At 39.1% G+C, this 527,473-nt stretch overlaps 6 protein-coding genes and 1 long non-coding RNA gene across 10 annotated transcripts; 1 reads left to right on the top strand and 6 right to left on the bottom strand.

The window, feature by feature from the left end:
• Positions 1 to 142,558: 142,558 nt before the first annotated feature.
• TPH2 (tryptophan hydroxylase 2) lies at positions 142,559 to 239,319 on the bottom strand. Its single transcript, XM_060777450.2, has 11 exons — positions 239,005 to 239,319; positions 228,320 to 228,472; positions 226,598 to 226,781; positions 226,390 to 226,490; positions 220,075 to 220,142; positions 206,515 to 206,711; positions 197,503 to 197,638; positions 189,600 to 189,726; positions 146,008 to 146,103; positions 143,095 to 143,228; positions 142,559 to 142,982 (listed from the first exon to the last, which is right to left on the bottom strand). Exons 1-11 carry the CDS (start codon positions 239,107 to 239,109, stop codon positions 142,808 to 142,810), a joined length of 1,476 nt encoding a protein of 491 aa, XP_060633433.1. The 5' UTR covers positions 239,110 to 239,319; the 3' UTR covers positions 142,559 to 142,807.
• A 4,276-nt stretch (positions 239,320 to 243,595) lies between these two features.
• TBC1D15 (TBC1 domain family member 15) lies at positions 243,596 to 272,682 on the bottom strand. Its single transcript, XM_060777451.2, has 17 exons — positions 272,538 to 272,682; positions 267,687 to 267,785; positions 267,404 to 267,478; positions 265,989 to 266,127; positions 262,385 to 262,595; positions 259,626 to 259,719; positions 258,007 to 258,204; positions 257,767 to 257,895; positions 256,538 to 256,641; positions 256,111 to 256,205; positions 253,731 to 253,847; positions 251,600 to 251,700; positions 251,245 to 251,344; positions 250,107 to 250,204; positions 247,751 to 247,867; positions 246,968 to 247,054; positions 243,596 to 245,036 (listed from the first exon to the last, which is right to left on the bottom strand). The coding sequence occupies exons 1-17, from the start codon at positions 272,559 to 272,561 to the stop codon at positions 244,833 to 244,835; spliced, it is 1,992 nt and encodes a 663-aa protein (XP_060633434.1). The 5' UTR covers positions 272,562 to 272,682; the 3' UTR covers positions 243,596 to 244,832.
• A 7,550-nt stretch (positions 272,683 to 280,232) lies between these two features.
• RAB21 (RAB21, member RAS oncogene family) lies at positions 280,233 to 293,294 on the bottom strand. The gene is made up of 7 exons (XM_060777452.2): positions 292,832 to 293,294; positions 285,595 to 285,654; positions 285,344 to 285,451; positions 284,920 to 284,983; positions 283,984 to 284,038; positions 282,618 to 282,706; positions 280,233 to 281,266 (listed from the first exon to the last, which is right to left on the bottom strand). The coding sequence occupies exons 1-7, from the start codon at positions 293,015 to 293,017 to the stop codon at positions 281,127 to 281,129; spliced, it is 702 nt and encodes a 233-aa protein (XP_060633435.1). The 5' UTR covers positions 293,018 to 293,294; the 3' UTR covers positions 280,233 to 281,126.
• A 16,829-nt stretch (positions 293,295 to 310,123) lies between these two features.
• Positions 310,124 to 327,167, bottom strand: TMEM19 (transmembrane protein 19). The gene is made up of 7 exons (XM_060777454.2): positions 327,030 to 327,167; positions 321,961 to 322,114; positions 320,621 to 320,734; positions 318,193 to 318,330; positions 316,389 to 316,640; positions 313,962 to 314,171; positions 310,124 to 312,355 (listed from the first exon to the last, which is right to left on the bottom strand). The coding sequence occupies exons 2-7, from the start codon at positions 322,091 to 322,093 to the stop codon at positions 312,192 to 312,194; spliced, it is 1,011 nt and encodes a 336-aa protein (XP_060633437.1). The 5' UTR covers positions 322,094 to 322,114; positions 327,030 to 327,167; the 3' UTR covers positions 310,124 to 312,191.
• Positions 327,168 to 343,920: 16,753 nt separating this feature from the next.
• LOC132776157 (uncharacterized) lies at positions 343,921 to 355,019 on the bottom strand. The gene is made up of 3 exons (XR_009631591.2): positions 354,777 to 355,019; positions 349,046 to 349,086; positions 343,921 to 344,077 (listed from the first exon to the last, which is right to left on the bottom strand). It is a non-coding gene; the product is annotated as an uncharacterized lncRNA (long non-coding RNA).
• An 8,410-nt stretch (positions 355,020 to 363,429) lies between these two features.
• On the top strand, positions 363,430 to 403,650 carry ZFC3H1 (zinc finger C3H1-type containing). Of its 3 annotated transcripts, none has more exons than XM_060777456.2 (35): positions 363,430 to 364,229; positions 369,404 to 369,820; positions 370,989 to 371,050; positions 371,335 to 371,533; positions 371,672 to 371,898; positions 373,423 to 373,546; positions 374,281 to 374,378; positions 375,519 to 375,722; positions 376,400 to 376,564; positions 377,039 to 377,176; positions 379,594 to 379,712; positions 380,009 to 380,155; positions 381,181 to 381,355; positions 381,502 to 381,633; positions 382,926 to 383,474; positions 383,578 to 383,687; positions 384,314 to 384,445; positions 385,175 to 385,296; positions 386,446 to 386,547; positions 386,645 to 386,764; positions 387,402 to 387,585; positions 388,191 to 388,377; positions 389,082 to 389,273; positions 390,535 to 390,772; positions 394,536 to 394,641; positions 394,956 to 395,154; positions 396,717 to 396,811; positions 397,600 to 397,710; positions 398,189 to 398,293; positions 398,376 to 398,541; positions 399,310 to 399,410; positions 400,367 to 400,468; positions 401,075 to 401,114; positions 402,484 to 402,546; positions 402,672 to 403,650. In XM_060777456.2, exons 1-35 carry the CDS (start codon positions 363,605 to 363,607, stop codon positions 402,807 to 402,809), a joined length of 5,994 nt encoding a protein of 1,997 aa, XP_060633439.2. In that variant the 5' UTR covers positions 363,430 to 363,604; the 3' UTR covers positions 402,810 to 403,650. The 3 variants fall into 3 exon arrangements, with proteins under 3 accessions (XP_060633439.2, XP_060633440.2, XP_060633438.2); XM_060777457.2 differs by having other exon boundaries at positions 382,923 to 383,474; positions 402,675 to 403,650; XM_060777455.2 differs by having other exon boundaries at positions 382,923 to 383,474.
• An 11,179-nt stretch (positions 403,651 to 414,829) lies between these two features.
• Positions 414,830 to 506,427, bottom strand: LGR5 (leucine rich repeat containing G protein-coupled receptor 5). Of its 2 annotated transcripts, XM_060777459.2 has the most exons (18): positions 505,913 to 506,427; positions 472,567 to 472,638; positions 463,153 to 463,224; positions 460,184 to 460,255; positions 447,543 to 447,758; positions 443,931 to 444,002; positions 443,209 to 443,277; positions 438,708 to 438,779; positions 436,992 to 437,063; positions 436,817 to 436,885; positions 436,204 to 436,275; positions 431,649 to 431,714; positions 430,490 to 430,561; positions 428,781 to 428,852; positions 420,697 to 420,822; positions 418,986 to 419,131; positions 418,556 to 418,639; positions 414,830 to 418,085 (listed from the first exon to the last, which is right to left on the bottom strand). In XM_060777459.2, the coding sequence occupies exons 1-18, from the start codon at positions 506,167 to 506,169 to the stop codon at positions 416,998 to 417,000; spliced, it is 2,769 nt and encodes a 922-aa protein (XP_060633442.2). In that variant the 5' UTR covers positions 506,170 to 506,427; the 3' UTR covers positions 414,830 to 416,997. The 2 variants fall into 2 exon arrangements, with proteins under 2 accessions (XP_060633442.2, XP_060633441.2); XM_060777458.2 differs by lacking the exon at positions 428,781 to 428,852 and having other exon boundaries at positions 505,913 to 506,426.
• Positions 506,428 to 527,473: the final 21,046 nt, after the last annotated feature.

The raw sequence follows: 527,473 nt of genomic DNA, 5'->3' as shown, positions 1-527,473 counted from the left end.
TCTCCCTCTTCCTCTCGCCCTCTCTCTCCTTCCCTCTTCGTCTTCCTGTCTCTGCCTCTCTTTCCCTCTCCTCCCTCTTTTTCTCCCCCCCCCCCTTTCTTCCTCTCTCTTCCCCTCTCTCCCTCTCTCGTCCCCTATCTCTCCCTCTCTCTCTTCCTGTCTCTCCCTCTTCCCCCCTCTCTTCCCCTCTCCCTCCCTCCCTCTTCCCCTCGACTTCTCACTCCCCCTCTTCCTGCCTCTCCCGCTTCCTCACCCTCTTCCTCTTTCTCTCATCCTCTCTCTCTTCCTCACTCTTCCTCTCCCTCTTCCCCCTCTCCCTGCATCTCTTTTCCTTACCCTCTCTCTTCCCCTCTTTCTCTCTCTTCTCCTCTCTCTCCCTCTTCTCCTCTCTCTCCCTCCTCCTCTTTCCCTCTCGTTCTCTCTTCCTCTCTATCTCCCTCCCTCTTCCCCCTCTCTCTTTTCCTCTCTTTATCTCCTCTGCTTTGGGGGCTCGTCGTCTGTTGCCCCAGAGGGAAGCAAGGCTGGGACGGGGAGGCGGCGGCTCGGCGCTGGAGGGGCCTATGGGCTGGGAACGGCTCCTCGAGAGCCAAGAGCGCTCGTCGTCCCGAAAGCTAAGCGTATCAGTCAGTCCTCAGATGGAAAGCCGACTCGAGCGACGAGGGAGGGGGGAGATCCCCAAGAGACAAGGATATCCGAGCGCCCGGCGGAAGCCTCCTTTCGGGGATCTGCGCGGAGGGAGCCGCTCTCTCGCCTTCCCCACTCAAGACTCCGCCACGCGAAGAGGAGACGCGTCTTCTCTGCAAAAGCTTCTGGCGCCTGCGGAGCCGATTAGGACAGCGCTTTCGGGCAGGTGATTCGGGAAGAGTCCGGTTAAAGGCGCCGCCTCGCCGCGGGATCCGAGCCAAGGGAAGCCGACCTCCACAGAAGCCGTGTCTATTTGTACCCGGGAGGGGCGGGGGAATGGCAGGAAGAAGAAGCCGCGGGGCTCCCCTTCTGCCTGCCCTGAGGAGCCCCGAGCCCTGTGTTGTGCTGAAGAGATCCCTTCCAAGCAAGGGACGCTTGGCAATGCTCTCCCGCTCCTTCACCCTGTGGCCTTTCTTTTCTACACAGCGATTAACCCGTCCAGGCCCCCTCCCGGTAACTTCCAGGTTGGGCTGAAATGGATAGATGCATGTTGTTGACTCACAAACAAGTCACAGACTGCCAGATCCACACTTTGTGCTGAATATAGGAAGACAGGCTGTAATTGATGAAAGAGATTTTCCCAAGGGGTAGATGGATTAGGAAGAGAGCCAACTTAGTGTAGTACACTATCACCTCAGCAAGCAAGAGTCCAAAAACCTCTTCTGTGTCCCCCTGGGCACATAGAAGACTAGGCGACTTGGCACTGAAAAGGCTGAGCTCTGGCACCATGCGATACAGAGCCAACCTTAAGAAATGAGGCCATAAAGTGGAGCCCACCACATGCGAGCAAACCATAGACCCTGTTACAATGCAGTCTGAACCCTGCCACATGCACAACAGAGGACTTCCTTATAGCAACACCAGAGATACTCCAAGTGGTCAAAGGACATTTAATATAATGCCAAGTTTTAAACTTCGTGTTCTTTTTATAATACATTACAAGTCTACCTGTGGTCCGCTCCTGATACGATGAATACATTCCAAGGCCACGAGGGCCATTTGTAAGACTCTATAAATGATCCTTGGCCACGTAGAGGTGGTGGGCATGGGCATGATGTAGCGGGTGGCTCTATGTTGCCCTGGCATCGAAAGCCTTGCAGCCCACTTAAAATGCCAGGGTCGGTGAGATGTAGCCCATGGACATTGCATTTCACACTTTCGGTGTAATAGTTTGAGTGTTGGACTAGGATTCTGCCATGTGCAGAAAGAAACGGCTGCGTGAGAATGATCAAACATTCACCTCTTGGGGACTGCAGTATGACCAAGTGGCACAATGGGTTAAACCCTTGTGTCGACAGGACTGCTGACTGAAAGATAGGCGGTACAAATCCAGGAAGCAGGGTGAGCTCCCACCTGTCAGCTCCAGCTTCTCATGCAGGGACATAAGAGAAGCCCCCCACAGGATGATAACACATCTGGGCATCATCCTTGCAGGTAGCCAATTCTCTCACACCAGAAGCGAGTTCAGCAATTTCTCAAAAAATAAAAAATCCAAAGAGAATGCACTCCAAGATTCCCACAGATATATGAAGTTGTGGATAATAGCAAACCCTATACAGGCAGTACCCAAGTTATAAACGTCTGACTTACAAATGACTCCTGGTTAAGAATGGGGTGAAACAAATGAGAAAAATCTACCCCTCGGAAGGGAAATTCACTCCTGAAAGAGTTATCATGAAGGAAGGGGGTCTCCGCTGAAGCTTTCTCACCAATCCTTGTTTCCACAACAACCCAGATTTTTTTAAATCCAATGATCAATCAATCAATTTTATTAATGCTCTGACCAATGCATCTACACTGACAAAAACAATATCCAGTTATCACAGGGATAGAAAGTGGTGTGAAATCTTCTGAATAGGGGTACAGATAGTTTTAATCCTTCCCTATGCTATCCAAAGCTTAAAAACATATAGCTTTGGCTGGAGTCACACTTAAAGATGTACTTGTTCAGATTTACATACTGATAACCTGGTGGCTCAATGGGTTAAACCTGTGTGCTGGCAGGACTGCAGACCGACAGGTTGGAGGTTCAATTCCAAGGAGAGCGCGGATGAGCTCCCTCTGTTAGCTCCAACTCTTCATGCGGGGACATGGGAGAAGCTTCCCACAAGGATGGTAAAACATCAAACATCCAGGCATCCCCTAGGCAATGCCCTTGCAGACAGCCAATTCTCTCACACAAGAAGCGTCTTGCAGTTTTTCAAGTCGTTCCTGACATGAAAAACAACTTAAGAACAAACCTATAGAAGCGATCTTGTTTGTAAGTTGGAGACTGAGACCCCTTCCACACCACTAAATAAAATCCCACATTACCTGCTTTGAACTGGAATATATGGCAGTGTGGATTCAGATAACCCAGTTCAAAGCAGACATTTATTCTGAGTTATATCACTGCATGGAAGGGCCCTGCCTGTATTTGAAATAGATGCCTTCCTTACTAGGTTGCCTCTCTTTCAGGCTCCAGGAGGTGAGGGTTCTCCAGTGAGCTATGGAAGCTATGGAAGTTAGAGGGGAACAATGACAGCCCTCCTTAGAATAAATCTTGCCAAGAAAACACTGTGATAGACTTGCCATATATCTGAGTCAATTTGAAGGCCCAAGCAACAAATGACAAAGTCATATTAGTCCATTAAAGCAAAAACATCCTCCTACACTTTCAAGACTAGCAGATTTATGACTGCATGAGCTTTCATGGACACTCAGCCCACTTCTGCAAATAATGCTCACTTGCCAATCTGAGAGCTGCTGCCAAACTCCAGTGGCTCTGAAATGGCTAAGAGTACTCCTTACTGCCAATTAAAAACACTTGTTTAAGAATATAGTAGCGCCAGAATAGCTAAACTATCATGCACTCATGACAGACGTGCTTTTTTTCAGTCAGAATGTATTAATGTGAATTGAGCAGTTCATCTTGAACACAAAAAACAATGTTGTATGTCACGCTAAAGCCTCTCATTTTAGAAAAATGAAAATGGTATGCCAAGATAAAACTGGAAGTAAGCAGTCTTATCACTAATAAAATAATTATATGATTTGCCTTGAAGTTTAAGGGCCCTTCCACTCAGCCACAAGAATATCAAGGCAGAAAATCCACAATATCATAGTGGGTCCAACCATCACCCAAGTCAAGAAAGAAGCACAATGAAAGCCCTGGTAGACTGCAAAAAGGATCTGTGAACCCCACCTCCTCCAAGGTGAAATGAACCACCTAAACTGGGATCTGCAGGTCAATAGATACTCCACAGACATCAGAAGAACTGCAAGACCAAGAAAAACCTTTTGTATCATTACCCCAATACCCCCATGCATATGGGATATATTGAGTATGGTGATCAGATCATGATATGAATAAACATAACTGTTTAAGTAATGCACCTGTAAGTCCTTTTCGCGAACCACCATGAGAATTTCGGGGGGGGGGGGCTCAAGCCCCCCAAGGCCCCCCCCCCCCAGCTACATGCCTGCCTCTACATTCCACAGATATATAAACCTCACTTACCTAGTTTCCAACATACCTCACAACCTCTGAGGCTGCCTGCCATAGATGTGGGTGAAATGTTAGGAGATAATGCTTCTGGAACATGGCCATGCAGCCCGGAAAACTCACAGCAACCCAAAGACAAACGGGTTAACAAAACAACAAAATTTAAAGTCAGTACTTTAGATTTTAACTTTAGACTTTAACTTTAGGCCATAAACTCCTACTTCGCTGCCTCATCATGGCAAGAAGTGATCTCGAGTTTTGATAACTGTGTCAATGCCAGTTTTGTCTGGTTCTATCAAACTGCTAAGACTGCAAAGCACAACCCCAGAGAGGGATTGTTTCTGTCATCCAAATGCCAGCCCGTCAAGACATGGAGAGCTGTGTCAGGTGATCAATTGACTTTAGCAACTCTACATAGGTAGTACCAATCTACATTATTGAAAGCATAATACATATGAGTGAAACCACTCATGTTTAAGTTAAGCACATGACTGCAAGAAGCCAGTATTGGACTAATAGAGCAGATTTCCAATCCTTATTCAGCCACTGAAACCAATTGGGTGATCTTAGGTACATCTCATTCTCTCAGCCTTAGAGAAAGGCAATGGCAAATCCTACCCGAATGAACACCAAGAAAACATCTATTTAGGGTGGCTATAAATAATAGCTTGAGAGCACATAATAGCAACAACTACAGACAGTTCTATGGGAAAAACCAGATGCACCCTTTGATGTCCTATGTTAAGACGTAACTAAATTGATAGAGAACCACTGTTGTAGTGGTTTGAGCACTGGACTGGCAGTCTGGAGATCAGAATTCCCTACTCGGGCATAAAAACCCATTGGGTGACCTTGGGCAACTAATACTCTCAGCTTTAGAAGAAGGCAAAGACAAACCCTCTTTGAATAAATCATGCTAAGAGAACCTCATGATAGAGTCACCATAAGTCAGAAACATACACGATAACAAGCACCACCAAATGGCATTCCATTCCATAGCTCCTTAATGGAAACACTGTGCTTTGAAGGTTGGTTACAAGTAATGGCTGTATGTTTTTAAAGGTCTTGTGTCTTTTTTCTGTTTGGGTTTCTATACATTGAAATGTAATGCAACTACCCATTTTTGGTGAAACATGTAAGCAAATTGCCGCAACCAATTCCTTGCAAATAATAGAATAATGATCAAAGATGTTTGGACTGGAAAGGATTTGTGATTTCCAAACCAATCAACTTTCTATAGCTCTCCTATTAAGCAAACACAGGAGGAAGTACACTTACATAGCAAATGCAACTGCTCTCCTGGGTAAAGCAATCCTGGTTTTACTTGCAAGGATGAAAACATTACAGTCACCAAGAAACTGCCTTTAGCATGTGCATTCACAAAAGCATTCAAGCACATGTTTAAATCTCACTTCGGTCAACAAAGATGTATGTAGGCGCTGAACAGATACACAATTCCAAGGCAACTGACAGAAAGCGAAAAGGAAGCAAGAAAAATAAATAAAGGCAGGGGAAAGGGTAGGAAGTAGAGATGCAAACAGCCAAAGTCATTAGAAAAAAATCTGTCATTGTTTCCTATGACATGCCCTTCTAAGGACAACAGTTTTCCAGTACAGAGGCCCAGACTAAATCAATAGTAAAGGTCTAATCTGCTAAATGCAGTGTTAGATTTTTGTGTGCACAGATTTCTCCATCAAATAAAAATGTGGGCCTCGTGGTCAAAATTCCATAATTGTATAGGTTTGTGTTTTAACAAAAGCTTCATTCTTGCCTCATTCAGACTTCAATATTATTTATGTATGATGAGCCCTGCTGGGATTTAGTTCCAGTGCCCATGGATGCTCAAGTTCAGTTATTTACAATGGCATAAAAAAGTGTTTTCAAGCCATGTATGGTGGATCCATGGATACAGAATACATGGATACTCCCAACAATCCTCTTCTTTTATCTCAAAGTGGACAAGAGCAAAGCGGACAGCCATCTCCCAAAGTGGACAAGAAGAACATGAGGCATGACACTCAAGGCGTGAAGCATGGAGGCTGCCCCCTGGCAGCCCTAAAGCCCAGTACGCTCACACTAGTGCTCCTTCTGACACTCGCTCTTAACTCAAAACACTGCTTGTATGTCAAAGCAAAACCTGGGCTAAGTGATGGCTTTTAACTCAAAACACCCTTAAGTTGGTACGATCTTAAGATGAGGTTTTACTGCAATTATATCGAACTTTAGAAACCATGGCTTCCTAGAAAATGTAGGACTTAGTGGGGAGTTCTGATTTTCCTTTTCATGGAGAAGCTTGATTTTGGAGGATGTTAGAATTTGGGGAAGTGGTCCCAAGTATAAGAAATCAGTAAAAGGTGAAAGTTTTTTTAGGGAGGAGGACACTTTTGAGAAATCAACAATGGCTGAGCTGTATCAGTAAAAGTCACAAGAAATTATGTGTTGGGTTACACAATAGAACATAAGGTGAGGCAAAGGCTAGAAGTGCTTTAAAGGTAAGGACTTGAAGGTTAAACAATGTCTGGGAATGAAAAGAGCCAGGGTCTAGATGTAGAAGAAAATGACATGAACAGAATGCTGAGAAGTGAATAATTGTGAATGGATGGAGCTGAGACAGTGAAAAGCCAGAGAAAAGATCTGTTTCTCAGATTAAGTATTTCAAGTGTTTGAAAATAAGTTTTGAGAAAAATGTGGGAACAGACGCAAAGCAAGAGAGTCACAATATCTAGTGGAAGTATTGACCCCACCACTCCCTTTGGATTTTCCACAATTTTGTTTTGCTATAAAACAGAAATGAATTTAGTTGGCATTGCAAACACTTGATGTCCACTGGATAATACACAATCCTGTTGAGGTGCAAAATATTTTTGCTGTAGTTCACATAAAGTAAACAAAACAAAGTAATACATGATGATCACATAAGTGACATCTCCCAATCAGAAAACCTCCTGTATCCAGAACTCCACCTATATTTAATTTCTGTATCTTATGATCTTAGATTAAAGCTACCCATATCTTGAAGGCCCCAGAATTTACTGGAAAGCATATCAGAACAAGCACAAGCAGTATGGTCAAGAAACTCCCAAAACAACCCAGGCCACAAAATTAAGGTTGGACTATTGAAATAAAACACCCACTCTGTCAACAGGCAATTTTAAAGCATGTACACATGCACATGGTGATAAGTAGAGAAGCAACCAAGCTAATAACAACCTTTAAAAGCCTGGAGAGAAACCCTCCTTGAGACAACTATCACTTGGATGCTCCACTAAACTCAGTTTTATGGAAGAGTGGCAAGAAAAAAGTTATTAAACAAACCCAGATCAAAACACATTAGGAACTTGCCAAAAAAAAAAAAACAACCCATATAGGAACCGCAGCAAACGTGTGAGTTTAATGTGCACAAGCCTTGTCCATGCACAAAATTATTAAACAATATTAAATTACCTTCAGGCTACATGTAGAAGCTATATGTGAAAGATAAATTAATTTTGTGTTTAAACTACAGCCCCATCTCCAAGAATACCTCATTATGTATATGTTAATATTCAAAAATCCAAAACACTTCTGATACCAAGCTTTTTGGGTAAAGGGCAGTCAAGTTGTACTGTAATGAAATTCAATGGTACTGTATTGACTCAATCTTTTTGTGCAATATTTATTGATTTCTTGCTGTGCTTAAAATCCCATTTAGATGAGATTGTTCATGTTTTCATTTTCACATAATATCTCAGTAAGTGTTCAGATCTTAAACTGTCACATCCTGGTGTTGCTCACATTAAAACAATTTATGGGATCTATAGTAATTTTATGACCTAGGTACATGTTTGAAGCATTCCTATCCAGCATGCCAAAACTAACAAAAAGGTGAGAACCTAGTCCAAGACAGAGATGTTTTGAATGACAAATGGGTGTTATTGATCTCACCTAACAGTTTCTCCTTTGTGGAGAAAACCTGTTTGTCCCCAAGGATCTGAAGGAAAATAAAATCAAGCAGGGTTCATGTCATGTTACACAGTCAGTACAAGAGTAAGCACCATTATTATTTATTTATTTGCTGTATTTGTATACCGCCCTCCTCAACCCCAAAGGGGACTCAGGGTGATTCACAGTGTTGGCAACAATCATTGGCATTATAGTTTTACAAGGTATTTTCTGCCAAATTGTGCTGGTGTCTCACCAAACCACAACTCCATAAAGTTAAAGTGATGTAAAATTGCATTAATTCTATAGTGTAGAATTAATGCAGTTTTGAGGTGGTCAGCCTCACCTTTGTTTAGCATCACAACAAAGTCTTCCAACACAATCTATTGAGCTTTATTTGGCTGTCTCATTGATGTTCTATCATTTTCTGTAGCAACAGTAATGACTCTCCAGTAATTTAGATCAGCTTAACAAAAATACGTGCTTTCAGCTACGCCAACTCAGGGGGTGGAAGGAGTGTGTGAAGCTGTAATTACATGTTTATGAAGAAGCATCTCCTCCTAACATATCAAATAGCATTTCATAGCTAGTTTAGCTGAGTTTAGAATTTCACCCTGTATATACAAGTACATATGAAGACTGCCGATTTATTTATCTATATATAAAATTGTCCTGCAAAGTCCTTAAATATTTTCTTTTGGGTGTATATATATTGGCATCATGCATGTAATGACTTTTTTTATGAGATGAAGGACAAGATGTCACTTGTGTGGAAAAAATGCATTGTCACATACCTAAACCAATTTGTTTTAAAACTGGATGTCTAGAAGATACGTTTTGAAATACACTTATGCACACTTCAGATAATGTAATTCCTGTTTCATATTGTAGCCAATATTACAGTAAGGAAGCAAGATAAATTGGTTACATCAGCTTAATTCTGTTTGTTGAGTTTCTAGTAGCATGACTTAGTATCCACCTTGCCATTTTGTATTGTTAGCAGGAATACTCTATAAATAAGGGATCTGAGCCATCTATCATACGTGATGAACAATTTATTCATAAATCTGAACTGACATAAACAGAGAGTATACATCTCATTTTTAAAAAGAAAAAACTCTTTGCATCTTTTTGATTTGTTTTTCATATTGTTAATATATCAAAGATTTTCTTGGGTGACTGTAAGTTTCAGACCAGTTGACAGTCTTTTTTCAAACCAATCTTCAAGATGGCGTTATTTCTTCTTGATTCCAAACATGACAACAAGTCACTCAGAGATTATAGCCAATCCCCAACAATTATCCCTGTCCTATACCCAATTAGCAGTCTCAACTACAGTAGATTCACAGCATGATTACTGACATGGCATCCACAATTGGTTCATTTCATCTATTCTAGTTGAAGCATGTAGCATGTTCATTGCCAAAATCTCAATCAGTGGCTGATACCAAATGAGAACCTCCCTCCTGGGCACACAGAAGGCTGGGCAGCTTGTAAGATGCTGAACAGACTGTGCTCTGGCACCATGAGATGCAAAACCAATCTCAAGAAATGGGGCTACAAAGTGGAGTCCACAACATGTGAGTCCAGAGAAGAGCAAACCACAGAACACCTACTAGACTGCAATCTCCACCATATGCACAATTGAGTCCCTTCTCACAGCGACCCCAGAGGCACTCCAAGTGGCTAGCTTCTGGTCAAATGAAATTTAATATAATGCCAAGTTTTTAACTTAGTTTGCATTTTTATGCATTATAACTGTATTCTCAATTCACTTCTGACACAATAAGTAATTAAATTGCTATCAAGATCTAGGTATAAAAATCTTACCATTACTGGTTTTGCTTCCCAAGCTGCAGGTGGTGGTGGTAAAAATAAAACGTAAATAATAATAATAATAATAATAATAATAATAATAGTTATTCACCTCTTCTCACAGATAAAATACATATACAAAACATAAGATACACACACACATTTATACCTGGGCAAAAGCTTAAAACACATTACAGTCACTTGTACTAATAAAATGTAAGTTTAGATTCATAGGTTAACATTTATCTTTAATCGTATTTTAATTCTGAAAGTTCATTTAGCTGTCTGATCTCTTTCAGCAGGTAGACACAGGAATTTACATCTCACATTGTGTTGGTGGTCACCCATCAGCATAAACAAACCTTCTATTTCCATGCCTTCCTTACTCATCTGTGTCTCCTGAAAACTACTCGGAGAGTGGTTTCCTCCAGACCATATCTTGGAGGGGGTATGGGATGTGAGTGACTTCATCGTAGGGATATCACCCACTCCTGATTATGATGACAGAAGTAATTCCTTCAGCAGACGTACCCTTTTGGATCTTAGCCAATATTGTGATGAAATAACGTGATAGCTCTTTTCATCTGTGGTTCGTCACTTGAGTGAAGAGTGGCAGAGTCTATTTAGCTTTCTATGTTCTGCAAAGAGAATTTCGTGTGAAAAGATAACATATGGCATTGAAGGATTAATCTACAGAAGGGTGAAGAGTATGAAACTGATGCAGAGGACTGACATGTTAGATGAATAATAACAATCTCTTTACAGTTTCCGTCCTCAAATATATAGTGGTTTCACTGATTTCACAGTCGTAATAGGTTGGAATAAAGTTTGACATGGAAATCAAGCAGCCTAACCCATTTGTGCCAACCATAGTGGAGTAATGTCTTCCTAACACCCTAAATGCACCAGATCCTGTCTGGTTTTGGATGCTAAGCAGAGTCAGCCATGATTATTACTTCGATGGGAGACCATCAATGAATATCAAGTGCTATAGGCTATATTGCAGAGGAAGCCACAGGCAAAAGCATTTCTTTCTTAGTTAAGAAAACCCTATAAATTCCACAGAATCACCATAAATTGGCAGACAGCATGAAAATACCCACACATTTTTCTTCTAGGACATATTAAGCCACAAGGGTCCTGTTTATTATTAAATACATCTATACCATCTTGATTTTGAAACACATACATTAGAAAGGATATAGTATTTCATTTCACAACAACAACACCGTGTCCTACTTCTCAGATTTTTTTTCTTTCCAAGTCAATATAGGGGAAAGAGGTAATCTTCAGCATAGCAGCTCTTCAGATATGCATCCATGTTCCAGCAAACTGGGTCAAGCCATGTCATAAGTATGCCTAAGGCTGTCTCCAGGTTTTTGGAGCATATTGTGCCAGCTTGCTGCCCTGAGCTGGCTCACAGTATCAGTTTGTGATGTAACATGGGACTCAGTGATAGTTGCTGCCCATCTGATCACTGCTTTCCTTATTTAGTGTCACACAATTTTAGGGCATTGCTATGTAAGCCAGATTGTTTAGGATAGCTTAAATGTATCTGTTTCTGAGGATGTGGGTGAGGGTTGCTATCACTTTTGGGAAAAAAATCAATTTCCCAACATTACAATCTGTGCAAAGCCAAGCATATTTGAATCACAGTTATTTCAGTAGAGGAGGCAAGCATGTCCTTAAATCTCACACAAGAATTAGTGACTGCTCTCCAGTCTTGCATCTAAACGTAACTCAATAGGGCTGACCCACAGAATCAGGCTAGAGGTACTTAAAATTGTCCAGATGACTTTCACTAAAATGTGATTTCCCCCTGTTGGTGCAACAGTGGTGACCTTGGCTTGCTGGACTCCACAGGAGTAGCTAGCATTAGCTTTACCTGGCACCAGATGCCAGGGCATTGGGGAGAGAGGGTGGTCTTGGATGGGCTACTGAAGGCAGCTCTGCTTCCTTCCTCCTCCTTTTCAGATATCGTTTACCCACCCCCTTGCCTCCTTTCACAGTGTAAGCCTTCTGGTCACTTCAGTAGGATTCCTCCCCACCCCCAAATCAAGGGTTTTTTCACCTACCCTATACTGTCACAGAGGATGTGGCAATTGGCATAGGATGGTGTCATAAACAGAGCTTCCTGGAAGGTATTAGGGAAAGATAGGAGTTGGTGAGTGCTTTCTGGCACATTTTTGTGAAGAATGGGAATTTCAAATTGCCCCTGTATATCATGTGATCTTGGGGTTGGGTAAAAATTTCATGACCTTCCGACTGGGACCTTGCCCTCACTAGGAGCCTCAGGGCTTAGAGGTTTACACCCTCTGGTCAACTTTCCAGTTTGTAGCTGGCCAGGGAACAATCCTGAGTTTCAGGGATTCCTCTCAGGAGCTACAGTGTTCCATCCAGGAGAGGCTGGGGGCCCTGGTCTGGGGAGACTGACTGCTCCAGGTGCTCCCACACAATGTTGCTCCCCATTCTTAGGTAACAATTAAGACAATTGCCCTTAATTCATCCCATATTTTGTGTCTGGTATTGACTTTGAAGGGGATGGGGGTAGCAACGGTCAATAGGGAGCTCTGTTGTGGGCTGATCCATGAGATCACAAAGTGTCAGAAGTGACTGAACAAATAAGCAACAAATCATTATTCCTGTGGTAGGACAGCAAATGGTTTGCTTCTTTCCCACCATTTGAATGCTTGCATTCCTAAATTAAAGTCTCGTTATTAATTTAAGAGACTTCTAAATAACTAATATCTTGATAAATGTTACAATATTGCCCTTGGTTACATCTCGCTGCTGATTTCTATGCATTACTGAAGAAATGAGTTAACCACATTTCCTCCTTTCCGTTTAAAATGTATGGATTTTACTATGTTGGCACTGTAATATGAGCTGAGGCTCATTATTTCTATTCATTATTTTATAAAACGTTGTGAAAGTGCTATCATTCTTCTCACTACCACAACCACTCACTAGCCAAATACTCGTACATTGAGGTTTATCACACATTTTAAATTAAAAAAAAAATTCTGTCTTTTGCGCCTGAATCTTTGTTTAACTCTTGGTTTAGTAAGTTTTTAGTTCTAGTCTTTTAGATCTACAAGGCATCTTAGGTCGCAGGTTTGGAAAAAAGCTGGGATATAAATACAGATTAATAATGACAACAACATGAAGAATAACAATAATGGCACCACCAAAATGACTACAGCAAGTGGTTTCTTGATTTTGTTTGTTTTTTACTTTGTATATTCATTTTGTAGTATGAAACAATTATGAGCTTCAGTTTGGTCATAAAAAGACTATGATTCTGAAATAGCAGATTTGTAATAGTTTACAATTCAAACCATATTCATTTACTTTCGAAAGTAAACAGCTAAAGAAATAAAATTCAATTGTCTTGCAATGTATTTATCTCAAAAGAATGCCACAAAAGTAATGTAACTTACAATAAAATAATGTTACCTCAAATTAAAATAATATTGATCCTACATATAGCCTTCTGCATTTGCTTTTTACTTTTGATTAGGAAAATTGTCACTTTTCTCTTTAGTGCCACCTTGTGGGTCAGCCAGCAAAAATAAGTATGAAGGTCTTTCTCACTGTGGTAAATATTGTCCTTAAGCCTGAAACATGAGTCTTCATTATAGGAGAAATATTCTATTTGATAGGAAATCCCAATGGAAAAGTGTTTGGAGATATATCTCCTTGATAGTTATGTAAAAGACAGAATAATACCTGTTTTATTAAAAATAATGTGATTTAAGCATAAATTAGAACCTATTTAAAGAACAATTATGAATTGCACATTTGACAGTATGTGTTATAGATCTGTCCTTGTGTAAATAATAAAGATGCTGTCCAATTTCATTGCTAAGTTCTTTGGCTTCTGCAGGAACAAGACACATTTGGGGACTAATAATAGGGTACACTGGATATCTATTTATTCTATTTCTATCACACCTCCACAAGTGGAGCCCCCAGTGGCGCAGTGGGTTAAACCCCTGTGCCGGCAGGACTGAAGACCGACAGGTCACAGGTTCGAATCCGGGGAGAGGCAGATGAGCTCCCTCTATCAACTCCAGCTCCTCATGCAGGGACATGAGAGAAGCCTCCCACAAGGATGATAAAAACATCAAATCATCCAGGCGTCCCCTGGGCAATGCCCTTGCAGACAGCCAATTCTCTCACACCAGAAGCAACTTGCAGTTTCTCAAGTCGTTCCTGACACAAAAAAAAAAAAAAACCAAACACCTCCACAATATCTTATTTCACCATCACATTGTGGCAGGTTCTGATAAGTTGTGCCAATAAGCTGCTAAGGCTTTAAGTATTATCCCAGAGGTATGCATTGTTTCTGTGATCTGAGGGTCAGCTTAGCAAAGTAATGAGTAGCTCATTAACAAACATTACTCAGCAGGTTGCAGCTGATAAAGCTGATAAATAGCATGAAAGCATAGAATAATTCCAATCTGCATCAGTGAAGGGACTTGTTGTGTGCCTTCAAGTCTTTTCTTACTTATGACAGTCCTAAGGCGAATCTTTAATTGAGTTTTCTCAACAAGATTTGTTCATGAGAAGATTGTCTTTGCTTTTCTCTGTGGTTAGGAGAATGTGAGTTGCCCAAGGACACCTAGTGGGTTTCTGTGGCCAAGCAGGGATTCAAGTCCTGGGCCTCGGAGTTGCAGACCAGCACTCAAACCACTACACTACACTGACTTTCTGAAGGAATTGCCCACATCAATTAAAACACAGGCATTCAAGGTATATCCTACTTCTATTTTATAGTATAGTTTAAGGTAGTGCAGATGTCATTCCTATGTGTTTCACATTCAAATACTAGCCCAACTCAGCTCTGATTGTTGCATCAGACTATGTCCCAGACCTAGAAAATGGGGCACCATCTGACATTGTGATCCTGGAACCCAATTTCCACTCAACAATATCATGACATGGTCCCACCAGATCACATACAGAAGCTACCAGTGGCACATCTGCATAGACAAATGTTTCACAACCTTACCAACAACCACTGCATTAATCTGAGAACTAATCAAATTTCTGCCAACTATAGAACAGTGAAATCAATATGTGTATTGGTTCCCTGGTTTAGCATTTGTTGTGAATTTGAGACTATAATAATAACAGGTATTGAAATAAACTCTTGTTACATACTTATGCCTGGTTGGAAACAAAATATCTTTGCTGAGATTACCAGAGACTAGATCTTGAATAGCTTCCATAATGCAAAATATTATTGTTCTTCCTTCGCTAGAGCAGAAAAAAAGATGTATATATAACAACTACATTTCACCTTTCTGGTGATTAAGAATACTTGCAAGGCTCCTAATCCTTAATGACAAAGAATATCTAAGCACAAAACACCCATTGAATAAAGGATCACTTTAAGAACTTCGGATTTTTAATCATTTGTTAAGAGCATGTAGTATGAGATCTTATACTGTGCTTGCATAGTATAAATGTATACCCATGTAGTTACATGGTAGTACATAGAAAGCACTGCCAAATAATTTAGTATCTATGGAAGAATGCACAATTGCATGATCAGATCCCTGCCGTTTAGTCCCAAACAGAGTAAAACTATTGAATCAATGCATAAATAAATCCACTTGATTCAGGGGTTTCTACTCTAGTTGGGATTAACAATAAGATTTTGGCTCATGTGAAATTGTTACATGGTTTATGCAGCCATTAATTGAATATGCTCTTACATTGCACAACAGACAAAAAAGCACAATTGGCAATGCAGAGGTGATAAAGGCATATGGTACTAACAGGTTTCCTCCCTATGTTTAGAACCATGTATTCCCCACAAAGAATGCTTTCCACAAATCTTTTTGAAGAATTGTGACAAAAATGTTTTGTAGCAGGAAAATACTTAAAATAGTGCAAAAACATTTTTTTGCAAAAGAAAAGTGCACAAAACACTTGTAAAGCTGCCCATAAGGTAAATGTACTTTTGAAAGTATCCTTTCTTGTCTACAAGTCTGAAATAATGCAATGATTACACACCTACACTAACTTTCAAGATACCAGGTTGGTGAGAACTGTATTTCTGTGTTTCACATGAGATACAGTAGACTCTCATTTAACCAGAACCCAAGCAACTGGAACTCTCACACAACCACCAAAAAATAAAAGAAACAATACTTTAAATTCCAGAAGCTTTTTTTTATCATACAGCAAAGCAATAAATGATGCAACTAAGTTAATTTTGTCTTTATTTAATTTGCTTTTCATTACTGTATTTCAATAGTAATATCAAGTCAATACAGAGTTCATAGAAGGTATAGTATTCAGTATAATATCAGGGCTATTTTTTAATAGTAACCCGCAAGTAACCAGAAACTACATTTATTTAGCATCTACCTATACCCACAGGTGCTAGTTAACTGTAAGCCTTTTGCATATATATTTCTGGGCTTAGCTAGATAACTTGGCAAACATATACTTAAAAGATCACAGTTCTACCCTTTCCTAAGACACATTATCATGAAAGTTTCCGAACAAGAAGTAAAATACTGTAGACTGTTAATATTTGGGCTGGCATTAAGCATTGGAAACTTGAAACTGAATATACTTTATGATTCTCAAAACACCCGAGTGAAAGTAAAAAGAAGCATTATTGTGTTTAGTCCCTCCCATTGAGAGCAGTTCACAGTTATTAAGATGCCTCAATTTTAAAATTACCTTTTATTGCTTTCGCTGCCAGTTCTACTTGGATTTCCATTGCCAGGGGTTTCTCTAAAAATAACCAAGACACAGCACTTATTAACCACTAAAAATGAGTTTAAAAATAGAAGTAATCCTGTACCCTGTGTGTGCCCTTAAATACTAGACATATATTTAAAGGAAATAATAATTAGCTTTGCATGTATAAAGCATAGGTGTCTTTTTGTATAACTCTTGCACCAAACTTTTTGTTTGCTTGTTTTAATCGGATTTGTGACAGAGGCTCTGATTTTATTTTAAGTAAGGTAAAAGTAAAGGTTTTCCCCTGACATTAAGTCTAGTCATTTCTGACTCTGGGCATTGGTACTCTTCTCCATTTCTAAGCTGAAGAGCCAGTCTTGTCTGTAGACACCTCCAAGATCATGTGGCTGGCATGACTGCATGGAGCACTGCTACCTTCCTACCAAAGCGGTACCTATTGATCTATTTAAATTTGCATGTTTTCGAACTGCTAGGTTGCCAGAAGCTGGGGAAACAGCAGGAGCTCACCCAACTTCCTGGATTCGAACTGCCGACCTTTCGGTCAGCAAGTTCAGCAGCTCAGCGGTTTAACCCGCTGTGCCACCAGGGGCTCAGTTTAAATACAAGTTATATTTATATAATATAATCGGGTTGCATTTCTATTTAGATTAGATAAGAACATGGAGCAATGGAGGTTCCATTCAAACACTGGGGAAAACTCCCCAATGGTAAGAGATGTTTTACAGTGGAATGTGATGCCTTGGAATCTGATGACCCTCTTTCTTTGCAGGTTTTTAAACAAAGTTGGATGGCCATCTGTCAGGAGTGCTTTGATTATATATTACTTCATGACAAGGAGTTGGAGTGGATGACCCAAGGTATTTTCTAACTCTATGTTTCTACGAAGTATATACATGCAATATTTATGGGCATATATCACATAGGATTTCCTGCAGATGAATTCTGATATATACCAAAAAGACTATACATAATGCAATATTTGATAACCATGCTAGTTTGTAACTCTACATTTTTCTTGAACCAGAATGTAGTGTACCACAAAGCTGGTCTGACATGTACTGGCTTCACATAAATTATTTGACCAGGATCGCACCCATTCTACATAATTTCTTTCATCAAGCAAGATTTCCTATCAACCAGATGGGCAGACTTCTAGTAGCAACGAAGGTGGATTATGATAAAAAGAGACAGGTGTGTGCAATCTCCTAAAGTTTGAGTCTAAATTGGATAACTCTTAAACATTTCCCTAGACTGCTGTATATTAATTACAAATCTCTGTGGGAGGGCAGACTTCAAGGAAATACTCCAGATTGGCTGGGAATACTACCTGCATAGGTAATTAAGCTTCTCAGCCCATGGAGAATATGCTTCGGAGACGCTGAATGTCAGAGGTTCAGCATGTGTCCCCCACCTACCTTCAAGTCTCCGAATGTTGCCTTTTAAAATGGTGTTTCTGCAATGAGGTATCTTTTGACTGGAATTATGGAGCTGGCCATGGTGCTGAAATTCCTTGGTATTATCTTTAGAGATCAAAATATACTCTGATTTAGAAAAATACTTTTATAATTGATTAAAAATGCAATACTTTGTCATGATTTACTCCAAGGGGTGGGAAACCTTTTTGAGATCACAGTCCATACTCTCTCAAGGAAATTCAATACAGGACTCATGGCCTAAAATAGTCACCCCTTCTCTGTCTCTGTCGCTGTCTCTCTCTCTTCTCTCTCTCTCTCTCTCTCTCTCTGTCTCCAAACTTTTTCTTCATGTTATACATGAGTATTTTACAAAATCTTTTTTCCAGTGTAAAAATGGTTAACACAATTCAATTTTTGAAGCAAACGAGTTAGTAATTCCAGAATGATGGTTATCCAGACGGTAATATTCTCCAAACAAGCTATGTTTCTCCGAGATTCCTCAGAAAAACTCAGTGATTCTTCTTTTACTCAACCAATTATGTATTGTTCAAGAGACCTCTGTCCCTCATGTCACATTTTCAAGTCACAATGAAAGTAGTCCTCCCACATTCCTCCTCCTCACCTTCTTCTCTTAGCACAGCGATTCACACTTTCATACAAAGTACACTCTCTCTCTTAGACTCACTAATCCAGCACATTCTGTCTATAGATTTAAAAGTAAAGAAGCTACCATGTTTTATTTCTCCCCTATTATTTGTAAATGCTGAATGTTTTTATGTATCTTCTTTTCCCTTTAACAATGTTTTAATGTGCCTCTTTCAGTTACATATACTAGATTTTTGTCTTTAGTAACTCCATACATTAGTCATTGACTAATAATAATGCACTAATAATAATACACTTTATTTATATTCTGCTCTTTCTCCCCGAGGAGACTCAGAGCAGATTACAACATATACAGATAGGCAAATATTCAGTGCCTTTAATACAGTGAAATAATAATAACACAAAAATACACAGAACAAAGGTAATGGCTTCGCCTTTCATCTCTGGCTTCTAGGGGTGGTGCTCAATTCTGGCCATGGGGAGATGCTCTTTCTCCATTTCCATTTCCAAGCTGAGGAGCCTGTTGTCCGTAGACACCTCCTGGTTGCATTGCCGGCATTACTGCATGGGCGCATTTATTACCTTCACACCAAAGCAGAACCTATTGATCTACTCACATTTGCATGTGTTTGAACTGCTAGGTTGCCAGGGGCTAGGGCTAACAGCAGGAGCTCACCCCAACCCATGGCTTCAAACTGCCAACCTTTAGGTCAGCAGATCCAACAGTTCAACAGTTTAAACTGTTGTGCCACCCATTGCATGAGCCCCAGTATTCTGGAAAAATCTGTGTTTCATTAATATGATTTTATTAGATATGTGTGTGGTGAGCTAGGTTAAGGTAACTATTTGCCTGAATACATGCAAGTGAAAATATGTAATAGTGAACATTTTTCTAAAATTGAGACACCACTATTCAAACTGATGTGACTGCTCTAGTTCTGATGTACTCCTTTACATCCATTTCTGATTAAAGGTTTATATTCTATATAGAAACACTGGATAAGGGAACAATCCAATGAATTATTTTAATTCTTTTGGAAAACATCAGAGATGAATCTTCACTAGATATGATATGCGGAATCTATGTTCCTTCAGATGTTGTTGGACTCTGATTCCCACTACTTCAGCCGACACAGCCTGAGATATGGGACTTGTAGCCCAACATCATTTATAGTAGCTGAATAACTCAGTTCTAATTAGAGATGGTAAAATCCATCAACTTCATTATCTCATACTTCAGACCATGGGGATTGTCATTAATAGAATGCCTGATTAGCTCATTTCTCCCAGTATGGAAAAAGCAGCCAGTTGTCTTCAGAGAGAGAGGGGAGGATGAGTAACAAAATTGCCCCATGCATTAGATAGAGAAGCAAAATGTCAAGTTTTCCTCTCCAAAACATGAAGAAATGTGATAATTTTGGTAAATTATTCAAAAAATGAACTAAAATTACATTTTCAGACAACCCCAGTTCTAATTAAGAAAATTCAGATATGTTAAAGGGAGGACATTGCAGAGCCTTTTATTGGAACTGCAACTAAATTACTTTTGCATCATTCAAAATGCATTAGTAATTAATTAGTTATGCTAATAAGTGCAGAAAAAGACATAAAAGCATCTAAAAAGGGATGGGATAGGATGGGATGAGAGAAGAGCCATGTTATTCCAGATCTAAACCTCCATTAGTCCCAGGGCAAAGCTATGAAAAGTTAGGCCAGGCTAAGGAAAATCCTCAATAATTTCCAATATTTTCAGTCCATGTGGAGTCTGAATTCAGGTGAGCCTAATTTTGACTCAGTTGGCCCTTAACCATTTTAATTAGTACCACACTCTAAGTCACATGTTTTTTAATATATAAAGAAAGAACATCTGAGGTAACTTACTGTGAGATATTATTTTTCCAAATTATTTCTTTTGCCAATCCATAAATATTGCAATTTATGAAACCAATTCTATTGGCTTAAAAGTGTAAATGCTGGTGACACAAAACTATCTGCATTCATTTTAACAGATCCTTAGCTTTCATCAGTAAGTGTGATAACTGTTTTTATAAAGTTGCACAAGATTCTGTCCACCCCAAAAACCAACATTATTTACAGGTATTTGTTGCAATTTAGAGAGGTTTTTAATCAGGTATGTGACATCATTTTGCTTTGCATCATATGTTCACCTACTTTCTTGAAATTGTTGGATTGATTTTTACCATCTGTTCTCTATTTGCCTCCTATATATTTTGGAAGCACTTATTTTTCTTTTTTAATAGTGTTTGAGCAAGCTATATTATGATAATCTTGGACCATTTATAGAGATAATAAAAGTTGCATTGCACTTCAGTGTTCATAAAAACATATGCTGCAAATGTAGTTGACATAAACATGGTAAAAAAGAATTTAAAAAAACATAAAGCAGTTGGAACCTTTTCTCACCTAAGTACAAGTAGCAATGTTTGTACTAGGAGTTGGCATCAACAGTTGCAAGAAAACCGATCAGCATTTGAATTAGTTTTGATTGCAAACTTACTGTGCTCAGGTGAGGTGTGTAATTAATAAATAAATGCATAGAGTGTGTTTATTCCTCTAATTATTGGATCTGATGCATGTTATGCTTTTCATTGCTTTGAAAGAATCATAGAGTTGGAAGAAACCCCAAGGGCCATCCAGTCCAACCCCCTGCCATGCAGGAATGCATAATCAAAGCACTCCTGACAGGTGACCATTCAGCCTTTGTTTAAAAACCTCAAGAAAGGAGAACCCACAACATTCCAAGGCAACATATCCCACTGTTTAACAGCTTTTGTCATTAGCAAGTTTTCCACAATATTTAGATGGAATCTCTTTTGCTTTTACTTTTAATTTAATGCTCCATGTCCTAGTCCCTAGACTAGCCAGGCAAGCTAGCTACATATTCAATGTGACATCCTTTCAGATATTTAAATATGGCTATGACATCATGTCTTAACCTTTTCTACTTCAGGCTAAATACATACCCAGCTCCCTAAGTCACTCCTAATAGAACTTGACTTCTAGTCCTTTTAACATTGTGATCACCTTCCTCTGGACATACTCCAGCTTGTCAATAACATGGCTTTCCATTGGGTCTGTGAATATTTGGAGCAAATAATAATAGAAAAGAGAGTACTTTCTAAGATGATTAAATGATAGAAGAGAGTGTTTCAATATTTGCCCCAAACCATAGTAATTGCGCACATGCTTCAGTTTGCTGAAAACAATTTGAAATAACATGAGCTCTGTCTCAGCTTCTAAGGACCTCATCACATGGATTAGCAGCCAGCACCTTGCCTTTGGGTCAAAGTTCATATACCTGTTACCAACTTATGGTACTATAAATTATCACCTTCTCCTGAGAAAAAATTATAATATCAAAAAGGACTACCACTTCACCCACTTCATAGGAAATCTGCTACAAAACCGGAGCTTTTTTGTTGAGTTCTAGGGCCAGAGAAGGAGATGGTGAAAACAAAAGAACAGCCTGCCTCAGGGGAGCGTGCTTGCTCCATCCATGTTTAACAATTACACAAATGATCAACCCTGCCAGAAGGCAGAGAGAGTTTCATCTATTCTGACAATCATGCTATCACCACCCAAGCAGGGGGCTTTGATATGTTTGAACAGAAACTCTCTGAAGCTTTAGCTGCTCTTGCTACCTATTACAGGGAAAACTAGTTGATTTCTAATCCAACTAAAATGCAGACCTGTGCTTTTCACCTTAAGAACACACAAGCATCTTGAGCTCTTAGGATTACCCAGATAGGAATCCCACTGGAGCATTGTAGCACACCCAAAATACATGGGAGTTACCCTGGACTGTGCTCTGACTTATAAGAAGCACTGCTTGACAATCAAGCAAAAAGTGGGTGCTAGAAATAATATCATACAAAAGCCAACTGGCACAACCTGGGCATCACAACCAGAGACAGTGAAGACATTTGCTTTTGTGCTTTGCTACTCTGCTGCTGAATACACATGCCCAGTGTGGAACACATCTCATAACATTAAAACAGTGGATGTGGCTCTTAAAGAGAGCCCAGAAGACATGCTGCATTATCACAGAATGTCTACACCCCATACCAATGGAGAAATTATACTGTTTAGTCAGTATTGCACCACCTGAAATCCACTGGGAAGAAACAGTCAATAATGACAGGACCAAGGCAATGACATCTCCAGCCCATCCCTTGCTCAGATATCAGCCAGCACACCAACACCTGAAATCAAGTAATATCTTTCTAAGATCTACAAAGATACTCGGAGGAATATCTCAGCAAGCGAGAGTCCAAAAGTGGCAGGCTGAAACCAGGAATCTCAATCCATAGTTGATACTGAATGAGAGACTCTCTCCTGGGCACACAGAAGACTGGGTGACTTAGAAGGCGCTGAACAGACTGCGCTCTGGCACCACAAGTTGCAGAGCCAACCTTAAGAAATGGGGCTATGCAAGTCTGGAGAAGAGCAAACCACAGATCACTTATTATAATGCAGTCTGAGCCCTGCCATATGCACAATGGAGGACCTTCTTATATCAAAACCAGAGGCACTTCAAGTGGCTACTGGTCAAAGGACATTTAGTATATTGTCGAAGGCTTTCATGGCCGAAATCATTGGATTGTTGTAGGTTTTTTGGGCTGTATGGCCATGTTCTAGAAGCATTCACCTGCATCTATGGCAGGCATCCCCAGAGTTTGTGAGGTCTGTTGGAAATTAGGAAAATTGGGTTTATATATCTGTGGAAAGTCCAGGGTGGGAGAAAGAACTCTTGTCTGTTGGAGCCCAGAAAACTTACAACAACCCAAACATTTAGTATAATGACAAGTTTTTAAACTTTGTTTGTGTTCTTAAATACATTACAACTGTACCCTCAATTTGTTTCTGACACGATAAATAAATCACATGGATGACGTCCTGTGGGGCGATTTGCCACCCTCTGTGGCAAATTGGTGGGGCAGTGGAGCAATCGTATTGCCTGCAGAGGTGCTTGCCCATCCCATTTGGGGAAGTGTCACTGCACGGCTTCCCCTGGTGCTGGCCCCATGGTTCCCAATGGAACACGGAAAGCCTCCTATGTTCTAAGGGAAGTGTCCTACCCTGCTGTCAGGATGTTTCCTCCACAGAACCCCACCAGAAGTTGTTGTACATCATGTGATGGTGTCTGTTGGGCTCCGAGGATGAAGAGTCCTGGCAGCATACTAAGACTCTACATTCACCTTGTGAGATGTGGTGGCAAGATCAACTGGAACTCATTGACTGGACTGTATCCACACACCTATCAAAACTATCTAATGTGGTGTACAAACAAGCCCATTTCCAATTTGACACATATATTTCTGGTAGGCATTACAATTAGTCAACAGCTGTCCCATGTGGTGGGATACTGATGTGTCATGACAACGTCTCACTCCAATGATCCTGGAGTGACTCCACCTGTCTGAACTGGTCATTAAATCTTCAGACAGGAAGTAGTATAAGATACCTCCTTGTGCCATTTGAGCTCTGGCATATTTCTCAATTCTGGCATATTTCCTTTCTTCTCCCTTTCCCTGCCTCCTACCTTGTCCGTATGTTGTGACTACTTCTTCAATACTGACATGTCTGATGGATATAGATTATTTGTCTTTCAGGCAGATAATCAAAACCTTTTAAAAGAAATGGTATGTTTTACAGTAATAATAAAGTGCAAGCATTAATGTAAATATTTTAAACATTTTTTAAAACACTCTTGCTAACCTATATGCATAATTCCTTACACTTCTGAGGAATATTTTGGATATGTACCCGACCCCAAGGTTTGGCCACAGCAACTGTAAGTTGCACAAAAATGGCTGCTATCAAAGACACGAGGCAACCATGTTTCTGTATCTGACATTGTTTTCTCAGCTGGGTTAGTCCTCAAAGCATTCTCACTGAGACAGAAACATGGCATAGTATCATTTCTAAAACATAGAATAAGAAAACAGTTTTTCTTTTGGAAAAGTTGGACATATATCATAAACTACAACATACATGACACATGTAACATGTAATTTGGAAATGATCTCTCACATTACCATTTTGCTACACAAAAGTGAGGGGATCTTTGTTTCAGGACATCTTCATCACACATATGAATTATCTTCATAATCAATGTGGATTGCCTGAAGCAACCCACATAAATCAATAAGAGACAATGAGATATAGATAATAATATTTAATCTTATGTTAGTTATATATGGCATGAATTTAAAGTTTGCTTATATTGAGTGAGATCAATGACTTGCCTGTCTTATGATCTGCCACAAGATCCATGACTTGCTGGATCCTGGCAAAAGAGCAGAATCCAGCAAAACTAAGGAACTTTCCATACAGTCATATAGCCCACAATGTCAAGGCAGAAAATCCCACAACAGTTCAAAGCAGAAAATGTGGGGTTTTATTTAGCTGTGTTGAAGGGGCCCAAGAGAATGCAATTCCCAGGTCCCACAGTAATCTATTATAGGATTCCAAAACCCATTCTGGTGGACTGAGAAACATACCAGAAAGATGTATTGTCGAAGGCTTTCATGGCCGGAATCACTAAGTTCCTGTGGGTCTTTTCGGGCTGCATGGCCATGTTCCAGAGGCACTTCTCCTGCATCTATGGCAAGCATCCTCAGAGGTGAGGTCTGTTGGAACTGGGGAAAAGGGTTTATATATCTGTGGAATGACCAGGGTGAGACAAAGAACTTTTGTCAGTTGGGCTAGGTGTGAATGTTTCAACTGACCACCTTGATTAGCATACAATGGGCTGACTGTGCCTGAAGCAAACTCTTCTTGAAAGGTAATTAGATGTCCCTGCCTGTTTCCTCTCTGCTGTTTTTGCTGTTGCAAATTTTAGAATTTTTTAATACTGGTAGCCAGATCTTGTTCATTTTCATGGTTTCCTCCTTTCTGTTGAAATTGTCCACATGTTTGTGTATTTCAGTGGCTTCTCTGTGTAGTCTGACATGGTGGTTGTGAGAGTGGTCCAGCATTTTTGTGTTCTCAAATAAAATGCTGTGTCCAGGTTGGTTCATCAGGTGCTCTGCTATGGCTGATTTCTCTGGCTGAAGTAGTCTGCAGTGCCTTTCATGTTCCTTGTTTCTTGTTTGGGCGCTGCCAGAAAGAGTTTCTGAAGAGCATGAAAAAAGGGTTTGTCAGACCAGCTGCACTCTGTCTAAACAAAATTGGTTTTAGGCCATTGTTTCATCAGTAGTTACAGCAAAAAAAGGCCACGCCTTTGATTTGAGCATCTATTCTATCCAGGAAACTCTTGTTGGTCAAGACTATCCATAATAGTCTGTTCATTAACCTTTACAAACACCAATATTTTAGAAAATATACTGAAACGAAACATATACGTATTGAAAGATCTAGGAAACCCTGGTTAATTGTAATTAATCTGTGTTTCAATTACAAAAAAATGTGCAAGTCAGAAAAACTTGAAAGGAAGTAAAGCAAATGTACATGTTTCACAACATAGAAAATAATGTTATGTGATAATATACTAATCATCCAAATTTAATGAGAGGTTATTTTATCAAGACTATTATATTTTATTAAGAATAAAAATGTAACTACAAGTGGCAAATAAGCTACATAGATGTGCATTCCTACAAAATTACCATATTGCAACCTTAACAAATTTACTTAGAATGGAAATGGACCGAATGATAATTGCTTTTAGGATTCAATCACACACACTTGATCTTATCCGAGAAGGATTCAGTCTGAATTGATGTATATTTCTGATTCTAAAAAGAAAATCAAACAGATTGCTTGCAGAAGAAACTGCTCCTTTATACATAGCTTGTCTTCACTGAACCTCATCTTGATTTAGAATCTAGAAACCCCCTTGTCAGTCTTCAGTCTTCATTAGAGTGGACCTATTCAATCAATGAGAATTCAGTTCAATAATTGATTGAATAGGAATACATTACTCAGGTTGAGAGTAACCAATGGGATATCCCCCTCTATTATTAAATATTTCTTGTTGCAAAAATTTAGCAACTTCTTTCTTAAATTTCCATAACTCTATATGTCATCTAGAAAATGTTGTCTTTATCTTTTTCTATTATTTCTAAATGAATTGTGACATTCCATTACTTTTGCATCTGTCAAAGACAACCTATTTCTTAACTTTTTAATTAGACAGTGTACAAGACATTGAATCAGCCTGCAATTTGCTTGTGGTGAAATACCCAAATCAGCACTTGTCGGGTATGTTATATGAAATGAATTTTCTATAAATGTCACTCTGAACCAACAAGATGAGGACCATACAAATTGTCATTTGCATAGATCAGATTTGAAAAGTTCCCATCCTTATTTTATTGACATGCATGCAACGATTTGGCCATACATCCTCCATCCAGTTATTCCTTAAACCAAATGCACATGCATGTAAGCATAAAATCTAATGGCGAAGATTTTCTTGCCACCAAGATAAAATTCTCTTGCTGATCATTTGTTTTAACAAAGGGATAATGAATGGACTCCCATAAACTGACAGTACCAATAACAAATCTACAAGACATCTGAATGAGATTACTTGATATTATTTACGTTAAATCCAAAAGATAACATTTATCCTAACAGGCACAGCTCTCATCAATTGAAGTTCAATTAGTAAATGTCACCATAGAATTTCAGCCAGCCATTGATTATTCTTTGGAGAATGCTGTTCTCAGCTGTTAAAATCTCAATTGTTATTGAAGGCTCCAAACAACTCACATGTTTGTGCTCAGTAGCAAAAACAAACCACTACAAAGGAAACTTCTAAGGGAAGAGATAAAACAAAATTTGTGGCTAAATACATTTAGGATTCTATTTAAGCAAGAGTGAGAAATATGTTTTTCTTGAAAACACAGTACTTTGAAAGTGAAATAAAATATTTAATTTGGATTTAAAATTAGCTTTTGTATGTGCCTTTTCACAAAGAAGTGGAATCAAAAGGAAATCCAGATTTAATACAAACATAGATGTTTACATTTACAGTTCCTAAAAGCTTAATCTTGCCTGCTTATTAAATACACTAAAGCAAGAGCTATTTTTCATATAAAAATGAACATAGGAAATATACATTATTCTTGAATATACAAATTATAAGTAACACAGAAAATCCTAATGAAATTCTCATTGAGCTATTTTTATTTCAACATGTGTTAAAAAGACTCCATCAAAACTGCCTTTAGCTGCCTTAAATCCCTATATCAGGAAAATGGTGGGATAGAAATAAATTATAATTAGTAGTAGTAGCAGTAGTAGTGGTGGTAGTGGTGGTGGTGATAAGACACCACAGTTTGGATGGTTCCTTTAATGTTTGGACTAAAATCTAGAATGGATTATCCTTACTTACTTACTTACTTACTTACTTAGGCGATCCCTCGTTGGACGAGTAGGATAGTCTTCCATGATCAGTATTCTTGTGGATCTGTAGGTGGCTGTGGAGCCCTATTCTTGACCTGCATCTTCTCCCACAGTGAGGGCATTGGTTTCCAGGTGGAAGGTGGTCTCGGTCGGGGTTGGCTTGACGCGCCTTCCTCCTGGCACGTTTCTCTCTTTCACCCTCCATTCATGCCTCTTCAAATTCTGCAACACTGCTGGTCACAGCTGACCTCCAGCTAGAGCGCTCAAGGGCCAGGGCTTCCCAGTTCTCAGTGTCTATGCCAGAGATTTTAAGGTTGGCTTTGAGCCCATCTTTAAATCTTTTTTCCTGTCCACCAACATTCCTTTTTCCGTTATTGAGTTCGGAGTAGAGCAACTGCTTTGGGAGACAGTGGTCGGGCATCTGGAAAACGTGGCTGGAGGACCATCACTTCAGTGCTGGTGGTCTTTGCTTCTTCCAGCACTCTGATGTTTGTCCGCTTCTCTTCCCAAGAGATTTGCAGGATTTTCCGGAGGTAGCGCTGATGGAATCGTTCCAGGAGTTGCATATGATGTCTGTAGACTGTCCACATTTTTCAGGCATATAGCAGTGTTGGGAGGACAATAGCTTTATAGACAAGCACCTTGGTATCCCTATGGATGTCCCAGTCCTCAAACATTCTCTGCTTCATTCAGAAAAATGCTGCACTCGCAGAGCTCAGGCGGTGTTGTATTTTGGTGTCGATGTTGACTTTGGTGGAGAGATGGCTGCCAAGGTAGCGGAAATGGTCAACATTTTCTAATGTTACAGCATTAAGCTGTATCTCTGGCATTGGAGAGGGGTTGGCTGGTGACTGCTGGAACAGCACTTTGGTTTTCTCAATGTTCAATGACAGGCCGAGCTTCTTGTATGCTTCTGCGAAGGTGTTTAGAGTGGTTTGTAGATCTTCTGAATAAGCACAGACGACATTGTCATCAGCATACTGGAGTTCTATAACAGATGTTGTTTTAACCTTGGTTTAGGCTTTCAGTCTGCTGAGGTTAAATAGCTTGCCATCTGTCCAATAGAAGATTTCCACTCCAGTGGGAACCTTCCCATCAACAAGGTGAAGTATCATAGCGATGAAGATGGAGAATAAAGTTGGGGCAATAACACATCCCTGTTTGACGCCTGATTCCACCTTAAATGGGTCACTTTGGGAGCCATTGCTGTCCAAGACTGTTGCCATCATGTCATCATGGAGGAGCCGCAGGATGTTCACAAATTTGTTAGGCCACTCGATTTTTTGGAGGATGGTCCAGAGGGCTCTGCGATTCACTATGTCGAATGCCTTTGCAAGGTCAATGAATGCCATGTACAGAGGTTGATTTTGTTCCCTGCATTTTTCTTGGAGCTGTCGTGCAGTGAAGATCACGTCCACTGTTCCTCTGGAGGGCTGGAAGCCCTTCTGGGATTCTGGGAGGGTATCTTCTGAGAGGGTTAGAAGGCGGTTTGCAAGGATTCCTGCAAGGATTTTCCCAGCTGAGACTAGAAGGGAGATACCTCAATAGTTTCCGCAGTCTGTTCTTTCCCCTTTTTTGAAGAGGGTGATGATGGTGGCATCCTTGAAATCTGCTGGGATTTTCTCGGTCACTCACACTTTTTCTATGAGCTGGTGGAGTTGGTGTGTCAGCTCAGGTCCTCCCTCTTTAAAGATTTCAGCAGGGATCCCATCAGGTCTGCTGGCTTTGTTATTTATTTATTTTTTTGTTGTTTGATGGCATTGCTGACCTCTTCCAAACTAGGCAGTGCTGCAACCTCATCCCTGGTTTGTTGTTGTGGGATTTATGAGAGAACCTCTTCAGCCACATTAGAGCTGTGGTTCAGGAGGCTTTGGTAGTGTTCTTTCCAATGTAGTGCAATTGAGTTTTGGTCCTTCAGGAGTTTGTTTCCATCTGATGAGCGTAGAGACTGTATGCCATTGTTTCTTGGTCCATCGATGACCTTTGTGGCTTTGAAAAATCCCTGAGCATCATGGGTATCTGCCAGGTGTTGGATTTCTTCAGACTTCTTTGTCCACCAGTTGTTCTTGAGTTCTCATGTCCTTCTTTGGACCTCAGCTTTTGCACTGGCGTAGATCTTTTTCTTAGCAGCACAGTTGATGTCTCTCTGCCATGTTTGGAAGGCTTTCCTTTTCTTGTCAATTAGCTGTTGGATCTCATTGTCATTTTCGTCAAACCAATCTTGATGTTTCTTGGTTTGATATCCAATCGTTTCTTTGCAGGCCGTGATGATGGAGGTCTTCAGTTTGTTCCAATGTTCCTCAACATTTTCAGGGTGTTCTGTGGGTAGATGGTCCTTGAGTGCTGCTTGGAGAAGGGCTCATCTGGAGGGCTCCTGAAGGGCTTGGGTGTTCATTTTGCACCTTGTCTTTCTTCCTTGGAGTCTGCACTTGGGAGCGATCTTGATAGCCATAGTAGATTGGATTAGCCTGTGGTCTGTCCAGCAGTCATCAGCACCTGTCATGGCTCTTGTGAGGTTCACATCACGGCGGTCTCTGGCACATGTGATTACGTAGTCTAAGAGGTGCCAATGCTTTGACTGGGGTGCTTCCATGATGTCTTGAGCTTGTTTTTCTGGTGGAAGAGCATGTTGGTGATGACAAGGTTGTGTTCCGCACATTTGGTGAGAAGCAGGATGCCATTCAAGTTGCTGTTTCCAACCTCGTCTTTTCCTATGGTCCCTGACCATAGGTCAAAGTCTCGCCTGACTCTTGCATTAAAGTCCCCCAAGAGGATGATTTTATCCTCCTTAGGTATCTCCGATAGGACAGTGTCCAGCTGACAGTAAAAATTTTCCTTGATGTCTTCATCAGCATCTAGTGTTGGTGCATAGGCACTTATGATGGTTGCCTGTTGGTTTTTGGCAAGATTAATTCGGAAGGTTGAGAGTCATTCATTGATGCCAGTGGGTGCTTCGGTCAGGTATTTCACCAGATCATTTCTGATAGCATTCACTGACATGGAAACCAGCAATTGCCACTGGATTAAACAGAATTAACTCAGAATGCAACTGTTGAATTAATGCAGTTTGACAGTATTTTAACTGCTGTATCTCAATGCTATGGAATCACGAGGATTGTAGTTTTACAAGGCTTTATTCTTCTCTGCCAAAGAGTGCTGGTGCCTCCCCAAACTGCAAATACCAGGACTCCATAGCATTGAGTCATAGCAGTTAAAGTGGTGTCAAACAGCATCCATCCTATAGTATGAAGCCAGCCTTGGTTTGGGTCCATACTGTAGGAAGTTGCCTTCTTCTGTAATGGCAGATCATCTTCTCTCCAGCTCAGTATTCTCTGTACTGATAGGAAGAAGCCCTACCAATTTCCTACAGGAGACTTTTCCATCCCTGCTCATAGATGTTAGAAACTAAACTCAAGGTCTTCTGCATGCAAAGCATGTCCTCTGCCATTGAGCTATGGCCCTTCACCATTATGTGGGCTAATTCCTCAAGCGAATTCCAATATTATCAAGAGTTCAGATGCCCAGTCTCCTCACTTTTCTTTTCAAGTGCAGCAGCGTAGGAAGACAGAGACAATTCTCATTTGTTTTGCTCTCTCCTTAATTGAAAATCTTTGGCTTTATTTTTCTTCCAAATGAGCCTTTTATGATTTGGGGACATGATAAGCTGTGCTTTCAACCTCTAAGAGTCCAAGGAACTAGTTTGTTTTTCTCTTGATAATATTTATTACAAAAGCAATGCATATCACAGAATAATAGCTTGTGTGTTTTGTTTCTTTGCAATGTTAAAGAATGATATACATTTCCAATTTATCTAAAGTGAATGTCAGAAAATGACAGCAATATTTGTTTTCCACCCCATGCAAAGTGAATGATAATGCCTTCCTGGATGATTTATTTCTCATTCCTCTATCGACTCTGATCTTGCTGTGCTAGTATAGTTTTAAAATATAGGCAGAGAGAAACCAGCTGTTTAAATTTCAGAGAATACTAACTTAATTTTGATTTGTCTGAAAGGGAAGCCCAATGGCACAATACTTGACAGCAGACAGTATCTCTTAAAAGTTCTTAAAGAACCATCAGTTCTTAAAGTGTGCCCTTGGGGCTCTGTGAAACATACTAAGGGGCTCCATGCTTTTCCTCCTCTTTCCTGCTCCGCTTCCTGCATCCCTCAGCCCAAAGGCCTTATTTCCTCACATCCCTTGAAGCCAAAAGCCCTTTTCCCTCACCTTTCTCACCACTCAAACCCTTTCCTCCTTTCCTTGCTTGCTTCCAAAACCCTATTTCAGTTCCACCATTAGTGGGTGCTTTGATTCTGCTTTTCCTACATGGCAAAAGGGGGTTGGACTGAAAGGCAGTGGGGTCTTCCACTGAAATACTGTTAAATTTATGTTGGTCAAAAAGTGTGCCCATGCCTGATATATATACACTATCTATAATATAATTTATAATAAAAATGTAAACATTTCTTGGGGCTCTGCGAGAAGCTTTTGCATCAAAAAGGGCTCAGTGGCTTAAAAAAAACAAAACCCTGATGTAAACACATACATGCAGGAAGTAATAGAAAATCTAATGAGAATATATTTGGAGAAAGAGAGAATGACAAAATGAGAGACTTGGACCATGTCTACACTGGGCAAGTTGTTATTGGGTACTCACTGGAAGTCCCTATGCATCATGTGGAAAGCCAGCCCTATAAGTTGAGATAAGTCTAGAGGGTCTTTTGGATTTTTTTTCCATGTAGACAAACCCAAAGACAGAGGAACACATGATAATCACATTTCTGCATATGGTTGGGGAAGATGTCCCCCTCCCTAAATGCTGGTCAACAGCAACTAACATCATTTACCTCAATTGGCTATACCAGCTTCACCTAATGGGGGTTGCAGACAACTGACACCTGAATGGTCATATTTTGCATTCCAGCCATCTCAAAAAATGGCAGGATCCCCATCAGAAAAAAGTGACTCTGCTTTTTGATGCTTCATCATTCCTCCAGGGCAAAGCAGCTTTCATTTAACCTGACATTGCCTTTAGACTAACAATATATTGTTTCCATCAGCTCTTGTTTATTAAGGATCAGCATTTCTTTCCACATTGAAGTAGGTGTGATAATGGGGAGCAACACAAGGTGATGCAGATGCCAACACTCATTTATTGTGTGTTCCATTGTTATTGCTCTGTTTGGAAAGATATCGCCAAGCCATCTAGCCTAACACATTATTTTTCTGCCTGGTAGCACATCTCCTAGGCTTCAAGTAAAGGGTCTGCTATCCAAGAATTTTTAATATGAAATTCCCAGGTTGAAAATGTGGATTTTCTGGATACAAAGCTCAGACCATGAAAATGTTACTTTTCTGACCTACAGATTCCAGATTCTCCAATTAGTATGGACACCAGCCTGGGGTAGTCTGGAAGCTGTAATCCAAAGTGTAAAACTACAACTCCCATGGCATCATAGCGTGGAGTCATAGTAGTTAAAGTGATGTCAAATTGGGTTATATCAACAGTGTAAATGCAGCCTTCAAGTTGAAATCAATTCCTAACCCCACTGACAGATTCAACCAGCTGCCACTGCCCATAACTTGAAGAAGTGTAACAAGCAGAACAATTGGGGCCCCTCCACAAAAAGAGACATTCTAGGAACTGAATAAGAATTATGAACTTTGCTGACTTCATTCAAAAACTAGGACATCCAAGTTGATGAAAGAAAGAAAGAAAGAAAGAAAAAACATATAGCTTTGGTTCCAGATTACCTCTGTGTCATTCACTCACAAAGCAAATATTGTGCAGTTTAAAATAATTCACAAAATCCTGTTATATTTACAGAACTGAAGCAAGAATTATAAAGCACACTTATATCACTAGATTCATACCATTGGATTTTTACTTGGGAGTCTGCTGTTTGGTAGAGGCCCAGTGGGAAATTAACTAGAAAGAACATCTAAGTATATTGGAAGAGCTTCAGGAAGAAGAATGAATGCATCTCCCAATGTCTTTCTATTGTGATAGAAAAAACAGCTTATTTCCACACACACAAAAACAATTTTCGGGTCATTGACATCCTTCTCCCTCTGCAACGATGCAATTACCATACCACTTAATATAACAAATGTTGCTAGCATTATATTAACTACTAAGTCAAAAACATAAGTAAAAATAGGTTAACTTCCGCAATCATTAATATACATGTGTCTGGGAGATGGGGTTGAGTCAGACACTGCGTAAGTGTAGTCTTGGGTTTCTGAGGAAGTAACGTCTCTAAATTTCTCAAAGGCTTTGGTTTTGAAAGTGGAAACGAAAACAAATGATAAATCTCATAAAACTAAACAGATTTTGCTGAGGTCATTGTGTGGGTGGGCAGAGAGAAAAACAATGATAGTGATGGCATTGTTTAGCAGAAGTATTCTGGTACGATTTCCATTGGGCATCCAAGTGCGACTTTTGGAAATCTTCATCTGCTCTGGGAGTGCTGAGATTTCCTTATCTGAAGAAGGTTGTGATATCTGCTTAGCAATCTTGCAGATATCCAAGCTAGGCAAGAAGACAATTAAAATGGTGAGATACCTCAAAATGTACTCAGGAGTTCCATCTTGGCTAAAATGGAGTAGCTCAAAAATATGTTTGCTCTCCAGAAATTAATGTTTTCCTTGGATTTTATTTATTTATTTATTTGTAATCCACCTTTTTTCCTAATTTGGGATTCAAGGCAGTTTACAATAGGATTCAGCAGGCCAATATCAGCATTTGCCAAATTTACTTTTTTATTTTACTACAACTCCTTTTGATACCTAAACTCTTCAGCATGGCCTGAAGAGTTTAGGTATCACATTTGAAGAACCTTTGCTACATCTCTTGCTCTTTTCCTGGTAAACAAATTAATTGCAATTCATCTGGTGTATCTCCGGGTACTGGGTTTAATGGAGACATTATAGAAATCTCTCTCTGTAATTATTTACAAGGAATTAGAATTACCTCCTCCACACTATGCATGTATACTATGTACCTCCAGCAAAGTTGTGGCCAGCTTTAATCCCTGTTATCAACCCTCTTCCTCCACCTTCCCGTTCTCTAAACTTCCTCCTTCACTACACTAACAAATGGTTTTGCACGAAGGCTGCTATACAGTATTAAGAAATCAATTTACAGATTGTCTGCGGTGTTATAATAATATCTCTATGTGTAGTCTATATACTTAGCTACATTCTTTATGAGCACCACAATGGAATAAACCAAAATTTATGCTAGCTGTAATTAGTGCTTCTGAATAAATATTTTACAGTAGGATTATATTGGTCATCAGTAGTATTTTATATTTCCCAAGAAAAGTGGGTGTGGTACATTGGCAGAAAATGAACTGTATGAATAAGCTCACATTATAATAGAAATACGAAAGTCTTGAAATCTAGAAAGTTGATTGAATTCAACCCATTGATTTCTACTGACAGTTTTGATTGTAGAATTAGCACTTCTGTCCAACATTGTCAAGTTCGTGCCCAAACTGGGCCTAATTTTCAGCACATTTACTTTAGGCACCAGGGAGCCATTCAGTAACTCCTTGCAGCCGTATCTACAATCTTGCTAAACTGAAGTACTTTGATTTATGCAAATGTAATCCTATTGACTTCAGTGGAAGTGATGATTACTAATCCTAAAATTCATAAGCATATAGCTGCTTGGAATGGTAACCATGCCAGCACAATCTACAACTCCTGCACACAAAGATGCCCGATGTTAATTGGCATGAGGTGAAATACAGCAAATTAGTACGATCCACCATGAAGCCATTTCACATTCAAAGCCAGTATTAGAAAGTCTCGTCGTCGCAGGAAAACTTGTATTATGCACACAAATATATTTGACCATAAGATTGTGCTTATGTATGAAGATATAAAACCTGCCTCTATGCAGATTTATGCACTTAATATGAAAGAATATATTTCCAAAGGCAATATCATATGCCCCTACTGAACATAGCAGCTGGAATTGCCTTTGAATATCTTCTTTTAGAAACTTTGGTCCTCCTGTCGCTCCCTCCCTCCAACCAACAAAAATCTGTCTTATTCTTCCTCCCTTTGCCAGCTGCTCTCTGAAAACAAATATGAAAGTGGGTGTTATAAATCAGGAGAAAAAATTCATAACTTGCTTGAGGTGGAGCAGCTGTTGATTTAGCGATCACATACTTGGTAGACTGTTGCTGTGAGGAAAAAGTTGTGCCTATAAAAAAAGAAACCCACAAGGTTCAATCACCGATTTGATAGCAATAACTATGTCTCCTAATAAATGATACTGGTGCTTAACATTTATGGTGACACGTCATATGTTAAAGGGATGGTATAAGCATTAGACACTTAATCTTGCATGCATTCATGTAACAGAAATATGGCAAAATATTTGTTTTCAAATGTGAGGCATAAATAAATGTGAGTTGTAAATTTTTATTGGTGTGCAAGTTCCCTATTACCTTGGTATTATAGATGACAGGCTAACTGAATTTCTATCCAGTCCTAAGCATTGTATTCATTTTATTCATAAGTATGAGTATGAGCACAGTCTAATAGGTTTGATCGACCCTCAAGATTGACAGCTGAGACCCTGCATCACATACATAACTATGTGAATGTAAAGGACCCAACTCCTAACATTTTAAAGAGTTGCTCTGAGAAAAGTGTTGATCAAGTGGGGATTATATCATTCTAACTCAATTGTGCTACTGACCTATGTTGCTCAGAATTGATCACTGAAGTTTATGGTGGGTTGGGGGGGGGGGGAGGCTTTTATGATCATTGGACTAGTGACACAATAATGAATACAAAGCATTGCTGGGTATAGAACAGTTACAAATCTGTAGCTCCATAACTGCAATGGAGGATGCAACCTTCATCTGTGATGTTATGTGATTTAAAGTTCTCATCTTGAAGATGTCTTGAAAAGTTAAGCGAGTCAAATGACAAATGAATTCGTCCTTATCTGAAGAAGTAGACTTAGAGCAGCTCCATACTGACTCACTATACCAGGGACGATCTGGTGTAGTGTGTCCTGGACTGGCCCCATTATGGGTCAGAGAGGCATTCTACTGATTGCTGTGAAAGTGGGAGGGAGTCCTGACCACCTAGCAGCATTGAACATGGTTCAATGCCACTGGATAGCCACCCCCACCTGTTACAGCTGTCTCTGGCTACAGACTCTCCTACTTCTTTCCTGTCACCTGCAGGGATGTTAGGCAGAGCAATGAGGTGTCACGGGAGGGGATAAACTGCCCCCTCCTCTCACCCCTCCCTTCCTTGATCATTCTGGCCAATGTCATTGCAAATGACAGATAGGACTCATGTTGCAGCCATAGATTATGAATACTTCAACTTCTGGGTCAAGTTTCAGAGTATCTCCCAACTTTGTTTAATGAGGAGCAAGGCTGCATTACAGTGGTCTTTTTCCACAGTACTCTGGATCAAGTCTGTGCAGGGTTTGGCCACTATGGAGCTGATGTTGACCTGTTCCGACCGAAGTAGTCAGTGCAGATGTGCCATTAGTCTACAAAAGCTCATGCTACCAACCTAATTTCCTCAAGTGACATTGATTCTGTAACCCAATTCAATCAAACTAAGTATGTACTGAGATTTTCTGATGTGGTCCATAGGCTGATACAAAGAAGTTCAATCACATCACCACTGTCAAAAAAATGTGACAAGTTGTCAGGAAGAGGCAGCATTAACTGGCTTATTTCGGTGTTCCAAGACAGGGTGCTCACCTATAGTTGTGTGAGCTACACGTTCCTCACACACTTATCAGAAATCTATGTGCAGTTACCTCAAAAACCAATGAGCTACAATTGGCCCCTTTCCTAACCTTCAAACATGGGTTGACTCTTCTAATCCAAGCTTACTGTTGGATTCTTTTGGATAAGAACAAGCTGAGTTTGGGGAAAATTATTCAAATTTATTTTTAAATATTAAGTTTTGTTAGAGTTTAAGTTAATTATTGATCATTAAATGGCAGTGGTACTATTTTTCCCCTTGATATAGTCACCATAATTCTGTTATCACACCCTAGAAACTGTATCACACATGCTCTTGTTTAGCTTGTAGTTTTCTAACACAACCTAAGTATTTCATGGATTGAGAGATAACTGTTTGAGTCTTTTAAAACCATTCACTTCACTTGCAAAATGGGTTATGCACCAGGTACAAGGCTGATGTACAAGTGCTTCATCCAACCCACCATGTTAAAGACACATCAGGGGTTGGGGGAACTTTAGATTCTGTGAACCCAGAGTTTCTCTTGCTACACACATAGCACTCCTTTTGTTTTTGCTAGTATTAGACCTTCAACATTTGAATACCAAGGGCCTTGTAGGTTTATCTATGTAGCTAGGGAAAGAGGCATCCAAGATCAGACATTTCCATCTAATAGCATACCACCTTCTCCTCTCTTGGAAGAGGAGATCCAATCTATTTCTGAGTTGCCTGCGGGCTGATATGGGCAGGATATAAGTACTGTAAATAAATAAATAAATTTCATGGCTTCTGAGATGAGTTTTCCAGGAAGCATAAGAATGCAACCTAATTTGCCTTTATATTATACTTTTTTGCAAATACACTGGTGGGAGCCAACATAGTAGTGTGGATTGAGCATTGGACTATGAATAGGGAGAGAACCAAAAATCCTATTGGGTGATCTTGGGTATGTCACACTTTCTCAAATACAGAGGAAGGCAATGGCAACTCCTCTCTGAACAAATCTTGCAAAGAAAACCATAGGTCAGAAATGACTTGAAGGCAAACACACAATAAAACAGGAGCAATTAGTAAAACAACTGATAAAAAGACAGCACAAAAACATGTCAGAGCTGGGGAATTTAGAGTGTTCTCCCACAATGTCCCACAAAGTTCTGAGGGACATGCTGATCTACATGAAAGAGGCCTTATGCTGTGACAGTGCCTTTAGATAATTTCCATTGTTGTACCAGTATCTTTCAATCTTCAAGTGTCCTTTATTCTCACTCCCTCTCTTATTCATATTCTACATGTACATATACATGTACTCATACACATATCCACGCGGGCTTGTGTCAGCAGTTAGTAGTTTTACATGTTAGTGGAATGGCCAATTTCACTGTAAACTTTTTAAAGGGTCAACTAAAATGCTAAACCTATTTCAAAGACAGGGTTCATTACCTTGGATAGCTATTTAAAAGGTCAGTCCAAAATCCAGTGCAGATCTCCCAATCCACTGACCAGGGAACATCCAACAACCACCACTGCTATTAAAACAATTTTTCCAGCACATGAATGGTCATTCAGAAGCAATATCTTTTAGAGTTTAGACAGATTCATACTTTATGGCTGAAGCCATGGGAGAGACCCATGCTCAGATCTCAAAAGAGAAATGATTATATTTACATGAAAAAAATCACACATGAGAGCTACATCTTTCCTGCTTTTGATAGCTAATATGGGGCATAGCCTCTTCTTCTTCCATGTGTTCAGCCAGCCAAAAATTAACAGATTAGTACTGAATTCACTTGGCACATATGCAGGCCTCTTCTGGACATTGTGGGAGAACACTCTAAATTCCCCAGCTCTGACATGTTTTTGTGCTGTCTTTTTATCAGTTGTTTTACTAATTGCTCCTGTTTTATTGTGTGTTTCATGATTTTATTGTGTTTATTGACTTTAATTGACCCTGGATTTTTTTTCTGTTGAAAACTAACATATTAATCTATAATATACTGATTAATGGAGCATAACTCTGTGCAAACATGTATAAGATCATACTGTTAAGTGGACATATAATTCATGTCTATTTTGTTTGCAGTGTTGGAATGTATCGACTTTAGAATCTTTTCCCATCTGTGATTATATGGATGATTAACCTGTTTATTGGTTTACTGTATTGCTACAGATGTAATTATTATAAACAATGTGTATGGATTTATTAACAAAGATTAGCACTCTTTATCTTTTGATAGTCTATCCACAATTGGCTGCCAAGATTTTGTGAAGTATGGCTCACAATCTTGCCATATCACCCAAAGGGAGAAGAGGAGAAGGATGAATCTCTCCAGGACCATTTATTTTGGTTGAAGAGGAAGCGGAGAGCCAGGAAAGAGAACGGAGCTGGAAGCATGTGGGAGCAACTAGAGAAAGAAGGGGAATGGAGCAGAGATGATAGATAGTGTAGGAGGAGGTGAGTAAAAAAATTGACTCAATGGGTTTGATTGAGGCAGAAAAGATCTGGTAATTTTACAGACTGAAGCCCCATTTCTTTTGGGTGTGAGAAACATTTTCTATACACAGAAATCACTCCCTTTATGCTTCTCTGCAAGAGATGTGAAGAATGACAGGTCTCTAAAAAGGTGTAAATACCATAACGCAGAAGTGTCGTTGATAGAGAATATGTTCAGGGGATCAATGTATATGAATTTTTGCTAACTTTTAAAAGAAATGCTTCAGATTAGCACTTATTGTTTCATAGCCTTCAGAGGAAATCACCCACCTCTCCAGAATGTAGGCACAGTTCAATGATTACATGGCACAAGACATATATTGCTATTGGTTTATTTTTGTGTAAGTAATAGGGATATAGTATAGGTGTTTATTTTATCGATTACCTCTACAAGCTTCCATTGACATTGTTTGCAGAAAGCATTTTTTTCTCTTTAATTCAGCAGTATCCATATTTCTTATAAACTATAAACTGAAAATAATTCTTCATGTTTGTAGCATTCCCACAGTAAGGAAATGTTCACAAAAACTTGTGGTGAATATCTGTATAACATAGGTTTGAATCCAGGGGGAGCACGGATGAGCTCTCTCTGTCAGCTCCAGCTCTCCATGCGGGGACATGAGAAAAGCCCCCCACAAGGATGGTAAAATATCAAAACACCCGAGCGCCCTCTTGGCAATCTTCTTGCAGGCAGCTAATTCTGTCACACCAGAAGCGACTTGCAATTTCTCAAGTCACTCCTGACATGAAAAAAAAATCCTCTCCAGCCATCCCAGTCTGGTAGTACTGGCTAATCTTCTATTGTCCAGCTTCTTTGGCTGCTTTTAAAATGTCCCAGTTTATCTCTTCTCTCACTTTCCCTTCTGACTTCAAATGAAGAAAAAGGAGTACAACATGCAAAAGTAGTTTGCACTCAACAAACTCAGCAAAATAGGAATCTTGCCCTTCGCAGTAGGCTCAGGCAAAAGCAAACTACTGCATGCTCTCTAACTTGTGTGCATTTCCTATGAAAAGCTTGTCATCTTAACCACATTGATGTTGCTTGGCCACAGATATCCCAGTTTTAACCTGTGAAAAGTTGTAGCTTGCTATAAAAGTTGCTTGGTTTGCTACAAAATCAGCCAGTAGAGCAGAGCTCTCCAAACATTGTGTTGGTGACACACTTTATAGAAATTCATCATTTTGCAACACTATAATTCCATTTTACTAGCAAACCAGAGGTTAAACCTACCTGTTATGAGACATATATAAAAATTGTAATAACAAAATGTATGGGGACACAACATAGTTACTGAGATATATAATATGATTTTCTGTTTATTTCACATAGACTCAGGGGTTACTCCTTAGTTTGTGTGACACACCTGCACATTGCAGCCAACTCACTAATGTTTCATGACACACAGTTTGGAAAGCTCTGCAATAGAGGCTATGTTGCAGCCAGCTTCAGTTCCAAATAATTATGTATGGGTTCTGCAGAAAATGGTCTAGCAATACCCTTTGTTCTCTGCAGCAAGGTTTAAATTTAACACTCTGGACTTCAACACCCATGAATCTGCTGACTTTTGGGATCTGGGTGTTGGAGTCCAAAAAGTGAATTTTGCACACCTAGCAAAAAAAACCCAATTGAAATATAATCAGATAATTGTAAAAAAGAAATGTATTCATTTATACATAGGTAGGAGTGGGTAGCAAGACTGCTTGGTGACCATGTTCTGGTGATCTGTTGGGCCTCATCACCCTCTCGCTTTGTGTTTGGAAGCTGTGATTTTTTTTTTCTCATATCTTCACAAGACAGAAAAGGAGAAGTATTTCATGGCCAAAGAGAGAGGAAATTGCAGCAAGAAGCTGTATTCTGAGTATCTGAATTGTTTATTATGCCCAAAGCATTTTGAGATATATTATTCCTTCTCCAGAGGCCATAGTAAAATATGAACTAAAATGTGTAACATGTTAAACACATTTAGGACTGTACGAGAGATTGCAACAAGCCATTTTCTTTTGACACAAATTGCTACAAATACACTTTCCATCTGTAATGAATGTGTTATGTTGACTGCTCAAGGTTTTGGCACAAGTGTATGCTGTTATTTCTCCCAAGAAGTGAAGAAGAAATAAGGCAACCCTTTGTGTTGTATTAAGGCCCTTTATGTGTTTTGTCTTGCTAAGTGTTACAAGTCAGAGACACACACAGAAGAAAGAAAATAGGAGGACGAGCCATGGGTATTATGAAATTTAGAGTCCATTAAGTGTCACAAAATGCAAAGATACAGAATGGGGGATGCCTGGCTTGAGAACAGTATGTGTGAAAAAGATCTTGGAGTCTTCGTGGACAACAAGTTAAATGTAAGCCAACAATGTGATGCGGCGGCAAAAAAAGCCAACAGGATTCTGGCCTGCATCAATAGAATATAGTGTCTAGATCCATGGAAGTCATGCTACCCCTCTATTCTGCCTTAGATAGACCACACCTGAAATATTATGTCCACTTCTGGGCGCCACAATTGAAGGGAGTTGTTGACAAGCTGGAATGTGTCCAGAGGAGGACGACTAAAATGATCAAGGGTTTGGAGAACAAGCCCTATGAGGAGTGGTTTAAAGAGCTGGGCATGCTTAGCTTGAAGAAGAGAAGGCTGAGAGGAGACATGATAGCCATGTATAAATATGTGAGAGGAAGTCATAGGAAGGAGGGAGCAAGTTCATTTCTGCTGCCCTGGAGAATAGGATGGAATGGAGCAATGGCTTCAAACTACAAGAAAGGAGATTCCATCTGAACATGAGAAAGAACTTCCTGACCGTGAGAGCTGTTCAGCAGTGGAACTCTCTGCCCCAGAGTGTGGTGGAGGCTCCTTCTTTGGAGGCTTTTAAACAGAGGCTGGACGGCCATCTTTGGGGGGTGCTTTGAATGTGATTTTCCTGCTTCTTGGCAGGGGGTTGGACTGGCCCATGAGGTCTATGATTCTAGTTGCAATCCTAGGGTTTGTGGTTTGTTCAAGCACTGGAATGCTAAATGCCACCCTGAACTGTGAACCTCAGGATTCCATAGCATGGAGCCATGGCAATAAAAGTGGGATGCATGCACTAAAACTATATGTAGTGTGAAAGGGCTTTTAGGCTATATCTATGCTGTATAATTAATGCAGTCTGGTACCACCACTTTAACTGTCATGGCTCAATGCTATAGGATCACTTGTACTTTACAAGGACTTCAGCATTCTCCACCAAAGAGTGATGCTACCTCACCAAATCCCATAATTCCATAGCACTGAACCATGGCAGTTATTTTACTGATCATGTCAGAAGTGAGTTGAGGGTACAGTTAAAATGCATTTAAAAACACAAAGTTTAAAAAAGCCTTCCTGCAAGATCGTAAAACATCCGAGTGCCCCCTGCACATTGTCTTTGTAGATGGCTGATTCTCTCACACCAGAAGTGATGACCTGGAAGTCGTTGAACAGGCTGCGCTCTGGCACCACAAGATACAGAGCTAACCTTAAGAAATGGGGCTACAAAGAGGAGCCCATGACATGCGAGTGCAGAGAAGAGCAAACCACTGCGCACCTACTACAAAGCAACCTGAGCTCTGCCACATGCACACTGGAGGACCTTCTCACGGCGACACCAGAGGCATTCCAAGTGGCCAGCTTCTGGTCAAAGGACCATGGCAGTTAAGGTGGCATCAGACTGCTTTCATTCTGCAATGTAAGTTCACCCTTAGCCTGAAAAAAAACCCAGTTGTATAATCCACCGTGCACCAGAAGTCTCTATTTTCTCCAAAAAGAAGCACCTAGAGGTGCCAAACATGGAAAGAGGAAAGCCATTCTGGAGGAATTTTTAATATATTACTTCTTAAAAAAAAAAAAGCAACGCATAAATAAAATGCTAGCAGTTCAAGTCTGTAAAATTTTTAATACACTAAACAACTAAACAACAAGTATATTTTTCACCCTAAACTAGCACTGTCATAATAAAATACACAGAAACAGCCAACTGCCTAAACATGTGCAGTTTATAGTCCTGTTTCTGTCTTGTAACACAGATTTCTTTAAAAAATAAAAGAAGGGAAAGAGGTGCAATTTGTCCAGCTTTTCAATGACTTCAAGGACTGTTGCAAGTTAGCCTTAGGCAGCCAACAATTTCTAGGTTCTATTAGGCAAGAAGTAATGGATTTACAGCATGTTTTAGAGCAGAGATAAGGAATGTGGGCCTCTACAGATGTTGCTGGACTGCAGATCCCATCATCTTTCTCCATTAGCCATGCTGACTATGACCAAGGGGAGCTGTGGTCCAAGACATAACACTTTCCCAATTCCTATTTTACTGATTTAAAAGTGTAGTTTTAGACTAACCCCATGATACAGAAATCACTACAGAAATGGAAAGGGCAGAAAATTAAAATCTTCACAACCTCTATATCAGAATGGCAGAGCCCATGTACAACTAAAGCAGCTTCTCCAAATAGATGGGATGTCTGAACATTCACAGGCAAAAACATAAATGGGCTTCTAGAACTGCTAGTGTCCAATGCAATATCCATCCGTAACTATTTATTCCAAAAAGTAGTCAGAAGGGAGATAACAACTTAAACATTGTTTAGAATAGTGAACAGAAAATATCATTGACAATTAGAATATTCACACACAAAAAATATCCATCTTCCTTCAAGTACAACCGGATAGTGAGCTCCAGAGCTTCTTCAGCAATTGTAACTTCCTCTTTCCTTCTCCCATGAACTGGATGGGCCAGCCTCTGCACATCTCAAACTGGGAGGAATTTAGTAGGTTCCCCTCAATCCTCCACCATCCATCTAGATTTTAGGTTGAACAGGGAGATCTTAAGCATAATTTCCCCTTGTTTTGTCCTTTCCATCCATTGTTACATGTGCCTAAGCTTTACCCTTGACTTTTCCACAGATCATGGCAAATTCCATAATTTTGGGCCCAAAAACTTCCCTTAAATCCCATAATATTTACCCCACAACCTTCTCCCAAATTGACTTATAATTGAGCATACACAAGTGACTTCTGTGCCTACTTGGTTTCTTGTCCAGCTGCTAATTATTGATGGAAACTTCAGGCCTCTGCTATCCCACCATTCCTGTATGTTAATCAGGCCTGAACTGATTAAACAGAGGAACCCTTCAAATAGAAGATAGTGTATGGACACTGCTGCTCAGCCTGGACAAGGGATGACATTTTAAGTCAGTTTCTACCAGCTTTCAACCATATCTTATTCGACCAATTCGGGGAAAACATATAGCTAGATTCAGATATGGTTAAAGCAAACTAACTGAAACCAGTGTGTCATGGTTAATCTTATTTAATTATATATATATATATATATATATATTACCATATTTATACCCCATTCTTCTCACCCTGGAGGGAACTCAGAGGGGCTCACATAAAGGCACAATTTGATGCCACACAAACATATATTCAACAAAATTAAACATATACATTAAAACCAAACACCAAAACATATCAAACATTAAAATTATTGAAATCACATAATCCAATATCATAATCCAAGGCCGTAGCAGTAATCATTGCACCATTCCGCATTCACTTATTGCACCGATAGATTATCTGAAAGCTTGGTCCCACATCCATGTTTTTATTGCCTTCCTGAAGGGCAGAAGGGAGAGGGCTGATCTAATTTCACTAGGGAGGGAGTTCCACTGCCAAGGGGCCACCACTGAGAAGGCCCTGTCTCTTGTCCCCACCAGTCACACCTGTGATGGAGTCAGGACTGAGAGCAGGGCCTGCCCAGCAGATCTTAATGTCCAAGAGGGTTCATAGAAGGAATTAACCATGATTAATCTTAGGATTGTCAGATACAAAAGGCCTGGTCCTAAGTTTCCAGTTTTCATGGTTTAGCTCCAGATAGAAAATGAGGATGCAACCTCTCCAGTTTTGGTGGCTTTAGCTCCTGGCAAAGGAAAGAAGTGTATGAATTTCCAGATCAGGCAGTACAGCACCACTGTGTAAGGCTGTGTTGCTGCAACTAACAAAGATTCTCCAGGGGGAGTGTCTGTGTGTGTACTAACTTAGCTTCCTTCTTCTCTTCCAGTTGTTGCTGTGCCAGTGCTCTTCCTCCACTCTGCTTAATAGCATTATTGTTTTATATTATAACTGACTTCATACTAAAACATATGTCCCAGAAGCATAAGAAAGTACCATGGAAAGTACCCTTCCAGGTGCATGTCTGGGTATAGGTGTCTCCTGATAGCAAAGACCCAATGACATATTTGCCAATCCTTCAGAATGAATGCAATACATTCAACTAGATGAATTTGTTTCTCTGCATAGCACCATAGTGAAAACAAAGGAAATCTTGAGCTCTGTTTGGCTCCCCACCCCTCCCCCCAACTTCTCTTCTTCAGAAACCCGACAAGCTGGCAAATTTTGGGTATAGATTAGAAGCTTTCTCCTCTTTTCTTTGATTCCTCTTTCCTAACAGTCTGAATGAATGTGAGGACCACAAGCTGATTTTCTCTCTCTATGCCAAGAGCTCAATATAGCCTTTTCATTCTTTATGGCAAGTTGCAAACAGTAAATGAAACAATCAAAGAGTTCTCTGCTGCTGCGCAGTATCAGGTGAGAGTTCATATATCATATGCAACAGTCTCTCTCCACTGACGCTTTGAAGGTTTTACAATACACACAGGTGGGTGTTTTTTCCTTTTTTTTCTTTTACACTCCTCATTGATATTGTACAGCCCACCTGAAAGTGTCAGTGCAAATACTTTAGAAGACTATGTGTAGCAGTAATACCAAAAAGTAACTTTTATAAGTTCTAGGAGAACATGAATTTGAATTTGAAGTAAGTGTGGAGCTGTCCATTTTTGCTACTCTCAGCCCCAACCTTTTCTTTATATCCAATTTCCACTTCCGTTTGTAAGCTTGTTAAAATCCCTGCATGGAATTTTACACAGCATGAAAGTGTATACACTTTTCACATGAAAATGTATACACTTTTCACATGCACATCTCCTATTACATGAACGTTTTTATACATTTTGTCCAGTATGCATATATCTAAAAGCTAGTCACTCTACTAGAACACATTTTATATGTTATTTTTAAAGATTTGCATGTTTTGGAAGGAACGCTTTAATATTCATCTCTTGTATACACATTTTGACTGGGAAAGTGTGTCATGAAATTTGGAGAAGTGTGAATACTTTTCCTCATCTCAGGTTGGGAAGGAACAGAAAGAAGGAGTGGTGATTTGAAAAATGCCATTGTTGTTATTTATTTATTTATTTGCTTCATTTTTATACCGCATTTTTCAGCCCTTAACAGGCGACTCAATGCGGTTTACAGTGCAATTAAAACACAACAATACAACAACAGGATCGACGACGTCGATCCACAACAATTAACAATCAGACAGGACAAATCAACAACCAACATATATAACGCCTCAGTTGTTCTAAATATGTACGGGGTGAAAAAGGAACAATTTCTGCCAACTTTGGAAGAATGGCACTGTCTGTCAATTCATTCCTAAGCCAGTCATTTTCCCCTATATAATTTAAGATTCCTGTGATTCGCAGTATCTGGGTGATGCTCATGGCTAATTTCATAATTTCATCTTTGAAAAGCATGACTTTCATTGCTGTTTCTCTCAGGTTCTGAAATACTTTCCACTCCAGCAGAGGTGCCAAAGTGCTCCTCTCCCACCAATTTCTGTAAAGGTTGCAAGACATTTTCTTTCCAAGGCTTTTTGACTGATAAGATAGGTCAGGGAGTTATTACTTTGTTATCTGTTTCTCTAGTTCTTGTTATTTATGAATGTCACAATTTTAGGTGAATTATTTTAACCCTTATGAACTAGGATATTTTTAAAACATTGCCTTGAAGTGAATTGTATTTTCCATCCCATTGAAAAGCCAGTTTACTGATGGGTAGTAGTCGGAGTTACATTGCGGTTAGGGTTAAATCTTGCCAAGAAAACCCATGATAAGTTTGCCTTACGATCACCATAAATCATAACTTAGAATGACTTGAAGGTATATAGCAACAACAGATTGATGGTGATGATTATGATGGTAATAAACAGTCTACCTTTGTCCTAAATCCTAAAAAAGGCTTATCATTTTGAACGTGCCACTGTGTATTAGTCATCATTACTGATTGCATTGTAAAGACATTCAAGCTAAATCCACACCTGCAAAATAATTTGTCCTTACTATAAGCTGCATTTTCTTTGAACACACAGCATTCTTCTCTGCTGTTTTTTTTTGGGGGGGGAGGGGGGAGTTGGGGATTGCCACATTTATCCTACACCTGAATCTGGATCAGAATGAAACTGGGGAGTAGGGTGGTTGGAAGGCAGGCAGATTGGTAGGTGGTTATTGTGGCTTCAGACGCAGAGGTACAAATAACAGGCCACACATTCCTCCAATCCCTTAAGAATGTCAGGGGAGAAATACTGCAATATATATCCAAATTAACTGTTTTCCCAAAACCACCCTTCCAAAACCATGTATATTCTAAAATCTCCTGTAGTATCCACATACTTGAGCCTTAAAGGCAAATGTTTGTCTGACAGATGAATTCTAATGGACTGTAGGGACAATCTCCAACCTCTCAAAGAAACATATTATTGCAGATTGTGATCAACTGGAATAGGGCAGGTGGCTTAAAGCCCATTCCCCAACCTAAACTGCTTGAATTCTCTATCATCCTTCCTATAATCTCTGGCTTGAACAACCAAGAGGAGTCATGCAGCAATCAAGTGGCAAAATGAAGGCCTCCCATCCCTACTGACTCTGTGCTTCCTCACACCAACAACTAAACACAATCATTCAAAGTCAGAGATGAAGTTACTCAATCTTTCAAGCACAATCACTGAAACACAATCGCTCAAACATGAAGCAGGACAGCAACAGAGCAGCCAGAAAAGCTCTCTGTTCTGTCTCCACTGGTCACACAACACTACAAATGACAACAGAGAATGATCAATATATGACCCCTGCAGTGTGCTCTATCCTGCACTGTGACAATCTCAAAAGGCACGTGAGAGGGTGACCAGGCCTTAAATAGCCTCCAATTCCACCGTGTCATGTGCCACATCCTGGCCACACACAATAACCCTTGGCCTCAGAGTGCCATTTGTCACACAGCTCCAGATACATAATTCATTTTCTTCCCCAAGGAAAACCTGAAATAATTATTCATCTGCACACCTTAGAATAAAATAGCTAAAGGTCTACACCCTTGTACATAGCTACGTTCGCAGAACTGTTCATTAATAATTACAATTTTTTGTGTTCTTTTAATTTTAGTTTGGTTTTTTTTTCACACGCAGCTGAATAACTCTACCTCTTTACATACTGTTTCAAAATTAAAAGCGATGGCTAAAGGGCTTCAAAGTGCAATGCTAGGGTGCACTTAGCTTTCCTGTTGGCAGTCCCATCTTACATACCTGGGGGAAAGCCCAGGAGAGACAGACTCCAATTTGATTAACAGAGAGGGAAGGGGCATCACAGTCGATCAGCATCCAGTTCTGCTTCCTCTATATCCTGCAAAATGAATAAAGAAGAATTTAATGCATAGAGAGAACATTTCTGCTGCTATTTGATATTATATTTCCTTTATTGAATTGAATCAGAAGGGAAATGCAGGTATTGGTGAGTGTTCCTTTTTATTTAAGAAACTGTATATGTGCATTCAAGTCACTTGTCAACTTATTGCAAACATATATTTTACAGGGTTTTCTTAAATAAGGAATACTCAGAGATAGAAACTATCCTTGATTAAAATCCTTATGCTACATAAAGAAATGGCCCTCTTGCTTCTCAGTGGTTGGGTTTCGAAACAAAGACCCACCATTCCATCGATATTCATTCAGATTTATTATAACTGGAAGAAATTAGTTGTATATAGGGAAATAAAACACAAGTTATTTAATGGAGTACGTAAATTAATAGGAAGCCTTAAAGTGGTCATGATGAGGGAAAATATTTGCAATTCCCATAACTCCCTGGCTGCTTGAAAATCAATCTATGGTGAAACTTATATGTAGAGTACTTAAATCAGCTGCAGTCATAATAGCAATAAATATCTTTCCTTGGCTGTATTTGGAATTCTAAATGCACTTTAGACTAATTATAGCATGTATTTGTTATGGCATCAAGAGAAAGAAAAGTATCAGCATTCTTACTAAAATATGTACATAATGAAGGCTTCAGGGATTATAGGCATGAATATTATTTGCCAAGCAAATATGAGTATCATTACCATTTTTCTTTTGAAATTACAACACTACCCAGAAAGAATGACAGTGATATAATCCTGATACTGCACAGCAAAATATTAGCTACATAATTATGATGGCTCATAATGATACCTGGCTTTTCCTAGTATCCAATATAAAATTCTACAAGCTGTCAGGCACTGTGAAATATTTATTTATTAATTTATTTATGTACTTCATTTTTACCCTGTCTTTCTCAACTGAGGGACTCATGGCGGCTTACAACTCTGGCAAGAATGTAATGCTGGTAAAAAACAACAATAAATAGTAAAAAACACATCCCACAGTTAAAACAATTAACAGTTAATCAATAAAACATATAAAATATTTTACAAATTGAAAACATATAAGGTGCATAGCTCCATTCATCCAATAACCTTGCTCAAATCCTTAATTCAGACCATGTCGAAACCCATAGTAACTTATTCTTTGAACACTTGTGTGCCAAGCCAAGTCTTTAGCTTTTTTTCTGAAAGCCAGAAGAGATGGAGCCTGCCTGATGTCACTGGGGAAGGATTTCCACAGCCGAGGCGCCACCACTTAGAAGGCCCTGTCTTTCATCCCAATCAATTGCACTTGTGAAGAAGGGGGGACCGAGAGCAGGACCTCCCCAGATGATCTTAAAGTTCTAGTAGGCTCATATAAGGAGATGTGTTCAGACATATAAATTGGACCAGAACTGTTTAGGGCTTTATAGGCCTAGACCGGCACTTTAAATTGGTCTCAGTAGCATATCGGCAGCCAGTGGAGCTGACACAACAACCGGTGGAGCTGTATGCTGTTCCAGTTAGAAGTCTGGCTGCCACCTGCAATATTAGCTCTATTGCATGTTGTTGTCCACAAAATTAAACTTGATTGCCTAGGAGCCATCATACCCAAATAAATACTATCATGTATCAGTTTTATATCTAGTGAAATAATGGATAATATCTGTCATAATATTGCAAAATATTAAAGGTTAGACACTCTTTATCTGGAATTATGAAATCCAAAATGCTCCAAATCCAAAAATGTCACCTGGGATAGTGCTACTTTTGCTTTCTGATGGTTTGCTGAAATTTTGTTTCATGCACAAACATATTTAAAATATTTTGTATGAACTCACCTTCATGTGTGTGAGGTATATCTAAAACATAAATTAATGTCATGCTCAAAGGGGTGCCATTTCCAAGATATTTCCTTATGTACAAACATGCAAAGATGGGTATTCCAAAACCTAGAAATATCCAAAACACTTCTGAGCCCAAGCATTTCAGATAAGTGATATGCAGCCTGTATAATCTAATATCAGATGTCAAAACACTGCACATTTGGAAAATCAAACCCAACAGTCAAAGCAGGAAGTTAGGGAAAGAGAATTTTTGCAAGTAAATTCCATTTCATTCTGGAATGACCTCTATCATTTAGTTAATGAAAGACAAACGTCAGGTAGGGCTGATATCCAAAAGATTTCTCTCCAAGTGAAGATGCTCAGCTAGATTGTTTTCAGGGTCCTCTCAGCCTCTGCATTATTCTATGGGTGTTGTTTTCTTAAGATACGATTGGATTTTGCATTCTCCTGCTCAGGCAAAAGGGGATTCTGCAAGGCTGAACAACTATTCAATGCATCTCACAGAAGGGATACTTCTGCTGATAGGCTGCCTTACATTTTCCTTCTCTGGATTTGATTTTATAAAATAACCTGAATTGCCCTAATATATTTAGTTCATGGAAAGCAATTTCATTCTGTAGGCACTGAGCAGTAGTTATTGATTGGGATTACAGCTCAGGCGCTGTCTGTAGTGCATTTTATTGAGAGAAATGGAACAATAGGGCAGTTTAATGTGTGCGCACACAAAACCAACAGCTTGGTCCTGTTAGAAAAAGCCTGGGCTCTTGCTGCCTGAGGATCAGCAAAATCCTCTATCTGAGCCAGAATATAACTTAATCCATGCTTACAAATGCAGTTTGGCAAGCATAACTAGTAGCACAGAAATGGTCATTTCCAAGCAGGTTTCATATGTACCTTTCTATGGATTGAATTAACATTTAATTGAATTATGGTCAGGAAGAAAATTACTATACTAGCAGAAAAGGAAACTTTCAATGAAAGTCTGTAAAGAATACGTTTTCTTTTTTTGGATTCCTTTTTTTCTGAAAAGTACTCCCTACTGCTCTCCCACCAAAAGTGTAGCTCTGACTCTTCCCACTTCTATTTCATGTGAAATATTCTGACTAAATAACTGTCCCTGGAATCTCTGGAGATTATTAAATGCTATGAGTTAGCTCTAAAGGTGGAGCTACACCAGTGTTTCTCAACCTGGAGGTTGGGACCCCCGGGGGGTTGCAAGGGGGTGTCAGAAAGGCTGCCAAAGACCATCAGAAAGCACAGTATTATCTGTTGATCATGGGGGTTCTGTGTGGGAAGTTTGGCCCAGTTCTATCATTGGTGGGGTTCAAATGCTCTGTGATTGTAGGTGAACTATAAATCCCAGCAACTACAACTCCCAAATATCAAGGTCTATTTTCCCCAAACTCCACTGGTGTTCACATTTGGACATATTGAGTATCTGTGCCAAATTTGGTCCAGATCTGTCACAGTGCTCTCTGGATGGAAAGGGAAATACAACTCAAGAACTCATGGTCAATGCCCATCAAACCCTTCCAGTATTTTATGTTGGTCATGGGAGTTCTGTGTGCCAAGTTTGGTTCAATTCTATCATTGGTGGTGTTCAGGATGCTCTTTGATTGCGGGTTAAGTCTAAATCCCAGCATCTACAACTCCCAAATGACAAAATCAACTGCTCCCCCTCCCCCCAACCCCACCAGTATTCAAATTTGGGCATATTAGGTATTTGTGACAAATTTGGTCCAGTGAATACAAATACATCCTGCACATCAGATATTTACATTACAATTCATAACAGTAGCAAAAGTAACAACAAAGATAATGTTATGTTTGGGGGTCACCACAACATGAGGAACTGTATTAAGGGGTTGCGACATTATGAAAGTTGAGAACCACTGATCTACACTATAGAATTCATGCAGCTTTATATCATTTTAAATGCCATGGTTCACTGCGATGGAATCACTGTAGATGTAGTCTAGTGAGGCAGACAAGGGGCCCATCCATACAGCTCTTTTAATGTGGTAGTTTAAATAATTAAAAGAGGGCTGTCCAGATGATGCCCCTGATAACCATGAATTAATTCACCACAAACCAGGAAAACCCTGGTTAGTGTTTGTTAGTGTTTATTCCACGTCTTCTTGGAAGATGTGGGATAAACCCACTACTTCCGCTGTCTGGACTGAGTACTAATTCAATGGCATGTCTTGACATATTTCTGTTCCAAGAGGTCATTGTTATAGTCTTTTTTTGCTTGTGTTTACACTTGATGACAGCTGTTCAATTTTAAAATCCCCTTTCCTCCAGTGTGTTTTACTAAATCTTTGTAAACCCATTCTAGGACATTTCCCTGGGAGCAATGATTAGCTAACAATGATTAGCTAACCAATAATTTGTCTCTTACATTCATAATGAATTAATGACATTCAGTACATTTATGTATTATCGTGGTCTCTATATTTTGTGAATATTTTTGAAAATATGAAACATATAGTAGTTTAGTCTGCAATGCTGTGTATATTTACATGGGAGCTCATGTCACTGAAATCAATCAGTTCTATCACAGGAGTTACACATAGCATTGCACTGAAAATTGTTTGTTTGTTTTTTAGCCTTGACCTATTCTTAGGAGCAAAAGTCATTGTCAATATTTTCTTTTTATCTGTCATTAGACTAACATGGCAGAAGCAAACAGCTTTTAAAAAAAGCTTGCTTCACTCATTGTTTGACCTTTATTGATCCATCAACCAATACATTAAATCTGGATGGAGAATGTGCATTATGCCCTGTTCCCATAACTGCTTCTGGCCCAGCAAAATATCATCACAGCTTTATGAACTGGTGCTGACTTCAGTACAGAAAACTAGTTATTCCAGAGCCGCATTCGTCTGTTAGAAGAAAACACTGAGCCTGAAAATGATGTTTTAATGTTAGATTTAAGAAGTCAGTACATTAGTTCATTGTCAGCAATACTAATAATTGAAATAATTTGATTTGTGAAATTGACATTAACTGTCAATTTAACACATTTGAAAATTAATTATATTTCCATTGAAAATTCACACTGAAAACTAGTTAACACACTGAAACTATTAACACCAAATAGCATAGAGGTTGGCAACATTGATCTCAAGGCACATTGTGTTAATGGACTGATGGAAAAGATGGTCCAATAGCATGCAAATAATGATATGCTGCAACTGCAGCAGTAAGTGTCTGGCTATGAAGATCAGTCAGCAAATCAAGGCTGGAGAATCATAGGCTCATAGACTAATAAACTTGGATAAGACCACATGAATCATCTAGTCCAACCCAATTTTTAATTGGAAATGTTTTGAATTTATCTAGGCATATTCAATATATTTCTCCCTGCACAACTAAAACGTACTTTCTTGTCTGCCTCCCTCCTCCCAGTCAAGAAGTATTTTGAATTGATCCTAAGTTACATGTATCTTCATGTTAACAAGTAACTAACACACACATACATTGTATTCTACACCCATTCCAATATGACACATGTGAAATATTTGCAGCAAAGGTCAGGGAAGAGATTGAATTAGTCTATGAAGTGTGTAATTTGGCCAAAATGCATGCCGTTTCAGGTTACATTGTCAGCTGGCCATTGTTCTGTTTACCTGGAAGTCACTTGAATGCCAGTTTCATTGGACAAAGATTTGGCCCATGGGAAACTTAAAAGGCTCAATCCTCAGTCATTTTAAGGCCTAGCTGCATGAAACCTACTTCAATTTTATACCCCATTTACAACTGCAGGCCTGCCAAGTTTCAAAACAATTCACCAATCTATTGATTATTTAGAATTAATTTAAGCTTTAACCATAACATTTTTAAAAATATGACAAACATCAAGAGAGGGTTCTGCAGATTGTAGTCACCGCTTGTGTCCATTCTCAGCCAATCAGAGCTTGGATACAACCAGGCTTTTTATTGGCGGAGAAACAGAGAGAAAAAAAAAAACTTCAACTCCTACATGCTCTGAAAGGAATTCAGAGACTTATCTTTTTCTTTTTTCTTTTGAAGAGTCAATTAATTTCATTTTGGAACAGTAATACATCCACCATATACATTACAAACATATACACATACAGAACTCAGAGACATTTCAATGCCCACTCTATGTATGCAACTGGTGCTGTGGAAGCGAGTTCCCAGCAGGGCAGCAACGCACTCTCTTTAGGAGGATCATAGGAAGATCCCAAAAAAAGAAATGGAGGGATGCTACTTCCACCAGGGAGGGAGAAATGAAAAGACATGGCAGATCCCTGCCTCAGGTATGCAGACTTAACTCCTTCCTCTCCAGGAACTGATAAAATCCGGCCCCCTTAATCCGTTTTGCCATTTTGTAGCTTCCTCCTTCTAGTTTTGTTTTTTGATATTATACAAAATGGCCCAACTGATTCAGGCTAAGTCTAGCAAATACATGATTGTTAAAATAGTCCAAAACATGTATTAGCAATTGAAATACTCTGAGGACAAAGAGCGGGAGAGACACAGGAACTTTAAAAATACAGCTTAATAACTGTATTAACAAAGGAATAATCAGGATCGTTCCTGCCAAATCAGGACAGTCAGAGAGTATGACAATGACACATGCAATTATTAGTCTAACTAGAAATTCCAGTTCCAACCTACTTTCTCTGTTCTTGAGAATAGCCCATTTCTTCTTTTTAAAATGACTTTCCAAGCTCTGGAAATTCATAAGCTTTCACTGAATCTACTGAAATAGAATTGGTATTTAAACCACCTTGATTAAGAAAAAGGCATGAAGGCAAGGTTTCAGAATCAGACAATTGTGCTATCATGCAAAGTGTCATAATACCTAAGTGCTTAAAATGACATCAAAAGAAAAGATAGCAGAAACATCAAATTATTGATCAAGCTGTGCTTTCAAATATGAGGCCACTTAATAGTAATAACTATAATTAGGTTATCAATATCTACAAAGCATCTGTCAAAAGTAATTGTGCTAATGTACTCCACCAAAGGATTTCCCCCCATTTCATTGTTTAGCCTTTTGCTAACACTCCACACATTCTTCTGTCTATTCATAAACTAATAGCACCACTATAGCCTGACTCATGAACTTCCAAACTGTATGGCATTGTAGCACTCTTGCTAGCAGAGAATCAAACTATTGCCCAGAAGAATGGCACTTACATGCTATGCAATGATAGCACTATGATTCCACTTTGATGGCCATGGGTCCATCCTATTTAATTCTGAGATTTACAGTTGAAGTATGGCAGTTTGAGTTCTCAACCAGAGAGCTCTAGTGACTGATATAAGTACCAACTCCAGGACTCTGTGGGATATCTCCAAGTCAGTTAAAATAGAATCATAGTGCTATCCGTAATTTCACTTCACTTCACTTTATTTCTTAATTAGTCACTCTCTACCAAGGTAGAGACATCAGACTGGCAACAAATATCCGCCTAGTCAAAGCCATGGTATTCCCTGTAGTAACCTACGGATGTGACAGCTGGACCTTAGGGAAGGCTGAGCGAAGGAAGATACGGTGCTTTTGAGCTGTGGTGTTGGAGGAAAGTTCTGAGAGTGCCTTGGACTGCGAGAAGATCCAGTCAGTCCATCCTCCAAGAAATAAAGCCCGGCTGCTCACTGGAGGGAAGGATACTAGAGACAAAGTTGAAGTACTTTGGCCACATCATGAGGAGACAGCAAAGCCTAGAGAAGGCAATTATGCTGGGGAAAGTGGAAGGCAAAAGGAAGAGGGGCCGACCAAGGGCAAGATGGATGGATGGCATTCTTGAAGGGACTGGACTGACCTTGAAGGAGCTGGGGGTGGTGACGGCCGACAGGGAGCTCTGGTGTGGGCTGGTCCATGAGGTCACGATGAGTCGGAGACGACTGAACGAATGAACAACAACAACCAAGGTGCTCCGAGCGACATACAATTTAAAATAACATTTCACAATACAAAAATATTCAGCATGAAAACATTCAACAGTGACTATTTGGCAAATTAGATCTGATTACTTAAATGCACAACCAAACAGCCAAGTCTTGAGCGCTTTTACAAAAGGTTGCAACTCCGACATTGCTCTAACATATGGAGGCAATGAGTTCCACAGAATTGGAGCATAGATCGAGAAAGCTCTACGCTTTGTAGTTTCCAGGTGTACCTCCCTAGGGCCTGGTATGTATAGGAGAATTTCCTGGGTGGATCGAGGTGACCACTGATGGAAAAAAGGAATGAGACGGTCCCTAAGATATAAAGGTCCTTGGCCATTTTGAGCTCTAAATGTATCTTGTAAGAGATCTGATGTTCTATTGGTAACCAATGCAGTTGTTGCAGGGATCTTATAGATGATCCTGCTAGCAGCCTGGCCGCCACATTTTGGACCATCCGAATCTTCTGGGTTGTTGACTTCGGAAGGCCGGCATATAAGGCGTTGCAATAGTCCAACCTAGTGGTGACTGTTGCATGGATTACCACTGACAATGTTTCTACCAAAATGTAAGATGGCAATTTCCTTGCCTGGTGAAGATGAAAAATTGTGAATAATTGTGAAGTGTAGGAGAGCTCCAGATATTCTAGTACAGTATACTAGAATGTGAATAACTTTTTAAATTCAAATCCACAGTAGCTCTCATTACTCACTGAAAGGTCCTTCTATGGTCAGAACTCTTGCCATACTCATAAGACCACCTTCCAAATCAATACACCTTGTACCTAAAATGCTTTAGATCCAAATACCAAGCAAAAGAGGTAGAATCAATCATTGCAAAAAAACACATGTGCAAGCATTTTGATATGTCATTATGTGAATGTTGCATGTCTGTCTTGATTGAAAAGGGAATAAGGGAGATCCATTGGGCTTTGGTTGTAGACAGCATCTCTTTTCTCTCTCCATGCTCCAGGCAAACCCCTATTAGGAAGCTATAGAAAATACAGGAAATGAGGCAAGAGGGGAGAAAGGCTGAAACATGAATCTGAGATTCTCATAAAGTTCCAATCAAGCTGCTTTTTGTGAGCTATACAAACAAAGAAAAAAGGCAAACAGGTGTAGGCTTAACAGATTTTTTTTAAAAAACATAGCTTAATTAAAGACGAGCGTGTCATATTTATACAATGTTGTCTCATGCTCATTATGTAGGCATTAATATTGTTGTTTACAATATTTAGCAGAGAGCTAGACAGGGGTAGCATGCCCATGCTATTTCTCTTGGATCTCTCAGTGCTTTCAATACCATCAACCATGGTATCCTTCTGGGTCAGCTCTCTGGAATGGGTCTTGGGGGCACTGCTCTGAAGGGTCCTGAAGGATCACACCCAGCTGGTGATGCAGGGGGGTACCTGCTCAGACACCTGGCCATTGAGCTGTGGGGTCCCACAAGGTTCTATTCTTTCCCCAATGATTTTTAACATCTACATGAAATGACTGGGTGAGGTCATCCCGAGTTTTGGAGTTGGGTGCCATCTCTACACAGAGGACACTCAACTCTACTACTCTTTTCCACCACACGCCAAGGAAGCTCCCAAGATTCTAGACCAATGCCTGACAACTGTGATAGACTGGATCAGGGCCAACAAATTAAAGTTTAATCCAGACAAGGCAAGGGTTCTCCTGGTCAGTCATAGGGACAATCAGGATATTGGGTAGCAACCTGTGCTCAACAGGGTTACACTCCCCCTTAAGACTCAAGTCCGCAATTTGGTAGTCCTCCTGGATCCAGCACTGACACTTGATGCCCATGTGTCGGCGGTGGCTGGGAGGGCCTTTGCACAATTAAAACTTGCACGCCAGCAGCAACCATACCTCAAAAAGACTGACTTGGCCATGGTGATCCATGCCTTAGTTACCTCTAGAATGTTGTTGTTGTTCATTCGTTCAGTCGTCTCCGACTCTTCGTGACCTCATGGACCAGCCCACACCAGAGCTCCCTGTCGGCCGTTACCACCCCCAGCTCCCTCAAGGTCAGTCCAGTCACTTCAAGGATGCCATCCATCCATCTTGCCCTTGGTCGGCCCCTCTTCCTTTTGCCTTCCACTTTCCCCAGCATAATTGTCTTCTCTAGGCTTTCCTGTCTCCTCATGATGTGACCAAAGTACTTCAACTTTGTCTCTAGTATCTTTCCCTCCAGTGAGCAGTCGGGCTTTATTTCCTGGAGGATGGACTGGTTGGATCTTCTCGCAGTCCAAGGCACTCTCAGCACTTTCCTCCAGCACCACAGCTCAAAAGCATCGATCTTCCTTCGCTCAGCCTTCCCTAAGGTCCAGCTCTCACATCCGTAGGTTACTACAGGGAATACCATGGCTTTGACTAGGCGGATCTTTGTTGCCAGTCTGATGTCTCTACTCTTCACTATTTTATCGAGACTGGACATTGCTCTCCTCCCAAGAAGTAAGCGTCTTCTGATTTCCTGGCTACAGTCTGCATCTGCAGTAATCTTTGCACCTAGAAATACAAAGTCTGTCACGGCCTCCACGGTTTCTCCCTCTATTTTCCAGTTGTCAATCATTCTTGTTGCCATAATCTTGGTTTTTTTGACGTTTAGCTGCAACCCGGCTTTTGCGCTTTCTTCTTTCACTTTGATTAGAAGGCTCCTCAGCTCCTCCTCACTTTCGGCCATCAGAGTGGTGTCATCTGCATATCTGAGGTTGTTAATGTTTCTTCCAGCAATTTTCACCCCAGCTTTGCATTCATCCAGCCCCGCACATCGCATGATGTGTTCTGCATACAAGTTAAAAAGGTTGGGTGAGAGTATGCAGCCTTGCCGTACGCCTTTCCCAATCTTGAACCAGTCTGTTGTTCCGTGGTCAGTTCTGACTGTTGCTACTTGGTCCTTGTACAGATTCCTCAGGAGAGAGACAAGGTGGCTTGGGATGCCCATCCCACCAAGAACTTGCCACAATTTATTATGATCCACACAGTCAAAGGCTTTAGAATAGTCAATGAAGCAGAAGTAGATGTTTTTCTGAAACTCCCTGCCTTTCTCCATTATCCAGCGGATATTGGCAATCTGGTCTCTCGTTCCTCTGCCTTTTCTAAACCCAGCTTGAACATCTGGCAACTCTCGCTCCATGTATTGCTGGAGTCTTCCTTGCAGGATCTTGAGCATTACCTTACTGGCATGAGAAATAAGGGCCACTGTACGGAAGTTGGAGCAGTCTTTCGCATTTCCCTTTTTTGGTATGGGGATATAAGTTGATTTTTTCCAGTCTGATGGCCATTCTTGTGTTTTCCATATTTGCTGGCAAATGGCATGTATCACCTTGACAGCATCATCTTTTAAGATTTTAAACAGTTCAGCTGGGATCCGATCATCTCCTGCTGCCTTGTTGTTAGCAATGCTTCTTATGGCCCATTCAATCTCACTCCTCAGGATGTCTGGTTCTAATTAATTCACCACACCGTCAAAGCTATCCTCGATATTGTTATCCTTCCTATACAGATCTTCTGTATAGTCTCGCCACCTTCTCTTGATCTCTTCAGCTTCTGTTAGGTCCCTGCCATCTTTGTTTCTTATCATACCAATTTTTGCCTGAAATTTACCTCCAATGTTTCTAATTTTCTGGAAGAGGTCTCTTGTCCTTCCTATTCTGTTGTCTTCTTCCACTTCCATGCATTGCTTATTTAAAAATAGTTCCTTATCTCTTCTGGCTAGCCTCTGGAATTGCGCATTTAACTGGGCATATCTCCCCTTTTCACTGTTTCCTTTTGCTTTCCTCCTTTCTTGGGCTACTTCCAGTGTCTCAGCAGACAACCATTTTGCCTTCTTGGTTTTCTTTTTCTTTGGAACGTACTTTGTTGCCGCCTCCTGAACAATGTCGCGGACTTCTGTCCATAGTTCTTCTGGGACTCTGTTTACTAAATCTAGTCCTTCAAATCTGTTCTTCACTTCCACTGTATATTCGCTAGGAATGTTAGTGAGATCATATCTAACTGGTCTGTGTATTTTCCCTGATCTCTTTAGTTTTATTCTAAATTGGGCAATAAGAAGTTCGTGATCTGAGCTACAGTCAGCCCCAGGTCTTGTTTTCACCGACTGGATGGATGTCCGCCACCTTTGGCTGCAAAGGATGTAGTCAATCTGATTTCGGTGTTGACCATCTGGTGAGGTCCATGTATAAAGCCGTCTTTTAGGTTGTTGGAAGAGAGTATTCGTTATACACAGCGAGTTTTCCTGGCAGAATTCTATCAGCCTGCGTCCCGCTTCATTTTGTTCTCCCAGACCATGCTTGCCTGTGATCCCAGTTGTCATTTGATTTCCCACCTTGGCATTCCAGTCTCCTGTAATGAAAATAATGTCTCTTTTTGGTGTATTATCCAGTAGGTCCTGCAGATCCTCATAGAACTGATCTACTTCTGCTTCTTCAGCAGCTGTGGTTGGGGCGTATATTTGGATCACTGTGATGTTGAAAGGCTTTCCTTGCACTCGAATTGAGATCATTCTGTCATTTTTTGGGTTGTATCCAAGCACCGCTTTAGCGAATTTCTTATTAATTATGAAGGCTACTCCATTTCTTCGATGTTCCTCTTGTCCACAGTAGTAGATCTGGTGGTCATCTGATGTGAAGTGGCCCATTCCAGTCCATTTCAGTTCGCTGACCCCCAGAATGTCTATCTTTAGTCTTGACATCTCACCAATAACAACATCCAATTTGCCCTGGCTCATAGATCTTACATTCCAGGTTCCTATGGTGTGTTGATCTTTAGAGCATCGGATTCGTCGTTCGCCTCCAGTACCGTCGGCTGCTAGCCTTCCTTTCGGCTTTGAGCTAGCTGCGTCATCACATCTGGGGCTAGTTGAACTTATCCTCTGCTCCTCCCCAGTAGCATTTTGGCCATCTTCCGACCTGGGAGTCCCATCTTCCAATGGCATACCGACATATCTCTGGTTGTACTGGTCCATTTAGTTTTCTTGGCAAGGATACTGGAGTGGTTTGCCATTGCCTTCCCCAGGGATCACGCTTGGTCTGACCTCTCTGCCACAACCGTCCCGTCTTGGGTGGCCCTTCACGGTTTCGCTCATGACATCATTGAGGTGCTCAAGCTCCAGCGCCCCGACAAGGCGGTGATCCTTTGCTGGAGACCTCTAGAATGGACTACTGCAATGTACTCTATGTGGGGCTGCCTTTGAAGATGGCTCAGTTAGTGCAAAGGTTGGTAGCCAGAATACTAACTGGAGCTGGTTATAGGGAGCACACCATGCCCCTACAAAAGCAGCTTCAATGGCTGCCAATGAGTTTCCAGACCCAATTCAAAGTGCAGGTTATTTATTTATTCATTCACAGTATTTATATACTGCCTTTCTCACCCCTGGGGGGACTCAAAGCGGTTATTATTACCTATAAAGCCCTATACACTTATTACTTATTACTATACACTATTAGGTTATTACCTATAAAGCCCTATACATTCAGGTCCAACCTATCTTTGAGACTGTATCTCCTTCTATGAACTGTCATGGGCTTTGAGATCTATCGAGGAGGTCCTCCTCTCAGTCCCATCTCTGTCTCAATTGCGGTTGGTGGGGAAGAGAGAGAAGGCCTTCTCAGTGATGACCCCCTAGCTTTGGAATGCCCTCCCTAGTGAGATCAGGCTAGCTCCCAACTTTCAAACTTTCTACACACAATTAAAGACATGGCTTTTCCGACAAGACTTTGACTATGTTTAGATTATCCAATAATACATATGAGGACATTTAGATTCTCTATCAAGCACTTTACAATTCTGATATCAAATACTGCTATTTTTACCTACAGCATTTGCTGTATTTTAGTGTTTTTAACTAGGGGGTACTGGGAAATTGTAATGTCATGTTGACTGTGTATTGTTTATGTTTCGTTTTCCACTTGTTGTATTTTGCATGTTTCACCTTGAGTGTTCTGTGAGCAGCCCCAAGTCCTTCTGTTAGATGATGGTAGGATACAAATAAAAGTTATTATTATAATAATACTACTATTGTACCTTCAAGTCATTTCTGATGTATAATGACCGTAAAGGTTTCGCGGGGTTTGTTAGTAAGTTTTCTTTAGAGAGGGTTTGCCTTTGCCTTCCTATGAGGCTGAGAGAATATGACTCGTCTAAGGCCCCCAGTGGGGTTCCATGGATGAGTCAGGAATTGAATCCTGTTCTCCAGAGTCATGGTCCAACATGCAAGCCACTATATTACACTGGGTTCTTGCAAACCTCATGTAGTTGTAAACCTTAAAATATAATGGAGCGGTAAACCTTATAATCCTGTAATTAGTGTTAGTATTATTCTTCCCCCATTATAGATTTAGGATTGAAGCAGAGAGGCCACCTAGTAAATTCATGACAGAAGATTTGATAGGAAACTCCTGATCCAAGCTTACTTTTTTAGATACTACACTACTGGTATCAAAAATTACAGATGCCAACCAGTCTGATGAGAAAATATTCCTTATGACCCATGACCTATCGCATGGAGGTGGAAACCAGCACAGTAGAACGACCATTGCCTTTTGTAATGGTCCCTATCTCACAACGTTATGCAATGCTCACCATTGGTAGGTCACCTCCCCACAATGAAGCCATCAGGGGCTATTGCTGGCCAAAGGCCATTCCAGGACTTAATTAATGCAATGAGGACAGGGCTTCTGTGGTGAAATGCTTTCCTTCTCTCTTCTTCCCTACACAGATTTTTTTATAAAATAAATTACAGCAAGCACTTCAAATAATAATAATAAATATTTATTTATATACCGCTTTTCTCCCACAATGGGGACCCAAAGTGGCTTCCAACATGTTAAAATACAGTACAAAGTCAAACAATAGTCAAGATATAAAAATAACACAATATAACAGTCAAGTAAACATAAATAAAGAATTAAAATGATATACATTATTGTACTGTTGAAGTTGTAAATTGCCTTTAAAAAAAGAAAAGAAAAGAAAAACTGAAGAGATTGGTTAAAAATTCACAAAGAGACACAAAAAATTCTAAAAAGAAATTTTTTTAAGAAACCAGAATATTATCTTTTAGGATTTATAGATTTAGACTTACAGTTAAATGAAGAGGAAGATAAACTTTTTGCATATATTACGACTGCCGCCAGAATTGTGTAGGGAATGGAAACAAGAACTAAATCCGCCCATAGATGGGTGGCTAGCTAGATAAAATGAGGGAGATAAAAGATATGGATGAACTGACTTTTTTGTTGAAAAAGAATACTGGGAACCAGGCCTGTAGCCAGGATTTTGTTTTGGGGGGGGGGGGCTGCATTTTTTTCAGGGGGGGTTTCGGGGGGGCTGAGTTTCGGGGGGGGGGGCTGAGTCCGAGTGAAAGAGGGTCTAGCCTAGCAAACCTTTTGTATCATTACCCCAATACCTCCATGCATATGGGATATATTGAGTATGGTGATCAGATCATGATATGAATAAAAATAACAGTTTAAATAATGCACCAGTAAGGCCTTTTCGCGAACCACCATGAGAATTTCGCGGGGGGGGGGGGGCTGAAGCCTCTCAAGCCCCCCCCCCCCCCCCCCCGGCTACATGCTTGCTGGGAACACTTTGAAAAAAACAAATTGGGATCTCTTTTATAACTATCTGGAAAGCCTGGAAAAATAGAAGTTATAATGAACAATTTGATTCAATAAGTTTGACAAAAGAAAGACATTAACCAAGAAGATGGATTGGAAGTCAATTTTTATTTATTTTAATTTTTTTTACACTTTTTGAGGTATTTTTTGTGTGTTTTTGTGTGGGGTTTTTTTCCATATTTTATATATTCTCTCTCTTTTTCTTTTCTCTCTTTCCTATATGGAAATTGTTCTCGCTCTTTCGTTGGATTGTTATAAAACTTAATAAAATCTTTTATTTAAAAGAAAGAAAAACTGAAGAGAGGAATGCTACAGTGGAAGAGTGGAGTTGTGTCTCTCTGCTATCTAGAAGTGTGTCTCTCTGCTACTTAGGCAACCCAGCACCTGTGGAATGTCATCTGTCATCATAGCTGTAGATAGTTGCGATCCCACATTGTGGAAACACTGCAGGATAGTGGCTGCCATGCAGTAATGTTCCAAGATGGGCTGTCAAACCTTCAGTGAAATGTATGTTTGCTGAATCTTCCAAAAATAGAGTTCTCTCCCTTATGGCAAAAAAAAAATCACATCCAAAATGCCACATCCATTTGTTAATCAGAGAAAGTTCTTCTACACATTCATTATTGATTGCAGCAGCATCAACAAGAATGACTCATGTTGTCGCAACATCAACCTCCAAACTAAATCTACAATCAGAAGATCAAGTGATGACCTCCACTTTTGAAACTCTGCTAACAGATCAAACACCATAGTGACAGCTTTCGCATCCTCCTTTAGCATCACTAAACAGAATCCTTTGCAGCCAAAGAAAATTTACACATTCATTTGTGAGTCATATGTGGATGGCACAAACAGTTTTCAGTGGCAGTTAACATACTTCCAGGCTTTGACCTGGAAGATTTCAAGGAAAGAAGTTTTTAGAACCTAACCAAAGAACATCCTGGATCAGGCCAAAGGCCTAGGTGGACTAGGATACTGATTTTTCACAGTAGAAGCCCACAAGCGATTGTTGTGCAGCAATGAGTACTCAAAGACATGTTGCCTCTGGTTGTGAGGAACGTAGCTGTCATGACACTAATAATAATAATAATAAAAATAATAATAATAATAATAATAATTTATTTAGAGCTATTAATTGATTTATCCTCTCTCCATCATTGTGCTAATCAGTTTAATTGTACAATTGGCCTTCAACTTTCACAGGGGTTAGAAGCGCAGGGATCCCTGCAGAAGTGGAAAAACTACAACATTGTAATAAACCTTTCTTTAAAACCTGAGAAAACATTTCTATGGGAGTCTTTAAGTTCTCTGGGGTGACTCTATGGCCATCTTCCATCAGAAGTTGACTATAAAATCACACTGGAGAAACTAGAGATTCCTAGGAAAGTATGCTCTCTAGGAACCTCTTGGTCCTCCAGCACAATCTTTTGCTCACCTTTTGGGCCTGCAGAACCTAGAAATTTGTAGACATAATATACTAGTGTTAATCAAATCTGCAAATAGTGAAAACTGCAAATGTGGAGGGCCAACTGTATCCCATTTTTCCACAGTAAAATTGTGGACAAACTATTTGACAGCCATATCAGAAAAAAATGCAACAAAATATAACAGCAAGAAAATCTGCTTTGGAGAACTTACTAATTACACCTTATTCCATCTTATTTGCCTTCAATATGTGCTGCTTATTTCAATACTTCAGTCATGTGGGGAGGGAAAGGCTCAGGTATTTCCTCCCTATAAGCCAGCTGTGGAAAATGTCCAGCAGTCTCTTGCTGATCCCAGGGTGGTGAAATGGAAGGCTAATATGAACTGAGGCATTTGTCCATTTGAACTTTGTCCATCACCACCAACAATTGTCCCTCTTTCAGCAGACCTAGTCTTCTTCTAACTGCTCATCTTTGTTCCTCCAATTGCTCATATATAGTAGCATCAGCAGCAGCTCATTTACTGGAACTATCATATTTGTCTGAGTAAAGGTCGGGGATCTATGAAAAGAACCAAATTTTGCTATCAGAATACAACTGTTTGTTTTCATAATCAGAGTCAACACAGAAAATATTTTATTCCCCTCCCTGGTCATACTGTAGAATTTAAGAGCTTTGTGACCCAAACAAATAAAGGAGAATGGAAATAGCAGTTTTGTTCTCTCTTACTACAATCTATGGTGATTTTATGTATGAAAGATGTTGAAGTTCCTGGGTGTTGCTTGACATGTGTGTCCTGTCTTTCATCTAGGGGTGGTTCCACACAGCCCTTTAACCCAAGTGAAATCACGTTTAAAAAACGCGATTCTGTCTGGTTTCTAGTCCACCCCTTCACAGAAATGTGTACTTTTCTGGAGGGTGTCCACATGCCCTCCTGGAAGCTTCTGGGAGGACAGGGAGACAGCCCCCACCCCCTTCCCAAAACCCCTTAAAATGGGGAGGGGAGTAAAATAACTTACATGGCCATCATTAAAGTGATGCCAGTGCTCTCCTGATGCAGAGGAATGGCACACTAGAAAAAGGGAGCAGGAGTGACTTTCATCCTCTCCCCTTCTCCTGGCACATCATTCCTATGTGCTATGAGGGGGCTGGCAGCACTGTAACGGCCGCTGGGTAAGTTGTTTCACTTTTTCCCCTGTTTAAGAGGTTATGGGGAGAGGGTTAGAGCCCTCTCGCATTTCAGCCTGGAAAACATGAGAGGGCTGTACAGATGCCCCCCTCAGAAGTAGCAAAACTTCCCAAGGGGGGGATGTCCAAACAACTGCATACTGGATTCGACTAAGGTAATTCAGGAAGACCCGGGTCTTTCCAGTATCAAATCAATTTGACACAAAGCAGGGTTTTCCTGCTCTGTGCCAAAACCATTCGTTTTTTCCCTGAGACACTGTCTGGATGCCCTCGGGGAAAATGCGAGAGGGTGCGCAATTTAGGTGCTGTCTGGATGCTCCCTAAGAAATGACGGAGATTCGATGCAAATGATGTTCAAAAAATGTCCAGGAAATCCCTTCCAGTGTGAGGAGGGTGATTCTGATTTTGAAAACAAGAAACGCTGAGGCAAGGTAGAGATACACCTCATTTTAAGCAAGAACTGTGCTCATAGAAGTGAATGTTTCTTTAAAATAAAAGGAAGTTCAATGAACCATAAAAACAGCTTTGAGGTTTGCATGTAGCCCATGAGCCTCCTGATTCCCACTCCTGGTTTACTGCATCACATATTTGCTGTTACTCTCAAAGAACTCTGAAGCCTTCTGAGTCAGGATTTGCCTTCATGGAATCTATTTTGGTGGGTTTATTTTTCTCAGCTAGATTTTTTTTCTATATGCTTGAAGTGATAAATCTATCTGTAATAATACTTTCCACCAACTTAGTTGGAACATATGTTCCAGAAATGTCACTATCTTTTAGTCTCTATTTGTCAGCTGGAGAAGAAACATAAAAGTAGCCAGCAAGCATAGCAGTTTTATTGAAGGAGTATAAATGAGCCAAGATTGTTAAGCACTTTGTCCATTAAAGATTCCAATGGCCTTAATACAATTGTTAGTACCAGCTACAATACATCTCTCAAATGAGCACGATTTACATAAAAATATTCAATCCATGCTCCCCACACTCACACCAGTTCAGTAATTGGTTCAATGAGACTCCACTAGTTAAATACTTAAATGCTTGTTATTTGTTTTGAATACATAAACATATTGTTATCCTATCTTTCTCCCAGTATGAGGTTCAAGGCAGTTTACAACAAACCATGACATTTAAAGCCCATTAGAGGGTTGGGAGGACAATAGTTTTATAAACAAGCACCTTGGTATCCCTACGGATGTCCCGGTCTTCAAACATCAGCATACTTGAGTTCTATAACATATATTGTAACCTTGGTTTTGGCTTTCAGTCTGCTGAGGTTAAACAGCTTGCCATCTGTCCGATAGATGATTTCCACTCTGGTGGGAAGCTTTCCATCAACAAAGTGAAGTATCATAGCGATGAAGATGGAGAATAAAGTTGGGGCAATAACACATCCCTGTTTGACACCTGATTCCACCTTGAATGGGTCACTTTGGGAGCCATTGCTATCCAAGACTGTTGCCATCATGGACTGTCGTGGACTGTCTATAGACCTCACAAGCAATTGCTCTACTCCGAACTCAAGAACGGAAAACGGAATATTGGTGGACAGGAAAAGAGATTTAAAGATGTGCTCAAAGCCAACCTTAAAAACTCTGGCATAGACACTGAGAACTGGGAAGCCCTGGCCCTTGAGCACTCCAGCTGGAGGTCAGCTGTGACCAGCAGTACTGCAGAATTTGAAGAGGCACAAATGCAGGGTGAAAGAGAGAAATGTGTCAAAAGGAAGGTGCATAAAGCAAACCCCGACTGAGACCGCCTTCCACCTGGAAACCAATGCCCTCATGTGGGAGAAGATGCAGGTCAAGAATAGGGCTCCACAGTCACCTAAGGTTCCACAAGAATACTGATCCTGGAAGACTATCCTACTCGTCTAATGAGGGATTGCCTAAGTAAGTATGTAAGAGGTCAAGACTATTTGAAAGGCCATATCTCTGTGTATAAACCTGAACAAGTTTTACCATTTTCCTTTGAGGACTTTGTTCCAAACCCACCACATTCATGTTTGATAAGTACATAGGAGCAAGTCTTTTCAATGGCTGCTCCCATGTCATGGAAGTCTCTTTCAACTGCCAGGTCTTTGGCTCTTAGCTAAAAGAAAGGTGCTCTAATCCGACATGCTTGACTTGTAACTTCAACTGTAAACCTGTTAAAAATGTATCTTAAATTCTATTAAATTGTTTTAGGTAAACTATGTGCTTTTAATAGCCTCTTTTAAAAATTTGTATATGTCACACTTTGTTTTAATATATTGTGAAGCCAGCATGGTACAGTGCTGAGTTTTCAAATTGTTTGTTGTGACACATTAGTGTGTTGACTGCAGTGCGTAGGTGTGTTGTGCAAACTTAACAAATCTATGTGAAGTAAGCAACAAGTCCTATATTTTTTTCAGATATCATTGAAAGGTTTTCATAAGCTGTGTTGTGACCCCATACATTTCAATATTACAATTTAGGTATGTGTCTGTATCTCTTAGGGGTTGTTTTAACCTTTGGTTTGCTAATAAAACTGCATTAGCATGTCACAAAAGGATGTATGTCTAAAAAGTATGTCAACACCATGAAATGTTTGGAAAGTTCTGGTACAGTAGTTTCGGTATGGAATCCCTCTTCAGTGATGGAAACCCACTGAGTAACATTGGGCAAGTCATACTCTCTCAGCCCCAGAGGAAGGAAAAGGCAAACCACCTTGGTCTAGTAACTGAAGTGAGCTACTTTGTGTTTACATTTCCTTGGTATCTGCATTGCAAGGTAGCATATTATTGGTAAGGAGATTCATTCTTCTCCCTGGTTTTCCTGAAGATTGTAACTAAATTCAGGGGGGGGAAGCAAATCTGTGTGGAGTTGCGATGGTAGTTTATAGGCTTGTGCTTCCGAGGAAAACCTTGCTCCGTTTCATGTCCCAGCTTTCATTGGGGGCACCAATTCATTTTCAAGTGCATCCCCAAATCAGGAGGGTTTTTCCAGTTCAGGACCCTGAAATTTGGAACATTATGGAAGGGGGGCTCCCAACTCTGGCTTCCCTTCCTGGAGTTCTTCTTATCTGGCACCTGATGTTTCTCCTCAGAATAAGTGGTTCTCAGATGCAGGCACACTCCAGGTCTGCCTGCATGCCCTGCTAGCTGCCACACATGCCCTGCCACACTCTCCAGGAGTGTGTGTGGCAGGGCCAGCAGGCAGGCCCGAAGTGTAGCTGCAGCCAAGCTCCAGGCCTGCCTGTATGCCCTCCCCAGCTGCCACGCATGCCCTGCCACATTCTCCAAGAGTGTGTGTGTGGCAGAGCCTGCAGCCAGGTCCAGAGTGCACTTGCAGCCAAGCTCAGGGCTTGCCTGCATGCCTCACCAGCCACCACATACACCCCACCACACTGTTCAGGAGTGCATGTATGTCGGGGCCTGCAGGCAGGCTTGGAGCACTCCTGCAGCCAAGCTCTGGGTCTGCCTACACACAGGCAAGGAGGCAGTTTCAGTTCAACATGAAAGCAGGCTTTCAGGTCAAGCAGATTTCCTTGTGGGGAGGAAGCTTCCCATTTTGTGTTTCCAAAGAAATGAAAGACATGAAAGAAATTATAGAAACTGTAGGAACAAATTGTGTGCACATGTCTAGTAGATTATGTCATACTCTCTGCAATAACAACACATTGGAGTGTTAACTCTGTGATCTCTGGTACTACTGGAGGGACACAAAGGAGGCTCTACTAAGGCCCCACTACCAATAAATAGTACCTAAAAGAACTTAGTTTCCAAACTTGCCATGTTTCATCACCACTGCTGCTTTTCATGCTCTTGCATTTCAAACTGCAAGTGAAAGAAATTACTGCTGCTGCTTCTTCATCTTCTTTCTCTTCTACTTTTTGCCAGCATCAGCTCTCATAATGTACAAAGCTCTTTTAATCAGAAAGTTCAAGAATAAAGCAGCTAAGTCAAACTTATCAAAGCAAAGGCACAGAGGTTTCAATTAATGGCACTTGGCATCATATGAATTGCTCAGTCTCTCAAACACATATTAGAAAGTATCTTCAAAAGAACTAGCCAAGAGTTTCATTTATATAGTTGTGTAATTATAGGCTTCACACTTATCTCCCCAAACCTTCTTTCTTTCCCCTTCACAAAAGAAGGTTATAGAGCTTTTATTTTCAGCTATGCAACAGAGTTCATATCTCGAAGCTTATTTTGACAGAATAAGAACCAGGGCGGGCTCAGTAAACACTAGAAGGAAAGTGGTTTTCCAGTTCAACTCTCTTTCCACCACCCTCCCCGCCTTCATTTGGTCACAGTGAAATTACAAGATGTTTTGAATATATTGATTCAGAAGGCAGTAGATTATATAAACCTCTATCTTTCCCACCAGACAAAATAAGCCTCCTGCTGTCTCTTGCAAATGTAAATCTTAAAACATCCCTTTTTATTAAAAAGAAATGATCTTGTTTCAAAGCAAGCAGACACAGAAGCCTAAATTAATCTATGTGAGAGGGGAAAATGCTCCAAGTGGTTAGTTATTTCCCCCAGATGATTCTGGACAATTTGCAGTATACATTAAGTTGTATCCATATTTATTACAGTTGTGTAATTGAACTTTCATGATATTATATGCCAGTATGAGATACAGGAACAGGTTTTCTGATTTTGTAAGGCCTCCACTAAAGTATAGTATGTTCTAGTGTCAAATCACGAAGAAAGAAGAGGCGTGTGCAAGTTGGTTTCCATGCAGTGAATAAAATTGCCGAGTGTGTTTATAAGAGAGAATGAAGACATGTCTCATAGGGGCTTTGTGCCCATATTTCCTCAACTAATGAACAAATATTGCAGATTTGTTGTAGACTGAAGCGCTTCGTGTTTGATGCATCCTGAAGTACTGGAAATAGAAACTACCATTTTAGAAATGATAGATGTTCCCTTCCAAATTCCAATCATATCTGTTCTTAGTTACAGCAATTTCCACTTTAAAATAGAAAGAAGAAAAAGAAGCAGTAGTGGGGTTCCGACACATATCATTTTTAAGACTCAGAATAAAGACTTGGACAAAAGCCAGGCACTTGAATTGTGGAGAGAACCATTCCAAGAATATCTTTTATAGTTATCACCTTTCACATGTCACCAAGATCTATTAAGTCTCTCGAGTACTTTTTACCATTGAAAAAACATTTTTATTGTCTGTATTTATCCAGCATTTTAATACTTCTTTCACCTTTTTTCTGCAGTATTACTTAATGTATTCTTTTGCATGAATCCCAACCACTGCAGTATTTAGTTCTGAACTATTTTGCCTTAATATCTGTTTCTTCCACTGCTGGCTCAAATCTCTTGGGCTGACATGGAGACCTATAATGGACATGTTTTACACCAACTAACATGTCATACATGGGGGAATCCATAAACCCCCTTCTTCTCACAGAGAAACAGACAGAGAGAGTTTTCCTCAGAGCCAAGATGAATCAGCAGCTGATTCTCCTTTATTCTTCATGCTGGTCAGTGAGTCAATAGTTGACATTTTTCTACAGCTAGAAACACCGTCATAATGTTTTATTAAGATTAAGCACTGTAAGTAGGAGGTTAAGGGAACAGATCTTTGTCCCCTTGGGGGGAGATGGCAAAATATAAATAAAGTTATTATTATTATTATTATTATTATTATTATTATTATTATTATCTTTTTACTATGTTCTCTAGTGTGGTTTACTGCTTTATAAGTCTGCTTAACAGCTAACTTCTGTTCATGATAAGGAAATAGCTTCTCCCTAAGGACCAAACTATATGTTTGATGTGAATTGCATGCTTGAATTTCATGTGAACCAATCCTCCATTCCAAACTAACAGATGGGAAATCAGGATGGAGTTTAATCTTTTCCTCCTCCTCCATCATGTTTTCAGTAAGAATCACCAAAATCACTCATAACCTTTCTCCCTTATGAACATATATTTTACAGCCTTTTCCAGAAGACCTGTTACGTGTCCCACCACCAAGAGAAAAGGAAACGAGACAGGCCCTCTACTGTGACACCATCCCATTTGTTGACCTTCTTCAACCCATCTTTGCTTGTCCTTGGGCTGGTGATGAGTACTTTTATGAAAATCAGCATGCTGTAATGATTTAGTCTTGGACTAGACTGGGGAGGATTTGTTGTTGTGTACTGACTTATGGTGACTCAAGGTTTGAGAGTATGTGACTCGCCCACGTTCCCATGGTCAAGGGGGAAATCAAACAATCATCTACAGAGCCATAGGACCTTATCCCATGTAAGTTTTCCCCATTTTCTCTCAGTTTTCACCCACTGACAAAACAAACGCCATCCCATGACACATAGCCTCTTCCTGTGGCTGCCCATGAAATTCCATCTTGCTAGCATGTAAAATCAGAGAGGAGTCTCTCTTTTCAAGAGTTGAATGTTACCTAACTCCTGACTGAAGAAAGAGGGGGGAAGTGGGAAGAAGACCAGGAAAGGATGTGGGATGGCTGGTCATCCTCGAAGATGAACCTTGCAGGGGTAAGAAAACAATAATCACTGGGTTGTTGTAGGTTTTTTCAGGCTATATGGCCATGGTCTAGAGGCATTCTCTCCTGACGTTTCGCCTGCATCTATGGCAGGCATCCTCAGATGTCGTGAGGTCTGTTGGAACTAGAAAAATGGGTTTATATATCTGTGGAATGACCAGGGTGAGACAAAGGACTCTTGTCTGCTGGAGCTAGGTGTGAATGTTTCAACTGATCACCCATGGCCATATAGCCCAAAAAAAAATACAACAACCCAGTGATTCTGGCCATGAAAGCCTTCGACAATACATTAAACAATAATCATTAATGAGGAAGAAGAGACAAGCTAGGAGGCCCTGCATCAGTTTACTCTTTTTTGACCATGCTGCAAAGAGTAAGGTTTCTCCACTCCTTTCTCCTCTACTGAATGAGTACAAGCTAAGTTTTTATTTTGAAAACAAGTTGCATCAGCTGAAGTGAGCTGAAGATGATTTATTTATAGATTTACAGTATTTCTATTCAGCCCTTCTCACCCCAAAGGGGTCTCAGGGCAGATCACAGAACATACATATTCAGTGCCATTTTATAAAGACCAAGCTGGAAAGTGGGAGGAGGAGAAGAAGAAACTGAGATGTTTTTAAAATATCTGGGAAAATGGGATGACAGCAGATGAAATAGGAGTGTCTCTGCCAATCAAGACAGTTGGCAAGCATGCACCATCTTGAGCTCCTTGGAGAAAAGGTATACTATTCTGCTTTCTCCATATTTTCAAACAGTGTTATGTTTACACTGTTATACAAGGGTAGAACCAACCACTTTCTTATTGAATTGTTCCAGACTGAGAACATGCTGCACAGCTGCTTTGCAATAGGCACTGCATTGAATGCCTTGGGAGAGAGGGGCATACAACAGCTGCAGCATCTTCCTTGAGGGCATTTTGATGACTCCTGTTATCTCAGACATGGATGTGTTTGGACTCTCAAAATCTTCCCTTCTGACTCATCTAAATTAAGAAATGTCAATTCCTGCAAGAGGACTCTGCCGGTTCCCTGGTATGATAAACATAGGCTTAAAAGAATATGCTGATTTCAGATTCTCTCACTGAGTAATCTTTTTAAAAAATCATTTTGAAACAGCCTCTCATTTTAGCTGTTTGAGCTCTCCCATGGCCTGTTAGATCTACTAGTTTGTTCATTCCTGCTTCAAGAATTCAAAACCAAGGGCATTGACATCCACAATGTGCCAGAAGAAACTTCCAGAGTAAGCCTGAAGATTACTTGGCGGGCTGCCAAAAGATAAGAAAATGGAAAGAAAAATTAACCAAATCAGTTGCCTCAAAGGGCCTGCTATTTATATATCATAAAATGCAAAGCATATGAAAACAGCATTAGAAGTTGGGTGCCCACAGGATTTTCAGGACTTCCTTTTTCTTGTTTTTTCCTCCTCCAAATCACTTCAGTGTATCTTTTGAGAGTTACCATTAATCATTTTGACATACTTTCTAGGCAATTTGCAGAACATCATCAGGTTTTTTATGATTTATAAAACAGACACGAACAGTATGAAGACCTCTGTAGCATAATATGATGATTTGTTTATCAGTACCAAAGCAAACCAACCAACCAAAATTTGGAGGGAGGGAGATTGTTTGCCATTGGGTATCATAAAATGCCAGACAAGTTTCAGAGAGACATTAGTTACTATCAGAATTAATAATTTTCTCAATCAAGCTTTTGTGTTTGTGTTTGTCTTTGGTTTATATCACCGAATGAACCCAACAGTGTGGGAGGAGGGAATGCACAGGGATATGAAACAAAAATCTGGTAAATTTGAGGGGGGAGAGAGTACAAATTAATTTACAAGAGCACAGAAGACTGATTCACCTGCTATATTCTGTCTGCACTTTCAGTTCTCATCAACTGTTGTCAATTAGTCCACAGAATGTAATTACCAAATCAAAGTAGAAGTGTAATATGTCTGAGTTATTAAACTGGGTTGGTTATGCTTGGTGACTTCTTTTTGGTGACAGCTTAAGCATTCCTTTATTAAATTGATTAACTAATTAAACGATGCTACAGCCATGTCAGATGGTATTTTGTATCTATTTTCTGTCAGTAACTTGGAACTTTCTCAGATTCTCTCGTACTTTAATTTGATGACACATGGTTTCCATTGCAATTAAGCGCATGTCAGATTTGCCCTGAGTTTATAGAAATGCCACAACCACTCAGAAAAACTGGGCATTTCTAATTCGAGGTAGGAGCATCACAATAGGCTTATGTCCTGTAGTTATGTACTTTTATATCCTGTGTCACAGGCATAAGATTATTTTTATTATATTCTTAAAATTAATCTTGGAGCATGTTTCTTTTAAGTAAAATCAACGCATGTTTAAATGACTGTGATAGTCATGATTTTAGTACTGTTCAGAATCAATACTTCATAATGAACAAAGAACTAGCTGTCCTGTTGAATGGCATGCAGTTCTTTGTTTCATCTAACACTGATATTTCATTATAAATAACTGGCTATCTTCTCCATCCACCATCTCCAATAATTGAGAGGTGGGAAAGCCATCTGTCAAGTGTCATGCTTTTCTTCCACATTTTCTCTAAGGAAATAGTGTGAGAGTTTATCTTTTCCAACACCAACCAGAAAAAGGCAAACTGTTCATCAGATAACTGTTTGTTTAAAGGCTCAATTGCTGCATTAGTGAAGCATGTGCAAAACAATATCCTTTGCATTGGCAATGGAAAATGCAACACTGCACAGAGACACTGGCTAAGCAGCATCACAGCATAGTCAAAATGGAAAAAGTTATTACCATGAAGAATATATAAGGTAAGAGATGCTTTGCCTAGGCATGTTGGGAAGTTAAAGATTCCACCCTCTTATTTCCCCCTGTCTCCAGTTAAATTACTACTTTTGCACTTTGAACTCAGTTTACAGCGACCGAAATAAGCAGAGAATAAAGGGTGGAGGAAGAAAGAAAATTAGACATTTTATTTTTAAAATTATTTTATTACATTTTTCACAATTAATTAAAAGTAAAAAAATGAAAAATAAACTCTAAAATAAAGATCCCATAACATCTCACCCCATAATTTATTCCCATCCCCACCAACACAAAAAACGGAGACATTTGAAAAGCAGGTGACAGTGGAATTGATCAAGGCTTCCCTTGCCAACCAGGACAGTTAGAGGGTATGAAAATGACCAAAACTTAGTTATATCTAAAAGGAAAACCTCCACTCAGCTTTACACAGAGATGTAAGAAGGCCTATATAAAGTTTTAAAAATGTCTGAGCTATATCTGATATAAATGTGTACATGTGCCAGTTCAGCTAGAGATTTGTGAGATAGGTTTAACTTACGCACTCACTCTCAGTTTCATTAGTTTAGTAGCCATTAATAGTGACCTACCTGGACAAGCAAAGAGAATGGGAGACTCAAAAATAATAAAGAATCATCGTAAGAATCCCTGTAGGAAACTCTTGCATAATAAAATGATGGTGGTGGTCCAGATGGTTGAGTCAAAAGTAATAATTGTAGTGGTTTGGGTGTTGAACTCAACTTCTGGGAGTTTGGATTTTCATTAAGTCATGAAAAGCTCGTGAGTGGTGTTGAGTAACTCACATTATCTAAGTCTTGGGGGAAGGCAATGGTAAATCTGCTATGAACAAATCTTGTCAAGAAAATAGGTTCACCCTAGGGTTGGAAATTATTCAAAAGCACACAAACCAGAGAATAGAATCAAGATATATATGGATGAATTAAAACCACAGTGTTCTGGTCTATTAAGGAATCTGTGTTTTAGAAGGATTTACACACAGTAATGGCATACCTTATTATTGTTCTATTTTAAAGATGAGAGGAAGATCAAAATACAGCAATGTGAGATTCTCAAAAAGTTCTGGAAGGCATCTGCACTGACCACTTAATGCAACAAGCTGGTGAATCAACTCCATGATGACTAAACAATGCATAGAGCTGATCTGAGTTGCAATGGGCCAAAACTGCTTAATGTAGTCTTGAACAGCATGAACCAGAGTCATGAGTTGCTCCAAATTGTCCCTCAGAATCCAGATCACACCACAACTTTGTAACCAACCACAACTCTTTACATGGCTTCCCCATGCTTGGGCAACCTGGCAACAGGGGATGGCACTAACTCTCCCCCCACCACCACTATTCTCCTCATCACCGTGGCCAACAGGCATGGCATGAGTTGTGTTGATTGTGTATTGCCCAGAGTCACAAAGCAATTGGAGAAGTGGGGAGGAGCTGGTGATTCCTTTTCTCCCCCCACCTTTGTCATTTTGGTGCCAAACAGATGTCACTACAGGCAATGAGAGATGCATGATGTGCCCATTGGTCACTGTGACAAAAAGTACAGGGGTGGGACAGTAGGGGGCCATCCAGCAGTGCTGGACTGAGTTGGACTACATTGGGTGCTCTTGGATAGTCAGGCTTCCCTCCCACCTCAGCACTCTTTGGCAGAAAAGGTAAGCACAGTGTAAAGCTACAACTCCCAAGATTCTATCATTGAGCTATGACAGTTAAAGTGTGTAAAAGTGCATTAAATATGTAGTATACATAAGAAGATCTTCATTTATCAATCATGCCTTGCCGGGTGATGATGTAAAATCATCATTTCAGAATATTTCACAGGCAAACCCTACACATTGACAGCAGGTTTTCCAAACCTGGAGCCTCTACATAATTACAGTATTGTTTCATGTGATCTATGCATGTCCTGTCTTCTTTAGTGAAACTTTTAGGTTAGTCTTCTTGTCTAAGAACCGGCATCAGACTGCAGTGGTCATTTTTAGAAAACAAACAAACACAGTATTTAAAAGATGATGTATATGCTTTAAATAGTATTTTCAGTAATCTTATCAGTGTGTTACACAATGTCCGGTTTGATGCAGTACTAAGTATATATTTCCTAGAGGATCAGACTTTAAGAATGCAAGAAATCCTAAGATCAGAGTAAATCCACTTGGCTCAAGTAGTAATTTTAGTCAAAGGAGAAATTAAGGTCATTTCCTAGAATAAAGAAAATGTACTAAATCTAGATGGAGTGATGGGACACCAGAAGAGTGACTGATGCAAATAATCAGAATAAATCTAAAAATTCAAGATGCCAGCTGCTACTATATCTCACATGTGCTGTTGGGAGGCATAAAACTGAGACATATGACATGAATTCCATCAGAGATATATGTTGTCCTCAGTTATGATATATCTTATCTGTGGCAGGCTCTTGCAGGCTCAGTAATTTGTGTCCTCAGAAAGGAGAACATCAGTGATCCACTGGAATGTGTTCATGGAGGACAGATAATCACCCTTGCACTCCTGGTTTCCCCCCCTTCCTTCCTCAGCATTCGGGGGGGGGGGGGGGTTGCACAATTTTAGGCACAGATAGTCTATCCATTTCCAGTCACTATCCTTTAAGGAAAGATATTGGCAGGCTGAAAATTAAATCAAGAGTGACAACAAAGATGACAATGGGTTTGGAAACCAGCCCTAGAAGGAATAGTTGAGGGAGCTGTGTATGTTCAGAAGTAGTTTGGACAAAGAGCATTCTGATAGCTATCTGTATGTATCTGAAGGACATTAATGTGAAAGAGGAAGTAATATCCCCACCCCATTCTCCAGGGGATGGGATCTGAACTAATGGTCTCAAATTACAAGAAAGGAGGTTTTGACATGGAAGAACTTCTTGATGGCACAATAGTGAAATGACCCTTGGACCCTCTCCAACTTTTCATTCCATTATTCCTGGTATATCTAGTTCTAGCTATCATAAAGGTGCCAGAAATGTCAGCTTTAATTTCACAAAATGAGGATATTATAGCTATGTACTTATCTAGACCAATATATTTCCGCCACATACTTTATTTTAGTAAAATCATTTTGGTTTTTCGTCTTCTCTTCTTTGTATTTCATCTCCATGTTTCCCCATAGATTTACAGTTTCAAATCTACATCACATTCAAAATAATGATGCCAATTTTGCATCTGTGCCACCAGACTATATTCTAAAGCATCAAGCCCAGTTTCTTGCCACCTTTTACTCTCACAGTCTATTATGCTTTTCCACACGCTTCTTACATTCTATTAAACTTGGATGTCTTTTCATCCAAAAGAGATTCTGAGTGAGTGAAAAACAGGAATTAATTGAATCCATGCTGTTGCCATCTCATAGCTCAGATGAGAGATGGGCACCCATAGTCATGCTGATGTAAACTAATAGCATAGCTGCAGTAAAGCAAAACAAAGCCGTGGAACACATACGAGCAGATGTCTACAAGAGAAATTATTCTCTGGTTTGTCATTACTGAACTGTCCACTTTCATGATGTCATTAGAGATCACAGGAGGGTTGTAAAAAAAAGAAAAGTTGCAATCGACACATCTGTTTTGGCAGCTTAGCTTCATGGGCAGAGCAGGTGGAAAATACTGTAACCACTGTTTGCACTCCGCATGTGACTACAAAGCTTTTCAGAGATTAGAGAAGATAGGGAGAGCCTGAAGCACGGTTTTAGAGACACAACTATTTTGTTTTAAACCTGTGTTGAAGAAATGCAGTGACCTTTAATGCTTGCTAATACTTGAATGTTCAAAAACCACCAGCAATTATGCTTTGGGAAGCGTAAAATTCTTTCCTCTGCAAGAGTTATGCATATTGTTAACAAGTCTCAAAAGGTTATTAACTCAATAGAATCTGTCCAGAATGTACACTTTATTCCAGAATGTAGTTGTTTATTCCAGATTACCACCTTGCTTGTGCTCAACAATCACAAATTATGCCTTGACAGGCTTAGCATTCTTCTTTCAAGATTAGACATGCTGATAAAAATGTACGAAAAGCATTAGCTGGTGCCATAAAAACCTGTTCAGTGTGTGCACTTTGTTCATATTTTAGTTTGGCTGTCTTTGACAACTACAACATGCCTTTGGGTGATGCAAGTAAGTATTGGGAGCCAGAAGCAAATAGTTCATTCCTTATTTCCCATTTAGAGACTATTTCTTTGGGTGTGGAGCTGATATTCACTGTGTCAGATATACTGTCTTTAGCCTATCCAAAGCCTAGCGATGAGAAGCATAGAGTGAAATACATACCTAATAAGAATATAAGAGCTTGGACATGCTATACAAACCTGCCAAATTTCTCATAACCACTTTTTTAAATCAAAGTACTATTTTATTAAATGAGTTATTATACATAATATGAACATCAATATAATTACAACTGTAAAAAAATTAAGAATGAACCAATGTTTGATTTCCAAGTAGGGCACAACTGTACAGTTACATAGATTTGTCTTTACATGAAGCCCAAGAGGAACAGCATAAAAATGTGAATGTTTCTATAGCCGCTTCGGTTTTTGCTGATCAACAGTTTGTTAGAAAACCAGCTGCAGATCTGTTATGTAATGTTTGACAGTAGAAGAGTCATTCGGTTCCATGAATTCACCTGTGAAGTTAATGCCTGAACATCAGCTAGTTCTGGAGGCAGTGGAGTCTTCGGATGCTTACTCTCATAACCACTTTTTACTGGATCTTTATCAAAAATCACACTCTCACATGCATAAAAAAGAGAAATGGTATCAGCATCAAAGTCTCACGCTTAGTAAGTCCTGCCAAACTACCAGGGGAATCAGAAATGTGAGTTTTCTTTGACTCATTAATCCTCACAAGTATAGCCAGTATTAAAGTATGGTGATTTTGATAGCTCAACTACATCTGGAGGACTAGATGTTTCTTATCTCTATTCCAGGCCATTGTTTGCAAGGACAGCAATAGCTGGACCATAAGGCTTCTAACTACAATACCTTTACAGTAGTTTTCTACCTCCAAAGAGAGGAGTCCTCCCAATTGTCCTCCCAACCCTGCTATATACCTGTGAAACGTGGACTGTCTACAGATGACACATGCAACTCCTGGAACGATTCCATCAATGCTGCTTCCGGAAAATCCTGAAAATCTCTTGGGAAGACAAGTGGACAAACGTCAGTGTGCTGGAAGAAGCAAAGACCACCAGCATTGAAGTGATGGTCCTCCACCATCAACTCTGCTGGACCGGCCACGTTGTCTGGATGCCTGATCACCGTCTACTCCAAATTCAAGAATGGAAAACGGAATGTTAGTGGACAGGAAAAGAGATTTAAAGATCTGCTCAAAGCCAACCTTAAAAACTCTGGCATAGACACTGAGAACTGGGAAGCCCTGGCCCTTGAGGGCTCAGCTGGAGGTCAGCTGTGACCAGCAGTGCTGCAGAATTTGAAGAGGCATGGATGGAGGGTGAAAGAAAAAAACGTGCCAAGAGGAAGGCGCATAAAGCCAACCCCGACCGGGACCGCCTTCCACCTGGAAACCAATGGCCTCACCAGGCCCGTAGCCAGGATTTCGTCTCGGGGGGGGGGCTGATTTTTTTTCAGGGGGGGGGTTGGGGGATGAGTTTCGGGGGGGGGGGCTGAGTCTGAGTGAAAGAGGGTCTAGCCTAGCAAACCTTTTGTATCATTACCCCAATACCCCCCCCCCCCCCGGCTACATGCCTGGCCCTCACTGCAGAAGAAGATGCAGTTCAAGAATAGGGCTCCACAGCCACCTACGGAACTACAAGAATACTGATCCTGGAAGACTATCCTACTCGTCCAACGAGGGATTGCCTAAGTACCTCCAACAAAATAGTTTTCTACCTCCAAATATACACTTCAACTGCTTTTCACCCCATGGAGGATGTAAGTGGATAATGTCTTTTCAACCATGAAGCAAAAAGCTATTAATGAGGACATCTAGCAACTACAGCAGATTGCTCTCATCTGAATTTACAAGGAATAGCAGCACAGTTTGTGGGCATGACATTATGCTTCTGGTCACACATGGGAAGGAATCTGGGTGTAGCAGCTTCCTTCTGTTTTCCAGAGAAAGTGGTAGGACTACAGAAAACTGCATGACTTTCCCATTGTTTAGGTGTTCCAAGTCTTCTGTTCTGCTGTAAATCCACACACTCTTCTTGACATTCTCAGTTGCCTATAACAACTTCTTCAACTGTCTATGAATTCAGTGGTTTTTTAAAAAAAACAGAGAGAAAACAGGTGGATACTGACATATGATAAATGTCAGATAACTTGAGATTAAGTCTGGCATTGACTATATCATTAGTAACTCTCTTGTCAAGAAGAAATCGTTAGCTGTGGGCTATAAGTAGACTGGCCAGTCATGTACTGTCGACAAGGAAGTGTACAGATTTACATAAAATTGGGATGCTCTGATTTGTATGCATAGCTGTAAATTTTGAAACAAGTACCGTAACTCAAAGAGCAACACAATACATGTTAGCACAGAGAAGAAACTGTGGCCTATGAACTTGTGTAGTCTACTGTTGTGATGATCACTTCATCTTACTGCAAATAAGTTTTTATTTTATTTTCAACAAAGGAAAAAAGTAACTCAAATAATAAAAGAAAAAGAAGGGAAAGATATGGAACATCACAGAATATAGTATGTAAGTTATAGAGCCATGTTAGATAAATACTTCTATACATGAGTCTATTGCATCGTAGAAGACATGGGGGGTATCATTATGCATTTTTAATATAGGAAGAAAGTGATGTAAAAGAAAAAAGTTCCAACTATAATATTTTTGATAACAAGAGTAACAGATTATCCTTCAGGGTCTGTGTTGATTTCTTTTATCTTCTTATATTCTCCCTTCTTCTCTTATGTTCCAGATTTGTATAGTGAGTATTCCTTCTCATTATTTTATCAATTAACTTGTTCAAACTCTATTTTTTCCACTTTTATGGCAGCCAGCTATGTACATATCTTAAAGTTAATTTCTTTTACTAGTAGATTAGTAATATACATGCCATCAGGCTGGCTAGAGGGAAGATATAGAGGGATCCCTCATGCCCAACGACTGTATTTGTGGGTCCGAGGAAAGAGAGGATCTAATACACTATTACATTGCCCTTTGTATAATGACCCTCAAAACAATCTTCTGGGAGCCTTTTTGGAAGAAAGGGCAGTATGCCAACAGTCAGTACTTATCTGTGACCTGTTAGCACAGTGCTTCTCAACCTTCCTAATGCCGTGACCCCTTAATACAGTTCTTCATGTTGTGGTGACCCCCAATCATAACATTATTTTAGTTGCTACTTCATAAATGTCGTTTAGTTCCTGTTATGAATCATCATGTAAATATCTGATATGCAGGACCAAATTTGGCACAAATACCCAATATGCCCAAATTTGAATACTGGTGGGGTTCGGGGGGGATTGATATTGTCATTTTGGAGTTGTAGTTGCTGGGATTTATAGTTCACCTACAATCAAAGAAGATTCTGAACTCCACCAACGATGGAGATGAACCAAATTTGGCACACAGAACTCCCATGACCAATGAAAAATACTGGAAAAAATAGATGAGCTTTGACCTTGAGTTTGGGAGTTGTAGTTCACCTACATCCAGAGAGCACTGTGGACTCACATAATGATGAATCTGGGCCAAACTTGGCACCAATACTCCATATGTCCAAAGGTGAACACTGATTGAGTTGGGGGGAAATAGACCTTGACATTTGGGAGTTGTAGTTACTGGGATTTATAGTTCACCTACAATCAAAGAGCATTCTGAACCCCATCAACAATAGAATTGGGCCAAACTTCCCACACAGAACCCCCATAACCAACAGAAAATACTGTGTTTTCTTGTGGTCTTTGGCGACCCCTGTAACATCCCCTCGTGACCCACTCAGGGGTCCCAACCCCCAGGTTGAGAAACACTGTGTTAGCAGATTGTTCCAAAAATGTAACATTAAAGGTTGCCACATTTGCAGTGGCAGCCCAAAGAATTTGAGCAAAATTAGTAAAGTCCACAGTGGAGGCTAGAAATGGAAACGGAGATCGTTTGGGATGATACAAATCAGACATTTGTTATTGTTATCATGTCACTGCTACTATAATTTTAAAGAGCCAGTATATGGAATAAGTTTTCATATTTATATTATAAAGTGCTTATTGTATTGTACTTTTAAAGGTTGTATATTATGTTGTCATGGCCTATGGCTGGTATGATAAACAATTCATTTATTCAATATACATGTACATATTTATTATAATTATCTAATAGTTCATGTAGATTCTACACATACTAAATCTTCCTCTCTCTCTCTCTCTCTCTCTCTCTCTCTATATATATATATATATATATATATATATATCTTGTGAGGGTTGATAAATGTAAATAAGCAGAAGCTTTACCACAGTATTTAAACCAAGATATACCCTGCAGTATAATAAGTTGTCACTCAGGCTTCTGTAACAAGCAGGGGCGGCTCAACCCATTACGCAAAGTACGCATTTGCAGTATAGTTGATTTTGCCCAGGGGCACTCTTCAGGTGCTCTTGGGGGAAAATAGACCTTGACATATGCGAGTTGTAGTTACGAAGATGTATAGTTCACCTACAATCAAAGAGCATTCTGAACATCACCAATGATGAAATTGTACCAAATATGGCACACAGAACTCCCACGTCGAACAGAAAATATATATCAGAGATTGGTTGGGGAGGGGGGAATACTGTTTGCGGTGGGGGGGGGGCAAAATACTGTTTGCTTACCATTGAAAATTACCTAGGGCTGCCTCTGGTAACAAGTAACAGTATCTTTACTTCAGTTCAAAAGTTCAAACAGGGCAACAATATACAGCAATTCTCTTTGAATTGACACAGAGAAAAGAGGGAATAAAACAATCCTTTTAAATAGTCTTTGAAATAAGCTTCATGCCTTAAAATGATCAGTCTTTAAATAGTTTGCAGCCAGCACTCTCTCTTCACTGTCCAAAGTGAAAATGGCAGTTAGAACCGTTGGTCTCAGCAGCAAGCCAGAGATAGTTGCCAAGCAAAACTCTGGCTCCTGTCACGCTCAGCCAATTAGCTGCCGCCACATGTCTTTCTAGTTAACCCATTACATCATGGCGTCCCTTTCCTCACATATCTATAGTATCAACTTTCTTGAAGTTGATACTTTCTTGAAGTTGATAATTTTCTCTTTTAATTCAAAAATATTAACTCATCAATTTTCTAACACTTTTTTGCTCTTAAATTATACACATCTATTATTTCATAATGATTTTAGTTAATGAATCCTACTGTGGTCATTTTCTGTTTATATATATATATAAAATCCAGAAAAGGTTTCAATTCTTCTTCCAGTTTTTTGTGTATTATCTTTTGTATAATTAAAGTTAATTTGTCCATTAAAATGTAATCCATTCACCAAATGCTCACTTGAGATTGGCAATGTCAAAAATTCTGCAAAGGAGTTTTTTTTAATTTAAAGTGGGCTTGAACCGAACAACCCTTAAAATAAAGGACACCTTTATACAGAGGGCAGGCCGTACATTTTTGTTTTTGTTATGTGTCTTCAAGTCTACACTTAATTTTTGTCTTCAAGTCTATACTTAATTTATGATTGCCCTTTCCTGGGATTTTCTTGGTGGGTTTTATTCAAAAGTGGTTTGCTCCTTCCTTCTTTAAGGCTGAGAATATGACTTGTCCAAGGTCATCCAATAGATTTCCATGGGTAAGTAGGGATTCTCGGAGTCCAAGGCCAACACTCAAACAGTTACACCATACTGGCTGTCTATGCATGCCTACCATGTTCTAAATAAGGAATAAGAATAATATAATTCTTCAGATGTTGTTGATCTGCATTACTCATCATTAACTTTGCTGACAATAACCAATGGGAACTGCAGTCCAAAAGTCTTGCCCCTATTCTAAGTCCAATCAATTGTCCTAACTTGCTTCAATCTATTGAATCAATAGTATTTGCACAACTATTCACTGACCATTCAGCAATTGATTCAGTGGGTCAACTCAAGTTGCAGCTGTGTTAACATTTATTTTCAAGGTGTCAGGGCTTGACAAAAATGGTAGAGCCAGACTGTTTGGATCAAGGCAGTCTCTCCAAACCTTTCTTGGGTTTGAATTAATGCCTTCATTTCCAACAAATCAATGATGACCTTGCACAAGACTCTATTTCAGAAGAGAAGCAATAATTAATATATACAATAGTTAAGGTAATTAAAAAATAATAGAGTGGATTGTTTTCTCTTTTAGCTTCTTTTCTGATAGAAAAGTAGCCTATTTTATTTTTAGTGATCCTAAGTCTTCAACTTGGCTTTAAATTAAATTGCCAACAAGGAGCGTTGTTTCATCTATGCCACCTACAGAATGTAAGTATAACTGAATCTTGCAATGAGGCTATTTTACTTTTTAATTATACAACTTGTCCTAGTTCATTAGCCATACCCTATTGAGGTGTAACAAAGGTAAGTGATTCATTGCTGACACATGGCATTTCATCAGCAGTCATTAATTAGCAAGCGAACACTTGGACATAAATTGGTGAAGAACATCAGCAAATAGAACTTTAATCAGTTCTCTCCCTCTTCCATTCATAGAAGATGTTTTCAGCATCTGATGTCCCAATCGGACTCAATCTTCATCAGAATAATAAAAGACAAAGACCCATACTTTCAGCTGCTGTATATCAGCATAGCGCTATTGATTGTTCTTAAATTAAACTGATATGTATACTGAAAAAAGGAATGGACTCTATAGAAATAAAGGAAAGAGACAAGCCGAGCTAAGTCTGAAGGAAAGTTAATCTGCCAGATAGAATTCAGAATTAAAAATGGAAAGTCATCATGTCTGACTTTCATTTTTTAATTCCAAATTTCACCTGGCAGACTATCCTTCTTAACTTTTATAAAGAAGGAAAATATGAAGCCACTTGTGAGTTTTGAGGATTAATCTTTACTTTTTTTTAACTTATTAGGTAGAATATATTACTATATATTATGTAGAAATGAGAAGATTACTATTCTTTCATATAGATACATTTGGGCTGGAGAGTAGAAGACAATTTTAAACTTTATTTTCTGTGTATAGGTGAAGTGGCCTAGATTAGTAGGTTTGTTTTGTTGTATTTAGGTTGTTGTTTTATTTTGTAGCATTAAAGTATTAATAGTTAGAAATAAAATAAACAGAACTAAACATCTACTATTTTAATAAGGGTTCTTTTAGAAAAGAAAAGTCTTCATGCCCATTATTTAACAAGTTTTCCCAGGAACATTTTATCTTGAGGCCAATTTTTATGGACTTTATCACACAAGACTGGCAAACTGGGGTTGCAGCAGGACGATATTGTTTGTTGCCGATAGTTATCACATAACACTGTGTGTGTGCTTCCAATTTGCCTTCTCTATTATTTTAGTTCTCCTTTTGATTAATGGGTATATTGTACATTGATAATCACTGGTCACATAACCAAATGGAGGAATTTGACCTGTTAGGATCATAACCTATTGGATTATGACCAATTGGGAAAACAATAATCTTTGTATCTTTTAGGAAAGGAAATACTTGGCAATTGGTTGTCAGCTGTTAGACTGATTTTCAAGTGACTCTGAACTATGAGGAACAGATCTTCTGAAGTGTTGTTTAGTGTTCAAAAAACACATAAATATCTTGATTCTATTTCATGCTCTCAGGAGACAAAAATTCAAATAGACTTCTTTAAACTTCATATATTTAAATATACATGCACATTTCTTGCTAGTTTAAACAATAAAAAGTTTCAGTTTGTGTCTTTAACTTTCAGTCTTTATCAGTCTCTTCAACACTATACAGTTCTGTACAACTCTCCTTTATTACTGTCTAGCAAACCCAGAATGGGCAACTTGGAAGTCCCTGAACAGATTCAGAAGTGGAGTAGGCAGATCAAATGACAACCTGCCAAAATCCTGCACCTTGTGTGACTGTGGAGCAGAACAAACAACTCAGCATCTGTATGCTTGTCTGCAATGTCCTGCCTCATGTACAGAGGAAGAGTTGTTTGAGCCTACGGTCAATGCTGTTGCTGTTGCCTGTTTTTCTTCAAAAAATATTTAGCCTCTTGTGCTCTTTCTGTTACACTAATTTATGCAATGCTTTTGATATGAAATAAAGTGTCTACTTTCAGCTGTCATCTCCAATGGTCATTCCTCAACTGTCATCTTTTAACTGTGTTCTAAACAGTCTCTTATCTGGTCACGTGGTCTGCAGCCCCTCCCACAACCTAGTTAGGAAAAAACTGCATACCAAAGAAAACATATACCCTTCAGTATTGAAACAGGATATTATATACAGACAAATCATTAAACAGAGGAGGATTGAAAAGGTTGCCTATTTCCAACAGGGTAAAACCCGTCAATGGCTCAGCCTACTGCTGCCTTCTATTACTTACTTCAGTGCAACAATTCCTTTTTGCTTGTGTTCTGAAATACCAGAAGACATGAGTGGATGATTTGCCGCTTCTTCCCTTAAATATTCCCAAGCAGGCTATTTTCCTATTTTTAAAAACTTGTTTCATCATAATTGTGAAAATAATTGTGAAATAAGAAATAAATAAAAATATTTAAAATGAAAGGCATGTTGGGTCAGTTATAGGGCAGGAAGGCAGGGTAATGGAGGCTCTGTGGAAGACAGATTGTGGGAACATAGATTACTAGAGTGGTATGTTACTGAATGCTCAACAACCAGTATGTTTCCATTCCCTACATTGACACGATTGTGGGGCAACACCAGGCTTGTGTAATAAAGCCCTATGGATCACTGCTTTAAAATGTTAAAAGATCAAAAAAATAATTAAAATTACCCCCCCCCCAAAAAAAACCCAATAAAGAATGAAATGAGTGGTTGTGAAGGTAACAACAACCAAAACCCAAGAGTTCATCTCTCAAGAATTCAGTACTTCTTTAGCCCTTTCTGTTGGAGTGCCATAAAAGCTAAAATGCCTAATCGTTCTGCACATAAGGAGGAATTTCTACTTATTATATTTCAACAAAAATACAAGCTTATATAGTTGTAGGGTTTATTTTCTTTGATTTCAGGAGACCCTACCATTATGAAAGAAAAGGACCCCTGCCTTAATTGCTTTTTACTACAGCCCCATGTTTCTAGGCAATTAATTCAAAAGTTGCCCACAACATTATCATCACTGTTTGCAGCTCCCCAAAGCGATTATCTCCATTTAGCTTTCGCGCAGGCAGCTGTTTATTATTATCACAGTGGGCATCAATTGTGAGTTGCAGCATGGAAAACAAAGATCTAATGGGCAAGGCTGCACCATTTCTCCAAGCGTAGAAATGCCTCTCTGGAGCAGAAATGGAAGTTATTGGTGGGGTCAAGCATGGCATCCAGTCAACCATCCACTTCAGGACATAGTTCAGTTCCCTTGATTTCACTACAGTCAAATGGCAGGTTTAAGTGCTGATGGAATTAAAGGTTCCTGTGAGGAAGCCTGAATAGCAGCCATTCTGGAGTTCCTTGCATGCATTCGAGTACCATTCACAAAAGAGTACTGGGGTGGAGATGTGTATTAGAGCAAAGCCATGGCTTACTGGAATTAAGAAAGAAAATGTAGCTTTGTTTCCTTTTCTCGCAGTGCCCAGTGCCTTCATTTTATGCTTGCTTTCCCAGCTTTAAGCCTGATGTAACCTGTAAGTGGCAGGGGTTTAATTCTTCAATACCCAAGATCAATTTCATGCAAAGCCCATCACTGAATTCCCAGAATTAAATGAAACAAGTGTTTTCTCATCCGGCACAGTCCGGGAGGCATAACAAGCATCGATAAGGGAAGAGATCATTAGTTGTACTGCTAAAAAGCATAAGGACTATGATCGGCTCCCTAATTACTCACAAAGAAATAAACACCACTTGAGTCTGTCGACACCATAGCAACTCCATAATTAAAGTTGAATTCAGAATACATTTAAAGCCTAGTTTATACACCTGTTCATCACAGAAATAGTGTGGCATACCTCAAAACACATAAGTTTCAATGTATGGAATACTTGCCCACAATGCTGTTTATTGGTGTGTCTAAATGAGGGATTGTCATAGCCTCAGGATCTGCTGGATCACAACTAATACTAACTAAGCCCCATGAAGCCACAGTCGAAGGAACTTGTTTTTTTCCAAATTAAGAAAGACAGCTGCATGGTTTCTATGCAGGAATTAGAGAAGGGAGAAAGACAGAAGCAGCAATGCCAAAATAAATGTTGGGTTCACCTATACTGTAGAATTCATGCAGTTTGACACCACTTTGACTGCTATGGCTCAATGCCATGGAGTGCTGGGGATTATAGTTTTACAATGCATTTGGCCTTCTCTGCCAAAGAGCACTGGTACCTCACCAAACTGCACCCCCCAGGGTTCCATAGCATGTAGATACACTAATAATAATAATAATAATAACAACAACAACTTTATTTTTGTACCCCGCCTCCATCTCCCCAGAGGGACTTGAAATGGCTTACATGGGGATAAGCCTGATCAACAATTTAAAAAATGTAAGACATTAAAATACAAAATATAAAATACAGAAATGGCATAAAACAAAATAAAGCAACGACATTAGCAGGATATGAAATCAACCATCAAACCAATAACCAATAACCCTGCCATAATAATTACTAGATACAGATAAGCAATGAGCTAGTGCAAATTAATTGAGAGGATAGGGCTGATGGATAAAGCGTGAAATCAAATGGCAACAGTAGGAGTAGGGGCAAATGTAAGATGGAACATGATAGTTATGGATACAGAACAGGAGTAAAGTTCAAGGACAAGATTTTGGATCCTAACTGGGTCAAGCGATCTGAGAGTTGTGTAGTCAAAAGCACAGCAGAACATCCATGTCTTAGTGGAAAATGGACAGAGTGGGTCCTTGTTTAATCTGATAGTTGCCTTATAGGCAGCTGGCAAAGAAGATAATCTAATTATCTATTAATCAATAGAAAAATAACAATCCCAAACGTGATTGATTAGGGATTGGAATAATCCCACCCCTTCGCAGTGAAGAAGTGGTTTGTAGTATTTATATGGATCTTGAAAACATTTTATGAACATCATTTCTGTCCAATAGACTCAGAGTATAAAGGCAGAAAGACAGAAACACTGAACATAGAAAAAGACTCTTGAAAGAGAATGAGAAAAGCTAAGGTGGGAGACATCTAAAAAGCTGAAATGGGTTCTAAAGTGATTTTGTGTTTTGTAATGAAATTGTAACATTGCTTTGAGTTTATCAACATTGTAGACACTGAACATTGAAGTTTCTTAGGCTCAGATAGATGCCTCAGGCAGCAATACTGTATATGAACTTGGTTATCTGTAAACCACATTGAACCCAATTAGGTTTGCTCCTGAGCAGACATTTGTGATGTTGTGCTATGTATGGTATTTTAAAGTCTTTAGCCTAACCTCACTGTTTATATTGGACAGGAAAGTCTTGGCACATTTACAATTCTATATCCAGATTCCAGGAAATCTTCATTTTTAGTGAAAATGTACATCTTGGAGATCTCTACAGAAGGGATGGAGAGTGGATGGCCCTTTAGATGTTGCTGTCAAGAAATCCCCATTATCCCTGACCATCGGCTATGATAGCTGGGGCTGGTGGATGCTAGGGTCAAGCATTATTAGAAGAGACATATATTCCCCAATCAATCATGTGAGAAAATGGCTAGGACATCAGGAAGAGAGACTATTGGCTACCAAACAAATTTGCTTGTCAAATTCTCCTGTCTAAAAAGTTTTATACATGAATGATTTCTGAACTTCCCTCAAGTGCCATCTGGCTGGGATTATACATTGTTCCCACAGATATTTATATTATTTACCTCTACTTTGAAAGAATATTTATATACTTTGTTTCATTGGTTCTATTAAACAGGTCATATTGGGAACAGATTTCCTATAAGCTGTCTACATATTTATTGGCCCTGTCCCAAGAAGCTAGTATCCGTTCCCCCTAGCCTCTTATTTAGTGGCTAGATTTTTATAAGCAATCGTGCAATTGTACATGTACTATAATTCACAGCCCTGTTTGGTCTTTTTTTTTTTTGCTTTGCCTTTTTAAATATTGCATTGTTTTCTGTTACTCAGGAGAAAAGAAAAATTTTCCATTCTGAAATATCTACTTTTTATTTATTTATGTAGACATTGTATTCTGATACACTAGTGGGGGGGGGGGGGGGGTTCTAGCTCTATTTATGGCCTGCTAATTTTTTCATAAATTATAGGTAGTAGTCAATAATATAATAGTCCAATAAATTCTTCCCACTGGTGTTGCATATTCATCTAAAACATTTGAAATAGTGTGGTGTAGTGGTTTAAAGGTTAGACAAGCATTTCAGATTCAAATATCTGCTCAGCCATGGAAACCCACTGGGTGACCTTGGGCAAGGCACATACTCTCAGAGGAAGGCAACGGCAAACTGCCTCCGAATGAATTTATCATACATCAGATTTGAAGATATGTAACAGCAACAAAAGGATTTGCGAATTAGAGCACACAGGTCAATTTTAAGATCCTGATCTGATAGATATCTCCACATGTATAAAAGACTCAAATTTCTTTCTTTTTTTTCTTTTTGTATTTCTTTTTACTGCAAGTTACCATGAAGCATCACTAATCAGTTTGTGTCAAGTGGTAGTACTTCAGAAGTGCAAAGTTGTTAATGTTGGTTTAGATTCAGAGTTTTTCATGTTTTGCGGAGACTAATTGAAATCAATGGATGTTCAAATTATTTTTATTGAAAAAGAAATAGATTCACAGTATAATCTACATCATCAAACTATATATGAACTTTATCAAGGTTCTCCAGTTGCTTTGGAATATATCATCAAGACTCGCTGTTCTTCAGCAAACACAGCAAAGATGAAAAAGAGAGGATAGCTTTTGGGATTGAAAGACTGGAGCTCAATTCTGGCCCTGAAAACAAGTCAAGACACCCTCCTGAGATAACTTATTCCTTAATTTTGAACCCTTTTTCTAGTACCATTACTTTCACAGGTCTTCAATTGATGGATATAAAAATGTTTAAAAGCAATGCTTTTGTGTCTAACAACACAAGCAAAAGACTGAAACAATTGAAAACCAGCTTACTAATGCCTTGAAAGATCTCTCCAGCTACTGCAAAGATAACTACCTGAAGTCTAACCCTGCCAGGACACAAGTGTCTGCTTTCCACCTACGTAACCATGATGTCAACAAGGAATTGAAAGTTATCTGGGAAGGCCAAGAGCTTGAATACTGTTTCCATCCTAAATATCTCAGTGTCACCTTACGTTGAACAGTAACATTTAGGAAACTCTGTATGAATACCAAGCATAAAGTAGCTGCATGCAATAACATCCTGTGGAAACTTACTGGCAGCACTTGGGATGTAGACCCAAAATTAATAAGAACATCAGTCCTGGCTTTGTCTTACTCAACTGCTGAGTATGCCTGCCCTATTTGGCACAAGTCTGTCCATGTGAAACGGGTGAACATAGCACTGAATGAAATATGCAGAATAATCACAGGATGTCTTAAACCTACACCTGTTTATATGAACTACAAGCTAGCTGGCATTTCCCCACCCCCACCCCTGATGTGTGAAGTTTCTGCTAACTGCAAGAGAAATAACACTGTGAAAGCCATCCTCTGCACAGCAATTAGCTTCCTCCCAGTAGAATTAAATCAAGGAAAGGCTTCATGAGAACCACCACTCCTCTTAATGTTCCCCCAGCAAGAGTATCCCTCTGGGCAGCTAAACCAGGAAATCACAAATGGATGCCTCCCCCACCCCAGGAGGATCTGCCTCCAGGGGAAAACCAAGAATGGAGAACTCAGAAGTCCCTGGACAGACTCAGAAGTGGAGTGAGCAGATCAAAAAACAACCTGGCAAAATGGCACCGCCTAGACAAATCCTCCACCTTGTGTGACTGTGGAGCAGAACAAACAACTCTGTATATGTATGTCTGCCCACAATGCACATGTCTCATGCACAGAGGAAGAATTCTTTAAAGCTACAGACAATGCAGTTTCTGTTGCCCATTTTTGGTAAAAGAAAATTATTTAACAACTTGTGTTCCCTCTAATTTTTATCAGGTTTATACTTTTTATGCAATGCTTTTGACATGAAATTAAAAAAAAGATGGATTTTGAAATTTAAGGAAAAAACAAGAGAAATCTGCATAGTCCTGCCCTAATCAATATTTAAAAACAAGACAAAGTATAAACACAATAAAGAGTAATCAGTGCCTCAACTTTTAAAGGCTGATGTATTTCATTTTTGGCTTATTGATGTGAACTGTCTTCAAGTTGACTTCAACCAATGAATGAGTGACCTCCAAGACCCCCTATCATCTATAGACCTGCCCAGATTTTGCAGGCTCAGGGCCATGGCTTCCTTGATTGAGTCTATCAATATAACATGCAGTTTTCCTCTTTTCCTACTACCTTCTACCTTAGCAAGCCTCATTAGCTTTCATAGTAAGTCATGTCTTTTTGCAATATGTCCAAAGTGCAACTGTGTCAGCTGAGTTGTCTTGGCTTCCAAGCAGGGTTCTAGGACCCATTGAGTTGTCTTTTTAGTAGTCCAAAGTAACAGTAGAACTGTTACCCAACTCCTCATTTCAAATGGGTTTCTTTTCTTCCTGTTAGCTTTCTTCACTGTCCAACTTTTACAACCATACATAGAAATGGGTAATACTATGACCCAGACAATCCCAGCTTTAGGATCCAGTGATATATCTTTGGTATTTCCTGAGTACGTGTCAGGATTATTGGAATACAAATTCCAAGTAACTCTTCAGCTCATGCAGGTGGATGTTCCACTAAAGAAGAAAAAATAGCTCAGGCCAATTATGTGATAGCTCCCTGTTGAGAACTGGAAAACACATTGGAAATACTTAGCAGGTGAAAAAAGAAGCAGCAACAAAGAAATAACCAGCTGTTTTCTGTCAACTACTGCTTCACTTGGATCAGCGATTCTTCCTCACTAACAAATGTAAAGAGACAGCTCACAGGCAGGGAGAAGAGAGATTGTCAGAAAGCAGGGAAGGAGTGAGAAAGCCAATAGGAAATCCTCCTCCCCTCCTTACTCCAGCTGCTACATTGCAAACAATATTTGTATTTCAAAGAGGTAGCCATGTTAATCTGTTCTTTATAGAATGGAAAGTGGGGGAGTAGTCTTGCAACACTTTGAAGATTATTTATTTCATCATAAGCTTTCGTGGGCTACCAGGCCACTTCTTCAGATGCAGGCTTGCACCTGAAGATGTGGGTTGAAGCCCATAAAAGCTTATGATGAAATAAACTGGTTATAGATGCTACAGAACAACCTGTTATTCCCCCTTTTTAGCAAGCCATTACAGAAGAAGGGCATACAAATTCCTCTCATGTGCCTGCTTGATCCAATTAATTACAAACACTACAGATATCAATCACATTTTTTAAAAATCTGAATTTTAGACATGTGAATAAATGCCATCAAGTTGCTTGACTTATGGCAACTCCATGAGTTTAATTTGATTTTCTTAAGCAAGGGATCCTCACAGGTAGTTTTGGCAGTTCCTTCCACTGAAATATAGCCCACAGCACCTACTATTTACTGCCAGTCTCTCATCCAACTACTAACCAGGACTGACCCAGCTTACCTATCAAGATCAAGCAGGATATTAGGGCTTTAAGGTATTTAGATATATATTGAGTATTTGGTGTAATTGATTTCTGCTCTGGGACATTTTAAAGCTCAGATACTGATGAACCCAAAGTAATATTATATTTACTTTTACTTACTCTGTTGAGAGTGGTGTCTTTAAATAATTATATTATATCAAGTCAAAATATCCCTGAGGAAATATCATTTCATTGGAAGTGAAAGATTTGAAGATAGAATACTCTAGATTTGCCAAACAGTACTTCAGTTAAAAATCATACTAATTAACTAAAACATTTAAAATAACTCATTAGTAGATTTTATAATGTTTTATGGCATTCTTGAGACAGTTTTTATATATTTATAATATATAATAGGAAAAGCCCACTTTCATTACTACACAATTCTGAAAATTCTTTCATCATTAAACAAAAAAAAATCTTTAGAGAGCCACAAAACAGTTTCAAGAAACCACCAACTAAAATACACGAATATATCTTTTAAAGTATTTCTATCTCCCTCCTGTGTGCAGACTTCAGAATTAGTCTTTAAATAATCATTAAAATGTAATTAAGGAGGTGGAATTTTCCTTTACACTCTGAAAGACTGTTTAAGATTTCACCCTAAAGAATAGTCTGGCTTAATTCTCTGTCCAGAAGACCATCTGTTTAAACACAGCAAACCATGTGGAACGGGAGAGGGAAGGGCATCAGTTCTCTTTATCCTCTGAATGTGATGGTTTTTCCCCCCTCGTTGACATTTCTGGATTATTAACAAGAAAAGGAAGGACTTAGACTACCCATGAGGAAACATTATGACCTAAAAACTGCAGAAATAGAAAATAGGATTGTGTATAGCTAATTATTCTAGGGAGAATTAACATGGTTTTGAGCTCTACAACTCTTGACTATGGTTAAATTCCCCATTTGACCATGAAAACCCACTGAATGACCTAGAGTAAGTCACACACTTTCAGGCCCAGAATACCCCATTCATGGTCTTCCATGACTTGAAGGCACACAACAGCAACATAAACAAAAGCAAATTATTCTAGATCAGATTTTCTCAAGGTTGATTTTCCAAATGTCCCCATTACTTTCAACCAGTATGGGCTGTAGTGATGGGCTTTGAAGTTATAGTTTAACTCATCTGGAGACACCAACATAAGGATGTTCTAGTTGTGCCCATAATTGAAGAACTTCTGTGCTGTGGCTTCCTGTTGTCTCCCTAGTAAAAACAAATCAAGATGTTCTTACTTGTTCTTCTGTCACTTCACAGTGCTATACATCTGACAGGCAGCAGGGCAAGCAATTCTCTCCATGTTTCATTATTACAACTCAGACCAAACTCAGCACCCCAGTTGACAGTCCAGAGATTCAGACGCTTGTAAACTGCAAGCATTACCTTTTCTAGTGATGATTTACCTGTGGGTGCACCACATTTGCATGGCTTAATGGTTTTTGCTCACAACAATTGCTTGATTCAAACTATGCTAGCAATGTCTATCAAGGTAGACGGATTTTCAAAACATCTATTATTCTGCCATGGCCTTCAGTGCTATTTGCAAAAGCTTTTTGGACTATGTAGACAGGCTATTAAAATTCTGCCTGATATAGGCATATCCCAATGTGTCAGTGCATTGAAGAAGGGAAAAGATGACAGTGCCCCATCTCTGCTACATCTTGCCTTTATAGCAAGTTTGTGAAAATGCAAACTGGCGAATAGCTGAAGATTTATCTGCTACGCATTGAGGTTGCAACAGCTGTTTGCAGTGCTATGAAGCCAGCAGCTTAGTGAATACATTTGATGTCATGTTTTAATCCAAAATTAATAATAAATTGTCAAAGTCTAGCATAAGCTATTGTGTATGAGGTTTTCATCATGTCCTACTAACTGGTGACCCAGCACGATATACATAAGGCAATTAAGTGTTAACCTACGTGCTGTGCTCTGTTGTGTCAAACTTGCCCTATGATCTAATGGAAAGCTATTCCATTAGGGGTGTTTCTATAAAGTGACTGCACAAGTCTAAATGGCATTGGAGTGGCCTTTTATGAGACACATGACACTTTCATAACCATTTTGCTAATATGAACACTGCTATGTATCTCTTTAACTTCAGCCTGTCCAAACACTTCTTGCTCAGGGCAAGAGACAAATACAGCCAGCCTCTTATGTTTTCAGCATAACAAGCACCTGTTGTCCCAAAATGCATTATTAATGGTCCTTTCACACTGCACTTTTATAGCACTGTAATTCTACTCTAACTGCTCTTCCGTATCCTATCAAATAGTGGGATTTGTAGGAGAGGCAGTCCAGGGAGGCCCTCCTCTCAGTCCCATTTCCTTCACAGGCACAACTGGTGGGAATGGGAGACAGGGCCTTCTCAGTGGAGGCCCCTTGGCTGTGGAACTCCCCAGCAATGTTAGATCACTCTCCTGACTTTGAGAAAAAGAGTGAAAACATGGCTCTGGGGTCAAGCCTTCAGAGAAGAACCATAGTGCAATAGATTAACTGGAATTATGTGCATTATGACCTGGATTATGGTTGCATATTGTGTGGTTTTATGGTGAATTAATGTTTTTAATGTTTTAATGTACTCGATTTTGATTTAAATTTAAATGTTTTTGACTGTATATTGTTGTTAAGGCATTGAATTATTGCCTATATGTAAGCCACCTTGAGTCCCCTCTGGGGTAGAGAAAGGTGGGATATAAATATAGTAAGTATTTATTTTATTTATTGTGTCAGGAGCAGACCAAACAGTTGCATTACATTTTTTAACAAACAGGCAAACAAACAAAACACAAAGTTTGCAAGCTTAGTAGTTGATGAAATGTCCTTTGACCAGTAGCTGGCCACTTGGAGTGCCTCTGGTGTTGCTGCAAGAAGGTCCTCCCTTGTGCATGTGGCAGGGCTCAGGTTGCATTGCAGTAGGTGGTCTGTAGTTTGCACTTCTCCACACTCGCATGTCATGGATTCCACTTTGTAGCCCCATTTCTTAAGGTTGACTCTGCATCTCATGGTGCCAGAGCGCAGTCTGTTCAGTGCCTTCCAAGTCACCCAGTTTTCTGTGTACCCAGGGGAGAGTGTCTCATTTGGTATCAGCCATTGATTGAGGTTATGGGTTTGAGCCTGCCACTTTTGGACTCCGCTTGCTGAGTTGTTCCTGTGAGTGTCTCTGTAGATCTTAGGAAACTATTTCTTGATTTAAGTCGTTGACGTGCTGGCTGATATCCAAACAGGGGATGAGCTGGAGAGAAGCTCCCTGCTTGAGTGGTAATGGCACGATCAACAGCATAGATGAAACTCTCTGTCCCTTCTTGCAGTGACTGGTCATTTGTGTAAACGTTGAACATTGATGGAGCAAGCACGCTCCCCTGAGGCAGGCCGTTCTTCTGTTTCTGCCATCTGCTTCTCTGGCCCTGAACTCAACAAAAAAGCTCCTGTTTTGTAGCAGGTTTCCTATGAGGCGGGTGAGGTGGTAGTCCTTTGTGATATTATACATTTTTCTCAGGAGGAGGCGGTAGTTTACAGTATCATAAGCCACTGATAGGTCTATGAAGACAGCTCCTGTGATCTACTGCATTTCAAAGCCATCTTCTATGTGCTAAGTCAGGTTCAGCACTCGCGATGAATAGTAAGTAAATAAATAAATAAATAAGTCTGAGCCACATAACCTCACCAAACTAAAAATACCAAGTTTCCACAGAATGTATCCATTCAGTTAAACTGGAATCAAAACACAATTGCATATTTTGAAGGGTCCTAAGTGTATTAAGATACTTACCTACCTAATCCTACTTGCTGAAAACCAGAGCTTTGGGAGGTTACAGTTTTGGATCCTAAATCCCAAAATGTCCCTGTTAACATGTCTAAATTGGAAAACTATCAACCAAAAGTAACTCTTCCAACCTATACCTAAAATATATTTTGGGACTCCACCTTTATGGTTCAGATGTTTTTATGATATTTGAATAAAAACAGAGATCATGTTATTTGCAAGCTGGCTTAGTGCTATTGCAGAAAAGTTAATATGTATTCTCTCCAACTTTCCGGATCTGAGAAAATCCTCTGTCATCCCATTTTTTTTCAGTTCTATTTAAAATTTCCTCTGACTTACCCCTTTGTCCTCACCTCAATTGCTGCAAAAGTAATTTGCACTCAATAAGTTCAGCAGGAGGCAATCAGTAGAAGGAAATGGAAAGGCGGAGGCAGATTATGGAAATGGCAGACAGCTGCAACCTCTCTCTCCTAGCTTGTGTGGTCTTTAGTAGTCTTTGCCATCTTCACTATACTCTGATGTTGTTTGGCCTCATGGTTCCTGTTTTTCATCTTCAAAATGTTGAAGCCTATGGGCCTGTAAGGTCAGCACTACGGCTTCTAGTTCAGATGTCCCCGTTTTTAAGATCAAGATGGCAAGACCTGAAAGCAAGGCACAACTTTAGTAATTATTTGCAGCTATTCATGTTCAGCCAGCATTAGTTCACATCTAACAGTGCTATCCAACAACATGACCAGCTCCCTCGGGATGAAGCTTTATCAAAGCCTCCCTCAACTCTCACATCAGCTGCCAAAATTCATCATAGCTATGGCAGCTATTGAAAATTTTCCCCTTCAAGGCTTGAAATATCCAAGCAGCTTCTTCCAGCATTGTGAAATTTCCCCATTCCAGTCTCAGAATGCTTGGGATGTATCTAAGATACTGTGATTGATTACTTTTTGACAGTCATCCATTTTTTCCACGGGAGTCAAGTAGGCAGCCTTTCTTCGACTTCGCAACAGTCCAGTCCTGCATCACTGAAGTCTTCTTTCCAGCCTGGCATCTTACCTTTGCAGTTTCTCCTAACAACATTTTTATTTTATTTTATACTTTTACACTTATCCTAAGTGAAAATATCTGTTGCCTTTGGACATTTTTTTTGTTAAACCAATGCTGGGTCCCTGTTATGCTCTGTTTCTGCCCTGATACAATTTTTGTTGGTTCAATGATATAGTTTAATTAGGAAATGTGTTGTGATTTTAATTTGTGTGTGTGTTATCATTTTATGCTGTATATGTTCAGTGTTGTGAATTGAATTGCCTGGATATATCTATAAATTGACTAAAGAAGGAGTGGGATTTGTGAATCCTCAGATGTCTTTGGACTGAAACTACCCGTATTCTTCACCACAGACATTGCTGGTTAGAGCTAATGGAAATTGCATTGGGAGGACAACATGTTTTCTACCTCTGGCCTAAATCCAATAGCTAATCCTAACAGGATCTCTAAATCCATAGACCTTCATGGTTAATGCTTCCAGGCTGAAGGCTCTAGTTTCTCTCTCTCTCTCTCTACTAAACTGATTATTTTTTGAACAAAGTAACTCTTTTAACACTGTAACTTTCTATGAGATAGTGCAAGTACCCATGGTTGTGCTCTCTACTGGCAACAAAGAATATCTAGCCTCAATCTGATTCCCTAAGTGCTCTTCAAGGATTTAGGTTCTTGGACCTGAGCCCTGTTTTTAAAGCAACCAGCTGTTCTATAGCTACTGCACTTCACATCCAGTTCTTCTCCCAACTCCTGTGGCCTACCATACCTGATATCCTGGAAAAAAAATAGGACCCCTGTTTTTCTCAAATAGCAGGAAAATAGTGTGAGTTATTTAGCTAACCAGTAGCAGCAGTATGGAATGGCAGCAGCAACAGTTGCATGTACAGAGTTATATTGGAAGGTTTAATTAAATTCAGAAAAAGGAAGATACTTAATGTTGCAACTTGTAAACCTTAACCTGTGGTTGATGATTGTTTGAGAAAACATTTTCACTAGTGCTTTGATGAAGGAAACTGGAATAACAGTTCATTTGTAAACTAAGAGCTTGCATGCTTGAAAAGGACACATGCCTTCAGCATGTACATATTCTTTAGAACCCTAATCAATGTTGATGCTATTAAGCTTTTATAATTTGGCAGCTAAGTGACAAGGGGATGTATTTTCAGTGTCTGCCACTGCTTTAGGATGGAGAGTGATCTAGCCTACCTGGATTAAGATACAACTATATTATATCTGTAGAAATGACCATATGTTAAAAGAAGATACTGCTCTGAATGGATGTTATTAGCAAGGCTGGCCCTTCTATTAGATAAAGTGAGGTAATTGACTAAAGCAGTAAAACTTTGCATCTACTGTCACATCTCTCTGAACCTGTTACCATTGCAAAGAGAAGGTGATATCTCCAAAAGAAATCAGAATATTCTTTCTGAAAAGGGGTATCAGGAACCATCATGCTACTAACCTTCTCCAGTGATTTTTCTGCCAAACTGGGGAAGTTGCCAGCTGCTGTGATAACCTAAGAAGGGAATAACAATGGTAGCTGTGCAGTTGATCAGACATCTAGTAGCCCAAGGGAGGGAAGACAAGTGTGAAAGCTGATGCTGGAGCTAGAGAAAGGGAGGAGGCAGTCAAATAATGGATAGCCTTGGAAAACTTCAACCTTGGAAGACCTTTGATATCATTGTTACCATTGAGGCAAGGGCAAAAGGATAAATAACAGACAGCAATCCACCCAGAGGCCAATTCCTGGGAATGAATAAGAGGTAGAAAGACTGGACTTTTGGAGCTGTGTAATGCTTTGAGACCAATACAGTTCTGTGGAATAGAATTATTGGTTCTCCTTCAGTGATAAACCATGGAGACTGTGTCCTGCAAGATTCCACTTCTCATGGAGAGTAAAAGAAGATATCATAGTGGAATGTCTTAGCCTGTATCCCTTAAACTAGCGTGCTTCCTGCAGATGTGATAGAAGAGGAGGAACAATTCAGTTAGCCCCTATAGAGGAAATTGAGGGGGAATAGTATTGTCTTTTGTCACAAACTGCAAACTAGCTTGAGTTATTATGGAAAACCAGCAAGCTGAACTGTCTTTGCCAGGCATGTAGCCGGGGGAGGGGGGGCTTTGGGGGCTTCAGCCCCCCTCCCCCCTGAAATTCTCATGGTGGTCTGCGAAAAGGCCTTACTGGTACATTATTTAAACTGTTATGTTTATTCATATCATGATCTGATCACCATGCTCAATATATCTCATATGCATGGAGGTATTGGGGTAACGATACAAAAGGTTTGCTAGGGTAGACCCTCTTTCACTCAGACTCAGCCCCCCCCCCCCCAATCAAAATCCTGGCTATGGGCCTGGTCATTGCCTTGCAACTCACAAAATCTGGAGGGTACAAAGCACCCCCCCCCCTTCTCACTGGTTCTGTTTTAGCAATAGCTATGAAATTGACTGTTAATTACAATTAAAAGTTAAAGTCCTGTTCTTAATGGTGGGATTTGTGGGCGTGTCTTCCAGCTATAATAGTTATAGATAGGATGATTGGTCATTTCCTCCTCCTTTCATTAAAAGGTGTGTGTGTGTGTGTGTATGTATGCCTCTGTGTGTACATAAAATCTTGCCAATACAAGAAGTCTGGGAGTGCATTACTTTTCAATGAAAAATTGTTGAATGCGGGGAAAGCAGAAATATCAATGGTTAAAAAAACAGCAAAGAGAGCATATAAATGTCTTAGCATCATAAACTACTGTTGATCGTGTCTTTCACAAGCAAGCAATAACTAAACAGAAGACAGAAGGAGTTAGGGAAACACATTTAGAGTGTTCTTGCCCTGGAATTGCAGCTTCAACATTTTCTCAATAATTTTCTAATTCCTACACACTCTTACCAGCTGCCATTTATTTTATCTAAGATCTTCTTTGAATCGTGTTCTTCCTTTTGAATCACTGCCACCCTTCCCTTGACTAGTTCATATAGCAACAAAAGAAAAGTTCTTAAATTGCTTTCTGGTTCATTCAGGAATGATCGACTCTTCAGAAAAGTCCTTCGGTTAATTACTTGTTTTCTATGCAGTACAGAACACACATTTAACAAATCCCTGAGGCATCAAGTAGGAATGTATGTGAAAAATCTGTTGGCATGAAAGAACACCACTTGTGTAGCTAATTTTGCTACATTTGAGGTTGGGGGAGGAAATTAACTGTGGTACTCTTTTCATATCCTTGGTTTTGTGTTTCCTTCTAAGGATGGAGCTCATTTTCCCCTGTTTATCATTTAGTCTCCTACAACCACTATTTGGAAAATATGTGCTGTCGTTACATCTGAATGCTGTTTCATAATATATAACCAAGATATCAGTATGGGAGATCAGCTGGTTTTGCACACACACACACCCCAAACACACACACTCCCTATGGACATTCTCAGTATTTAATTGTCATCTGGCAAGGTGAATTCAGCAGGCATAGATAGAGATGCATGAATAATTAACAACTATGCTTGTTAGCTTTATTTACATTAACCTTTTGGTTTAAAATGTACAGCTTAAAATGTGCACTTAAAGGGGATAAAAAGCAGTTAACAACAGTACATTAGAAAACAATACAACATACTCTTTCAAAACTTCAGTTCTAAAAAGGAACTTCAGGGGAAAGGGGAGACCTTCCCTGCTGACCTGGAGGATTATTATTATATTTATTTTTGTTGTTGTTGTTTATTCATTCAGTCACTTCCAACTCTTCATGACCTCATGGACCAGCCCACACCAGAGCTCCCTGTCAGCCGTCACCACCCCCAGCTCCTTCAGAGTCAATCCAGTCACTTCAAGGATGCCATCCATCCATCTTGCCCTTGGTCCGCCCCTCTTCCTTTTTCCTTCCTTCTTCCCCAGCATAATTGTCTTCTCTAAGCTTTCCTGTATTCTCATGATGTGGCCAAAGTACTTCATCTTTGCCTCTAATATCCTTCCCTCCAAGGAGCAGTCACACTTTATTTCCTGAAGTATGGACTGGTTTGATCTTCTTGCGGTCCAAGGTACTCTCAGAATTTTCCTCCAACACCACATTCAAAAGCATCTATCTTCCTTTGCTCAGTCTTCCTTATGGTCCAGCTCTCACATCCTTAGGTTCCTATGGGGAATACCATTACTTTAACTATGTGGATCTTCATTGCCAGTGTGATGTCTCTACTCTTCACTATTTTATCGAGATTGGTTATTGCTCTCCTCCCAAGAAATAAATGTCTTCTGATTTCCTGGCTGCAGTCTGCATCTGCAGTAATCTTTACACCTAGAAATACAAAGTCTGTCACTGCCTCCACATTTTCTCCCTCTATTTGCCAGTTATCAATCAGCCCGATTGCCAGAACCTTGGGATTTTTTAATGTTTAACTGCAACCCAGGTTTTGCATTTTCTTATTTCACCTTGATTGGAAGGCTCCTCAGCTCCTCCCCACTTTCGGCCATCAAAGTGGTATCATCTGCATATCTAAGGTTGTTAAGATTTCTTCCAGCAATTTTAACCCTAGCCTTGCAATCATCAAGCCCCACACATTGCATGATGGGTTCTGCATACAAGTTGAAAAGGTTGGGTGAAAGGATACAACCCTGCCTTTCCCTATCTTGAACCAGTTTGCTGTTTCTCTCCACAAGGATACCAAGGAAGTAGCCATTCCTGGCTGCCTAGGAAAAATGTTTCACAGCCTAAGAATAACCACCAACAAAGTTCCAACTCAGGTATCCCTGTTAAGGTAGTAGGACTTAAAATACAGGTTCTCCTGAGTATGTCAGGGCCATGCAGACCCATATGAAAATATTATATTTTTAGTGTCCTAGGATGCTGCTGCCCCAGCATGCATCACATATTGTAGTCTGACTTCCAGTGGCACTTCTTTGCTCAACAGGGGCAGCAGTGTGGTAGGATGCTGTGCCACCAACATGGGAGCCTCCCTGTGCTCCAGTTGCAGCAACAGGGCTCCATGGAGCACACCATGCAACTATGCTTCCCCACATGTGATGGGGAAGTGTCATTGCCCACCTGTTGGGGTGAAGGGTACTGGGATTGCCCCGCTGTCCCACCACAGATGTTGGCAAATCAACCTGGGGGACTTCATCAATGTGAAACTTCAAGCCCCATCATTTACAGCTCACAGTCAGTGTCCAGAACAATTCCACAAATCATCAAGGATTTTTTTTAAAGTGTAGCTTTGTACCACAAAATTATCTTTGCTACACTGATATTGCATTGAGTTCATTCCTTCCATTTTTTTCAATTAAAAGTCCTTCAGAGATGATTGCTGCTATTCAATAGTGAAATTTAGAAATATAACAAGTTATTTTGGGGAAATATTCTAAGTTTCTAATTGCTTTGTATTACTTTACAGTGAAAATTTACAAAGATATTTCTGTAACTCCAAACACAACCTTTATCTTCCTGAAATATCAAATGGATGGTGAAGGATTATTGTCTGGATCTTGGAATGATGATGCCATAGAATGGTTTTAACAGCAAAGGGCAGGGCAATGACCATTCCACCCCAATTTTATGGTCCTTTAGAATGCTAAGACTATTTCTAGAGAAAGGGAGAATTAATGGCAAAGAATAGATATTTGCACTAACCTCTTGAGCAATAATACTCTCAGATACTAAACTGAGGAAAATGCAAATACATTTCTGTCTGGCAAATTGTGTGATCATGGCTCAGTTCTCACTGAAACTGTAAACCTCTGTCTGGTCTATGCCTCTACAAGTTGCACAAACAATTTCTTTCACATAGAAAATGATGCACTGTGAGATATTGCTCTCTTCCAGCCTAACCTTGTCCCTGACATGCTTTATGAGGGGGAAATGTGTAAAAATGTATAGAAGAACAATTGAGACACATACACCATTCGCAGTCTGAAATAGTACAGTACTGAATTCTAAGAGAGAATTTTAACTACCTCAGCAAACTACCAAATATTCCATTGGATGGAGCAGAAATGATCAAAGTAGAAAGAAACTGATACAACTCTGTAGTATATATACATATGCACTCTATTGCTTTTCCTACCAATCAAATGCAAGTTGCCACTTCTGGGAGAGTCCAAAAGCTGAAATTGACTTTTTAAATATTCCTACAGCAAGGAATACTTAAGCTACTAGTTCCATATAAAGTGGGAGTGAACTTCCACTTATCTTCATTTGCATTTGCTGTCTGTCTGTCATCAACCTGACATCTATCTTTAGCAGTTTTGGTGCTCACAAAGTATGGGAGTCTCAAAGGCCCAAAAAGTTTCATCTTTAAAAAACACCTTAACAGATAGATTGCCCTTAGTTCTGCAATTGGGGGTCATGAAAACAGTGTTTGCATGATGCATGGATCATACAATTTGCCCCATACGGTGAGGTCCTCTTAGGAACATCTGTTCCAACCAGCCAGAACTCAACTATCCACAGTCATCCAGAGGACCTTTTCATTGGCAGCCCCATGACTGTGGAACAACCTGCTGGAAGAGGTCCAACAGCTAGAATGAATTTTAAACTCATGTCCTATGTTCTGGTCTCTGTCCTGTGTGATTAATGTGTATCTTAATATGTATCTTTTATGGAACTGCATTTTAATATGTGTGAAATTTTAATAGTATTTGTGTGTTTTTACTGTGCTGTGGCCCGCCTCAAGCTAAGTAAGACATAAAATTATTATTATTATTATTATTATTATTATTATTATTAACCTGAATAATTTAAGATATAGTTATTGAATACATGGTAGCTTTTTCAAAAACATTCTAATTCCAGCAATTATCTCCAAAGTAGTTTACACCATGTTTAATGGTAGCTTGTTCTAGGTCATAATCCTAAACTTGTCAATATTTGACTAAATCCCATTGAAACTCATAGAACGTACTTCTTAAATGAAAATGTTAAGAACAGTAGTCCAATAGTTATACAGAAAATGTCTTCATAAGCACGTCTTACTTTTGTTTTTCTTATAAATCTGGATTGTGACAGTTAAGGATCTGTCTAACAGAAAAATAACCTGATGAACCCATATGCATTGCTATTGCTTCTGAGAGACTGCTCCATCAATCTGTGATATGATGACCAAAAACCAATAATTGATATAAAATGCATGCAGGTCCAGCACAAACAAATAGTGTGGGGTAAATAAATGGCCCTTGTGCTAAATAGCTTTGCCATAATTGTGGATTTTGCCAATAGAAGTTATTTTATGGGAGGAAATATTTCCCTACCCCAGGGCTGTAGACATTTTTCTTTATCATGAGCTATCAGGAAAAGTCACACTTGCAGACTAGAGAAGGCTGAAATGTTATAATCTATATTCCCCCTGTCCTATAGATACTTTCATTATGAACCCACAAGACATGATCAAATGGTCACTTGTGGATCTGCAGAAGTTGGGCAACATCTAATAGTGTGGGAATTGTTCTTTTAGCTTCCATGCAGCATGCCGGCTGTACCACCCTCTTCTTCCCCATTATCACCATTCACACACACCTCCATTGCAAATTCCAAAATCACCTTAAAGTGATACCTTCATCAAGTCAATCGAAAGCTGCAACATACATTGTACAAACTTTTGTTGCACATGGGTTTCCAAAGATTACATAACATCTTTTGGTTGGCCTAACGATGGTATAATTACAATGTGTTTTGAGGAGTTTGCTATGTTTTGCTGAATAGTCAATAAAGATAGGTGTGCAAGGTAAGTAGCACCCTTAGAAGCCCGGGGGCCCTTCCACACAGCCATGTAACCTAGAATATCAAGGCAGATAATCTACAATATCTGCTTTGGACTGGATTAGCTGTGTCTGCACTGCCAAATAATCCAGTTCAATGTGGATTATCTTTATACAGATGTGTGGAAGAGGTTTCAGAGATTGATGATTAGCCATTTATATCTAATTTAAGGGCTGGTTTTAGGACATAAAGGACATTCTATTTAAAAACACAAAGTGACCAAATGTCATTTCCAGTTTCTAAAAATGAATTTTCTAGTCTAAAATATGCTGGGAAGAGATTATGCTTGCAGGATTTTTGGAGGCATCATTAACTAAAGAGGGTGCTCCTATGTGGTGGCTTGGAAAGGGGTAAAATAATGCATACTCCCTTGGCAGACAAATGAGATATAAATATAAACAGTAACAGTGAGTAATAAAGTTGTACCATCATTTTTATTACATCAGCCACCTAGTTAAGTCAAAAATGTCTTTCATTGGCTCACAGAGTTAATGACAAAGCTTCTGGTCATGATTGCATTGTCATAATATGGATGCTCTAGCATCATTGTAAGGGTATTTAGTATTTATACTAGCTATATAGCCTGTGTATTTTAATTTTCCAAAGGCATTCCATTCTCACTGCTGGATGAGTGGTTGATTGGAACTGGACCTTGAATCCTCTCAAAATGCTAGTGATCCAAACATTTTGGCTAATGAAGAACTGAGAAAAAGATTAAACCAGCTGACGTGAATGGTTGCTAACACAAAGGGGGAGAAAGCCTCCTCGTATGGTGAGAACATGAAATGTTTGGCTGTTGCTAAAAAGAATTATATTTTGTGGAGCTCTAGCAGACATTTGTCTAAAACTGTTAATTCTCGCCGATCAGTGCCCATTCTTCTGAAAAACTATGAGTGAAAGGATGTAATGTTGTAAATGCAAGGATGCCACGCCAAAGCCATCCTCCATCTGTCCATGGGAGCTCAGAGCAGAATGCCTCAATTTGCAGCAAGGTCACAATCTACCAAAGGAGAAAGACCACAAAATAGTGGAAATGGGGAAGGAAACACCCCTGCCAAAAGAGAAATTTCCTACTAATAGTTGCCACAGGCCGCACACGCTTCAAGGCATATGGTAGTCAATATGGGTTAGCTGACTAATGTCAGCTCTGCTTTCTGCTTGATAACCCCATAAGCAATTTTTACAGAACCTTGAGCTGCAATTACCGCAAGGAGATTTGAAAATCAAGCCAGCCTTGTCAATTAAATATCTACGTAAGTGAAAGCTCAATAGCCTCACCATATTTAGAAGCCCAAGGTGAGTGTAATAACTAATGAAATGCCTGTCATTACAATGGATGGAGGGTGGGCGGAGAGGCAGAGTTCGCATATTATGTGAATCCCCTTGAAGGAGCTCCGGAAGCAAATGCCAGGTTTTGTTTCTCTAGAATTTCTCTATTTATTTTCCTTACACAGACCATAAAGGGAAAACTACTCAGGGCTATTCATGTCATTCTCACATGGATAAGTGTTTTCTGGGTGAATGTGAGATTTTCTGCATTTTTAAAATTATTTCTTGCATTTTGGAACTTCATTTGGTAACTATTTCAGAACAAAATGACAATGTTTCATGTATTTTATGCATCATGTAATATTTTCTATGTAAACGTGTTGATTTTGCACAAAACAATGCTTTTTCACGGTTTTTGAAAAAAGAAATCTGAAATAGATTCCTCACCCCACTAACACAGATGTCACCAACCTTCTTAACCAGGTTCCATTTCTTAGGAGGCACCTACGCTATGGAATGAATGCAGTTTGACACCACTTTAACTTCCATGGCTCAATTCCATGAGTAACTGTAGTTTCACAAAGCTCTTAGCCTTCTCTGCGCAAGAGTGTTGGTGCCTCATCAAACTACAAATCCCAGGATTCCATAGCACTGAGCCATGGTAGTTAAAGTGGTGTCGATCAATCTGCATTAATTTGACAGTGTAGGTGCATCCTTAGTTGTGCTGTCCTGTGACAGGCAGAACCCATAAACTGGCAACTAAACAGATATTTGGTATTTGTGCAATAATATTTATTCTTCTCTTTAAGATAGGCCTATGTCATACCTATCCTATATTCATTGGCAGCAAGCGTCTAAAGGGAGAGGTTCATTTAAGCATCAAAAGAATGGTCATGCTAGTCAGGGTAATGCATGAATAATAATTCGATACTGTGACATAGAAACAGATATAATTAATTTGATACCTGGAAAGACCAGGGTCTTTCAGAAGAACCACTTCTTTCCAGTTGTGGGCCCTGGGTCCAGGATTGCATTGCGTGATTTCTGGACCCAATCCACACATCTGTCTCAGGATTTCCAGGCTCCTGGAGTCCAGAAACCTCAAGACAGCCCAACTTCTTCACCAAAACCCCTTTAAAAGCCTTAAAAGTAAAAATTACTTACTTGACTGCCATTACCCTGCTGCTGTCCCTCTCCTGGCACATAGAAATGATGTGCCAAGAGAAGGGGGGAGGAAAATCACTCCTCACCACTCTTCCCCTGGCACATCATTTCTATGTGCCAAGAGAAGGAGGGCAACAAGGTAATGGCAGTCAGCTAAGTTATTACTTTTTGAAGCTTTTTGGCGGGGTGGGGGTTGTTAGTGTTTGGATGCCCTGCCAAAAGGTCTGACAGGACATCTGGACACCCCTGCCCAGGAAAGGGTGGGGTTTTTTGCTGGTGTGGGGACAGAAATCTGGCCTGATCCAGTTTTTTTAAATCTGGGTCAGACCGGACTTTTCCCTTGTATGGAACCGGTCTATGCTTCCTTGACATTTAGCATGAGACTTAGAGGCAGACCACAACAGCTTCGATTGTTGAATAAAGTGAAATTGCTGCTTCAGAAAACATTTTCCTTGCTATTTCCTTCTGCTAGAGGATAGAGACAACTTGCTCCATACCTCCATATTTACATTGCTGCCTTCAGGTGTGACAAAGGATTTTCAACACATTATTGGATTAAAGTAAAATTCACCTGCCAGTCCTACCAGCTTCTGTTGGTGGCATGCAGGGAGAACAAAATCTTGTTTATTACCTTAGGCTGTAAAATGTCTCAGTCTATCCCTGATTTACCTAAACATCTTACAGCCATGACCCCATCATGACCAGCAGAATCTGAAGTTCTGGAGGTGTTTTTAATCTGGAAGTCCTGCCTGCTCCTTTCTCCATCTGCACAACTGCAGCCAAAGAATGCCTGGCCATATTACTGGAGCTAATTAGGCACTGAGTTATGGCTGCATGTGGGCAACCTCTTGCTACAACTATACACACAGGGCAAGAAACAGACTCTGTATGCAGTGGAGGTACCTGAGCGCCAAGGCTGCTCTTTTTCACCCAGCAGTGCAAAAGAAGTCAAATGATTCCCTGGTACACTGATTGGCCATGTGGGTATACTTAGATGTTCTCCAGATACCATTGAGGAGTACTGAATATCTTTTGCATAAGACACATCAAAATCAAGTTGCTGGCATAATCAGGAGTGCCAGTGTAAGCATTTAAGAGAATTCCACGCATTATCTTGTTGTTCCTTACAACAAAACAGGGAGGTAGGCCAGTATATTTATTTCCACAATTATTATTATTATTATTATTATTATTATTATTATTAATTATTTGAAACACAACAAGATGAGTCCACAGCAGACACTCTGCTGGCTCTTGAATTGGATCACACGTCAGACACTTCCCAAGTGTCTAGGACTGTGTGATGTATCTGCGAATAATGTGTGCAGATCCCAGTAAGGTGGCCTTTTGCAGCTGGCAGATGGTAATTTTGTCAGTGCCGATTGTGTTTAAGTGCAGGCCAAGGTCTTCAGGCACTGCACCCAGTGTGCTGATCACCACTGGGACCACCTTTACTGGTTTATGCCAGAGTCTTTGAAGTTCGATTTTTAAATCCTCATATCGTGTCAGCTTTTCCAGTTGTTTCTCTGCAATCTTGCTGTCATCTGATATTATTATTATTACCATTATTATTATTATTATTATTATTATTATTATTATTGACCCACTTTTTCTCTCTACAAGGAGATTCAAAGCAGCTTACATTAAAAACATTTCAATATAATTTAAAATATACAAATGTTAAAACAGAATTAAATATCAATAGTATTTAAACTTTCACAATTAAAATCCATAAAAACATATTCAAAACTATAAAATTAGGGGGACAAAACCTGAGGATCCAATGGCATGATACACTGATGACATCATCAATTGGGCTAAATTCGGCATCATACAATGGTCCAATTTCACTTGCACCACAGAGCCCACTGGATCCCATCCCACAATGTGGGGCTCAGTGGTTAAAAATGAAGAGGGGACATCATATGCTGCTGCAGCAACAAAAGAGGCATCCCATTTTGCATTGGCAACAATGGGGGGAAGCCGGGTGGTGGATGCTTCCCCCAGTGCATGTAGCCCGGGGGGGGGGGGGCTCGAGGGGCTTCAGCCCCCCCCAAAAAAAAATTCTCATGGTGGTTTGCAAAAAGGCCTTACTGTGCATTATTTAAACTGTTATATTTATTCATATCATGATCTGATCACCATACTCAATATATCCCATATGCATGGGGGTATTGGGGTAATGATACAAAAGGTTTGCTAGGGTAGACCCTCTTTCACTCAGACTCAGCCCCCCCCCTCCGAAACTCAGCCCCTCCTGAACCCCCCCTGAAAAAAACTCACCCCCCCCCCCCGAATCGAAATCCTGGCTACGGGCCTGCCCCAGTGGTAAGGATTAAGGGGAAAGCTAGGTGATGGAAGGCATGGGGCGACATGTTTCCCCCCCCCCCCCCCACACACACACACACACACCCCCACCAGGCCCTGCCAGATTTGCCACAATCTGTTGTGAATCTGGCGGCTAATGTGATGAGGTCCTAAATGTGTCACCACAAGGATAACCTATAAATAAAAACAGTCTGATATAATTTCAACTGCTATGGTGTCACTACTCTCTGGCAAACAGTCCGCCCAAATCTCTGGATCCATGGCAGTGCAAGTGGCATTGAATTACTGTAACTGATCAATGCGGGTGTACCCTATGTCCCACAAGCCCTTCTGTGGCTTTATTTGTCTTACTTTGGGGCAGGAGTGAGAAATATAGAGTCCTTCAGATGTTGCTGAATTGCAGTTCCTACCATCTTTAAAATGGTACTTAAGGCTGCTGAGAGTTGTAATCTCACAACATTGAAAATGCCACACTTTCTTCTTTCCTGGGAAGCCAAGAAACATTTCACCTCACAAATGGTACGTAGGACTGAGAAATAGCAGCTTGTTCTAATCCAAGAGTCAAGCCACTGATTCACCTTGCCAGGTATTAAGGCTAACAATCCATTTGGTAAAGGGGGATATAGAAGCTGTACCTGTAGTCCCTGAATGCAAATGGGACTGTAATGGTTAACTAGGACCACAGACAAGAGAATCTCTGCTTTGCAAGTGTATGCTAAACCAAATAGACCAGGACAGAGAATCCAACTCACCAGGTTGAAGACAAATCACAGAGGTTTATTACAATTTGGCCAAAAAGGATGCAAGTACAGCCATTTGCTTCAAAATGTACAAACATAATCATACAGGGAAATACAAGGTATCTTATACTGTTCTTACAGCTATTCAGACTTTCCACTCAAGCCCCTGATTGGCCAGAAAAGAGGCTGGCTAGGATCCAAGCCAGAATTGGCTGGGAGGAAGAATGGCAGTCGGGGATTGATCACAATGAAAGACCACTCAGCTGCAGAGATGCTCCCTGGGAGAGCACAGTTTGGGGAAAACAAATGATAAAGATATGTCGATGGGCTTCTGATGAGCTCAAATATCCAGTTCTGTGTCAAAGATAGGAGCTTCAAAAAACAAAGATTTGGAGCTTCTGGAACAAATGGTGATGATCTTGGGTAATCAAAGTCTTGGCTGTCAATAAATAGGTTGAACAAATGCACATGCACTTAACCTCTGTTTCTATGGGCAGCTGTCTCTCCGCTTCAAGTGAACCATATAACTAGGCAAACCATTTTGGGTTTATCTAGGCCAGTGGTTCTCAACCTGTGGGTTCCCAGGTGTTTTGGCCTACAACTCCCAGAAATCCCAGCCAGTTTACCAGATGTTAGGATTTCTGGAAATTGAAGGCCAAAACATCTGGGGACCCACAAGTTGAGAACCACTGACCTAGACTGACACGAGAAGTCTCCTATCTCTGCATGCATATACATAAACAATGGAACTGGTAATAATTATCTGGCTTGGGGAAAAGCCAGAGAGGTTTGCTCAGTCTTCTTGTTCTCAGGGGATGATCTTTGCCAGGTCATGGAGAGTTGACTGTCTCTGGGCTATATCTTAATACATCTTATAAAGCAGGCAGCAGTCTCTCATTTTATATACAGCATACAGGAAGATACAAGTTACACAGACAATCAAGAAAAATAGATACAATTCGTTTAAGGGTTAGTAACAATAGAGTTTAGAGGTTTACAAACTGCTGGTGGTTTGGTCTCAATCTTCTGATCTTTTAACTTGTGCAAGTCCAGAAAGGGTGTTTTTTTAAAAAGAAAAACTCATATTTATTTCTTAGCTCTTGGTGAACTATACATTTTCTGGGGACATGGGATTCTGGCTCAGTAACAGAATTACAGGACTAAAAAATATGTATCCCAGCAGCCTCTAGCTGACTTTGACTTGGGTTGGAAGCAACCTTTCAAGGAAATGAAGGGAGAAAAGAGTTTTGGGAGAAAACAGCAGAGATCTGTCAGGGGAGTAACTAATGGCACTTCAACTAGGGGCTGGTGCCAAGGCTCTGCAGGATGCCAGGGGCACTAGCAGCAGCTACCGTGGCACAGTTCCCTAGCTACTTCTCTATGCTGAAGGTTTAAGCTAGGATAACAAGCTTTTTAAAAGACGAGTACAACCTAGAGAGAGATCTGCAAGTATTGGTGAAGCGCCCTGGATAGCTGAGAGCCAGAGTGAGATATCAATCACTGTTGTTCAATTGCAACCAAAGGTAGCTCTGGGATTGTTACATAAACTCACTCTGCTGGGAAAGCCCTGAAACAGCCTTGATGTAGTACTTAAATCTGTATAGCTGTGCTGCTGAGCTAGTAACCACAAAAGCCTGGTTAAAATGACCTGAATTACTGCACTTTGAAGGCAGTTCTTCTTATAGGTCACATATGGCTGCAACTTTTTTTGGTTCTCCTGGCCAGTGAAACTTTCGATCATATTTTTTAGTCACATTAGTGGGATTGCTGGGACTGAGCAGGGCTAGAGCAGAAGTTATTATTACATACTTATATTCAGTTATATCTTGTCCCTCCTTAGGTGAAGATGTACCTGCAAAAGAAAAAGAGTCACAGTTGAAAACACAAACGGCAAAAATGGAAAATCATAAAGTCATGAATTACAATGGTCTGACAAAATATGATTTTAAAATACAAAGAAACAACTAGAAACAAATTCTAAATAACTCAAAGACAATAAAGACTACAGTTTTGACAAGACAGAAGTCAGAGCCATCCTTAAATGTTTTGCTCCCTGAAACACAGGGTATCTCTACAGCCGGTCTGGAGACCAGGGTTCAAACTCACACTCATTCATGGAAACATATCAAGTGACCTTGTGCAAGTCACATTCTCTTAGCCTCAGAGGATGGGACACGAAAATCCACTCTGGACAAATCTTGGCAAGAACACCCTGTGATAGGTTTGTCTTATGGTTGCTGTAAGACAGGAATGACTTGAAGGCACACTGCAAAAAAGATTAAATGCCCCTCACTCATATCCTAGGATAGTAGCCACCAGTGGTGCAATGAGTTAAACCTTTTGCTGGTAGGACTGCTGACCAAAAGGTTGGTGGTTTGATTCCGGTCAGCAGAGTGAGCTCCTGTCTGTTAGCTCTAGCTTCTCATGCAGGGACATGAGAGAAGCCTCCCACAGGATGGTAAAACAGCTGAGCATTCCCTAGGCAACGTCCTTGCAGACAGTCAATTCTGTCACACCAGAAGCAACTTGCAGTTTCTCAAGTCGCTCCTGACATTAAAAAAATCCTAGGATTTCATAGGATGGAAATAAAAAATCGCAGGATGTCTTAAACTTACACCTGTTGATAAACAAGCCATTTTGTTCCCTCTGCTTCAGGTAAGCCTTGTCTTAGAGTGCATTAGGAATCTGAGCAAATGTTTAAGATTAGCTGCTCTGAGTGTTTGTTTTGTTTGAGAGTCGAGGTTAAATATTTTAGCCAGCAGTGATTGGCAGTTGCAGGGCAGCAATTTATGACTCATTAGTGACTCAATGCTGACAGGGGATAGGGGAAAGGCAGAACTACTTAATGCCTTCTTTGCCTCGGTCTTCTCACAAAAAGAAAGTCATCTTCAACCTCAGCAAGATGGAATGGATGAGGGATTAGAGGACATCCCCCCCCCCCCCCCCAATGTGTGACCGGAAGTTGCTGCTAAATGTGAGAGAAATAATGTTGAACACTGAAAGCCATCCACTAAATGGCTACTAGGAAATCCCAACTGGATGCCCCCCTCCACGAGGGGCTTCATCCAGGGGCAAACCAAGAATGGGCAACTTGGAAGTCTCTGAACAGACTCAGAAGTGGAGTGGGCAGATCAAAAAAGATTACCTGGCAAAATGGCACTACCTAAAAGAATCCCACACCTTGTGTGACTGTGGAGCATAACAGACAACTCCGTATCTGTATGCTTTTCCACTATGCCCTGCCTCATTTATAGAGGAAGAATTGTTGGAGGCTACAGACAATGCCATTGCTGTTGCCCATTTTTGGTCAAAAGATATTTAGCAGCCTAAGCTTCTATTTTTTTTTTCAGTTTTATACTAATGTATGCAATGCTTTTGATACGAAATAAATAAATAATAGGATGGAACCCTGGCATTTGAAGCAGAATCATCATGCTATAACTGTGTAGTATGAAAGAGCCCCTGAAGGTATGAGTTTACTTTCAAACAATGCTTCTTAAGATACACAAGGTGGTGAACTGGCATTTTTCCAGGATGCCTGAGACTGGTCCCAAATTTATCCAACAGTATTAGTGCATCCTCAAATTTTCTTGGAAACATTCTGTAGACTAGCAACCAATGGTCCACAGACTGGCACACTGGTACACAGGCTACCACTTTGAGTAGTGCTGTTTTTATGGCTACAAAATAGGTGATGTGCAACACAGAGATTTACATCAAAAGGGGGAAATTGCTATGGGGCTCAGGAGAAATTACAAAGTGGGCTATTAGTCCTATTGCTCCCCCAGTACCTACTGCCCTATTCTACACTAACAGTAAGATTGGGACTGAAATAGTATAAGTACAGACATGGAGCTACAGTACGCCCTTGGTATCGGCTGGATTCGGTTCCAGGATTTCCTGTGCATACGAAATTTTGTGGATGCTGAAGTCCCATTATATACAGTGATCACTATATATATAGTTCCCTTATATACAATAGCAGCATCAGGATTTGATTTTTGGAATTATTTTTGAATATTTTCAAGCTATGGAGTGCTGAATCTATAAATAGAGAATCTGTGGACTGGGAGGGCCAAATGCATGTTTCATTTAAATTCATACATACCTACTTCATTTAAAGACAAATGGTAGGAAAGACATTTTTCACTTCACCTAATACAGAGGACCAGCATGAACTTTTTGGTAGAAACATAACTCACCATTCCTGCTACTTTGTAGTGCCCTGAGCAACAGAGCAGCAGTAAGGAAGTGCATCTAAAACAACAATTTGTTTTAATGACTTCTAAAATAACTGTTGTACACCAGAGCAGGAACACCTCTCACCTTAAACACCACACCAGCTCGGTAAAATCAGCAAGTAGTTTATTGAAGAATATATGCAGGCAAAGCAGTAAAATTAGCAAAAACAGTAAAGTTTCCAAAACAAAGAATAGTCCATGAGCTTCAAGGCAAAATAATATCTATTGCAACAACAATCCATGAAAACAAGGAAGCATGAAAAATCCAATATATAAATCAAGAGCTTGGCAAAATCTTGGTACATGAAATTAAGAACACTTGAAAGCAAGACCATAATGAAATTCCAACATTGACCCAACTGAAGCAATTCTTTCCCATGAATCAGTTCTTCCCCATGAATAAGGCTTTTCCAGATCCCAAAACCAAAAGGAAAGCATTTTTCTTGACCTTGCCACCAGATAAAGGTTTATTTTCTCTCTTTTACTGTAAACAAACTGATCTTCTTTGCACCTGAGCACTCTGTCTCTGTTTACAAAAGTCTTGTCTTCTAGCTACACTCTCATTAACTTGACTCTCGTTAACTTCTGCACTTGACAAATCATCTTCAGACAGTTGCTCTGAGAAAGACTGTGCGGGGGTCCTCCCAAGAATGTGACACTGTGAATCTTCTTGAGACAGCTTGGGCCTTGTCAGGGTCTGCAATACAGATGAAGATGAAGAAATCCCAGGTCCAGCATCTGAGTAATTGGAAAACAGGGAATAACAACAGCTGAAGCCTGACACTGAGGAAGCAACCCCTGCAGTGCAGGACCAAGTGTCTCAGGCAAGGGAGAGTCCTGAGTTAACTAAGGATCAGAAGAGCAATGAGGCAGAGTTAAGTAACCCAGAAAGACTGCAATTGAGAACTCATGCTATTCAGCTGCGTAGATCCTCCCAGTTGGCACAGAGAAGGGCCAACAGGTGAGAGCACTTGTGCTATGGAGAATAAAGAGTAGCAGTTTGGATTTGGTCTTTGTTGGGAGCAACGTTTGGAACCTGCTACAGCTTGGAGCTTTGTTGGATGACTGTGTGCCTTATCATGTGTTAGATCTTGACTTTGGACCTTGGATAACGTATTGTTTGGATGTGTTGATGAGGGCTCTTGGTTGGACTATTGACTATACCTCTTGGATTATCCCTGTCTAGTTTGTTGGTTGATTCTATTTTGGCTTTGACTCCAGACTGACTGATGACGAACACAGTGAGTGACTGTTATACTGAGAAAAGCTCTGCAGGGTTGCGACAGGCCTCTCGTCTGAGCTTAAGGCAGGCCCAGGCAAACCCTCATCCCCATTGCCAGCAGACCCAGGACCACTATTGGGAACATCATCCCATTCCCATCATGAACATCAGACACAATCACAGGCTGAACACACTGACATACAACAATAACCAAGGAGAACAAGGAAACATGAAGCACATGAAAGCCAATAAACGAGTAAATTTACTTCCAGGCCAATTAGTATACCATGTGAGGGTAAGGAGAGTAATTTTGTTCTTATTTCTAATCAGCACCCATAATACCCCTTAGATCGGGCCTAAGGTACTTTGTGAGGCATTGTGGAACAAGTTGGAACAAAGAGTTAAAGCTCCCATGTGGATTCTAAAGTTACCCTGGGCCTCCCATGCTAGCTATTTATGGGGAATTAGTTTTGTTTTGTTTTTAATGAGCTGCCTGGGTCAAAATGATGCAACAAATAGTAGATAAAGCTTAACCCTAAAACTAAATACTCTTTCAGTATTAGCATCAAACTTCTCAGTTGACAGATCTAGTAGGAAGATCAAGATTTCTTTTGAGAAGAACATTTCCATAGTAAATATGTGGCAAGGAGGTGTGTGAAGATCTTCACTTGTCTGTATCAGAGCTAAGAAAGCTTTGACCCTCCAGGTGGTGTTGAACTACCATTACAATCTGCTCTAAGAAGCCCAGCCAATGGTGTGGCATGATAGGATTAGTAATTTATCAACATCTGAGAGGCCTTCCATCATTGGCTCACATTTTATTGTCTGATTCCTTATAATCTAGGTAATTAAATGCAGAGTCGATTTTATTCTGTAACGAGATAAGTAAGACTAATATTTGCTCTCTAGTGTTTTTCTTGTTTCTTCCCCCTAGATACCAAATGTGTACATTCCTTACTCTGGCACTTTCAGACTTGTTCAGTGTTTGTAAATAGCTCCGATAATCTTCTTCCATTCATCCATTCATTTCAGAGCCAGACAGTGATTAATCAGACTAGCCATGCAAATGTGACCTCTGGGAGGGTATATATTTTGCTTAAAATCTTTCCTGTCACACTAAGCAGACAGATTCTTCTTGAAATGAGGGGTAGTGTGTATCCTGAATTGCCCCACACACCCCAAATATGAGTGAGTCAAATGTTTCCCAAACTCCACCAGTCTGAGAAAAGCAAATTCGCTTTCTTAAAGTCTTATAAATTAAGATTATTTACAGTCTTGTGAATATTTAAGTCTTATGAAGACTTTATAATGACAGGCAATCCTATCATGTCTCAGTCCCAGAATGTATGGCACAGATTTGTGCTATGCTGTACTTACTTAGATCCTCTGTTGCTAGCCTTCACAACAAGGCATTTATTCATTTCTCTTCTCTGATTTGACCGCAGTTGTAGTCCTAATTAAGCCGGGGCAGCAAACCATAGGAATTTGATAATATTTCCTATCTGGGTATGCAGAAAACATAAACTCTATAAAAGTCCACAGACAGGTACATTTTGTAATCTACAGTAGTCTCAGTGCTGAATCTCAGCTCATTAAGAGCCCGTCTGTGTAAGAAAGATGTAAGTTCCAGCACATAGCAGAGTTCTATGACTCCTATTGTAAACAAACTATACAATTTATGAATCATGTGTCTCCTTTAGACCGTTTTTAGCCATGCCCCTCATTCAGCCAACACTCCACATCCAAGCAGTGGCAGATTGGCCAAGGTGTCAACTTACTCAATTACAAGTGCCTCTCCCCTTAAAAACTAGACAATTAGTTAATGGTCTTTTAGTAAGATTTTTTATCTTAAACAGAAGTTCCAACCTTATTACTGTCTGCAAATAAAATGTATATAGTATTACTGTTTTATTGAATTACCATATTTACTCAAGTATAACATGCCATCGAATGTGATGCACACCTCAAATGTGAAGGTGCACATTACAAAAAATGAATTTCCCATCAAATGTAGTGGTGTAGGCATAGTTTGGCGGGGGGCAGGCAGCATGAATGAGACCATTTTGAAAGCCTCACTCCATTGTCACATCAAGACTGGCAAATTTGCTAACCTCAGGTGGTCAACTGACCTCATTTATGAGGCCTTCAAAAATGAGGGGAGGTTTTGGAGACATCATGAATGAGACCAATTGGGAACAGTACCATCTTAGGGCAGGGTGGGTGAGACACCCCAAGAGTTGCCTGGGAGGCAGAAAGGCCTTGGCCCAGAGGAAGGCAGTGAGGACGATGCTTACTGTTCCTTTGGCCAGAGAAGTCTGAAGGCTCTGCAGCCCACCTACAGCTAAGTACCAGTAATTACTGAGCCGCCAGCCAGGCACTCCTCCTCCTTTTCTGGGAGACACCGAGCCCTGAGGCCACTGCAGGGTCCTTCCTGGCTTTTTCATGGAATTATGTGCACAATTGTAACGCATTGTCAAATCTAACACACACCTCAATTTTGGCAGTGTAATGTAGCCAAAAGGATGAGTGTTAGACTTGAGTAAATATGGTAAATGATATCCTTATAGATGTGGCTCCCCCCCCCCCCTTTTGTCTCCTGGCTTCCAATAATTTTAGAACCAATCCATCACTGCATCCAAGCAATCACTTCATGCAATTAAATGCTATATTGCCCCATTGTAAACAAGTTAGGTGCTATTGTAAAGTCACTAAAGAGCTCTGTCTATATTTTGTGATCGCCTACAATGTGTCAGGTCTGAAAAGTATTTAAGAATTAATTTCTGAACTTTAGAAAAATCTCACTCGTTGGAAAGGTTGGCAATCAAAACTGAAACTGCAGAGGTGATTTTCTGAGGCTGTGCTAAAGTGTGGTGCAATAGAGCCTCTTGGGATAACTGTTCAGTTCCCTTAAAAGCTTTGCACTGTCAACTCACTTCTGTAATAGGACTCTGGGCACACAGCTGGCAGCCAGCCAAGTGACCTCAAACTGAAAGCACTTTGTGACTCCCATTGACAAATTGAGTAAAGAAGGAAAGCATTAAAATGTTGTATGGAAATTGAAAAATGGCTCCCTTCACACTCCCACATGTCCCCTTTGGATTTATATTGCCAGGGTCAATGCAGGTCTCTTGGCTTTGCAGCTGAGCCTGAATTGACCCTTTGTTTTTCATATTATTCAATAAGCTTTATTGTGAAATTCTAGTGTCTATGTTTGTGTGTATATCCTTTTGTATGGTTGTGTGTATATCCTTTTGAAAGGCAGATATTGTTTTTTAGTTTATTATTTAAAATTAAAGTTAGAAGAGCGCAACTCTCCCTCTCATATCTGAGACACACACACACACTCACTCTCTCTCTGTGTGTGTGTGTGTGTGTGTAATCTGTTTTTCTTCTCCCTTAATGTCCAATCCACCCCTGTTTGCAAAACCAACAGATAGGTAGGTAATTGTACTATTGCACTGTAAAACACGGAGCTGAATATAAAACAGGACTCAGAAATTGAAACCTTGTCAGTTAGAGTGCTAGTGAATCATCATATGAAACAAATTGCTCATTTTTATGGAGGTTTTTTTTTTTTGGTACAGTCCATTAGCTCCACAGCTAGAAAGAATCGTTCTTTCAACACTTAGCATCTCCCAATATTCATTTAGCATTTCCCTTCCTGCAAACGCAGGGACATTTACATTACAGACTTAATGCACTCCTTTTTGGCCAGGTTTTCATTTTTAACAGAACTTGGGGGCGGGGGAGAGAGTGGGAAAGAACACAAGTTGCTTTGTGAAATGGAGCATTATGAGTACAACAGTGTTTACATCATATTGTGAATACAGAATTTTTGCTCTCCTCGAACATTCCCTATTTTTGTTAACAAGGGGAAGCGAGAGAAGAAAAGCATTACATTACGCAAAATTTCATATCTAAGAAGTGGATGGAAAATGTCACCCATTCAGACTCTCCTGGGCTTTAACAGGATGACATGTGAAGGCTGAAAACATACTGACCTTACCACACAAATGGATTGAAATGTCAGCCAGTCCTTTAAAAACAATCCAGTCTGCCAGCTAGGATGAGACCATTTTGTTAGACAAGCTATGTGTATAAAGTTTTTTGATACTGTTAGTGTTTGTATAGTTTCCATTGTATACTAGTTGCAAAATCTATTCTGTAATACATTTATGTTTAACAAAGATTTATAAAATTACTTGTTTAAGAAAACTGAGGTTCTTTTTATTACAGGCTTTCAAGTTGTCTCCTGTCTTCAAGTTTTCTTGCCAAGATTTATTTTGAGTAGGTTTGCCATTGTCTTCCTCCCAGCATGAGGAACTGTGACTTAGCCAAAGCCAGGCAATGGGTTTCTATGACTGTGCAGGAATTCAGACCCTGGTATCTAGAAATCCTAGGACCTTGTCACATGCACTGCTGGGATTGCAGTGAATCACTGTAGATTGTGGTGATTTCAGCGGCACCTGCCCAAAGGGCACGGAGACCTATTATCCTGCAGCGTCCTGGCTTCTCCCCACCTCATCACATGGGGGAAGCCTCTTTAAGCCAGCTCAACTCATCTTTCCTTTTGGAAAAACAGGGAGTCTCCTGTTGTGCACTGCTGGCAATTTTTCAGTAGCAGCAGGGTTTTAGTGGCAGTTCAGCCATGGAGCCACCCTGAAAGTACTTTTCCAGGGTGTGATGAAAGCTGACAGGCTCCTTGGCTAAAGTAGAAAAAACCTGTTGCCCTCAAATTTGGGGCAGTTCCCTAGTCCAGTATTCAAACCAACATTCACAATTTCTAGGTCCTTAATAGTAAATGATGGCTAAAGGCTTCCCTGCATGGATTCAACCTTTTAATCCATCTTATAGGTGCTCTGGTCCTGACACACACCATCCATGGTTATTCGTTTGCAACATGATTCTTTGGACTTTTAACTGTTTAAAAAAAAAGTGCCATAACAGCAGAGATACTTGGCAAATGTGAAGAAGCTGCTGAACATGGGATAGATCAAACCTTCAGGATTAATTCCAATTATGCATCAAAAACAAACTCCCAAGAGATATTATCGTAACCTTGGTGAGAAAAAATGGTCCAGGAAATAATCTCCCAAGTACACGATGAATACCCCCAACAAAAGAAAATAAGGATTTCTATGCTTTTTAAAAAATTGAAGCAGGTATTGTGGCATTGCAGAAGACTCACTCTCCAGGAAGGACCACAACTGCTGAATTCAAAAGAAACCAAGATTTGAATGTATAGCTTCTGATATGAAAACGAAGAAGCGTGGCCCTATTCATAAAATAAAATTTTCTACCAAAACAGATAAAGTCAGACAAGGATGGTTGCTACCAATTAGTTAAAGTAAAAATTGCAAATAAACAACTTTTATTCATGAATCTTTATGCCCCTAACAGTGCCAGAGGGATTTTCCCCAAAAATTACACAAAGAAATTGCCTCAACTGATTATACTGACATAGTCCTTCCTGGAGATTTTAACGCAGTAGTAAACAACAAACTGAAGAGGAAAACTAACAAGGAAGGATTACAGCAAATTAGCAAATTACCATCCAGTTTTTGGAGAATGGTGAAAGAATACACTTAAAGTTATAAGGATGTTTCAGAATCCAAATGATAAGGATTATATGTGTTGTCGAAGGCTTTCATGGCTGGAATCACTGGATTGTTGCAAGTTTTCCAGGCTGTATGGAAAACTTTCTCCCAACCCGGACATTCCAGAGATATATAAACCTCACTTGTCTTGTTTCCAACAAACTTCACAACCTCTGAGGATATGTGCCATAGATGTGGGTGAAACATCAGGAGAAAATGCTTCTGGAACATGGCCATACAGGCCAAAAAACTCACAACAACCCATAAGGATTATACATTTTATTCTAAACACCACCAAACCTATTCCAGAATATACATGATCTGGGCCTCCAGCAAAATTTACAACTGGATTAAAAAAAAAACCTCTATGATCCACCCAACACACATCTCAGACCCCAATATCTCTGGAAATAAAATTAATAGCAAGAAAATTTAGATGGAGACTAAATGAAAATCTATTAAGACAAAAGAAATTGTAGAAAAATGTAAAGAAAATATTAGTGAATTTGCAAAAACTAATCTGACTACAGGAATGTCACTAAGAACTTTTTGGACACAATGAAGGTTTATATGATGGACATTTTCATCCAAACAAATTGAGAACTGAAAAGAAAGAGTCATCAAATAAATGAAATTCAAGACAAAATCAAAGATAAAGAAAACCAAATTAGATATCTCCCAGCAAATACTAAATTAATACAAAAGGTTTCCTACCAACTTGTCCATTAAATAGTATATTACTGAAGTTATTTACATACAGATCTTAGCAGCCATAGCCTGGCAGGGGGGCATATAAGTTTGAGAAGAGAAGGACTGACCATTCATCTCACCAAGCTGTGTTTGTCATAACAAGACTCGTAAAGAGAAAAGGAAAGCCACATACACTGTCTTAAACTCCTTAAGGAAAGGAAGGATATGAATGTAATAAATAAACAAATAACATTAATGTATAAAACAGCATCAATATTCATAGCAATTTGGAGCATTGCAGAACAAACAAACAGAAAAGCATCCTTGCCATCAAGGAGTTTGTAATCTAATATTTGGCAACAAAAGAAATAAAATGGGAAAGGAAATTATCTCAAAAGATCAATGGGGGCAATATATTGGCTGGTATCCTATTGGTGGCTGTAAACTCATTTATGATTGCATAGTTTAGAATTGCAGTGTTGCACAACATTCATATTTCCAAGAGGGGAGTACTCTCATAGGTGTGTACATGGGATCATTGTGGGTGCAGAGTAAGCAACATGGCCATTGCACTAGAATCACAATATGAAACAATATATGATATTGTGAGAAGGTAATGGTTCCCAACAGAACTGGGAGCCAATCCAAACCAAAGAGCAGTGGAAAGTCATGGATACCCTGTGTCTAGTGGGGAATATGTATTACCTTTCATGCTTTCTCTTTGTTTTGGTCAAATCCCACATTGTGAAATAGAATGTTATTCTGTGCACCCATTTGTGTTGGGATATCCATTACACATTGCGGCATCTTGTGGAATCCCCTCCTTATGCCCCTATTATATTTAGTTCACTATGGCAAATCTTCACAATACTGTAATACAGTTTCATATTGTGAAGGTATTGTAGCTCTATTATTATAAAGTTACACATCACAGTCAATGTTCCTGGATCTTGCCATAGTATATGTGAAACGGGTCTTATGGTCAAATACTACTAGCAGAGCTATTATTGCCCCTCACATCATTTTCAATGCAATAACTGCAATGTTTACATCTCCAGTTACAAATGAGCAAGCCATTGAGTAATACATGGGTGAATTGGGTTCTAGCATTCTAAGAAAACACCTCCCTTGTGATCCTGTTTAGTGAAACAAATGTAGCCTTCTCCACTAGGTTTGTTTTCCTTACCTAATGGTATAATGGAGCGAAGACCTTCCCTCATAGCAGAGTGACTTGTTGCTGTGGCTCTGAAGTATAGTCCTCACTTAATAGCTGGAAAGGAGATGGATTTCCCCAGCACCATAGATGAAAACCAGTACCATAGATAATTCAAAATATTTTGAGATCACTTGGACATAGGTAAAAGTTTCTCCTCAACATTAAGTTTAGTTGATTCTGACTCTGAGGGGTGGTGCTCATCTCCATTTCTAGCCAAAAGCTGGCGTTGTCCATAGAAACCTCCTAGGTCTTGTAGCGAACATGACTGCACGGAGCATCGTTACCTTCCCACCTATTTATCTGCTCACATTTGCATGTTTTTGAACTGCTAAGTTGGCAGAAGCTGGGGCTACCAATGAGAGCTCACCCCATCCCATGGATTCGAACCACCAACCTTCCAGCCAACAAGTTCAGCAACTCAGAAATTTAACCTGCTTTGCCACCGTGGCCCCACTTGGACATTGGTAGGCAATAAAGATCTATTAGCTTTATCTGAACCCAGTAAAGAGAAAATGCATGAATTAGTTTGTTGACAGAAGACAATAGAGATGCCTAACAACTTTGAAATCTTATTTGGAATGTAGCTACAAAGGCAATTAAAATGATACGTGCAAACCAATATTTGCCCACTACACTTCTAGGGATAGACCTTAGACAGAAAACACTGTACACATTTAACAGCATTCAATGGGTACTTCTTACTGGAGATTGTGAGACTGTATTGCCAAAATGGAACCAACAAGCATCACTGTGGCATGTGAGTCATAAACATTTCAACTGGATTGAAATTAACTTTTTATGATTTAATACGCTTTAGTCTGCCATGCATTTAATTGTTCTTCCTCCCTGCTGTGAAAATGCATTTTTAAACTGACCCAGTTGTTTTATGTCCCCTTTATGATGCAGTTTTCATGATTTAATTGATTATTATGTTTACTTTTATCTTAATCTTTTTTGGTATATTTTTGTATTTTTAATGTGGAAACTGCCTGATTCCAAAGTCAGGATAGACATTTTCTAATGTTAATTAAATGAAGCCAGGTAAAATTTTGAAATGTGTCATTTTTTTCATTGCTGCCATACAGTATGTCTAGCCTCCTATATATGAACAAAAAAACATTTCTTTAGGGTGGGGGACTAAATCTAGCTAGAAGTGAAGTTACTTGCCCCTTTTAAGTCCATTCCTCTAATTCAGTGTTTCTCAACCTTCCTATTGTCGCAACCTCTTAATACAGTTCCTCATGTTGTGTTGACCCCCAACCATAAAATTACTTTCATTGCTACTTCATAACTGTAATTTTGCTATTGTTATTAATTTCGTTGTAAATATCTGATGTGTGAGATGTTTTTTCTTTCACCCAATATGCCCAAATTTGAATGCTGGTGGGGTTGGGAGGGATTGATTTTGATTTTGTCATTTGGGAGTTGTAGTTGCTGGGATTTATAGTTACCTACAATCAAGAGCATTCTGAACTCCATCAATGATGGAATTAAACCAAACTTGGCACACAGAACTCCCATGACCAACAGAAAATACTGGAAGGGTTTGGTGGGCATTGACCTTGAGTTTGGGAGTTGTAGTTCATCCAGAGAGCACTGTGGACTCAAACAATGACAGATCTGGACCAAACTTGGCACAGATACTCCATATGCCCAAAGGTGCACACTGGTGGAGTTTGGGGAAAACAGAGTTTGACATTTGGGAATTGTAGTTGCTGGGATTTATAGTTACCGTATATACTCGAATATAAGCCGAGTTTTTCAGCCTTTTTTTCAGGCTGAAAAACCTCCCCTCAGCTTATATTCAGGTCAGGGAATGACAGAGGAGGAAGGAAAGGCAAGCCTTCCTTGGCGGCCTCAGCGGCGGCAGAGGAGAAGGAAGCCCCTGCGGCAGGCTTTTCCGCAGGCTTGCTCTCCTTCCTGGTCCCATGCGTGGCCGCGGTGGCGGTGGTGGTGGCAGCGGTGGGAAGAAGCAGAAAAGCCACGCATGGGCGAGGGGGGAGGGGAAAGTGCTCACCGCTCCCCTTCCTCTCTTGCCGTGCGCGCACCTTCTTCCTTGTCCCATGTGTGGCCACGGTGGCAGGGGCAGCGACGGGAGGATGCAGGAAAGCTGCGTATGGGGCGAGGGGGGGGGCAAGTGCGCACCCCTCCCCTTCCTCTCTTTCCCCTCCCCCCTCGCCCATGCACGGCTTTTCTGCTTCCTCCCGCCGCTGCCCCTGCCCCCGCCACCGCGCATGGGACAAGAAAGAAGGTGCGTGCACGGCAAGAGAGTAAGGGGAGTGGCACACACTTTCCCCTCCCCCCCTCACCCCATACGTGGCTTTTCTGCTTCCTCTCGCCGCTGCCACCGCCACCGCCACCGCGGCCGCGCATGGGACCAGGAAGAAGGAGAGCAAGCCCGCGGAAAAGCCTGCCGCAGGGGCTTCCTTCTCCTCTGCTGCCGCCGAGGAAAGCTTGTGCCCTGCAAGGGGGGGAGGGAATGACAGAAAACTGAGTGGTCATCTGTCAAACTGACCAGTAGCGGCTGCATTTTTCACCCTCAGCTCATACTCGAGTCAATAAGATTTTCCAGTTTTTTTTGTGGTAAAATTAGGTGCCTCAGCTTATATTTGGGTCAGCTTATATTTGAGTATATACGGTAACTTACATTCAAAGAGCATTCTGAACTCCACCGATAGAACTGGACCAAACTTCCCACACAGAACCCGCATGACCAACAGAATATACTGTGTTTTCTGGTGGTCTTTGGCAACCCCTCTGGCACCCCCTCGCAACCCCCGCAGGGGTCCTGACCCCCAGGTTGAGAAACACTGCTCTAGTTCTGTTTCAGTTTGAAACATTTTCTAGCAAGAACAGTTTGCAGTATTTAAAACAAAATGCCCCATTATTTCTGAAAGGGTTTCTCTCTTGTAGAAACCAGACTTTGACAAACAAGTTAGGGACCAGATGAAAATCTCCCTTCGTAACCAAAATTAAAGGGCAATGGCTAAATTAAAAAGACCCATTTCAAGCTCTTTTCAAATTTAATTAATCGACTTTCATAATAAACGAGACAATAGAATATCTGCTGCCTTTGCAAAGCTGAGCTTTTCATCCGAAGCCCATGTTTGAATTGAGAAGCTCAGGCTTTCATGGCTCCATAGATAATGATCAATCAGATATAATTATCAGAAGGGAATTCATCCTAATTGATTCCCAGGAACAGATTCTGCTGTGCAGGCATATTCAAGGTGTTCTTAGTCTTAGACAGATTTACCAATAATTGGCCTCATTAGCTATTCATTGGAATCAAGGAATGGGGCAGACAAAAGAGCATTCACTAGTTTGCAAATGCTAAGGATGGATAAAGCCACTGATTCATCAGCATGGTTCTGGGTCTCTGCTAATTAGCAAGAGTTAATAGAATAAAGTAACCACAAGAGTGCCTCTCTAGAAAGAAGTCTGCTAGGCAATTCCACATGATAAGTAGGAGCAGCATGTTCATCGCCATGCAGGGGTGGGAGAATGGAGTTCAGTGTTATCCTATTGCTCTCCCACCAGTGAAATCACGAGACAACACCACATTTATTTATTTATTTACGACATTTGTATGCTGCCCTTCTCACCCCAAAGGGTACTCAGAGCAGCTTACAAGATACATATACATACAATATATTATATTATTAGCATAGTACAATATCAGTATTATATATTACTATAATATACAATACCATTATATTATAATATTATTAGTAATATTACATGTAATATAAATATATATAATCATAATATTGTATTATTATTAGTAGTATTATATTGTATCACATTATAATATTTTAAATATTATATGTATATACAATATATTATATTATATTATTAGCAAAGCACAGGAGACAAGGTGGAACTGTCTTCCTGGCCCCCCTCTCCATTTTAAAATCACTTTAGTTAACATTGTGGGTTAACTATGGGCAACTTTTATTATATGTTACCAATCAATCTCTGTGTGATCTACCAAAACAAATTTAAGGATTTAAGATAAACTTGAACTTGTACATGAACTTGAATTTGAACTTGCACTTGAATTTGATCTGTCATAGCACAAGGCAGTGGACCTCCGAGACCACGTCATCCTCCAGGGTTATAGTGAAAAAACAAGCTTTGTCCGCATGTATGTTTTACATGTAGGAAAGAAACTGGGTAATTATGCACTTGAGCTGATTAGTGACATACACAAGCCTAAATCCACTTTATACTTGCATACATAAAGGTAGTGTGGAATTTGGTATTTCCTTCCTCCACTTGAGATGCTCAAAAATCCCTCCTAGGAGCAAGCATTGCACTATGATGGAACAACCATTCCCCCGGCCTCCACTGGGGGAGATCAGTAAAGCATTTGGTTATGTTGTGGTTCAAACACCAATGACATTGTCCTTGGAGACTTCTGAAGGATCCCAGCAGATCTCACCAGCAAAATGGCTTTGGTATGTGTATGTCTATGAGGAACAGCTCGATGCACTCTGATCACCTTCCCTTTGCTCTTCACCAGCAACGGAATGACCATAGGGAGCTATAGCAGTGCAACAATTAATCCTAGGAAGGTAACAGGGGAGTCATAGCAGAATTCCTCATGCAGAACTCTATGCCATGTAACATCTTGACTTTTGAGTGTTAAGATCCCTAAGTGTCATATAGAACCACAGCCAATTTCTTCAAAAGTATATTGTTTTAATAGTACTTGTACACCTTTTAAAGAACAGTGGCTTAACATGTATGCTATAAAGTCTGTGGGGGACAAATCAATTGCCATGCATTTACTTTCATACATTTTACCATTATTATTGTGCTATTTGACGAGTGTGTTTATTTCTTTGTCTTTTGGGTTGCCTTAGATTTTCAAAATGTACTTTTCAACCTATTTTTCTGCTAGATGTGAAATTGCACTTTGGTGAAAAACCACTTTAGTCTTGATTATTAAACTGTTTTGGGAAAACAAACTTTCCCAGGACTTCTAATTTGCTATCATTAATTTATTTTTTTATTTTTATTGTTGCTAATATACACATTACCACACTCTTAAAGTTGATTAATTGTGTAGCATCATCGTATTAAAAGTGCTTTAATGCAAACTAAATAAATGTTACATAAATGGTTTGGGAGCGGATCAAAATGGCATGGAATCATAGAATCGCAAACTCAGAGACAATATTAGATTAACAAGAAATAGGTTGAATTGTGACTGATCCGCAGGTCTGAAAATCTGATTAATCTGACTGCATGTATATTTAATTCGTGAAGGAGCATTTAAATTTATAGTTCAGTATTTAAACACTCAGGCCTAGCCAAGTTGTTTTGCCACCTGGGAAAAAGAACAAAATGGGTATGCATTTTCCATTCTACATAAATAAATAAATAAATACCAACTGACTGTGAATACTATTTCAGCACTCAACAAAAGGATAGCAATATCCCCTGGGTTTGGGTGATGTTGGATGATGCAGTGTAGTTTCAAGGGCCCAAGACAAATGATGTAGCAAACACATTCCAGAAAAGGAGAGTGGCTGGAGTTTTAGGAGGAACAATTTAAAGAACAACTTCTGCTGTCCTTTAATATCTGCTGCCTGGAGTAGTCAGATCACTCTGACTAATGGAAGAGTTGTTGGGCCCACACTCAAGTATAAACATGAGAGGTGTTCCTAGAAATAGGTCTCCAGTAATTAGTAGGAGACAGGCAAAAGAAAGTACTTTTTCACTCAGCCAGCATGGTGTTATCCCCTGGCAGCTTTCATGTCAGCAGAATGGCAATTCTGCACTGAGTTTTAGTCCAGTCTGTAGAAGAGCCATATCTGCACAACAAGTTCAGTATCTTGGATAGATCCTTCAAAGTTTGCAGATTTGCCGATTCATCACCCCATGGACTTAGAAGCTACTACTAATTTTGGATTAGGACCTGAGAGAGAGAAGACAATGATGGTCCATGAAAGCCATTATGGGATATTAGTCTTCCCTCTTTCTTGTTTTCAGTCAACATGGTCCTCAAAAGGTTCCTAAGTACCAGATCCATATACTGCCTTGAGTCAGTAGAAGGAAGGTGGCAGACAAATGAAAAAACTTGCTCCTCATAGACAACATACTGTTTCAATCTGATTCAGAATCTTTTCCTTTTTTTGTGTTGTTGAAGGCTTTCATGGCCAGAATCGCTGGGTTGTTGTAGGGTTTTTTGGGCTTTATGGCTATATTCTAGAGCAGTGGTTCTCAACCTGGGGTCCCCAGATGTTTTTGGACTTCAACTCCCAGAAATCCTAACATCTAGTAAACTGACTGGGATTCCTGAGAGTTGTAGGCCAAAACACCTGGGGACCCACAGGTTGAGAACCACTGTTCTAGAGGTATTCTCTCCTAATGTTTCACCTGCATCTATGGCAAGCATCCTCAGAGGTAGTGAGATCTTTATTTGTTTTCTTCTATTTTCCTAGAGGAAAGCAAGTGCTTTGTAAGCTGATCTGCTCACATTATTTCAGATTTTCTCTGGAAAAAAAATGATTACTTTCCTCCTTGTAAGTGAAAAAGCCATAATTTTTGGTTTGTGGAGAAGGTGAACTTTTTCCCCCAAGGACAATGGGACTTTAATTAGGAGAAAATACATAGCCTCATGCTCAAGCCAAGTTAGACCTCAGAAAGCTGTTCTAGCAATGAAAGGAATAGAATTGTGCAGGAGTAGCTGCTAATCCTACAGTTGTCAAGCTTGTACCGGAATAGCTTTCCTTATCCAGAAGTCTGAAATCAAAAATCCTCAATTGCCCACATGTATGGCTGTGGTAGAGACACCTTTACTTTCTGATGGTTCAAGATACATAAGCTGTTACATGCTCAAAAGTATTACAGTTTTTGTGTATAAAATTACCTTCAGAATATGTGTATACACTATATATGAAACATAAATGAATTTTGTGTTTACACTTGGGTCTTATCTCTAAAATATCCAATGTAATGCAAATATAAGGATTCCAAAGTAAAAAAGAAATATGTAATTTAAAACACCTCTGGTCCCCAGCATTTCAAATCAAGGATATTCAACCTGTGCTAAGCCTCTGTTTAATATACTTGTAAATCATAAGGCAGCACTTGCTTCAAATTTATGAAATACTACTGAGCCACCTACTTAAGAAATAGCAATCTACTGTGTTCGTCACATGACATAGGCTTCAAGTGTTGGGTAGAAGTATCTTGGGGTTAAAAAAGTGCTGCAAAGGGTTATCTTTTCAGATGCTTTCTGAGCTGGTTGACAAGTGACTTTTTGCAAATTATCCAGATAGTGATGGGCAAAATAGTCAATTCTGTCATGTGATGGCAATTTTTTGAAGTGGGGGTTAGGAATCTTTAAAAAAAATGTTCGAGAGGGACCAGCATAGTATAATAGCTGAAGTGTTGGACTTGGAACATTGGAATACCAGGGTTTAAATCTCCACTCAGCTAGATGACCTTAGACAAGCCACTCTTTCTCAACCTCAGAAGAAGGCAAAGGCAAACTTCTTTTGCACACATTTTGCCAAGAAAACCATGTGATAGGTTCACATTAGATACATCATAAACCAGAAATTCTTCCAGATGTATTGGGAAGAATTAACCACCAGCTAGGCTTTCTGTCCAGCTGGACACTAGCTAGTTCACTTTCATTTTTTGTTAAATATTCCATCTTGGATTTTGTGAGAGTATGGAATTTTTGGACCTCTGTGTGCTAATGATTTCTTCAAATGAAAGACAACAATTCGGAGCCCTGTTACTTTATTTGCTAATGCACGTTGTTGTGCATCCTTCTGTCTCAAAACACCACTATTTCATTTTAGATTTTGTAAAGCTGTAAACATTGCCATCTTTTATGTTCATTAAGCTCAGGCCATTTACTCTTTGCAAGCAAAGTGTCTTCCTATATCTCATACTCGGGAATCATCCATTCTGAGTTACATAGTTAATAAATGAGTCTGAGCCAGAAACCCAATTTCCAGAGCCCAGATCACTATGGCTCCATCAAACACCCTAGATAAATGTAACCTATTCCAAAAGTAACAAGAATGCAATTTGATAACTGTCAATAATTCCATTATTATGCCAAATGAGTTTGTCAACAAAAGGACAGCTAGATGATTGGTTTTAATTTGAAAATAAAAACCTTGAAAAGCTATTTGGAACTATGTGATAAGTATTGGAGTCATCAAGACATAGACTGTCTCTACATTGTAGAGCTAATGCAACCACTGCCATGACTCAATCCTCTGGAATCATGGGAGCTGTAGTTTGATGATGCTCTGCACCCTTTTGTGGAGAAAGCTGAAGACTGTAAAACTGCAGTTCCCGTAATTCCATTACATTGAGCCATGGCAGTTGAAATGGTGTCAAATTGCATTAATTTGATAGTGTACATGCAGCCATAATATGATTTTTAAGTGACAAAAAGATATATAGCCTTGGTGGTGTTGGCTCTATTGGTGATGGATGGGAGAGTAGGCAAGGACTGCAAGAAATAGTAATTTTACCATTACCACTTCTAGTCTTCTCCTGCTTCAATCTACTATATGTTTATCCCTATTATATTGAAAAATACAATTTTGGAACCATGAATTAGCCAAAACAGTGATTGGTCTTAAAAGCATGAAAATTCGCTATTTAGATGTAGCTAACTTCTAACATCAGAAAACATCTGAATCAGGGAATAAAAAGTAAGACATCATCTCACAATAATTAATAACATATTTATTTTCATTGTGTTCTTTAATGAAATGAAGCCTTTATATGAAACATGTTTTATGAACAGGCAACATTTATCCCTTTATAATGGCCTGTTTCAGTGGAAATCTTATCATTTTTGTAGATGTTGACTTCATTAGTCCTAAACTATCTGTAGGATTTCAATACTTGTTTTCTAATCCATATTAAGATTTGCTCCCCAAGTATACATGATTTTTTTTTGTCGTGTCAGGAGCGACCTGAGAAACTGCAAGTCACTTCCGGTGTGAGAGAATTAGCCATCTGCAAGGACGTTGCCCAGGGGATGCCTGGATGATTTGCTTCTCTCATGTCCCCGCACGAGGAGCTGGAGCTGATAGAGGGAGCTCATCTGCCTCTTCCCGGATTCGAACCTGCGACCTGTCTGTCTTCAGTCCTGCCGGCACAGGGGTTTTACCCACTGCGCCACTGGGGGCTCCTAGTATACATTATTAAAATGTGCCGTTTCTTTAGATAAGAAATACCTGTGGACACTTTCAGAATAGGTTGAAATAAATCCTGACATTAATGCCAATTTCTTTGTACAATGCTTCTAAAGTAGGAGAAGGCATTGTGAAAAGCTCATTTCAGTTGCTCTCAGAATAGAGAGGTAGGCTGCTTCACATTTAAGATTTGTATGCATTTGATTACCTAATGAAGTTAAATCACTTCTCTTATTTCTGTTTCAGCAGTTTTGGATCACTGAAATAAATCCTGATGGCCTACAACTGGCTGGTGATGTGCTGCAAGACACTTGATAGACTGACAGAAAGAGATTGGGAAAACTCCTTGTCAAGGGTCACTTTGTATTCCAAACTGGCTAATAGAAATATGGAGCTAACTAGTACAAAACTTCACCAGCCTACTCATTTTGTTGAATGTGTTTCTGTTTCTGTTGCCATGAGAGTTTTCTTGGCAAGATTTGTTCAGAGTGGGCTTGCCATTGAGAGAATATAACTTGCCTTATGGACCTCATCACAGGAGCTGTGGGAAATGGAGGATTGGCTTGCTAGCAAAGAAAATCATAGCTTTCGATCCCAAATTGTCTAGTTTCATTTATAGGCTGCCCATCACACATGCATGTTCCCCAGCCTTTCCCCCATTGTTGCCCTCTTCGGAAACATCACACGGGCAAGCCTTGTCCCTGCCCATTCCGTGTTCTTTTTTTTCTAAGGGGAAGATTTTGAAACTTTGGAAGTGGTACTTCAGCAGGGGAATTTTATTTTAAAAAAAACAAAACTTCAAAGCACCTGTGCAAAAAGAGCCTTACTCATTTCAATGAGTACATGTAAGAAGGAATATAATATCGAATATTTATAGCTAGACTTTGAATTGACAGTAGTGGGTACATAAAATATTTAAGTATATTTTACATTATTTTGGAAGCAAAACCTAGTGCAAATTTGACAGATTCCCATTCCATCTGTTTTTGAGTGACTTCTCTCATTCTCGAGCACCTTGGGGGCTCAGAACATGATTTCTCACCATCTTCTCTTTTTTCTCACCACAGTTCTGACCAATTTTGAAAATGAAAGGTGACGGATAACACCTGGAAGTCAACAAATGTCATCGAATGGGCTCCATGGCACTTCATCCTTGCAATGGATTAGAAGTGTGTAGAAATGGGCAGGTCAGGACATCTGATAAGGTTCAAGGTTACCTGACTGAATGGAACCCTCAAAACATTACATTGCACTGGCTCCCCATGCTTTTCATAAAAGACATAAAAGACAACAATGATATGAAAAAGTGGGAGTCACAGTGCACTGTGAAGAACTCCCATATGGTGAGTATTACATAAAACCTGAATTTCAGAGAAAGCATTCTAGTTTATGGAAAGGGCAGCTACTTTACCACATCTGCCCTAGATACACAACATCAATCTGAGAACATTAACATGTTCATGTGGATGCCTTCCCAAACTGTACAAATTACTCAAGTGAATATCTGGGATTGCACTCTATTAACAATCACTGAGAAAATTGCATGTAGCCGAAGGGCCCTTCCACAGTACATAACAGTAGTACTATATTCTGCTCAATTCCCATGGCAGCCTCAAATGGAATCCTGGAATTTGCAATTTACGGAGAAAGCCATTGGGCCTTACCTAACATACAAACCAAAGCATAATTCCATAGCAGTTAAAGTGGAATAACAGCACCTAAATGTATAGAGAAGGTGCTTTAAGGACGTCATCACATTTGCCACCAGAATCACCATGGATAATGGCAAATTCAGCAGTGCCTAGCAGAAGGAACCCACCGCCCCATGCCCTGCTTCCCCTTCCCTGCTGAAGCCCAGCTCCCCCCGCCCATTGATCCTAATTCACTCTTGAAAAAGTAATTATGGGGAATAGGTGTCTCCAGTGAAGCTTTATCACAGATCCTTGTTTCCACAACAAGCCAAATTTTTCAAAATCCAATTTTCACAGAGACAGAAACTGAGGTGAAATCTTCTGAACTGAGACACAGACAGCAAGACAAACATCACAGGGATGTTTACTTTTTCCTATGCTATCCAAAGCTTAGATAGATAGATAGATAGATAGATAGATAGATAGATAGATAGATAGATAGATAGATAGATAGATAGGCAGAGAGACAGACAGACAGACAGACAGACAGATAGATCTGGAGTTACACTTTAAAATTTACCTATTCTGACTTACAAACAAATTCAACTTAAGAACAAACCTACAGAACCTATGTTGTTCATAACTTGGAGATTGCCTGTACTGTCTTTTCAGTAATGGAGAATGAGTAGACCTTCTTGCTCAACCATGTCTAAGAGCAGTCAAGATGATGGGTACAAGGGAGAGTACATTTTCTACAGATGTTCAGTGTCTCTGAAATGTACTACCAAGTGAGATCTTTTACATCCCAGTCTTGTTCACTTTCCATTATTGTCCCGAGTTATGTTTTTCACTTTAAGTTTTCCTTTGATTTTGTACTATTTGAGTGCAATGTCTGTTTCACTATTGTTCTTGGTTTATATGAATTCTGGTGTACATGAATCGTATGCTTTTATTATTTTGTAAGCTGCTATAAGAAGGTTGTATAACCTAAAAGGTAGCCTAAAATATTTTAAATGAAAGAAGAAATAAATTGTTTGCATTTCAAGTGACCATTAACAGAACAGTTTCTGTACATGATTTGGGCCTTGGCAGTCATCCCAGATGTTATCTTGATGATAATAACATTACCTTTGATTGTCCCAATTATTTTTGAGCCTCCCTCCCCCCCCCCTCCCCGCCGCTAAAGCTTTGTGTTTACATTAAGTGCAGGCTGTAAATAGTTATTTTCTCTGCACAAGCATTTCAAGGAAATATCTATGTTCCCTTTTTTGGAGATACAAACCACTGGAATAATACTTCCATTAACATGGCTTGTCCATGCTTCATGAACTAAACCACAAGTGCTGCGAGTTCCATTCTCTCTGGGTTAATTGTGAGAAATGAGAATGTTCTCCACTGAAAATAAACATGCCTTTTGCTTGCATGGAAATGAAGTGGCCAATGAACAAACATCAGTTAAAAACAATTAGATCCTGTGTGTATATATGCAATGCTGGCTAATGCGGCAAGGCATGCAAAATGACCTCAGAGACTTTGCAAGCAAGGGGAAGTGATGTAACGGTTTCCACACTAATCTAGTTCTTCTCTGTAGCTGAGCACAGTTTGTGATTAATTTGTCACATTCAATTGCAAATTAAGATCTGACATTTTTGAAAGCTGTTTGTAATCAGAGCTGCCCTCTCTGAAAGAGTGCTTCTCTTTGTTTACAGCTAATCATACACAAACACAGAAAATGAGAGTGCTATCGTCAGTTATCTCTCTAGATTATGCCACGCATTTTAGAAGGACTGCCAGACAATGTGTTACATCTCTGCTGTTTAGCTGGGAGAAACCGTGTCTGATTAAACATCCCAATAAAACATAGCTTCTATTGATAATACTGCAAAATTTCTTTTAATCTATCAATCAGCTCAGAATGAGACTGATTTGGCTAACAGATTTTTTTCAGAATTCAACCCAGATGCACTAAATAGATTGTTAATTATTTAATACCTGACAACTCTTCAGGACAATGTATTTTTCAAAGTCCCATGTATCTTTATGGGTCCTAGGCCAAATCAAACCTGAACTCTACCTAGAAGCCAAGATGACTAAACAGAGACTGTTGTATTTTGGCCATATCATGAGAAGATACGACTCACCAAAATGGCAATAATACTTAGGTTAAACTCAGGAGGAATGAAGGCTGAACTCAATCAAGAAAGCCACAGCCCTGAATCTGCAAGGCCTGAGAAGGACAATTGATAGGGTGATTTGGAGGCCTTTCATTCATAGTGTTGCCACAAGCCCAAATTAACGTGAAGGCAGTTAAAGGTAACAAACATCCACATTTGATGTATGTATCAATATAGATGTTTACAGTGTGCATATAAGAATGTGAACATGCATATATCTTTGCAACTAATCTGAGTGAAGTTTCCATGAGAGGACTCCAGACCTGAGGAATTAAACTGGAGGAAAGGGAGGATGTGATCATAGCCACTTCCTCATTCTAGATGCAACTGCCTGTATTGCTCCCTAGAACTGAAAAGGGTGAACACAGAAATATTATATGAAATGGTACAAAAAGAAGAAATTATTAGTAAATATCACTTTCATCTTCTTCCCAGAAGAAGATTGTTTTTTATTTCATTTTTTTTTGTGAACAGGATCCCTTCTTTTCAAGGAAGGAACACTCTGAACTAAACTCGATCATATGTATATATCCAGTACAGATTGTTATGTGCCTTCAAGTAACTTCTGACTTTTGATGACTCTATAAGATTCTTATCATAGAGTTTTCTTAGCAGAATTTGTTTAGAAGGGTTTTGCATTTGCTTTCATCCGTGAATATTAGAACTTTGTTTCCAGGAGTCCTAGTCAAATACTCAGACCACAATACCACACTGGCTCTTTCCATTACTGACATTTGTATCCATATAGATAAAATAAAACTTATTTCAAAGCTCTGTAATAACTTGACCACTTTGAATTGCTTTCCCATTTTGCATGTTATTGTTTGCATTCCCCAACAATCATTTAATGGTAATATGACTTCATCATATTACATAAACTACTATTTAACATATTCATAAGAGCCATCCAAACATAAAAATGCTGGGGGCAGGGGAATCACCCCCAACAAACAGAAGTGAAAAAAATGTGGTGGTGTGGTGTTCCTCACAAGTTCTGGTGTAGTTGTGAAGGAGGAAATGTGTTGCCCTTATGAAGAGAATTGTTTCTTATGTTTTGTTTTTGAAAAGCTACTTTTCAAGAAAAATAAAATCAACGCCCAGTAAAGCTCTTTATATACATATTTATGGATGACACCAGAGTCGTCTTATACATCAATGTACATCACTTGATTACTCAACACTTGATGACTCAATTGCAAAGCATTGTAGTTGAGGTGATGCTGTGGTATTTGGTGAGTGTTTTGCATTCAGCTCAAGAGTTGATGCTGCATTCAACAAGGAATTAACCAGCATGAATAAGCAGTCTATACACTTGTGTGAATTGTTGGTTGTATCGAAGAGTTGCTGGTTTATCTTCTCAATAAGAAATTCTGCTTTCTCTGAAGAACAAAATAAGGAGGGCGCTTGTTTCTAGCTGTTACTGAAAATTCAACAAACATCGGAAGCCACATACGGTATTACCAGCTGTGCAGAGCTAGAGATGTATGACATGGTTTTACATGATATCCTAAAGATTAGACCTTCTATAATGTATACTATAACTGTCCTTGAAGCTCATACTGAAATTACAACTGGTTGAAAATATGGTTTCTAATTTATTAATGATGGTGGGGGGAAAAGGCACATTATATATATGCAGAAAGAAATGCAGTAACTCCCAATTTGTTTCAGACATAATTTTAAGTTCTGGTACTACCATCTGAAGACTAGATTGTATTTCCTGGAATACCTTGTTCTGCATAGACTTCTAGACTTATCAAATCAATGTTAAATTTTGGATCAATAAGTAGTAAATGTATTTGATTCAATGGATCTATGATGGTTCAGATTAGCAATAGAATTTAGATCAGTATGTTCCATTTGTGAATTTGCTTGTTTTTATTGATATATCTGAAGACAATGTGTTGATAAAAGGATACACTAAACAAGTATGTTGGCCATGCAATAAAGACAGAATTGACAGTATGCTAAAAAGTTAAGCACATCTCATCATATTTCTGGGGTCATATGCCCAAGTATCTGTTCATTTTGCTTAAAGCATCACACACTGTGTTCAAGTCACTGCGAAGATCCTGGACAACATTTTCGATACTTCTAGTATCTTTCAGAATTTCTATGCTCTGGGTATATGGATTGAAATATACAGAAAAGGGGCGGTTGATCGATTTTGCAAAGTCCCTGAAAGGAAAAGGGGGGGAAAAAGGAAATTAACTTATTATTTTTGCATCCCCGAATAATAAAAAATGAGATTTGAAGTTGTTGTTTTTAAGGGTCAGAGGAAAGAACTTGCCTCATCTTCTCTTTGGCTTCTTCAAAACTTTCTGAGACGAAGTAAGCTTCCTGAAAAGTTGTGATAAGGCATTCTTGCATGCAGGTTGTCTTTGGATCAAACGTTTTCACATTCGCTTTATCAGACAGAGCATGCTGCAAAATATACCACATTAACTGTTAAATATATTATGGAAGTCTCAAGTGTTTTCACGCACCCAGCTTTTCTAGCACAGTATGATCTCACACTGTTGTTAGTCTCACACATTTTATCCAAAGTGCTCTTTCATTACTAATAGGATGAATCAATTGTTACCCAAAAACCTATTTGCCTCTTTAAGATCTTTGCTAGCCCCAATGATTACATTATTAAAAACCAACCAGACATATTTCTGCTTATATGCAGAAGAGGCTTAACTCCTCAGACTTGAAGATGAAGTTTATCAATACATATTCCAACCGCAATTACTACTGTAGCTAAAATTTCCAGTTTGGAAGCGTCCTAGGACAGAGTCCTGAAAATACGTGAGGCTTCCTGTGTTTTCATTGATGAGAACAGGATGCGCACAGGGGGAACTGGGCAGCAATGCTTTCCCATGTGTGATGGGGAAAGTGGCGATGCGAGCAATGCATAGGGCAATGGTCCCCCTCCACCCATCTTCCTGATTTGCCATGCTGCCTGGCAAATCCCCTCGTTGTCACTCATGTTTTGGACCTCAATGTGATGAAGGCCTAAGTTAGGTGTGTGTTCCAAGAGGCAACACCCCCCTGCTATGTCAGCTCCATTGGCTGCCGATCCAATTCAAAGTGCTGGTCTTGACCTATAAAACCCTATATGGCTCCGGTCCAGTGTACCTGTCTGAATGTATCTCCTTCTACATCCCGCCTAAGAATTTAAGATCTTCTGGAGGGGCCCTGCTCTCAGCTCCACCCTTGTCATAAACAAGACTGGCAGGGACGAGGGATAGGGCCTTCTCGGTGGTGGCCCCCCGCCTGTGGAACTCACTCCCCGGGGAAATTAGTTCGTCGTTATCTCTCCTCTCTTTTAGAAGGAAAGTAAAATCATGAACATGGGACCAGGCCTTTGGGTAATCTGGCAGATTGACAAGGAAAATGACGACAATGAGCTTTGGAAACGGACTATGAGAAGCTGAATGGCTCACCAATTACGGAACTGGGTGAAATGATGGCCATCAAGCTGGCTTTTTCTACGAGATTTTATTGTAATAATTTAATGTTTTAACTATTTATAATTACTGTGATATGTATTGTATTGTGTTTAAATGTAGGCATTGAATATGTGCCGGCTGGAAGCCACACTGAGTCCCCTCTAGGGGGTTGAGAAGGGCGGGGTAGAAATGCTTGAAATAAATAAATAAAATAAATATTACTGTGGAGAGTGAGGACAGTCACAGCCTTTACTTTAAGTTCAAGCACTGGAACTGATGTACTTATCTCAAAGTTAAATTTTGCTACTAACCCCTTTCCTCAACACATTACTATCTATTAAACTTGATTGAATCTGGTAAGCCTCCAGAGATGATCCTGGAGCACAGAATGAACAGTGATCTTTGAAATTACTTCCTCCAACATTATTTACAGTTTTAAAAGTCAGAAACACTATTTTGAACGGGGCTTGGAAATATATACAAACAATTCAGTTGATACTGAATACAATTAAGTACCGGTAATTTGTTTTTGTGTCATTTATGCATTGGCCACTTTGTATACATTGGTTGCTTTTCTATACAGATTATTTTGCTGTTTTTAAGAATGTTGGTGCTTCTTTGTATTTGCACTTGCTTCTGTCTTGTCGTATTTATTATTTTAATTTGTATCATAAACTGCTCCGGGATTATATATATTATGAAACACAGTAAATACATGTATCAAAAATAAATAAATAAACCAATCTTGAAGGTACTAGGTAGCTGGTCTAAATTTCCTAGAAAGCATAGTCATATTTCCTTTTTAACTGCTTGCTAAAACGATTAATACAGAATGTTGGATGAGCAAGGCTGGATAAGCAAGACTCTACTGTACTTGTTAGGAACTGACCTGGCTTTTTCAGAATTGTGAACATCCAGCTAAATTTGAAAAATCAGGGGGAAGGATCCCAAATATATCCTATTAAATTCCATTTATCTTGATTAATTTTCACTGCATCCAACTAATTTTTATTGGACTTTAGTTCATATAGATGAACATCAGATTGGTACAGATCAGTCTTAACAAATTTGATTTGAGAATTAAAGTAATGCAATCCTACGGATATTGGTGTGGAAGCAAATTACACTAGGCTCACAAGAAGTAAATGAATCAAGGACTGAACCCTGAGAGAATGTGTTCAGATTTGTATCAGCACACATAAGTCTTTCATATTTAATAACTGTATATGAATCATATCATGAAAACTCTGTGATCACTCTACTTTAGGGTCACCATAAGTCAGAAATAACTTGAAGGCAAACAACAGCAAAAAAAAAATTCTGTTAACAGCTCAAATTCCAAGACTTGTTGCACTGACTATAATAACGATTCTAATGTTTATGTGCAGTTGCTGTCATTAAAAAAAGGCAAAATTCATGTATAGCTTAGAACTATTGTTTCAAATCAATACTATATTGTTGTTAAAAACTAGCATTTTTCCTCACTCCAACAGGCATCTGAATCCAATTGTGTCATTCTTTTATTTCACAACTGTCCTCTGAAAGAAAAGTATCCCTAAATTTATATGGAATTCTGTGTGTATATATGTCTACACGTTTATATGCTGCCCTTCAGTGGAACAGTTCCCAAAGTAGTTTTTGGAAAGGTAAAATAACAATAACATCTCCATAAAAATCACATATGAAATATGACCCCTTCTGCACAAAACAGAGCTCTTACCCATAAATAATACAGGATTATGTATATTTCTTGCCTATAGTTATACCTTGAGCTCTCCGATGGAAGACAGAAGACCTGCTCCATAAGCTCGTAATTGTCCTTCTTGCTTGCAAAGACCAAATTCAATGGTGAAAAAATAGCACTGTAAAAAGAAGGAGGGGGGAGATATATAAATCTTATGTGTCTACAAAGGTCCAAAACAACCATGCCTTGGTCATTCACTTTGGGGTGTGAAATAAGTAGACTCAATCAAATAAATCTACAGTGCTTTAAATGTAATTTTCTTTTTTAAAAACAGTTAAAACAATAACACTGTATTTTTTTCATTTAATGCATATATTTATATAGAAAAAGGAACCTCAAGAATGTTACAGTATATGATTTTGTAAGTCTTGACAAGAATCATCTCTTGCTTATATGTGTGTTGAGGAAGAACACATGGACAATGTAGCAATCAAGTTAAGGTGAATGTATATCAGGTGAAGGTTTTCTTGATGCTAGTAGTGGGTGAAATGAAGTAATCAGAGATGGAACTATGCTGCAAGGTTTGCTGGAAAGAAGCAGATTAATGCATTGTTTTGTAAGTTTGTTTTTCCTTCTGCAATGGACAATGATGGACAATGTATTTTCAAGGCTACTGTATTTTTTCTTTATAAAGCTGCATGTGTCAATTACTCAAGAGTAAAGACATTTTTCCTTTTATACTCTGTGTACTTCAATTTGGGATCTGGAACTGGGAAGACTGCTGTGTAGATTCAATATAAACTAACAAACCGCAACAGGTTATGGGCCCAGCTTGCCCAGCTTGCCCAGCTTGCCCAGTCTGACCAGATTGCCCAGTTGGATATTATTTTTCTCCAGTTCCAGTTTTGGAGACATTTTGGTTTTGCATTGAGTGTTTTTGTTGGCAAAGCAAGAAGATGGATACTGGAATGAATTTTGCTTTCCCTATGGCCAGATTAAATGGCAATAACTATTCCATTTGGAAAGTCAGAATGGAAAGTTATTTGAGGAGAGAATCCTTGTGGGAATGCACAGAGAACCCAGTGCAGCAGCCAGCTACAGCAGAGCAGCTGAGAGCTCTGGAAAGAGCAAGGTCTACTCTGATGTTAGGAGTTGACGATGAACAATTGGTTCATATAAGCAGCCTGCCAACTCCCAACGCAATTTGGATGAGACTCAGAGAAGTACATGCTTCCAGTTCGGCAGCAACAGTGGCTGTACTGGCAAGGCGACTTTACAGGAAGAGATTGGAGAAGAATGAAAGTCTGAAAGACCATTTGCAGATATTGCAGAGTTTGTTTTTGCAATTGGAGGAGAGAGACTTTCATCTCACAGAGCCAAACAAATGTTTTATTGTCCTGTCATCCTTGGATGATTCGTTTGACGGGATAGTAAATTCCTTGGAATCACTCCCACAAGCACAATTAAACCTCCAATATATTTGTGCTAGAATTCTTGCTGATTGCGAAAGGCGAAGAGATCGTTGTCTGGAGACTGCAAACACAGCAGGGCGTTCTCAAGGAAAACAGTCAGCCGGAGTTGCACTCGAGGAGGAGACAGAGAAAGTTTGTGTGGTGAGAAGGTGCTTCAATTGTGGGTCTCCAAAACATTTAAAGAGGAATTGTCCAAAGCAGCAGCAGAAGAAGCAAGGATGGAAGAAGGTGAACCAGAGGAGGAGTTCCTCGCATGTCAGCATTGTGAAGTCCCAAGGGAGTCCAACAGATGAAGACATATTTTATGTGGACTCTGGATGTTCACAGCATATAGTGAACAACAAAAGTTTGATTTGTAATCCTGTAAATCCTAAATGTTCAAATGTTACCCTTGCAGATGGAAAACAGTACAAAGTACAGGGGCAAGGAGAGGTTTTTGTTAAGCATTTGGGTAAAACATTAAGGAATGTATTTTTAGTTCCAGAGATTGAGTACAATTTATTATCAGTTGGAAAACTGGATAAAGAAGGTTACGAAGTTAATTTTTCTGGAGGAAAAGTCAGAATTTTGAAAGGGAATAAGTTATGTGGAACTGGTGTATTACAAGGGGATTTGTATGTGTTAACTTCAGGAAGTAACACAAGTGATGTAAATGTAGTAAGTAAGAATGCTCCATTACACCAGGGATGCATTCATGATTTACATAGAACATTAGGTCACCCAAGTTTCAAAGTGTTGTATAAAATGCCAGAGTTTAGTGAAGGTATAAAATTAAAACATTGCACGAAATTTCTAGATTGTAATGTATGCAAGAAAACTAAAGCACAGTCAGCTCCAATTAGTAAGAAAAGTTTAAGAAATTCAGAAGAAAAGTTTCAGTTAGTACATGCTGATTTAATCGGACCGTTTCAACCAAGTAAGGGTGGAGCCTGTTATATACTGTGTATATTAGATGACTATTCTTGTTTTTCTTGGTGTTTTTTGTTGAAACAAAAGAGTGAAGTTTTAGAGATTATTAAGAATTGGGTGGCATATGTGAAGAGACAATTTGGAGTAGGAGTAAAGGCTCTCCAAACTGACAGAGGAGGAGAGTTTACCTCACATAGTTTAGAAAATTTTCTGAAAAAAGAGGGGATAAAGCACAGACTCACATGTGCTTATCAAAGTGCAGAAAATGGAAAGATAGAAAGACTGGTAAGAAAAGTTCAAACAGTGAAAGATTCTTTGTTAGAAGATTCTGGATTATCCCAAAATCTATGGGGAGAAGCAGTAATGACTGCATGTTATTTAATTAATAGACTCTGGTGTGAGCCTATTCAGAACACTCCTTATTTTATGTTATATGGCAAGAAGCCTCCATTAGGGCATTTAAGGAATTTTGGGACACAGGCATGGGTGTTCATACCCAAACCATTGAGAAGGAAAGGCCAAGATAAAGCCAGGAGATTAACAATGGTTGGCTATGCACAGGGAGCCAAAGCTTGGAGATTTTTAGATAATGAAGGAAACATTGTTATATCAAGATCTGCTAACTTTGCCTGTAGCCAGAATTGGGATAAGATTCATGCTAATCAGGAAGTTTTCTTTCCTATTTCAAAAGAGGAAACTCATGAGCAAGGTAGACAAAACACAAAGCAAGAAAGTGCTGCTACACCTCAACTCATAAGTAAGCCTATAATTAGAAAATTTAAGAGGCCTAGACCCTCAGATGAGGATGATGAGGTGAATGAAGATCCTGGAGAGGGAACTAGTCAGGAAATTTTACTCAGAAGAAGTGAGAGAACCAGAAAGAAACCTGACAGGTTCACAATACAAAATGTAAGAGTATGTTTAGTTAATTATGAGCCTCAAAGTTTTGAGGAAATAGAAAGTTTGCCACAAGAAGAGAAAGAAAAATGGTTAGAGGCTATAGATGAAGAGCTGAAAAGCATGAAAAGGTTAAATGTGTATGAACCTGCAGATTTACCAAGAGGGAGTAATCCTATTGACACAAAATGGATTTTTAAGCAAAAGATTGATGCTAATGGTCAAGTAAGGTACAAAGCGCGTCTTGTTGCTAGAGGGTTTACACAGGTTAAGGACATAGATTACACAGAGGTGTATTCGCCCACTGTTAGTCCTAATTCTGTAAGATTGATTTTAACTCTTGCAGCATGTTTGAATTTAAAGGTATATCATTTTGACATAAGTACAGCATATCTGAATGCTACTCTAAAGGAGAATATATATATTGTACCTCCACCAGGTTCAAAGTACAGAGATACCAATACGTATTTTAAATTGAATCGCGCCTTATACGGATTGAAACAGGCCGGACTTCTCTGGAATGATTGTTTAAATGATGTTTTGACCAAAATGGGTTTCCAGAGAAGCAGAGCAGATCCATGTGTGTATGTAAGAAATGTACAACATGATTATCAAGTATTGTTTGTATATGTTGATGATGTATCATTTTTGGCTGAAACTCAAGCAGAAATTGACAAATTTGCAGAAGAGTTAGGAAAACATTTTAAGTTAAGAAACCTTGGTCCAATTCAATATTTTCTTGGTGTACAAATTATGAAAACTGAACAAGGTTTTGTGTTAAACCAAAAAGGGAAGATAATGCAGATTTTGGAAAAACTAAACATGAAAGAGTGTAAAGGAGTTAAATCACCCATGATTTTAGGTTTTCAAAACGAAGTGGAAAATGCTGAACTATTTAAAGAGAAAGCCTTATACAAGAGCATTATTGGTCAGTTATTGTACATATGTAATTACACCAGAGCAGACATTGCATTTGCTGTGAATTTTCTAAGCAGGTATGCAAGCAACCCAACTATTGCTGCATGGAATGGACTTAAGAGGGTGGCAAGATATTTAAAGCAAACACAAGATTTTTGTTTGATATTAAGTCCAGATGATTCGCTATCCTTGCAGGTATATACAGACAGTGATTTCGGCAACTGTACTGATAGAAAATCGACAACAGGAATTTTAGTTAAATTTTCTAATGCTGTAATTGACTGGAAGTCGAAGAAGCAGAGTTATGTAGCTTTAAGTTCCAGTGAGGCTGAGTTTGGTGCACTTAGCTTAGCATATACAGAGATTTGTGTAATCAAACAACTGCTTAAAGACTTGCAAATACCTGTTGAAGATCCAACAACAATATATGAGGATAATCAGACATGCATCACAATGGCAACACAGGCCAGAGTAAAACAAAGAAGCAAGCATGTAGATATTAAGTACAGTTGTGTAAGGGATGCAGTGAAAAATGGTGAAATTGATGTGGTATATTGTAATACAAATCTAAATCTAGCTGATGTACTAACTAAGCCACTGAGTGTACAAAAACATCAGAATGTTTTGAATGATTTGGGAATTTTTGAGTGCACCATGTAATTGTATTATGTATTGTGTTTTCCTCTACACACAAGGAGGAGTGTTACAGTATATGATTTTGTAAGTCTTGACAAGAATCATCTCTTGCTTATATGTGTGTTGAGGAAGAACACATGGACAATGTAGCAATCAAGTTAAGGTGAATGTATATCAGGTGAAGGTTTTCTTGATGCTAGTAGTGGGTGAAATGAAGTAATCAGAGATGGAACTATGCTGCAAGGTTTGCTGGAAAGAAGCAGATTAATGCATTGTTTTGTAAGTTTGTTTTTCCTTCTGCAATGGACAATGATGGACAATGTATTTTCAAGGCTACTGTATTTTTTCTTTATAAAGCTGCATGTGTCAATTACTCAAGAGTAAAGACATTTTTCCTTTTATACTCTGTGTACTTCAATTTGGGATCTGGAACTGGGAAGACTGCTGTGTAGATTCAATATAAACTAACAAACCGCAACAAAGAATCCCATGATTCAAAAAGGAAAGGATGCATAGTTAAAACAAACACACACACACACACACATCTATATACTCACAGTCAACCAACAGAGATGCCATTGACAGCAGCTAAAGCAGGGACCTCCTAATACCATATTTCACTCAGTTAAAAATAGCATTGAGATCATACATAAAGTATAATGGGGGGTAACATTATTAGGAACAATCAAATATATGTGAACTGTAGAATTAGAGAAGCCAAAGTCAATAAATTCCTAAGTCAATATTGTCTGCACCCAGGCCCATAGCGAATCATTAAAAGTAGATCCATAACACAAAATAATTTAAATTCGATGACTCATTCTATATTTTATCTAGACTTAATTAAATAAATTTTCCATATCAGATACAAAGTTTGTTTCAAGTCTTAAAAAAACCAAAAATGACTCTTAATTGGTAATTTAGTGGTTACAAAATAATATCACAACGCCTCCTAGAAACACTTGAAAACTGTGTCAATACACTTTGACAGAAATCAGGCTCCACCAGTAAACTTTGGACACTCAAGAGTGCAAGTCCAATCAATCTTTCTTGCACCATTGTGCCTCTTATGTAAGTTCCCAAATGTTTAAGATTTCAAAACAACCTTTCATGTATAGCTGTTGTCATTGGCAATGTTGCAAAATCTTAAGAAGTTTCTTCAAATTCAGAAAAAAAATGTCTCTCACAGACAAGATATACTTCCAGTGCATTTGATGGTTTGTCTGCAGGTGTAATCCTGCAGGTGTAATCCAGCTAAAGCCTGCAGCTTCATAGTAATATCTAAGGTCAAACTCTTCCATCAGTGTGTCTGTATCTTGAAGACATTCATTATAAAGTTATGTGTGCTTGTTCAAGTTGGATTTTAAATGGCCACAATTAATAGGAAGGAACACTTGTAGTTCCTCCTGAACTACTTCCCTGTGCCTTGTAAACCTTTCCCGAAGCAAAAAAAAAGTCCAGAAATGGGACATACACATTTAGATGTAATATTCCATTGAGGTTGATGAAGTTTCCTAGTGTTGCTTTTACAAGTCTGCCTTGAACAGATGCAAGGAATCCTAACTTCTCCACCCATAGACTCCACTATTGATCTTGCTATGTCAAAGATAGCCTAAAAGTCTTTCAAAGGTCCTGTGTGCATCTCCCTGGCTTTTTCTAAGAAACTGTCAACATGTTGCAGGTTGCAGAAAAAATTCTATCTATTATTTGTCATGTTTTGTTAAGCTGAAGGTTTCTTAGGATGTGTATGGTTACTGCAAATTCAGTATTCAGAACAGCTAAAAGAGAGTATCCATCTTGGGAAGAAGTCTCACTGTTGTGTAAAGGACTCTCTTTCAGTTCTTCAAGTTTTCTCACCACCATGCTGTACAGTTCAACAAACGTAAAACTGCAATATGTCACTCTATCCAGTAGGTTTCACAAAGTGGCAACAGGCTGTTTGCTCTTGATTCAGAGAAAAATCTATGACCCACACATTTTATTACATTTTTTTAAAAACTACATTAAAATACCTTTAATCTGGTACCTAGTTATTCAAAGAATACTTGATAGCTTAGGAGGAATGAAAGTATAAACTTTTAAAGCAAGCACAAATTACTATAGTTGTTATATACATGGAAACATTTAAACATATTTAAACATAGGTTTTCCTTATGGAGTTTAACCTGCGGAGTCTGATTCTGATGTCAGTTTCAGTGGATTGCATCATCTTCATGTCAAAAATGTTGATTAGATGTGTGATGTCAAAACTTGGTTGCTTCCACTATGCTGGCCACTGCTGTTTTTCAATGTAAATTGGTAGAAAGCTAGGTAATGATTGTGTGAATAAATTATCAAAATTTGATTGAGATAGTGCTTGCGGTGATGGAGGAATTTCTGCTTCTGATAGACTTAGCATGGCGATTTGGTTAACCAGTTAAAATTCAAGAGCATACCAGGCTTTTTCAAATCTAAAATTTGGGTGGAGGAGGTGAATCCATAATCCCTCCCCACACCCACACCCTCACCCACACCCTTGGCTATGTGCTTGTGTGCACCACAATATTTCCAGTTTCTATTTGCGGCTGTAAAAACTGGACATTGAAGAAAATTGTGAGGAATAGAACTTTCACCCACAATCTAGAACATCATTTCAGAAGCATCAGCCTGTTTAGACTGTTAATTTGATTCCAGGCATTTTTACATCTTGAGGAATTGCTGCAGCTATGGAAATAAGCATTTATGTCCATTGTCTATTTGCATTTGAGCCCTGGATACTGGAGAATTCATGAGAAAAATATTGGAATGTCTTCTAGAGTGCAGTACTGAAAAATCCACATATTTGAATTTGCTTTTTGTTTCGGGGCAATAGAGTAATTCTCTAATTTAGTGACTTGAATATGAATTGGTTCATTAAACGAATCATAAAAAGAGAACTCAGCAAACTTGTAAAGAAAACACGACAATATACTGTGATTGCTACCATTAGGTATTTCTGAAGCTGCTTTCATTGCACCTGATTTTAACCATCTTCTGTGACTTCTCTGTTATTTAATGTTGTCAGAGATCCAAGACAATACTTGAGATGAAAAAAAGCTTACAGTAGCCGAGCTGAATTTTGGACTTTTTGTCTTTGAATAGCTGACCTTTGTGACTTATTTGAAATGGCTTTTGATGCTCTCCTCTATTTCAAAAACAATTTGCCATGTGGCCATGACAGCTGCTGCTGGAAGAAAAGAAGGATAAACACCAGTTTCATCACTCCCAGTGGATCCTGGTCTTTTTCTGCCATGGATGGTTTCTGAGGTTATATGATTGTTTGTCTTACTCTGGACATGATAATCCAATGGATTGTGTTCCTGGTTTACTGTGGATTATTAGTATAAAATGCTTAGTGCTTTCACATTAAGTAGACTATATAAACACAGTCAGGGAAACGAATTAACACAGAAGTGCTATGTGGCTGCATAGCCATTGCATTAATTCCTATTCTCTCTGGGGTTGGGAGCAGACAGGGGATACAGTCAAGTACTTAGTGATGTTGTTATGTCTTTAATCTCTGTGTCCGCTCTGGAACCTGCATTTTTCACTCAAGACAATGGGCAGATTCCTGAGTTAAAGCTAGTCTTCTGCCTTCAGAAATGGAGTCCAGTCATCAATTCTACCACCTGCTATGCATGTCTAGGCATTAACATTACAGCTCCATACTGGCCAGGGTTTAATTCTGTCTATTATCTCCATTTTGAGTATGAGTTTAGTTTCTGATTTCATAAACCACATTTGTTCCAATGTTTGAAATGTTCTGTTTATTTCACCATTACATATTTTTTCTTCTAATACCTAGCCCAATGTTTTCAGGAACTAAAACTCATACCCTTTTCTGGCATTTTGTTTGGTGCTAACAAGGGTATTGATCAAATCTGAATATTGTTTTGCTCAAACAGAAATCTTCTCCACCTTCCCCTAGGCTAGCTGAGTCAAATTAGGGCAAAAGCCATGACTAAGTTCAGCAACGCAGGCTAGGTTGGCTGAGATATATAGAAAGATGGTACCTTAAACAAGATACTTTGTGTATCAACACCATTCCTTCAGACACTCTTCTGCTGCCTATCCATAGAAAAGAGAGTGAAAGAGGGGGGCAAAAAATGAAAAGGGGTGAAGGAAAGAGGGAAAGGTATGAGAGGATGGTCAGAGAAAGAATGGTGAAAGGGGGAGTGGAGGAAGCAGCCCTTCCAATACCCAGGCAACACTGGGAATATTCACTAGTTATATGTAATGAGACCTGAGCATCTATGGATCTTGAAATCCACAGGACACAGAATCATACAGTTAGAAGAGATCCAGTCCAACCCCTGGCCAAGAAGCAGGAAAATTACATTCAAAGCACATCCTGGAATCAAGTTCGAGCAGAGATGAATGGCCCGCTGTAAATGTGTAAAATCACCTATAATGGAAAACTGCTGGGATTAGTGCACTTAATTGGATTCATTCCATCATAATATGGGAAGATACATGCAAAAAGTAAACTTCAATATTAAACCATCACGGGCTGTATGCTTTGAGTATATATAGATAAATGAAAACATAAAATGCCGGATGGATTCCAGGTAATTTGTATCTGCCAGGTTCTAACGTTTATAAATATAATATTGTTAGGAAAGCCCTACAAACAAAGAAGGAGGAGAAAGAGGATTATCACAATACATTTGCAACATATGGTGGCTATGGCTACTAGATACTGCTTAGCTCCAAATGTTTTTGTTGGGGCACAGAATGAAGTGTCTCACCCAATGCTGCCACCTTCAGCTCTGTAGTCTTCAATACATTCACTTTAACCTTTGGAAAATATTCAGTTGGGTTACAGCTGTTGATATCCCTGTCTAAGAGAACAATTCTGGCAATAAATCACAATGATTAAGAAAAGATCAGGATTCACATTTTAAATACAATCAGCCTCTCTCCAGACTTTACTTCCCTTCATTTCCTTAACTAACAAACTATTTTTATTATTTCCTGTTAAGCCTTTTTATGTTTTTTAAACTATTCTTAAATTAAATGGGGGTAATTAAAAGCATTTTTCAAACCAAAACAATTATTAAAGAAACATTTCTCTTTATAAGATTCTCTCTTTTCATGACTTCCAGGACAAACTAACAAAAGCAATGAAGAGCAAGTCTCAATTTATAGACCTTTCTAAATACAATGCTTTCTTTATATACTGTGTGCAGAAATATTTGCTTCTGTTTCATGATTTGCACAAACACAGCTGGTGCAGATGTGCATCACAAGTTTCATATGGCTCCTACTGAACTTGACAGATGCTCATGACTACAACTGTTATATCTGTTCTTGAACTCTTTTGATATTATGCACACGGACACATACATACAGATTGTTCAATAGGCAATAGCTTTTGCTCAGACACTCCTAAATATGTGCATAGCTCCTTGAAATGACACTTATTCATTTGCAAAGACATCTGGAATTTGGGCCAATGGAAATTGTTCCACTAATATCAGCAGGAATGAAAGGAAGCCCTGGAAAGGTAACACCGGCAGGGAGTTTGTTCTACTGGACCATTAAATTGGAGCCTCCTGTGGAAATTACCAATGCAACATGCAGGGCCAGCAGAACCACAGCCAATAAAAGAAAACAGAGTTTCTAACCTTGCCTCTGCAGTTTGATTGAGCCAGAAAGACTTTTGCCAGAAGGCATATTTATGCTCTCAAATCAATATGGAGAAAGTATGATATGGTGATTTAAAGATGTATAAACAGGAAGGGAGGCCCCATGCATGACAGTAATCCTTACATCTGGATATCAACAGCCTACGGGCTGAGAAAGGTGGTATATAAATATGGCAAATAAATAAATAAATAAATATTTTGTTTACCAATTTACTGGAAGCATGTGGGAGTGAAAGTTAATCTGGAAGTTAATGGCATAATGAGCTTGGGTTCTATATGGTGGATATTTGGATATAAGGACATAAAAACTAGGATAGTAACATATTTTGCTTGAGTTAGAAATGCTAAGTGTGACTGCATGTATAAGAATATGAAAAATTTATAATTATTCAAAGGATTGAGAAAAAGTAGCTGGTTATCATCTTGCATTTCCAGATGTTTCAGGTATTCCTAGTTCTTCCAACACAAATCTGTGGCAATTCTCCCTCATTTTGCAGCCTCTTGATTCTTCATACAACCTTCACTGATTTAACTTTTTCCATTGTAAGTATCCACTCCTTCTCATAGGGGCCCTATTTGTACCGATTCTGATTTGCCAGTACATAGAATTATGGAAAGGAAAGGCTAGCAGTATTGTTTTTTATGCTGAACAAGGTTGAAGTTTCCCAAGTCACTTCTGACATGGAAAAAAAAGATACCCGAGACAAAGAAAAAGATGGCAATCAGCTCTATTCTACATAGAAACTTACTTCAGCTCTGTCTACAGAGTATACTTCATTAAGCATGATATTTTTGTTGCAGAAACAAGTGTGGACCTCATCACATTGATGGTTTTTCCCACTGCTTGCCAGAACAGCCCCGCTGCCCCATGCATGCCCCGACTTTCCCTCAGCTTGAATTGCTTAATGTGATGAGGTGATGTGGCACACATTCCTATTCTTCATAACTTCCATCCTGTATTTTTCTTCCTTCACTTCTCTTCCATCTTCCTTTTTTCTTCCACCCTTCCTTTCATACATGCTTGCTCTTCTTCCTTTCTTTCCTTTTCCCCCTTCCCCACTTTCCTTCCTTTTTCCCCTGCCTGCCTGCCTGCCTGTTTTCACTTCCTTGTCTCTCCCTCTCTCTTTATTTTTCCTTTCTTCCTTTTTTCCACACATCCTCCCCCACCCCCAACTTTCCTGTTCCAACCCAGTTCCAAGTGGTTCAGACGACATACAAACTTATTTATTCTTTCTGGAAGGGCCAACTCTAAATGGGATTAATTTTTTAGTTGAAACCATGCCAGTATTTACAGACCATCAGACAGGTGGGAGGGAAGCAGGGAAAAGTGGGGGGAAGTGGGGGGAAGGGTTAGGAAGTGTGAGGACCTGTCTTACCCCATTTTCTCCCAGCAAGGTCCATCTTCAGGGAAGGCATCCCATGTCCTTTCCCCTATCTTCCCCCCTCTCCCACTTTCTTCAATCAGTATTACCCGACTCCTGAATATGAAGTCCTCTCTCTTTTATTACACTGGCAAAATGGAGGAAAACTTCCATATGACGAAGTTCTAAGTTGGGTAATGAAGGGCATATGTGCCAAGTTTGATACAGATCCATCACACCATTTAGGAGCCTGTCTGGCTCAAACATACATACATTATACTTTGACTTAAATTTATATAATAGGACTTCGGCATACACAGATTTTGGTATTCATGAGGCAGGAAAGTTCCCAGAATAAAACCCCACAATTTTTGGGGAGCTATATCACAAATTTTAAAGAAATCATGAATGTACTGGAACCATAATCAAGATAAATTATGTAGCATAATAAAATGTAAAAGTCACATAACAATACAAATCAAAGCAAGCACATTCAGGAGTAATTAAAGTAATCGATAATCTGTGTTGTTCCTGTAAACTTGTCTAGATCTTTCAGTTGTTAATGCTAAGGAAGAAACTGTGTCCGCAAATCTATACTGCTTTGCCTATAAAAATGTTGTTTGTTTATTTTGTAGATTAGATCATGAATCAAAATGCTTGGGCAGTTGAGGAGAAAATTGCCTCTGACCTCTTCATGAAGTGATCAATCCATGAGATAATGAACAATTCACACACGCAAAAACCAGGAATATTTGGAGAAAAGGAATATTTACGTGAGGACTTCCTGAGATAGCTGAGGGTATTAGTGGAAAAATATAGTGTATTCAAGCTTGTCTTTCTGATAGAACTAAAAGGTTACTTTATATTTAAATTGTAATCTGGCAAACCAACCAGCAAACCACTAAACAAAGAAAGCTCTTTCTAAATATATATCTTTGTTTAATATTATGTTTAAATTGGATCTTTGCTATTTTATGGCAATATTATGAAATAAAGCTATATGACAGTCAAAATGATCAGTCAGATAAATTGTTTTCTGCAGCAACTTTCTTCAAATACATTCAGCAATGCCAATATACTCTCAAAAGGACTATCATGCCTAAAAATATGTGACAATGTCATGCCCACATGCACTCTTTTTAAAGAGAAGAGATATATGGCCTCCAGAGTCCATATTGCTGTGATGCCCTTGATACAGTGTTCTCTGACAGCTGTAACTCAACTTCTTTCCCTTCCTTTTTCAGCACTGTAGACTGAAATTCGTTTTTTGGGGGGAGGGTGTCCATGAAGACTGCAGTAGAGAGGGAGATGTCTTCCCCTTCTTGGTTCTACTACTTTCTACTATTTCCTCAACAAAATCCCTGCATTCGAAACTGCCCCTTATTAGATCAGAGAGAGAAATGGATATAATCCCTGTAGATACATGGATCAGGCAAGATGTTACAATAAGGAAGCGTGGGTGGAAGTAAGATAACCTGGCTTGACGTTGAAGTCAGAGTGTCCCCTGAAATGGAATTAGAAAGGAGATTTCAGACTGGAGTGGTAGATAGTTATAGGTTTCACCAAGAGTACTTCTTAGGAATGTTTGGGACAAAAAAACCAAAAAGGTTAATTCTCTGTTTTCTGAAAATGCAGATCTACCTGCATTCTGGGTGTACATGACTTCTTTATTGCTGGGAAAACAGAGAGGAACTAAACAGATGTCTCAACTGCCCCCAGCAATAGATAACACTGTCTAGGTCTACTTTAACTTTGATTGACTTTTTTGTTTGTTTTTGCCTAGTCTATCTCAAAAATCATTTCCAGAGTTATCAATACATAAATTACTTGGAACTTTATTTATGCTTATCATTTGCCTTTAGTGTAACCTCAAGATTTTTGCCCTGCAAAATGTTCCATATTTTCTCCCAAATAAAACTGTTATCATAATGACATTATACATATGCTTGCCTTTCCCAAAAGTACAACAATGCATTTCCAATATTCTTAGTAGTTTAAAGTAATATTACGTTCAACCTCGGTAGCTTAACGTGGCTAGCAAAAGCATATGTTCAAGACTATAGTCTTTAAGGTTTGCTGTATTTTTATATTGAATTGAATGGTAAATAGATTATAGCCAGGGTTTTAAAAGTTAATTTACCAGGATATTTGTTGTTTACATTATCATTAAAAGGAAGTAATCCCCATAAAATCCTCCTATGGTGCACACAGTAATGAGCATAAGGTTCTTTTTCTATGTTTATTCACTGAATACATGGGGGGACAGTGAGGTTGGCTAGGCATTGCTATTATGTTTAGCCATGTCCCCAATCAGACATTTATGCAACAGTGTGTTCTGCATGCATAGAGGTGAAGAGACCCTAACTGAACTGCATCACACCATGAATGAAGAAAGTCTCCAGGCACCATATCTGTAAAGTTCATTGAGGATGTTGAGGAATCCATTAGACTGACATTAGAGGTTGTCAATACTCTATTCTATTGGTGTGGCTCCACTGACTGAATTGTCTGTCATCCAATATAAATGTATAGAAAGAGAACAGAGTCAGGGTGATTTGGGTTGAACTATCCATTATCACATTCCATTCACATTCTATATTTTCGAAGGCTTTCATGGCCAGAATCACTAGGTTGTTGCAGGTTTTTCATACTGTATGGCTATGTTTCTAGAAGCATTCTCTCCTGACATTTTGTCTGCATCTATGGAAGGCATCCTCAGAGGTTGTGATGTCATACAAAAAAACCTACAATAAACCATTCCCATTCTATTTTCAGATCTTGTTTTAGAAGGGACGGCAATAGGAAGAGGGATTTTTGAAAATTGACTCCATCCTCATTCTGAAAACAAAAACTCCAACTTGACCAAAGAGCATTCCATCAGTGGAATAATATTATTTGAGTAGAACGCTTAAATCGCAGACCCTGACACATTTGCCCCTCCTTCTCTCTTAGTTTTTCATGTGAAATTCTAAATAACAGCCATCCATTCACAAGGTGAACTGATAAAAAATGACAGGACAATGGGGCCTAAATCCATGCACAAATCATACATTGTTCGTTTTTTATTTTAGATTCACTGAAAACAGAAACTTGGTTCCTAAATCATAATAATAAACACATAACAAATGGAGCCTGTTTTCAGAATACCCTTTCATTCAAGCATTTTGTGAAAATTACTACTTTAAAATGCATTTTGGCTCAGAGTGCAGTTACTCCTTTTATGATTCCCCAAACATGTCTCTTTTTCTCTCTAATAGCACTGTTTTTCTCTCCATTCTCCCTCTACTTTGCACTTAGGGCTTTTGCTAGCACACACTGCTTAGAACAATCTATTTATACACAGAACAGCGGGCAAGTCTTGCACTGCTGCGTTGTCCTTTATAAGCAGAAGCAACAAGGTTTACTTTTCAATATGAGCACAACACATTGATAACAAGTAGGTTTTCATAGGTACACATCTGTCTATTTAGAGCTTATATATATATATATATATATATATATATATATATATGCAAATCTGTTCACAGTTCCATAGGGCAAAGTTAAGATGCCTTCAAATGAAATTATAGGCATATGATTGAAAAGTTAACATAACTAAAATCACAATACTAACAGAACAAAAAGAATTCATACATTTTCTTGTCAAGTGGGTGCATTGTTGTCCTTGTTGTGTGCCTTCAAGTTGTTTCTGTCTTACGGTGGCTCTAAGGTGAACCTATCACGGGATTTCCTTGGCAGTATTTGTTCAGATGGAGCTTGTCTTTGCCTTCTTCTGATACAGAGAGAGCATGACTTGCCCAAGGACACCCACTGAGTTTCTCTGATCTAGAGAGCATAAATGTCCTGTTCTCTAGTTGCTTAAGCAACTACATCATGCTGTCTCTTGCAAAGATACATTAGTATCCCTTAATTTATTATCCTCTGGATGTGTTCAACTAGAGGCCAATCAACTAATGTTATCTGGGGATGTGTGGCAATGTAGTGCAATACAATTGGAGGATTCCATATTGGGGAGATCTGAGAGGCACTATCATTCAGTCTAATGTAGCTGTCATAGGTTTGTTTGCACAAAAAAATATTTAAACACCTCATTCTGTTGGGTTTGGGATCACAGCTATCAAACTTGGGTTGGACTCTCAGGCAGACACCCAGGACCATTCACAGAAGAATGAATAGGAACAGAGTTTAAAAAAACAACATTTTCTGAAGGAAAAAATAACATAGATCACCCTCTAAAGAAGCCGTCCTTCCACTTAAGACAACTCTATCTGGAGTCTGAAATCACATAACCGCATCACAGATTATCTATTTTTTTTGTTCCTTGTCAATAAGACACAATGAAATAATAGACTAGACAATAGACTGCAAAATGTAATGGAGAATAACTTGATTGGAAAATCACGACAAGTAATGGTATCATCTATCTTGTTTATTGGACTCCCATGACCTGTTGTTAGTTTCTCATGAGACATAAAAATATGAGCTCCCTGCTTAATAAGTTTGCCTACTAATTGGCTGCATACAAAAATGAAAGCACCAAATAGCTCTTAGAAAACATGATTCCATTGTTATGTGCTTATCACCTAAGTTGCTAAATCCAATGTCCTTTGTACTTGGAACAGACTTGCTTAAATTAATGGAACTTGTTAGTACAGTTAAAGGCTCATCTAGAAGGGAATAAATTTTCTGGAACCACTGAGTGTGTTTTGTTATTTCTACCTGCATATTCAAGTTATTTCTTGAAATACCTTGATGTTTATCTCATTCTTTCCTTCCTTGGATTTTTCCTCCCACTGATGACATGTCACATCTGCACTCAGGCAATGTTTCAGAAATTGATTTCTATCTATTTCCATGCAAGACTTTTAAAATTATTACTCAGGAGTTATTGTCAACATGTTAAAATACTTTCAGCAATAGCACACAGCATTAGGGTTGTTTTCTTTTGTGGATACCCTTCCTCTTCACCTCACATGATCTCTGTTCAATCTGGCTCCTAGAAACAATTGCTGTGCTTTGTTGACATTAGACATCATACCTGGTTCTGGTATAACACAGGATAAGGTACTCTTCATTTCAAAACATATTGGATTAATTTAAACCAACCTGGAAAATAGGAATGAAAAATACTTGATAATGCTGGACGTTCCCAAAGAAACACCTCATATAGAAAGTTTGATTAATTAGAAGTGGTTTTTTATTTACTTGCATTTAGCTAAGTGCACAGGGGTTCACAGGGGCTCTCTTAATAAGGTGGGCTGCAGACCACTGGAAAGTGGAATTCCCAAAATCAAACATCTTTCAAGAGTGGATTACTGCTTACAGAAAATGAAAATTCTCCCTCACACAATTAGAGATCAACTTACTCAGCAGAACGTTTTCGGGATTTAGGAGGCTGCTTTCCACCTCCACTAGTCCACCGTACACACCAACATTGGGATCCATCAATGGACTTTATATAGATTGAGTATCTCTTATCCAAAATGCTTGAGACCAGAGATATTTTGAAATTCATGTTTTTTTCAGATTTTTGAATATCTGCATTTGCATATACATACATTATAATTTATGAGATATCATGGAGATAGGACCTAAGACTAAACATGCAATTGTATTATGTTTCATATGCAAGCATTCTCCAAGTTATGAACAAAATAGGTTCTTTAGGTTTGTTCTTAAGTTGATTTGTTTATAAGTCAGAACAGGTACATATTTTCAGTGTAACTCCAGCCAAAAATATCTATTTCTTAGAGTTGGATAGCACAGGGAAGGGCGAACACCCTTGTGATGTTTGTTTTCTGTCTGTGCCCCTGTTCAGATTTCACCTCACTTTCTGTGATAACTGGATTTTGAAAAATGTGGCTTGTGGAAACAAAGATTGGTGACAAAGCTTCAGTGGAGACACTTTTTCTCCATGGTAACTCTTTCAGGAGCAAGGGGAAGATTTCTCTCACTTCCTGTTGTCTCACCCCATTTGTAACTATGAGTCATTTGTAAGTCAGATATTTGTAACTCGGGGACTGCTTGTACACCTTTTACACAGAGCCTGGAGGTAACTTTAATACCACACATTTAATAATGTTGGGAATGAAACAAAATTTGCATACACTGAACTACCAGAAAGCAAAGATGTAACTATCTCAGCTACCCATGGATACATTTTTGGATTTTGTAGTATTTCAAGTTCTAGAATTCCAGATAAGGGATGCTCAACCTGTATTAACTAGAAATTGAAATATCACTTTTGTATGGCAGCAAAAATGGAGGTGAGATTGCCATGAAATATTATCACTCTGGCTTATCTGTATGGATATTGATATGTTTTTTAAGATCTGCATTAAAAAAAATAGACTGTGGGAAAGGGGATAACAATATTCTTTCTGCTATGCTTTTTAACAAAACATTCATTTGGGTAACTAAATATTCTGTATTACTGTTGCAGCAGCATTGTTTTGTGGTGGCTCAGCTAAAGAATAATCCAGTGCCCAACACTATTTCTCAGGCAATCACTCGAGTCCTAGTTTTATTAAAAGGAATGGCCAATGTCTGATTATAATGGTTGCTGAAACCTTTCTGCATGCAAAAGATTACATAATTTGGATTCTCTCCTCCATTCAGATGCAATAATGAAATAAATTCTATGTTCTTGACAGGAAGAGGAAGTTTACAACAGCTTTGCCCATTGTTTAAAGCAGTCTGATATACTTAGTTCTTAAAATGATACAATGGAATCTATGGCTCATCCTGCTAAAGGAAGCTAACTGAATACATGTTCTGAAATATAGTACTAGAAATTCATTTTGAATAAGCTATAAATAACTGATCTGTAGGCTGCCACTATATATATCTGCACTCTAATAGAATGCTGAATCAGTGCTAGGAAGATGTGGGTTCAAATTCTAAATTGGCCAACAACTCATTGTGTTAACTTGAATCTGTCACTCTCTCACTCAACTCATATACCTCACAACTTCTTTCTTGGGAGGAGGAGAAACCATGTGAGTTGTTTTGAAAGAAAGTTTGGATATGTTTGCACCAAAACATCTACATATATATATTTGTTATTATCACTCTTATTATTCATTTCTCACTTGTCTCTATGAATCAAGTCATGGAATAACAGATTAAAATGTGAAGATTGGACACATAACCCTAGTGAGAAAATAATGTGAGTTAAAGAATCATATAAAACCAATACATATTAAAATATATATAAACTCATAATTTAAAAATATCTGGATAGGCCTGCAAGAAAATTCCATAATCTGGAGGTGGTTGAAAAAGGTTTTATTTACTCCCAAAATATATAAATGTATCTGGGTTTTTTTAAAAGGGGAACAGTTCGCATTGAATAGAGGAAGAGCTTATTTAAATGAATTGTTTACACATAGTGGTCAAGTCCGAGGTGGGGTTTGTTGACTGTTTTCTTGCCAGTCATTTATATTTTCAATATTTATTGCCCCATAGAAATCTACATAGAGAGGAAGGGAGAGAACTGCTAAAGCTATGAGACCCATGGACAACAGCAGGTGTGAGATTACTCAGAATGAAAAATGACTATCAGAAAGGTTAAACAGCTCCCTCTTCCCTGTTTTGCTCAGCCTGGACCCACCAGTGGCTGCTTTACATTAAAATCACCCCTTGCTGGGCAAAACAAGCTCTCCTGGGCAAACGCAGTAGACCACCCCAATGCTGATATTCATAAGCTTTTGTAAGTCCTGCTTTCAGTCTGTTACCATTTGTTTCTTATCTCTGGCAGGTTCAAAAGATTTGAAATTTAATGGTATTAATTTATCCTGGCATCCCAAAGAAAGAACAATATGCCATGAAAACAACTCCCCTTCCAATTGACATTAAAAAGTGTGTCACATTCATTTATATTCAAAGTTCTCTGGAGTAGCTTAAGTGAACATTTGTTCATTTCTCTTTCAAGCTGTTGCTCTAGTTTTGGCTGTCTAAAATAGTTCACACTTTATCTCTAGGGAAGCAGCATCAGCCTTTTGACATCCTTTCCAAGCCTCCTCGAGAAAGGGATCCTCTGAATGCCAAGCAAAAAAATATAAGCAGAGTAAACATATATCATCCCTGTCCTCCCACACCCTTCTCCAGTGATGTTGCCGTCCATAAAATCACTGAAACATCATTTCCCTTCACAGTGGATGGGCTAGATTCAGTCAACTGTCATAAGACTTTGCTGTGCTCTATCAGATTTGAGAAATATGAGCTGTCATTACAGTTGAGGGCAACAAAAATACCCCAAGAAAAAAAATCAACAAAAATGAATACATTAAAAGAGCCAGAGCTGTGTTTCACCAGTGTCTCCTTTGTAGTTCAATTTGTAGAAGTCATGCATGACCACCTCTTGAGATACATGCCTGAAGAATCACTATCATTCTAGACATATTGGACCACAGTCCCCATAATTTTTTACCACTGGCCATCAATGTTCAGTGTTTAGAAGTTGAAACTATCCCCACCTGGGAAGCAAAGTTAAAGCATAATATAACAAAATGTCCAAAGAAATAGCAACGTTAGTCTCTTTCAGCATTCAAAGGCATAAAAAAAGCACATCTGAGACTAAACAGTGAAGAAGAAATTTCTAGCATGAGCTTTCATGAGTGAAGTCAACTTCATCAGGTTCTTGTGGACTCTGCCCACAAAAGTTTATGCAGGAGACTTCTTCTGCTTAGTTAGTCTTAAATATGCTGCTGGATCCTTAATATTTTACCATTATAATGGTAGGCGGTATTGCTATATTGTAGCTAGCTCCGCTCTCTATGTAGCAATGGCCATCAACAAAAAGCTATACCCAAGATGTGATGTTTATGCATCATGTTTCAACATCCCACACAGCTTGTAGGCAACAAGGAAGAACCTTGCACAATGATGAGAGTGGGCTGAAGACATTGCAAAGCTCTAGTTCAAGATATTAATGCTATTACTCTTCCTACAGAAGGAACAGAGAGAGAGAAAATGTAGACCTCTGTCATCTGCAACCGTTTACTCTTGTTCATGATGTCTACTTGGGATTGGACAGTCTGTAATATTCTTTTCAGAGGAATTCCCAAATTAAAACAAAATAATACAATCTGGATGCTTCCTCCTTTCTCATTCTACGATGTGTGTGTGTGCATTACTTCATAATGAGCCTCTATACATGTATCTATCCTTTGCATCCAGAATTTAATGAGAAACACATCTCCTTTTCCTTTGATGTTGAATACTTATTACTTTCCTCCTCCCCTACTCCACCAATTAATATTCTACTGCATTGGCATAGCTAGTCCCATCTAAAGCAGACTTACTAAATCAATTGTTGAACGGTGAGTAGACAAATCCCACAGATTCACTGGGGATATTCTGGTGGAAGGTATAACTGTAGAATTCAGGCTATTATATTGTAAGCTTTTCAGTGTAGAAGTCTCCCTTCACAAAGCATCATAGTCATTGATGGCTCAATGTAAAGGCTTAATACACTCTAAAGGCTAAGTGGTGTTTGCACAATGTAAAAAAGAAAGAAGAAAAGGCTAACCCTATTCACAACAACTGTTCACATGTTGAATCAGCATATGAGCAGGGCCATGCCCACTAGCTCAAGTCCTTCATATGAATACCACAAGTACTCCACCCTCATGCCTGCACATTCAGACATATGCCTACAGTGACAATATCCTTATTTAGACAGGTAAATAAAGGCATACTTTATATTTGACCGATGATCTCATGAGGTTCTAGACTGCATTAATAAATGCTTTCACATTCACAGTAATACAAAGTCTTCCTCAATGCATGGCAGTGAATGTACGGGAATCTGGGCAACCCAGCATGTATCATGCAAAAGTGGAACTACTCAACTTTATAAATGTATTCATTCAAATGTATGTTATAAATAACTCATGCTTGTCAGTGTTCACATTTTTTATATTGAAGTAGTATTACTTTCAAAGAGGAATATGGAAAAAAATATTTTGATAAAGTCTGGGGAAAATTTATTGAAAGAAGACTAAAAAATAAGGATGGAAAAGTTATGTCCAAAAGAAGAAATAAAATTTTGGACAGAGAAAATAAAAAGAAGTGGCTCGTGAGGAGGGGGTACTTAGGTGAATGCTAGAAATGTATATATAAGACTGGAAGTTGAAGTTATGTGCTATTTTTAGTTTGAAAACTAGTTTTGGTTCATAATTCTGCTAGGGCTTTTAGCTCAAAAGCCCAAGCAGCACCACAATTTCACCTGCACTGTCGAAGGTGATGAAGCAAGTAGACAGGCTTTGCTTACTAAAGGCATACCTAGTCATCCATATGGAGCTATATTGCTGATACCCTTCAGCCTACTTGTAAGACATAGTTGACGGTGAGTTGCTGAAAGTTAACCTCTTTGCTTTGGTTGACTGTGACTTATTGGGAACCTGGCCTCTGCACTGCTTGGCTGCACCTTTCTAGAGGAAAAGTGGTAGATAAGACTCCAAGTGTTCAGTAGATAGCTATTTTTATTTATTTTGAAAAAACTCAACACCTTTAAATTTTTGTATATATTTCAATGGCCTTCCTCAGGGGCAATATGAAATTAAATCGCAGAAAGTTCTGGATCTGAAAATCTCATTCTATTTGCTGGCCTAAATGTTGTTGCTTTCTGGTCCCACAAAGCAAGCAAATTCTCAGCACTCCTTTGCCATAGATTTAAAGTACTGGAGATAGCACAAGAAACAACCAGGAGAATTTCCCCCCTTTCTTTTTATTTCAAAATCAATAAGATAAATACATTCTGATCAGAAAAAACACACTGAAATGGGGAAAAGAGGGAGAGAAGTAAATTTAAGGCTCGTGGGAGCAAATGTCGCTTTTACAGATCTATTAGATGGACCAAAAAGCACTACAGCCTTCAAAGGCAAGGGAAACACATTTCAAAAACACTTAAAATATGTTTTGCTGTGGACACAAAACTACTCATGGATATTCAGAGTCTGTAATAAATGTGGTATCCGTGAGAAGGAAGAGCTTTGCCACTAGGAAATAAATGTGCTTGGACACAACTAGAGCATTTCAAATGAAACCCAACACAAAAAGGAATGTTAATGTTTTAGATTATCTCTCTCACATATATGCATGAACACAAACCATTTCCAAGAATAATGTATTTTCTTAACTGGTGGGAAAGGGTTCTTGTTGTTGTTTTTTAACCCAATCGGAATTGAGTGGGACCATCAGAGTTTGGGTACAATTGTTTTTCAGAATATTCAGGCTCTCAGGCTCTCATTTCACTAATCCAAATATAGTATTTGTCAGTGATGGCATATAAGCTAAAACAGTAATTATGTAATTATTTATTACTTAGAAGTAAGCCTCACTTAGTTCAACAGGAATGTCTCCACACTTAATTTCATATTTTAAGGTCTTTAATTAAGGACCTCATCACATTGAGGTCCAAAACACGGGCAACAATGAAGGGGCAGGATTCGTTGGGCAGCATGGTGAATCTATGGGGCAGCAGGGGAATTGTCTCCGCACACCCTACATCATTACATGGGGGAAAGTGTTGCCACCCAGTTTAATCCTGCGCTGGCCCCATTCTAAGTAGTGAGACTGCAGGAAGCCTCCCATGGTCTCTAGGCTTCATCATAGGACACTTCTAAGACGGAGCCCTGCTGGATGTAACCCTACGTCATTGATGGGGTCTAGCCGTCTCCATCCTGGCTCCATCCTGGAAGCATTCTAGGATGGAGCAAGAAATTATTGTGATTAAGTTCTGAGAGATAACTCTTTCCAGAGTATTGGAGACACCACTGACTCATTGTAAAGGCTAATGATATTTATAGACTGCAGAAAAGGAGGAAACCACAAAAGTGTGCGTAGGACTGCAGCTTAAGTGGATTTTATTGCATCTCAAAGGGAAAAGTCAAATTTCTTAATTTAGAATTCAGACATGATCCTTTAAGTAAACATGCCAACAATAAGGATACATGAATTAACAGACTTTACAGAATAAGAGAAACAATGCTAAAATCTCATAAGATCAGAAGTAGTCTTAAGGTATCTTGTTATATGATTTTCACAGCTTTGCTCTTATTTTATTAAATCTATGTTCCCTCAACTGGGAATTCTTATATTCTTGTTGTTGAAGTGCATGATTGGTAGATTAGTCCTCCAATCTTTTGGAGGAGAGAGAGCTTTTAAAATTATTTTAAACTAGAATTAATTCTGAAACCATGCCCTTACCCCACAATTCAACCTGAATCTTGATATACTAATAGATGATAGCAGATACAAAATATAACAGCCATGTTCATGTGGCTGTTCATGAAGTTACACACAAGAGAATCTAAGTTTTTGCAGATTGCATCACCTGACACTGGGTCATAAATAGTGAATTCATTAAAAAATTTAGTTGGTCTCTTGAGGCCTAATTTAGCTGCTAACAAGGAGAAAACACCTTGCCAGTAGTTAGACCTGCCTTTTATGGCCCTGTTTCTACAAATACATCCACATACAATGTGTCAGCAGTATGAACAACAGAGCAACTGTGTTCTTTGAACATTTTAACAATAAACAAGGTAGATACTTAGCAAGGCTGATTCCAAGAGCTGGAGCTCTGTAAAAATTACAGTGATTGCAGTTTTATTTTTTAAAATAAATATGTAATGGTAAAACCCACCACAATCTGCTTTAATGGGCTTACTTTTCATTCAGATTAGCATCTTTTAAAGAGGCCTTGTTTGTGAGGAAAGCATTGTGTTCTGTGAACCACCAGAGGTCTGCAAGAACTAAAATATGGTCTGCAGCCTCACTGTTACTACACAGTTGCAACGAGAGCAACTGCTCTCACAAAACCCTCATATATTACCAAGGGTAATTAAATATAGTTTTCTGTGGGCAAGCAGATGGCAAATACTGGATGACATAAGTTCTGTTTCAGAAGCTAGAGCTAATGTGGTCTATCCAATGCAGTTTTCTGAATCAGCATCCCAAATAATCAAACCGGATCTAAAGTTGACCAAAAACCCTTTTGACACTAATGAAGAGTGGTCCCTGATCAAAGTTGTTCCCATTCAAGTGATCCCTGTTCAGGTGGTCCCTGGTTAAAAAAAAGGTTTAGAACCATTGCTTTATCTGAATGGATCCCTTCTACAAAGAGAAGTAATTTGGAATTCAACCCTGTGTTACTTTGGCCAAAACATGTGTATCATTTGAACAAGAGGGAAGATAGCATCAAGATGGGCATAGCGGAATGGATCAGAGATTGAGGAAAGAAAGATTATTGCAAGACAGAGCTCGAAATGACACAGGCAAATAGTACTCTAGGTTTGGAAGTATAATGTTTCTGCTAGGTATAGCAAACTCCTCTGTATGTAAAGTTAATTATCTTTTGTGAGGTGTCTTTGTCTTCTAGAAGGCAGCATTCAAAGTATATATACTTTGAATGGATCCCAGTTTAAAGGAACTTACTCCTGGGATTCTCGTTTGTACCACCCTCTTCCCTCCATTGATGACAATATGCAATGCAGGACTGGCATTAGGTTTGTAAAGTGAAGCAGCTCCAGATAAAGTCAGCTGCTCCCCACCCTTTCTTGCTGATGTGTGCCTTCAAGTTGTATCTGAATTATGGTGAACCTATCAAAGGTGTTTTTTGCCAAGATTTGTTCCAATGGGGTTTGCCTTTGCTTTCTTCTGTGGCTGAGAGTATTACATGCCCAAGGTCACTTAATGGGTTTCTGTGGCTGAGTGGGGATTCAGACCGTCATGTCCAGAGGCATAATCCAATGCTCAAATCGCCATACCATGCTGGATCTCACCTGACCCGACTTTCATATGCTAGTGCCAATGCATAAATTACTGATGGCAGATTCACAGGTGCCTAAGAAAGGGGCACCTAAATGCAAGAGGGCCACACAAAAACGGCATGCCTCTCCATCAGAAGAAGCCAATGGAGGAGTAATGTCAAATTAGCTCTTCCAGGCATTAACAGTGAGCTCTAACTTACTTTTGAAGAAAAAAGAACCCTTATATGTCAAGGCACAAGTTTGCTCACTGCATGATACATCAAAGGAAAAAAGTCATGGAAGCTTGGGAAGGGAGAGATGGAGGATTTGGATGCTCTTGCTAATTATATTATTAAAATAATCCTCCCCCAAACTGAAGAACATGTAGTGTGATTCAAAGTCTTTCTTTTCCCAAACATAATTTAGTTTTGCTAGGGTGTTTTTCAGTGGTGAGGACATATATGAAAAACATGTGCTATAAATATAGATTTGACTGGTGACTCACCATTGCATTACCAGTCAGAAGTCTGTAAATATGTCATAAAGGAATTGAACAACTAAAATAAAGGCACATTATATGTCTTTTAGCACAAAGCTTATGCAGCTCATTCTTCCCTAACACTTGTCCTATCCAATGGTATCACAATCTAGTTGTCCTTAATTTTTTTGGGAGAAATTACAGATAAATTTTGAAATACTTAATAGCATATGAAGGTTTGTTAGTGACAATGCTAACTTCAGCACTTGGGTTTCACAGAAGTGCTGCGGAGGCATAACAGAAACTAGGACAGGGTGTTGGATTGGCCAGGCTAATGAAGTACTTAAACTCTCAGAAACAAACAAACAAATCCCCTGCAGGAAAGAATCAGTTCAATATCTAGGTGGGGGGGGCACTGAATTGAGGTTATAGAGTATCAGTACATTTAGGAAAGGATCATGCACTGAAGCTATGGTGAAGTTCAGTTTCAGATGCTAGTTGTTGTCATGGAAGAATATTAAGAGAAATAACATTTTAGTTCCCTAGCTTTGAGCAATGTCTTCACTGCAAAAAGTCCTACCAGCAATCCAGACAGCTATGATTTTTCATAATAATGAATATTCTACCTTTCATCTATGGCCTTGGGTGACTTTTTCTTCTTTGTAGGTCTTTGCTTCCAGGTCAAATGACATCAAGGATTTCTTAACCTGGCAATTCTTTATTCACCTGAATGTTTTGGGATTACCCAAATCGAATTACATTCATATCACCCTGGAGAAACCAGGTCTGGTTTCTGCTCACTACTTGGACAGGAGGTCACTAGGGGATACCAGGGATCTCTAGATAGGCCTTGGAAAGAGTCCTGCTTTAAATCTTAGAAACTGCTAACACTCAGTGTTGGACTAGATGGATCAGTGTAAGGTAGAATCCATAATTCTTATGTTTCTTTCCACACCTGTTAAAGTGAAGAATGCCTCAGAATAACCATGACGAAAGTCCATTCTTATCCAAGAAGCAAAGCTTTCATAGATATGTCAATGCATTGCTGGCTTTTGGAAATAGCTGTCACAATGTGGGAATAAAAATGTAAATATACACACGAGCAGACTAACATCTAGAGATCACTAAAACGATTATTCAACTTATTGAATCATAGACAAGCCACACTCAAGATATTTTCTGACCACATTGGGGGGAAAAAGATGTTGCCTATCTTCCTATTCCACATACAGAAGCTGGCCAAACTGTCAGCTGCATTTGGCTTCAACACTGGCAATGAAGCTTTTGAGACCAGGTCAGCTTAAGGTGTGTGTGTGTGACAGGTCAGTAGTGAGTCGGTGATGCAATTGTTTGAGCTTTGGACTACGACTCTGCAGAGCAAGGTTGGAAACACTGCTCAAACATAGAAACCCATACACTCTTTTGAGGAGAAGCAGAGGCAAGTCCCCTCTGAACAGATCTTCAGAAGAAAGCTCTCCAATAGGGCTGCATCGAAACAACTTTAGGGTTGCCATAGAAAGGACTTGAAGGTACACAATAACAAATAACAGTTTAATGAGTCCTAAAAGATAAAGGTAAAGGTTTCCCCTTGACATTAAGTCTAGTCATGTCCAACTCTGGGGGTTGTGCTCATCTCCATTTCTAAGCCGAAGAGCCAGCGTTATCTGTAGAGGCCTCCTCAGTCATGTGGCCGGCATGACTGCATGGAGTGCTGTTGCCTTCCCGCCAAAGCGGTACCTATTGATCTATTCACATTTGCATGTTTTCGAACTGCTGGGTTGGCAGAAGCTGGGCCTAAAAGCAGGAGTTCACCCCACTCCCTGAATTCAAACTGCCAACCTTTCAGTCAGTAAGTTCAGCAGCTCAGCGGTTTAACCCACTGCACCACCGGGGGTTCCACACTCCAACAAAGGGAAACATCTACCTGAAATGTCCACATTAAATGGCCAGGAAGTAGCAAAAGCTGCCTCCCAGTGGATGCTACCAGGATTGCTGCTGCATTGTATCTGATGGTAGACCTGGTTCTGATCACCAGATCAAAAGGGGTGGGGTGGGGGGGATCCCACAGATTTCCAATTTCTTCTCAAGATCATTACTATTCATTACATGCAGAAACCAAACTAAAGCATCAACTCAGCAGCACATTTGGCTTTAATAAGGTATCTTTTGCTATAAGGAGATCATATATTATGGTAACATGGTTATGCAGTTTTCTACCAGGTTTACACCGCACACGCACACACACCTCTCTCTTTTCTACTTCCAGAACAAAACAATAAATAATACAAGACTGTGTTTGCATTCATTTATATGTGCATACTTTCATATTATAATGCTGCTAAATGTAAATGAAAATAATATTTGTTTCAGAGGGAATTGAAGACAACAGCAGAATTCCCATTTGGTTCTAGGATGGGAAAGCTGGGTTTATAAAAATTCCATTAAGCTGTTCTGACAAAGAGATCATATCACATAGCCCATTATAAAAATTCAAATATTATATTGCATTATCCTTCCCTGGTGTCCTTTAATGCTAAGATGCTAAAACTTCCACACTGTCTCACCAATTAATTAAGCCCTACCCAAGACATATCTTCAAGCATATTATATCCAATTTTTATTCATTCATTCAGCTACCCAGACAAATAAAAACACTCAGCGTCATGCAGAGAGAATCAGGTAACTCAAATTTAATTTGACCATTCACAGTGGACAGTGATTAAAACAATCTCCTTTAATATGCAGCAACATGGAATACTAAGAGGGGTCTATTTTTTCACTGAGTAGAAAACAGCTGAAAAGAAGCAAATGCGCTTCAGTGCTTTACAGCTTTATTACTAGAGGGTGAGAGGACACTGAAGGGGAAAAATTATTTCTCTAGTTAGTCCTATCTCTTGTAATGATTTTTCAAGTTTTTGAGTACTGGCATTGGATGCTGGGGAAGGACTATAGCTCAGCAGCAGAACACATGTTCTGCATACAAGTTCTGCATACACTAACCACCTAATCGGACAAGGCTTGGAAAGCATCCTAAGATGCTTCCTGGCCAGTCCAGCAATGGATGGGCACACTGCCCATCCCACAACGTTGCTGCACTTCCAGCGGAGGCCCCACCCACAAGTAAAGTGAAAGTCTTGTACTACACTTCCCTCCCAACACAGGGGCCTGCCCAGATCCTCACCACTTGGGCAATGCTTCCTACGTGTGATGGGGGAAGTGTCACTGCAAAGGAGGAGCATCCAGTTCAACAGATTTGCTCCACTGCCTTCTTTTCTTCAGCAAAGGTTGAAAGTCTGATAGTCATTCCCTGGTATGACTAGGTAGTATGAAGAAAAACCCTGCCTGAAACCCTGAAAAGATGCTAGCAGTCAAAGTAGAGCTAAATGAAACATTAACCTGGTTTGATATAAGGCAGTTTTTAATGTCCCCATTGCCATCTGGCCCAAAGCTGCCATCCACACAAAGTCCTATTTGTCAAACCTTTGCTATCTAGTTGCTGTCCTGTTCTTTAACTCCAAATAGCAAGAGAGTCTACACATTCTTAAGGAAACACAACTTCTCCCTTTTCAACTGAATAATCAGATACAGGTCAGAAGGTAAAGCCTGCAAGTTGGTTTTTAGTTTTATTCCATGGATTCTAAAAAAGACTTGGACACATCACATTTCCATGTACACATTGTTAAAATTAAAGGTCTCCTGGGATGTTTCCACCTAGTTTAAACAATTCCTTTTACATAGTCTTGCTTTTAAAAGCTACTTTTAGGATCACATTGCTTTATAATGACCTTCCTGCAAACTTTATTAAAGAAAAAGGAAATAGGGTTCTCATGCAAGAGGGAAAAGTAACCGTGATCTTAATTAATAACACAAAATGAATCCAACACAAGATATTGGAGGGGATTCTGAAAATTATTTTACATATAGGAGCTATCTCAAAATGGCTACTATGCAGTCTTCGGTTGTTGCTAGATCAGCTACTAGCCGGTCTGAGTCCCTCTACGGCAGTAGAGAAGATCAGGATATAAAAGTTTTAAATAAATAATTAATAAATAAAAGGTATTGTCTTAGCTATGGCTGGGGCACCTTTTATCTGGTATAGCAGCTATGCCCTCTCCTGGTGGTTAGGAGCCTAGCCACCAAGATCCAGCCTGTTGCAACCTCTAGGACAGATTTGCATAAAATGATTCATGCTGAGATCCCTTTGACAAGAGTTCATCAATTGTAGATGCTACAAGGTTTCAGACCCCACTTCTTGAGAAGCCAAAAAAAGGGGGGAGGGGGGTCAAATACACTCTAAGCAAATTGTATGCCAATTACATTCTCAACCCATGATAAGGGGCTGATTTTGCCCTTTAAAAAGTAGAGCTGGAAAACACCTGAGGTTTTAAGCTGAGATGATCTGCGCCCTTCTAATGTTTTTGAAATACAGTTACCATAGTTCCTCACAATTATGCTATTACACAACAATTACTAACTGGATTTTTGTTGCTGTGTGCCTTTATCATGCAGGTTTCTGGAGTTGAGAATGTATAACTGGCCCAAGAACACCCAGTGAGTTTCCATGGCTGCTGAGTGGGGGATCAAACCCTGGTCTCCAATCATAGTCAACTCTCAAATAGCTCCACTCTGCTGGATCTCTGATTTTATCAATTTTTAAAATAAAAGCAAAACAGATGTCCAAAATCTTATTCGATCTAGGAAGATTTAGGTTGTCTTAGAAGTGTCTCTCCAGCAACAGACAAGCTACAATGATCAGCATTTTCATATGGTTGCTCTGGAACTCCTTTTAAGGGGAAAATAATTTTCTGCTGTAGTCCTATAAGGCTTAAAGAGCTAGGTATGTTTAGAGAAGATAAGGTTGAGAGGGAACATGGTAGCCATGTTTAAATATTGGAAAGGGGGCAAGTTTGTTTTCTGCTGCTCTGGAGACTGGGGCCATGAGCAATGGGTTTAAATTGCAAAAGTGATTCCACCTTAACCTTAGGAAAAACTTCTTGACAGTAAGAACTGCCTCAGTGTGTAGTGGAGTTTCCTTCTCTGGAGATTTTTAAATAGAGGCTGGATGTTCACTTGTGAGGAATGCTTTGATTGTGCATGGCAGGGGGTAGGACTAGATGGTCCTTGTGGTCTCTTCCCACCCTATGATTGTAATGAAGAAACATATCTTGAACATTGCCTTATTTACAACTCACTAATATGTAACTCTTATACCTTCTCCCTTGTTTATCTAGCTAAAAGTTAGAATGGCAACTTTTTGGCTTTGAGGGCAAGTTGTCCTTTGCAGAGTGTTTTTCAAAACCCAGTGGTTTCTATTTGGAAAATGAGAAATAAGAAAAAGTTTTGAGGGAAGTGTTTTAGAAATCCTTCTCGCTGTATAACTATCCACCATCAGTAATCACGATTGGCAGGCAAGGGCCTAAGTGAATACTGAGTCCCTCACAGCTTCATAATGAAGCCCTAAGCAGCCAATTATTCTAAGGATGGTAGCTGAAAGAAGCGAGACATTATGTGCAGTGGGTCCTCATGTCCCGCAATTAGCTTCAAGAGTAAGAATATCAAGAATACATTTTAGAAAATTTGGCCCTGAAGATGATTGTGTTGGGCTCCTCTTCTAGAGCCATGCTGCCTGGTACTTCTGTGAGCAGAAGTCATAGTGTTATAGACTCTTGGATTTGGAAGTGGCTGAAAAAGCCATCTAATCCAGTGGTTCTCAACCTGTGGGTCCCCAGGTGTTTTGGCCCACAACTCCCAGAAATCCCAGCCAGTTTACCAGCTGTTAGGATTTCAAAGAATTAAAGGCCAAAAAATCTGGGGACCTACAGGTTGAGAACCACTGATCTAATCCAACCTCCGGTCATGCAAGAATATACAACTAAAGCATTCCTGCTAGATCCCCACAAACCAATCTCCATTTAAACATCTCCAAATAAGGGAAGCACATCAGGTTCTGAGGTCACCCTTTCCTCTTCCAAAAACCTGTTACAGTAAATAAGTTCTTCCCGGTGTTTACATGGAATCTCTTTTCCTGTCATTCGATTCCACTGGTTCGGGTTCTACAGTGCAGAAAGCAAGCTTGCTCCTCTTTCTCCATGGCATTTCTTCAGATATCAACGATGGATATCACGTCACCTCTTAATCATTTATTTTTCAAAGCTAAGCCTACCCAGCTCCCTACATTTCCCATAAAGCTAGGTTACAAGAGCTTTCATCATCTTGATTGTCTAAAACACATTTGAGACCCCTTCCAAACACCTGTATAAAATCCAAATTGAACTGGATGATATGGCAGTGTGGACTCGTATAATCCAGATCAAAGCAGATATTGTGGATTATCTACCTTGATATTCTGGGTTATATGGCTGTGTGGAAAGGGCCTGTGTGGTCAAAGTTCTCCCACTATAGCTGCAGACCCCAGCCAAAATGTACCAGACAATCTAAAGCTGACATTCCTAGGTAAGCTTTGGAAAACTGGATCCTTTGATGCTTTATATTAGTAGGTTGTAGTCAGTCGCAGTTAATTTTCTGCAAATTTTGTTATTTTTAAAAGAGTGTGTGATTTCATTGTGATAGTAATTCACTTTGTCAGTCGAACCTGGAATGCTAAACATTGCATTCAAGAAGTATATTCTGTTTTTAAAAGATGTGACTTGTGCAGTTTTTAAGATTTATGCCCGCAGTAATTATACACTTATATCTTGTAAAGGTTATAAACGAATGCATTTCTGGCAATTTAAGGCAAAACAGCAACGACACTTTCATCTAGTCTTTTAAGAAAGCTTATGAGTGAATTCTCATCCCTCCTGAATTGTGCTAATCAGGTCAGAATTCCACCCACACAGACTGCTTCACTAATTTGATTTCTCCTCTCCATGTAACAATGAAAAACAAGATAACACCTATATTATAATATACAAAAGCAAATATAGGCAGTATGGCCTATGTTATTTAACTAATCTCTTGAAGACTACAGAACTCATCAAGCTGTTTTATAAGGATTTTTCTTCCCTCCCCCCCTCCTTTCTCTCTCTCTCTGATGCCACCCCCTTCCTCCTACTCTGGCAGATCACAGATTCACAGCATGAGCGATTGAACTTCAGCCGAGGACTGTGATTGCCTATTCTGCAATTTCTTAATGATGATGATGTTTCCTCCTGAAAATAGCAGACATAATGAGCATGCAAATGCTTTGTCAGGCTCACATTATTCTCTTATTAACTTGAATATCAAAATCTATTACATTTTTGTGCCAGAAAGTTGACATGCTGGGTAATGCTCATTATATGAGTCCTTCGAAAACATCACCATAAAACATCCAGGATGCGCTTGTTATATACTTCAGAATTTCTCAGTTCTTTTCTTTCTACATCTCTCTGGTTTTAAGATTTGTGAGAAGAGCAACCTGTTGTTACCAGATTGTTATTTAATAAGTTTTAATGTAAAGACAAATAATAACACCTTATGCTTTTGGCAGTGTTCTTCTAGATGCCAGGGAGACCAGGACTCACTTCTTCACTCAACCATGGAAATCCATTGGGTGATCATGAGCAAGTCACATACCCTCAGGGCCCTCCCAGAAAGGCCCTATATTCATGGTTTTCCATTTTAAACTGGATTATATGAGTCCCCACTTAATCTGGGATAAACAGAAAACCTGGGATCAGATCTTGGAATATAGGGCCTGTCTGGAAGGGCCCTCAGCCTCAGAGGAAGGCAATGACAAACAAATTCTCCTTTTATAGGATTTGGATGGCAGATTATTGTATTCCGTAGAGCTGGCTGTCACTTTACAGAACCACCATATTATAGTGTTGGACCAGGACTAGAACTCTGAAAGGTTCATATCCATAGTTGGCTATGGTGACATTGGACAAGTTGCAAGCCCTCATCCTCAGAGAAAGGCAATAGTAAATCTGAACAAATCTTGCCAAGAAAACTCTATGGTAAGTTTGGTTAGGATTATCATTATTGGAAATGGTTTAGAGCCACACAACAACAATATAGAGTTTCTAGTGCATACAGGCCCGTAGCCAGGATTTTAATTCGGGGAGGGGCTGAGTTTGATTGGGGGGGGGGGGACTGAGTTTGATTCGGGGGGGGGGAGAAGGCTTAGGATCTACCCTAGGAAACCTTTTGTATCATTATCCCAATACCGCCATGCATATGGGATATATTGATCATGATGATCTGATCATGATATGAATAAACATAACAGTTGCAGACCACCCTGAGAATTTGGGAGGGGGGGGTGTTGAATCCCCTCAATCCCCCCTCTCTCCCCCCCCCCCCCCCTCCGCCGGCTACATGCCTGAGTGCATGTAAGCTTAAAATTTGATGATTTAATTCTGGATTCATGTAATCAAATGAGGTGATCAGTGGGAGATATACACAGTACAATCCTATGCTTGTTCACTCAAAAGTACATTCCAGCATTCAGCAAAGCCTGCTCCCAGGTGTTTGTGCCTAGAAATACTGCCTAAGGAAGCTACCAAGTTTGATTTTTCTAAGTTAGAAAAACTTAGGGACGAGTTTTAGCACAACAGATTAATTGCCAATCGGACATTTGAAAAAATTATCAATACAGGTTAAAGAAAATTACTATAAGTTAATATGGAAATAGTATCTAACACCAATAAAAATAGCAAATGCAAATAAAAACTATTCAAAAAAATTGCTGGAAAGGATGCCAAAAACCGGGAACATATAAACATATGTGGTGCCAATGTAAATATGTAAGTAATTTCTGGGGCAAAGTATTTAGAGAAAGAGGACATAATGAACATTAAAATAGAAGGAATAGTTTTATTATCATCATATAATAATAAACAACTGAAAAAAAGGATAAAGATGTAATAACAAACAATGCATGACTGCTTATAGCAAGGAATTGGAAAATAGAAATAAATATACAAATAGAGTACTGGTATAAGGAAGTATGGAAATTGGCAATAAATTAAAATTTAAATTAAAAGTTAAAAGAGCAATATAGAAACAAAGTGATTTTGATGATGTATGGAGAAAATTTATTGAAAAAGGATTCAAAAATTACAAAGACGTACAGTTACCTCCACAAGAGGACATGAAATTTTGGACAGATGATATATAAAAGCAGTGGCTTGGAGGGAGGGGAACACAGTGTTTATTTGCTTCAGTGACATGGAGTAAAGGGTGTTCCTATGGGCAATCTCCTACAGAGCATTCATGCTCCATTTCTCTCTCAAAATCAGGCTTAAGAACAAAGCCTCCTGACTCCTTGAGAGTAAAGGGATTGGGAGGGAAAAGCAAAAGAGTCCATGGAGAGAAATTCTATCTGCCTGAAAAATGATACCTTCTGTCTCCTCTAAGTGGATGGTTGAAGCAGGAGGAAGCAATCTTATGTGATGGGAGTAAGTACATTCTCTGTCTTCTTTAAAGATGGAATGCCATGCAAAGATTATTCCTCACTCAAAAAAGGTTATTTTCCCTGCTTTCCCCAATTTTTGTCTGATAAAGTCCTTAGTCCAATACTCAAACCACTACATCATGCTACTGAACATCTAACATGTTCTTATATTAATTATAAGAATGAATATCTCCCCTTCTCCCAGTCTGTAACCAAGGAAGTTCCAGAAATTACCTAATTAATTGTAAGAAAATAATGAATAGTTGATGAAGATAGGATCCCATTGGATGTCCCTGGGCAAGTCATACTCTCTCAGCATCAGAGGAAGGCAAAGGCAAATCTCCCCAGAAAAAAATCTTGCCAGGACAACTGCATGATTGTTTGGAAATGACTCAATGATAATAAAAAAGTAACAAAAATGGGATACCATCTCACTTCAGTTTCTCTCTTCTTTAATTGAAATGGTAAAGTGATCTATGTTCTAATCAAAAAATTGCCCCTGTTATGCATGGGATGTAAGCAAGAAGCCAACAGAGAAAAAGAAATTCAGGAGATCATTGGGCACAGATTACTGAAGCCAAAGCATGTTCCCATTGAGTTATTTCATCTGGTCTTAACCAATTTTAGCCCTTGCCTCTGTATGTAGCGCTAAAGTATTTGGCAAAAGTGTAAATAGATTATGGAAATGAGATATACATAATGTGTGAATGTGTGTGTGATATATTATTTATTATTTATTTATTTGATGCACTTATTAACCGCCATTCTCAGCCCATTAGGGCGACTCATGGCGGTGTACAAATACATATAGGAGACAATTTACAAAAGAGCCAGTTACAACCACATATAGACTATACAACAATTACAGACAACACTAAAAATCCGTTTCGTCTCTTAATAGAATCATATCCAGTCTCATATTCCTTGTTCCATTCCGATCTTCTTTACCTCATTGTTATAGCTCTCAATTAAATGCTCTCTCGAACAGCCACGTCTTAAGGCTTTTTCGAAAGGACATGAGGGAGGGCGCCTGTCTGATGTCTGCGGGGAGAGTGTTCCACAGCCGGGGGGCCACCACCGAGAAGGCCCTCTCCCTCGTCCCCGCCAGCCGTGCCTGTGAGGCAGGCGGGATCGAGAGAAGGGCCTCCCCGGACGATCTCAAGGTCCTTGTGGGCTCGTAGGCCAAGATGCGGTCCGAAAGGTATTTTGGCCCGGAACCGTTTAGGGCTTTGTAGGCCAAGACCAGCACCTTGAATTGGGTCCGGTAGCAGATCGGCAGCCAGTGGAGCTGGGACAACAAGGGCGTTGTGTGCTCCCTGCTACCCGCTCCAGTTAGTAACATGGCTGCCGCGCGCTGAACCAGCTGAAGCTTCCGGGCCGTCTTCAAGGGCAGCCCCACGTAGAGAGCGTTGCAGTAGTCAAGGCGGGATGTGACCAGAGCGTGTACCACCGTGGCCAAGTCAGACTTCCCGAGATACGGGCGCAGCTGGCGCACGAGCCTGAGCTGTGCAAATGCTCCCCTGGTCACCCCTGAAACCTGGGGATCCAGGCTCAACGATGAGTCCAGGGTCACACCCAAGCTGCGAACCTGCGCCTTCAAGGGGAGTGCGACCCCATCCAGCACAGGCTGTAACCCTATACCCCGTTCGGCCTTGCGACTGACCAGGAGTACCTCTGTCTTGTCTGGATTTAATTTCAGTTTGTTCGCCCTCATCCAGACCGTTACAGCGGCCAGGCACCGGTTCAGGACCTCGACAGCCTCCTTAGTAGCAGGTGGAAAGGAGTGATATTAGAAACATTCAGTTCTTTATATTAATCAATGACACTATATTTCAGCTGCTAGTTTGGCATTGTGGCTAGATGAATGGAGGCTTTTAAACAGAGCCTGGATGGGGTACTTTGTGCTTTTCCTGCATAGCAGGAGATTGGACAAGACTGCCAGTATGATCTCTTCCAACACATTATTATATTTCCATTGGATGCTGTAAACCAGTGGTTCTCAACCTGGGGTCCCCATTTGTTTTTGGCCTTCAACTCCCAGAAGTCCTAACAGCTGGTAAACTAGCTGGGATTTCTGGGAGTTGTAGTCCAAAAACATCTGGGAACCCCAGGTTGAAAACCACTGCTGTAAACCATCCCAGCTTTTAATACCCTTTTGTCTAATTTTAAGAGTTTATCATATGGTAAATGTGTGTGGCGTGTTATGTTTATTTAAATTTAATTTTCAATTATTTTTATTAGTTTTATACTTTTGTATTGAGTTTGTTTTATCCACTTTTTTTCTTTGTTATTTGTTTTCGGCATTGAATGTTTGCCATTTTGTTACTTTTGCTGGAAACTGCCCTGAGTTCCCTTGGGGGGGATAGGGCAGGTTGTTGTTGTTGTTATTGTTATTATTATTATTTGAACTACTAGTTATAATGGCTAGAGGATTCTGAGATTTGTAATCCAAAGAAAGTGACCAGGCTCTTCCTATGATAGAAAAATTCTCCACTCTTTCTTGATGAATATAAGCATGAGTTACAATATGTAACAGATAAAAAGAAAGGCAGACTTGTAATGTCTCTATTACCAGGCGAAATATTACAGGACGACACACACATTTCTGAACACTCAATCTGCTGCGGATTGTTTTCATTTATTCTGAATATAATCAGTATTTGGTTGATTTAAAAGCCAAGGCCATGGCCATTCTTTGGATTTAAGAAGTATTAGAAATACATATTTGTCTGTCAATGTGCTATTAGAGTTTAAAGTATTTCTCAGCAACTGCAGTTTGTAAAATAACAGGCTGGGTTGCTAATGTACACTGGGGAAAATGTATTTCCATTTCTCATATTCAGAATTGTAATGCAAAAAAGTCAGAAAAAAATGATATCAATTTCCACCTTTTATCATTTCAACATAGATTCATGCATAACCCTGTTCTGGACCAGGCCAAGACTTTTTTGCTCCCTGAAGTAAAGGCATGGCATGCCCTCATTTATATATATGTAAGCAACCTGGACTGGCACATGAATCTGCCTTCAAACTTGGCAATGGGATCTCCAACACTGCCTCACCTAAGACAACAGCCAAACTAATTGCAAGGTGCCAAGACTGTATATATGGACTGGTTTAAAAAGGATATTAACAAACTCAAGCATGTCCAAAAGGAGACAACCAAGAATATTAAAGATCTGGAAACCAAGTCCAGTGAGGTATGGTTTAGAGAGCAAAGGATGTTATTGTTTACCCTAGAGAAGAGAATACTGAAATGTAGCACAATGTCTGTCTTTAAATATCTGAAGAGATGGCATTTAGAAAATGGAGTAAATTTATCTTTTGGTGCTCCAGAGACGAGAAAACAAATCAATAGAGTCAAACTGAAAAGGGAAAAAAATTCAGCTAAATATTAGGAAGAATGTTTTCATAGCAAGAGCTGTTTCGTAGTGAACAGATCACCTTAAGAAATGGTAAACCTGCCATCTTTGTGGGTTGTGAGAGCCAGTGGGGTGTAGCGATTTGAGTGTTGGATCTCGACTCTGGAGACCAGAGTTAATCCCCATTTGGCCAGGAACGTATTGGGTGACTTAGGAAAGTCACACTCTCTCAGCCTCAGGGCCCTTTCACACACCCATATAACCCAGAATATCAAGGCAGAAAATTCCACAATATCTAATTTGAACTGGGGGCCCTTCCACACAACCCTATATCTCAGAATATCAAGGCAGGAAATCCCACAATATCTGGTTTGAACTTGGTTATCTGAGTCCACACTGCCTTATATTCCAGTTCAATGCAGAAAATGTGGGATTTTATTCAGCTGTGTGTAAGGGGCCTCAGAGGAAGGCCATTGCAAACCGGCTCAGAAAACATCCTGCTAAGAAATCCCCATGGTAGTTTCACCTTGGAGTCAACATAAATGGGAAATTGCTTTAAGGCACACAAAAACAACAAAAACCAAGGTTGCGGATAGGCATCTTTTCAAGAGTATAGTAGTTGTGAATTCCTGCATGGCAAGAGTACTCCATTCTAGATTGCCTTTATGGCCCCTTCCTATTTTAAGATTCTATAATTCTAAAATGTTTGAAGAAAGATTAATAAGAAAGGCTAAGAAAAATATTACCATAAAGCTGGTGTTTAAGCTTTTAAAAAGCCCCAGAGTCATTAAAATGGTGATATAACCAAAAGAAAAGCTATTAAACTTTCCCTTAGTGGGTGAAAATGTTCAAAGATTTCCTCAGGTGCACAATTCCATAGGCACATGTAAGCAAATATAAGCAGATAAAAAAACAGACAACATTTGCCATCGCATTTGCTTCTTTTATCATTCAGTCAAGGCCAAATCATTTATATTTATAAAAATGAGCTCCATAACTATTTGCAAAACTTCAATTTTCTCCATTTTCAGAAGCAATTCATTCCTGTAGTTTTCTGCACACAGGCCAATATTATTTTATTTATTTTATTTTTTAAAAAAGAGCAGAAATTGTTTAGCTTTCATTCCCTGGCACTACATTAAAATGTCACAATAATTGTCACCAAAAAAGAGAGGAGGAGGCTGCCAGTTTTAATACATTAGAGACAGAGGTTGAAAAGCAGCTTCAAAGTAAAAGGAGAAGAAAAAAACTTGAAAGAGTTTAATGTAGCCAATTAGTGCCTGACAGCAATTTCTTTAATTGGAGAGATTTGTAGATAGTGCTGTAAAGAAAAAAGCAGAAAGAGGCTGATACATAAAATGCTGCCTTCTTAATTTCTGGGAAAATGGACAGTAATTTTTGACCCAAATACCAAGATGAACAAATACAAGAAGGAGGTTAAGTAAACCACCACTACATAAATATAAATTCACAGACTCTGACACTGCACTAAACAATATTGTTGGATATACATACAGTGGTGTACAATAGATCTCTATCCATTTTTGAATGTTTGTTATTATGCAAAGCCCCATTGGACCCTGTCCACAAGGCCAGATGTATTATACATCCACTTAGAGAGGCTCTCCATTGCAAGCACTAAGCATTCCCCACTTCTTCAAGGGAAAATTAGTGAGTTCTTACACATGTGAAGCTCTGGGAATACATCAAAGCTGCTTATAATTGCCAAGGAATTAGCTGAAAGATCTAGGCTGGCATCCTGTTAGTGATTTATGCAGGCATAAGTCTAACAGACACCTTTGTTTTTAAAAAAGACAATTGTAAAGGTCAGAATTATCTTCCAACCTCATGTTATGGCCAACTGCTTCCAGGACTCCTGCTCCTTTAAAATGAAGTCCTGTCCTTCACTTCACCTGGACACTCTACAATCAATCAACACGGTCTGATAACAGGGAGATGAAATGTGCAGTGCCTTTAAAGGTTTCAAAAGCTTGGAGGAGTAGCTAGCACAGCCTACACAGTTAGCATTTCTCTTTGCGACTTTGCAGATAAAATATGTGATGAATATGCAGAGTCAGTGCTATTTTGCATCAGTATTGCTTCTTAACTTCTAACAGCTGTGGGTGAAGGAACTACATTTGATCCTGCAAGTTCTGTTTGAAAAACTTTACTGTATACTCATGTATAACTTTAGAAATGTTAGTTAAACAAGTGACTCCCCCCCCCCCCCAAAAAAACTGGGTTGACTTATCTATGAGTCAATGTAAGTACTGCATATTAACTCTTATCATTAAAGGAACAACTCCCAGAAATGCTGTTTTACTTGTTATATCCAACCCACATGATCATTTCTTGGCTGGTGGAAAGTAGGAGCAGAGTGACAGAGAAGTGTCTGGCTATGTTCCTGTGGGTACAAGTACAACAATGACGTTACTTTCTGGGACCCTCAGAGAATTTCTGGGAGATCATGCCTTGTTGCTGTACATACTACCATGTTTTCCCGAAAATAAGACACTGTCTTATATTTATGGCATATTTTCAGGGGATGTCTTATGTTTTATTAAGTATGGTACACCAGGCCCGTAGCCAGGATTTCGATTCGGGGGGGGGCTTTTTTTCAGGGGGGGTTCGGGAGGGCTGAGTTTCACGGGGGCTGAGTCTGAGTGAAAGAGGGTCTACCCTAGCAAACCTTTTGTATCATTACCCCAATACCCCCATGCATATGAGATATATTGAGTATGGTGATCAGATCATGATATGAATAAACATAACAGTTTAAATAATGCACCAGTAAGGCCTTTTCATGAACCACCATGAGAATTTCGGGGGGGGGCTGAAGCCCTCAGCCCCCCCCCCCCCCGGGCTACATGCCTGTGGTACACTAATCTGCATTTATGGGATCATCTCTCTAGGCTCAGTAGCAGACTGCTTGCTGAAGCTTTTCTTCTATCCCCTGGTGTTTGTGTGAGGTGAGAGAGACCCACAGTCTGTTGCTGGTCAGTGCTGAGGAGCAGAAGCTTTACTGGTGTTTTTGGGGAGTGAGAGAGACCCACCAACTGTTGGTGCTGTGGGAGAGAGACGCACAGCACTTAGTAAAACGACAGCCACAGCTTCTTCCCCCTGAGGACACACAATTCCTAAAGAAGAGTGTTCTGCTTCTCACTTCGCTGAGGAGACTTTTACTTTCACTTTCTATGTCTCCCTCTATGCCTCAGCTTGCAGGACGCATAGAAACGACCAGGACCTGACAGGGTGAGCGACCTTGTATGCTGCATAGCCACACCTATAACTATGTCTTATTTTCTGGGTATGGCTTATATTGTGGAAATGCTAAGAAATCCTGCTACAGCTTATTTTATGGGTATGGCTTATTTTAGGGGAAACTAGATAACTACTATAAGAACATGATTGGATGTTTCTCTGCTACCCACAAACACACATTGTCTTCAAACCATTAAATGTCCATGGAGGAGAAGCAGTTAAAGGGGTTGTGAGATGAAAGAGGAAATGGTATTCAGTTCTGCTTGGTGGATTTTTACACAATGCCTCCCTTATCCTTATTTTGCATCACAATATGTCTAAAATTCTACATGGCATATATAATAATTGCATATTTTTCTACCTTGTTAGGTACTTCACTAAACCTACCTGGAAACTGGCATTGTCAGGGCCTCATCACATTGAGGTCTAACCTGCAAGTGATAGTGGAGGGATTCGCCATGAACTGTGGCAAATCCAGCATGGGGAACTCGTCACCCCACATCACCCCTTATTCCACAAGGGGAAGCATTTCCACCTAGCCTCCCCTGGTTCTTCTCAATGGAACACAGGAAGCCTCCCATGTTCTCACTGGTGCGTCTTACGATGCTTCACCTCATTTCAGGCATGGAGCCCCATCGGAAGCAGATCTACATTGTGTGATGGGATCCGGTGGGCTCTATGCCTGAATTGAGTTGAAACTGTCATTGGACCAACAATTTTGCCCATGCGATGAGATCGTAAGTGTTCATAATCCAAACTTAGAAAGTTGATTACAACTCACAGAATCCATACCCAGCCAGCATGGTCACTGGGTGTGAAGGATTCTAGGGCAGGAAGTCCAAATAATAACTTTTCACACATCTTTCCAAATGTTCTCTGTATAGAAAAATGTATTTCTATCCATAATTACTAGAAGACAGGCAGGCTTAAAGAGAGACAGTTATTTCTCATGCATGCTAGTAGCTTTCTGTTCCAGGAATACATAAGGAGACACGCATGGAGACACAAACCACTACTCATGTTGGACAGAACTGCCCTGCTTTGATCTCCCACAGTATTGCAATAAATGGTGAGATTCCTTCTCACAATTCATGCTATGTTGTGTGGGGGTGGGAGGGTGGTTAGCTCTATTTCTACAAATAAAAACAACTCATTCCAGTTAGTGTGAGAAAGAATCCAGGATTATTCATTCACATTGTTCCAAATCTATAGCAGATGTAGATGTTGCTGAACCATAATTCCCAGCATTCCTCATCATTGGCTAAGCTGGTTATGGTTGATGCAAGGTGTAGACCAGCAAAAGCTGGAGAGCTACACAGTTCCAGTATTTGTCCGAGAGAAGGCTATTTGACAGATTGCTACTGTGATTTTTTGTAAAAACGGGCTTCTACTATAACTCCACACACTGGGGATCCCAAGCATGCACTAGGATAAACCAACTGCAAAAAAAATGGACCACATATCTATTTGGTTAGAAGGTATTGGCAATCTGATGTATACTGAAAAAAGCACTTTCTTCGTAGTGATACGACAGATTTTTGAGGCTAAAGGAAATGCATGCAATGAAATTTAGTGACTCACAGTGGCAAGTTTTTGGACATCTTCATCAGATGCTCCCAGGGACGCCAGTCCAATCTCTTGAGAAAACTGGGCAAATTTAGGATCAGCAAGCAGAGGCACATGTCCCAGGAGTTCATGGCAGGTATCACTGACATGGAATTAAAATGCAAAATTAGTACATGTGTACAAAAGAATTATTGGATACACTGCATGCAAATCTTCAGGATCCTAAAATAGTTAAGTTTGCTTTCTTAAAGAAAACAACAAGCTAATCCGATTATCATCATGGTTTAAAAGCTTGATAAGAAAAATAAATCTTTGATAAACAGCCAGAGAATAGTGAATGTGTGCATGCATATCTTCTTTTTTTGATCTTCCCATATAGACACAGATATTTTACACATATTCTACAAAGTATTATTTTTCATCCAGATGACAAACTTGGACAGAGACAATCTCGAAAAAGAAGAAAATAATTTCATGAACTCTGAAAACTTGTTCATCATGTAGCCCTTGGGCTTTAACAACATTTCTTTCCTTTTTTATGATTTTTAGCTTCTTTGCCTGATGAAGACACCAAAGAGGCTTCAGAAGCCTGCATGATGTTTGGTGCATTTGATTGGCCAATAAAGGTATTCCTGTTTTATGGATTTAGTACTTTGCTTTATTCTGCTGAATAGCCAGCACAGTTGACTCTGAATATATTTCCTGTGTTGGCAGGTATACATATATATCCTTAGACCGGATTCAATTGTAGTTTTTAAAACATTATGCTCCCAGTTCCATTGTTGCAAGCCCATCCCCTATCATCAAAACAGAAGAATCCAAAAGTGAATCCTTGCAATAATTGTATCAACCCATCTATTATTGTTCATTACATCGCAGGCATGAATGGGAGGAACATGCTATGCATGAAAGGGATAATAGAGTGGTTATGTAGCAAGCAGGAGTTTTCTGGTTTGCCTTTTCCCTGTATTCATTTTTTTCTGACAATACAACAACAGGCATGAAGAGTTTATGAAAAGAGCTGAAGCCTTAAAGACTCAGCATCCCTTTTCAATTCTCAGCTACAACCTTACACTTCATGAAAATGACCTCACTATTATGGATATGGTCAACCCCGTCGCTAGGTGAACAATAATCTCAGTTTCCCTGCACTGTAAGTGACAGGTTCATGCTTCAAGATCCACCACGTAACAATATCCCCTTCTATTCAGGATTAAGTGTTTTTTTTTTTTCAAAAATGTGTAAAAATATTGTTGAGGAAACCGGATTACTTCATTTGATTGATTTTAGAACTTGACTTGATATAGTAATCTTTCTCTTCAATAGCAGCAAAGCAATACTGAAAGCTGACTACTTTGGTGGCAGAACCAGTTCCTGGAATCTAAGAAAAGATGCTACTTTTTCATGGAAGAAATAAAAATAAAGCAAATTTGTAAACTCCTATCACCACCACCCATTAACATCTGCTGGGAGGCAAACTAGAGTGAAGAAGAAGGATATGTCTGCACTGAAGAATTAATACAGTTTGACACCACTAGAACTTATGGAATTCTCCAGTGCACTGGAAATTGCTTCTGCCAAATAGACTTTTTGGCAGCAGAGTGGGTAAAACAACGAGTGAAAGAACACTGCCAGATGCAACGTCTTGCACCCTTCTGCTAGGTAAACTGGTTTGCTAGCCAGAAAGAAGGAACTCTTAAAGGTGACAGAAAGACACAAATTCTCTACAACTAATATTTCTACTACAGCATGCACCTAGGGAACCAAAACCAGACAATACCCCAGTCTGTGAGCTCCTCCACTGCATTTAGAGCTGTAGGCATCAAGGTATATGTGTGTGTGTGACATTTTCCCTATATTGTTTCTTTTATCCTGTCATTCCAGCACTAATTACAAGTTTTTATATTCACTGACAGGAATGCCCCCCATCCCAGATATTTCCAATACAGGGCAGTATGAATGCAATATGTCTACATACCAGTGGTTCTCAAATTGTGCTCCGGAGCCCTTAGGACTCTGTGATGCATACTGAGTGGTCCATGCTCTCCTCCTCCTCCTCGCTCCAAGCTTTCCCTCCTCTTTCTTGCTTCCTCCCACTTCCCTTGCCTTCCTCACTGCAAAAAGCCTTTTTTGCCCCTCCCTTGCCATCGAAAGTCTTTTCCCCTCACTTTCCTCACCACCCAGATCATTTTGCCTTTGCCTTTCTTTCTTCCAAAACCCTCCTTCCCTCCCACCGCTCAGGGAGTGCTTTGATTGTGACAGAAGAAGTTGCATTGCATGGCCCCTGGGGTCTTCCAGTTAAATACTGTTATGTTTATGTTGGTTAGAATTCTTCTTAATTTTAAATATTGTATTGTATTTCTTTCTTTCTCTCCTTTTTTAACACAACAAACAATATTTGTGCAGTGTGCATAGGAATTTTTTCATATATTTTTTTTCAGTTAGTTCACACGAACACTCTCCATGAATTTGCCACTAGCCCAGCCCATCTGTCAAATTTTAAAACACATTTGGCAAAACGTTTGCCCATGCCTACAATATAATATATAAACATCTCTTGGGAATACATGAGAAACTTTTACTTTAAAAAGTGCTCAGTGGCTGAAAAAGTTTGAGAATGCCTGCTTTATGCATTGCTACTATTCTTCTTGCTGTGTTTGAAGAAGGGTGAGCCCATGGATGACTTTTCCAGTGGAGTATAAGCTTCAACATTTGCAGTTAGGTTTCAAATCAGTATGTACAGGTGCTAGGCAGAATACAAAGATTAAAATGACTCTTCTTGTGTAAAGTTATGTGTTTTTAATCATATAATTCTGCAGAGTTTTAATGTTGATATTTTAAATATAAAGGCCACAGAACTGTATAGTGATTGAAACTCCCTTTTCTGAGAATCTGAAATCTTTTAAAAACTGAAACTCTTTGCTATCAGCTGTCCATTTGTGCCTTTAAGGGAAAGAGAGCTCATCATACATCCAGGAAAGTAAAAACAGTGGTTCTGTGAGTTTATGGCTAGCCCACTTTCCCCCTAGCCCTCATTCACTATGTATATGCAAATATAGGTATTCCAAAGTTGAAAAATTGAAACACATCTGGTCCCTGGCATTTTGGATAAGGGAGACTCAACCTGTATTGGCTGAAACATTGGTCATTCTAGATAACAAAATATATGTTTAGCACTTTGAGACAGGTCTGTTTTTTTCCTGTGAATTGGGTACTCTCTCCAGTTGTTATCAGTGGTGCAAACTTCAAAACGGGTTTCTCACTAACCAGCATTTTCTCATTATATTTTTGGAGTTTCTCTTTGTTCCTTTTCAGAGTTATAATGCTGCAAAGGTATAGTCTAACACCTCAGTGCTATGACTATAAAAGAAAACATCTTCTGTTTTTTAAAAAAGAAATAAAATTAAAAAGATATAATGTGAGAGAGGGAACATGGTTATTTTCTAGTTACCAGATGAAAAGACCACCCCTTCTTTTTAGCTATTTTGTGCAAAAGTGGGAAATCCTGGTATCACTTTAGCACTATGTTTATAAAAAAGAACCCTTTTAAAATAGAAACTTAGAATAGAAAATAAAAATGATGCCCAAAGCTGAGAATGTGTATACTGAAGGAAGAGTATATAGGAGGAAATGTTGCATTCATGGCAAGGAAGGTGGAAATGGAAGAAAATCCACCCACACGACTTGAAGTGTGGAGGAAGTGATGTGCAAATCGAGGGTAGCAATTAAATTTACTACAACCTGAAAGAAACAAAAGCCGGAAAGCTGTTATGCGTAAGGCACAATGGAATACAGGTGTAGTAAAAATAATTTCAAGGTATGAAATTCTGAAATGCAATACTATAACATTTATCAGAACTATCAGAACACTTGTGAAGTTTGAGAAGCCCACAGTTACACACATCAGGGAAGTTTCTTTTTCTATGATCAAATTATGGGTACATAATATTTTTAAGATGGACTGGACTGGCATTCAGTAGTAGCACTCCCAGAAGGGGTAGTAGCTAGTATGGCAGTCCAAGTGCTGAGAAGGAGAGGATGACCAGAAGAGGCCATTTGCTAACTTCCTGCATCTTTACATCCTACAGTGGTGCTCATTACTCCATCTTCCATACTAAACAATACCCTAAATTCTCTTGCTCTGTGCCCCAGGCAAACAATGGCTTGCTTGTGATGTGCAGTCAAATACATTTTAAAAGTCAAAATGCAATATGCATGAAGCAAAACAAATTACCTGATCTTAAAATGCAAGTGGCATACGTGGTGCAAAAACACATAGCAGCAATCATTATACAAAACAGCCAGACAGTAACCATTGTCAGAACAAGATACTGGCTTCAGATGTGACCTCAGGATAATGTAGTTTCCAGATGTAATCCCCTGCCTGCTTGTTTTCAGAAAAGATGCCTTCCAAGCAGTAGGGTTAGGGTTATATTGCACAAAGTGGCACTTGTGAGGCACTTTCTGCTGCACAGATAAAAGCCAGATAGCAACATGCTCGAGCAATCTTATTTAATAATTGATCAGCTATCACAGCAGGCCTAGACCTTTCCTTCGGAAAAAGATGGAGTTTGCCAACCTTTTGTGTTTTGTGAATGTCCAGCTTCACTGAGATTTGATCACCTTTCCTGTTGCTTTCTACCTTTAGCTACTGTATAGAAAATAAGCCAAGGTATAAAGGGCAGGTGCCTCACAGCTATTCCTTTCCCTCCCTCTGTGCAAGAATTTTTAAATCTTTAGCTTAGTTTTATGGACATTTCTCCCCTGTGGGGGGGAAAACATTATACCATAGTGGCTTGGTTGTTGGAGACCAGGATCCAAATCCCAGTTCAGCCATGAAACCCTTTGGGTGAACTAGACTCTCTCAGCTGCAGAAAAATACAACTCCTCCATCTGAACAAATCTTGTCAAGAAAACCCTGTGATAGTTTTGCCTCAAGGTTGACCTAAGTTGGAAACAACTTGGAAGCACTGAACAACAAAAGAGATGAAGGAATCCTGCAGCATCTTTGACAATATGCCAGACACCGAATAAACAGTGAAAGAGCATTTCTGATGGCTTCGACATGCTACCCTAAAATGCTGGTTTATAATGGTAAGGCCTACATTGAAACATAGAATCATGAGGTTGGAAGAGACCCCAAGAGCCATCCAGTCCAAGTCCATTCTGCCATGTAGGAATACACAATCAAAGCACTCCCAAAAGATATCCAGCCTCTGCTTAAAACCCCCAAACAAGGAGATTCCCTTACACTCTGAGGCAGCATATTCCACTGTCGAACAGCTACTCCTATCAGGAAGTTGTTTTAAGTGGAATTTCATTTCATGCAGCTGGAATCCATTGCTCTGTGTCCTATTCTTTAGAGCAGGCAGAGACAAAACTTTGCCCTCCAGGTGTTTTGGGTTTCAACTCCCACAATTCCTAACAGCATTCTGCTGTTAGGAATTGTGGGAGTTGAAGTCCAAAATACCTGGAGGACCAAAGTTTGCCCATGCCTGCTTTAGAGCATCAGAAAACAAGCTTGCACCCTCCTCAATATGACCTTTCAAATATTTAAACATGATATCATGTTGGTTCTCCTGGACTTTTCATCAGCTTTTCATCAACCATGATATCTTTCTGAGTCACCTTTCTGGGATGTGGCTTGGAGGCACTGTTCTTAAGTGGCTCTGTTCCTTTCTTTTGGGGGCCATGCTCAGAAGTTGGGGGACTCCTGTTTGACTACTTGGTCACTGGCCTGTGGGGTCCCTCAGGGTTCCGTGTTGTCCCCATGCTGTTCAACATATACATGAAACCACTGGGAGAGGTCATCTGGAGTTTTGGAGTGTGGTGACATCCATATGCAGATGACACCCAGCTCTATTATTCTTTTCCACCTAATTCTACGGAAGTGGTTCCTATGCAAAACCAGTACCTGGCGGCTATAATGGACTGGGTGAGGGCAAACAAATTGAAGTTTAATTCAGACAAGACAGAGCTGTTCCTGGTCAGTCAAAAGATAGATCTAGGAATAGGGAGTCAGTCTATGTTAGATGAGGTTACACTCCCCCAGTTTGAGAGTACTTCTGGTTTCAGCTCTGAATCTGGAAGCCCAGATATCAGAAAGCAGAAAGGAGTGCTTTTGCACAGTTAAACTAGTGCGCCAACATTGCCCATTCCTAGAGAAGTTGGATCTGGCCATAGTGGCACATACTTTGGTCATATCCCAGTTGGACTACTGCAATGTGCTCTGCCTTTGAAAGTGCGCACAGAAACTTCAGTGGGTTCAAGGAACAGCCACCAGAAAGCTAACTAAGGCTGGCTACAGGAAGTGGACAAATCTTCTGTTGCAGCTCCACTGGCTGCCAACATGTTTCCAGGCACAATTCAGAGTGCTAGTTTTGACCTACAAAGTCCTATACATATCAAGTCTAGTTTATCTGAAGGACCATATCTCTTTCTATGAACCTAGTAGACATTTACAATCAACTGGGGAGGGCCTTCTCTCTGTCCCACCCCAACTGAAGTGAGTTTGGTGGAAAGACGAAAGAGGGCCTTTTCAGGGGCCTCTTGAATTCTCAGCTACAGAGGTCCTCACCTCCCCAAACTACATTTTCCAGAATTCTGCATGCAGCAGAAATGTAGGGCTGATTTTTTTAAAATTCTTGTATTTGCTTTGTTTTAAATTTATCAAAGTTTGTGGCCATTAGCCTCCTTGAGTCCCCTCAGGGAGAAAGGCAGGGTATAAATAAAGTAAACAATAACAATATCAACAACAATATCATGTATCCTCAGCCTTCTTTTTCCCCAAACTAAACATACCCAGCTCCCCAAGTTGCTACTCCTAAGGCTTGACTTCCAAACCTTTGATCATTTTGGTTGCCCTTCTGATTTTTGTCAATATATTTCTTGAATTGTGGTGCCCAGAACTGAACACAGTATTCCAGAGGTGAGGTCTGATCAAACCTGGATAGTGTTGTGACTTTCTTTGATGTAGATCCTATACTATTGTTGCAGCCTAGATTTGCATTGGCTTTTTTTAGCAACTGCAGCACACTGTTGACTCATGTTCAGCTTATGGTCTACTAAGACCCCTAACTCCCTTTCAAATGTAATGTTTTCATATAGGTGTCACCTATCCTATATTTAATATTCTATTAATAGAGTTAAGATTTATTCAAGAATTGGCTAAGGGGATTAAATCTTGAAGGCAATACGTGAGATGGTATTTTGTCATGAATAATGGGTTAAGTGTTAAGATGCAAAGTCCTGATGAACATCTTGATCACTATATGATGCCTTCAAATATAACATTTGAAGTGCTCGAATGTTGCCGTGTCTATGTTTCTCCTTGAATGAACAGTTTGAGCATCCATTATCTGGACACCCAAAAGACTTCCAAATCCAAAATTGTCCATATGGGCAGCTGAGATAATTGCACTTTTGCTTTCTTATAGTTCAATGTGTTTAATGCATAAAATTGTTAAAAATATTGTATAGAAACCTCCAAGCTATGTGTGGATGGTATATATGAAACATAAATGAATTAGATGTTTAGAATTAGGTCCCAAGATATGTTATCAATAATTATGCACAAATCTAGATATTACAAAAAAAATAAGTAAGTTTGGTGACCAGAAGTTGATAAAGGTAACCCCAGACTGAGTCCAGAATTAACTCACCTCAAATCTTCAGTCGAAGATTTGGTCCTTTGGTCCTCCAGGAATTCAGTTCCCACAGTTCCTAACAGCTGGTAAACTGACTGGGATTTATGGGAGCTGAAGTCCAAAACCAACTGGAGGACAAAAGGTTGAGAACCACTGATCTTAGAGATAGAGGATGAGGTTTCAACAGCTAAAGAGGCAGACCATGTATGTCACTCTGAGTACCTTGGAAGAAAGGGAGCTTACAAATGCAAAGTTTGACAAACAATACTCACGGTTCAGGAGTGTAGAGGGGGTCGGAGCCATGGCGTATGTACTGGGTACAGTGGAAAACCCGATAAGCAAGGCCTGCTAAGAAATCCCGAGGTGACAAATATCCAGCAACTGGTCTGACTGTAAAGCCAGACCTTTCTAAAATGGTAGAGAGATCGGAGTTATTTAAGTATATATGCCAGTCAGTAGAAAATGTAAAGGATACTAACCAGAATTTTTGTTTCAGAGGATCAGAATTATTTGAACCAGGCATGCACTTCTTAGCAAAATAAAAGTAAGGAAATGAGGGAGATAATTTAGTAAGCTGAAAAATGCCAAGGTCATTGTACAAATATCAGAACAATCTTCCTGTTTTATATACAGCATCAACCTAAAGGCATATTTTCAGGGTCAATGCAAATGTTATACTTTTTACAAATGTGAACAAAGCATTTTGTGTGTTATGCTCCCATAAGACTGTTAACATATGCGCCCAGCAAAGTTGTCTTGCTAGCTTTGTGGCTCATTCAGCTACTTTAAAAAACAACCTAGATAGGTTGCAGTTTTGTGCTAGATTTACACATGGTGAGAAGAAATACAGGTATGTGTCTATGGAAAGTACAGCCTGGGGTACTTCATAAAATCTAAAGGCAATTACCAAGCAATCCTAAATTATATTGAATTCCACATATCATATTGGAATAGGGGTGGCTGGGTATTGAAATGGCAAATTGATTGCAGTGTTTAGATCAATGAAAATATCAAACCAATGTGCAACAACTGTGAAAAATGCAAATTCCATGTTGAGAATCATTAGGAAAATAATTCAAAGTATAACTTCCAATTTCATACTGCCCGTAAATAAATCTACAGCACTTTGAATAATGCAGTCACTGCATTGTTGAACTGGGAAAGGTGCAAAAAATGACTGCCAGAATGATCAAAGACCTGCAATGTATGAATAAGATGTTCTTAGGTTTCCAACAAAAATGTAAATAAGGAAAAACATGACCGAAGTTATAAAATGATGCATTGTGGAAAGTTTGAAAATATTATTTTGGGAGGGACTATCCATGTCCCCTGGTAAGCAAGACCAGTGAATCTGGTCTTCTCCATCCCTCATAAGAAAATAATCTGCAGTCAACCCCAAAAACACATGAATATAGAAAAGCATGAGAAGGTCTATACATTTGTACAGAGCATGGGGAGAAATTGATAAGGATCCCTTATTCTCATCATGCTAAATCCCAGAGTTACCCAATGAAGCTGAATGGTGACAGATTCAGGACAGTCAAGAATTCCTTCATTACACAATTTATAGTTGAACTGTGGTGACTGCTGCTGCAAGAGTTAGTGAAGGGCTGCCTTAATAGGGGAATTTGGACAGCTTTGATAGGGGAATAAGTCTCCAATCAGTTGGAGCAATGAATTCCCAGAAGATAAGGGAGAACGCTTCTTCTTCTTTTTTCTTTCTTCTCTCTCTCTCTCTCTTGTTATTCCGCCCCATATGTGAAATCTCTCTTCCTCAGAAGTCTAATTGGCACTGACAGATTTTTTCCAAGACAAAGTTAAAACACTTGACGGACTGGGAATTGATTAAAGTCTTGGGCTTTAAGTTACTTGTTACCTATCTATCTATCTATCTATGGACATAGTTTAAACCTTTTCAGCTTTTATGCTGCTTTAACTTCTGACTAAAATATGACCCCCATATCCACGGGACCAGTATCACTGTTATCCATGGTTTCACATATCCATTCAAAGTCTAAGAAGGTGTCCTGATACTATGTGGGTGTTGTACTGTATTTGAAAACAATATCTCTCTACAAGAGTTTTCTTGACTTCTAAGTTCCTCTAGGGAACACTTTCTCTCACTTGCACCATGTCTGCCTATTTGGTAAGAACATAGAGAGCGCCTTTTGAATAGCTGCTCCTGAGGTTGGCCCCCTCGCTGTTCTTCTTCTACCAATATAGCAGATATAGACATTTCTTGTGAGACAAACTTTTAGAGGTTAGCTCATTGTGCTGAAGGAGCTTTTTAATGTACTAGGTGTGTGTAGAACTTTTACTTGATTTTTAACAATGAGGAGTTGGAGTATTTGGAAGGCCACAAACACACCTGTGTTTTGGAGATCACAGGAGTGATTGGCCTGTAGCTCTCTTAATCTTTCTGGATCCCAACACCCCAACTAGCAATGCCAGGAGATGATGGTGATTATAGGAGAACATCTGGAAGGCCCCACACCACCCATGGTTCAGGATAACAGTGGCTGACAATCCAGATAGCAAGTTTAAGCTTAATGTGTGGGAGTTTTTTTCTTCTACTTTCATTATAAAAATTTCATGGACAAATGTGCCAACTTCAGATGTACCTATCTTTCATTTGAAGGAAGAGTCCCTTCATCAGACATCTCTCTACAGAGTTGTTTCCAAATTCACAATGACTTTGAAGAGACAGTTCTTTCCCAACTTCATTTTGTATCTCATTCGTTACTGTTCGCCCTAAAAGGATCTAAACTTAATCACCTTCCAAAAAAAATGACCATTGTCTTTGAATTGAAATAATACTGTTCAACCTTAGAGTACAGTTCTACCTTCAAGGAAAGAAAAAAAAGGAATTGTACTTCAGTGCCATTCTTCAGGCCTGGGAGAACAATGCAGGAAGCACCTTTGAAAGATATGACCAGGCTCAAAGAGCAGTGAGCCAATTAACGTTAAGTGCTGGCAGCCATAAAGGCAGAATAAAGGAAGGAGTAGGAGTTGGGCAGGTCAGCCTTTCAGACTGTACACTGTATTTTATTTTCAATTGAAAAGTCTTCCGCAGGTTCTGATGATTATACTTTGCTGTGATTTTGCAGCACTTGTCATGAGGTGAGGAGAGCATGGGAGGCAGGTCAATGTTAAACATTTTATGTTGTTAGAAATATAAGCACTCTGAATCACTGAAAATGGCAGCGCTAATAACTTTCTTATGCCCACAAAGCAAAGAAATCACTGGGGATGGGTAAAAGAAGGAAGGATCCTGAATCATCACCTTGATTGGAACTAAGAGATAAGTGGGGAGGAGGCTTAGCATCTGCTTCATCTCTGGCTAAAAACATGCCTCCATCAGAGTGCTTCCACAGCAGTTCTTGCAGACTGCATTACATGCACCTTCAATGAAGTTTTATTTTTATTTTTTTCTCTGAGGATGTTGAAGTTTCTATTCAGCCAGAAAAAAAGGATTCCTGAACAACCTTTCAAAAATTAAAAAAGTGAAGGTGCTTCCTGCCTTCAGGTTGACAGTACAAAAGATGTAACATAAATGAGGGGAAAAGGGTTGGGATAGAGGACAGAGACAAAGGAAAACATACTGAAATGAATCAACCCACCTGCTGTCCCTGGAAAGTTATGTAAAGTTCCCTGCTAGGAATGCTTTACCTAGAGTTCCTGCATTGAGCATGAAGTGGAAGTCAGTGGCCGGTGATGCCCCTTTCAACTCTATGAGTATATAAAGCTATGACTCCATGAATGCATCTTTGCTTTAGAATTAATTCTGTTTGACACCACTTTAACTGCCATGGCTCAATGGTATGGAATAATGGAGATATTGCAAGATCTCTGCCAAAAAGTGCTGGTGTCCCATGACACTATAATTTCCATGATTCCATAGAACTAAGCCATGGTGTTAAGTGTAGTTTCCAACATGGCTGTATTTACATTTATAATGTAAATACACCCATGGTTGTATTTACATTGTAAATGTAAATACAACCATGTTGGACACTATGCTTATCACAATTTCCATCATTCCATAGAACTGAGCCATGGTGATAAGTGTAGTGTTCAACATGGTTGTATTTACATTTGCAACCATGGTCTCTTAGTGAAAGCATACAACAGCCAGGATGGTGTGGTAATAGAGTTCCTCAGCCTGGAATCCACCAAGTCAGCTATACTCGAACTCCCTCAGACAGTTCAATGTGCCTGAATGTACCAAGTTGAGGAAAGCTGGGTGTCCTATGCACTACACAATTATAGTATCATGATTCTATCTTAACGGCCATGATAACAGTCTATGGAATCCTGCTCTGGTACCTTCCCAACTACAAACTATAAATGGAATCCCAAAGGATTCCATAGAACACAACAGTGACAATTGAAGTAGACACATAGTACGATATTTGCTTATACTGAAAAAGCTCACATTAATGGAACTACCATTGGGAAGACCCAGAGTTAAATCTCCATTCTGCCATAGAGCTGACTGAGTGCCCTTGGAGCAATCACACTCTCAATTTAAGTAACCTTATGGACTTGTTATGATTTTTAAAAAGCAAAATGAAAGCAACCACTTACAAATGATTTGTTATGTATAATTAATTTAATTTGCCAATATCTAATGCATAATTCAAGCACATATGATTGTAACTCAAGGAGAAATAATTTTACTCCTTTGGCAATTGTAAGTTGCTTATCTAGCAAAAAGGAACAGCAACCATATAAAGCAGTGCAGACCATGCTAAACTACTAGAAGAAAGCAGCAATGACTTAGAATCATAGAATCAAACAGTTGGAAGAGACCTCCTGGGCCATCCAGTCCAACCCACTGCCAAGAAGCAGGAATATTGCATTCAAATCACCCCTGACAGATGGCCATCCAGCCTGTGTTTAAAAGCTTCCAAAGAAGAAGTCTCCACCACACTCCAGGGCAGAGAGTTCCACTGCTGAACGACTCTCACAGTCAGGAAGTTCTTCCTCATGTTCAGATGGAATCTCCTCTCTTGTAGTTTGAAGCCATTGTTCCATGTCCTAGTCTCCAGGGAAGCAAAAAACAAGCTTGCTCCCTCCTCCCCGTGACTTCCTCTCACATATTTATACATGGCTATCATATCTACTCTCAGCCTTCTCTTCTTCAGGCAAAACATGCTCAGCTCCTTAAGCCACTCCTCATAGGGCTTGTTCTCCAGACCCTTAATCATTTTAGTCGCCCTCTTCTGGACACATTCCATCTTGAATTGTGGTGCCCAGAATTGGACACAATATTCCAGGTGTGGTCTAACCAAAGCGGTATGATTGGTGAGAATGAGATGGAAGAAAGTGCAAAAGTGCAAAAGCAGGATCACATCTGAACAATAACAAAAGAATGACCACGGATTATTTACATAACTTTAAAATGAATTATGAGGACACTGAAATAGTCAACCACTTTTGCAGTCATAAATCAAAATGGAGACTGTAGACAAGAAATCAGAATCACAACTTCTGGTGAGTATAACAGGGTTCTTAGGTTGTTTATTTGTGTTGTCGAAGGCTTTCATGGCCGGAAATCATTGGATTGCTGTGAGTTTTCCAGGCTCTATGACCATGTTCCAAGTTTGTTTATTTGTTTGCTATAATCCAACTTTGCCCCACTTTAGACAAGAGCCACACTGAAGTGTGCTGGAAACTCTGGAGAATCCTGAACTTAGCTGCAGTATAGACAGCTGAATCATATTCAATTTGGCTCAGGCTTCTGTCCAGACAGTCACTGCCAATATCATCCTTTCTCTGTGCTAAAAAATGGCTTCATCCCCATGTTACTGGCACTGCTGCTGCTCCCAGCCAGCCACTGGGCTCTGTCCTGGGCCCTACAGTTCATGAAACATATTGACAAGCTGGAACATGTCCATAAGAGGGCAGCCAAAAAGTTAAAAGGTCTGGAAGCCAAGTCCTATGAGGAGCAGCTCAGGGAGATGGGTATGTTTAGCCTGAAGAGAAGATTAAGAGGTGACATGATAGTACTATTTCAACATTTTAAAGGATGTCATATTGATGATGAAGCAAGCTTGGTTTCTGCTAATCCAGAGATCAAGACATGGAACAATGGATTCAAACCGCAGGAAAACAGATTCCACCTGGATATTAGGGAGAATTTCCTGATGGTAAGAACTGTTCAGCAGTGGGATTTGCAGCAATTGAAGTGAGATGAGGAGAGAGAAACTGAGACATTTTGAAAGCAGCTGAGAAAGTGGGACAACACAGGATTAACAAGGACTTAAGCAATCACCTCCAAGCCACAATAGTAATCTGAAGCTCTTATGTTATCCCTGTACATTCTGCTCAAGGTCTCGTATAATCCAGTACACGGAACCTTAGGCTGAAAGCCTTATTCCCAAGGACGTATGAAATTTCTCTCCTAAGAAGAACAAAATAAAATGAAGAAGAGATATGGCAAAATCCTACAAAAGATGGATACCATGACTGTTATCTGCTTATTTTTTTATTGAATTGGGTCCAGACACAGTCAGAAAACACATTGTAATGGACACCTGTGCATAATTCCCACTGCACGGCAAAGATATTCTCCCAAAAGAAAAACTGTTGAAATTCCAGGAGGCTGTTTATGATGCTTTGTTTTTTGGCACACAGAACTGGTCTGCTTATTTCTGTTTATTCAGTATAAAGAGTTGAATATTCAGTATGTTTTTAAAATAAAAACCCATTATCTTAGCCTTGCTGAAGATGAAGCGGGTCGGAGCCACTTTTGTGACACTTGGAAGCACTTTAGCCTTGTTATATGTAGAGTGTGAATGGTATGGGACAATTATTTTACATTTCCAGGGGAGATTAAAGTGGCCTATTAAACTGTTTTTCTATAATTACAAGATGTGCATTCAGACATAACATTTACTAAAAGCATCTGCATGCTAAATGAGGGGGATGCTGATTTGTGACGTCTGAGAGCCAAAGTCATCAACATGACACCAGTTCATAAGTTCAGCTGCAATAGCTCTGAAATGGCTCAAATTTTAAAAAGAAATAGCAGAAAGGAGTTGGTTGGTTTACTTAATTATTAATAAGCTAAACGTTTAATTCAGTTAGATTGACTTTGGAAGGAGAAAATTAACATTCCCATTTTTGATAAATTGCTGTTTAAATTTAAATGGAATGCCTGCACAAAGAGCCTTAGTGAAACTGAAAAAGAAGATCCTTCTATGTTTTGAGCTACAGAGAGAAGAGGGGGCTGTCTGAATGTTTGAAAACCCAATTTGTCATCAAACCCACTTTCCCCTTCTGCTTCCCTTACAATTTCGTCTCCTTACTATCTCTACATTTATGTCATTCTTGCGTTTTTACAGATATAAAGAAATGTCAAGGTTTCGTGAATATGAATTCTATATTGTTTTTTAGAAATTGAACAGTTTTCCATAATACAATTAATCCCACTGGAATTCCAAAAACCTGAGAGACCAAGAAAAAGCCAGAAATAGTTTTGTAAAAATCCAAGAGAGAAAAAGGTGGGTTATTTATTTATTTATCGTGTCATCAGCAACCATTGTATTACAATTCCAACAGAGCAAAACAAACACAGAGATTAAAAAGAAAAAGAAAAAAAAAGAAAGAAAAAAAACCACACAGATTTTGTAAATTTGGTATTTGGTTAAATGTCCTTTGACCAGTATCTGGCCACTTGGAGTGCCTCTGGGGTTGCCGCAAGAAGGTCCTCCATCGTGCATGTGGCAGGGCTCAGGGTGCATTGCAGCAGGTGGTCAGTGGTTTGTTCTTCTCCGCACTCGCATGCCGAGGATTCCACCCTGTAGCCCCATTTCTTAAGATTGGCTCTGCATCTCGTGGTGCCAGAGCGCATAAAGGTGGGATATATAACATTTATTTATTTTATTTGGCAAGTTCTCTCATCTAATTCATCAATTGGTTGACTGAATTCTGGAATGATATTCATGCTGAAATTTCATCTTAACTCAACAACTTTAATTTAAAAATAATGTAATAAACATTTTATTGGATTTTAACTGAATTTTAAATTTGGTGGTAATACTTTTAATGTAAGCTGCTTTGAGTATCTTTTGGGAGAGATAAAGTGGGGTATAAATAAACATAAATAATAATAATAATTCCCTTTTTCATACACAATCCCCAAATTAATTGATAAATTAATCAATTATTAACTTCTTTTAGCTTGTTAGTTCCTATCATCTGGCATGGTGGTAGAATACTTTAATTTGTCACAGTCAAGCCATTCACATTCTGTAGCAAACAAGATACTTTATGAAGTAGCAGCTCTTTTGTTTTTTCCCCTCTCTTTGTGGCTTTTGATGTCATTTGAACAGAGAAAGTTTCCATGGGCATCAAATAACAAATGGGATCTTATTTATTTATTTATTTATATTATTTATACCCCGCCTTTCTCTATCCAGGGAACTCAAGGTGGCTATCTCTTTGCCTATACAACCATTCACATGTATCAAGGGTGCACACAACATAACCCATGAGCTGCATAAAGTTCCCAGAGTCATTTTTTGTGGTCCCAGCAGTCAAAAATGATCTCCAGATGCTAATTAAATGCTAATCAAGGTGGCCAATTGCAACATTCCCACCTGCCTCAAACAGACAAGAGTTCTTTCTCCCACCCTGGACATTCCACAGATATATACACCTCACTTGCCTAGTTTCCAACAGACCTCACAACCTCTGCGGGTGCCTGTCATAGATGTGGGTGAAACGTCATGAGAGAATGCTTCTGGAACATGGCCATACAGCTCAGAAAACTCACAGCAACCCGGTGATTCCAGTCATGAAAGCCTTCGACGGCACAGCCTCCAAATGACTTTTAGGGCAGGAAGAAGTGACTTCTGGAAGTTAGTTATCATAAAGTCAAGTGGTAATGGTAACAAATTCCTAGTCAGGATAGTTCACTAGGAAAGTTGCAGCTTCTCCATGGCAAAGCTGTGGTAACTTCCAGCAGAAGTCATTAATTTCAACAGGGTTCACTGTTATACTTTGTTTCCTGTTTTCACGGTAAGTACAAGAATGTATCCCGCACAAAAGCAGGGGTCAAAATGTACATGCAAAAGACTACATGAAATCCTGATGATACATGAACAGTTTCAGTGGCAGCAATGGAACCCCCATATGCCAGTGGGCTCAGAGATGTTGCACAATTTTTCCTGAAATCAGCATGCATTCTACTATTAATGAAAATTATGTATGGACCAAGCTGTGATTGGACATTTTTATCGCACTTTGCTCATTAGTAATCAAAAAGTATTGTTTACCTTTAAGAAACATAGCAACATCCTCCAGTTGAGGGACATTATCCTCTCTGTAGCCACAATGCTTTGTCAGCAAAGGGAAGTTTTTCAAGTACTCTCGACATGCATGAGTTGGGTAGAGTTTAGTAAGTTCCCTGAACACAACGCCCCATGTTTTTATTTCTTCTGGGGTATAGTCCAACCTAGGAATTGGCTGGCCACTAAGAAGAAATGACAAAATGACAAGAATTCTGAGAGAGAGAAAAACACCTTCTGTTTATATCTTTTAATGCAGTGTACAAAGCCCCCTCCTCAGTTCTCCAAACACAGGTATGCCTTATCCTTACAAATCCAATTTCACACATCCATGCCTTTATTGACTTTTCTAACACTCATTCATGACCAGGTCCTCCAATAATTATTATGTTTTTTAAAAAATAAGTACACTAAGAACTAACGTTTTTTTAACAAAGAAAGCAGAAAAAGTCATCCAAGACTGCTGATTGGTGTTCAATTTTCCCTCTGTGGTATATCTGTGCCTGTGAATAAGACTCTTCTTTGTCTTCATCCAGTCAAGGAAACCATCGGCCAAGAAGTCATATCAATAAGGCATAACTGAAAGTGACTTCAATCATTTTTTTTCTTGGATAGGTTTAGGTAGCTATTATTTTCTTTGTTTTTATTATAAAACCAAATGAATATTTCTGAGTCTCTTTCTACATGTTTCTTCAATGAACATCTTGAACTAGAGTTGATGTACTTGTCTGCACCATCACTAGGTTGGCTGCATCCACACTCTCACCACACTAATCTGATTTTAAAGGAAGCTATGAAAGTGAGATTATGTTGTAAACCACCTTGAGTCCCCCCCCCCCCAGAGGTAAGAAAGGCGGTATATTAATACAGTAAATAATAAATTATCCTCCTTGATAAGTGTATAGGTTCCATAGCTAGGACATGAAGGAAAACAGTGGTAATACTGATGCTTCCTAAGAAAATTATACCATCACAAAGAGTTGGATTTGCAGGCACACTTAGGGTTGCCAGAGTGAAAACTAAAAAGGACATATTGTTTCATTTTGACAACCCTAAAGCAATTTGCACCAGAAAGAACTTCAATGCCATGTCCTCTACCACCTCTGACAAATGAATGTTGCTGTTGACCAATGCACATCCCCGGGCTATTGTAATATTAAACTAAAGGGCAAGGAGGAAAATTCACTTTCTAAAATTCAATTGCAGGACATCAAGTCATACACTGAATAAGAAGCTTTTGGTTCAGGTCATCCTTACGCATATAGAGCTTGCAGGCTTCAGTTTAAGAAAAGCTGCTCTTTTTTTCTTTCTAATTCCCTATACAGTCTTTGTCTCACAGCTTTACATTTCTTCGAAATGCCTGGACTTTGCTGTACAAGACAGACATCCCACAAGGGGAAAGATAAAGAGAAGAACCTACCCATGAAATTTTGTTGAATTTCATTATCTGAGATATGAGTACAGTACAAAAAGGGTCTATTACATAGTATTGAGTACTTCATATATGTCTTCTCACTTATTACTGTGATTGGTGAAATCAACTTCAAATCTAAGGTAACTCAAGACTGAAAACCAGTGTGGTGGAGTGGTTTCATGACATGAGGGATCAAATCCCCATGAGATATGGAAATCCATTGGGTGACCTTGGACAAGTAAGGAGCCCCTAGTGGTGCAATGGACTAAATCAGGGGTCCTCAAGCTAAGGCCCGGGGGGCGGATACGGCCCTCCAAGGTCGTTTATCCAGCCCTCATTCAGGGTCAACTTAAGTCTGAAAGGACTTGAAAGCACACAACAACAACAACAACAACAACAACAACAACAACAACAATCCTATCTCATCAGCCAAAAGCAGGTCCACAATTCCCATTGAAATACTAATACGTTTATATTTGTTAAGATTGTTCTTCATTTTAATTATCGTATTGTTTTAAAGTGTTTTTTGCACTACAAATAAGATATGTACAGTGTGCATAGGAATTCATTCATTTTTTTTTTCAAATTATAATCCAGCCCGAAGGACTGTGACCTGGCCCTCTATTTAAAAAGGTTGAGGACCTCTGGACTAAACTCTTGAGCCAGCAGGACTAAAGGCTGACAGGTCGGAGGTTCGAATTTGGGGAGAGCATGGATGAGCTCCCTCTGTCAGTTCCGGCTCTCCATGTGGGGACATGAGAGAAGCCGGGAGCAGGACGCAGAGAGCATACAACGCCCCTGCTGTCCCAGCTCCACTGGCTGCCGATTCGCTACCGGGCCCAATTTAAGGTGCTGGTGTTATCCTACAAAGCCCTAAACGGTTCCGGCCCAAAATACCTTGCAGACCGCATCTCGGCCTATGAGCCCACGAGGGCCTTGAGATCGTCCGGGGGGGCCCTTCTCTCGGTCCCGCCTGCCTCACAGGCACGTTTGGCGGGGACGAGAGAGCGGGCCTTCTCGGTGGTGGCCCCCCGGCTGTGGAACGCCCTCCCTGTTGAAGTTAGACAGGCGCCCTCCTTGATGGCCTTTCGTAGGGGCCTGAAGACATGGCTCTTCGAGCAGGCCTTCAATTGAGTGTATCTTGAACGACACTGGAACGAACTAGGACTATGAATTTGGCTATGACCCCAGGACTTGACGAAGCGGATTTTTAGTATTAGAATATGTTATGTGTGTATTGTCTGGTTTGTGCTGTCCTGCTTATTGTACACTGTCCATTTTTGTTGTTGTGCACCGCCCCGAGTCGCCCTCGGGCTGAGAGGGGCGGTCAATAAATGCAAAAAATAAATAAATAAAAATAAATAAATAAATAAGCCTCCCACAAGGATGGTAAAACGTCAAAAACATCCGGGCATCCCCTGGGCAACATCCTTGCAGACGGCCAATTCTCTCACACCAAAAGCAACATGCAATTTCTCAAGTTGCTCCTGACACACACATACACAAACCCTTGGACAAATTGCACCCATTCTTAGGGCAACAGTAAACTTCCTTAGAAAAAATCTTGGCAAGAACACCCTAACATAGGGTTTCTGTAGGTTGGAGCTGGCATGAAGTAACGCAACAACAAAGTCGATACTATGGACTAGGACTATACAGATGAAGATAAATATATTTCCAGGACTGTCCCAAGAAATTTTGTTGCCTGAAGCAGACATTGGAGATACCCTCTCCTTCTCAAAGACAGGCATGTTATTTTAGCACCACACTTTAAGCACTTATCTCCCACTTTCTGGCAGTAAAACTAAACCAAACAACCAGTCATTTGGTCTTTCATATGATGCACAATCTGGAGCCTGAGGCAGACAATTCTGCCTAAAGGTATAGCTGGCCCTACCACATTCTGGGGTAAATTATTGGCCAGGGAACCCACTGTCTTCAATAGGATTCAATTTCTGCCTCTCTTTAGAACAAAAAGAATGTCTGACAAAGCCTTGTTCAGTGGGGAAAACACAGAGAAAACATCTATTCTTCTTCCCTGCTGGGAAGAACACTCTGTTGCAACAACAAACTGGTTTGGGACTATACATAATCTAGCCCTGTTCATTAAACAGATTACAAAAGGCTGCTAGATTGGGAGTAAGAGTATGCTTTGTGTGGAAGGATGGGGAGACAGTATTACTGCATCTTCTTGGAAATTGCTTTGAGAAGTGTACAACTAGGATATGCTCATCTAAACTAAAATAAATAATGACTATTCTCTAGGGTGCAAGATGAAATTGATGCAAGCCTTTTTATTATAATCAGAATAGACTTTCTTTTGATTTGTTATGCTATACAAATCTGCATAATTGTTTATGGAGACTAATTGATGTATTATCTAATGACATAAAAAACTACACAGAGGCACCTAAAATTATTTTTGAGATCTTCATGCCCCTCAGCTCCCCTTAAAATGCCCAAGGGGACATTACTCCATGTTTTAGGGGCCCTTTTGGATTGCAATGTAATCAAAAGAATCCTCTTATTCCAATATGTAGTGACACTTCTAGGTCAATTCCCCAGCAAAATGACCCAGGAGGGAGACAAAATGTGGTAAATACTTGCATGTACTACATTTAGGAACCAACTTTGAAGAAAGCTGACTTTTACTTTTCTTCCATGTTTAGGGGCAAATGTTATTGTCTTTTTCCGTGTGTGTGTTTTGGTGGGATTGCTCTTCTGATCAATTTTTCATGGAACTTGCTATGGAACAAATAGTACAAATTCTAAGTGCAATTACACAGACTTTTGCTTCGCTCAGATCACAACCAATATTATCAACATTGACCTTGGCAACAATGAATAATCTCCCTAGTTATACATAAAAGATATTTTGTGATGTAGTAATTGAAGTGTGGACCAAAGTTTTGGAGTATACTCTGAATTAAGAAACTGATGGGATGAGCTTGGATCAGTCACTTCTTCTCAACTTTTAAGGGATAAAGTGGATATGGATAAAGTGGAGGCAAGTGAGAAAGCCACATATACCATTCTGAGTTCACTGAAGGGTTTTGGGCTACAAATAAATGATTTAGAGAAGAAAAACAAAACAATATCTTAATAAAAACAAATGTTTTACAGAGGTCAAAATATTTCACTAACATTTTAGAAGTCTTCCTTTGCTTTCCTTGAATGGAGCTTCTAATGCCTACAGTCTAACGCCTACTGGGACATCTGATGCTTGCTTCTATACCACCCAGAGTCATTTCCATGTCAGACACAAGAGAATGGGTTCATGAACTCCTTCTGAAGCAAGCCTAAAGGTGAATGCTCAAACATCACCTCTGAAGAATACATTCTGCTCAGAAAGAAAGGGGGCTATGTTGTGATTTTTTATACTACTATCAGTACTTTTCCAAAAGACATTTCTGCCTCGAGCAAACACTTTGATTGCTTGTACATTGGATTTATGGTGATGAAAGGGTTAAGTTAGAGATCAATATTAGATTGTTTACTTTCTTACCAGAGGTCAGGAAAGTGAGAAGTTATAACCCTGTGCAATGTTATTTCAGGCCTGCCTGTCTTTTGCACTACACTTGTGTGATGTTCAGTCATTGCTGTAGCCCATTTTTCATGCTTTCATTGGATCACTTTTGATCAGTGCCTTGGTTCTCAAGTGACACGGTTAGAATTGAAACCCTGAAGGTACTATTAGAAGCGGCTGAATGCTGGATAGTGACTTGAGATGCTCAGCCATGTCTAGATCTCTGCTTGGCCCTTCAAATCCCCAGATGTCTTTGGCCCAGTCTATGACATTTTTCATCAGCTTATTGGAAATGCAATTACAATCATAAAGCACTCTGAATACTAAAAACACCAAAAGAATAAGCTGACCAGGGAGTCCTAGGCCTCCTACTGTCAAGACGTGTGATGTCTGAATTATTAGTCCTCCCTACTTCTATCTTGTTTTTTAAAGGCTTCCTTAAGCATGGGTGTGTGCAGTAGATTTCTTAGATGCAAGAGCTGATATGAGATATTCCAATAATAAGCATCCCCCACGGAGACAGAATCATATGGAATTAATGTGCTTTGAAACTGTCTATTCAGCCTGGAAATTTTCATTAGGCACAATCATCTTCCTTTCCTTTCTCCGACCCTCTGCTAAGAACAAACAGCTGCATCAAGGTGGGGGGGCTGAATGCTGGTGGCAAATCAGAATAGCAGTGAATGGACAGTAAATAGAAATACAGGGAACGTTTCCTGAATATTGCCACCAAAAGCTGATTGTAATTGTAATTGTTCTTCCTACGGCTTTCCATGCATCTCCTCCCACCAATAGGCCCACCTGGGTTGTAGGCTTAGCATACTGTCTTTTTTATTTAAAAAATTGCACAGCTGGAATGTTCACAAACTTGAGAGACAAATGACAAAAGCATTTCAATCATCTGAAACTATGGAAGAGTTTGGGAAATAGTGATTGTTGGATGCTAGAAGTTCTTGTCCGCTTCTAATAGCTTTTTCCATTCTTTCTGGCCCAATAGCTTGGACATTGAAAAAACTACAGCTTTTGTTTAACACCTAGCCTTATTTGTCATAGCTGTTTATTTATTTAGCCTCCCATCCCACTTTTGCTAGGGTAGAATTATACATTTTCTGAAAATTGTCAGTGATGTGTGCTTTAATTTGCAATCTTAAGCATGGCAAATACATGTAAAAAAGATCTTGGAGTCCTCATGGCCAACAAGTTAAACATAAGTCAACAATGTCATGCAGCCGCAAAAAAAAAAAAAAAAAAAGCCAATGGGATTTTGGCCTGCATAAATAGGAGTCTAGTGTCTTAGACAGGCCCCTACACTGGCAGTCTTCAGAAAGAACTTGAAGACCTGGCTGTTCCGATGTGCCTTTCCAGAATAGGAAATCTCCAATACCAAGTCCCATAAGCACTTTATTAAAACTAAGATTGCTGCACACTGCACACTGCACTTGCCCTATAATCCTACATACCTCCTGTCACACTTGCTTGTTGTTTTATATTGCTTTAATTGTTTTTAATTTGCTTTAGGTTTTGTATTGTTGTATTGTGTGTTGAGGCCTTGGCCTTTGTAAGCCGCATCGAGTCCTTCGGGAGATGCTAGCGGGGTACAAATAAAGTTTAATAATAATAAATTAATAATAATAGATCAAGGGAAGTCATGCTACTCCTCTATTCTGCCTTGGTCTGACCACATCTGGAATACTGTGTACAATTTTGGGCACCACAATTAAAGGGAGATGTTGACAAGCTGGAATGTGTCCAGAGGAGGGCAACTATAATGATCAAGGGCCTGGAGAACAAGCCCTATGAGGAGCGGCTTAAAGAGCTGGGCATGTTTAGCCTTCAGGAGAGAAGGCTGAGAAGAGACATGATGGCCATGTATAAATATGTGAGGGGAAGTGATAGGGAGGAGGAAGCAAGCTTGTTTTCTGCTGCCCTGGAGACTAGGACGCGGAACGATGGCTTCAAACTACAGGAAAGGAGATTCCACCAGAACATGAGGAAGAACTTCCTGATTGTGAGAGCTGTTCAGCAGTGGAACTCTCTGCCCCGGAGTGTGGTGGAGGCTCCTTCTTTAGAAGCTTTTAAACAAAGGCTGGATGGCTATCTGTCAGGGGTGCTTTGAAAGCGAATTTCCTGCTTCTTGGCAGGGGGTTGGACTGGATGGCTCACAAGGTCTCTATATGATTCTATGATTCTAAGAGCCCTAAAGAATGGTCTCAGACTAGCTTCATTGGTAAGGGAAAGTGATTAGATCAGTCTTCCTCTACCTGGTGCCCTCAAATGTGTTGGATTTCAACTCTTACACCCTCACCCAGCACATTCATTGGAGAGCAGCAGGTTGAAGCAAGCTGGGTAAGACAGATGGAAAGACTGATGAATGTAGAGCAATGAGGTGGCAGTTGCCCTGTCTGGAAATAGGTCAAATTACTCTGCAAGAGATGACTCTGTTTCTCTTAATATAAACACATTAACAGCTAAAATGAATCTGTTTTCAAAGTGTAATGATATGGAAAAGTTTACATGTCCAGAATGCTCCTTCATTCCTACCAAATAGAGATGTACAGTGAGATTAGTAGAAAAGATGCTCAAGGGAAGATGTTTAAGACTTAGCCTTAAGTATCAGATCCTGCTTCCTCTTTAGGTCAAATACCAAAACTATTAGCCTGAATGCAAAAGAAAGTCTATAGAATCTATACTATGAATTTATATATTTTTTAGAATTTAATTCTGAGCTCACATTTGCATGATCCCGCATAATTAAACAGATGTTACAAATCACTCATCTAGAGACAATGCAATAATGTGTTCAATTATTGCACAGTTATTGCTAGCAATACCATTATAAACACATCCACTTAGTACTTTGTGAAACCCAGCATCCATTGATATCCTAAGAAACATTCAGGCAATCAGTCTTTCACTAACTGATTTGAATCGAAAGGGACGCACTAGAGGTTAAACTAGATAACACTTTTACCATGTGTTTTGCCAATATGTTCCACCAAGTGCTAAAAGATGTCTGTCAAATATTCTGCTTTTTCTGTGCTTGATTTTGTGACTGGTCATTGGAATATGGTAAACACTGACTAATTAGCAAACAAGATTGCTAAAACACATGTATCTTTGAGGAAATCTCATGCAAAACATGAAAGTTTCTCAAGAGTGAAAACAAGATAATGAAAAGAAACACACATTTTCTTAATGTCTGTTTTAACCCTGGGGCCTCCTTTCCTTATTTTCTTATTTACCCCCTCCATGAAATAAAGCTCTCTAAGTAATTACTATAGTCACAATAATTGTACGTTTCGATGGTATGTTTCAAAATAAATTGTTAACAATAATTCAAAGGCAAGGACAATCAGTAAGAGGGACCATGATTTATCTCTTCCAGATTATGGACTCTTAACACTATCAGTCAAAATATATTTGCCAGGTATTTCATCTTTTCTTTTTTAGTCGATGTTGGGAGATAGACAAAAAAAAGAAGTGATTAGGAAATGTGGGAGGGTTACAACAACTGATGTCATCTGAGACAACCATGTATATTGTTGTAAGTTTTTTTCGTGTCAGGAGCAACTTGTGAAACTGCAAGTCGCTTCTGGTGTGAGAGAATTGGCCACCTGCAAGGACTTTGCCCAGAGGACACCCAGATGTTTTACCATCCTGTGGAAAACTTCTCTCATGTCCCCATATGGGATGCTGGAGCTGACAGATGGGAGCTGACCTACTCCCCAAATATGAACCACCGATCTTTTGGTCAGCAGTCCTTCCAGCACAAGGATTTAATCATTGCACCACAGGGGCTCTATTTTTGTGAGTAATGGAAGGCAATTAATAATAACTCTATTTTTGTACCCCACCGCCATCTTTCCAAAGGGACTTGGGGCAGCTTACATGGGGCCAAGCCCGATCAACACAGTTAAAAAATAGCACTATAAAATGCAAACAACAGTATAGAAACAAACAAAACAACATTATAATAATATATAAAACAGACATCAACCAACAACCAATAAAAAATTCAATTTATCGCCACGGGTTGGTGGACTGGTGCAGCAATAATTTAAAGGCTAGGCTAGTCAGTAAAGTGCATAGGTCATATGGCAGCAATAAAGATAAGAGTTATAGTAAAGTGCAAGATCACGATTTTGGGTCCTAGCTGGGGCCGACTATCTATGGCAGGGGTCCTCAAACTAAGGCCCGTGGGCCAGATGTGGCCGTCCAAGGTTATTTACATGGCCACCACTCTAAACATTAGACTTAGGGTTGCCCTAAGTCTGAAATGATTTGAAGGCACACAAAAATAACTTAACTATCTCATCAGCCAAAAGCAGACTTACACTTCCCGTTAATATAGTGGTACGTTTATGTTACTTAAAATTGTTCTTCCTTTTAAATATTGTATTGTTCTTTAATGGTTTTTTGTTCTACAAATAAGATATGTTCAGTGTGCATGTGAATTTGTTCATTTTTTTTTTCAAACTATAGTCCGGTCCCCCAATTGTCACAGGCACTCGTCAGTGAACTGACCCTCTGCTTAAAATGTCTGAGGACTGCTGATCTACAGAATTGTCTATTCAAAAGCACAGCGGAACATCCACATCTTTAACTCTTTGCGGAAAGTGGACAGGAAGGATGCTAGCCTGATCTTCCTGGGGAGGGAATTCCAGAGTCAGGGGGCCACAACTGAGAAGGCCCTCTCTCTCGTCCCCACCAATCATACCTGAGACGGAGGTGGAAGCGAGAAAGGGCCTCCCCAGAGGATCTTAAAAGAGTGTGAGGGTTCATAGGGGATTGTCCAATATGACCTGGAAGCACTCTAAAATAATGCCCCATTGCTGTTGATCAGGTGCTCCCAAATTAAACAATATTTTGGTGGCCAAGCAAACACTCCACCTTTACAAAAGCTACTTTTTAGATGTTAATATCTCCGAGAATCCCCTAACTATCATGGCAATGGGTGGCTTTTTCAGTTCATGGCAGAAAACTAACTAACTACAGCTTCTAAAGATAGGTTTCCTCAACAAGGTGGAGGGTTTTTATACTCATTTGCATGCATTAATTAAGCTAAATTGCACACTCATTTAAGCATTTCCTGTTTTCTTACTCTGGGTTTAAGAAAATTATCACAGCAGGGGAGCAAAAATAAACAAATAAAATGGTTCAGGCTGGTTGGAAACTAGTCAAGTACAACCTAAACTGAACAGAGATATGCAAAAGAAGTCTCGGTACAGGAACATTTTGGAGATCCATATCCATATAAAATGCTAATAGGACAGCAGTGATCTAGTGAGAGAGCAAAGCTGCTGCCTAGAGTCACAGGATACAAATTCTTTTCTTCTTCCCGAGCTGCATCCTTATTAGTTTTATATATACCAACAGCATAAAGGCTTTTTATGGGCTTTTAAGTATGCTCTTCTCCTGCCAAGTTATCCCCTCTGCTGCTTAAAAGAAATGCTGTCTTTCCTCCAGCACATATACATACACACTTAGGTAGTTCAGAAACCCAAAAAGGTAGACTAGACATCTGTACACTCCCAACAAGTGGGGTGATTTTTTTTTAGAGCATAACAGTGGAAAAGTACATAAAATTAGTGTGTGCCTTCTTTGGAGTGTGAAGAGTTTGGCCCATTAGAAGTCAAATGAGAATGAGACTGGAATTAGCTTGACTTAGAAGCGTGTGTGACAAGAAAATTGCAAAACAGCAGGTATTTGCAGGTAGCGTTGGAAATTTACTAACTCCTGGGGATGGTAATGGATTCAGAATGTAGACTTGATTTCCAACAATGTGGAATGAAAAAGGAAAGAAAGAAGGAAGTAAAATATAAGATACTTGGAGCATTCTGAAGTGAAGGAATTTATATTATTAGTTGTAGAATCACTAAAGATGCTGTTTTATATTCATCTACATAGGAGCTTGCGTCATTGCACTCAAGGAAATCAGTAGGCATAAATATAATTGTCCTATGAGGATGTAATTCTTATGCTAAATGTAGTCAACCTAGAGCCCTGTAACATTTGTTTATCAGCCATGATATTGTTTTAATGTTATTGTTGTTGCAATTCTGTTGTTTTTAATTGATTGATTTTATTGCTGTTGTTTTTATCAGTGATTTTGGGCTTGTCCCCATGTAAGCCACCCCTAGTCCCCTTGGGGAGATGGTGACGGGGTATAAAAATTAAGTTTTTATATTATTATCATTTGGTCAAAGCCAGAAGTGGGGATCATGCGACCCACTAAATGCTGAACTGCAACTCCCAGCATTCATTTCTCTCCCTTGGATATATTGGCTAGGACTGTTAGAAGTTGTCATCCAACCACATCTAGAGAGCTGTATGATTCTGATCCTGAGTCAAAAATTTACTATATGAGCTAATGCTAAATAGCTGACAACTCTATGGACCTAACACTGGTAGAACGTGAGGTATATATTAGGCTTGTTTGAACAAAAAATTAATTCAAACTCATTTCGGATATAGGGGGCACTGGTGATTCGGATTGGAAATGATTTCCAAAATTTTCCGGAAAAAAGATGGAAATATCTGAAATTTCTGAAATTTCTGAATCATTTCAGAACCCTTAAGTAACTTTGGTAAAGCCTAAACAAACAGTTTTAAAATCTCACGGTTTCCCTTCCCTGACGAGTGGTGATGCAAAGAGGGATGAGGTGGGCATGACTAAAGGCCACACCCCCAAAGGTAGAGATTGCAAAAGGTCCTGCTGTTAAACTACAGGGCGTTTGCCAATCTCTACCATTGGGGTGTGGCCTTCAAGAATGGTTTACTCCAAATCCTAAATTCCCTCAAACCCACTAAGGCATCTATAATAAGAGTAGTAGTAAATTGGCAACAAGGTGGTGTACATCAAAATACCTTCATGGAAAGGACTGCTTCCATGTTCTCCCACTCCACATATTAAAGACAGGATGTGTCTGACTCTGCAGCCAATCACACCACACCTATATCCGCATCTACATGGAAACTGTCATCAAGGGGTCTAATGACATCTTGGACAGCATAAGGCTCCCTTTTACCTCACTGGCATTGTGGAGATCACAGCTCTAAACGGAAGTGTAGCCTTGGAGAAAGGTATTGCTCCTCTACAAACATGTAGCCGGGGGGGGGGGGGGGTTGGGGGCTTCAGCCCCCGCCCGCCCCGCCCCCCAAAATTCTCATGGAGGTCTGCGAAAAGGCCTTACTGGTACATTATTTTAACTGTTATGTTTATTCATATCATGATCTGATCACCATGGTCAATATATCTCATATGTATGGGGGTATTGGGGTAACGATACAAAAGGTTTGCTAGGGTAGACCCTCTTTCACTCAGACTCAGCCCCCCCCATCAAACTCAGCCCCCCCCCCCGCCCGAATCAAAATCCTGGCTATGGGCCTGCTCCTCTAAATAAGAGTTCCGTCCCCATTAGATTTTTTTTCTTTCAGTCTTCAAATTTCTAGCATTGAAGAGGTGAGGCATAGAAAAGTATTCACTGAGAGAATGTTGGTATTTTATGTGTGGCTGTGTCATTGCCTTGGTTACTTTGCCTGCCCTTTATTCCTTAGTTGCTAAGTCTGTGTGTCTAGATGCTCATCTGACTGCAATGTTATAAATTGGGAAGCGTGGGGGAAAATTCCCTTGGGGAAAGGGCAGAATTCTTACTAAGGATAATGTTTTCATTTTTTCATGCATACCCAAACACACATACCCTGACTAGGGAGTCTTCCTTTGATGTCCTATGACATTAAGAGGGAATGTGTCTTGGCTGGCCCCTTTCACTAATAAGACCCTTCAACCACAGAAGCAAATCTGGAAATGTCTATTTCATCACTTGACACACAGAGCAATATTCATCATTCCTGTCTATCAATTCCATCCCAAGATTACCTGCCAATGACTTCAAGTACATGGCCAAACCTAGCATCATTTACCCCTTAATCCCTGGAAAGGGAGGAGATAATGCCTTCCTGGTCCCTTAAAAGTGTCCTGCAATTAACTCCAGAACCTGCAGGACGAGACAGTGGGTTGATCAATAATGAAGCAGGAAACAAAGTAGAGCAGGCTTTTGAGCACACAACCTCTGCTTTTCCCTGCCTTGGCTTGGGACAACATGCCAAGATTCCATCTGTCTTCCTGCCACCTCTTTCCTAGAAGCAAATAAAGAAGTCCCTTCATGCAACCATACTTTGCTGCACAGGAGCAGGTGCAGATCATATGAACTATTTTGGAGGTTACTCATAGTAACACAGCCATTTCCTTATTATTATTCTGTAAAACATATAATCCAACTCACTTATTCAGTACCACTTTACAGGAACCCAAAATTGCTCATGTCTTGGCAGGAAATACATGTTATGTCATGGCAAGAAGAACAAAGAAGGGTCACAGTTGTAGAGGACATGCTTTTCTTGCTGAAACCCCCAGTTTCAACCCAAAGTATCTCTGCCCAGACCTAGAAAAAGCTCTTCCTCTGAAACTCTGGAGAGATATTTTAGTACTAAAATGGGAAAATAAAGATTTGACTGAGCATAGGATGGTAGCCTCAGTTCTACATATCAATCAACATCAGTTCCAGTCCTCATGTTCACCATAGCAATTTGACAGCTTGGTACTCACTATTTATAATTCATGGCAACATCTACAAAATATTTTCTTCTCTGCCGATAGACGTTGTCCTTAAATCCCTAAAGCAAAATAAAGAAAGCAAAATTAATTTATAACCAAAGGAAAGAAAACTAATAGAAGGGGGTGTATAAAGCAATCATCACAGTGTTTTAAAATACTTATAAATGTTTGAATGTATGCCACTGTGGAGCTGTTAGTAGAAACAATGGATAGTTGTGGGGTTTTGGGTGGGAGGGAATCTTGTCTAAGACTGAAGTCTTTTAGTCAGTTACCCAAGGCGGTCGCTTGAATGGAACTAATCTACAGCAAGGAGCTTGCAGATTACAGCTCCAAAGTCTGATAAGAACGTTATTCCTAATGCATCTGGGCTTTCACACAGCAAGAAGGTTTTGGATTTAGCTACAATGCCAGCTTCTAATATCAACTCTACCTGGTCTACATCTACAGGTTTACAGTTCAATCAGGATGATTAGACCACATCCAAATATAGTTGTCATCTGAAGCAGAGTAATAAACTTTTTTCCCTTAACACATACATACAACAAAACAAGTGCATGATATGTCAAGCCAGGTATGTTACCAAAGCAGAAAATACCAAGAATGTATTTTTCCATTCCTGTAATCAAAAACATAAACAATGATAGTTGCAGTGACTTACAATTTGCAACCTAAACTCTGTTGCCCAAGAGTCAAAGTGGGAGATGCATTTAGCACATTAACAGGTAAAAGTTGTCTGTCATAATATGCTTTTTCCTTACCCACATATTTTAATTTAAGACCTCATGACACTATGGAAATTCAGCATTCTAGGACACTTCTGCCCCAGTTGACTCACGGATCCCCACACCACCAATCACACAATGTGGCCTCACTTCCAGCGTGGCTCCATGGGTCAACTGGGGCAGTAGCATCATAAGACACTGTGCCACCATCATGGGAGCCTCCCTGTGTTCCATTAGAAACAATGGGGCTATCACGGGGGGAGGGGGAGAAGAGAACCACGCAGTGATGTTTCCCAAGTGTGAAGTGGATCAGCTGGTGGCAAACTAGGGTGCCAGGATTGCCCCACTACCCGCCCCCCCTCAATTTGCCACGAAGGCTGGTGAATGGGAATGCTGAATCTCATCAACTATGATTAGGTCCATAGTATGATTTATTTTGCGAATAATCATTGGAAGGTATCTTAAATTGAAAATCTGATTGCTAAGGCAAGTATCTCTGAGAAAATGGCATTGTGGAAGGGAAAACATGTTAACCAAAGGAAATGAATTTTCCCCTTAATCATGTACTTTTCCAGATGTTGTTGGATTGCATGTTCCAGCAGGCCTGGCCAACATGGCCTATATTGAGGAATACTGGAAGTTGCAGGACATCATCAGAAGAAGTTCATGATTTCCACTCTTACCTTGATGCTGAGTTTTGCCTGAGCAGATCACTTTACTGCATGAAGATACACACAGTCAGAAACTCCCCATGGCCTATAGTAATTTCATTTAAGATTGATTAATTTATTGAGACAACTCACGTTTCATCGTTTAGGATCAAAACCTTTGCAAATAACACCCAAAGAAAAATATAAAAGCATATACTACCAATATGTATCAGCGTGACCCACAGCACAGTTAGTGATGGTGACAGGGAAAACAAGAGGCAAAGAAAAAATTGAGCTGAAGCAGGGATCTATGGTGACCTTGGCTTGGTTCCATCTTTCCCACTTCTAGACCTTTCTTAAAGGATAGTTGTTAGAAGATGGCCTGGGTGCATCTACACTGTAGAGTCCATGCAGTCCAACACTATTTTAACTGCCATGGCTCAGTGCTATGGTATCCAGGGAGCTGCGGTTTGGCGAGGCAACAATATTCTTTGCCAGAGAAGGCTAAACACCTTGTTAAACTACAACTCACAGGATTCCATAGTATTGACTCATGGCAATTAAAATGCTCTCAAACTGCATTAATTCTATAGTGTAGATTCACTCTCTGTGCTAGAGAGAGTCAGAAGGTTATTTTGGCTGAAGCAGATTCCCAGTGTTTTCCTTGTTTGTTTTTCCCAACCCCCCTCTCCTGTGCATTTTGAATGTGTGTGTATGAGAAAGGGAAACAAACAAGAAAAACACCAGGAATCTGCTTCAGCTAAAATAACTTTCCAACTCTCTTGATTTCCTTGCTGTAGTTCTATTTCTAATATAAGTGGAGGCAGCCATTGAGTGATTTTAGGTCTTCAGCTCGAAAAGCAACTGAGCAACCCCTGTGACCTTTTAGGTCAATAGATGGGATTAGTAACTGAATTTAAAACAAAGAGTTCATGCTACCATAACTACAAGGAAGGAAACTGTGTGCCTCCCCTTTGGGTTTTCTTGAGATTATCTTTGATACAATTTGGCCTCAAATCTTTAAGGTGAAAGGGTAGCAAGGGAGCATTAATTGAAGAAAGTGAACCAAAATGGGATAACCAACGTTCTGCTTTCCTTTGTACCTCCAGGCTAAAAAGAAAAAGAGTTCAACAGCACTTTGACAGCACTGCAACTTGCACTTGAAAAAAGTAATAGCTGTTGACATTCTTGTGGTTAAAAACAGTTTCCCATAGCTCACAATACGTATTCACGTTGTAAATATGTGTGTAAAGCACAGCAGATTTTCTTATTTGGCCACAGTTGAAACTAATGGTTTTAACCTCCATTAATGTGTTCACCAAATAAATAGAAAACAGGGCTGAAAAGCATATTCAAAACTATTTAAAAAGTGGTAGAAAAACATCCTTTTTTTTTTTTTTAGTGCCAAGAAAACTGATGGTAAGAAATTTCTGAATATGGATGTTGGGCTTGAGCCCAACAACATCTGGGAGGCCAGACATTCTGATAATGAATTGAGTCAGAATGCTGATAATTCAGCCAATATCTTAGACCTTTGATCCTATCAGTGTAAAGGGATGATGGGAGTGATAGTACACAGTTAACTTTGAATAAACAACAGGTTCCTAGGCCTGGATCAAAATCACCAAGTTTAAGGACCTTATCACACATGCTTAAACTCAATTTCCAACTCTCTATGTCTACTGGTGCCTAAAGGTCCTATCACATAATGCAAGGTCCATTTCATAGACATTTGTGAGCAAAGAATCTACTGTGATAACTGCTTTAAAATGGAAAACAATTGACTTCACTCGTCTTTAATTTTGTCACATGAGTCAGAAGTGGAATTTTTTTCTGTGTAATGGGTAGACCTGTCTGCAAGTTATCAGTGTCGTGTCTTTCAGTGCATGTTTTGAGAGTGGTCTTTTCATCCCATTCAATTCTCCTTTGCTGAAATGCCCAACAGCATACTTTGGGTGACAGTCAGAGAAAGAGCCTGAATAAAGCCATACATGTTTTCCACTTTCCCATTATTATCTCCTTTCTTAAAAAGGAATTGCATGGCTCCATGGGAACAAAATATTTATGTTTATGTTTCTTCTTTGGGGCTGAGGCCACAAACTTGTGTGGAAGAGCAAGATCTGCACCCCAAAAAGGAAGACAGTGACATAGGGGAACATTGGACAGGTTGGGAGCAGTCATCCCTCAGCTGTGTGATAAGTCCGATACACATTCTTTTATTGGATACGGAAGGGAAAGAAGTATGTGAGATGGAGTGAATACTCATCCAGTCTTCTTCTAACATTTTTGAGCATTTTTAAACTATGGGTTGCCTATTTAAAAAATGCATTTTCTGAGGTATGTGTGATAAGGTCCTAAATGAAATGCTGAGGTTAATGCTGTGGGCGTGGGGGCAGATAATGGGGAGGCAGGTTAATGTACCTAGTTTTGGATTTATGGTTTTTGGCAGTAGTACACAAGCTTGCAGAGTATGAAATATGACTTGAAGTAATGCTTTAGTATTAAAAGAAGGGGAAAGCACACACACACACAACCTATGTGCCAGCTGCCTTCCTGCTGAGCTTGAAGTATGCTATGATTTCTGCTTCATAATTATCTCCCTGAGTGTGAGTAGTTTTGAAATGCTGTCGTCTTTCTCCACCCACTGCAATAGGAACATTTGTTTAATATCTATATTTCTTTGCAGGGAACATACAGCAATGTGCACGATTACAAGTATTGAAGCGATTTTCAAAAGCGCCCTTTCTGTACAAAGTGGCAAGGTTGGTGGAAGGAACAGTCCTTCCCAAATGCTCCCCCTTAAAGCAGATACTTCAGTCCATACAATTTCTGAAGTCTTTGAAGAGCCTATTCTGTTCAAAGTACATTTGTGAAACAGCTCTCAGTGCAGTTTGCAATGCAGAGACAAGCAGCCAGCCTGGGTCAATCCAATCGGCCCGTAAGAAACATAAACAAAGTTGTCTATTGACCCAGAAAACAGAACTGGAAGAATGGATTGTTAAGGTTGCTGAGTTAGCCCAAATAGCAAAACTGACCTGGGTCCAAAAGGATAAACCAACTGAAGAATTTTGGAAAGATGAAAAGCCATTCATAATTTTGGAGCGATAACAAATCTAGCAATGTAACAATTTGGTTATGGTTAATAGTAATTTTAGGATAATTTAATTGGCTCCGTAATGACTTTTTTCCTTTTCCCTTTTCGTTTTATTACTGCCAGAATTGGTGGGTGAGAGTCCTACTGTGTATCAGCTATATCTTTTATTCTTCTTTTTTTCTCTCAGTTTTTTTGAGTGCATATTCCGTTGTACATTAGATTGCTTACAAATTACTATCTTAAAAATTAAACCTTGAGAAGTCACAAACTCTCAGCCTCATAGGAAAGCAAAAGCAAACACCCCTCTATACTATTTTTACTGTAGTAAAATATTATCACAGCAAGATAGCTTCTAGGACTGGTGTCTATATATGAAAAATTACGCCAAGAAATCCATATACCTCATCAGTGAAGATGGCTAGAGTTAGCAACATGAGAGAATGGTTCCCAAATATTGAATAAATGCCTCTGATCCACATGCCAAAATCTGCCTGATAATTATGCTCCATATTGCATGACTTTCCTTCAGCAATGAAGTGTTACCACTCAATCTACATTGGTTGTTTCTGCCACAGGTTTTAGGATTAAGTAGAGAAAAATTTGAAGCATTCTCAGGATCACTGGATGTATTCCCACTACAAAAGTTTAGAACCTTAGTAAAGGTTTCCCCTTGATATTAAGTCTACTCGAGTCTGACTCTGAGGGGTGGTACTCATCTCCATTTCTAAGCCAAAGAGCCACGACTGCATGGAGCACCGTTACCTTCCTGCCAAAGCAGTACCTATTGATCTACTCACATTTGCATGTTTTCAAGCTGTTAGCTTGGCAGAAGCTGGAACTAACAGTGGAAGCTTACCCAGTCCTGCCAATTCGAATCGCAGACCTTCCGGTCAGCAACTTCTGCAGTTGAGCAGTTTAACCCACTGTGCCACTGCCAGGGGCTGCTCAACCCATTACGCAAAGTGAGCATTTGTAGTATAGTTGATTTTGCCCAGGGGCGCTCTTGAGGTGCTCTTGGGGGAAAATAGACCTTGACATATGTGAGTTGTAGTTACTGGGATGTATAGTTCACCTACAATCAAAGAGCATTCTGAACTCCACCAATGATGGAATTGAACCAAATATGGCACACAGAACTCCCACGATGAACAGAAAATATATATATCAGTGATTGGTTGGTGGTGGGGGGGGGGGGAATACTGTTTGCTTACCATTGAAAATTATCTAGGGCCGCCTCTGGCCACTGCAGCCCCTTTAGAACCTTAATGCCACTATAATGGTTATGGTTCCATACTATTGAATCCTGGGATTTGTAATTTGAGGATAGATTTATTAGCCTCTATCAAAAAGTTCTGATGTTGTAATTCAGAGGAGAGAACAAGGAAAGTCTAAGTACACTCCAAATTACAAGATCCACAGATTCCATGGAATGGAGTCACTTAAACTGCAATTGAATTGTTATACTGATACAATATGAATGCACCTACTGTGCTAGTATGTGCCAAACACTTTAAAGTTTTAGAGAAAGCATTACACACCGTGTTTTCATTTTCCTGTTTTGTTTATTTTGATTCTTATTTATATTGCTAACTGACTCAGCCATGGTTTGTTTAAGACTCAATGGACTAAACCTGTTAAATATTAAGGTCATTACAATTATAAACCGAATCATCATCATCATCATCATCATCGTTTGTTGAAACAGCACCAGCATCCAACAAGTTCAGTTATTCTTCCTTTCTCTCTCTCCCTCCCCACTTCTCAATATTGGTTGATTCTTTGTGCAGATTTCATAGATCATTACTTGACCAACCTCACCTGACATTTCATGAACACTTACAGGGTGGTCTGCATCCAGTTCAGAGCCATACATTAAAACTCTTTGGGAGCATTTGTCTAATTCAGCAATCTTCCTGGGGAACCAGGGAACACAGTCAAGCTCTGGAGAAAACACAGAGTGATTGGAGGAATCAGATTGTCACTGTTTCTTCACAAAGCTTTTCTAATTTCAAAATGAAATGAAAGAAGAGGAGAGAAAACAATCTTGCCTTCCTCATCAGTCCAGATGTTTTCCGGAGGATTCAGAGTGACAATGTTTGTTTCATACTTTAACAACTGAATAAGCTCATTGAATTGTTTCTTGCTGCAGTCACAGTCCACAAAAATTTCCACTTCTGAACTCCTTCTCTTTGATTTCCTTGATTCAATATGAACCATACTCACATGCTTTTCCTGTGCACAAAAGAAAAATTGGTTCACCAACACACTAAATTCACTTAGGACAGCGGCAATAGTTTAATAGCTGTGTCAAAAACATGTTGTTTAATAACCATATAAAGGGATTTGTGCCCAATAGAATCCTAATCTGCATTAAATGAACTATTTATAATTTTCAATCCAATAAAACTACTGGAACATTATACATTTTAATTGATTCATTGCATTAGGAAGCAAACTATAAATATGATAATTAGAAGTGATTTGCAACCACACTTTTTAATAAAATATTTGTTCATTGTTATATTTCCACACACTCACATGCACATACATAATATATCGGCAGAATAGTTTAATATTTAAGGAATGTATTTCAGGCACTCCATTCTATAGAAAAATTAGGATGGCATGGTAGCACAAAAACTGTGGGGAAGGTACATGCAACCCATGGGCCTCATATTGACCACACTTACCTTAAAGCACCCTGGTCTCATTCTATTTAGAGTTTTACATCACCAAGACCCGCTTTTTGAATAAAAACCAGAAACAAATTGCTGACCAATGACGTGGAGAGAAGCTGAGATCTAGCAATTTGAGCACTCTAACAGTGGCCTTTTGAACCAATTTCTTATAATCTGGAAACGATGTAGGCATTCGTATGTAGCAGAGCAAATTTAGACTTGGCTAATTGGAATGTGCCTTATACAGAGAGGACTGAAACTCATTCTGGTGTGTTTTCTCTAGAAAAGACCGTGAATGGTCTGGTACATAAGCTGAAACTAGCAAAAGGGATTCACAGCTATCACAACTAGTGTAGGCATCCAAACATACCACTATGTCCACAGGTACTCCCAAAATTACAGAATTTCAGAACAAGTTGAATTCTTGACCACACATCACTTCAAGCATCAGTATTATGTCAGTATCAAGCTCCAGGTGATTTGAAGGCCCATGATATGTCAATGTGCCTTCAAGTCACCTGTCAGTTTATGGCGGTCTCATGGAACCCCATGGCACAATAGATTAAACCCTTATGCCGGCAGGACTTATGTCCAAAAGATCAGTGGTTCAAATTTGGGGAGTATGGTGAGCTCCCATCTGTCAACTCCAGCATCCTTTCAGGGACATGAGAGAAGCCTCTCCTGGGCAACATCCTTGCAGACGGCCAATTATCTCACATCAGAAGCGACTTGCAGTTTCTCACGTCACTCCTGAGATGAAAAAAAATTGCGACCCCATTAATTTCATTCTTTCTTACACAAGGATTACTCAGAGATGTTTTACCAGTTCCTTCCTCTAAAATATTGCCTACAGCTCCTATGTTTATTGATGGCCTTCCATCCAAGTACTAACCAGAGCTGGATCCCTGCTGAGCTACCAAGATCAGAAAGGGTATTTAGGCCAAAATTTTATAATAATAGCAAGCAATTCATAAAATGTCTTCAGATTTTGTGAATGTGCATACATGTAGTTTTTTATTTTTGTCTGCGCATTATTGATGTTTTCTCCCAATCAATTACCTATTGTACAAAATAAAAGTCAAGGCTGTTTACCTGGAAAAGTCTGAGTGCTTTTACCAAGCCACCAACTTCATTTTTCAAAGAAAACACCACAGCGGTCTTGCCACCTTCTGACGTTGATTCATACTTGCCTGCACCTTTATTACCCTTTTTGTCATCATTTTTACCAGAATTGGTTCTGTTTTGCTGAAAGAAAATAGATACAGAATGCAAGGACTTCAATGTACTACACATACGAGCACGCACGCATCATTACATTTTCTTTTCAAGCAGACTGTTCTTGTCTGATTTCAGCAAATAGGTACCTCCTTCAGGAGTGAAGTGTTCCCCTCTCCCACCTTCTTTTGAAAGCCACCTCCAGAAGAAAAATTGCAGGTTGCAAGCAGACATGAATGATTGTATTTAAGAAAATCAACAAAAGAACCTGACAGACTGTATCATCTGACTTACAACTTAGACTATTCTCATGCTGCAGTTTTTGGTTCTTCTTGTTACTGTTATATAGCTTTAAATCAATGCCAAGTTATGGTGACCATGTTCTAGGATTTATTCAGAGGAAATTTGCATTATCTTCTTTTTAGGTTGAGAAAGTGTTACTTGCTCAAGATCCTGGTCCTAGCTCAAACCATTAACTGCTGACTGCGCTCTGACACCACAAGAGCTAATCTTAAGAAATTGAATCCACAACATGCGAGTGTGGAGAACAGCAAACCGCAGACCACCTATTACAATGCAGTCTGAGCCCTGCCACATGCGCAATGGAAGACCTTCTTTTAGCAACACCAGAGGCACTCCGAGTGGCCAGCTTCTGGTCAAAGGACATTTAATATAATGCCAAGTTTTTTAACTTTGTGCTTTTTAAATACATTACAACTGTACCTTTGGTTCATTTCTGATACAATAAATAAATAAACTGCTAAAAACAAAGAAAAAAGAAAATCTGAGTATTTTTTTTCCCAGAACAGTTATGGTTATTGGGTTCTAAATGATAGATTTCAGTGTAAGTCTCACCCAGAATGTCATATACTACAATTTCATGGATTGACATTTTTCCTTACATATTAATTCATATTTGGGTTCCCTCTGGCCGGCCATTTACTGAACGATAAATCTATAGCACTCCCACTCAAGTCACAAAGTAAGAGTAAAATCCTCAAGAATAGATTCCTTCCTCAACCCCCTTTTAAACTATTCTTATTTTAAAACTTAGATTAGACAAATTGCTCAGTGATCCCTGTTCCTCCTATGAAACAACCTATTATACTTTTTTAGCTTGTATAGCCAAAAGGAGAATGGAAAAAAATTATTGGACAACTAAAGAATGGTGCTTTCCTTGCAAATTCATTGGAAGAATGAGTATTGGTCTTTGAATTTTTTTTGAAAAAAATGATCTAAGTTGAGCAGTGGGGACCACCTAGTGCTTTTACTTGTGATTGACCTTAACTCATTGGTTCCCAACCATTTTTTCAAACCAGCAACCCAGGCCCGTAGCCAGGATTTCGTTTCGGGGGGGGGGGGGGGGGCTGAATTTTTTTCAGGGGGGGGTCGGGGGGGGCTGAGTTTCTGGGGGGGCTGATTCTGAGTGAAAGAGGGTCTAGCCTAGCAAACCTTTTGTATCATTACCCCAATACCCCCATGCATATGGGATATATTGAATATGGTGATCAGATCATGATATGAATAAACATAACAGTTTAAATAATGCACCAGTAAGGACTTTTCGCGAACCATGAGAATTTCAGGGGGCGGGGGCTGGAGCCCCTCAAGCCCCCCCCCCCCCCCCCGGCTACATGCCTGCAGCAACCACTTTGACCAGGGACCACTTGACCAAGGACCACTCTCCAACATTAGTGCCAAAAGGGTTACAAATCAATTTTTGGTCAACTTTAGATTCGGTTTGGTTATTTGGGGTGTGGATTCAGAAAACTGCATTGGATAGACCACATCTGCTCTCGTTTCTGATGCAGAACATATGCCATGGTCAATGACAAGGGAGGAGTGACCGGCAGCACAAAAGGAGCAGAAATAAAATAAAATAAGAGGAAGGAGGCTCACGGACCAAATTTTCGTCCTCGCGGCCCATTGGTAGTCTGCGGCCCACAGGTTAAGAACCACTGATGTAACTCCTGGGAATCATAAACCAATGAATCTAGACAGCACTAGTTTGGGAAGGGCTAAAAAGAGACAAGGTAGGGTTGCCCACCATAACGGACAGTGAAAACTAGAAGGTTGATGGTTGTTATTCATCTTCATCTCCACATCAGAGTTTAGAAAAGTTATTTCCAGAATCCCCTGACAGCTTGACCACTGTTATTCTGGCTGTAGGGTACTGGGAGCAAAAGCAAGAAAAGTAAAAGATCCATTCAGAAGCCTCAGAATTGTATGTATTTATAGCATATTTTTACAGAAGCAAAAAGAAATGGAATGTGCAAAGGGTTATATATTGAACTATTCCAGAGACATTCTTTGCAGAGATACATGAAGAATGTCCATTTGTTAGAAAACTGCCTATTCTATTAACCTGTGGGCAGTTTTCTGACCATTACTTTCAGAACTTACTCTAGTGATCCACTCACAGATTAACCCTGCCGGAGCATCTTTCTACAAAAATAATACTGGGTGAAGTCTTGGAACAACCTCTCTTCAATGTGAAATTCTCTATAGACACATAACAGTTGGAAAAATCAATGCATCACCTGTGTCACAATAATACAAAACTGTTGACAAAGCCACCAACACTGAATGCCCCTTCACTGGGACATTTATTGATTAAAACACAATTAAGTCTAAAAGTTTAATGAAGTAATTGTTAATTCATATGGATGAACAGCGAAATTCATTTTCTGTTCTTCCAATCTGTAAGAGGTAGCTAGAATACAGTATACCAATTTATATAGAAAAGGCAAACAATGGAACACTTTCAGATGTTGTTTACAGTTTAATTCAGAAAATAAGTGAGACTGAAGGATGACATTTACAACTACAAAAGGATCCAAAAGCTACCTAACATGAAAATCTTAATGGCATACAAAATGGCCAAAATATTCAGAGGCAGATATTTATATGATGCGATCATAGAAACAATTACCTGCAGACTTTAGTCTTATCTTGTATGTGAGTGGAATGTGCAAATTTTATTTGTGATTACTTATATCTAGGAAATGTCTAACTTCTAGACATTATACAAAAATTATGCCATCCTTCTGAAAAGCCTACAATCTCATAGTGGAAGAACTCAAATGAATGGTCAGTGTATCCACCATGACCCAGGCTCAAGTCAAGTTGCTTTAACTTCACCTGGAAATAAACTGATAACCAGCACGGCTCTTGCAAAAGTGATGGAAGCTTGGAACCTGATATACTCTATTACTCTGGATATGGTAATCTAGACCAACCCTTCCCAAGCTAGCTAATATGGGAACTGTCATTTTTTTTAATGCAAGGATTTTGTTGTTAACCACCATTCAGGTTATGGTTAGAGGCCTCCAAGTCACCCTTTCCTCAGGCCCTGCACACTTAGAGCTGTGGCTTCCTCGATTGTGTCTCTCCATCAGGAATGCAGTCTTCCTCTTTTGTAAACCACCATGAGTCCCTTGTCGGGTTGAGAAAAGTAGGATAGAAATAAATAAATAAATAAATAAATAAATAAATAAATAAATAAAATAATCATCTTGGCTTCTAGGGAGAATTCAGGCTTGATTTGCTCTAGAACCCATTTGTTTGTCTTCTTAGTAGTTCATGATAGCTGTAAAACTCTTTGCTAGTACCACATTTCAAATGAGTAGGGTTGATATCTAATTGGTTTCTTTCACTGTCCAGCTTTTATAACCATAAAGAGAAATGGGAAATATGATAATATGGACAATCCTAACTTTAGTATTCAATAATATATTTTCCTGTTTTTGTGTAGTCCATCCAGCTCTGCTCTTTTACTCTTTTTCACACCAGCACTAAATTTGTCCCCATTTGCTACAACTCTCCTCCCGCAAAAAAAAAACCCAAAACAAGATTCATAAGGAACCCAGTCAATGGCTCCAGGAATCACCACTTTGAGTAGCACTGATTTAGACCAACTTAGATGTCCATGTCATTTTCAAGAACAATCTTGCATAATAGACACCATGCAACTTACGGGCCGCAATCCCCTGCCTCATTTTTTGCAGTCCTTCCTATTTCCAAATTGAGCACTATGCCATCAAAACCTAGCAGTGTGGCAATTGCTCCCCCCCCCCCACACACACACACACATTATACCTTTAAAATACACTTTTGTTTTCAAACTCAGTGGTAACCTTGAAAGCTTTGTTAAGGATTTGACATTCCTCAAGGCTCACTATCTTGTGTACACTCATTTTTAAGGGTGTTTTGTTGTGCAATGATACTGATTTTTTATTCTTCTCTTTTCCTTACTTACCTTTATTCTTCACAGTCTCATTCATTATCATTGCTATTCCGTCTGCTCTTATTGCTCTTTCTGTCTGAAAGAGGCATGCTGCATGCCTATATAAATTTCAAAGTGTAGCTACTCTTCCATTGTGAAGAGAAAATATGCCTGAATTAGCACTCTTCAGAGCAAGTTGATCGGGGTACTCAACATCATTTAGCTTGATGGCACTCAGTAGGCTATTTCTATTAAAGTCAATGAATTCCCATAATTGTATGAGACAACTAATATGTGAAGTAGATTTTGAAAACCCTTAATATACTGAAAGCTTCTCTTCACAATTGCTAATTGTTAGAAAATTACAAGAATAATCAAAGAATGAAAGCAAATAAGATAAAATACTTAATCAAAGAGTTCTTAGGGCCATATCAACCTTGACAAATTTCCTAAGCAATCTGAACAGAATGAGGGCAACACATTGGCAAATGAAAACACCCCCTCAAATACTAAACAACACACAACAAGAAAATTAAACAGAAATCTATGTTGTGTTTTTAAAAAAATCATATACATCTGCTGGGGTTTGGTTCAAGCCCCCCCCCCCCCCTATCTTATGAATAGACACACATATCTTATGAATAGATTGCAAATATACAATGTCTGAAAGCTGTGAGGCAATCAAACCAGTACCATTGACTGAAGCTGAATGATAGGAGAGTCACGTCACATAAAAATAACTATTTTTTCATCTTACTTCCGTACTACAAGATGCTTTGATTGCTGCCAATTCAAATGCCTTTAAAAGGTGATTAGATACAGTAATGGAGATTAGAGCTACCAAGGGCTTCTAACCAGGATAGCTATATATCATCTTCAGCAACAGAAGCTGGGTGCCTCTGTGAATCAATCACAGTGGAATGCAAGGTGGAACGTGCTTTTGTAATCATGTCTTGCTGACAGTCGTCTAATAGGCAAAGTGTGAATGAAATGTAGGATAAATAGATTTTGATTTGATCCAGCAGGGCTCTTTTTATGTTCTTATATACAATTCTTTTTTTGAAAAAAACAGATTGCAGCTAGATAAAGGAAGATGCATATGCTCACTCAATAGAATCGTAGAGTTGGAAGAGACCATGGGCCATCCAATCTAACCTTCTTCCACAAAGGAACACAGAAGTATTTCCAATAGATGGTAATCCATTCTCGGTATAAAAACCTTGAGAGAAGGAGATACCATCACTCTTTGAGGCAGTATATTCCACCAATAGGATATTTTTCCTAATATTTAGATGGAATCCGTTTTCCTGTAGTATGAATTCTTGTGTCTTTATCTCTGGAGAAGCAGAAAACAAGTTTGTCTCTTCCTCAATATGACATCCTTTCAAACATTTAAACATGGCTATCACGTCCCTCCTCAACCTTCTTTTCTTCAAGGTAACTATACCCCATTCCCTAAACCAGTTCTCATATGGCTAGGCTTCTCCAGTGGTTCTCAACCTGTGGGTCCCCAGATGTTATGGCCTTCAACTCCCAGAAATCCTAACAGCTAGTAAACTGTCTGGGATTTCTGGGAGTTGTAGGCCAAAATCTAGTCGTGTCCAACTCTGGAGGGTGGAGCTCATCTCCCTTTCTAAGCCGAAGAGCAGCCTCCAAGGTCATGTGGCCAGCATGACTGCATGGAGTGCCGTTACCTTCCTGCAGAAGCGGTACGTATACTCACATTTGCATGTTTTTGAACTGCTAGGTTGGCAGAAGCTTAGCCTAACAGCAGGAGCTCACCCCACTCAGTCAGCAAGTTCGGCAGCTCAGCCATTTAACCCGTTGTGACACCAGGGGGTCCTAGGGTAGCAATAGCTAAGTAGAAATAGCACAGAGGAACATATTTCTTTCTCAAGTACCCTGATACTACTTTGGGATCCTGGAGTTGCTATTTTGTAAAACAAAAGGAAAAATACACAAGTGCTATCATGCTAGCATAACACCTTATCTGCTAGTTCCATCCCCCCTTTCCGAAGCAAGGCAGGTAATATTTCCCAGAAAAGCATCAGTATCTGTTCCTGAACAAGCCTTAAAAAGTTACTTTTCTAAAACTGTTGCTCCAACAGTGCAGCGGCCAGCATGGATAGTGGGAATGTTGTGTTTCTAAGAGCTCTCATCCAAAAAGGAACTTTTCCAAACTCTGTACTTGAGAAGCAAGGAAGACTCTTAAGGCACCATTGCTGATTTTGTACAAAAGCTGCTGTTGCTCTCCTGCTGAGTCCTAGAAATACGTTTGGAGTCCTAGAAGTAATCAGCAAGAACTTTGCACTGCTGTCAGCTGTTTTATGAATGAACACCAACCTGATTCAGCATGTGAGTCATCCTCAAAAGCACCAGAAGCACTGAATACACTTGCATATATAATTCTACAGTTGTTGACAGTTACACTCGGGAAAAATCAGTACAAATACAATCTGATAGCGCCCTCTCTTTTTTCTTTAAAAGCTTCTCCTTATTTGTGTTATAAGTTAATCAATACAGTCCTGTGTAAACATATCAGACCTTCCTAGTGCTTTATATCCACTGGAGTTTGGTTCCAGGATCGCCCTGTAAATACCAAATCTGTGGATGCTTGCATCCCATTATATACAATGGGGTAGTAAAATGGGTCCCCTTATATAAAATGGATACAGAGTTTAGTTATTGTATGTTTTAATTGTATTATTTGTTTAACTTCAGGAGAAAATAAAGAAGTATAATGTTTCCTTCATTAATAAGTCTGTACATTCTGTCCAGGAAGATCAAGTACTAGAAACTTCCTCACTCTCTTTCTCCCTCCCTCCCTTTGTAGTAATTAATGAGTGTGTATTCATTACAAGATTATGGTTGTTTGTAGACTTTCTCCTCTGTGTCACATTTCAAGCATTTAAGACCGCAACTGAATGCCACACTTAGGCAGGAAAAATGAAATGCAAAGATACAGTGTCAACTGGCTCAACAACAGTTCATGTGAGAAAGATCTTGAGAGTCTTTGTAGACAACAAGTTGAACGTGAGCCAAGAGTTTGATGCAGCAGCTCAAAAAGCCAATGGGATTTTGGGCTACATCAAAAGTGGTAGAGTGTTCAGATCGAGGGAAGTCATGGTGCCTCTCTATTCTGCTTTGGTGAGACCTCTTTACCTGGAATACTGTGTCCAATTAAAAAGAGATATTGACAAGCTGTAAGGTGTTCAGCAGAGGGTGACTAAAATGATCAAAGGTCTGGAGACCATGAATCACTATGAAGAGCATCATAATGGGTTGGGTCTGTTTAGCCTGCAGAAGAGAAGGTTGGGAGGAGACATGAGGGCCATCTATAAATATGTGAAAGGATGTCCTAAGGAAGAGGAAGCAGGCTTGTTTTCTGCTGCCTTGGAAACTAGGACTCAATGGAACCAATTACAGGGAAGGAGTTTCCAATTGAACATTAGGACGAACACCATGACCATAAGAAAAGTTGTTCAATAGCGGAACTCTGTGCCTTGGAGTGAGATGGAAGCTCCTTCCTTGGGAACTTTTAAACAGAAGCTGGATGGCCATCTGTCGGGGGTGCTTTGATTGTGCTTTGCCTGCATGGCAGGGGGTTGGACTAGATGGCCCATGTGGTCTCTTCCAACACTATGATTCTGTGATTAATTGTACTTTTCAAATTTTCACTAATCAAAGCTCTCTGGGCCATGTAAGGTCTGTCAAAATCTAAAATATTTTAATTCCTTAATATCCCAGTTCTATTTTCCACTGCAAAAGAGGAAAGGGAGAAAATGAGAACTGAGAGTAAAACATTTCTATATAAAAAACTGCATTTGTTTCTGATTTCTAAAACTTCATTGTAAATTGTAGTTGTTGGAGGGTTAAAAGCGACAAAACTAGAGTGTTCAGAGATGAAAGGCACTCTATCGATTTCAGCCCATGGAATCTGTGTTCAAAGCACCTGTATTTGTGTCTTTGTCTCTGATTCATGTAAAGTGAATGCCTTTTTGAATAGCTATTTGGGCTGAGATTGATGGCAGTCATTCATGGCAAAGGGATGAATAAAAATAAAATATGCTTTAAAATGTTAGAGAGAAGAGTGAGAGAATGAGCTATGTTGAACATATTGCTCTCCTTATTAGGAGGCATACTATAACTAGCAGAAATGCTGCAGATGCACGTCATTTGTCAAAAGTTTAATTTGAGGCATTAGAGTACTGAGAATCTTGCTGACCCCAAGCCTCCCTGATCAAAATCCAAAATGACATTCCTAATTATTGTGAATATAATATAATCTCTCCTACAGGAAGAAAAGAAGAAAAGTCAGAAACTAAAATTGGTTTGGTAGGTGCATCTGTAGTCATGTTAAATAACTGGGAGCTTCCGCATAAAATATGATGGTCTATACATAAAAAGGAACCCCTGGTGGTGCAGTAGGTTAAATCACTAAGTGGCTGAGCTTGCTGACCAAGTTGGCATTTCAAACCTAGGGAGCAGGATGAGCTCCCGCTGTTAGCCCCAGCTTCTGCCAACCTAGCAGTTCTAAAACATGCAAATACGAATAGGTACCACTTCTGCGAGGAAAAAAAGACACTCCATGCAGTCATGCCAGCCACGTGATTGTGGAGGTGTCTGTGGACAACGCCGGCTCTTCGGCTTAGAAATGGAGATGAGCACCACCCCCAGAGTCAGACACAACTAGACGTAATGTCAGGGGAAACCTTACCTTTACCTATACAGAAAAAATATCTAGCCAGGTGGAAGTGGTCTTAGGGTGCATCTGTAGAATTAATGTGGTTTGACACCAAATAAACTGCAATGGCTCAATACTATTGAATCATGGGATCTGTAGTCTGGCAAGGTACCAATACTTTTTGGCAGAGAATGGTAAAGATCTTATAAAACTACAACTCCCTAAATTCCATAGCACTGATTGACACTGTGTGTGTGTGTGTGTGTGTATTAATTACTAGGATTGATATGCCAACAAAACATATCAATATAATATCTTAATACGAGCTTTCTTAAGCTGCACATTATTTTATTTCCTTCCAGTGAACACTGTCATATATGGAATTCCAGCTGATGTTTTAACTTGTTGTACTTCATTATGTCAACCACATTTACAGTCATATTTATTTTTACTAGACAGTTTTGCACTCTAAACATATTAATCATCATCATTATTATTATTATTTGAAAAGCATGAAGGCGAGTTTCGGAAAAGTGTGAGCACCTGTTAACCATATAGTCAAAGAAAGAGACATTACATTCATTAAAGTAATTTCCCCATACAGATCTATTTACTAGAGAAATCGACTTTGATTTGATATCATATCCACCAGTTTTTATGTTGACTGTCACAGTGCATCTCAATAAGGATAGTTCATTCCTCTTCATCAATATTTAAGTTTCTGTATTTGCTATTTCTTAAAATAAGATACTACTCCGAATATTTATAAAAAAAAATCTCATCAATTCCTTTCCAGAATACAGCTATCGCTGGGGGGGGGGGGGGGGACACACTATTAAGGGTTTGGTGTCACCCTAAAAACTTTAAAGAACTAAATAATGGCCAGTTTTATTTGTTGTACGCTTGTATAGACTATCCCCTACTTGCACTTGCCAAACTGTATATAGTCCAGGGAAACGTAGGCCAAATAAAACTTGGCAAAATATCACAAGACTCTTTGCTTTCGAGATTATTTCTAGAAACATGTCTATAGGATCACAGCCCAAAAATGCTGGAAAAATTATACAACTTAAAAATAAATAAATGACGAAGTAGATACTGTAAAGCCTGAAAAATGTGAGCTCATGTGTAGAAATGTGAGTTGAATTCCATACAGAGACACAGTACAGAACTGAAAGGAAGGGGTCCAGTCAAAATATAAGGACAAAAAGTCTCCATATATAGAAAAATAACAAACCCATATTAGTGTGTATATATTATATATTATCTATTTTATATGGGAGAGAAGACGTTTGTGTGTGTATAATGAGTTGGCCAACAGGTAGAGAATATTTTGTAATGAATATTTTGTAAATAAAGGTACATTTAGCTACATTTTCCCATTTTTCCTAAGCATGACAACTTTTGGGACACCCTATACTTGTGAGACAGCTTCTTCCTCCCCAAATAAAATCCCAGCTGTGCAAAACACTTGTACTTTGAGGAGAAAAGTTCCACAAATAAAGTTAATCCATCACATTTTTTTCTTTCTTCCCTTGCACCAACCTGTCCCAACAAAGACTTCCTTTTTTTGAAAAATGTACTCCAAAAAGTGGGAAACAATCTTAAGACACAATGTCTTTGTTCTCAGTTGACCCAACCCTAGATACTTACAGTCAGGTTGCCATGTAGCGGATGCTCCAAGGGCACAGCGGAGTCCAGAGAAAGGCCTCGTCTTGCCCAGTATTTGCTGGAGAACATCATCATTGCGGGTTGCATTGTGGCCTGTGTAATTGTGTCTCTCCACCGCAGGGGGAATCAGGCGGCAGGGCCGTTTGGTGGAGAGCTATCCCTTATGCTGGTGCTGAATAAGGAGCAATCCAAATGCCTTTCCCCTCCTCCCCGGGAAGGTTTTTATATGCCTAGGAGAGAACTGATGAAAGCCTGATTAGAGCAACCCTGGGGGAGCTGGCATTGTTATAGTGCCACACTGACACACACACAGGTCTTGCTGTCTTCCAAATGCCTTGAAGCTCTTGGCGTCAATCCCTAGTAACTTGCTTTTCTTTTTAAACTGATTGCACACTTATCACAAGTTGATCAGCCTTTAAAAATAAAGCTACCTGATTTTTACAATCAATCTTTGCCAGTAAGTGAAGTACAGCAAACTGGGCAGAATTCCTTCTCTGGTCCTTTTGTTAACAAACAATGAACACACCACTGTGAACATTCGGTTCTGAAGGCAAGGGAGAAAGTGTTTTATGAAAGGAATAAAGAGATCAATTTCTATTGTATTTGTTGATTTTATTCTCCCCTTCTCCATAGCTATATATTACCTTAACCATCTCATATTTCCCCTATATGCTTATAGAAACAAATTGGGTCCAGTCACTGGGATTCAAATATCACTGGAGCTGTATCCACACTGTTACCAAAAGCTTGATGTGTCAAGTATTTGCTATGAATGATACCTTGAACAGTTAAATCGTAAAGCTGACTCTTTAAAAAAGGGAGGAAATGTTGAGGTTAATCACCTGTCATTAATAGACAAATGAAAGCCATTTACTACTTAATGGAATCAGCCATTTCAAATGTAAATACTAGTTATCATATGACATCTCATGCATCACGATTTGTGCAAAAACTGCGATTCCATTATTTGTATAAGATGTAATGAAGTCCATATACATGCTTTTATGATGAATAAATGCTTTCCCGGAAATGACATTTCATGTAAAATGAGGAACCCATTAAAGAGAAGTCTGATTGCCCTTTTCATTTTGTGTTATCTGCCATCCAGGAGGCCTCTTCAGATACGCCCAGATGTTAGTTTCACAAAGCAATGGAATTGGGGGCACGGAGCAGGGTTCAGGTCTAAATATTCATACATTTCCAATTAAAAATCAGTCTGTTTACTGAGAATGCATCTACACTGTAGAATTGATGCAGTTCAATACCACTTTAACTGCTATGGCTTAATGCTGTGGAATCCTGGAAGTTGTAATCTGATGAGGCACCAGTACTCTTTGGCAGAAAAGGCAAACAACCACTTCCCATGATTCCATGGCATAGAGCCACAACAGTTAAAGTGGGATCAAACTGCATTAATTCTACAGGTTAGATGCACCCTTAAATAATTAAAACTCATTATGTGATGAAAGCTCACAGAACATGATAGAATTCAACACTGTTACTGTTTACTATTTCAAGTGTTACTTAGCACTAAAAAGAGAGATTATAGCAAGAGTTCAAGAAAGAAAGTAGGACTTTCTGGCAAAGCAATCTTCATTTAAAAGCCAGACACTGGCTCATCTTGAAAGAATGAATAAATGCAGAAATACATAAATAAACAAACAAACAAACCAATCCTTGATCAATCTCTCCTGCTGGAAGTATCCAAGCTTCCCACACTGAAGTACGAAATCAAAACCAAGAAGACTTAGATACACCTTACATGTGCTTCAAAAGGATGTCAGACATATTAACAATAACGATATCTCTATTTGATAGTATCTTTTTAAGTTACACCACATTGCTTTTTTCTTGAGTATCATTATCATTCAAAGAGAAATATTAAAGGATTTAAATGTTTTTATTGTGCTTCTTGCAAAAGATTTCAGAGCACTATCATCTAATAAAGCAGAGTGTCTTAAAAGCATGTATTGTGTGAAACAAATTACACTGAACAGTTTGATAATCCAGATATTTATGAATTCTACTTCTTACTGCCACCTCAATAACAGTTGACTAACACTTGTAGTACAAAACCATCTCTCTGATCTCTGTGAAGAATGAACTACAAGTGGTGTATCCTTTATAAATACATACCTTTATACACAGATGCTTCACGATACTAGTGCAATCAAAATACGCAAGACAACCCCTACATTATTGCATAAGGAATTGTATAATGGTTCCATTTCACGTTTTTGGTCTAAACAACACCTAGAAAGATTTTTTGAGATCTTTATGAAATTTGGCACATTCAATAAATGTTATTACACAACCAATGAGACAAGCAACATGGGTCCTGGTCCAGTTCATCCTGAGAACAGGTTGGTTGGATTACAAAAGAGCACCTTGTGGCTGCAACTACACTGCTTTTCAATGAACTCTTTGAGCACTATTTAAGCATTCCTTTAGCTGCCAAATCAAGAGTTTAGACAGGATTTAGAATTGCTTGGTTTAAAAAGTAGAAGATGATGCAGTTGCTGTTTGTTTTATATTCATTGAATACTGCTTTACTGAGCCCAGACTAAATCCAGCATTGTGCTGGACTATTGTGACCATGCAAAACATTCTCTCTCAGCAACAAACTCAAAAACCAGCTCCAGTGGGTTTCTCAGGCCTCTACTGCCCCTTTTTGGGATGCATAAGTTAATGCAGCAAATATCCAGCAGCTGATTGAAAAGGACTTGTATTCAGCTTTACTGAATCGTTTTTATAATGTATTGCCGAAGGTTTCCATGGCCAGAATCAATGGGTTGCTGTAAATTTTTTGGTCTGTTTGGCCATGTTCCAGAAGCATTCTCTCCTGACATTTCACCCACATCTATGGCAGGCATCCTCAGAGGTTGTGGGGTCTGTTGGAAACTAGGCAAGGGAGATTTATATATCTGTGGAATGCCCAGGGTGGGAGAAAGAACTGCTGTCTGCTTGTCTTCTTTCTCACAACCTGGACTTTCTAGATATATAAACCTCACTTGCCAAGTTTCCAACAAACCTCACAACCTCTGAGGATTCCTGCCATAAATGTGGGTGAAATGTCAGGAGAGAATGCTTTTGGAACATGGCCATACAGCCCAGAAAACTCACAGCAACTCAGTGATTCTGCCCATGAAAGCCTTTGACAACACATGACAATAATGCTTGCTAAGTTAGAAATCAATAGGAAAAAAGAAAAGACTACACTCCAGGAGGGCAGGCTCAATAAAGAAAATCATGGCCTTGAGCTTGTAGGACCTGATCAATTGTTGAGGATAGAGTGACTTGCAGGTTTCCCATTCCATTTGCCACGAGTCAAAGTTTACTGGATGGCAATTAACAACAAATAATGTATGAAATACTGTTGCGACAGTGGAGGGATTGGTACCCCCCTCAAGTAAATATCAGGTAGCCCAACTATGAAATAACTTTTGGTTACCTTAAGGAAGTATCTGCATGCAATTGTGTTCAAAGCCTCATGAAAGTAATTTTCACAAGTTCCAAAGGAACTTTATAAACAAAATCAGAACTAAAATTTAACACGATTGCTATTAAAACCATAACTGTTGACTCACCTAGTAGTTCACTAGAGTAAAGCACAGGTACAATGTAGTAATGAAAACTTATCTTCATTTAATGATGTCTTTAATATAAATAACACATCCTTCAAACTTAAAACAGAATTTATTTAGGAATCTTGCTCACAATTTTTTAGCCAACAGACTAGAAAAATTATTAAATCCTAAGACCATGTGCAACACAGCGCAAAAGCCAAACCTCTACAGGAGAACAAAAGGGCAAAGCAGTTCAAAAATTATTTCCTGCAAGCAGGAAATGAAAGCCTAGGGATGCCGGGCCTTGAAACCTTGCCATTTGCAGAATGGGTTTCTTTGTTATTAACTGATCAAAGATAAGCGCACTGGTGATATTAAAGCCAAGAGCTGCAGAGATTTCACCTTCTGATTTGTGTGTTCATAACTGGAGGTTTCATCAGTTCTCCCATATTAATGTAAGCACTTGCTTTTATCATCTGGCATTACCAGCCCACATACCTATTTCCTTGTTAGTCACACTGCTCCCCCCCCCCTCCCGCCCAATGCGTATAGGAGAAAATTATTCCTTTAGAGATAGTGGGCATAATCACAACAGCTGAATGTCATTTCACATATTATTTTCTCTATTCCTGCCACCTCCAGCCATTGCCTTGGCCACAGTTCTTTCCCCCTTTTTGCCATTACATGGATTAGCCTCCTGCTGTGAAAAATAAGACTTGCAAAACAACTAAACACATGAAGCACTCAGTTTTTGTGTTCAGGTTCATCTGAAATCCAGGAACATTAAGTGCTTCAGTTGCGCTCATTTCACTATAAGAAACGTCTCCTTTTTCCTCTATTATTTTAGTCACCTATGAACTGCAATCTTCTCCCAATGGAAGCATTTAGGTACAAGAGAACTGTGGCTTCACAGCATAGCCACAATGTGTGTGTGTGTATCCCTAAACTCTAGTAACATTCTCCCCAATGGCTTAGATTTTTTTCTAAGTACGCTTTACTACAAAAAATACGTAAACTTTGCATTTTATTTAATATGTACAATGGTTCTCAAATAGAAACATATACATTGAATTGGTTATGTAATATTCCACATAAACTATAAAAAGTTTAATAATGCCATAGTGTAAGTATATATTTTCATGTGCAAGTAATTCATGGTTTAGGACAACAGGCACAATCTATCAAAAGATTCTTCTGTGCTAGTTCTATCCTCAACAGTTTATTCCGAACTAAATGGAGAAAGACTCCCAAGCTGATTATTTTGCATTTACTTTACCAGTTCTTTTTAAAGTTGATCAAGTAGTCTAATTTAAAGGCAATTTAAGTTGATTTATATGTATCGATTTCTATACTATTCAGCAAAGTGAAACATTATTAGTTAATCAGAAACACTACTTTTGTAAAATTCAATCAGGCAAAGAACCTGAATAAATTCACACATATTTATCTTCATTTAGAAAAAAAATATTTTCAAAAATAGCCAGGTTTGGAGCTATGTATTAAAATTTGGTCAAAATTGCCTGAATAAACAGTCAAGTTTGTTTAGTCAAAAATAGATTTTTCCTTTAATACCGACAAATATGAATATGTATCTAGTTTATACATACATATGTATAAGTGATGTTAATATGCAAAAATGTACAGTTCAACCATTCCTGGATTATGCAAAATTCTGTATCAGGGAACTGCACAAACAAAAATCCTCACTGCAAATCTACATTCAAGCACAAATACTTGGAAAGTGTTTTTGTAAACATTTCAGAAAGAACACAAGCCTTTCATTTACAAAGCACTGTTCATGAAGTTAGCATCTTTTCACTTAAGAAGCAGTGGGGAGAGCTTTTCTACTTTTAGGATATCCAAGAACCATCAGGGCTCAAGATTTTTCAAAGTAACAGCAATACAGATGCATTTATTTCCAAGCCATTCACATTCACCTGATTTCCATTCCATGAAGAGAAGACCAAAAAAACAAAACAAAAAAAAAAACGGTTGGCTACAAAAGTATTTAGGAATGTTACTGAAAAACCCAAAGGCTATTTTGGTAGAAGAAACTACAAAAATAATTAGCTTATGTTGTAAAGCTTTGATGCAAGAGTATTACAGTACACAATCTCCTTTCCAAATCTTTAAAGCTTAAATCAACCCCAAATGTTAAATATCCACCTGAAGTGCTTGAAAGAAAGAAACAAACACAAAAAGCCAGCTGTGAAGTGTCTCTTTAAAAATTCCCTCAAACAATCATCAATTGGTCGACACTGTATGGGTCACTTGTTCAATGTGCTCATTTGTCCCACTGACAACTGTAACAGGCATGTGGCTATTTGGATGTGCTGATGCAGGGTCACCGATTACACCAGCAGCCTCCTCTTCCCCAGCATCCGAATCCGGCGTTGTTACCGCACTATCTTCTAATCCCAAAACCTCACAGACTGCTTGAGGCAATTCCTATGGAAAAGAATACAGCAATAATGGCTTTTTCTTGTTTGTCTTTAAAAGTTAAGATCATTGATCCTGAAGGCACTGCCAATAACTACACTTTGTGCCAAAACAAATCTTTTGTTAATTCTGAATGGAAAAGTAGTTTTCAAGAAAAGTTGTTTATAAAAGGTTGAAAACTGTTAGATGAATGAAAACATTAAGGTACTCTATCATCCCTTTATATTTTTTTTATGGATCTAGCTAAATTTGACTATTTCTGATGCTTCCATTAGTTTATGGCATGTATTGCATATAATCTAACAAGATTTCCAAAAGAAATACATTTTGATCAAGGGTACATGATCAAAGATCATCTGGCTCAACCCTTGGCATTGCATGAACCAAAAGGTAAAGCAATCCCAAGTCATCAATGTTAATTTAAAGTGATCCAACAAAGAAGAGCCTGCTCCTTCTGAGCAAATCTCTTCAACTATCAAACAGTGCTCTTCCTGTCAACTCTTTATGTCTGTTATGCAAAAAGCCACTTGATTGATTGAAGCCAATGCAATTTTCATCTGGATTGGAAAGGGAAGTGCATCTCCAAAACTGACAAGCAGCAAAATACACCAACCAACAATCCTACTACTGCTACAGAACTGCATAACATTTCCTAGATAAAGAAAATATGGTATAGCACCATGATAGATGCTCTCATGCATTTTGCCATTTTTAATTCCCAGGTTTGCCTATACCATGCACCTATCTTTATCCTTATCAATTAGCACAATGTTATTAGTTTCTGTGCAATATTTACATTGGCTTCACCGCTGTTTATTCATTCCATATAAACCATTAATTTGTCTTTAATTTCTCTTATTTTACCCTCCTGCATATTGCCCCGAGTTAAATATGCTGTGTCATAGTGAACCTGATCATAAAGGTAATTGTTCCAATTTTCCATAGTCATTTTTTTCATCTTTCCTACCCCAAGCTATCACTGCCTGTCCTGCTAAATTCATGATTTTAAACTATTCTTGTTCTTTTGTGTTAATCTTATTGTTGCCTAATACTCCCATTAGCATCAAATCTATATTCACTTAAAGTTATAGTTTGAATAGTTTTTCCATTTTTTTCACTATGTTTTCCCAAAAAGCTTTTTAACATTCCCACTACATATGGGTGTATCATATTATTTGTTTGTTTGTTTGTTTGTTTGTTTAGGGTATTTGTACCCCACCCTTCTCAACCCCCTGGGGGGGGGGGACTTAGGGCGGTTTCCAGCTGGCACATATTTGATGCCTACACATAAAATACAATAAAATACACATCAAAATCAATAATTATAAATAGTTAAAACATTAAATCAAATCTGCAGTGCCTCCAAAATATTGGGCTTATCCTTGTTACCATATAGGGCCCTAAGTGGGGAAAGTATTCAAAGTCTAGTTGCCTACTTTATGCTCCAAAACAATGCATGCAATACTCCAAATGCCCTGCATTCCATTACACTGCATTTCCCCAGCTGATCAAACAAAGTGTTATGATATGGCAGTCTTCAAGCTCTTAGTAAATATCTTGGCCCTAAAAGTTACTTAAAGAAGCTCTTTTAGTTCTGACCTTAAAACCAAAAGTGTGGGTAAGTCAGAAAATCTCCACAATGCAGAATATTGCACCTAAAGCACAGAAATTTAGCAGAGCTGGAACCAATCCCTGCTGCTTGAACTTTCTGCTACTAAGTATTTAAAAAGTATTAAATGTCAAAATGACATTGGCAGCTGTCAGAGAAGCACATCGAGGCATCCCAATCATATTTAAACATTTCTTCACAACTGGCATATCTTTACCATAACTAAGCACTGTATCTTTTAAAGGATTAGGTGCAATAATTATACAATTAGTTGAAAATATTCATGTTATTCCTGCATGCAAAGACCATAATATATGCTTTACTTTTTTACCTTGCAATTCATCATCTGCATAGAAATGGCTTCTGCTTTGCAAAGCACATCTTCCACATCCATTTTCATAGACAGTTCATTGATATGCTAATGCAGAATAAAAAGAATGTCAAAGTGCAGGAAAGAGGGGAGGATGTTATGCCAACTGCATTGCTTTCAGGGATATACGATTCTGGAGTCCTGGGAGGACACCTGCTACTAAAGGTTATGCTACCTTGGTTAATATACTTGCGCTATTAGGTCACAGCTAAAGATTGATATGTAAATTATAGCTGCTATCTGAATATGGAAAACCCGAGACCAGTGGGTTCCACAGAATTTCCTATAATATCCTATCCCCACCAGCAAGCTACAGAGCTTAACTGACAAGAGTGGAACACAGTCCTTGATCTGGAATCAGAACAACATTTTCGAGCAAAATGTTGCTTGAACACTTTGCATGAACTGGAGGCTACTGGTAAGTGAGTTACCTCCTCAATCCAAAGTGTGATCCAAGAGCTAAATATCTAGACCCACAAGCAACTTCCTATTTCACAACACGCTTGTGAAACAGTTCTGGCTGCTCTGTGATAAACACAAAACCATTCACCTTGCATAGCTGCCTGAGAATTCAGATTTGTCATACAGTTTCTCTCAAGCAGAGAGATGACTGTATTACTGGTATCTGCTAATTCAAAGAGGGTGAGCATCTTACTTCTAAAAAGGGTGTGAAATGGAGTATTTTCAAATGCAGGACAAAAAGAAAGGGAGCAATCTGGAAAAAAATTAACATGCAATACATACCTTCAGTATTTCATTAAAGCCATAATGTTTTTCCATTATTTGCTGTTTTTCAGATTCCAAAATAGCACAACAGATTAGAAGATGGAAGTTCTGACAAGGCAAGTCTGTCCACATCACCTAGCAAAATATTAAAAGCTGTATTGATGAACATGTATAGGCAGGTTTCAAGTTTTCCATGAGGTTCTTGCTATTACTTTCCTCCACTAGTTTACCTTTCCTAATCAAAGTATACTCAAATGCAAAGTGATTACTTCAAATTTCAGACATGTTTGAAATTTGTAACAGCAGAAACAGCAATAGAAATGTAGAGACATCTAAAATTATGTCCTCCCTGAAGCTAAGCACCAGTGTGGCTCTAGGGCTGATGCCCATCCCCAGGCAGTCTTGAGAGGAAAGATTGTTGGGTAATTTCAAAAAGAAAAAAAGCATTTATAAAAGTAAATCAGCAATGCAGCAGTAGCAGCAATCTGGCAGATCAGAAGCTTCTTGAGCATAGTAGTAGAGCAAATGAGCTTCATATGTATGACAGACCATAACAAAATGTTGATCACTTCCATCAGGAGTCCTCTCAATAGATTGCTTATCTGAAGGAGACCTCTTAGTGTTATTAGGGAAGGATGGCAACATCTTCATTCTGCCTCACTGCATTTTCCCTTGCCCCACCTCTTGACATCTATTGTTATGGTCGTCGGCACAGAACACACCAAAGTGCACTCAGATGACCACACTAGCATGTGACTATCTGAATGAAGAACTTGGCAGCATATTCAATGGCAGGGACAAGACCAAGACCATGGCCACACTTTCTGGTATTAACATAATGCCTGTTTCACATAAGCAACCCATGAAGAAGACAACAGTTGAAAGATTAAGACTCAATCCCATGAAAAAATTATCCAGTAGAAACTACAGAACGGTGACAGCTCCATATTCCTGCTCAATGCGATTAAGAGGGGAAAGCACTAAAAATCAGAGTAACGTCTTCTCTGGTTTACGTATTATACATGTGCCTGCTTTTCAGTGTCTCTTCTCACAGCAAAATGCACTAGATAATAACTGGCTTGGGAAAATAAAATCTTTTGCTATAGGTCCTTAAATTAAAGTAAAGGAAAGTGGTCTCCATAGACAAATGTCTAAATTTACACATGTTTTGGTCTTAAAATAGAAGTGCACAGCTTTGAAATAGCTATCTTTCCAACACCTGTATTTTTCCTTCATATTGAATCAGGTTTTTTTTTTCATATAATTTTATTATGGTAGATCTCTTCCTACTTAATATTTGGTTTGTTATCTTGTTCCTAAAAAAGGAAAGCCAATGGTTTTTTAAAGGAATGGCTATGTTATGACAGTCAAGCCTGTATTCGTTTACATGTTAATACTATACTCTGCAAAATTAGAAATAAGTGGAAATAAATTTCAGCCTGGCATGTCGTTCCAACTTTCACATCTTTTCACAACTTCAGACTGACAGTATCTATAATTTCCAAAGTCTCCAAAGAATGATCGTTTTTCTGGAAATTTAATTACATGAGGTGGAAAAAAAGCTGGTGAACTTTTCATTACAGATTTCATTAAAGGTTATAAATGTTTAGTGTTAGTGGCTCTAATTAAATCCTTATCTACACCGTTCATAAGCAAGGTATTGTGTTTTTGTATCTATAATTAATTTCTTGCTACAGATTTTTCTGAAGTCTCTGACAAGGCAAATAGAAGTGCTATGTCCTCCAAGTATTTACCATCCTCATTGCCATACAAAATGAGTATCAGACACTTTTGTGGGTTCTCAGCAACCATAAGTGGAAGTAAATACCATCAGAAACCAGGAGCTGAAATCCACTCAACTTAAAGTGTAACAGAAGAAATGACTACTATAACAGAATGAACTGGGAACAGAAACTTAAATCTAGGACAAGTATATGTCCTTCATCTTTTACAAGGAATTGAAAAGTAGAAGGAAATGCAAACTCTCCCTACAGTAATCTGATCATATTATTTAAAATAAACTAGTATGCTCGAAGCCATCAGCTGATGGGGTTTGGATTGCAGGGTTGATATCACCATGCTGCAAATAATGAGTGGCAAGAACAATCAGTGTAACAACTCTAGAAGCTAAAACTCCTGGGTAAAGGAGGATGAACATGGATAATGTGACCCTAAGTAAACACTCCTTGCCATTTGACTTAACAATTATTGGCATTTTGAAGATGGTAAAAGTGTCATTCCAAGTGACACTGATGCAAGCAGTAGACATAACATTAGTTTGGTTTAATCTAATTCACCATCACTTTCCCAGAAGTTAAGAATGTGTCAAAATAAAGTTAGATATTGAATCAAAAATTGAGAACTATTTTCTTACCTCCCATAAACGAAGAATATCTTGAAAATTAAATTCCCTTTTGAACCTTATTAGAAGCCACCGGAAGCAGAAATAAAGATAACCCGAATCTTGAGATTCTGGGGAAAATGCACACATACATTTTTCACTCAAGGCTGGTCAGGGATCAACTAGGGCTGAAGTGTTTATACAACAAATTTATTTTAACCACTTAACAAAAATATTCCAAACACTGACATCATTAAGTGAGTTTCGTCTGTAATTGATTTGGGGGGAGCTTAGGCCTCAATACTCTAAAAGCATGAGATCCTGTCTGACCTTGGAAGCTAAACGGGATCGGCCCTGGTGACCCTGCAGACTATATTTCAGAGGAAGGAACTGGCACAGCCACCTCTGAATACTTGTTGTAAGCAGCCCTGAGTCCCCTTCATGGTGAGAAGGGCAGGATATAAATGAGGTAAATAAGTAAATAAATCAGTGGTTCCCAACCTTTTTTTGACCAGGGACCACTATGACCAGGGACCACTCTCAAACATTAGTACCAAAAGGGTTACAATTTTTTTTGTCAACTTTAGATTCGGTTTGGTTATTTAGGGTGCTGATTCAGAAAACTGCATTGGATAGACCACATCAGCTCTGGTTTCTGATACAGAACATATGCCGTCCAGTAGTTGCCATCTGCTTGCCCACAGAAAACCATATTTAATGAGCCTCGGCACTATAAGAGGGTTTCACGAGACCAGTCACTCTAGTTGCAACGGTGTAGTAATGATGAGATTGCAGACAATATTTTAGTTCTTGTGGACTGCTGGAGGTCCACAGACCACAGGCTGGGAACCACTGAAAAAAATACTAATTGCCAAAGAAAACCCTATGAAATTCATAAGAACAGGCAACTTGAAGGGGGCATGTACACAAACAGGAGATAGGGAAAAAATACAGATATACAGGGTTAGTCAAAATGCATAGGCCAATAAGCCATTCAATTGAATGGCTTATTGGCCTATGCATTTTGACTAACCCTGTATATTGGTGCTAATATAGTGTCACGCTCCATGAACATTCACTATTAGTATGTAATGAAAACTAATTAAGGCCTACAGGTCAGTCGAGCACATATTCATGTGAGTAGGATGGGGTGATTCAATCTTATACTTGCCCAAGTAACTGCAGAATCCACTGTCTAGCAACCGAAGTAAAGTACTCAGTTGAATTAACTGTGTCTTCATGCCTTGCATTTGTTCTTCAAAATTCTGATGCTACATGGAAAATCAATGGTTATATTCGATATGAAGGCTACATGGAAAACCAGATGTCCAATAGTTATATTCTATATGAAGGCTACCTTGCAGTTATTAAACCAAAAAGTGTAAGCACACATTCTCTGCTTAGTCACCTTCTAAAACTCTATAAAAGAAAGATTCCAAAAAGTGCTAAGAAAATTTAACTTTAAATATGCAAAGAATACAAAATAATAAATTAATACATTTAAGACTTAAGGTGAACATGTTTACCATTTGATCCATGTACAATGCAAAGCACCAAAATGCATCCACTTCATTCTCCATCACATATAGGATAGGTGAAAGCAAGTCACTCATCCCCTGAACATAGCCTTAAATAAAAAAATGAGTAACAGGACAATGGTAAATGTCACTTGGAAGCTTTTTAAATGCATGATTTAGTCTCTGCTTTTCTATGTGCCAAAATTTGTATTTAAGAGTAAACAATGTAGCAGTATTTGTACCAGTAAGCATCCAAGCAATATAAATTTTCCATTGTTCTTCTATAATATCAGGCAATAGGGGATAGCAAAATTCCAGGAAGAGGATAATTTACATTACTGCAATGTACAATTAATTTAAATTCACTGATTCCATTACCTCTTTTACAAGTATTACTATTAGAAGATGCAATAGCAAAATATAACCTTAAAGGTCTTGCAAAAATAAAAAGGTTTCTTATTAATAATCATGACCTAAATATGTGGGAAACACTTGCTATCCCACATTATCACCAATTATGAGCTTATTCAAACAAAAAATTCCCACAGTGAGTTTGACACTGAATCAGAGATTAATTTATCATCCCATCATTAAACTGCTTTTTTAAAATCCTGTTAGTCCTGATTATCCCAAGCATATCATATTATCTGACTGTCTGACATGTTTCTACTACAATATCTGCTGTGTACAAGGATCAGGAAAAGCTGGACATTTAATTTTACATTTTTAAAAAAGAAATAGTCTTTAGCATAGAAATTTATCCTCATCAACGGAAAGCTATTTTGCAAAATCTGAACATGATCTGTCAAAGTATGTACAAGTGGGTTACATATTATCAAACATCTTCCTCACATTTTCAGAGGAAAATGTATGTTTTTTTTTTTTAATAAACTCACTTTAGTACTTGGCTTTGTTTTATTTTGAAAGAATTCTGAATATATGCATCAGCACAACTAACAGGACATGAAAGGCAAGCTTTTTGTAAGATCACAAACATATGAGACTAATACTAATGCGAAATTATGTGGTGGCTATTTGCTAAATGAAGTAAAAGAGCAAAAAGTAATGTAGTTCATACAGAGCAAATACGATCCCATTTTATGTTTATAGGGACAAATTCAAGTGTGCCCAAAGCCAACTGTAGAACTGGATTAGAGTCAATACTATAGAAAACGCAGGAACCACTTCCATGACTGTCTACATGTTCTAAAGCAGGTTCTAAAACAAGTTTGAATGTATGTTAGTTCACTATTATGGGATCTTAGGATAGTGATTATTGTCTATTTGTGTACGTTACTGCTTTTGTTTTTAATGTTGATACGGTCAGTGGACTATCAATAAACTTTGCTTGCTTCTAAAGCAGGGGTCCACAAACTAAGGCCCACGGGTCCTCTAAGGTCATTTACCCGAGCCCCACTCTAGATGCCCCAGGTCATTTCAGACTTGAAGGCACATAGCAACAATCCAAATTAATTTGACTATCTTATCAGTTAAAAGCAGTCCCACACTTCCCATTGAAATACTGGTAAGTTTATGTTGGTGAAAATTGTTCATTTTAAATATTGTATTGTTCTTTCATGTTTTTTGCACTATAAATAAGATACGTGTCTGTTCATTTTTTTTCAACCTATAGTCCGGCCCCACAACCGTTTGAGGAACCGTGAGCCAGCCCTGGGCTGAAAAGGTTTGAGGACCTCTGCTCTAATGGCACCAGATCCATTCTGATCTTGGAAGCTTAGCAGGGTCAGCCCTGGTTAGTATTTGGTTGGGTGCCATGAATGAACACCAGATTCTGTAGGCTGCTAATTTAGAAAGCTGCACTGGCATCTCTTGAGTATTTCTTGCCTAATAAAACCCTGCCATCTTGAATAAGCCACATTAAGAAAAGAGGAGCATAGATAGACAAAGAGACTGCTATTGGATGCCAAAAATCCTGGAATTTGTGATGCTAGCTGTTACCATAAGTAAGATTCCTTCCTGATCCTGTCAACACACAAAATATGAACTCACACAAAGACATAAGCTGAATCAAAATGTGACACTAGAATTGAATGTTAAGTCTAAATACATCAAGCTTTCTCTGAAGGCCATTTCAAGATAAAACCTTAGACATTACATACATACAGAGAGTTCTACTTACCCAAGTCAAAGTCATACATACAATATGACATCAAAATGTCATGAAGTAAGATCAACCCAGGATTACCCTGGCCTTCGTAAAACTTGTTTGTTCGATCTGTTCTGTTTACATCTTTCTCTGAGGAAAGAAACAGCACACATATTTTTTTTGCATTTTCCAAACAGCTTCTGCTAAGCCTATATCTAAAAAATACAGAATGCTCTTTAAGTTTCCAGTTTCTCCAACACTGTGTTCAGAGCTTTGAAGTGTCTAGGAAGACAACTGCATTCCGAAGATGTCATTTAAAATGCATGAAAGAGGCTTTTAAGAGTATTTAAAAGAAAAATTCTTCCTGTCTAAAGTAAGATGATTTCTTATAAGCAGATTTTCAAACACTTTTAAAATATTACACATTTTTTGTAGAAGCCTCATGATTAAAATGTAAAGCATTCTCACTGAATTAAAACATACCGGAGTGTATTTCAGATAAATATAAAATATCATTCAAATGTACTTGATATATAGTGCTACTTTACATTTAATGGTAAAAAGCTCATATGCAATCAAGCCCAAATCAAAGGGATTTCATTCAAGTTCTAATTACTTGCTATAACATGAGATATTATTATTGAGAAATTCCATCTTTTCATGTTTCTTTAATTATTGCTAAGCTCAATTTCTCTGCTTGGTCTCCAACATACACTATAATTAGCAGCATCTGATTAGAATAGATCATTTTTATATTTTGGAAAAATATAATAATAATAATAATAATAATAATAAAACTTAATTTATACCCCACCAGCATCTCCTGGAGAGACTCAGGGCAGCTCACAAAGCACTCAAAGGTACAAACACTCAACATACAAAAAGTGCAAAGACAACACCACAAAGTAATAACAACCAACATAAAAATTGCAAAGCCCTCTAATTAAGATCAATAAAATGCAACAAAAAAGCTGCAGGTAAACTAGTTTTATTGTCTGTTGTGTTCCAGACTGCTAAGAAATCATTCTAGAGTTGGGACAACTTTAAATTTCAAAAGGAAGGATGTATTATTTCAATGCCCTAAGACCACCCCAAGCCAGTTCTTTTGAGTGTGACTATATGTTTGCATCTCTACTCTGAAACTACAACACCAGAGGGAAGAAAAGCAGCTGGAGTGTAGATTTGGAGAAAAGCAGCAAGCTAAGAAACAGATAAATGCTTTCTCCTCTTCTGTTCCTTTTTCATTACAAATCCCCACTGCCTAATTTGTTTTGTACTTTCCTTATATGCACATGCATATTGTGTCTAAAGTTGCACGTTTGATTCTACTTTTTTAGTCTCACATCTCGCTCTTACATTTTCTACAGCTGTTTAAAAGCTCACTGCTAGTTAGAATACAGTTGCTAGCTGGAGCACAGAGCAATGTGGTTTGTCATATTGTCTGCATTATAGCAAGCTACTTAAAGCATATGATTGGAAATTGCAGAATCTTAAATTAATGATAAATCAATTCAAATGTACTCTCAACCTATCTCACGAAGCAGCAAAACAAAATCATGCCTGCTACAAGGACAACAAATTGCTGTACAGCCTCTATGGGTTACAACGGGTGTTGTGTTGATAGAACACACAAACAGAAACTGAATACTGCCTGGTGGGACCATAACTTCTCAACTGTTATATGAAAATACGATTGTATTTTTAAAATAATGACTTTTTAAAAAATCCAGAATTCACTGTGAATGATATCTAAACTAATATTATATAATAAAACAACCATTTACGGAGCTACACTGAAATAAACATGCTTTATACATGGTTTATAATGACTAGATTGTAAACTGGGAAGATATTGCACTACCTTTCTCTTTCATCCTTGTATATATTACTATTCATCTGTGTGAGAAGCCTTAAGAAAAGCTCAGTTGAATCAGATCAAAGGCCTATTTATTCCAACATTCTAGACATGCATTGGACAACCAGCTGCACACAGAAAGTCTGCCAACATGATGCAACTACACCTTTCATATATAAATATGCATCCTCTAATACGTCTAATTCCAGATATGCCAGCCTGACAAGTAAACCATTAAAGGCTCAATTCTTCATTAATTTATCAAATTCCTAAATTCCCTATGAAAATATCCGTGAGGAAAAAAACTTAGGGTGGGTCAAATAGGCCAGGATTTAATTTCAGCAACTATTTCTGGCAAAATGTTTTATTGTATGTTGGTCCAGATCAGTGGTGGAAACTATACAAACTATACAAGCCACAGCATTTGGAAAACTAGGGTTACTGGAGGGTTGCATGATTCCTATCTGTCATCCAGGCACCAATAACGTCATCCAAATTTTGAACTTCTGAAAGTTTATCACCAATGAGTATCCAGCATTCTGTGCTTCTTAAATTTACCAATAAGGCTTCTGTAGTCTCTCAGTCTAAAATTTCTTTTTTCTTGCTCTTCACTAACAGATTTCCATTGAAGCTTCATTCTGAAATATTCATCCCTAGGGGAAAAATATGAGAAGGCATGATAAAAGTGTCACCAATTGGAAAAAATGTAGCAGCAAAAATGCTATTTTATATAGAATATTTGTACATTGGTGCTTGATATTAATTATAATAAGAGACTTAAGTTTGTGTTGTATCATGTGTATTTAAGTGGTGGCAGCGAAGATATCCCTCCTGGGGACACAACTGTGATGCACTCTTTGTCTTTAGCCTCCACTGGTCTACTAAAGTATAATAAAACAATCTAACTGCAGTCATATGAATGTATGAAGCATACTGCATATCACAACCAATAGCCACATTTTACAAGTTGTTAACAGATGCTTACGTTTTTCTTTTCTGTATATGTATTCTCTCTTCCTTTGTACTATGCCAAGGATAATAGCCCAAAAGAAATTTCCACACTTCCTTCCTCAAAGCATGGCAAAGTCCCTAAGGAAAAGAAATAAAAAAGAATGAAGGAAATATCAGGCACTTCATATGTTATAACAACTTCAAGATGAAATGAATAAAATGCTTCTATAGTAGGTTTTTTGTCACCTATTGGTGATTTTTTTCTCTATTTTCTGTTCTTGAACTACACACAGAGGTGTGGGGAAGTAATGACAGTGTTTTTTCTGCTGTCAGACCTCTTCAATCTCTTTTTAGAATACTAATTAAGATAAAGGCTTTTATCTGGGTTATCTTACCTACATAGTTTCAGGCCTCGTGTATGTGTTTTCCATATTATTTCACTTCTAGCATTCACACAGTGCTCTATCATATCTTGTTTTATCAATATTTAGACTACCAGTCTTCTGGAAATGATTTTTATTTTCTAATTTAGCTGAAGTATTTGATTTAAGTATTACAACATTTAATGACATTATTTCAGAGCGGCAGTTTTGAAAATGAACCAGAAGATATTGTTTGGAATAAATCAGAGCTGCTATATAGAAAGGCTACTCTTCCATATTACAACAAAAATTCAGAAAGTGGCAAAAGTAGTCATATGTACCTTTTTCCTATAGCCATATATAGAATGCAAATATCTAAGCTATTTTCTGGAATTTTTGTTATTTTTACTTTGCCCATATGTATCATGCTTTATTACATTTTTTCTCCACAAAGTGGCTCTTTCTACAAACAGATATGAGAGAGGAAGCATGGTTGGGTTTGACTTAAACCTTGTATTAAACTTCGCACATGATTAATTTCCCTATCAAAGATTAAGTAGAGTTTAATTATTTAATATGCTACACATATTTCTGTACACTTTTCACCGCAAAGGACAGTTATTTTTATAACTCTGCCAATCTCTGCAATCTCAATGCACTTCCTGACACAAAAAATGATTTTCAGAACATGAAGCATGATGCAGGAGATCAAGGGAAGAATTAGCAACCTAAGAAGAGAATTTCAGTGGTTCATATTAACTGGTGGTACTTCTACTTACATGAGTATTATTTCATCCCAAGTTCTGGAGTGCTGTCCAGTCTTTCTAAGTACTGTCAGTTAGCCATAATCCTGACAATAAGGAATCAAGCACAAATTCCAAGAGAATTCATAAAATATTACCCCTCTGAATATCAATTGCTTCATAGAGTCAACATTTATGACTCTTCCTTCAGAATCCATGTTCTTAGTCCATTCTTCAACTGTCACTGGATGCCTTCTGAGAATTTCAGGTCGCTTTCCTAAATCAATCTAAAATATGTATGAAAAAATGTTACAACATTTTCATGGAACTCATTTGGAATTAATTTCAATAAATAACACATTTTCTAAACTTTCTAGAATTTAAAAAGCAACACTTACTCGTGTAATGACTTCGAATCCTGGTTCCTCTTGTTGATTTATTTTTAGGCCTGGAATAGCATCACTAATAAAGTCTGCCATTTCTGATGAAGGCCTCTGTTGAGATGAAGAGTCATTTCCTCGTAAACTATCAAATATAAAGTGGGTCACTTTGGAGAATCCCCCCATGGTTGCTGTATAGGGGTCCTTCTTGAGTTTCTGAAAACATCATGGAAGAAAATTTTAATAACATTTTTGGTAAGTTTCAAAAAACTTAAAATATTTTAATAGTATTTGTTGCATTGGCTTTGATAGTAAACAATAATCCCTCAAAGTAAACAATGTACATTGTGTCCAAAAGGCTCCAGGAAATTAGCAAATACAATTCCATTAGACAAGGTAAGAGCCTTCATCATCAAAAGAGGATGGAAACGAAAGAAAAGAACATTTTGAGGTTAGTGCACCTCATTTGAACTCCGTTGGGAGGAAATGTTTTCCTAAATTCACTACTCTTTAACTCCTCTGAATGGTTTCAATGGCTCATGTGAAACCAGATCCATCACTCAGAATAGACTCTGCTTGAGGATCTAGCCCACAGAAGTCTGGTTTGACAGGAAATAAAAATAGTCAAATCTCTTTTAGCATAACATAACATAACATAATAAAAAATAGCAACACCTCTTCAGCCCTTCCTGGGCAGGGCGCCTCCACGGCCCCCACAGCCTCACGGCAACAGTACTTCAACAGCCTAACTGCCCACTGCCGGCTATAGCAACACTTCTTCAGCCCTGCAGCCTTACAACTCCTGGGCAGGGCGACTCCATGGCCCCACAGCCTCACAGGGAGAGTACTTCAACAGCCCGGCTGCCCAGCCATAGCAACACCTATTGAACAATTCCTTGTGTCTTTATTGTATAAAATAAAGACCAGAATGAAGTCCAAAGAAAATAGCGCACAAATCAGAAACAATTATAACTTGTAAGCCGCTCTGAGTCCCCTTCAGGGTGAGAAGGGTGGCTTATAAATGTAGTAAATAAAATAAAATAAAATATCTGCCCTCATATCTACACAGAATGTAGTGAAGATGAATGTGAAAACACTGAAACTCTATTATTCTCTACAGAAAGTATGGGCAACCTGGAAACTGATGGGAGCTGCTAAAATCAACAGATGTACTTTTTGCCTTTATCCAGCAAAATCACAGTCTCCACAAATTGTAAAGTTGTAATCACGAAAGGAAATCATGAGGTTTCTAAAGCCTTCTGAAATCCCGCCCCCTGCACAAAAAGGGGATTTTTTTTCTGACTACAATGTCCCTCTACAACAAGAAGCATCTGCCAACAAAGCTGAAATACAAATCTGGAAATACTCTTGTAAAATTATTTGTGTGTATATATTTGTATTTTAGATTTATGTTTAATCACAACAGAGATGTATGCATTGTTAGTTTTGCAAATGTTATGTTCAAGAATGCATATTGTCATGCATGTATATATATAGCTTGTTTTGTTTCATGTTCTTTTTGTAAAGTACCTGAATGAAAAGTATATTCAAAGAAAGAAATGTGATTGCTTTCTAAAATTAGCCTTTTAATATCCTGAATGTAAAAATTAGTATTACAAATACAAAATCAAACAGACCTGTATTAAACCATACGTTGGTTCATCCAAAATATTTTCAAAGGACTGTGGAATACTCTGGCAGTTCACAAGAATCCTTTTATCCTGTGGAGATCTGAGGATATGAAGAACAATCAATTTTCCTCTTACATCCTTCCTATTCTAGGCAATATAACAGCGCAACCATTAAATTTGGGGAAAAAATACTGAAATAACTTGGGTATAATACTTTGAGAGGATGTATGTATACCATGGCCCCACTGTATCTGTGGGGGTTTCGTTCAGGGATCTTGCAAAGATACAAAAAAACACAGGCGATCATGGTCCATGTTATTAAAAAGGAATGATGGAAGCATATGCTTCAGTGTACCCACATTTATGTCACCATATTTAATTATATGGAGAATGACGATATGGGGTCAGCTAACGACATGGATCCTAACTACGTGGAACCTGAGGGCCCACCATGTACATACAAACCAGTTAGAAAGTATTTGACTGGCACCTCTAGAAACCTTTCAAGAAACTTGCTGGATAAACTCACTCTTTCTTGGTTTCTGAAACTATTTATTTTATTCACAGTCACCTGAAATATACCTACCATCTACTTCGTTATTAAAGCCTTAGATAAGACTTTTAATAAATGCTATCACTTTCAATGCTGGCAAAATAGGATGCAGTATCTGTGCCAGAGGATATGAAATTCAACAAGAGATTGTTGTCAGAAGAGGTTGTATAATCAGTCCTGATGACATTGCTGTTAATAAACCAAAACTGGGCTTGCTAATGCCACACAGGAAACAAAGAATGTGTCGTGTCATGCTTAGCTAACCCATCAGAAACAAAAAATATTTTAGGATACTTCTATTTTAATTAAACATGCCTTTGACAATATTCATGAGTGACGTGATCCATAACGTACTCAGATTGGTTATTTACAATGTTGTTATCTTGTTGTTCAGCATCATTAGGCAAATTTTAGTTTCCCAGAATAATTAATTTAAGAAAAAAAATGTTTAACCTCTCATCTTCTTCAAACTATTAACACAGAATAAACATATGAGTTGACCACACCTCTGACAAAAATGCTCCTTTTTACAAAGTCCATTCCGACTATACAGCTACCCTTTTTCCTCTTTGTCTTCTACCTAACTGGATCTTTTTTAGCAGCATCAGTATTTGGAGGATTGGAAAGATGAGCTGCGAGAGAAACAGTCTTTCTATGTCAGGCTGCAGCAATATTCTAGCAGTAAACATTGTAACAAACTCAGGCTAATTCTATTACAGCTGTGGGAAATTGCCTAAAACAATCAAGGCAAATAGATAATCTCCAGAAAATATTTCACAGTATGTCTGAGCAACAAAACAGAGGAAAAAAGTGAAAGCAAATAAATTGGCATTAACAACCACACCAGCATGTTTAAGAAGTATAGATTTATACATCCAGCTACCAAACTGAAAAAAAAATCCCTGAACACATTTTAGAAGAGGCTTTCCATTGATCTCTAGAGGCATCAACATGTTTACAAGGCCTACCTTACCTGTTTGCTTCATATTGCACATACATGGTTAGTTCTAAATTTTAAAAAATGATAGAAACATATGGAGATGTTCTCTTTTTTGTAGTATAGGAATCTATCTGTGTTAAAGAAGCCATACCCAGAAACACATCTTCTTTATTAAACAAGGTATATTGGTACTAGCAACTAAACAAATGCTATTACTTTCTGACAAACTGAATACTAATTAGAGAATGCCTGATTTTATAAGCAGTGTAAAATGACCGACACAACCACAAACTAAACACAAGACGCAAACAAATGCATCTCCTTCCTCAACATGAATGTCAGGCCCTTGGTGAAGTAGAACTACAAGGTTGGAGAACACACATCATCCCGTTCTCCTGAATAACCTACTGGGAATAACCTGCATTGGAACTCTTGGTATCTGGAAAATGAAATGTTTCCCATCTTTACAGTACTGTAATCTTAGTGTCTTCAAGTGAAACAAATAACTTTTATTTTTTGAAACCAAGTTGCCTATTTTTGAAACAAGTTTTGAACTAAAGTAAGATTAGGTATAAAACCAAGAAAAAGAGCGAGACAGATCTGGAAAACCCACAAGGCAACAGGGCCTAGTTTTGGACCAAAAATTATTCCAGATTCTAGATTGTAAACACAAATACAAAAAGTAGCTTCTTGTGGGAGTTACACCTTCCACCACCTTGCTTAATTGCTTTTTTCCAGTAAATATATTTTATTTACAGAAATTTAATTACTTTTATTCCACACTCTCAATGGTGAACTGCCATTTGGCTGGATTGCGAGACCAATGCTTCCTCTGCATTTCCCATCAGATTTCTTGCTAACTATAGCTTTTGCGGGAAAATATACTTCAATCACAGTGCCCTTTTCTGCATTCCTACTTGCGTACTACAGTAACTATGTAATAGGGTACAACAATATATAGCAAAGTATGCTTACTTCAGCATTTCTTTCTCCCAACACCACTATTATCTATTAGCATGAGATAATATCCAAATAGTGGTCTGATTAAATCAGTACGGATGTTCTTCAGCGACTCTTTCTCTTTACCTTCACTATCCATACTGTAGGTAAATTACCTAGCATTATGCAGTAGTATAATAAAACATTGGGAGTCTTTGTAATGTCAACAAATATTCTTAGTATTTAAAATATCACAGCAGTTATTTCAAGTACATGTCCTACACCAATAGTAATACTAAAAATAATATTAGTATCTTTACTAAGCATACTTACTCATAGAGCACCAAATATTTTTTAAGCAACTGAATCAATGTACTGCTATCTCCATGATGGAAGTGAAGAGCTGGAAGGACAACATCATCCTTTAAACAGAACACTAAATAAGACCATCCCATTCCTTCTTTGCTTTGTTTAATAGATTTTAAATCTGTTAAAGTAAACAGGAAGGACCAATTGCTTTCTCCATTTGTACGAACGGTAGCATCTGAAACAGGATGAAAACAAGAGTATTTAAGCCTGTTGAGTTCATTTCACTATGCCACAGAAAGCACTGCTGAATATTTAACTATATCTACCCTACCATCTATTGCGGTATTTCTCAACTTTCCTAATTTCGCGACCCCTTAATGCAGATCTTCATCTTGTGGTGACCCCAAACCATAAAATTATTTTTGCTGCTACTTCATAACTGCAATTGCTACTGTTATGGATCATAATGTAAATATCTGATATGCAGGATGTATTTTCATTCACTGGACCAAATTTGAATACTGGTGGGGTTTGAGGGGGATTGATATTGTCATTTGGGAGTTGTAGTTGCTGGGATTTTTATTTCACCTACAATCAAGGAGCATTCTGTACTCCACCAATGATGGACTTCAACCAAACTTGACACACAGAACTATCATGACCAAAAGAACATACTGGAAGGGTTTGGTGGGCATTGACCTTGAGTTTTGGAGTCGTAGTTCACCTATAGCCAAGAGCACCGTAGATTCAAACAATGATGGACCTGGATCAAACTTGGCACGGATACTCAATATGCCCAAATGTGATCAACTCCCTCCAGCCTTGCACGTTCTCCCTCGCCCACACACGTGCGCCACGCTGCCAGACACCAAGCACACCTGCTTTCCTCTCCCCACTTGGAGTCTCAGAAACAACCCTCCCCTTGGCTGAGAGGCCGACCAATCACAGCAGAGGGCTCTTGGTGAGAGGATTCACTGCCTGTTTACAAAAAGGAAGAGGAGGACAGGCGGAGAGAACTTCAGCCTTCTCTGTGAAAGAGGTTCCCAAGACCATCAGAAATATGTATTTTGTGATGGTCTTTGGTGACTCCGCTGAAACCCCCCTCTCAACCCCTCCCCCCCCCCCAGGGGTCCCAGCCCCCAGGTTGAGAAATGCTAATATAGTATAAGATCTCACAATAGTATACAATTAAAACAACATAACAATTTAATTTAATTTAAAATATTAAAATAATTTAAATAGTATAAAAAACATTAAACAGATAGGCAAGCCAAAACAGCAGAAAAGGCTAAAACAGTTAAAACCATGCACATGTTCAGAAAATATGTGAATGTGTCATAAAGGCTTTATTACAAGCTGAAGATTAATCCCGACAAGACAGAGGTCCTCCTGGTCGATCGTAAACCAGTAAATCGTATAGGGTGGCAACCTGTGCTAGACGGGGTTGCACTCCCCCTGAAGTCACAGGTCCGCAGTTTGGGTGTCCTCCTGGATTCTTCACTACGTTTGAGGCTCAGACGTCGGTGGTGGCCGGGAGGGCCTTTGCACAACTAAGACTCGTGCGCCAACTGCGACCGTACCTCAGGAAGGCGGATCTGGCCAAGGTGGTCCACGCCTCAGTCACCTCTAGACTGGATTACTGCAATGCACTCTACGTGGGGCTGCCCTTGAAAACGGCCCGGAAATTTCAGATGATCCAACCTTGTTAACTGGGGCTCCTTACAGAGAGCGGTCCTCCCTCCTGTTCAAGGAGCTCCACTGGCTGCCATTCATCTACCGGACTCAATTCAAGGTTCAGGTTCTTACCTATAAAACCCTGAACGGTTTGGGACCTGCCTACCTACGTGATCGTATCTCTGTATACGAACCCACATGATCCCTTCAATCTTCCAGAGAGGCCCTGCTCTCGATCCCACCAGCATCGCAGGCACGTTTGGTGGGGACGAGAGGGCCTTTTCGGTAGTGGCCCCTCGACTCTGGAACTCACTCCCTAAAGACATCAGACAAGCTCCAACCCTGGCAGTCTTCAGGAGGAGCTTGAAGATGTGGCTGTTCCAGTGTGCCTTCCCAGAATAATGCATCCCATAGCACTTTGTCCTCCAAAGCACTTTACATTACCCAGAGTCTGCTTGTATGCCCTCCACAAACACTAGTATCACCTTTCGTTTATGGCCCAGCATTATTTCCAATTTTAACTCTACATTTGGCCTTCCCACTGTTTTTAATTATGTGTTGCTTTTTTTTGATAATGTTGTGTATTTATTGTCTATGCTTTTTAATTGCTTGTATTGATATTTTATTGCTTTTGTTGTTGTGTTTGGGCTCGGCCTCATGTAAGCCGCACCGAGTCCCTTGGGGAGATGGTAGCGGGGTACAAATAAAGTTAACAAATAAATAATAAATAAATAATAATTACAAAGCCATATTTTAATTTGGAATCTAACAGAATCCAACATCATGCTTTTCCACTTTGGAAAAGAAAAGATAGGGTTAGGGCTAAAACAGAAACCAAAGTGCATGGTTTCTTCCAAATATTTATACAGGGTTAGTCAAAATGCATAGGCCAATAAGCCATTCAATTGAATGGCTTATTGGCCTATGCATTTTGACTAACCCTGTATAATTATAAGTTATCTGTTTCATCAAGACTTCCTAAGAAAACTCTCAAACACCTACGATCAAGCTCTAGAACTATGTGGCAGTACTTACTTCTCCCCTAGTGGTCAAACAACTGCATCATCCTCTGACATACAATACAACAGTGATTCTCAACCTGTGGGTCCCCAGGTGTTTTGGCCTACAACTCCCAGAAATTCCAAACAGTTTACCAGCTGTTAGGATTTCTGGGAGTTGAAGGCCAAAACTTCTGGGGACCCATAGGTTGAGAACCACTGCAATACAACATCTTTTCACTCCTTTCTTGTCATAAACAAATATGTTTAATAAAAATTAATTATTTACTAACGTGACGGTGAAGATTTGCCCTGCCAATCTAAACATGAGAAAGGATAATCGTCTTCTAAAAACTCACTTTCTTTGTTTTCTTTTAAGGTGCTTCTACACTATAGAATTAATGCACTTTGACACCACTTTAACTGCTGTGGCTCAATGACCTGGAACCCTGAAAGTTATAATTTTATCTCTGCCAAAGAGTTCTGGTATTCTACCAAATTACAAATCCCAAAATTCCATAGAATTGATCATGATAAAATGATGTCAAACTGCATTAAAGGGTAAAACAGTTGTATAGTGTACAAGATCCACCTAAAGTCTAATAATGTAATCAATTTCAGTAATACCACCCCCCCCCTCAAAAAAAAATACAATACCGAACAAGAAAATAAACAACTGCTTTGTGGATATATATAGAATACTACTAAGAGGGGGAGATACAGCTGTCTCGTTACCAACAGAATATTTTAAAGCCATATTTTTTAAAATCAGGCATCCTTTTGCACATATTTTCTCCAGTTCAAGACTGCTCAGCAGACAGATGACACTACCTTCAAATGTGGGAAAATGCAACATGTTTTTGTGTTATTGCACGGTTGAAGAATATCACTACATAGACAGAGGATTCACTGTACCAGGCTAATCACAGCATTTCTAGAATATTTTATTAATTTACCTCCATTTGAATGTGGTTTCTTTTTGTAAGAGACTGTGTTGACCATATCCCATTCTGCTTCATAACTGTTCATATGTTCTGGCCCTCGTGGAGCCTTCTCCTTAGGAGTCTGCACCCATTCAACAACTGAACTGGAATCCTAAATAAGATACCAAATAAAAATATATCATAGCTACAAGAATTTTTTTCAGAATCCAATTGTACAGCAATCCTATTGAAGAATCCCCACATGTGTCATTTTATAGTCACAAATATCCTAAATGAACTAAATCCCATTTGATCATGGAAGATAAACAGATTCAGTTGTGGTTAGATCCTGGATAGAAGACCACCAGAATACATAATGATCTTTCAGAGGAAGGAATGGGTAAGACCACTTCTGAGTATCCCTTGCCGGAAAAAAACCATTTGAAAGTCATGTAGTTGCTGCAAGTCTACAGGTGAAATGAAGACATGTACACACATATTCTCAAAAATTATAGTGAATCGTGTTGCAGGATTATTTGGAAAAAACTGAGCCAAGAAGTCTGGTTTTTATCCCAGTAGATACACAGTGACCTTGCAATCTAGAAAGATTTATATGGCTTTATTCAGGGTCTACTCATGGATTCTACACAATATCCAGTGAACTAAATAAAGAGGAATGCACATAAGACTGAAATTTCTGAATAATTATTCAGAAATTTAATAATGATAACTTAATAATGATAATTTAATAATGATAACTCTTCCAGGAGTGATTTTCCCTTCTTGAGGGTAGATTTCTCTCATTTCCTGTTGTCTCGCCCTTGTTCTTAACTGTGAGTCTTTTGTAAGTTGGATGTTTGTAACCTGAGGACTGCTTGTACCGGAATATGTTTGTACTTCTTGAGTTCACTTTTACATTGTACAAAAAAAACCATACTGCAACTCCTATTTCAAATATTATCAGTCATTATCTGGCAGATTTGGAGACATTTTTGGAAAAAAATGTTATGAATATATAGCTTCCTACTTTACATGTATTCATATTTAGTTGATCATAATAATTTTTAAAGATTTCATTTTAGGTATGAGTTAGCGCTATATATGCAAACATTTCTTTTCCACTACTTCTATCTGACCCCTCCTGAAGAAAAGATGGTTAAACAAATTGTGAATCTAAACTTTGTGGTTTGATTGTTGTTATTCAGACTGAGAACTCTTGCCTATACCAAGAGAGTTATCAGAACAGAGAAGGATGTCATTCTGTCCATGTACAGAACAAAGATTGAGGATTCCAACACAAAATAGTCAGACCATACAGTTAGATCTTTAAGGTAAATTACAATGTAATGACATAAATGATTTATCAGAACCAGGGGCTGTATTATTTTGCCTTAAGAAGTAGTTGCTTTTTTCAGCAATAACCACAAAAGACTGCTATTTTAACATACCTTCCTTGCATACAGAATAGTAGAGGAGTCTAGTGAATCATCCATTGGCCGCCAATCTACTATCACTTCAGTATCCTATGACAGAAATTCTAGAATTATTCAAATGCATTCAAATAGTGTGGGATATGAATAAATATGATCACAATGCAGACTCTTTTATAATGACAAACAAAAATATTATTGCTAGACACTACCAGTCTGTGGGATAGAGAAAGAGACAGTAATTGAAACACAGAATATGTAAGCCTAATAGAGACACCACAAATATTAAGATATTGGAGACCTTTTCAATGACTCGCAGTATCCCAGACAGTAAAGAATCCTGATCATCATTGTTTCCACTGGATGAGTGGATAAAAATGCCTTCTTGTTCATACACAACCTAAAAAAAGAATACAAAACATTAAGGAAAGTTGCTTCAAAAAGCATTCTTTCATTACATTCAAACGTTTCTGGTGACAGAACTGATTGCTGTAACCCAACCTGGGCATTTCAGATGTGGTGAAAAGATATGCACCTCGAAGCACGAAACACAATCATGTTACAAACCAGAGCAACATTTCTGTTATAACAGATCATAAATTATGCCCACTGATTACTCTGGTTCTGTTGACAAAATAAAGATTATACTATTGCAATGAGTGATGTATTAGGAGCCAGCATCTAGATGTGGTGCAATGAGTATTCAACTGTTACAGCATCATCAATAATTTTGGGCTCCAATCTGTTCATAAAGGGGAAAACTAAGATAAAAGTATGCCATGTGCTGCATTTGGATATCACACCAAATTATTGTTCATCATAGAAAGAAAGAAGCACAGTCATATGGTTCTTTGGCTTACAAATCGCCTTCCATTTCTGTTTTAATTTTATATTAACTGGTATTATTATATTGTTCAAACCTAATTGTATCAATTTACAAAATTTGTTCATTTCCACTAACCACAAAATATAACTAGTTTTGTATTCTGATGTAAAACAAAGTGGAAATAATTTGACAGAAACAAATAATTTCTAAGGGTATATTTTCACTGTAGAATAGTTTTACACCGCTTTAAATTCCAAGGCTCAATGCTATGGCATGCTGGGATTCAGTTTGGTGAGACACCAAACATTTTTTTGCAGCTGCGGCTAAATACCTTGCAAAATTACAGCTGCCATGATTCTATAGCATTATGCCATGGCGATTAAACTTATGTGAAGCTACATCAATTCTACAATGTAGCTGCACCCTAAGCTGCTTGAGGCTTACTGCAACTCTCTTGGTTTATTATGGGGACAGAGAATCGCAGAGCTCTCTAGAAGTTGTACAAGCAGCCTTAGCTAACAAAGACAATGGTAACAAATACTGCAAGTTCCAATTCAAATTCATTTGCAATGCTGCATACTCCCTATATGTAGTAACGTTACAACAAGTATTTGGTTTTTCTTTTCCAGTGTAGACATAAGAAAGAAAAAGTTATAGCCACTTTTAAACTAACTTGATTTTGGCATTATAATCAAAAGCAGAGAAAGTCTGGTTAGGTTTCCTTGAATGTATTCAAACGCAACAGGACCAGAACAGTGGTGAGTATTGCTAGCTTTTTAATAATCCACCAAGTTACCTCTGGCTTTATTGTAATGAAGCTATAGTAAATTTAAAAGCAGGTGTTCTCAATCTTTGTTGCCACTGCAGCAGAAAGGGGAGTAAGTACAAGAGATCAATGCTGCATGGGAATTCAACAATAAATCACAGTTTAGTATTACATCTAAATCAGGCTATATAGAACAGGAATGAAGAAAGGATAAGGAAGGATGAAAGAAAGGATAATCAAGGAAATGCAGACTGATTTTTGTTCAGAGTATGAGACAAAGTATTTGGGAAAGAAAAAAACTGAAAGCAATCAATTGGGAGTGAAGGTCAAAGACCAAGAAAGGAACCTTGTGGTGGTATATCCAATCAAAACAATAATGTAATGTGCAACTATAGTGATAAAATTGTATTACTAAGTGTGCAGTTTTACAAGGTCTGTAGCCTTCTCTGGCAAAGATCGCTAAACCATAAATCCCAGGATTCCATACCATTAAGTCATGGCAATTAACATGGTGTCAAACTACATTAATTCTACAGCGTAGCTGAACCCTAAGAAACAAAGTGAAATATGGTCGTCAATATATTTGTGTCCTCAAATATCAAGACAACAGTAAAGACCTCGGTCACATTGTAAAGTTTTATAAAACTCCAGAAACTTCTGTCTAAAAAGAGGAACAACAGAGCTAGTATAGGAGTAGTAAGCATAAGTAACAAGATGAAGCAGATGGAACATGTTAGTTTACAGCCACTTTGTGAAATGTTACAAAATTATGCAAATAGAGAAAAGTGGAAGTCAAACTCTTAGTATCACTGCTTGCTTCCCTTTAGCAGTAAAATGTACAGTAATGAAATGATGTGAATCAGTGTGTAGAACAAAACACATTACAGGCAGCCCCCAAGTTACAAACAAAATAGATTCTGTAGGTTTCTTCTTACGTTGAATTTGTATGTAAGTCAGAACAGGTCCATTTTTAAGTGCAACTCTGGCTATATATATACTTTGAATAGCCTGGGAAATGGTTAACACCCATGGTATTTGTTTTGCTGTCTGTGCCCCTGTTCATTTCACCTTACTTTCTGTCCGTGTGATCATTGTATTTTGGAAAATTTGGCTTGTTGTGGAAACAAAGCTTGATGAGAAAGCTTCAGTGGAAACACCTTTTCCCCATGAGAACTCCTTCAGAGTGGATTTCTCTTCCGAGGGGTAGATGTCTCTCACTTCCTGTTGTCTCACACCTGCTCTTAACTAAATCATTTGTAAATCAGATGTTTGTAACTCAGGGACTGTCTGTACTTCACTGCAGGATAATTTCCACATGGGTAGCTGTTAGTCTACAGCAGGAAAAATCAATTAATTTTGTGGCACCTTGCAAGCTAACACATTTATTGTGTAATAAGCTTCCCTGGACTACGCTCCAATTTATCAGAAACATAAAATGAAGCCAGTGTATGAAAACTTTGTGATGAGACAGTACTTAGCATGTCTTTTAAAATAGTATTCAATCATTTTGAAATCTTAAAATGTTGCTTTTAAAATGGTATTTAAAAGTCTATTGGTTCCACATCAGCAGCACTGATTGCTTTTCATTTCAGAGACAGTATGCTAATTCCTGAACAGTAAACAGCAGAAAAAATATCTGGTCAGATTAATCTTTCTGGAACAGACCCACTAATTTGATTTCTCTGTCTCACTTTCTATCACTGTCAAATCCATCAACAATTCCATCTGTTTTGATGGGGAACTTCACTGCAACCTCAAAAAGCACTGTTACTTTGTTTCAATATCACAACATGTCTTCTCCTATGTGAACCCCTACAATGCATTAGCTGGCTGCTGGTTAATACCTTACTAACCACACAGTAAATTAGGTAACTGTAGTAGTTACTACAACTCTGGTGACCAGAATCAAAGCTCAAATTAAGCTTGGAAATCCACTGGGTGATCTTAGACAAGTTGCTGTCTCTCAACCTCAGAGAAAGGCAAATATTTTCTGAGCAATTCTTGTCAACTGTTTTAGGAACATATGCATGAAGTGGCATTCTCAAAGAGAAACTATTAATGAAAATTGCAAAAAAAATCCCCATTAGTTATACTATTATTTATTTATTTATTTATTATTCAAACTTATATGCCGCCACTCCCCTGATGGTGCCACTGCTGTAAAGGCTCTGCGTCTGGTTGCTGTTAGACGCAAGGTCTTGACGCTGGGAATTTCCAATAGGTCTTGGTCCTCAGAACGGAGGGATCTCTGGGATTGGTAGGGGGTGAGGCGGTCCCTCAGGTACATCAGCCCCAGACCATGCAAGGCCTTAAAGGTGAGTACCATCACTTTGAAAGTGATCCGGTGCTCAATTGGTAACCAATGCAGCTGTAGTAAGATTGGAGTTATGTGGCATCTCATCGGAATTCCTGCAAGAAGCTGAGCAGCTGCATTTTGTACCAACTTGAGCTTCCGGATCACCGACAGAGGAAGGCCAATGTAGAGAGCGTTACAGTAGTCCAGTCTTGAGATGACCGTAGCCTGGATCACCGTAGCTAGGTCATCCCTGGACAAGTAGGGGCCAGCCGTCTAGCCTGCCGCAGATGAAAAAAGGCGGTTCTGCTAACGGCGGAGACCTGGGCCTCAATCATCAGCAGAGGGTCCAAAAGGCTTCCCAGACTCTATTAGAAGATGCTTCTTCCAAAAAAAAAAAAAAAACCTGGTTATTCCAATGTGCCTTCAATGATTGAATGTAAGATACTCCCTGACCAAGCTTTGCATAAAATGACCTCAGAAGCATTTTGTTTCATGGTTCGTGCAATTAAATTCTTCCTCATCCCCGGATCCTCCTCCCCGATAATTTATATTGTCCTAACTCCCAGTGTTTTACTTTTATCTTTGAATTTGGCCCTGGCCAGCGTAATCTTTGTTTTTTAATGTTTGATTTTATATTGCTGTTTTGTTTATTATATTGGTTTTGTATTTTATGTATTTTATTTTTTGGTTTTGTTGTGCTTTTGTGTTATATTGTGTTTACCGTACTGATGGGCATGGCCTCATGTAAGCTGCACCGAGTTGCCCTGGGGGAGATGGAGCAGGGTATAAATCAAGTTTTATTATTATTATATAAACTTCAAACCACTCCTGGGCTCCAAGCATCTGGGATAAAGGCTGTTCAAGATGTGTGAGAAAAGCCACTAAGCCAGGCATGGGCAAACTTCGGTCCTCCAGGTGTTTTGGACTTCAACTCCCACCATTCCTAACAGCCTCGAAAAGAAAAGGGCCCGAGGCTGTTAGGAATGGTGGGAGTTAGTCCAAAACACCTAGAGAGCCGAAGTTGGCCGTGTCTGCTGTAAGCTTTGGCCTCAGTGGGTCAAAGGCCGGCCCTCTTGCCCCCTCAGTCCACGCAGCAAGCTGGTCAGAGGCCCCACGCTTTGCCATTTGAGTCAGGAACACGGAGCCCTCCCCGCCTCACTTCGCCTCGTCCCCAAGAGGCATCCAAAGGGAAAGGCTGGGAAGGGCCTCCTTCTTTCCCCGAGCCCTCGAAGGCCAAAGTTCCTCCTCCCCGCTTCTCTCTTACCTTTCCGCCCGCAGGGGCCGCCATCTTAGCTACGAGTGTTTATGATGACGTTGCGCTCCTCACGTGCTCGCGGGCCGTTTCGACAACAACCACAAGCCGCGCCGCCCCGGCTTTTAGGCCTCGCGTGGCTTTGCGCATGCGTATCTGTAAATAGTGCCGGGAGAGGGAGAAACGGAGTCTGCGCGGCGGGCAAAAACGGAAAGGGACGGAAATTGCCGAATGCAGCCAAGGGAGAGTTTCGAAGGGCAAGGCGGGTTGCGCGGACCTAGAGAAGTATTGAAAAGGACTGTGTCTTGTGGAGGGAGAGTTCGGCTTTCCCCGCTCCAGTAAGGCTTCGTCGGTGCTTCACCCATCCGCTCCCACATGTTTGGAACACTTTGATTCCCCTTTATATGTTATGGCTCCACTCCACCCCAAAGTATCCTGGGATTTGTAGTTTGGAGAGGCGGTGGAGCGCTCTGACTGAGCATTCTAAATGCCCCGCCGTAAACTACCAATCCCAGGATTCCATTCAATAAAATCAATTAAAGGAGAATCATAGTGCTGTATTTGTGCAATGTGACAAGAACCTTGACTATGTCTAAAGGTTGCCCCAAAAGGGTCCCTACATTTAAAAAAACCGAACAAACCCATGTTTTATATAATAGTTCATATTTTGAATATATTTATATTTGTGAGTTGTATACAATATATGTGGTATAGTTCAGATATACAAGTAGAGAATATTTTGTCATGACTATTTTGTAACTAAATGTACATTTCATAGAATCATAGAGTTGGAAGAGATCTCGATCTCATGGGCCATCCAGTCCAACCCCCTGCCAAGAAGCAGGAATATTGAATTCAAAGCACCCCTGACAGATGGCCATCCAGCCTCTGTTTAAAAGCTTCCAAAGGAGCCTCCACCACACTCTGGGGCAGAGAGTTCCACTGCTGAACAGCTCTCACAGTTTAAGAAGTTCTTCCTAATGTTCAGATGGAATCTCCTTTCTTGTAGTTTGAAGCCATTGTTCCACGTCCTAGTCTCCAGGGAAGCAGAAAACAAGCTTTCTCCCTCCTCCCTACAACTTCCTGTCACATATTTATACATGGCTATCATGTCTCCTCCCAGCCTTCTCTTCTGCAGGTTAAATATGCCCAGCTCTTTAAGCCACTCCTTATAGGGCTTGTTCTCCAGACCCTTGATCCTTGTGGTCGCCCTCCTCTGGACACATTCCAGCTTGTCAATATCTCTCTTCAATTGTGGTGTCCTGAATTGGACACAGTATTCCATATGTGGTCTAACCAAGGCAGAATAGAGGGGTAGCATGACTTCCCAGGATCTACACTATACTCCTATTGATGCAGGCCAAAATCCCATTGGCTTTTTTTGCCACCGCATTACATTGTTGGCTCATGTTTAACTTGTTGTCCATGAGGACTCCAAGATCTTTTTCATACATACTGCTCTCGAGTCAGGCATCCCCCATTCTGTATCTTTGCATTTCGTTTTTTCTGTCTCAGTGGAGTATCTTGCTTTTGTCACCATTGAACTTCAATTTGTTAGTTTTGGTCCATCTCTCTAATCTGTTAAGATCGTTTTGAGTTTAAGATACAACTTCCCATTTTTCCCAAGTATAGCAGCTTTTGGAATACCTTGTATTTTCCCCCTTCCTCATCGAAGTACAATTAACTTTCCATATTTGCAGTTTCAACTCCATTTGTTATTGATAGTCAGACCAGACGATCATCCAGACCATTATTACCAGGCATGGGCAAACTTCCACCCTCTAGTTATTTTCGCCAGTAAGCTATTAGGAATTGCGGAGTTGAGTCCAAAACACCTGGAGGGCTGAAGTTTGCCCTTGCCCATACCTGATCGAGATATTCCTAGAGATACGTTCCCAAATATATTTTTTTCAGAAAGCCATTTTAGCTTGGTTTTTCCACCTTTGCAGGGGTCCTGTGATCCTAACACCAGTGAATGTAGAGATCTGACTAATTAGCAATTTATACACATACTGATTAAAGCAGAAACTTCCTAGTTGAACTTTTAAATGTTTCTGTTCTTCCCTGGAGTTATTGCCCATGAAAAAAAAATTATCATGTCAGAGGCGACTTGAAAACATGTCTGTCTACAGAGACATTGCCCAGAGGACGGCCAGATGTGTTACCATCCTGCTGGGAGGCTTCTCTCATATCCCCGCAAGATAGGGCTGACACACAGGAGCTCACCCTGTCTCGCGTATTCTAACAGGCAACCTTCAGGTCAGCAGTTCAACCGGCACAAATCAGAAAGGTGCATTTTTAATTTAGCTGTGATTTGTGAATGGACTACTTTTCTGAAAAAAGCAAAAGTTAACAGCTGTTTAAAAAAAAGTTCATGTCCTTTGTGTTTCCTGTCCCCTTGTAATTTTTTAAAAGAACTACACTGTGACTCCATGCAGATATTGCACATTATATTCATTTTGGGGTTTGAAAGGCAGTGGATTACAACAGCTCTGCCAAATAGCCCCGGTGTACAAATTCTCATTTAGAAGCATGGATTTAGACTCATCATCTGTCATCGCTCAGATCAAAGAGAGCAGAGAATTCACTTGGGTTTGGTTCATACATAACATACATAGGCCAAAATGATAACCCACAGACACCCTTCTATTCATCAAGACAGTTCAATTACAATGCACCAAGAGTCCCTACATTAAACAGTCTTTAAAAGAAGGTAGAACAATGTGCTACATTCATAGATCTGCCCAAATTTTACAATGCAGGTTCATTAGCAACCACTTGCTTTGTTCTGGTCTGTTAGCTTTCACTTTCGAGCTCATACAACCCAATTTTCACTAATAGGAGTTTCTTTTAGATTTGAAAAAAACTGGTACTTTTTCTTCTGCGACTGATTTGCAGTGTCTTAATAGGAAGTTTCTACAGTTGTGTATGCTGAGTTGGATACAAATGTATTGTGCTATTGAACACATGATTAGGCGTCTTTTCCTGCAGCCTTCCATGGAAATCCAGCTTTCCATAGAAAGTGATGGCTCTGCTTACTTCCAATGAATATCAGGCAGCTATAGTTTCACCAAGTCTTGACAAAATAACCTCCAGGGCTTTTTGGTAAATAATTTTCCTCTCACACATTTGATCCCAAGCATTTTTTATAACTCTCTATTAACAGAGTTCAACAAGCTGTTTGCTCTAATAGGGGCTAAGGCCAATGCCATGTAACGAGATCTCATTTACAATTTGTATTTATAGTTATGTTTGGGTATGCTGAACAGTTCATACAAATTCACAGTAGACTTTCAAAGTTTAAAAATGGTAGAGATTCATAAACTGCTTTCAATGAATAAATAATCCCTGACCTTGACCAAACCCGGCATAAAATGCCCTCAGATGCACTTTATCTCACCCTCTAGTGCAGGGGTCCTTAAACTAAGGCCCAATGGCCAGATATGGCCCTCCAAGGTCATTTACCCAGCCCTCACTCAGGATTAACCTAAGTCTGAAACAACTTGAAAGCACACCACAACAATCCTATCTCGTCAGCCAAAAGCAGGCCCACACTTTCCATTGAAATGCTAAGTTTATATTTGTTAAAATTGTTCTTCATTTTAATTATTGATTTGTTTTAAAGGGGGGGGGGTAGGTTGCACAAATAAGATATGTGCAGTGTGCATAGGAATTCATTCATTGGTTTGTTTGTTTTCGAATTATAAACCGGCCCTCCAACAGTTTGAGAGACTGTGATCTGGCCCTCTGTTTAAAACGATTGAGGACCCCTGCAATTAAACCCTTGTTTTGTCCCACCTGAACCTCACACATTACTTATATCACCTAGAGTTTTTTAAACATTTTAATTTTTGCAATTGGCCTTGCCCATCATGATCAATTATTGTGGTTTTATATTGTATTGTGTGCCTATTTTGTACTTTTTAATTATTTTCATTATTTTTTATTGATGTATTGTTTTATGTTGTATATTTGCTTTGTTGTGATTGTTGGGCTTGGCCTCATGTAAGCCGCCCCAAATTCCCTTGGAGAGATGGTGGTGGGGTATAAATAAATAAATAAATAAATAATTAGCCAAAGTTAGAATGCACTGATGTCAACCATTAATAAATTCAGCAAGAGAAAAATCACCTTTATCATGGCTTTCCTTAATTTACTGTGTGATAAGATAACCTAAATACCCTAAATATTTAGTTAAGTGTTGTTTGGAGGTGTACAAGCATTCTATAAGTACCAGATTCTGTTTAATCCCCCAATGAATCTCTGGTGCGGTAGACTTTCTTTCAGATGATGGAACTGACAAAATCATCACTAAGGATTTCTTGCTTAAGAAGCCCCTATGAAATTGCCGTAAGTTTACCAGTGAGACTTGAAGGTACATATTCAAACACATTGAGGTATTAAATTCATTCTTTTGGTTTCTTCAATTCTCTCCTCAGAATACACCAATCTTATTGGTATCACATCAATAACATTATCTGCCATAGCAATTTCTGTAATCAGTCTATTAGTAAAACTGCATGTTTCAACTGATTTTATATACATGCTATTATGTACATAGGTATGTGTGCATTTGTTCTAGCATTAAGACAGTGACATTTGCTTGAAGGGTTGTTCTTCATGTTCTTCATGTTGTTATCTATTATCCACAGGTAAATGCATTGTGTTTTCTTATTTTCTTTGATGATCTTCAAAATACCGTACAACTCATAAGAGAACTGGAAATACCAGATTGCAGGACAATTTGTCACAATATACTGCATTCCAAAATCCTCACTTTTATTGTTCTCTGTTTCTATTACTTACAATTGGCAGTGCAGCAGGTGACAGGAAGAACACACAAATGACCATGGACTTTAGCAAGGTGCTCTAAAACCACAAGTAAAGTAGAGTCTGGTCTGGATGTTTGGAGGCAGATGAGCAGAATTACTACAAGTATATGGTAGGACACAATAAATCCTAACCACAGTGCCAAATCACAGGGAAGTTCTGTGGACAGCTCAAGATGTCCATCTTTCAGGGCTTAAAATCATGGAATTGGAAGAAGCCACAAGGACCATTCAAGCCCAATCCCATCATGAAGGAAAATATAATCAAAGCACTCTCAACAGATAAACATCCAGTTTCTGCATAAAGGCTTCCAGAGAAGGAGACTCCTCCATGCTCCGAGGCAGCATATTCCACTGCCAAACAGCTCTTATCATCAGGAAGTTCTTCCTATCGTTTAGGTGGAATCTCTTTTCCTGCAATTTAAATCCACTACTCTGTGTCCTTGTCTCTAGAGCAGCAGCTTAAGTTTCTAGAAGTTGCATATCTGGCACATGCTTCCAACAAGCTACTGCCATCATGCAATTGTTGACTTACAAACTGCCCCTCCCCGACATCTGACTCCCTACGGTGAATCGTGAATATGATCTTTATCTTGCTGTACTGTTTAATCCCTGATCCCGTATCAATTTCTGAGCCTAGAAAAGAACAATATTGTGCAGACCTGGAAGGGGAAATGGGAGTAAAACAGCCAAGCTGAGCATGCAATTTGCAAACTTTGAGGTTGCAAGAGCTAAATCTTCCAGAGTCAAATATTAGGAAAATCGTAATGATTAATGTGATTAACAGCATGCCTTAAGGAAAGATTTACAGTGCAATTCTATAGATATCTTCTTAGAACCAAGCCACATTGTGCTCAAAATGATGTAAGAAACTTACATGCATAGATCAGGAATTCCCCTTCTCCTGCAGTTCTCCAGAGGATCCAGAGGATCCAGAACCTAAAGATCTTTCAGATCTTTCTTTAGATCTCATACTAGAACCTTACTAAAGCCCATGGTCATTTGTGTGTTCTTCCTGTCACCTGTTCCATTATCAATTGCTCTTAATAATGAGAATAATATAAATAGGGAGTTTGAAATATGGCATATTCCATATACATTACTTGAGGTGTGAGGGAACTTCAACTGATCCATGTTTTTGTTCTGCTGAGGGGAAGGACATTGTTATAAACAACCCACTGGCTTATATGAAACTTATTCACACTAAGTATACTAGAACTGCAGGTTTCACTCAATGGTTAGAAATTCTGGAAGGACAGTGTTTCAGGGAAGTGAATTTCTATGCTTGTCAAGAATGTTCAAAACAAAACCAACCTGCTGAGTCAGTTATCAAATGCACCAACAACATTGTTGATATACGGTGAAAGGTCTAAAGCTCTGTCTTGTTAAAACAAGAGAGATGGCCTATACATCTCTATAAATTCAAGTGTAGTATTGTGCAGCAAGAAATCAACACTCCTACACATACAAGAAGAGGCTACTATTCTAGCTGTGTTATATCCACACTATTGCCTGCATCATACATAGGCTTTATTTTTTTAAACACAGTTGAGATGATCTGTATAAGGAAATACTTTCAATTCACCAGAATGTATACATGTACCAAGTAGCCAAAAATTTCAACTAGTATGTTTCCCTATAGGAAGTTTCCTGGTTTATTTGCAAGGTGCAACTTAAATATTCAAGTGAATCAGTAAATGTTACCTTTGGAAAAGGATAGCGATTGCTTACCTCTGAATTCGTTTCACTAGTCTTTTCGTCCTTCTCTTTCCCTGTTTTCAGAAATTACATTAAAATGGCCCTTACAAAAACTACAGTGATTCAGGCCCAACTCTATCATAAATATAGAATCATAGAGCTGGAAGAGACAGCATGGACCATCTAGTTCAACTACCTGCCATGTAGGAAAAGCACAAAGTACACCTGACAGATGGCCATTCAGCCTGTTTAAAAGCCTCCAAAGAAGCAACTTCCACCTCACTGCAAAGCAGTCATAGACATAGAACAAAAATAAGCCCCTTTCTTAAATCAGTTTTGGATCATTGAATCTATCTTCACTTGCAACTGTTCCAGGCAAAATTCATTACAGAAAAATAGCTGTAAGTAGAAGACACTAAATATGAATATTTAATGAATATAGAACAGCTTACAGCAGCACATGGTAGAAGTCACAGTAAATGAGCCACTTAAACAATATGTACTTTAACAGATAATCTAATTTACAATTTCAGTAAAGATTAAGGTACAGAGTACAATGTACATATTAAATCATGGCCATGTGTGACAGCTAGTTTCTTCTCATAAACGTGAATTGATTTTAATATATCAACTTGGGCAGGATATTCAATGCATGCAGTGAATTCTAAAACTATTAAAAGTTACTGTGTCAGGTTCTGAAAGGTGAAGTTAATGGATGCGTGTTGGATTCCCAGTGTAACTATTCTGATGTTCCAACATGAGTATCATTGCTCTACCACTCAAAATTCAAGACACTGCATGTGACTTCAGAATCTCACATGCAAGTTTCTAAAGGCTAAACTGTACTAGGCATTTTCTTCACCAACGTATTACTCATACAAAAACATCAGTGATATTTCTATCAAGAAGTCAAAAATAGTCTGTTCTAGCCTTGCCAAAAGCAGTTCTGGATTCACTTTCCAGGTTTCTGTTCCTTCAAAAGATACTTCCTTTATACTTTGCTATACGAAACCAACTGAAAAACAAAGTGATTTGAAAACTAAGTTTATGCAAGAGCCACAGGCACATTCTTACCAATTTTCAATCATCTCTTTTTAGAAAACCCTCATTGTATTCCAGTATTGTCATCTCATTTTGTTTTTTTGACTGGGAGAAAAATCATTACACAAGGAAGCAAGGATTCAAGACATCAAAAGTTTTATGAGCAGGTCTAGTTTAGTGATTATCAGATGGAAAAAGGCCAAGTTCCTGTGTCATATAGGTTGCTAAAGCAACTGAGTATTTTAGGCATATCGGACTTCCATTAGTTAGAAGTGTAGCAGCAGTTCACAGCACTTCAACTACATTTTGGGACCTAAAATGTTATAGACCAATACTTGCCAGAAAAATACTCAAAAATGTATGTAAACTTCAGAGCAAGCAAAAAACAGTCACTAACTAGCAAGGAGAAAAGTGTATAGTAGTTAATCAAACTTGTTATCTCTTCACCAACTGTTATTCACTTCACAATCACTGAAAAGACTAACATACATATTTTTGCATCTGACTTGTAAAAGCAGATAAAATATTTAATATGTATTTTTACAATTTATTTTACCAGCATGGAATACAGGATGAATATATCAAAGTAGTCAGACAGTTATAGTTTGATGCCATCCCTGCAAAAATAGTATCCAGGTATCTGCTAATTAAAAAGAAATCAATTTGCGATTTTGAAGTGATACAGTTCAATCTACCACAAAATACAAAGGGCTGCAAAAATGTCTCATTCCAATAGTGTATATAAGTTATTAAATAATGATCTTATTTAAAATATAAATGAAGCCATAAGTCTTTCCCACATGCAATATTATTCATTATTAAAGAAACATGTAAAAAGGCCATTGGTTTGCTTTGTTAACCACTGTAGAAAATGCCAATTCTCTGGTCACATACTTCACTAGTTTAGCACTTAATGGTACTGAATTGTTACAAATGATTTTAAATACTGTTAATTCCAATTCTCCACTGATAAAGAATGAGACTTGAATATGGCAGTCTTCACTAAGGGGCCAAAATGCACAGTCTTATGCAGTTATCCAGATGAACAACAACCTCCGCTGCCCTGAGCTGCCGGCTCATCATCAATTATCTGTACTCCACGCCTTGCAGCTCCTGACTGACTGGAACCATTGCCTCGTGCTCTCTCATCAACTTGTGCGGTTTCAATCATTCCTAAAATTTAAGAATATTACATTAGGTTTGGTCTAAACATGTTCAGGCATAAGAGCAACACAAAGTCACAGGTCAAATACAGATCATTCAGAGATTGAAAAAGATTTTCCAAAATATATTCTAATGCTTTTTACTTAAAAGTAATCAGCAAAGTATTTTAAAGTTAACTGTTAAGTACTCTGAATAGCCCATACATAATGCTTAATAGCGATACCTCTGGAGATTGACCTAAGGCATTCTATGTGCAGCTGCTAACTTTGTTTTAAAAAGTAAGTAAAAATTCAATATAGTTCTATGCATATAAATACAGTAGTCTCACTTATCCAACCTTCCATTTATCCAGCGCTCTTATCCCACACCCCTCGTCCCCCTTTTCCTCCAGCATTTCCCCTTTAGAGTCCATGTTTCTCGTTTGCTCCTTTCTTCCCCATTTTGGAGTCAGAGCATAATGGTTCTGCCTTCCCTCCCCCCCCCCCCCCCCCGATGCAGCAATGGTTGAGTCTGAGTTGGAAGGAGGGGCCGTGGATATGCGAGTTTGTAGGAAATATGGGAAGAGAAAAGAAGAGAAAATAATGATGGTAGGCAGTTGTCTTGAGGATTTGTGTAAGTGTGCTATCTACCTTTTCATTACAATTCCTTGTTTGTTTCTCTTTTTTCCATCAGTGGTGAGCAAGTTCTCTTCTTGTGTCCGGAAAACCAAACAGAAAGAGAACTCACTCACCACTGATCTCTGCCAGGATAGAGATATGGACTTCAACTACCAGAAGCCTCCGTATTATCCAACATTTTCATTTATCCGACGTCCTGCTGGCCCATTTAGGTCGGGTAAGCAAGACTCTACTGTAATGGAATAAATTGAACTGATTACATTTTTAGATGGTTATTATTTTACTGCAGAGGCCACAAGCCCTAAATGATTTAGAAGCAGTTACTTGCCACCAGGTAAAAGATTTATCTCTTTTTAGTAAAAAAAAAATTAATTGAGCTGACCAATGGCCATGCATTAACATTCAATAATCATTCCAAAAGGCTTCTGGACTCAGTAGGGAAGTTGTGAGAGTTAACATCTGGATCAGAAGCTCAGATGTAGAATGAAAAATGCAGCACATGCCTGTTTCTCTCTGAAAGCTGCTAGCAAAAATGGCTGGAGGCCACACGTGGTCCACATGCTGCACTTTGCCCACTGCCAAACAAAATGTAATGAAATATTACATAACACAAGGTGTCGTGCAGCTTTTCAAAAACTAGCATCATTTGCACTATGTTTAAATGTCATAGCCAGACACCATCATTGATCCAAGTTTCTTGTATTTTACATCATTAGCATGGCCAGCAAACAAAAAAGACTTACTTTTACACAGGTCAAGAAAGAGTTCTTCTATTCCTTTGTTCTGTTTGGCTGATGTGTGATAGTGTTTTGCCCCCACTGATTCTGCATACCTGCCCCCCCCCCCAAAAAAAAAAAGAAGAAGAGGGAAAATACTTTAGTCTCAAACTGGAAAATAAGAGCCATTTTGTACATATATTATTTTGTGTTCCAATAATGCTCTAAAGCAAGCACAAAACGTGGATCTTTTGGCAACTAGAATGCAGAGGCTAAATACCTCTAAAATAGCAAGTGATAAGGTTGAAGTTGCTTATTTTAATATGTTAAACATATATCCCAGCTCTCCACTACACAGACTCAATATGGCCAACAGTAAAATGCAAAATAAGATACATAAATATGAAACATAAACATAAGGCAGATGAAAAAAAATGATGAGACTAATAATAGCGGCATTCAGCTGAATAAATGGCACCATATTTACAGTAAGCATATGACGTTGGCTTATGAGGCCAACACAAGTCCATATCATGTCTTTCCTTAGTTCAGACAACTTCCAAAGTCTGAGTATAGCCCACACTTTATCAGAATAACCGTTCAAAAGGCAACTAAATGCAGATCACTCAGTATATATTACAGAGCAGTGTATTTTTTAGAGCAGTATTTATTTATTATTTATTTACGACATTTATATGCCGCCCTTCTCACCCCGAAGGGGACTCAGAGCGGCTTACAAGGTATATATACATACAATATATTATTAACATAGTACAATATCAGTTTTAAATATTGCTATATTATTAGTAATATTACATGTAATATAAATATATAATTATAATATCATATTATTAGTAGTAGTAGTATTATATTGCATTACATTACAATATTATAAATATTATATGTATATACAATATATTATATTATAACATATTATTAGAATAGCACAAGAGACAAGGTGGAACTGTCCCCTGGACCCCCTTTCTTCACTCCAGCCCAGTACTCAACATTTTCATAATGGGGGAAAATCTGTGCACAAGGCAAGAACTCCCTGAGATGCTGGTCAAATGATAAAAGGAAACTGTAATCATAAGGAATTCCTAATTAACAAATTCCACAACTAAGCCACTGGATAACTTAAGACAATCAATCCCAGATGTACACAATTAAAATAATATGGTTCATGAAAACCAGCAAAAGAAATCCAAAGTAATATAAAAGACTAAAAGATTAGATAGGAAGTTACTATTGTCTGCTTTGAATGTTTTAATGTTTTGTAATTTGAGGTGCATTCAGTGCAAGTCCATGCTCAACCACTGCAATCTAATTCAGTGCATCTAGATATGAGTTGTAATACTTTCAAAATAAGAGAAATTCAGAGATTTAAACTTACGTTTCTGCTTCTTGAATGGAGACATGTCTTTCCTTGTCCAAGTCTATTTTATTACCTGTCAGGAATTCAAACTTCTTTAGTGATTGAAATATTTAAAAAAATATGGCCTGTTTAACATTAATGGCCTATCTCCCAACTAATTCTACACCAGGGATATTTTAACTTCATTTTCCAGACCCAGGTGACATTGTCTGGCCTGCACGTCTACACACACTCAGATTTGTCCCAATGGCACAGGTTAGCCATGCAACTTCAAACTCCCAAAACCAGTTAAGGAGCTTGTTATGAAGCAAAAACATCCCGTGACATTTCTGCACCACTCCCACTAAAAGTGAAAACAGCAAAGGCTATAATTGGCATCATCCCCCTATCTAAGCAATTCTTGCTACATTCTTACAATTACAAAAAACCTCTTCAAAATGTGTTTCCTTTTGCAATTATACAGGAAACTGGTGGTTACTAAAGTGCTACCAAGTTGTATCTAAGCGTAAAGAAAGACTAGTCTGTCAGCAAGCAGTAACAGAAATATGTGTGTATAATTATACATAACTGAAGAAAATTTCCATCCGTTAAAACAGGAGCAACACTTAAGTACATCATAGCTAATTCATAAAGAAACTGTTTCTGTACTGTTTTTTCCTTTCAGTTGGAGGATAATCAGCTAAATGGACTTGTATAATAGGGCTTCAGAAAGTTTGTGAAATCTGTTTTAAACAGCTTTCACATCATCACTATTGCCATGTTATTTCCTACTATTCCATTTTTCATGTTTAAAGCAACCATCTATCATTTCTTTTTGCAACAATGAACAACCACACAAAAATCCTCCCAATATCTTTAAAAAGGAGTATGAGAAGTTGAGCGGCATTTTAAACACAAATTAATACTTAAACATGTCTCAGACATTTAATAAGGTATAAGAGTTTAAAAGCTTACCAACTATGCATAGACAAATTTCATTTCCCAACATTTTTCTTAATTCCTTGACCCAGTTTTTTACCTGCAAGGATGAGAAGGCATTTAATTGTTTTATTGCAAGATTACTACAATGAGCACTTCACTGCAAAAAGATTCATCTAACTGAATTATATTGAAACAAACAAGTAAAAGTACCAAACTCTCACAGTCTCCTACATTACGTCTAAAATTCAATATCAACTTACCTGAAAGGAAGCCTCATTGAGCAGACATGCTTAGAATAGTGCAATAGCATTTCAGTTGAACTCTAAAAACATTTTCTGAAATGAATTTATGGCACAACTGCAGCATAGCCACTTGCACTTCTAAGTGACTAGTGACGAAAAATGCAGATTACAAGTAAAAAGCCCAAAATGTTCAAATGTGGAAAGGTTAAAGTTACCTTCTGAAAAGAGTCTTCATCTGTTATATCATACACTAAAATAGCTCCATTAGAGTCTCTGTAGTAAATGGGACCCAGTGCATGAAATCTCTCTTGCCCCGCTGTGTCCTGTGTATAGCAAAGATACTTACATTATACTTATTTATATACTAAAAGCAAAAATCAATGCTATTTTGTTCCCCTTATTGTTTTGATGTAGTAAACGTATTTCTATTTTTAGAGAAGCACAAAGATATCCAATATACACATACCCATATCGCTAGGTTTACTCTTTTTCCTCCAATGTTTAGCTTCTTTGTTAGAAAAGATGCCTACAAATGAAAAATACATGCATATTAAATATCTGACCTTTTAAGTCACATTGATTAATAACAGTGTAGAATTGTTCTGAAATGTCATCGCTGAAAAATGTATAAGATAGCAATAAGCAATTTTACTATAGTTTGACTGTTGGTCTAGAATTCAGAGACCAGGGTTCAAATCACTGCTCAGCCTTGGAACCACTGGGAGGCATCTACACTGCAGAATTAATGCAGCTTGACATGACTTCAATTAACATGGCTTAATGCTACGGAATCCTAGAAGTTGGAGGTTACAAGGTCTATAGCCTTCTCTGCAAAAGAGTGCTGGCTTGAAAGCATAAAACAAAAACAAGATTATAGAAGGCATCTGAAATCCTAGAGATTTCTAAATTGAATCCATACATTAAAGGAACCTCCCTACATTTCCAAACAAATACATTTATACAGAAATGTCCCTCTTTTAATACGTTTATGGAATAAGTTGTATTAGAATGAAATTTTACCATGTATTTTTTCTCCATGATTATTGTAGAATATCCTGTTACCTCAATATTTTTTCTTGATTACAGTGTGCCTAGACTGCACTTAAACTTTATGTATATTGTTATAATACTTTTATATATAATAAAAATGCAAGATTAACAATCTGCTGCTGCAAAACAAGCACTGCAGTGGAATCAAATTAACAAGTGACATTTCCCTGCAAAAAAAAAGTCTATCATAAATTCTAATTATGCCAATCAATTGCATTAACTGCCTTCACAACTGAAAACAGCTGAGAGGGTCAATCCACACTTTACTTTTGTACTCAAGTACAGATATCCAAATACACACACAACTACATGTCAATTCTAAAGGGCACACATGAAATATTACAGTTAAGTTTCACTGCAATATTCACAGAATACTGAGAAAGGTATGGTCAGGGGAACACATCTCTTTTTACTTTGACCCATCAGCACATGGATCTTAAAAACAACTTATGTGAAAACTGGTGGTGCATCTATGCCTTCTTAGTTACTCTATAAATGCAATAATGAAATTGTTTTAGTATATCCTAACTAAAGACTGTAATTTACACTAGCAATAGGATTGTCCTGCCTTTGCTTTATCTGTTAGCCTTACAGATATTTGTACTGCCCTTACAGGCATTGCCCTTGCAGTTTAGAACGGGGAGTCATGGTTGTCTTCTGCGATCTACAAGGTAGAATTAATGCAGTTTAACACTACTTTTAACTGCCATGGCTAGGAGTGGTAGCTTGGCAAGGTACCAGCACTCTTTGGCAGAGTTGGCCAAAGACATTGTAAAGTGACATAACATTGACCCATGGTAGTTTAAATTATCAAACTGCATTAATTCTGCAGTGTAGTTGTACCCTGGGATAAATATGTAAACACTGTGCATGGGGGTAGTCAACAATTCAATTCTAATGAATTCTTGTTTTTCAAGAAAGGGAAATAACACTATTCCTTTAAAACAATGGTTAATAATTACATTCCCTAGATATTGTAAACCTGTGGTCCCCAAGCTTTTCTCTTATCTTGTCCATCATGTTGTCCTTGAAAGCATCTGTGGACCACCACATAAACAAGCCATGCTAAACTGTTTCAAGGGAGCTGTTTACTGACAGGAAACTACCTTGCCTGGTACCTACCACTATCAGTAAGAATGTTAGAATATAAATTGCACCTGCTGTTTATATTATTTCTTTGATTAATTTACATCCTACATTCCCTTTGTACAGGAGGCAAGACAGCTCAGTATATTTCAGGGAAAAAGTGAAGAGCTCCACTCACTTGAACTCTTACCTTGGTTTCTCTGCAATTGGTTCAGACATTTCATTCCCACCCACAGAACAAAACCTATTCAATACTGTATTTCTTCAATTTTAAGACACACTTTTTCCATATAAAAACACCTCTAAAAGAAAGATGTGTCTTAGAATTGCAAGTGGATCTTATGTATTATTGTTGGTGGTAGTAGTACTGAAATTAGGGTGCATCTTAAAATCAACAGTGTTTTACAATGGACAAAATATGTAACAAATGTAACAAGCTGTGCAGGCCTATAGCCACGGTGCTATCATCCCAGAAGGAGCTACAATAGACCCATTTACCTAGCCAGGGAAATGCCTTCTCACACCTGGCATTGATCTCAAAGCAGCACAAAAACTTATGGGCACATAGTACTGTAGACTGGTGCCTCTTTGTTTGCTCAATATATAGTAATGAACTCTGTCAACAACATTTCTATATCAAGAACATGAAAAGGTTATTTTACATACTACAACTCCAAGTGGTCATGCTGATGTAGGATGCTAGGAGCTATAATCAGAAAAGCATTTTCCCAACTTTGCCCCCTCAATCCTAGGGAACAAATACAGAAAAAGAGAACATATACTTGCAGCATTGTGTTGACAAGAGGTTATACTTACCACAAGAGAGCAACAAATGATAAGTTCACTCTGATACTTTCAGGACACTACTTCAGATAACAGAAAGCCACACATTCTAAGAAGTAAACTTCAAACACCCAACCACACTACCATCACCAGTTTGTTAGATCTTGTGAATGTCTTATGACTTCATAGTCTTTTCAATCATTTAGCTTTGATCTTATGTCAATTGCCTACAATTATGTCAATGTAGGAAGCAAAAGTTTAAGTATGAATGCACAATCATGTGAAACACATCCCTCAGAATTATGATGCAGCAAGTCTACATGCCTATTTAATCAAATGATTTTCAGAACCAGAATGCAATGAGATGTAATATTGATACACTTACTGTCAGCAAGAATTTCATTACTGATTCTATAATATACACTCCTAAGTAAATTTCTGGTCCCAAAAAAGATTTGTAACACATTATTGGCAGGGACAGAAAATAAATTCATTAGGTTCCTTTTCCCAGAGAGAAATATCAATTTTGCAATCTTCAGGACTTTTGTCAACCTTCAGGACTGGCAATGGAACAATGCACTTGTGCCACATGAATGTGTACTTTCCTGTGGCTTGCAAGACATTTAAGAGAAAATATACACAAAACTATGGATTTGTTTGAAGACATTCACAACAAAAATGAATATGTATGATGAAAGCAAACATGTTTGGTGTATGTGTATTTATATCTATGAATGTTATTGTTTATATTTTATGTTCATAGGTTTTTACTTTGTTGTACCCTGCTTTGAGTCATCAGGAAACGCAAATAATAAAGAAAATGTATTATTATTATTATTATTATTATTATTATTGCTGCTGCTGCTGCTGCTGCTGCTGCTACTACTACTACTACTACTACTACAATACATATGAAAGCATACTTTAGGAAAAACATGTACTAGAATATGGAAGAATTTCCAAGCAAGAAGGGGGCGAGAATGTTCCACAATCCAATATGCAACTGGAACAGGATGAGAATACTACTGGGATTCCAAGTAAAGTAATAACAACCTAACAGAATTCTGCACCACTAATCAGCAGTAGTAGATACCATATATTCTTCAATTAGACAAAACTTACTTTTGTTCAGAGATATACAAAAATATTATTTTGGGACATGGAAAATATGATCCATATATTTTGGAAATTTATAGTTTTCGAACAAAGTTGTCATATGGCAATATATAACACTGCTCTATATCAAGTAGGAAACCTGGGACACCCAGATTCAAATTATCACTTAGCCATAAAACTAAATGTCAATAGGTTGTAAAGGATGGATGTGATCAAAAGGAGGAATGTGTAAACTTCTCTTCCTTATATATTGCACAGAAAAGGAGACTACAACAAGCCTCACCCCACTTTCCTGCAGGCCTTTGAAAAAGGACACGCCACCTGCATGCTTTTTTTTTTTTTGTCGTGTCAGGAGCGACTTGAGAAACTGCAAGTCGCTTCTGGTGTGAGAGAATTGGCCGTCTGCAAGGACGTTGCCCAGGGGACGCCCAGATGATTTGATGTTTTTATCATCCTTGTGGGAGGCTTCTCTCATGTCCCTGCATGAGGAGCTGGAGTCAATAGAAGGAGCTCATCCGCCTCTCCCCGGATTCGAACCTGCAACCTGTCGTTCTTTAGTCCTGCCGGCACAGGGGTTTAACCCACTGCACCACTGACATGCTGGTGAAAAGGAACACAGACTAAGAGAAACATGTCAAAAGGAGAGCAATGTTCTCTTTGCCAATCTTTTGCAATAAGAAGTGCTCACAGTATGCCTAGGAACATTATGCTTTCCCATGAGTAATGTTTCTGGTATAAAGAATCAGAATTATTGCAATATACAACAAACAACTTTGAACATTCAAACTTAAACTTTCTAGCAACACTGATCTGGTTATGAAATACAACTGCCTCTTCAAAGGACAAGTTTGCTTTAATTTCTTGAGGTACCACAGGCCACACATATATCATGTAAACAATTCAAGCTGTCACTAAAAAGTTTACTGTACTTCTTGAGGAAGATGTGATTTTATGATTTGTCCAGGAACTTATCAGGCCTTGCTTCTTATACTGTGCTAGGACTCCTGTTTTTACAAACAAATGGTCCTGTTTAATGGCCTTGAATGTATACAGCCATACTAAACAAATGCACCTGAGGCATAATCATATGCAGAGTCATTCTCAACATACTCTTGAAAATGCCAACTCTCCATATAAAGCTTCTAAATTTCACAACATTCCACCATGTCAAAGTGCATTATAGCACAAGAATATGAGCTAGAGCAACAAGTTTCAAATTACTTGCATAAACAATGGAAACAGCATTCAGGTGAAAGACTGGTGTTAGAATGGTGATATGATACAGCTGACAATCTTTTCATGTATCATTATGTTATATTATTAAGAATATATAATGATTCTCTTTGTTGATTTTACTTGTTAACCTTAATACATTAAGAAAATGCCATACTACGATGTACTTTCTTGATGCAGATATTGTTTTAATTTTTTTTTGCATACGTTTTTTTCATAGATAGTTGAAGCCCAGATGGGCACTGGTGAAAATGTTTAATTTAATTGCTAACTTGCATTTCAGAATTCTGGTATGATTGGAGGCTAATATTAGATAAGAGTGAGGTAGGACATATGAAGAACACTCATCAAAAGCCTTGCTTTTCTGCTCACAACATCTCTGAAAGATGCAAAAGGAATTCCACCATAAACAAATAGATTTGTTAATAGAATTGTATAACTAACATAACCCTCCTGCTCTTCTGCTAATTTTTATTTACCATTGCATTCTTTTGTGGAAAAGTCACTGATGTTAAACAGTCACACCACTGCAGTTTCTCAATCGGTTCCCATCTTTACACACACCTTACTGAAAGTTTATAATCCCATCTATGTGTGAAAACCCTTGTGATGCGAAACTTGCATGATGTAACTTCTGCATTTCAAGTTGATCCAATAAAAGTATCACTGTTTGTGGATTTTGCTTCATGGCCAACAACCATTAATAGATATCGTTACCCTTGATTTATCCTTAAGACTCTAATGCTGCCTAATATTTACTGAAAAACCACTTTGTAGCAAGACAGGGCACAGAAGCAACAGTCTGAAAACTTTTACAAATTACAAAACAAAATACATGTTGAGTATCCTTATCTGAAAAGCTTGGAACCAGAAGCCCTTTGGTCTTCAGATTATGGAGCAATGAGCTATCTTGGAGATGAAATGAAAGCCTAAAAACCCAATATTCATTTAAGTTTTAAAAGACCTCTTATATGCATAGTTTGAATAAAATAATATACAGACTAATCTGAATAAGTCTGTGCATATAACAAAGTTTGTGTGTACCGAACGATTAGAAAAGGTTTTACTACTTCAGACACCATTTAGGCGATTCAGGAGCATTTAGGATTTCTGAATAAGGGATACTGAACCTGCACTTTTTTCGTAGTTTGTAACTTTAGGAAATAGAAACTAGAGAGAGTACAGCTTATCTAGTTAGGGATTTTAATACTAAATCCTGTGGTTAGCACGTACATTTTTATAAATGGATTTGTAGTTAAAGTGCACCCAAAAGACTATACTAAGATTTCAAATCCCAAACTTAAAAAGAAATGTCTTGGGGGTGACAGCAGACATTCACTGCCCAACAAAAGGTGAATCTACACCAGGCATGGGCAAAATTCAGCTCACCGGGTGTTTTGGATCAGCTCCCAGAAATCCCAGCATTTATCGGGTGTTAGGAATTGTGGGACTTTAATTGGAGGGATGAAGCTTGCCCATGACTGATTAATAGTTTGACCCACACCTTAACTGCTAAAGTTCAGTGCTATGGATTCATGGGGAGCTTTACTTTTGCAAGGCATTTAAGCTCTCTCTACCAAAGTACTGGTGCCTCACTGAACTACAACTCCCAGGATTCTATAGCATAGCCATGGCAGTTAAAGTGGTGTCCATTTTCATTCTTTCTTACAGAATATGCACCCAAAACATAGCTGGGTTGCTCTGGAATAACAGTATCTCTTTGCCAACTGATCACTGCTCTTTAAAGTCATTCAATTTAGAACCCACAGTGATCTCACTGTCGGTCCTGGGGTGTTTTGGCCTACAACCCCCAGTTTACCAGCTGTTAGGATTTCTGAGTTGAAGGCCAACATATACCACTACCCTAGACCATGTCAAAATGACTCCATTGCCTTCCCCAAGTGGTGTCCTGCTGCATTAATTCCACAACGTAAACACACCCTAAGGAGGCTGCACTGAGACTCCCCATCCCAAATTCAGCAAGGCAGCACTCTGGAGAAGAATACAAATGCCTTCCCCACAGTCATGTAACCTAGAATACCAAGGGAGATAACCTACAATATCTGCTTTGAACAGGATCACCTGTGTTCACACTGCCATATAATCCAGTGCAATGTAGACTTTCTACAGCTGTGTGGAAGGGGCCTAAGACCAACAACAAACATTCCGTAACCACTTTAACTGCCATGGCTCAATGCTGTGGGGTGCTGGGAGTTCAAGTTTCACAAGGTCTGTAGCTTTTCCTACCTAAGGGGGCCTATGCCTCACGGAGCTACAACTCCCAGGTTTCCATGGCAGTCCAAATGGTATCAGACTTGGGCCCTCCAGGTGTTTTGGACTTCAACTCCCAGCATTCCTTTCCCCCCTCGGCCGCTTAACACCTGGAGGGCCCAAGTTTGCCCATGCCTGGTGTGGAGAGACTCATCCTGACCGACCTGGAGGGTGGTGATGTGCTTGTCGTTGAACTTGTTCTCGCAGTAGCGGAGCACGAGGGAGGTCTTCCCCACGCAGCCTTCCCCCAGCAGCACCACCTTGAAGGAGAAGCTCCTTCCGCCGCCGGCAGGAGCAGCAGCGCCGCCGCCTCCGACGCCAGAAGAGGCCGCCGCCGCAACCGTCGCCATCCGCAGCGCAGGGGCCGCCGCGGCCTCACATTAGCCGCAACTGACCGGGGGGCGCGGGGTGAGCGACGGAGCCAGGCACACTACGGAAGCCCCGAGGCACCACGAAGCGAAGGAAGCAAGGCCGCGCCGCGGAAATATGAGAGGAGACTGTGAGGGGGGAAAAAATTAAACCGACACACACTTCCCGACTCAGGGGGCGTCTGGCTGGGCCTCCCTCTAATGGCGTCGGCGTCTTCCTCCTACGTCACCGGGCGCGCTCGGTCACGCGACGCTGGCTGGGGTGGACGCCCCGCCCCTGGAAAAAAGCAGAAGGAAGCGGAGGAGGAGCTTCTAAAAGACTCTGGGAGGGGGAGCGCGAGGCGGGCCCGAGGGGCGGGGCCTCCATCTCTGCTCTCCCACTCCATTCAAGGAGGGGAATGCCCACATTGCCACGCCTCCTTGTCCCCTTGGCCGCGCCCCTTGGGCGAATGTTGACATGTCCCAACGGTCGATGGAGGCACTCTGTTATTAACGTCTTTGAGGGCACACGCTTAAGTGTTGCTTATTGTGGGAATAAGCGAATAAATAAATGAATAAACATGGGTTTTTTAGCTTTGAGGAGTTTTCACAGAAACATGGCATGCTTCTATGATGTAGTGCAATTACAACAACATTAGGTGTAACATTAGAAAATGTTGACCATTTCCGCTACCTTGGCAGCCACCTCTCCACCAAAGTCAACATCGACACCGAAATACAACACCGCCTGAGCTCTGCGAGCGCAGCATTTTTCCGAATGAAGCAGAGAGTGTTTGAGGACCGGGACATCCGTAGGGATACCAAGGTGCTTGTCTATAAAGCTATTGTCCTCCCAACCCTGCTCTATGCCTGTGAGATGTGGACTGTCTACAGACGTCACATGCAACTCCTGGAATGATTCCATCAGCACTGCCTCCGGAAAATCCTCCAAATCTCTTGGGAAGACTTTTACTTTGCTGCAATATGCTGCCAAGTCATTTACTATAATGACGGGTATGGCCAAGCTTTCCATCACTCCCATCCACCATGTGCCTATAAACTGGTGGTATATAACAGGTACTTCAGCCACTTGGACTTCGAACTGGGGCCCTTGTATTCCTTTAAGACAATACTTCCAGTCATGTTTTATCTGTTCTGGTTTTATTAATTGTGACGGAATCAGAGAAACTTGTGCCCTTGTATCTCTCAATCCCAACATTGTCTTTTCATTCACGCTAACCACCTCCATAAAGTCCTTATTAAACTGTTCCACAACATTCCATACTTTAAATACTTTAACTGCACTTTCTGTCAGGGTGTTGCTCTCACTTGGGGCCTTTGTCTGTTGAACAACGTTTACTGTTTTTGGAGGGGATGTTGGTTTCTTGTAACTAGTTAATTTTGGACATGCAGATTTGATATGGCCTTCCTGTTGGCAATAATAACAAAGAATTTTCCTGGTGGCATTGAAATGAGAGGTGTCCCTTTTGACAAGGTTAGCATTTTCTCTGTCGGTCTGGTTGGAATGGTCAGTTAGGTGATGATTCCCAAGTATCCTAGATAAGACAACGGAGAATGAGGTTGTCCTGATAACCTTGGATTACTTTGGGAAAGATTCATTATGCCCCTGTATGATCGGCTTGCTGCCTGGTGGATTATCTGTATGTTTATTGAAGAGGCACTATCTGTAATTTGCCTGGTGGCTTGACTAATTGTTGGATACTCTCCAACAGCCACTGAGAGACCCTCCCACCATCTTTAACTGCCATTCCCATGGCTGCTGACTGGGAGGAAGCCAGCCTACCAACCAGGTACTCTCCAGCAGCCACTGAGAGACCCTCCCACCATCTTTAACTGCCATTCCCTGGCCGCTGACTGGGAGGGAGCCAGCCTACCAACCAGGCAGCTGCTGAGAGACCCTCTTGCTATCTTTAACTGCCACTCCACTGGTTGCTGAGTGGGATCATATGGAAAGGCAGGAAACTCTGTGCCCACGTGTGGCCCGCATGGCTTCCTGACTGAGGCAATCTTGTGCCTATTCCCCCATGTGAAAGCAGATGAAGCAGGTTCTCTTGTAGATTTGGTGGTGTGGAGGTGCTGGCCTTGGGGGAGGATGAAGTGCCTTTCTATCATGAAGCAGTTTTGGTAGGAAGGGTTGCTGTTCCTTCTCCTCCTTCCTTTTCTCCTCCTTCTCCCGGACGGCCAGCAATCTCAGATGAGATATCACAGATTTCAGAGCAGGGCCTTTGGGCAGTGGCTTGTGGGGCCTTTGAGGTAGCCCCCTCTTCTTCTGCTCCTCCTTGGGTTTCTTTTTCTTCTTCTCCCCCACAAGTGAAGGCAAAAAGATGAGGAGCTACCCCAGGCAGAAGTGATACTCCTGCTTCTGCCCAAAGGTCTCTTTCTCCCACTGGCACTGGATGTCTCTCCAATAAAGGTTTGCTTGGCAGTTCTTTGGGGCGCCAGGTTCCACAAGGGGTGATGACACAGTTGCTAAAGCTGCTGGGAAGCTTCTGCCCAGCCAAGGGGGTGTGTTTCCAGAGGCTTGCTCCTTAAAGTTTGAATGAAAGGAGGCGGGTTCACCCCAATGAGGATTGTGGCCAACAGGAAAGGGGTCCTCCTACCTCCTGAGCTTTCCATAGCTTCCGCACAGGAAAAAACAAACCAATAATAATAATATAAAGTAAAATATAAATAAGCTAATGATAAGATATATCTCAACTAGTACTAATAAATATATTTAGGAAAATAAACCAATGAGTAAAAATTAGAGAGAGAAAACTAAAATTATCTGAGGAAGAGGAACAAACCAATAAATAATTATAATAAAAATAACTAATTATTAGCATTAATAAAAGACTCAGGTGAAGAAGCAAAGCAATAATAATAATAATAATAATAATAAATAAGTAAAAAACTATGCTAAATGTCTTAAGAAAACATTCTAAAACATTCTAGTAAATAGTACTAATATCTATAAAATAATGGCAAGCATAAGAAAATGCAACAAATAATGAGAAAGACTTAGGAAGGCTTTAAATGAGGCAAAGATGAAGGAAGGAGACCAGATGAAGGCTGAGCTCAGGGAAATGGTTGAAGAGACTGAGAGGCAGCAATGTATAAGTTGTCAAGGGAATGAGTGTGATGTCAGGGGGAAGCATTGTGATGTCAGATGATGTAAAGGAGCAGGGAAGGGAGGGGCTTGCCTGAGAGGGAGGCATTGTGATGTGGGGAGTGGAGTGTTTGTGTGTTCAGAGAAATGACCTTGAGAAGAGGGATGAAGAGGGATGACGAAGATGAGAATGCAAGTGAGAAATGGAGGTCATTTTATGTGATTTCTTAAGAGGGAGGCGTCCCTCTTTGACATCCCCCAGAGCTGAGAGAGTGTGAAATGTCTAAAACCTTCCATGGCAGAATTTTACATTTCAGCCAAATCTCTCTCTTTTTTTAATTTCCCAAACCAATATTTTGCAAACATTCAAAGCCCACTGCTTCATATCAATGGAAGATACACAGATAGAAACACAGGACAAGTAGACACCCCTTATTCAGAAATCTGAAATGGTCCAACATTCAAAATGGTCTGCATTGTTGGCTGAGAGAGTGAAACCTTTGCTTCCTAAGGGTTTCTCAGACTTTGTTTTACAGGATTTTCTTCACCAGATGTGTTTTCTTTTCTTGTTTTTTAAATCCATTGCTCCAGATTTCAAGAGGGGAGATCCCAGAGACCACCCGGTCCATCCCTCAGACACCCATTACGCTCTCAAAGAGTCATAAAGTTCTTCCTAAAGTTAAGGAAGAATCTCTTTTCTTGTCATTTGAATCCATTACTCCAGTAAAGTTCATATAATCCTACAGTTGGGTCATAATTTGAGGGATCATCCATCCCATCCCCAATCTGTTCAAATGGCCAAGAAATTATCCCTAAGTTGAATATTACAGCTTTCTCTCCCAAAAAAAAACCGTTGGTTTCTTGCCAAGCACATTGAATCTACATTGAACTGGATTATATGGCAGTGTGGACTCAGATAACACAGTTCAAATCAGATATTGCGGATTATCTGATTTGATATTCTGGGTTATATGGCTATATGGAAGGGCCCCTAGACTAATGGAAGTTGTGGGGGATAGAGGAACATCCATAGAGCCATAATAGCCTATGTTGTTTTAGAACTACCAACAGCAGCTTTGCTATTAGTCTGTAGTATTTTATGCCCTGCTGTTATATTACTTTGAGTACATTTTATTTTAATATTAAAGTATTAATCTTTTTGAGAAAAATTAACTGGTTAATGGATTGCATACAATTAAGGCAGATTCTAACTTTGTACAGTTTTAATAACCAGTTTGAAAACTGTGGCTTTTGCTTACTAACAGTGACTCTGCCTTTTGGAGCAATCTATCTGGCTTATATAAGAAACAAACAGGGCAATTACAAGCATGGCATCTATTTTAAATGGAATCCATTTATCACAAAGCCATTTTTAAATGTAAGAGCCAGGAACAGATTGCAGGGAATTCATTTTTAGTAATGACCTTTATACAATGTTTTTAGATGCATCCAGGTACACGGGATGCTGAAGACATGAATTGATTTGTATCGTTGCTTTTTCAATCCCTTGGTTTTAATGTGTTCTGAAAAGCAATCTACAAATGTTCCTGGTGGTGCTGCACGTGGACAAATGAATGGAAGGTCTAAGAGGTAATGGTTCATTTGAAAGTTTTGTCCTTCTGTCACTTACTGAATGGCACACTGCATTTTAGAATTAATTTTTTTAAAGAAAAAATATTAGCTTCTATAAGGTGTGTATATATGTTACATGCACATTTTGATACCTGTAGTTTACATATCCTTTATATATCCTTAATGATGTAATACAGTACAACGCCATTATCCACAGATTCAAAAGCCAGTTTCACTTATTCATGCTCTAAAACATACTTCCCCCTACCCCTTTGGAAGGTTTGTGGACCTCTCTAGTCCTTTCGTACCATTCTGTGATATGCTTCCAGCACAAGTATAGTCAAAATAGGGCTTGTTATTATCCACAATTTCAGGTCTTCACAAGAGGTCTTGGAAGATATGTAAATTGTAGATATGTAAATTGTATTTCCAATCTTTACAATACAGAATCACAGAACCAGAAGGTACTGCTAGAGCCATATAGTCAAACCATTGCCATGGTGGTCCACATAACTAAAGCACACCTGAAATAAGGGCAAGATAGATGGATGTTATCCTTGAAGTAACTGGCTTGACCTTGAAGGAGATGGCAGTGGCTACAATCGACAGGGCGCTCTGGCGTGGCCTGGTCCATGAAGTCATGAAAACTAGGACAACAACAAAATGAAAGACAATTCACCACTTCCTTGGCTAGCCCAAATGCATTCCCAATCTCTAGATGCTTCTGGGATCTACAATCTTGGGACTACATGACGCATCTGCATCAGCATCATGGCCTTTGAGCTCCCTCTTCTTGGGAGGAAACAAAAAACAATTCTGGTTTTCAGAGTTTGGATAATGATCTTTACCTTCATTGTTCTGCAGTCTAAGTAAAAAAAATATACATTTCTGAAACTCAACTACTTCTTCATAGAGCACAAGTATGCAGAGGAAAAGTAGATTACTAACTTCTGCATTTAGTATTCAGAGTGATTTTATCAGATGAAAAATCTACTAATTGAGTGATCCTCAAATCACAAAACTAACACCATTGGAACAGACATTAGAGTGTGCATGTGTGTTCTCACATTTCAACAAATAATTTTGCATGATCATCCTGTTATTTGGAGAGAGAACTTTACGTTTTATTTACTGTCTATAGCAGCAGCAGCAACAACATTTCTCAAGATGTGAATTGTAACCCTGTTGAAAGGAATGCGCAACCAAGAACTGCAAATAAAGATGTTGCTGTGAATTGGGTAAAGCTGCCATGAACTGTCAAAAGTAGGTTGACTATGACATATATTGCCCTAAATTGCTTAAGAAACTTAAGCTGAGAACTGCAGGGTAAGATTGTGTTACAGAATTTGGAACATATAATTGCTTAGCTATCTCCCTCTACATCCCATCTCGGAATCTGAGATCATCTGGGGAGGCCCTGCTCACGACCCCACCGCTATCACAAGTGAGGCTGGTGGGGATGAGGAGCAGGGCCTTCTCAGTGGTGGCCCCTCATCTGTGGAACTCACTCCCGGGGGAAATCAGGGCTTCAACTTCCCTCCTTGCCTTCAGGAGGAAGGTAAAGACGTGGCTCTGGGACCAGGCCTTTGGGCACCCTGACAATTAGACATGGAACCAGAATGATAGGACCAACAATGTGTGGAAAGTAGAACCTAACTATGAGTCGGTTAAACGCTGACCAGCAATGAGGTTTGTATTGCTTTTATTGTTTTAATTGTTTTTACGGGTTTATGGCTATTCCTGCCGATAATATTGATTGTTTACGTTAATTGTTATCAGTGTTATAATTATTGTTGTTATTGATGTTATGTTTTTTGATGTTATGTTTTTGTAATACAGGCATCGAATTGTGCCTTGTTTGTGTAAGCCGCCCTGAGTCCCCCCGGGTGAGAAGGGCGGGGTATAAGCAACCGCAATAAATAAATAAATAAATAAATTTGTGAAGGTAACTACTGCTTTTCTGCATGGAAATGGGAGTCTTTGCAGAAAAAAGTATGAAATAGAAATATGTTCAAGCAGAAATGACTTAGTAAATTCCAGAAAACTGTGAACTAGGCTGAATGTTTCAAAAGTCTTCTGAGTCATTGGATATAGATATACACATACACATTTACATTGAACTAAAAAAAATGTCAACACCATGCCTGCCAAAAATGGATGTCAAAGTAACATAGATTCACTATGTGGTGGACCAGGTCTCTTTCTGCTGGCTTCTGACATAACCTTACTCAGGTATATGCCTTCCATGAACCCAAACCCACCCCAAAGTCAAAGGGAAGGTTTCTCCTACTGCAACGTGCTTAGTGAATCTGGTCTCTAATAAAAACCAGATTAATCAATGTTGTGGATAGCTTGGGAAGCTTGAATGAGAAGGTGCTGGTGGATCAGAAGTTAAACTGGAGACCAGCAGTGCTCAGCTGCTCCTTCAGCCAAGCTTTGAAGCAGCACACATGGAAGAAGCTGCAGAACAAGTGCAAGTGAGTTCCTCTGAGCAGGTTGAGGAAGAGTTAACTGTCCCAGCTTTCATGGACCTGCAAAGAGAGAGGTCTCAGTTGTGCAGGTCCTTGAAATTAGCTGAGAAGGGAACCAGCAACATGCAACACCTGTGAATGTAGGATTTAAGTAACTGAAGACTGATGTCTAGTTGCTGGCTGCAATGTCAGTTCTAGAAGCTACAACCTTGGACTCTTGCTATCTTATATTCCTGAACTCTGGACTTACCTTGGACCTTGACTTACATATTCTGATTCAACCTTGGATTCTGGACACTCCAGTAATCATTTTACGACCCTGGAGTGGACATTTTGCTTCCCTATTGTGTTTCCTGCTAATGTTTGTACCTCTGTTGAACTATCAGCTTGACCTTGGATTGTTGATTAACTTTCTGCTAGTATCCAGGGGTCAAGGCTTCTGAAAATAAAGGCCAATGGCATAAGGGAAGCAATAAGGAGATGAGGCAACAGATCTTATGCCAATAGCTCTGTCCCTTGCCCCCTCCTACTTCCCCTGTCCATCCTGGAGACTCACACACCACCTGCCCCCATTCTATATGTGTGTGTGTTTATACATCTGTCTGTATATCACACCTCTATATCTATGGTAATTTAAATCATGACATTCAGAGTTCCCATGCCCGCTCACTCATTTGGGAGGTTGAGATGGGATGGTGAATCATACAAATGCTACTGGTTAATAAGTGTAATGATTGTTAAGATAAAGAAAAACCCCACAGATTCTACAGCCGTGGAACCTAAAATAATACAATATAGTGAGCATGTGAAATTGATCAAAATCCCCTTAGGGAAGATGGAGCTTTTTAAAGTATTTTTAACTTTTTATTTTTAATACCACTAATATTTAATTATATTTTAATGTTTCTATATTTTTAGGTTTCAAATTGTATTGCATTTAGTTTTATTGCAAGCCACTTCAATTCTTTTGTAGAGAGAGAAAGTGGGGCATAAACAAACATAATAATAACTTGTGCTTTCAAGACCAGTTTGAGTTCATATTAAAATGATTAACTGTGATAGTAGAAGGGTCAAATCAGAGCATAATAATACTAACTGGAGCTAGGATTCAAACTTAGTTACAGAGTGCATCTACACTGTAAAATAAATATCCTTGACACCACTTTAACTGCCATGGTTCAATACTATGTAATCATGGGAGTTATAGTTTTACAAGGTTTTTAGTCTTCTCTACCAAAGTGTACTAGTGTTTCACCAAATTACACATCTCAGAATTTCATAGCATTAAGCCATGACAATCAAACTACATTAATTCTACAATGTATGCATCCACTGTCTCTTCTGAGGAGTTGGTAGAGAGATGTTTGTATACATATACCAAAATAAAATCCCCAGAATTTAAACTATGGGCTTCATTTTAGAAGTTTCTTTTTAAATCAGTGCCTTTTCCATCACACACATGAACATATTGAAATAAGATGCTTTCTATAATTTTTAATCTCTTGTGGAAATTAATTTTAATTTGTGAGAAATTAGAATTTTTGTTTATCAAATAGAAGATTGGTCTTATTTAGATCATAGTTTTCCTGAGCAATCAATTGTTCAATCCTACCCATATCTCCTCAGAAATAACTTCATGGAGTTTACTCTTTGTGAACACAGGGCTGAAACATTAATACATTTAATGTACACACATTTCTGCCAGCAGACAAAAACCCTACACATCTAGTGTCTAGTTTACACCCTCATACTGACAGCTAAACAGTCTGGATAAGGTATTATGTAAAGGGAACACTTTAAAAATCTGGAGTGCTTTTTTTTGGGGGGGGGGGGGAGTTACACTGCATATATTGGGATCCCAACCCCATGGCTTCCAGAAATTACATGAACAAACCTGTAGATGGCAGTCACCTCTGAGTTATTATGGCACATATGTTATTACCATTTAAAAATATTTAATGGAGCCCTAGACAAGGACTCAAATTGGGCCAGTCCTGTCACAGCAAAGCCTGCAATTCTTGTTTGGTTTGCTGTAGCAGGCCTATTTATAGAAGTGCAATAAAATAATTGTCTCATTGGATCTTGTTTCCAGTGAATGATATGGCTTAGATTAAAACATGTGAAATATTGACATCTCATTTCAGCATAACATTCCTTTATGAGATAGGAATTTGGAAAATTACTTTTTCAAAATCAGCCCCAGAGGATTCCAGGAGCTGTTTCCAAAAGTGAAGTAGTATAGAATCTTTGTCTTTCTTTTTTCTTTCTTTTTCCAATTCAATAAAGGTACATTAGTTTCCAAGTAGCAATTCATGTCAGTTGGCTAGAGCATCTGGTTCAAGTTTTGTATGGCTTTAAGGGGACTTTCCAAAGTGTTGAACATGTTTTAGAAAGATGGTTCAGCACCTTGGATAACTTCTTTAAATTTTACTTTGATAATATCTGATTCATCAGTTGAAACATCCTTTTTTTTCTTTTTTTTTGTCTTGTTTGGTGTTATTAACTCCTGAAAGGCAGTGATTCTGTTGGGTGTTAGGTGGTGATCTATAACATCAATTGCACCCTTATCTTTTCAACTGGAGATGCCAGAAATAAAACCTGAGGTCATCTTTGTTCTCTTCCAGTGACCTATGTCCCCACCTACAAAGCTGTGAGATGCAAAGGAGAACATGTATCCCTTACTTTAAATATGCATAATAGAAATCTGTCTTTGAGTCATGCACAAAAGTAAGAAAATTAAGAATCTGAAACTCTCTCTGCAAGGACATATAACACAGGGTGGGATTCATTTACCCCTCCAGGAATAGTTAGACTCTAAGTTCCAGCATTCCTAGCAACTGGCTATTCTAGGCTTTTCTCCCTAGAGTTGCTGAGACTATAGCTGCTACTTCTTCCTTCTCCTCCTATCTTCTTCTTCTTCTTCTTCTTCTTCTTCTTCTTCTTCTTCTTCTTATATTGCATCATCAGTGCACATGACACTTTACATAAGCTCCTGTTCCCTCCCTCCAACACACAGACATGACAGTTGGGAGGGCCTTTCATCTTCTTCTGGGCGTATGCACAATGGAGTTGTGCCTGTCTGTTGACTTGCTTCCAAATATCATACAGAGGATTTCCACCTAATATATGATAACAGGTAAGAATGTATGAAGCATGTAGTCAGCAAAGACGCTTGATGAAAATGGGTCACTAGCAGCTGTATGTGAATAAACCCCATATTCCATCAGTTGTCAAAATTAAAGGTAATGCTAGGCAAACCCCTTGCCAGGCACCAAGGATTAATGCCAGTGCTGGCAGGGCTGATGGACAGAATCACATTGCTGCAAAGACATATCACATGACACTTCCTTCAAGTAAGCATTACATGCATGAGAATAGGTGCACTGCATTGACACTTCCAAAAGTATCTTGATACTTCATAGACATAACCCTAAAACTTTCTGATTTAAATTATGACATTTTATGCAATAAAAAGATGGAACCATAATCACTCTCAGCCAGTTTGTTGTAAAGCAATGCTTTTGGGGGGTTTTGTGTGTTATTTGTATGCAATTTACTACTTCATCACACTAGAGAATGAATCCACTTTAAATCCGGTTCCTGCCTCCTGCAGAATTCTGAGGTTTGTAGTTTAGGGAGGAGACTTTAACAGCCCCACTAAATTACAAACTCCAGAATTCTGCAAGAGGCAGGAACCGGATTTAAAATGGATTCATTTTCTAGTGTGATCAGATCCAACATCTCACAGAAACTTACAAATAGTGCATGGGGTGCAGACCCAAAATTAGTAAGAACATCAGTCCTGGCTTTGTCTTACTTAACTGCTGAGTAGTATGCCTGCCCCATCTGGCATAAATTTGCCTACTCGAACCAGGTGAATATAGCACTAAATGAGACATGTAGAATAATCACATGATGTCTTCAATCAACACCTGTTGATAGACTATAAGCTAGCTAGCTAGCTGGCATTCCCCCCCCCCCCCCCCCCCGATATGCTACAGGAGGTTTGCTGCCAATTGCGAGATTAAAAAAGTTGAACATTGTGAAAGCCACCCATGATACTGCTATCAGCCTCCTCCCAGTAGACTTAACTAAAGGAAAAGCCATGAGAACCACCACTCCTCTAAATGTTCCTCCAGCGACACCAAGAATATCCCTGTGGACAGAAAAATTAGACAATTCCAACTGAATGGCCCCCCTCCAGGAGCAAACCAAGAATGGGCAATTCGGGAGTCCCTGAACAGACTCAGAAGCGGAGTTGGCAGATCAAAAGACAACCTGCCAAAATGGCACTACCTAGAAGAATCCTCCACCTTGTGCGACTGTGGAGCAGAATAAACAACTCAGCATCTGTATGCTTGCCCACAATGCCCTGCCTCATGCACAGAGGAAGAATTGTTTAAAACTACAAACAATGCAGTTGCTGTTGCCCATTTTTGGTCTAAAACTATCGAACATCTTGTGATCCCTTTATTTTATCAGTTTTAGATAAACTATTTTATGCAATGCTTTTGACACAAAATAAAAAAGCAAGTTTGTTCTTGGGAATATTTGTTCAATAATTTTTTAAAGATATTGAAACTTTATTTAAATTATTTTTCCTCCGCCTTTTTCCTGCAAAATATTCAAGGCAGCTCACAATATAAATGTACTTGTATTAACAGCTGTAAGGTTTCAAGTAATAAATGATGCAGAGGAATGACTGTGTTTTAGAAATTTTTAAGTTTTTAATTGTATTGATTGATGTTGTCATTGTTTGTATTCAGTCAGATTGTGTATTTTTTTGATGATATGTAATTCTATTTTATGTGTGGCACCTTGAGTGCTTTGTTAGCTGCCCCAAGTCCCTTCGGGGAGATGGTGACATATGGCACAATGTGCCTGGAACAACACACAAAACAATCACACAATACAATAAAAGATAAAAACCACTAGCACATAAAACAATGATGTAAACTCAAAATACCGCCCAATAACCTATGGTGAGAACTGTCATTTAACATGGCCAACTGTAACCAGGAACAGAGGAATAGGATAGTGCAGGTTGTAGCTCGTGAACTACAGCATGGGACAAAAGCGTAGTGCTCTATCATTAATTGTGAACCATTGGGACTAGACATTCTCAAAGGTTTATCCAAACTTCAAAGTCTTCAATTCCTTCCAGAAGGAGGACGGTGTGGAGGCCTTCCTAATCTCCCTAGGCAGGGTGTTCCAAAGCTGGGGGCCACCACTGAGAAGGCCCTCTCCCTTGTCCCCACCAACTTGTGACGGTGGCAGGACCACAAGGAGGGCCTCCCAGAAGACAACATAAGACATTCTTAAGTTGTCTTCTTGGGGATTTTTGTTGTTTGGATGACGTCATCAAGGGATTTGGAGTGAGGAGCCACCAATGAGCAGATGAGTGCTGATTCTATATATTTCTCCTTGAAGTTAAGCTGTAAAGATGCTGAACCCAGTGTCTTTAACAGGTGGGCTGGATGAAAACCAATAGCCTGGAACTGAATTGAAACAAGATGGAATGGATGTCTGTCTGATTTGCCTTATAGGGTTGTTCTGTGAAAAATATCCATGTCTAGCATCTTGAACTTGCTGGAAGACATTTGTTTATGACATATAACTAATAAACACAAGTGCACACTGAGTGAAACTTACCAATCTCTTTGGACTTAATATCTCAATATGCCTAGAACTGCATCTTGTGTCCACTGCGATGCCTCATGTGACCCATAGCCACTGAGGATGATGCTAACTATTATTTCAATTATCACACACTAATTCACCCATATCACATTTCTCTGGAATCTGTTACTTGGCAAAGCTGAAGAGAAAATGTTGATTTGCTTTTATGCTTGGAGGCAGATAGGCTCTGTAAAGCTTAAAGGACCTCAAAAATGTAATTTCAAAAGTAATTGCTGCTTCCAGCCTCTTATTCTTTAAAACAAACACAAATGTACAACTCTTACCAAGAAGTATTTTAAAACTAAAAACTGCCATATTTTAATTTGGTGCTTCCGAAAGAATTAAAGCCAACTGGCAGTATTTCCCAATGGCGCCATAAGAAAGGTATATTTTATCCTGTTCTGAAGACATGATTTTGAGGGTGATTCTTTCTGAGCAGCTGCCAAACTATGCTTAGATTTATTTTGCTGGACAATCCAAGTCAGTGGGAACAAATTTCTTGCAGTTTCCAGGCTCAGTCACTGCTTCTTAAGAAGATTTTGGTTCCACAGCAGGAAAGGAGTTTGTACTAAAAGTGTTGCCAAGCAGACAAAGGCTTTCTGCTGTGATTTTATCAGTGTTTCACAGATGGGAAGGAGTGACTCTGTGGCCTTGACAGAGGTAGGATAGAGAAAAAAGAGAACAGTTGGTGCTCCTTGGGGGAGTGCTTTGCCTTGGAGCTATCTCAGTCCTCCCTTTTCTCTTCTCAGTGTTTGGAGTGGGTGTTCTTTATTCTTTCAGAAGTGATAGCAGGTGTGCAGAGAAAACAACATGAGAGCAAGGGAGGGAAGGAGAGAAAGTAATGAGCCAGATAGACACAAAATGTGTGAGCTGGCTAGAAAAACTGAGTATGGTAAAGTTCATTTTAGACTGCAATTCCCAGATAGTGCTGGCTATGCCAGCTGAAGGATTCTCAGGGTTGCAAGCTTTAAAAATAACTCTTCCAGCTTCCATTGAGCCACCACATCAGCAGCCAAATATGATAGCTTGCCAATTTGCTCCTGTTTTAGCTGTTCCAGATATACACCACATACCAAAACATATCAAGATTTTTAATTTAAATTGTATTAAGTATTAGCTGATACTTTTTTGTGAGCTTCTTCTGGAGAAAGGTGGCACATAGATAGAATGAATATATACCATAAATTTGTCTCAGATGGGCTGTCAAATGCAACCTCTGCAGTCATCTCGATTAGTGAGAGTTTGTAACAGTCCATTATAAAGTTTACAATATCTGTAAATGAAATTTGGGAAAGGCACTATACAAATAGCATAATATATATGTAAAACAATAATAATAATAATCATCATCATCATCATTATTTATATATTGCCTCCTCTCCAAACAAGACTTGGAGCAGCTTACAAAAAATAGATCACAGTGCAAAATCAAAGTGAAAGTTAGACCTAATACATAAATGGCAGTATCAAAAAATAAATAAACAGGAATAACAATATTGTAGTGAAAACACCAATTGACATTCCTGCTTGATTAAAAAAATCTATTTCTCAGAAATGCCTGCATCGCAGCAGTGACCCTCTCGCACCCTGATATTTGGGACTAGAATTCCTGTAATTTGTTATTACTGACCATGTTGACTAGGTCTTCTGGGAGTTGGTTCAAAACAGACAGAGAACATCATGTTCTCCACATCTGGCCTATATGATGTATACCATCAGTGTGTTCTCTCCACATGAGGACTGACTGAGAGGTAGAGTACAGCTGCCACTGAACTAGAAAGATCAGTGTTACTGAGCTGGCGGTCAAAGGGGGATTTCTGATGCTGCCTACTCCAGCCTCTACCCCACTTCCCCATACTGTCTCCTTGAAGGGGGAATTTGTATTACTTGTCTATGAGTATTAGGTTGAATTAGTTCCTTCTATCCATATAAAATTATTGATCCAATGGAAGATTCTCTCTGGCAGATGGGGGAAGGCAAACAGTAATTTGCACCAACTCTCCTCTCCCCAGCAGAGTACTCCATTAATCATTGTTTTAAAAATTGCTTGTAAAAGTGAAATGTAAATTTAAATCTGAAACTTCTCCCAAGGCCTTAGATTTTTTTTAAAGGGAGATTTTGCCTTTCCAAAAGCACTGAAGGAAAGTATAGGTCCAGCATATAGCAAACTGGACATTACAATGGGTTCCCTCCCATCCACGTTTCCATGCACCCATAATGTACAGGATGGGAAGATATGAGGCAAGGAAATATATTCAACATATAGGCCTATTTATGACCTTTATAGCACTGCTGGAACCTAATCTCAACAGCTCCAGCCAACATGCCCAATATTAGGGGAAGATGGTAGTCTGGCAAAAGCTGGAAGACCAAAGGTTGTCCATCACTAGTTTGCAACCTTTCCATTCACACAAGGGACATAAATACAAACCTACAAAAATGCCCTTGATTGATAAAACTTATACTATGTGAAGAGTTGGAAATTAAGACAATTTTTTTCCTTCAACTGTTTTCTTTTGTTCAGCCTTTTAACTTCTCTATGAAAGACTCATCTGGCTCTCTTCTTTAGAAAGCTGTATGACTATCGGCATCCTCCACCTCCACAGATTGCTCCATCTTGGCATAATATGACTTCATACCAGCTGCAAATGCATTCTCACATAGTCAGTTAAAAGAAATGTCTAAATAATTCTTCAAGGACTTTGTGACAATATACTGTATTATCTCACTTAAAGATCTCAGCTGTGCCATATCGGAAGAGAAGTATAAACTTGCCTCCCTTTAAAAAAAAAAAAGACATATAATGCTCACTATCAAAGAAAATGCTGGTCATTTGACAGAAAATGTCAACCCTTTATCTTCTTTACCTTATCTGGTAGCCTCTGAACATTATATTACAACTTCTCTTGCTTCTGTTCAGAAGGCCACTTTCCAGGCTGGAGAATGTAAATGATATAGTACTATTGGGCGAGGAAGGCTAATCTACACAATCTTTCTTACCAAATGGGTAGCAGAGCCTACCCACAGTGAAATGAATAAATTAAAAAAGGAAACAAGAACTCGTGAGCCTGGGTTCAGACATACATTTTCCATCCTTCCATACCAAGTGTTAAAGTGGTATTTGAATTTTATTCCATGTTAAGCTGCCAAACTTCTCAGCATAGCAGGATTGCAATTTCTAGAATGGATGATTACTTCTTAAATTGTGCAGCAGCTGTAGTCTTGTTCCAGCACAGGTAACTTGATAATTGCACAGACATAATAAGGGAGGCAGGGACATCTCTGTAAACAAATAGGTTAGGTGAAATATTGCCAGACTGATTCTCAAGCAGTTCCTTGTGTTGTCATTTCATCCTGAAGAGCAAAACCATAGTGTCAAAGCAGTATTACTAGGAACAGTTAGTCTCAAAGCATTTTAAAGACAAGTTAAGGTGCCAAGAAATATAAACCTATATTCTCTTACAAATATATTCTAGTAAATAGAGAGCAGAAGAGTCTTTTGTAGAAGAACAGTACCTACAACAGACATAAAATAATGTAGTTGTCTGTTGCAGCTGAAAGCAATGTCTGACTTTCTCCTCTGATACGTGTTGTTACAGAAACCTGAAAAGCCAGTTTGACTAGAGAACATGGCAAGACTATAAAAAGTAAGTGTTATTATCTGCAGGCAATGATAGGCAATGACACAACATGGCATGCCCATATCTTAGTTCCTCTTTATAAAAAATGGGGGCACATCTGCTCTTCAACATGTACATCCTGGACATTTATTTGAAATAACTTCATAGCTCTCTTGGAAGTCCTTCTGAATCAAATACAGAAAGTACAAAGATTAACATGACTACAAGTTAAAAGAATGCAAACTAAAGTCTATGCATACAGAGATAATTTAATGTTGCTACTGGAAGACCCAACAGATGAGATAATAATAAGATAATAATAATATATTATATTGTTATCATAACATAATAATATTATGATTGCACTGACGCCAAGTAAGATTCACCACTGTTTTTCACTTCCTTAATCTCTGGCAATTTCTGACAACATAAAACTTCAGTTGAGCATTCGGAAGTACAATTTAGGAATTCAAATTAAAGGGTAGACCAAGGAAATATAAATATAGGACTTTTAGGTGTGAGCAGTTTTCTCCAGAAATCAGATCTCCTTGTTATAGTTAAACAATTAAAAGATATGGGCATCATTTTGGAGTCAGATTTATTAGAACAAAACTATTCAAGATTCCATCTGGAAAAGAAATGCTATATACTCAGTACATATGGGTATCAAGTCATTTATTATAAGGACATAAGACATAAAATATTCCAGTGTGTTTTTTATCTTTTATATAATGTGAAAGTTCCCCTTTGACATTTAATCTTTCAATCTAGATATCCTTGCCTTAATAACTTGCTCTTACCACCATACTTCCTTTATCTCATGAGACAACACTCTGCCTGCACCTTTCCTGTTTCATCAATTTCTTCTTGTCTTCTAGCTCTCTCTTATTTCTCATTTTCATTCTTTCTCCATCTTATCAGGAGGAACCTACTTTTCAGAAAAGCTATGAGGCAATACTAGTGCACTGAAAATATTGCTTTCAAATATTTTATTCACTTTTTTCTCTCAAGTGTAGCAATATTTATACTAGGGTTAGGAAACTTCCAGGGATCAGGGCACACAATTTTGACTAGAAATGCTCTCCTATCTCCCTTTTTCTATGTTTATGCCTTCCAAGGCTATTTTGACTTTAGGACAGGGCTTTCATAGCCAGGAAATATATGGGATGTTGATTTGTTTTTCTTCCTATGTAGAAAAAGGCCTCTACTGAACCTAGAATTGTCTGAGGGATATGAAATCACACCCCAATATATTGGGGGTGCTTCTGAATATCAAGAACAGCTGGGGATGATATACCGTTTATCGTCTGCACACTCCTCATGTTTCATCGACCCTGTTGAAATTTCATTACTTTGAATGTTTCACAGAAACCATGGGTCTGTCACATGGAATAATGCATTTCAAGGCATCCAATATTTTCCTGATGAAGATTTTAAAAATACTGTGCAATATACCTTTTCACCTTAGTAAAATGACTTGCACTGATTGACTGTGGGATCTCTCAGAAGGAACTGCTTTTTGAAGATATAGACAACATCAGTATAAACTTCAATTTCAAAGCAATCTGCAGACAAGACCCTCTTTGTAGTCTCTGCTTCCTCAGTATGAATGCCAGATTCAATGTGTTTGCATACTTGGTTGATAAAAAACCTCAGTCAAATCACAAATGTAAAGTAATGGAATACAGAACTATTTGCAAACCAGATGAACAAAAAGTATAACAAAGCATTTTTACTGTGTCGGAAATTAAGCTTACAGATATACAAATGTACTATTTGAAGTCATATACTGCATTCACTTACACTGAAGTATTGTATAATTCTTAGCCCAACTCATCTTTGTTTCTTATGTAAACCCAGAAAAACACTTTTACACTGTACAATTCATGTGATCAAGCAATATCTGTGTTTCTTGCAGACCAAAATGAATTTACAAGTCATCATAACCATTTGTTTTTTAAAACACCACAGCAACTCTTTTCATAAACAACAACAATTAATGCAAAGAATATCATTTGAATATGGCCAGGAGAAAAACCATCAACTATAGGCACTGGCCAAAACAAATATTCTAAATATCAGATGTTAAATTAAATAAATTAAATATCTAAATTCTGGACATCCGTAATATTATTGTAAGATTGCATGGCACTGCTAACAATAGTACACATGCTTACAAGAGCCATTCTTTTGCCAATGTATTCCTCACAAAAACCCTAAAATATTTCAATTTTATTCAACTGACGTTTAAATACTGCTGCCACTTTTGCCAAAACAAAAGCCGACGAATTCTCCAAGTGTGCCTACCACATCCGACAAAAGAAATACATATTAAAAGACTTGTAAAAGGTTAAGATCCATTGCTTTACTTCACAAATACAGCAGTACTCTGCCAGGAGTTAACCTTTTCCCTTGGTCCCTTATTTCCTTGCCTGTCAGACTATGGGGAATGAGCTAAGACAAAATCATAACCATCAAAGTCATAATCATTCAAGCAAGAACAGTATTCCAACACAAAAGAAGTGATATCAAATCAGTACCCCTTCGTTCACTCCACTTTGCTTAGAATATCTGGACACACTGCAGGAATAATTATCTAAGGATTCCTCATTCCTCCAGAAGTGTTGCAGGAAATAGTCCAGCCCACAGTTATAAAAGTGCCTTGTGAAGAATCTTGTAAATCACAGCTTCTTTGAATAAAACGTATAGGAGTCAATATATCAACTTCAACCTCTTGGCCAAAATCCCCATGCTGCTCCAGGCAGCAACAGAGCAATGACTACAGAGGAGAAGAGATTCACTGCATTATTATCCAGGATAGGTTTTCCAGATATGTGCTTTGCGCTTTTGGTCGGATGGTTGACAACCATTCCTGTATGTGTGTCAAAACCTGAGAAAAGAAGAAAATAAAACTTAAAAATCAATTACTCAGGAAGTACATTTTCTTCCAACAATAGATATGATATCATTAAGTATATATAAAAGCCCCAAACTGAGAACTAGTGGAGACAAGGCACTCATTTAATACTGCAATTTAATTTTGATCAATTTCATCAATAGGCAGTAACTCTATCCCTGCATGCCATGTTAACAGTCCTTCTGAACTCATTTCTCACTGTGAAAGTACACAGAGTGCTAATATTGCAGAATGTCTTTAATAATAAAGCTATTAAAGTTCAGGGAGTTTATCTAACAGTAATAATAATAATAATAATAATAATAATAATAATAATAATAATTTATTTGTATTCTACCCTATCTCCCCAAGGGGACTCAGGGCAGATTCCAGCATACACACCACAAAGGCAAACATTCAATGCCTATAAATAACAAAACACAGATAAAGGTAAAGGCTTCCCCTTCTGGCTCTGAGAGGTGGTGCTCATCTCCATTTCTAAGTCGAAGAGCCTGCATCGTCTGTAGACACCTCCTAGGTAATATGGCCAGCATGACTACATGGAGCACTATTTACCTCCCCGCCAAGGCGGTAAGTATTGATCTACTCACATTTGCATGTTTTCAAATGGCTAGGTTGGCAGAAGCTGGGGATAACAGTGGAAGCTCACCCCATCCTGCCAACTCGAACCACCAACCTTCCGGTCAACAAGTTCAGCTTGTCAGGGGTTCAGCAGCACCATCGCGGCCCCTTATGACTTAGCTCTGCACACCCCAATTATATCCAAGATGGATTACTACAATGTGTTCTACATAGGACAGCCTTTGATGATAACTGAGAAACTTTAATTGGTAAAGAATGCGACTGCTTAAATTAATGGTCTGATTATGTTACTTCAATCCTGTTTCAACTGCACTGATCTCAGATGTGTCTGATGCAAGATTTCTAAACTGCCAAATGCTTTAGACCCAGATTGTTTAAAGAAAAATCCACAACCCTATGCAACTGGTCATGATTTAATATGCAAAATTCAGCACTTTGGAAGTCCCGCACACCAGTTTATCAGTAACAGCAGTAAAATGATGGGCAACACAGACAGGGCTACCAATGATGTTAAGCCTAGGAAATCTACAGCCAAAAAAATATTGCTGGCTCAAAGAGAAACTGAATATCTAATCAAGGGATTGAAATTTTGGGGACTCCTGCCTCTATCAGGTGGTCGACTGCTCCTTTCAGGTGAAAGATTGCTCCTTCAGTCTACTTGAGAATAACTATTTAATAGCTTATGTTTCCATTTCTGTTGGCTAAGCCAGACTATTTGTGTAGGATTTTCCAGTCCTGTTTCAGATAATGAGAACTTTGTGATTTGTGTTATTTCAACTATATTACTACATTCAACCAAAATCCTTCCAACATTACTTACTACCACTACCTAAATTCAACTTCAAATCCTTGTGATGCAACAATATAAGCCAAAATGCATGAAATTCCAAAGGTTCGGAAATGCGTAAGTCCTTGAAGTTGTTGATAACTTCAAGTTTTAAAGAGGTTATAATATTTTATACTAAACTTTAACTATTTTTGAGAAAACACTACTTACCACTGTATTGCATTGTTGCTCCTAAATAAGAATCAATGATAGAACCTAGTAAACCAGCCAGTCCACCAAACACAATAATGGGCCACTGTGGCGCAGAAATATCCAGGTCATTGACAAAAATCAACTGGGAGATGAAATAAGCTACACCTACAGATGTGCCACCAAGCACACTGGAGATCAGGCCTATTAAACTAACACCGCCATTGGTACCTAAAACAAAGTTAAAAATCCATCAGAACTGGCACAGTAATAAGCTTTTCAGAACATGCATTCAACAGAATTGAAGGAAAATTAAATGTATATTCATAACACATATTTCAGCAACAAAGGAAAAAATCTTCCTGTGCTGTAAAAAGAATACAAATAAATTGCTTTCCTTTCTGAAAACAGCACATTAGTGTTAGAAGCAAACAAGAATAATTTCAATAATATTGATATGTAAAGACATGTAGTGCACTGTAATATAATAATAATAATAATAATAATAATAATAATTTTTATTTATACCCTGCCCCTTCTCCCTGAAAGGACTTGAGGCGGCTTACAACAATCAACAGATACAGAAAATAATATAAATAGACAATAGACAACAATAAACAATTATCACTTAACACAATTGGAATACATAATAATATTAATATTAATTTCAATAATATTGATATGTAAAGACATGTAGTGCACTGTAATATAATAATAATAATAATAATAATAATAATAATAATAATTTTTATTTATACCCTGCCCCTTCTCCCTGAAAGGACTTGAGGCGGCTTACAACAATCAACAGATACAGAAAATAATATAAATAGACAATAGACAACAATAAACAATTATCACTTAACACAATTGGAATACATAATAATATTAATATTAATAAATAACTGATTAAAAGCTATTTTCCCTCTTCTTTTACTTGTACTACTTTTGCTCTATGCTTTTAATATTTAAGTAGTTTTGATTTTATAAGCAATTTAATAAAATTTTAATCTTCATTTTTTTGTATGCTTTTCACTACATGTTGCAAAAAAGGTCAGGCATCAATAAAGTGATTGACTGCAAGTTCTAAATACAATGCAGACATACTAGTGGAATATTTTGCTGTATCAGTGTCAAAGTAGATTTAGATCAGGCATGGGCAAACGTTGGCCCTTCAGGTGTTTTGGCCTTCAACTCCCACAACTCCTAACAGTCTACTGGCTGTTAGGAATTGTGGGAATTGAAGTTCAAAGCACCTGGAAGGCTGAATCTTGCCCCTGCCTGATTTAGACCTGTAAGGAAGTTATTGAAACTAGGTATATGTATTTGAACTGTTTAACTATTTGTTTGGTAACAGTAGCTGAAGACTAGAACTGACTGGTTGTATCCACTGTGGCATTGCCAAGGAGACCAGGCAGAGGAGAGTGGAAAGTGGCCTAGCAAGAGAAATCCATCTGCGTTTTAAAAAAGAAGCAGTTAGGTTAGGGTTTAGGTTCCGAGGAGTGAGGAGTGAGGGTTTAGGTTTAGAGGAGTTGGTAGAGGAAAGGATTAGGAGGTTGTAGCTGAAAGAGAGTAAATTGTGAAGCAAAGTTTCGAGGCTTTGGAAAGCCAGATTAAGCTACTGGAAGTTTCTTAGCCTAGAGAGGCTGATAAGGGAAACGAAGCCAGTATTCCTTTAGTCTAAGGAAAGGCTAAAGAATAATCTTATTAAGTATCTGATCAAGGGAGGATCAGATAAGGGAGACATCCCTGTATTGAAACTTTGTTTTGTAATAAGTGCTTCACCTCAGGAAGATACTGTGTAACCTGAAAGAGTGTAACATTCAACTAACCAAGCATTGTTCTAAGTTCTTTAACAAAAGTTACGTCTTGCAACCACACGCTGTGTACTTTATAAAATTGTTAACTTTAATTTGAAGATTGCCTCAGCTCCATCTATTCTGTGTACCAAGTGCCATTTCTCACAATATTACAACTTACCTCACATGGTGGCAGAAACGCAGGGAAAAGTAACCAAATGAAACTACATTCTTCTCCCCAGTCACGCTACAGTATATACAGTGTAATTACTACTAAGTTATTACTTTCTTAATAAAGGAGGAGGTGCAATTGAACAGCCTCCCTTCCAACTTGATGGTAAATTTGGTTCCTAATCGGCAACCTCCATTGCAAATCGGCCAGTTCTTTTTAGAATTGGGAACTGGGGTGAAATCTCCTGAATACTGGATCCTTTCAAATTGGAGGCAACAATAAATTATCCCTCAGCTCCCTTGCTTCTTCGCAAGACCATTGGTTCAAACACTAGGATTCTGATGACTGGATGTCATGACTATACATTGCCAAGGGAGTGTGAGCTGCATTCAAAGCATATTCTCTCCGTATCTGAACTCACAGAAAGGGGTTTAACAGGTTGCCTAACCCTGGCTTAGAAAATAAAAAGTTCAGTCTTACCTACTGGAACCTTTTTCCAGGTTGTTATTAGCCGCGGTTCCTGATTCATGACAGTGCCGATTTCTGAAGCCCACGTGTCTCCAGCGCAGCAGGCTAAAGCCCCCAAGAGGGACAGACACATCCAGGATGCAGTATACTGTTTAGAAAAGTCTACTGGAATTTCACCTGGTCCATTTTCAATCATGTACAGCAGAGCCAGTTCTGCAGGTACACCACCATTGCAGAACACTTGCACCCAATTTCTCTGTCCACCTATGTACAGGTAGGGAAATTAGAAGGTTAGCTCATAAGTAGTAGGAAGTTCTTTCTAATATTCAGGTGGAATCTTCTTTCCTGTAGTTTGAAGCCATTGTTCCACGTCTTAGTCTGAAAACAAGCTTGCTCCCTCCTCCCTATGACTTCCACTCACATATTTATACATAGCCATCATGTCTCCTCTCAGCCTTCTCTTCTGCAGGCTAAACATGCCCAGCTATTTAGGCCGATCTTCATAGGGCTTGTTCTCCACACCCTTGATCATTTTAGTCACCCTCGTCTGGACACATTCCAGCTTGTCAACATCTCCCTTCAATTAGGGTGCCTAGAATTGGACACAGTATTCCCGGTATGGTCTGACCAAAGCAGAATAGAAGGGTCACATGACTTCCCTGGATCTAGACACTATACTCCTATTTATGCAGGCCCAAATTCCATTGGCTTTTTTTTTGCCACCACATCACATTGTTGGCTCATGTTTAACCTGTTGTCCACGAGGACTCCAAAATCTTTTTCACACGTACTGCTGTCAAGCCAGTCATCCCCCATTCTGTATCTTTGAATTTCATTTTTTTATGTCCAAGTGGAGTATCTTGCATTTGCCCCTGTTGAACTTCATTGTGTTAGTTTTGGCCCATCTCTCCGTTATGATCGTTTGAATTCTGCTCCTGTTTTCTGGAGTATTGGCTATCCCTCCTAATTTGGTGCTGTCTGCAAACTTGATGATCATGCCTTCTACCCTTCATCTAAGTCAGTAACAATGATGTTGAACAGGACCGGGCCCAGGATGGAACCCTGTGGCACTCCACTTGTCACTTCTTTCCAGAATGAAGAGGAAGCATTGGTGAGCACCCTTTGGGTTCTGTCACTTAACCAATTACAGATCCACCTAACTGTTGTTTTACCTAGTTCACATGTGACTAGTTTGTTTGCCAGAAGGTCATGGGGAACCTTGTCAAAGGCCTTACTGAAATCCAGATACACTACATCTACCCAGCTTGTAATTTTTTTTGTATCTATTGTTTCTTCTGGTGACCTGAAGGTGAAATACATGCCCTCTCTTGACTTGTTTTCCTCATAATAAAAACCCTGGTTTTGTTGTGAAAGCTGACAAATAAGAAACTGACCCACGGTCATATAGTAAATTCTATGGCAATGTGAAGATTAGGATATCTATGTCTCAATCAAATACCATGCTAATTCTCAATTATTTACTACAAATCATTGCTGCTTTTCTTATTAATTAAAAGCAAAGACGATAACTAATTATGTGTTCACTGCGTGCTTGCCCAATACTTCATTTGGGTAATTTATTGTAACCCAACAAAATGAAGATGGTGCCATAACACATTTCCCTAAGATTGCATGAAGAATTTGCTTATTAGCAGAGGAAAACTGACAAAAATAGCTTCTACACACCTTGGCCTGCAATGGCTTTCTGGATCCTAGTTTGCAGAGTAAGATTCACCTATTCACATCTTTTGACTTCCATACAGTTTCATCACAATTTTAGTTGTCAGCTGTCTTCAAAATTAATTTTAAACTTTACCTTCTTTATATTCAGGGTCTATTTGCTTCTTTACTTCTCCTTTCCACTTGGTCAGTTTGGAAGAAGTGATGAAAAACATAAGCATGGCAGTGAAGAAGCTGTAATTTGCAACTGTGAGGATAAATCCAACTATTAAACCTGAGAAAGATGGGGAAATGACATGTTAGTTCACACAATAATGTATTGGAAGGCAATCAAAATTGTGTGTGTAAGAAAAATCCCTGATGCAATGCTCACTTCTTTCCTCTCACAATTCATTGTCTTTTGTGTATCAGAAAAATAAAATAAAAATAGTGAGCCTGTGGGAAAGAAATATCTTCTCTTTAAATCTCCGCAAACGCTTTTTTTAAAGCTCACCATTTTCTAAGTAAACAACAGAAACAATAAATATAATTTAATTATACTTGAAAAAAGCAGCATATTTTGTCAATGTAACAATTTATAACATGACTTTGTTCACTTTTTTGTCTCAGACTAAATGTTCAGTTCTTTCCTTTTCTCCTTCCTTTCATATTTCTGCTATCTTCCTTCCTGATTTCACCTCATTTTCTGTCCTCTGAGAAGTGGATTTTGAAAAATTGTTGTGGAAACAAGGATGAGTGATACAGCTTCAACGGAGACATCTTTTCCTCATGTGAACTCTTTCAGGAGTGTTATTTCCCTTCCTAGGGGGAGATTTAAATTTGGACAGATTCCTAGGAGGAGATTTCTCTCACTTTATGTTGTCTCACCCCGTTCTTAACTGTGAGTTGTTTGTAAGTTGGGTATTATAACTTGGAGACTACCTATACTTGGTGTAGTAGGTAGACTAAAGGCTCCTGTGTCCATTACACAGTTGGGAGATCCAGCAATGCTACACTGGCATATTTTTACCCTACCTGTAAATCTGCCCTACAGTTCTGTTTCAATTCTCATGAAACTTTCATCTACAATTACTTTTTCTCCTGTCACATTAAATGTTAAATTTGTAGAGATTGCAACTTATATGTCAAAGGCCATCAAACATTTTGCTGGAAATGACAACCTTCTTCAAGCGTGTTCTAGTAATGCTTATCCATTATCCTGTAGCTTAGTGTTTCCTGTACATATGTTCTGGTATGCAGCTTCCTTTATTCTATGATTTCTGAGAAGTTATAAAAGGGGCTGCAGATCACATGCTCTCTCTTTTTCTCTCTCCTTTTGACTGTGTGACCTATTGATAGCTGTTTTGTTATAAGAGAGATTTCCTGGCCAGATAGCACAGAGAATTATCTCAAACATTACTGAAACTGGACTGATATGTTTTGTACCTGTGTATGCTGAACACATTAAGGTTGTGAGTAAATCAAATATGTTATTTTATCAAATTCTACTTCATTTTTGTCTCTTGAGTGCATGATATAAAACATGTTGTTTTATGGGAGAGCATACACACATACATATATGGCACTGAAAAACACTTATGCACTGACAAAATCTCTGTTTTCTTAACAGATCTGAGATAACAGGTTATTCAGTCTAACAACTGAAACCACTGCCTTGCACAATTGTATCTGGTTGTATACCACAAGAGAAGATTCTACTCTAAAGGGCTTTTGGCTCTTCTCTGAAAGGTCATGCTTTTCTAAAAAGTTATGATCTCCAAAAGGTGTTTTTCAAAAGGTTATAAATGTCATTTTCCAAAACTTTTCTTCATCCATAAAGTTGCTGAATTTAAACCCCTCTCCATGTCTAGTTAATAGACCTGTACATCTTGACCTGTCTGATGTGCAAGACTGACAATTTCCCCCTTCAATATGGCAGGGTTTTTTTTACTACATTTATACCTGCTGGTTACAACTGATTTTCCCCTTGCTATTTTATTACCACTAAAAAATTGATGTTATACCTATTTTGTATGCCTATATAACTGGAATCACAAAAAAAAATAATTTTCAGGTTAAAGAGGGCCCAAGTGGAAAAGTTTAACAAACTCTGTTTTTGAATGTGTCCCATCACCTTTCTATATCACAACCAACCTACTGACAGCACTAACTTTGCTAACTGTGACCATGATGCTGTTGGCGAAAGTAAAGTTGCATTAACAATATGGAATCGGGTGAGGGGATGACAGAAAAACAACATTCTGTCAGGAGAGAAACAGCTCAGAATCTAACACAACCACATTCCTTAGTGACAGGGAAAACCCTTCTCTGCAACTGTTACACTTCCCTGCAACTGTTACACTTCTGGCTAGAAAATGTCTACATCATTTACTGAATCAACCACTTGGTAGCAATAACTATCATAAAGACCCCGTAGTATTTGCATACTAGTTTAAACATCAACCAAAAACATCAGAGTCAAAAATCCTTAATGGTAATAATGTGGCCACTGAAGGATGGATATGTATGCCATCAATGTATTTCCAAAATATATGCAAAATCAAAATTGAGGCTCAAAAACATACCTCCAAGTGCTCCTCCATGATCAAGACTCTTTTTCTTAAATCCTCTCGAAGCAATGGTTAATGGAATTAAGATTGAGAAAAGCCATCGCCATGGAGAAATAGGTCGCAAAGTACCTAAAGTGATTTAAAAATACAAAGAGCATTCCATTTGTCATAAACTACCAGAAAGGGAAGATTCCTCTATACATTCCATAATGTTGGCATTGAACCCATGAGGCTTTTACTCATTTCTTTATACACACTGCTGAATTACATATATACTCAAGTATAAGGCGACCTGAATAGAAGACGAGACACCTAATTTTACCACAAAAAACCTGGGAAAACGTATTGACTCAAGTATAAGCCAAGGGTAGGAAATGCGGCAGCTACTGGTAAATTTCAACATAAAAATAGATACCAATAAAATTGCAATAATTGAGTGGGTTAAATGTTTTTGAATATTTACATAAAACTGTAATTTAAGATAAGACTTTTCAACTCTGATTATTCTAACCTTCGTCAATGTAAATGTGCTTACGTAGGCTTCCAATAATAATAGAGTAAAAAAATAAATGTAATAAAAATAATGGAGTAAAATAATGGAAATGTAATAATAACAGTACTAATAGAGTAAAATAAAAATGTAATAATAATAGTGTAAAATAATAAATGTAATATTAGCAATAATAGAGAAAAAATAACAAAAGTAATAATAGAGAAAAATAATAAATGAAATAATAATGATGAAAAATAATAAATGTAATAAAAATAATCACAATAACACAATAAAATAATAAATAACCTTTACTCGAGTATAAGCCGAGGGGAGCTTTTTCAGCCTTAAAAAAGGGCTGAAAACCACGGCTTACACTCAAATATATATAGCAACCTTTCCCTTGGTCAGTTCTCTGCACTCTACAAATAGTCTAGGATCCACTGCCAACCAGAGTAAATGGCTCTTCTTCTTGTAAACTGGGCCTTTGTGTTCATTGCCACAATGTAAGCATGTTTAATCATGCTTACAATCTCAGAATTAAAAGAAGATTTCACAATGATTGGGAAAGATTGAGTTGCTTGGATTCCAGTATTCTTCATCTTCCTGGTGAGAATGTATTTCTGGAGTAGAGTCTATTTCATCACCATACAAGCTAAACCTGTTGTGTGAAATTTTGGGAGAACTTACGCTATTATAAATATGCTCCATGCTGTTTTCTTTGGGGAGGGGGTAGAGAAAAATAAATATTACAAAGGTCCTTGTTCATGTACTACAATGGATAAGATTGGTAATATTCTAGTATCCAAGTTTAACAAACTATAGTACTTCAGTAAAAAAAAAAAAAACCAATTTGAAGCATTACCATAATAAGTACTTGCAGTCATGGATACAATCCAAAACGATAACGAAATGCAAATCAGGACACTCAAGATGATAATATTTGTTATCATTTTGAAATAATTTTTGTTGAAGTCGTCCCATGAATAAAAGAGCATGGAAAATCCGAGGCAAATCACCTGTATGAAGAAGCAAGGATGCCAGTGTTTAACAAGAAACAGAATCTCACATCAAACATGGAACAAGCAAGACAGATACTCAATCTGCAATATATAATCAGTAATCAACCAAAACAAACCATTTCACTAGTTCAAGTTGACCCTGATCAGTATGGTGGTACATTTTATTTTTTACTTTCATAAAAAGATAGGAAATCTTTTTTTTTTTAGTAATCATGTCACTATTATTAGGCATCAACAGATACTTCCCATGGAATACATGTATGCTCTTGCTATGAATGCATACATTTCTATGTATAGGCTTATTCTTGTACATGCAGTTTGCACGTGTTTTCTTTGTAATTGTTTATTTTGTAACTTTAGCTGTCTGCCTTTGATCATTTGTAAAGCTTATCTATGTAAGAAACTATGCAATTTTAGTCCAAACTGTAAGTGATGCCACGGCAGCTGTTCGTTTTGTCTCGTATCTACTGTATTCATGTACAAAATAAATGACTGTATCTGGTTTTTAGACCAAACTTAGTGAATGGGTGAGGAGAAGTTAAGCACATTTCATTCCACAGCTGAACACTGAAAGATTCATCGCAGCCCCCCACCCCCCACCCCTATTTCCAGTAGTACAGCCATCCTGGGGGGAAAGGACTTGAATTGAAAATCACAGGAAAATTAAGAGGAATTTCAAATCTTCTTGCCCTTTGGGAAGGTGATTGTCACACAAGAAGGAAAAGCAGACAACATGCTAGTTTCAAGTTAACTGTCACCCATGGGATTTAAGCCGAGTTATTTATTTATTTATTTATTTATTACAAATAATGAATGTCATAAAAAGAATAGTTAGAGTAGAAATCACATTACAGTCTGGGCACCCAAAATCCGGATTTGTCCATGTGGGTGGCTGAAATAGTGACCCCTTTGCTTTCTGATAACACACAAACTTTGTTTCATGCACAAGATTATTGAAACTATTGTACAAAATTGCCTTCAGCTATGGTACTATAAAATATATAAATATATAGTTATCATATTATTATTATATTACATTACATTATAATATTATAAATATTATATGTATACACATTATATTATATTATTAGAATATGTGCATCTAGAAACAACAGAAGTAACCTAGTTGCTTTAGAAATATTGTTTTTATCTTAACGCAGTTTTAATTGATTTTTCTAATAAAGCAAACTACCTGCAACAAAAAAACCTTGATCAGAATCACCATCAGGGGTAAAGGGCAGAGTTCACTAGCTGCTGCCAGAATGTTCTGGCATTACTTATGCCCAGAAAATATTTTGGTGCAGACATTGCAAGGCATCACCATGCAGAACTCAATATACTAGTTGAAACAAGACCACCATGAATTGAAATAACATTGAAGCCAATGTAACTACCCCAGTCTTCTTTCACAGAGTTCTAGAAACAATGCTTTTGTGATACTGCTGAGGATATTTTTGATGCAGATTGTTGGGCAATTCTTAGAACACTGGTTCCCATGGTCCCCACTGTTGGTTGAGAACTATGGAAGATAAAGCAATTTACTCCTTCCATCTTGCATTGACAGAATCAGAGTTGGAAGAGACCTTGTGGGCCATCCAGTCCAACCTCCTGCCAAGAAGCAGGAAAATCACATACAAAGCATCTCCCACAGATGGACATCCAGCCTCTGCTTAAAAGCCTCCAAAGAAGGAGCCTCCACCACACTGCGGGGTAAAGAGTTCAACTGCTGAACAGCTCTCACTGTTATAAAGTTCTTCCTAATGTTCAGGTGGAATCTCCTTTTCTGTAGTTTGAAGCATTGCTCTGCGTCCCAGTCTCAAGGGAAGCAGAAAACAAGTATGCTTCCTCCTCCCTATGAATTCCCCTCACGTATTCATACATGCTCATCGTGTCTCCTCTCTCAGCCTTCTCTTCTGCAGGCTAAACATGGCCAGCTCTTTAAGCCGCTCCTCATAGGGCTTATTCTCCAAACCCTTGATCATTTAGTCGCCCTCCTCTCGGTACATTCCAGCTTGTCAACATCTCCCTTCAACTATAGACATAGTATTTCAAGGCACAATAGAGGGGTAGCATGACTTCCCTGGATCTAGACACTATGCTCCTATTTATGCAGGCCAAATTCCCATTGGCTTTTAAAACTGTTGCATGACATTTTTGGCTCATTTTCACCTTCCTGTCCACAAGGGCAAGATCTTTTTCACATATACTGCTGTTGAGCCAGGCACCCCTCCCATTCTGTATCTTCGCATTTCATTTTTTCTGCCTAAGTGGAGTATCTTGCATTTGTCACTGTTGAATTTGATTTTGTTAGTTTTGGCCCATCTCTCTAATCTATTAAGAATGTTTTGAATTCTGTTCCTGTCTTCTGCAGTATTGGCTATCCCTTCCAATTTGGTGATGTCTGCAAACAGGAAGGGATATATAAGCTTCCAAATGTGCTGGACTTCAACCCTACCCAATGGCAAGCAACGATGAGAGTGAAGTCCAAACATATGCGAAGCCCGTGGTTCCTCACTCCTGCCTATTTTAATATGACAGGTTTACTATGATATAAGCTTCCATATTTCACATTTCTGTTACACTTATCTTCATTTTCCAATATATAAATCCTTCCCAAGCAGATTTAGAAATATGATTGGCACTCTATATCAGGCATGGGCAAACTTCAGCCCTCTAGGTGTTTTGGACTTCAACTCCTACAATCCCTAACAACCTGTGGGAGTTAAAGTCCAAAACACCTGGAGGGCCAAAGTTTGCCTATGCCTGATATATATGTGTGTGTATTGGTTGGTTTATACCAGGAAGGGTCTCAAGCTTTCTCTGCCAAGGAATGCTGGTGCCACAAACTACAAATCCCAGGATTCCATATCCCTGAGCCATGGCAGTTAAAGAGGTGTCAAAATGTATTAATTCGATAATGCTGACATACTCTAAAGCAGCATTTCTCAACCTGGGTGTCGGGACCCTTGGGGTGGGGGTCCCCAGGTGGTATCAGAGGGGTTGCCAAAGACCATCAGAAAACAGTATTTTCTGTTGGTCATGGGGGTTCTGTGTGGGAAGTTTGGCCCAATTCTAGTGTTGGTGGGGTTCTGAATGTTCCTTGATTGTAGGTGAACTATAAAACCCAGCAAATGCAACTCCCAAATGTCAAGGTCTATTTTCCCCAAACTCTACCAGTGTTCACATTTGGGCATATTGAGTATTCGGGCCAAGTTTGGTCCAGATCCATTATTGTTTGAGTCCACAGTTCTCTCTGGATGTAGGTGAACTACAATTCCAAAACTCAAGGTCAATGCCCACCAAACCCTTTCAGTATTTTCTGTTGGTCATGGGAGTTCTGTGTGCCAAGTTTGGTTCAATTCCATCACTGGTGGAGTTCAGAATGCTCTTTGATTGTAGGTGAACTATAAATTTCAGCAAGCACAACTCCTAAATGACAAAATCAATCCCACTCACCCCATCAGTATTCAAATTTGGGCATATTGGGTATTTGTGCCAAATTTGGTCCAGTGAATGAAAATACATCCTACATATCAGATATTTATATTACGATTCATAACAGTAGCAAAATTACAGTTATGAAGTAACAACTAAAATAATGTTATGGTTGGGGGTCATTACAACATGAGGAACTGTATTAAGGGGTCGCAACACTGGGAAGGTTGAGAAACAGTGCTCTAAAGACTAGGGGAAGGAGAGCCATTTATGCCGCCTTGAACTCACTTGGAAGAAAGCAGGATACAAATACAGCTTGAGTGTCTCTTATCTGGAAATCTGAAATGCTTCAAAATCCAGGGGCTGAGACAGTGACACCTTTGCTTTGTGACAGCTCAGTGTACACAATCGTGTTTCATGCAGAAGGATTACAAATATTGGGTATAAGGTACGAAACATATGTGGAGTATGTTTCGCCTTGGGTCCCACATCCCAAGATTATGTATAGCGAGTACGGGCAAACTTTGGCCCTCCGGGTGTTTTGGACTCCAACTACCGGCTGTTAAGAATTGTGGGAGTTGAAATCCAAAACACCCAGAGGGCCGAAGTTTGCCCATGCCTGATGTATAATCATATTCCAAAATCCCAGAGAAAATCCAAAACACTTGTGGTCCCATCTCCCCAGATGTCTCACTTTGCATATGCTATACATATTTTTATATATGTTATCCACAAGGACTCCAAGATCTTATTCCTTTTGCTGAAAAGGATTCTATATACATAGAATATTATGGAATTCTTATTATTCCATTTTGATGCTAAAGTGGGCCCTGGTTATCCACAACCTCCGAGGATGCCTGCCATAGATGCAGGCGAAACGTAAGGAGAGAATGCTTCTGCAACATGGCCATATAGCCCGAAAAACCTACAACAACCCATGCCATACATAATTGGGATTCACAGGCCTTTCGGGTAAAGGAGACTCAACCTCTGGGTGCATCCACACTGTAGAATGAATGCACTTTGACACCACTTTGTCATGGCTGAATGCTATGGAAATCCAGGGAGTTGTAGTTTTGGGAGGGCATCAGCACTCTTGGAAAGGGAAAGTTAAGGACCTTGTAAAACTACAACTCCCATAGCACTGGGCCATGGCAGTGAAAGTGGTGCCAAACTGCCTTCATTCAATCTACAGTGTAACCCTAAGAAGGATGCCTGAGAGAAGGTTCATCGCTGGGAAAGGGGAGGGAAACCCGTGTATCGTGTTTACACGTGACGGAGCCGATTGGGGAGGGAGAGACGCGTGTCAAATGCCTTCATTCTACAGTGCAGTCTATGTAACTGTAAGAAGGATGCCTGAGCGAAAGTTCCTCGCTGGGAAAGGGGTGGGAAACCCGTGTATCGCGTTCACACGTGACGGAGCCGATAGGGGAGGGGGAGACGCGTGTCGTGGTGATGATGGTTGTCTTTTACCCACCAGAGAGGCGCCCGGGGCTGGCCTCGGCCTTCCCAGTCCGTCTGAGGAGGCGAGAGCCCCTCCATCAGGCTCCCCATCCAAACGCTGCCGCCTCCGACAGCCACAGCGGGCCCATGAACGAAGGCCACATAGATCTACGAATCGGGAAGACGTGCTTAAGGACGTATCACTTGTGAGCTCGCTTTCCACAAGCTATCATATACAGACCCATGCAGGGTTGTGGGTGATCAAGATCTCTTCTCAATTAGACCTTTCCTGAACAGAAGCCTAAGCCCCTCCTTAAACTATAGAGCCCACGATTCCATAACTCATAACACAGTACTATCAGGACTGTGTTAGCCTAATTCGGCAATATGGATGACGGCAACCAAGGAGTCTCATTAGTTCCCTGTTCTATGGTGCATCGAACATTTCCTGTCTCTACTCGGGACTCTAAAGCGCATGCGCGAAAGTTGGCCATGCGTTCGAATCACCCAGCTTCTCTCTTGCTGAGGCAGATTCACCTTTCCGGAAGGAAGGGAGGCGCCTCCTCCTCCCCCAAATTTCCCCAAACACACACCCTAAGCCATTTTTTTTCTAAGCTCCCTGACTGGACTTCTTCCCACATTAAAAGCTGACACTTGCTTTAAAAATTCGCTTACATATACATTTTGTATATATTTTGGATTATATTTTGTATTTACCCCTAAATGTCATTGGGACCACTGCCTGCCTACTTTTTCAGGCCTGTAGCGAGGGGGGGGGGGGGGTAGGGGTTCAACCCCCCCCCCCCGAAATGTTTCAGATTTTTTTAAAAAAACTGGTTTACTCATGAATTTTAACTGGTTAACCCAATCCCCATGCTAAGTCTATGAGATGCAAAAAATTAAGAGTCCCTCCAAAACTGCCAGCACTATCTCAAGCAAATATTGGCAATTTATTCACACTGTCATTACTTGCAGCAATAGCCGATGTAGTTGTTCTGGTACAGCTGTACCAGGAGCTCCAACTTTATTTGCTTTGTATTAAATGTTTGCTTGCAGTCCTAGGTTTCAGGGACTCTGCAGATAGGTGGCTTCTTTGGTTGCAGTCATAGGGCAAGTCACCTGTCCATCATTGTTAAGTTTTGGTCCCGCCCCTTGCTCAGGGCAATTGGGATGGGAAGGGAGCCATTTTTTAGTTAGTCTCAGCAAGGTAAGCTTATGTATAGGATGTGTGCAAGCTTCCCCTGTACAAAAGCTTCAACCCTTAAGACCTTGCGGGGGAGAAAGGTCTTAAGAGTCTCCAAAGAATTTCCAGGAAAACAGCCATAAAGACCAAAGAATTCCAGCTGGAGAACATCTACTGCCTTGCTGGTAGGTCCACTCGACGTTCGAGACACAGTTCGACCCGGTAGCGGAGCCCACATCAGTAAGGGTTAGATTACAGTCAGCCTGGGAGAAGTTAAAATGGGGATTTTCCTTTAAAGAAGAAGTTATTGAAGACAGTTGCCTGTCCTTCGTGGGCAAGATTAGGAATTCACCAGTTGCCTAAAAGCTTGGAATCATTTGCTTAACTTTACTGAAGACAAGAGAAGTTTCTGTTTGATTGTTCATTAATAAAAGACCTTGTTGTACTTCTCAAGCCATCTAAAGACTGTTTGTAGTGGAAACCTCTGAGAACTTCTCTTTTGGCCCCCTGGCTTCCTGCTGGTCAAAGGTAGCACATCCTGTTCTAAAGACAATTATTTACAGGCCCAGCGCACGACAGAACACTAGTGATGCAACCAAGTTGGGGGGGGGGGGTGTTGAATGCTCTCATTAAGGAGGCCAGACTTGGTGGAGGTGGTTGACAAGGGCGGAGCTGCAGGCTATTGAAGGCTGCTCTGCCCCCTGCAGATGTGCTCTTTGCTTCAGCGTGAGCTAGGAGGCAGGTTTCAACCCTCCCCCCCGCAAAAATTTCACACACCCCCCCCCCGAAAATTTCAACCGCTCCCGAAATTTTTTTCTGAGTACGGCCCTGTACTTTCTCCCTTCTCCAGGTCTGAGAGGGCCTATCGCACAATGGCTCATCACAACACTCTGGCAATAGTGGGCAGGCTGGCTCTTTCCTTCCTTCCTCTCACGTACGTGTCACTTTTATTTTCCAGTGGCATCACAAAGGGCCACTTCACCTAGCTACAGCCAATCCTTGACTTAGCAACAGCTAATCCAGTGACATCACAAATGGCCACTTCACCTAGCTACAGCCAATCGACCTAGCAACAGCTGATCCAGTTACATCACAAAGGGCCACTTGACCTAGCAACAGCCAATCCCTCACCTAGCGTCAGCCAATCAGTGACACCACAAAGGGCCACTTCACCTAGCAACAGTCAATCCTTGACCTAGCGACAGCCAATCCAGTGACACTACAGAGGGCCATTTGACCTAACAACAGACAATCCTTGACCTAGCAACAGCTGATCCAGGGACATAACAAAGGGCCACTTCACCTAGCAGCAGCCAATCCGTGACCTACCAACAGCCATTCCAGGGACATCACAAAGGGCCACTTCACCTAGCAACAGCCAATCCTTGACCTACCAACAGCCATTCCAGGGACATCACAAAGGGCCACTTCACCTAGCAACAGCCAATCCTTGACCTACCAACAGCCATTCCAGTGACATCACATAGGGCCACTTTACCTAGCAACAGCTGATCCAGTGACACCACAAAGGGCCACTTGACCTAGCAACAGCCAATCCCTGACCTAGCAACAGCTGATCCAGTGACATCACAAAGGGCCACTTGACCTAGCAACAGCCGATCCTTGACCTATCAACAGCCGATCCAATGACATCACAGAGGGCCGGTTCACCTAGCAACAGCCAATACAGTGATATCATAGAGGGCCACTTCACCTAGTAACAGCCAATCCTTGATCTAGCAACAGCCAATCCAGTGACATCATAAAGGGCCTGTTTACCTAGCAGCAGCCTTTCTTGGACAGACAGACTGATGTACTTTTGATACACACTTTGACACTACAAACTAGATAATGGGATGAAAATATTAAATGAAAAATGGGGGCTGAAAAAAATAAAGCAAAAATACAGAAAGCAATGAAATACAGAAAATAATACGCTATGCGCCCCACATAGAAATGCGAAAACATGGATAATTCAAAACTATTGAAAGGAAAGACCTCTGACCCAAGAATATCACAGGATATTCCTGGAGAGGACATATTTAGGAGTCTAGTGTCTAGATCCAGGGAAGTCCTCTATTCTGCCTTGGTCAGACCACACCCCGAATACTGTGTTCAGTTCTGTGCACCGCAATTGAAGGGAGATGTTGACAAGTTGGAATGTGTCCAGAGGAGGGAGACTAAAAGGATCAAGGGTCTGGAGAACAAGCCCTATGAGGAGTGGCTTAAAGAGCTGGGCATGTTTAGCCTGCAGAAGAGAAGGCTGAGAGGAGACATGAGGGCTATGAATGAATACGTGAGGGGAAGGCTGGAGAAGGCTGAGAGGAGAAATGATGAGGGCCAGGTATAATATGTGAGGGGAAGTCATAGGGAAGAGGAAACAGGCTTGTTTTTCCCTGCCCTGGAGACTAGGACGCGGAACAATAGCTTCAGACTACAGGAGAGGAGATTCCACCGGAACATTAGGAAGAACTTCCTGACTGTGAGAGGTGTTCAGCAGTGGAACTCTCTGTTGGAGCATGTCAGAAATTAGGTAATGTGTGTGGGTGAATCTCAGCTGTAAAATAAGATGCATGAAACTTTTTGGTCGGGCTTTGTGCGCTGAGATGGCTGAGCCTGGAACTTTTGGTTACTGTTACATTTTTCAGACTCGAGCTATGCACATACTCAGAGAGAATAATAGCAGTAGTAATACTTTATTTATACCCCGCCACAATATTCCCAAGGGGACTCGGGGCAGCTTACATGAGGCCAAGCCTAACAATTACATCAAAGCAAATATACAACATAAAATAATATATCAATAAAATATAATGAAAATAATTTTTAAAAAAGCAACACAAACTAAGCACACAATACAACATAAAATCACAATAGTGATTTTAGAAGCAGAAAGAAAAAAAGCAGGCCAGGAAGAGATAGACAGAGTTTGGAGTGTACTCTTGCTTCATGAGTTGCTGAAGGAGTTTATCCATGTGGACAAAGAAAGACTATTTTAAATCTCTCATAAAATGACATTATGTGAGTTGATGCAACTGACCACATTGGACGTTGTTCTGAACTATGAAGAGTAAATTTCTTGTTCTTTACTTTTCATCTGTGTGGCATTTTTTCTTTCTCTAGCAAGGCAGTGTGTGGGCTGATCAAACGTAAACTACATGTGGTTTATTTTTACATTACGCCACACTCTCTGCCCCGGAGTGTGGTGGAGGCTCCTTCTTTGGAGGGTTTTAAACAGAGGCTGGATGGCTATCTGTTGGGGGTGCTTTGAATGCGATTTTCCTGCTTCTTGGCAGGGGTTGGACTAGATTGCCCACGAGGTCTCTTCCAACTCTATGATTCTATGAATTCTATGAATATGATTATTTTTCTAATCAGACCAACTGCTACCATTTCCACAAGTAAAAATCAGATGGGTATGCCTAAGTACTATTGAATTCAATGGAACTTTTCCCCATGTAAGTAGACATAGTGGTTGTGAAAGTCATTATCACAATTATCTAAATTGCAAGAAAAGCAAATATAGTAGTGTTTGGGATTGTAAACATTTCACAATCTACATCTTGCAACATTTCTGTCCAGAGAAGTAAAAGGAAACACAAAGTGGATGCAAGCATTGGAGCTTCCTGAGGGCTCTTCGTCATGGATAAAGTATGATGGGATAAGAGGAAGCCTACGCAGACTTTCAAACCAGCTGCTGATGTGCAATTTTGGATTTAATTTTTAAACAATGCTACTTGAAGCAATGATCTTTGGATCAGTGGTGGTCCACTAGCCATTTAACTCCTAGTTGGTTGGATTTTCAGAAAAGAATGGAACAATTGCAGCCAATGAGCACATATATGGTACCAGACTTTGGTCCTTTAGGGAGAAATTGCCAGTCACCCACATGAGATAAATAATAATAATGATAATCATCATCATCATAATCATCATCTTTATTTATATCCTGCCAACATCTTTCAAAAGGGACTCGGGGCAGCTTACAAGGCACTACAAGTGTAGTCTATAACATAAACAGTACATGAGCATAAAAACAATATCACATAAAATTTATAAAAACAACCACTATTAACACATAAACTAAAATTAAAAACACAGTTTAAAACATAGACCATCTGTAGTTACAACTGGCTGCTTTGAAATCACAACTAAAGTACCAAAGTGTCAATGTCATATGGGCCCATTACAGAAAAGAAAAAAGGGGGAAAGAAAAAAGTCCTGGGGGAGGTATTTTTAGGCTGGTTTGGAAGGAGTCAAGGGTGTAGGCTAACCTAATCTCTTTTAGGATGATATTCCAGATCTGGGGAGCCATTACAGAGAAGGTCCTCTCTCTTGACCCCACCAACCGCACTTGAGACGGTGGGGAACCAAGAGAAGCCCCCCCCCCCCATCTGATCTCAAACCCATGCCGGTTCAAAGAGATGCAGTCTCAAAGATAGGTTTGACCCAAAGCATTTAGGGCTTTGTAGGTAATAACCTGCACCTTGAATTGAGCGTGGAAAATTGTTGGAAGCCAGTAGAGTAACTTGAGTAGGGCCATAGTATGTTCCCTATAGTTAGCTCCAGTTAGTAATCTGGCCAGAGAAACCTCAAAACAGAGTACCCTTGGGACTGAGTTATTAAACAGCAGAAGCCTACATTAGAAGGTTTCACATTACTGGAACCAGAAGTTTTAACCTTTCAAGATTCCTCCTTTTCAACCACTCAGCAAAACTATCCAAGCTGATATTTATTGCCCTTTTTCTAGTCCAATAATACTCCCATTGAAGAAAGCTAAAGGTGTATCTTCTACATACATCGTTTAACTATGTACTACTGGACATAAAGCTTCTTCAAAGAATGCTTGCATAAGACTGGAATGTACAAGGTCAGTTATTTGAAGAGCGTTGAATTATCACAATCATGTTTGAGATAGCAATTTAAATCCTGCTAGCTTGGTATGTAGAGCGACCTCATTATTTTCTAGTGATATAGGTATAAAGTTCTCCCTGACAATCACTTCCTTCAGTAATACAGAACTTGGGGTTATTAAAACAATTACCTGGCTGATGTGAAGTCATAGCATGCCATGTGGCACATTAAGTGTTTAACAAGTTTATGAAGCCTGAAATAAGCATATGGATACCACTGGAAGCAAACTGTTTCTGGTTCAACTTATTGGATTTAACAGGAATAGACATCACTCACCAGATGCTGTATCTCCTGGCCAGTAACTACGTGTTTCCAAACTTTGTAGTCCAGTGGTATGATAATTTGTTATGTGTAGGAGGTGTAAACTATGATCGTACCCACACACTAGTATAGACAGTCCATAAAGTAGATTTTAATCATGCTGCAACAGCACAATGCATGTGACTGCATGTTCAAAGAACTAGCAGGTATGTAGCCTGTGAATCATTCCTTCCTGGCTCTTGTTAATCTGCAGATATCAAAAAACAAACAGGCGGGAAGGAAAATTCTTTGAGGATCCAGACTATCATAGCACCAGTCTGCCTCCCTGCCTCTTAGTTCAACGTTTTATCAAGAGACGACAGAGAAGGAACTGCCTATATATGCTTTCCTTGCCTAAAGCCTTGGTAAAGAGGTAAAAAATAGATCGAGGCTCTGCATGATGCCTATAGTAGTTCATTAATGTTGTCCTATGCTATTTTTCGTATCTAGAAGTCAAGTATTGGGATCTGAAAATATTCTATCACAACCTTTCACGTCTTTATAGCAATAATATCAGGGGCTGATAGACAGATTACTACAGGACATTGTTGTTCCACTTTCCCAGTAAAAGAATAAAACATGCAGAAATGCTTAGTCTATCCTTCCCAAAGTTTTGAAGTGTCATCTAGAATTCCACTCTTCCCTTTTTCTTAATTCGTAGCTGCTGGCCTTAGTCAGAACCCCTGGAAATAACTCCTGGTCATTTATTCATTTCTTTCCAAACTTTCGTCCAACAGGTGTTATGGCTGAGTCTCCAAGCAGACTCAGCCACTTTGGCCAATTGTTAGAGATTCTAAGATATTAAATAATAATAATAATAATAATAGTAATAATAATAGTAATAGTAATAATAATATCTTATCTAAACATGCTTCCTGGAAGTATTCATTTCTTTCCAAACTTTGGCCAACTGGAAGTTGTATTGTTGATGATAATAATAATAATAATAATAATAATAATAATAATAATAATGCGGTTTTCTGGCATTGTTTATTTCTGCCGCTTCTGTGATTGTTCATTTGTATTTTGATTCTGTAGCCCACTTGTCGATGGATGTCCAGAATCAGCTGCATCCACCGCAGTCCTTTTTATCCTGGGTGTCGACTGAGCCAGTATAGACTTCATTTTGGTTTAAAAACGAAGTCTCCATAGTGCTAAGGGGTTAGGTGCTCTTAGTTCCACTCCTCAGCTGAGACCTCTCTGGCTTAGTTGGACCTGCTGGTAGTTACACTACCGCCAGCACAGCTCTCAGCATCCTTGGAGCAGTTAAGCCCCCCCCCTCCCCCACAACAAGGTGGCACCCATTGAGTCAATAATCAGAAACTTCTCAAAGCACAGCAGACAAAGAGTCAGTACAAGAAAACTGCACTCCAAACCAGAGCTGACAGCTGGCACAATAAAGCATTGCATAGGCAGTTCCTTGACAAAATTGAAGGAAAAGTTGACAGGGAGAAGACCTGGTTATGGCTCACAAATGGAACACTGAAGAAGGAGACAGAAGGCCTGATTCTTGCAGCCCAGGAGCAAGCCATCAGAACCAATGCAATTAAGGCCAGGATCGAAAAATCAGCGGATGACCCAAAATGCAGACTATGCAAGGAAGCTGATGAGACCATGGATCATATCCTCAGCTGTTACAAGAAAACAGAGGCACAACTCTGTGGCGCAGATGATTCACTGGAACTTATGTCACAAGTAGCACCTGCCAGCAGTAAAGAATTGGTGGGATCATAAACCTGCAAAGGTTGTGGAAAATGAACGTGCAAAAATACTGTGGGACTTTCGAATCCAGACTGACAAAAGTCTGGATTATTGATGTTGGCGTACCGGTTGACAGTCGCATTGAGGAAAAACAACAGGAAAAATTCAGCTACTATCAAGACCTCAAAATTGAACTGCAAAGGCTCTGGCATAAACCAGTACAGATGGTCCCAGTGGTCATTGGTGCACTGGGTGCCGTGCCAAAAGATCTCAGCCGGCATTTAGAAACAATAAACATCGACAAAATCATGATCTGTCAACTGCAAAAGGCCACCTTACTTGGATCTGCACACATCATTCGAAAATACATCACACGCTTGGGAAGTATTTGACTTGTGATTTTGTGATACGAAATCCAGCATATAGATCTCATTTGCTGTGACATACTGTGCTTTTGTGTCAGTAAAATAATAATAATTTAATATCTTATCTAAACATGCTTCCTGGAAGTTGTATTGTTTTTGAAGACATTTACTTCAAAGAAAGTGTGTAAGACTACAGTCTGGGAAAACACAACAGACTGTAGTAGTACAAACAATCAGCTTCGTGTGGGAGACAAAAGTATTTACTATCCATGTGGCTTTTGGAATGCTTCTTCATTCCATTGAATTTAGCAATGTTCTAAATAAATATATCATAAACAATAGTGCAGAGTAATATAGGAAATTAATCTATTCTAATTTACATTCTTATAGGAGCAGTTATGAGGAAGTAAGCTATGTGATTTCCATGAGACTCGCTCCTGAATAAACAAACACAGGAAGGACATATTTCTGCATTACTATGCTTTTATAATAAATCAAAATAGGGATATCCCAAATATTGTGATCAAACTCATGACAATTCATGCACTTGAAACATGGTAATCAGTGCAACCTTGGATGTGTCAGAAGAAATGCCATGAAGTACATTATGATGGCAATTGCTTTTCTCTCAAAATTGGGTCTCAAGGCAACTAGGGTTTGCTGTTATGAATGACCCAAATATCCTGAAAGCACCAGGACCTGTCTGATCTTGGAAGCTAAGCTGGGTCCATTCTGGTTAGTATTTGGATTGGGGACCTTTAACAAATATTCGGTGCTGAAGGCTATATTTATGGCTGGATCTATACTGCTCTATATCTCAGGATCTGATCTCAGATTACCTGCTTTGAACTAGATTATATGAGTCTACACTGCCAGATAATCTGGGATAAGAAGATAATTTGAGATCAGATCCTGGGATACAGAGCAGAGTAGATCCAGCCTCAGAGGAAGGAACTGGCAAAACCACCTCTGAGTATTCCTTGCCTAAGAAATTCCCATGAGATTCATGAGGTCGTTGTAACTCAGCATGTGATTTGAAGGCAGATATGCAGACAGGATATGGCTCTAGTTATAATACTTTCTCCTGCTCAGTTTCCTAACTGCTAGATTTAGAAGAATGCACAGATTATGCTTCCTGAACTTCCTCATATCATTCTAACCAGGCATTGATAATAGATAATTGACCTCCTCATTCTATCTCACATGACTGTTGCGAGAACAGTTTAGGTTAAGAGATAACGGTAGCCTTAATACCGATTTAATGGAAGAGTCTATCTATAGTCAGCCCTGCCACATTTGCTGGGATGAGGTACATGAACCTCATGTAAGTGAAAAAAATATATAAATAGCTTATATATTCGAGTATAAGCTGAGTTTTTCAGCCCTTTTTTAGGCTAAAAAAGCCCCCCTCAGCTTATACTTGAGTTAAGATTATTTATTGTTTTACTGTGTTTTTATTATTATTTGAAACACAACAAGATGAGTCCACAGCAGACACTCTGCTGGCTGTTGCATTGGATCACATGTCGGACACTTCCCAAGTGTCTAGGACTATTAATTATAATTATAATAATTTATTATTAATAAATTATTATTATTATTATTTCATTTATTATTTTACTCCATTTATTGCAATTATTATTACGTTTACATTATTTTACTCTATTATTATTTTATTACATGTATTATTTTTCTCTATTTATTGTTATTATTACATTTATTATTTTACTCAATTTTTTATTATTGGAAGGCTATGTAAGCACATTTACATTGAAGAAGGTTAGAATAATGGTTTAATCTGAGTTGGACAGTCTTTTCTTAAATTACAATTTTATGTAAATATTCAAAAACATTTAATTAATGTAAATTAATGTAATTTTATTGGTTTTTGTTTTTATTTTGAAATTTACCAGTAACTGTTGCATTTCCCACCCTCAGCTTATAGTCGAGTCAATAGATTTTCCCAGTTTTTGTGGTAAAATTAGATGCCTCGGCTTATATTCGGGTCAGCTTATACTCTAGTACAGGGGTCCTCAAACTAAGGCCCGGGGGCCGGATGCGGCCCTCCAAGGTCATTTATCCGGCCGTCGCTCAGGATCAACCTAAGTCTGAAACAAATTGAAAGCACACAACAACAACAACAATCCTATCTCATCAGCCAAAAGCAGGCCCACACTTTCCATTGAAATACTAATAAATTTATATTTATTAAAATTGTTCTTCATTTTAATTATTGTATTGTTTTTAAGTGGGTTTTTTTTTTTTGCACTACAAATAAGATATGTGCAGTGTGCATAGGAATTAATTCATGTTTTTTTTCTTCAAATTATAATCTGGCCCACCAACAGATTGAGGGACTGTGACCTGGCCCTCTGTTTAAAAAGTTTGAGGACCCCTGCTCTAGTATATATGGTAATTAAATTGTATTACCATATTAAATTGTATTACCAATTTATACCATACAAGCTGCATTCTAGGAAATTCTAGGTTTTCCAGCATCATTCTACTGTCCACTTCTTCTGGAAGCTGGCCATAGAATTGCATTTGAGGACTTGGAGATTCCTAGAGAAGTGTTCTTTCTAGAAACTTGGGGTAAATTGATGACAGTCACATTGGAGGACCTACAGGTTACCACACTAAACATTTTAAATTGAATCCATGAATAATAAAATCTGAAAAAGTCAATACCACAAATGTGAGGGACAACTGTAAATCTCTTTTCTACAGCCTAACCCCATGCAGAATTTTGTTTTCATTTTCTTAATTTAAGAAATTAGGTTGAAGTACCGTATAGCTTAAAACTGTATGATAATATAAACACGACGCTCTCGGGCTGCCAAGTTCTTAAATTCTACCATTTGGTCCAGTGTTTGATCAATGTAAACACCCATGTAGAACTTGCATACATATATAATTTGTGAGAAGAAAGGTAACCTAAAATAATGAACAAATGCTTCTCTATAAAACATGAAGAGATCTTCAAAGAATTTACTCCATGTTAAAAGACAAAGAAACCCCTGGTGGCGCAGTGGGTTAAACTGCTGAGCTGCTGAACTTGCTGACCATAAGGTCGGTGGTTTGAATCCAGGGAGCAGGGTGAGCTCCCGCTGTCAGCCCCAGCTTCTGCCAACTTAGCAGTTCAAAAACATGCAAATGTGGGTAGATCAATAGCGGGAAGGTAATGGTGCTCCATGCAATCATGCCAGTCACATGCTCTTGGAGGCGTCTACAGACAACGCCGGCTCTTCAGCTTAGAAATGGAGATGAGCACCACCCCTCAGAGTCAGACTCGACTAGACTTAATGTCAAGGGGAAACTTTTACCTTTACTAAAAGACAATTGCTGTATAAAAGGAAACCCTTTAAACTATAAAGAAAGTAATTTCACAAATTTGCATTGATTCTTCTCTGCAGTTCAAAAGCATAACTATGTCCAATGTTTGCTCAGAAACAAACGGCACAGAAATCAAGTTTCCATAAGATGCAGTCTCTTGAAACTCCATGTAAAATGTAGGAAATATTTTCTTTTAAATAATTAACACAACAGGTGTCTGCTGTCTGTAAAAGATACCAGATTTATAGGTTAATTGTAACTGAATGTAAAATATTCTATGTTCAAAATTTTAAAATCCTACCGTCCATATGTTTTTTGATGAGATAAGGTTGTAGTTCCATATGTTTTTCTCTTCTAAGTTATGGCTGCAACTGCAGAATCTCCACTTCTGATTAGACATCTTTGAACTGTATTACTTTTAATGTTTCTTTAAAGTGAAGAAGTCTGCCATTGTCAGTAACTATCAACCAGCTTTTGAGTGAGTGCCTTTTTGGTAGATATGTTTGTTTGAGCAATGTGAAGATAATATGTGATAGAGACTTTGGATGCACAGCTGTAAAGCTAATGCAGATTACTCCCCAATTAACCTCATCAAGCTACAAATTGCTTTGCCACTTTTCTCTGGCTGCTGTGCAAATTAATGTCTATTAAATAAAAAAACTAGGTGCTAACAAAAAATATCTGTACTGAATCTGCAGGATTTCTGCAATTCACACTGGTGACAGTTAAAGGCAACAGAGATGACACATTTACCTTAATAATCTGCTGTTAAGCACAGAGAAGCCCAGTGGAAGTTTTCATATTTAAGGGTACAGTACCTGTATTTTAAAATACTGAAACAACCCAGCTAAAACATTCTCTCAAAATCTTACACATCCTGCCAAGGAAAATACACAGGTACCATAGGGGTGTGCATTTTCCCTACAGGGCAAAGAGCAAAAGAGTAAACAGTTCAGGAGGAAAGCAAAATAGGAATGATTGTATTTCTTCAGTGCTAAGGTGCACTTTTTCCCATATAAGCCTCTCTAAAATTGGGTGCGACTTAGAATTGCAGGTGCTTCCTATACCACCCACACACATATATATACAGCTTTTTTCTGGTTAGTGGTACTAAGAGAAATCAAAGAAATGTAGTATATCCTGCCCAAATGTGGGAATCAAGGTGGCATGCACAAAATGGATACAGTATAACTAAAAGTTCATATCACTAAACATATACAGATGTTACAATATACAGCCATCCCTCCAAATTTGCAGGGTTGACTTTTGTAGATTTGATTATTCACTGATTTGATTTAAAATATTCTCCCAGTCCAGCCCCTTGCCTTTCTGGTGGGGGTGGTGATGGCCAAATACCCACCCATGGCTCCCTACCCTCCCACCCCCCCACCCCCAAATATGGTAAAGGCCTCAGGACTGAGACACAAGGCTTTTCTGGAGCGCCTGACATATCAAAATGATGCCAAATCTCTGGCACTCGAATGTCCCCTTCCCTTTCCAAAGCTCCTGGCACATCATTTTGACACACCAAGTGCTCTAGAGGAGACTTGTGCCTTGGTCCTGTCCTAGAACCTTAAATTTTGGGGTGAAACAGAGGAGAGTTTGGATTGCTGTGGGGACTGGCCCCTGGAATCTCGCATGGCGATCCCAAGAGGCAGTCCCAACAGGTTTGCATCTTTCTAAATATTTGTTTAGCCCAGAATAAATATAGATTTCCAAATTGTGCCCCTGGTTAAACTGCATTTGGACACCTTCGGCTAATATGTCTCCACACTGCATTATAAAGCAGTGTAGACAGGGTCCTAAGAGTGCATCTACATTGTTGAATTAATGCTATGGCTCAATGCACTGGAATAATGGAATGTGTGGTTTGATGAATAAACCAACCCTCTTTGGTAGAAAAAGTTCAAAACTTTGTAAAACTACTACTCCCAGGATTCCACAGCATTGAACTGTGGCAGTTAAAGTGGTGTCAAACTGCATTAGTTCTACAGTGTAATAGATGATCTCTTAGTTAAAAAATAGCAATTTCTTTATTTGCATTTTTTAAACTTTCAGGGGAATCCTGTGCTCCGGTGATTTTGGAGTGTTGATAATGTGCTTTTTATAATTTCGTGAATCTCATTTCTTATAATGCTGTAATATAATTCATTTTCACCATGTCACTGTCATTCCCCATCCCACTCCCATCCCAGATAGGGAGATCCTAATTATGATAACTGATAACTCATCCAGTTTGGTCCTGTAACAACATTTCTTAGGTTCCAAGCCAGGGAGAAAAATGAGTGGAATGGTGCTCCCATCATCCCTGTCAACTGTTTAGATTTGATACATCAACTTACCCCGAAAGGCCAAACAAAACATTTCCCCATTCCTCTTCTAGGTTCTTCTAATGATGCTTTACAAGTAGGACTTGTATCTGATCCTAACCAAGTTTACTCAAGAAGAAACTCTCATATTTTCAGTAGGATTTACTTTCAAGTATGTGATTTGGGCAGGGTGATGCTTCATGACATGTACTATGCATTTGCTACAAACTTACTGGCATATTGCTTCAATAGTGACAATTTTTGCATATGCATCTAATACAGGAATAGCAACTGTGGGAGGCTAAGAGGCCACATAAGCCCCCCAGCAGCCAGATCTAACTACAAAAAATGCCCCAAAATATCTCTCAAAAGCCTATAGGGACTGTGAGGAGCATTTTTGCCATACTTTTATGTCCCTGCCCCCACCCCCATGCCATTTTTGAACTTTTCCTCAAAACATGACAGAATCAGAAGTCATGTTCAATTTACAAAAAGGCACTTCTTAGATCTAAAATTGCCTTGGGAAGTGAAGGGGACATAGCAAAACGTTCCCTGCAGACCCTAGAGGGCATTAAGGGACAAGATGATTTTTTTTAAAAAATAAATAAAACAATACACATATTTTTTAGATTATTGGGAGTCAGTGCAGCACTTTGCTGACCCCTGATTTCATGTCAAGGTTAAATAATTATGCAAAAATGTTTTCTAGCAAATGATTTAGGAAAGATTTAGGAAATGAGACATGCTTTTGCCCCTATACTCAGCAAGATCAACACATTCTTAACTTGAATAACGGGAATGAAGGTCCATTAAAATCTATCTATACACAAAATAAAAGTGAAAATATGTATGTGTGTATGAACATATGTGGCTAGGGTGCCCATTTCCACAGACAGGTTCCCATTTACACAAACAGCTATAGCTCCCACAACTCAGGAGATATCAAAGCCCCCCCCCCCCCTTTCAGTGACATTGCAGGTTATAGCGAATGCTGTGAACATGTAGAAGAGCCCTGCCAATGTCCTCCACAAAAACCATACTTCCCAGCACCAAGTAAAGGTTTTCACACAGGGACCATTTCATTCTAGATTTTCTGGTTTTTTTCTCCACTACAGTCATCCCAGTGTTTCTTACTCTCTCCATTGGTGCGGAATTTACATGACCCTCCCCACTGCCTCTCCCTTAACCCTTTCCTATTCTTCTCTATGGCACACAGCAAACAGAGAGAAATTGATCAGCAACTGAAAATACTGGAGGGGTTTGAGGGACTGAGTCAATGTGACGGAAGTTGTAGTTCACCCTGCACAATGGACTGGGGCCACATTTGGCATACAGAACCCTTATGATCAACAAAAAAATAATGGAGGTCTTTGGGAGGGTATATAGGAGGATATATATACCGAGAGCACTGCGAACCTAATTTGGACCAAACTTGGCACACAAACAGAATGTGGCCAAGTTTGAAATTTTGGGAATTACAGTTCACCCATATCCTTATGCATTTTATAATGGGAGTATTCATATAAAACAAAAAGAAAGACTATTTTCTCTCTCTCTAATAAATAGTGTTACATATTAGCAAACCAATATTACCTAACATCCAAAAACAAAAAAAAACAATGCCTGTTTCAAATAACCAGGGCATCGCTGGGTCCCTAAGTTAATATATGAATAAAAGACAGCAGGAAGCTGAGTGATGCTTTAGGACTATTCTGACATTTTCATTGTCTGCTTGTCTCTTGCTGTAAGACAGGAATAGGAATCATGTAGCCATCATTGGATTCTTAGCCATCATACGAAGTGGTGAAGAATGCTAGGAGTACAAGCAATTACACAGGAGAACAAAACTTTTCAAAAGTCTTCTGCTGAATCAAATTACAAGATTTTAGACATGTTAATTCTTTTCAGGCTAAGTGTTGTTTCTATGCATTTGGCCATCAATCAAGCCACTGACATAGGGGTGAAACTGAGCATATTTGTAACCATTCTCCAAGACTGTTCAGACCCAACTAAACATTCTGGTTTCTATGTATTGTCGAAGGCTTTCATGGCTGGAATCACTGGGTTGTTGTAGGTTTTTTTCGGGCTATATGGCCATGTTCTAGAGGCATTCTCTCCTGACATTTTGCCTGCATCTATGGCAAGCATTCTCAGAGGTAGTGAGGTCTGTTGGAACTAGGAAAAAGAGTATATATTCAGGTTTCTGCTGCGAAAAGGGAAGCTATCTCCTCCCGTTTACTGAGATGGTCAAATTGTGCAATTTGGACAGCAAATAGAAGGGCCACAACCTGGTTTGTCTGCTGACCTTTAGAGTAAGATTTAATATTTTGGATACCCTCAGCCTTAAGTGGTCCTGGTGCAGTTTGCAGGAGACATATAAGGAGTCAATGGTAACAAATGAGGAATAAATTGGGGAAATTCCCAACTTGTTTTGAACAAGAAGCCAAACCAGCCATCTTATGCAACAAATTAAACAGATAATTTGGATAAATTGAACAGAGTGGGATATCTCTATCTAGTGTTTGGATGTGATTAACCCTTTTTAATAAAGCCAGGCACTTTACCCATAGTTCCACTTGTGAAGAAGACAATACATTTAAGCATGATGAGAAGACAGAGGTATATCATTATAACATTCTTAGTTAGGTTATTATAATCAGTATGCCATTATTTTGAACTTGCGGCAAGACTGTAAGAGAAGAGTAATGGATATGATGGCACAGTAGCTTTGAGGGTGCACAGGGCTGTGTGAAAAGGAGAAAGCTTGAATAGGTAACATTTGAAACTAAAGATTGAAAAACAGAAAGATTTGAGAACTTACCACAGATATTAACATGTCTAGGTACACTCAAGGGGAAGAAAGGCCACTCTTCAGGGAAAAGGTTGGTTGAATTGGGATGCCTTCTATTTGGTCAGGCTTTGGCTGAACTGAGCAGGTTTGAAAATGCAGAGGTTTAGCACTCTGATTTTCCCCCAACTATACCAAGGATTGAAAAGAACAGAGATGGTGGCATGAGAAGTTCACAGGAAACAATGGCAGGAGGAAAGATAAGTAAAAATTACTGGATTTAGGGTCTAGTAAGGCTGAAAAGGCTGATTCAAATGATGGTATTATTGTTTAAAATCACATGTGTACAGTATTGAAACTATTAAATATGATCGAGAACTCCAAATGAACACCCTAGCTGGCCACTCCCTCTCAGCTGTAAATCTCTTATAAAGGTGCTATGAAAGTTGGGACAACTTTGAACAGTAGGAGTACTACATGTTTAACTATAGCTATAAGTTGTTCATCTCTTATTTGGAATTCCAAAATTTCAAATACTCCAAATTGTCCACATGGGTGACTAACATAGTGACAGATGATTTCTGATGGTTCAATGTACGGAAATGTCATTTCATGCACAAAGATTTTTTTAAAAAATATTGAATTAAATTATCATTAGGATGTATGTATGAGGTGTGTATAAAACATACATGATTTTTGTGTTCCATCTCCAAGATATCTCATTATATATTCCAAAATCAAGAAAAAAAATATAACATCCAAAACATTTCTGGTTCCAAGTGTTCCAGATAAATGATACTAAGGCCCCTTTTTACATTGCCCTATATCCCTGGATCTGATCCCAGATTATCTGCTTTAAACTGGATTATACAAGTATCCACTGCCAGATAATCTGGAATAATCAGATAATTTGGGATCAGATCCTGGGATCTCGGGGCAGTGTGGAAGGGGCCTCAGCCTTTACTGTTGTATCTGACCATTATTTCACCTAGATCAGGATAGTTATGTGCAACTTTCCAGGTGTTGCTTGACTGCATCGCTTAGCACTCCTCACTTTTGGCTATGTTGGCTAAATGTAGTGGAAGTTGGATTCCAGTAATATCTTTTCCCACGTGTAACTGATCGTGTTGCAAAATTATAGCAATTTGATACCACTTTAACTGCCATAGCTTCATCCTGTTAAATCCTTGGTTTTGTAGTTTACTGTGGCACTGGAGCTCACTGACAAATAATAAATATTTCACAAAACATTGAGCCATGATAGATGATGTGGTGCCAAACCACAATAGTTCTGCAGTGTTGATACAGCCCTAGACCCTAACCTGCCCTTTTTACTAGATCCTTGTCCTCGAGCTACACGCCTTTGTTTCTTCCTAAGGCAAAAAGTATGCATTGATATGAGTTTGATTCTACCCCTGTGATCTCCTAAAGTAGGTCATGCTGTTGCTTCAGTTTTGCAGGTAAAGACATATAAAACAAGAGTCTTACATTGGAAGTCTTCAACTAGTTCAATACCTATGCACTCTGGTGTCCATGGTATAAATTTTGCCACAACAGTGGAAAACCATCCTTTGATTTTAGCTATGATGCAGTTGTTGAACATCCATATTATACCAAAAAGGGCCATATTATGCCAAATGGGAGATTGTAATTTCTGGTAATTTTTGGTATCTGGGGATTAACAATTGTATCCTGCCACTATTTTAAATGAAAGCATGTGGAAAGAATACATCTTGTTTAACAGTCAATTTATGTATCAGGGGAGGCTTCAAAACAAGCTGCATGCTCTCTGTGCACCTTGTTTTAAAGCAAGTGTAGGGGTATTTCACTGCCACAGCACCAAAATTCAGTAGTGTAGCAGCAAAAGTGGAGGGGCAGTAGAAGAAAGAAAAGAACAGGTCTGTGGCCCACCTTAAAATAGGTTTAATTGGGTATTTAGTTAGCTGCAATGCTATGGCCTACGTTGAATAACTAGTCCCAATCTCGGTAAAGTCAGTGACATACTTACTGAATGGGACATTAATACAGCAATATATCATATCTGTTGTGTAGTCCTCTTTTGAGGAGCAGAAGGTAGAACAGGAGGCTGGAGATGTAATAGTTGAGGATTTGGGGCCAAGTGTTGAGGAGGAAGAAGAGGGTGAGGAAAATATAATGCTGGTTCCTATGTTTCCAAAGGGTGAAAGAAGGAATGCCAAAGGGTGAAAGAAGGAAAGAGAAGGTCAGCTAGCATTGCTGCAAGGATGCTGAGCAATCAGACCTCGTCCTAGGAACACCTGTACTGGGAGCTGAGGGCTATAAATCAGCACTAAAACAAGTGGTCAATGCTGGCAGCAACCATTCTACTTACTTATTCTGTGCTCTGGTTTCCTTGCTTGCAGCTCCAGCGTCTGCAAAGTGCCTTGCAAAGACTTTTTGCCAAAGATTCTTGTTTCATGTCTGATGTACGACTTTTGCTTTGGATTTACCTGCTGTTCCTTTGCTGCTGTTTGTTACATTATTATCATTTTGCTAAGTAAAGCTTTTTAGTTGCTTTAACCCTTGTTGTAAGGCTGATTCTGGGGCAAAACAGGACAATATCAGATATAGTCTTGTTCAGATTAGTAACTAGATTTAAGCCCCTGTTTATTTTGTTATTAAATTTAACTTTTTGATTAATCCATCTAATGTACTCTAATTCTGAGTAAAACATGCCATACCACGTTACTACCTCAGTTCTTTTGGTGGAGTTACTATAAAAATGTATGGTGACCTTCTCAAGGAGTTTAGTACCATAGAACAAAGAATGAAAGTGGCTAAGAAGTATCCCTTTTCAATTACTTTAATAGAATGTGTCCAAGTTCAACTGCTCTATTAAATCATTGAATTGCAGTAGTGCTTGATCTTTAGATATTTTTGGAGGGAGTTGGTGCATGCAGTACAGTTGAAACACTGCTTATCTTGCCAGTTCTGAAATTAAAAAAGTCATGTGGGAGGAAATAGCTTTCAGTCCAAGGCTGAATAAATAATCCATGAACTGAACACAACTGAATCTGATAAATTTTCAATTGACTGATATCTATGAATGCATTGAAAATCCACATGTTTCAAAAGTGGCTATGTAAACATGCACATATTTCAAATATGTGCAAAAGACTGCCTAAACATGCTTTAAATCAGGAATGAGAACTAAAGTTCTCATTCTATATCCATTCCCCAGAATTTTTTCCAGCCCTTGTCCTTTCCAAGCCCCACCTGGAAAAAGAAAAATGCAATTTTCATTCCTGAAGGCCCCCAAAATTAGATATTTCTGCCTAAAAACATCCAACTATTAGACAGCTCTACTTAGCCTTCTGTCCCCTCTATTATTCAGCTGCTTTTACTATGTCTTAGTTTCTTTCTTCTCACCTCACTTGTCTCCCAGTTTAGGTCCATTAATGCAAACTATTAACTCAGCAGGAGGGAGAGGTGAGGGCAGAAGCAATCTACTGCAGCTTCTCATAACTTGTGTGCTCTTTCATATTAATTACTTTTGCCATCTTGACTGCATTCTTATGTTGCTTGGCCACATGTGCCCCAGTTTTCATCTATGAAATGTGAAAACAAGGCTTAGGCTTGCTGCATCTTCCCTCCACAGTATTCACCCTTGAGATATTACAATAGTATCTGTATAGTTGTTTCGTGTGGTTGGGGGTAGGATTGGGGAATAGCAGTGTAGGTGTAGCCTTTGGTGGGTCCTGGACCCTCCAGACCTCTAGGAGCAATGGTGAGGGGTTCAGGTAACGTTGTCAATGTAAAATGTGCACTCCCATTTAGAAAAAAATATATGGTTCATGAATAGATTTCAATAAACTGAAAGAAAAATCCAGCAAAACCTGGCAGAGACCAAAAACAGAGGCTGGAAACAGAGGGTGACAATGGATGCCAGCATCATAGAAAAACTCATATTGTAGGGCAAACCATGATGCTAGAGGATCCTTAGCAGCAACTGAGTCATTGTAGTCATCTTCACTTTGACAAGAATACAATTTCTGTCTCCGAAAACAATCTAAAGGCCTCAAGAAATCCCTCAGATTCTATCAGTCTCCAGAAGCAAACCATCTTAACATGACATGGAAGTTACATAATAAAGAAAATGATAATATCAATGTTCAATTAATATCTGTCTCTTTGATTACACTTTTCCTTAGGGCATGGCATAACGTGATTTCAAACCTAGCCAGTGCCCTTGTGCCTCTTGCATAACTGAGCAAAGCAAACTTTCATGTCCCTAAATCAGGAGAGAGGATATGATTGATAAACAGAGGCAAACATATTGCAACATCAGACAAAAAACAAGACTATATTGTGTGCCTATAAGCTATTTCTGACTTATGGTAACCCTAGGATGAATCCATCACTGAGTTTTCTTGGCAAAATTTGTTCAGAAGACATTTGTGTTTGTCTTTCTTTGAGGCTAAGAGAGTGTGAAGTACCTAAAGTCAACTGGTGGGTTTCCATGCCCAGAGTCATAGTCCAAAGTTCAAGTCACTACAGAACTGGTTCTGTCAGTTAACATGACTACTCACATATTATTTGATTTTGGGAAGATGTAAAGGTTAAATGATTCATTTGTACAATGAATTAAAGCATAACTCTCAAGAGTCTTATGGGGCCATTTGTGATTTCTAAAACAGTGGTTTTCAAATGACAAATCTCTGCTTTTAGTAGCTTTCAACTATTAAAAAGACCAGCCAGCTTGACTAATGGTTAGGGCTTCTGGGAGCTGAAGTCCCCAAAATTATCTGGAGCACCTAAGCCATGAGTTTAGAACATTTATATCAACCAACATACTAACTACTAATTTTTCTTCAGAGCTTAGCAGATGTGTCCAATGTGGAACAGTGGTTTTCTTGCCAATTGCAGCTCAAGCATTACTATCAGTTAATTAGCCAAAACCAACCATTTCAAATTCTAGTTTAGTCCTCCAGGTTTTTAAAGATTCAATTCCCATCAGTTCAAGTGATGGGAATCATAGTCTAGGACTTCCTAAAGGGAAAAGACAAAGGTCCCCTATAACCAGAATGCATACTTACTATGATAAATGCTTAAGGTTTTATTGACACTGCTATTGTTTTACAAAAGTCTGCTGGGTATACAATTTAGCTCATCAGTACATTTAAGTTTGATAACACTTACCTAGTAGAATTCTTTTTCTAAGTTCTTTTCCCAGGTTCTTCCTGCATTCAAAAGGAAAAAAATATATATATAAATTTGTGCCCGCCAGATGAGCTGGACAGAAGCCTCTGTTATCTCAAACCGTCATGGCTGTGGAAGATGATGGTTGGGATCTAGCACAACTGAAGACTGCTAGGTTAAGAAAGTCTGCTTTAGTAACTTTGTATCCAGACTGATTGAAAAATCACAATTTTTTGTTCCTGTTTTATGCTGGGTTAGAATAAGCCAAACTAGAAAACCGGTATAAAAAGGTTTTGTTCATACTAGGAGTGTACAGAAAATATTCAGTCATAATCAAAATGTGTATGGATCTCTAAAATCACAAAGAATACAAAGACCAGCTGGACTTTTTAATCACTCTGGATGTGCTCTTAGGCTGTTTGCCCATGACAAATGTAGAACAAACATGATCAATAAGCTGCAATTACAGAGGTAGCTCAGCAACTAATTCAGGGAGACCAAAGGCAACCTCTTTAACATTTGACAGTGTCAGGTTGAAAGAGTGATAAACATAGCATTACACACCAGCTGGGATTTACATTTATCAGTGCACATAGCAATTAGCAGGGACAACACATTGCTCATGGAAAAAAGGTCACCTAAAATGTCTGCTGAGAACAGGAGAAGTTGGAGGCTAATATTCAAAACTCAAAATTGATGTATATCTGACATGATGTTTTACAATTGATTACCTTGATGGTCAAAGTATTTGCCCCCCTGACAAATGCAGAATAAGTATTAATGAAGGCCGCTGGAATACAAACAGTTTTAATTTAAAAGGATTGTTGAGAGGAGTGTTGCTCTTGCCTTCCTCTGAGGCTGAAAGAGTGTGAGTTGTCCAAGATCATTCAGTGGCTTTCCAGAGTCATAGCCCAGTGTGAAAACTACTGCATCATATAGCCCTTTGTTAATTCTAGTCCAACAACAATTAGTTATGCTTAACACAAGGAATTCATTCAGAATTAAGTGTGACTAACATTACTGGATTGGAACTTGTGACCAAAGTTGTGACTCACTAAAAGTAGCCTATTTAAATGAGAATATGTACCACAACAGTAATTTAACCTTTAGAACAGGGGTTGTCAATCTTTTTCAGCTGCTCAGCTCTTTTTGAAGGAAAAGTTTCTTATGGAGCCCCAAGAAATGTTTATCAAACATTTGGACACAGGGATTGCATTGCGTTTTAAAATTTGACAGATGGGCTGGGTCAGTGGCAAATAGATGGAGAGTGTTTGTGTGAACTAATTGGGGGAAAAATGAACAAATTACTATGCACACTGCACATATCTCATTTGTATGCCAAAACAAAAAGAAAGAAAGAAAAATACAATATTGAAAATGAAGAAATGTTTTAACCAACATAAACTTAACAGTATTTCTGTGGAAGACCCCCAGAGGCCATTCAGTCCAACCCCCTTATGTCATGCAGGAAAAGCACAAAGCAGCCCTGGCAGATGGCAATCCAGCCTTTGTAGTAATAGTAGTAATAGGAGCAACCCTGTAGTAACAGGAGCCATCCAGTCAAACCCCCTTCTGGCATGCAGGAAAGGCTCAATAAGAGCACCCCCAACAGATGGCCATCCAGCCTTTGGAACAACAACAACAACAACAACAACAACCTTAGCGGCTATCCAGTCACCCCCCTTATGCAATGCAGGAAAAGCACAAAGTGACCCTGGCAAATGGTAATCCAGTTTCTTTAGTAGCAGTAGAAGTAGTAATGGTAATAGGAGCAACCCCAAGGGCCATCTAGTCCAACTCCCTTCTGGCATATAGGAAAAGCATAATCAAAGCACACCCAACATATGGCCATCTAGCCTTTGCGATGATGATGATGATGATTTCTCTTGTTCTGTCTCCTAATCTGCCTGTTTTGTTGTTGTTGTTTGTTTTTGTTTTTAGTTTCATGCAAAGCACAAACCTTTGGGACAGTTACCTGTGTCTTTTGTAGCATGAATGCTAGCCCTTTAGCCAGCCATTATTATGGTTTTTTTGGCGGGGAGGGGAAATAAAAATTAAATAAATAAATAAATAAATAAATAAAAGGCATACTTAGTAGGACATAGGACAGAAATGAGGATTTATGGAAAATGCGTGAAAGACAAATCGCAGGACCATAAATTATTAGAGCTGTGCCATTGCATTAATGCACAGATATGCAACATTGAATGCTTAAAAACCAGTATGTTTTGATTCCTTATACTAATATGATTGTGGTGAGATGGCAGCTGGTATGATAAAGTCCTTAAAGATGCAAACTACTACTGAGTAAATGCCACTCATAATAAATCCTTTGTAAAAATGCCACGTATATGCCACATATATAAACTAAGAAATAATCTCCAGAGGAGATAGTAGAATAGCTACAAAGAGATGCATTATTTAACTCACAAAAGCTCTTTGCACACATCATGTGAAAAGGAGACATTCAGCAGCAGATTAGAGTTTGTATGAGGATGTATATTTGCTGAAGTGACATACAGCACAGTGACCATATCCATGGGGCAGCCTGATAAGCAGTTGAGCAAGAATGGGTTTCAGGTGGAAATATATGTAATCTCAATAAGTCATATTGTGCACATCCCTATTGTGAGGTTGGTAATACAAATCTCAAGACTTTGTAATATAAAACAGTTGAGTAGTGAAGCAATCTGCTTCGGGCAGCTTCATGATAAAAACATGCACAAGTAAGAACAGGATTATGTGTTTAAGGGGCCTTCCACACAGCCATATAACCCAGAAAATCAAGGCAGAAAATCCCACAATATCTGCTTTGAATTGGACTATCTGAGTCCACACTGCCATATATTCCAGTTCAAAGCAGGAAATGTGGGATTTTGTTCAGCTGTGTGGAAGGGGCTTTTTAAAATGCTGTTTCTGGCTGGAGGCACCCAGTCTCTGTTTCAGTCACGAGAATAGTTTTTGGACAACTTTTGCAGGAATCTTAAGGAACCATCAAATTAAGACTACAATTCCAGGCAGTAGCCTGTATTTCCAGCTCATTAAGCTAAAATGTTTACCAGGGTTTTCTTTGTGTGTGTGATTTGTGGGGGGAGGAGGAAGGGGGGTTGGCTTAGAAGCCTGTTTTTCTGGTTACTTCATGTTAAAGATCTGCTCCCAGTCAAGAAATATTAACTGCTGAAGCAAAGCTTTCTTATATCATCTGTTAGTCATGCCAGTCTATCAAAAATAAGTCATATCGTACCTTAAAAATAAGCATCAGGTTTTGTGGACTACATCTAATTCATCAGCTAGAGTTCCTGGGCCACCAACACTGGCATTGGACAGCAAGCAGCAGGAGTACTTGGATAGTTTGGTTACATTGATCGATACTATAGGATTGATGTCTTTTGACACTGTTTTAACACCCATGGCTCAATGCTATGGAATACCAGAAGTCGTAGTTTGGGGAGGCACTAGCACAATTGGAAGAGAAAGCTAAACATCTTGTAAAACTACAACTCCTTATCATTCCATAGTGTTCTGAGCCATGGCAGCTATAATGGTGGCAAATGGCATTAATTCTACAGCCAGCCGCAGTGAAATCAATTTTGTTTGAATTCCTCATTCCCCTTAATAGTCCTGCAACCATTCCTTCCTTTCCTCCTCTTGTCCCATTTTATTTAGCTATGCCATCTGTTCCATTGTAAGCCTTGTTTTAAACTGCAATTCTACAGTGGCAGCAAAATGTTATATGTGATTGTCTTATTAAATAAATGCATGCATAAAATGTTAAATAGGAACTGACATTGTCTCAGCATAACCCTTTATAGAGTGGAGAGTAATTTCAACGGGACTGATTTTCAGGTGAACGCATTGAAATCACTGTGATGAATAGCGTTACAAGTTCAGAATCATCGCAGGGCACTTCCAGACAACGTCAAAATATGGGCTTTAAAAGTGGGGCAAAAAATCCTGGGACCTGACAGCAAGTCCACACACAGACTTGTCAGTCCCGGGAAATGATTCCCCACTATCATCACATCTTCATTTGAAGCAGATCAAGATGGAGGGTGGACAAGGGACATCTGGAGGAAGTTTTTTTAAAAAAAAATCTCCAAGATGTACTGAATCTCATATGCTCACATGCGGACATCCTAATGTACACACAAGCAGATTTCTATCTCTTTCTTCACTCAACTGTTAATTCAAGTTCTATTTAATATTATATAAAGCAAGGAACGGTTGCAGAGAGTTCTCATTGCTTCCCAGTTATGCTTCCCTTTAGTCACCTGTGTGTACATAGCTCCATTTTTTGACAGTCCAATCAGCTGTTTCACAATTTTAAAACACATGTTGAACATAACTTATCAACAATAGTTCCTTACAACTTGTCATTCAAACATATGCACATATAAACACAGAGAAAACATTTTCCTTTTTGGAAAATCACACCAAAATCATTAGGTAAAGGGGCTGTTTCCTGGTCAAAGTGAAATAAGAGGATTATTTTTTCCTCTTACTTTGGACGATAGGATAAGGAGCAGTTAATCTGCACTACTTGCTTCTAGCCAGAAATATGGATGCAGAGAGTGAATGCTGAAGCCTTTCCTTCTGCCTGTGGTTGAGGCCATAAAACTGGACAATTGTCAACCCATCTTTGGCTAGAGGTGACCCATGGAAACCAAAGATACAATGCCAGGCCTTGAAAACTGACACATCCAAGCACTCACAAAAACTATCAGCTTCTGTTTGTTATGTTCATTGTGACTTTAAATTCAAACAATGTGAAACACTGCCATTACTAATTCAAAGGGACAGGTTTTATTGAAACAAACATCATTTATTTTGTACATATTTCCTGTTTATTAAATAATTATAGGGATAGGGTAGCTGTTAGCACTAATTGCATTGGTTATAGAAGTCCCAAATGTCTCTTATAGATTCAAAGATAACACAGTCCAAAGATAGTCAAAAATCACAAATGCAGGTTAACCCCACAAGCAAAAGATGTACCTAAAGTGCACGGTGACTATTAATAAACAGACATGAAGTCATTATGTCTTCTATGGACTTTCGCAATCTGTTTTCCACAGAGCCTTGTTGATCTACGAAGCTGACTATCTGCCATAATCTGCAAACATAAATCCTTGCTTAGCTCCACATTGCCAGGTGCTGTCCCGTGAGAGTTTTTTGCCAATTCGTCTTCACTCAAGCCCTTATCTAAGGATGTAGTTTCTGACTTCTGTGACTGACCTTGGAACTCAGAGGCAATTGCATTTTCCTGACCTGTATCACTATCTGAAGCAATTGCATTTTCTTGACCTGTATCATTCCCTTGACTTTTATCACTTTGAATCCCAGGAAAGCCCACAATCCCTTCCGAGTGTAACTCGGAAGTAGTACAATCAACCCCTTGTAGTCATGGATTCAACCATTCCCTGCTTGATTTTTTTAAAACTAAAAATCAAAACTTGGTTTTGGCTTTGTATGTAAGAGATGCAATTTTATGACACCACTGCATATAATTGAAAATGAGCATCCACAGATTTTGGTATCCAAAACAGTGGAATCAAAACTCAATGGATATCAAGAATCCACTCTATTAGATTATATGTACTCATGGCACCCTTTATAAATGACTACAACCATGTAGGTCACTAAATGAAATCTAATGAGGAAGAAAACCACAAACTAATTCATTGCATCACTTTGAATTATATATTCCAAAAATTTAAACTGTATTCCTTACCTGACTAGGAGAAAAGAGGGAAAAAAACTCCAGGATGTTGAAAACAAGTATCTCAAAACTACAAGTAGAAGGCCTGAGAAAAGACAAAAGGTATTATACTTCAGCGGCTTGTTTTGATTGAATGGTAGAATGGTTTTCTTTCTCACAAATTCGAGCATGGAAGCAAACTGTCTTATGATTCATTTTGTCAGGAGGCGCAGCGGCACTGGGAAAAGAAAAAACTCGGGGTGTGCCCCAATTCATGGGCAAAAAAAGTCACGCCTGTAATTGGAGCATTTCTTCTCCTCAAGAGATCCACCCAGAGTCTATTTTGGCACTAAACCACAAATTTCTTCCTGCCTATTTATTCTGAACCCATCTCCTTTGGGTTTCGTGAGGATAATTCCTGCACCCAGCCGTGAGGAATTATACTGGGAAGGGTCTCAAGGAGGTAGGTCTCATTGAAATCAATAGGATCTATACAGGACTAAATGCACTTACACTGGCTGCTGCAGATCTTGATGTGTGTGTATGTGCCTTCAAGTTGCTTGTCAGGTTATGGCGACCCATGCATTTTACTGTATCGTTTAAATTGCAAATTATACAGTTCCATGCTAAATAATTACCCCTCTACTCTTGCATCTTTGTAACATTTTTGTCTCTACTAGAAAAGGCGGTGAAATATAGTTGTAAAGGAAAGTTGTAAAGGAAACTGTAACACAAAAGGGAGGTGGATATTGCAAAAGTTTTTCATTTAAAACACTTCTGCAAAGTAGCTAGCATGCAGTGCATCATTTTGTCAAGCATAGGACTGTTGTACAATACTCAGGATGGTGCCATTTGCTCTCATGGAAATGATGTCTAATTTGTTTCCCAGTTTTTTGCAGAAAAATTAAACAATTATGAAAGTGTCAGTCTACCCAGTATCATGAAGCAAATATAATCTAAAAAACATATAATCTAATCCGTCAGGGAAGACAATGGAAAGAGGTGTGCTACAGGCTTCAGGTCTAGGATTATTATTTTCTATTTGTTGACTGACCTAATCCAAGATAAAAAAAGGCCCTTAAGCAAATCAAGGGAAATTGCATCCTTATTGTATGAATGTTTACTCAAATTCAAGGCACAGTGAGCTCAATGGAATGTACTCTCTAATAAGCATGCCTAGGACCACAATGTTGCCAAAAGATCTCTTCAGATATCCAGTCATTAGAAACGGATGTTCTCCATGTAACTGAATGAAACAGAGCCAAGCCTGCCTTGACGTTCTCCTCTTATTTTTGATGGATGATCAGATGAAAGAGCTAGTTGTTATCTGTTTCTGGGCTGCAGCCTGGGAGACATAGTAATTATCCACTTCTCTCCTTCAGTTTTCAGAACCCACCTCCTTTTAGCCTAAAAGATCTACATTTTGAACTATCTGAGTTTGGGACTAAAAAAAATAATGACATTCAGATTTGCTAACTTAATTACACTATTCACAGACAACATCAGTAGCACTTCCTACCTATTATTATACAGTATATGCTCATTTGTTTTTTCATGTAAAATGCTTGATCACTTTAGAGACACAATCCAATGCATGTTTATGAGAACAATATTGGAAGAGGAATATTGGCCAGGTCAATACACAAGTTTTGACAAGCTCTCCATTCCAGAAGTGAAGAGGCTATAGAGTTCCCTAGATATGCTCCTTCTCTTCACCATTGCAACTTGATTGTGTATATTTGGCCCAGATACTAGTGGTATGAAAGAAAAGCTTGCTCTTTTAACCACTGTCTGGCAAACAGGGAATGATTACAATGATATGGAAGAGAAATGGGGCACTTCCAGACAGCACCAAAATGCAGGACAAAGAAGTGGGTTTTAAAAAATGTGGGACCCCAAAGGGAGTCCAAACACAGACCTGCTAGTCCCACTGTATAGTCTCTCACTGTCCCATCATCCTCACAGCTGTTATTTTTTAAAGTAGATTAAGATGGAGGGCAGATGGAGGAGATCTGGTGGAAGTTTTTTTTAATCACTCCAGAGATGCGCATATGCAACTATGAGATAATAATAATAATAATAATAATAATTATTATTATTATTATTTATTAATACTCTCCTAGGGGACTCAGGGCTGTTTCCAAATAGCAAAACACCAATAAACAGAGTATGCAAAACATAAGCATAGAATTATCAAACAACACAAATACATTAAAATAAATCCCACCCAATTCAATTATTTATTTATTTATTTATTTACTTTGCTTATATACCGCTGTATCTCAAGCCCGAAGGCGACTCACAGCGGTTCCAAACAGTAAAAACAGTAGAAACAGCAGTGGTTCTATACAACATATAACAATTGACTTAACACATTATCCATAAATTAACAATAAGCAATTACAATGCACAATTATTACAAAAAACAACCGTACCCAATCTTCTCATCATCCAAGCGTAGTCCAGGTTCGTCGTCCATTGTTCCATTCCTATGTTCCATTACCAGATTGCACTAAATTACTCAAACACCTGCACAAACATCCAGGTCTTCACCTTTTTGCGGAATACCGTTAGAGATGGTGCTAGTCTAATGTCCGTAGGAAGGGCGTTCCACAGCTGAGGAGCCACCACCGAGAAGGCCCTATCTCTCGTCCCCGCCAGCCGAGCTTGAGAAGCAGGCGGGATCGAGAGCAGGGTCTCCCCGGAAGATCTCAAAGTCCTGGTGGGTTCATAGGCAGAGATGCGGTCAGATAGGTAGCTTGGGCCGGAACCGTTTAGGGCTTTAAAGGCCAACGCCAGCACTTTGAATTCAGCCCGGTAGCAGTAAAAGCATTTACATTCAACAAATATATTAAATGTTCAACAGGAACACACACACACCCTAAATTTCTTTGGGACACATGAGCCAGATCATGGTATATTAACATTTCTTACACTATTTCTGATGTGGGCTTCTCAGTGGGCTACTTGACTTCAAGGGTGCTATAGTGCTACATTCATTAAAGTCAATGTGCTTAAAAAATGTTCATGTCCAGACTACTACTATATGAATTACATTATTTACAGCACTGTAAAAAAGAAAAGAAAATTAAAGTCTGCCCTGAAAAATAGGTCTCAATTTTCCCACGTGGAGTCAAGTTGGTGTCGATTAAATATAGTCAAATCCATAGAAATCCATAGTAGTTTTATAATGACCAGTATATGATCCAGTGCATATCTGAGTGAAAACAAAAAGCTTCCCCCAGATCTCTGTTTTCCCCCAATTGTTAATTCAAGCTCTGTTTAACATTACAAAGTGTAAAAAACAGAATTCGAGAGGGTTGTATTTGCTTTCCATTTGTGCTTCCCTGAGCCACCTGTGTCTCCATTTGACAGCTGATCAGCTGTCTCAGCCTTTTCAGAAATGCAAGTGCCCTGGAGGAGTCTGCACAGGGGGGAGGGAAGGAAAACACATGTTTTCTATAACTGCTGGGATACACAGGCATGGAAAGGTGCATGTTTCTCAGGAAGAACAGGGTTTAAAGGGCACCTTTTAAAATGTGTTTTCCAGCCCTTAATCTGATTCCTCCTGATTCCTCCTCAACTTTGGTTAAATGCCATTTAGCCACCCACCCCCCTTTTAATCCACTTCCTCTTGAGTTTTAATGCATGTGTAGAAGGGTCCATAGACTATAAATTGACAACTGAAATTTGCAATGATTTTCAAGCTGAATGGCATGATCTTCATGGCATAGACCAGGGGTCCTCAAACTTTTTAAACAGAGGGCCAGATCACAGTCCCTCAAACTGTTGGAGGGCCGGATTATAATTTGAATAAAACATGAATGAATTCCTATGCACACTGCACATATCTTATTTGTAGTGCAAAAAAACCCTTAAAAACAATACAATAATTGAAATGAAGAACAATTTAAAATGTATAAATTTATTAGTATTTCAATGGGAAGTGTTGGCCTGCTTTTGGCTGATGAGATAAGGATGTTGTTGTGTCCTTTCAAGTCATTTCAGACTGAGGTTGACCCTGAGCGAGGGCTGGGTAAATGACCTTGGAGGGCCGCATCTGGCCCCTGGGCCTTAGTTTGAGGACCCCTGGCATAGACTGTATAGAGATAGAAAGAATATTAGAAAATACTTTTACCAGTGGTTACCAGGGGAGTGTTGATGTTAGGCAACCATGATGAGAATCCTATGTGGTGAAAATAATCACAGTTGAGGACTTATTTTTGCACACCAGAAATACATGTGGGCTTTTGCACATAAAACAATTATGCACAGAAAATACCATGCAATTTGTGTGCGTTTGTGTAATTTATTTTGCACAGAATGAATCTCAAACTATGATTAGTTTTCAAAACTGTGCAGTTCTCAATTCTTTTGCCACAACACTAAGAAAATGGTAACATTATTTATTCTTGTAACAATGAAGATTTATATCCCTAGTGCTAATAAACTGTTGTCCCTCTGCAAAGGTGATGGGAAGAAATGCAACATAAACAAAAAATCCAGCTACAAATGTAACTATCTGAAAAGTTAGAAACCACATTTTGCTTGTTTTAGCTAAAGGCATAGGTTTGCAATGAACATAAGCCCCTTATAGAGCTTGCCTTGGAACAAAAGTGTATAGGAAAAGTATGTATCAGTTTATGGTTGTATTAAATCTTTTCCAAAGTAATTAAGATCTAAAGAGAGAGGGGGCCCATTTAAACTGACCATATAATGCAGTTCAATTTGCATTACAATAGCAGTGTAGATGGGTCCAGAACTGAACCTAGATAAATTAGTTCTAGACTAGCAGGGCAATTGGTTGACCAATTGGTAGAGAAAGTGCTGCAGGTTTTAAATAAAATAATATGGTTATTATGAACTAGAAATATTTATCTGCATCTTTATAGAAGACCGTGATTACCCTCCCCTTCAACTCTAAAATCTAATGTTGGAAGTGATTACAAAAAGCCAGCATGCTATAGTAGTTTGAGTGTTGGACTATGACTCTGGAGACCAGAATTCAAAATCCACTGCTAGTCCATGAAAACCCACTAAAGAAACACCATCTGAAGAAATCTTACCAAGAAAACATGTCAATTCAGGAATAGTTTGGGTAAAGTAGGCCTTACTACATAACAAATATTAATTGGAGAATATTGCGCGTAGAGAAAACCTGTGTACTATATCTACATATGTGGACTCTAGCAAGGAAAGCCTAGGTCTCTATAACAAGCCTATACAGTTCTAAACAAATTTAAGTCCTTTGAGAAATTTAAGTCCACAAGAGCCATGTTTAAATATGTGAAAGAATGCCACACTGAAGAGGAGGTAAGCTTGTTTTCTGCTGTTCTGGAAACTAGGACACAGAGCAACTGATTCCATTTGCTGTGGGAGAAAATACATCTAAAGATTAGGAAGAACCTCCTGATGGGAACCTTTGAGGCTTGAGATGTTAGACTGCAACTACTAGTATTCCTCATTGTTGGCTGCGCAGGCAAGGATTGCTGGAAGTTGCAGTCTAACAGCATCTGTCTAAGCTTTTTAAAGCCTAGACTGGATGTCCATCTGTCAAGGGTGCTTTTATTGTGTGTTCCTGCATGACAGGGGGTTAGACTATATGGTCCTGGAGTCTCTTACAACCCAATAATAATAATAATAATAATAATAATAATAATAATAATAATAATATACACTGCCACAAATACCATCTTCCTGTGACAAAGAATGGGTGGTATCACAAGCCTGAAAAAGTTTCAGAAAGTCAAACTACTCTGGGACTTCTGAATTCAGACTGCCAGAGTTTTAGAGCACAATACTCCTGACCTCACGATCGTGTTAAAAAACAAAGTATGGATCGTCAATGTTGCAATCCCAGGCGACAGCAGGATTGAAGAGAAACAACTGGAAAAGCTGACACGATATGAGGGTTTAAAGATTGAACTGCAAAGACTTTGGCACAAGTTAATAAATTGGTCCCAGTGTTGATCGGCACACTCGGTGCAGTGTCTAAAGACCTTGGCCTGCATTTAAAAACAATTGGCGCTGACAACATTACCATCTGTCAGCTGCAAGAGCCCACTCTACTCGGATCTGCACGCATTATTTGCTGATACATCAAATAGTCCTAGACACCTGGGAAGTGTCCAACGTGTGATCAATACAAAAGCCAGCATAGTGATTTTGTTTGCTGTGAACTAATCTTTTTGTATATCAAATAATAATAATAATAATAATAATAATAATAATAATAATACACTTTATTTATATCCCACCCTTCTCCCCTAGGGGACTTGGAGTGGATTACAGCATTTACATACATAGGCAAACATTCAGTGCCTTCTTTACAATCATATACAATGAGACATACAAACACAAACCAAGGCAGAGGCTTCTCCTTTCATTTCCGGCTTCTGGAGGCAGTGATCATCTCTGGCTCTGGGGAGGTACTTTTCTCCATTTTCAATCTGAGGAGCTTGAAAATGAGAATTGTCCTGGTTGTGTAACTGGCAAGATTGTTTGGAGCGTCTCTTTGCCTTTTTCTGCCAAAGCAGTACCTTTTTATCTACTCACATTTGCATTTTTTCAGACTGCTAGGTTGGCAGAATCTGGAGCTGACAGACAGGAGCTCACCCCGTCTCATGGATTTGAACTGCCAACCTTCAGGTCAGCAGTTCAGCAGCACAAGGGTTTAACCCATTGCACCACCACAGAGTCCAATTATATGAATAATAATGCCAGTAGGAAAACTGAGGTTGAAAACAGTCACGGCTGTGACTAGCAGTGATGGGAGGCTGCGAACACACATGCAACATGATAAACAAAGCTTTGAAGTTGACCAAGCCACAAGATGCCTGGCAAAAAATGGACTCAAAGGGCACAGAGTCTAGAAATTGTGAGTTTTTCCTTTTTCCATCCACTGAAATGACCCCTTGAGTCAAGACTGCTTTTGTAATGAAGCCCTATCACTTCCCTTACTTATGTTATTATTAGGGACTAGCTGTCCCCTGCCACGCGTTGCTGTGGCCCAGTCTGTTGATCTGGAAAATAAAGTAATGAGAAAGTGTTGGCTCCTAATATATGTAATTTCTTGATGCTTGTGGGTAAACAGTATTTCTTGTTGTTTCTTTGTCAGAGTTGATGTGGAGATTGTGTGGTTTGCCTACTCTGGAAAATGCAACATAGAATTGTCCTTCTTTAGGGGTCCCTTTCAAATCTATGATACTATATCTGTGGTGTGTGTGTGAATCTTATCTATCTATCTATCTATCTATCTATATCTATGGCTGGCTGGCTCTTTGTCAGGAGGATTACGTTTTCTTGCCCCAGGGAGGAGGGAGCAAGCTTGTTTTCTGCTTCCTTGGAGACTAGGACACGGAACAATGGCTTCAAACTACAAGAGAGGAGATTCCATCTGAACATGAGGAAGAACTTCCTGACTGTGAGAGCCGTTCAGCAGTGGAACTCTCTGCCCCAGAGTGTGGTGGAGGCTCCTTCTTTGGAAGCTTTTAAACAGAGGCTAGATGGCCATCTGTCAGGGGTGATTTGAATGCAATATTCCTGCTTCTTGGCAGGGGGTTGGACTGGATGGCCTTAAGTATTTTCTTTTGGTCATGGGGGTTCTGTATGGGAAGATTGCCCCAATTCTGTCGTTTGTGAGTTCCAGAATCCTCTTTAATTGTAGATGAACTGTGAATCCCAGTAACTACAAATCCCAAATTTCAAGGTCTATTTCCCCCAAACTCCATCTGTGTTCATATTTGGGCATATTGAATGCTTGTGCCAAGTTTGGTCCAGATCCATCACTGTTTGAGTCCACAGTGTTCTCTGGATGTAGGTGAACTACAACTCCCAAACTCGAAAGTCAATGCCCACCAAACCCTTTCAGTGTTTTCTGTTGGTCATGGGAGAACTGTGTGCCAAGTTTGGTTCAATTCCATCATTGGTGGAATTCAGAATGCTCTTTGATTGTAGGTGAACTATAAATCCCAGCAACTGCCACTCCCAAATGACAAAATCATTTTTTAAAGTGATGGTCACTCCTTGAGTTAGTAGGTGTCTTGTGGTCAAATTTGGCAGCAATTCGTCAAGTGGTATGTCAGTTATGTTAATCCCACAAATGAAAATTACATTTTTATTTATATAGTTTGGACCTGTAGATACCAAAATGTGTGGCTACTCAAGTCTCATTATATAGCTGCCTTGGATGTTGCTCTGGGAATCTTGTTTGAAATGCTTATTTGTCAAAATGTGCATTTTAGTTATGTTTTGCTTAGTCTATAGTAGGCTTGGGCAAACTTGGGCCCTCCAGGTGTTTTGGACTCCAACTCCCACAATTCCTAGCGGCCTCAGGCCCTTTCCTTTTCCCCGAAAAGGAAAGGGCCTGAGGCCGCTAGGAATTGTGGGAGTTGGAGTCCAAAACACCTGGAGGGCCCAAGTTTGATTTGTACTAATGTTTCACTATTATTTGATGTTGATGTTTAATATGTTGTTATCTGTTCTACGGTTGTTATTGCTCTTGTCGGCCTCGCTTGTATTGTTTGACAAGCGAGCGACCTCTTATGAACCCACTACAGCGGAGTGCGGAGGAACTACACTTCCCGTCATGCCCCTGGGCGCCCCTCGCCTTTATGCTGTTTCTTTCCCCCCGCTTTCGATTCTCTGAGGAAAGAAAGGGGGGGGGGGGGGGGAGAAAGAGGAGCCGAAGCCAAGTCTCGCGAGAGCCGCGAAAGGCGAAGCTGCAGGGTGTTGGTGGCAGCGGTGAGTTGGCCGTCGCTCAACTTCGAGGGGTCTCTGAGGGGAAAGGCCCCGGATTGGAGGAGCGCCGTCCTGGCAAGCGGGCGGCCGCCTTGTTGGGGCCTAGTCAGGCGAGGCGGCTAATGGCGGCTCCGGCGGCTGAGGAGAAGACAGTGGCGGAGGCGGCTGAGGCGGCACCGCCGAAGGACCTTTCGCCGAAGGAGGAAGGCGAGCTGGAGGACGGAGAAATCAGCGACGGCGACGACGACAACAACAGCAGCAGCGGCGGGCCCACCGAGCCCAGAGGCAGAGATGACGGCGCGAAAGGCCCCTACGCCCGGCGCAGGCCTCCTCCGGACCTACGGGGCTCCCCCTTCCTCTCCTCGTCGTCCCGCCGCTTCGCCCACCTCCGCCACCGGCCTCCTCCCGAACTGGGCCACCTCCACGGCCGAGGCGGAGGTGGCGGAGGAGGAGGCTACCGCCCCAAGGAGGCCTTCCGCCCCCACCCGCAACCGCCGCCGCCCTCCTCCGCTTCCTCCTCGGCCTCCTGCTCGCGGCTGCCGCCCGGCCCTCACCCGCACCCCGACGCCGGACCCCGGCTCTCCTTCTGGGAGCGCAGCCACAACGCGCTGGACCGGTTCCGCTTCCGAGGCAGGGCCTACCGGGGCGGGGGCCGCTGGGGCAGGAGCCGAGGGCCCTGCCTCCCTGGAAGGCCCCCCGGAGGAGGAGGAGGGGGATACGGCTGGAGGGAACCCTCGCCTCGGAAATGTATCCTTCGCACAGAGTCACTCGCCTTTGCTCCTCTAGCTTCTGGGCACTTCAACGCTAACAGCCAGGGATTCTGGGATCTGAATCCCAGAACAATGCTTAAACCTTGGGCCCAGGCCCCAACCCCCTACCCCTTAGCTCAATGTTTGCTCCTCTAGCTTCTGGGCACTTCAATGCCCAGAAGCCCGAGCCAGCCTGGCTAACAGCCAGGGATTCTGGGATCTGAAGCCCAGAACACTGCTTCTTAAACCTTGGGCCCAGGCCCCAACCCCTTAGCTCAATGTTGGAAGCACCAAAGGTTCTTCCAGGGCCTTTCCACCCAGCCCATAATAGCAAGGCAGAAAATCCTACATTACCTAAGTGTGGACTCAAATAATCCAGTTCAAAGCAGATATTGTGGGATTTTCTGCCTTGATATTCTGGGATATAGGGCTGTGTGGAAGGGCCCCCCAGACAGGCCCTATATGCCAGGTTATGATCCCAGGCTTTCTGTTTATCCCAGGGCACTTCCACACAGCCCTATATCCCAGAATAGCAAGGCAGAAAATCCCACAGTATCTGCTTTGAACTGGATCATCTGAGTCCACACTTAGTTTGCAATTTTCTGCCTTGGATAATCTGGGATATAGGGCTGTGTGGAAGGGCCCCCAGACAGGCCCCATATGCCAGGATATGATCCCAGGCTTTCTGTTTATCCCGGGGCCCTTCCATACAGCCCTGTATCCCAGAAAATCAAGGCAGGAAATCCCTCAATATCTGCTTTGAACTGGATTATCTGAGTCCACACTCAGATAGTTTGGGATTTTCTGCCTTGGATATTCTGGGATGTAGGACTTTGTGGAAGGTCCCCAGGGCTCACTTCTTCACTCAGCCATGGAAATCCATTGAGTAACTATGAGCAAGTTGCTTTCTCTCAGGGCCCTTCCAGACACGGCTGTCTTCCTGGTTTTCCATTTTAAACTGGATTATATGAGGGCTTTGCGGAAAGGCCCCTTGATTCTCTGGCAGTGCAGACTCGGGGCCCTTCCAGACAGCACTTATATCCCAGGATCTAATCCCAGGCTTTCTATTTAGCCCAAATTCTCTGGCAGTGCAGACTTGGGGCCCTTCCAGATAGACCCATCCCAGGCTTTCTGTTTATCCCAGATTCTCCAGCAGTGCAGACTTGGGACCCTCCCAGACAGACCCTGTATCCCAGGATATGATCCCAGGTTTTCTGTTTTTCCCAGATTCTCTGGCAGTGGGGATTCATATAATCTCGTTTAATGCAGAAAAGCTGCAGTCAAATCCTGGGATATAGGGCCAGTCTGGAAGGGCCTCTAGTGTCTGTTTCAGACATTTACGCAAATCAGTTGTGCAGTGGGCTCTGCACAAGATGCTTCTGTTGTACTCCATAAAAAGGGAAATCAGTCTGTGTTGCTGTGAGTTTTCTAGCCTATATGGCCATGTTCCAGAGGATTCTCAGACCCCTTCCACACAGCTGAATAACATTTCACATTTTATGCTTTGAACTGGAATATATGGCATATATGGAATATATACACTTTCGGTCCAACCTATCTTCAAGACCATATCTCTTTCTATGAACTATCGTGGGCATTAATATCTGCTGGGGAGGCCCTTCTCTCAGTCCCATCACCATCTCAAGCATGGTTGGTGGGGATGAAAGAGAGGGCCTTCTCAGTGGTGGTTCCCCAGCTCTGGAATACCTTCCCTAAAGAAATTAGATTAGCCCCCACTCTTCAGACCTTCCGAGTGAGTCTAAAAACATGGCTCTTCAGATAGGCCTTTGATCCTGAGCAGTCCATGGCCAACATGATGAATCATGATAGTGCTGGTCTGCACTTTGACTGATTGTTATGGCAGATAGTCAGCCCGCAGGTTCCACTGCATTTTAGGAACGTTATAATTTTCATATTTTTATAATTTTACCAGTGAGATTTTATGTGCTGTTGTTTATGCTTATGCCATTGTTTTTAAACTGCATGTGGCACTTCTGTGCGAAGCCCCGAGTCCCTTTGGGGAGATGGTGGGCGGGGTACAAGTAAAGTTTTGTTGTTGTTTTGTTGTTGTTGCTGTTGTTATTATAACCCAGTTCAAAGCAGATATTGTGGGATTTTCTTCCTTGATGGTCTGGGTTATATGGCTTTGTGGAAGGGCCCTCTGTCTTCTGTTTAGCAAGCCATGCAAGTGCTGATCGGTTATCAGGAAATGTTTGATTTTTATACCTAATTTCTATACTTTTGTCATGAAAAAAAATGGGGATATAAAAGGGTTCTGAGTGGAAAAGTTTAAGAAGACTTGACTAAGGCTCCTTTTACATTGTCAGATAATCCAGGTTTTCACAGAAAATCTACTGTATCTGATTTGAACTGGATTATCTGAGTTCACACTACCATATATTCCAGTTCAGAGGAGAAAAGGTGGGGTTTTATTCAGCTGTGTGGAAAGGGCCTGAGACATCATCTTAAGAGGATCAAACATTAGGAGCCCCTGCAGTCTAGATCTCTGAAGCCCCATCTTTGTTGATCATTTAATGCAATTTCAAACCAATATTGAAAGTAGCTTCACTGCAGATGATTCTATAGGAAATCTTGGAAACGGCCTGATGGTAATTATGCAAACCACACCAATGTGAATTAAGGGCTTTCTTTCACACACGTTTGTGGAAGTTTGTGCTCTGGCTGCCACAGTCTGAGGGCCCTTCCAGACAGGCCCTATATCCCAGGATCTGATCCCAGGTTTTTGTTTATCTCAGATTATCTGTCAGTGCGGACTCATATAATCCAGTTTAAAGCAGAAAACCTGGGATCAGATCCTGGAATATAGGCCCAGTCTGGAAGGGCTCTGAAGCTAGCATCAAACGGCATTCAGTGCTCAGTGTAGATAGGTCCTCAGATAAATCTTTTTGTCTTGTTTTGCTCAGGGATGGGTCAAGGGTACAGTGATGATAATGTGAAGGGCAAAGTGTGTTGCCAGCACTTTGTTATAGAAGAACTTTAATGAACAGTTACGGTTTAAGAACAGTTGCATTTTAAGAGGGATGGAATATAAGAAGGCATTTTGTTAGAAATCATCCTACTTGGGAAGGCGTGGAGACTTTAAAATACTCATGGAGTTGTGATGAGGGCAAAGAAAATAACATCTTATTTGTCATCTCAGATATGACCTAGTTAGAGTCAGATGTGATGCCTTGAACATCTGAAGCAATTAGAACTTATATTCATATTAACAAAATTGCTAGCCATACAAAGACATATCTGTGTTACTCTGAATCAGTATGCAAATAGATGTGGTGGTACATACATGATCCCATTGCATGTTAGATATGCAGTTATAGTTGGGCCTCAGTTGTGTACCTCAGTTGTGTAACTAGTGATAGTAAGATGTAAGAACCCTAACCCATACCCCCCCCCCTTTAAATATCAGCTAACTAAAATTGGTTTAAAGTCTCTTAGGAGCAATAAATACCTTTCGGTTTTGTTATATAGTAATTGTAGCATATGCTGCAGTTATATGCATCCCTAAGAACAAGTCTGTAGGGGATCAGTATTGTTTATGAATAGACAATCACAGGATTTTACTTCAATTTATATTAATGAGAACGAAGATTTCTAGAGATGTATTATAAATGAATTTAACTTGATAGGGCTTTAGAGCAAAATTGTGTAGAATCATGGGGTACCAATATTTGTTTTAACAGGAAATTTTTTACATTGATCGGAAATGGAAATGTATGTTCAAGGAGTCAATGTTAGTTGAATAATTATACTATTTTGTTAAATTATTTCAATGGTTACTAACTTGAATATATCTACTATTGGAGCAAGTAGACTTTATTCTGACTTAGTTTAACTTGTGGAGTTTGACTTTTGTTGCACATTAAACAGGGTGTGGGTTTTGTCCTGCATTCTGGTTTCGTTTTTCATATAAAGTGAAATACAGCCATTTTATAAATGGCAAAATAGCTTATTTGCAGTTTTTCTATCTGTGTTCAGGAAAGAAGCCAGAAATGTGTCCATTTTATGTGAACCTACCAGCCTGAATTCAGAGTGGAAAGGTACCAACCTATGGCTGTCTTGTAGAGACCAGCTTTGGCTGATTTTGCCCCATGGCTGGCTGGTATGCACAGCTTTTGAATTATACCTTTGGTCAGGATAGGGAGTCATTGAGGCTTGAGATGTTAGACTGCAACTACTAGCATTCCTCACTGTTGGCTGCGCTGGCAAGAATTGCTGGAAGTTGCAGACTAACAGCATCTGGAAATAGTATGATTCTCACACTTACCATAGGTAATAGCTAGACTAACATGTGGATAAAAAATAATGTTACCTGGTTGCTTTCTGAAATATTTTCTGGATTAAAGAGCCAAGTGTGAAAATGTGGAATAAGACTTCATTTCACTAATGCACCTTGAAGAACTGAAGTGACTTAGAATGGTAATTTAGCAAACCAATTGTTACAGATTACACAACTATTTTATGCTCATAGTAGATGCCTAACATTTCTGTACTGCTTTCAAGTGTTAGAAGGGCACTTTTATGTGCATTATAAACAAGACAACAATTCTGAAAGGATTAAATAGTATGCCTTTTGCATTGGAAAACTCAGCATTGGTTGTCATGAATTACAAGCAAAGCAACAAAATGAATAAAATCAAGATTTATCTGATCCTTAGTTTAATTATGAGAGAGGTCAACGATTTAATAATGTATCTTGGCGTGTGTTGTTAGTTTCAAGGATCTGTGAAACTACGTTTAGGAATTTTGTGAAGTAGATGTTGCATAAGAAAAGATGAACTCCAAGTGAGAAAAGTCAAGAGTAGTTATGGCAGTGTCTTTGGGAATTATTTTGAAAGAAGAAGAGGAGTGTTATTGACAAGCCTCAGGAATACATGGAGAGGAAGAGAGAACACAGCTTTCCCTATTGTGGGATTTTTTTTCTTTAGATTGAGGAAGTGTGTGAGTAAATGTTGACATTATATGTAACCCCCCCCCCCCCCCAAATATCAAAACATGCATCAATTATTGTTTGGGATAAGGCCTTTCAGAGTGTATGTCAGTAGTAATTCTACATTAAGCCACGAGACACATTTTAGTGGTAATATATTACTGGAAGAGTCATAATAGTGTAAGAAAATGCATACTTGATAATTTTCTTAACTAAAGGACCAGCCAAAACATTTGGAAAATTCCCGCCACGAAAACAGAACTACTCATCTAAAAATGATAACTCTGTTGAAGAGAGTTTTGAGGACCTATTGTTGAAATATAAGCAGATTCAGCTAGAACTTGAATATATTAATAAAGATGAAAAACTGACTTTAAATAACAAAGAAGAAACTGTTCAGCAAAGCACTGATGAAACAGCAAGCCCAGAGGACCAAATAATAGTAGAAAATATCAGTATTATAAAGGATGCCCCTGAAGAGTCTCCTGAAGAGAAAAATAAAGTGATAACTTTTCAAGCATTTGAACTGAAACCACTTAGGCAAAAACTGCCAACACTAGCTGAGAGGAGCAAACTGAAGAAGGTGAAAGATGGAGCCAAACAACAGTCACAAAAAAATGAATTATTGGATGTGAATCAAGGTACCTGTAATAATACCATGTTACATAATATGACTTGTATCATTGATCATTTTGAAGTTAGTAGCATGGCTTTATAGAAATTCTTTGTTTGCAACAAAGTTCCTTTCAGTTCTGCATGCATTCCTCTAACATTGTTAGAAGACGTAAGATTATTTTTTTTCCCAAGAGCCCTTCCAGAAAGGCCCTATACCCCAAGATCCGATCCCAGGTTTTCCGCTTTTAACTGGATTATATGAGTCTGCACTGCTAGATAATCTGGGATAAGCAGAAAACATGGGATCAGATCCTGAGATATAGGGCCTGTCTGGAAGGGCCCTAACTTTTACATTAACTTTTTTTACCATAGCGTACCTTAACAGTCTTCTAATCAGATAATATCTATCTATCCACATTCTGACTTTTCAGCAGAGTATAGTCCAAGGAAAGTCAGTTATCAGTAACAAGAGAATTAATCAAAATATAAATAATATTATTAAGATTACATGATACAACTTACAAATTAAATGACAGTTTCTGGTCCTCTTATGTTCAAGGTGTTATATGCTGTATTTTCCTCTTCCTGATCCTTTATCGTTGTTTACTTAGAAATATGAAGGCTGAACGGCACTAGAGTGCCAAAAGATAATAGAAGAGTAGTGTCCTATTTGGAAGTGATCATATATTTCTACCCTTGATATCATGTGTGATTTAGCCAAGGGCGTGTTTCAGCATTTGTAGACAAATGCAGCCCGGATATGACAAAGCCAACTCATTATGATTTGCCGTAACAGTTAGAGTAGGTGGTTTGGAATCTGCAGTGCCTGTAGCCTAGTTCTGTGGAGTCGGGCCATAAACTAAATTTGATCCTAGTGTGTGGGGCCAGAAGCTTCCTTCTGATTTCTGATTCCACTGTGCTGCTGATGTTCTAAGGCTTGAGATTGATTCACAAAATTAATGGAAAATTGATATGAATAGGAAGAGATATTGGTTTTTTAAGTTTTCCCCAAGATATACTGCACCCATTAGTAATATAGAAAAAAAAAACAGATGGACACTTGGAGTTTGGTGATTTTGTTTTTGGCCACAGTTAGATTTTCTGTGCAGTACCCCTAATAAAAACGTTAACATTAGTATTGCTTTGCAAACTTTTTTTATGGTTAGAAAAATATGCTGTTCTTACTTTCTCAAGCTGTAGAAGAAAAAGAACAAGGAGACCAGAAACTTAGCCCTTCAGATGCTGCAGTAGAGAAGGTAAGTTAAATAAAGTGGAGAAAGACTTACAAACAAAAGCTTTAAATTAAATTTCAGCAAATTTTAGCAAAATGCAATCTTGTGCATTTAAAATAGAAATTTGGATGTGTGTAATGGGATTTAACACTTCAGTAATAATACTTATTTTTCAGTTCTTAGAATCCTCTCCTTTTATATATCACTAATTTTAATCTTTGTAGATTTTTGGAAACATTTTTTTCTTTATAAACGCAATAATGAATTGAGAAGTGAAATGTGTGTTTCTCATCTTATCCCTGTAATAGAAACTGCTTGATGAAGAAGAGGAAGTGTCAGAATTGCAGCTAAGATTATTAGCTCTTCAGTCTGCCAGTAAAAAATGGCAGCAGAAAGAGCAGCAGGTGATGAAGGAAAGCAAGGAAAAACTAACAAAGGGAAAAACAGTAACACAAAAAGTCAAACTTGGTACAAAATCTCATTCTGCCAAAAAAACCAGCACTGCAGGTAAATATTTAAATTGGTTGGCAATAGCTCTCATTTGACTCATGTGATGTTTGTAGTTCAAAAAATTATTTTCTCAGTACATTTATTTTTGTCTCTTGGAGAAATTCAATGAAATTAAGTAATATTCTTTATTTAAAGCTAAGCAAGCAGTGAGGAAACAGCAAACAAAAGTGTGGAAAAAAATGCAGCAGCAGAAGGAACAAGAAAGGGCCCAAAAAGAGGAGGAACAACGGAAACAAGAGGAAGAGGAGGAAAGAAGGAAAAGAGAAGAGGAAATCAGGAAAATTCGTGATCTTTCAAATCAAGAAGAGCAGTATAACAGGTTTATGAAGCTGGTTGGTGGAAAGATAAGATCAAGAAGCAAGGTACATTTTCTGACAAGGATTATGTGAAATTATATGAGCCCAATTAGTGCCTTTTTTTCTGAAATGTAGGACTAATATTGGTGGCTTCAGGTAAAATGAAGGTTTTACTTAGATCCTGTGTTGAGGGTTTGCCACCTTGTTGATCAACAGTTTTGGTAGAATTAGATCTTAAGGCTGAAGCTGAAATCTTATCTCAGTTAGGAGTCTATTTGCCTTGGACGAATTCTTGTAGCAGACTTCCATGCCCATCTTCTCTAGAATTTTCCATTTATTTCAGCAGTTCATAAGTCTTTGTGGTAATGGAACCATTCAGAAGTCATTTATTTTCAGTGGACCTTTAACTCTATCCCTGATTTATTCAATCAAACTATATTCTGGATCATTTTATGCTAATTCAAATACCCAATATCCTATATAACATCTACTTTTAAAATTAAGTTTACTGTGATATTTTATGAATAACACCCCAATATTCCAAAAGTTGTACAAGAAGGAAAAAAGAAATGTGGAATCAATGAGAAAATCCGACTATGTATTAATTGCTCTTGTAAAATGTTGAAAAGTGTAGTCAGTAACTACATAACTGATATCAGTAGTTGTTACACAACATAGCTATTTTAGATACTGTAAACAAAATAGTTTGCCTTGTGTGGTCTTATTTTAAAATCCATTTTAAATTTGATTTTAAAGATTTTTTGTGGAACCCCTTTGATGTCTTTGCAGAATCCTAAAGTTCTATGGAACATAGTTTGGGAAGCACTGCCCTATTGTTTTGGGGAAATATTTCCCCTCCAAAAATATTTGTTGTTGCCCTGAGCCACAAAAAGAATCCTGGTTAGTGACATATGATTAGCAAGCCACACTATCCCCACTCCTGGTTTAGGACCATCAGTAGCACTAAATCTGGAAGTGTGGCTTTAAAGTCTGATGCCAGCACAGAAACTGGTGTACCTGTTGTGTATTTGAGTTGCAAGATGGCCCCATCTGATGACTTTGTGTTTTCCTTGCATCTTCTAGCTGCATTTATCTGCAGGTTGGAGTAGTGGCATTGTTCAGGGACCCTTTCCTACCTGTATGAAATTATTGTAGTATGGTTCTCTAGCTTTAAAGACATTATCCTTCTTCTCTTGTCACATGCCCTCTAACTATGTTGGACTACAATTTCCAAGTCACCATGGCTATTGGGCGGGCTGGCAGGAATTATCATAGTTCCAGTCCAACCCATTTAGAGGGTTGTAAAAAGCTGGTGTTTCATATTTTGTCTCTACTGAAAATCTTAATGATTTGTCAATTTGTAATAAAAAACAATGCTTGTCCCAATTAAAATATTTTTGTTGCTATCTATTAATCAACAGAAGTTACTATCAGAAATATTCCAACCAATCTAAGCCAGGAGACATCCAAAACATCATCTCTACTGTAGCTTTTCTTTCTGAAAGTAGCTTGTAGTATTTTTGCTTGCAACATTCTGAATGTTCAAGAATGCAAATAAAAATATCTTAGACTAATACAATGTTTGCACAGTCTTCAGATAAAGATTTGAGGCGGTCATTAGACAAGCAAACTAATGAAAGTGCTGGAGGGATCTATCAGTATGACAATTATGATGAAGTTGCCATGGACACCGAAAGTGAAACTAATTCTCCTGGTAAGTGCTGACTTCTTTAGACTCTTAACCCTTCCGCTGTCTTTCTGACAAAACTTTTAAATATATATATATCACATTTATTCATTTTATTAATATTATTGTTATTTTATGTGAAGCTATTTCAAGGATTTGGTTAAAGATTCCGCATCTACATTGAGCTTACATTTTCAGCATACCAAGTGTATGGTAGTGGCACATTTTTTACTTCCATCACATCGCAAAGTTCAGTATTTCTACCAATACTTATGTTGACGTAGATGCACTGAATTAAAAAAGAAAAGATGATACGTATTTTTAAGCTATTTGTCACTGGGATGTTTCCCACCTAAGGCTTTGCTACTCAGGGCACATTCAGTACTTGTTATTTTTTTAAGGATAAGATATGCTTAAATGCAGCTTCAAATATTAACTGAAATATAATTTTCAATTCTTTTTATGTGGCTTCACATTTTGCATGGTCTAGCCACATTGCTTTTATTGATAATCGGTTGGACATTTTCTGTACCAATGAAGATTTCTAAACCAACCTCAGAGATGATTATGTGTACACCATATTATATGAGTTTGAATTATTCTGTTTGGTGTCAAGGTTTGTCAGTCATTGGTTGCAGAAAAGAAAATATTTTCATTAGTAGTAGATGTATAATATTTAGAAATAATATCAGCAAGAGTTGGAAGTACATTGGCATTTGTGTGAGTGTTTCAACTCAGTCCTTTGTTTTTACCTCTTGCAGCATCTTCTCCAGCTCAACCTTCATTCTTTGAATGTCCTGTTGGATATTTTCCTTCTGCCTGTCCACAAATCTCACTATCTCTTGCACCACAGGTTTCAGTAAGTAATTTTGCAAGATTGAAGAATTATAAAGTAGAAATAGCTGAAATGGGGAGGTATTGTTAGACCATCTATGTATATTTGGAAGCATTTGTGTCTTCCTGTGAGCTTCTCTCTTGTGGATACATTCCTTTTGGCTGTCTTGAAAGTTTTACTTAGAACAATTGAAATTAGCTTACAGTTGGCCCAACACATTTGTAGCATTCACTTTGTGGATTTGATTGTTTACAGATTTTATTAATATAGTCTCTCTAAGAAACTAGTTCTCCAATGCAACTCTGTGTCCGTGTTCTGGTTGAAGTTGGCCATGGGGTTGCTCTGGAGGACCTAGAGATTCCTAGAGAAGTGTTATCTCGGCTTTAAAAAATAGGATTTTTTAATTTGCAGATTTCCCACTTTTGTGGTCATCCTGCACTCCTATACATAGCTAACATGGAAAGGTGACTTTAGTTCATTTTTAGCCTTGTTCTTAGGTATTTGTCTGGTCGTGATTCCACTCGGCATAGGTGGCTTTGATGTCCTGTTTTCCTGTTTGACACTATGTTTTCCTGTTTGTGATTTAAAATACATGTTAGATATAGGTCTTTAATAATTACACAGGCACTTAATAGTAAACAATCGTGTTCACACCATTTGGTATCTCATAATACATGGACTTCTGATGCTTGAAGAACTAAGGCAGAAATTGTATACCAGGCATCCCCAGACTAAGGACCATGGGTCGGAAATGGCCCTCTAAAGTCTAAGTTTACGTTGGTTAAAATTGTTCTTCATTTTACATATTGCACTATTTTTTCATGTTTCCCCCCCACTAAAATGTGATATGCGCAGTATGAATAGGAGATCATTCATGCCTTTTTCAAACAATCATCCCAACAGTCTGAGGGACCTTGAACTGGCCCTCTGCTTTAAAGGTTTGAGGAACCCTGCTTATAGACTTAACTGTAAGCCATACTGAGCTCAATATGTGTAAAATAGGTAAGTATTGTACTGTCGGTTGCATTACAGGACAGCTTTCACTTAGAAAAGGATTTACTAATTTTCTATGTTGAAATGTAATATAGTTCACCTGAATTACTTGATATCCTACTTGAGAAAGTAAAGAATTAGAACTGCTTTCTTCCTTTAAATATATTTCAGACTCTGTCACCTATTAACCAGTTGTATGTGGAAGGCATTTCTAGTGCTTCTCCAGAATCTCTGCCTCCTCTTCCTCCTCTTCCACCTGAAGAACCTGAACAGCCACCAAAGCCTCCATTTGCAGATGAAGAAGAGGAAGAAGAAATGTTACTAAGGGAAGAGCTCCTGAAATCGCTGGCAACCAAGAGATCTTTCAAACCAGAGGTATTCATCTACTCCTGAATGTAACTACTAGATGGTATCCTTGGTACATAATCTGCAGTTCACCCAAAATGTGTTATGGCTTTTCTTAAGTTTGGAAAGACGTGTAGGCCAGAAATGGAATAAGCTGAAGGTTGTGGGGAGTCCCTTAGTCTTTCCCCACATTCTCATACAATTTCATATAAACTCTTGTATTTGAGGGATATATTCACTCTAAATTGAACAAATTGCTTCACCTGTATTTTGGTTATCATCTCAGCTGTACTTGCTTAATAATTATGAGTTATTTCAAATCGCTGAAATGGAGTTGTGACTTGATTACAGTCATATACTCATTTGAAGTTAGGTATGGTCTTTGGTCATTAATTTCATAAGACCCTTAACTTTGCATAGGCTAACTGATCACTTTCAAGATAAGCAGATTTGTGCAAAATGTACATTTATTTGCAATATTTGTGGATTTAAATATTTAACCTTATCTTTAATATCATAAGCTATTTCCTACAATTTATCAAAATACTCGAAAGCCACCGGATTCTGTCTTATTTAGGAAGCCAGGCAGGGTCAACTTGGCTTAGTACTTGGACAGGAGGCTACCAAAGAATATGCATGCAGACACACCACATCTTAAAATGTGCACAGATATATCACATAACTTAATGCTTCTTTTTCTTATTTAGGATAATTCAAGTAACAGCGCTCCACCATCACCACCTTTGCCAAATAATTCTCTTTCTGTGACAAGAAGCAATCTTTCCGCAGTCAGTATTAATACAGTGTGTCAACCTCGTGTAAAGAATACAAAGATTATTAGAGTGCCTAGACCACCCCGAACAGTGATCACGGTAATAAAATAACTTTTGAATATTTTCATTTGCAAAGGTGATTTATTTTTTATTTACGTAAACATTGCTGTTAGTGGGGCACAAGGGAAAGAGCAAATGTAGTAGTATTCTGAGCAAAGGTAGTAGTTTTCTAATTCATGTACTGATTCTAGATTGGATTTGTTCTCCATTGAACAAGACAATGAACCCTCTATTCTTAATTGTCAACATTCCTCTCTCCCCTTGTTGAAACAGAGATTTGGGACTTCTGGGTTTTTCATATTTCAGTAAATCGTAAACAACATGGGCAGTAGTAATTTGTGAACATATGGGAAGATCTTACTTTACAGCATGAATGAGAAATCAATATGGTTTCAGCAGAGCTAGTAGATTAAATTTATGTACAATTTTAAAAAGAAATGTGGTTGTATGTTCAATTGAAGCTTGGTATTCAGTTAGCTCTAATAAAAATGTATTAATATTCTGTTTATGTAGCTTCCAAAGCACAAATCTGTTGTGGTTACACTGAATGATTCAGATGATAGCGAGTCAGATACAGAGCAACCTGTTTCTACTATGAGTGTATTTGGTGGCCTGGAGTCGATGATCAAAGAAGCTAGAAGAACTGTGGAGGTAAGTAATGTTTGCAGGTGTGTGTGTACCCTAAAGGCTCCAGATTCTGTCTGATCTTGAAAGCTAGGCAAGGTTAGCACTTGGGAAACTGCCAATGAATACCAGTTCCTGTAGGCTATTTTTCAGAAGAAGGAACTGGCAAAACTACCTTTGAGTATTCCTTGCCTAAGAAATCCATGGGGTCACCATAGGTTGATAGGTTACTTGGAGACACACACGCAAAAGCACCAAACCTCTTCAAATGAAGTGCATAGTATATAATTCCCTAAATTCCATGAAAGAGCAATCTCGTGCCCAGGGGTATTCCCTGTGAGTGGGCTCATGATGCAGGAATCTAAAGTTCTTTATCCATTAAACCTGTTGACTGTTCTTTCTTTTATGACAGTTTTTTTTTAAAAAAATCTTGCTTTGCCAGCTAAATAGGTTTTTTTTGCTAATTCTTTGTAACATAAGAAACAATTCAAACTACCTTTAAAGCCCTAGACCAGTGGTTCTCAACCTGTGGGCCCCCAAGTGTTTTGGCCTATAACTCCCGGAAATCCCAGCCAGTTTACCAGCTGTTAGGATTTTTGAGAGTTGAAGGCCAATACATCTGAGGACCCACAGGTTGAGAACCACTGCCCTAGATGCTTCAGGTCCAGGCTATTTGGCTAAACGCATTCCCTTGTATGAACCTGCCCAAGCCCTAAGATCTTCAGGAGGGGCTGTTCTTTCAGTCCCACCTCCATTTCAAACTTAGTTGGTGGGACATCTCGGTGGCTGTCCCTCAACTTTGAAACTCCCAGCCCAGGGAAGCCAGACTGACCCTCTTCATGCTCTCCTTCAGGTGGCAGGTTAAAACCTTTTTATTCAGGCATTCTTGTAAAGAAGAGGTTTTTAAGATTGTCAGGACTATTTTGATTTTAGATGGTTTTAATGATGGTCAATTCTGTTTTAATACTTGTATATTTGTATATATTAAGTTTATGTCAATGCTTTAGTTGTGAGTAGCTTTGAGTTTCTGTATGGAGAGAAAAGGCGAGATATAAAGATTACTATTAATAATAATATCTTTCATGTTTGATTCAAAGACATAACCTGGGAGCCAGCCGTTCATGAATGTATGGGTTACAGCTAGCACTTGGGCACAGAAGGGGATCTGGCGATAATGAAGTTATTGCAACAGTGGAACAGTGGAGCCCCCGTTGGCACAATGGGTTAAACCCTTGTGTCAGGACTGATGACCAATAGATCAGCAGTTCGAATATGGGGAGAGCGGGTCTATCAGTTCCAGCTCCCATGCGGGGACATGAGAGAAGCCTCCCACAAGGATGGTAAACATAAACATCCAAGCGTTCCCTGGGCAATGTCCTTGCAGACTGCCAATTGTCTCACACCAGAAGCGACTTGCAGTTTCTCAAATCGCTCCTGACACGAAAAAACAACAACAGTGGAATGATATGTTTCCTATAACAAGCCTGGTTATCAACTTGGCTGCGGCATTTTAGAGCTGCTCAGATTTCTTACCTAGTTGTAAAGGCAACCCCATATTTAGTGTTTGAGTAATCCAGAAGGGATGTAGCCAGTGCATGTGTCATAGCCATTACTGACATATCTAAGAACAGATGGTGCACTAGTTTTAAGTATGCAAACGCACTCCCAGCTTCCTATGAAACCTGTGCACCTAGACTTAGGGCTGAATGCAGGAGTATATCCAAGCTGCAAATGTAAATTTTCCCAGATCTGCCTTTTGACTGAGGAGCAGTTCTGTCTTGTCTGACTTAAGTTTAATTTGTCTTATCTGAATTAAATTTGATGTGTTCTTCCATCAATTACTAATAGCAAACAGTGGTTACTATTGAAACAGCTCCCATGAAATTAAGTGGAGGGAGTTGCATTTCACTGTACAGGCTTTTTGAAAGTTTGTCCAGATGACAAGTCTGTTCTGGGGGATTTCTAAAATGTATTATGGCTTCAAAACATAAGTATTCTGCCTGCCCTCACAGTATTATCACAAAGATCTCTTCTGTAAGATAATGTTTTCCTGCCTATCATTGGAAAGGCATGAAGTAGGACATGCAAATATATGAGTAAACAGGAGTGTGACTTTGGGGGGAGGACAAAAGTCTTGTTGACAAGGTATTCCATTAAAATAAATTTGATGTCTTAACATCTTGGTTATTTCAATTGTCTTTCAATGACATACCTTACTGGTTCTGTCAGTATTCATATTCCATGATACGTTGGCTGAAGATTGTCTTATCCACTCCATGGAAGTTACAGTTGGTAGAGATCATTAAATTTTTTCTCTTCTTCTGCATATGAAGAACTAACCATATCTTGCTTGGTTTCCCATTTTCTAAAAAGGGATTTGCATTTTCTAATAGCTATTACTGCGGTTCCTGTATCTGATAGGATTCTTGAATATTTGGTTACAGGCAGCAAAACCTAAAGCACCTTTAAAGTCTGAAAAAGAAAATAATCCTGTGAGAACTCCTGAGGCCTTACCAGAAGATAAAAAAATGGAGTACAGACTCTTAAAAGAAGAAATTGCTAGGTATATTGATCTTTCATAGTAACAGTCAAGAAAATCATTTCAGCTGTTGTGGAAGTGGGGAGGGGGGAACAGGGGAAAACTCTTAGTCTTAAGCTCTGAACTTTATTTTGGATAATTTTATTTAAAATTATTCAACTTATTTTTTAAGTTATCTTGAAAAATGGTCAAATTTTACATAATCAAGAGATTTTTTTACATGTTTCTTTTTTTTGTTAACTATGTGTATGTATAGTTATTCAGTTTTATTTGACTAAGTGTATGTAATCTTTGAAAATAATATGTTTTGAATCTTTTAGCCGGGAGAAACAACGTTTGGTAATATCAGAACCTCTGAAAGCAAGTTCACCACCAGTGAACTCAGATGCTGAAGTTGATGGAGTTGGTAGGATAGCAATAGTCACAAAACAAGTTACAGATGCAGAGGCAAAACTCAAAAAACACAAGTAAGCCTCTTCTTTATAATACTCACCCCAAGTAGCAATGCTTAGTGTGAAAAGGCAAAATCAGCATTTGATATGCATCTCCCTACTTGAGTCTGTTACCTTTTTTATAGACCTTTCTGTTTTTAATGGGCCAGTTTTCCAAAATTTCCTTCTGGCTGATCTTAGAATAGTTCACTTGAATTTTTAACATCTTGCCCTCTCACCCATTTACTATCTTTATATGGTTTCTTCTGATTTTTTCTGGGGGATCCATAGTGTATAGTGTATAGCCACATGTTTTAATTTTGCATATGATGCTTACATGTCAGCAAATGCAGAATTATAGTTCCTTTCTCATGCCATAGCTTATTAGTTATATGTGTCATTTCCTAACATCCCAGACATTTGTAGCCTATTAGTGAATCTGCACTAAACATTGTTAAGCATTACATAATATCACGATGGCAGCATTTTAATAGCAAGCTGTGACTCTGCATCTACTATCTGAATTTAAAACAGCAGTAAAGATGAGTCTTTTTCAGAAAGCCTGTTGAATTTTTTAATTAATTTTTTAAAATATAATGTTGCTATTACTACTATTATTATTTGATGAATTCTGTTGTAGCATGTCTAGTTAATGTCCAGAAAAACACATAGAGGTAGATGCTTTTGCTTGTTGCTATTTTTGTATGTGATAGAACTTTAGAATGTTTTTTTTTTATCACATAAGCATACTTGAAATATGTGTTCTCTGTTTTCTGTTAGATATTCTGTGTTCTGCAAAGATTGGTACATGTATTCCGGTATTAGATAAAATGTTATGATGCTAAAATGTTGGGCCTTGTAAAATTGTTCATGGTGACATATCTTCACTCTTTGGCATTTAACTTTGTTAGTACCATGATCCTACTCTGGAAATCTTTTGCAAATATAAAACTAAAGATCTACTGAAAATACCTAGATATCTAATAGCTTTGATAATGGTGATGATTTTGTATAATTTTATGTGGAGCAATGACTCTAAGTTCTTAACTTTGTTCTATTAGACTTCTTTTGATGAAGGATGAGTCTGTGTTGAAGCATCTCCTGCAGCAAGAGGCAAAGAAGAAAGAGTCAGTTCGTCTTGCTGAGAGTAAGATTGCAAAACTCAATGAACAGCTGCAAGCAACAGAAAAAATATTAAATGCTAATAAAGTGTTTTTGAAGAAGCTTCAAGAACAAGTGAGTTAAATTCCTGTTACTGTGTAAATACTGAAATGTATATAGTGATCTGGGCTTTTGATCTCACTAGATACATTTAAGGATGTATTTTATATACATAGCTTACTTCAATGTTTCATTTTTTGAAAAATGTTGAATTGCTTCAGATCCATAGAGTACAACAACGAGTTACAGCAAAGAAAGCACTGGCATTAAAATATGGAGAAGAGCTTGCTCGAGCAAAAGCATTGGCTAGTAAAGAAATTGGAAAACGAAAACTTGAACACAGTCATTTGGGGGTAAGATTTTATTTGAGAATTTAGCCCTAAAGAAACACTGATACCTATTAAACTTCTGCTGTTTCATGTTTAGTTCAGAAAGCATGATCGGCAGTGAAGAGGGTATAGGGTTACAACTTGTGTTGGATGGGTTACACTTCCCCTGAAGACACAGATTCGTAGCTTGGGAGCGATCCTGGACTCATTGCTGAGCCTGGAACCCCAGGTCTCAGCAGTGGCCAGGGGAGATTTTGCACAGTTAAAACTGCTCCCATACCTTGGAAAGTCAGACTTGGCCATGGTGGTCCATGCTCTTGTTACATCTTAAATAGACTACTGCAACATGCTCTACATGGGGTTGCCTCTGAAGACTGTTCGAAAGCGTCAAGTGGTCCAGTGGGTAGCAGACAGATTTCTAACTGGAGTGGTGTACAGGGAGCACACAACTCCCCTGTTGTGTCAGTCTGCTACCAAGCACAATTCAAAGTTCTGGCTTTAGCTTATAAACCCCTAAACGATTTCAGCCCAGCTTACCTGTCCAAATGCATCTCCCTCTATGAACCATCTTGGAGATTAAGATCTTCTGGAGAGGCCCTGCTCTCCATCCCATTTCTCTCGCAGGCGTGGTTGGTGGGGACGAGAGACAGGGCTTTTTCGGTGGTGGCCCCTCAGCTCTGAAATTCCCTCCCCAGTGAAATTAGATATCCCTCTCCCTCCTGATTTTCAGGAAGAACGTAAAGACATGGCCATGGGACCAAGCCTTCGGGCAGTACAAGGAATGAATAGGAAATAAGGGCAATTTGACAACTGGAATGGCTTCAGACTACAATTTTGGATCATGTGATTTTAAATGTTAATATTAAGATGTTTTAATTCTCAGTTTTAAATGGTCTAAATGTTTTATGTTTAATATGATCTTAATGGTTTTAATATATAGTTACATGCCATTGTTTTAGTTCAGGGGTCCTCCTCAAACCAAGGCCTGAGGGCCACATACAGCCCTCCAAGGTCATTTACCCAGCCCTCACTCAGGGTCAACCTAAGTCTGAAATGACTTGAAACACAGTTTGTGATTTGACAGTGATTTTTTTAAAAAAAAATTCGGTTTGCGTGGAGTAGGAGAGGAAGTGATATAGCTAAATATGAAAAATATAGTCCTTTCATCTTGAAGGTGGCACGACTCTTCCCTGACCTATAGGAAATGATGATTTTTTTGCTGTGTGCGTATGTTCTCAGGCAAAATTTTAAAGTGTTAAATTACATGTTTGTTAATCTATTTTATCAATAATTAAACCATAATTGTTTCCCAGCAGCCAAACAAAATTTTGAAATTGGATAAATCTCCATTATCAAGCCCCAAGAAACATTCAGCAGAGCTGATTGCACTGGAGAAAAAAAGGCTACAGCAACTGCAGTATGAATATGCTCTCAAAATTCAGCAACTAAAGGAGGCCCAAGCACTTCAGATTAAAGACCGATTGATTATTGTCCCTGTTACAGAAGAAGAACCCGAATTTGCACTACCTCAACCATCTCTTCATGATCTAACCCAAGACAAACTGACTCTGGATATTGAGGAGAATTATTTTGATGATGAAATTCTGAACAACTCCAATAGAGAACGAAGAAGGTCTTTCAGAGAATCAAATTCATTTACAAAACCAAATCTTAAGCACATAGACACCCCTAAACAGGAAAATGTGAACAAACTTTCTAAAAAGGCACTAGAACAACCGGAACTCTTTCTGGGTCTGAATATTGATGAACTGAAAAAACTCTATGTAAAAGCTGATGGCTTGGAAGATGTCTTGAAAAAAAATGGAACTTTTATGGTTGCTAATGAAGAAAATTTATATGGGAAGGTAATTCTGTGTACTAAATAATCTAAAATATTTTGTTTTTAGATGGCTCATTGGCTGAAGTTTTTATGTGCTTAAAAATAATGCGTATTTATCTCTTTCTTAGGAAATAACCACAGATGTAGATCCTTTTGCTGCTCCTAATAAAGAAACAGAGGGAAAGCCATATCCATTTGGACCATATCATAGCCCTCTTCTTGTTTTTAAGTCTTATAGGTATGTATGTTCCATTAATAAAAATGTTATGCGAGAAACAGCATACTGCTGTAGAATTGGTTTAAGTATGAGTGGGAATCACTAGAGGCCATAGGATGGAAGACAATGGGATCGGAGTGGGTTTTTCTCACCCGATTCAGTTAATCAAACAGTTGATTTGTGCTGATTGAAGTTTTAACATAACTTCTGAACATAGGAAACATTACTTTAACATGGTTGTTATTACTTGTGTGGTAGCCTCAAATAACAAAACTCTCAATATTCTGATAATAAATAGCAATGATAAACTTCCTTCCATAGTGTCATTTTAATAATCCTTTTAAGATTAAATCACATAGGCAGGGATGGCAGTGTAGGGTTTAATTCAGATAAAATGTAATACAAATTTGTATATCATCCCAGTTCTTTATTTAGCTTGATCTCATATGTGCAAGAAGGGCAAACAAGTCACTGTCCTCCTTTGGTCTGAGCAGCAGGTGGCGCTGATCGGCTGGTTATTGTTATCTTTAAAAGCAGTGATACAGAGTCAGGTTTACTACTTTTAGGGTGTTTTGTTTTACATTGTTAAGTCTGATTTTCTTGGCCTGAAAACATTATCATCCCTTGTTTTTACTTACTCCATTTAGGTTTAGTCCTTATTTTCGAACAAAAGAAAAGCTTTACCTCAGTTCAGTATCCCACAGCAATATGATTGAACCCAAACAGTGTTTCTGCCGTTTTGACCTCACAGGCACATGCAATGATGACGGTTGCCAGTGGTGAGTGATTTCTTCCTTCCCTTAATAGTCCGAAAGTGTGTTCCTTTAATTTGAGCAGTATTCGCTGAAGGGGCTGCTGCCCCAGGAACCCAAGCAGATTTGTTATCTCTTTTGAATACTACTAAATCAGAGTATAATTATTTTAACAATAAAAAATTCCCGAAAAAAAATGTTCTTTTTTCTTAAACAAAGAAGTGTCACTAAATTGCATGGTGACACTCATTAAAATACCTCATTCATAAATAATAACTCATATAATTGAAAAAATAAATTCCCAAATTCTTGGTTACGCAGTAGCCAAATTCCTGCAGCAGAAATTTGAAATCACAGAATGCCACCTAAACAGGAACAGTTGAATCAGTTTCCTGAAGTTTTATGTAAGGAACATGGATCCATTTTGATAAGTCTTGGGAATTGATTGAACAAGTCATCTGTTGGGCAATATGATATGACTCAAGATGCAGTTGGGCCAATAGATCTCTATTATTATTGTTTGCCTGCATAATAATAATAATAATAATAATAATAATAATAATAATAATAAAGTAAAATAAAAAGAAGTCCAGAATTCTGGAGAGCTTATCATTGGCATTTTATTCATTCCCTATCTACACATTTTCTTCACGTGTTGTCAATTTAACTGTGTAATTTTACACACTTGTTTAAAAGCAGCATTTGTGTACTTCTGATAGACTATTCATAGTAGCTTTTCCTGGATTTTCTTTCTAGGCAGCACATGAAGGACTGCACTCTCAGCCGAAGTCAGCTCTTTGAGGATGTTCTTTCGTACAATTTATCATTGGTGGGCTGTTCAGAAAAAAACACTGATGAAGAGATAAGCACTGCAACAGGTGTTGTGTCTTCTTGCGATCATTAATTTGATGGCCATTTACCTATTCTGGTTAATCACAGCAAGCATTTTTAAAAATAATGGTGTAGGAAGGAAGCTTTTCTTTAAAGCTTGCTTCAGTCTAAAAAGTATTAAGGATAACTGAAGAGTGTTTTATAATATATTCTCATTTATGCTTGAGGGTGGGATGCCCAGCAGTGGCGCAAGTTTGCTGGTAGATTACGATGAACCATCACAGAGATTAAAATCTTCTGGGGGAGGCCCTGCTCTGTCCCACCTCGGTTGAAAGTGCGGTTGATGGGGACGAGATGCAGCCTTCTCAGTGTTGGCTCTGAAACTCCCTCCCCAGCAAGATTAGATCAGCGCACCCCCTCTTGACTTTTAGAAAGAGAACAAAGGCGTGGTGTGGGATCAAGCTTTTGGCTAGTAAAATATTGTAGTACAAAGAATAATTAAGAAACGTGCAGTAACAATCAATGGTGCGCAATTTTTTTGGATCATGTGATTTTAATATTTATACTAAGATGTTTTTAATCCTTTTTCATGTTTAAATTTTGTTTATGTCTTATGTTTAATGGTTTTAGTAATTTTAAGTCAAAGTTATATGTATAAATTAGTTATTATGATTTTTTTTTGTTTTACTGTATGTTGACAATGAATCTTTGCCATTAGTTTATTGTAAACCTCCTTGAGTCCCCCCAGGGTGAGAAAGGCAGTATATAAATGCAGTAAATAAATAATAAATAAATTCTGGACACCTCTGCTTTTTACATCTGATCACATATGTTGAACTTCATACCTGAAATACCAGGGGTGCTTTTTTTTTTAGTTTGCTAACCTTTTAATTTATTTTAAAAAAAATAAGTATTACTGGCATTTGGATGACAAGCTCTTGATGTTTTGAAGCACGTTTTACTTGAAACCTTAGACCTAACAACACTGTGATAGCTTTTTTTGAAACTAATTTTTGTTCCTGTTTAAAAAAACAAAAACAAAAAACAACAATCTTATGTAAACCAATGTATTCCTTCTAATTATCTTAGGCTACATTTAACAAATTTCCAAAGATTTGGGGGAATTTCTCTGGATATGTGAATCCATTTTAAATTGTCAATAATATTTCTCAAGCATTGCTATCATCTCATTTCAGAAAAATATGTTGAAAAACTTTTTGGAGTAAACAGAGATCGCATGGCAATGGATCAGATGGCTGTGCTTCTTGTTAGCAAAGTCAATGAGAGCAAAGGCCACAGTAAGTAACTTTTGAGTAGCTTGACATGCTTTTTATTTATACAGTTTATTTATACAGATTTTCCAACTACAATTTGATTTTTTTCCATTTCCAACAGCCCCTCCATATACAACATGGAAAGACAAAAGGAAATGGAGGCCTAAGTACCGGAAAAAGGCTCCATTGAACAGTGATAGCAGTGGTGAAGAAGAACAGTCCCCTGGTCTTATTAAATACGGTAATAGTGCAATTAAGTTGCCAGTGTTGGTGACGAAGAAATGGTGCGTAAAACATTGTAATGGAGCAACATACTGGACTTTCCCTTTAAATATTTCCTACAATGATAAAAATGATTTCAGATACTCAAATATTTACACATAAAACTACTCAATGGATGTTAGAGATGCTGCAGATTAGGCTTGTGCATGGATTCGGTTTGGTTGGTTCTCTTCTGCCAAACCGGCCTGTTCGACTGGCTGTAACAGTAAGGGCCCAGCTGCCATGTTTCTTTTGACCAAATCGGGCCATGTGGCAGCCAATCATGGCTCCTTTTCCTCCTATTTGGCGTCACGAGGCGTGCGAAGAGGCTGCCACATGCTCACATGGAGTTACCCTGTGTGCCCTGCCTGTTAGGCCAATCAGAATAGAAGAGTACTGTGACGTGTCTTATTCAAGCTGTGTCTATTTAATGGGCCGAGCGCTTCCATTGTTCTCAGTTATGTCCTGGCTGTGGAGAGGTGCTTCAGTCTGGTTGCCTTGCTCCTGGCTTTTTTTTTTTTTTACTTGTCTTGGCTTGGCCTCTCTCTAGCATTGAATCTTTTGTTTGAAGATATGCAAAATGTAGTGGTTTTGGTAACAAATGCTTTTATTTACAGCTTCCACAGTAGAAAACAAAATCAAGATTCCTGCTCTGGATGCTGTTGTGACTCCAGATGACGTTCGCTATTTTACAAATGAGACTGATGACATTTCAAACCTGGAGGCAAGCGTACTGGAGAACCCTCTTAATGTTCAGCTTTGGATCAAATTGACCTATAAATACCTGAATCAAAATGAAGGGTAGGCAATTCTTCCTGTGCAAACAAATCAGTTACAGTTTTTATCTGAGGTTTCTCACCTGTGCAGCTGTAATCCAGCCCATCAAAGGCCTCTGTGTTTCTTGGCCAAACCACAAGTAGGTTATTGTTGTAAAAGCAATTGAGAAATGCGGTTAGATCTGTTGCTGTATCTACAATCCAGAGTAAGGGTAATAAAATATTTTGATGTTTTTAAGCCAAGTTATGCTTCATTGCAGCATGGAAGTTGTAAGGAAAGATCCATTTGATGATGGTGATGATTTCAGAGGGACATTTTAGACAGCAAGGTGATTCAGAAACAGAAGTCTTTATCTTTCAAGCAGAAAATCAGCAGGTGTTCTGAAAATATTGGCAGCAAACCACAGTTGCAGAGCGCTATCCATAAGTTCCTTTGTGTTCCTTCTCTCCCGCTCCCCATTTCAGAGCCCTTCAAACTCTTGTAAATTCAGAAGAATAGAGGTCATGGCGTAGGGGGATGGGGAGGACTGTTAAAAGAAAACTCTTTGTGTAAGCCCTAGGATTGTATAGTGACGCTGATGACATGAAAATGAATGTGCAGTATCTTCTTTTTTTCTTTTCCTATTGAAGATCATCTTCAGAATGCTTAGATTCTGCTTTAAATGTTTTGGCTCGAGCACTAGAAAATAACAAGGAAAATTCTGAAATCTGGTGTCACTACCTCAAGTTATTTTCAAAAAGAGGAACAAAGGAAGAAGTGCAAGAAATGTGTGAGACGGCAGTGGAATATGCCCCTACTTACAAGATCTGGTGGACAGTAAGTTTAACCTTTGGAAAAGCTGCATATTTTTGAGTGTTTCTCTATAGGCAAATGTGGATGTCTTGCAAGCCAGAAAAAAAGCCGAGGAAGAAAAAGTGGGTGCGTTCTTTGGTTTGCTATGGCCAAAGATGTAGCAGTCAGACAATGAGCACTAGCCCACTATTCGTACAAAGGAAATCAGGGCACTTCTGGCATTCTGATTTGTTTTCTTGTGTAAACCAGTTCTGTGTCAAGTTTGACTCAAGGGATTCAAACTGAAGAGTTCTTACAGAAAATGTAAAGATCCCTCCTCCAGTAAATACTTTGTCTTTACTTTTTTGGACTGGCTTTTTTATACTGGATACTAGGATTCATATGTTAAGTTTTCTTAATGTCCACTTTCCATTGCCCAGTGCAATGGGTCCCAGAATAGCATGTTATACAGTGGAAGAAACTGTATTGGACACAAAAATCTGAAATGGTTCTGCATCTGCAGTCCTCTTCCTTTAAACTCTGACCATCATTTCTTATTACTTTATATTATAAATTCCTAAATGGGTATGTTTGGGTGTATTATTTCTAAAGTGGGCAGAGGTAATATGGACACATCTGAAAGTGTACATAAACTACAGACTAGTATAACAAATCTGTATCAGTAGAAAGGGAGTGAATCTTACACGTAGCTTACTCTGAAAACATTTTCTTGCTTAATTCTCATCCAGTTTCTGAATCTGGAAAGCTCTTTTGATGGGAAGGATTATGTGTGTGGAAGAATGCTGCAGTTCCTCACAGAAACTCCAGACGAAAAAGAAAATGTGGATCTTTGGTCCTTTCACTTGCTGGAGATCTTGCTGTATAGAATTCACTTAAGCCTCTTCACTGGAAAATATCAAAATGCTGTTGCCTTATTTCAGGTACTTGCTTATTTTAAACGCCAAGCTACATTTGGTATATAATCTAGTGATTCTAGCCTTATTGTATATTGATAGTTTGTGATTCCTTAGAACACAGGAGAAAGGAGCATTGTGGAGGAGCATCCTTTTATGTACAATGGAAAGAATCTGATAAAGGGTACAATATTCGGAAGTGAAATGTATTTTGTGTGTTAATTTACACCAGAGACTTCCATACATTTCATGTTGGTGACAAACTTTTTAGTCATGTATTTTTTGCAACACAATAATTAAGTTTTACTAGCAAACCAAGGTTAAAACAACTCCTTATAAGAGATATAAACACAAAGCTAAATCATACTAACAAAATCTTGGGAGACACAATATATCTCATGAAAACCTTTCATTTAAAAAAATACGTGATTTCTAAGATAATGACATACATTTCCAATATTTTTGTCATTTGTCATTATGTTTGTGTGATGCGCCAACGCACCAACATGTCACGATTCACAAATTGGAAAGCTCTGATTTCCACTGTTGATTCCGTTTGTCTTATTGATGCTACGGCAAATAGCCAGACTAAATAGACTTCTATATGCCATATTTTAAAATATATGCAACTTTATAATATCATGTTTTATTGTTCACTTCTCATGTTCATCCTATTAATTCACTATGTTATTTATAGAACTTATTACTTGTTTTAACGATTACTGTGTTATTTGTGAATTTTAATTAATTGTTTTAATTGTCTTTTACTGCTGTTTATCTCTATTTTGTTTCTTTGTAGACCACCCTGAATCCCTTTGGGGAGAGAGGGTGGGTTATAAATAAAGTTGTTGTTGCTGTTGTTATTAAATTGTGTGAGAGATTTTGGGGGAGACTATGAGCTTCATATGTAAATTTAATTGTATTTTAATTCTATATCCTTGCACTAATATTTAATTTTTTTTTACAAAATTGTATTTGTTTTGTTTTAAATTGTTTTTAGATTGTGTGGTTATTATCCGACTTGAATCCCTATGGGGAGAAAGATGAGATATAAATAAATCTGATGATGATAATAATAATAACAGCAACAATAATATAATAATTTTGTATAGAAACTTTCTATTTCTAATATGTAGTTTGTCAAGGAGCCCTGATGGCAGTGGCCATGGGATTTATCTTACGTAATAGTAAGCTTGATCAAAGTTGTATCTCTAGAATGTGTCTGTAGGGCTAGGTATAATGTCTTATGTTTCTTGGTGTAAGCATTCTGTCATTTTCCATTCCGTAGAATGCTCTGAAGTCAGAAAGTGGCAAGGCTGTTGTGCAATACCTCACCATAGACAATCGCTGCTTAGCTTGGCTCTCCTACATTCATCTGATTGAATTTGGTGAGCTGCCAATCAAGTTCTATGATCCTGCCAATAGCAACTCTTCAAAAATAATGAAGAAGGAGCCCTTTTTTATACCTTGGAAAACAAAAGAAGATGTGAAAGCTAACCCAGATACGTTGCTAGCTGTATTTGAAGGTAAATTCAAAATCCAGGGTCTTTATAGCTTCCATTAATTTTTTAAAGAAGACATTTCTATATACAGGGTGAGGCAGCATAACTTCCTTTTTTCAAAACTTAATAAAACCCATTGTATGAATCAGAATTTTTTTATATAATGTAGGCGCATACCTAAATTTTTGTTTTACGTAGTTTTTTTTAAATGATTTTTATTGAAGGTTTTTGGTGGGGTACATCAAGAGAGTGTCAATCATTGACGTATCGTTGATAAAATAAATCTATAGATAGTGAATCGGGTTCAGGAGTGTGAAGGGAAAGGGGGGGAAGGGGGGGGAAAGGGATGTGCATAAGGTTAGGAAAGGTTAGGAGAGGGTGAAGGTTGAGGAGAAGAGAGGTTAGTTATGTTATCTAATGATTAGAGCCTGGTTCGCATGTTGGATATAGTATGGGTTTTTTTTTCTTTCTTCGCAAGTTTCCTCTTTGTGCTATAGTTGATTGATGTTGAAATAATTTCTGACTGGGGACCAGTCTACTTTGCTAGTCATCCTTGATTGCTTGTTTTTCAGGTGTTCTGTTAGGCAATCCATATTCATTATGTCTAATAATTTAAATGTCCACTCATCGATCGTAGGGATTTTTTTGTGCTTCCACTTTTTAGCTACCACTATCCTTGCTGCAGTCATCATGTGAAAGAGCAGCCTGTCTTTATTCTTGTCCAATTCAAAATCAAAAATGCCTAAGAGGAAGTATTCCGCCTTCATTTCTTTCTTGACTTCTAAGATTTTATCTGTTATAGTATGTATCTCCTTCCAGAATCTTTTAATTTTGTCACATGCCCACCAACAATGGAAAAAGGTTCCTTTTTTTCCTCTGGCATTTCTAGCATAGTCCCGGTGTATTTTTGTACCATTTTGCTAGTTTACTGGGTGTTATGTACCAACGGCACATCATCTTTAGCCAGTTCTCTCGCAGGTCGTATGAATTTATCCACTTCAATTTGTTATTCCAAATCTCCTCCCAATCTTTTGTTCTTATCATACGCCCTATATTTCTTGACCATTTTGTGAGGCAGTTTTTGTTTTGGTGTTTCTCGGTCTTCCACTCCAGCAGTATTTTATAAAGTTTGGTGATACCTTTTCTTTCTGTGCACATTATTTTGTCCCAGTATTTTTCTCTTGGCTCAAAGCCCACTTTTTTGTCTTTGTTAAAGGCTTCCGCCAATTGTCTATGCTGGAACCAGGTAATCTCACCGTAGGTTTGTTTGATTTCTTCTAGTGTCTTGATTCTATATTCTCCTCTATTTTTCGTTAGCATATCCTTATAGCGGGGCCACTTCTCCCATCCCAATTCCCTTCTTTGGTGCGCTTTGAGCGGGGATATCCAGAGAGGGGTTTTTGAATAGAATTTCATTTTGTATTTTTCCCAAATTTTAATTAGGGAAGACCGAATAAAATGGTTGCCAATTTTCTTTCCTATTTTTCTTTTTGCATACCACAAGTATGCATGCCATCCACTGCGTAAGTCGTGGCCTTCTAGTGCTAAGTCTTTGAACTTGTTGATATTAGCCCATTCTCTTACCCATAATAACCCACAGGCATCATGATAAAGTTGTAAGTCTGGCAATCCCAGTCCTCCTTTTTCTTTCTTGTCAATTAAGTGTTCGTACTTTATTCTCGGTTTCTTTCCGGCCCATATAAATTTTTTGATTGAAATGTTTTACGTAGTTTTGAAGATCAAATTAGGTAGGTGACATCCCCGATTCTCCATACACTGAGTAAACTGATTTCTGGCATTTGTCATGACTCTTGCCAGCATAGCAGGCATTATGTTGGCAATTTCTTCCTGGATGTTGGTCTTCAAATCTTGTAGGGTCCATGGACAGTTCACGTAAACACGGGATTTCAAAAAATCCCATAAAAAAGTCACAAGGGGCCAAATCTGGATAGCAGGCCGGCCACTCCAAATCCGCTCGGAAAGGAGGCCTCAACAGCAAAAGTACGCTCTTCACTGTTCCAACGCATGATGGCGACTGAACTATGTCAGGACAAAACTTTATACTCCCACCTCTCGAACGAGACCAGTGGTGCTCCGCTACGTCTTCAACCAACTGAATGGTGTGCATTTTAAAAAAGGAAGTTATGCTGCCTCACCCTGTACTTAGTTATTAATAAGATTGCAACCTTAGTTCCACCTATGTCCAAGTACCAGGGAATAAATCCTATTGAACTCAATTGGTTCCCTTCTGAGAATATATGCGTTGCATTGTACTGTTTTAAAACAATGTTCATCACTGGACTATAGATGCTTTTTTAAAAATGGCTATCTTCATGGAGAGGTTTTTCATTGAACCTTTTTCTGCTCCATATCACATTGCTTCCACCAGCCATACCTAGCTTAGCCAGTGGCAATGAATACTGGAAATTACATCTTGCCAAGATATGAGGAGTGGGCAAGGCTTGCTTTGTGTGGTCATTTTTAAATATCTATTTTTATCATTCCAAAATATTGGATTTTCACCTATAGTTTTAGTCCCAAATGTTTATATTGCTGCTACATTGTATTTGTATATTGATAATACGACTTCATAGAAGTTCATTCATAGGTCATAATAAAAATCGTAATTATATGTCAAGAACTATTTGGCATTGGTGGAAGGTCTTGCATATTCTGTCTAAACTTTCAGTGACTACTGAAAAATCCTAGTAATTAAAACATTCACTTCTAGGAAGTTAAATCCTTGGATGCTTGTTTAAATTCATAGGTGCTTTAGAGAAACAACCTTTGGAGGAAAATTAGGATTACTTATTTGTAAAAAATGGTTGGCTGTAACAAACCATTTTAATACATGATTTAACTTAATGGGATCAAACTATGTTTATTGATTTTTAAGTGTCTGCTTTTTAAAATAAACATATATACTTTTCAGGATTAAAATACAAAATTATGTCTTGGGTGTCATAAGAATTTACAGTCTTGTTTATTTTCTTTTACTTTGGATCTCCCAGATATGTATCTGGAAATCCTGTGAAATCCAAAATTCATTTTCTTACAGAGAATCCAAACTTTGAATAGGCACAGGCTCCCAAAGTTGTGTTTAGTTACATTACTTACAAATATTGAACAATATTTTGTAATGATATTTTTTTTATCAAACAAAGTCACCAATCTTTTAAATAATCATTTTATTTATTAATATATTAATAATAATAAGTATATCATGGTACAATAGCAAACAAACTAAGGTAACAGGATTAAATCACCTAATAAATAAGTTTCTCTCTTACTTTTGTGAAGATCATAAGGTAAAGGTTTCCCCTGACATTAAGTCTAGTCATGTCCAGCTGGGGGGTGATGCTCATCTCAATTTCTAAGCCAAAGAGCTGGTATTGTCCATAGACACCTCCAAGGTCATGTAGTCAGCATAACTGCATGGAGCACTGTTACCTTCCTGCAGAAGCGGTACCTATTGATCTACTTACATTTATATGTTTTTGAACTGCTAAGTTGGCAGAAGCTGGGCCTAACAGCGGGAGCTCACTCTACTCCCTGGATTTGAGCTGCCAATCTTTTGGTCAGCAAGTTCAGTGATTTAACTTGCTGCACTACCAGGGGGCTTTTTTTGTGAAGATCATACATGTTAAACATGCCTAGAAATAATTTCATTTATTGTCAGCCTTAAGAGTTTGCAACTCCACCCTTTAAAATAATTCTTTCCTGGCTAGCTCTTTTCAGGCATAGTGTTTTGAATGTTTAATGTCACTATGTTTGTCTTTTTTAAAAGATGCCATCCAGTCGTGTGGTGGCGAGGATAATTCAGCTGATAAAAACATGGTTCACTGTCTCCCATTATACAAAAACATGATTTCATTGCAGAAGCTGCTGGAAAGGTAAGGGTTTCTTCCCACTGAAAGGTTTATACAGTGTATGCTCTTGTTAACATGCCTAAGTGGTATACTGTAAACCATGCTTTTTATAATATAACAATTTCCTCTTAATCCACACACTCATTTGATTGAACTGTTCCTGATATTAACAACCAAAGAGTGAAGTAATTCAGACCTAACATAAAAGTGTGGTCAGAAATAACATCTAAAGCATAAAAATCATTCACTAGAATCTATTATTTTTCACAAGAATAACTTATTAACATCATCCACTGGATTGTTTATTCAATGAGATATTCTTTACTATTCTATTGAAGGTGGGAAGCTGCTGCTGAGCTTTGCAGATCACTTGTAAAATTAAACCCTCTTGACTGTCAGCTTTTGGAAACTCTGGTTGATTTATATTTGAAGACAGGCCAGGTTGAAAGAGCTTGTGATGTGTGGCTCACAGCATTTGAGAAGAACCCCCGGAATGCCCAGGTTTTCTACCATATGTGCAAATTCTTCAAAATGCAGGTAAAATACCACGGCCTTGCGTCTCTTATAGTGTTTAAACCCATTAAATCAGAAATGCGGGTCTCTGGGGTGTTTCAGGCTAGCACTCTAATAATCTCTTCCATTGATTGTGCTGACTAAGATATCTCAGATTTCATATTGCATATAGGATGCTAAAAAATAGAATGAACAATGTGGTTCATTCTGTAATACAAAACATTATAAAGAAGCTGCAGTAATCTATTTAATTCACCAATATTTTTTAACCTCTAAATGAAGTCACTGGGGGAGTTTTGGAGTTTGATGCCATCTGTATGCAGATGAAGTCCAACTCTGTCACTCCTTTTCACCTGTTGCTAAGGAGGCTGTTCATGTCCTGAACCAGTGCTTGGCAGCTGCCACAATCTGGATGAGGGCAAACAAATTGAAGTTGAATCTGGACAAGATGGAGGTACACCTGGTCAGTCAAAAGGCCGAACAAGGCATAGGGTTACGGCCTGTGCTGAACGGGGTTGCACTCCCCCTGAAGTCGCAGGTTTGCAGCTTGGGAGTTTTCTTGGATTCCTCACTGAGCCTGGAACCCCAGGTCTTGGCGGTAGTCAGGGGAGCTTTTGCCCAATTAAAACTTGTGCGGCAGTTGTGCCCATACCTTGGAAAGTCAGGCTCTCGTTACATCTCCAATAGACTACTTTAACGTGCTCTACGTAGGGTTGCCTTTGAAGACTGCCTGGAAACTTCAAATAATTCAATGGGCGGCAACCAAGTTACTCACCAGAGTGATGGACAGGGAGCACACAACCCCCTTATTATGTCAGCTCCACTGGCTGCCAGTTTGCTACAGAGCAAAATTCAAAGTGCTGGCTTTAGCTTATAAAACCCTAAACTGCTCCATCCCAGCCTACCTGTCCAGTATCTCCCTCTATGAGCCAGTCCAAACATTAAGATTTGCAGGGGAGACCTTGCTTTCTGTCCCACCTCCTTCGCAGGCGCAACTGGTAGAAACAGGGGCTCTGTGGTAGCACCTTGGCTGTGGAGCTCCCTCCCCAGTGACATCATATTGGCCTCCTCCCTCCTGGTCTTTTGGGAAAAAGTGAAATCCTGGTTGTGGAAACAGGCATTTGGCGAGTAGAAATTAAGGTGCAATAGACTCACAGAAACCAACATAAGAAGCAACCTGGATGATGATTTTGGGATTGGTGCTATGGCTTATATGCGTTACATGTTTTAATTGGTTTTAATTTGTATTTTGTATGTTTAATTGATTTTAATGGTTAATTGTGTATGTTTTGTTCAATTTTTGGATACTTGTGGCATTGAAAGTTTGCCAAAATTAGAAGCCGCTCTGAGTCCCCCTCGGGGTGTGATAGAGAGGGGTAAAAATAAAGTAAGTAAATAAATCACATGTCATTGAATTTGGGTTCTTACATAAAAGTTCGCCCTTGTATGTTAAACATCTAAATAAGTGTAATTCATGCCTCCTATCTTTTTTTTTTTTTTGTAACACTGAATGAATGACTTCCATGTATTTCCGCAAATATCTGATGTGAAAGATCTGATGTCAATTTTGCTCTTTTTTATAACAGAATAGATCAGATAGTATACCACCTCTCTTGCAAGCCTTTGTTGCAGCATTCTTTGAGTGCGTACCCAAAGAGAGTAATCCTGTGGATCTGTTACGGTAAGTTTGGCAAATACTTTGCTTGATGTGATTGACTGTTCTGCTGTCAGGATGTTTGTAAAATGTTGATACTTTGCATATTTCTAAGGTGTGTATAATGATTATATCTGTAGATAGTACTGTGTAATAAAAATGCACTTTACGAATTTGAGTTACATATTATGTAGTGGCTTGTATGTGTAGAAGGCAACAGGTGGTAATATGATTTAAACATAGACTTTTAGGACTGAAGCAGTTTAGTAGAAATTGGAATGTAATTTCTGGTTCCACCACTTTCAAATTCTTACACCTATTGGTTGCTTGTAATAATTGTTCTACAAGTAGTTGTCTGGTTATTACCAGGATGAAACTATATTTTGTGCTTGTTCTGTTAATGCTAGGTTTGATATTATTGAAAGTAGTCCTAGGCCAATTTGCGAGTCTTATTGTAACTGTTTTGCAATAATTGAGATGATTATGTGACATATCCATATAGAGTGACTGTGTACAATGCTGCAAATGCTGGCATTTATCTCTGTAGCAGCCAGAGCAGGAGAGATAGACTCCAGCAACAGCTAGATTCCCCTAAATTTCTTACCACCAGTACGTTAAAGGGTCCAGTGCGCACATTTGTTGAGGTATAAAGTGTCCATAAGCAGTGTAAGGCTTCTTCAGACACCTCTTGCCTTGTGGTTCAGCATAGTAGAAATGCTGCACTCTCATATTGTTGATTCTTGTTACATAGAGGAGGTTAGGATTGTTTCTGTGTAGTAATAATTTTCACACTGAAAAAGCACTCTCTGTTCTAGATATTTTTTGAATTTCCCAATGCCAATTGAATTTACACCACCCTTGTATAAGGGAAATTTTACGGAGGAAGTTTTAAACCAGCAAATTCCTTACTTGTGGCAAATATACTGGTGAGTTTTCCTGGAGACTTGAGAATGTTTAATAATGAACAGGTTTCATGTGAGGACTTAGGTTTTCTGGAGGGGAAATTAACCTTTTAGCAAAGTAAATCTTAGCAATGTGGGGTTGTCATTTCTGCCCTTGTTCTAGTGTCTTTTAGGATGTTGTTCTGTTGTTAGCCTACTTAGTCTTTGGAGGCCTGTGGCTCTTTTAAAGCAGAAGGAGATGTTGCTTCAAACTAAGGAATATAAACTTGCAGGGGATGTGGGGCATTTTAACAATTAAAATGCCCCACATTCTAGATGCCTCTGAAGTCTCTGAAAGGTGGTCTGGCTATCCAAAATCGTTGGAAGCTGCTTTCCATTGAGTTAGTAATATTTGTATCCATGACCATTTTTGTTTGTTTAGTATATACAATTGTGTTGCTCTTTGAGAAAAGGTATACATTTGTTTGAAAACAAATGTCTTGTTTTCATTTCTAAACCATAGCTTATACCAGTCTCTTCATGGAACTTGTGGAGAAGCAACTGATGCTTATGAGGCAGCTCTGGGAGCAGTTATGCAAGAGGAGATAGTTCAGCAAATTTGGATGGAGTAAGTTTAAATGAAAAAGTCTTATTGTTGTGGAAGTAAAATATTCAGAAATGTTAATGTTTTGATGGCACTTCTTTTTCAGTTACCTTGTTTTCTTCAATGGCAAAGTTGTCAGAGCCAACAATCAAGTTCAAGAGTTCAAGCATTTTACTGATCTTATAAACAGATGCCTTGTTACCGTCCCCACACGATATCCTATTCCATTTAGCACTGCGGATTACTGGACCAACTATGAGTTTCATAACAAGGTATTTCAAAATCCATAGTCAATTCATACTGTATATTAAGAAAAACAGAATACGTAAGCTTTCTCAATCTTTGGCAAGGTGTTACAACAAACATTCGAATTAGGTGGGAAGGATATAATAGTTATAAAGTGACCAAGGTCTAATGGTTGTAAAGATAGAGCTCAGGAAAAGACATTGGCATTCAAACTACCAGCTGCTTTAAAGACATAACTTGCAGTTACATTTTTTTTCCTTTATAATTTGACCCGCAGTGTCAAAAAAGTTCCAATAAATGGATCCTGTATGGCACCAAACGATTCTTTGTTAGGTGCCATACAGGTTCGAGGCTACACCCAGAATAATAGAGTTGGAAGAGACCACATGGGCCGTATAGTCCAATCCTTGCAGTGCAGGAACAGCATAGTCAAAGTACCCCTGACAGATGGCCATTTAGCTTCTGTTTAAATTATTGAGAAAATTAAATTATGTGAAAATTGGGAATCAACAGCCATTACTCAGATTTACCTTTAACCTTAGGAAATATGCACAAATTCCTCTATCAAAAGACAGCAAGAATGAAAAAGAGTCATCAAAGTTTTCATGAATATGAGAACTTCTTTGTCTCTTTTTCACTACAGTCTAAACTTGAGAGGGAATGCTTCCCAGCAAGTTTCTTTGCAGATCTGATGACTGACAGATTGAATTGACAAAGAGTATATGCTGGTTGGTGTCTGATTGTCATAGCCAGCAAAGAGACCCATCTGATTTCTCAAAAATGTATTTTTACAGGTGATTTCCTTTTACCTGAGTTGTATTCCAAAGCCTCAGCATTCCAAAGTCTTGGAACGATTTTGCTGTAGCATGCCTGCTAATCCGGGGCTTGCAATCAGGTAAGAAAAAGTTTGTGGAGGCATTTATTTTTCCCTTTGTCTTTTACTGGTCAGTAGTCAAGTAGAGATTTTCAGATATATGATTTGGTTCAGAAGAAAAGGAGCAAATATTTAACTGGTATTTTGCTTTCAAGTTTTAAGAAAGCCTAGAAATCCGATCTATATTAATTGAGAAACATAGTTAGGATTACCGCTTCAAAGAGAGAAAAAGAATATATCTGTACTGTTTGTAGTCATGAATTTTCAGGCGATGACTTCACTTTAATTTCCATATAATAAACAGATGATGTTTCTGTGATAAATGTGATAGAAACTTTGAAGAGCTTAGTGTTAATTCATTAATGTTCCTTTGTGAAATACTTTAATTAGGATACAGTTCCTTTTTATTTGAATGTTATCTCTTCTGGCAGACAGAGTACGACATCTCCATATTTATAAAATGCTCCATTAGGTGAATTTTTAGGAATTATTATTTCATATAGGAATGTCATGTATATTGGATAGGTTCCAGCTTCTTCGTTTGTATTAAGGAAAGTAATAAATCAATAGTATCCGTCAACAGCCTAAAATCTTCAGCATTGTAATAAGAACATTCTTAAAATTATAATTAAATATATCACCTTCATCTCTAAACCTTTAAAATGATACAGTTGTTATACGATACAATGTATGATTGATATAATTATACAATTTAAGTGTCTTCCAGAACAATTTGGATAAGACCCAAAGAAAAGTTTGTCTTGTTGAGGTTTCAGTGGAGTTAAGGGGGCAAGCAGTTTGGGTTGGATTCTTACTTGTACTGGAAGGAGATCACAATGCTATTTTCTGATTTTAAAACTACACCTTTCCTATTTGAAACCTATATTAAAACTGAAGTTTTCCATTGCTTAGTACTGTTTAACATCTTCACTTAGCAGTTATTGCATGCTTCCCTGTGTACTCCTTTGTCATTGCAGGCTGCTACAACAGCACTGGGAGGAGAGCAATGTCCAGATTCTGAAACTCCAAGCCAAGATGTTTACCTATAATATCCCAACATGCCTGGCCATCTGGAAAATGTAATTCAACAGTCATACACCTGTTACCATAGATACTATTTTTATATTAAAAAGATTAAGGTTTGATTCCTAAGATAAATCTAAATAGCTGTCAAATTGGTTTCATGCTAGAAAGTATTTTTCATTATTGCAGTCTTTCAACAAACTTTGATTTAGAAAGATACCTGACAGTAATGTAACATGAAGACCTTTGCTTTCCCATACCATAGTATTTCAGAAAGTAAGTATTTCTTGTGTGTATCAATAAGGAAAATGTATTGATAAATTGTCTTGTTTCTACTTTGGCATGTTTTATCTAAATTGACTTCTGTTTCCTCCTCCTTTTTACCCTCCCCCTTTGTATACCATAATAGCAATATCCAGTGGTGATGAACTGATCATTGTCTGCAGTATTTGTACATAAAGGGAACAACTGAAATGTCTTGCTCATGTAAGATTGTTTATGAAATGGATCTTTTTCTTTTGTCTCTTCACTATAGATTACCATCATTGGGAATTAGTCTGTTACTTTCCAGGACTTTTATAGTTCCATTCCATACTCAGTGTTCTGCAGATAAAGATAGTGAATGTGCTGCAAAAATAAATCATTTTTATTTATTCCCTCAGAGCCATTGCTGCCGAGTGCTTTCTAAAGGGAAAGAAGGAGGTATGTCAAGAAAACCAATTTTAAAAAGTTACCTAAAATCTTAACTAGTCTTAGATGTTCAATCCAGTACATAAGTCTGCTTCATGAGTAGGAAACCTTTGGTCCCCCCCCCCCCCCCCCGATGTTCTTGGACTGCAGTTGTCCTCTGTCCTTGCTAGCATTGCTTATTATGGAGATCTTGGAAGTTGCAGTTTAATAACATTTAGAAGATCATACATCTCCTACCCTGCATGTTTTCTGTATCTGTATGTGTGTTTTAAGTAGACAAATATAAGCGATCCCTAGGTTACGAACAAGATAGGTCCTGTAGGTTTGTTCTTAAGTTGAATAAGGTGCAACACAGACAACTTAAAAGTGTAATTCCAACCTTTTTAAAGTTTTGGATAGCACAGGGAAGGGTTAACACCCCTGTGGTGTTTGTTTTGTTGTCTGTGCCCTGTTCAGATTTCATCTCACTTTCTGTCCCTGTGATAATTGGATTTTGAAAAATGTGACTTGTGGAAACAAGGATTGGTGATAAAGTTTCAGTAGAGACACCTTTTCCTTATGATAAATATTTCAGGAGTGAATTTCCATTCTGAGAGCAGATTTCCTATCACTTCCTGTTGTCTCACCCCTTCGTGTTCTTAACTAGGAGTCAGTTGTAGTCAGATGGTTGTAACTTGCGGACTGCCTGTACCATTATTATAGCCAAGTTAGTTTTTACAGAAAAGTCAGCTATCTTCTTTCCAGTATTCCTGAAATTGGCTTTAAAGCCTGGTTTTAAAAACTGCATGCAAATGACTCCACTGTGTCTGTCCTCACATTGTGGGCAGAATTGAAAATATTTTCTGGTTGGCTCTCTTTCTTCTTAAGCCACAGATACCTTTTTGGGGTCAGGGAAGTTAATGGGGAGACCTGGTTTAGTTGTAACCCAAAGTGGTTCTGCAGAGCCTTTCTGTGCCATGCTAACCCAAATTCTTATTCCATGTTAATTATCATGACACTTATAGTCACCTGGATGGATATAGGGTTGCATCATTAACACACAGTCCAAAAACATCAGGAATATCTTAGTATTTCATATAGAAAATACTCCATTTTGTATAGACAGGTCAGAAATTTTTGAATAGCTTGATCAAAAATTCTTAAACTGCTTGATCAGTGCAATACTTTAAAGACAATTAATGGTTGGGCATGGATGGCATAATTTACCAGTTTTAGCAGTTTGCAAAAATAGCCCTAATTCTATCATGCTGAATGGTTGTTTGCAGTAATTTTCCTATGCCTGTGTTATATGTTTATGAGGTAGAAAAATAGTGATTTTGAAGCTTCAGAAACTGGTTTATGTTGAAATAACATTGAATTGGTTCTTGTCTCTCCTTCACAGGTCCATCACTTATATCAGAGAGCCTTTCAGAAGTTACCTCTTTGTGCAACCCTGTGGAAAGATGTAATGTTTTCTCCTTATGTTTCCGTTTAAGGTTTCATTTCAATTTTCTGCATATCCCATGTCCATCGATGTGGTGATATTCAGGCTCTGGCTAAATCTTATGTCTGCTTCCCCATCTCTTACAGCAGCTCCTGTTTGAAGCCTCCGGAGGAGGTAAAACTGATAACCTGAGAAAACTAGTTTCCAAGTGCCAAGAGGTTGGAGTCAGCCTAGATGAGCTTTTAAGTTTAAACACTTACAGAACAGAAAGCACGAAACGTTGAACGCTGGGTGCAGTCAGTGCTAAGTCCTATTAAATGCCAAAATCATTTCAGTGATTCTCCAGGCTGATCTCTGGCTTTAGGCCTCTGTAAAGCAGATGAGCAGTGCTGAGCCTGTCAAGTCTCTCTGGTCTGCTTTCCTTGAACCTGGAAACAATTAACATGGCCGCCTCCTTGGATAAACGAATTCCCAATGTGGCCTGCTTCTGGGCCCTGCCAGACTCTCATAACGTCATATACGTAAGTATAGCTCACCTCAATGACAAGACTTAACATGTTAATTTCTTTTTTCAATTTTTTATTTTCAATGTTTCTTTTTCTTTTGTGTGTGTGTGCTCTTCCTGATTTCACTTGACACTCGACTGATGCCTGAGAGATCTGTGTCCGGAGCTCACAACAGGGGGTTGTGTTTACATTAAAAAGAGTCCACTTTGTCCTCTCTTCCTGCCCACCCCCTTTCCCCAAATCCCTTTTTGTTTCATTTTGGAGATTAGTTTTCATTGCAGGATTTAAAACAAAAGCAGTCGCTCTTAAGGAAAGTAACTGCCATGGTCACAAGTATGCTTTTTGCACTTGAAAGCTTGGAGGGTGGTTTAACGCCCTTTCTGCATTCTGGACTTGTGGCAGAGACTTAAACTTGAAGATTAAATTTACTTTTTGCAAACGCCAGTGCATCAGGACCTAAAGAGTGGTCAATTTATTATGTGCAATTTTTGTAAAGAAATTTTAATTTATAATAAAGGTTTAACAGTTAATAATATTGAACTGATTTGTATTAAAATACTACTCTGTAGTATTGACATTGTTTATATAAAGATATTTTGAATATACATTTTTAAAAATCTGCTGTCTTTGTGGTCTTTCATTAAGTGGTCCAAGTTCATTTGAAATGCAAGGGTTGGTTGGTTCCTTTTCTTAAACAAGACATTTTGGTTATAGTTGAAATGCAATTTTAAACAGTATACACATCCCCAGTAGATAGTTGTTTGCACTATTTTACAAGGAACAATAACTTGAAATTATATGAAACCAATATAATAGTATAGGGTTGAAACATTGTTTGCCTTCAGAGCCTATTTGACAAGTTTTGACTTCAATTTCATATCCTTGTCAATTTAAGAACAAGTAACTGATCCTCAGGCAAATACTAAACTTTATTAACCCAAATAACAAAGGCAGTGTGGCTAACAAAGAAAAACATCTTTAAAAGTAACTTGCCAAGGATCAAACACACGTGTGATAAGGTAAAGGTTTCCCCTAACATCAAGTCTAGTTGCGTGTGACTCGGGGGAGGGGGTGCTCATCTCAATTTCTAAGCCAAAGAGCCGGCGTTGTCCATAGACACTTCCAAGGTCACATGGCCAGCATGATTGCATGGAGTGCCGTTACCTTCCTGCAGAAGAGGTACCTATTGATCTACTCACATTTGCATGTTTTCAAACTGCAAAGGTGGGAGAAGCTGAGCCTAACAGCGGGAGCTCACCCCACTCTCCGGATTCAAACCACCAACCTTTCGGTCAGCAAGTTCAGCAGCCCAGTGGTTTAACCTGCTGCACCACCGGGGGGGGGGGGGGGGGGGCGGGCGGATGTGTGATAGAAATGACTTATTCAAAGAGCAGACCAGTACAGTGAAAAAGAATGAATTCCTGAGAGTGTTTACATTATATATCAGTAGTCTAGTCACAGCAAATGCTACAGATAAAGTATATGTTTCTCAATATTTAGAATTCCTGTTCACTCTTAGAAATACTCAGAAATAAAACTCAGTGGGATTTATTCCAAAATAGGCCTGCCAGAAAACCATGTTAGGCTCATCTTAAGGTCCTCATAAGTTAGGAACAGCTTGAAGGCACACAATAACGGGTGGGTCTAGAATCGCTGCAACTTTTGCACAACTCAGATCATTTATCACCAAGAATCAATATTGCCTTCCTGTGTGAGGTTTCACCTGAAACACCAATAAAATGTTCATGTCATTTGCTGTGTGTTTCTAACCAGCATGTGGAATGAAAACTACAAAGAATAGGATATTTTATTGTGTAAGAAGTATGATGTTTGCATCTGCGAAGAGTAAATATAATTACGGCTACAATCCTATGCACACTGATCTGGGTCCAAGTCCCATTGAGTCATTGTTTCTTCACAGTAAATATACATAGCACTGCAGGGATAGATGGCAAAAAGACCCATGAGCTAGAAACAGATCAGTCATTGCTCTTATTTCATTGATACTTTAGACCATCAGTTAACCAGTGTTTTGGTTCATTTCTCATCTGCCATAATACAAAGCATAACTGTAAAGCAAGATGGCACATCTATACTAATGTCTATTTCTCTGATTTAACCAAAGGTTTAAGCCTATAGATGCAGCCCTGGATACCTGAAATGGGACAGGTGTACATCTCTCCCCAAAGCCATAGTGATTTCTTATGGGATTCACCTTAGCAACAGATGTACCAATGGCTGCCAGCACCTGTAACTTCACTTAGTCAAGGGGAAGGTCAGCATGCCCAGGGATGACCATTGCATCACTTTACTTCAAGACACTTGGGGGGGGGGGGGGGGGAACGGTTCCAATTTATACAAAACTACCATGGTCTAAATACCTTGAAGGCACCAGATCTGCTCTGATCTTGGAAACTAAGCAGAGTCACATCACAGTACTCAGAAAGAGGACTGGTAAGGAATACTAACTCAGTGCTGTATGCTATGTTTTGGAGGAAGGTAATGGCAAACAACCTCTGAGTATTTCTTGTTTAAGAAAGCCCTATCAAATTCACGTAGCTGTAAGTCAACAAGTGACTTCACACACACACACTAAAAACTTAACATGTGGAAGAGTTTCATCTGACAAATATGGCTGGTGGCATCTGTTTTGTAAAAAAAGGTGTGAAGAATTGCATTTCTCTTCTATTTCCTGAGTCTGGGTTAACAGACCTATTAGGCACCTGTGTTATCTTGCCTTGCCTCCAAGATCAAAGCAAAAGCCTGGTATCCCTCTTTGGCAAATCTACCTTGTGTACCTAGACAGTTGGTCTTTTTTCATTTCTAACCTAACTCCTTGGCTGGAATAAACTGGACGAGAGGCACCTATCCCTTGTGGAAAAGAGGGAATATTATCAAGTGTAGTTTTTTCCATCCTACACTGTTACGGAAGGCAAAATGCCCTTGCTGCCCTTGGTGATGTTTGGTGAAAGACTAGTAAAGTTCAACAATACAGTGTTCCCTCACTTATTGCGGGTGTTACGTTTCAGGACCACCTGCGAAAAGTGAAAATCCATGAAGTAGGGACACTATATATGTATATCGCATTTCAAGGGTGAGGCAGAAGCAAGGAGAGATTTAAAGGCACTGCACACGTTTTTTTGCTAGCTATCTCTGCTTTGCAATCTCTTGATTGCCTGCCTCTCTCTTGAGGGGGAGGGTGAAACCCCCTTCCAAACTCCATAGTTGCCAGGAGGCAGGATTAGAATGCTGCTCTGGGCAATGGCAACCATTCATAAACTGGGAGGCAAAAATCTGCGAAACTGAGTCCGTGAAAAGCGAATTGCGAAGTAGCGAGGGAACACTAATTAAAATGTCTGACCCCACTTTAATGGCCATGGCTAAATGCTTTTACCATAACAGCTGAAGAGAAATCGTAGTGCTATAACGGCACAGTGTGAAATAACATTAAGAAGGGCAGTTGTGACTGTAGAGTGGCCCAAGAGACAGGTTGAATAGCTTCAACATCCACCTTATATGCTTGCAACAGAACTTGTTACTTTTGGAAGTAATCGTAAATAACTCTACTGCCTAGCTATCAGCTACTAAAAAGAGACATATTTCAACTGAAATCAGACCTGAGGAAATTGTTGGCAAGCAATGCTGAGATTTAGTTACTTTTCCGTTGGAGGGAGTGTAGGTTCTGATCATAAAAGTTTTCATGGTTGCACCTGTCGGAAGGAAACAGGCCTGGCCAAGGGAGAACGGAGCACCTTCCTCGATATGTTGAACAAGGGTGAGTCTGAACAGAAGGGAATGTAGCCCTAGTATGACTGGAGGCTCCAAGGTTGGCAAGGAGGTGAAAATGTTCAGGTTTTTAGTTTGACATTTCACAGGAGCTATCCATGGTGCTGAACCCAGTTTGAGGGGAAGAATTCAGCACCTTGAATGCTTTCTTTAATGTCTGGACTGCAACCCAAAGATGATTTGGAAAAATGAAGGATAGTCAGATAAGCTTTGCAACAACAACAGTTCAAACCAGTTAGGACAAAATCATGAACACTAAAACTCAGGGTGAGCTGGTTGTTCCAGACAAGACAGATGTTTCGAGTCAGTCAAAACAGATCAGGAAAAGAGATCCAGCCCTCTTCTACACTGCTATATAGTCCAGATTATCAAAGCAGATAATCCACATCTGCTCTGAACTGGATTATCTGAATCTACACTGCTATATAATCCAGTTCAAAGCAGATAATATGGATTTTGTATGGTGGTGTAGAAGGTGCCATGGCCGTGTTGTATGTGGTTACACTTGCATGGAAGGTGCTAGTTTACAGCTTGAATGTGCTGCATTCAATATCCTTTCTTGGTTTAAGGGAAATGTAGGTTGAAGGGTTGTTGTTTTAAGTGTTTGGCATGCTGCCAGTCTACAAAAGTGTTTGAATACTTTTTATTGCTTAATATAAAAACAAAGGTATTTATGCCCTAGTATCTGAGAAAGATTTTGAAACAGATATCCCCAAAGCCCACAGAATGTAATTCATAAGGAAAATAGCTAGCACCACTGGATCATTTTGGGACAACCTGAGCTCCACATGCTGTGAGTTATTTCCTCACTCCTTCTGGAGTTTCAGAGCTAGAGGGAAGAACGAGGCCACTGGTTTGGGCACCATTTTCAGACCTACGTATGCACAAGGAACCTGAACAATTTGTACTAAAGCAGGGGCAACTGATGCAACATTACCATGATCGGTGTATGGGCACAGCTGGCAAATCAAGTCTTCACTCACAAATGTTGCTTATGAGCTAAAAGGAAGTCTTGTTAATAAACCCTGTCTTGAACTACTTGTAATAACCTTGTTGCAGGAAGGGGAATATCCTCCTGGATCCATTCCAAATCTGAACAACAACTTTATTCATAGAACTAAGTCAGTTGAGGACTATAAAGTCTAAACAGACATATAAAACTTAAGTTTATATCCCCTATTCAGGGACATCTTCCAAGAACCTAGCATTCAGTAGCTTTTCATTGGGGTTTCATCAGGTCAGTTATGATCAAATGGTAGGCTCCACAAATAGAAATCCAACTTCTGAATAATAGTTTAAGAATACTTATGATTCCTCTGTCAAATGGTGTCAAAAGACAGAGTTTAAACTGTTTAGAAAGGCCAGTTTAAACTGCCTTTCTCTCATAATGCTAGAATTCAGTCATCTGATGAAACAGAATGGTATGAGATACAGGACTGACAAAAGCTGGCAATTCTTCATACAGGACACAGTTAAACGGGGACAGTCACTGCCATAAGATATAGTTATGGCAACTAATATGGAGAGCTTTAAAATGATTAGATAAATTTATTTGCTCTCAAAAATAATCTTTGTTACTGTTGTTACAGCTCTGACTTATGATCTTGCTTCCATTGCTCAATGGGGATTCCAATCCTGGTGTTCTGCAGGCAGCATCAACCCTCAAACCATTATATAGCATGCCCCCCCCCCTTTCCATTAAGAGTTATTTCCTAGCCTTTGTATGAAACCACAGATAATAGCAAATCCTATTCTTTATAATGGGGTGAACAATGGAAGCACCAAGGAGGGGTAAAGCTAGTACAGGAGGCCCTAAGTGAATAAGTGAAACTGTGAGTAAATGAATTCAGGAATATTGCTTTTGCTAATACTATACAACATAGAATACATATATAATATAATATAATATAATATAATATAATATAATATAATATAATATAATATAATATAATAATATAATACTATTTTGCTAATACTATAACTAACAAGGCAGCAGGAGATGACAGGATCCCAGCTGACCTGTTTAAAATCTTGAAAGATGATGCTGTCAAAGTGATGCATGCCATATGCTAGCAAATATGGAAACACAAGAATAGCTATCAGACTGGGGAAAAATCAACTTATATCCCCATACTACAAAAGGGAAACACTAAAGAATGCTCAAACTTCTGTACAGTGGCCCTTATTTCACATGCCAGTAAGGTAATGCTCAAGATTCTGGAAGGGAGACTCCAGCAATACATGGAGAGAGAGTTGCCAGATGTACAAGCTGGGTTTAGAAAAGGCAGAGGAATGAGAGATCAAATTGCCAATACCTGCTGGATAATGGAGGGAGGAAGGGAGTTTCAGAAAAACATCTATTTCTGTTTTATTGACTATTTCTAACAACTTTGACTGTGTGAATCATAATAAATTATGGCAAATTCTTGGTGGTATAAGGATACCAAGTCACCTTGTTTGTCTCCTAAGGAATCTGTATAACAACCAAGTAGCAACGGTAAGAACAGACCACGGAACAACAGTCTGGTTCAAGATTGGGAAAGGAGTACGGCAGGACTGTAAACTCTCACCCTATTCAACTTGTATGCAGAACGCATCACCTGATGTGTGGGTCTTGATGAATCCAAGGCTGGAGTTAAAATTGCTGGATGAAACATTCACAACCTTAGATATGCAGATGATACCACTTTGATGGCTGAAAGTGAGGAGCTGAGGACCTTTCTAACCAAGGTGAAAGAAGATGTAAAAGATGGGTTACAATTAAATATAAAAATAAACCAAGATATGGCAGCCAGACTGAATGATAACTGGCAAATAGAGGGAGGAAAGGCGGAGGCAGTGACAGACTATATTTCTAGGTGCGAAGGTTACTGCAGACACAAGGAAATCAGAAGCCATTTACTTCTTGAGAGGAGAGCAATGACCAATCTCGATAAAATAGTTAAGAGACATAACACTGGCAATGAAGACCCATATAGTTAAAGCAATGGTATTCCCCATAGTAACCTATAGGTGAGAGAGCTGGACCATAAGGAAGGCTGAACAAAGGAAGATAGAAACTTTTGAACTATGGTGTTGGAGGAAAATTCTGAGAGTGCCTTGGACTGCAAGGAGATCAAACCAATCCATACTCAGGAAATAATACCCGGCTGCTCACTGGATATTGAGAGATAAAGATGGCCTACTTTGGCCACCTTCCACTTTCCCAGCATAATTGTCTTCTCTAGGCTTTGCTGTCTCCTCATGAAAGTACTTTCCTGTGATAGGTTCATGTAAATTGACAATAGGGTGCATGAGAAGTATAGTCCAACAATAGCTAGGCGACCACATGTTCTATAGAGCTTCCAATATCCCATAAATACTGAAGGATTCCTTCCCCCACACCTTCACACAACAATTTCTTTATATTTTAGAACTCAATCTATTCATCAAAGTTTGAAGTGCTCAATGCAGCTTTCTTCCTGCAGACATCTTTAATGGATACAAGTAAATTCTCAGCCATGAGAGACAATCCAATTTTTAAAATGGGAACCATTTTTACTTTTAACACAAGATGGAAACCAAGATTGAATGAACAGGTCTTTTAAGGAGGAAAGTAGCCACACATTTAATCTCTGTATATCTCTTTTAAAGCAATACTTCAGGTTAATTTATATATTCTGTAATTCCAAGAAATATTAAGTAAGAATGATGCTCTAATCACACATGAGTTCTATCGTCCGTAATAGGCATTCTGTTTCCAGTCATGTTTCACTTACACATGGTCCCCGGAGAGAAATATTCCCTTTGTGCATTTTTCAAAAAGAAAACACACATTCTCTTTCAATTATTACGTGGCGTCTGTAACCCACATTTGGAAAAGTCTTATGCCAAGTCATAAGAATGTATTGATTTGGAGGGAAAGATGGAGATTTAATCTTTAGAATGCATTCCCTTGAGATGCTTTCGCTCGCTAGATACGGTCACCCTTGGCTGGCACTTGATTTGAAATCATAAATGTTAAAGTGTTTCTAAATGTCTTCCGTATGACAGAGGGATTTAGCCTGGAAGACCTGAATCCAGAGGGTTGCCAGGGAATTTACTGGGCAATCTAGAATTGTATAAACTTTTCTAATTACCCTAATAATATCAGGAATTCTCAGTGTGTCCTGTTGGAAAATAAAATGACAGTGTGTTTAATTTCAAAAACATGAGGTACCAGAGCTCAAGCGTGCCTGGGCTTGTGGTTGTTTTTGCTTTAATGGGATCCTTGGCTTCTGCACAGACAGTCTCCGCTCTGTCTCTCTAATCCAGTTGCTTTGCCTTTCACTGGAGCAAGGAATGTGGTCTTTATCTATATGACACATGAGAGCATACATAAAGGGCCTATGGCTGGTTTTATTTCAATCGTTCATTTATCCAATAATTGGGTCTTTTATCTTTAAGAGCAGAAAATTCTGGCCTGTAACTCCCAAAACTAACTTTTCCAAGGTCTGACCTACATGGCAAAGTGAGTTGTCTGTTTTCTGCTAGGCTCTCTATATGCTAGTGGTCTTCTGGACTGATAAGGGATAATACTATTGGGAATTCCATAACCTATTGGAATTAACTACACCATAACCTTACCGGAAAGTTAAAAATGATGTCACATCCATTTGGCAAATGTGAATCTCCATGAACATGTGGAGACCACCTTATGAAAACTACTAGTCAAGAAAAGCATGAGCTTGTTAGAAGTCAACCCTTTGAACAAGTGGTATTCATAAGCATTCATGTAATGGCACACAAGTAACTCAGCTGTTAAACTGAAGAACCATGCCTTTAAGCTGCCAAGGATAAAGACATGCCATTACAAAAATATATTTGATTGGCAGAGGATGTTCGATTCTTTGAAATTCAAGTTGCCCATTTACTCTCTGTTAAAAACCTCTTATTTGAAATATGCACTCTAGAGGCCAAAGCAGTCTTTTAAAAAAATAACATCTCAGGTTTACTAACAAACTTATTGTATATATTCAGCATACTAGTCTATAGTCCAGTGTCTTTAAGCGTATAGATATAGTCTCCAGGCCAGAATCTTTTGAAATGTGACTGGAGTCTTGTACAGTAATAGACATTGCTGCATTACTTTGACAAATTCTTAGCATCCTACTATTATCAAGTACAAATAGGTGGAACTGCAAGCCAAAATTTCAATGAAACATTTAGTACTGCTATAACATGTTCCCATGCAAGGGAGGAAGGGGTACAGGTGTGGGAGAGGGATTTCTGGAAAAATGAGAAGTCTCTCATCACATAATCCATATCCATTTACTATAATCTCTTCTTGAATTACTATGAACTATGAGTAAATAAGCCGGTGCCCTTTGCATACTTCGAAGTACAATTTTCTTGCTGGATTTATGAGAGCAATAGTGCAAAATACCACCTTATATTCGCAATAAGAGAGGTTTTCAAGCAGACCAAGCTTCTTACCTTCATTTTCTTTCTCCCCATCTAAATGAAATCTCCAATATCCCATAAATACTGAAGGATCCCTCCCCTCACACCTTCATACACCAGTTTCTTGATATTTTAGAAATCAATATATTCATGAATGTTTGAAGTACTCAATGTATAAGCTGCATTCCTTACCTTACTTTGAGTGGTTGCATTTTGCTTCACACTAAAGTCTTTATTGCAGTAAGTTGCTGTTCTGAGGCATTCACAGAGTCAGGGATAAATGCAACTTACCAGGGTGGTCGGCCCTACTATTGTATCTCTCTATCATTGCATTACTGCAATAATTTGTCAGTCTGTGGTCCTGTGACCATACTTCCAGTTAGAAGTGTAACTTCACCATCCTGGAATTCCACTGCTTCAAATATTTTTTAAAATATTTTTGTAAAACCAATTTCACTATTACAGCAAGTGTTTTAATTTGTTGTTGTTGTTTTTTTTTTTTTAATAAAAACAATAACTGTAAACCATGGATCATTTCAAGATTGGAAGAAGAGAACAGTTTCACCACCTGATGTCACTTCAGTGCTGACATGTATATTCATGGCAAAATTCAATGCCTTGCAAAACATGAAAACATAAAACAACAGTAGCATAAAACTATCAATTAAATCATAAAATGTAACTAAATTTAAATATTAAAACAAGGAATTAATAATAATAATATAAATATTAAAATCACATGATCCAAAAGCATGGTCTCAGCCGTTCCAGTATCAAATAACTATTGCACATAATTTGTGTTCATTTCTTGTCCTTCTTACTGCTCAAATGCTTTATTCCACAGCCATGTTTTTGCTTTTTTCTGAAGGCCAAGAGGGAGGGTGCTGATCTAATATTGTTGGGAGGGAGTTCCACGGATGAGGGGCCACCACTGAGAAGGCCGTGTCTCTCATCCTCACCAATCATCCCTGTGAAGGAGCCGGGAGCAAGAGCAGGGCTTCCCCAGATGATCTTAGCCTCCAATATGGTTCATAAAGGGAGATACGTTCAAACAGGTAAGCTGGGTCAGAACCACTTAGGGCTTTATAGGCTAATAAGAAAAAGGACTGTCTGATTTCTAAGTATGCTTTACACCAACAAAGTAATTTTGCTCTTATGTACTGTATTTAGAACTTGGCTACATTCTTCAATACCCTCCACCAGCTTTTGAGTTCAAAATGAATACTTAATGCAGCTGCAGAATATATTACTGGTGCATTCTCTTGTCTGGAATGACTGAGAGGACTGCACGCATTCACTGACATTCCAAAATGATCTGGCCTATCTCTTTAAAATTGTACATAGTCAATTAAGTTTCCCCTTAACTTTGGGCCAATTTTGTAGTCTTCATGATTTTTTGAGATTCCAACTCCCATCACTCCAGATGATTGACTGTGCTAGCTGGAATTACCACGTTTGGAGGCTGAAGGTAGCATGAGCCCACCTTAACCTGTTAGATGTTTAGTACTTTTGGCATTTTTTCTGAAACAACAAGTTCACCAAACTCAATTAGATACCTCATCTATCATTTCTAAGACTTGGATCAAATACCGCCAATGAATCATTAAAGATAACTGTGAAAGGAACTAGATTGTATTTAAACAATGTAAGAGTTTTAATTTGAATTGTTTAAAATGATGGATGAGCTATGTATCTGAAAAGGAACTTAGATTATTCTTGGCGATAGCTAGCTAATATGTCAGTCTACCTTCATCAGTGTGTTTACTTCTGAAAATTAAACTCTGATTTATATTTGTGGCTACAAATAATGTAAGTTTGGAGAACATGGTAATGTTTTCTTAAGGGTTTTTTAAAAAACATTCCTTTACACAACATGTAATCTTTATCTCTTCAAGAATTTTTTTGTTTGCAAATACAATGATCTGTTGCTGTATTACTGTAGAATTTAATGCAGTTGTAATTAGAAAGTTATAGTAATACAGTATTATAGTGCGAAAGCTATAAACATAGAATCCATCCAGTCCAACCCCCTGCCAAGAAGCTGGAAAACTGCATTCAAAGCACCCCTAACAGATGGCCATCCAGCCTCTGTTTAAAAACCTCCAAAGGAGGAGCCTCCACCACACTCTGAGGCAGAGAGTTCCCCTGCTGAACAGCTCTCACAGTTAGGATTTTTTCCCCTGATGTTCAGGTGGGATCTCATTTCATGTAGTTTGAAGTAATTGTTCTGCATCCTAGTCTCCAGGGCAGCAGAAAACAAGCCTGGTGTCTCCTCCCTATGTTCTGATTAGATTGACAACACTGGTATTTTTGTGTGTGAGAGATTGATTAGGCTTGGTAAAGTGTACATAGTCACTTTACCAAGAGAAACTATTAGGTTAATTTTCCTTCTTCAAAGGAAAAAGTAGTAATTTGAGCACGTGATTCTGTTAAAGTGGTTCTGTTAAAGATAAAATATATAGAATTCTTGTTATTCATTAGTGAATATAAGGTAGTGGAATACTTTTTCTGCTTCATTGCAGATTTTATTACAAATCACATATACTTGAAACAGTAGAAAAGAAAACACAAATCTACATATTTACAGTCACTACACATTTACATATATTATATACAGAGAGCGAATTTAGTCAAATATATGAATAGAAAATAGAAATCTAGCAAATATATCAGTATGAAACTGTACATGACTTATTCTTTTAGTATAATTCCATTGTAATAATAAATATACAGTTCTATATTTACAAATCCTATTTTAGAAAAAACCTTCTCTGAAATGAATCTTAACATTTCCAAGATAAAATATTTTCATCCAAGTTTTTGAATTTGCTTATAAAAAATAATATGCATAGAAGGCAGTTTTGTTTTGCAATTTATCAATTTTCATTTTTAGAAGAAAACAATCTCCTTGAGACAGATTCACTTCTCAAACATATATACTACAGTAAATGTGCGAGGGTTATCCAGAAAGTGAGGTTACAAGGCATGTAGTTCTTGCAGGGAATTTTTGCAGGGGAAGTTGGTATCACGGGAAGCCAGCGGAAGTGAATGGGTAGTGCCAGTCATCAGTAGTTCATCGACTGGCATTGTGTTGAAGGTTAGAGATGAGTGTCCTCATTCCATTTCCCTCCAAGTGCAAACTTTGCGTGGTAATACACTCCCTAAAGCAGTGGTTCTCAACCTTGGGTCCCCAGATGTTTTTGGCCTTCAACTCACAGAAATCCTAACAGCTGGTAAACTGGCTGGGATTTCTGGGAGTTGTAGGCCAAAAACATCTGGGGACCCCAGGTTGAGAACCACTACCCTAAAGGCTAAGGGCATGAACTCCACTGTGATTCATCGCAAGATTTTTTATGGAGATGATGTAATGTCAAGACAGCATGTAGCAAAATGGGTATGGAATTTCAATTGCAGAAAGACAGAAAATTATGATGAAGACAGAAGTGGCACGAACATCCCTTCTGACTGATGATGTGGCTGAAAAAGGAAGCCAAAGTCTTCTATGACACAGGCATTAAAAAACTCGTTCCATGGATGACAAAATGTATTGAACTGAATGGTGATTATGTGGAAAAATAATGTAATAGCAGCAATGATATAATTCATGTAAGTTTTATTAAAATATTTTCATACTTTGTATTTTTTAAAAATCTTGTCATTTTACTTTCTGGATATCCCTCATACAGAGAGAACTTCACACTTGGAGGGAAATGGAATGGAGACACTTATCTCTAACCTCACCACAACGCCAGTTGATGAGCTACTGACGATTGGCACTGCTTGTTCGCTTCCGCTGGATTCCCACTACACAGCAGTGATACCAACTTCTCCTGCGAAATTCCCCACAAGAGCTACGTGCTTTGTAACCTTACTTTCCGGATAACCCTCATACTGATGTGAGGAACAATTTCATTGACATTAAGCAGCACTCTCATAACTGTACCAGAGTAAAAATAAAGGTAAATAAACATAGCAATAAGTACTGTGCAATGGTCATGCCATCTTTTGTTTAATCTAAAGTGGTTTTATTAATCATTCTCCACCTGCAGGCTGCATTGCTTCAAAACTCATGGAGATATTTAAAAAGTATGATAACCACACAACCGGCTTGTTTACGAATACCTTCTACATTTGTTCATTTTTATTCTCCTAAGATTGTATGTGAAAATAATGTCGCTCTCTCGATTCTGTGAAACATGCCTACTAATGTTAATAGACTTCCCAGTGTAAAGCTAACAGGTTGTGTCAGGATGAGAAGTCATTCTAAGTAATGTATCATTTGGATTCATTTACAGTTCAACCTCACATGTTTCCGTTCAAAAGTCCCACTGAGTTTAGTGGTCTTTACTTGGCAAGATAGTTTTTCTTAATATTTCCCATCCTTTACCAATCAGCCTGGAAAAGGTTTCACGATGATAGCAAGAAGACCCAGGAATGGAGAGTGTGCCATTACTTTCTTGGGAACTTTGGAACATCATCTTATTTTCTCCCTCTCAAGCTATTGCAAAGCACTAGAGCAACTGTTGTAAAATCCAGTGATTTTAAGACTTGAATCAAATGCAAAGAAATGCATCTGTGTGCACAGTTTAAAGCAGACTGAGATAATATCTGTTAACATTTCAGGATGACAATTTCCATTTTTGACACAAGCAGTCTGAACAGAGAATTATTTTCCTCTTTCAGCATAAGAAATGCACAGACATTCACTTAATCTGGAATTGATAATTTTGTAAACATCAAAGGTACCTTTGAGATGAAGCTAACGGCAAGGAACAAATGTTACTGAGGAAAGATTGCAGCTTTCACTCATTTGATAGGATGTTGGCACTAGTAAATTGTTGGAGGAAATATCGTATGATATTCTGTTGCTTGCAAAAGTGACAAGAGCCTGTGTGGAATCACATGATTGCTTTTCTGCATCCTCTGAATTAACAGAGACCAAACTGGCATGCTTTGATTTCCATGCAAATGTTTGCTTTCGAAGACTCCCTAAGTCTTCCTTGAAATGGGGGTTAAAAAGTATGTACAGAAGTGGATTTAGACATGCAGGTAAGGGGACAATCACGAGAAGTATGGGTTTCATTATCTCTGGGCTAATAAAAGTAAGATTTAATAAAGAAGAAAAGGATAAAATGGCCACAGGACAATAGAGTATGCAGTTAGTGAATAGCAATAAGGCTATATGCTTAACCATGGAGCAATCCACAATATTGTCCAATTCTCTCTTTTCCAGACTGCAGTAGAGTTTTGTATAGGCTATTGTCATTACAAGAAAGCAGAGAGAGTTCAACAAAACTAGAGCCACCATGTAGCCCACAGCGGTTGGCTTCCCAAAAGGTAATGGGATGCATAAAGGAGAAACTCCATACTTACTTCCGACCAATATGGGAATCACAGCAATAATTAAAGCCAATGCAAAGCAAAAGACAATGCCTATTCTTATACTAGCAAGAGTGGGTTTTATCTCAAACTTTGTGGCATGTTTCACAGAGAATCCACGCTCAAGAGCTGCCAAGGTAAGCAAGAAAATTGAAGCCTCGGAAGCAAAGATGGAAAGAATGCCAACGACATGGCAACCAACTCCACCTTCCCACCAAGCCCCATACTTTGCAAAGACTCCAAAAGTCAGTGCATCCACAACAGCAAGTACACTGCTGGACACACCCATAAGAGTGTTCACAATGGCTATTAGTCCAATTAACAGCTTTATGGAGGAGGTGAATAGTGAAAATCTGAAGACTGTTACAACTACTAATGCATTGCAAACAAAGGCTAGAACCACGATGGTCCAAACGCCAAGTCTGATTAGCCAACTGCCAAAAAGGAAGTCACAAGGCTTGAAGGGTCCTGAAATGACAAGAAAGGTAAAAATGAATTAATTTAAAGTTTAATTAATGAATTTCTAAGACTCCACAAGATGATACTACAACAGTAAAAGTGTAATTATAGCATAGTAACTGGATAGTGTTAAAGGATCCTATGATGTGTGCTTTTGTCACTTCATGGCTAAATTGTGGTCATGTAAACTTTAAAAAATGTCTCAGATCAAGTCAGATTACTGTTCAATTCATTTTGTCTAATGTGATTGGCACTGGCTCTCTGTGGTCTGCCTGGGAAAGTTCTTCCACTCTTTCTTAGTTCCTCCTTGAAACCAAACACAGACTGTTTTGCATGGAAAGTCAGTGCTACATAGCGTAACCAAGCTATACTCATACTCTCCATGTAGCATTGGCTTCTAGATTCTAGAAAACATGACATTTCATAAGAAATGATCTTAAAAAGTAAACCTAAAACAGAAGTTCTGCTTTAATCTTTACCTGGAGAAGGAGTGCACTGTACTGAATGGTGAACTTTCAGATCTTCATCAAAGTCAAGAAGAAAATCTTCAAAGTCATGGTCATCTGTAGGAAGGACACCACAAAGTTTCAGCCATTTATACTAACAATAAGCTTTTCTGCATAGTTATGAACCACCCTTTGTCCATTTTTTTTAATGGTGGTGAAATGGCATGCTCCTGTGAGGGAAAAGTTTATGATAATGGTAGCAGTGCTGCTATAGGGTCTTCCACATCAGACAGACTTTTGCTGAGGAAGGAGATATATGTGTCACTGGCAGAGGAACTCTCAGAGACAAAGTCAGTGGCAACATAAGTAATATATGTTGGTTCTGTGCAGAGGGGGGCATGGCAAGTTGTGCCACATTATTTGACTGATGTGTAACCTATATTCAGGACAAGAGTCTACTTACCATGAGAATGGAAGATAACTGCATCTTTCATCTGAAATTCATCTGCACTGTTATTCTCATCTTTATTCCATTGGTTTTGGATTCTGTAGTAACTGTCACAAGCTCCAAATGCGCAGCACTGGTAGGGATAAGGCATTTCTATCACCCTTTAGAGTAACAGACAACATATATTGATACAGATTAGCAAGCCTTAGTATATTTAATCTACATATTGCACAGAATCAACAAAATAAAGTTAAAATGCATTAAAAACTGCACTAAAAGGTAAAGTTTTCCCCTTGACATTAAGTTTAGTTGGGTCTGACTCTGGGGACTGGTGCTCCAATAGCTGGTGTTGTCCATAGACACCTCCTACATCATGTGGCTGACATGGCTGCATGGAGAGCCATTACCTTCCCGCCGAAGCAGTAACTATTGATCTACTCACATTTGCATGTTTTCAAACTGCTAGGATGGCAGAAGCTGGGGCTAACAATGGGGGCTCACCCCATCACATGGATTTGAACCACCAATCTTCCGATCAGCAAGTTCTGCAGCCTAGCAGTTTAACCCGCTACGCCACTGTGGACCCTAGAAAAGCTACACAGCCACCACCAAATCCCAATCACACCATTTCTGAGCTGGCTGCCTCTCAACATTCCCTAAATGACTGATGGCAAAGGTACGTTTTCACCTGCCTTTGAAGGCAAGTGGGGATAGAGCTATCCTGGTCCCTCTAGGGCAGTGATTCTCAACCTGTGGGGCCCCAGGTGTTTTAGCCTGTGACTCCCAGAAATCTCAGCCAGTTTTCCAGCTGTTAGAACTACTGCTCTAGGGAGAGAGAGAGTTCCAGATTTTGAGAGCAGCCACTGAAAAAAATAGCCCAATGAAAACCTGCTATGCCTCAAGGCTAGACAAAATTGGGAAACAAGACTACAGTGTGGGAAACCTCAATGGAAACACCACATACTGCAAGACTTGTTCTGTTCTGGTTGTGAATGGCACACTCATTCACGCATGCAGCATTCAACAGCCTGTTTTCGCTAAATGGGCATTTGTTAAAAGCATTTTGTGTTGCATCTGTTACAGGCGATGATGGCAATTTTGGCCGATACAGTAATCACCCACCTATGAACTTGTGCCAGCTCTAAACCCCCAGGTTTTTTTCATTAAACTGGTAACATGGAACAAATTGTGATGCTTTATCTCTTTGGCAGTCTTTGAGTCTCATTCTTATGTGCTAATTCAAACCCTCTACCATCAGATGTTTCAACTATAGCATTTTTGCATTTAATGAATCTTTTACATCCATTTTCAAACTACCAATTTTTTATTTGTAGTTATTTTATAGCAGTACCCCGTGAAGGAACAATGAAACAGTGGGTAGCATGCCGACATAAAAGTGTGTGTGTATATATATACACACCCATATATATATATATGAAGTAGGAGAGAGTAAAATTTAAAAAGAAGCTGGATATATATTTTGAAAATGTACTGCTTAGAAGCAGATGTGTTTCAGAGTGTGCGGCTACTACGGGTGTTCAAAATCAATCATATTTTCGTGAGATAAAAAAGGATGTAATAAGGCTATAATTTTTACCATATATGTCTTTCTTTCGATGCTGTGGTTCAAAGACTTTGTATAGGAAGTAACAAACATTATACAGTGACACTCCTTCCATTGCACATGAACACAAGTGTGCCTTATTAGTTTTAATGAGGTACTCACTTGAGTTCTGGAAAGTTTTCAGATGATATCAAACTTTGTAGTTTGTGATTTCCTGTTAATTTTAGATGAGTTAAACCATGTAGACCAGTTACAGGAAAAGAGGACAAAAGGTTGGATGATAGATCCCTGCAAAATAACAAAGAAAATCAGTGTATAACTATAGAAGGATGGATTTTTTTTCCACCTGAGGTTATCTGCTGCTGTCATAGATTATTAAACAAAAAGAAACAACAATTAGACAAAAATGCACCAGCTGTGAATAACTAGTCATTTGAGTGTTAGACTAGAACACCAGGTTACAAGGGTTCAACATAGAAACGTATGATGTGACTTTGGGTAAATCATACATACTTCCTCAGTCTCAGAAGAAGGAAAGGGCAAACCCACTCTGAATAAATTCTGCCAGATTTTGCACAGAACAACAATGCTATGTTTGCCTGGATGCCAATCCCAATTATTTAAATAGGTTTACTTCCAAGTAAGTGTACTTTCAATTGCAATATATATATATACCGTCTTGCTGTGGAGCCAAAGAAGCAGAAAACTTTAATGCTGTGATTAAAACACATAGGAAATCACCTACTGTTGGAAGAGGTTTTGTACCGGTTCTCATGCTTTGCTTGCATTGTAAAAGAGATTGCCTAAACTATGGCTCAAGAGAATGTCTCTGCACTCAGTTTTGAGATCTATCACAGAATCTTAATTTCAGAATGATCCATGCAGGTTGAGCATTCAAAGCTAACTGGCATTGCCCCCCGCATGTGCGATGGGAAGTTGCTGCTAACTGTGAGAAAAGTAAGGTTGAACACTGTGAAAGCCATCCACTGCATAGTTATCAGCCTCCTCCCAGTAGACTCAAATCAAGGAAAAGCTTCATGAGAACCACCGCTCTTCTTAATGTTCCTCCAGCAACAGCAAGAATATCCTTGTGGTAGCAAAATCAGGCAATCCCAACTGGATGCCCCCCCCCCCCCATGAGGGTCTTCCTCCTGGGGCAAACCAAGAATGGGCTACTTGGAAATCCCTGAACAGACTCAGAAGTGGAGTGGGCAGATCAATAGACAACCTGGCAAAATGGCACTATCTAAAAGAATCCTCCACCTTGTGAGACTGTATGATTGTCCACAATGCCCTGCCTCATGTACAGAGGAAAAATTGTTTAAAGAATTGCTGTTGCCTGTTTTTGGTCAAAAAAAATATTTAGCTGCTTGTGCTCCTTCTATTTTTATCATTTTACACTAATTTAGGCAATACTTTTGATATGAAACAAATATATCCTTTATCTGAAATTCTGAAATTGGGATTATGTTACAGTTCCATTATCTGGGTGGAGGGTACTAGGGAACACCACAGAGAGAATTATGGTCCATTTTATGGGGGTGGAAGGTGGGTTGAAGAAGGAAAACTATTTCCTCCTGTTTTCCTGTTATTCCCTCCACCCATGTCCCCATCGTGGAAACAGCCCTTGGTTACGATATGGGAAGGGGGGGAGGGGGAATAACCAGCAAAAATGGGGAAAATGGTTTACTTTCTTCAACTCCCCGCAACCCGATAAAATGTACTATCCCTCTCTCCCTGGTGTCCCCTAGTGGCTTCTGGCCGGATAATGAAACAGTACCGGAATTTCTTTTGCATTTAGACTAGGATCCAATATCCAATATATCTCCTTATGTACACATATACAAATACAAGCATTCCAAAACCTAAAATGTATGAAATTTTGTGTCCATTCTAGTATTATTAGTTCAAAGCATTTCGGATAAAGTCCAAAGCATTTTGTATAAGGAATACCCAGTCTAAATCACTAATATAAAGAGTTCATATACTCCCATTTAATTCTGCAACTTGTCATTTAGAAATAGATTTAAAATGACAATTATGGTTACATTCCTGTCAAAAATTTTTTTACGTTAATAGGGTTCTTTTTTAATATCTGAAATAATTGCATAGCAAAAAAATTATGAAGTTTAAAGGGATAAAACTCGTTTTATTCTTAGTATCTGCAACAGGTTAACAAGTTTTTTTGTAGACTTCTTCCTTTTAAAAAAATTCTTATTTGAGGAAATGGTTTACCTTATGATTTTTGTTTTTGTTTTCAGATTTTAAGTTCAGGCTACTATTCTCAGTTCTATGTATGTATTCGGGGGGGAATAAATATTTGCAATTATTTTCACAAGTTTGTTTTATTTTTAGATTAAACCACATTCATTTCTCAAAAATTACAGTTCTATGTATAGGATGAAGTCATTTAACGTGTGAATACACAATAAATTATGACATTAAAGTGTCAAACCATGCACATAAATACAATTTTATAAAGTTTTGAGTACAATTTCACAAATTAAGCATGGACAATTTAAAACCAAATGTCGCAAATGTCTTCCCAGGCTTAAAGTAATGCAATGCCCTTATTATGTGGCCAGCTGTTTTCTAAAGAGAAGGAAAATGACTCAGAGGAGAGGAGAAAGATTTTTTAACGACTTATTTGAAACAGTCCTATTATCAGTAGGAATGCATTTCTAAAGTGTGGAAAACAGATTAACCATGTATACCTACAAACACAGAAGTAGCAAACAATAATAAATTCTGCAGACATGCTTGAGAAGATACCATGTTTACTTGAGTCTAATGCGCTATCAAATCTAATACGCACCTCAATTTTCAAAATACTGAAACCAGAAAAAAGTGTCTGCTCTAGAATATAACGTGCAGTGGCAAAAAATGATTTTTTTGTCATTTGGCCAAAAAAAGTGCACATTAAAGTTGCCGCACATTTATAATTGCTTCTTCAAAACAAATGCTAGAATGCCAAGTCTTACAGCAATTGAAAAGAAAACTTTGGGGTGCATCTATGCTGTACAATGAATGCACTTTAATTGACTTGGTTCAGTGCTATGGAGTCCTTATTTGCTATACTTATTTATTTGCTATACTTGTATACCGCCGTTTCTCAGCCTAGCCGGCGACTCAACGCGGTTTACAACAACTTATAACAAACAACAGTATACAGTTTAAAAGCATAAAAACATAATCCACAATACATATATCAATAAACAATCCAATTCATCTCTTGACTAAAATCGTGATCCAGTTTCGTCGTCCAGATTGCCAGTCCTTCAATCATTACACTTATTGCACTGTGTTAACCGAACGCCTGCTCGAACATCCACGTTTTTAGTCTTTTCCTGAATACCATCAATGAGGGAGCTGATCTTACCTCCATGGGAAGGGCGTTCCATAGCCGCGGGGCCACCACAGAAAAGGCCCTGTCTCTCGTCCCCGCCAGCCGCACCTGTGAAGCAGGCGGGATAGAGAGTAGCCCCCCCCCCAGAAGATCTTAGGGTCCTGGTGGGCTGATAGGCCGAGATACGTTCGGATAGGTAAGTTGGGCCAGAACCGTTTAGGGCTTTAAAGGCCAACGCCAGCACTTTGAATTGAGCCCGGTAGCAAATCTGCAGCCAGTGGAGCTGGTGCAGCAGAGGAGTTGGAGTTGTATGCTCCCTGCGCTCCGCTCCTGTTAGTATCATGGCTGCCGAGTGTTGGACTAATTGGAGCTTCCGGGCCGTCTTCAAAGGCAACCCCACGTAGAGAGCATTGCAGTAGTCTAAACGGGATGTAACCAGAGCGTGGACTACCGTGGCCAAGTCAGACTTCCCAAGGTACGGGCGCAGTTGGCGCACGAGTTTTAACTGTGCGAATGCTCCCCTGGTCACCGCCGAAACCTGGGGTTCCAGGCTCAACGATGAGTCCAGGATCACACCCAAACTGCGAACCTGCGTCTTCAGGGGGAGTGCGACCCCATCCAACACAGGCTGTAACCCTATACCCTGTTCGGCCTTACGACTGACCAGATGTACCTCTGTCTTGTCTGGATTCAATTTCAATTTGTTCGTCCCCATCCAGACCGTCACAGTGGCCAAGCACCGGTTCAGGACCTCGACAGCCTCCTTAGTAGCAGGTGGAAAGGAGTGACAGAGTTGGACATCATCCGCGTACAGATGACATCGCACTCCGAAACTCCGGATGATCTCACTCAGCGGCTTCATGTAGATGTTAAACAACATGGGAGACAGTATTGAACCCTGAGGAACCCCACAAGACAAAGGTTGTGGGGTTGAACAGGAGTCTCCCAGTAACACATTCTGAGACTGGCCCTCAAGGAATGAGCGGAGCCACTGTAAAACAGTCCCTCCAAGACCCATTCCTGTGAGGCGTCCCAGAAGGATACCATGGTCGATGGTATCGAAGGCCGCTGAGAGGTCCAGCAGCACCAACAGGGACACACTCCCCCTGTCGAGCTCCCGGCGCAGATCATCCACTAAGGCGACCAAGGCTGTCTCGGTACCATGCCCCGGCCTAAAGCCAGACTGTGCCGGATCCAGATAATCCGTGTCTACCAAGAATGCCTGGAGTTGTGAGGCCACCACACGTTCCAGGACTTTGCCCAAAAAGGGGAGATTGGAAACAGGCCGAAAGTTGACGAATTGAGTGGGGTCCAGTGATGGTTTTTTCAACAGCGGTTTTATTACAGCTTGCTTTAAGCTGGCTGGAATTTTGCCTTCCCGAAGGGAGGCATTAACCACCACCTTCACCCACTCGGCCAATCCCCCTCTGGCCTCTTTCAGAAGCCAGGATGGGCAGGGGTCTAGGATGCATGTGGTAGCTCTCATTCCTCCAAGCACCTTCTCCACATCCTCGGATTGAACCAACTGAAATGAATCCATCAAAACCAGACAAGCAGATGCTCGTGTTACATCCTCAGAGACTGCCGTTAATATGGTATCCAGACCAGAGCGGATCAAAGCGACTTTGTCTGCAAAGAACTGAGCAAAGGCTTCATAGCGAACTGCCGAGTCATCAGGGCACCCATCCTGCATGGTGGGTTTTAAAAGGCCTCTGACAACTCGGAACAGTTCAGCCGGACGGTTCTTTGCAGACGCAATAGTAGCCGCAAAGAAAGTCTTCTTTGCGGCTTTTATTGCCGCGGCATATGCCCTTAAAAAGGACACAAACCGTGTTCGATTTGGCTCGCTCGGATTCGAACGCCACACGCTCTCTAGTTCCCTCTTCTTTCGCTTCAACGCTGCCAGCTCCTCAGTGAACCAAGGAGCTGGTTTAGCTCGGCTACTTGAGAGGGGACGTTCTGGAGCGATCGTGTCTATTGCCCTAGCCATCTCCCCATTCCAGAGAGCGACCAGGGCATCGACAGGATCACCAACCGAGGCGGTGGGAAATTCCCCAAGAGCCGTCAGGAATCCATCCGGATCCATAAGCCTCCTGGGGCGGACCAACTTAATGGGTCCTCCACCTCTGCAGAGGTTAGGGGGCGCAGTTAGTCTAAAGCTGACCAGGTGGTGGTCGTTCCATGGCAACGGAGAGATGGATAACTCCTCAACACCACCACCTTCCTCCCATCCCTGGCAGAAAACCAAGTCCAATGTGTGTCCAGCACTGTGGGTGGGGCCAGATACCTGTTGGGACAGCCTCATGGTTGCCATGGCAGACATGAAGTCCTGAGCCGCTCCCGATAAGGCGGTCTCGGCGTGGACATTGAAGTCCCCCAGCACAAGCAGCCGCTGGGACTCCAATGCCAGGTCCGAGACCACCCCCGCTAGCTCAGTCAGGGAGACTGTAGTGCAGTGAGGTGGACGGTACACTAACAGAATCCCTAATCTGTCCCGGTCACCCACCCTCAGGTGGACGCATTCAAAATTTGTTGACTGCGGGATGGGGGCCCTGGTCAGAAGAATGGAATCTCTATAGACCACTGCAACCCCGCCTCCCCGCCCTCCGGATCTTGGCTGGTGCTGCACAGAAAAACCTGGCGGGCAAAGCTGGGTCAAATTCACACCTCCAGCTTCGTCCAGCCAGGTCTCTGTGATGCACGCCAGATCTGCCCGTTCATCCAGGATTAAGTCCTGGATGAAGGCTGTTTTGCCATTGACAGATCTGGCGTTCAACAGCACCACCTTCAATCCGGGGGGACCGCCATCCTGGTTACACCAATTTACCGTATCAGGAGACCGATTTGGAATTACTAAAGTTGTTGTACGGTCCCTAGGCCGAATTCGGGGTCTCCTTTTCCCATATCTCCCCCTCCCCACCACGACTTCTATGGGGGCTCCCCGACTAACGGAACACCCTCCCTCCTCCATGACGCAATTCACATCCATAGTTTCACCCCATGCTTCACTGCTGGTTATCTGATTTGTTACCGATACAATTCGTTCTAGTTTTCCCTTCCATTCATTTCTTACCCGGACTCTGCTATTTCCAGAAATCTCCGATTCGCTCCCCTCCTTACCTCTCCCACAGATAATTAATAGAAGGGTCAGCAGGTACCAGAGAATCGGGAGCAGCATGAATGGTGGGTGGTAAACACAATCAACAGAGCTACCAAAGTTCTTAAAGTGCAGCAGGTAGTTGTATCAACCTCACAGTTCTTAAAGTGCAGTAGATAGATGTTAAGCACTATCAATAGCGCTACCAAGTTCTTAAAGTGCAACAGGTAGTTGTATCAGGGTTGTCCTGAGGGTTGTAGCTTGACAAGGTCTTGGGCCTAGTCTGCCAAAGAATACTGATGCCTCACCTAAATACAAATCCTAGGATTGCATAGCATTGAGTCATGGCCATTAAATTAGAGATTACATCCCACAAACAAGAGTTCCAGGTGCTACTGAAACAGCTTTGCCTTTTGTTTCGGCTTAGCACTAAGATAACTGCATGATGGGAATCTAATGCACATTCTCATTTTGGCAGGGTCATTTAGCCAAAAAAGATGAGCATTAGGTGAGCTTTCTCTTGCCAAAGACTTTCATGGCCAGAATCACTGGGTTGCTGTGATTTTTCCGGGCTTTATGGCCATGTTCCAGAAGCATTTTCTCCTAACGTTTTGCCCACGTCTCAGAGGTTGTGAAGTCCTCATAACTTCTGAGGATGCCTGCCATAGATGTGGGTGAAACATCAGGAGAGAATGCTTCTGGAACATGGCCATACAGCCTGGAAAAATCACAGCAACCCATTAGATTCTAGTAAATAGGGTATATATAAATGTTCTTCTATCTGTAGCAACAAAATGATAATTAGCATCTGAGATGAACCAACAGCAACCACTGAATAGATGAAATTTCTAGCCTTTCATTGTTTGTATTATTGCACTGAAATCATTGGTTCTGCACTGAGGACAAATCTGAATTCACCTTGTAATCCCAATATTCCTATTCACACCCTGTGATGTTTGTGCTTGTGGTCTCTTAATTGGGCAAAGTGAATGACTGAATATTCCCACCTCTAATTGTTCTATCAATTGTATTTATTTATTTATTTATTTATTTATTTTCTTTGTGGAATTCAGATTGTTTTGTGAAACACTCCTCACATATTGGTAAAATGATCCAGCATATGAACTGTGTCCACAGCAGATTGGGTCTAACAAGAATACTGACAGTTTTCCCTACCATTCCCTGCTTGCCTCCAAATTACTGGTGTGTTTGTGTAGGAAAATTCATATCTGGTGTTGAAAAAAAACCTCCTATTTTCTAATGACACAAGTATGCACTATAGCATCAAGTGATATAGGAAACCATGGAAAACAAAGGCAATTAGACCAATATTTCCCTGGGATCCAAGTAGCTATGAATCTACTATCCATACTTATTGTTGGAAAAATTTTAATGTCATTTAATAAACATGAAACTTCACTACAACCTGAGTAAATTAGGTAAAAGGTGAGAAAATATGAAAACTCAGATGCCATAGTGAGTGAAATATATCTGTATTAGGATGAACTCAATTGTGTTCTGGGATGAATGTTAGCTGAACTAAACAGGAGCAGACACTAGGTCTACACTTTTCTTTTAGGCTCCTGCTCTATCGGTAATGAAAATCGATACACATACGATACAGAACAGCAAAACTACTGCCCTGGACAAAGTCTAAGGACTGATGTTTTGTATTCCATTGTTCTTTCGACTGTCCCAATATATTTCACTTTTTACTGAATCAGGGTTTTTTTTGCCAAGGGATATTTGGATGATCCCAACAGGGCTCCACTGAACATTCAAGAAAGAAAAATAAGCACTTACAGTTTAACTAGGGACAGTAAAGAAGAAAATGCATTGGCATGAATGATCGATAGTTTGTTCCAAGCTAAATCCCTACAAAAAGGATGAAAATGATATGTGCTTAGTAATACATGGAGAATGACTTTGAATCTCTAAATAAAAAAATAGATCATCAAATGACTTCCAGTATGTTGATCTTAGGGCAAGCATAGTTAAATGAAATATGTTTGCAGTTCAAAAGACCCTAGAGACAAACAAAGTTGCTACAGTAAATACAGTGTTTTAGCCAGTAAATTTGAATGTGCACAGCCCTTTTCCTGAGTCACCACCTTATCTATCAAATCTAGTATAAACCAAGGAACTGGTTCTGAAATAATGTTGCTGAAAATGATTGTAAATAAGAAGGATTCTTTCAATGCTCTTTCTACCTTCTTTCACATATCCAGCTTGAAAGGAGACTTTCCTAGATGTCAACTAGAGGTCCGAACTACAAAGCTATGTTTAAGAACTATCCACCATGCTAGTTTGTAAACCAAGAGCAAACATAATCCTAGGTGCATCTATATCGTAGAATTAATGGAGTTTGACGTTATCTTAAATGGCATGACTCAATGCCATGGAATCATGACAAACTGTAGTTCAGAAGGTCTCTAGCCTTTGCCTCACCAAACTACAAATCCCAAGGCTCCATAGTATTGAGCCAAAAAAGTTAAAGTGGTCTCGAAGCATGGAAACTGGCAATATATTAAAAGTTTAAAAAGGTATATGGAAACAAAGTGATTTTGATGTATGGGGAAAATTTGTTGTAAATGGTTTAAAAAACAAAGAAGGAAAGTTACCGCCACAAGAAGAATTGAGATTTTGGACAGACGATATGTAAAGTTGTGGCTTGATATGGGGGGAGGGGAGCACAGTGGTGGGAAAAAAGGGAAAAAATGCTTAAGCAGAATAATAAGATTATATGTTAAAGAGTGTGTTGAATAATATGTAACTGCTATAAAAGAAGAAGATAAAGTTGTCTCAAACTGCATTCATTTTAGAAAAACTTAAAAAGTGTCCTCACAAAAGCATAAGAAAGGAAGAAAAATCATTTGATTTCATAGACACTCTAGTAAGCCACATATTGTTGGGAGTATCTCAAATGGATTACTCTGTCATATCCTCTCTTACATGTCCTTTGCTATTGCCTTACTTTTGGTTTAAGATTGTTTCCTTTTTGCAACTTTCCCCCCTACATCCTACCTATACTTGCATGCGTTATATGGCACAAGGTTTGATCATTGCAATCACAATCACAATATATGCATGGCTTTATCTGTTTCCAGAATATTGTGTTCATGCATTATTCTTGTTACATGCAAGCAGCATCTACTTTTGTACCTCCAGAAAGTCTGTCCCTATTCCTTTAGAGAGAAAAAAACAGGATTTTGCTTTTCCATTTCAAATGTACCATGAAGAGGAATTTATATGACTAATATAAACTTCCCATCTCTTCAGAGAAGTCTACAAATTGAAGCTACTTCAAGAATGGGTTTTTTTTCCCCCATGGCTGTGTTGCTGGAAATGCTCAATGTCAGAATATTTGTTTTGCTTTGGCAAATTTAACCCAGCAAGCTGAATGATCAAAGTCAAAAAATGAAAAGCAAAATATGTAGGAGCAGACAGAAAAAAGGAACGTGAGCTTCTATGGTTCTCAGTACCAAGGTAAATAGTTTTATGGCTGTACTCACAGTGAACGCAGAAAAACCAGCTGCTGAAAGGTATCCACTTGTATTTCATATATTTCATTATGATGTAAATTGCTGTAATGGATAAAAATTAGCTTCATTTAACTTTGGGAGAACATCATATACCACCCATGATCCAATAATTCTTTCAGGTTCATCACTTGGGCACCTCTAGATCTCTGTATCATATCATGAACTGCTTTTGAAAAGTCCTCTTAGGCTCCTTCTACACAGCTGAATAAAACCCCACATAATCTGCTTTGAACTGGAATATATGGCAGTGTGGACTCAGGTAATCCAGTTCAAAGCAGATATTGTGGGATTTTCTGCCTTGATATTCTGGGTTATATGGCTGTGTGGAAGGGCCCTTAGATTCATAAGTGATATACTTCAGTCTGTTAATATGCAGAATTAATTGTATTATTCTTTGGATCTTGGTCACAATGTAGATATCTTTTAGAATTACATGCTGCATTACAAAAAAAGGAGCTTATAATCTGTTCACACAGAAAAAATTCTACAGAGGTTCACACCCTTCATTTTGTCTCTCTATTTTCAAGGTACAGAACAAAAAAGGAAGGAGCCTGAGGGAAGAACAAACAGTAAATAAGATCTAAAATTACCAGGAACCTCCTATAAATATCTGGAGCTTTCTGACTATACTGAAAGGCCAATGAGTAAAAAGAATAGCATCAGTTGTTTCTACTACACAGTCCATTATAATTATATGGTGCTGTCCATCTTGAAAAGGTTTGTATTTCGCTAAAGATAAAAAAAGAAATGTATAATATGATGGGACAAAATGGTTCACCACCAAGCAAAAATATACATTTCACAAACAATACAACTTCTGTATCTGTGGGATTGATATCCACAATTTTGTTTATTCATGCCCGGCAAGATATGTCTTCTCTTGACATTTTCCAGGTTCTCCAACATGGCTCTAGATAATCTTGAGCCAGAAGTCCTTCATTTCAATAGGGTGCACTATTATCCACAGGTTTACTATTATCACTATTATCCATGCAAAGTCTTGTAATGTATTCATATGGAAACTGGGGTCCTACTGTACAGGCACACATTTCAAACACATGTCTTTTACACTACAGAGAGTGAGAAGTATACTCCGTCATGCTCATAGATTTTTTTTTTGAAATCTTACATTTTCTGAAGTTTTTTGCAAGCAGTAAAATGGGGCAAATCTTCCAGGCGATTATATGAGAGGTCTCTGAAAGATAAAACACAAGTCCTCTATTAATTGTTTAAAATAATATACTAGATACTTGGTTAAGAAAATATTCTAAGAGGATCTCATCCTTTTAGCTGCAATCACAGTGAAATTTAATTAGCTTCCCAGACTACACTCAAAATTAAATAATCTTGCTTCTGACCTTTAGAACTGCCATATCTCTAGCTGAGGAAAATGGTTTGATGAACTAGAACTAACTTTGAAAATCAATCACTAGGAAGAAAAAAAAGCTCTTCAAATGATCTGAGCCAAAACTCAACAAATTACAGAATAACTGAAACATCTGGACTCATTTAAAGTATAATATAACTAATCAAAAACAAGCCACGGTAATTTGCAGAAATTGTAAAAAGAAAAAAGGAAATAGATTTGCATCCTGTACTCCTTTCTGCAGGGAAAACTCCCATCAGCTTCAATACAAATTTTACTTCTGTAAAGAAAGAAATGAGATTAGACACTGGGACGTAGACTTTTGTTCTGTTTTATAACCTTAAATGGGAAAATGTTATGCCTGTGCTAATACTTCAAATTTATGTAGAGTTTGGAATGTTATTTTTAGATGAAAACTATAATTCTTATGATGTCCATAACTGAACAATGGTAGGGTATTCTGGGTCTCTCTCAGTATCATCCTACCATTTCTCAAGTATGAGTCAGAATGTTAATAAATTCATTTTTCTTAACTGGAGAAATATGCTTTCAAAGAGCTAAATTTATGTTTCTCAAAGTCAATTTCAATTTGTACGATTGTGATCTTGCTAGAAAGTATAGCATACAAACTGCAGGAAAAGGGGGCAAAAACACAACCCCAATTTCCCTCACAAAAAGTGCCATTGGGGCCAAAGAGAAATGACACATGCAGTTTATGAAAAGTATTTATTTATTTATTTATTTATTGTATCAGGAGTGAACCAAACAGCTGTATTATATTTAAAAACAAAAACAAAACACAAAGTTTGCAAACTTGGCATTCTATTAAATGTCCTTTGACCAGTAGCTGACCACTTGGAGTGCCTCTGGTGTTGCGATAAGACGGTCCTCCATTGTGCATGTGGCAGGCCTCAGGTTGCATTGTAATAGGTAGTCTGTGGTTTGCTCTTCTCCACACTCACATGTCATGGACTCCACTTTGTAGCCCCATTTCTTAAGGTTGGCTCTGCATCTTGTGGTGCCAGAGCCCAGTCTGTTTAGCACCTTCCAATTCACCCCATTTTCAGGGAGTCTCTCATTTGGTATCAGCCATTGATTGAGGTTCTGGGTTTTAGCTTGCCACTTTTGGACTCTCGCTTGCTGAGGTGTTCCAGCAAGTGTGTTTGTAGATTTTAGAAAACTATTTCATGATTTAAGTTGTCAGCATGCTGGCTGATATTTGAACAGGGGATGGGCCAGAGATGTCACCACCTTGGTCCTTTCATTAGTGGTTGCTACTTTCTGGTGGATGTCAGGTGGTGCAATACCAGCTAAGCAGTGTAATTTCTCCAGTGGTGTAGGGTGCAGACACCCCGTGATAATATGGCATGTCTCATTAAGAGCCATATCCAATGTTTTAGCGTGGTGAAAAGTAAAATACATTAATAAGTAACTTTCTCCTGAGGTGTAAGCTGTAGGGGAACAAGGGAGTCCTCCTGCAGAGACAGGGTGGCCTATAAATAAATAAATAAATACTGCTACAACAAGTATTAGCAGGCCCCTCTAGATACCAGAGAGAATATTCGAATGAGGAGTCCAATTCAGTGTGGAAAAATAGTGTCCTAACCCACAAGTAAGGTAGAAAAAACACAAAAAGCCAATGCACTGAAGTTGCAGAAAGCAGGGACATTAAATTAATGAATTCCCATAATACATCATACTTTAGGTCTAAGAATATTTGCATGTCCTAGTAGCTTCATCAAATTTGTACCTATGGAGCAGAGAACTCAATGGGCAGCTATTGACAGGAGTATATCCCACCTTTTAAACTCCAAATCCAAATAAGATAGATATGTTTCGGATTTAGACAAAGGGAGGCATGGCTATGGAAATGCAAATCATAAGAAACCACTGAATTAGGGATTTTTTTAATCCACCAGATCAAGCTGCGCAAGAATGGATAGCATCCCTTTCACAACATGTTTCTGAGATCTGGTGGCAAACAATGCTGCAGGTAAGGTGGTGTTTTGATTGTAAACAGATGCCCAAGATAAGTAAGCTTTGTAGAGCTGAGGGTACGGAGGGCTACTCTACCCTTCACAAACTCTCTTTCATCTTTGGCTTGTGATCAGAGCAGAGTGAGTATTGCTTGTTGCTTTGGGGTTGGTTAAGAATTTTTTTTTTTGCCTAGCCCATGCTTTGAAGGAAAGATGCTTCATTTGTTACTTCTGTTAGCAATAGCCTGAAGGATAATTCATGTTAATCCAACAAAATTTGTAATTAAGTTTCAACTAACTGTGCATAAGACCAGTTGGGTGCTATTACTTTGTGTTACAATAAGTGCTATTAAAATGTTGCCCAGAAAAGCTAATATCACATATATTCACCATGATGTAATTGTTAAAGGAACATGTTTTTGGCCCATTCACAAAGAAAGAGACAGAATGATTACTTTTGATAGTAATTAAACTTACACTCCAGCATTCTTGCAAGCTACAGTAATGTACTGGTTAATCATTATAAGAAAAGAGGTCTCCTAAATGTCTCAAGAATATTGTTCAAGAGTCCAACTAAAGAAAAATGGCATAGAGGGAAAATTAAGTCATGGAACATTAAGGTACATTAAGGTAGTAACGTGGAATTATACAAACAAAATGCTTAAATTAAGAGAAAGCAATTCTCTTCTATGTTAAGATCCAGTATAGAGTAGAAGGAGTGACGGATCCTCTGAACTATGTAGAGTACTTTTGAGCCCAGATCAATTTAGGTAGAAGGAATAGAAGTAATATTTCTTCGACCTATTAGGAATTGGGTTGTTGGAAGCTTTTCAGGCTGTATTAATTGACACATGTATGAATTGAAACATTCACACCTACCTCAAACAGACAAGAGTTCTTACTCCCACCCTGGACCTTCCACAGATATATAAACCCAATTTTCCTAGTTTCCAACAGATCTCACAACCTCTGAGGATGCTTGCCATAGATGCAAGCGAAACGTCAGAAGAGAATGATTCTGGAACATAGCCATACAGCCCAAAAACCTTACAGCAATCCAGTGATTCCAGCCATGAAAGCCTTCAATGACACTATTAGGCATTGTGTCTAGATGCTGCCAATTAAAAATGAAATCTGAAAAATAAAAGGTTTGCATAAATCTAAAAAATATCAGAGTCTAGTAATTTGAGAGATCTTATCTTTGATGACTTGCTCAATCTTCGAGGTCATTTCAAGAAGTCCTTCTATTAGTTCTGCTACACAGTCATCAAGATATCAGGAATGCTCCAACATCTTTTATCTTTAGATGCATGTTGAAACCTTACCGTTTTTTGCAAGATTTTAGGGTGTATTTCAGTCCACTATTTATTTTATGGTCAATGGCCAGGATCCTGTATTGGCTACTTAAATATACTGGAGTAATACCTTTTCCTGGCCTGATCCACATTTGTCAGAAATGTAATTCACCCATTTTCCAGTTTCCAGAATGCATGTGCTTCTCCCCATGCAGCTGATGCCTGATAGTGTAGGCTGGAGGATGAGCTATAATCCTGGCAATTGTACCAAAGTAGTGATTAAGTAGCAATCATGAAGATGAAACAGTTACATATGGGAAAATCCAGGTAACTGTTTTGATTTCATGGCTGCTATTTACTCATGATTGTGGCACTATTGTTATGATCAAAACTCTCCTCTAAACCTATTTTACTGAGCATCAGCTGCAGGGGGAGAAGGAGATCCATTCTGCCACCCTCTGAAATGTGGCAAATAATGATTCCAACAAGTTTGCGGGGAGTGGGTTAAGAATAGTTAACTAGGTAGCTGTGATAGGATTCTGGACAATAGTCATACTGTATACCAATTTTAAGAATTGGATCTATGTAGGCTGTAACACTACTAATAAATCAGTCATGTGTGACCCTTATATTACAATCTTCATTTATAGTTACATGTTTGTTTAAACATCTTGCATTTAGAGGTCTAAGTGCTTGAGCAGGTTTACAATATAACCTATAGCATATATCACAGAAAAATTCTCAAATAAATTACAAAAAAGTCTTGAAAAAGGATATGTCTATATATATGTGTGTGTGTGTATGTATGTATATGTATATATGTATGTAGGCATATAGGCAATGTCAAAATATGCCTATAAAAACCATGACAACAACCAATAGTAGAAATTCAATACTGTACTATATGTACTAAATTGCAACATACATAAATATAGTGTTTACGTGAATTCCATTCTCTTTGTATGACTATTCAAGTATCATTCATGTTAATATTGTCTATTGCAAGTTGATACACTTTACTTATAGTAAACAAATCTTTATACTTACAGTACTTGAAGGTTAGGAAGCTGATCACACACTGTTTCTGGAAGAGATGTTATCTGAGCTCCTGTGAGAGTCCTGTTTAGGTACACAGTTACACACAATTAACAATCTCATCCATAAATATATTAAACTGAAGCACTAAGACTCATTCCCATTCAGTGTCAGTAGGTCAAGTTTGTAGGTTACTGGGTTGGCCATCATCTCTGTGTGAAATAGTATGCTTGAACTCTCTTCTCTGTATTATTCAACTCTATTAACAGGTGAAGTAATGCAAATGGTGTATTCAAACATGTGCATGATTCCTCTTCTGGCCAAACATGGAATGGGATTTGGAAGCATTCATATTAATCATACTTTTGTGTTATTCTCTGTATTTACATCCATTTATTCATCACACAAATCCACCACAAGTTCCCGGGCCTGTAAATATATGACCCACAGTGACAATAGCATCAACTTAGATCAATTCCATTATTTTTTATTAAACTTTTTGCAGACTGGGTTGCAAATGGCTAGCTGAAGGACAGTTCAAAAGCCACTTAAAAGCAATTCAACATCTGCTATAATTAATACCATCTGTTCTGGAGGTAATATGAACTATATTCCTGATACTTACAGGCTTTCCAGACTTGTTGTCCCAGTCAGATCAGGAAACTCTGTTATCTGTGAAGCACCATTTAATGTCCTAAAGTTGCAAACACAACATAATTAGTGGATAGTTTTCCCCTTCTCTTTCTTGAAGCGGGTGCAAACATTGAAAATGAAGTGCTTTAAAAAATGTAAGTACATACAAGGTTCTGAGTTCAGGTAGGTGTTGAAAGGCTGATTTTCCCACAATCTGAATAGGATTATCATAGAAATGGCTGTGAAGAAGATGAAGACAATTTTAACACTCAAGACTAATATCTTCAAATATTTATATAATAAACTGGAGGCTCACATCAAAGCTTTGATGACCTTGTCTGCAATCTGCTTTTCAAGGGCTAGTTCTTTTAATGTGTCACAATAAATATAATAAAACCAAGTAATAAAACAATTACATAGTAAAATATTTCATTAAGCTCACTTTAATATTTTGGAGCAATTGACTTGGTAATCAAAAAAATACCAGAGAGAATAACTTGCCAGAGAAATCTGCATTAGAAGTCTATGTGATCTCTACATGGAATAAAGTTGTTAATTCGTTCAGTCGCTTCCGACTCTTCGTGACCTCATGAACCAGCCCATGCCAGAGCTCCCTGTTGGCCATCACCATCCCCAGCTCCTTCAAGGATTCTACCCTATTTGATGCCCAAACTTAGAATTAGGTGACAAAGCAGTGGAGAAATGAAACACTAGTGAAGTGCAGAGGGGAAAGGCTAGGAGGATGCAAACATTTTTTTGTTTGATACCAGGACCATTAAATAATCAGAATTCAGGACTTACAAGTGTGAAGATGTGCTATTCTGTATCAGTTTAAAGAAAACGAGGACTGTAGTTTAATGACTGTTACCATTTCCTGACAGTTGGGGTTTCCTGACTGTGGTTTCTTTATATCCGATTGGAAATGAAGTGATATGAGGAAAATATGTGTGAAGATCAGGGGAAGAAATTGTGAGTGTTTGAGAAAATTTTGAAGGTACATTGAGACATGGGATCTAATTAGACAGGATCAAGTTGGAAAAAATATAGCATGCTGATAATAATAAATACAACTTAATTTCTAGACCACCCTCTCTCCCCAGAGGGACTCAGGGCAGTTTACATATAAAAAGGCAAACATTCAATGCCTCAAAATGAATACAAACACATCAAAATAATACAGAATGATGGATAGTAAACTTACAATGAAGGAATTAAGCATCAAAATAACACAAGATAAAATAAAAATCATCAAAATAAAATAAAAACAGGCACAATCCACTAAGACACAAAAACTAAAACATAAGTAAGCATTCCGTACACCCTAAAAGCAAGTTAAGAGACATTACATTTAAAATGGCTGACACCAGTACCTTGTTTAAGTTGTATCATAACAGCCATAAAATGCAAGTGGGTTAGCCAGCATTTAAAGTGTTCTAGTCCTCCTCCTCTCCATATGCTAAAGTGCATAGGTGCATTTTTAGAAGTTTCTTAAAGGACAGGAGGGTGGGGGCCATTTTTATTTCTTTAGGGAGGGAGTTCCAGAGATGGAAGTGATCACCAAGAAGGCCCCCTCTCTCATTCCTACCAACTGAGATTGTGATGGGGATGGGACTGAGGGGAGGGCCTCTTCTGTAGACTGCAGTGCACGTGATGGTCTATTCAAGGAGATGCAATTAGATAAATAACCTGGACCTGAACTGTTTGGGCGTTTGGATGTTCTCTAGATTGGGATGCTGAATACCTACTTATGTGTATAGATTAGAAGGTGACTTCTCATGATGTTTGAGAAGTAATGGTCTGTTAGTATAAGGTCCCCAAACATAAAAGATAGTGATATATACAGAAATTATTTTCACTTTTTCTATGAAAAGCAGAGTACTTACATTGCTATAAGTGATGGATTGCCCACAAATGCCTGTTCAGGTATTGATCTGATATTATTGTTATGAAATGTTCTAGAAAAGAAACAACAAAATGTATGACAAACGTTTTTGTTTCGTTTTGTTTCAGAGAGATGCTAATACACAGTTTCTTGGGAGAAGGTCTGTTCAGTAGAATGCTGGCAGATGCAACAATGGAAATCTTTGTTCCTTGTAATTATAGTAATAAATACAAGGATGGATGGATAAGTAGGACTTAAATGGGTGGACAGATGAGACATTTTCCTAATGTGGTAATCAAAGTGCCCATTTCCTCCAGATGTTTAAATTCTTAAATATCTGCATAAATACCCATGCCTCTAGTAAATAATGAAGTGAAATGCTTTGTGATGCTACTCCAGTAAAGTAGCCAGCATGGTCAATCTTATGAATATTTTCAACTGATACATGATTTTTATTTTATTTTTGCTAATGAGATTCTCAGTCTGATTCCATACATATTTAGTTTAAAGTAGCACTGCATTCATAAGGATGTGTCCCCAAGTAAGTAAACATAGCCTATTCTCCGATGCCTCTTCTTAAATGAAGTCTCAATTAAACTGAACAGGGTTTCCAATGTGTTTGTAATTAGGGTGCTAATGAAAGTGAATATACATAAAATCACATCCTGTACATTTTAGCCTTTTACACAGTTCCATTATGAAAATATTTTTTTAAATGAACAAGCTAGACAATGTAATCACAGCCATTTAAGGAGGAAGCAAATTGTCTCTAAATTAATTACCACATTTTATTCACATGAGTAATAATCTATTGTTAAAAACAAAGGGAGCAACAAAGTGTTCAGCAGGAAAAGTAATGACTTGTGTGGGAAATGTTCATTTGTTCAATCAGGTATGAACAAAGCTTCCCAGATTTAAACTGAAGTATTGGATGGTTCACTGATGCATTGCCTCAGTGAGATTTTCAAATGCTATTAGTGACCATACATAGTGTTCTCAGAAAACTGGCTACAAAAGAAAATTGTCTCTCCAGACCAGACTTTCACAAACTACTTTAAAAAAATAACAATAACTTGAATACCCATTAGCAGTTATTGTTAACATTATCGTTACAAAAGCAACTAGTCATTTATGGTTACAGCTGTTGCAAGGAGAATACTGAAAGCTGTTGGCATTTTGCTTAACACATACATATGCGATGAAGGCCTTTTCTCCCTCCATGGTGCTCAGCAACAGAGGAGTTCATTGTAAATAAAAGAGTTGATAAACCAGAGCTTGGAAGCATTACTTTTTGGACTACAATTCTGGATTTTCCAGATTACATGTTCTGTTGCTATGCTAGATGTGGATTCAAGGAAGTACAGTCTCAAAAGCAGCTTTTCCAAGTTCTATACTAAGCATATGCCAGTTTTAAAATCTCAATGTGAATAAATGAACTAGTTTTTGAAGACTTCTGAGTAATATTGTCAGAAGTGTTGCCTAGATTCTGGGAACTATACAAGAAAACATAATACAAATGAAATGATTGTGACTCGTAGCCTTGTTAACAGCTCTTCCAGATGGCATCATAATTTGTGTTTAAAAACCCTAGGACTGAGAAAGCTTGCATCCAGTGTAACCGCTATTCATTCAGACCATAATTACAGTATGTGTTTAAACTCAGGATGCATTTTTGGTTATTCCCTTAGATCAAGAGAAACATATTTCACATGGTCACAATGCACAAAATTCAGATAAGAAAATAAGAATATTTTTGCATAAATTTTTACAAAATGTGTTAAATGATAGCTGAAAAGGAAGTGTAATGTAATGCAAAATACTGTATATTGTACTTGGAAACTACATACCAGATGCACAATCACTGTGTTATGTCAACAATGATTTACCACCTTGGCAAGCTCATATTCAGGTCCTTCGTTTTTATGTGGCCTTTGAGTTTACCATTACTAGACAGATAGATAGGTAGCAACATACAGCCAAGCGGAAATCCCAGTTTTCTTTTAGAAACCTTACAAGTAGTACTGGAAACATTTCTAACAGTGTATCTCTAGTTCTCAAACTTTAAATAGTAATATATGTGGTCAATGGCGGTGAATCTAACTGAGATAGCAGGAGAAACAATGAAATGCCAACCTCACCTCCTATCTTGCTACCAATGAAAATACCTCAGTTCATGGCTGATACTAGATGAGAAACTATCCCCTGGGCACACAGAGGACTGGGCACCTTGAAAGGCTCTGAACAGACTACGCCCTGGCACCACGAGGTGCAGAGCCAATCTTCAGAAATGGGGCTACAAAGTTGATCCCACGACATGCAAGTATGGAGAAGAGCAAACCACAGACCACTTACTACAATGTAGCCTGAGCCCTGCCACATGCACAACAGAGGACCTTCTTACAGTGACACCAGAGACACTTCAAGTGGTCAGCTTCTGGCGAAAGGACATTTAATATAATGCCAAATTTTAAACTTTTTTTGCATTTTTAAATACATTATAACTGTACCCTCAATTTGCTTCTGACACTATAAATAAATACCAATGAAAATCTGTCTAGAAATCCAAAACTGGTTTTGCTGCCCTCCCAATGACTAAAGGTGAATTGAAATGGGTTTAGATCAAGCTATTATCTTCTTATAGCTCCCTGGTTTGAGACAAATTATTTTCTCAAAGAATGGTGTCCATTTCACTTTAGCCACCTTTTCAGCATTGATAACTTGTAGAATTTTGAAATCACAGTTCTGTTTTAGTAAAGTTCAGTCATTACATTATAAAATGAAGAATCAATAATTCATGCCAAACCACAAAAGTTGTCAATTCCATTTGTTAATGTCCAATAAAAACAACAAAATATTTTCCATGATCACTGCAGGCTGTGTGATATAGTGCCAAATGAAGATGATGTTTCAAGGTTAAAAGTGTAGACAGCTCACTGAAATAATACAATTAAATATAAGCTTTTGTCTGAATAACATTATAACATTTATTTACGTTTTTTAAAAGATGCTTAATTCACTCCCACATCCAGAAGTGAAAAATCAGTTGTTTTGCTGACACTAAGGATTAAATTGCAAGCCACCTAGTGGATTTGTTATGGGTCCCATACATCTGCAAGCAAAACAATTAATAAAAATAATTTACATTCACAGCAAGTACAATCATTCCCAGAGTTTGCCCACTTTATTCCTCAATATTTTATTTATTTATTTATTGTGTCAGGAGCGAACCAAAACAGTTGTATATTATTCCTCAATGTATATTACAGATGATACAGTTATGAATTTATATATGTATTTGCTGTATTTATCCCATTACTACAAAGCCTGTGAGGCTGCATTTAAATGACAAAATATAGTTTTATATTGTGGGGCCATTTTTCAGTCTTTAATCTCAGAGTAAAACCAGTAAAAATAAGGAAGTTGAATCAAGATTTAGTGATCTGCAACTGTCCTGGCAGACACAGATTTCTTTTACTCCTCCTGTTTACATGAAAGTTTCTTCAGCAATCTACTCAATCAGATAGGATCTTCCAACCCTCCATACATCATTTTGGGGTTGGGGCTGGAGAAAATAGTGTTAGAAAAAAAATGAGAAGGGAAGTCTACTTCTGCCAGCACTGTTGTGCTCAGCCAGATCTGGATCCAGCCAATAAAATACAATAAAATATTCACCACTTGTTGAAGCCAGCATAAACCTGAAGCAAAAGTTTCCAGCAAACTTCTGTACCAGCCCAGTACTACTTCTATATCCAGTGTTAGTATATCGGTATAGTATCTGAGTTCAAAATAGTTATACCTCTTGTACCTAGATGTAAAGACCTGATGATTGTTATTTAAAGTGAGATGCCAGATGAAGGGAAAATTACATAGACAAGTGATATTCTTTCTTGCTCTTTGTATTTCAGGTATCATGTTTCTATTGGATTTGAGGGTTGCTAGATTAAGATATGCTCATGGAGCAAAAGTCATATGATAACCCTCAATGCCAGCATTTTATTGATTATGAAATTCAGTTTTCACACATCACATTCTCTTGCCAATATGGCTGATGCTATCTTAAAAATGGTGCCAATATGTAACATTGAATGGCAGCAGAGGTTTCTATAACATGGATGCAGTGAATCTGCTCTGGGTCTGATAGCAGACTTTAAAGGAGCTATCCATGGTTCTGAACCTCATTCAGCACCTTAGATAGCTTCTTTAACAACTGGAATAAAACCAAGAACAAGTTCACTGCACCACCAATGTGGAAGTTATTGGCTGCCACTGGTAACTTGTATTTCTTGTTTCCCAGTATATTATGAAAGTACTGTATTTTTATTTCATCGTTTTAGGCCTCAGTAAATAGGCAAATAAGTCTAAAACACTGTTAGAAGTATACTTACTTCTTACTCTCTTAGATATTCCTAAAATACACAGAATATGCAACTTATGGATGCTGCCATTGCTGAAATAAAGTAATAATTTAGAACACAGAATCCTTATAATTTTATGTTACTTACAATTCTTTCAGGTTTCTGAGTGCTCTGACAGAAATAGGGAATTCATCGAGATTGTTGTAATTTAGATCCCTGGATCAAAATAAAAAAAATATAGTAAACCAGATTATGTATCACTAAATTAAATACTTATTCAGATTTACAAGGGAATAAATTATCACATGATGTACATTTTATCTATACTGTAGTTTATACCTATATTTACATATCTCCAGAAGCACAAATTATGTATGGATATTTGCAGTAATATCTTTTTCATTATTTTTTTAGATTTTACCCAGATATAGTTTTAAATCTTGTTCCTATATTGATCAGACTACACTTACAATTTCTAAACTTCTTAATTCCTGTTGTCCTGCATGGGGAAGATATTGTAATTATGCTATTTTTGATGTTAATCATGTGCTTTAAACTCTGTCTTAAATAATAAATCAACTGAAAATTTAATCTGGGCCAAAATAAAAATCTGGAAAAAATCTAACAAAATTAAGAATGTTAAGCAATCACTCATTGACAGATATTAGGAGTATAATGCAAATATTACTACTGGGCTATGTTATTTTTTGGAGGGAAAATCCAATTCAACCACCAAAGGTTTATTTTTATAGAGTCACCATAAAATATTATCCCAAGCCTGTGGTAATTCCAAAAGTACGTTTGGTTTTTATTCTATTTTTCTAGAAAGCTAAAGAAAACAAAGCACGAAAAATAAAATGTCAACTCACAAAGTCTCTAGGCTGTGGAGACCATCAAAGCATTTCTTTCCCAGAGAGTAGATTCTATTGTTATGGAGATGTCTGCAATAGAATGTGCATCACAAAAGTCAGAAAACCAAGTACACACAGTAGAACCGAGAAACACATTTTGATGGTAGAAGATAAAGAAAGCCCCCCTCCCTCCACCACCACAGGCATGATTATATACAAGTCAAGCATTTACAAGGTTGTAGATGGGACAGACTGTTTCTACCCCTTTGCACTGCCTGCCAGTTGGTTCTTTAAAATTGCTCAATTAACAATTTTTTAATTTCCATGTTCCTGTGATCTAAACTGCAATCTACTTTTTTATTTTTATTTATCTCCTGGTCTTCTAGTTAGCTCCGTTCTTGCTCCTTGTTCCCCTTCCTCACGCCAAAATGTGTTATTTGCATTGTAAGGAATTTCAAGCTGAGAAGAATTACGTGTTCTAAAAAAAGCATTTTAAAACCACAAATATAAGGGTATAATTGCAATACAGCAATTCCAATCCTTAAATGGGTTTATGCTGTGCTTCTTGCAACTATGCAGGCTAACTCTGCAATTCAATACATGTTTCAGGATTGGAGAAGTAGTGAAAATGAAATGAAGCATGTCTAAGTTTGCTATGACTGGAGACCAGTGGTTGGATCCTTGCTTGGGCTTAGAAAATCCTATGTTAGGTTTACTTTACGGGCACCATTACATTGGAAACAACTTGAGGACACACAATTAACAATATGTCTTTTGAGAGTAATTCAAGTAAACCTAAAGGTTTGATTAATTCAGTCAGTTGTAGACTTCGCTATGGAATAGTTCACCTCACAGTTGCATGTGAGTACATTTGTGGGTTTAACTTTTGTGAATTGGATTAATATGTTCTCTAGTCCTCCAGGGTGACTCTATGGTCAACTTTCACCAGATGTTGACCACAAAGTGATGCTTAAGGAACTGGAAACCCCTAGAAAAAACACTTCTCTAGAAATCTGCAGATCATCTATAATAAGTCTATGGTTCCAAGTAAAAGGTGATCACAGAGTTACCCAAGAGAACTACAGAGGCATTAACTCAAGTTAAAAACATAATGGATTTCTTTTTGAAGTTTTCTAGTTTTATGAGGATTTTATGTCCCTAACTCCTGCAAAAACACAGGGTCTATTATAGTTGGGTTAAAAGTCTTGCATCTTCTTGCAGGATCAGAAGTTATGTGGGATTAGAACTCAAATTGCACAGCCTAAAGTGAATTGGATCCCAGCACTGCCATTCAAAAGCTTTGTTCATCCTTTCATCATGCTTCCAACTGTAGGGACAGGGATTTAACATTTTGCTTATCTACAACATGATTGTTGCATATTGGTTTCTTTAGAAACAAGAATATCAGAAATAAATGTACATTTCTGCAGACATTGTAGAAATATTGAGAAATGAGAAAAACTACTTTAAACTACACCCACTCAAACCTGAATGGAAAGTAAAACTTTCTCCCATATTAGTCTTACAGCTATTTTCCTCAAAACTAGCATATCCAAAAGCTGCTATTCTATTTACATTTTATTGACTATCAACCTAGTTTCTTTTGCCCATTGAAGATGGTGTCAGATTTTCCTTTGACCTAAGGGTTTATATAACTTGCTGTAAAAACTCAATAAGATCCAAAATCCATTCTGTTGTAACAACTTCATAGGCAAATGAAAAAGTGTAAAATACTTCAAACTAGACTTCAAAACTTCATAGGCTTCTTCATCAGGCAGTGATGGTAAATAGATGGATAGATAGATAGATAGATAGATAGATAGATATTTACAGGGACAATAAAGTGATGCTGTTTAGGTCCTGGCACAGTTAGTAATAACACTGACTCAACTGCAAAGTATCAGAGCAGGGGAGAGAAGGCATGGATTATTTTCAAACTGGTGAGTGACTAAAATACAGAAAAAACTTGTCATGCACTCACAAAAGAAAATGAGATCAGACATAAAAATTGGGTATGTGTGACTGAACAGAATCTAACCTAATTACATTTTCTTTTCTTAACCTTTTTTTTTTGGGGGGGGGGCATATTAATATTAACGACTAGCATGGACATAGAGCATGAGTGATATGACGTGTATCTTTGAACATTCCCCAAATCTTCATTAATCTCATCTTCTGGAGCAATTCATTTTTGTTCTAGCTTTTTTCAAAACTGCATTGGTTATTGGCAATTTAACATCACAACGGGATTTCCATTAACAGCCAAACAAACTGCTTCTGATTTAGTGTGTCTAGTAACAAAAAGCAACTGGGCATTCCCAGGTTGTACATCTGAGCACAAAAGCAATTTTGAATCACATCTCAATTCCAGCATGCATGACCTAGATTTGTTTAATTGATCTGTTTAACAAGTGCCAGTATTTTGGTGAGCTAGGTTGGCTGTTTTGGGTTCTTTGGAATATAATACTGTTAGTCATGTGATACAAAGGACCCATCTACATTAGATCCTAAATCTGATGCTAATCTAGAGTACTGTTGTTTCAGACTGGGCCCGGATTCCACGTAGGAATTTACACACTACCCAGTCTGGCTGAATCTGGTTTGGCCTGGCTGTAGAGTCACCCTTACCTTTGCTGTTTGCTTGTTGCTGTGACACCTGCCTCTGAGCTCTGGAGATATCCTGGCTATTTTACAAATGTGCCCATATGACCTGAGGAAATAAGGGGGGGGGGTGATCCCTCTCCTTTCCCCGGGATGCATGGGACGATTTCAGCAAAATCATGCAGATGGCCAGGGAAAGAATGAGCAAAGGGGTATGGGTAATCCTCCTCTTTTCACCAGGTCATGTGGACATCTTGGTTGACATCAGCAAAAGTGCCCAGCAAAGGGCATAAGCTTTCTAAAGCCATATGGCTGCTGCTGTGGCAACGAACAAGAGCCCAGGTAAAGTGTCATCCCCTTTCCCCTGCACTGTGGATCACAGGGGAAACAGGATAGTAGGGTTGTCTGGTATGAACAGCTGGACCAGCTGTTCACACCAATCCCCAAGTTTATGACTGCTTTGAAGTTTCAGGAAAAAAGCTCTGGAGTATTCCCTGACTTCTTCTAAAGTAGGGTAAAATCAGGTTAACCAGTCTTACTTGTGTGAGTGGTCTGAAGACTGAATATTGCATGGATGTCCAGGAATTACTTTTGGCAAAATTTGGAGTTTGTGGCATGCCCAGGGTGACTATATTCTAATTTTCTGGATTAAGGATTAATTTTCTTAATGAAGGATTAAAACAAAAAGGATTAGGCTGCAAGCAATTTTTTAAATCCTTTTATGTGATGTAGATAAGCTATGCTATGTCTTTTAAACTGCATACAAGGATAAAAGAAAGCATTAATGTTTACAGCCTCAACCTCCTCCATTTCACGGTGACATTACATTGGCACCATTGCCCAGTTTTTGGACCTATCAATATTTCACATTTTGCTACTCCTTCTACTAAAAGTACATTCACTTTCCCATGGTTTATAATATTAAATTACTTCAAGATGGCAACAGCCACAAATTCTTGAAATAGTCAGTTCACTGTGATATGTCTTGAAATACTAATCCACTCCTACTCGAAAGAACCAAAAACTTACAAAACAACTAAACTGGAGAGATTTCCAAAAGCATAATCTGGAATGTGGTATATTTTGTTCAGTGCCAGTGTCATTGCTTGAAGTGCTGGCAAACTCCTGAAAGCTTGTACTGGAATTTCTGTCAAAGCGTTGTCATCTAGCCACAGGTGTCTGAGTGAAACCAAGCCGCTGAAGCAGTTGGGAGGCACGAAGCTGATGTGGTTAGCATCCAGACGTCTAAGTGAAACATAAGAGTAGAATTTAGAAGAGAGGGGGAATTGTCGTGTGTTGTAAGTGAATGGCCTTAACAGGAAAAAGTGACACAGTTCTGCATTTTTGTTACTATATCCCAACTTTCTACCAAAACTTTCCAAAGTACCTAAAACAATGAATTCCATTAAAATATTCTGTAATGGCTTAGCCAGACAAGCAAAACACCACTTTACTCTGCAGCCAGAATGAATGACACATACTTTCAGAAACATTCAGTAGTAGGCCTGTGCGGTTTCGTTCGTTAATTTCGTAATTCGTAAAACATTAGTTAATTTTTGCATTTACGGTAGGATAACAAAACATATTTTCAAACCCGGAAGGGTTTTTAAATATCGAAACGGCAACTCCCACAGTATTTACGAGCTTTCGCCCATTTTGTAAATGGGGCGGGCGGGGCGAAGGGGCGGCGCGAGCGCACACCCAGTGAGCCAAGCACCGCCCCTGCCTGTTGGGCGCCCGGCCCGCGCGCGCTCACCCTTACAACCGGCCTCCGCGCGCCATCCAATCGGCTCCGGCTCCTGCGCCCTCCTCCTCCTCCTCCTCCTCCTGGCACTTCCTGCAACACAGCTGGGAGGAGGAGGAGGAGGAGGAGGGCGCAGGAGCCGGAGCTGATTGGATGGCGCGCGCGCGCTCACCCTTACAACCGGCCTCCGCGCGCCATCCAATCGGCTCCGGCTCCTGCGCCCTCCCCCTCCTCCTCCTCCTCCTCCTCCTCCTGGCACTTCCTGCAACACAGCTGGGAGGAGGAGGAGGAGGAGGAGGGCGCAGGAGCCGGAGCCGGAGCGCAGGAGCCGGGGAGGGGATTCCTGCAGCGCCGGCTCTGCCTCCGTGGCCCGCCTGAGATGAGACCAATACCATCTGATTGCCACAAATTGAAGGCTGCATCCATCCAGGCTCTTTTGCTGTGAGTTTTCAGGGCTGTATGAGTGTATGACCATGTTCCAGAAGCATTCTCTCCTGACATTTTGCCCACATCTATGGCAGGCATCCTCAGAGGTCTGTTGGAAACTAGGCAAATGGAGTTTATCTATGGAATGTCCAGGGTGGGAGAAATGAAAGCCATTCAATGCTAATCAAGGTGACCATTACTGCAACATTCACACTTACAAAATGTTTTGTAAATATTTACGAAATTTCGTAAATAACAAAACATTTTTTTGGAAAGTTTTGTAAATATTTTAAATATCGAAACAAAAAAACACCCCAATTACAAATCGATTTTAGAAACAAATTTTTTCTTGATCAAACAGGCCTATTCAGTAGAACTCCCCACACTGACAGGGTTATCAATGATCTTTTAAAAGCATAGCAACAAAAGGATAGGTCACTGGATGTAACTTAAATTCAGAAAAACTGATTTCTGTGATCTTAAGTCATGAAAGTAAGCAAATTTGTTGTATAGAACATTGCCTTATGCTCCCTAGTATTTGTGCATATACATTATTTGTTAATTTGGTTTCTTTCTTAATTTTTGTCCCCTCTATTCTGTTCCTTTTATTCAAGCAAGTATTTCACCGTTTTTACTTATGTGGTTTAGTGCCACTTTTACTGATTAATAAAATAATGGTGACTGTATATAAAGTTTAGATTTGGTGGTACAAAATCAGGTGCTTCATAAAACAACTTCAGAAAAGCTGAAATCTTCAATAGTATTTGAATACATGTAACATGGAAGTAGGTTAAAAAGCTGGATAAAATTTGTATTCCATCCTGCGGAGGATATGATTGTCTACACTTTTTCTAAAGCAGTGGTGAGTATCAGACAACTCCCCATACACTGCTGAACTTCAGCTTTCAATATCCTTCCCCATTATATCTTCTGGCTAGAATTTGCAGTCCAACCATATCTAGAGAGTTATAAAATTCCCATCAGTGATCTGAAGTTTCAAGTGTTCAAAACAACTATCAAATAAAGATTTACACACAAGAACCAAATATAAATGAAGTGTAGAATAAGCATAGTCTTAATTTTTTTCTGGAAAACTTTGTCAGGGGTGAGAAAAAGTAGGTGGAAATATTTCATCACACATTTATTAAAAACACATCTGTTTTGGTGCAACGAAAATTCCTGCATGAAGCAGTCCCAAACCATTTTAGTTGGGCCCCAGATTGGGAGAAAGGCAGGTAATTAAGTAATTTATTAGTTAGTTATTCCACATGAATCTAAAAATCATAAAGCAAACATTATCAAATATAGTAAAAAGAGCTAGATTGCTCACCCATGGAAACCCTCTGGGTGATTTTGGGCAAGTCCATCAACCTCAAGGGATGGCAAAGGCAAACTTCCTGTGAACAAATTTTGCCAAGAAAACCCTGCCTTAGGGGTGTCTTTAGACTGGAAACAACTTGAAGGCACACAACAACAGCAATCCATGAAATAGATGTCTAGTGCTCATTATTAGCCATGGCAGCCAAAACTAAAACCACTCATTCACATGTGACACTTGATTACCATGTGCAACACAGACCAAACTAGAGAAGGGAGAATAAAATGTGAACTCTCAATTCTGCCAATTACAATTTATTTTTTCAGACTGATTGGATTTAGCAGAAAATTGACAGAGGAAAAGCAAACATAGTACAGCCCCAACGAGACCCTTCTCCAAACAAAATCCACCAGGAAACACATCTGATGTGATAATATTGTTTGGAACTACTCCTTTCAAAAACTGAAGTAATAATAATAAAAAACTTTATTTATATCCCGTCCCATCTCCCAGGACAAGACTTGGAGTAGCTAATAACATAAAAGGCAAATATTTAGTGCCAAAAAGTACATACATACAGACATAAATAAAAAGCATTTAAAACCAACCACCTTTGATAATAATAATAAAAAATCATAATAAACAATACAATGCAAAACCACACTAAACAGTGCCTATAGTGTTAAAAGCCATATTCTTATTCTGTTCCACATTGCTTAAAAGCCTTTAAAAAACATTAGAACCTTAGTTTAACCATCTGTTTGTCCACATGCTTGGGAGCACAAAAAAAAATTAACTGCTTTTTGAAGGAGAGTAGCAAGGGGGCCATTTTGATTTCCTTTGATTTCCAGGTTTGAGATGGAGGCGGGAGCGTGAGGAGGGCCTCCTCTGATGATTCAGTGTCCGAACAGGTTTGTATGAAGAGAGGCGGTTGGCCAAATAATCTGGACCCGAAGCATTTAGGGCTTTAAAGGTAACAATCAGCACATTAAATTTCACTCAGTAACAAACTGGGAGCCAGTGGAGCTGCTGTAGCATGGGAGTTGATTGCAGTATTCTGGTTAGTACCCTGGCAGCTGACCTTTGCATCAGTTGAAGCTTTTGAGCGCTCTTCAAAGACAGTCGCACGTAGAGTGCACTGCAATAGTCCAGTTGAGATGTAGCTAGGGCATGCACTACCATGGCCAAGTCTGGCATCTCAAGGTATGGGCTCAGCTGGCACCCTCAGATTGCGAAACTGAGTCTTCAGGGGGAGTGTAACCCCATCCAATACAGGCTGTAATCCCACACCCTGATCCACCTTCCAACTGACCAGGAGCACATTTGTATTGTAGGGGTTTAATTTCAATCTATTCACCCTCATCCAGTCCATTACAGCTAGGACCAGAATGGGATCCTTGGCTTTTGGTGGAAAAGAGTAATTGAGTTGGGTGTCGTCGACATAAATATGACATTGAGCTCCAAACCTCTGGACGATCTTTCCCAGCAGTTTCATGTAGATATTAAATAGTATGGGTGACAGAATAGATCCCTGAGGGACCCCAAAGGCCAGGGGGTTGAACAGGAGTCACACAGAATCACCATCTGAGTTCAGTCCTCCAAGCCTCCCAAGCCCATCCTGGAGAGCTGGCCCAGAAGGATACCATGGTTGATGGTATTGAAAGACACTGAGAGGTCCAGGAGAACCAACAGGGATATACTCCCCTTGTCTAGTTTTCTTCATAGATCATCAACCAAGGAGACCCATGCCATTTCAGTTCTGTAACCAGAACTGAAATCACACTGTGCATGGATCCGGATTATTAGTTTCTTCCAAGAAACTTTGGAGCTGAGGGGCCACCACTTTCTCCATGACCTTGCCCAAAAATGGGAGATTTGACACAATAATTAATTAATTGAGTGAGTGGGATTCAGTGCTGGTTTTTCCAACAGGTGTTTTAGTACTGCCTCCTTAAAGCTAGATGGAAATTCACCTTGAAATAAGGAAGCATTCATCAGCCCTTTCACCCACTCTGCCAGGGCCCCTCTGGCTTGTTTGAGTAACCATGATGGGCAAGGATGAAGGATACAGGTGGTCACCCTCTTTTCTCCAAAGATCTTTTCCATATCCTTAGGTGAAGTAGATTAAAAAGTATCTCATAAAATAGGACAAGCAGGAGCCCAGGTTATATCAATGGAACCTGCATTAACACTGGCTTCTAAGTTGGATCTTAGTGACTATCTGCAAACAAAAAACCCCCCCAGCAAATTCTTCACAATGAACTGTCAAGTGGTCAGGGTCCCCCATTTGAGAGACAGGGTATAATAATCCTCTGACCACTCAAAACAGTTCGGCTGGATGGTTCTTTGCAGATGCAATGTTGGCAGCAGCATAGGATTTCTGTGCTGCCTTCATTGCCATGGAATAGATAAGCTTCACTTGCTTCATTGCCGCCAGTTCTTGGGAAAACCAGGGAGCTGACTTGGCTCTGCTTTGTGAAAGGAGACGTTCAAAAGCAATTGTATAAATTAGCCCTGCCGATATCCTGATTCCTGAGGTCAGTCAGAGCTTCAACAGAATCACCTACTGAGAAGACAGGAAAATGCCCAAGAGCCATCCTGGCATTAAGCAGCAGACATTTTAACCCAGGGGACTTGACTCCAGGGTTATCCAGACTATTTATGGCCTGAGACTGCCTGGGGGCAACAAGAACATGTTCCTGTGCCCCCAGGTGTCTTTTTTTCCACCTCTTATCTTGCCCTGGATATTCGTTAAAGCCCCCCCCCCCCCAGAAGCTGGAAGGTGTCCAGACAAGGGCAACAAGGGATCATGCCCTATGAGGAACGTCTCAAAGGGCTGGGTATGTTTAGCCTGCAGAAAAGAAGGTTGAGAGGAGACATGACAGCCATGTATAAATATATGAAAGGATATCATATGGAGAAGGGAGCAATGGATTCAAATTACAGGAAACTGAACAGTAGAAAGAACTTCCTGACCATAAGAGCTGTTCAGCTGTGGAAATCTCAGCCTCGGAGGGTGGTGGAAGCTTCTTCTATGGATGCTTTTAAATAGAGGTTGAATGGCCATGTTTTGGGGGTGCTTTTCCCGCATGGCAGGGGTTGGGTTAGATGGCCCATGCCGTCTTTTCCAACTTTATTATTATATGATTCAAGCTCAGCATTTAGCAAAATGATGACAAGAGACAAAGTCAGCAATGAGACATTGATTTAGGAAACCGCTTACAGCTTAATCACATCAGTTGTAGTTCCGTTAAAGTATGCCAGGAAAAGAGTGCTTAAAGGAAATATGCTTAAATATTTGTCTTCTATGAATTAAAAAGATGGAAGATGAAAGGAGACTGAAAGTAATCCTTCACAAACCAAATCTAGCTCGTTTGAAAGAAATAGGGCTTTGTGATAAGCACGCTAATCTCTTTATTTAAAGACCATTTCTTCATTTCCAGGCACATAAAATGTCAGGTCCATTTTATATCATTGTTCTCAGGATTTCTACCTACTGCACGAGAACAAATAACAATTTTTGTGGCTCCATGCCAGGCTGGCAAATAACTGAGACAAGGTCAGTCGGAACAAATTATTAAAGTTCAGTGTCAAAACCTTTTCACAATTTAATTTTCAATACAATAACTGACATGGCAGGCCAGAGGGACACAGCTTCCAAAAAAAAGTTCACAAAGACTGTCAACAAATTGGAAAAGCTGAAATGTTTAGAAATGTCCACCTTAAGCATCAGTTTTCTGAAAAATGCAACTGCATCATTTGTGCTATGTTTTAAGTATATGCTTTAAAAGAAAAGATGGTGTTGCTTGTCATTTAGTTCGAGATACACTACTTGTCTGTGTGATGTTTCTGTCTAAGCCAAGGACTTAAGAGTTGCACTAGCTTGACAGTTACACTGATTAAAGGGAGAGGGGGAAAAGGCTTTAATCAAGTCACATTTTCTCCCTCCTGCATAGTTAACATCCTGATGTATATATATATGGGCTAGATCTTACAGTCTTGCATCTAACTCCAAGGTTATTGCTTATTACATTTAAGGATTGCAAGATGCCAGGCAGGCTTCTGCCTACAGAATGACTTGGGTAAGATCAACAGGCACAGATTGCACCCATACAGTTCTTACGCATCATAAATATGCAAATGTTATACTGTCATATCAAACAATAATTTATAGAACATGTATATTTTGCAATAATTTGCTCCAGGACCAACTCCAGAATGAAGAGTCTTCCCGGCAAATGGCTATTGTATTGGCCAAACAGCTTTCTGTGATGGGCAGCAGTAAGCTGTTTTACATTTTCCGTTATTTAAATTTCTCACTGCATGAAAATATAATCTCTAAAAAAAGCTCACAGACTCAGTTACATGGTAAAAACTGAACAATAGTGGTCCAAATCACCAAATTCAAGTTCTTGTGATCTCTCAGTTTCCTGAAAGTGGAAAGTGCTGATGGTGAATCTGTTTGGCATGGTCTAATTCTGGAGTTGGGAAAACATGACCCTCCAGGTATTGCAGAACTGCAGCTTCCAGACATCCTAACTAGGACAGCCATTGGTGAATTACAGTCCAGGAATCTCTATCAGGTTTCACTCTTCCTTATATTTAGTCAGATACTTAACAATTTGGCAGTGAAAGCAAAACCTGATGTCTGAGTATGACTGGCACACAGTGCACTTAGCCTAGGTGACTAAAAATTACAATTATATCATACAGGGGAATGAAAACTCAGTAAATCACTCAATATATTACAAACCACTGCTTCTCTTTGGCTCCAGCAAATTTCAGAAATTCTGGGCAGCTGATTCATAGATACACAGAATACAATTTCCATTAATATTCTGAAGTGTGATCTGTACTTTAACCACAGGTATTTCATTAACTGTAAATGGGATAACTGCTGGGTCTTAATAAAGTAACCTTTTATACTGTGCTCATTCCAGCCTCCCTCCCTCTATTGCTTTCTCTCACCTTCTCTCTTCATAAAGCCAAACATACCAGGAATAAAAACCACACAAAATCAATGAACCCAAAGTTCCTCAAAGCGGTCAACAGCAAAGCAGATGGCAATCTCCCAAAGCAGGAAAGAGTATGAGGCATGGAAACTGCTTCCTTGAATCCTTGAAGCCCTATACTCTTGCGCTAGTGCTCCTTCTCATTCTAGGGCTACCTCCACCACCAGCATTCCCTCTGCCACTACCTCTTAACTCAAAACAATTTTGTATGTCAAAGCAAAACCAGGGCTGAGTGACTGGTCTTAACTTAAAACACTCTTAAGATGGGGTGCTCTTAAGTTAAGGTTCCACTATATAAATAAGGCTATACATACTCATTCATAAAAGTCCCATTGAGTTCAATTACAATTATTCTAAAGGAAAGGATGAAAAAGGTTTGACCATGTGTTTGGAATTCAATTTATATAGAAGATGACAAAGGGCTAAATCAAATATTAATAACACCATTGAAATGAATGGAACTTGTTATAAATAGAATGATTCCACTGGGTTTGGTCTACATATCACTCACAGTGAATGGAGCCCAGGAAGTGGAACTGTGCAATACTTCAAAACAGCCATTGGCAAGGAATGTTGCATATTGCAGTTCAACAATACTTGGAAGACTACACAGTTCTCACAGTTTATTTAGTTGAAGGCCTATAGATAGTAGTACAGGCAGTCCCTGGATTACAAACATCCAACTTACAAGAGGCTCATAGTTAAGAACAGTGGGTGAGACAACAGGAAGTAAGAGAAATCTACCCTAGGAAGGGAATTTCACTCTTGAAAGAGTTATCATGGGGAAAAGGTTTTATCACCACAACAAGCCAATTTTTTCAAAATCCAGCTCTCACAGAGTCAGAAAGTGAGATGAAACTTCTGAACAGGGGCACAGACATCAGAACAAATATCACAGAGGTGTTTGCCTTTCCCTATGCTATCCAAAGTAAGAAATATATGTCTTTGGCTGGAATTGCACTTAAAATGTTCCTGTTTCGACATACAAGCCTTCAGAACCTATATGGTTTGTAACTTGGGGACTGCCTGTATGTGTAAAATGTATTTTAAAGCAGGAGTTATTCCTACAAAAAGCAATAGTTGTAAATCTGTGTGCGGACTATTAATCTTTGTGATCCAAGTCTAAAATAAACTTGCATTGCCTATTAATGCAGAAGTAACAATATTGATTTCTGATTCAAATTCAAGAAAATCTATTTTTAACAAGCTGGACTAAAAAGCTACTATGTAACATATTACAAACTATGTAACCAAGTTAAAACATTCACAAAGTACTCTTAAAATCTACCGCCACAAACACTTCTCTGTTATCTAATCTTTTCTTTTACTCTTAGGAACCATTTTCCTACTTGCAGATAATAAAACATTTCATGAGTGATTATGCTTCCTGTCATAATGTAAACAATGCACACTGATCTATAAAATATGCAATGAAATGTTACATTTTCATTCAGTTGTTCTAGTTGTGCTGATCAAAGTTTTGGCACTTTCAAAGTGAAGTCCATTAGCCCACAAACAATATCTTATTTATAATTTACACATATGGATAACATGGGAAGTTTAAAAGGAGCTATTATGATCAAAAGAGGGCCAATTTAGGGGCATAACATTTTCTACTACAGACAACATATAAAAGAGGATACAACTTGAAACATGTAAAACATCAACCATAATTCATGTAGCACAGGGAATTTAATCCAGTGCCACATTAAAAAACGTACTGTGCACATATATATTACAGTGTATCTACAATTTTTTATGCCTAAAAAGTTAGAATAAGCAAAAAAAAAAAAAAAGCTTATGTAAGAAAATAATATTGAATTCTTATTTTGATACAAGTATGCTCTGAGTTACAGCCATGATATACTTTCATGGCACAATGGGTTAAACACTTGTGCCGGCAGGACTGAAGACTGACAAGTCAGCAGTTTGAATCTGGGGAGAGTGGGTTGAACTCCCTCTGTCAGCTCCAGCTCCTTATGTGAGGACATGAGAGAAGCCTCCCACAAGAATGGTAAACATCAAACATCTGGGCATCGCCTGGGCAACATCCTTGCAGATGGCCAATTCTCTGACACCAGTTGCAGTTTCTCAAGTCACTTCTGACACACACAAAAAAATCTCAAAGAAAATATGAATGTAGTGTCTGAGAAAGAGTGTTTAAGAAGAAAATAATGATTAACCATGGAACAACAGACTGGTTCAAGATTGGGAAAGGCATATGGCAGGGTTGTATACTCTCACCCAACCTATTCAACTTGTATGCAGGACACATCATGCGATGTGCAGGGCTTGACGGATCCAAGGCTGGAGTTAAAATTGCTGAAATAAACATTAACAACCTTAGATATGCAGATGATATGACTTTGCTGGCTGAAAGCGAGGATGACCTGAGGAGCCTTCTCCTCCTTCAACTGGGGGGGGGGGGGTGGACGGGACACCCTTCCGCCATTGTACAGAACTGATATTTTGATAATCAGAAGAGGTTCTTCTGAAATGAAACCTATGACTTTGGATTAGAACAACCATAAACACTTTATTGTGTCTGGATGCCATCTGATTCTGGCCTTCATCGTTACCCTTGTTCTACAAAGATAGGTCATTGTTTCACTATTTTTTACATTAAATGGTCTATTACCAATGAAGGATAGATCCACAATGAGGGACCTAAATATTCAGTGTTTCTAGTTAAGTGAAGCTAAGCATTATTCTCAAATGATTGGCTCTTCAAGTTCAAGTTCAATAAAGTGAACTTGAACTTGATTGGCTCTTGCCATCAAACTAAAAGTACATTCTGCAGGATGTTGGGCTATCTTATTCTGCTACTCTGCTAGACAACGTTTCTCTAACTGGAACAAAAGTGCCACATTTTTATGATCTTCTAGAGGGCAAGGCAGGGAAATTACTAATTTCTCCCAAAGTGTTGACAGCCAGCCATATAGGCTTGGAAACTATAACATAGATAGCAAAAACAGCTTATGAGCAGCCCATCATATATGCCAATCATTTCACTTTATGGCTCTCCTTATCAACTGCTGTTGATTATTTTCCCTTTGTTATGAACAGCTTCCACAATAATAGAGTTCAGCAAAGACTGATGAAAAACAAAACAAATTACTTTCTTCTTGAGTGCTATTCATTTAAGAGTATTTTGAGTTCCACCCTTGGAGAAAGGCAACACAGAAATGAAATGACATGACATGGAATGAAATGAAAAGGCACTGTGAGGAAAGGGTAATGGTTACAGTTTAGACCAAGACTACTGGGTGAAATGAGTTAGGATTAGAAGAGAGGAATCTAAAGTCTTTGAGAGTGAAAACAAAGGTTGTTCTCGCATCCCTCCAGAACTGTACAAATATCTACAAGAATAATTAGTATTTAGCTAGTCACAAAGCTATCTAGAGCCAAAGGGCAAAATGTGTCATATGCAATCAACTCAACTAGCAGTTAAATCTAATATCAGCACTGGAAATAGGATGGCTTCCTCCATCTCATTTGAAGACAGAAGACTAGCTTTAAGAGGTGCAGGATAAGATCTATGACCCATAGTCCTGTTTCCCAAGAAAGGGGATTACTTGAAGAGCTTTGGGGGAGGGGGGGGGGCGGGCATGGGGAGCCATCATTTCTCTATCTCATGTGACAGCTGCTTCACTCCACTCAATGGTAGGGCTGGCCTGAATCCATCTAAAATTAACACAATCGATGAATACCATTATTCACAGTGAGGCAACTGCTTCATAACTATCAGGGGGCTGAAAGAAACTGACCATTTATCCTAATTCTAATTGTTAAAATATGTGAGAGAGGGGTTGGGAGATGAAAGAAGAAAAATAAAGTGTTCTATGGTAATTCATGAAATTTGCCCACATTTTGAAATAAAGAATATTTTTCAGGGAAACCCATTCAGCAAATACTTAAACTAGAAAGAAAAATAGTTCTGCCTAACCAACTTGTAGAGCATCACTAAAGTTAGTTTGGTTAGCCATCAATAAACACAAGGAAAATGAGACAAAGGAACCATCAATATTCATACGGGACACTATGCTCTAAACTTTGTTATACCTTCAAGAAAGCTTTTATTTTGTAAGACACACCTTGCTTGTTTTAAAGCTTTGTGTTCCTTAAAAAAAAAGATTTCCTGTTTTCAATAGTTACAAAGTAATCTGTACTTTAAATCAGAAACCAAGACAAGAATCACTTTATGGACAGAAAATTACCAGGTAGTATGAAATAAGAAACTTTTATCAGAGGGTGCACTTTTATCAGAGTGGAACAACTCATTTAGAAAACAGGTTTTCTTTTTTCCAAAGAGGTCACAATTGCCAATGATCCTCTTTCAAGTGATTGTAGCTATTCTGCACATGCTTTTATCATTGTCTCTGCTGTGGGCTCCACAGCTGTTTAAAGTTCCTATTTGACCATGCACTTTTTCTTTTTTTATTTTAATTCTGTCACCAAAAACCAGGCTCTTAAACAGATCACACAACTCCTCAATTTTATTCCTTCCTTTCTTTGGCCTCCTCTTTTCTGGCTTTCTGGAAAGATATCTGCCTCAAAGAGTAAAAGATAGAGAAAGAGAGAGCTCCTTTTGAAAACCAGTTGAAACTTCAATTCACTCTCAACATGATAAAGAACCTTTTGTTTCTATAGTTTATCATTTCTGCAGGTCCAGTTTCTTCTGGAGTTTGAGTATGGAACTGAAAGCAATAGAGGTCAACACATGGACTCACAAATCCCCAGATTTGGAAAATATCACTAACACAAATCCCCCCCTTTTTACTTCCACTTTTGTTTTAATATGTGTTTGGTGATATTTTTCAGGACTATTTCTTCTTTTATTTAAAATAAATGTTTCAGAACTTAGAACTCTAAAGCCGACACTATGCATGGACCATATGTTGCTTAAATCTGTTCGATAGCTTTAATCATTCCTTTGAAAGGCAAAAGCAAGATAGTGTTCAGGCCAGAAATATTATAATAAAAAAGCAGTAAAATATTTAATCTCAAACCCATTATTATTTGATCTTTTGTGAAGTTTTAGAAACAAAGAAGCATGCTTTTGTGGCACAACACAGTAATTGTAGATTTATAACACACACACACACACCGTCTTTCTGTGTTATTCTATTAATGTGCAATACTACTGTATAAGAAAGATGCATATACTTACAGAGACTGGAGAGAGCGGAGGTTCTGCAGGGCCTCAGAGGGAACTTGTTTTAGCAGATTGTTTTGAAGCATTCTGCATTTGTAAATATAAATTCACAGACATACATATAGAGAGGGGCAAGGGAGAGAAAACAACATTCTTTTAGATTAGTCATTTTTGTTATATTATTCATGGTTTAATATTTATTAAAAGGCAAACTGGAGCTCTACTATATTCTTAAAGATTATACCATCACTATGTACCATGGTGCTAATTACCCCTATCATGAAATTGGGTTTTAGAGATGATACTTTAATCACATGAGTATGAGAACTGGTGCAGACCTATATCTTCAGGGCAGGTGTGACCCCATCTAACACAGGCTGGATCCCTATTCTTTGATCTGCTTTCTGACTGACCAGGAGCATCTCTGTCTTGTTTGGATAAAGTTTCAATTTGTCTGTCCTTGTACAATCCATTACGGATGACAGGCACTACTTTACAACCTGGACAGCTTCCTTGACTTTGAGTAGAAAGTAGTAATAGAGCTGGGTATCATCTAAATATAGATGACATTGCTCTCCAAAACACCAGCTGACCTCTCCCAGGAGTTTCATGTACATGTTAAATAGCATGGGGGTGGGTAAGGAGGGGCAATATCACTACAATATCAGTAAGGTGATAATCAGGGGGAAAATCAACCAGCAGATGTCTAGCAGAACACTACAAATGTGTTCTCTGATTTTTTTTTTCCTCTAAAGTATGTGGGACTGATTCTAGAGCTCTGGAGCTTTCCCAAACCTCTGGAATATCCAGTGACTTCAGAGCCATCCAATCAGTTGTGCTGCCTCCAATTTGGGGGAAAGAGATAGCACCTGCTTTGCCTCTTTAACCTACTTTAGCCTGGTGGGCCCCACAATGGAAGTAGTCACCCCTTGGCAGGGGCGGCTCATCCATTACGTGAAGTAAGCGGTCGCAGAACACTTTTTTTTTTGCCAGGGGCGCAGAGGCGCCTCTGTAAATGCCCCTTGACCACCACTTGAGGAGTGCCCCCTCAGCTCACAACAGCCTTAGCAATCCAGGGGAAGCCTCGGCTTTCTTGCCTCGCTGCTGGGCGATCCTCTTCCCAAAGGGGACAGGCCCTTGAGCCTCGCCTAGCCCCTCTTGTTCCTGCTCCACCCGGCCACCGGGTGCACGAGCAGAGCCGGCGCTCAATCGTTCTCCACGTTCGATCCCTTCCCCATGACCAGCTCCCTTTTTCCGATCTTCCGGCGCTCCACCCGCCTCCTCTCCCCAATCCGCGGGTGGGCCAAGGGGAGGAGCCACCACGCCTGGCCCGCTTCAGGTCCAGAGGCATGCCTGAAGACCCCGGCGTGTGCACCAAAAGTCGCCTCTTCTCCTGACTTTCTCTTCAGCCATTGGGACCAAGAGAGAGAGAGAGAGAGAGAGAGCCCCTCTGGCTGGAGGTATCTCCCACCTCTACTCCCTCCTTTGTTTTTGCACGTACCTTCAGGAAAGGTGGGCATCTCCACCTCTCTCTCTCTCTCTCTCTCTCTCTTGGTCCCAATGGCTGAGGAGAAAGTCAGGAGAAGAGATGACTTTTGGTGCACACGCCGGGGTCTTCAGGCATGCCTCTGGACCCAAATTGGGCCAGGCAAGGGAGCAAGTGCGGCAAGTGTAGTTACTGGGATATATAGTTCACCTACAATCAAAGAGCATTCTGAACTCCACCAATGATGGAATTGAATCAAATATGGCACACAGAACTCCCACGACGAACAGAAAATATATATCAATGATTGGTTAGGGGGGGGGGGGGTGCCAAAATACTGTTTGCTTACCATTGAAAATTACCTAGGGCCACCTCTGCCCCTTGGCAACTGGAATGATGCTATCCAGCACACTGAGGAAATTGGGGAGGAGGAGGAATTCCTTCTCTAACTCTCCCCCTCCCCTTTCTCCCTAGCATGCTAGACATTATTATTCCAGGTGCCAAGGAGTATCCATTTTGGTGCCACCAGGAGTAGCAAAGGTAAGTTAGAGAGGGCAAGTTTAGGTAGTAGTCAAGTTACAGCAAACCAGTTTCCCCCTGCTCACTCAAGCAGCCGCTGTGCAACCATTGAGCTGGTTCAAGGGCTGCTGGCATAGCAATCATGCATTGTAATGAGTTATTACTTTGATGCTGATCTGAAGTAGCCTACTCCAGAGCGGCACTGGGTAACTGCCTTGCCAAGATGTAGGCTACCTCAGATCAGTATCAGGGTTTTTGTTTTTTGTGTCAGGAGTGACTTGAGAAACTACAAGTCGCTTCTGGTGTGAGAGAATTGGCCATCTATGAGGACGTTGCCCAAGGGACACCTGGATGTTTTGATGTTTTACCATCCTTGTGGGAGGCTTTTCTCATGCCCCTGCATGGAGAGCTGGAGCTGACAGAGGGAGTTCATTCGTGCTCTCCCCAGATTTGAACCTGTGACCTGTAGGTCTTCAGTCCTGCCAGCACAAGGGTTTAACCCACTGTGCCACCGGGGGCTCCTTGGTATCAGGGGTGATTACAGCTTTTTCAAGTTCAATTTTTACAGTAATTAATCTGTTCATTTTCTCCTTGTCACACCTACCCATTAAAATGGAAATAAAATGATCCCCTGTTTTCCATCACCATTTGAAATGTCTCTGAACTTTGAGGATTAAAATCTGCCCTCTTTTTGAGGTTAAAGAAATGATTACATGAAATTCCTTTTGTGATTAATATTGTCCAGACATCTTTAACCTGATGAGCGAACTGTTTTTGAGACATCACTCATCTATTCAAGCCCAGTTTTTCTTCCCCATAATGAAGCAAAGGAGATTTCAAAACATATATAACGTTACTTTTGGAAATTTTGATCAAAGTAATAAGGTACTTAAATACACAAGTGATACATCAATACTAGATCCTGCAAGATTTTAATAAAAAACGTAAATGTTTGAAAAAAAATGCCCAGCCTACTTACAATACTTTGAGATTGAAAAGCCCAGCAAATGCTCCTCTGGGAATGTGTGTCAAGCCATTTCCGGCTAGACGTCTGTAGGTTTAAAACAAAGAAGATAAATCAATTTCATTTCATGTGGAATTAATTGGTATGTGAAATTGTACAAGACCAACAATGCTGGAAACATCAGCACCAGTAGCAATGGTTTAAGAGACTTGTTTAGTCATAATTAATATTCTGATCATAACATCATATAACTATTCAGTCCATTATCTTAGCAAATGCATTTGGTTCAATTAATCCAATTTATATGCCCATGTAATTGTTCGGGATGTTCTGCTTCAGTAATAAACAATATTCCAGATTATAGACCGGTTACCTTCAATATATCATTTTTAAAACGTTGTACCAGCCCCAGTAGAAATCACAAGAAGCATATGTACAAATAGCTTCCCCTCGTTAGCTATAGGAGGCTATGGCCAGGATCCTAATCCATCAAACCATACTTTGCTTATACAATCCAGCACCTGGACCTCATTGAACAAGAAAGTGGAAGTCTCATCTTCACCACAGGCAACTGCCACATGTACAATGATACATCCAGAAATATTGTGTCATGTGACTGAAAAATGTTGCATATTAGTTAAAAATGTGTTTCTTGGCATGATGCATTAATTTTCAGAACTCTACTTGCCTATTAATCCATATCTTCTTAGAAGCAGAATGGAGTCAGTTTCAAGTATGTTTATGTTTGTCTCAATTTGCACAAGCAAATTAGAAGGAACACACTTCCCTCTTCATTATGTTATGGATGCATTTCTTAAAACAGTGTGAATGGATGATGTAAGGAAATACATACAAGTAATAATATAATAATAATTTTATTCTTATACCCCACCACCATCTTCCCAAAGGGACTTGGGGTGGCTTTCAAAGGGACAAGCCCAAAGATTACAAATAAAAAAACTTATTAAAATAAAATCAATAACAGCAATCAAATAAAAACATATTACAATCTCACAATCTCTGGGCTAGAAGTGTAACAAAGGGCAATCAGGTTGGTGTAGGGCCAGATCAGGTCCTTGGTGGCCAAATGCCACATGAAGCTGATTTGGGATAACACAAGGCAAGGTCACCTTAATTTCAACTCAATCTACATTAGCTAAAGTCAGAGTATAATCTGAATGCTGGCCCAGAATTTGGACTATCCCTCAACTTTGGGCCTGTCAGAAAGGTTGAACTGGTTGCATTTGTCCCCACTTCTATACCATGTTTTCTGGGCTTGAGTGGCCCAGAGAAAAAGGATGGCAGTCACTGTCCCCTCCCATTCTCCTGACCTTCATGTTCACCTTCATGTCACCCAGGGCACTCTGGGAAGGGAGGGGAAGAGGCAGGATCCCTACTTGCCCTGTTGCTCCACTCACTGCATGTGACAGTGGACAACCAGGATCTGTGTTGTATTCAGAGACTGCAGCAACATAGAGAACAGGAGGGGGTGATTAGGGTGACCTCCCAGCAGCGCCAAACTGCATTGAGCACTCCTGGTCAGTCAGGACTCCCTTCCTACCTCACAGTGGCTGGGGGAGTCATGTGTGACTCATACCCAGGGTCAGTCCACCAAAAGTAGATCTACCCGAAGAGATTGATCCATTTTATATTTCATTTCAGTTCCATCTTAACATTAGCACTGGCAGTATTAAGACAGGCACTCATGTTCTGTAAGCTACTTGTTACTAAAGCTGCATATTTTTATAGCTATTGGGATGAAAATTGCTACAATGATAGAACACATTTACCACTGTTAGCCCATCGTTTCAGAATGTTTCACATATCCACAGATCTTTGGGAAATTTTCAAAGGTTTTATAAACAACATTAAAAAACCTACAAGAGCTATATCCATGAATTTTGTATACAATGACACAAGATAAAAGGGGATCACACCCCAACTTTCAGAAATAATCATACATCTACTGATTTTAAGGAATGTTTAAAAGTTTTGACAAATGTGTGTTTTTTTTTTTAAAAAAAGCAACAACAGCTATCTCATTGAATGTTCTTCATATTAACCAATAGAACTTCCATTTAGAGATTTCTTCCTAGCCCAGCCCAGCAATTTTCTTACTAGAAGTATCAGTCCTCCTCCTTGTAGATTCAACAATTTATTTGAACTCTGTCTGGCTGCTGCTATGGAGAGATAAATCTTTCCTCTATCCTGATTGGGGCTTTCTGATGCTGAGCAGAATTCTGGGAGATGTAGTTTAGGGCAAGGCCTTTTGAATTCTCTAGCAGAGGGCTTCTCACTTTCCCAAACTACACATTTCCCAGAATTCTGTGCTTTCTCAGTCTTTTTCCCAGTGAACTCTGCTTTCTCCCTGCTACTTCCCTTTCCTACTGGTGAGAGACCATTAATTTAAAGAGAAAAGGGAGCCTTTTTGGCTTTGCTTTGCTTCCTTGTGCTGAAAATAAAACTGATTTGGTAGGCTTCTGAGATTTACAAAATTCAAATGAAAAAGTATTGAGTAAGGTTTGATTCTTAACTTTTTGGCAAGGGGCAACACCCATGCATTGGATATCACATTGTAAGTATGAATTTAATGAATTTGATATGACTTATGGATTGGATTAGTTTATTCGATGCTTAGACCATAGGTCTTTCACATACAAGGCAAGGCAAATAAATAAATACATGAACTCCAGATTATTAAATACAATATAAAATACACAATAAAATCCTATAAATCATTAAAATGATATGACTTATGAAGACTAATGAAAAAATTGCACACCTCTACTAGATATCATAAATGAAACCTCAAACCACAAACACACACACACACACACACTAGTATGAGGATGATAGAAGTTGTACTCCAAAACATCAGAAAGGCCTCAAGTGATTGTGCATGTGGGAGTGGTGTATAGCTTAGTAAGCAGAACCAGAACCAAAAAATGTTGTTTGAAAAAGGATCATTATTTCCAAAACTAACATGTTACAGATGGTGTTATGACTTGTGTAACATGCTACTCCGAAGGAATCACTTCATCAGGAGATGTGCTGGGATTATAATATTTTGTTTTGTTTAAATTATCATGTCTTCAGAATGCTGCATGGACTGTTAATGTAACTCTTATCCTAAACCAATCCACATTATTGCCAATGAGATAATAGAGATTGGGTCACACACACGACAGTGCTGTCAGCTAAATATATGAGCTATTTTAACCCACTCCGTGGATTATTTAATCGTTTTATTAGTCACTTTAGTATGATTCAGCCACCAGGACAAAAAGTTTGAATCTTGGGCTGATCTAGTTTCACTCTGATAATTTTCTTTTCTTTTTAAAATGTCCATCTGGAAGATTCAACATAACACAATCAAAGAAATGAATAAAGGATGGAAGTTGAACAAGTTCATGTACCAGGCTATATATTACGTTCTCCTTGAACTGAGAGGATTACAACTCTTTCCAAGTCCTTGAATTTGTAATCACATAATCTAAGTGATTTACAGTACAATCTTATTTACTCAGAAGCAAGGCCCACTGAGTGTAACATATAAATGCAAATGTCTCTGCAGAAAGTGTGTGCAGAACTGCAGCAGGAATGTCACTATCAAACACATAAATAGAATAAAATAGGGATGGGCACCTGTATAGAAACAGCCTACAGATTTCTGAAGGGGGCACACACAAACACATACAGGTCATACTTTAAACATAAGTTACACTACATTTCTTCTTACCTGTTACCTTGTCAAGGCTTCAGAAACCTTCTTTAGTGTATTGGTAGAAAAAAATGGTAAACCTCACCCACAATTTGCTATACTAATAAGCAGGGGGCATAAACCTATAGCCATTAATTGATTTAGAAGATGTGCAAACTGAAGCAATGCTTCTATTTTTTGTTTTGTTTTTTGTTTTTTGCTGGCATAATTGCATAAAAGTAGATTTAAGCCATAATACACATCTTATTTACTTTGATGTATCTCCTCCAAATAACTGAAGGGTGAACAGATTGGGAACTTGCTAAATAACTAAGAAATGCATTCATATGTATGTTTGATCTGAAGTAACTTTCACTGAATTCCATGGAGATGACTCCTAGGTAAGTGTCAAGAGGCTCATAGCTTGAATATACCATCACAGAAGATGAGTATACATAACATAATTATCTGAATAGACGTATTAATGATGATGAAAACATATCTTTGACTCCCCACATTGTTTTATTACTGTTTGGGATACTATAAGATCTTGCTTTTTAAACTCACTGAACCTCTGGCTTTGTTGTTGTTTATTCATTTAGTCACTTTTGATTCTTGGTGACTTCATGAACCAGCCCATGCCAGAGATCCCTGTCAGCCGTCACCACCCCCAGCTCCTTCAGAGCCAAGCCAGTCAAGAGTCACTCTGGATGCACTTTTCAAAAAACACCATGCTAGTGCGTTATTTTGAATGTCTGCAGAGATCTCAATATCAAGACTGTGATCATGCAGACTCCATTATTTCACTGTCAGGTCAGCAATCTAGACCTCCATCTCTTCGTTTTGTAACATCCTGTCTGATGAAGAGTTACTGAGATCTCAAAAGCTTGCTACACATTTCTGGCCATTTGGTCAACCATTTTAGAAAAAGACTTTTGATTTTGGCTTTTGTGTTATGAGATACATCTCCATCTGTCAAAGCTCTCTGAAACAAACTGCTCTGGAGCTACCCTGGATACAACATGAGGGTACCCTCAAACTCTTTTCGAGTTCAGATGGCTGGCCAGGCTGTTGGTGCATTAGGGGCCACCACTTTACTAGCCAAAGGCTGCATCTACACTGACCATTTAATGCAGCTTGAAGCTAGGTAGTAAGAAGAAATTTAGAGCTGATTTCAAACTATGGTAGCACAACAGCAAACTCCAATCAAAGCGGTAGAAGAAAACCCTTGATGTGCATCAGTGCTTTGTGGTTTCTTCAATAACCATTCAGGCCTCAAACTGGTTCCAGGATTTCCTATGTAACCATCTGTACTGTACAGCAAAACCACATTTTCCAATAATGAGTTGAAACTGCAAGAATGGTCAGTGAGATTACTCCAGAGCCTCCAGGAAGCCCTGGAAATAAATGGCAAATTCTTCTGCTTCTGGATGAACGGCTGCAAGCAAAACCTCTGTTGCAAAACTAGCCTCACAGCATTTGGATATTTGCAGTGGTTGCAAGGTGAATCCATTTTCTTTGGTCTGTTTACACATGGCCATGGCCATCATGGCTTATTTTTTTTGCAGAGCTTAATATTTAGCCTTGCCTAAAAGAAACATCTGTAGACAGTATACAAGACCAAGTAAATAAACCTTCAAAATATGGCAATTAGATGAAATTTAGTACTTTAAAGTATGGAATACTGAGTGGAATTTTACCACTTTTTTCTATTTTACTCATTGCAGTAGAGTTCTTGTTTAATGGCAAAGTCTGCCTTGTAGCAATGGAATTTACAATGTGCTATTGGCTGTTTGCCTGTATGGGGAGAGACATGTCTTATCAATAAGCACTACTAAGCTATAAACCCCAGCTAATGTTCTGTATTGTATATATCTCCATCAATGCAGGGCTGTAAAAATAAGTTATCATAACCACAAAAGAAAGGCACATGTTGAGACCATATGTAAAGTCAAAAGCTGCTGTTTGTACTGAGCAGCATGCCAATACATAAGAACAGTTACATTTCATCAAACCCAGGGTCATTGTGGCCAGTTACAGATTCCTGAGGATGTTTGTAAAAGAGAATTTCATTGCTAGGCTACATTCCAGAAATTCAAGGAAAACAATACAATTCGACAATCTAGGTGAGATTGTATATAATTCCTACACATTTTCTCTAATAAACTAGTAATAATTTAAAACAAAATTTTGTTTTCCAGTTATTGCCATACCATTAATTTTGCACCAGGCTGGGAATTTCACTTCTTTGTGCATGTTATGAGAATATTAGGTTTTGCTCTCCCCCCCCCCCCCACAATTTATCACATATTAATTTAAGCAGACAATGTGTATATACCATATAAGTTAATTAGGTTTCTTCTATTTATTTGGCACATCATTATGCAAAAACAGATGGATATTTTTTCACCAATTTTTACTTAAAATATAGGGTACATGGCAGATATGAAAGCAACGATTAGCGGGAGCGGCTTTGAGCGAAAACTTCATTTTTAAAATGTGTTTAACAGGTGACTGAGAGCAGAGTGCTTCCTTATAGGAAGCTGAAGCTAAGATCTAATGCTGAAAATATTTGGGCTGACAAAGATATAACCAGTTATCCACTAGAGCAAGCATGGGGAAACTTTGGCCCTCCAGGTGTTTTGGACTTCAACTTACACAATTCCTAACAGTTTGCCTGTGCCCACATTAGAGCAATATATTCAAGCAATGCTGCGTACTACAGCTAATCTATCCTATAATTTCATGGAACTGGGAACAATGTTCTTCAATGTGTGTCCATGTCCTCTCTTTTATGAGTAAAAAAAAACACAAAGCCTGTCAAATACTATGTATACCAGCAATCTTTTTCTTGTTAATGTTTCTCTAAGCACATTTTTCAGTTCTATCTTATTTATCATGATAATGTACCTACATGATATAACTGCAATATGAATTTTAGTTGATTCTGCATTTATATCGACAGGTTAGGAAATTTTGGATAGCAGGAGCATGATTTTGAAAGCCTATGCAAAACTTTACTGCAAGACAGAATGTCATTTCCAGCTGGTTTTATCTTAGCCTTCTTGCATATGTGTAGTGTGTTGTACGATTAGTCTGAACAGATATCTCATTCGGTTCTACTTCCATTGCGTCTTCTTTTGGTGCTTTTTTTCCATGTTAGGAGAGACTTGAGAAACTACACGTCACTTCTGCCCAGGGGATGCCAGAATGTTTCACCATTCTGTGGGAGGCTTCTCTCATGTCCCCGCATGAGAAGCTGGAGCTGACAGATGGGAGCTCACCCCACTCCCCAGAATCGAACCACCGACCTTTTGGTCAGCTGTCCTGCCAGCACAAGGGTTTAACCCATTGTGCCACTGGAGACTATTGTACAGTCATAGCAATGTAACCCTACCCAGATGGCTCTGCCTGAAACCTAAGCAAAATAGCAAGTAAATGGCCTCCTACTATCGTACTTCTCTAAACTGAGGGGAAAATATATAACTAGGTATACAACTAATTTATGCATGAATGTCCTGAACACAGCAGGGTTTGCACATGCAACAGAGAGTGTAACCCTTAATATCTATTTCCATAAATGTTATCACATTCAGCTATAATTTGTGATAAATTACATTCTACTCGTCTCCCTTTGTTAAATTCTTAGTGTTTAAAAATCTAAATTTGTCTTTGAAAAATGTAACAGCTTCTTGTATATTTTTGCTGTGTTTCTTTGAAATGTACTGCCAAATCACTGAACAATCTCGGAAATTATTTGCTACTGATACTGCCCAAATAAGTATGTAAGAGTTCGATGTCGTCTTTTTTTAAAAAAAGGTTTAGTTTTGTCAGTTGGTACAAGTACCCAAGGCACAAATAAATTTTGAGGCAGCTCTGTCACTTGATCTGCAGAACAGTAGTTATCTGAAACCAAATCCCACCTAATTCTTTTGAAAAAGGAAGGGGAAAGAGCACTTTTGTCCGAAACCGAATTTATCTGTGTATTATTCTGTTAAGAGCACCTGCTGCAAAATTGTTGATTAATAATAATGCACTAAAAACCCTTCTGATGCTTCGCCTATTCTTCTTTTGTTTGAAATGGCCAGCTTTTCAGTCTTAGAGAAGTAACTGGATATGTCTAATTGAACAATGCTGTAACTAGCTCCAGCAGCCTTACTGTCTTTCTCCTTCAAAGCTGCAGAAACAATCAAGAGGCTATAGGTTCTGTATTTCATGCTATTCACTCAATTATAAGCTCTTCCAGGAGACTGGCTGGCGACTTTTTGTGCAGCACCACAATGTATTGGCATTTGGAGCACCAGGATTGCAGGAAATTATCAGGATTCTAATTGGGACTTCTTCAAATCATCAGGCATTATGTATTATACAGTGCCAGGTAGTGAAAGTTTAGATCCTTTTCTAGATGTTAAACATGATTGAGGCTCAAGAGACCATTTCAATAACAAGCGATCAAATCTCTAATTTGCAGCCAAATTCCAGACTGAAGATATTCAGTAGTGCAGGGAGGGTTGAGATACAATCCCTCTTGGCCTTTTTTTTATCATGTCAGAAGCAAATTGAGAACATACTGCAAGTTGCTTCTGGTGTGAGAGAATTGGCCTTCTACAGAAATGTTGCCAAGGGGACATCCGGATGTGTTATTATCCTGTGGGAGGCTTCTCTAATGTCCCCGTATGAGAAGCTGGGGCTGACAGATGGGAGCTTGCCCTGTCTCGCAGATTTGAACCTCCGACCTTCAGGTCAGCAGTTCAGCCAGCTCAAGGGTTTAATCCATTGTGTCACTGCGGCTCAGCTTCTTAGCCTAATCCTCACATGAAACAACTCCTATTGCATGGTGTTCTTCCGAAGTAAGGGAATTTTTAATTTAGGTGTTTTAAATTAATTGCACTTTCCATGATAAACAGTTTGCTACCTATTAGAAGTGATACTGTTGAATTAGAAGCAGAGTATGAAAATGAGAGGAATGAGACCACTAAATCTTGATTTTGTGAGTTGTGTTGGAATACCTGCAGTGTCCCTATCGGTATTGTTATAAAGAGTGAGGATTTGAAAGCCTTTGCTATTTAGTATTTATTTTGGTCACTTTGTACCTCTCATGGGCAAAGACTGCCTCCTTTTTATCGCTGGCCATCATCTCTTTTTTATCAGTGTTTCATTCATGACCCTGTGTTTAATTAACTAGTTTTTATAGCACACTTTTAAAACAACAAACACCAAATTTGAGAAAATAAGCTATATAGGTTTCTGTGTTCTATAGTCAGCCTTGAGGGATGCTAAGAGCTAAAGAGTAAGGAAACAGTCATTACAGTGATTACAACGAAACAACTTAGTACAAGGAAACATGAATGCAAGTGTCCTTGACAAAGGCAGAGTGAGGCAGCAGGTTTTGGTTTTGATTATGATTTTACTTGCTATTTTAATAAACACAAGCCAGCATTCAAACTTTTAATATCCTGCTGCCTAACTATTTCCAAATAGCAATCCAGCTCTTTAAACAACCTTAGAAAAATTAATTTGTATGGCTTTGTCTCTGCTTAGAAAAGTAAGTCCATTTCCAGAATCAGAATCACAAGCATTTGGGCCCCCCGCCCTAAATGTTTCCGTATGTGCCAAAACTCACAGCTTTTCTGTGCTGTGTTAACTGGTTTCCAGTGTAAGTGTGAGAGAGAAACCCAGGAATGTGTTTAGTTCCCAGCTATACCAGTCTTAAATAAAAAGATACATACAGCTCTTCCAGGAAACGAAGATTATGCAGAACATTTGAAGGCAGCTTAGAGATGTTGTTCATACTGAGATCACTGTAAAGACAAAAAAGACAAGAGTTTTAATAAAGCATAAATGCATTTTCCTTTTGTTTTAATTTGGGATGCTGGGAGGAGGAAGAGGAGGAGGAGGAAGATGAAGTTATATTACCCTACAAAGGCTAACAAATTAAGTAGAATCCCTTATACTATTCAGATCATCCCATGGGTTAACTTGGACAAAAATAATTTTAGATCTGGTGTTTTAAACCATGGTGTTATAGGCCCTTTGAAATATTGTTTTTTACTTTTTTCTTATTCAGCCATCTTTTTTCTATGTCAATACACTAAAAATAAAACAAAACAAAACAGCTGGCATGATTGAGTTGTTTTTTTTTCTTTTTAAAGAAAAAAAGTGTCAGGTAGCACATAGCCTGCAATATAATCTTTAAACGTCTACTCATATTTAGAAAAAAGCAAGATGATATGCATATAGCTAGCTGTAGAATTTAATATAGCGGAAGAACTTTTGTCATTTATTATTGTTTTAAAACTGCAATAACATGTATTTAGCTTCACATAAATGATACAAATATCCTTAACTTTTTCCTTTAATTATGTTTTCTTAGCACATTAAATTCTCAGATTACATTAAATAAGTGAAATGAACCATAAAACAAGGGTGCAATGTGACCCCACTAACACACTTCCTGGTGGATGCCACATTTGTTCCTGGCACATGAAATCAATAGCTTTTTCTAACTCAAATCAGCCTGTTTTAGACATCATTCCATGTAACCAGACTTTTTAAAAATGCCAGTGCCTTCCCCATGCTATGAAAGTTTCATTATTTATTTTGAGAGACACCATTAAAACACATAGAAGCCATCCAACAATATAAATTAACTCTGCCTATATAATGCACAAAACTTTACTGAGAGATCCTCCTGCATATGCTTCATGTGAATGAAGCTATGCTAGCATGGAACAGTATGCAATTCCAAAACCCCCACAATAAGATTTTCCTGGATAACTACAGGCATCAAAAGGAATGCCAAGTGAAACATTTGGTATATGATTTATCCTATATGCTTGCAGTAATCATTAATTCAGCTCTTTAAGTGCCATGCTTAACACTCTTGAGCATTTACTGGAGCTCAAGCTCTAAGCAGTTCATCACCCTTTACCACAGTTTATTTTGCTGAACTGGACATCAGCAGTCAAGCAACAACAAAGTCTTGTTCATAAGCACCAAAGCAGCAGCTATTGCCTTAAATGTTAAAAGTGCAATAATCATTAGAACTCATAGAAGTCAAGAATGCCTCAGACCAAGCAGTAGTTACATGGATTAGATAATTTGAGTAACTCCTCTGTGATGTAAACTGATACTCTCTGGGATGGTTTTCCACCTCTTCCCTTCTTTATATTCCTTTCCTATCTTGTAATGGACTTACCACAATAAAGTTTTTAATTTGTTTCCCCAAGTCATTGGTGTCTTTTCTCCTTAAACAGGATCTCTAACCATTGCATGCACTCTGCACCATTTAATTCCTCCACAATATCTCAGGAATCCTTTTACAACATGTTCCAGGGTGATGCTTTCTCAGGACACAAGAGCACTGCAGCAAACATTAAATGGCAGGTGGTAAGGATGTTTTTTCCATTCCTTTCTGTTTTGGTACATGCACCTGCTTCCACAGACTATGAGGGGGGAGGATGGGGCAGCCTATGTTACCAGCAACAGGGAAGGGGACAGGCTTTGATAACCCAGGCAACTTACCACCTTGCTATTGTGTGTGCCTTGCTATTGTGTGTGTATGTTATAACTCTTGCTGGGGATGGTAGTGGCGAGGAAGGTTCATTAGGATGCAGAACGGATAATGCAGTGGATGACATTTATAAAAAGCAGAAAACCAAAAGGGAGAGATTTAGCATAGGTTAACATGGAAAGGGGGCACAGTTAGTTGGCTTTCTACAAGATCATTTTACATTGCAATGCTTTGATTTCTGAAAGCAGTTTAAATTCTAATGTATCAAAAAGCTGTTTGTAAAATCCTAACATGCTATTCTAATTGCTGCTTTATTTATTTGAAATGGCTGTCTTCTAAACACACCAACAATGTAGGCTATGTTAATGTGAACAGGGATACTTGCATTTAAGATTGCATAGAGCAGTGTTTCTCAAACACTACCCCTGGAGGGCTTCAGCTCTTACAATTCCTAACAGCTGGTAAGCTGGCTGAGATTTCTGGGAGCTGAAGCCCAAAACACCAAGAAGCAGAGTTTGAGAAACACTTGCCTAAAGCTTAAATGATATTGTATGTAGATTCAGCAGAAGACATTTCATTGTATGGGAATTGAGCCCCCATTTGCAGCAGCTGGGAAGAGATGCAGAAAAAACACATACCCTATGACAGAAGAAGTCAACTGGAGGGCGGGAAGGGAGCAATTGAATCCCCCCTCCCACAATAGACCAGTTGGTTCCAGTTGGTGTTCCTGCCAGTTGGCAGAGGAGAAGGACCCAAGGTGCCTTCCTGCATTTGCAGCAGCTGAGATGAGATGCAAAAAAGGCCATATTTATTATGACCCAGTGGAGGACACTAAGGTTTTTTCCCTTAGTGTTCTCCACTCCAGAAGTTGCTCTTTTGTCATTATCAAATAAGTAGTTGTTGTAGTAGTTCAAACACTAAGGAAGAGAAAGGCAGAGACGATAATAACAGAGAACCACTTGTAGCCACTAGTGAGCCAGTAGCCTGTAGACCACCTGAAGAAGAAAGAAGCCTTAAGCCAAAATAATCCGTTGTGCAATAGAGTGTATCACCCCAGTTTCAAAGGGCTGCAACTGTTTCCTGAGAAAACACTTTCATTGTGTGGCAACAAAGCTATTTTTTTTTTGCTCAAGCTTAGGTAAAAATAAATGTTCTTGAGCCATCCTGCGACAGTAAGCATGTGTTTACCACATTTATTTATTTGTTAAATTTATACCCTGCCGTTCCCCAGTCAAGGGCCCAAGGCAGCTTATAGCCAATAAAAACATACAATATGAAAGTTAAAAAAAGTTAAAACCATAAATGTTAGCAAATGCAGTGAAACACAAATTTAAACCTCAATAAAACAAATTTAAAACCACTCTGATAATGTGTAAGGCCTTCCTAACCATCGGATATCACTAATACTTTCTGAAGTTTTCCTTGAAGGTTTTTAGGATCTTCCTGAATGCTAACAAAGAAGATGCAGATCTAATTGGGGAGAGCATTCCAAAATGAAGGAGACACTCCCAAGAAGGAATCCCTCTCTAGTGATCTTCAAATGAAGAATGTCATGGATGCTTGAGGACACCAGCATTCCCCCACTTGATCTTAATGCTCTCCCTGGTGTGTATAAAGGAACCCTATGTCTCAGGTAATCTGAATGGATGCCATGACGGGCTTTAAAGGTCAAAACCAACACTTTGAATCACATGTGATAGAAGCAACACAGCATGGGTTTGATCACTGCCTGCAGTAGAAGAGGCTTAGTTTAGGACTTTGCAGTGTTTAATTGGGCCAGATTTAGTACCTGGTGGCGTATCCCTATGTGGAATTAAATGGTTTTCATAGCAGACTGTCTGGAATAAGGTTTTCATCAGATGGCAGAAGGAACAACAAATCTAGTTAAACCCCTGTGCCAGCAGGACTGCTGACGAACAGGTCAGCAATTCAAATCCGGAGAGAGTGGGTTGAGTTCCCTCTGTCAGCTCCAACTCCCCATGTGGAGACATGAGAGATGGTAAAAGGATGGTAAAAATATCAAACATCTGGGCGTCCCCTGGGCAATGTCCTTGCAGACGACTAATTCTCTCACACCAGAAGCAACTTGCATTTTCTTGAGTCGCTCCTGACACGAAAAAGTCAGGCTTTAATAACTACAACCAATAAACCAGTTTGACTCCAGCAATGTGTCTCTGTAGGGCTTGTTTAATGTTTCTTTCTCCTTGCTGTCTCCTTTACTGCTGGCTGTACCAATAATATTATAAGTTAGTGATCTAAATTTTATTACTATCTTTTAAATTTTAATCATGCTGGCTGTTCATATTTTAGAGTTATATTGCATTTAGCTGGCATTCTAAAGTACATATTTAGGTTTATTGCTATTTTCTTGACAACATCCAATATTGGATATCCTTTGAAATAAATTGCAGTTTTATTCATATTTCTTAACAGTTGCTCTTTTTCAGCTAGAAATCTATTGTTTAGCAGTCACTTCTAAAGCTAATTTATTAAACACTAGTAGAGTTATTAAATTTCCTGTTTTTTTCCTAATATTTAATCATGCTGTTCTTTCTTTTCAGTAGATGGCCACTATCCCTTTATTTTGGCAAAGGAACAAAGAGCTTTCTTTGGCAAAGGAACAAACCGACAACAAATGAAATATAATCTGTCAAATTAATTATAGAGAGACAATAAGATAAAGCCACTTGAATAATGATGTATTTTTAAATATGCCAATAATGGATTTTAATAAATACTTCATAACTTAAGCAATGTGCTCTGAACTAGACTAACAAACACACATTTTAGCTATGAAATCAAATCCAGTTTGCAAACTCTATGTAAAAGTAAGACAGGGCCACAATAAAGGTTTTTGAGGTTCAAAACCACACAATGGAGCACCTGGCACAAACTGATCTCTCTTTACCAGATGTGTTTTGTTGGAAGTATGGCAGTGTGATGACCATTTTCTACTTACAACTGCAGAACTGGGCATCTTTGCCCTTTCCCAACCACTACATGACTATGGGGACAGCATCTGGTGCTTGGAAACGTCCTTCTAAATTTTACCTAATAATAATCCCTTTTACATTATCTGTAGCATAATAAAGCCCCAGTGCCTTCCTGCATTAGCTTTCAAAGCTCCTTGATCTTCCTGGAGGTAATTTATATCTTACACAGTGAGGATATTTCTATATACATACCCATGAAAAGATAGAAAAAGAACAATTTTACCTAGGAAGATTTGATCTTAGCTAGCCTGAATACTCCAAAACTACCATATTCCATCTGATCTTGGAAACTAAGCAGGATCGTCTCCAATCTCTACTTGGATGGAAGACCACCAATGAATACTAAGAGCTATTGGTTATTTTTCAGAGTAAAGGACTGGCAAAACCACCTTTGAGTATTTCTTCCCCAAGAAAAACCTTATGAAATTCATGAGGTCACCATAAATAGACAGGTAACTTGAAGGCAACACACAGTAGTATTCCCTTTCTCCACTGATGGCATAAAATATTGAGTCAAATACTTCAGGTTACCAATAACCTAAGGTTCATACCATTTCTAAAGTATGTTCAAAATAACCTATTGGTTGTTGGCCCTTGTAGCCTTCTTACCACCAGTACCCATGGTGTTCTGTCCAAGGTCCTGATGCCTTTTGGATTGTCTTAAGTGCCTTGCTAGCATTATATGCTTAACACTGCATCTGTGCATGACATCTAACCAATAATGAAAACAGGATATCTGACTCCCCTCCCCACCAATCACATATTGCAATAGCACACATTTGGTTAGAAGTATATCAACACACATGGTATATGTTAAAATGTTTAAGCTTATTTTATATGCTGTGTTACAACAAGACATTATATGATCAGGTACAAATAAAATGCTGAACAGATACAATAGAGCAAAGAGCTTTATAAGAACCGGGTTGTTGTAGGTTTTTTCGAGCTATATGGCCATGTTCTAGTGGCATTCTCTCCTGACATTTCACCTGCATCTATGGCAAGCATCGGGAGAGAATGCCTCTAGAACATGGCCATATCACCCAAAAAACCCTACAACAACCCAGTGATTCCGGCCATGAAAGCCTTTATAAGAACCATTTGAAAATGCACCTAACATTATAGAAAGTGAAGTGAAAACTGCATAGAGAGCACTTCAGAGAAATAAATCTCTGGCATTCCAAAAGAGCTTCATTCCAAAAGAGCTGCCTCATAGAAAGAACCTACTCTAGTTTTAGCTAAAATCTGTCAACAAATATAGAAAACAAAATAATGGCCAACAGATTGTAAATGCTCAATATACATTCTAATCCCCAAGAAAGGGGACAGTGAGGTTTACAGTAAGCACATGACCATTGTATTTATTTCCCATGCAAGGAAAGTGCTTCTCCACATTCTACAAGTACAACTTTTCGCATATAGAGAACAAGAAATGCCAAATGCCCAAGCTGATTTCAGGACAGGAACAACCACAAATGATCATATTGCAAAGATATATGGATAGTGGGCATACCAAAGGTTTCAGAAGGAAATCAAGCTATGCTTTATAGAGAATAGAAAAACCTTTGGTTTCTAAGATCATGAAAAACTATGGATCATTCTTAAACAAATGGTTGTGCCACAATATGGAATGGAAGGATCAAATTATATAATGAATCAATCAGTACTAGGTCTATCAATGCTTGTTCTTGTTCAGATAGCTACTTGACATTTTAATGCTATTTTAAGCTGTTTCTATAATGTTTATCTCCTCTGCTCCTAAATATTTTTGAAAAAAATATAAAATAACTCCCCACTCTGTGGTTTATCGTATGGCATTTCACTTGGAACCCAACAGCCTCCAAGTCAAACATGTAGTAATAATTTATATGGTAAGCAATAAATTATCATGGCAACTTCACAAAAGCATATTCACCCGTCAGACTCTCATTGTATTTGGTTAATGGGCTGTAAGACATGAAAATGAATAATTGCCCCATACAGTTGTAAGGAAGAATGACTATACTATTTTATTTTATTCTTAAATAAAATTTGACTATATCATTTATTTTGTCAACCTGAAGGATGAGTCTTCAAAGAGCAGTGCATGATAGAAGCTGGAAAGACATACGTTTCTCATGACATCACTGATTGTGAGAACTCAAGGTTGCTCTATTCAACCAGCTAAGCATTTTGTTTTCTCCTTTCCTTCACACACAGATCATGCACATCCCTAGCATGGGTAAGCAGTGCTTAAGCTTAACGAGAATAACTAGTTGAAGGTCTGTGAATAAACATCATGCCTTAGTGCCTCTTTTAACCTTGGAGTATTCAGTCTCATACTCCTGCAAATATATGGGGAGAAATGTTGAATCAGATCAGATATCTATCTATCTAGTCATTTTTTGATCATATAGTGATTACTGATTGTTTATGGGAAGCTGTCCAACAGAGTTACATACATTTTCTCTGCTCCTAGCAATATTTACCGTATATTGCTTGTGTAATACCATACCATATTACACGACTGGGGCTATAAGACGACCCCCCAACTTTAATACACAAAATAGAGAGTTGGGGATATACTCGCCGTTTAAGACGACTCCGCAATTTCAGTCCTCTACGCCAGGTGGGTTCTGTCCTCTATGCCTGGCATGCGGTTGCCCCTGGGCCTCTGGGCTGCTTCCTGTGCTGCCTCCCGCGCTGCTCAGGGCCTCCCGCGCTGCTCAGGCCACTCTCCTTCTTTCTGCCACCATTGCATCTCTGCCTCCCAGCCCCATCAAGCCTCATGAGAAGTGCCTCTTCTCCTGCGAGACAAAGTTGTCTCGCGGGTGAAGAGGTGCGTCTCGCGAGGCCTGGCCAGGAAGAAGGAGAGCGGCCTGAGCAAGAGGGCCTCCTGCACTGGTCAGGCTGCTCTCTTTCTTCCAGGTCAGGCCTCGTGAGAAGCTCCTCTTCTCCCACAAGACAATGTTGTCTCGCAGGAGAAGAGATGCTTCTCGCAAGGCCTGACCTGGAAGAAGGACAGCAGCCTGACCAGCACAGCAGCCAGGAAGAGAGGAAGGACAGGGAGCATGCCCGGGAGGCTGCCATGAGCCAAGGCAGTGGAGGAGGAGGCGGAGGAGGAGGGGAGCCCATGGCCAAGGCCCTCCACACCAAGAGGCTCTACCGGTAATTTTATTATTATTTTAATTTTATACCCGGGGAACTAGATGATCCCCAAAATTTTATAAGGTTTTACATGCCTAAAAAGTCGTCTAGTACCCCGGAATATATGGTAATATAAATATTTAAATAAAGTCATGAATTCGTATGTTCTCCTACAGTGTTTTAATTTTCTTGTTTTAAATAGGTTTTATTGGCTACATTTTCAGAAATGCACATACCATGCAAAGGATATAACTGGAATTTGACTATTTTGTTGTTTTATTTTATTGTGTTGTGTTTTTAATCTATGTCTATTCGGGTTTGTCCCCATGTAAACCATGCCGAGTCCTTTTGGGGAGATAGAGGCATAGTACAAAAATAAAGTTGCTATTATTATTATTATTATTATTATTATTATAAAATGAAAGTTCAAAGAAAAAAATAATGTCTTGACAGTTTAAATTGATCATGATACAGACTGTGATTGAAATTTCAGATTCAACAGATTATTATTCTCACATCCCCAGCTCCCACATTAAAAAACTATTAGTAGAAAAGCTTTTGAAAGCCTGGCTCTGATTTCAGCTGGAAACAGTTCTGTTCGGTTCTCATGGCTGCACAATAGCAGATTTCCACCATCAGTTATATGCAAAGGGCTTCACCACCCTCTTTCCCAAAGCCACGCGTTTCAGGGCTCCCAAAACTGAAGGAAGGCAGTGAAGTGTGTGTGTGGTGGGGAGAGCAATGACTTAAAGTCAGCTCTTTTTATAGAGAGAGGGTTTCCCTGTTAAATCTTTTTCAATAGGTTATTGACGGCTTTGAAACTTAAATGGCATTTGTCAACCATCAGTAAATCTTAAAAACTTTTCCTTCAAATGGCTCAACTCTGGGTCTCAGCTTTTCCCATTAATCTGTATGTAAGGCCACTGAGGGCTTTTTCAGTTTAGATAATGCCTAGATTAAAAGCTCCATTCAGAAAGAAAAGCTTTAGCATTCACCTTGTGTACATAGGCCATTTCAACAGTGGTATTCATGGGTTGTTATTTCAACTCCACATTTGTCTTACAAACAAGACATTTGTTACAAAGGCTTGGTAGAGACGTACTATAGTGAATTATTGAAATCTATTTGTAATGGCTTGTTATTTTTATTATCTATGATCTGTTTTACTTCAGGAATCTTAACCTGACAATTGCACAATTACGCTGCTATTTTTAAAGATGAAAAAGCACATTCCTTCTAATTTAGTAGTAATGCTGATTAAAAATACAATAAGAATGTTTTTGCTTTTAAGTTCTTTTATCATTTCCAAATGAAATCAACATTTTAGACATATACTTGATGTAATTAACAGTATTATGCAAGGAGTGTTCTAGGACTTTTATATCTAATTTTTTATAAATAAAAGAGGCAAAAATGAATTTTCATTAAGTTAGAAACATATTCCCCTGCTATAAAAATAATAAACTGAAAGTTGAAAATTTCCAGAAGAAGCACCTTCGTCAATCAGAAAGGGATACTTAGGATAAAAGCAGCACCATAAAGCAAGAAACATGATCTCATATGGGCGTTGTAGGATAAAGTGTTGGGGATATTACACATTCTCTATATAGTTTATTATATAAGAAAGGGTGGACATAATGCTTTTTGGGGGAAAAATCCTGTTTCATGCAACAGACAGAAAGAATTCATAGTTTTGCTTATATCTTCCCTATAGCAATCAATGGATTTTGATGACACAACTTTGGCTGGATTATGTCCTTCATTATTGAAGGACGTAAACCATAAATAAAACAGCCACCTTTAGTGATGCAACTCTCACCTTCTCAGTGCCTGATCATGTGCCTGACCTCAGGTCAGATATCACTAGTTGAAAAGATGCACATAATGACATATATTGGTTTGCAGAGATACATGAATCCCATAACAGAGATGAGAAAGTCCTGTTAAAATTGTAACAGAACGTGATGGTGGCCTACACCCATAATGTTTACTTCTTTTTTATGCTTTGAGATATACATGTGGATTTCTGTAGTTATGCTTCAGTTAAACAAGGAAGAAATGTTCCTGGACTTTCCTTCTTTAACAAAGACTTAGGGCTCTTCCACAGAGCCATATAACCCAGGGCCCTTCTAGACAGGCCCTATACCCCAGGATCCAATCCCAGGTTTTCTGCTTTAAACTTGATTATATGAGTCTGCACTGACAGATAATCTGGGATAAAAAGAAAACCTGGGATAAGATTATGGGGTATAACGCTTGTCTGGAAGGGTCCCCAGAATATCAAGGCAGATAATCCACAATATCTGCTTTAAAATGGGTTGAGACCACACTACTATATATTCCAGTTCAATTTGGATTTTATACAGCTGTGTGGAAGGGGCCTTTGATATAGAAATGATAGACAAAGAACAATGATAAGTTCCTACATCACAAAAAATAATAGCAGTTTCCTTTGTTTCAGCAAACATATAATACAAAACTAACAATGTATGCATGCGATTTGAAACAACCAGGTCAGTTAAGCCTTCTATAAGTCAACAAAAACATTTTGAATCTTCTATAGATCATTTGAAAGCTTCAAAAATGTAGCTTGAACCAGTCCTGGGCTTAGGTGTCCTTGTAGATGGATCCTTAGTCTATGAAGTTTATGCTACCAACTAATTTTTTTCAGTCTCAAAGGTACTGCAAGATCATTTTACAAACTGCTCCAGATTAATGTGACCATGTTTTTGAATTCTACCATCATGAAAAACAAATTAATATTATGTGATTTTTAATTTAAAATGTGGAAAAATGTCCACCAATTATGTTTGGAGCAAATGTAAATGTTACTCTCCATAATGCTGTCATTATCTTCAAAGCAGTATATTACAGCTGATACAGTTACTTTTGATATATTACTTCTAGAATCTATGATACTAAGCCATGTTACTGAGATAAGGAAGTCCAGCAAAGAACTGACAAATGTAACTGGTGTGTGAGAGATATAAGATACATCACTATATACTGGTGACCTTTTCCTATTATAGAAGCTCTCTTACCAAATCCCATGTTTATGTTGACCTAAATACCTCTCAATCAGTGGTTCTCAACCTGTGGGTCCCCAGGTGTTTTAGCCTACAACTCCCAGAAATCCCAGCCAGTTTACCAGTGGTTAGGATTTCTGGGAGTTGAAGGCCAAAACATCTGGGGACACACAGCTTGAGAACCACTGCTCTAAAGGACTTGGGGCCAAGATACCTGAAAGACCACCTGTTCTCGGAGGTCGCCAGAAATTTGGTGAGATCTTCAGGGGATGTCCTGTTGTGTGTCCCAACATTTAATAAAGCTAGATTGGTGGGGGACACATAATATGGCTTTCTCTATAGCAGCACCTCAGGTATAAAACCCCCTACCAAACTAAGTCAGGCTGCCCCCATCTCCTTTAAGCTTCTATTGGGCAGCCAAAACAGTACTGTTCTACATGGCACTCAGAGTTTGACAATGTTATTGTAAGTGCTTCAAAATTAGATTCTATTATTGTTTTTAGACCTTTGAGAACTTTCTAAAAGATGTGCTTAAAATGTCAATATCTTTGCATTGTTTAATTGAGAACCAGCATGGTTTAATGGTCTGAGCATTAGACTACAGCTCTAGAGAAAAAGGTTCAGTTTCCCATTCAGGCATGTAAACTGAGTCACAGAAAATGCCAAGTGCATAAATGCCAAGTGCACAAGAAAACAATAACAGAAAATGCCAACTACACAACAAAACAATAACAAATATTGTTTTCTTTAGTTTTTATTTGTTCATCACCTCAGGAGCCCTTGTGGGTTGGGTAGTGATACAAAAATACTTTAAGTGAAATAATATAAAATAAATTAGCAATCTGAAATACCAGCATTAGCTATAGTGTGTCTCCTAAACTGGCATAATGTTTTATATGAATAAAGTTTTCAAATGAGCTGAAAAGTCAGACTTTATTGTCACAATTACATTTTCTGCTCTCCCATTCTGTGCCATTCTCCAAAACATGAAAGTATAGGCTTGTTAATCACTTTTATTCAGGCTGCAGGGAAATTAGTTTATCTTCATAAGTAAAGCAAATTAGGCAGATCATGGCTGATTAGAATTCAGCAGTAAAATCTCCATACTTTCAATTCCACCCTTTTCTTTTTAAAACGTTGGCTATGTCAAATATGAAGGTGTTTCCCACGGCCAGTCTGGGCTCTGTTTATAACAAGTGCTGTGGCTAGAACAATAGTTCTTACACAGCCACTGAAGTTCTTTAGTTTGGTTGTTGTGCACAAAAAGAACAAGGAACCTTAGCAAACATTTGATGAAACTTCTAGATTTCCATATTTCCCTGACTGCATTTTCTGAGAGTGTGACCAGCTTATCTGATCCAAGCTGAAATGTTTCCTTCCTTTAGTATTATGATGAAATAGGAAGTCCAAAGTATGTAATGAAAATAGTATGACAATTTATTCTGTTGAGAGGGAAAATTAACTTATTTTTAAATAAGATAGATAACAGAAAGACGTATAACATCAAAAAATAATTCCCCTTTCCAGGAATAAGTGTTTTAAAGCATGGGTTCAAAAACACTTTGATTTTTGAATATGTTTCACTCTGAACTTTCATTAAGTTCTGCAAAAAAATTGTGTCCTTATAAAAAGTTTTCTTAAATTGTGTGCACCATAAACATAATAGATGCACATTGGTTATGCTGCTCCTTTATTTACTGTCAATTACTATCCATTAACAGTAGATCTTATATTTAGATCCATTTAAACGTCACAATGGAGCTGCCCATTTGAAAATAAAATTGTTGCCTTCTTTCACTTCACTGAGCACAATACAAAACATTCATTGAGTTTTCCCTTTATTGCAGCTGCCAATGCCCAGCCGACTTTTAACAAACCAACGGAGCGGAATAACAATGCAGCTGCAACATTTTATGGTACTTCTGTTAGTTCTCCTTTGAGACTGAAGGTGTTAATTAGGAATCAAAGAATACAACCCTGCCAGACTTCTTTCACAATCTATACATTGGTTACTTGAGTTTTTTAAGGAAAAAAATAAATCTAATAAAGGGACAAAAATGTTGTTTGTCACACCAGTAACATGTATTTAAGACCCTTTGATCACAAGCTTATTATGCAGTCTTATCAGACAGGCTGAAAATATTTTTCTATTTGTTTCCACCCCCTTTTCTGTGGGCTTCCCTGAATACAGATTCTTGCAACTGCATGAATTGGAGAGGGGAGGACACAATAACCGTGTTGTTAGTAGAGATTGGTGGTCTTGTCACAATAAAGACATCTTCTCATAAGAATGGCATTTGCTCTGTTGATATTTGATGCTTCAAATTCTTCAAACATGTATATTTTAAAAATATAACAAGAAATATGCATTTTGTTTGAAATAGGATATTTGTATTTTTGGTGCTCATGTTCATGCTTCACCTTTTCTACTATACATTGGAGTTTTGGGAGTTTCGTGCACACAATATTCAACTATATTAGCATGAAGTCATTATCTTTAATCTTCCATTAAACTTAAATGTTTGAAATAAAAGTTTATGAAGTCAGCACCGCTGGGAATTAGTCAAGCTTCCTAGCTTTCCCGGCAAGAGCTTTTACTGCTAGATGCCCTAATCATGGTCAGATCCATTAATCCTGCTAGAAAAAGACAGAAAGAAGCCCAGGTTGTTGATTTAATAGTAATGAATTGAATGGACGAGGAAGAGGGCTGAGTTGTCTGAATTATATAACAAATTATGTAGTTTACTATGAGTGTGCACCAACCAAAAAATTAGACTCAGATCCAAGCAAGGTAATTTGAAAAACAGCAAAGATTGGTTTTGTTTGATATCAATCTAAATTAAAAAAATCTTCACACTTTCCACTGACTGTCTGTGAAGATAAACAAAGGGCTTTATCCCCCCGCTTTATCATAATTGAATGACATTTTAGGCACTGGATGCCATTTCAGATAAATAGAACATTCATACTACACTCTTCCTTTTTATTTTTATTGGAAAAAAGAATCTGCCAATACTTCCATATTTTTTGGCAAAATTAAATGGAAATTGCAAATATGTATGTGCACTACCGGAAACTAATTGTAAACAAGATGCTACAATGATGAAATAATAAAGATCTTTGGTACTAAAAAAAAATGGAAAAATATATCATGGTTCTTTAGAAATAGGTCAAGTGTTCCTAGCCGTAGATATAAGTAAGTTTTACATAAAACTGTTTTTCTAACTGTATGTGGAGAAGGTCTTAAAATGCGGAGGTAATCTCTTTATTTTAAAACCTTCTCCACATACAGTTACAAAGTGTGGGGCTTTACAATTCCAAGGTTGGAGTTAAAATTGCTGGAAGAAACATTAACAACCTTGGATATGTAGATGATACCACTTTGATGGCTGAAAGCGAGGAGGAGCTGAGGAGCCTTCTAACCAAGGTAAAAGAAGAAAGTGTAAAAGCTTGGTTGCAGGTAAACATAAACAAAACCAAGATTATGGCAACCAGACTGATTGATAACTGGCAAATAGAAGGAGATAACATAAAGGTGGTGACAGACTTTGCATTTCTAGGTGCAAAGATTACTGCAAATGCAGACTGCAGCCAGGAAATCAGAAGACGTTTGCTTCTTGGGAGGAGAGCAATGACCAATCTCGATAAAATAGTGAAGAGTAGAGACATCACACTGACAACGAGGGTCCGCATAGTTAAAGCAATGGTATTCCCCCATAGCAACCTATGGATGTGAGAGCTGTACCATAAGGAAGGCTGAGTGAAGGAAGATAGACGCTTTTGAACGGTGGTGTTGGAGGAAAATTCTGAGAGTGCCTTGGACTGTGAGAAGATCTAACAGTCCATACTTTAGGAAATAAAGCCCAAACGTTCACTGGAGGAAAGGATATTAGAGGCAAAGATGAAGTATTCTGGCCACATAATGAGAAGACAGGAAAGCTTGGAGAAGAGAATGATGCTGGAGGAAATGGAAGGAAAAAGGGTAGCTCAAGGGCAAGATAGGTGGATGGTATCCTTGAAGTGACTGGCTTGACTTTGAAGGAGCTGGGGGTGGCCATGGCCAACAGGGAGCTCTGGCATGGGCTGGTCGATGAGGTCATCACCAGGGCACCCACAATGGTCAGGAGCTTGGAAGGAGTTTCATGGCCATCTAGGGATGGCAACTACACAGTCAAGTGGAGCAGATGGATAATGGCTCCAGATGTAGCGTGAATCTGCAAGATCCAGGGCTGCTCCAGGCAGATGCATACCAGACTAAATATGAAACACAACATTTTTTGCTCCTGGGTTAATAACAATAATATTTCTGAAAGTACTGACAGAAGTGTCATTTCATAAGCTAAAATTAGATCTGGCAAGAGTTTGTTTTAATGGCTGGATGACCACACAATCCCTCATATATTGGGGGATATCATTTTAAAATTCATAATAATTTGCCAATATCTTCTGGTATGCTTGAAAAACTGAATGTCTGAAATAGGTTGCAGTGTTGAGATATGGAAGAATGATGGCCCAGGGAGGTTTAGAGGTTTACAGGTAGATGTGAAAGAGCCTCCAGGCTCAAGGTAGCAATGGCAGGAGAATGTAAAAGGATGCACTGCTTCTCTTTCTCTACAGAGTTTAGCCAGCAATCAGTGGATTTCCATCACTCTTGGTTTTCCTTTGTGTGACAGAGCAATGTAATATCTAAACAGACCACTGAATAGTCTATAAAAGCTACACAACTGGTCTGGTTTTATTATATTAAGACATACAGAAATGAAGATACTTAATTTCTATAAAAAATAATATGCTAACTCACACACTAAAGTTTATGAATAAAACTATACTGTATAACAAATACATTTTTTAAAAAAAAATCTACATAAAATAGAAGCTCATTGTTACAAACAGGCAAACTCACTGTGACTTGCCTGCAGAAATAGAATCATATCTTCCACTAACAATGATATCTGAATGTGACAGTTTTTATTTCTCAGGAAATGTAGGAAGCTTTGTTTTGATATTTTTAATGTCAAAAGTGGTTGTCTGTTGTTCTGCTCAACTCCTTTGATTCAAAAGATCACAGAGTTGAAACATGTACAATGAATGGCCTACAGAGACAGCAGCATTTACAAATATTTGGAGAGTGGGATACTGGATAATTATCAAGCTGTCCAACATCATATGTCCTTGTATTGCCTGACAGTATAATTTCCAGATTACCATATGCTTTGTGTCCTGTGCAGTGTATACCAATAAAGTCTGGTATTTATATTGCTCTCTGCAACTATCTGTTACATGGTATAGTTTTCATATTCCGAAACATATTATCCCATGTTTTGTCATTTCATTGGATTTAGTGCTGGCATTTGAAATACATTTACTTTTATTCTGATAATATAGTTTGTTCCTTAAAAAAGGAAAACAAATGCACACGTAATATAAACATTTTTTTGCCTGTTTAAAAACAACGCTCAACGATGCTATAAATGTATTGGCCACATGTAGGTTTTTTCTATATATTTTTTTCTGTTATTGTTCAACTGAACATTTAAATTTCAAATGTGTATTTGATGCCTTTTCTTGTCTATTCTCTATGCCACTGTTGCACTTATAAGTGCAAACATGAATTGACCCTCCATCCTTCTAGTGATGGATAAGCTACAATGCAATGGCTGTATTCAAAGAAACTTGGCCCTGTCACGAACAAGTAGTTGATGGATGATGCTAGATTGTTTTCATCTATGAAATGGTGGAGATACATGCAGGGCCAGCCTAGTTAACACCTGGATGGGATACTCTCAAGAAATATCAGATGTTGTAGGCTATAATTCAGTGGAAGGCAGAGGCAAACCACCTCTGAGTATTCCTTGTCAAAGGCCCCTTCTGCACTGCCATATAAAAGCCAGATTATCTACTTTGAACTGGATTATATGGCAGTGTAGAACCATATAATCCACTTCAAAGCAGATAATATGGATTATCTGATTTGATAATCTGGAATATATCACAGTGCAGAATAGGCCTAAGAAAGTCTATGAAATTCATGTGGTCACTAGAAGTCAAAGGCAACTTGATGTAACATATACACATAATAGTATTTCCCCTTATCTGAGGTTTCTTTTCTTTCCCACATCCCTGATCTCTCTCCCTGTTTAGAAACCCAGAGAAGCACAGCGGTTTCCTGAGAGTTCACTCAATGGCATAAGAACAACACTTCTATATGTGAACTGTTAGGAAAATCAGTTTGCCATATTAACATTTTGGCAAGAGAGGCACACTTCTAAACCACATACTTGTGTCTACTTACTGTGAGAGCATGAAAAACCTGCTTGTATGGTGGCAACTGCTATAGCTTTATATGTCTGCGCTGTTGAAGCCAGAAATCATTAAATCATTAACAAAAGAATTTAAGTTTTGATTAATATAGGCTTTTTCTACTCAACCATTTAACCTGAGTCAAGATGTGGATTTAAGTGGCTCGGAATGCCTACACAGGCACCTCATGAACTGGATGGAAACTGGGATGGAGTCCATAAAGATCTACTAGTGTGGATCAGTGCAATCCAAGAAATATTTTTTTTATCTCCCCCAGCATGATGCAGTGAAAAACAGCCTATCTGATGAGAATCAGTGCTAGAGCTATTCAGAGTAAAGCAAGAAAGTAAAAGCAAGCGTTTCAACAAGAACGTTGTGTTTTCCTCTCCAGGAGAGATTTTTTTAAGTACCCAGCTGAGTTTGTACCTGGGTTCTTTTTTTAATGTCCTAGCATTAGTCCCATCCACATAAATGCTCTGTATATTGCTTCCAGATTCCTGTTCTGCATTGTTTATACAGTATTCGGCTAAAGTGTATTTTATGGCTTCATTCATGATTACTGGTGAGGTTTTTAAAACATGCTCTTTTTGGCTGGATGCATGTTGCAGTATGCATTGGAGGCGTACATTTCATAGACACCCTGACCTCGAGTCACCTTCAAGTTAGACTTCAGTGCCTGTGAAAGGATGGCCTTTCATTCAGAGCCTTTGGAGCTTTACCTTGACTTTTTCACTATAAGATAAACGCAAACATTACTCATTCTGAGTAGAATTGCCAAAACTTCGTTTTCTGTACTGGCCAAAAATACTTAATCTCAGTGAACTGCATGCAGATCAGGGAACAGAAGACTACAAGACCCAGTGGCCATGAAACAAATAGATGTATGAATATTTCTGAAAGTTGGGAGGATTGTATGTGCCTATTATACCTGATCCACACAATTATACATGGTCCACAAAAGTGCTTCAGTTCTCAGATTGGGGCAGCTGTGACTACTAAGAGAAAAATTACATATCACCCAAAATATTTGATACATCTTTAAAACACAAGGACACACATTTGAGTATGATACACTATATGTAATGTAAGATCTTTAACCAGTAATTGACAAGTAGTGATATGGAGAAGAACAGGACAAGAAAGTAAGAGAAAGACTGACTTAGGAAAAGACAAGCATAGGCAGGAATTGTTGTGATGGGAGACAGAAGATAAGAGGCAGAACTAAAGGAGGTGAAGGACAGAGAATTTTAAAAAGACAAAAGAAAGAGTGGATGAAATCAGGAATTTAAAGCAAAAACAAACAAATGTCTAATAAGAGATGATGAAGAAAGATATCTCTACCATTTTTTCTAATAATGGAATAATTCATTTGTACCTCCAACCAAGAAAGGAATTTGCAGTGCAGCTTCAATCATTTAAATTATGATGAGGTAGCTGGTGAAAAGAACTGCGAAAGTTAACAGTAAGGCAGTAAAATCCACAAAGTAGTAATACTCTACTACTGTTTCAGTTATTCCAGAGGTACAACATATCAAAACAGTTCAGTACTTCCTGACTTTGACAGCTCCATCTGTCAAATCCTGGTTCTTGTTTTTGGTTTAAAAAAAACTTGAAAGAGAGGAGTGAGTGAGATGAGAAGGAAGACAGTTAAACTTCAAGATATTCAGGCTACTTTCCCTGTTCCTTGGAGACACCTGGGAGACTTTGAAAAGTTGTGTCTCATTGCAAGTGCCAATTCTGAATACATATTTTCCCCCCAAAACAAGTTTGATCCAATATACCCCCATGGTAGATCTGTGAGAATGAGATTAGACAATTTTAAGCTCAGTAACAGCTTTTTAAAAACATTGTTAATATTTCAGATCCATTTGGGTGTGCACTTCTATGGGGCAGCTGGTGCCCCAAAAATGACCTGTACTGCCCACAGGATACTTTCCTCATCCCTGTCTTAATGAGCCACACAGAAGCTTAACTGGAATGTACTGTGACATTTTAAATAACTGAGAGAATTAACAGTCCTATATGACATACTCATTTTGGATGCAAATCCAATCCTTTTGAGTGGAAATGATTAAAAACCAGAGCCATAAACAAGAATGGATGGGAATCACAGAGAATATGAAAAGATTGCTCCAGAGTTGGATTGCAATTGTGGCAGCAAGCCTTTGAAAGACAAACCACATTGAAGAAAAAGCTCTGTTAACAAGGGAACAGTTGAAGAAAGTGTAATCTCAGCTGACATACTGACTGGGTAGGTCACCTCCATGCACGCGTTCCCTGCTGGAGTCAGGCTCCCTCTGTCAGGCCAATTGTCCTTCGCACTCAAGACACTAAGCCAAACTGAAGGTACCTTTTCGCTCTGCCAGATCCTTGCATTTAAGTAGTTTAAATAACACCCCCCTCCATCAGCGTACACATTTCCACACAGCAGTCACACATTCTCTCTCACACACACATATATGAATGAGTATAAGGTCTTTTCAATGTACCTTCTGTTTAAAAGAATCCAGTCCTGAAAAACAAACAGAAATTTAGCAAATAGGGAAAGACATAGTTTGGAGTTGTGTTTTAATTAAGTATAATCAGAATCAGCTTTAAAAGCATTTTAAAAACATTTTATTAACTTGTATATTGAGGAGTACCAAGATTATACAATTTATAATATATACAATTAGTAATCAGATAACAAAAAACAAACTAATCAATAAGAAACATGACTTGAAGAGGTGAATTTGTCTCCATAAAATGTAATTTCTGTCATTTGAAGGTACTTTTTTTAATGCTAATTTTATTTGCAAATTTATGTCCAGGCTATTTACAAGGTTCAGGAGTTATATCAATATCTAGCAATACATTTTTTGGAAGAATAATGATTTTAGTGGTAAGCTAGGCAACATACCCGTGACAGACTTTGTATTTCTAGGTGCAAAGATTACTGCAGATGCAGACTGTGGCCAGGAAATCAGAAGACGCTTACTTCTTGGGAGGAGAGCAATGTCCAGTCTCGATAAAATAGTAAAGAGTAGAGACATCACACTGGCAACAAAGATCCGCCTAGTCAAAGTCATTGTATTCCCTGTAGTAACCTACGGATGTGAGAGCTGGACCTTAGGGAAGGCTGAGCGAAGGAAGATCGATGATTTGGGCTGTGGTGTTGGAGGAAAGTTCTGAGAGTTCCTTGGACTGCGAGAAGATCCAACCAGTCCACCCTCCAGGAAATAAAGCCCAACTGCTCACTGGAGGGAAAGATACTAGAGACAAAGTTGAAGTACTTTGGCCACATCATGAGGAGACAGCAAAGCCTAGAGAAGACAATTATGCTGGGGAAAGTGGAAGGCAAAAGGAAGAGGGGCTGACCAAGGGCAAGATGGATGGATGGCATCCTTGAAGTGACTGGACTGACCTTGAAGGAGCTGGGGGTGGTGACGGCCGACAGGGAGCTCTGGCGTGGACTGGTCCATGAGGTCACGAAGAGTCGGAGACGACTGAACGAATGAACAACAACAGGCAACATACAGAACTTGAACTGGTTATTCATTTCCTTCCCCATATTTTTATGTAAGCTTCAAATTTTCTTGCACTCTTTTATTCTTACATCTAAAATTCCCTTAAACTGCAGAATAACCTTAGGATGAATTTTTAAATACCTGCATTATGTTAATATGAGTTTGGCCCATTTAATAATCTTCTTAAAATGTCTCATAAAGCATTACGAGAAATTATGGGAATAAATAAAATTCCTCCCTTGTCTGTTTCTTTTAGTTCTACTGCTCCAAAGTGGGTTAAAAAAACTGCATCAGGTCACAAGTTTTGGGCCTGTCTGGAAGGGCCCTTATAAAACTTCAATCTATGTTTGCTCCTCATATTGTGTAGGTTTTCATTATGCCCGAATCCCTAGACAGCACAACTCATGACACTGAATGTTAGGTAGGGAGCTCTCTAAAATGGAACTTATACCAAGCAATGCTGATCTGGCAATATAAAAATACCTGTGATACTGTTCATATCAAAATATGAGCAGTATAGGCATGGAAAGAGCAAAAATAATTGCCTGGGAGAGAGCTTGCTTTAGGTTGCACATTAGAATATTATTCTTGCTGTTTCATTGAATTATTTTGGGTTTGTTCCAGGAATAGTTAGTTTAAGTTGTATAAAGCCATTACAAAGTTGCTTTAAGACATGGCATAATAAATTGCAACATTATACTTTACCAGCCTTAAATATTCCTTAAGTTCTTTTTTGAACTTACTAAAATTATTTCAAAATAGAGAATCAAACTTTATTGCTTTCCTCATTTCTATCAACTAACGATTCTTATTCTTACTGTTGCTAGCTGCCAACAAGTTGGCTTCCATTTGTAGGAAACCCCATGAAATCAGTAGGGTTGCCAGATGTCTCTTATTTTAAGAGATGTTCTTTATTTAAGGGGTTGAAAGCTGGAATTTTATAGGATTGGCAGATATCTTGACTATCTGAGCACTAAAAAAATTTCCTATTGTATAAACGCAACAAGATGCCAAAAATCTTATATTTGGGGCATGGTTATTTCCTAAAAACAGAAATGTAAAAATTGTGTAATTTATGAAATCCATATATTAATTTTACAAATAAATGCATGGGCAAATTAACCGAAATATCTGAACTTTAACTTGGCATCAGATGGTTTTCCTCCCCCATTTCTTCACACTTCAAAGAAGGTTCAAAGATGAACTACCACAGGGCTCATCAAACGATGCAGGACTGCTTCCAGTGGAGTCATGAGACTCTATTGCTGCAGCATGGGACTCCATCTTCAATGTCTAGCAATGGGAGGATTTCAACACCAAGCACCAATCAACTCCACTCCATTGCATGCACATAGAAATACCTAAAAACAGGTAGCTTTCCATGGGATAGGGATTTCTCTGTTTTATGAAGTGCCTGCCCATGATCACTATGTGCATTAGTGGATTAAAGGCAGTGAGGGTCCCACTGAAAGAAGTGTTTTAAACGTATGCTGGTCTTCTCTAGAGGAGGAGTTCAAAGAGATGGAGGGAAGATCCCATTGAAAGGAGTATTTTAAAACTATCCAGCCTGACAACTGCCAGCCTGTGTGATAAGAAATTTAGTGGATGGTTGAGTTAGAAAGGGAAGATGATCCTGTATGATGGGGGTGAGTAAATTTTCTGTTGGGATGAGATTCTCAGACAGAACACATTCTTCTTAATAGTTACTTCCTAACCATAAATACCACACACCATGAATTTTGACTCTCCCTTTTTTACTATTTTGAAAACATGGCAACACTACCAATAAAGCCTCTGAGACATCCTATAAACTAACAATCTATTTATGATCCTGCAAACTCAGGGCTATTGCTCCTTGATTGAGCCTATCCACCTGTAATTCAGTCTTCCTCTTTTTGTTGTTCCTTCTACTTTAACAACCATTGTTTGCTTTTCCAATAAAACATAGGGATTACTCTGGGTGAAACCACCACATCACATGATGGGCCCTATTTCTGATTATGCAGACCCTTCCTCTTCATTAGATCTCAAGATAACATGACAATAGAGGCTGGATCTACACTGCCATGTAATCCAGATAATTCAAATTACCTTCTTTGAACTGGATTATATGAGTCTACATTGCCATATAATCCAGTTCAAAGCACATAATATGGATTTTATATGGGAGTGTAGATGGAGCCTTAAATTAAACATCTTCTAGATCCAAATCTAATCATTGGTCTCAATTAGTATAATATAATCATTTTTTTCCTTTTTTCATGTCAAGAGCAACTTGAGGAACCGCTTCTGATGTATAACCAATGGGATTTACATATGTGTCAATTTACTGAATCCCCCATTGATTCAATGTGCCTCCTATACTCTGATTGGCACTTCCAACTGAATACATTTCCTTTATTTATAAAGTTTCATAATTAGACAAATTTGGGAATAGAATAAGAATAAACACATATTTGAAACTATTTTATGGTAAATAGAACGCCCTTCCCATGGAGGTAAGATCAGCTTCCTCGCTGATGGTATTCCGAAAAAGACTAAAAACTTGGATGTTCAAGCAGGCATTTGGTTAATTTGGTGCAATGAATGTGTTGACTACGGATTGGTAATATGGATGATGCAATTGGACCACGATTTTAGTTAGGAGATGTATTGGATTGTGATTTATGTGAAATATGGTGTATTATGTTTTTTACGGTTTTAATTGTATACTGTGTACTGTATATTCTGTTGTAAACCGTGTTGAGTCGCCAGTTAGGCTGAGAAACGGCGGTATACAAGGACAGTAAATAAATAAATAAATAAATAATGGTAGGTTTGATCTATAGTCACAAACAAAAATCAACATGTTAAAAAATAAGGAAACTGCATTTTGATTTTGCCGCAAGCATAGCTAAGATTTCAAAGAGATAAAATAAAGGATCTCCCGCCTTCATTATTTACTCTTTCCTTAAAAAGAGATAAGGCTTTCACATGGTAGAAAACTGCTGCAGAAATCTAATGGAAGTTCCACGTGTAAAGGACTTGCAGATCCTGGCTCTTATATTTCACAACATAGCGATAAGAAAGCACAATATATACAACTGAAAAAAAGAGGTTTCTAATTTAATCTCAAAAGCATGTGGAATTCCCATTAGATCAACAGTAACTGATTTGCTGTACATGAAGAGGAAACAATCATACTTTAAACACACTTTTGATATAGTATGTAACAAAAATATGTAGTGATAGATGAACTAAGGTTCACCCGAGGAACAATAATCAGAAACAAACCAAGTAGTTGATGCCTCTGCAATTTTTATTACTTTTATGATGTAACTATCTGGAATTAGTAGAAAAACAAAATATAGACCAGCTAAAGTTAAGCATATACAAGACCCATCAGTTTCAATAAGAAAGACATGAAAGAAAAGGCAATTTTTGACACCATAATTAGTCAAACTTCAGTTTCAATCATATGGTAACATAAGGTGGAGTAACTGAATAATATATTTAATGTTTATGCTAGATGACTGAGTGAATATATCCTTTCTGTATCCTTTCTCATTGCCATAAAGCATCTGCATTTTTAAAAAGAACTGAGAACCAACTTTCCATCTGCTAGAGGAACCAATTACTAGAAAGCAACTTCTAAAACATAAGAGGAAGTTCATAATCCTTTGTTCTCTAGTTCTTCAAAGTCAGTTCTGACCTATCAGTCTTGTGTGATTAATGCTAAAAATGTATTCCATTTACTTGAGAGTAAATCCCATTTAAAGTAGTGAAATCAATGTTCTTTGTTTATATGCATATTCTCCTTAAATTTAAGAACAAACCTCCATATATTACTGGACTTCACTGATCTCTTGTCTATGTTGGTTAGGGCAGATGGAAGCTGGGAGTCCACCAATTGCTGGAGAGCCCACATTCCCCCACTCCTGCTTTGGTTTCTAGGGCAGCTATAGGCTGATCCGTGCAGCCTTACTTTTAGATAAATATGCACCCCATTAGCCTATTGTTCACCATATATTATGCCAAATAACACTACACAAGAAAAGTAAATAGCATGCTTAATATCAGAGGAAAACGTATAGTTGGTTACATAACACATGGGGAAACAGAGTAGCTTATTTATCAGGCATGAGTAAACTTTTTTGCCTTGCGGCTGCATTGTGGGTTCGACCAAGAGGGCCGGGCCAGGAGAGAGGGCAGCCGGGCACATGCTGGGTGAGATGGGCCTGGGAGGGAGAGGGCCTGGGAGAGGGTGGGGCTGGGAGGGGGCAAGGCAGGGCCCAGGTCATCCTCAGGTTTTCCTCCTGGCATAAGGATGGGGCTGCTCACCTCATCCTTATGCTGGGAGGAAAACGAGACATGCGGTGACTGCTCTGATCCTCCTCCCTGATCCTTCACACTGATCTTCAGGCTATCCTTTTGGCCTTATGCCAGGAGGAGGGTGAGATAGACGACAGTCAAGAGTGCTCTCAGTCATTGCATGCCTTCCTTGGGCTGTCCTCACAGCATAAGGATGGGGCCACCTGCACCTCCATATGCCAGGAGGAGAGTGAGACATGCAGTGGCTGAGAGTGCTCCAGAGGGCTCTCAGCTGCTGTGTGCCTTCCTCCCCCTTTCTGCACAAAGATGCGGCAGGCCACCATGTCCTTATGCTGAGAGAACATGGAAAATGAGGAGGGCCTGTGGTAAGCACCCAAGGGGCCACACCTACACCCAGGCCTTAGTTTGCCCATGCCTGCTATATATACTGAGCTATAACATGCTTATAAATGAGGTACCTGTAAGTCCAATTTTCAGAGTTTCCTATAAAAACTTTCTTATATATCTTCTGAATTATCTGGGGAAGTTCAGCTTATCAGTCTTTGAACATCTTAAAGCCTCGATTCATATTTTACTGATGAAGTGCTACTGAAGCATACATGTACTGCCTATCCTTTTTATAATGCAGGATGTAACAACAGTGTTAATTGTTTAATACCAAATGCAATAAAATGTATTTACTTATATGCTTTTTACAGTTTTTATATATATTATATTCATTAAACATTGTTTGTTGTAAGTAAAGTTGTTACCCACACAAAGCATATTTACCCTCCGTAAAATAGATATTCATTTCAATAAAATGAGAAAGTTCACTATACAACTGTCAAAAAAAAAAACAACCAATACACACAATATTTCAAAATATCATCTGCATAAGGGATTAGCACAAGCAGCATACTGAATGATTAAACAGTCCTGATGTTACAACAATAAAACGTTCGAACTTTCATTTCAATTGGATGAAAACCAGCATTCCTCATAAAATAATACTCCAAAATTACAAAATTCTATTTCTAGCCCAATGCATTATGTAGGAAAGAACATATATCATTGGACACTTGGCTAATATTTTTACATGAGATGTATATCAATGACTTAAAATGTGCAGGACAGTGTTGCAGCATCCCCTCCTGGTGCAGAAGAACAATTTTCTACATCAACAAGTTTCAAGAGGGCCTCAAGTATCAACATCTGATCTGTATCTCGGCTTATCTTTTCATGAGATAAGCTTCCCAATAAAGATAATCAACATGAACAATGCCTTTGATCTTCTAAAAAAATTTCAAATATCTATAGATGGGAAGTTTGAATGGGGATAATAAATGCCAATGAAGCTAAACTTAAAGAACATTTAGTTTTCAGAAATAACCTAAAGTGTCAGACCTGGCTGTTACAACACCCATGTGGTGTATTCTTTTGTCTCAATCGGTAAATAACATGGTATTTAAGGTGCTGATTTTGTGTTTCTTTAAGTCACTTTCAACTTATGGTGACCCTAAAGTGAGTCTATCATGTGGTTTTCTTGGCAAGATTTCTTCAGAGGTGGTTGCCATGACCTTTCCTTGAGGCAGAGAGTGTGTGCCCTGACCAATGGATTTCCGTGGCCAGTGAGGATTAGAAACTCTGGTCTGCTAATGTAATACTCAAACTGCTTCTCTGAACCTCTATATAGAAGATCCCATACCAAATCTAGTGCATACTTGAATAAATCTCAAGGGTTCCAACACGATAGTGTAATGCTATGCATCAACTCAGAAGTCCCACTAAAATAAATGGGACTATCTCTTAGGTCTATACTCCAGGAAAAAATTCCCGACTGCTCACTGGAGGGAAGGATATTAGAGGTAAAGATGAAGTACTTTGGTCACATAATGAGAAGACAGGAACACTTGGAGAAGGTAATGATGCTGGGGAAAATAGAAGGAGAAAGGAGTTATTGGAACACATTATGACGCTGATTGGAAACCAGAAAGAAGATATCATAAACTAGGCTTCATAATGCTGGGGCATACATTAATATTATAATATACGTAGTGTGCAAGGAAACAATTCTCCCATTTCTCCTCTTGAGGGACTAGAGTTTGTGCATATATTCCAGTTTACATAGTCTGCTTATCTTTTCAATCTTTCTTTGTAGTTTTTTTTTTGTTCAAGGGCAGGACAGATGTTCTGACATCAGTGACAGAATGCCAAGGGAGACAAAAGTATTCTGACACTGGTTTTTTTTTTTTTGTAAATGTATTCCTAATGTCTGATCTATGTCCATTTGGTGCAGAAATTGACCTGCTTGCCCAATGCAGAGTGCTGAAGAATACCGTTGACAGAGCAAGTGATTACATGATGTGATTACGTTCTGTGATGACTTCTCCAAATAGATGGATAGGTAGAGTTGGCATCTGGATTTGTGACAAGATCTTGTAGCCATCTGCCTATCCATGTTACTCTCAGGGGTTCTATGCAGTCATAAAATTCTTGTTCTTGTGGAAGTGACTCTTATCAGTTCCAGTTAAGGAAGCAGGTATCCAAAAACAAAAGTGTACCCAAACAATTAAACACACAGAGACTTTTGTTCTTTCTTCCTTGTTGCAGCAGTACATAAAGTATGTACAAAATATACAAATGTTACAGCTTCTACTTACTGCAGCAATTCTCCAAAACAACATCCTTCCCTCAACAACTCTCATCAAACTTATTCAGTATAACTACAACCTATATACTATTCCCACTGCATTAACCCCCACACCCTAATTACAGTTAGGCCAGAGGTATTAATTCTGCTATCACATAAAAAAAGACCAGGTAATATCCAAATCCTGACAGTTGTGATTCCTCATGTAGATAAGTACCTATTTGAGATTAGGAAGTTGTTTGTAGGCAAATAAAGGGTTGGTATGTCATTTGTTGTCTTCAGTCTGTTCGCCAAAAGATTAATCTTGGGTACAAGTCTTTCCCTGTTGATTTGTTTTACGTCATGTGGTGGATACTGTAGCTTGAGGAATGCTTGTTGCAATTCCTTGGGCTTGGCATCTTGTGGCTCTGAGCAGATATGATCACATTGTAGTAGTTAGTATGATTTTGCTGACTAAGTCTTACTACTGCACTGAAATACAAGATCTACTTTCTGAATTCATACCATTCTGCTTATTGAAATGAAAAATTGTTCACATCAAAGTTCTAGCTAACAGATAGTGACATGTACCTACAATAAGCAGAAAGCCAAAATTCTACACCATAAAATATTTTAATTAGAAAAAAATGACCATAGAGATAGGTAATAGCAATGATACAACACACTGAACAAATATAAATTTGCCAGAATATGGACATAATCATAACCAATTCTATACCCCCATCTCATTATGATAAAGAACATGCTTTTGCAACAGCATTTATATTACATATCAGTGCAATAATGTGAAACCACCACTTTCCCATTCATATATTTGTTCTCTGCCATCTAGACAGCTAAGGAAGTATGCACTACAAAACTTCAAGTTGGGTATACATTAACATATCAAACATTATATAGTGTGGCTGCTTTCTATTCAAACACTGTATTTAGTGCTCAGTTGACTTCCTTACTAGCTTTCAAATTGTTACTGTTGTGTTAGGATCATCATTCTGATGTACAACTATCCAAATAGAGATCCCCAAACAATTCTGTCCAAGGCAAACAATCCTGTCCAAGACTGAGTACTACTTCTCCAAAGATGCAAACAGAGCATTACCAACATTGATGAACACATTCTCTATTTTAACTCTTTAAGTCTAGATATATAAATTGGTTAAATATTAAATCAAATTTGGTAGTTCAAAGCCAATCCTTTGGAAGGAAATATGAAGTCAGCATCCTTCTGGCCTAATCAAAATGATAAAATACATTTCTTTGTATACAATAGAACATACACATCATATAGCATATTAGGTAACTTTATCTGATGAATTTTAAATAGATAATATTATAACTGACTATACATGACATATATTTAATTTCCCAATGTACAGATGTTTAAAATATGCATACTATTATTGGGAATTGACACACTGCATATTCTTTTGTGGAATATACAGATCTACATTATGTGAAGTCTGTTGTAATTCTCTTCTAACTATCATTTGCATCTAAGGGGATTTGCCTCTGATTTGATATGCTTGTTTGCACAACAGCTTAAACTATACCAGAATAAAGCAAAGATTAGCCAATGTACACGAAGTGGAATTCTACAGATGATCAGGACCTCCCTATACACACACAGAAATGCATGTAAGATAACAACAGGTTATAGGTTAATTCCCACAAGAAAGTACTTTTCTGTTTAGACATGAAGAGGGCCTCTCAACTGTATTTTTCCACCAAAGCTCTCTAAACCCACTTCTGACAGGCATACTAACACTGTAACATCCCTTCCCCTGTGACAAAACAATAATATACTAATACAGTCAGAATACCATAAAGATACAATACAAATTGGCCATAACCACAGAAATCATAATAATCCCATTCATTTGATCAGTTGTTTACTGCAAAGGGAAGAATTTTTTTTTGTTACCATCAACAAATCTCTGAGAGCTTAAATACTGGCTTAAATCATATCTCCCAATGTGCATTAATACAACATGCATGTTCCCAAAAATACCACATATGTGACCTTGCAATTTATAATATGGAACACACACTGATCATACTGCAGACGTGCAGTGAAATAGCCCCCATCTCTGGAAATGTCTGCAGTGCTATCACTGAACAGTGTCATAGCTTGGGAACTGTAGTGTGCAACTTTGTTGCAGACATGGATAATGCTTACGCCTAACAAATTCAAAAAATATTTATGGCATAGCAACAAGGAGGTGGTGAAATGTTCCATTCTCTCCTTTAAAAGATGTGCAAAGTGCCAAGGGCTGCTTCAGGTCCATGATGCATCTGGATTTTTGTTTGAAGTGGAAGAGCAAAGCATCAGCAAAACTGATTCTAGAACACTGGATGGCGGAGTTACTATATGACCTTTCTTCTCATCCATAGTGTTGTGAGAAAAAGGCTGTTGGATATCCCTAATTTTACAGAAGTATCTCCTACCTCCAGATCATCCCTGTGGCATAGCTGCATCTTGTCATACAGAACTCCCCGGTTCCCTTACAACAGACCCAATTTCCATAGTGCATATCTAATGTCTAAAGTAGGAGACAACCCTGAACATGTTAATATGAAAAAGTGTTTTTAAAAGCTGTGTGTTTTTTTTTAAAAAAAGACACTTCTGACGAATTTAAAGAAACAAAACTTGCAGTTCTCAATGAATATTTGGGATGCACAGACTGTACAACCTCTTACTTAATTACAGAATTATCTATACATGTGGAGTGTCCCTTGTCCAGAATTCTGAAATGCACTCCAATTGCCCACATGGGTAGCTGAGATAGTGGCACCTTTGCTTTTTGGTGGTTCCATGTACATAAACTTTATATGCAAAATGATTAACACACTGTCTATAAAATTACCTTCAGGCTGTGTGTGGAAGGTGTATATGAAACATAACAGAATGTCATGTTGAGACTGGGGTCTCATCTTCATGGTGGGAATACATTATGTATAAGTAAATACAGTAGAATCTCAGTTAGCCAACCCCATGGGGATTGGCAGGTGCTAGATAAATGTAGTTTCTGGTTGCTTGAGAGTTACTATTAAAAATAGCTCTAACTAATACTATCACTCATATTATAAAATACTTAAATTCTCTATTGACTTCATATTAACATTGAAATACAGTAATTAAAGCACATTTAAAAAACAAAGACAAACTTAACTTAATGTAACACAGTTTTACTGCGCTATACATATATTCTAATATATATTCTAATTTCTATTTAAAGTAAGATTTCTTCCATTTTTTTCTGCTAGTTGCTTGAGTTCCAGATAACTGAGGGTGCATCTCTCCTGTTTAATTACAAGGCTATGGAATCTTGGGGGATGAAGTTTCAAAAAGTCTTTAACCTTTTCTGCCAAAGAGTGCTGGTATCTCACCAAATTACTACTACTGTGATTCCATACAACTGAGCTGTGGCAGTTAAAGAGGTGTCAAACTATATTAATTCTCCAGTGTAGATGTACATTGAGAGTCTACAGCAGGCATGGGCAAACTTTGGTCCGCCAGTTATTTTGGACTTCAACTCCCACAATTGCTAACAGCCAGTAGGCTGTTAGGAATTGTGGAAGTTGGGGTCCAAAACACCTGGAGGGCCAAAGTTTGCCCATGCCTGGTCTACAATATGCAGCAAACAGCAATGAATGCCTTCCTTAGACTAGTGCCCCATGTCCACAATAGCTCACTATGCATATGCAAATATTCCAAAATCGGAAATGATCCCAAACAGCGCACAATATTCCCAAGCATTCCAGATAAGAGATGCTCAACCTGTAAGTGGGGTTGAATCTACACTGCCATATACCAGCAGCCCCCAAGTTATGAACAAGATAGGCTCTTTAAGGTTTGTTCTTATGTTGAATTTGTATGTAAATTGGAACACATACATTTTAAAAGTATAACTCTAGCCACACACTATATATCTATATAAATAAAAATGTAATGTTCATTTGTGGGATTAACAGAACTCAAAAACCACTGGACGAATTGACACCAAATTTAGACACAAGACACCTAACAACCCAATGTATGTCCTTCACTCAAAGAATTGATTTTGTTATTTGGGAGTTGTAGTTGCTGGGATTTATAGTTCATCTACAATCAAAGAGCATTCTGAACCCCACCAACAATGGAATTGAACCAAACTTTGCACACAGTTCTCCCATGACCAACAGAAAATACTGGAATGGTTTGGTGGGCAGTGTCCTTTGGTTTTGGAGTTGTTGTTCACCTACATCCAGAGAGCACTGTGGACTCAAACAATGATGGATCTGGACCAAACTTGGCACGGATACTCAATATGACCAAATATGAACACTGGTGGAGTTTGGGGAAAATAGAATCTTGACATTTGGGAGTTGTAGTTGCTGGGATTTGTAGTTCACCTACAATCACAGAGCATTCTGAACCCCACCAACGATAGAATTGGGCCAAACCTCCCACACAGAATCCCCATGACCACCAGAGTGGGCCAGAGCAATGTGTGGCAGGGGATGGCTAGGATACACACACACACACACACAAAGTTGTCCCCTGCCACACATTGCTGTGCCCAGTCTGTGTATATGTGTTTTGTGTGTGTGTATATGTGTAAATGTGTGTATATATATTTGTGCATATGTCTATGTATGTTTGCGTGTATATTTTTTGATTTTGCACATGCATTGTAATGTATTTTGTTTTTTGGCTTTTTAAGTCCCTTTCACTGTGTTTTTCAGTGTTTTATGTGTGGTGGTCACTTGTTGGCCTGATAGGTGTATTGTGTCCAAATTTAGTGCCAATTCGTCCAGTGGTTTTTGAGTTACGTTAATCCCACAAGCGAACATTACATTTTTATTTATATCAATGTGTGTATGTGTGTGTGTGCATGCTTTGGATAGCTGAATTTGTATGTCACTCCAGCCAAACATAGATAAATACATATGCTTTGGATAGCATAGGAAAGGGTTAACACCCCTGTGGTGTTTGTTTAGCTGCCTGTGCCCCTGATCAGAAAATTTCACCTCACTTTCTCTCCCTGTGAGAATTGGGTTATGAAAAATGTGGCTTGTTGTGGAAGCAAAGACTGGTGAGAAAACTTCATTGGAGACCCCCTTCTCCTCTGATTATAACTCTTTCAGGAGTAATTTTCCCCTCTTAAGGGGAGATTTCTCTCAATTCTTGTTGTCTCACCCTGTTCTTAACTATGAGTTAGACGCATGTAATTCGGGGACTGTTTCAAGATACTGATTAATTGCATTTAGATGGATTTTATGGCAGTGTAGACCAGGTATGGGCAAACTTCAGCCCTCCAGGTGTTTTGGACTTCAACTCCCACAATTCCTAACAGCCTACCGGCTGCTAGGAATTGTGGGAGTTGAAGTCCAAAACACCTGGAGGGCCGAAGTTTGCCCATGCCTGGTGTAGACTCATAGAATCCAGCTCAATGCAGTTAATCTGCATTCTGAAACTGCATTATATGGCAGTGTAGATCAAGCATGGGCTTCCCAACTTCCTATCTCCTGCCTAGCTGCAAAAGAAGAGGAGAGAGTACTATGCGCCCCTTTGCAGAAGCACCTCCAACCTCCAGATCCTCCATCCCTGAGCCTTGTCCTATAGAGCTGCCCTGCTCCCTTGTCAACAAACCCCTAATTCCTGAGTATGGCGAGGAGAGGGACTCACAGGTAGGAGGTGAAGAGGCTGAGGTTGGCGGGGACCCCGTCCAGGCCCCGGTCGGCGCAGTCCGCTCTCCAAAGCGTGGCGTCGGCCTCGCAGTGACAGGCGGCCGGGCAGCTCCGGGGCCGCTTCCCCGACCAGCCTCCGCCTCCCGCTGAAGCTGGCGAAGGCAGCCAGCCGGAGCCCAATAAGCCCAGGAGGGCGAGAAGCAGCATGGTGCCCAGCGGGAGGAAGGAAGCTCTCCGAGGAAAGGAGACTGGCATGCCCTTCAGAAACGCAACCAAGGCGGAGAGGCGCTCTCTCTCTCAGGAGTCCAAAGAGAGAAGCCCGGGGACTGCTGTTGCCTGTCGTCCTTCTGGTGGCTTCAGGAGACTGAGCTTCCCCTGCCTTTGCTGGCACGCTTTTGCGCCTCTTCTGTGCGCATCTCGCTTCGCGCGCCGTTTTTAAAGAGCCCGAGTCTGAAACGCGTCGTCGTCGCCGCCCCTAAAGGCTCTCTCTCTCTCTCTCTCTTTCCTCCCCCTCCCCTCTTATTTCCCCGAGGGTGGGTTGAAAGGGGCGGGGCAAAGCTGCCGAGGGAGGCGGAGCTCTTCCACCCGAAAAAAAGGAGCTTCAAGGCTCCCGTGCCAACAAGGTGGTCCTTTCGCCTCATACCTCTCTCTCTCTCTAGGGAGGGGTGTGTGCGCGCGCTCATGCGCATCCCACCTGTCACTTTCCCAGTCATTAGTTAGCAACTTTATTCTTACTTAGGTGGCACCCCCCCTTTTTCCCGCCCTTTTACCTCCGGCAGAGATTTTATTTATTATTTATCCTGTCAGGAGCGAACAGTTGCGTTGCATTTTTTAACAAACAGGTAAAATACAAAGTTTGCAAGCTTGGTAGTTGATTAAATGTCCTTTGACCAGTAGCTGGCCACTTGGAATGCCTCTGGTATTGCTGCAAGAAGGTCCTCCATTGTGCATGTGGTAGGGCTCAGGTTGCATTGCAGCAGGTGGTCTGTGCTTTGCTCTTCTCCACACTTGCATGTCGTGGATTCCACTTTGTAGCCCCATTTCTTAAGGTTGGCTCTGCATCTCGTGGTGCCGGAGCTCAGTCTGTTCTGCCTCTGGTCTGTTCAGCACCTTCCAAGTTGCCCAGTTTTCTGTGTGCCCAGGGGAGTCTCTCATTTGGTATCAGTCATTGATTGAGGTTCTGAGTTTGAGCCTGCCACTTTTGGACTCTCGCTTGCTGAGGTGCAGGCCTGTAGCGGGGGGGGGGGGGGGTGAGGGTAGGGGTTCTGCCCCCCCCCCGAATTTTTTCAGGTTAAAAAAACCTGGTTTACTCATGAATTTTAACTAGTTAACCAAATCCCCATGCTAAGTCTATGAGACGCAAAAAATTAAGAGTCCCTCCAGAACGGCAAGCACTATCTCAAGCGAATATTGACAATTTATTCACACTGTCATTACTTGCAGCAATAGCTGATGTAGCGAAGCAACCAAGTTGGTGGGGTGGGGGGTGTTGAATGCTCTCATTAAGGAGGCCAGACTTGGTGGAGGTGGTTGACAGGGGCGGAGCTGCAGGCTATTGAAGGCTGCTCTGCCCCCTGCTGTGCTCTTTGCTTCAGCGTGAGCTAGGAGGCAGGTTTCAAACACCCCCCCCCCCCCGAAATTTTCAACACTCCCTGAATTTTTTTCTGGCTACAGCCCTGCTGAGGTGTTCCAGCGAGTGTCTCTGTAGATCTTAGAAAACTATTTCTTGATTTAAGTCGTTGATGTGCTGGCTGATACCCAAACAGGGGATGAGCTGGAGATGTCACTGCCTTGGTCCTTTCACTATTGGCTGCTACTTCCTGGCAGATTTCAGGTCCAATACCAGCTAAACAGTGTAATTTCTCCAGTGGTGTATGGCGCAGACACCCTGTGATAATGCGGCATGTCTCATTAAGAGCCACATCCACTGTTTTAGTGTGGTGGTGAGATGTTTTCCACACTGGGCATGCATACTCAGCAGCAGAGTAGCATAGCACAAGGGCAGATATCTTCACTGTGTCTGATTGTGATCCCCAGGCTGTACCAGTCAGCTTTCGTATGATATTGTTTCTAGCACCCTCTTTTTGCTTGATATTCAGGCAGTGCTTCTTGTAAGTCAGAGCACGGTCCAGAGTGACTCCCAGGTATTTGGGTGCGCTGCAATGCTCCAGTGGGATTCCTTCCCAGGTAATCCTCAGAGCTTGGGATACTTGTCTGTTCTTAAGGTGAAAAGCACATGTCTGTGTTTTAGATGGATTAGGGATCAGCTGGTTTCCCCTGTAATGGGCAGTAAGAGCACCTAGAGCTTCAGAGAGCTTCTGTTCTACCATATCAAAGATCGGGCAGAGATGCTGCGCTTTAATCCAACAGGTGCAGCCTGGGGCCCTTCCACACAGCCATATAACCCATTCATTAAAGATTTCCCTTGACCCACTTCCTGTGGACTTATTTTTTGTCATATCAGGAGCGACTTGAGAAACTGCAAGTCACTTCTTGTGTGAGAGAATTGGCCATCTGCAAGGACGTTGCCCAGGGGACGCCCGGATGTTTTTGATGTTTTACCATCCTTGTGGGAGGCTTCTCTCATGTCCCCACATGAGGACCTGGATCTGCTAGAGGGAGCTCATCCGCTCTCTCCCAGGATTTGAACCTGCAACCTGTCGGTCTTCAGTCCTGCCGGCACAGGGGTTTAACCCACTGCACCACCGGGGGCTCCTTCCTGTGGATTGAGAGCAATGAAACTTGGCACAGGTATTAGTCTTTCTCTACATAGGTGCCACCTAGGGACACACAGTTCTAAGGAAGGCTGAGTGAAGGAAGATAGATGCTTTTGAACTGTTGTGCTGGAGGAAAATTCTGAGAGTGCCTTGGACCACAAGAAGATCAAACCAGTACATTCTCCAGGAAATAAAGTCCGACTGCCCACTGGAGGCAAGGATATTTACTAACCACTCTCTTTACAAACCACCGCAGGCATGTTTGGTGGGGACGAGAGACAGGGCTTTCTCAGTAATTGCCCCCCCCCCCCCCCCCCGCCCAGGTTATGGAACTCCCTTCCTGGCAATATTAGATCAGCTCCCTCCTTCCTGTCCTTCAGAAGGATGGTGAAGACCTAGCTGTGGGACCAAGCCTTTGGGGCAGTGCAATGAGGCAAAATGGTGTCCTGAGATGGCTTTTAAGCAACTTTTAATGTGGATATAAGTGATTTTAATGTTTGTATATATTTATGGATTTATGTCTCAGCCTTGAATGTTTGCCGGATATATGTTGTCCTCCGGCCTGAGTCCCCTGCGGGGTGAGAAGGGAGGAATAAAAATGTTTTAAATAAATAAATAAATATTAGAGGCAACGAAAAAGTACTTTGGTCACATAATGAGAAGACAGGAAAGCTTGGAGAAGACAATGATGCTGGGGAAAATGGAAGGAAAAAGGAAGAGGGGGCAAATAGGACAGGATTGATGGATGTCATCCCTGAAATGATTGGCTTGTCTTTGAAGGACTGGTGGTGGTCATGGGCAACAAGGAGCTCTGGTGTGGGCTGGTTCATGAGGTCACGAAGAGTCAAAAGCAACTGAAGGAATAAACAACAACAACAAACACTTCATTTGTCAAAGTCAACAGGTTGCTCCTAAAACCACGTTGTGACTTCGGAAATCAGAGTCTCATCATCTGAAGAATGCTTGCTCTTCAAAAATAACTTTTTTGTTGGAAAGGGGTGGAAGTTCAATAGTGCGAGTTCAAGTTAATAATGGGGAAGCAGTAGAATTTCAAAGCCACAGGAGCATGCTTCCATTTGGGCAACATGTGAGTTGTGAACTGGTGTATAGTCTTGCAGAAGGCGGACAACTTTGGTGAGCATGCCACGTCTCTTGGCTTTGATGATCTCTCACAATTTCCACAGCAGTCAAGCATAGTATGCCCCAGTGATCATGGTACCCTTTGCTAGGAAATCTATCAATACTACTCCAGGCTGATCCCAAAATACTGTGAGCATGACCTTGTCTATCGAGTTGTGCACGTGCCTTCTTTTGGAGGAGGTGAGTTTTGATGCTTCCATTGCATCAACTGGACTTTAGTCTCAGGATCAAAGTGATGGACCCAGCTTTCATTTTGTGTGAACAGTTTGTTGAAAAAGTCCTCCTGGTTTCCATGGCACATCATCAATAGAGCCTGCGCATTCGACTCCTTCCTGCTTCTTTCTCCGACCCTGGACATTCCACAGATATATAAACTTTACTTGCTTAGTTCCCAAAAGACCCCTCAACCTCTGAGGATGCCTGCCATGAATGTGGGTGAAATGTCAGGAGGGAATGCTTCTGGAACATGGCCATGCAGCCCAGAAAACTCACAGCAGCCCTGTGATTCTGACCATGAAAGCCTTCGACAACACACAGTACAGTAACTGCTTTAAGAGAAGGTGATTGGGCATTTGGACAATGCAGCCAGTCCAGTGGAGTTGATTTTGCATGTGGAATTCCATTTCAGGAATGGAAAACAGAATGTTGGTGGATAGGAAAAGAGATTAAATGATGGCCTTAAAGCTAGCCTTTAAATCTGTGGCATAGATAGTAAACTGAGACGTCCTGGTGTTTGAGTGCTCTAACAGGAAGTTAGCTGTGGCCAAGCAGTACTGTGGAATTTGAAGGGGCTTGAATGGAGGGTGAAAGGGAGAAATGTGCCAAGAGGACGGTGTGTCAAGCCAACCCTGACCTGGATCACCTTCCACCTGGAAACTGTTTTCCGCACTGTGAAAGAACATGTGGGTCAAGAATAGGGCTCTACAGCCACCTATATATCCACCACCAACACACAACACTTGGAGGGCCATCCTACTCAGACAACAAGGGATTGCTTGTGTAAGTAAGGAAGGGTTTTACGCAGCTGCGTGGAAGGACCCTGAATGGGAAAAAGCCAGTGATACAGAACCTCTCTCATTTTTTTCAAGGAAAAATAATGTAAAATTAATGTAGTTTGGCACCACTTTAACCACCATGGCTCAATGCTGTGGAATCCTTGGAGCTGTAGTTTGTCATGACCTTCAGCCTTCTCTACCAAAGAGTGTTGGTGCCTCACCAAACTACAGATTCCAGTGGTATCAAACTGCATCCATTCCACAGTGCAGGTGTACCTCTCTCTCAACTATTTCAAAGAATTTCTTCTTCTTCTTCTTCTTCTTCTTCTTCTTCTTCTTCTTCCCCTCCTCCTCCTCCTCCTCCTGTTTATTTGCATCCTGCTTTATCTCGCCATACAGAGATTCAAAACGGCTCACAACTAAAACATCGTAGAACATTACAATCCAATTGCAACAGGAAAGCAGCTAAGCAGGAGAAAGGGGAAGCCAGATGCAATCTCCTAGAGGGGCTGTTTTCAGGAGGGCTGTGAGACTGCTGCCCCACTCACCATCTGTAGTAAATAAACACAGCAGCCATCCTTTGGAAATGACAATATGACACCCCTCTTTGGATGATTATGAGATATTCATCCTGTGTGAAATAACCTTCCAGTAATCATTAGCAATGAAAAGCAGTCCTTTTAATCATGTGTTGCATGTTCAATATGTTCACAGCTAAAATGTATTGCATGTTCAGTATGTTCACAGACCTGTCCCTGTCTCTAAAGAGCTCATAACAGCATACAGTTGGCTCACCACATTTGCTGGGATTAGGGCAGGGGTGTCAAATTCATCCAAGGTCACTTCAGCCTTATGATTGCCTCCAAAGGGCCACTGGATCCATGGATGGAGGATACTGAGGGCCTCTATCTATATAAATAAAAATGTAATGTTCGTTTGTGGGATTAACAGAACTCAAAAACCACTGGACGAATTGCCGCCAAATTTGGCCACAAGATACCTACTCACCCAAGGAGTGACCATCACTAAAAAAATGATTTTGCAATTTGGGAGTTGTAGTTGCTGGAATTTATAGTTCACCTACAATCAAAGAGCATTCTGAACTCCACCAATGATGGAATTGAACCAAACTAGGCACACAGGACTCCCATGGTCAACAAAAAATGCTAGAAGGGTTTGGTGGGCATTGACCTTGAGTTTGGGAGTTGTAGTTCGCCTACATCCAGAGACCACTGTGGACTCAAACAATGATGGATCTGGACCAAACTTGGCACTGATAATCAAAATGCCCAAATATGAACACAGATGGAGTTTGGGGGAAATAGACCTTGACATTTGGGAGCTGTAGTTACTTAGATTTATAGTTCTCCAACAATCAAAGAGCATTCTGAAGCCCACGAATGACAAAATTGGGGTAAATTTCCCACACAGAACCCCCATGACCAACAGAAAATACTTAAGGCTATCCAGTCCAACTCCCTTCACCAGGACAAGAAAACGTAACCAAAGCCCCCCTGACAAAGATCCATCTAGCCATAGATATAGATAGATCTATATGATTCACACACACAGAGAGATATAGTATTGTAGATTTGAAAAGGACTCCTAAAGAAGGCCAATTATATGTTGAATGTTCCAGAGCAGGCAAACCAGATCATCTTCACATCAACACTGACAAAGAAACAGCAAGAAATACTGTTTACCCCAGAAGCATAAAGAAATTACATATATTAGAAATCAACACTTTCTCATTGCTCTATTTCCCAGATCATCTGACTGGGCCACAGCAGCAACATGTGGCAGGGGACGGCTAGTATATATATTACTTGGTGCTGTTTAGTTGTTTCCATATATATATATATATATATATATATATATATATATATATATATATAGTATGGTTACAACTAAACAGCACCAACACACACACACATACACACATATAGGTACTCTGTATCCTCCATCCATGGATCCAGTGTTAGTTGGTGCTATTTAGTTGTTACCCCATTTGGGTCCCCAGGTATGTAATTGAACAACAACTTCCATCCCTTTTGATGATCTGTGATGCAAACTGGGGATAACAAGAATTGCAACCCAACAGAACTTATTGCTCTGGGATTGGGAAAGGTTAAAGGAGATTTTAAAGTCAGACATATCTGTAAGTTTTGTATCTAAATTCAAACACAGTTATACTGACAAAACAGAAAAAACTGCAGCCTTCCAGATATCACCGCTCCCATCACCTCTAGTCATGATGTCTAATGATGAGAAATACAGGAGTTATAGTCCAGCATCTGGAAGCCACATCAAATGCATGACAATCCAGATTCGGCCCATGAGCCTTGGGTTTGACCCATGTGGGTTAGGGGGACAGGATTCCCATGAAAGTGAAAAACCACAAATAAAGAATTTGCTGAACTATAACATTTCATTTTAGGATTTAGAAATTCCTATAGAATTGTTCTCTCTATGTTCTCCAGCATGACTGGGAAGTTAACCTCACAGTAGTTACACTGGAGGATTCCTACACAGAATATTTTAAAATCAAATCCATGAATAATCAAATCTTCAAATGCCAAAACCACAAATGTGGTGGGATGGCTGTATTGCTCCCGTAACTATTTTACTCTCACAAGAGCATTCTGAAGTATCAGCATGCAAAACGATTTTGCAGCACCATTTAGAAGAGAGAAAGAAGTTGGCAGCACAAGCTTTTGTATACTTAAGTGTAGTTGGCCCTCCATATCTATAGATTCAACATTCACAGATTCAAAGATCAAAGGTTTAGAATTCAAGTCCCATGAGGAAGAGTTGAGGGAGCTAGGTATGTTTAGCTTAGAGGAAATAAGGCTGAGAAGGGACTGAGAGCTATGTTTAATATTGAAATGATATCACATTAAAGAGGGGGCAAGACTGTTTTCTGCTGCTCTGGAGACCAGGACATGGAGCAAATGTATAAAAAAAAGATTCCACCTAAACTTGAGATCTTCATTTCAGCGCTCCACATTTTCTGGCGTTGGGGCACAGGACTGCCATGAAAGTAAAGAACTGAGGGAACATCTTTCTAGGAGTCACTTGGTCCTCAAGTTTGGCTCTGTGGTTAACATTCACTGGAAGTTATCCATAGGATCATACTAGAGGACCTAGACCAGTGGTTCTCAACCTTCCCAATGTCGTGACCCCTTAACACAGTTCCTTTGGTGACCCCCATTCATACAGTAATTTTCGTTACTACTTCATAACTGTAATTTCGCCACTGTTATTAATTGTAATGTAAATACCTGATATGCAGGTTGCACTTTCATTCCCTGGACCAAATTTGGCACAAATACCTAATACACCCACAACTGAATACTGGTTGGATTGATTTTTTCATTTGGGAGTTGTAGTTGCTGGGATTTATAGTTCACCTATAATCAAAGAGCATTCTGAAATCCACCAATGATTGAATTGGACCAAACTTGGCACACAGAACTCCCATGGCCAATAGAAAATACTGTAAAGGTTTGGTGGGCACAGACATTGAGTTTTGGAGTTCACCTACACCCAGAGAGCACTGTGGACTCAAACAATGATGGATCTGGACCAAACTTGGCATGAATACTCAATATGCCCAAATATGAACATTGGTAGAGTTAGGGGAAAATAGACCTTGACCTCTGGGAGTTGTAGTTGCTGGGATTTATAGTTCACCTATAATCAAAGAGCATTCTGAACCCCATCAACAAGAGAAGTGGGTCAAACTTCCTACACAAAACCCCCATGACCAAGAGAAAATACTATGTTTTCTGATGGTCTTTGGTGACCCCTCTGACACCCCCCTTGCAACCCCCCCCCCCCCGCCCCCAGGGGTCCCAACTCCCAGATGTGGTGCAAAATTTATATGTTTCTTATCAAAATATAAGATAAGGTTTCAAACAAATTCCTGGCTGGACACAAGTAGTGACACTCCTTTCAGTAGCTTCTATCATGCCAGTTCCTTGAATGCCATACATTCCCCTTTGCCAATAAGGCAGTGCCATTCATTGCATGTTTGAACAGCTAAAATCTTTGCCAAAGTATTTCAACCACTTTGCCGAAGTATAGTTTGCGGAAGGATACCAACATAGTTGTAGGAAACTAGGCAAACATTTTTTTAAAGTATGTTGAAATAGTATTTGCATTATTTTTGGGTTCTAATTGATATTTCATGTGTTCAGAATGAGTATAAAGTCCACCGCTTGCCTTGTTCTTTTCAAACTGGCCTAGACTCGATATCTTTACTTCCTTTTGATAAATGGAGTTTGATTAATAATTGAGAGGATGAAAAAAGGATGTTTTGCCTCAATATTGTTTATTTTGCATGATCATGTTTGATCATCTAATAGAACAGTGTGATATATTAATGTGCCTTTATGTAATTGCTGCTAATATAAATATTAACCTTTGAATAAGATTAGAGTGTTTCTTCTCTTTTTAAAAAAATTGCTAGAAGCAGGATGTGATTGAACTGGAATTCTTTGTTTTGTGCTGTATGCCAAGTATGTATACTTTAAAGCAGTCTCTTTGAATTATTAAAATTCAACATCATACTTTTTGGGGAGTGTTGTCAGCAAATTGTTATTTCTGTAGAGCAAACATCCAACACATATGTATTTCGGGAGGAGGGATGGGTTGGGGTGGGACATGACAGCATCTGCTTATGACCAGGCAAGTCAGTTCTGTATTAAACTCTGTCTCAGAAACATTTATCTGGGGTACTCTGTAGTGGATTAATCCTTTTTTAAAAATAAAGGCACCAGATCCCATCCAATCTTGGAAGATAAGCAGGGTTTGTACTCATCAATGAAAACCAGGTGCTGTGGGCTATATTTCAGAGGAAGGAATTGGAAAAAAACATTTCTGAGTATCCTTTGACTATGAAATTCAAGAGGTCACTATAAGTCAACAGGCAATTTGAAGGCACACACACACATACATCATGTCTCCAGAAATATTTCCCCAGAAGCTTTGCCAGGCACCAAGGCCCCCTCTACACTACCATATAAAAACTAGATTATCTACTCTAAGCAGATTATATGGCAGTGTAGTCTCATAATCCAGTTCAAAGCAGACAATGTGGATTATCTGCTTCAATGATCTGGATTATATGGCAGTGTAGAGCCTATGTCTGTTCTCCTTTTTAGAATCTGTTAAACCACATTCCACGGATCTGAGCAGGGCACTTGATGATGCACATGATACTTGGATGTTGGATAGGGTTACACTTCCCCTGAAGACTCGGGTTCGCAGCTTGGGAGTGAACTTGGATTCATCACTGAGCTGGAAACCCAGGTCTCAGTGGTGGCCAGGGGAGCTTTCGTACAGTTAAAACGTGTGCACTAGCTGCACCCATACCTTGGGAAGTCTGATCTGGCCACGGTAGTCCACACTTGGGTTACATCCCAAATAGATGACTGTAATGCACTCTACATAGGGTTGCCTTTGAAGACTCTTCAGAAACTCCAACAAGTCCAATGGACGGCAGCCAGATTACTAACTGGAGCAACATACAGGGAACATACCACCCTTCTGTTATGTCAGCTCCACTGACTGCTGGTCCATTTCCGAGCACAATTCAAAGTGCTGGTCTTGGCCTATAAAGCCCTGTATGGTTCCGGCCCAGTTTACCTGTTTGAACGTATCTCCCTCGATGTCCCACCTTGGAATTTAAGATCGTCTTGGTCGTGCCCTCTTCACAAGTGCTTTTGGCAGGGACAAGGGACAGAGCCTTCTAGGTGATGCCCCCACATCTGTGGAATACTCTCCTTAGTGAGTTTAGGTTGGCTCCATCCCTTCTCTCTTTTAGAAAGAAGCTCAAAACATGGTTTTGAGACCAGGACAGTAGGTTTGGCAGTAATGATAGTGTTGGAATTTTGACTATGACAGGCTTTAGACTGGGTTGTCAGTTACTAAATCAGACTTTGATTTGGCTACGTGATAATAATAATAATAATAATAATAATAATAATAATAATAAATGTTTCAAATGTATTTTAATCTAATGTTTTATTTTTTATATATAAAGTTGCACATAATTTGTTGTATGTTGTCGGCATCGAATTGCTGCCATTGTAAGCTGCCTTGAGTCCCCTTTTCGGAGGTTGAGAAAGACAGAATAGAAATGTTGGAAATAAATAAATAAATAAATACTTGGAAGTCTCTCATTCATAGGCTCTGCATAAGTCAAAGTTGACTTGACAGCAGTTAGCAACAACAGCATTTCTATTTTTTGCCATATTTTCATAAATGCTAATTCTGAAACCTGTATCTCACTAAAAGAAGAAACAAAGAACAGTGGAATTCTAACTCTAAGATCTGACTATTATAGGGGGTTACAATTAGGCACAAAGTTCTTTTGCCAGCTGAATTATCTTTCAGAAATGCTCTTCTGCCAGCATCAATTCTCAACAGATCCATCAGTCCACAAAACTACTCTGCTGAGGAAAGTTTACCAGCAGAGAAGTCAAAGAGCAGGAGAGGTGGTCACAGATAAAGGATGCACCACAGGGGAAATCAAGTTACAACAAACTGAAATAGCCTCCTACCACAATACTGGCATGGAATTAGATCAAGGCTAATCTCCATTTTAAACTGAAGAGCCGGCATTGTCCATAGATTCCTCCAAGGTCATGCGGCCGGCATGACTGCATGAAGCACCATTAGCTTCCCACAGAAGTAGTACCTATTGATCTACTCACATTTGCATGTTTTTGAAGTGCTAGGTTGGCAGAAGCTGGACCTAACAGCAGGAGCTCACCCCACTCCCTGGATTTGAACCACCAAGTTCAGAAGCTCAGTGGTTTAGCCTGCTGTGCCACCAGGGGGGCCTTAAGGCAAGGTTAGTTATGACTATTTCCTTTATATATATGGCTGTAGCAAGATACCAAAAACCTCACAATCTTTCCAAAATATGCTACGACAGATGCCCTGTCAGTTGGTCCCCCAAACAATGTGGCTATATAGTAACACCTAAATCTGTCTGTAAGAATGCTATACTATATAAAATGGAATATAATTACAATGAGCCCTCTCACTATCAGTTAATGTTACACCCTTAAAATTTGATACTGCTATCCTGGGGGAAGTTTGGATCTGTATTTGTATTTAACCACCTCTGAAAGAAACAGTACCCAATCTGATATCAGAACCAGGCTCTTTAAAAGAGTGTGTGTGATTAACTGGGTTACTCAATGAATCATTCTTGGGGTATTATATCAATAGATCTTCTTCAAATAAGATTACCTCCTTGAGGAATGTTCAAATACAATGACAATATTGTATGGTGTTGGGCACCCATTGAAAAAGTAGTTACCATAATTACATCCCCCACAAACTCACAATGCATTGATTTCATGGAAAGACAGAACATTTTCCATAGAAGTATACTTTTAAAACTTCAACCTGATCTCTGCAGTAGTAGAACAGGAACCAAAAGTGAGGTGGTTTAACTGGAAAGGTGTGTGTGGGGGGGGGGGGGGGGGGGGAGGGAATCAATAGCATGGTTCACTTGGTATATCTTCCAGCAGGGATACTGAAGTTAATGAAAGAATTGTTTGAAATTGTGACTTTGCAATTCAACTCATTGTGAAATCTCAGGAATAAGATGCCGCTATAATAGTTACATGCTGCTTAGACAACAGCAATTTGTGGTCTGAGAGCTCATCCTGACATTTAGGACAGAAGTATTTTTCCGTTACACAGGTCACTCCTATCCTCCACGGGAGCTGCAAAAATATATCAGCATTCATTTGCAAATAAACTTTTTAAAATTATAATTGTCTTGGACAGCTCTCTTAAGTCCTCTTTCAATCCTCCGTAAATGATATTTCAAGTGATTTTGCCAAATATGCAAAAAATGTGAGAAAGTGACCTTATAGTTCAATACAGTTGTTTTTATTGTAAGGATGGATCCCACTAATTAAACTGGACAGGGTTGTGAATGCAGTGCCATTTTAAAAAAAAATCTCTTGACCCAATTATCTAGAATGCCCAATTTTCTAAGAAAATATAATAATATTCAGGGCTTGGAATTAACACGTCACAATAATAAATGTTGTAACATGTTACTTTTGGGGAAAACAAAAGGAGAATCAAATTCTTTCTTTAAATTAGCACATTTTCTTTTGGGGATGTGATTAGCTATGGTTAACACTGCTCTGAAGACAAAGGTGTGTTGTTTAGAAACAAACATAGTGGAAAATAAATATGCTATTATTTATTGTTTAAATGAGTTGTATGTGCTGTTGCTTGGTATTAAAAACTTAAATTTTATTGCGTATGTCTTGTATGGTGGAATTCTAGTGGCAGCAGTGAGCTCATGTGAGAATGGGGACTTTTTTTTGTTGCGTCAGAAGTCTCTTCTGGTGTGAGAGAATAGGCCGTCTGCAAGGACGTTGCCCAGGGGACACCCAGATGATTTTTTTGATGTTTTTATCATCCTTCTGGGAGGCTCCTCTCATTTCCCCGCATGAGGAGCTGGAGCTGATAGAGGGAGCTCATCCGCCTCTCCCCGGATTTGAACCTGCGACCTGTCAGTCTTCAGTCCTGCTAGCACAGGGGACTAAAGACCAAGCATAAAACTGAATTGAAAGAAAAAAAAATACATTTATTAGTATAGTAGGAAGATGTTGGCATATAATGCATGGGTATTTTATATGTGGTTATGAAGTGGAATTGACTATGTAAATATTATTTTGTGTGGTTAAGTGGTGGTTTATTGCTTCTCAGTTACATTTATAAAGTAAAATTAATATTACAAAATTTCACTTTTTTAGTTTCTTAGTGAGTTCAGTTTCAAAGGTTTATCCTGGGTAAATGGGTTTTATATACAATTCAGTTTCAAGGCTTTGTGTTTGCTCTTATTTTGGAGACTAATCTATAGTGTAATGATAGCCACAAAATTATGTGCATCGACCTCTAGAATGGGCCAGTTTCTGAATGTAGATAGCATGATTTTAACAGTGACTACAATTGTTGATATGTTTTAATGTGTATTTAATATGATTTTTAATTTTAATGTATTTTAACTTTGTTGTTCAAAGGCATTGAATGATTTCCACATGTAAAGCCGCCTTGAGTTCCCTTCAGGGTAGAGAAAGGTGGGGTACAACATAGTAAATAAATAATATATAAATTATTTTGTGAGGTTTTTAAAATTCATTTGAATGTGAAACCCCTTTACACCATTACCCATTTGTCTATTGAGCTCAACACTGTTAAATTTGAGTGGCATCAATTCTTGGACAAAAGTCTCATGAAGTATTTTTTTTTTTTGTATGAGACCTTTCACATTAGAAGTGACAAGGACTAAATTAAGGTACTTAAGCCCAGGATATGGATTTAGACTAAAACTTCCTACCAATGTTGTCCCTAACTGGATATACTGAAGGACGTAGTCGTAAAAAGAAACTTTTATGAACACTGTGCAAAACACATACTCTCGCACAGACACATGGACTCTTTATCCAAAATACCACCAAAGCAACTGTTGACATCGAGGAACCAAACAAAAAGGAGTAAATGATAAAGCTGTAATGGACTGACTGATTTCTAAGTTGTAGCCCAGCTTGATTTTAGGTGCCCATCTGAAAAGCAGTCCGCCTTGTGAATGAGCGCCCCCTGCTGGTTGATACAATTTCTGTGTTCATATGATATCTCCATTCCATAATCTGATTGTTGTGTGGTCTACTTTGAAAAAACAAAATCCAGTGAACCAATAAAATGTTACAAAAATGCTCCAAAGAACATGTGAACTTTTAAGATTTCTTGTAACTATCTGTATGATGTACTAAAAATAGAAGATAGGAAAGAACAAGCATGAAAGCTTTGCTAAAAGTAAAAGTGTTCTGCTTGGTGAGATGTACAATTAGTAGTTTATCCCCAATCTCTAACAACATAAGACCAACTGTGTATTGTTTAGTTCAAAACATAAAACTTGACTTATTGCACGAGGCAGGAAAACTTTGTTTAAAGTCTCTATCACATAATGTTATGATCATCCTTGTGCTGGTCTGTCTTCTCTCCCTGTTTAATCCATTCCCTCACTATCTATGGGCAAAACTCATCAGTAACTCATATTCTAACAACATTTCCATCACCCACTTTTATTTATTTATTTACTTTATTTGTATACCGCACTCTCTCAGCCCGTAGGCGACTCAGTGCGGTTTACAACCAGGTCAATATACAAAGTGCACAACATTAGCATTAGCATTTAAAAACAGTAACTAAAGCAACTAAGTCAATATAATAATACATCAGAACATCAATATAACAGCAATACAATGTGCAATGTATTTGTCCATTTCTATGTCAGCATGCTGGCAGAAAAGTGATCTCCAGGAATGAGAGTCTCCTCCTCTTCTCGCTATTCCCAAGTTGTTTTGAAATTGCAAAATTATTGTAGAATATTATATAACAGCTGAAGAGCAAGAGGGTTGGGTTCCAATGGTATATGGAAGTACAATAATGGAACCACAAATTGTCCAGTTGGTGCAATTTCACAAATGAAGACAGATACAATATTGTCAGTCCTTAACCTGTATTGTAGACACTCTCAATGATAACACAACTGCAGTGGAATAGTGGTTAATGTGATTAAGTCCTTACAGGGAGGAACCAGCAGTTTCTGTTATCAGATGAGCTGGAAACGAAATTTAGGTTGTGTAATAAGTGTAAAAGACCATTTGAAGAAAAATTGCAAGAGAGGAGGTTGAAGTTCTCTTTGGGGTGCATAAACTTTTCCTTTATGATGATGAATCCATCCCTAGGTAGATTTCCATCACTGCTGTAGTATTATAGGTTTTGCCCTGTTCTGCAACCAATAATCTGCTTGGTTGTTGTAAGTTTTTCTGGGCTATATGGCCATGATCTGGAGGCAATTTTTCTCCTGACGTTTCGCCTGCATCTATGGCAAGCATCCTCAGAGGTAGTGAGGTCAGACCTCACTACCTCTGAGGATGCTTGCCATAGATGCAGGCGAAACGTCAGGAGAAAAATTGCCTCCAGAACATGGCCATATAGCCCAGAAAAACCTACAACAACCCAGTGATCCCAGCCATGAAAGCCTTCGACAATACAATAATTTGCTTGTTCTGCATTAAGACCTGTGAAATTTAAGGGTTCATGCTTGATTGTCCAGAGCATGTGATCTTAATTTGACCAACATTTACTGATGTTATGGAGAAAATAGGTTGTTCTATTATTCCGGATATTGTAAATATCCTGCTCTGATGATATAAAATGCTACTGTTTGTGTAAACAGTAGCATTTTATATCATCATAACAGGATAATTACAAAATCAGGGATAATATACATTGAAAAGACTACACATGCCCCAATTATTTAAAATACAAGAAAATATTATGAGTATGATAAATAAGAGTTCTTTAAAGATGATTTTAACCCCCCTGGTGGTGCAGTGGGTTAAACCACTTAGCTGCTGAACTTGCTGACTGAAAGGTTGGTGGTTCAAATCTGGGGAGTGAGGTGAGCTCACACTGTTAGGCCTAGCTTCTGCCAACCTAGCAGTTCAAAAACATGCAAATGTGAGTATCTCAATAGATACTGCTTCTGCAGGAAAGTAATGGCGCTCCATGCTGTCATGCTGACCACAGGATCTAGGAGACGTCTATGGACAATGCCGGCTCTTTGGCTTAGAAATGGAAATGAGCACACACCCCCCCCCCCCCCCCCCAAAGTTGGACATGACTAGACTCAATGTCAGGGGAAACCTTAACCTTTTTAAAGAAGATTTTATTCACTCAGAAACTTTGAAGTAGGAAAATCACTGCTCTTTTTCATTTCTAAACTCTGCTAAATGTATTTTTATGACTTGGTGCTACACTGTCATAGCTATAACTCTTTCTATGGCCATAGTCCCAGATATTTCAGCATTTAAAAAACATTATTTGCTGCTGAGCCCCAAATAATGTATGTATTCTGGGCCAAAAAAATTTGCTGCGCCTACATAAGTGTCATGAGTAATATTTTCTCCTCTGCATCCCAACAGATGCAAACAAAAGAAATAGGCAAAAAGCCAAAGACAGAAATATTGTCAGAAAATTGATATGTCTATGTCCATATGCATTTATGTCTATATGTGTGTGGGCAGGCATGTACTTGTTCCTAAATTTTTAACCTGTTACATATGCATCTCCTTCCTTTAAGTACCGCTGCTCCAAGGCAGTTTAAGTTCCTTGAGGTGGCAATTCCCATTTGAGCTGGCTATGCCTATGGATGTGGGACACTCAGAGTCCATTTAAACTTCTGCTCTAAGGGATACACAGTGATTTGAGACGGCAGCTCCTAACTCTGTCCATGAGAGCTGGGAGAATTAGATAGGGACCCTCTATGGAGCGGCAGAAGTGGGCTCATTCACACTGACCACTTAGGTTGGTGTTTAAGTGGATCAGCCCTGAAGCAGCTAAATGCTGCAAGCTGCTGATCCAGCTTAGTCCAGGGCAAGACTGCCTTAATGTGGCTTCCCCTGGGTTGACCTAAGTCAGATGAAAGTCTGAATCTTATCCTTGGATTCAGGCTTTCACCCAACTTAAGGACAGTGAAGGACAATTGGGCTGGTTTCTAAGTAGAACTGGCCACAACTGTCTTCATGGCCACCCCATATTTTCCAGGCTCAGGTGCCCAGAGACATGGATAACAGTCCACGCTCATCCTCCACTGTATCACAGCTGTCTCCACCACTCTGGCTTATTTCAACCTGAGTGCCCACACACTGCTGGAGTGGGAAGACAGGGGCGTTCCCATCCCCCTACCATTTCCTTTAGCACAGCAGCTCTCTGGCTACTACCTGTCAGAGTGCTGAAGAGTAAGGAGGTGGTACATCAGGCTGGGGACAGCCATGTATAGAGAGTGAGGGAACACCTAGGGTGGCTGCCTGGTGGTGCAGAACTGTGTTTGGTGCAGATGGGCAGTATAGACTCCTTCCTGTGGTCATTGAAGAATTCCCTGAGAGGACACCATGCAGGGCCAATCCATCATCTTGGATGGTGGCTCAGCTTTGCATTTGCCATCAGTATAGAAGGGTCAGGGTCCATTCAATTAGTTAAAAGGTAAAATTGGAAAGGGAGAAGAATCTACAATAGGCTGGGTAAAGTCCAGCCATGGAGCCCCATACGCACACTTCAAGAATCCCCAGCCTTTTTTCTGGCAAAAAAACAGAGAATATTCTCAGAAGCTCTCAGTTATTTACTTTTCAAATAGGCTGCTGAGTCATATCTGCATGCAGTTAAAAGTTCTGCAAACCCAGTGATCACTGTTTTTATGATGTTCAGCGACTTCTGGTGAGTACTCATGGGTTTTTACCATCAATTCTACTTTGCTCTGCTTTAGACAAAGTTAGGAGCTACTTTGGAATTTTCAGGAATTCCAGAGTATCTATGATCTTCATGACATTCTTGATAACTAAATCAGGTTGAATAAATGCAGGGCAGGGGATGGCTTACGTCAACAAAGCTACTTCCCACTGACCATGGATCTCCCTGTGAGTGCCTGGCCATTGCAGTCACGTCTGTTGATTTCAGAACAGGGCTCCCACATGACAAGCAAGGAGGAGGAGGTTAATCTGCCCCCCCTCCCCCAATGCTGGTAGCATGGATGCCCAGTTCCAACAGTAGCAGAAATGACTGGTGGTGGTCAGATACTAGCAGAAAGCTGTGTGGCATGATGTAGAGGTGATGTCCCCGCAGGTTGATGCAGGCTCAACCCAACTGGATTGTCTGGATATCAACACAATGTTATAGTAAGTTCAATCTTGTGTATTGTTGTTCAGTCGCTTCCAACTCTTTGTGACCTCATGGACCAGGCCACGCCAGAGCTCCCTGTCAACCCTGGCCACACCCAGCTCCTTCAAAGTCAAGCAGTCACTTCAAGGATACCATCCATCCATCTTGCCCTTGGTCAGCCTAGTGTGTCTCGCCACTATCATGGTCAATCTTGGACCAGTCTATGTATGTCTATATGCAAATACTCATATAGATGAGGACAAACTAATGAAGAAAAGCAGCGAAGCTGTTTCAAAGCTCTTTTTTTGTTTGTTTTTCAATCTACTAGTCTATCAAATAAGAATGCCACCCTCCCCAAAGATCTTAGACAGGCCCCTACACTGGCAGTCTTTAGAAAGAACGTGAAGACCTGGCTGTTCTGATGTGCCTTCCCAGAATAGGAAATCTCCAATACCAAGTCCCATAAGCACTTTATTAGAACTAGGATTGCTGCACACCGCACACTGCACTTGCCCTATAAGCCTTATATACCACCTGTCACATCAGCACATTTAATCCTGTACCCATTACTCTGGCCCGACCCAGTTTTATTGTGTCTTAGTGTATTGTCTATTGCTTGCTTGTTGTTTATATTGCTTTAATTGTTTTAATTTGCCTTAGGTTTTGTATTGTTATATTGTGTGTTGAGGCCTTGGCCTTTGTAAGCTGCATCGAGTCCTTCGGGAGATGCTAGCGGGGTACAAATAAAGTTTAATAATAATAATAATAATAATAATAATAAAAATGAGGATGGGGACAGGATCCATTTTTCCCCAACGTAGAACTCCAGTTATCTTTCAATAGAGCGAAAATGATAATAATTTAAAATTCAACACTCTTATGAAGATGCTGTAAGAGAGACAGCTGATAATGAAAGACTTCAAAGAACAAACTACCGATGTGAAGATGATTGGAAGTTAGATCCCTCAACACACCCCTTTCTTCCTCTACACCCTTCCCCATCCCGATAACCCATCCCTATCTCCCCCAGACTATCCTAGTTTCCCTTTTAAAAACCTATATCTGTAACCAAACCTTAACAAAATCATATAAAAATAATTTAAAATGACTACCTAGTAATGAATGAAATTGAAACTGGTTGAAATAGGCAAAAAAAACCCCTCATACATATTTAAAACACACTAAAAGCTGAAATCAAGACAGTATTAAATTAACAAAACAGAGTTCACCTGTTGCCCAAAAAAGACAGCAAAGAAAGAATCATCCTAGTCTTCCTTGGAAGAGAATTTCAAAAGCTGGGTGCTATCACAAAGAAGGCTTCATCCCACATTCCATCAAAAGGGCTTGTAAAAGTGATAGGACAGAGAAAAAACTTTCCCCAAAATCTTAGAATATGGGAAGACCCTTATGGGAAAAGGCATTCCTTTAAATAGTCTGGATCCAAGCCGTGTAGGATTTATAGGTCATAACCACCACTTTGAATTGCACAGGCAATGGAACTGTTTCAAAAAGGGAATAATGTAGTCAGTCCCTGTTGGAGCAGTTGAGGTTTTGAACACTCTTCAAAGGCAACCCCACTTAAAGTATGTTACAGTAATCCAAATAGGAAGTAACTAAGGCTTGTGTCACTTGTGGCCATGTCAAATGTCCCAATGATGTAACTATCTTGGACTGATTTAATTAAGTTTCTTGGCTAAAGAATGGAGTTGGATTGGGAATAAGGCAAAATTATGAAACGCCATTTTATCCAATCAGTTTCACATGGTAAATATTTCTTTTTTGGCACCATCCTGTGGGGAGAGCTGCTTTTTAACGCATCAGGGTATTTTTGAATGACATATGAAACATCAGCTCTCACCACATAGTGATACCTTCAAACAAAGTGCTTAGTATGAATAAAAATAGTAAAAACCAACCACCGTTTCTATCCCATAAAAGTTAACATACTCAAATGAGTTTATGTGGTTACAGGATTCAGGTGCAGACTTTTGGAGAATGCTGATCTAAGCCTTAAAAGCAAACAAGGAATGGCAAGGATTCCAGTTTAACGCAAATGCGAAGAGTCTGCAAATGTTTAAGAACCAGTGCCCCAAACCAAATAATAGTTTTTCTTAGGGGAAGAAAAATGAACTGCTGTGAAATGCAATATTAAGTTTTGCAGAAAATGCTGAGACCATTTTATATTTCCCTAACATAGTTAAAAGTATCATCAATTGCCTATGGAGCATTTTGCTACCTCCTACTGAGCAAGACCAACATTGGCTTTTATGACTAGTTCAAAAATATTGGAAAAAGTATGATGGATTTTAGTGATATAAGCATGGAATGTAATATTTCCATTATTCACCACTCAGGAATGAATGCACACACAGAGAGGCATATATACACAGACATATATACACACATATACACATAAACATACACACACACACACACATACACACTGTGCTGGTACAGCTGTACCAGGAGCTCCAATTCTGTTTGCTTTGCATTAAATGTTTGTTTGCAATCCCAGGCTTGGGATTTTGCAGCAGGGTGGCTTCCTGTTATAGTTTGCAATCATAGGGCAAACCACCTGTCAATTATCGATAGGTTCCCTGGTCCCGCCCCTTTTTGAGTTTTGGAGGGAATAGGAGCCTTTTTGAGTCAGTCCACACAGAGAAGCCTTTTGCACAGGACATAAAACCAAGAGCTCCTGTAGAAAGCTTTGTCTTCTACGGCTTGGCCAGGGAGATATACTGCCTACAGCTTGGCCGGGGTTATACAGCACTACAGCTTGGCCGAGGAGAAAAGGTCCATAGCTTGGCTGAGGATTTTGCAGCCTTACAGGTCCTTTGCTGAGGGACTTCAGCCAGCCATCACTGAAACCTGAACTCCTTCTTTTCCCCTGGAAGTCTACAAAGCTCTGCTTGATAAGGGTCGCTCACGGAAGCTGGACGCAGT

The sequence above is a fragment of the Anolis sagrei genome, chromosome 5 (genome assembly GCF_037176765.1).
Source record: "Anolis sagrei isolate rAnoSag1 chromosome 5, rAnoSag1.mat, whole genome shotgun sequence".
NCBI lineage: Eukaryota > Metazoa > Chordata > Lepidosauria > Squamata > Dactyloidae > Anolis > Anolis sagrei.
Note: the sequence above shows the minus strand (reverse complement) of the source record. Positions and strands in the feature narration are given on the sequence as shown.

Bases quoted from the DNA above. Each gene is read 5' to 3' on its own strand.
- TPH2 (XM_060777450.2), bottom strand. From the start codon at position 239,109: ATGCAACCCGCAATGATGATGTTCTCCAGCAAATACTGGGCAAGACGA. The intron at 226,491-226,597 runs GCAAGATTGTTT...TGTTTTCTCCAG, and splicing joins CATCTGGACTGATGAGGAAG to AGCTTGACTGTGTTCCCTGG. The intron at 189,727-197,502 runs GTGAGTATTGTT...ATTCCATGTCAG, and splicing joins CCCCTCTACACTCCTGAACC to TGATACCTGCCATGAACTCC.
- TBC1D15 (XM_060777451.2), bottom strand. From the start codon at position 272,561: ATGGCGGCCCCTGCGGGCGGAAAG. The intron at 267,786-272,537 runs GTAAGAGAGAAG...TTCTTTTTTTAG, and splicing joins CGGCCCCTGCGGGCGGAAAG to GTTGTGTATGAACAAGAAGG. The intron at 245,037-246,967 runs GTAAAAAAGTAA...TCTTTTCCATAG, and splicing joins TGCAGATGATGAATTGCAAG to GAATTGCCTCAAGCAGTCTG.
- RAB21 (XM_060777452.2), bottom strand. From the start codon at position 293,017: ATGGCGACGGTTGCGGCGGCGGCCTCTTCTGGCGTCGGAGGCGGCGGC. The intron at 285,452-285,594 runs GTATGTGTATAT...TGCTATACACAG, and splicing joins GAGTAAACCTAGCGATATGG to GACACAGCGGGGCAAGAGAG. The intron at 284,039-284,919 runs GTAAGCTTTTAA...AATTCCTGACAG, and splicing joins AATTTGTCTATGCATAGTTG to GTAATAAAATAGACTTGGAC.
- TMEM19 (XM_060777454.2), bottom strand. From the start codon at position 322,093: ATGCTCTTTTATTCATGGGACGACTTCAACAAAAATTATTTCAAAATG. The intron at 318,331-320,620 runs GTATGTTTTTGA...CATCTTTCTCAG, and splicing joins TCATGGAGGAGCACTTGGAG to GTTTAATAGTTGGATTTATC. The intron at 312,356-313,961 runs GTAAGTAGTGTT...TTCTTTTCTCAG, and splicing joins AGCAACAATGCAATACAGTG to GTTTTGACACACATACAGGA.
- ZFC3H1 (XM_060777455.2), top strand. From the start codon at position 363,605: ATGGCGGCTCCGGCGGCTGAGGAGAAGACAGTGGCGGAGGCGGCTGAG. The intron at 388,378-389,081 runs GTAAGTTTAACC...ATTCTCATCCAG, and splicing joins CTTACAAGATCTGGTGGACA to TTTCTGAATCTGGAAAGCTC. The intron at 399,411-400,366 runs GTAAGAAAAAGT...TTGTCATTGCAG, and splicing joins AATCCGGGGCTTGCAATCAG to GCTGCTACAACAGCACTGGG.
- LGR5 (XM_060777459.2), bottom strand. From the start codon at position 506,169: ATGCCAGTCTCCTTTCCTCGGAGAGCTTCCTTCCTCCCGCTGGGCACC. The intron at 430,562-431,648 runs GTAAGATTTCAA...TATCCATTACAG, and splicing joins TGCAAAAAACTTCAGAAAAT to CAATTTACATCATAATGAAA. The intron at 418,086-418,555 runs GTAAAGATTAAA...TTGTCATTTCAG, and splicing joins ACAGTGCACTCCTTCTCCAG to GACCCTTCAAGCCTTGTGAC.